Below are 573,806 nucleotides of genomic sequence, written 5' to 3'. Positions count from 1 at the left end.
ACAGGAATTAGTTCAAAGAGATATAAATTAAGAAGAAACAAATTGATAGATCCACATGTCCACAAACTTTGTTTCTTCTTTGAATATATATTTAAATCCAAACTACACCTTTCCTTCGTTAATTTCTTGTTTAATTTGCTTGATTAAGTGGATGACCATTATTAATTAATCAATGCCTCTAACGACAACACTGCCCACTTTGCCTTTCAAACATATAGTCCCTACCTTAAACATGCTCGAGGCAATCATATATATGGTAACTTAATTAAATTAAAAGAATTCCGCTAGGGAGTCAATAGAATATTTGTATAATATGTACAATGGGTTATGAGTTAAAAAATGAATATTACTTATACTCACTACAAGAAAAAAGAGTTATTTTAACACGATTTTTTTTAACAGTCATAGTCGTTAAGTATAAAAATTAATATATATATTTGACAAATATCACAAATGTCAAATTCTCTATGTTTTTTTTATGAATAATTTGATTGTAGAAAATTACTCCTCAATTTTAACACTCATTTATTTTCAACTTACTCCATTATTCTTTTTCTTCGTTGAGCTCCGTCAATTTTGGCATCATACTACTCTCAGTTTGAGATCATACTACTCATTCTTCATCTTCAAAATCTCAGTTTATTCTTCAGTTTCAAGATCTCATCCCATTCTTTGTTAAAAATTTTTGTTGAGAATTTTTTACGGTCAATAAGTGTCAAAATAAATAGTATTTTAGACGGTTAATAAGTATCACAAAAAATATATTCTCAAATTTTTCTAACAAATTATTTTTGACGGCCAATATTTATCAAAATAAGATTTAAACTTTTTTTACAATTACTTATATGTTAAAAATACTATTTTTGACAAAACTTTTATTAACATATTTTCATAGTTAAAATAGTGTCAAAATTTGTTTTTTTTTGACAAATTTTAATTTTTTTACACATAATAATCCTAAAAAAATAGTCTATATTGTTGTAGTGACTATCCAGAATAACCATCCGGATACCAGAGAAAATAAACATCTCATGTCATGAAACCACTCATCCCAAAAGCTTAAGCTGATTTTCGGATCTAGAACTCTGATACCATGTCATGAAACCACTCATCCCAAAAACTTAAGTTGATAGGAAAAAGTAACACTAATGGTTATATCTCTAATACTGAATCGAACATTCCTAAACCTCTATTGTACACATTGTACAAATATTCTATTGGCTCCCTATACTTTCTCAATTTAAAAATATAACATTAGTTTATGCTCCGTCGGTATGAAAACAGAAAATAATTTATTATTAATTATAATTTTAATACTCGATACGACCGTTATACATCGATTACAAATTATAACTCAGCTATAAACGTTATAGATTGGCTGTCAATAACTAACATTCAAACGAGTACTAAAACTTTAGATATGTCATTACTCGGAGACATAACAGTTACCTTTTTCAGATATAAAAGAAATGAAAAGAAAATTATTCGATTCATTAAATTTTTGTAAAGCTTATTACTCACTTACTGACTTAAACGTCGGAGTGCCTTTTGTAGGTACTTACTCCCTTATTTTAACTCTTATTACTGACATATACTTCATTCTAACAAAAAACTTATAAATATTTATCGACAGACGAGTTATCCACCGGTCAACCTTTACCAGAAGAATACTTAATCATGCGATCTGAATTCTATATTCTTGATAGTGAAGTGAACTACAAGCAATATTATGGCATTGGTATATACAAAAAGGATAAAATAAGAGGTGAATTTCAATTGGAGCATTAGGGTTTAAATCAAATCATTGAGAGAGAAGCTAAGCACCATGTCAAATTATATTTATAGCCGTAACTATTTATTTGCTATATGGAAAGAGATGATTCCTCGTTTTATATTTCTTCTAGAAGATATATATATAAATCATGTTCCACGCCAGAATCTCTAAACCAAGTGCAACTTCATATTTTGCTCCACTCGAATATGCATAAAGTTAACATCATTATTGTTTCAGCATTAATTATTGTTATCGACAAATCATTAGGTAACAGTATATTAAATAACTATATAAATTCTCATTGCACTAGCTATTTAATTTCTATCGTTTGAGTTGAAGTTGCGTATGAATTATTATGTCCATGCACATTATTAGTTCCATTTGTTTATTTATCAACTTTATTTTCTTTGACAATATTTTTTTAGAAGACACCGAGGTATTTATAATATCAATCATGTTACGTATACACTAAAAATTAGCTACTAAATTTGTTGTTGATATAAAATAAATATTAAAATATAAAATATATATTAAAAATAAGTTAATTAATAAATAGTACATATATTCAACACAAAGATATAATGATTAATTTAATAATTAATTTTAATATATACAAAATATTTTTGTATACTATGTAAAATGTTATAATTGTTTAAAGAAAAGTAGAGGAATCAATTTTATTTGTAAAATATTTTTTTATTTTTCAATTTTAAGAAAATTTAGGTTTAGGATCTAGAATTTAAAGTTTAAAGTTTAAAATTTATGCTAATTAAAAAGTAATTTTAAAAAATTATTTGATATTAATAAAAAAAATTAACTCTCTTATTACTTATTTTGTTATTTTCATTGTTTAATATCTATATATTACCATCTGTAAGTTGAAAGAATGACAACAATAAAAATAAACTCTTAATAAAGAAATTGATATTTGAACAAAGCTTTTTTTTTCTCTTTTAAATCACCAGAGAGTTTTTCAAGCATACATTTCTTTTATTTTTCTCACATTTTTCCCTCATCACTAGTAATATATGTTGTGAAATCACTTATCTAAAAAAATTAACTTGAAATTCTTTATTTTTTGAATTAACAAGAATGTAACTCTAGATCATCATTAAACTTTAATACTATATCATAAAAAATCACTTATATTAAAAATTTAAATAAATAAAATAAAATATATAAATAATTATATCTCTAATAATAACCACATGTAATAGTTGGGATGAATTCTGTTCATTTGATATAGAGAATATTTTGTTCAGATATCATTTTTCCTTTAATAAATATCTAAAACCATTTGAGTTATATACATATTTGTGTAATTGGAGCAACTGGAAATCACCAAATCTTGCAAGTGGCATTAATTTAGGCAAAAATGTGTCTTAAGCAAAAAGATAATGATGCGATGGTTGAATAATTTTGAAGAAAATTTGCAAATTGACCACATACCTGCGGATATCATGATATACTACTAATTACTAAATTGTTTTTATTCATGTTACTTTAATTTTAATTAGTGGGCAGTCCGAGTTTTGCACAAATTCAATAAATAAACAATAATGTGCAAGAACTATTTCTAAAATATCATATATTAAAAATAGTTTAAATTTTTGGAATATACAATTTTTTAATATGTTATCAAAATTTATTTAACCAAAAAGATTATAGTTCTATCTTTGCTGGTCCATTCTTCTGAAATAAAGAAAAAAATTAAACAAAATTTATGTTTCAAATCCAAAAAAAAAATTTACATAAAAAATATCAATCATGCTAGATATTAACTAAAATTAATTACTAAAATAAGTTAATATATATATATATATATATATATATATATATATATATATATATATATATCTTAGAATAATATATATTCATGTTATAATCGAATTATAGTCAAATTGAGAATCCATGTGAAAGAGATATTTCATGCATGATTTCTATAAAAAAACACAATCAGAATCAACAACTTGATTTTCTCACACAAAAGGTAGTCCAAATAGAATCTAATTTTATTTATTGTTTTGATAGCTTATATCGTAAAAAATTAGTAAAACTAATTTTAGAAAATAAATAAATAAATAATAATGAAATAAAATAAAAAGTAATAAATAATCTTAGTTTATAACCTTAGAATTTTAATGGTCGAAAAAGAGAAGAATTATATACCTCTAATTGACGGATGGTTCATATTGAAGAGACTCACCTATAAATTGAGTTTTTCTTTAATTCATTTCAATCAAGTCATCCAGATAGAATAACATAATATTTATTTGAGTAATTTTCTCCTATATATGATAGAGAGAAGGGTGTTTTTCTTTTATCAAGAGAGAGTGTTATTATAATCTTTTTGTGACAGAGAGAAGTTGTAATTCTCAAAAAAAATATATGATGACTAGAGACTAACGAATCATGCATATATTTTTTATTTTAATTTAAATTTTTTTAAAAAAATAATTTTATAATATAGTATCAAAATTTTCAAATCTGAAAGATTTAGGGTTTAATTATTTTTGTTACTTCTGATTTTTTTTAATATAAATCAAATAAAAAAATGAAAGCCTATATAATTATATAAATTATTTATGTCTCTTCTTATTATTAGCTTAAAATTAAAAAAAAAAAAAGAGTTATATATAAAAACCACGACGCAAACTATATATGTATATATTGTGAATGTTCATTAAAACGGTGTTTTAAACTTTAAGTGATGGTACATAAAAAACACTAATAAAACAAAATGAAAAGTTTGAGAGATGCAGGAGAAAATCCCAACAAAATCCCACTGAGTTGCGAGATTATGATTGAAATGGTGTTAATTATCCTATTTGTTGAGGCCTGAGGGGATTAGTGTTGTAAAATCAATAAAGTGATTATGCATTTTATAATTATACGCATGATGATGATGATGATGCTTAGGTCAAAGTGATTACGTGAATCATCCTCTCGATAACATAATCACTTTATCTCTTGGCCCATACTCACATTTTCACGGCTCACTATTTAATTTCCTATGGAAATATAAAAAAAACATATTATTAATTATTCCAAAATTAAAAAGAATGTCATACTTGTTTATGGTGCATGTGTATCTTACTGCAATTAATTAAGAGTGTATATAAATTGGGTTCTCGCCAACGAACTATAATTCAAACACTACAATAAATTTGTTAGATAGCGGCAAAAATTTTGCGGCGATTTTATAAAACCCTAAACCGCCGCCAAATGACATATTGCGGCACATATCGCGACGGTTAGCGGCGATGCTTCAATTAGGATTGTATTTGGCGGCGGTTTTTCAGCGAACCGCCGCTATCTGTAACGTCAAGTGACTCGTCATGTTACATTTTGCGGCAGTTTTTATTCCAACTGCCGCAAAATGCGTATAACAACATATTTCATTGGTTTCCTTTAAGGGAGACACTCCGATAAAGATGCTTAAAACGTCATTTTTTAAAGATATTTGTTATTAACTAACATTTAATACATATAATTGATTAAACTATATTATTTTTTGTCAAAGATCAGACAAATTAATTTGGTCAAAAAATTGATAAACCAAACCTTGAACCGATTTAAATTAATATTTTTTATAAAAAAAGACTACAATAATTTTATTATAGAAAATGAGTAAAATATTTTTATTATATATATTTTTTTAATTTTAAAAATCTTAAATTCTAACCCTATAACGATACAAAAAAAAGAAAAAAAATATTAAAATTTAGGAATATTAAAAAAAAAATATATATATATATATATATAAGAATATTTTAGTCAATTTTTATAATAGAAATATTGTAATTATTTTTAATAAAAAATAAATTTAGACCGGTTTAAGGTATAATTTATTGATTTTTTGGCCAAATCAATTTATCTGATCTAATTTTGATAAAAATAACATAGTTTAATCAATTATATGTATTGAATTTTAATTACTTAAAAACATCTTTAAAAAAAGACATTTTAAGCGTCTTTATCTAAGTGGCTCCCTTCCTTTAATAACAACCATCTGATATAATTTAGTTAATTTAAGACTACTATTTTAGCCTACATATGGTTTAATCATTGTTACTTAATTTCATAACACTTTTTTTAGATCTGTTTTACGTAAAAAAAATTCACAAATTAAATAAGTTATATATTTTAACTCATGTGAACAAATTTACCAATAAGATTTCCTCGTTTACTTTATTGTCATTTAAATTTGCATTCAAACATAAATATAAAATAAGAAAATATAGTCATAGGCTGGTTTTATAAAGTTAAAATAAAGTTGTAACGAGCATATATTAAAGTTACTCTTCTTTGAATTTATGCCTTACTAAACATAAATCAGGAAACTCTAAGAGTAGATAAACATGTAAACCTGCGACCCAAATCATTAAATTAAGGGAATCAACGTAACTCTTATAATAAAAAATCAAAATTTCTCTCCAACATTGTATTGACCTAGCGAAAAATTAATAATTAAAAATATTTTTCACAAGTCATTAAAAATTCAAAATTTTATAATTTTACCAAAATTATAATTTTAAATTTAAATTTTTTATTTTAATGATTTGTTGATCATTTATTAAAATAAAAAATTTAAATTTTTTTAATAACAATCTTAACTTGTATTCTTAGATATAAGAATTCATAATAACTAAATTCAAAATTAATTAATATTTTATCAAAATTAAATACTAAATAGAATAAAAATATTTTTATATAAAAACCAATCAATCATCTATATAATTATTAGCACTATATACATCGAAGAGTCATTTGGTTTGGTGATAACATGACATTGTTAAAGCTTTTCCTTCTTCCAGGTTCGAGGTTCGAGCCCTGCCTTCTTCATTTGTGGAAGGTTTACATAGAGTTGATATTCTACAGTGATCCACACGTTGTGGGTTTATTGGTGGGCGCAGATTTAATGATTGAGTCGGTTGGACCATTGGACCACCAGTCGGTTTGATTCTAATAACTATGGACTGGAATTTAATGGGAAATTTAAATTTGGTGGCGGTTTTGAAACCGCTGCAAAACTATAATATGTTTTCTTCCTGTTCGACATTTAGCATTGGGCAATTTCAATTTTCTTTGGCATACTGCGGCGGTTAATAACATAGTTTTTTTATACTCATTTTAATTATGGATTCGAATCTCTTTTAATTTTTAAAAAATAAAAGAAACTGTTCTCTAAATCGGGATTTAATTAGATTCGAATCTGATTTTAATATTGTATTGAGTTTATTTTTTGTTTGATCTTAAATTAATTCAAAATAAACCGAATTAATCCAAATATAAAATTAGTGTATCTAAATTTGTAAATTTTATATGATAAACTAATAAAACTTTAATTTTAAAATTCGGTGGTCACCTTAACTTTGTTCTCATTAGAGATGTGTTTTGACAAGTTTAGAAGTGCTTGTCAAATTTTAAAATTATTTAGAAACTATTTTATCAATAACAAAAGTCTAGTATTATTTTGTCAGTATCAGAATTTTTCAAGTACCAATTTAATATTTATCTTTTTTAATAATTTAATTTTTAAGGTAAATAATTTCATAACATATATAATATATAAACAAATTAGACATTTTTATTTGACATATTTATTAAAATCGATATCAACGGCCCTAAATCAATTCCAAAAATTAGCTTATGAGGTAAAAAATGACTCATAATTATAAATTTTTTAAATACATTATTCTTAAAAGATGTGAGACTTGTAATAATATTTTTCTAAAAAAATTTATCATAAAAATAGAAAAACAGAAGTGTATATACTTTATACTTTTGACCAACAAACTATCTGAGTTTAATTTTTGAGGGGAGATGATGGTTGAAAACTTTCATTTCTTACTCGCAAATCACGAACCAAAAGAGATAATTTCTGCAAGGGACTCTAATGATTAAGTCAATTAAAATTTAAAAGGTATAAAAATTAAAATAAAAAATATATATACTATATTTCAAGATATTTTACCTAGTATTTATAGTAGTATTTCTTATAAATTGAAAAATATATTGATATCATATTCTTATCGAATTTGATTGAAATTTGGCATGATCTAAATATATATCTTTTAATCCAGTTATATTGTAAAGAAATATTTGATGAGTTGATAAAATGTCCTGGATCCAATTAGAAATATCAAAAGTAACAACTTTAAATTTCTAAAAAACTAAATGTATTACATAATTTGATAACATCTTTATATAAAAATAATATTGTAAATAATTAAATAATTTAATATATTTAAATAAATATGTTTAACTGAATCATCTAATGATTTATAATGTTATTTTTTATATAAAAATGTCTTTAAAAATTATTTTAAAAAAAAAGGTATTACATATGCATAGTCCTTACATTAGTATGAAATTAAAAATTCCATATGTTATAGTTATACAATAAAAAAATTTTTAAGTATACCGTCATACTGGTATATTAGTAATTTTTAATCGTTGATCTTAATTACATATATTATATATATTTTTTATAATTAAAATCAACAGTTAAAAATCACTGGTATACTTAAAAGTTTTCCTATACAATATATACACAGTACAGATACCGTACTCTTACCTGCGCAGCATATATTAATATTCTACCTTAATTAGTTGGATCTTAGTCATAATACATCAAAGTGTGAACATATAATAAAATGATGAAATGTATTGTTTATTGAACTAGCTAAAATGTTTTGTCCCAATCTTATTATCTTGATATATTCTCTCATATTTCTCTTATCATCCACTACAAAAGTAGTACTAGCTTCAAGCCTCGCTTCAACGCTAAATATATTTCTGCCATATTTATTTTGTCTTATATATACTTGAATTAAAACTTTATTTTGCTTTTAAAATTTAAAGTGAGGGCTGCTCATGAGGGCAATGTGACCTGCATTAGCATTTGATATAGTTTTCAACAACCTTTACTCTTTTAGAATATATTTGAATCAATTAGTTTTTATTAGAATTATTTAATATTTTAAATATTTATTATAAATTATTATATTTTTATTATTTCAATTTTTTAATATATATAAATATCTTTTTATATTATATCATTTTATACAACTTAAATTTGCATACACTTTTCTTTTTATTTTTCTCTCTTACCTTTCTAACATAATATCAGAGTTATGATATCTTCTTTGAAGAGAATAAATTGATTTTCTTATGGTAAAATTATCTACTTTTCGTACTTTTTTCCTGTATCATTTTTTTTGGTTAATATTTTAATACTTTCTCACCTCACCGATTAGCTCATTCACTATTTACTTATTCTCATGAAAAAATCATATGTTTTTTCGTCATCTTCCGATAATTTGCCATTTCTTCGCATTTTGTTACTTTTCAGTAATTTTCCAGTAGTTCGCCATCTTTTCACAGTTTTTGGGCAATTCGCCATTTTTGTGATAGTTCCGTCCGCGCTTTTTTTGCGACAGTTTCATCTGCGTTTTTTTGTGGCAGTTTCATCTGGGCTCTTTGATCTTGTGGCAGTTCCGTCTGTGTTTCCTTGTGATTGTTCCGTCTGTATTTCTTTGTGCCAGTTGTCGGTGTTTCTTTTTGACAGTTTCGTCTGTGCTTCCTTGTGACAGTTTTGTTTGAGCTTCCTTGTAGCAGTTCCATCTACACTTTCTTTTGACAATTCCATCTGCACTTTCTTCTGACAGTTCCATCTGCACCCGTTATATTAGTTTATGTATTTTTTCTTTATTTTGTTGTTAGAATATATTAGAATCAATTAACTTTCATTAGAATTATTTAACATATCTGAATATTTATTATAAAATATTACGTTTTTATTATTTCGATTTTCTTAACACTTATAAATACTTTTCTATATTATATCATTTTATACAACTTAAATACACACAAACCTTTTCTCTTCTCTTCTCTCTTACCTTTCTAACACTCACAATTTCATTCCACGGGCTTCAAAACAATCAATAAAATAAATAAATAAATAATGATTGAACGTGATTTTGGTGCAAACATTCTATGATTTATACGCCTATGACTCTACATGTATAAATTCACTTTTTAGAAGAGAAATGGCTAAGAGTTGTTAGAGAGAACGATTTTCATTATTCTAACCAAATTCAATTACAATATACATTAACCAAAATTTGTGGACACAAAAGTAGTTCATTATATATATCTCCCTCGTGGAACTTATGGGACTATGGGAGCAAATGAAGCCTTTCCCTTTTTTTTGCTTTCTCTCCTTCATCGATCGGATAATCCATTATTGACTTTTTTGGCATATTATTGACTTCATCCCAAAAGGAGATCACTGATGGGACATATATAAGATTTGTCTTTTAATTTAGTTAATGCCACCAATGTTATAAAATTATTTATACAAAAATTCAAGTCAATAAAACAAAGATAAAAAATAGTTATATTTTGAAAATGTTTTTTATTTAATAGTCTTTTCTAAATTTTAAGTGTTATTTTTCTTTTGAAAAGAATAATAAGGTAGCGTTTGTTTTGAAGTACTGAGACAGAGATTGAGAGACTGAGATTCAGTATTATGTTTATTGGTTCAGAGACTGATACTAAAATTTTTGTCTCTGTATCCAAAATTTCAGTATTTCAGTACCTCCAAAAAGTATGGACACAGAGGACTAAAATTTTTAGAGATAGAGACTAAAACTTTAATAACATTTTATACCTAAAATACCCTCATTTTAATTAATTAATTCCAATTTTATCATTTGTGCAAATTAAATTAGAATTTCATTTTTGTTTCAATTTTTGTCTCCCATTTTACACCAAACAGAATACTGCAATTTATTTCAATCTCTGTCTCTTAATCTCTATCTCTCAGTCTCAATCTTTCCATCTCTGTCTCTCCACCAAACGCTACCTAAAAATCAAGTTATATAATTTTTTTGTTTTTAAATAAAAATAAAAAAATTATATCATTTGAATTATAGTCAAATTCTATACTTTATAATTATAAATGAATGAAAAAATAATTAATTAAATTTCAAACAAATGAATTATGTTATACACATATAAAATATTAACTATTAAATAATTATTTAAATAATATATATTTATATATAAATATATAATAACTAATTTAATAATTAATTTTTTATGTGTATATAAAATATTTGTTAAACCAAATATATATTTGGACGATAGGTGAGGAATATAATTTCAGCATGGTAGTAATTAATTCCACATACTATAGTACTGTACGTGTAATTGCTTCCTTATGCATTATGCATTAATAAATAATTGTGCACAAACAGAATCAGCACTGAGCTGACAGTTTTCTTGATACGGAAAGATTTGGTCAATGTTTAATTTTATTCATAGGATTTGGTCAACAATAATAACTCTTCAGATTTTTCTATTAGATAATCATTTCATCAATAACTTTTTCGTTTTCGGGATGAGAAAGCAGAAAAAATTTGGTGCCAAATTTCTTTTTATACGTATATAAAGTATACAATAAAAAATTGTGTGGTAATATTAGCGCTATATACATTGAAGAGATATTTGATTTGGTGGTAACACAACATTGTTAAAAGTTTTCTTTTTTTTCGGTTCCAGATTACATAGTTAATATTCTACAGTAATTCACACCGTTGTGGGTTATTGAACCACCGAAACGATCCGGTCCGATTCTAATATTTAACTAGCAACAAATAATTGCACGTGAATTTTCTTCGCATTCCGTAGCATTTTTTATGTATAATAAGCTATATATAGATATTGTATAATAATAATTGATTTGAAGAAACTAAATACCCTATTCATATCTCAGGAATATAAGTATATAACAGAGTTGTTGGGTCCTATAGAGTATGACTGTGCATGGTGTTTGAAATAAACATACAGCATTTCTTTACACGTTTGCAGCTTTTCGTAATGCGTTTGTTGAGAGAGTAGGGTACACTCAAATCACTTATTAAAAAATGCATATTGCAATAAACAATTTTTTTCAAAAAAAATGGTAATATAATTAAGAGGCCTCTGATTTTGCTTTATTTAAATACGAAAAATATGAATTTAATTTTAATATATTAATATTAAATTACAATAATTTTTTCTATTCACGTAGCGTATGTAAAAATAGTTGGAATCAAATAAAATACGAATAATTATACGAAATTGAACAATATTAGTTTTAGATATATATTTTCCACCATTTTTTTCATTTTTCATTTTTACATGTATATAATAAAGTATAAAAGCATATATATATATATATATATACCGATAAAAATTAACTTAGGTAAAGTCAACTTTACGTAAAGTTGATATTTAAGAATTGTTAGATGAAGATTTAATTAGTCAAATTATTTAACCACTTTTAACTATCAATTTCATGTGAAGTTGACTAAACCTGAGTTTTTACCATATATATATAAGGGGAAAACTCAGGTGCAATCGACTTCACCTGAAGTTGATAGTTGAGAGTCGTTAGATGAAAATTTAGTCAAATTAAATTAGTCAAATTATCTAACGGCTCTCAGTTATCAACTTCACGTGAAGTCGACTGCACCTGAGTTTCCATTATATATATATATATATATATATATCCAACAGAAAACCTCTGAAGGCATTATATTAAGGAATTGAAGCACGTATACGCAAGTTGTTGAGTCACATATACATACATAGTTGGAGCACTGAGATTGTAGAAGTGACGGCTCAGAAATAATAAGGTAAAATGCCTTATGAGTGTTTCATGAATTGACATTCATGCCACTTCATTCGTATCCCAAACACAACATGCTATCTAGCTAGTGACTCCCCCAATATCCTCACTTATCTTTAATTTTATGGATAAAATCCACAAAATAATAATAGTTAGGTGAAAACTCAGGTGAAGTCGATTTCACGTGAAGTTGATATCTGAGAGCCATTAGATGAAAATTTAGTCAAATTAAATTAGTCAAATTATCTAACGGCTCTCAGTTATCAACTTCACGTGAAGTCGACTGCACCTGAGTTTCCATTATATATATATATATATATATATATCCAACAGAAAACCTCTGAAGGCATTATATTAAGGAATTGAAGCACGTATACGCAAGTTGTTGAGTCACATATACATACATAGTTGGAGCACTGAGATTGTAGAAGTGACGGCTCAGAAATAATAAGGTAAAATGCCTTATGAGTGTTTCATGAATTGACATTCATGCCACTTCATTCGTATCCCAAACACAACATGCTATCTAGCTAGTGACTCCCCCAATATCCTCACTTATCTTTAATTTTATGGATAAAATCCACAAAATAATAATAGTTAGGTGAAAACTCAGGTGAAGTCGATTTCACGTGAAGTTGATATCTGAGAGCCATTAGATGAAAATTTAGTCAAATTAAATTAGTCAAATTATCTAACGGCTCTCAGTTATCAACTTCACGTGAAGTCGACTGCACCTGAGTTTCCATTATATATATATATATATATATATATCCAACAGAAAACCTCTGAAGGCATTATATTAAGGAATTGAAGCACGTATACGCAAGTTGTTGAGTCACATATACATACATAGTTGGAGCACTGAGATTGTAGAAGTGACGGCTCAGAAATAATAAGGTAAAATGCCTTATGAGTGTTTCATGAATTGACATTCATGCCACTTCATTCGTATCCCAAACACAACATGCTATCTAGCTAGTGACTCCCCCAATATCCTCACTTATCTTTAATTTTATGGATAAAATCCACAAAATAATAATAGTTAGGTGAAAACTCAGGTGAAGTCGATTTCACGTGAAGTTGATATCTGAGAGCCATTAGATGAAAATTTAGTCAAATCATCTAACGACTCTCAGATATCAACTTCACATGAAGTCGACTGCACCTGAGTTTTCACTTAATAGTTATTATTGTAAATCTTAAACTCTAAATATTACTACAAGAAAACAAATGAGTCTTTTCTATAGAGGACTTCCAAAATGCTAAAATTTTACTAAAAAAGTATTTGATCTAAAATTGATTTAGTGTTTAATGTAAAGATACTTAGATACCGACGGTGAGACAAAGAATAAACAAGAAATTATAATGATAGTTGTGAACAGGGATTGGCACCAAAATTTGCGTGTAATAAAGTGGGCTAGTGGATGAGCAATGCAAAACACTGTTAAGGTTGAACATTATTCAAGAATGTGAAGATCGAGTAATATAAGACTTAGTTAGGGAATGATATGATTATTGCTACAGCGACATGGTTTGATGGGATTGGTTTTTGTTTGGAAGTTGTAAGTTGTAACACTGTCACATTGTTATTGCCAATTGATCGTACTTGTCTGTGTACCAAATAATGGAACAAGAAACAAGTGTGTGTGTGTGTATGTGCCGTTATTCAAGTCACACCATGTATCTTCATCATGCTCCCTTATTCCTAGGGATAACAATCCCTTAGTCATTTCCCATTTTGCTTTTCTATCTTTTATTAGGTTTATTTTATGGATTTAGATACAATAATACAAATCCGGATAATTCAACCAAATTATCTACATTCCCATTCATTCATAGTTCTTCTAAGTCTAATTCTATTTTGTTTAAGGTGGCATTTGGTGGAGAGACAGAGACGGAAAGACTGAGACTAAGAGACAGAGATTGAAATAAATCTCAGTATTCTGTTTGGTGCAAAATGAGAGACAGAAATTGAAACAAGAATAAAACTCTAATTTAATTTGCACAAATGGTAAAATTGGAATGAATTAATTGAAATTAGAGTATTTTAGGTATAAAATATTATTAAAGTTTTAGTCTCCATCTCTAAAAATTTTAGTCCTCTGTGTCCCTACTTTTTGGAGGTACTGAAATACTGAAATTTTGGAGACATAGACAGAAATTTTAGTACCAATCTCTGAACCAACAAACATGATACTGAGTCACAGTCTCTCAGTCTCTGTCTCAGTACCTCAAAACAAACGGTACCTTAAGTGAAAATTCAACGGTTGATATGAAAATAAATATTTCATTCTTTTTTTTTTCTTAATTTTAACTACTAATTTAGTATTTAAAAAAATTTTTAGAGAATTTTTTTTGTCAACAACTTAGACTTTTGAATATTATTTTAATAGTTTACTCTTTTTTTTATCCCGTTCTCTTATATATATTATCTTTCTGATCTTTTTTTGTATAGATATTTTTTTTAGCATTTAAAAATCAGTAGTGATAGGAGACTATTACATTTTGTAATTTATAACTATTAATTAATCATTATTAATATTTTTAATAATGTGAAGTTATATTTAATAGTGTAAAATTATACATTTTTTTTACTAATTAAATACCGAATACATTTTAATTCCTTAATTTTTTTTTTCTTTAAAAATTGAGAATATGCAGACAACGATAATAATGGCTGAAACAAGTGGTGGGTTATACGCTCAAAATTCAAAATGGAGCGTGCCACCCTAGCTATATATATATATCTCAAGAAGCTAAGTGAATATAATTTTCCTAGTTGCCAAATTGATGAATAGACAACATCCACCAATTGGATCTACTTGGTTCTAGTTGGCCCAATGAACAACTCTAAAGAAAAAAGGAATGATGAAAGATTTTATATAAATTGAGCATTAATGCATTATCAATCATGGGACGAACAAATGTGCCTTCATTCATCATTACTATGAAATATGAATTGGTGTTCTGATATATAATAATGATAGACTAAATACTCTCAATTGAGAGGAGCAAGATGTCTGCTTAAGTAAGTGTTAGGAGTTTAAATTTTGTCTTATGCATGTAGCAATCCGTTAGTCAGTGATAAATCCTTAAAGTTCAAATCGGCGACGAATTAATCTTTAACCTGTCGAGCTGAAAAATACCGTAAGCACCAAAAAATAAAATTGAGAGAAACAAGTGTATAGACCATAATAGACATAAGCCAACTGCTCCCCAACTAAACCCTAATTTTATGCATTATTAAATATATCTTTCAAAAATAAAAAAGAAAACCTGTAGATATGTATGTGCACACCATTTAATAAGACTGCAAACTTAAATATAAAAATTAAAATAGCTACTTACACGAACATAGTTAAAATATTTTTATATAGAGATGATAAGATATAAAAATGTATGATGTCAAAACTCTTCAGTTAAATATATCAAACCATAAAAACCATTTTAACTATATTCATGCAAAATATAAAATGTTGATTACTGATTAGGGTTTGTATGTAAATGTTGCATTTTACAAAAACCTCTATTGGGTGAACCTGTCAAGCTGCATTTTATACATGGGTGTCTATACTTATTTAGTACAAAATATAAAATCAATCATAGTTGATTATTGATTAGGGTTTGTATGTAAATGTTGCATGGACGTGATTCAATCGACTAAATTGAGTCCGTTCACTCGCACACAATTTGATTGGATTTAGAGAAAACTATGATTATATATAATTAAATTTAAATATGAAAAATAAACAAACAATCATACTATGAAAAACATATATAATAAAAAAAATAAATTACATATATATTTATACATAAATATATAGTGACTGATTTTTATTACATAGCATTTTTGTAAACAAATTGGCAACTACAAAAATATATCTCAAAGATAGTTATTTTATTTTTACCAAAGATAGGAGACTCGAACCCGCAACCTCTTAATTGAGTATGGGGAGACTATGCCATTTGAGCTATTACTCATTAGCAAAAATTTGGAAAGATAGGAGACTCAAACCCGCAACCTCTTAATTGAATATGAGGAGTCTATGCCATTTGAGCTATTAGATGATTTGATATATTTAAGTAAAATATTATTAACAGTTTTAAATTATCAATTTAACATAAAGATGAATTTTTACATTTCTATTTTGTTTTTGGTATATATATGGACGTGTTTTGGGTCTATATTTTTGTCAACAGTATGATGTTTTTTGTTATGCATAATAGGTTCAATTATTTTTTGTGGTTTGGGTCTTGGTCTATTGGGTATAAATTTAAATCCTGGATAGATTACTGGGCTAAACACTGTTTACTTCAAACTTGTTTTGTTTCTTCTTTTTAAAACAACAAGGAGAGTCTAATAATCGTTACCGAACAATATACATAGCCTTATTTTTCTTGTGCTACTATTTATATTCTCAGTCCAAATATATTTGTGGACTGGGCTATATCTCTGTTTTTTTTTCAACAGCCCCTCTCGTTTCAGACCGAAAAAGTAGGTAAGAAAGGAAAATTCTCTCGTCTTGCAATACTGAAAAGATATATTCCTAACCCTTCCCCTCCCCCCCAAAAAAAAATTATAAATACAACACTTATTATTTTTTCTTTTTAAACAAAGAAAACTCAACACATTAGAATGGAACAACAAGAAAATAAATAAAATAAAAATAAATAAAACCTAAATGGATGAATTTTGGTAATCTCCGACAGAACCATCAACAACCAAAAGAATCAATACCAGATCACTCTTCGTAACTCAAAAACGTCCTTTCTTGTATGTCCTGAACACCTGCTTTCATGTTGTTGAATATTCAGTCATTTTTTTCTATTCAGATATTCCAGATCACCGCAAAAAACCAACCAACAACAGCCGCTTCTCCTTTCTGACATGCCAGTCTAACTCTCAAGTCCTTTCATGATTCCTGAGACCACCTACGGTTTATCTAAACGTTTGAGGCACATCATACCTGCCACGTAAACGCACATAAAAGAAACAAATGGTGCACATCTTCTGTTTTCTTTTTACACAGGACACAAAAATTATCATACTGATGAAACACGTCTAGTCTGCTCAACCTTTCTTTAATATTTACCCTACCAATCAAAACAAATTAAACCAGCCAAAAAACACAATTTTCGAAAGTACCAACACTTATTAATCCTTTTATTTGGCTAATCTCTTTTTTCAATTTGCAATGTAGTTTGGAGTTCAGACTCGTATAACGTGGCGGCGATAAGTTCCTAATTGTATCATAATTCATGGTCCTTCAAATTATTAACATTGATAAGAAGAGACACAAGAAAATTTCAAAGCCTCCATGCAACCGCTTATACTTATTTATATGTACCAAACATACGAGGTTGAAGCCATATATATCCCATATATATCTTAAGTAATCTTGGACAATAATAAAAGCTTGTGCTCCAATAGAAAAGTTTAGACATCTCACCTCATAAAAGTATATACTACATACAGTAATATGTCATCGTTATATGTTAACCAAATCTATCATTGAAGGACCTACGTATGGAAGAATCTTAAAAACAAGGAACAATAATTACATTAAAGGGTAGTACTACATGGAACCCACTTGTTTCTACAAAAAATTCAATGGTCAAAATATCCCATTATTGAATATTGACCACGACGTGCTTCATTACGGTGGCTCTTGGCTATATTAGCTTCTCATGAGTCATTTTTAATTTACTATTATTATTAGAGGAGTAACCGGGACAGTAATTTTTGTAATTTTTAGTCATTAAATAGTCATCAATGATAAGTTCAATAATATGAGATTAGTGTAAAATTTAATCTAATAACTCACTTTTCTTATACTTTTCTTTAATAAAGTTGATGCCTCTAAACTTTTCCTTATTATTATTTATCTGCCTGCCGAAACTAACATATATGGACAACTAAAGGTTGTCATTTTTGAAGATGTAAATTTTCCTCTACATACCATTAGCATCCATGTTTGTACTTTGTACATCATCACTCACATTCACAAGAAGAAAGGGTTAATAATAACCCCTTAAAAACAAAAACTAATTAAAAAAAGGTTAAAGGAAAAAACTAAAACAAAACAAAAGCCGATTGACTGAGTCAAAACTGATTGAGCTGACCCGGACCACCACCACTCAAGCCGGGCATTCAAGCCCAAGCCCCATCTCACCATAATCCTTCAAATCGAACCTCCTCTTCTTAACGGGAACCACCTGATCCGCACGTGCCGAAGAAGAAACCGGTTCGAACCCAAGCGTAAGGTCTAGACCAAGCCCGCTTCGGTCCTCATCGGTTCGCTCAACGCGCTTCCGGTTGGACTCCGGCTCGTCACGGAAAAGAACCGAAGCAGCCTCGGCGGTAGTCTCGACCGACACGATGCTCTCACTCTCTCTCTCTTTGCTCTCTCCTCCTCCTTCCGCGGCGGTGACCAACTCGGACTGGTGACTCAGCGACGACTCGTGATCCAGACTGGCGGAATGGTTGACGACCTCGTCAACGTTCAGCAACGCGGTGGTAGTTGTAGTGGCGGTGGTCGTTAATTTCTGGGCGTTGGGCTTGGTCTTGGGCTTGGGCTGGGAGTGTGATCGCTTGCGTGAGCGAGTCTTGAGTGGGTGGCTGGGGTTGTGAGTGGAGAGGGCGGAGTTAGAGTCGTCCTTGGTGACGTGGCGTATGTCGTATGCTTTGAGTGGTGGGCCCCGGCCGTTGGCGGCAGCTTCGGAGGTGATGGGAGTGATTGGCGCGCCTTTCAAGACGGCTTCAACTGCCGCCTGGCAGAGCTGCCAGCTGCCCGACCACAATAGGCCCACGGAACCGTAGATTGGGTTGACTATCCTCCCGCATGCCTCGTACAGCAAGGACCGAAAAATGGCTGCATCAATTCATGATTGTTAAAATCTTGGAAGCTGATGATTAATTCATTATGTATGTAAAAAAAGGGAGGAAGGGTACCGCCAATGAGTTATAGTTGAAATGGCATAATCTTTCCATACTCAATTAAGAGGTTGCGAGTTCGAATCTTTTATCTTAAAAAAAATAGAAAAAGGGGGGGGGGGAGGAAGGGTACCTGGACGAAGGTGTTCGGGGCCAGCGTTGACGAGGTTCATGAGGCCGGCGCGGCCGTAGAACTTGGCCAGGAAGACGGTGGCATTGGCTTGTGACTCTGGGCTCTTTATCCACTGAAGACATGGCCTTATGCTGCAATTCTCGCTACACCCTTTCCTCAGCACCCTGCATCCATTACAGCTCATCCGCATTTTCACCTGATCGATTTTCTTTCTGTGAGGTAATATAAGTGAAGAAGCTTTAGAGAAAAAGTTTATTATATATGCGTGTGTGGTGTGAGGTTGGAAGAGATAGAGTCCCTAGATTTTTGAGGCAGCTGTTTCTTATCATTTCTAATTCTTGTTTACCACCTTATTATATTCATTTTAATTCATATTATTATATACTTAATCAATAAACAACACACTTAAACCATGGTTTCCAGTATCCACATTCACCTCACTCTTCTACAAGCGCGTGCATCTCAGTTCCCAATTACCCCGATACTTATCCCACTGCAAATTTTCACCATGCATAAGCGTACAATCCTTACATTACCACCCCGTACATCGTACTTAACATAAATAGCAAATTATTCAACTCACTTTTTTAAATTTTCAACATATCAATTTTTAACTGTCCATATTTCAAAATATCCTTTACATTTTGTTTTAGAAAAATAATACGAAATCAATTCCAAATCAGTTAAAAATAAAATAACTTAATTAATTATAAATATAGTAATTAGTTTTATTTATTTATGATTTAAAATATTAGTTATTAAATATTTTACCATATTTAAATTAAAAAAAAATACGTTCAGTATCATTGCAACGTGAATTACGAAAACTGATTCAATTAGTTTTCCTCTTTTCATACTTCTTCTCTCTTCAAATGCCTAAAGAAAAAGTATGAAGAGCCAATGGAATACTGAACAATGTATACAATGAAAGTTTATGGAGTATTAGAGATATAACTATTAGTATAATTTTTTTCTATTAGCTGAAGCTTTTGGGATGAGTGGTATCATAATACGGTATTAGAGCGCTAGATTTGAAAGGTCAAGAGTTCCATCATTGGTGAACCCCAAAATCAATTTAATCTTTTAGGAAGATGTTTATTATCCCTAGTACTCGGATGGTTATTCTAGATAGTATGCGGATGTTCATTTTGTAACTCAATAACCCAGTACACATTGTACAAATAGTCCATTATCTTCCTAGCGGGATCCATGCCTAAAACATAATAAATCAAAAAATAAATTTTAGAATCATCCAATTTACAGAAAAAAGAAACATCCTAATGCCTAGTATAAACAACATCTATATAAAAATTTTAGATTCACCTAGCATTATTGTTTATTTTATTTTCCTTTTTGGAATGTAGTGCGGCAAATAGTTAAAAAATGGAAGGGTAAAATGGTAAGAGAATATATATGCATGCAGAAGGGTACGAGAATTGAGAAGAGGAGAAAGAGGCGCGTGGCGGGCACGATAAGGTGACAGAGTGCGGTCGAATCGCCACATATTGAGGACTCAGGGTCCACTGTGTCTCTACGCATAGCGGTTTTTCAAATCATGATAACTTTGATTTCTCCATATTATTTTAAGGGGAAAAGCTCCTGGTTTTCGGGAATTAAATGGGAAGTGGTTTTTGCTACTTAAAAAACAGGACACTGGTTTCTGGTTTTGCTCTTTCGGACTGTGGGCGCGCTTGAGGAATGCGAGCAAGTGTTGAAGCCAATGCCTTTTGCCGAATGTGATCACAAATCAATTGCCAAGTGTGTCTTGTGTTGTGCGTTACATTTTGGTTCTAATTAATCAAATGCATATCCTACGTGACAAATCAATATACCTAACTTCCTCAAATTTAATCAAGTGCTTAATATACTAATAATTAACTACTAAGCTTGCTTACGTACTTATTCATTCAACTAGCTAGCACCTATATATGTCACCATAAACGTGTATGTTCCCAATCTGTTGGTTTTTTGGTCTAGTCGAGTCCTAATTGGGGGTTGCTATATCATCAACGTTCGTAAAACACTCTCAAATACAAATGTTAAATAGACAAATTAATTCAAAAAAATAAAAATAAAATGCAGCAAACATTGAGTAGTATAAGATGTGTAAAATATAATAACTTTTACGATTATACTGCTAATAAATTAAAATTAAATATGAGTATAAAATATTTATTAAAATATAAATATATATTAAAAATAAATTAAATTATATATATATATTTATACATAAATATATTAATGATTAATTTTGGTGTATACATAGTAATTTTGTAATTTTTATGATTAAAATTTAGGTGTAGTTAACTTAATGTAAAGTTAATAAATAAAATTTGTTAAATAATTTGATAAATTTAACTAAAATATTATTTAATCATTCTCAGCTATCAATTTCATATGAAATTAACTGTACCAAAATTTTAACTAATCTTTATACATACCGATTTGTATGAAAACTAATAAAAAATTAAATAATAAAAAATATTTGATCTCGTAAAATTTTTGATAAATTAATGGCTATATCGGTAACATTATTGACCAACAAAAATTCACTTGCAGTCTACTTTACATAAAATTATTTTTGAATTATTAACATAGTGTTATTATTTGATTTGAAAAAATAATTTAATTAAGTTGGATCAAACCGTTACTTTTACTCTTTTCTTCTTTGTTACGTCTTTAAAATTCGTTCTCTTTAAATTTTTTATAACTAATATAAAATCTGATTAGTTGATTAACATGAAATTTAATTTAATTATAAATTTATAATTGAACATATTTTTATAACTTAATTTAAAATGTGTTAGAGAAGGAATTTAGCGACTGAAATTTGACTTATTGAAAACAAAACAAAGCTCCTCCGGAATATAGAAATAGAGACAGATGGTACCATTTATAATTTTTTGTTCGTATCACAAATTCAGTTTCTTCCTTCTATGTGAATTCTAATTTTTTTCCCTTTCTTTTTTCGTCATTTTTATACAAAAAAAAACGTAAATTTTGTTTTTTTTTTGTTCAGAATACCAAACTTTACTTTTTCAAATAATTTGTACATATATTTAACAAAAATTAAATAAATAAAAATAAAAGATAAATTTAAAAAAAGATTGAGAGATAACTCGCTGAAAAAATTGAAATTTTCTTTTAAATGTGGTTATTTGATCTATCCAAACTGATTTGTTTAAAAAATTTTTTATATAAAATAAATTAATTTTTTTTAAATCAAATAATAACACGTATCAGCTATTTAAAAATAACTTTATATAAAATTGACTGAAGGTAAATTTCCACCTTATTGACCGCTAAGGTAGGTTGGGTTGCGGAAGAACAAGAACGTGACATATAAGAATATTTGGTTAAAATATTTAGGAATAGTTGCACATGATATAATAATAAGGAATTATGGTTAAATTAAATGCAGGCGTAATGAAAATAATGCAAACTGAATGGTCGGCTGCTAATAGTTTGGACTTTTGAGGAAAGAAAAGTGACTTTGTTTAGAAGACAAGATGCACTGTTGCCATGTTGACATTATTGGGATGGGATACGAATTCCCCATATTTCAATTTGTTTATGTAATGTTTGATATTTACTTCTTAGAAAAGGCAGGCATTCACATTTTTCAAATGGGATATTATGACACATTTGAATCAAAAAGGGATCCTTATATCATATAGGACTTGTATAGAGTATAGTGTAGTAGTCTATATGCTTAATTATACATTTCATAATGATTGATGAACAATGCGAGCATTTTATATCTATATCAACATCTCGTCACTGCTCTAGCAAATTAATCTAAAAAACACAAGTAAATTATAGTAATTTTTACACTACATTTAGAAGGGTGCATGGGGTAGACGTGAGCACAGATCGGTTTGGTTTGGATTTATGGTAAAATTAGAATTGAACTGATCAAAATGTAATTAGTTTGGTTTGGTTTAGATTTATATTTTTTTTATATGTATCCAAACTAAACTAAACCGATTAAAAATGGATTGGTTCGGTTCGGGTAATTAGGTACCCGATAACTTTAAAATTCAACAAGTACAATAAATATGTAACATCAATAAAAATAATCCAAACATGTTAAATACCAAATACATTAAAAACTAAACTAATTAAAATCTAAACATATTAATAGTGAATAATTTTTGTCTAATAAAAAAGTCATATATATTTTTTATTTTTTATTTAATTAATATATTATCGAATTCGTAGGTTGATTCGGGTTCTACATCTCTAGAGTCGATACCTAAACTAATTACTAACAAAAATTATCGGTTTGATTCGAATTAGACTCGATTATCCATTAATTCTAAAACAAATTTAATTGATTCAGTTCGAATTCGGACGAATAATCGGTCCCCCTATCTGTGCTCACTCCTAACATAGAGCATGCAATGCAAAAGCACAATTTGCATACGGCGCTGCTGAGCGGTGACACAGTTATTGTTATGTGGCAGTGAGTGAGTTGAACATGTAGTGTCACAGCACATACTCTTATCTGTCTATCTTCTATCATAGCTTCGTTCATATATTGATCCTTTCAGCCGCCACGTCTCCCCTACACGACATTTATGCATGCATGCATGCATGAATGAATGATTGCCTCTTTCTCATCTGTTTATTTTTATTCCTTCTTTTTTCTTGTCAATGTTATTAAACGGCATATTCTTGGGTTGTACATCAAGTTGCATTTACATTTGCAGTGTAACACGAGTCAAATAAAGGTAGGGGTGGCGGGGCGGGTAGAGGCGGGTTTTTATTTTATCCGATCCCGTTTCGTCATACAATAATCCATATAAAATTCGTTTCGCTTTTACTTGTGGGTAATAAAACGTTGAATTCTAATTTGTTATTGTAGATATTCATCCCGCCTCTATCCGTCTCTATAATTATTAAAATTTAATAAATAAAATTAAATTTCAAAATTTATATAACTATCATCACATATATAACATAAATTAAAGTAAAAATTTAAATATGATATAATATTATTAATCATTTACTAATTATTTTACATATATTATATATATAGTGAGGTGGGTAAGGACGGATATTATCTAAATTTTACTCCGTTCCGCTTTTTTCAATAACTCGTCTCATTAAAAATCTGTCTCGGTGTGGGCGGATAATTATCCACTCCAAACAGATAGGGACGGAGTAAATACTCGCATATTCGGATAGTATTATCATTTATAGATGAAGGGGTGAACGAAGATAAGGATGAGGAGAAAAATGGGTAAAGCTAAGATAATTAGAATTTTAGTTCTGGAAAGTGGGGACAGCTGCTAGCTAGCCTGCTGTGGCTTCCATACATTTCGAAAAAAAAAATTAAAATATTTTGATAATTAAAAATATTATTTATATATTAAAATTAATTATTTTTAATATATATTTATATTTTAATATATTTTATATTAATAGTTGATTTTAATGTTTAAGTAGAATCTCGTAATATATATACAGTAATGAAGAAAAGACGGCGCGTGGGATGAGCAATGTGCACTTAGCAGTTAGGTTAGGATGTGAAAATTGCGGCATTAAAATAATCTGAAATCTGTTTGCCAATTTATTTGGACCTTTCCTTCCACCTTAGCTTAGCTCCCGGTTTTTGGGAACCATCCTTCCATTAATTAATTAATTACCGTCCTCATTAGTATTACTATTATATTGCTAATCCTAATCATGGTTTTGTTTAAAACCAATCACTGGTTTCTGGTTTATATTCACTCCTATGGGCGACGACTCTGCCTCAAACTAGGTTCCTCTGCCTGTGGATCCCACCACCACCCAATTCTACTTTTAGGTTCATTGAATCCAATGCTTAATTAATGGGAAAAGAAAAACTTTGTTAGTCATCATTACTCATTACTTAACTGAAATTGTTTTTATTTGGATTATTACTCGTTAGTGGAATGGACCAGTTGCTTGCTTATAGTACTATATTAAGCAAATAATACCAACCATATTCGGCTCCTAATTAAGTTCTTAAATCTCGACTTTATCGATAAGGTTAAAGACTTGAATCCTTAAGAAGAATCATAAAATAGTTGCATTATTCATACAAGGTCAACTGTGTGTCTGTGTTTTTGTTTTTTTTTTTTTGGGTCGGTTAGGTCAACTGTGTACATGAATGGGTTGATGAGTGGACTAACATGAATGAGGCCCTACTGTTCTCCCATAAATTTTATTTTTGGATCAGTTATAAATCCATTACTTTTCATAAACCATTTTTGGTCTTGTTGGACCTTCTTTTGAGAGGACCATGTTTTTGCTTCGTACATACGGTTGAAGTGTTCCACCGCAGACCAAAAAAATAAAAATAAAAATTACGTCCAAGCTCAGTACCGCGACGGATTAGTCCTTGACCTGCCGGGTTGGGGGATACCGTGGGAAACCAAAAAAAATTACGTCCAAGCTCCAAATATAGATATGTATAGGACTAAATCCCCATAATGGTCCCCGAGATTGACACCGTGCACCAAAATTGTCCCTGATATTCCAATTGCACCAATTACGTTCCTGAGATTGGAAAATTTGCACCATAGTGGTCCCTGACCCGTTTTCCGTTAACGGCGCGCTGACGTGGCTTGATGACGTGGATTTTTGGTGACACGTGTCACTTCATGGTTTGGCCACGTGTAACGATATGATGATGTGTCGGTCAACGACACGTGGCAAGCTGACATGGATGGGTATGCCACATGTCACAATGCTATTTTGCCACGTGTCAGATTATGTCACGTGTCGCAATGCTATTTGTCCACGTGTCATCCACGATGTCATCGTTACATGTGCACCAAATTGGTCCCTTACTTTGCATCTAATGACTCATTTTAGTCCTTGAAATTGAATATCGTGCACCAAATTAGTCCCTTCATCGGTTTTTTCTCGTTTTTTTATAAATTTAAAATTTTTAATATTTTTTTATACACTAATTTTAATTATATTTTTTATTATACATATTTTATAATAAATTTTTTAATTAATAATGTTAACTTGTATCATTGGTGTACATGTTAACTAAAACCAAAACTTTATTATTGCCTCTTGTGTTTATTTGTATCTGTTTTAATATTGTTCAAGTCATAGTTATAATAAGTACTTATATTAATTAATAGTGTAATATATGAAAAAGCCGCCTAACAAGTTATAGATAAAATGAATTATTATAATCGACAGTATAAATCTATCTTATTAATTTAGTGAGAAGTTAATTATATAGGAAATCGGACATTCTTAAAATGGATGGGAATAATAAATTTATATTAGTTAATAAGTGTCTTATCAAGTATTCCTAAAATATTTATTAAAGTGTTAAATATTAAAAAAATTGTATTAAGGAATATTATTAGGCAACTACTCCCATGAAAATGCCAAAAACATCTTCTCATGATGATCCTTGTTTAAAAAGTGTAACTTATTTATTTAGCAACACTTTAAATAAAGGTAACACTTTTACTTCAAATAAAATCAAGCCCTACAATCTATCATCCAATAGTCAAAATGGTGTATCTTCACATGAAGATAATCATTAAATCTTCGTTGGAGTAGATACCATATTATTAAACTCTTAACTTACACTCTTTATTAAATCAATATCAATATGTCACATAATTCTTTTAATAAAATATTGTAGAAAAAAATTGTATAATTAAAACTAATATTTTAAAAATATTTTATAAAAACATTTGTATTTAAATAACTTGTGAAAAGATAAAATTAAAATTAGTGTATTCAAATATATAATGAGAATTTTAAATTTATAAAAAAAATGAGAAAAAACTGATGAAGGGACTAATTTGGTGCACGACATTCAATTTTAGGGACTAAAATGAGTCATTAGATGCAAAGTAAGGGACCAATTTGGTGCACATGTAACGATGACATCGTGGATGACACGTGGACAAATAGCATTGCGACACGTGGCATAATAGCATTGTGACACGTGGCATACCCATCCACGTCGGCTTGCCACGTGTCGTTGACCGACACATTATCATACCGTTATACGTGGCCAAACCATGAGGTGACACGTGTCACAAAAAATCCACGTCATCAAGCCACGTCAGCGCGCCGTTAACAGAAAACGGGTCAGGGACCACTATGGTGCAACTTTTCCAATCTCAGGGACGTAATTGGTGCAGTTGGAATCTCAGGGACAATTTTGGTGCACGGCGTCAATCTCGGGGACCATTATGGGGATTTAGTCATATGTATAGACAAAATCTAGAGCAACACTTCTATTAAAATCTGGTCGGTATTTAACTAATAAAAGAAAAACACTCCAAAAATAAATATTTATAGAAAAAGTTTAGGGGCTAACACTTTTATTAAAATCTGGTTAACAAATAAAAGAAAATAAAATAATTTCACACAATTAAATATAATTTTATATTATTAAAATATTATTAATAACGAATTAATAATTACAAATCACAAAATTTACTGCTTTATCACTCTTCGTATGCATATTCTCAAGTTCTCATTGCTTAGTTGAAAGCATTAACAACAAATTGATAAAGGTAAAAACTCAGGTGCAGTCGACTTTACGTAAAGTTTATAGCTGAGAGTCGTTAGATGAAAATTTAGTCAAATCAATCAAATCATCTAACAATTCTTAACTATCAACTTCACATAAAGTCGACTGTACCTGAGTTTTCAATGACAAAACATTTTTCTTAAAAAACAAAAAAAAACCTATCATTAACTTCCTTAGTCTATCTACATTTCTAACATAATAATTGATTAATATTCACTGAAAATTATTGATAAATAATAGATAAGAGTATATATATATATATATATATATTAAGAGAAAAGGATAAATAGGTTCCTGATCTTTTGTTCCGCGGACATTTTTGTCCCTGACCATTGAAAAATACTTTTAAGTCCCTGACCTTCACAAAATTTGGACGGATCAGTCCCTCCGTCCAAATGCCTCCGTCAGGGACTAATCCGTCCAAATGCCTTCGTCAGGGATTGATTCGTCCAAGTTTTGTGAAAGTTGGGGACTTAAAAGTATTTTTCAATGGTTAGGGACAAAAATGTCTGCAGAGCAAAAGGTCAGGGACCTATTTGTCCTTTTCTCATATATTAAAAAGTTACTTGTTTATTATTTAATGAAAAAAAAAAAAGGCACGTGTGGATTAGGAAGAGTAGCAATAGGGTTTCACGCTCGAAGCTCGCACTCAGCTCAGCTTCTTTGGCCTACAAACAATGTCGTCGCTGAAGAGAGCGCTTCGCCAGTTCACCTTCGGAACCGGCAAGACCGCCGGACGCAACTCTTCCGGTCGCATAACCTCCTTCCACCGCGGTGGCGGCGCCAAGCGCCTCCAGCGAACCATTGATCTCAAGCGCAACGCCGCACCTTCCTCTGGGGGCATTGTTGAGCGGATCGAGTACGATCCCAATCGCTCCTCCAGCATCGCCCTCGTCCGATGGACCGAAGGAGTCCGCCGCCGTGCCATGCCGGAGAAAGCCCTTGCTCAGCCGTCGCGCAAATCGCTCCAGATCGATAACTCCATCGAAGGCAACAACAACATCCGTGGTGTGTTCGCATTCAATCTGATGCTGCCTCCGCAGCACGCTGGTTCAGCATCGAGGAACGCGTTCTTGTCGGCGTTCTCGCCAAAGGGAAAAGCAGCTTCTGCTTCTGCATCTGGATCTGGATCCGAATCGCTTCCCCTCGGGTTGCCGAGGATTGCGGTGGTTGCGTCGAGAGCATCGTTCTTCGCGCCGCGAGCGAGAGGGGAGGAGAAGCTGGAGGTTCGGAACTGGAAGAAGAACAACGACGTGTGGACGCATAGGAACAAGCGCAAAGCTGCAATTTCTTGGCACGGCATCGCGCGATAGGGTTCAGAGCGCAAAGGAATTAGGGTTCGTGCTAGAAATTGGCCCTTTCACGCTCTTGTAAACCTAAATTTGTCACTTAATTTCAAAATCATAGTCTTCTATTTTTCTTTCATCTGAAAATTTTAGTTGAGATTTTGTTTGTCTTGAATTCTGAGGCATAAGGAGACGACAATTTGGTTTTGCAAAGTGAAATATATATGAATTGCTTCTAGCTACATCATCTAACATGGTGTTGTTGTTAGATTCTGTGTATGAAAAGCTTTTTGAAATGTGTCAAATTTGAGGTTCCTGCTTTGAACCAGAGTTATATTTTCTGTTCATACGTGTTTTTTTTCTTTTTTTTTTGTGTGTATTAAAATTGTTAGATGATTACGTAGTGTATTAGCTGGAAAGAGAATTTTGTTACATTAAGCAGGAGTTAGATGCTGAATCCCAATAGTTGTTATCATTGCAACACTTTCTAGCTCAATGTTTTGAGTTTACTAGCAAATATATAATTGACTTTGGTCCACTCATGTCGGTTTTCAAAGATCTCAGTTCAGCATGCAAATTAGATAAGATGGTATTAATGAATTCTTGAAATAAAGAACTCTCTTTGATAGAAATCTGCATTGCTGGGTCTAAAGTGTAAGCAAGGAAGCACAGAGCATAAGGAAATAGTGACTACTCTTCGCAGTTTAGCATTCTTGAAGGAAATCAATGGGGCCAATTAATAGGCTTAGTACTATGCATTCATCTTTGAAAACCCTGTTCAGTGAATGTCAGCATGTTCAAAAGAATGTATGAGTCTTGTAGTTCAGGTGAAGAGATTAAAAGTATTTTATAAGAGGTTCTAAAGAAGGGAGAGTGGATGTATGGTTATATTAATTTGTTAGAAGGATTGGAAAGATGATGGTGTATTTGGGAAGGCAATTTGCAGAATATCTTATTTGGATATTTTTCATGCTGATGGTGTATCTTATGAATCCCACTAGTTCCTCTTTATATGTTGCTTTCTTCATGCTTTTATGTTAGGAAATGTAACCATCTTGCTGAGTTGGATACAAATTAGAATAATTCAGATATTTATTCATTTTAGAGAGGATGCCTAACTCAAACTTCTCTATCGATTATGAGGAACATTCGTACTAGCAGACACCATTACATACCTCAGCTGATAGGGTTATAAGAATTTGAGAATTCAATTACTGTTTTAAGAGTCGCAAGAGCAACTCTCACCTATAGTAAACAGCTTATTAGTGGTTAAATTTCACTGCCGAATTTGTCCCTTATCTTATTATCTCTTCTCTTGGCTGTAGTCTTCTAATACATTAAATAGTCAGATTCACCTTATCAAGCTTGAAAAGAACATAATTATGGTTATTATTATTATTAAATGTCAACATTATTATTATCCATGCAGTGTGCTTTAAAGATAAGGCAATAGAGGTGTTTTATGGCTTGCATTTTGGTCATGATTGTATGGTTTGTATGAATGGTATAGTAAAATGTGGGTCTTGATGTTTTAAAAATACATACTTGTCCATTAACCAATCATGCATGATAAGGTATAAGAAGCTGCATCATCGGTTGATCCTCCCTTTCACCCAGCTCACAATTTCACATTCTAACTACGTTGCTTCTGTGTGGTGGTAAAACAAATCCAATAAAAACTATACAAAATTAAGAACATTGAGAAATGCAGAAACGTTTCTCTGAAATTTGGAATGAAGACATGATCACATTCTCAACAAACCAACAAAACTGATAAGGGACTGTCAGCTGAGAGGTTCATCCCATTGTTTTTTTCCCCATTCGGAAATTTTCTAACGTTTGTATTTACATCAAATCAAGGAATGGGTCAAACAAGCCCATACCATGCATGATAGGTATTTACAAAATTGCATGAGGCCAATATACAAGACTCTAAGATTTAAAGTTAAAAAAACAGAGCGAAACTCTATGTGAATGTTTTTGTATTTATCTTATTTTCCAAGTAAACATGTTTCCTCTTTTTGCCACTATTACAATTGACAAAGCCATCTAAGAGTTACAATCCAACTAAAAAAGGGAGAATGAATTATGAATCAACTTATAACCACCATCACACATTTATGTTCTTCCCATGAAAGAGATAAGATTGTGGACCTTGGTCCACGTGGCAATGCCACATTGGTTCCCAACGATATGGCTAGCATTGAAGAAAAAAAACTTGCAATGTTGTGAGAAATATCCAAATTCAACCATCACATATAGCAAGGCTTTAGTGGAAGACTTGCATAGTAGTAAGTAACTTATAGAGTTAAGATAGTGAAAGCTAAGAAGGAACAAAGGAAAAAATGGCAACCTCCATGATTTCCTCCCCCGCCGTGACCACCGTTAGCCGTGCCTCTCCGGCACAGGCTAACATGGTGGCTCCATTCACCGGCCTCAAGTCCCTTGCTGGCTTCCCAGTTACCAGGAAGGCCAACAATGACATCACCTCCGTCGCCAACAACGGTGGAAGAGTGCAATGCATGCAGGTAATATTGCTTAATTATTTGTTGAATCATGTATAAAACATTCAATGAATTCTGTTGATGCATCACTAGTGAACTAATCATGAGACAATAATAGGGATCAAATCATGTGCTAGAGTTTAAGATACTTGATCATAAAGACATAAACATAGGATTGAGCTTATGCATGATTACTATGAATTACTAGGTGTGGCCACCAGTTGGCAAGAAGAAGTTCGAGACTCTCTCATACCTGCCAGATCTCACAGACGAACAATTGAGAAAGGAAGTAGATTACCTTCTCAGGAAGGGATGGGTTCCCTGCTTGGAATTCGAATTGGAGGTATCCTTGTTCTTTTGTCTCTTGATGCAGACCCTTTTGTTTTGAATATGATGTCTGATATGTTGTGTTTTATAGCATGGCTTTGTCTACCGTGAGAATCACAGATCACCCGGATACTATGACGGACGCTACTGGACCATGTGGAAGCTGCCTATGTTCGGCTGCACCGACTCCGGTCAGGTCATCAAGGAGCTTCAGGAGGCCAAGGCAGCCTACCCATCTGCCTTCATCCGTATCATCGGATTCGACAACGTTCGCCAAGTGCAGTGCATCAGTTTCATTGCCTACAAGCCCCCGGGCTATTAAATTTGATATTTACAACTTAAAAAGAGGGGCATTTGTAGCCACCTTCTTCTTCCTTTAATTTATTTGGGATCTGGGTTTGTTTCAATTTTACTTAGAACATTATAAGAACCTATATATTTCCCACTTAGTGTCCTGCATTTTCTTTCTGAGAAATGTCATGCTGTGTTTTTAATCTCTGTTCTTGGATCTTCAAATGATGGTGAATGGATATGATATGAGAACTAGTAATGAATAAGTGCTTACTTTATGAATGTATATGCTATAAGTTAAATTCAGTTTCACAACTTTGTCCTCCAGCAAAATGCATCAAGACAAGAACATAAATTGGCATAATTTAGAAGTCAACCTTGGCAAAATGAAATAACTTCAATGTGTATGCATGTTGTCCTAAAGCTGCTAAAGGTTCAAAATGAAATAGACATTGTTGTATTCTTCTTTCTAAAAGTAATCAAATCATGTTAAGAAGATATACATTATAACCAATCTCTAGTGCTGCCAAAATGCTAAAGTTTATGCTGAAGCAACGAAAATTCCAACAAATGGCTGATATAATCAATCTCAAAGTCCATTCTCTATTTGTCTTGTTATGGAACTTTTTCTTGGTGGTAGTCATGGCTTACCAACTGGTTAATCATGTAGCGGTTGTTAGTTGTGAAGTGTGAATAGTGATAGATAATAACTTATTTTGGTGCCCTTTCTGGTTTTCATTCAATGCTGGACCCTTCTGATGATAGCTACATTTGTGGAAAAGACTCTAATAAGATAGAGCAAAGGATAAGAAGTTTCATCTCATGTACTGCCAATAGTCCCACATATTTTTGCTGACGAATTTTTTTCACTTTTAATTTATATTTTGTATTCTAATATATATTTTATATGGATGACTAATTTATTTTTTGTATATTTAATACAGTTGATGAATATATTCATTGTTTAGTAATTTGTGTATATTACCAATAATATTATTGAATGAAAATGGCAAGCTAATCAACCAAAAACAAGAAAAGAAAAAGAACAAAATGATTTATTAATGAAAAGCTAAAAATGTGTCATTTTGTGTAACTTTTTTATGACAAAAGACTAATTTCTTTAGTTTGCTTTCTTTCTGGTCTCTGAATATATCAGCATATTTTGTTTTTGGTTTTCCAAAACTTTTATTGAGAGGATATAATTGACAGGAACATTTGCATCATGTTAGCCAAATCATAGGAAGAGGGTCCTTATCATCACCATACCTGAAGAAATTGACGAAAAGCATGAATAATGATAACCATAAACTTCATAACTTAAATGTTGCATATAAGACAGAAAATACTAGTTCATAAATAAACTTACTTCTAAAAAGTTGCCTAAAACTAATATTACAGGAAGATGGCCATTATCACCAATTCTATACAGGACACTCTTGTGGTGATCACTAGAAAAAATAAAACAAAATAAAATTAGGAGAAGCTTAGATACAACTGCCTTATATTACACAAAAAAGTGCTCTTTACATAGCAAATTAAACCTTCTCAAGAACACAAGGTTAGCATTTTTTTTTTCTTTTTTGCAGTTACTCACAAAGATAGTCAAGATGATATAACCACCGCATCCAAAAAACATGTTATATACATGGCTAACCGAATTTCTTATTCCTTCCAAAACACTCAAAATTCTCTCTGGTTAAGTAGTGGTCCTTCTATGTACAGTTCGACAAATTTTTAGGCGACGGCTGGGATGCTGGAATTCTGGCGATCCCTGCCGAGGCAATTGAATCCTTCTACCCTCACTGCGGCCGGTTTGAGTCCAAACTTCATCCTAACACACCCTCCTTTGTGAGAAGCTGAAGATGGAGACGCTAAACCTAATGGTGACAAAATTGTAGATATAGGAGCCTGCTTTTCATCTCCAAATTGAGCATCTTGGATCAAGGGATTCGCAGCCCGAACTGGTGGGGAGCCACAAAAATATGGAGGAGATGAGGCCACCTGGTTTGCAAATTCTTCCCCATTACCCTCCTATTGAAACATACAACAAAATAGAAAGAGAAAAGAGAAAAGAGTTAGTCAAGATATGACCAAATATGGCAAAAACCGAAACGACATCACAATCACTACAACTTTTCTGAAATGCTACATCTCTGAGCTTAAAATCGTTCGAATCCAGAAGCAGCTACTTGGCACACCAAAGAAAGAGGGAAAAAGAAGTGCAATCCAAATTAAGAACAAAGCATGTGTAACATAAAAAATGCACAAACCATCATGGTATCAACATGTTCAATGATAGATAAACTCTACCCGTATCGTAATTCTTTATCCTCCTAGGTCAATAGAGAGACATGACAACAAATTTACAACAGAGTAATCATTTACCTGCTTGAGAATAATGTCAAGTAGATCTGCCCCAGCCTTTGAATCAGAAATCTCAGCTTGTTGACTGAAACAAAACCATAACACAACAGATCATCAGACCATCACTGGGAACCAAACACAATAATGCCAAGAAAAGGCGAACCGTCGGCACTTGAGTTACCTTGAATGCCATCTAAAGGGCCTTAGCGGCATGTTCAACACCGCAACTCGGCGTGGCTTAGGGCAAAAAACCGGGCTATTCTGGTCGGTAATGGGGAGAGAACCTCTCAACTCTTCACCGGCTGCGAAGGCGTTCTGCTGAAGATTATAACAATTCATCTTCAAAACCGGCTAAATTCCACAGTAGAACGCCTGAACAAGACAAAATAAAATGCATTCAAGAAATGTATGTGCAGGTGTAACAAAAATTGCAACATGCCCTTACTCACAGATATCTCAATTAATTTACAAATGGGGCAAGAGCATATAGATAACATTATCACCAGCAATGTGATAATAGATCTATCTACCCTGATCTATACAATGCATCACATTTTGTGTTGAACCTAATTACCATTTTACCAATACCAAATAAATGGGTACAATAATTTGCTCAAATCAACAGCAGATCTATGTTCATGAAATGAAAAAGCTGTAACCTTTATGAGGATAACACACAAAAAAAAGTTTTCTTTACCAGCTAAAATCAATGCATCACAGCTAACCATCACAGAATTTTATTTAATTATTTATTTTAACAATTAGATCTCCAGATTCCAGAAATGATAATAATAAAAACACAACAAACACATAACACAATACATAATCTCAAACAAAATTGAGTCAAATAAAGAACACAGTAGCAAAAGTACAAGTAACATGCAAGTAGATCAATGGTAGAAAACATGTTCAAAGAAGAGAGAGAGAGACCTTTGCTTTGAGGGGGTGTCCTCCAAACCAAGAAATCAACCAACAGAAGCTGAGAGTGAGAGGAACCATTCACACATGGCTGGATCCTATTTATATCACACACAATTAATGTTAGGGTCATAGGGAAAATGTTTTACACGGCGTCGTTTTTGTCAATAAATATTTAAGAATTAGTTTATAGAGAAAAGGACAGATAGGTCCTGATCTTTTGTCCCGTGGATATTTTCGTCCCTGACCATTGAAAAATACTTTTAAATCCCTGACCTTCACAAAATTTGGACGGATCAGTCCCTGACGGAGGTATTTGGACGGATCAGTCCCTGACGGAGGCATTTGGACGGAGGGACTGATCCGTCCAAATTTTGTGAAGGTCAGAAACTTAAAAGTATTTTTCAATGATCAAAGACAAAAATATCCGCGGGACAAAAAATCAGAGACCTATTTGTCTTTTTCTCTAATTTATATTTCCTTTTAACTATAAATGTTTACCCTAGCTTTGTGCTAAATTTATATAAAAAAACTTTTCATTTTTAAAAGAAAAGAAAGAAAAAGAAGAAGCAAACAAACACATTGGAAAACATAGTGATCAACTAATCATATTTTGCCTCCCAATAAAAATATAAAAGAAATTCAAGTAATCATATCAAAGTTGAATATGGCAACAAAAGTGGAGTATAAAGAAGGTGGCATATTAGTCTTTCACTCTTTTGAGACACACAAAAATAATATGTAAAATAATAAATACACAAAAATTACAAATACTAATAATTAAATCATATTCTTATTATATCAATTAGAATGTTAAATTATATCACTATTATATTAAGAATTTAAAAGTTTTAATCTTTTCAAAGTTATTTTTTCCTTTTAACCACAATATATTTTTTGACATATTTTTATTTTAGATTATATATTTTATAATTTATGTATATTAGTATTTTAAATATATGTGTATCTTATGATAAAAATAAAAAAAAATTAAATAAATCTTAAAAAAATGAAATTTTCATAAGAAAAAAATTATTAGACCCAAATGACCAGAAATTATTTTTAATATAGAAATAGAGATGATGTCTTGATTAAATATTGATATTTGAAGTGTATTACAGAATTGTGGAATTCATTCAATACGCTCCTACGTGTTTCAACACGCCCCCCACGTGTTGGCCAGGATGCTGCCACGTGTCCATCACGCCCCTACGTGTTGCAACATGCTCCCCACGTGTTGACTTCTCACCTACAAAATTCACCCATCTGTAATTATATCAAATAATTTTATTTCAAAAAAAAAACACTAATATTTTTTTCATATAAAAAAAATCAACCCCAAATGACTAACCTCTCTCAAGAAATATTAAATTAAATAAATCTCACAAAAACAATCTTAATAAAAAGAGAAAAAAAATTATTGGCCCAAATGATTAAACCATATCCAAACAAGAATGAAACACTAACCCTTTTTCCCCCAAAAAAAAAATACACTAACCCTAATATTCATGATTTCAATAAAGTAAAATAATTTTTGTTAGATATATGTTTAATTAGCAGTGCCATATTATCAATCAAAAGTACTAAACATTACCAGAATTGGAATATTATAGGAGTAATTGCTAAAGTTATAAGCGGCTATTGTTGTTGTTATTATAGCATCTGAGATTGAAGAAACCAAGTTGCCAACCACTTTAGTTTTAAGAAAAGAGTTACAAGTGCCAAGTGACAAGTGTCATTGACTTTTTAAACCATCAATGAATGGATATCAGACACCATGAGTGTGTTCTTATTCTTGTTATGATGAATCCATTAGCATGCGTCCACACTCATGCATTCAGAATTTTAGATTCTAACACGCGGTATGATTTTTATGCTCTGCCAATGAAAAAAAGTGAGCATAGGTATGTATAATTTGTATCTAGAATAAAAGCTTCAACTTTTATAGAACACTCAATGAATAGTTACAACCTCATTTAACTCAATTGTCATTAAGTACTTTTATTATTACTATATGGACATCAATTAAGCTTGCCTTGTACACAATTCAATATAGAATAAAGTATTAAATTAGTCTCTTTGGACCTAATTTTGTTTTTGATTTTAAGATTTAAAGTGTCTTATTTAAATTTAAAAAAAAATTATTTAGCTTCAATTGTCGTGAAGTCAATGTTAAATAATTAACGAACTCAGTTTTCAAATATAAAAATCTTATAGAGTAATTACCCAAATCAGTCTTTAAGGATTTTAAAATTGGACATTTTAGTCCCTAACAAAAATTAATACACATATCAATCCCCAATGTTTTATTCCGGCAGACACAAATCAATCCCCAATTTATTTTCCAGCAAAGTGATTACAGTCCCCAAAAAATACAAAAAAATTATAGTACAATATTATTGTGCAATTAATAATAATAATAATAATTTTATTTTATTTTATTTTTGGACGGATGACTGTTATGTCTAACGGAGAGAAACGTTGGGAATTGATTTGTACATTAATTTTTCTTGGGGACTAAAATGTCCGTTTTTAAAATTCTTGAGGATTGATCTGGGTAATCACAAATAAACTGGGACTGATTGGTCTGCCAAAATAAAATTTTGGGAATTGATCACTGTGTATTAATTTTTCTTGGGGACTAAAATGTCCAATTTTAAAATCCTTGTGGAGTGATTTGGGTAATTACTCAAACTTATATAACAAAACTCTTCGATTGCAAAGGGGAGTTTTCCGTGGTAGAGATGAGGATGACCTTATCTTTATTGCCACCGACGAAGGCCAGTGTCTCGTGGTGATGCATCCGCAGCTGATCCTGTGCCTCTTAAGTTTGTACATTTTCTTTAGAGAAGGACATTAAGGTTTGGTAAAACGTAATGTTAATTATTTAATTATTTAACATTGACTTCACAGAATACATTAAAACTAAATGAAACTTTTTTTAGATTCAAATAGGACACTTTAAACATTAGAAATTAAAATAAAATTAAACCCAAATGTAGACCAATTTAATACTTTACCCATCAATATATCTGCCTGAGCTAATTTTTCACTAGATGAGTTTGTCATTAGTTTTACTTTTGTACAAATATATAGCATAGTGGAGTTAAAGTTCCATAACTTTTGATGAGATCCTCCACATTCTGGTCAAGAATTTTTTCTGGAAGTTTGTTTCTTTAATCATATACCATCTTCCTTAAACAAATAATGATCTAGTCTTTTCTTGTTTTGGATTCTTAGGTTAGGTGGTGAGTTACTGAATTTTCACATGCATGCATAAATTAAATACATATACAAAATATGCAAATTCCAACCACAAACAAGAATTAATTATTGTGACATGTATCAGTATATAGTTCTTGTTTAAATCTCTTATGCCCTACCCCCCTTCAACTTAGTACAATATAATTAACTATATGCTTCCCAGTTTCTTCACATGCAATGTTTTGTACTTAGTAGTTAGTACTTAGGACACGTTTTTGCATTATTAATCTTCTTTCTTTTGATGGTTAGTGGAATCACTTTTAGTATAGTACAATTTAAGTGGATTAGGTATTTTTAATCAATTAATACATCATCATCAATAGGTAGATGCAGATGCTTATTAATGCTTTGTGCACTGCACTCCTCAGCTTAAAGTAGTAATAATAATTCACCCAAGAAGTGGTGAAAGAAACACAAACTAGAAAAAAAAGGACAAACAAAACCAAAAATGATGGTGCAAGTGGGAGAGTGTTACTAGATTTTATTTTTGGGTTTCTAAGTGAGTGTCCCATTTTCCTTGTTTCCTTTCTTTGCCATACAAAGCCAAGTCTTGAGTTAGTGGGTAATTACTCACTATTCCTGTTTTTCCGGTCTCGAATTCAGTGCTGCTTCTTTTTTTCTCTCTTCACTGAGAAATTTCAGTTTCTCTTTTTTATGCTATATATATGAGGAGGTGGCCATTCTTGCTGAATCTCTTATTGGGTCTCTTGCTTTTGCTTCAACCATGTCCTTGTCTTGCTGCTTCTCCCATTCTCCATTGCCATTAAAGGTACAGTTTTTCTTTCTCAAGTTTAGTGCTTGATTTGTTCTTTGGTGCTTCTAGTCTTATATACAGTTTCCCCATAAATTTGTTTGCATTGCTTGCTTTTTTCTTTGTTGACTTCTGTGCATTCTTTCCTTAAATGGGTTTTCCTTTTGGACTTTAGAATCAGTAAGACATTATTACTAATGGGAATTTGTGTTTTCTTTGTTCTTTATTTATTCTAATGCATTCAATAGATTAAAGGGGTCCTTTGGATTGATCTATACTAGGTTTATGTTGATATGGTATTGTTAAAAGGGACTTTTGGTTTCAGAAAGTTGGTTCTGTGTCACAAAAAAACACTGAGCTCCCTTTGCTACCTTGGCTAATGGTATAGTAAAAGTATTTCTCTGTGATGAGACAAATGTTTCTGATTTGGGACAAAATTTGCCCAATTACATGTATGTCTACCTGAAAATTTTGGACACTAGAGACAGGAATAGGGACATACAACTTCTTTCTTATATGTGTCTCAGTGTTTCTGTATATGCATCTTTTGTCCTAAGACACTTACCAAACACTAGTTAATAACAAGATCTATTGTTCAAGGAATAATATGCAAAACCTGATTATTTCACAATGAGGAGAAGGTTAAATTATAATGGAAGATAAAAGCCTAGTTAATGTGGTTGGTTTATACTTTCATATTGAAAAATTGGTGTATTTTGATCTCAGGAAATTGCCTTACAATTGAATCTCTATTTCTTATAGATTAAGCACTTGGGGAAGCCTATTAAACCTTGTGGCACGGTTTGTAAGAGGCAACCTTTTACTGTCATAAGCAATGGTGTTGAGCTTTGTAACAAACGGATTGTGAAAACTAGAGTCAATTTAGTTGGAGATTGGAGTTTCATAAGAGGATCCAGAGTTGTTGCCAAACCAAATGCTACACGATCGGTTCATTATCCGAAAAGCAGCCGAATACAAGCTTCCTGTGATTCTTTCTTTCTGCTACATTTACTGCTTTTCTTAAACTCCCTTTTATTATTACACAATGCTTGTGTCTTGTACTCTTTCAAATTGATTCAAGCACTCTGCTCAATGCTTGTGTCGCGTATATTTTCAGGGTTCGACGGATCCCAACTAGTGAGCAGTGTATTTACACTGGGAACAGTTGCAGTGCTCCCATTTTACACACTAATGGTTCTTGCTCCAAAATCTGACCTAGTATGTTTCTTGGTTATCATTGTTGGTTCATGCCAATGTCTTTTCATTCATATAATGTTTTGATATCCTTGAATGCGAAAAATGCAGACTAAGCAGTGTATGGAAAGTAACATACCATATGTAGTGCTTGGCATTCTATATGCATATTTGTTGTATCTTTCATGGACTCCAGAGACAGTAAAATTGATTTTTGCAAGTAAATACTTGCTGCCAGAGGTATGTGTGTATATATTCATTCAACAAAATTGAATTTTGATTTTTGCCAAAGAGTTATATCAGTTGAAAATTGCATTATCTTGTTGTATACTTGGTGCAGCTCTCTAGTATAGGGAAGATGTTCTCTAGTGAATTGACTTTAGCCTCTGCATGGATTCACTTACTGGTTGTTGATCTCTTTGCTGCAAGGTTCCTACATTCTTGGTTCTTATTCCTTCTGAACCAAAATATCTGTCACTGTAATAGTTAAGATTACTCTTCTGATTGTGTGTTTGATTCTAAATACAGGCAAGTTTTTGAAGATGGACAACAGAATCAGGTCGAGACTCGGCATTCGGTTTCTTTTTGCTTGTTCTTTTGTCCCATTGGGATTCTTGCCCATGTAATCACAAAAGCAATGACCAAAACCAGCAGAAAAGAGGGGCATGGCTTGTAGATGATGGCACACAAATGCATGCAAACATAGATTTCATGTGAATTTCACAAGTCTTGTATGAGTTGAACTACAAAATTTTATTGCCATTTCTGCTTCAATCCAAATCAAAAGTGTGTAATTTACCAATTCAATAATCTCATATGGAAATCTGTCATTGACAAATAATACATGTTAAAGAATTCATGAAAGAAACTTCAAACAAAATTGATTCATGAGAATTAATACAAGGAATTATAGGAACCTCTAACAAGGTGAGGCTATGCTTCATTGTTTAGAAACAAATTAAACCAGCAATGACATATGTGCTACAGTTATTGAATTAGCCAAGCTTAAATGTAGATAACTATTTCATTTCTAGGCACATCCTTTTAGAAATGATGAGAAGTTAATGATCAAGATGGAAATTAGTAAGCAAAATTAGAAGATAAATTCAACAAATAAAATATTTCTTTTAGTTCATACGAAAAGAACAGGTTTAGTGATTAAAATGACCACTAAAATCATGTGTGCGCTGCAATTTGTCATGGAAAAATCCATTTAAGAAGTATTATCTCGTTATTGTTTAAGAATTATTTTGATTAACTATTAATCAAAAAGAAAACATGAAATGACAAACACTAGATTGATATTTGAATTTGCAGAAAATATTTTGGTTCAAAGTAAAAATGGGTAATAGCATTTGGTAAATATCCCCTATATGATAGGGCTAGAGCTGAGTTGAGTTGAGTCAAGCTAGACCAAGCTTAAACTCGGCTCACAAAAATTGAGTTTGGCTCACGACTCAATTCATTAACAATCGAATTGATTTCTTAAGCTTGAGCTTGGCTCATCGAAAGTTCATGAGCCGACTCGAGCTCACAAGCTGGCCTAAATAACAGGAACATAATCTATAATTCGGGCAAATGACTAAAATAAATCATTTGGGAGACAAATTTACACAAATACAACTTTTACATATTGCATACGCAAATGCAATTTTTACTATACTATATAAACTGCGAGAGGGGTCCCACGGATTCCAATTGAGCGTAAATCGCTACACCCCTCTAGCGATTTACGTTGACAACTGAAATGGCTAGAAACCGCGGCAGGGGTCTCGCGGTTTCTGTGTATATGCTCAAACGTGCATAAACTGCGATAGGGGTCCAGCAGTTTATGCTTGCACCAAAAACGCCTATATATACCAAGCAGGAGGGAGGGAGTGATGTGATGGTAGAAGGTCATTTTCACACCTTCACAAATGGATAGTGAGGAGAGTTTTTTTGTTCTAGTCCATTGCTCTAAAAAAAAAGACACCGTGTTAAGTTCACTGATAAAGAATCGGTGAGTGTTTTTATCCAGTCAACAAATACTTTGTTAGAGCTAAAGACGAGTATATTGCAAAAGGCAGAGTTGTGTGGGGACAAGTGGGTGAAGAAGGTGTTCTACAAGATTCTTATTGCGGTTGTGTCAACTGGTGTGCAGTATGAAACATTTGTGATAGGGTCGGACGAAGACATGCAGGTTTTGTTTCATTGTCGGCGCAGTTTTCCCGAAGTGAGAATACACGAGCTGTATGCCAAGTTAGAAGATGGTGTCGACAGTTCCGGGGCATCAGCGTCGAATCCTCAGTCGACGACGGTGGGGTGCTTCTACCTCGATGCCTGTCATTACATCTGGTTGTCTGTTGGCTAAACCTGCATCTGTTTCAACTGGGTTAGCTAGGTGACGGTGAACCGAATTGGGTTGAAAATGCGATGTCAGAGGATGATTCGGACGATGAGTCAGATCAGATATTGAGGGACAGTGACGAGGATACTCCTAGGAACCCACCAGCACGTCAGGGGACATCCAGTTCTAGGTCACACCAACACCCGCCACATTTCTCAACTTTGAACTTGGAAGCCGTCGGCCAGCAACCGGACATAGATCACACCTTCGGAGGTCAATGATTACACGAGAAAAATCCTTCTGGAGAATTTCAGATTGACTAGTCTTTCCAGACTAAGGAGAAAGCTGTGTTGAGTGTTAAGAATTATAGCATCACACTTCGGCAACGTAAGGGTAATTGGGAGGTTAGAAGGTTCAACGGACCTCACACTTACTTGGCCACTTCGATTTCGAGCGACCACCGACAGCTTGATCACCACGTCATTTGTGCGAGAATCTTTTCAGTGGTTAGAGTGGATGCAGTGGTTACGATAAAGGTGTTGCAAGAAGCTACTGAGGCAACCTATGGATTCAAGCCTAGTTATAGGAAAGTGTGGATGGCAAAACAGAAGGTAGTTGCACAGATCTACGGGAATTGGGAAGAGTCCTATGCCGAGTTACCCCGTTGGATCCTTGGTGTGCAAGCCACGATGGACGGAACCGTGGCATTGTTGAAGACTTCTCCGGTACGTGTAGGTGATCAGGTGTGCAACATCCTGCAGCGTGATGGTGCACTCCCCAAATGGCATATGAAATGTGTGCATCTCAAGACACCACCTATTAATGAATGTGCTGACTAGGGGCTCATCCAACCAGAACCACCTCGTGTTGAGCCTCGCCAGGTGGTACAAACCAGCCCTCTCCAGATAGGGTATGATCCTGTCATGCAGAGGTTATAAATACACCTACTTGGCTGTAACATGTGAGAAAAATAACCAAACCAAATGAAATTTCATCACTAACAAGTTTAACACAGATTATAAACAGAAACAAACATTACAAGTATCCTCTCTATCCAAACTTAACTAACATTTCAGATATACTTTAAAATTATATATTTTTCAAACTAATTTTACTATGTTGGAAAAATAAAATTGCTAAACTTCTACATATCAATTATCTAAATCTATCACACAACAAGTGATAAATGTTCAACTTTTAAATGCATAAGTCCTACGATAATAAATTTAAAATAATAAAACTTAAATATAAGACTCAAATCTTTAATTTAAAATAATTAAATACTAAACTTATAATTTTAAAATTTAAGAATGTAAAATACAACCATTAGATTCTATTTACAAAATTTAATCTTTAAATTCTAAACTTTAAGTAACTAAAATTATAATATTTGAATTTAAACTTACATATTTAAAAGCTAAAATTTTAAATCTTAGTTTTCAAATACGATAGTTAAACAATCCTACAAGCTTTACAATTTGAACCCTGTATCTCAAATATAAGAGGATCATCATTCTACTTAAATATTTGATCCTACCTTTAAATTTTACATCTTAACTTTGAAATCCTAAACTAGCCAACCCTAAATTATGTGTTTTAACTACTGCATCCGAATATTATATTTTATGTTATATGAAATTCAATAATTAAAAGAAAACAAACTTACCTCTTCCTTGATGTTGCCGACAACGTGCGCAACGCCGTTGAACCGGTAAAGACTGTGTTCGTCCGCCATGGTCTCGGCCCCAACAAAATCCAAATGGCCAAATCTTCTAAACATGAAGAACTTTGTCTTCCTCACCACCTCTCTCTCTCTCTCTCTCTCTCTCTAGTTTCTCTCTCTAGTTTCTCTCTCTAAAAAGATGAAAATGGCTCAAGTTGAATAATTCGCGACTCCCCTCTTGCGTATTTATACTAAAGCATAAACTGTTGGACTCCTGTCGCGGTTTATGCACATTTCACATATATACAGAAACTGCGAGACCCCTGCTGCGGTTTCTAGCCATTTCAGTTGTCAACGTAAACTGCTAGAGGGGTGTAGCAGTTTATGCTCGTTTGGAATCCGTAGGACCCCTCTCGCGGTTTATATAGTATAGTGAAAAATTGCATTTGTTTATGCAATATGCAAAAATTATATCAATTCGACTATGTTACCAACAAGGATTCTACCAACTTCTGCTAACTCTTGTTTATAGCTATAATAGTTTTTAGAATTGAACCGGTCAAGTTATTGGTTCAACCGGTGGGTCACTGGTCGAACCAGTTAACCCAGTATAATTAAATAATTATATAAAATTTAATTATTTTTCCTTATTATAAATACTTTTATTTTGTTTTTATAAAAATAATTATCATTTTTAAATTTTAAACTTTATTAATTAGTTTATATTTATTTTATTATTATATTATTATAGGTGAAAACTCGCATACAGTTGTTTTCATGTAAAGTTGTTATTTAAGACCTGTTAGATGATTTTACAAATTTTGACCCTGTGTGAAACATTTTGGATAAATTTTCCAAAACTCACCAGCTTTGACACTTGGCAGCGCTGGAGTACATGGAGCACGGTGGACTTGCAGAACGCTGGTGCATCGTAGATTCGCCTTCTTCAATTGTGACTCGAGCGGTCCGGTCCGGTTTGTACAAATTTGACCGATTTTGTCGTTTCACTCTGGATTTGACCGGTTCATATCGGTTTTTTATCTTAAGCAGTCCTAACCTTGGACCGGACTGGTATTGAGTTCGATTTACCGATTTTCTAGTCAAACTGACCGGTCCAGTCCGATTTTAATACCTATGATAGCTATGTTTAATGGAAGTATTTTTTGTGCATATGTCTAATAAAAGTGTCTTTTTTATGGCCGTGTTTAATGGAAGTGTCTTTATAGATGTATCTCCTAGATGTATCTCCTTATACATGTGTTTAAAATATAATAATTAATTATTATTGGTAATAAATTGGCAGATAGTATATTGGTACCTATACTTTTTTCAAATTATATTTGAATAAATTTGATGCCAAAATAATTTATTTTAGTCATTTGCTCCTATAATTTTATATTAAAAAATATCAATTTTATATATTGTATATCTATTAATTATAAATTTTTTATTTATGTCTTAAATCAAAATCATATAAAAATAATTATATATATTAATATTTTATATATATATATATATATAATATTAAAAATATAAATTAAATGTATATAGAATATACATATTAATATATAATAGAATTAGTTCACGGACTAATGAATTAAACTTATCTAAATTCAAACTCAAACTTGATTCATTTAATTTCTGAACTTAAATTCCAGACTTAAACTCGATGATAAGCTCACAAACTCACCTTATCAAATTATTGACTAGTTGAGTTCGAACTAACTCATAAATCGGCTTAATTCACTTCGAACCTTACATATCTATGACTATTTATTCTTCGTTAAAATGAGTAGTGTATGCTTCAGTTTTGTTGCTTCTCTCTCTGTTTATGGCTCCTCAATTGCTAACACCACCAACTCGCTCTCGACTCGCCCGAGTCACGCGGTGCCTTCTCACTCGCCACCGCCACCACCGCCGGTTCTCGACAAATGCAACAACAGAAAGAAGTCAAAAAACAAAAGGTGCTTCCTTTTCAGGAAATGAAATAAAGCTGCCAGCGGCACTGCGAGACAAGAATGTGGTGCAGCTCAAGTGCGAGTCCTCCTCTGGTTTTTGCAATGTCTTTATTGTTGGCACTGTTTATAATTCTCAGGTACATTTCAATCAATGTCTACAATTTCATCCTTGTTATTCTCTTTTGCCCCTTTCAATTTTGTTCCTTTGGTTGCAGAGATCACGCGAACAAGTAAAAAGAATAATCGGCCACTTGAAACCACAGGTTACGTTATGCACCTCAGTTCTTGAAATCATAATTCATTGTTTTTGAGATTTAATTTTCGTCTACTTACTGTGTAAAGGAGTTTTAGGATGTAAGGTTTAGATAAATATTCAATGGCGTATTAGAGTTAAACCCTTAGGTAATTCATGAGATTGGCCGCGAGCACTGAATAGTACGTGAGATCCCAATTGCCCTAATTACGTCCCTAAGGCGTGCACCACGTTCGTCCCTATTGGCGTGATCAGTCATCTCAGGACGTAATTGGTGCAATTGGGATCTTCAGGCTATGGTCAATTTCAAGGACCACTTTGAAATTTAACTCGGGTATTAGCGAAAGTCACTAATTTTGAAATTATTATTTTGTATTGGTGTTTTCCTGCAGGCTGTGCTTTTAGGATTATGCCAAAGTGGCTCAGCAGTGCTTTATCCTCCAATTGATACAAGGGTTTAGATTTTTCTGTCTATTAGGGTTAGAACTTTCAAGTTTCAATTATAGTTTGATATTATCCTTAATAGCTTCATCATATTTGCATTCAAAATTTTTGACAGCCTGGTAAACAACCTGAGGTTGGTCCTGTTAGCGAATTTCGAGTGGCATTTGAAGAAGCAAGAAAGTATGGTGGCAAAGTGTATCTCGGCGATCGCCATGAAAAGGTTAGATGAATTTTTATATTCAAGTATGTTTACTGCTGCTGCATGAAATCTTGTTGTGCATTCAACGAGATGTGAATGGATACAGTGGTTAAGGTTAATTAATTTCTATGCAACGGTTGTGACAGATTACCATGGGCAGAGTCATCAGAAAGATTACACTTTTGGACTTCATAAAACTATGTTCTCTTCCCTTCAAAGACGTTCCCCACTTAAGTAAGCTTCTTGAAACTTTCCCTATAGATCGCTCAAGCATCACGCAGGGTTTTCCCAAATTGGTAAGCTAAGCTTCAGAATCCCTGCATAATTGTGGAATGAATTGGTTGTTATATTATATATTACTTCTAAAGGAATTCCTTCTTGTTTGGTTCTAATTTCGGATTGCTTTCTTCAGAGACAGGTAATTGAACACATGGAAGGAGAAGGTATTAATCAGGAAATACGTGAGTTTAAGGTGCTTACGGTTTTGCAGGAGACTGTTCTACATGAACGAGATCAGTAAGATGTCTCTAACTTACCTTACTCTCTGAGAAAATAAATCTAAGCTTTTTCTTATTGTTTTTTCTCATCCAAAATATTCTAAATAGTAGCGGATTAAAAATGTGGCCTACGATGATCAAATTCTAGACCATTTGGTCAAAGAGTCTATGTTTGTTATGAATCCTCTCTCTCAACAGCATAAATAATTAGGCAGAATCACATGAATGATTTTATATCTTACTGCGTCCAATTTGTCTTTGTTATGCATTTACTATGATGTGTATGCAGTATCAACAATTTTTTATTCATTTTCCCTTTCAAAAATTCAGATACATGTCTCACTCACTACTAGAAGTGGCTAAGAGGAATAACTGTGTTGTTGCTGTTGTTGGAAAGGGGCATTTACCAGGAATAAAGAAGCATTGGCAGCAAGATATATCGGTTAGGAACATTTCTCACATTTCAATTATCTGCAGCATTCCATGCATGAGATTATGCAGCTTGTTAACTTCAAACCATTTATATTAAATCCATTTGTTCCATGATTTTTGTCACTTTAAAAATTTGGTACATTCATAACTCATTATATCTGCATTCTAAAGTATGATAGGAGGTTTTATTAATGCAATTTGGTTTTACTTTTTTGTTAGGTGGCGCCTCTCCTCCAAGTTCCATCTTCCAAACATACTATAATGAAGTTGTGTATCTCTGTTAGTGTTGTCATGGTTGGGGTATCCATGATTGGGAGATATCTTTGAATCAAAATATGACTTGCCAAGTGGAGATTTTTCTGATCATGATTGTGTTTACACTTTCTAACTTGAAATGAACTTGTAAATTGTAATAGACAAACATGGGATGATTATCCTAATATGTGAAGAAAAACTAGAGGTCATATTTCAAAATCTGGTGCTCTGCCTCATGGAAACATTTTTTGAGATTTAATTTAATCATACAAAATGAAAATATACAGTTTTTCACGGCTTTTCTCCATTTTCAAGGTAGTGTTTGTTTTGAAGTATTGAGACAGAGACTGAGACTCAATATCATATTTGTTGGTTCAGAAATTGGTACTAAAATTTCTGTTTCTGTCTTTAAAATTTCAGTATTTCAGTACCTCCAAAAAGTGGGGACACAAGGGACTAAAATTTTTAGAAATGAAGACTGAAATTTTAATAACATTTTATACCTAAAATACCTTCATTTCAATTAATTAATTTCAATTTTATTCTTTGTACAAATTAAATTAAAATTTCATTCTTATTTCAATTTCTGTTTTCCACTTTGTACCAAACAGAATACTGAGATTTTTTTAATCTCTGTCTGACTGTTTCTTAGTCTCAATCTCTCGGTCTCTGTCTTTTCTCCACCAAACACTACCAAACTGTTGCTGTCGATCTAAATGAGAAACGCTAGATTTCTCCATTCATCACCATTACGCAGCATGAAATGATGTTACAATAAACAACACTGGTGAGAAGCACGAGAATTACTTTTTTTATTGGTGCTTTATATGACAATGTAATATATTTTGAAATTTTAAATAAAGAACACTTAATTATCTTAAATAAGTCCCACCAAAAGTCTCAAATCCGATTAGGAGCCATGCTAAACCTGGTTATGACCCGCTAATAGTAGTTCTGGAAAACCCAAGTAATCTTCTTGGTGTAATTTACGCAGAGGATACCAGTAGTTTCAAACAAATAAATTAAGTACATATATTAAATTAAGAAGGACATAAAAAATTTAAACACGTAAATTAAAAACATGCCAGTCAATTTTTATTTTACTTGTTAATTTTGGAAGGCTCATCTTGCACCTTGTTATCAAGAATCTCAACCCGACCTCTTAGTTTGATTTTAATTAAACATGAAATGAGAAACACTAGATTGGTATTTGAATTTGTAATAGGCTAATAGCATTTGGTAAATATATTCTTCCTTAAAATTATGGTAGAAACTCAGATAACTTCACGTAAAGTTGATACTTAAATGATTTGACTAAATTTTCATCTAAAGGCTCTCACTTAAATGATTTGACTAATTTGATTAAATTTTCATCTAAAGGCTCTCAGATATTAACTTAAGGTGAAGTCGACTTTTAATGTATGCTTCAATCTCTGTTTATGGCTCCTCAATTGCTAACACCACCAACTTGCTCTCGACTCGCCCGAGTCACGCGGTGCCTTCTCACTCACCACCGCCACCACCGCCGATTCTCGGGAAATGCAACAACAGAAAGAACAAAAGGTGCTTCCTTTTCAGGAAATGAAATAAAGCTGCCAGCGGAACTGCGAGGCAAGAATGTGGTGCAGCTCAAGTGCGAGTCCTCCTCTGGTTTTTGCAATGTCTTTCTTGTTGGCACTGTTTATAATTCTCAGGTACATACATTCATTCATTCATTCAATCAATCAATCAATGTCCACAATTTTCATCCTTGTTATTCTCTTTTACCCCTTTCAATTTTGTTCCATTGGTTGCAGCGATCACGCGAACAAGTTAAAAGAATAATCGGCCACTTGAAACCACAGGTTACGTTATGTACCTCAGTTCTTGAAATCATTATTCATTGTTTTTGGGATTTAATTTTCATGTACTTATTGTGTAAAGGATTTTTAGGATTTAAGGTTTAGATAAATATTCAATGGCTTATTAGAGTTAAACCCTAAAGTAATTCATGAGATTGGCTGCGAGAATTGAATAGTACATGATCCCAATTGCCCTAATTATGTCCCTATTGGCGTGATGAGTCATCTTAGGACATAATCAGTGCAATTGGGATCTCTGGACTATGGTCAATTTCAAGGACCACTTTGAAGGTTAACTCGGGTATTAGTAAAAGTCACTAATTTTGAAATTATTATTTTGTATTGGTTTTTTCCTGCAGGCTGTGTTTTTAGGATTATGCCAAAGTCGCTCAGCAGTGCTTTATCCTCCAATTGATACAAGGGTTTAGATTTTCTGTCTATTAGCTTTAGAACTTTCAAGTTTCAATCATAGTTTGATATTATCCTTAATAGCTTCATCATATTTGCATTCAAATTTTTTGACAGCCTGGTAAACAACCTGAGGTTGGTCCTGTTAGCGAATTTCGAGTGGCATTTGAAGAAGCAAAAAAATATGGTGGCAAAGTGTATCTTGGCGATCGCCTTGAAAAGGTTAGATGAAATTTTGTATTCAAGTATATTTATTGCTGCTGCATGAAATCTTGTTGTGCATTCAACGAGACGTGAATGAATACAGTGGTTAAGGTTAATTAATTTCTATGCAACGGTTGTGACAGATTACCAACGCCAGATTTATCAGACAGATTGGATTTTTGGACGTGATAAAACTATTTTCTCTTCCCTTTAAAGACCTTCCCCACTTAACTAGCCTTCTTCTTCGTTTGGCAATAGATGGCAAAGGCAACATTCGGGGTTTTCCCAAAGTGGTAAGCTAAGCTTCAGAATCCTTACATAATTGTGGAATGAATTGGTTATTATATTATATATTACATCTAAAGGAATTCCTTCTTGTTTGATCCTAATCTGGGATTGCTTTCTTCAGGATGAGTTAATTGAACAATTGGAAGGAGAAGGTATTAATCAGGAAATACGTGAGTTTAAGGTGCTTATGGTTTTGCAGGAGACCATTCTACATGAACGAGCTCAGTAAGATGTCTCTAACTTACCTTACTCTATGAGAAAAGAAATCTAAGCTTTTCCTTAACAGTTTTTCTTATCCAAAATATTCTAAATAGTAGTGGATTGCTTCTGAGGTTATGTATAATAAATGGTCTTTAGGTCTGTTGAAATACATTCTTTTATTTAGAAAAATGTGGGCAAGGATGATTGTAGACCATTTGGTCAAAGAGTCTATGGTTGTTATGAATCCCCTCGCCCAAAATCATAAACAATTCAGCAGAACCACATGAAAGATTTTACGTCTAACTGCGTCCAATTTATCTTTGTTATGCATTTACTATGTTGTGTCTACAATATCAACAATTGTCGATTCATTTTCCCTTTCAAAAATTCAGATACATGTCTCACTCACTACTAGAAGTGGCTAAGAGGAATAACTGTGTTGTTGCTGTTGTTGGAAAGGGGCATTTACCAGGAATAATGAAGCATTGGCAGCAAGATATATCGGTTAGGAACATTTCTCACATTTCAATTATCTGCAGCATTCCATGCATGAGATTATGCAGCTTGTTAACTTCAAACCATTTATATTAATCCATCCGTTCCATGATTTTTGTCACTTTAAAAATTTGGTACATTCATAACTCATTATATCTGCATTTTAAAGTATGATAGGAGGTTTTATTAATGCAATTTGGTTTTACTTTTTTGTTAGGTGGCGCCTCTCCTCCAAGTTCCATCTCCCAAACATACTATAATGAACTTTTGTATCTCTGTTAGTGTTGCCATGGTTGGGGTATCCATGATTTGGAGATATCTTTGAATTAAAATATGACTTCCCAAGTGGAGATTTTTCTGATCATGATTGTGTTTACGCTTTCTAACTTGAAATGAACTTGTAAATTGTAATAGACAAACATGGGATGATTATCCTAATATGTGAAGAAAAACTAGAGGTTCATATTTCAAAATCTAGTGCTCTGTCTCATGGAAACATTTTTTGAGATTTAATTTAATCATACAAAATGAAAATATACAGTTTTCCATGGCTTTTCTCCATTCTCAAACTGTTGCTATCGTTCTGTGCATATTTGTGTAACATTGAAAATAAAATCTGATTTAATGTCTTAATTACACAGACTAACATAAGATTTAATGGCTTCTTTACGGTGGTTAGTTAACATATTTTATTCATAAAATATGAATTTAAGATTTTATTTAACAAAAATAAGATTATTATTTCACTATTTTGAATGAATTAAATAATCTATCTATTTTACCTACCTATCTATCTATTTTATCTATATAAAAGTTAATACTCATATTTTCTTACAACTAGAGAATAATATCTCTTCTATCTTATTCTATTGTCACATAAACTTTTTTGCCAAATTTTAATTTTTATAGAATTTTAAAATTTTTTATTATCCCTCCTGATCTAATGACCTTTATTAACATTATCTTTTTAATTAATAATGAATTTAATATTATTATCAGATTATTTTTTAAGAAAAAAAAGGTCATAGTATTTATTTGTTATTAATTCTATTTATTAAAATATTACTCTATTCTTATATATTTTATATTATAGATCAAATAATCTTATATATACAGTAAAATTACACCAAAATAATTATTATTAGTGCTATGGACAAAACTGGTCCCTGTTGAGTGTTGATCAACCCAAACATAATTGCATAAGAACATAACCTTCTAAAAGGAAAGGGTTTTTTACATTTGTAAAATAAAAATAATAATTAACATTTATGTCAGCTCCTCCTGAATAAATCAAAGAGATCTTGTTAAATGTTGGTGGCTGGTGGGGATGTGGTTCTAGAATCTAAAGTTATTTGCACTTAATCTTCTAAAAACAGCAGCAAATAACTGGGAAACAGAAACACACAATAAGCTCCTAAACCAAACACATCAAATGTTTAAAAGATACACAATCAAAATTCAAATGTCAAAGTACTCAATACAGATTCTAACATAATAATTTCAAAAGCTAAGTAAACTTAGTCTTCTTAGACTTCACTTGAGGTTTCTCAGGTGTATCATCATCATCTTCTGAAGAAGATTCTAATGGCTCATCAGGGACATCTTGAGGGATGTTATGTTTTGTTATGAACTCCTTCAATATGCTCATACTTTCCTCTTTCAGTGAAACCAGTTGCTCTGATAAACAACCTTTATTCGCCTGAACGGTGTACGATTCTGAGCCAAGGCGCAGCGTGGCCTTCACCTGCGTCGACCTAGGATCTGATTCTGTTGCCATACCTGTATTTTGGGTCACTGAAGAAATGCTTAACCACACCAGAGAGAAGGGATATAGATCCTTCATTATATTAAGAATCAAGAGAATTCATCTAAACTCATGAAACTTAGTAAACATACAAATAAATCTCAAGTAATAAACCAGCAAGTTAACTCAAGATTGTTAAACCTACAACCTGATCTTAGCAGAAGCATAAGAACATTTAAGAGTAAAATTAGGGCAATCATAGAGCTCAAGAACACTGTTCAAACCTTCAAGTCCTGTTAGTGAGAGCTGGTTGAAGCAGAATGACTTGGTCTTAGGTGGAATGAAGATATTTGCCATTGGTATTTACATAAAAGCATTTCATTTGAGGTATAAGTATATATTCTCTTCTTATAAAACTCAGAAACCAAGTTCAAGTTTTGGACCAGCAGAACAAGAGATAACCAATATACAAAGTTCAAAATCAACCAATCAAGCATTCAATTCAAGCATCAAATCAAACCCCAAACTACAAACAAATTCAGGAATTCAAAGACGAAATCACAACCCATATCCTCAAGCAAGGCAATCAAGGATTTAGCAACAACAAAAAAAAGGTCCAAATATCAAAATCATCAGATAAATTTTGGGCATTTCATCAAAATAATACATCCAGCGAAAAAAAAAAAAAAACCCACTTTTACTTAAGCTGTTGATGTTGCGCAAAACTAATTAAAGAGGTGAAAAGTTCTAAACTTGAATGATGGGGTAGAAAGCCAATGCAGTAAAGAGCATACCTTGGGGGGAAAATGGTGGCTGCTGAGAGAGTTATGAACTTGTGAGTTGTGATTCGTACTCCAAGTTTTGTGGTGCTAAATTGCTAAACAAGTCAAACCTTTTATCAATTTTTTTATTGCTCTTGGAAATGTTTTTTTGGTCTTGGGCTTTGATTTGGGCCAAGGCACCTAGTCTTAACTCTTAAACGAAAAATTGGGCTTTTTTGAGAAAAAAACATTAATGTGAGTGTAAAGGATTTTATCCATGAAATATATAAATTATTTTGATAATCTTAAAAACTGTATTAATTTGAATTCTTATAATTAATGAAATATTCTATCTTTATATGATTTTTGTAAATGTCTCAATTATATTGGTTATCCTTTTTATTAGGCATATATATTAGTTTCTTATAATTTTTTATTTTTTTAAACTAATAACCTATCCTTCAACACGAACTATTAAGCAAGAATTTAGGTAGCGTTTGTTTTGAGATATTGAGATAGAGATTAAGAGACTAAGACTCAATATCGTGTTTGTTGGTTCAGAGACTAGTACTAAAATTTCTGTCTCTGTCTTCAAAATTTCAGTATTTCAGTACCTCTAAAATTTCAGTATTTCAGTACTTTCAAAAAGTAGAGACAGGAAACTAAAATTTTTAGAGATGGATACTAAAATTTTAATAACATTTTATACCTAAAATACTCTCGTTTTAATTAATTAATTAATTTTACCCTTTGTGCAAATTAAATTAGAGTTTCATTCTTGTTTCAATTCCTGTCTTCCATTTTACACTAAACAGAATATTGAGATTTATTTCAGTTTCTGTCTCTTAGTCTCTGTCTCTCAGTTTTAATCTTTCCGTCTCTATCTCTCCACCAAATGCTACCATAGTTCAAGTAAGAAGACACTGCCTAGTGATTAGAAAGTAATAACATGCCTTTTATTTATAAAAATTTTCATGCATGAAAAATACATACAATCAAATTTTGGCACTAATAATCAGAAATATATGTAACCATAAAAAAAAAAAAGCTAAATAAACACATATAGTATCCATCTATCTCAACACTAATTTAATAGTCTTGTGCTACAAATTAAAACCTAAGTTATTTATATTTATATTAATTAGTGTAACTGTAGTATATTATGAACTTGCATTATTATTGCATTCATAATTCGTATAAGTAGCCACATTTTGGAGGGAGTAACGATCGTAGTAAATTGCAAGAAGCTCAGCATATTTATTTAAGGCCAAATCATCGTTCATTGCTAATAACAAGTCATTAACACTAAGAGTTTTCCTCCCCTCAGATTTGCACTTCTTGTTGGCCTCAACAGTCACACGTGTCACAAACTCACACACACAATCTTGCATTGCTTCTACTGCATCCTCAGAGATTTGTGCATGTGATGGTAGAACCTGTCGCATGATATCTACCACCTTGTTAGGTGGCAATAACCATTGATCTTCTTCACCACGTGCATTATTATTATTGTTCTTGTTTGAACCTGTATATATACAACAATATATTTAATAAGTTTGTATTTGCTATTTCAAAAATGCTATTTGTACACTAAAATCAGCACCAATATATTTGTGTATAAATATATGTATGGTTTTTAATTTATTTTTAATATATATTTGTGTTCCAATATATATTTTATACTGATAGTTAATTTTGATGATTGATTTTAGTATACACGTAATAACATAGTCGGTATATCTAGGGGTGTTATTGGTTCGGTTTGGTTCAGTTTTGGACCAAAAACTAACCGAACCGAAATGTTCGGTTCCTATAGACACACAACCGTTCGATTTGCTGCTTTTGCAACAACCGAACCGAACCAAACCAATAACGGTTTGGTTCGGTCGGTTTTTTCGGTTTTTAATTTCTAATGAGAAGAATATAAATCACAATAATTAGAGGTTTAAAATAGTCAATAAACTGAAATAATAAGAGTAAAACATTGAAATGGTTAGGGGTTGGGAATTTTTGTTGTTAAGTTAAAGGTTAAAATGGTTAAAACATTAAAATGTATGCATATCTTCGGTTCGGTTCGGTTTCTATCGAACCAACCGAAAACTGAACCGAACCGATCGGTTTTGTCAGAAAAAAAAAAGGCGATTTTTTCGGTTTCAAATCGGTTATTATAATTTTCGGTTCGATTTTGTAATAATTTTCGGTCCGGTTCAGTAACTTACACCCCTAGGTATATCTTTTAAAAATAAAAGAAAAGAAGTGTATTTATGTTTTCTTAGTGGTCTTACCAGAAGAGCTTCCTTCTCGTTGCTGGAAATTTTGAAAGAGGAAACGACCTTGACGTTCCATTGTATCTAACTGGATATAATTCAATGAATCGATATAATGCAAATTTAAGTGACTTATATTCATTAGCTTTACACACTGTTCTTAATATATATATACTGCATCCATGGGAAAGTAATAATAATTCTAGTAGCATGAGGGAAATATATTTAATTTATATTGATTTACTTGCAATTTATTCTTATTATATGTGGCAACATGATTTGGAATAAATGTAACTAATTGCTGTTATATATATATATATATATATATATATATTACAAGGCATGTCAATAAAAAATGCTTAAGATAGAATTCAGTCTAACAGATTTTGTATAAAGTGCGTGCTTAATGACATTAAAATTGTCCTGCATGCTCATAATAATATGCCTAGTTTTTCTATTTTAAATTTATTCTTGGGGAACAGTAGTGGGTGTCATCATAGGTATATATGCATTTAAAAATGCTATATAAGCAAAAAAATATAGTAATTATGTATTTATGTAATTACATACGTGTAGTTTAAATTATTTTTAATATGTATTTTATATTATATATTTTATATTGATAATTAATTTTAGTATATTTTTAACATGATTAATATGTATTAAAGCAATGTTATGTGAGTATGCCTTACATGACTAACAAATTTTTTAACAAATTTTAACAATTAATATTAAATTCTAAATCATAAATTTTAAATTGTAGTTAAAATGTAATTACTAGTTAATATACTTTATAAGTAACGTATTTTAAATAGGGGTGTGTATGGTCGAATATACTAACTTGGTGTAATTTTATTGGGTCTAGAGTTGGATAAGAGTCTAAAAAATAGATCCAGTTATTATTTCTAGTCAGGTCCGGGTCATAACTCGAGTCACTCGAATCCGGCCCAGTGGCCCAGTCATTATACACAATTAATATTTTGTGTTATTAGTGATGGATGATGGCTATTCTTATATAAAATTTAAGTATTGTAAACCTTAATATTTTGTGTTATAGTCATTATAAGACTATAAATTAATATTTTATGTTTAAAATGCATAAGACTTTAGACTAATGCATAATATTGTGTTATTTGTATCGATTTAAATATTTAGTATTATTAGACAATATTAGTATTGATTATGATTATGCTTTAATTTTAGAGAAGGGTTGGTTCTTATTATATTTTTCTAAATAAATTTTACCATGTCAAATAATGGTTGGAGTCTTGAAAAGTTAGATATTTTCACATGCTAGTTTACAAGAAGATATCAAGATAATGTAATGTTAACGGCTCGATTTTTACCCATTTTTTACGCGATATAATCGTAACCCGAAAATATTTAAATTTTATCGAGTCTAACAAATAAGCCCGATATATATTTTGAGTCAGGTCTTTATCGCATCAAACCCAGTTTCCTCCCTTCCATAAACACCCCTAATTCCAAATACAATACCAGAACAAAAATATAAATATTATAAATATGTAAGAAACATTTTTTAAGAAAACTAATTAATAAATATTTTTTATTGAGATATGATAGTACAAATCAATGTTTAATTACATGTCTTTTTGTTTTTTTGTTTTTTTGTTTTTTTTTTATTTTTTATTTTGTATTTTTTTTTTTTTTACCTTAAAACAAGTTAAGATAAAGCAAGGTTTAAGCTTTCATTATCCAAAAAATAAGAAAAAAGGTTTAAGCTTTCAGTGTGTCCGAGTCTGTGTTTGATACCCTTATCTTGTTTGGTGCGAAAAGACCAAAGCTTTTTGAAGAACCAAAGTCCAAAAACACAGAAGCATGGCAACAACGTCAATGGCGGGTGTTTCTGTTTCTGGGTTCCACAATCACCATTTTGCTTCTTCCAACTCAAACGCCGCCACAATTTCTTCTTGGAAGCCTGTGGTGGCTGTTCTCAGCAACAAGAACAAGATGAGGGTCCCTTTTGAGCTGAAGCAGGGGCAGTCTCGTATCTTCCACGAGCTTCCCTCTGGGCTAAGCATGGAGGTGATTGTGCAGAAGAAGAAGAAGAAGAATGTTGAAGGAGAAGAAGAGAAAAAGTCACCTTTGGTTTTTGTTCATGGAAGCTACCATGCTGCTTGGTGCTGGGCTGAACATTGGTTACCTTTCTTTTCAGCTTCTGGCTTTGATTGCTATGCTCTTAGCCTCTTAGCACAGGTCCATTCTCTCTCTCTCTCTCTGATAGTGTTATACTTATATGATCATTGGTTTTGTAGAGACTAGGGTTTTGCACAAAATGTGTGTTAGTAACAAGATATTTATCACAATGTGTGTCAAAATATACTCTCTTGGGTCACCTAAGCTAAATTTATTTGGTTTAGTTTATCTGTCATTACATTTCTAGAATGAATTAATTACCAAGGTCCCAAATATATTCTGTAGGAGTAATGTTACAATGAAACCAGTGGTTTGGAAAACATCTTATAATCAACCATCAAATTTTGTTCATTTGCTTGATGTGTATAAGTTGAAGATAAGTGGCAAAGAAATGCAATGGGTTATGACTTATGAGTGTTTGATGCTAGTTTTAGTGTTAACAAATAAGAAAGTCCAACCTCTAATGTGATGTCTGAAGTCTAAACTAGTAATCTTGGTAATAACCATTCCATCTTGTATGCTACATCTGCAGGGTGAAAGTGATGTACCCGATGGTTCGGTCGCTGGTACGCTCGAGGTATATGAATCTTCCCTGCAAAACTCTATTCATCAATGAACTTTCATCCACAGTCTTTAATTTCCTCCATGCACTTGATTCTGCAGTAGACACATGCAAGAGATATTGCAGATTTCGTTCATCATAAAGTTCAGTCACCACCTATCTTGGTTGGACATTCATTTGGAGGACTTATCATTCAATATTATATCTCCTCTTTGGGAAGCAACAACCTTGAAGGTACTTTCCTATTTCCTTCTGCTTCTGCTACATGTTTTTGCAGTCAATTAAGGTATTAGTATGTTACTAATCCCCCCCCATCATATGAATATCATATATATATCATTTTAGTCTCAGATACTTACTTTCCTTGAAGCTTTTAATCTGATTGAGTTTGATTCTGTTAATAGAAAATACATATCCAAAGCTTAGAGGAGCTATCCTTGTCTGCTCTGTGCCTCCTTCTGGTAACAGGTTAGTAACTAAGATCTCTAGTGCGTTATCATTACTTTTGAATAAAGAGATGTTAACAACTTCAATTGTGATTTCACTCGTTGAGAATTCTCTTTTATTTTTGTTAGTGGTCTTGTCTGGCGATATCTCTTTACCAAGCCAATTGCTGCCTTCAAGGTATTTTGAACAGACTTTCTCAAGAATGTGATTCTTCTGTATTTACCTTCTTATATGTATATATCCATTGTCCTGGCCGCAGGTGACACGCAGCTTGGCAGCGAAAGCTTTTCAAACCTCTCTTCCTCTGTGTAGAGAGACATTTTTCTCAGCCACAATGGAGGATCATATTGTTAAAAGGTTTGTTTGTCAGCATGTCAATTGAAATTTGATATCGGAAGAATATGGTTAACTTAAGATATGTTCATGGAGCCTTGGAATCACAAAATCCATGATTTTTTAAAGAAGTAAAGCATACTGGTTTACCATAGCTGTGGTATTATTTGGTTGAATTCAAATAGACAAGTCTAGAAACTAAACTCATAAACCCCCTTAACAAGAGTATGCATTTTTCTGTGAAATATCAAATGGTCTATTCATATTGAGTATCACTATCATGCCTTTAGCTTGGTTTGTGTTTGGATTTCAGATATCAAGAGCTAATGAAAGAAAGTTCGAGATTGCCATTGTTTGATTTAAGAAAGCTGAATGCATCACTTCCGGTTCCTTCGGCGCCAAACTGCCCTGTCGATGTCCTTGTTTTGGGTGCGAAAGATGACTTCATTGTGGTATGTTTTTCTACGCCAAACACTCGAAAAGAGTTTCTGGCCCCCTCAGATGATGTCAAACTCAAATTCACTGAACTATTGTTGTTTATAGGACGCCGAAGGACTCAATGAGACGGCGAAGTTTTACAGTGTGCCGCCGGTTTGTGTTGATGCCGTTGCGCATGACATGATGTTGGACGTTTCATGGGAAAAAGGAGCAAAAGTTATTCTGTCATGGATTAATGGTTTGGACAAGTGAGACTTTGAGACAGAGGACATGTTTTTGGTTCTTCTATTCTTTAGCTTTAAGTAGTTGTAAAATGAACAAAGTTGAAGGTGCTCCAAATCTTCAACTTTAAGGCAATATGAAAGGTTTCAACCAGGATTTTCATTGAGCTGGAATCATTCAAAATAATATATATTGGCAATTTTCTGGCATAGAAAATGCAACTTTTTCTTGATCATGCCATTTTATCTATGAAGCACGGACACTTTGCTGAGTTGTCGTGTCTGTGTGTCGGACACATTTCGGACACGACACTCGCCGACACTCGTTCGACACGCGTGTCTGCTGTGTTCAACCGTGTCTTAATAAAAAAATAAAAAATTCTTTTCTGGACACGCCTGGACACACCTAAATACCATTACGTGTCAGCGTGTCCAGTCTTAATTTTAACATATATTCTTAAAATAAATTTAGATATAGTATATATTGTTATTTATTAAAAAAAATATTTTAAATACTTGATATAATTAAAATAAGACATTAAAAATAATTAAAAAATTTAATTTATATTTTAATATCAATAAAATATCAAAATATCATCACGATTCATCTAAAAAATACTTTATATTTTGTATGTATGCGTGTTTCCGTGTTATGTAAGATTTTAAAATTCGCGTGTCGACGTGTCCCGTGTCGTGTCCCGTGTCCGTGCCAGTATCCGTGCATCATAGCATTTTATTATATGGTCATAAGTCATAACACTCATGACTGGTTTTCATTACGAATTATTTACTTACTAAATTATGTCGTTGTTATGAAAATTAATTCATAACTGATGAGTATATTTAGTAATAGCCTTTATAATATATTAATAGTAATACTCATCACATATAAACCTCAATCTCTTCCTTTTTTTTCCCTACTATTTATTCAATTCAAGATTATTAAACCAACCATCACCATAAAAAAATTTTTTTTTCCCTACTATTTATTCAATTCAAGATTATTAAACCAACCATCACCATAAAAAAAATTATAATACTTAGAGTATATTATATGAGTTTAATTTTGATACACTGATAGTATAAAACGTTTTATACAGTATGTAATTACAGTTAATATAAAAAGTAATTATTTTTGGCAGTATATAAGTGGATGTACGTGTAAAATTACTTTACGGTACATCAAAAATAAATGTAAAATAATATACCAAGTTAACATGTGGAGAAAAATGTAGGGCTGTCAAATGGGTCAGTCTGGCCCGTTTAAGTCCCGTAGATTAAATAGGTTGGCCTATTTAAGTTTGCTTCATTTACGGGTCATAATTTTAGTCCGCACTGTTTATGATTAGTCCGATGAATTCAATGGGCTGACCCGTTTACTATTTTATTTTATTTTTTAAAAAATATTTTGACAAAAATTATCACTTTTAAGTAAAAAAAAATTTAAATAAATTGTATTTTCTTAGTTGATGAGTTAAATTTTTAAGTCGGATCTAGAGAAATATCGATTAAAAATACTTTTTTTTTTAAAAATGTAAAAAAAATATAAATGAACTGCCCGTTTAACTTGCGAATTAATCTATTTAACCTATCATATTTTTTTTGTTAATTGGACTCGACCCATTTAACTCGAAATTTAAACGAACTCAATTTTAGAGGTAAATGAGTAAACGGGCTGGCCATGAATTTGGCCCGTTGAAAATTGGAATGTGCATAAGAAAATTAGGGCAACGTCAGCATGGAGTATATGTATAATAGCATCCCTGGGCGTAGCTGCGTCTTCCTCTTTCTGAAGCTCAAGGACTGCAACTGCACATCTCGGCAACGATTCGGTACGCTTTTCTTTTATCCAATCAATTCCCAAAGCTTCTATCTTTTTCGCCGTTCCAATTTAGTGACCTGATTGAATCTCTCTTGCGCTACTCAGAATTACTTGTCTTGTGCGTTTTTCGTTCAATAATTTCCGCATTGTTCCCTTCACATTGTTTTACACGTTGCTGCTTCTTCGTTGAAACCGTGAGAGTAGAAGAAAAATTTTCATACTTGGGGTTCTTAGAACAACATGCAGTCAATTTTTTTCATTTGCAGCTTTCAATTGAGTTCCTTTGTAAAAATTATGACTTCAAATTGTTGTGTTATGTTTGATGTAAAACATTCATTCTGAGTGTTTTTCCCCTTAGGTTCTAACTTCGAACTAATTCTAGCTTATTAGTTTTTGAGTGGATAATAGTTCATATGGCAACATTGTGATGTTTTTTTTTTTTTGAATCATGACAGAGATTGACCAAAATGTTCACCTCAAGGAAGAAAATCCACAAGGATAATGATGCTGAACCCACTGAGTTTGAGGAGACAGCTGCACAGGTTTATGTTGCCTCCTTTTAAGGATTTTTACTGATTTAATGAACTAAACACTATGCTCTTCACTGTAATCCTGAATTTTTTGTTTGTTTGTTTGTAGTACTTGTTTGATTTGGAGAACACTAATCAGGACCTGAAAAGTGATTTGAAAGATCTCTACATAAACCAGGCAATGTAAGTATATTGCCAATTATTAAGGCTGCATTTAGAGACCATCCGAATACAGAAATATATACAAATTTTCTGATAGATGTATGTTTGTTTCATTAAACATTGTTATTGCTCTTCATGATAAAGTTAATGCTATTTCTTGTGCAGTCAAATGGACGTGGCTGGGAATCGCAAGGCTGTGGTCATCTATGTTCCTTTCAGATTGAGGAAATCGTTCCGCAAGATTCATCTTCGTCTTGTCAGGGAGCTTGAGAAGAAGTTTAGTGGGAAGGTTGTAGTTTACTACATTTGACCTTAATGTGAAACCAATATATACATGCCTATGATTTTCCTTTCTGTTTCGTTCTGTGTTTTGATGGATGAAGATTGTACCAACTGACAGGAAGTTGTGTTGATCGCCACAAGAAGGATCGTGCGTCCTCCAAAGAAAGGATCTGCTGTTCAGCGGCCCCGTACCCGCACTTTGACTGCTGTGCATGATGCTATTCTTGAAGACGTAGTTTATCCTGCCGAGATTGTTGGCAAACGAGTCAGATACAGACTCGATGGATCAAAAATAATCAAAGTAACTTCTTCTGAAGATATTGCTCATTCAAATTTGCCAATTATCCTTTATTTTATAAGCTGACACTAGTTTGGTTTTCACCATTGTTGCCAATTTAAGGTTTTCTTGGATCCGAAGGAACGCAACAACACCGAATACAAGCTGGAGACTTTCTCTGGAGTTTACAGGAAGCTTACCGGAAAAGATGTATCTTTTGAGTTTCCAATCGCAGAAGCCTAGAATGTCTTGATGGAATTTTAGTATTTTTGTTCCAACTACTAAGAGTTTATTTGGTGTTGTTTAATATTCTAGATTGACATGAAAATTACTACATACTGTAGAGGGTATCCATAGTGTGCAATTGTGCATGATGCGGCATATTTGCATTCTTGATACTTCCTTGCATGCTATCTTTATCGATTTATTTATTTACCCTTAGAAGTCTTATTAGAAGTCTTATATGAAGTGTTTAAATAATCAAGAGTAAAGTGACAATTAGCTCCTTAAAAATTTTGATTTCGGACTAATTAGTACGTGAAAGAAAAAAATACCAATTTGGTGGACACGTTATATCCTTCTATTAATTCAGCACGTAAAATTTAAGCAATGGTGTTTATATGTACTGTTAACTACTAAGACGTGTTTATTTATGAAAGATTGTTATGTAGATAATTTTTGAAGCAAAAATTCACTTGTTTTAATATGATTCGTAATAAAGTAAGCAGTTAATAAAATGTTATATAAAAACTCAAGATAATTGAATGTTTTACTGTCTAAAACTACATTGTTTCTATACTCATGTAGAGCAATGGGACATACATCAAGTTAATTCTATTTCGTTTCGCACTATCCATTGATTGAAGGACATACATGTCCACTGTGTATTATCTTGAAGGACCTAATTAATACTTTTTTTTCTTCAAAAACTAATTAGTCCTAAATCAAAATCCTGGAGTATCTAATTGTCACTTTACTCAATAATCAAATATTGGATCTTTTTTATTCCCATGTTAATAACTAATTAACTACTAACATTGACTAGACAGTGTTGTTAAGTCACAGAAACAACCTTGTGAGAGAAAACGAACACAAAAATAGAAAAAATTGCTGAAACATAAACATCATGTGCCTTCAATCATTGGAAAATATTGGAGGTGTGAATTGAAGATCATAGTTGTTTAAAAGAAGAGTCAATGGTGTGAACAAGAATTCTTCCTCATCAAATGATTTGTAGATGTACTAGACAAGTTTGATTATTTGTTTTGCATGCAAAGTTGAGATTGCACTTCTTGGAGTTGATATTTCAAAATCTTGTTTAAAAAAAAAAACCTGTCTTCCAGAAGAGACTACTAATTATACATCCTACTTTCTTCATTTAGTAATCAAGAAGTTTAGGAGAATCAATGAAGAGAAGATAAATGATTTCTCTGTTGCTAAGTCACACTGACATAGTTTTTCAGAGTCAAGGAATAATTTCTGTTTTCTAATCTCCTAGCTTGATTCTCAAGTCATTGACTCTACTTTACAAGATGTAACACTTTCTTTCTCAGAGTTGTATATAACAATATTTCATTTTTCTTTTTCAACTAATAATTTCCAAGATATTAAAAAGATCGTTACAAATATATCATCGGCAATGATGTAGACATAGATCAGAATATTTTGGAGGAACTTCATTTATTGATTATTAGTCGATAAATAGAATACATTTAAGAGACTTAAAATGAATACTTACCCTTATATTAACAACAAACAAATTGAACATAAAAAAATACATTAAGACAATCCTCTTCTCTATAGTGAATGCACTTTCCCTCAAACCTGATAACAAACTCTATGATCTTATTATTACTCTAACATGTACACTAAAGTAAAACGTGCTACTATTACCTATGACACAACTCCAATATGGCGAAAAAAAGGTGCAATGTTGAAACTCAGGGAGCTCGAAAAAATTTGCTATTAACCCCTGCTCTGTACAGATGCAACTTGGATGCACTAATGATGCTAATCTCAATGTTAGCAGCTGCAAAAAGAACATCACCTTCAGTTACTTCATGTCCTTTTTGTGATCCTCCTTTTATGTTCATCATTCCTTTACCAGTTGTGACCAAAAAAATTGAAGGACCTTGGACTGCTGGGAACACAACTGTTTCCCCTTGGGGAAGAATACATCGATCAATCTCGAATTCCTCAAATGGCGGTGTATATCTATTTACATATGGATTAAGAGGAACTCCTTGCAGGATCTCGGGAGAACCCTGCATAAAATAAAGGCAAAACCCATAAAAAAAAACTGCGAGTCTCCAAAATATTCATGCCACCTTTTGAATTATCACTTTGGATCCCGTTTGGTAAATATATCAAGACAAAACTACAAAGCCATAGGAGACACAACTACTTGTTAGGAGGAGACAAACATAGAAACAAGTAAAATGTCTCTATCTTCTGACAAAATTTGTCCAAGCTGTCTACTTGAAAACTAGGACAGTGGGAACAAAGACAGCCACAAATTTTCTTTCTTATCTATATCTCCATTGTCTTGAGTTTTTCTATTTTCTGTCATCAAACACTTACCAGCAATAGCCTTGCAAAATTTAACTGCCTCATTTCTGTGATGTATCATTTACCTGCTTGTATGTGAGCATGGAACAAAGAGTCTGGACATCTCTGTGTTTGGGAGTTAGGCCGGCTCGCACTACATTGTCCGAAGTTGCCATGCATTCAATACAAGTACCGGCTAAATATGCATGTGGCTCATTTGCGCCAAGGAACAAGGCTTCACCAGCAGCAAGTTTTACATAGTTAAGAAAGAACGCTGCAATGACACCGACATCTGCCGGGTATTGCTTTTCCAACTGCAGCGCCAGCTTCTCCTTATCAGTCAACTGTCTCACCTGATGTAGAACACAAATGTTTTGATATCTCTTAGTCACACTCGCAAAAAACAAGTTAAATTTTATTACATTAAGCCATCTTAAATTATCAACAGTAGAGCTACAACAGAATCATAACTTCCCAGAGCAAATTAAATAAGCAATCAACTAACCTTGCTTTCATCATGGAGACGAAATTTCAAACTATTTACTGCTTCAGTGACTCTTTCTTTATTAGCTGACATTAGGTGTGTGAATGCTGCCTGCAAAACAGCTTTTACCTTCCCTTCACCATCCTGATCACTGGTTTGTAAGACCAGGTCTGCATTTTCAGCCCCAATCAATCGTGCAACTTCCGGAACAGTATGAATCAAAGCCTTAAGCTCCTGAAATAAAATACAACACACCGCTGAGTTAGCCCATACTGCATAATTTTTCAATGATGCATTAGAATAATCAGTTCTAATGTCTGTGCATTTACCAGATAGCAACCTCTAATCAGCAAAAACAGAACACAAGGATTCACTGATCTACACACGTGTTCTTTTCCCCACAAAAGCAGACATCTTTGAATAATTGGCATGATTCTAAGTAACAATATACATGAAAACTACAATAGGGTTCTAGATTAAATTCTTCCTTTAATCCCCTTTCTATTTAACCCAGTTTATTCAGGTGAACTCATACAAAGGTAACGATAAACATCAAAGTTCTCTCAAAACCAAGCCCATTCTCAAGGAAAAACTAACAGATCTACAATGGAAAAACACATAAAATTTCCACTTTATGCTTTGCAACCGACACTTTTTCATGTTTCTTTAACACACAAAAGAAATCATATGATTCTTTTAATAGTTTGGTCAGCTATCAAAGGTTGAGGGAGTATCACAAAGGACCAGGAAACATTATGGGCAATTAAAGAAAGTAAAATGAACAGGAAAAAGGCTTGGTCACATCAATATGAAATTGTACCGACAGGTGGGAAGTTCATTTCCAATCACTTCAAGTGCATGAATACCAAATTCTTTTTAATATTTAAATAAAAAAAGACTCTTGTAATAATATCAACATCCCAATGAACCCATTAAAAAAAAAGGATCGAATTTACCTAACACCTAATATGCCAGCTTTTGTCTTATAATAACAAGGCTCGAATTCACAATAGCTCAAAAACAGTTCTGTGAACATAAAAACAAGAAAGCGTTCTAGACACAATCGAAAGGGAAAAGGAAACAAAAACGCATTAACTTTATTAATATAAAAACTGAGAACTAAAATTAAGGAAAGAAACAAAAGACTCCTTCCATATAATTCAGTACCTTGAGAGTAATAAAACCACAGAGAGCCTCAAACTCTGTCATTGCCAGAGTCATCTCCGGCTTGTGATTCCCATCCTTATACACATCAGGCAGCAACTTATGCAGTGTCCTAGCTAGCTCCTTATCAGGATGTGCTTGTATAGACAAGGCTTTTGCCACCGATAGCACCTAATGCCAATAACAATAAACAAATAATTTACATGCAAACTACATGTTTAAATTAGCTTATGTTGGATTTAGACAAATTATAACAATAATAAGAAAAACTTCTTAAACAACTATTATTATTGTTCCCATGAAAAAGGAAAAGCAGATACCAGCTAATTATGCTCAAAATTCAAACTTGTGCAAGCATCTACACACCCATTTCCACTGAACCGGGAAAAAAAAGGACTTGCTTTTTATTAACAATGATGCTCAAAATTCCAATTTGTTCTAACATGAAGATACCATTTCCATTAACAGAACAAACAAGATCAGAGTGCTACTCACCTTGAACAAGAAGGGGAGATCACAACCCCAGTTTTGCAGAACCTTCTCACCCAGAAAATCAGGGTTCTGCGAGAGCCATTTCTTAAGGGTAACCATTTCACCACCATTGTTGGAGGCGAGAAACGAAGGCCCCGAATCGTGTGTACCCATCCAAAGCTCCGCGTAGGGCTTCTCCGGATCCAATTGAGACCCGGAATTCAACCTGGCTAACCTGGCAACCTCGGAGACCCGACCCGGAAGCCCCCAATCGTAGTTCTTCACAGAGCAATGAAGCTTCTGAAGAAGATGCTTCTCCTTTTGCGACGACTTGGTAGTAACGTCCTTCATCTCCTTGGCCATTGCAATTCAAATTGGAAGAGACACAGAGACAGAGATTGAAAAAAGAAAGACACACAGAGAGAGAGAGAGAGAGTTAAAAGAAAGGTGGAGAATGGTGATAGCGAATTGTCATTGGAGTGGTCGCTGGTATTTGAAGAGTGTTTGTGAGCTTTGGGGAATTTGGAATTTGGATATTGGAATATTGAGAGAGAGAGAGAAGCACGGAGCACGCAATTAAGAGAAGAGAATGAGAATGGGAAAGAGGGAAGAGGGAAAAAGGCGCGTCCTTTTCGGTGTTGTGAGTGGGATTCTATCTTCCAAAATCCAAAAGCAGTTACCTTTCTTTGTTCTTTCTTCTTCTTCCCTCCGTTTTCAGATGTGTTTCATTCGCAGTTACTGACGCAGCACGAAATTTCATGCTCAACAACGCACTTTTGTTTTTTTTTTATTTTCCGTATTAAGACAATTTATGAACTTTCTTTTTATAATTATGGAATTAAAATCTACCGCAAAATTAGGGCGCAAGTTAGTCAAGTTCCCATTGGGGATTACATTTTCATGATAAGCTCCCTCCTTCTTCTGTATTCGTTGAATTTCTAAATTCTTAGTTGACTTTTCTCAAGTTTTTTCTTTTCTTTTTTCTCTATAAACACTAAACAGTCGCATCAATCTCTCATGATAAATAAAAATACTACAATAAATAGGCCACCTAAACCCAAATTAGGGGTGTACATGGCCAGGTCACATCGGATTTGGCTTAATTCAGACTCGACCCGAAATATAGATCGGGTCTAATTTTTGAACCCTAACCCGATTCTAGATCTTATGAAATTTACACACTTTCGGGCCGGGTGAAAACTGGGTCTTTAGCATGTAAAAATCACCTAATCTCCAACCTTTATTTCACAATTCACATAGTAAAATTTACTTAAAAAAATATAACAAGAACCAACCATTCTCTAAAATTATAGCGTAACCATAATCAATACTAATATTATCTAACACCAAATATTTAAATCAATACAAATAACACAATATTATGCATTTTTCTAAAGTTTTATGTATTTTAAACATAAAATATTAACTTATAATCTTATAAATGACTAATAACACAAAATATTAAGGTTTACAATATTTAAATTTCACATAAAAATAGCCATCATCCATTACTAATAACACAAAATATTAATTATGTATGATGACCGGGCCGAGCTCGGGTAACCCGAGCTATGGCACAAACTCGACCCGAAATAATGATCGGGTCTATCTTTGAGACCCTTACCCGGCCCTAGACCCAATGAAATCACATTAAATTAACCTCTAAAGTGTTCGGAACCGGACTGGATCTTCGGGCCGGACCGGACTATATACACCCCTAACCCAAATGAATGAGAACTACCGAACTTGAATTAGTGATTAACTTAGAAGTTTGTTTAAGTAAATATTAAAAATTTAAAATTTTTTTATATTAATAATTTATTGAGTAATAATAAATTTTTAAATAAAATTTAGATTTATAATAAATTAATTTTTAATTTACCAAATCAAAAACTATTATAAGAAATTATAAACAATTAGTAAATTATACTGTTAAATTTATATCTTTTTTTTGTAACTGTAAAGTTTATAATTTAGTTATTTGTTATATTTTACTCAACTAAACACAAATTAATATATGTATATATATATATATATATATATATATATATATATATATATTTTATTCTTTATAATTATTCTTATAATATTTGCTAATGAAATCTTACTTTTAATAAAAAAAAACCTATGGTAGATCTTTCAGCGTGCAAGTTCCCATGGATCCCATACCTATGACTTTCAAGTTTGAAGTTGAAGCTTGTATTGATGCATACACACGAATAAACAATTCAGTATTATTCTATTTTATTTATTCTTGAAGCTACATCAAATTATTTATCATACCTTTTATTTTTGTCAGAGCAGACTTCGTAGATGAAAGAAAAAAAAAAGAAAGAAATAATATTACTTATTTTATGAGAAAGAAAAAGAAGCGATCTCCATTAATTAAATTATGAGAGCCATGAACGACAAAGACGAGAAAGCGGCACAGAGACAGCCACGTCTGATGAAGACGACACGTGATTCTGAGCATCAAATTTATGTTCCTTCCTCAATACATCAATCACATCACAAAAATGTTTTTCGGAATGGTAAAAATTCAGGTGAAGTTGACTTCACGTGAAGTTGAAATCTCAGAGTCGTTAGATGAAAATTTAGTTAAATCAGTCAAATTATCTAACGGCTCTCAAGTATCAACTTCACGTGAAGTCGACTGCACATGAGTTTTCACGTTCCGAAATATACAACAAAAATAATTTTATATATTATATATCATATACAAGTAAATAAATTAACCGTAAAAAACTACAAATTAGGTGTAACACAAAGAAGAGATTCGCATGCAATTATTTCTACCTAAAATTATTAGTTAAAAATAGTTAAATATTTTTAAAAAATTATTTAAATAAAGACGTTTAACGTAATTTTTTTTAAAGATAATTTTTAGTAATTAAAATTAAATATATAATTAATTAAATCTTATTATTTTTGTTAAAATTGGATCAAATAAATTGAAGTTGAAAAATCAGTATGAATCAAATTTTTAATTAGTCTAAATTAATATTTTTTATATAAAATTATTATAATATTTTTATTATAAAAATGACTAAAATACTCTTATTATATATATGAATTTTGAGATTCTAAATTCTAATTATTATTGTCAGATTTTTAAAATTAATATATATAATATAAATATTTTAGTTATATTTTAGAGTAAAATTATTGTATTTATTTTTTATAAAAAATAATTAATTTAAATTAATTTAAAATTTAATTTATTGATTTTTCAGTTAAATTAGTTTGTCTAATATAAATTTGACAAAAATAATACGATTTAATTAATTATATATATAAAATTTTAATTATTAAAAAAATATCTTTAAAAAAATATTTTAAATATTTTTATTTAAATAATTTTTTATTTTAAAATATTTAATTAAATTATTATTTAATAATTTTTAATTAATAATTTCGGATGAAAATAATTACAAATAAAATTTTATTATAAAACAGACATTTTACAAGAGAAAGAAAAGTGAGATGATGAAGTAGGTCCCATCAACGGATCTGAATGAAATGGAAGTCTATTATTTTCATATGCAATCTTCTGCCGACAATAACATGGCTTTTGCCAAGCTAAGGTAGCACTCACACACCCCCATGCCCAAATTAGTTGGGAGCTTAGCTTAGAGATTGTTATCATTTTTACTGATTAGTGTTTATAAATAATAACTAACTATATAATATAAGATTCTCAATAGGAGTAAATAAATCTCTAATGACAGTCAAGCTACGATGTGATATCATAACAAACTTTCTTATTATTTGACCCACCAATGTTTATGTAACAAATTAAATACAACTTAATACTATTTATTAGGCATGAACATAATATATAAAGTCACAGAGAATAACCCTGCGTCTCAAGTCCATTGTTTAATAGTAAAATAGAGAAAAAAAACAAAAACAAAAACAAAAACAGATGTCATGGATTTCAATTAGGAATGTGCATGGTTCGGCTCCGAACACTTTAAGGATTATTTTTGTGTGATTTTACTGGGTCTATAATCGGGTAAGGATCTCAAAAATAGATCCGGTCATTATTTCGGTCGGGTTTAGGCTATGGCTCAGATCACCCGAAGTCGTCCCGGTGGTCCGGTCATCATATACAATTAATATTTTGTGTTATTAGTGATGAATGATGACTATTCTTATGTGGAATTTAAGTATTGTAAACCTTAATATTTTGTGTTATTAGTTATTATAAGACTATAAGTTAATGTTTTATGTTTACAATGCATAAGATTTTAGATGTTTAAAATGAATAAGATTTTAGACTAATACATATATTTATATTGATTTAAATATTTGGTGTTATTAGACAATATTAGTATCGATTATGGTTATGCTTTAATTTTAGAGAAGAGTTGATTCTTGTTATATTTTTCTAAGTGAATTTTATCATGTCAAATAATGGTTGGAATCTTAGAAATTTGGATATTTTTATTATAAGAAGGTATTAAGGTAATGTAATGTTAACGACTCGGTTTTCACCCGGTATAATCGTGGCCCGAACGTGTATAGATTTCATCGAATCTAGAACTGAGTTCGGATCTAATAAATAGACCCAGTATATATTTCGTGCTGGGTCTAAGTCACATCAAATTCGGTTTCACCCGACCCATGCACACCCCTGAGCTCAACCATTTAAGTGGGATATAGTTGGTATTGACAAAGATATATGGGCTGAATTTGACTCAATCATATGGAAAACGTGACGTTGATTGATGATTTATGGAGCCATTGGAAGTGGTTAGTGGCTGTACCATTCCCAGCCATTTGTTCTTTAGTTTAGTAGCCATTATTGCCATTCCTATCTGCAACTTGCATTGCTATTCTTGAATGTGACATATATATTATTTTTCATTAATTATGAGCTAGGTTGTTATTTTTTTAAAAATAATATTTGACCTGTAAGGTGTAGTTTATGTATCAGCAAACTGTGTCTACGTTGCATATATAGTCACATCAATTTTATTTCCAGTCAAACAAAATGAAACTTTTCTGGGAATTTTCCCTTGGAGAAAGCAATGCAATAATAGGAGCTATAAACTTATCCATTTGGTAAATGTTGTTGTCTTAACTTTACAATCATCTCGTTTATTTATTTAACACAAGATAGTTATAGGATTATTTCTGATTACAGAGTACAATGCAAATTAATTATCATGCAAAAAGATAAAATATAACTATAATTATAAAAAGAGTTAAAATATTACTAACATTTGATAAATAAAATTTGCAAAACAAAATCCTACATGAACATAAAAAAATTAGTCATTTATATATCATAAATTTATATATAAATACATGTGTAATTTATTTTTTTATATATATTTTATATTTTAATATATATTTTATACGAATGACTGATATTTGATATTTACGTAATATAATTATTGAGATATTCATAATTTTTTTTTTCACAATATCTCTCAGCCCCAACAGCTCAAATACTAAAAATTTGAATTCTTTTTAAAGATTTGCCTCCAACAATTAAGTTCCTATATGCACAAGTCAAAAATTTTGTTAAATTCTTTTTTTAATTGTAATAGTCATGGTTCAGAAAATTGGATCAGATTGACGGTCGAACTAGTTCAACCGAAAACCCACCATAAAAATGGTCCAATTCACTGCTTATAACCGTTGGATGACAAACCGCTTAGAAATTGCTGAACCGGCTGAAAACAGAGTTGGTAACTGGCCTATTCTAAAAAAACGACATCGTTTTGTGTTAAAAAAAAAAACGTTTGCAACTCAGTAGTCAGCACCCCCTTTCCCCAACACCCCTCCCTCTGAAACAAAGCAGAGTACTAAACACAAAATCCTAACCCTAGGTTCCTTGTCGCCGCCGTCCACAGGTTCCCGGCGCCTCCGCTTCTTCCTCTTCCCCCTGTCCCGTCCGGAACCCAGGTAGCTCGGCACGTCGTCCCTATCCTCGCTAGCTTCTCTGTTCGTGACTTGGAGCAGCTCGCCGTCGAGTTGCCGCTTGCCGTCGTCTCGCCGGCTGCCGTCCGTGTCTCCGTCGAAAGTTAGTGGCTCTGCTTTCACTTCTTCGCCTCCGCTTCTTCCTTTTAATTTTGCTCTGGTTATTGATGGCTCTGTTTAGTGTTTACTGAATGCTAGGTTCTTCTTCTTTTTAATTTCTGAAATTTTTGTTCAAATGTTCTTGTAATGTTTGTTGCTGTGTTGTAATTGCTGAGTTGTTGAATGATTATCTGATCTTCATCATCATCATCAACAATGTCACTTCTTAATCAGCTCTTTAACAAAGGTGTTTTTCGCCACTCGCTGGTGATTTCCCCCACTTCTCTCACCTTTTACTTACTGATTCTGTTCTTCAAAGACTAAATTTTGACATATATCCATGCTTTATTACTCGATTTGAGTATTGAGATTCTCCCCCTCTTTCCTTTGTATATATGTAAATCGTGCATTACAGTTTATCAAATTCACACTTATTATTTTTCATGTGTGAGAGAGAGAGAGGTGTATAACAAAAGCTATGAGGAGAGGTGTGTTTCACACTGGTATGGGATATACAAATCGGAGGTATCGATTTGTTTGTATTATTTTCTTTTTTAAACAAACAATCACAAATTGGACGGTCCGATTTGTGATTTCAAAAAAAAAATTTAATGTTGAAATCGGACCGTCCGATTTTTATTTTAAAAAATAAAAAATACAAATCGGAGGGTTCGATTTGTAGTTTATTTTTTTCTTTAAACAAATCGGACCCTCCAATTTGTAGTTTATTTTTTTCTTCAAACAAATCGGACCGTTCGATTTGAATAAAACACCATATAAAAAAAATACCTAATTTTCTAATAACAATGTATTACACATATATTTAATCAATATAAAGAAAAAATAGCCTCAAATTCAGATGCTTGCACTTATAATAAATATTCAGGGTTGGTAGTTGGATTTGAGTGGATGCTTTTCTTTTTGGTGATTTGAGTGGATGCTTTATAGAGCTGATTGATCCACACAAAAAATATGTGAGCCCAAATAAAAGTAAGTTGAAGCATTAGAGGCCCATAATCGTATGATAATTCAAAGAGATCCACCCGACAGGAACCCAAAAAAAAAAAAAAAAAGAAAAAGAGCTGAAGAAAATGAAAAACAAAAATGGAGCTTTTTGTGCAGATGTTCTGATAGGGGATCAAATTAGGGTTTACCGAAAAACTCACTGAGTGATAAAACATCTGAGATTGACGGAATCGGATAAAGTTCCCGCCAATCTATTTCTTCCGGTGAGTCAAATCGAACCTTTGGTGTTTTCTTCTTCTCCGTGTTTGTCGTTGCTTTTTCCTGCCCCAATTTTATGTTTTTTTTTTAAAAGTCAATTTTTATCTATTCCTTGTTGTTTTGAATTATTGTTTGAATATGCAAGTGCTGATTTTGATGAGGCAGTGCAATTTTATTTTATTTTATTTTTTTTTTTTAGAATGATGTTTGGTGTTTGACACTTGCATTATTAATTTAAGGCCATGAATGCTATGCTTATGTGTATTATTTGATTGTTTTTTTCTGACAGAGGATACATCATCTAATTGAGTACTTTGACATTTGAATTTGGATTGTGTATCTTTTAATTATTTAATGTGTTTGGTTTAGGAGCTTCCTGTGTGTTTCTATTTCCCAGTTATTTGCTGTTGCTTTTAGAAGATTAAGTGCAAATACCTTTAGATTACAGAACCACATCCCCACCAACATTTAATAAGATCTCTTTGATTTATTGAGGAGGAGCTAACATAAATGTTAATTATTTTGAATTAATTGAGATTATTTTTCTTTTGCAAATGTAAAAAAACCCTTTCCTTTTAGAAGGTTATGTTCTTATGCAATTATGCTTGGGTTGATCAACACTCAACAGCAGGGACGGATGTACTCTTCAGCCCCCAGTGAAATTTTAAAAAGTAGTGAGTAGTGCTTAGTGATATACTTTATTTACCCCACTACCTAATTAATTTTGACCCCACCCCCCAAACCCTTCTCTTTCTTCACCTTTTCCAATTTTCTGCCTCTGCTCCAGCCTCCGCCCTCCAGAGTTACTGCCGCCAGTGCCGCTACTCCGCCGGTGGCACTGGCTCACTGTCGCCGCCGGCACTGCCCCCCATTCAGCGTTTCTCCCGCGTGGCTTCGTCGCTGTTAATTCTCCTTGCATTGCCGCGTCTGAATCTGCCTTCTTCTTCCGCATCACTGACTGTGTGGTTCTGCCGCTGCGTTCCTTCGGTGTCTGGTTCTACCTTCTTCTTCAGCGTTTGTCACTGCCTCACTGGTTATCTGGTACTCTGTTTCTGCCTTCTTCTTCTGCGTTCCTCTTCAGCTCTTCTGGTTCTGCCTTCTTTTTCTGCGATCCGTCCCTGCTCTTCAGTCTTCAGCAGTTCAGCCTTTGTCCTGCAGTCCTGCTGCTGCTGGGCCTAGGCGCCGCTGCCGTGTTCTGCCTCCTGGAGTTCAGCAGTTCAGCCCAGTGAAGCAATAAAGCAATACTGAAACTGAAAGTCTGCCTTCTTGGACTCTTGGTACATTCATGATTCACTGAAAGTCTGAAATACTGAATCACTGATCTGCTTGCTTCATTGCTTATTTGCTTCATTGTTTGATAATTGCATTCATTGGTTTGTTAATTGTGATTGAATTTGTTCTATCTATGTAATTGCTAGTTTGGTTCCATTAATCTGTTTGTTAATTATTTTTGTGTATTGACTTATTTTTAATTAGGAATTTAGGATATTATTAGTTGTTGTTGTTGGAAATTAATTTGAATGACATATGTTTGTCAATTTTGTATTTGTAATTTTATAATGTACTTTTAAATGATTATTTAGTGACATATATAGAAAGAGAAATATTTGATTGTATTGACAATGAAAAGATTATCTTTTCAAAATATGAAACCTAGAAGAATGGAATTTTAAATTATTTGTTATTATTTTATTGTTTTAATTTGTTCGTTAAATAATTTGAGGAATAATCATATTTTATAATACCATAGTACAATTATAAAAATTATTATTATTATATTATATATATTTTGCGCTCACTGGCAAAATTTTCTGGATCCGTCACTGGGCATGCTATGGTCTTTTAGTTGCCACTGGGTTTAAGACTTATGTTACTTTTGTTTTGTAACACAGGGATACCTATATGAAGGTGTTGGCATGAAACACTGTATAGGATTGGAGGAATAATTAATAATCAGAAAAATGACTAGGTTGTCTTTCAGGCCCCGGCCACTTGACATCCACAAGAAGCTCCCCATTGTTAAGTCTGTTAAGGACTTCGAAGATGACGAGGCACCTACTTCTACTCGTAATTCGCAGTTGCTGCGAATTGCTACTGAGGTTGAGCATGAGGTATGGGCGCTTTACCTTGAACAAAAAGAAAGAGAAGGAGGGGGGGGGGGAGGGGGGTTCTTTCTTGATTTATAGTGGTTTGTTACTGTATTACATTTACCTGTTTAATCCATTACTGCGTTTGAATATTTCAATAGCATCAATGAAATTAGTAACAACTATTGTGTAGATAGCTGGAATTTCAAATATTCAACAATTAATCATGGATTACTCTGCTCCCCTTTTAAAAGGAAAATCAATAAAGCAACAAGCTAATATGTGCTTGTTATGGAACAATAGAATAGTGTCATATTAGCAACCTTCTAATATGAATGTACTTAGTTAAAATTTGATGATAATGTTTGGTCAAATTGCAAAGATGGCGAGATCGGGTATATCAGTAACCTCTACTGATTTTCTCTTAGGTACATCCTGTTCCCAGCAGGAGAGTGGCCTCTGAAATCCCTACTCCTCAGTTTGTTGTTGTGGATACATATGAAAGGGACTATTCTTGCACTTTTGCTCAACCAAATTCTTACTTGCGGGCAAGAGGAGGTTTGGCCAGTACCACTAGATAGAATTTTCTGCCAAAGTATTTCAGAATTTGAAAACTCCACTGTTGTACTGAAATTCCTTGTCCTTTTGCAGCTCGGGCTGAGATTGGAGAGTTTGTTGAGTATGACTTGGACAATGAAGATGAGGACTGGCTTTTTGAGTTTAACAAGGAAAAGAAGATTCTGATGCCTGAAATGTAAACTTTTAGACTGTCTTCTGGATTGATTGGTGCCAATTAATTTGTCAATTTTTTTGGTTGGTAGAGGGTTAATCCTTTTAATAGGTTTTATCATTGTATTCTTTCTATTTATTTTGCCTTGTCAGCAGTTTGTCCTGGTTGCTTGAAATCAAGTTGACACTATTGATCATGGCTTGATCGAATCGCTTAACTATCACTCCTGTGACAATATACGTTTCTTGGAACACACATACTTGTGACTAATCTTTTCATAAATCTTGTAATATTAGTATTAGGTGTAAATAATATATGATGTTTCCACTTTTTCTTTAGTGCTCCTTTTTTTTTTTTTTTTTCCGGGTGCAAGTTCTGGTCTTCATTTAATGCCTGGTAAATAGGTTTGAGGTTCTTCTTTTCAAGCTGGAGGTATTGGATCATAAGGCTCGTGAAAGGGCTGGAGTTATAACACCTACTCTTGGTTCACCAATTCCAGTGCTACTACGGCTTGATGGTGCTATTGAGGTCAAATTATATCATGATTCCATTGTTTATTATTATTGTTATTATTACAATCTATGCTAACAACGGTTTTATGTTTCTGTCCCTTTTATTTTACTTTATTTTACATCTTATCTCTCTTCTTCTTAATAGATTTGCCTTTCCTGTAGAAATATCAAACAAACAGAAGTGATCGTACATTTTTATTGTTTAATAATTTAAACATTTTATTGATTTTTCTTGTTCAATTAATGTTTGTTGTTTATAAGGATTTCCTTATTTACGTTACCTTTGATTGGAATGGTTGACATTGCATCTTAATTTTTCTTAAATGTATTTCTTATAATTATAGTATGGAAAAGATATTTCGTTTTTACAATTTAGATTTGTGGCTCATTGAGAATTCTTTTCGTACATTTTAGGCCCTACAAGCTCAGTCAAAATATACAGTTATTGAATCAGTATATGATTACTGGAAAGAGAAGGTATGCTAATATCCATAGACCATCAATAATGAGTGAAATGTCTCCTCTTATATGTCAACTTTATTTTCTGGATGACTTCCAATTTCTCTTCATCGAGGATTCTGGATATTGTACCATCCATGGTGTGGTGTTTATTAACTTTCACATGACTGCATGTGGAGCATTGATGGAAGGAGGGGGTATATCAAGGCAACTTGACTAATATATGGGCTTATGCTTGTTATAGTTTCATTAAGGAGTTGGAGACTGTTATATAGGGTCTCTTTCATTCATTCTTGTTGGTGTTTACTCTAACTATACTATCAACCATACACTGGTTCCTTCCAATTGTTATTCAGAATTACGAAATATTGATGTCTTGTTATCTTTCTTTTCTTATTTGCTGTATTCTTTTGGATGCAGCGAGAAAGGTGGCAAAAGCCAATTTTGCGACGTTTGCAGGTTGGTTTTCAGCACGTTACAATCAATTTATTCTATTGCTGATCTGTTTTAATATAGATGCATTTCGAGCTAAACTTATGATAAATTTGTTGGATTTGTGATTTCTCAATTGTGCTGCTTTATTCAGCAGGCAATCTCTTGGCTAATTTGTTTTAGAATGCATTTTTTTTTCAGCCTTTCTCCCTCCCTATAACTAGCCATGTCATCAACATTTTTATGTGTGAATTTAATATGTGATCCCTTGTTTGAAACATGTAAGCGATTTCCCAATAACAAGATTTCAAGTTCTTTAAATACAATGTCTATTTTTTCTCCCTTGTAAATAGGGGCTTACGCTCCCTTCTCATAAGCTTTTTTCCTGGATGTATTGTCTTCAAAATATTTCTCTGTTCTTGCTCCATTTACTTGTTGGTGTAAAGTTACTAGACAAGCATGTTGTGGAAGTTTGACAAGATTGACTGCATTTCTGTGCAGCCCCCTCCACCTTCTAATGACACCAACCCATATAATGTCTTCCGTCCTAGGGAAAAAGCCCACAGGCTTCACACAAGAAGGGTATGTTGAAAATTTAGCTTTCATTTATACAATTTTGGTTAAATGCTTTTTCGTCAAAGGCATTTTGGAAATTGGCATATATTTTTGGTTGAATTTTGGTGCTTATTCTCTATTCAGATGCAACGAAGAGAAAACAATGTCCAGTCATTTGAGAAGCTTCGCCAGGTTAGCTCCTTTTGCTGGTTTTGGTTCTTAGGTATCTGGAAGTCAGTTAGATGAGCTTGAAGTGTTTTCTCTGTTGAAGGCACTATGTCGCATTTATGTGTTTTTTACCTAACAATTTTTCAACAGTCATACATGTTTATGTTTTATGATTTTGATTCTCATCATAACTTGTGGAAGCTATGGATTAAATTATATGGTTCATATGATCATTTAGCTTCTAAAAATGTTCAGAGTTGTTGCGGTTTACCAGAAGTTGTAGCTGTTCGAAAGTTGTTTTGTTTTTAGCTTTCAGTATATACATGTATTCCTTTGCAGTATATATTACCTGAAAAACTTACGTTAATTCTTTCTTACTAAACAGGTTAGACGGAACCTTGAACAAGCTAAGAGCTTGGTGCAGGCTGTGATCAAGGTATGATGTTCAAGTAGTCTCTGAGAGTTTGCCTATTCTACAATATGTATATCCTTTAGCCATCATACATGTTTTCTTGGTATGTGATCATCACCAGAGGGAGGAGAAAAAGAGAGAAGTAATGGATAATGAAGTTATGCTGCAGAGGATACAAATGAAGTATAAGGTACTTGCATTATTCTTCCCACGTGCTTTCTTACATCTGTCCTTACTAGAAGATGGTGTAGTATGGTGGTTGCCATTCATTGTAGCAAAACTATGCCATTTCCTTTCTCATTCTGTTTATGGGGCAACAATAAATGGAATATGGAGGCTGTATAAAGTTCTAGTTTTAAAACTCTTGCATTTAATCTCAATGTATTGTTGCACCAATTCCTGAAGTAGTTTCAGGCAACTTATGAACTAACGAGTGATTCCCTATCTCAGCATGAAACCGAATTTTTGGAAGACAGCTTAGCACTCTCGAGACTCGCTCCCTACTCTTCTAAGTTTGTTTCAAGTGAGGAGGAGTTCTTTGAGTCAGATATGATGACTAGCCATCCTCATTCAAGGCCTTCAGTAGTACAGATTCATCCTTCATATGATGCCAACCCAGCCATGCTTCCTGCAGCTTTTTCAAAGCAAGAGTTTAGGAGGCAACATGTTCCACAAGGCTGGCCTCAAAAGTTGGTAATATACTGGTTTCTTTGCCCTATTTTCTGCAGTGTCCTCTTCTCCTTCCTTGTTTTGGTATTTATCTTTTGTGTGAGATTATCCATGAAAATTTCACACTTTTTTATGAATTTAATTTGGTGTACATCATTGTATAAAAGTTTCTAAACAAATATTTAATTATGCGCTGCCACATTATAGAAGTAGTATGTGATTGATAATAATAGTGTAAAACTCTTATATTAACAAAGCATTGAAGTTAAGGTGCTTTTCTTTTTTGTGTGGTATATTGGTATCTAGAGTTAGACTGTTGTATTCTTAGGTTTCTGTTTTGTACTTCTCTCCTCTTGTTTTTAGCAATTAGCATAATCCTTTTACCCATTGGGAAAAAAGGGGTGATTTTCTTTAGATTTTGGAAAATTTGATTGAGACTTGAATGCTCTAGATAGCTGAAAAAGTTGAAGTAGTTACTCTGGAAGAATTATAATCCAATTATTTTTAAAAGTTCATTACAATAGAAGTAATTTTTTAAACCCTTTGGATCTGGCCCTCTCTTGGACCTTGCATAACACCAAATGCTTGAGCATTGTGCTATCCCCTGCAATGGAAGTACTTTTTTGCAGTCAAGGAAATTATTTTCTGTGAAAAATAGCTGTTGGTCTGTATTTTCATTACCTTTAAAGCTCAATGAACTGCATGGTTCAATCTTTGTGAGTTATTTCATGGGTATATGCAGGATCCTCTTGAGCCAGTTTTGTTGTTCACAAAACCTTTACTTCCAGACAAGTTGGCTATGGCAGGCATTGTGCCACCATCAGATACTTTAAGAGATAATAATGGTGTACCAACAAGAGCATATAAATTCCATGGAAGAATTGGCAGAGGAGGCCGTATAATATTTGACAGATGGAATCCACTTATGCAGACCCCAATTGACTGTGGAAATTCTTATTATATGCCACCAAAACCAAGACCTTCATTCAACATGTAATTAAAGCTGTGTTTGTCACACTATTGTAGCTAAATTTGATTTAATGTGCTGCCAGATAGGAATTCAGTTGATATTTGATAAAATCATTAGGAGGGTACAGGGTAGCAAGGATAATTGTAGGTGTGAAACATGGTTGGTTTGGTTCAACAAGAATTTTAATTGGGTAGGAAGTTATGCATTCTGTATAATATGTTACAAATGTATTTTTCTCTGTCCTTCCAGAGCTCATGAATATTTCCACTTTCTTGGAAAAAAATGTAATATATTGTCTGTTAATTGATGTGTTCTAGTTTCTAAATATCCCCATGTAATGCCATTGGATGATGCCAAAATGTTTCCCATAAACAATGATTTGGTCAGGATTTAATTATATAAATGAATGATAACCAAAACAAAGGTGCTTGTGCCAAGTCAAAGTTCATCTTATTTGAAAATGAGAATTAGTGTTCCAGCTAAGATATTTGTTTATTTATTTTGTCAATTGACATAAATGGATTTTGAACTCTGGCAAGAATGAAAATACAAAAGAGTAAAATGAAATTATGAACTAGGGTTAAGGATTCTTATAAAACTTGTGTTTTTTTTGTTTTAGTTGTCTAGAAAAATTGAAAATGCTTAATTTTGACCCTAGTTTTAAATGTTGATATCATATCTTGTTTGCCATACATATTAGCATTTAACAAAGACAAATTAATAGTTGGAATTAATAGTTGGAATTTAAAACAAAACACTTTAATTTGGGCTTTTCTGAATAAAAAAATAGGTGAAATACAAACATAGTTTTATTGTTAAAAAGCAGGAACATATCAGAAGCAACAGTACTTATGAACTCAGAACTCTAGCAAAGTTGGTAAGAATTGAAAGATAAACCATCATGGTGAAAGTTGTAAATATATAAAAGAGAATAGATATATATGGAATACTCCATTAAACTAGAATCATGATCATGGCAAAAGGGATATGATATCTTTTGCAAATTGGTGATAAGTCTAAAAGTCCTACACAAAATGGAACTGCTAAGTTAGTGGCATATTGTGATTATCTTTAATCAGTTTTGACTTTATTTTTGTGGGGTTACAATTTCTTATAATATTCTTCTTTTTCTTTTTCTCTTTAAAGTCACTTTTTATTTTTATTTATTCTTCATAAAATAGTGGATAATTAGCCTTCACTTCACCAAGTGCAAAATTAATAGTGATTATCACAGTCAAATATATATTCTCTCAGCCATTCGTTGTCAACTGCAGATTCATGCAAATTAAAAGATGCCATATTATTTCTAATGTTTTGTAAAGCATTCTCTTAGAAGTAACCAGAACATTATCTTCACATTGGTTATGATGTGATTCTGAATTATTAAAAGGTTCTTCAAGCATACAGATCCATTAATTTTGATAAAAAGAAAAAGGAAAAAGCAATCAAATCTTAATTTTGGAATCAAAACAATGCACAGAGAAACAAATTAAGGAAATTTAAGATGGAGACATATAAGGGAAATTTTATTTGAATTCATGCATGTTGTACTTATAGAGTATAGACAGGACACTAGGGTTGGGACACCGAGACACAAAATCGTGTTTGACAGAGAAGACATGGACAGAGATAATGTGTCCAAAGACACTGAATTAGTGTATTTTATGTCAATCCTAACAGAAAGGACACGGAGACACTAATAAAGGACACAACTTATTTCTCATTTTTTCTTTCATTATTTTTGTTAATTCTTCATAATTATATTTTTTATTATTATATTTTTTAACTCAAATTTTTTGAATAAAAAATGAGAATAAATTGGATTTTCATAATTTGTTCTAGTTTATCACCAAACAGTATACAAGAACACAAAATTTTGTATCTCTATCCATTAGTGTCTTATCCTATCCTGTTCTCAGTATCTTGTCCTGACCTGCTCTCAAAAACAAACGCAGCCTTAAGATTTATATGAGAGGCGCGCGCGCAGATGTACACGCACGCACGCACGCGCGCACACAAACAAACGCAGCCTTAAGATTTATATGAGAGGGGGGCGCGCGCGCACACACAAACAAACGCAGCCTTAAGATTTATATATATATATATATGAGGCGCGCGCGCATATATATATATATTATAATTTTATGGAATTATATATAATCAAGACAACAAATATAAAAGAACTTGAAAATTTTTTAAAGAGAAGAAGAATTTGGAGATCAGTAGCTTATAGCTACATTTGAAAAAATTATATCATTCTCCATATATTGAATAATTTTCACGTTAAAAGAAATTATTTTTACTTTATTGCATCCAAATTTAAAACTTTACCCGAAACAAATAAATAAATAAAGAACTTATATTACTATATCCAAAATTCCAAACATACATAACCACAAAAAAAAAAAAACTTTTTCTTAATATATATTTTTTTATATCCATTTGTTTTGGATGTTTGGGACTAAGGTAGAAGTATATATATGAATAATATGATGATGAAACAGTGAAACTTCATTATTTTTTTCTTAATAGTGGATAGTAGACACTTGACACCGAATTGGATACGTTTGTGTGCATTAATAATAGCCACTATCTTTCATGAAAAGCACTTATATTCTTTTATGACCTGCTCTATATATAGGGTTACTAAGCTCTTTAGATTTCATTAACACAACATATATATATAGCATGTGTTAATAATAAGCACCATATTATTGAATGGAGAAATTATCTTCTGCAATCCTCAAAGGCTTCCATTCTTTGTATGTTCAATTCCATTATTCAATTTGGACAGAAAAAATGAACATAAAAAAGGGGAGCCTTTTTGGGTCGTTGAAGGCTTTGCTCTTTGAATTTCAATAGTAAAAACAAGTGCATGCATGATGGTTTAATAATATATTTAATTAATTTAACTGTTCATATAGGTTATAACCAAGAATTAATAGTGATTGTATGTTAAATTATAAAATTATATATATTCATATGTCCCTATCTTAAATAGTTCAAAAATAAAAATTTTGAGAGAAATAATTAGTTGAGAGTTAAATTTTTATGATGACTAAAATAAATAGGTGAATTCTACACAACCTCTTTTTAAATAATATGTAAATTATCTTCTATGGACGTGACAAATTTTAATTGAATGTTTATTTTTAACTTGAGTTAATTTAATCTAATGAGAGTTAACATCTTAACTAAAATATGACCATTTTGTAATTAAATGATTTGTTAAAATGGAGATGTGACTCTGGCTTGAGAGGATTGGGTTCCGCAACGTCATTTGCAAGATATTCTCATTGCCCACCCCCTTAATAAACAAACCTTGCAGAAGAGACACTTACATGCCTTAACGCCATGCTACCTTCTTTGAAAGGAGGCATGAACAGCATCCCTCTACTTTAGAGCATCTTGGACAAGGACATCTCGTTCCAGTTCTTGCACCAACATTGTGCCGACGCAGTGCAGGAAATGGCAAAAATGGTGCAAAAAACTAATGAATTTATCATTTGGAATTAAGATAATTGAGAATTTCAATTCTAAAATTAAACTAACTAATGTACTTGTGGAAAGCAGTGGTTTTGGGCTTCCTTTTTGGTGGAGAATTGGGGTGAATGATGACGAATAAGGAATGGGGAGAAATGATAGCTATTAGAAAGAGTTAGGGAACGTTTTCTGGCGAATTGATTTTAAAAAAAAAATTAGAATTCAATTTTTAATATTTTATCAAATTATACATTTATCCCTTTTAAATAATTTGTTAATTACAAAATAGCCTAACTATAGTTAAGATAATATTTAATCATAAAGTGATACATCACAGAAAATAATTTACATGTTATTTCAGAAAATGTATGATAGAATTTTTCAAATAAATATATTTGTAGATGAGTGACTTAATAATATATTTTTGAATTATTAAAAATGAAATTTTAGATTTATATAAAAATTCTGATATCATGTTATAAATTACTTATTATACAAGTTTAAGATATAGAAGAAGATTAGGGATGTCAATGGGGCAGGGCGGGGGCGGGGGATGCCTCCCTGCTCCCCATCCCCACTCTCAGATTTGCTCCCCATCCCCGCCCCCATTCCCCGCCGTGAGGGAATATTGCTCCCCATTCCCATTTTTCACGGGGCCCCATTTTCTGCGGGGACCCCATTCCCATCTACATAATAGTTCTAACTAATTATTAATTTCCACATGAATAGAGCTACAAGTATCTATCTTATACAAAAACTGCAAGATTTTATACAAAAAGTCTAAATGACACGATGGTGACTTCTTTCGAAATAACGCAATGGGGGGACGTAACGACGAGCCAAAGGACAAAGCAGTGGACGAGGTGGGAGACGCGACAACAGAGAGGAGAATGGACACGACGGCAGAGTTACGAAAAGGAACGCCGCAAATAGAAATTACGACGCGGTAAGGGTGATGACACGGTGAGGTGTGACGATGCGGTGAGAAGGGTGACAAGGGGGTGACTGCAGAGAGGTTGGATGAAATATGGATAGCCTTAGGAATCTCTGAATTGAAGAAGCATTATGCAAATAAAGATTAGGAGTTTTGGGTTTCTCTATATATGTGTGTGAGAAATGACTAAAAAAACATATATGAGAAATACACTATTAAGAATAATTCAAGGAATTCATAAATTTTAGGGAATAGTGGGGACGGGGCGGGGATTCCCGTTCGGGTCCCTGCGCCTGCTTCGAGAGAATTTTGTCTCTCATTCCCATCTTCGCAGAAAAAATTTCCACAATCAAATTCCATTCGGAGCAGTTCCCGCAAGGATCCCCGCGTCTCGGGGAATTTTGCCATCCCTAAAGAAGATATATAAATAGTGACTACATTGTAACAATACAAGTCATTGCATGCTGAAAGTATATTTTTCACATGATTATTTTATAATTAAAAATCTTAATTTAAAAAAATAAAAAGAGAGTGTGACAAATGTAAAAGAGATAAGTGGATAACTATAGAGAAACACGTATATAATAGTTACTTATACACGTAACTAATATCTCTCTAGTAAGTGTTATTATTATGCTGCTTCAATTAATATATTTAGTGCCATCCTTATGATTGGGATTCGTACCAAAATCTGTTGTATATCTATCAAAATAAATTTCGCTTCAGTTTCGCACTAATATAGTCATATATAACACTTGAATTTAAATAATTTATTAGCTCGAATTAGTCAATGAGATAATCCATTATGTTATAAAACAAAATTCTTTACATATAATAATTATTGAAATTATTAGATTCTTTAATCTTGACACCATATTAAATTATTAAAAATTAATTAGTGAGAATAAAAACATATCTGATCGAATTCATTTATGAATATGATGAAAAATTTTAATTTTTTTTATTATCATCTTAATTTGTTATTCCTAATTTAATATTTGAGACTAAATATTAATTTTGTAATAAATAAAAATTGTAAGACGATTTTGATATATTGGTGCTATAATTTTAAAATTTTATTTATATCTGACTATTAATTTTTATTAAACACCAAAGACTTAAGTAAAATAAAATATTATTTAATTTTATTTTGATTAAAATTTAAATTAGTAGATATTTTTAATTTATTATTCTTTTTATTATTTAAATTAATAATAAAATTATCATATATAAATCAAAATATAAAAAGAGAATTTTAAAATGATTATGTTAGAGTAATTACGATGATTATACAAATGTGTTAAAATTAAAGCTATACTTTTTTTAGTAATTTTTTTAAGTAACACTTTTTGTAAAGTATTATTTAACAATAAAAAAATATTATTTTAATTTTAATAATATTTTTTAAAATACTATAGTTACAGTAGTCATGGTAACATAATCATTTTTTTATTGAAAAAAACTTTCATTTAAGAAAATAACCTGACGACACTTATAAATTACATAAAAAATATTAAATCTGAAACTAAAAAAGAAAATAGACAATCTCTATGTTGGACTATTGTTTGAAAAGAGATATAATATTTCATTGTAGAGAATTTTATAAAACAGAAATAAAAACAAATAACAATCTATCTCTTTTATTTTTTAAATTTACACAAAAAAATGTTGTGCAATATAGAAAAATACTCTCTCTTCTTTTTCAAATAGATCCGAAAGCTTTCTGAATTTAAAAATATATCTGCATGGACAAAAAAAAAATTTCTTATTGTATCTTTATTCTAAACCTGTAAAAATATATGCAAAACACCAATAAAGAGGAGTAAAACATCACAAAAAAAAAAACCACAAAAAGATTAATTTTTTTTTTAGATTTAGATTTTAGATTTAAATTTCTTAAAAAAAAAAAAAAGAACTGAAACTAGAGAAACTGAATAAATTAAGGAGGAGAAAAAAAGGACGACTGAAAGGAGCAATGGAGGTGTGATTGGTGGGAGAGTAGTGGTGGTGGTGGGTAGAGAGTGAAAAGGGTTGTGAAACAGAAACAAAAAAGGTGATAGATGGACACAACACATAAGGAAAATTTTATTTGAGCTCATCCGAGTTAAATTTTAATTTGGCCCCTAAAATTTAGTCTGATACTCAAAATGATTCTCAGAATTTTGTTGGCCCCAGTTAGAATCCTCAAATTTGTAATTGTGGCTCCAACTTACCTCTGTGATCATCTCCGTCATCGGAATGCTGATCTACGCAATTGTATGACATGGTGGACACTACTTAAACAACGGCGCATTGGTTTCGCGCCCAAATCCTTTGGAAACCACGTGTTTGCAACTTATGATCGTCCTAGTGGAAAGAAAGAGAGTTTTAACCTACAAAAAACTAAAACAACGTGGTTTCCAAAGGGTTTGGGCGCGAAACCAATGCGCCGTCGTTTAAGTAGTGTCCATCATGTCATGTAATTACTTCAGATCAGCATTCTGCGGACGACGATGATCGCAGGGGCAAGTTAGAGCCACAATTATAAATTTGGGGTTCTAATTGGGGCCAACGAAATTGTGGGAATTATTCTAAGTATTGAACTAAATTTCAAGAGACAAATTGAGATTTTTAACTCAACTCATGCATGTTGTACGTATAGAGTATAGACATTATTGTAAATTAAGGTTTATATGAGAGGCACATATATTATAATTTTATGGAATTATATATAATAAGACAACAAATATAAAAGAACTTGAAAAATTTTTGAAGAGAAGAAGAATTTGGAAATCAGTAGCTACATTTGAAAAAATTATATCATTCTCCATATATTGAATAATTTCATGTTAAAAGAAATTATCTTTACTTTATTACTTCCAAATTTAAAACTTTACCCCAAACAAACAAATAAATAAAGAACTTATACTACTATATCCAAACATACATAATCACAAAAAAAAAAAAAAAAAAAAACCTTTTGCTTTGGCTTGTGATTCTACTTTTGAAATGTATTTTTTCTAACTCTTTAACCAAATGCGCAAAAAAAAAAAAAAAGCCTCATTCAAAACAAACTAATAATAATAATGTAACATATAAATATAATTTTGACTGTACTTATTAGTACTGACTGCAATACAATTTTAATCTGTTATGTAATTCTTTCTCAAGTATTAATTAAGGAAGATATTTAATTCAATTTTTTTCATATGAAAAAAATATTACATCATCAACTTTGTATCCAAATGATACTATTAATCTATATTTTTTATATTCATGTGTTTTGGATGTTTGGGACTAAAGTAGAAGTATCTGATGATGGAACAGTAGAACTTCATTTTTTTGACGATATTTTTTAATTTGGCAGATCGTCAAAAGTTAATCTATTGTGAATAGGAGTTTTATTTAAGAGTTTATTGCTGGTTAATAAATTTGCTACATATACAAAGTGAAATTTAAATTTTTAACACTTACTTAAACATACTAGTGAATTAATCACTAGATTAACCTAATTTAATTGGGGATCTTCATTTTTCTTAACAATTGATAGTGGATAGTAGACACTTGACACCGAATTGGATCCGTTGTGTGCATTAATAATAGCCACTATCTTTCATGAAAAGCTAGCACTTATATTCTTTTATGATATCGTTGAAGCCTGCTCTATATATATAGGGTTACTAAGCTCTTTAGATTTCATTAACATAACATATATAGCGGGTGTTAATAATAAGCACCATATTATTGAATGGAGAAATTATCTTCTGCAACCCTCAAAGGCTTCCATTCTTTGTATGTTCAATTCCATTATTCAATTTGAAAAGAAAAAATGAACATAAAGAATGGGAGCCTTTTTGGGTCGTTGAAGGCTTTGCTCTTTGTCTTCCAATAGTTAAAATAAGTGCATGCATGATGGTGCAATAATATATTCAATTTAACTGTTCATAGAGGTTAATTTTATAATTAAGAATTAATAGTGACTTTATGTTAAAGTATAAAATTACATATATTCATCTCTCCCTATCCTAAATAGTTCAAAAATAAAAATTTTGAGAGAAATAATTAGTTGAGAGTTAAATTTTTATGATGACTAAAATAAATACATTTGTAAGTGAGTGACTTAATAATATGTTTTTGGATGATTTATATAAAAATTCTGATATTATATTATAAATTATTTATTATACAAGTTTAAGATATATAAATAGTGACTACATTGTAATAATATAAGTCATTGCTGAAATTATATTTTCAAATAATTATTTTATAATTAAAAATCTTAAAAAAAAAGTATATTCTTTATGATTCTACTCATTGTAAAAGAATTATTGGTAAATTTTTGTATTTATTTAATACTAAACCTGACATTAGCTAAAAAATTGGTAAGCTAAGTCAGTTTTTGGATTGTGCTATCAATGAACATCTAAAGACAGTCCATCGAGTACTGTGCTATATGAAGGGATCTCTAACTGTAAGTCTCTTTTTCTTAACAGAGTCAGATTTGCACCTTACTTATTTTTCACTTATGCATATTATTTTTATCTAGGACTCTCCTTGGTAACTTGGAAAAGCAAGAAACAATTCACCGTTGCAACATTCTCTTCTGAAGCAAAATATCAAATATTGGCATTGGTAATCTGAGAAATTAGTGGTTAAGCTATGTTCTTCATGATCTTGGTGTTCCAATCCAAAAACCAATCAACATATACTACGATAGCAATTCAACAATTTATATTACTACTAATTCTATATTTTACTGGCGGACCAAGTATATTGAAGCTGATTGTCACATAATTCATGATAAGTTACAAAAAAAACTGATTCACATAGTTCATGCTGTATATTCTAAGCTTGGATTGTTGAATTATTTTTTTTTTAATAATATAAACTTACGAGAGGGTGTTGCTTAATATTATTATTACCACTGTTGTTATTTAATATCAGATAGTTGTTGTTATTTAATATCAGATAGTTGTAGATCGTTAGTGAATTAAGGTGTATAAAGTTAGTTGACGTGACAGCAATTTTATATAGTTGTAATATAGCTATAAATAAATAATTATAAAACTTGTATTTTTTGAGACTTTTTATTAATACAAGTTTTATTGCCTAATTTTTTCTTTTCTTCTCTGATGATATATTTTTCTTCAATCTCACATGCATTTTTCACATAGAAAAACAAAATAAAAAGAGCGTGACAAATTTATATCAAAATACAGAAACACGTATATTATAGTTACTTATACACGTAACTAATATCTCTCTAGTAAGTGTTATTATGCTGCTTCAATTAATATTTAGTGCCATCCTTATGATTGGAATTGGTACCAAAATTTTTTGTATATCAAAATAAATTTCGCTTCAGTTTCTGTACTCGTGTATATATCAAAAATGTTATTTATATATTAAAGTTTAGTTTAGTGAAATTTTTTGAAAAAGTATTTATATTTTTTAAAAGTTTAAATTTTTTATTTTGTATTTGGTAAATAAAAAAAACCATATATTTGTACTTACAGTTTTTAAAAGATCAGAATACTTTTAAAAGTACTTAAAATAAATCTTTCAAAAATTAGTTTAACTTTTTAAAATTTAAAAATTTAATATAATCTCATATATTAACTAATTTTTAAATTTAATGTTTGTATTTATGTCTATTATCATATTTTTAAATTTTAAAAACTATTTTACCAAACATAATTATTGTTGCTTGTGTTTATTGAAAGCTATTTTTAATTTGATTCACCAAACATAAAAACTACAACTTTTAAAAAGTCATCTTTTAAAAATTAGTTTTTATAAGTTACTTTTAAAAAGTAAAAGTTTTACCAAATTAAACCTAAAATTAGTCACTAAAATTAGCCACCAATATATTTATGTATAAATACATGTGTAATTTAATTTATTTTTAATATATATTTATATTTTAATATATATTTTATACTGATAACTGACTTTAATAACTGATTTTATTGAACATATAGTATTATTCTGTATATATAACACTTGAATATAAATAATTTATTAGCTCGAATTAGTCAATGAGATAGTCTATTATGTTATAAAACAAAATTCTTTACATATATATGGAGTATTTGTTACATATAATTATTGAAATTATTAGAGTCCTTAATCTTAACACCATATTACATTATTAAAAAAATAATTAGTGAGAGTAAAATCATATCCGATCGAATTCATTTATGAGTATGATTGAAAAATTTTAATTTTTTTTATCATCTTAATTTATTATTTTTAATTTAATATTTGAGACCGAATAATCGAATATTAATTTTGTGATAGATAAAAGTTATAAGATAATTTTGATATATTAGTGTTATAATTTTAGAATTCTATTTATACTTGTTCATTAATTTCTATTAAATACCGAAGACTTAAGTAAAATAAAATTATATTTATTTTATTTTAGTTAAAATTTAAATTAGTAAATATTTTTAATTTATTCTTTTTATTATTTAAATTAATAATAAAATTATCTTATATAAATCAAAATATAAATGAAGAATTTTAAAATGACTATGTTATAGTAGTTACAGTAATTATATAAATATTGTTAAAATTAAAGTTATATTTTTTTATAACACTTTTTTAAGTAATACTTTTTAAAAATCGTTATTTAATAATAAAAAATATTATTTTAATTTTATCAATACTTTTTTAAAATATTATAGTTATTGTAGTCACGGTAACATAATCATTTTTTTTTATAGAAAAAAAATTTTCATTCAAGAAAATAAACTAATGACACTTACAAATTACAGAAAAAATATTAGATCAGAAACTAAGAAAGAAAATAGATAATTTTTTTGTTGAACTATTGTGATATTGTCTAAAAGAAGGCACAATATTCAATTACAGAGAATCTTATAAAACATAAACAGAGACAAATTACAATTTTTTTTATTTTTAAATTTATATAGAAAATGCTCTGCAACATAGAAAAATACTTTCTTTCTCTTTGAATGAATTTAAAAGTTTTTCGAATTTAAAATATCTGCATGGACAAAATTTTTTTTTTGTTATATCTTCATTTCAAATCTATAAAAATATATCCAAAACACTTATAAAGAGAACAATACAACACAAAAAAGATAATAGATGGTAAAGAAAAAAAAAAAAAGAAAAAGAGAAGGTTAAAGAGAAGAAGATTAAAAGGGAGAGGATAGAGGTGGGAGGAGGGGGAGGGGAGAGGGCCACACGGCCAAGCTAAGGCGGCAGTGGCAAGCCGACAACCCTCAAGAAAGTTGTGGTTTTGTTTCTCTATCCGTGGAGAAAAAATAATTTGTACCTTATTAAAATAACTAATTAATATATATATATATATATATTAATCACAAAATAGACTGAGAAAATAAAATTTCTTAACAATAATATAAATATAAGGTGAATAATTTTACTTTATCTTTTTTAAAATAAAAGATAAATTACTCATTATAACATATACAGTTATTATTGATAAATTATCTTTTTATCAGAATTCTAAAATTCACGTTATTTTTTTTTTTTTAATTGAAACTTAAAACTTGATAACAATGTCATTTTTATCGTCCCTACTAAAGATACTTCTTCTTCTCTAATTTTAAAACTGTAATTGCTCTCAAATTCAATCACCATTTTCAATCAATTAAGTTAGGATTTTGAATTTGTTCTTACACTTCCAATCTCCAATTTTAACGAGCACATCTATCAATTTTGTAGCTCTCTCCTTCCTAAAATTTTCTTTTTAATATTTTTCTTAAATTTCAGCCGGATCAACAATGGTATTCCTCTTTAAATAACCAATCTCATAGTCTTGTATAACTATATAATGAAAACAAAGTAAAATATTAGTTAGTCATAAAAATAATGAGTCAATAATTATCATCTTAGGATTTTTATTATCTGAATAATGATGGAAAGATAATTTAAGAGCAATTAACGTTAAAAAAATAAAATATCTTGGTGTGCTCTTTCACGCACGAATTACCATTATTTTTAACTAATATATCACAAATTCTTATAAGTTTTTCAGCTCTTTCTTTTTAAGAATTTTTTTCGATCATATTAGAGATATCGATCAAATTTGACGGTCTCATTCAAACCTTAAAATTTTGGTTAAAAGATAACTTATCAATAATTACTGTACATATTATAGAAAATAATTTACTCCTTATTTTAGATAGAGAGGACACGTAGAATTTACTTTAATTATAAAGTATTAGCTAGCTAGGGTGAAAGTTATAATGGATTCCTCGTTTATGTGAGAATTGAAACGTGGACTATGCAAGAAAGAAAGGAAGATGTGTTGGGATTGAAAACGCATGGGTTACATGCACAGTATCTTGGCCTTTGGCTTCATTGGAAGGTGTTGTGAATAATTGTGGGATTGATTGGAATTAAAGGAACGCACATACAACATCTCAAAGATTCTTACCTAAAATAAGTCAAATTCGATACCCCTTATTATGAACCTTTCTCAGCCACCTCTTGCTCATTCATTTGAGTTTGATTCGTATTTTTTCTTTTTGTTGGATTTATTTTTGGCACCCTTTTTTAGGTGTCAAATTAATTAATTATTATTCGAGTTAATGTATAAAAAAGTTATTTGTCGACAAGAACTCTATCTACTCCTGCTTTTGATGTTGCCCCTTTGCTTCGTCAGCACTTTGTCTTCATCATAGAATCGAATCAAACTTAAATTGAATTATTATAGCACTTAATAATGTCTAAATAATTTAAATAATAAGGGTTACTTTTCACTTAATTAATAATTATAATTTTTAACTTAATTGATCCAACATCTCTGCTAGCTACTTGACATTATTATAACATTTCCTAATTAATAATTAAGATAAGGTTTTTTTTTCCTCTTAATATTATTATTATATTTAAGCCATTTTGTAAATGGTGGAATTATTAATATCTGATTAGGGTTATAGTTTTTTTTTTTTAAATTAAAATTTTTGTATCAATGTGCGCATTAAATTTATGTTCATTCATCGGATTTTATTCTTCAATATCGGCACGTGGCCTGTAAATGCATTGATATACAAATGATTCATTAATCATGCATGGATACACCAAACTTAAATAAAAATGTCAAAAATATTTGTTTATAAAGATATTTTGTATAAAAATATAATTTATTTATTTGGTTATATTTTAAATAAAAATAATATTTTTATAATATATTAAAATTTAATCTTATAATTTATCATTTAAAAATTAAAAAAAATAATTTTTATATGAAAATAATTATAAAATTATCGTTAGAATATCTACCAATATATAATATAGTGGACAAAATTATAAAGTTGGTATCATATTGATAGTATCATATATCTTGTAGTAGTTACGTTCATCAAAATAATCCTTATTGAATTTCATCAGTTTAATTTATACTATTTCATATTCCTTTTATCTTATCTTTAAATGTCACGTTTAAATCTATTTGTCACTAATTTTATTCAGACACCTGGATAAGCAACATAGCTAGCTAGTCTTATTAGCAGACTCTATCTAGAGAACCTAATCGAATCAACAAATTAAAGCGCAAATTATTAATTTTTGATTGCATCCACTTCTATAAATATTCCCACCATCTATATATGCATCCATCCATCCATGCATCCATTAATTAATTAATTAATTAATTAATGTCAACTGCCAAATTTCCATTTTTGGTAACACACTGTCAAGTGAAAAACTAAGATGCATGCTATGTTAAAACAAGCAAGAATTTATTCAATTTAAAGATGATGATGATCTCAACTGCATACTGCAAACAAAATATAATAAAATTAACATGGTTTAAAGTATTAATTGTTAAGTAAAGAAGTATTTTTTTTTAAGAAAAAATGTACATAGAGTAGTTGAATGTATTTTTATTTATTTTGAAGAGCAAAAGAGTATATAATTTTTTTAAAAAAAAAAGCACCATCACCACCAATTGTCATTTTAACTAAGGAGAAAAAATTTACATGCAATTATTTTTATATAAAATTGATAGTTAAGAGTTTTTAGATAATAATTTTGTCAAATTTGTCAAATTTAGGGGTATTTGCGGTGCAGTTTGGATCGGTTTTGAGTCAAAAACTCATTTGATCCGAATACTAATTTTGCTTGCGGTGCGGTTTGGATTGGATGACTTTAAAAAAAAAATTTGATCCGATCCGATCCAATTTCAAGCGGTTTGGATTGAATTGGATTTGCGGTAAATTAAAAAAATTAAATACATATAACAAATCTTAACATCAAATTTTAAATAATCAACAATAACATAACAAGTCTCAACAATATTTTTAAAAGCCAACGATAACATAATAATAGAAATAAAATTATAGGTTAGTTAAAATAAATAAATAAATAACATTTTGAACATAAAATATTTATTAAATAATAATACTGAATAATATAAAAATGTATAACAAATTGAACATGTTATAAGTATAATTGTAAAAATAATAATATTATAGTACATTGTGCGGTTTGGATTGGATTGGATCGGTTATGAAAAATAGATCTGAAATCCGATCCGATCCAGCGGTTTGTAAAAAATATAATCCAATCAAATTCGAATTAGTGCGGTTTTAATCGATTTTCGGTTTAGATTGGATTGGATGAGCGGTTTAATTTGGATCGGTTTAAATTTGAACACCCCTAGTCAAATCTGTTAAATCACTGAACGACTCTACTCAACTATCAACTTTACGTGAAAATAACTAGTGCATTTAAATTTTTTCTTTTAACTAAAAAGAAAATAATAATTTGGCGAATAATCTAAGCAGGCAAAATAAGAGAATTTCGTAGGACAAGTTGTGGTGGACATCTTATGAGCATGTTCCTAATCACTCTTCTCTATATATAGACAACATACGATGTAGACTAGGAATAACAATTAAGGGGTGTGCATAGGTTGGAATTATGCATGCCATCTTGAATAATGTAATAATATATGGATCGGAGCATGTTTTTAGTGACCCTCAAAGGCTTCCACTACTCCATGTTGCAATTGATTATTGTCTAATATTAAAAGATATGATCATTATATGGGGGAGTGGAAGTACTTGAGGGTCCATTAAAGATAAATGTTCATGAATTTATTTAGAAAAAAAAAAATCACCCTTGTTGATTCACTACATCAAAAGCGTAAAATAGCGGCGATTTTAAAAAAATTGCTGCTAAATGAGATTTAAGTGACGGTTGATACAATGAATAAGACAATTGCTCAAAACAACTATATTTAGTGGCAGTTTGACTCAAGTCGTCGCAAAAATACTTATTAGCGACAGTTAACCTAGGGTTGCATATCAGCTACCAAATCAATAATATTTAGTTGCTGTAACCGCCGCTAATTTACAGGTTAGTCCAAGAAGAACATATAAAACATTTTGTTATCTAGTGGCGGTTTCACTAAAACCGTTGCGAAATCAAGAAGCCACTCATTTAATTTGTTCTCATTTTTTCAAACTATGTATCCACTAATAAAAATTTATTCTTCAAGTTTGTTTGAATCACTCCTATTTATCTCGTGACATTATTTTTGTATTTGTTTAATTTGAAACAAAGTCACTTTTTATGCATTTAAATATGTATATAGTGTTTTCAAAAAGGAATTATGTATTAAAAGTAATATATTTTTTAAATTACTTTTCAGCAATTATTTAACATAAAAAATTGAATAAAAATCCTTTTTTAAATTTATAGTACAATGTCACAAAATAAAAGATGCTACGAAAATTTCTTTTGTAAAACTCTAAAATAACATACTTTAAAATAATATTTCAGCTTATTTTTTTAATCATGTGCTCAAAATTGCCGTTTAAATTTCCTCTCATTCACTTGTAAAAATAAGAATACATCTTTCTATGCTAAAATAAATAAAAAATTATCTTCTAGTATAAGATCTTTTAATATTACATCTAGACATAAATTAAAAAAAAAAGTATGTAAACGTCTAAAATAAATTTATATGAATAAAACAATATTCAAGAAAACAAAAATTGAAAATTTATCTAAATTGCATCCTAGTTAACCTCACTACCTAAACATTTTTACCATAGCCAAATTTCCAATACTACTATTTTAACCATCAAAATATCACAAATAATAGATCAAAGTCTTAAAACTAAAGAGTAACAAGAAGTTCATTGCATCATCTAGGAATATTGTGTATGTGAAGATCAATTTTTTCTTGAAACATCGTATTAATCTTACAAAAAAAATACTCTATCAAATTTTATTGCCATTTGCTTGCTGGGACCAACAAATTAAATTTTTAAATGCTCCACCTACCATGCATCCTTATACAGTTGAAGGCACTCTTGGTATATAGTCTCTCCATATTTGAAAGTTGATATATGTGTTTTTAGTTTTTATTTTGGTAGACACTCAAACATTATTATTTTTATGTGAAATTAATAATTAAAAATTATCAAATAATTTAACATATTTAATTAAACTGTTATCTAACAATTTTAAATATTAATTTTGTAGGAAAACAACTGTATTTAGGAGGTTTGCTAATTATATATTTACTATCACTAATCATTCTATATATAATATGTTTATTATTCACATAGTTTAAGAAACGAGATAAATTGTCATGATTTTTACGTACAAAATTTATGTGTAGGACTGATGCCTAGCATGACGCGTTTTGACGAGTGAGTGTGGGGGGCCACCCGCTAGCACGATATTGTCCGCTTTGGCACACCAGGCCTCACGGTTTTGCTTTTGACGATAGGGATGATAGCCGAAATCCCCCACACTCACTCGTCAAAATGCGTCATGCTAGGAAGAGATATCCACATTCTTATAAAGCATGCTTTGTTCCCCTCCCCAACCGATGTGGGACCTTACAAATACTACGTTCTCCAGAACTTTAAACTCTTTTCCATTAAAAAATTAAGCTAAGGCAAAGGTCAAGGATGCTGATTATTCTTCTCAACTTACCATTTTTGTTGTTCACAAATGGCTCGTGACTCACACACTATCAATATAATCGGGTAGGTTTATACATACAATATTGTGCTCAATGATAATACTAGAAAAACAAAAAAAAAATTAAATCTACTTTATTTAGTATTTATTAATTATAGCAATAATTAATAAACGTTAAATAAGACAAATTTTAGTGGGTTTTAGCTCATTTTTTGTTTTGCTATCAAACATTTTTGTATAGTTAATAATATTCATTCTTGTTTCTTCATGTTTCCCCCTTAACTCTCTTGGATTAATGGAGAACCGTATCTTTGACATATGAAAAACTTTTGTGGTGCTTGATGTGGAATTGGATCCGTTTTAGAGTGCAGGGAACATACCCACTATTCTTTTGTCTGTATTATCCCCCTTCCTCTATATAAGGTCATTGAAGAACCATAGGTTTCACTAGGGCATAGCATGATAATTAAGAAAATTACTATATATAAATGGTTGCACTAGAGGCTTCGAAGATTCAACAAGAAATTGGCTTCTGCACCCCTCGAAGGCTTCCGCTACACCTTGTTTCAAATCAAATAATCGATATGAAGAAATATGGAGTAGCGGACTGGGCCAAGAGGGGTACACAAGACTTTATTCTTTGTTCTTGGATGTTATTCAATACTTTACCTATATTGTTGGTGACTATGCCAAGCATGCAGCGAAGCTTCATAAGGTTTATGTATGTGTTTTAATTTATTTTGTAAATATTTTATCTGCAAGTAAGCTTTATTTTCATTTTTCAGTGAGTATCGAATTCGAGAGAAATGATTTTTTTTATTTGTTTACAAGGGGGTTTAGAGCCCAAGAAAACAAAAACTAAAACTTTAAACTAGAGACTATACGGGGTAATAAAACCCCTCTACTATCATCATCAATAATGTGCCTTAACTCAGGTGGGGGAAAGTCAATGAAGTGAAATTTTGGAAAAGCTTCTAGGTTGTTCTTAGCAAGCCAATCTGCACTTCTATTGGCTTCTCTATAGACATGTTTTATATTCAACTGGCAATCTCTTTTCACGATCTGACCAATGCTTTTGACCAGAGCCTCCGGATGATTTTGGATTTTTTCCTTCTTCTGCAGAGTTTGCAGCACTGCTCTGGAATCCGGGAGAAATGGTTAGGGACATAGACCCTCATCCATCTATACCAACTTGCGTTGTTTTTTTTTTTTTTTTTTGTGTTGTTAATTGTACCATTTTTCTTCCATTTAATTGAATTAATTAAGGAAATGATTCGCTTAAACAACAAATTAATGCTGTAGTCACAAAATTATTAGGTGTCTTTATATTCTCTTTGTAATAAAATTCCAAACATACATGCAACTATATTGACATGTGATGTTCTACCAATTAATATTAACATACAACTCTATATTAGCATGTGATGATCTACTAATATTAACAATTTCTTTTATAAATTCTTCTACTCCTTGACAATTAGGGTTGCTCCATTTCCATTAATTGATCAACTAAATTGGATCCCAAAATCGTGTGAAATGTATGTGAAGCAAAACCTATTGATTGGTTGAACACTGAAGAGAGGAGACTTATATAGTTCTCAAACTCTGATGAACCGCACCCTTTAAGAAATTGTTATCAACTATTAGTAGAGCCAAATGCTCATTTTCTTTTTGATGTACTTGAAAGTCACACAAACATAAGGGATAAGATGCATCGGAATTAACTTTCTTGAATGTGTTACATATATATATATATACCGTTACTGGAAGATGTTTCTGAAAATTGTAAGGGTACAAGAATGTTAGGAGAATAGGAGGTAGGCTTTGGAGGAAACGGCACTGCAATAGTGGTCCTTCTAACATTTCTATTACTTTACTTATAATACATGGCCTATTTGTTGGGATTGTTTGAACGCACCAGACTCACCATGATTATCTTCTTTAATATCTCACCTTCTTCTTCCATGATTGAAGAATAACTTGAATGAATGTTATCTTGCACAAAATTTTCATAAATCATTTCAAGAAAGATTTTGCTAGTACGTGATTTTCTACTCTCATAATTTTTTTCTCCAATTATTTCGAGAATCAACATACTATAATTATAAATATCTTATTTGTGAGAAATTCCACCGTATTTTTTACTTAAAATTTTTAGAGCAATGTATCCAATAGTTCGTCTGACACCCAATAAAGATATTATACTCTCTTTTTTGACGTAATCTAGCTAGCCTAAAATCAGACATTTTTTAATAGAACTCTTCGTCCAAAGGAATATTTTGAGATTTGATATCGAGATGAAAAATTTTTATACTACATCCTCAATGCAAGAATTCTAATCCTTGAGCAATAGATATTCAAACAATAATTGGTATTTGGAAATCCATTTCTATTAATAAACTTATCTAGTGAACCAGCTGACATAAATTCAAACACAAGTGCCTTTTATTTTTTTTGGTAACAAAATTCCAAAAGTAAAAGTATATTGTTACATGTGATGTTCTACTGATGCTAATAACAACTTGATTCATGAATTCTTCTTCAGTACCCTTTGATTCAACAAGACGACCATCATATAAGGTTCCTTTGTACACGGTTCCAAATCCTCCTTGCCCTAATTTATGTTGGAATGACTTAGTCAATTTTTTTAATTTTTGAATAGCTGAAGTGCTTTAGTGCCAAAAAAACTAAATTTTTTCATGAAATCCTCCTGGCCATTGTGATTGAAAAAGGTTCTTACTTTCTTGGAGTAAACTTTTCTTATTAAATTAAGAAACCTTTTTCGATTATAAATAATCACAATAATTATTACAAATCTAATACATGTCGCCATTGCTAATGCACCTGCACATATGTAGAAAAATTATACATAAACATGGTGAAATTAGGGCTAGTGCAATGAAATTCTTATGAAAATACCTGCTATCCTCCAAGGAAATGGTGATATTCAGCTTCAGTTTTGGTGGAAATATAGAAACCTCTCCAGATAGGTTGTTATAAGACAAATCCAAAGACTCAAGACGAAGCAATGTTTTCAAGCTCTTAGGTATTGAATCCCTCAAATTATTTCCACTTAAATTCAAGTTCTTCAAATCTCTTAAATTAGAAAATGAAAGAGGGATCAACCCCGTTAAACTTTGCCTTGACAAATTCACAGCAACAACAACGTTCCCTTGTTGGCAATCAGTGTTGTTCCATCTCCATGAACTGGCCAACTGAATTGGACTCCCAAATGCTTGTGTAATGTCTAGCAACACCATCTCCACCATCAGATCGTGGACACAACCTGTTGGTTGGTTGGAAAGTGAAGTTCACATTCTTTCCAAACAGCAAGTTGTTCTCCAAAGAAAGTTGGTTCAATCTGGGTAGAGCCGCGAAAGAAGATGGAACCGTACCAGTTAAGAAATCGTTCTCAAGCCTCAATTCAGTCAAATACTGGAAATTAGTTAGGTGAGGATGAGGAAGGTGACCTGTGAAATTGTTATGGAGCCTGAGAAGCCTGATTTCTGGTTGCCAAGGGCTAAAATCTCCATTCCAGTTTGTGCTAAAGAGTTGGGGATTTCTCGCAATCTGGGGAAGGAAGTGAATATATCTGGTAAGGTGGAGTACATGTTAGTGAGAATGGTGGGGAAGGTCCATGGTGCAAGGTTGAAGTTGTTGCGGAGGCTGAGGAAGTAGAGGAGTTTGAGATTGGAGGGCAGTATTCCGGTGAGTGACTGTCCACCGAGTCAGATAGCGGTGACGTTGCCGTTGCCGGTGGGAAGTGTTTTTGGACCAACCATATGCTGGTGCAAGTGATGAACAACCTTAGAAGCCATTCATTAATGGCATCAAGGAATCTAATTATATAAGTTGGTTACTTTGTTCGGGGGAAGATTTTTTAATATATAGCTTTATGAACATAGAAATTCATATATCACTATGAAGCACGGACACTTCGCTGAGTTGCGGTGTCCGCATGTCGGGCACATTTTGGACACGACACTCGTCCGACACGCGTGTCTGCTGTGTCCAAACCGTGTCTTAATAAAAAATAAAAAAATTCTTCGCCGGACACGCTTGGACACACCTAAATACCATCACGTGTCAGCGTTTCCAATCTTATTCTTAACATATATTTTTGAAATAAATTTAGATATAGTATATATTATTATTTATTAAAATAAAAAATATTTTAAATATTTGATATAATTAAAATAAGAGATTAAAAATAATTAAAAAATTAATGAATATTTTAGTATCAATAAAATATCAAAATACCATTATGATTTATTTAAAAAAATACTTCATATTTTATATGTATGCGTGTCCCCGTGTCTTATAAAATTTTAAAATTCGCGTGTCAGCGTGTCCCGTGTCGGTGTCTGTCCGATAGGTTAAGGACTAATCTGTCGCGGATCTGGGCTCCATTTAATGGTCTACCACTGGCCAATGAGTTGCTGCATGCACAAAGCGAGGTTCGAACTCCCAACACTTGCTTAAGCGGACGAGTGAGCTGACCACTCGACCATCCCAAGTTGGTTCATATATCATGAGTTGTCAAAATGGCTGAGAATATCATGCTTTGTTATTTGAGCTTGTGTATGCCTATATTATTCTCTTGAGGCCGTTTAAACTGTTGGACAATATCTCCTTTTATAATATATATATATATACACGAATAATTGATTTAATAACCTAATTTTTGAATATATGTTGTAGCATAATAAGGTCACGTAGAATTTATTCTTCATGAACTTGAATGTTCCGGTGTTTCATGATAAATATATCATACGCTGCATGAAGTATATGTATATATGAGTAGGCTATTCATCATGTGCAAGAATGTCTCTTCCATTTTACCATGGATTATATTTCTTCAACAAATTAAAGAGAATGCCACAAAGTTGCATTGACATTCTAATATACAGTGTAATTGGTATCCAATAAACAGTATCATATATATAATTCAAACATCGCTTTGAAACTGCAACATTCTCTGTATACACGGAATAAGTTATCCATGGTTAGCACCTCTACCAATAAATCAGATTCTATGAACGTGTCATTTTCTTCTATCCCATGTATTCATTTCTATGGAATCTTTCTATCAAAAACATTCATCATGTGTTTTAGATAGTAAAAGAATAATTAGCAGTATCACTTCATACAAGTAGGGGTGTCCCGGATCGGATCGGATATAGCCGAAAATTCGATCCGATCCGCACAATTTCCATCGGATCGGATCGGATATGATATCCGCACTTTTTAGTGTCGAATCCGATCCGATCCGATCCGCACATTTGCGGATTGGATCGGATCGAATATCGGATATATCTGTATAATTAAACCTTCTCTTTTTAATCATATTTCTATGTAAAAGAATTCGATAAAAATATTTCTTTCATACTTTTAAACTTATTTATTCCTAAAATATTTTTAATCAAACTCTCTCTAAATAACAAAAATAAAATAATACAATATATGAATAATAATTACTAACTAAAATATACAAACAAGTAAATATAATACCAAACATATATATATTTATTTATTTTTTAATTATTATAGTGCAGATCTGCGGATCGGATACGGGGATGTAGGGCAGATATCTGCGATCCGATCAATTTGTGGATCGGATCGTATCCGCAATTTTCGGATCGGATGCGGATATTTACCGCAGATCTGCGGATACGATCCGATCGATGGACACCCCTACATACAAGTGTTATATTGTGGAGTATAGAGGTAACCTTAACTTGTCCTTTAGTTTTTCAGCAACCAAATTCCTCGTGATATGGACAATAAACTCATATGCAGTTAACTTCATGTGAAATTGATAGTTGAGAGTCGTTAAATGATTTGACATGTTTGACTAAATTGTCATCTAAGAGTTCTTGGCTATCAACTTTATACGAAGTTAACTGTACCCGAGTTTTCACCATAATTAAAAGCAAATTCATGGAAAAACGAATAATGAAGAAAATCAATAGCATAAGGCCAAGATTCGATTATTATCTCACTTTTTTTTCCCTTTTAAAGAGCAAGGCCTACCATACCATGCCTATAAATAAGAACCTATAGCTAATTATAATTCACAAGCTAAGCAATCTTCTCACATTATAGAGAGATTGACAATGTGAAAGAACTCTTCATGTTCCCTCAAAGGCTTCCAGTATTCGGTAGTATTCTTTTATAACTACTTGAATGCTGGAGGCCTTTGAAGGAGACTTGAAGATTAACTTCTTGTTATAATAAGATCAATTTCAAAGACATTCACTTTGTTAAAGTGATGATCTTTTTTGGATTAGTGTTGTGCTTTGAGTGAGGGTTGAGGAACCCTATTAAGTAATGATGCAAATCATTCATTCACACATTATTTCTCACCACAAATAAATCAAAACCCTAAATTCAAGAACTAATATGGTATCAGAGCTTGTGCTATGCTACCATGGCTTCCTTACATTATTCACAAGCTACATAAAGCATAAGACACACTCAAATTAATCAAGTTGCGTCAACAATTGAAGGTCATGATTTGCTGAATCATATCATAAGAAAAAGAATTCAAAGAAATTTATGTCACCAAGAAGAAGACTATCCTGAATTTCGAATTGCAATTGGTTGCTACAATGCCTTTTGCAACAAGAATGGTTCGTTGCGAGTTTGCACATCAGATCTGGAGAAAGGTTAGAAACTTTATCTTGCTTCGCAAATTACGGCAAAAGGCATGCAATCGAAGGCTAAGCTTTTTTAGAAAAATGGTTCATTAGTGGTTATATTATATATTTGTTTTACTTACTAAATATTTCCAATTTTCTACACCTTTTATGGGAATGATTATATCCTTTCAATTATAAAGTAGTGTTGGAAAATCCTCTATCTCTTTCAGTTATGTTTAGTTGAAGAGCCAAATTATACGATAAAAAAAAAGTAGAATAATAATACCAAGAGCTTCTAAAGTACCAATGAAGACAACAGACAGCTTGAAATACTTCAACTGTATTTCCAACAAGTAAGTACAAATGAGAGTCAATTAATAATAGATTAATGAAAAAGATATACAAAGCTATGGTTAAAGAAGCAACCTGAAATATTCAGGCTGCAAAGAATGAATCCACATGCATGGGGAAATATCCACAGATAAATTCAGTATACCAAGCTTGGTTACATATTTCTCAACCTGCAAAAACAAAATTTCCCCATCAGTAGGATTAACAGTTTTTTATGCTTTAATTTTTTTTTTCATGTACAAATGCAACATATTCAAATTACTAAATTATTAAATTGATTACTTGAAATATACGCAAAACATAATAGTTATAACATTAATTCCATAAATGCTCCTTATGCAATAGCATATGAATAAATAAATATTTACCTCATGATAATATGACAAGTCCAAGGTACAAAGATGCACATAGAAATGCAAATGATATCATCCCCCTGAAAGTGGAATGCATTACATAAAGGAATATTGATGAATAATCAAAATGAAAAGTTTTATGAATTCAAACTCATGATACTTGAATCCCATAAAATCAGATACTAAGTCCGGATTTTATTTATTATTTATATAACAAGACTCACCAAATAACTCCCCATCCAAATCCATTACAGGGGCATGGGCAAACTTCTGCAAACTTCTCAGCATCACTCGAATGAACTCTTCGAGATATTAAATCGTCATAAATATCTAGACAAGAATTGCGCACAGTCACATTATAGCAGCCATTTCAAGATATTTGTTATCATATGAAGCAAAAATACAAGAATAGACCATATAGAAGGTGCTAGAAAGTGTACCGTAAACTGAAAACAAACTGTTCATCACACCTGAAAACAAAATCATAATTAATTGATGATATATTTCACAGGAAATGGCACAACTAACTACCAGAAACAAATTCTTTTCTTTTTTTACAGGAAATGATCCAGTAAAGAGGACAAGAGCATACCGATAAAGAGAATGACATAACGAAGGATATGAACAGTAGTTTTCTCTTGCAGTACCCAAATTACAGCAATAAAGATAATGAATCCTGATGTTCATTGATCAAGAAGAACAATGTCAGAAATTGTGTCAAGATTTTTCGAATTCTTTTATTTGGAGAATATCATGAAGGCACTCACCAATGCAGAGTCCTCGTAGTGTCCACTTTTTTGACAAAGGGTGTAGGCAGGCAAAGAAAAAAGGATAAAAGTCAGGACCTAAATTATTCAAATCAATTATGTAAAAACATTTGCATTTTTGCTTTTTTGCATTTATAACACATCTTAACTCCGCCTATGTTACACTTGCGGTACATAGCCGGTCCCAAGCCCGGATAAAGGAGGAGGGTTGTGTTAGGTCTTCGGCAACCAACATAAAAATATAGCCGAACCCCCATGACATGGCATTTATAACACATCTTACATTTTTAGCAACAAAGAGCACAATAACAAGAGCAGCAATAAAGCAACCAGCAGCAATTCTCGCAGTGAGAAGATTTGTGGAAGCAAGTATCAGAGCCATCCCCCAAAATGATGAACCAAGATCTAAATACAAAACCAATCAGAAAAATAATTAATGCATCCCAAAATTGCCTAATTACACTAATAAATATTCAGCTTAGAGATTATCTACATATTTGTACATCACATAATCACATTATTTGCTCTCACTTTTCACGTATGCAATTTTGGATCAAAGTCATAGGGCATGTGGTGCTGCCACTTTCATCAGACACAATACACAAGACTATGGTCTAGTTAATTTCAAAAGATTTACCCTGTTGCATATATCATGTATTCATGTGGAACAAAGTTAAAGATTAATGTATTAACTGAAAAAGGAGGGAGAAAAGTGCATTACATCCAGCAGGCAAGATGATCCAGTATGCGCCACCTCTAGTCTGTGTTACTCCACCCTCATTTGCATGAACCTGGATTCCCTCAACCTGTTGGCATCAAACTAATGATAGGTTAGTGTGCAGAAGAGAAAGTAAAACAATCTTAGCAGCATTAACTTTTGCCACATAGTACAGTTATTTTCATTTTATTACCCTTTTCCCCTTCATAGTTCATACACATAAGGTTCATTATGATGTTTCTTTAAGAAAATTAGAAGCACGCCCTTCTGTGTTTCTGTCCCTAGAGAACTAAAATTTACTTAAACCAGATCATGCCCTACTAATATCTTTAAAAAAGGGTATTCTCTGTTTAAAATGCAACAAAATTAAATACATCATTACATGAACTTCTAAAGTTAAATATCTCCACTCAAATTAACTGGAACCATCATTGATTCAAGACATTCCTTGATTTCTTGCATTATAAAATAAAAGCCATAACATCATTGTGTGTGTGTGTGTGTGTGTGTGTTCCTTCCTATGTTGAGACAGAGACCAGAGTTGGCAACTTGTACAACAAAATGCAGTAAGCTTCGGTATTGTTAGTTATACCTTGCCACAAGTGAGAATGCAAGCAATTGCATGACTTGCTTCGTGCAAAAACACAGTGATGAGCTTGAAAGGTGTAAGTAGAAAGGTCCTCCATAGCTAAAACCACCACATCAAAGTATTAGCATAAGAAGATCAATTATACAGCTACAAACAAAAATATTGCAATAGATATGGCAATAACTATGGTTATTAGTTCCACATATATGGAAAAGAAAAAATAAACATAATATAACATTCAAGTGTATACTATATGAGACTAACCAAACTAAGGACCTCTTTTATAAATGTTCCATTTTCAAATGTCAAATCAACTCATAGTAGAGCTACCCAAATTTGACCCAGTCTAAACAGATTTGAGAAACAAGAAATTTGAAAATGATAAACGATTCCCAATACTCTTCCTCTTGGGATGCATGATTCTCTCAACTAAAAGCTTGAAAATTTTGACATGGCAAATAAAAAAGGAGTGATTTTTAATCATAAAGTACTGATAATTTAAACTAAAGTCTCTGACTTTGAGCTGAAAAGCAAGTGATCGCGCAAATTGCTAAAGTGGGGTGTGTTATCCCTTTCTGCAAAGAAGAAAGATAAGTGGTTCAAGAGAGAGAGAGAAGGTACGAACCACGAAGATAACAACGGTGAAGGCAGCAACACAAGCAATGAAGATCTTCTGATCTTTGTCACAACAGTTCTTGAGTTCCCAGTTGGGCATTGTGGATGCTCTTTCTCAGTTCAAATGAAGGAAAGGATCCAACTTTGTTGTGTCTGATTGAAGAAGAAGGAACAGCGTTTGGTGGGTGCGAAAGTTGAGGCAAAGTACAGAAAGGAAGGAAGAAAAAAAGTAGCAATCAAATCGGAATTGTTTTTGAAAAAGTAATGATAATTAAAAAGAAAACTAAAGGATTCATTGGCCTAAACGACTGCTACAACGGGAAGGTTTGCGTTGCCTGCCCCAACTCGTGAAAAGTCAACCACGTTAATGAAACAAACCCTTTTTTTCAATGACAATTCTGAGGTGGTCTCTTCCAACTATTATCGTTCGTTTGTCATTGTATGATTTTGGTATTTACAATGACTTGTTTGATCTTTTCAAGATTACTTACTAAGCAGTAATTTATTACTTTTGCAGTTGTTTTGGTTTTTATTTTCTTTTGATTTTGAAGGGTATTACTAGTATTATCTTACTTTTTAAATAAATTTGTATTTTGTTTACCAAACAGTACTTTTGATCCTTTGAACTTTTCGTTTAATTTTTCTCGAACAAATATCCTGTGTAATTATGTAAAGACCTAGTCACCTTTCGATATCTTTGTCTGTGTGACACTATCTTAATAAAGTGACTTGATCCAAACTTCCTTCAGCTTCAGCACTGATTCTACTCAAACTATTGACTTTATCATAATCACTTTTTGAGGCTGGTACCTTAAAAATGTTGTATGACTTGAATTAACATACATTGGTGAAAAATGAGTTGGCTCTATCAGTAAGGATTGGGACATGACCCTTCTTAATAAGAAATCAGTAACTACAGAGTGCTAACCACTGAGAGTTCCTATATCTTCCATGTTACCATGTACACAGTATATACATACAAATCCGAAAGGGCTTGATTGACATCGACGGATCGTCGTACGCCTTAGTCTTCATTCGGTGAACGCCGGCTATATTTTTCCCTCCTATGAGAGTGTTCAGCTCTTTCTTTCCGTTTACGAGAATGCTTCTCGGATTCAGAACTCCTGTACCGATGTTCTTTCTCAGACGACCTCCTATGATGGTAATGGCTACCCTTCTCTTCTTTTCTCTCTGAAGAGCCCCTTCTGCGTGAGTGATCTTCTTGGTGACTCGAACTCCTCCTATAATGTCCTTCCTCATCTTCTCGATAACTCGAACTCCTTCTAGAATGCCTTTCCTCATCTTCTCGGTGACTCGAACTCCTTCTATAATGCTCTTCCTCAGTGTCTGCCGAACTTTTGAGAGCATCTTCAGTCCTGTTCTTGTCCTTGGAACTCCTTCTATGAGAGCCTTCTTCCCTGTCCGAAAGGTCCCTTTCTCTTCTAGGAGGGGATGGGACCTGTATATACACATTAGCAAATGAAAGTAAGTACAGATATATTCTTACAAAATGAGAATATAAGAAACCATCTCAAGGGAATATATGCTGTAAAGTTAATAACAACACCTGAAAGCGTGACATGTATCTACCCTCAGGTGGTGGTGGGATGCCAAGCTTCTTCAATTCCTCGTATGGGATCGGCTTCCTGGTTAAAAGCAGATCATGGTTTGAGAACTAGTTTCTAAGATATTTCCAAAGAAAATAGCAGATATAATTGAGAGGACTGAATATATACAAGGGTGCACGAAATGGTTTCTCTCTTCCTCCAAAACGAAGTTGTCCTGATTCCTTCTTGCTGCTAAGGCCACCACCTGTGAGAGAAAACAGAGATATGAGATGGCTCTGGCTCAGTGAGCAGATACTACAAATACAATTTAAGGAATGAGACACTTTAACTGACCTAATCTTCTAGGAATCCATCCTGGCATCAATTGTTGCCTGTTATAATCAACTATGATTTCACAATCATCGATATAGGAATGATGAGCATCCTGCAAATGAGAAAAACATATATCAGCACAATTAACATTTCAAACAATTAAAAAACATGAGCAATTTTTTAACACGTTACAGCACCATATATGCACGTCGCATCTCTCTTTCAGTTTCGAATTCAACAAAAGCATAACCACGAGAAGCTCCTGTTACTGCAACCAAAATCAAAGTAAATCCAAATTATAAACTTGAACCCCACAGCTTGACAGATATATGGTTAAAAGAGTAATTATCAATATATGGCATTCAGTCATGAACCATAAAAACTTGGCTGTTAAAAGATGCATGATGAAATCACAATGGTAGAGGGATTGAATATTAGGATAGACTAAAGAACTATACCAATGTCCCTGACCAAGCGTAAGTTCTTCACCCGACCATACTTACTCATAACCTGAAAGACCAAAACCACATAATACATCAGACAAAAGTTCTACAAAATGAGGCAGCAAAAGAAGTGGCAATATGATCTAAATGTGCATTAGGATTATAGTCTTTTCCCTCTCTCTTTCATTTGTCCATCAATTCTGAGTTCTTAAATCGAACAAACTTTAGTCTTTAAAACTGAATTGCATCAATCTAATCTATGAAGAAATTTATATCTTCAAACAACAAGTAGTAAAAATGAGTTACTTTCATACTTTCACCAATGGATTCTTTGCTCAGAAGCACAATCAAAAATCAGAATTGAATACGTCCTTCTAATCCAATATCTTACTTCCTACTTCTCTATTCTCAAGGCAAAAACCAAATCAACATTACCTAAGTTAAAATTTAAAACATAGTTAAGACAATTCTAAAATATTCTTATGTGTAGTTTCCAGTTTCCACAAGATCAAAGTAACATCTACGCCTATTTCGTAGGCCTTGCTAACTACTAACAAAATCTAACATGGAAGATGAAAACATCATTTTGTACCCAATAAAAAAATAACAATTTAGAAAAGAGGTGAGAAAGGTGAACCTTGCGGAGAGTATCTTCAGAGGTGAGACGAGAGAGACGACCCACGAAAAGAGTGCAATAAGGGTCTCCAATAATCTTAGGATCACCGAAAGGGTCATCTGCAAAATCCAATTTTTCAACATAAAAATGAACAAAATCAAATTTTTATTCTAATTTCATCGCGGGGGAAAAAAAACAAAAAGGAGAAAAAGAAAAGAATGGAGATACAAACAGAGGCCGATAGAGGAACAGAGGTGAGCGCGATAAATGGCATTGTCGTGAGGAAGAACGTCGGTGCCGTCGATGCTGCCAGCTTGAATGGGATGATAGGAATCAGCGTAGAAAACTGAGTTCAAGTTTCTCGCTCTCATTTTCTCCATATTCTTCAAAATTGGAGATTAGAGATTGAAGAAGAAGAAGAAGAAGAAGTGGAACCTAATCTACCCTAAAACTGAAGTAGAACTCTGGAAGAGTTCAGAGAATCAGAAGTGAATGAGTGAACAACCGCCAAAATGGTGTAGCTGGATCTTTCTCTATTTCTCTCTCGTTTGCCACTTCTAACTTCTAATTTGTTTTATTATTGCCTTAAGCCCTTAATTTATATATTTTCCTTTTCTTAAAAGAATTGCTAAATGCGTGTAAAATACGAATTTTTTATTTTTAATATTGGAATGGTAGTAGTATTTTTCTTAAATGTGGATTGTTGGGGTGTTATACTTAAATGTGGGATCATTTAACTAGAGAAGCAGAAATCGGACTGACCGATTTGTGAGAAGTACACAAATCAATTCCAGGGATTTTTGAGAGGTACACAAATCGGTCCCAGGAATTTGTGTACTTCCACAGTTTTGAAAAACACCAAAAATTACCATGTTAAAGTATATCACCACTTTTACTTCCATAACAAAAAAAATTAGCCGTAAATTACATATATTTATTATGTATATTTTATATTTTTTAATTTAATTAACTAATTTAGTAATTAATATTTTGCATAAATATATTTGAACTTTTTTTATAAATAATTTATCACTCCTCCCACTAAAATTTTACTCAAATTCTTTTTCGAGAAAGACCTGTATCACAGGATGGTGTGAGAAGAGAAGTGTTTTACGTTGCTATGGGTTATACAAATCAATGTCTCCGATTTCTTTGTATTATTTTGTTTTTTTAAACAAACAATCACAATCCGATTTGTGGTTTAAAAAATAAAAAATTTTTTAATGTTGAAATCGGACCCTTCGATTTTTATTTTCAAAACTAAAAAAAAAAATTAAAAATACAAATCGGACCCTCTCATTTGATCATCACCTTTTCTATACAAAGAACTCGCATGGTCCGAACTCTTCACACTAAAAACTGAGCAAAAGCTGTCCCCACCAAAAACCCAATAATCATGCACAACACAAATGAAGTTTCTATAACAAAAAAAAAAATGAGCCAAAAAGGTAATAAAAATATTTTATTATTTTTCAAAGTTTTAATTTAGCCATGATAAAGAACCAAATACAACAAAATTTGGCATTTGAAGTTAATAGGTGGTGTAATGGCCAGAGAATGTAGCATTGGAGAAGTTAGACTTTGGAGAAGTTAGACTACTTAAAAAGTTTGTCAAAAATATTAAGAAAACAGTAATGCTATAGAGATAATAATATAAAATTATTTTATTTAACTTAATATATATAATTTTATGTATATAACATCTAAAATTACATACTTATTACATTTAATATTATGCATTTATTTCAGACGTAATTAAGGAAAGTAAGATAATACAACTTTGGGTTAATTTGAATTGGTTTTTATTGTCTACCAATCATTTTTGAAACATCAACTTCATATCTGAATCATCAAAACTGATCCAAGTTCCAACAACTAAGCATTTATTAGCAGTTCAGTGAACATCACAGGGTAAGTGAAATTTTGAAGAGAAATATAGGTTTCAAAAATTGTTCCAACAACAAAGGACTGTACATTTTGTTCAATCAAAAACTAATCAGGCTCTATTGTCTCCAGTAATTGCCGCACTACATTTAACTTTCCACACTTCTGAAACACATCCTTAAATGTATCTCTGGCAGATGGTGATAAACAAATACCCTGTTCAAGCATTGATTTTGCTTTCTCATAAGCTGCATCAAGTTGACCAATCTTACACAGCTTCTGCAGCTTTTTGTTCTCTAATTTTCTTTCCAATTTACAACACAGATCCAACTGATCATGTTCTCTCAAAAGACTGTCTACTAAATTGTAAGTGTGAAAATGTGGAATCCATCCAAATCCCAGCATTTCGGTTAACAAGTCATAAGCAACTTTCCAGTTCTTCCTCTCACCATTAGCATGGATTAAAGCTGCATAGGTCGAATTATCAGGAAGGCATCTTTTCTTGTTCATGATTTCATAGACCCTTGTAGCATCATTCAAATTACCCAACTTACACAGCATGGATATGATAGAATTGTAAACAACCAATTTCGGCTTTAAACCATGTTGCAGCATTCTCCCAAACAATTTACTAGCTTCCTCCACTCGGCGTTGTTCGCACAACGCCCTTATGACAATCGAGTATCCCTCTCCCACGCAAGTTAACTTCTTTTCCTCAGCAATCATCAAAATTTCAACAGCTTCTTCTGTCTTACCTAAGCGACAAAGCTCGGAGATAAACTTAACTACAACAAAAGAACTAGGCCACAAGCCAGATCTATGAACTGCCCTAAATACAGCAATTGCAGGCTGAATTGAACCACTATTAGTATTACTACTACATCCAACATTAGGAACCAATATAGTATAAGGTCTACGAGTATTTTTCACCCTAAGCTTCTCAACAGAACCTTCTTTAGCACTCATTGAGCACAATTCACCAATGAGTATGTTCACTGCAGATCGAGATGGAATCACACCAATCTCGTCCATTCGGCCGAAAATTTCAAGAGCAGCCTCTAATCTACCAACTTTACACAAACCAACAAGCATGTTACTACAGGAATAGGTGTCAGGAGATTCAATCCTGCGAAAAATCGAAAGCGCAAGGTCAACCATCTCCTCAGATGATTGCCTCTTGCACAGCACATAAAGCATGTTATTGTAGACAAGATTATCAGGCTTACACCTAAAAACAGTTCCCATTTCATCAAACAGTGACAATGCTTCCCTAATCCTTCCATTCCTACCTAAAAACCTGATGCAAATAGACAAAGCCTTGCAAGAAACACTACCTTGATTATGCAGTGAGACAGTCATCAACAAACACTTCATGTCATCAAAGAGCTTTCTCCTACACAAAAAATCAAGCATGTACTCGACAACAAAGTGATCAAGCTGAAACCCCATGTGGGTCCCAGCCCAAGAGAAGAAATTCAAGGTCTTGGCCCTACCCAGTTGCTTGTAACTCATCAACACCCTAAGGACAATCTTGGAATTCAAAACTCCCTTGTAGGGACCCAAAACATTATCAATGTTATCACTGTTGGAAGAGACACGGTGGCAGAGCAAAGAACAAATGGAAACAGCAAGAGAAGAAGAAGAAGAAGATGTGGTTGGTGGTGTTTTGCGTGTGGGAACAATGGAATTAGTAGATAGAATGGATTGTGGAGGAGAAGAATGAACTGAAACAGTTGCAGAGAGATTATTGAAAAGGTGACATGTAATGGAAAAACAAGCACCTCCATTTCTGTTCCTAAGAACACACAACATAATTTCTAGTATTCTACGAAGACATCACAGCTTCATTACCTCGTACTTCATTCTCTCTGTCTCTGAGGAATTGAATTTGAGGTATCATTGATTCTTTTCGCTTCTTGTGCTTGTTCTTCATTCCTCAATGCCGAACAATAGACCAAACCGATAATTGGGCTTTATTGTTGGGCCCATTTCTAAAAAGTATTAGTTTTTGCTTCTTGGGCTATAGGCCCATATATCCATATTAAAAAAAATTCTTTTCTTAAACATCCAAAAAACAAAAAGAGAAAAAGACGTAATGAATTTATGATTACTCTACAGACCCAAAAAAAAAAAAAATTATGATTACTTTTGTTTAAATTTCAAAGATTATTTTTGTTTTTAACTTTTAATCGTCTATGGTAACAAGTTTGATTTCTTTATTTGGTTGCTTAGCATCAAGAACAATGGTTAATTTCCTTTCAGGAATTTAAGATCATTAAAATAGCTATGCACTATATATATATGGCAAGAATCAAATTCTAAACCAACAGTTTTATTATATTGGAATACAATTGTATTAATATACACCAAATCAATTATCAATATGAAATGTATGTTAAAAATGAGTTAAACTATACACATATTTATACATAATATAATAATTAATTTAGTAGTTGATTTGGTGTATAAGTAATATTTTTTATTGGAATGTATGTATTATTTCATTTACTTGAATTTTTATAGTCTGTTTGGAATGCATTTGATTTGAAATCATAGATGAATTGAATTCTATTCCTTATTTTGGAATAGAAAAAAAACATGAAGTTGAATTCCGGTGAGAATTCCAATTCTCATTTTACTCCCATTTACAAATCAGACCTACTTTGGTCTGATTTCAAAATCAATTCTCACCTAAATCTCACTTAAACTGTGTAATATCAAAAATACTCCTGTCCAAATTATAATATTTCATAATCCCTTCACTTTCTTAATATTTATTGAGGGGTAAAAATGTCTTAGAAAAATAATGTAATTCATCAACAAGTTATTTTAAATAATGAAATTCAATTCTATCTCATTAAATGAGTTAGTTATTCCAAACTATCGAATTGAATTCCATTTCTTTAAAAATTTATTTTTTAATGGAATTGAATTCTAATTTCATCAGGTGTCCAAACAGGCTAACAAGTATGTAAAGCTTGTTATTTTCCTTAATTATGTGCATGTAAATGTCATAAAAATTAAAGACCTTTATATGAATTATAGCAAATAAAGCTTGTTTGTTTATTACTTGATTGGATTGCCTCTCATATCATAGGGAATTATATTAGGGCTTACGTAACTGAAACATTCTAGCAGACACCAATTGTTGTTATATGCCCCATTTGGTGCATGCTTGAAGGACATTAACTATTTTCCAAAAATTTTTAATTCAATAAGATTGGAGCTTATTGCCAATTTAGGGACCCCAAATTTATATGAATCCAATTGTGCTCTTCCTCCTATGAGCTATGCCAAGACAATCAAAGCTTTCAGATTGTGACAACTTGATTAGATGAAAGATGTAATGTTCTCAATTTTGTCTCACAATCACAAAAGATATTAATAAATAAATAATAAACATTTTGTTTTGCACTTTATTTGCATTCGGAATGATTAACATCTACCATTTAATGAGGTTTATTATCATGGAATTGGTGGTTGTTTTGCATATACTTTAGATTTCACTTTGGAGTAACACGTTTTTTTTTTTAACTAAATATAAGAGACTCGAATTCGCAACCTCTTAATTGAGTATGTGGAGACTATGTCATTTCAGTTATAATTCATTAGCAAATGGGTTATTATTATTAGTGAGAATATATAGTACAATAATATATAATTGATTGATATTCTGTAATGATTTTTTACTAATATTGGTCCATCTAAATTATTGGCACTACTATTATTGAATTTATATAATATATTGATGGTAATAAAATTTCAAATATTGTGTGAGTTTTTTTTTTTTTTTTTTTCTTTACTGAGCTTAGACTATTCCAAGGGACTTTTTTTTTTAATCACACATGCCAAGTGGCCAGAGATGAAAATGAAAATTATTTAAATTTCAAAAGGTGGGGCAAATTAAAGAAGGTGCCATTTATGTATGATGGTCCCTTCTTTTGAGTCATTGACATTGAAGTGTAAGAGAGGAAGCAACAATAATTAATTAATTAATTACTTGATTTTAACATAAGATGTGATTAGCAATGTCATGTCTTGTGTATAAATCATATGCCCGCTCAATTAAATATTTTAGAAATTTAGATTTTGTAAGATGAAAAAGCTAATAAAATGATTAAATAAAAGATTAATCACTATTAAAATTATAACTTTTAAAAATAATATATATGTCCTACTATTTTAATTATTTAAGAGTGATTAATTTTTTATTTTATTATTTTATTAATTATTTTAGAAGATATTGATCATATGAAATAATATAGAAATAATACACATGACATTTTTGTTATAATATCATTTTTCTAAAAAATTTAAGTTGATAGAAAAAGATACATAAAATGTTATATTCTCTAACACGTCTTTTTAAATAAGAGTTTTTTCTAAAAAAAATTTATAATTTTTTTTATTTGTTTTACACTATTTTTTTAGAATTTATCAATAATCAAACTCTAAATTTTTGAACATATATCATAATATTATTTTTTAAAAAAATTTAAACTAATAGAAGAAATATTCTTTAACAATTTCAACTATATATGTTCTTAGAGTAAAATTACATAATTAAACAAAGTTTGATAAAAAATAATAATAATAATAATAACTTACTGCAAAACGCGTCAAAATGGATTCAAGTGAATGATAGATTGTTAAGCAATTATTAACAAATAAATGATGATATTAACCCGAGAATCATTGTTTGAGTAACATACAGAACTATATAACATTATTACATTAATAATAATCATCATCACAACCAATAGGTACGCATTTGTATCCATTGATTTGGAAGATTCTAATAATGGCATCTTAGTTTCTATTTTGGCACATAACATCAATAATGTACATATTATGATTGATATATGTACTAATAATTATTAATTCTTTTATTATAGATTTATAGTAGGCTTGTAGTCTATATTTAATTATTTTATTTACTAATTGCAAATTTGCAATGCTGTGCTGTACAGTGTGCACACATGACACAACCAATTGAAAAGAAAACGCCAACAATAGATCCCTGTAATATAGAACTTGTCTCCAGTTTCAAACATGCATGCTCATAGACAATAATATAATTCAGGTTATTATGTTACAACATTTTTAGTTTAGTTACCCCCATGCACTTCTATTTTATATAATATATATGTAACAATAGCGGTGTTATCGGTTCGGTTTGGTTCAGTTTTGGATCAAAAATTAACCGAATCGATATGTTCGGTTTTTACAGACACACAATTGTTTGGTTTGTTGTTTTTATAACAATCGAACCGAATCGAACCGAACCAATAACGGTTTGGTTTGGTTAGTTTTTTCGATTTTTAATTCCTAATGAAAAGAATATGAATCACAATAATTAGAGGTTTAAAATAGTCAATAAATTGAAATAATAAGAGTAAAACATTGAAATGGTTAGGGGTTAAGGATTTTTGTTGTTAAGTTAAAGATTAAAATGGTTAAAACATTGAAATGTATGCATATATTCGGTTCGGTTTGGTTTTTATCAAACCAACCGAAAACCGAACCAAATCGATCGGTTTTGTCAGAAAAAATTAAAAAAAATCGATTTTTTCGGTTTTTAAGTCGGTCGTTGTAATTTTCAGTTTGATTTTGCGGTAATTTTTGGTTCGATTCGGTAACTTACACCCTATGTAACAACAAGCTATCATATACATTAATACATATATACTTTGGAAATAAATATAACAAAATATTATTATAAAAATTTGTATAAAGTTTATGGGGGTGCAATCATGAAACTATTTTATACAAATCGACTATTAAAATCAGTCACCATATATTTATATATAAATATATATATAATTTAATTTATTTTTAATGTATATTTTATATTTTATTGTGTATTCTATTCTAATAGCTAATTTTTATGTACTTAGTATGATTATATTTTAAAAGATGGTATATAAATAATTATCTCTTTGACCTATTTTTATAAGAGTTTTTTCGGATTTAAAATATAATTATGTATAGTTATTTTTTAGGATAATAAGAATAAATTTTAATTTTTGTATTATTATCAAATCTCTTATTCATGTATAGTTATTTTTTAGGATAATAAGAATAAAATTTTAAATTTTTTTTATTATCAAATCTCTTATTCAGTATTTTGTAATCACTTATCCAAAAACTACTAAAATTTTTTTAGTGAGAATGTGAAGAGAATAGCTTTTATTATATCTGAACATACAAACATACAAAGGACACCCTTAACATTTATCTATTTTTTTCAGTAAATATAAAACATTAAAATCCTGTCGATACGGAAATTTCTTTTAGATTCCTCTTTCAAAACTTGGATTAGTGGATATATATGACAATATATATAGAAAGAGACAATGGGAAAATGCCACAGTAAGAAAACTAGGAGGGAACTAATCTAAGTCATGAGTAGCAGTGCTATCTATAATGCACGAATATTGATACGAACATCAGATACAATAAGATATAAAATATGTAGATATAATAATTTTAAAATTTTATAAAATTTAGAGATACACACATATATATAATTTTAAAATATAAATTAATTTTTAATTATTTTTAATATTTTTTAATTATATAAAATATTTAAAATATTTATTATTTTAATAAATAATATATATTATTTAGACACCCAAAATAATATATATTATTTTTAAATTTATTTTAAAAATATATATTAAGAATAAAATTAAACACGCTGATATATAATGATATTTAATTAAGTATGTTTAATTGTGCCTGATAAAAATTTTTTATTAAGACACAATAAAAATAGATATCCGACAAATATCAATAAATATTATATTTAAAATCTGTCCAACACATAAATACGATAAATCCGCAAAATGCCCGTACTTTTATAGAGCATTGAATTTAAGATTTTAAAGAACTGCAGTGTTTGAAATAAGTATCAATGATTTACTTTAGATAAATCAAAATTTCATTAAATGTGATTTTTTTTAATCTATTTAAAATTAAGACTAGAATACATTTAAAAAACGACACCCTAATGTTGAACTACCTATATATAATGCCTATTGGGATCACAAGTAGTAATAGGTTTGATTTTGATGGATATGATTGTGAGTGTATGAGTGAGTGGTGGTGGAGAAGGTACCATTATGAGTGAAAAAAAAAAAACCACTTAGATTGGACACATACAACGTAGTAGACACCAAGAAACAGACACTGCAGGCTCTGGACACAATGGACCCATTCACCAACACAGTAAAGATAACAAGGATCTTTTATGTGGACACACCCTTATCATGCATCAACCAATTAGGTAAATTAATCACCCTTAGCTTCCATATATAGAATTATTCCAATCTTTCACGTTTAAACTTTAAACACACATAAAATGTTAGTGATACTTTTGTGTAGAGGAATATAACACAAATAAATTTTAATTTTAATTAAAATGTTAGTATTATTCTTCCTATACAAAAATCTCTTTACTTCCACCACTTAGGCACAAAATGAAGTATATCATGACATTTTTTTTTTTTGAGTAAAGTATATTTTTCATTTTTAAATTTTGTTAAAAAAATTTTAAATATTTTTAAATTTTATTTTATTTTAATTTTATCTTAAAAATTTTCGATTTGTATCAAATATACTCTTGACGACTAATTTTTTAAGAAACTTAGGACAAATTTAATAACTATTTTATAAGAATAACTATTAATACAAATAAATCAGAGATCAATTTCGCTACGTTACCAACAATATTTCTATCAACTTCTTCTAACTCTTGTTTATAACTATGTTTAATGGAAGTGTCTTTGTGGATGTGTCTAATAAAAATATTTTTTTTTATGACTGTGTCTAATAGAAGCTAAGTATCTTTATAGATATATTTTTTGGATGTGTCTTTTTATACATGTATTTAAAATATAATAATTAATTATTATTGGTAATAAGTTGACAGATAATATATTGGTACCTTATACTTTTCCATCAGAGATAATTGTCATACATTATTACTGGATTAGTCTTAAACTTTTTTAAAATTTAGCTGTCATGATATAAATAAAAAATTATTGAAACAAAAATAAAATTTAGAGATTTTTTAAAATTTTTAACAAATTTCATAAAAAAAATATTTTACCTTTTTTTTTTATTTGATTTGATCTATTGAAACTACTAAATATATTAAAAATAAAAAATTAAACACATTATATACATTGACGGACCCAGAAAATTTATGTTAAGGGGGCAAAATAATATATATTACTATCAAAAGATATATTAATCTAAATTTAAAAACATAAAATTAAAGTGCACATTAATTATTCGAATACAAAAAAATAAAATTACATATAATAAAATAAGACGAAAAATATTTTTTCATTGCTATTTCTAAAAATAAAAGAATATATATTCTAAATGAGTAAATTGATCAATTGACTTTAGAAATTTATATGCAACATAATTACATATAATAAAACAGAACGAAAGATAAACAAATAAATAATAAGGATCACTAAATTGAGAATAAAATAAAATATATAAATTTATAAAAAGAAAAAAAATTAGATTAATACCTAAACTATAATTGTTTGAATTAAAATTTATAATTGAAAATATCAAAAAGAAAAATAATAAAATTAAAAGATACATAGAGTCATAGAGAATTATATAAAAAATATTTAAAATTTATCTTTTGATAAAGAGAAGATGACCACTAAAAAAGAAATAAAAAAAGAAGGTTAAAAATATCAAATTAAGAAGACGGTTTAAGAGAATAAAAGAGTAGTGACGGCTGAAATTTGAGAATAAAAAAATACTAAATTTAATTAGATTAACTAATAGTCAAAATGATAAAAAGATAAAATGGATTTGAAATTTTAAATAATTAGGTTTAATTTATTTATAATGAAATCATTTAAAATTTAAAATAAAAATATTATATATATATATATATATATATATATATATATATATATATATATATATATATATATATTTTAAATTGAAATGGGAGTGGGGGCAAGTGCCCCCCTACTCTAACACTTAGGTCCGTGCCTGATTATATATATGGTCCTAGATGTTTACATGACACTGATATATAACAGTACGCACACGCCATTAGTAACACAAATGCTCTCTCTCTCTCTCTTTCTCTTTCTCTCTCTTTCTTCGTTAATAATAATAACAATAATAATAACTACTAAATTAAAAAATATCCTAAAATAACAATAATCTTTTTGTGTCTTTGAATACCAAATGATAGTACGGTTGCTACTGCCACGAATCTATTAAAGGTGCATAAATCTATTAATTAATTAATCTTAATAGTATCTAATGGTGCTTAATTTCGATTTGTTTAAAACTAGTTACCAACCCTACACCTAAGCCGGCATTTAGATACATTTAATTAGGTGCTTAATCCTTATCATTTATCAAACTCTCAACAAACAACAACACTCTCCACACGTCCCTTATTCCACAACTAATTAACCTCTTTTTTGTTATTATTCTTCCACATAATTTACAACGATGCAGATTCAAATTAACAAATAAAAAGTCTTTACCGTTTGGTTAGCTATCCCTTGAAACAAGACGGTAGAATGAAGGCATATAATTTCTCACACCTTCTCTCTGATCCAATTTTGTCCACTTTGGACCACTGAGAATAAATAAAGTTGCAGCTGCATACTTGATTTGTTACCTTTCATAATAATTCACATCTCCTTTATGGTATTCTCTCTTTTTTGAGACCTTTCATAATATGTAGTATCCTTCTTTCATATGCTTTCATTACTTGCTTAGGTTTATTTCTACAAACCAAAATTGACTAGTCCTCTAATATGTAACTTTTTTTTGGCCCCATTTAAATCCTTCTTCTTTTTTTTTTTTTTTACTGCTGAAAGTTCCTCATTTTCTTGTCTTAGATTTTGCCATTATAGGCTTCAATTCCCATACAAGAGTTTGTTTCCCACAAAAAAAAAATTGGATTAAACATACATGGCAATTGAACTTTGCTCAGAGAATTGTGGGGTTTCTTCAAACTCATCAATGAGTCCAAGAATCTCATTCTCACATGACTTCTCACAATCTGATGTGATACCTGTTGAGCAGCACCCCTTTGGATCAACAACTTCTGATTTGGAATCAAGCAATGATTTTGATTTCTGTGTCACTGAAAGTTTTGAGCTTGTTGAGTCTTTTCCAGCGGATGAGTTTTTCTCAGGTGGAAGGATCATTCCCACTGAAATCAAGGGACCAAAGAAGAACAACAACATCATTCATCAAAAGGGTCATCACCAATTAGCACCACAACACCCTCCTCCATTGCCTCCACAATCATGTGTTACTGTTAATCATAATCATAATCATAATCATGATCATAATCACCATTGTTCTAGCTCTACTAGTAGTAGGAACTTGAAGAAAGAAGGTTCATCAAAAGAAGGAAAATACATGAACAATAATAATAACAATGATTCAAAGTCCTTTTGGAACTTCAAGAGAAGTAGCAGTTGTGGGAATGGATACAGAAGAAGTTTGTGTGCTTTGCCACTTCTATCAAGAAGCAATTCAACTGGATCATCATCCAACACCACCAAGAGGAATCCATTGTCAAAGGAAGCAGGTACTAATAAGCAAAATTCACACAAACATTCTTCTTCTTCTTCTCAATCTATTGTTGCTCCAACAAACATTTATCATCAAAAGCCTCCACTGAATAATAAGACTCATCATCATCATCATCATGGATCTTATGGTAACAACAGTGTTAGAGTTGTTAGTCCTGCTCTTAATGTTCATTCTGCTAACCTATTTGGTTTGGCCTCAATCTTCTCCAACAATAGAGATAAGAGCAAGAAGAAGTGATTGTTAATTTGCATTAGAATAACTCTGTGTACTCCAACCTAATATAATTATCAGGTTAGGTAGCCTACATTACATTACACCCTGGTGTGACTCTTTCTGGATTCTACGTTAACGCGAAATGCTTATACACCAGATTGTCTGTTTTATATATATATTTTTTAGAGGAATGCTAGGGGCCAGCAACTTTTGGGATTTATAGTCATCAAATAGCCATCAATGAGGCTTTTAATGGTGTGAGAATAGTATGAGATTTCATCCAATGGCTCACTCTTCTTTGTTGGTTACATACTGGCCAGAATTTGATAAAGTTGCTGGTCCCCTAGACTTTTCTTATTTTTTATTTGCAATTTTATTAGCTAATGAAGTGTGAAGCAAAAATTAATTCCTCTCTTTTACTATGTACTTTCTTGTATTATCTAACATGTGTGTGATTTGGAAAAAAAAAAGGAATAAGTAGGTTAGATATTTTGAAAGGTGAATGGTTTGCATCAAGAAAACAAGATGATGAAGGTGATTTAGAAGGATGATAGTAATGTACGACTATGTTATGTGTACACTAAAATCAGCTACTAAAGTCAGTTATCAGTATAAAATACGTGTTAGAATATAAATACATATTAAAACTAAATTAAACTATACATGTATTTATACACAAATATATTGGTGGCAATTTTAGTGGCTGATTTTAGTATACGAATAACATTTTTTAAGTAATGTATGATGCTTTGTGGCAAAAAATGACAGATCATTGTAGTTTTCATGGCTTCTTGTCCTTTGTCTGTGTTTTGCTCCCCTGCTTTTGTTCTTCTAGAGATTCTGTAAATATATTGATTTTGATTACATTTTTTTTTCTAATGTTAATTCTGCTTGTTTTCTTGTTGGTGATGGATTACCAGATTATCACTACATGAGACATTTTCTTAACGGTTACTCTAAGATTATGTGATTAATTTCTTGATGGCTAAAAAAAAATGCCTAATTTAGATAAAATAGCTCTGTAACAAGTTATTCTCCGAAATAATAATGTGTTAGGTAAAGCGGTTAGAGAAAATTTATACAAGCTTTTACTTTAGACGTGGAAATTAATTTTTAACATGTACAACATTATTGAAAGTTGAACTTTCTAATTAACAACACTCGCATATATTAATTAAAAATTAATTTAGATATGGTGAAACATTAATGAGTGAATACTCCATCCGACCCATAACCCATGACAATTACTCCGAAAAGACAACGAGGCATCTAAGAAAAAAAAAAACACCAAATCCAGTTCTTGATCTTTTTTTTTGGACTGATTAGCTCCTATGCAAAAAAAAATATAACATTGACTTTTTTTGTCACAGGGGTCTTGTTGTCCTTTCAAGATAATTGTCAGGGGCCGAGTTGAATTATTTTTTTTTTTGTCAAGGATCTCGTTATCTTTCGAAGTAATTGTCAAGGATTGTTTTGGGTTTTTCTCAACATTAATTCTTCTTACCTAAATATTACCATGATCATTTTATAGAAGGGGAAGGCTAGTAGTCAATATTTTTTAGTATAAAAAAATTGAAAAATTGACTAATATTAATTTAAATAGAAGATAAAAATAAAAAAGGTGAAAACTCAGGTGTAGTCGACTTCACGTGAAGTTAATAGCTAAAAATCATTAGATGATTTGACTGATTTGACTAAATTTTCATCTAACGGCTCTCAGCTATCAACTTCACTGTACTTGAGTTTCCACCAATAAAAAAAAGAGTATTCGTCACGGTACAATTTTTTTTTTTTAACAAGAATATATCTTCTAAGAAGAATCCTAGTGGGTAGTAAGCATTATGCTGCAGGTCCTAATATACAAACATCCCCTTGGCCAAAAATAAATAAATAAATAAATAAAATGGCTATATATAGTGCATACATAGAAAGATTTCTGGGTGAAATTCAATGGAGACAACGTCGTAAATAGCTAACTTTTGTTCCTACGTTTGTAGTTGCATGCACGTTGTGTCAGCTTCAGCTTCAGTTAGAAGCTATAAACAACCATTGCCAACTGTCTCAGGAAACGGCAGATTCATTAGTTTTATATATGTAGTATAGGAAAGTTACCAGGTATATCGAAAATACCGTGTTCTAATTATTTTAACCGTTGATTTTAATTAATATATTATATATAATTTTTATGATTAAGATTAATGGTTAAAATAACTGAAACACCGGTATTTCCGGTATACCTGAAACTCTTCCGTTAGTATAAATCTATCACAATTAATTTTATATTAAGTGAAAAATAAAATGAAAATGATTCATTTTGAAATTATTATTGATATATCTCATGTCTCGTCAAGGAAATCTTGCATAAACGATATTATATATGTAATGTCACATTAATTATATTATTATTATTATCAAACAGTACAAATGGTTCATGACAATCATGCTAAGGGCATTAGGGTATAACCAATGAGTAATAGCTCAACTGACATAGTCTCTCCATACTCAATTAATAGGTTGCAGATTTGAGTCTCTTATCTTTAATAAAAAAAAAGACATTAGGGTATATAGTTATGAAAACACATTATGAAGACATAACAAGTTTCTTTAATTAACTTTGTGGTTGAGTCAAGCTAAGTTTCACCCATACTCATTAATTATTAGTCTCAAGGTGTTAGATAGTGTAATGTCACTCTCTAATTCACTTTGCTGATGAGCCATCCAACGAGTAAAGTGATAATTAGGTCTCTGAAGATTTCGATCTTAGATGAGGTAGTTTTTGAAAAAAAAATATTAATTTAATCTTTTAAGATAATAAGTAATAGACACGTTATGTTCTTCTATTAATTCGTTATATAAAATTTAAAGATGGTGTTTATATATATCGTTAACTTGTGATGTATTTATCTATTTATAAATAATTGTCATGTAAATAACAATTTTTTGAGTGAAATTTCATCTGTTTTGATAATATTTATAGTAAATAAATAGCAGTTGAAAACTCAAAAGATAATAATGTTTTATTGTCTAAAATTATATCGTTTCCATGCTCATGTAGCAGCAATATTAATGGGATACACACCACTGTAAATAACAAAATATACGAGTAATTTTATTTCGTTTCGCACTATCTATTGATAAAAGAACATACATTTTCACCATTTACTATCATAAAAGATTTAATTAATATTAAAAAAAAAATTAATTAATTCGAAGTCGAAATCTTTAAAAATATAATTTTCAGTTTACTCTTTAATAGATACTACCTTATAGGTTCTAATATACTCCATCAGAACACCTTGTTACTTTTCCTAAATATTACGATGGAGAGGATAATAATGTAATTCAAAGTTTTCCAAATGATTAAAGACTTCTCTTTTTATTAATCTCATGTTAATAATATATATATAGTATCATCATTTTCATAAATATTGATGACTTTATAAAGTAGTAGTGAAGGATGGTTAACCGTTTCAAAGAGAAGTAATAATAACCCTTTCCCTGTTTTTCAAACTTGGATTCTGATCAAACCCTTTGGATGCATGAGGAGGAAAGTTTCCAAGTCAAGAGATATTTTAATTACGCACGGAGACGGTAAAGAAGAACTGAACATGATTGCATGGAATGCACATTTTGTAGGATAAAAAGTTGTGTATGACCAAAAATGTCAAAATGCATGCATGGCACAAACTTTCTTGCCATGTTTCCAACCACTAAAGCTGATCATTAATGATATGATGCAATAGTTGTTGAAATTCAAACCCATACACACACTGAAGTAGTCAAGCATGGCAGTTACATTCAGCATAGTAGCCACCTCTTATTAGCATCCAATAGTGTTAAATTCAAGTGAATCCAATAAAGAACTAACTAAAAAGTTGTTAAGGTTTTTAATTCAAATATAGAAATTTCATCTTGCATCACAATTTATCCTTAGGTGAATATTCACGTATAATTATTTTTATGGAGAGTTTTTTTTAAAGACGTTTATATATGTTGTGTTATTATTGGACATTTTTATTAAATCAGTTAATAATTTATTTTTTAATAAATTAGAACAAAATCGGTTTATTATAGCAATAATAATAAACTCAATTGTTTACATTATAATTATTAGATCTGTTTTGATTCGATCGAATTACACAATCTAAACCGAATATTTTTAAATTCTTTGATAAAAAGACAAATATATCCCTGACTTTTTGTTTTACGGACATTTAAATCCCTAAAAATTTAAAAATATAATTAGATCCCTCAAAAAATTTGGATTTATTGTTATTGTTATAAAAAAAAAATCGGTTTTATTCTAATTTGTTAAGAAATTTAAAAATAACCGGTTCATTAATACGTCCAATAATAATGCGACACGTAAACGTCTTTACAAAAAGATGTTTTACGCGTCTTTATGGGAGCATCCCCCTATTTTTATATGAAGTTCATAGTTAAAAATCACTAAATAATAATTTAGTTAAACTTGTCAAATCATCTAATAAGTTTCAAATATCAACTTCATATAAAGATAACTATTGAGAATTTCTACCTTAATTTATCGCTGATCAATAAACTACTGCATATATATACAAAACAATATTCAAATTTTCGACATTTATTAAACAGACTATCGAACTAATTACTCGACTACCTTAAGCTATATTGGTTAATTTGAATATAATTTTGTACCGGAAAATTTCTACCTTAATTTATCGCTAATCAATGAACTACAGCATATATATACAAAATAATATTCAAATTTTTTACATTTATTAGACAGACTATCGAACTAATTAGTCGACTAACTTAAGCTGTATTAATTAATTTAAATGTGATTTTGTACTTAAATTATATTTGTAAAACTTTTGTTAGATAATTAATTAAGTTGAGAATTACAACCATATGATCTCAATTCTCAAGGGTACTAACTATACATCATATATTGGTCCTAATTAACACTCTAGTGGTGGAAGTGGAGAACCCTTTTTAGAACGCAAGTGAAGGGTACCACACTAATAATAATATTTGAATTATAAAAATTATTTAATTTTGTAGAAAGCAACATAAATAAAGGTGTAGGGCATGGATGACCATCAAAAATCCAATTCCTTGACGCAAACACTATATGGCCACAGGTTTTTGTTACCCATCTTCAAGACCAACACCATGTGCTCTTTATTCATCTTCCCAAGTACATTGTGTACAAATTATGCATATCCTTCTTTTTTTCTTCTTTTTAATGTATTCCAATATAATGTTAGTAGAAAAAAAAATTGAATGTTAAATTTTATCAAGATAGTCAATTTACACAATTTTAAAGTTAAAATAAAAAATATACATAACATAAAATTTCCAATTTGTTTTCCAAAGTTCAAGATGATACAAAATAAGCATCATATATATAAGCAAGGTTAATCTATGGAAGCATATCGTTCTCACAAAGAAAACATATATAGTGTTTTTATTTTGGTAGTACAATATGCCATGTGCGCACATATGACAAATGCAGGTGATGAGTTGTAAAAGTAGACATATATATATATATATCATCATAATATTCTCTCTCGTATCCAAATATATTCTTTGTTATTAATATATACGGTTTTGCTCGGAATATTTGTAGGCATTAGGCAATAATTTCTTTGAATTTGAAAAGTTAACTTTTTTTTTTTTTACAATAAGAATTTTATTTTAATTAAAATTTTAATATTATATCATACAACTATTTAAATTTAAAAGATGAATTTACTTTTTATTTTTTTAATAAAATTTTAAAAATAAAAAATAAAAATAAAATCGCGACCCAAAAGATTCTAATTTTTTTAACAATTGTTTTTTCCATTATTCGAGACCCTTGATGTTATGTTTGACAAGGTTTTATTGCCTGCTTTTAATACGGGAATAGTCTCATAATTAATTCTGAGAAAAAGACAAATTCATCCCTAATTTTTTGGTCTGTAGACATTTAAATTTTTAATATCTTTAAAATTTGGACACATCGAACTTTAGATCTAATTTGTTCTATTTTAAAAACTCTCTTACGCTGTGCATCTGTATTAACTAAGTCAGTACAACGGAAATCATGTTTAATTTTTTGTTGGGTCTGACAGACCCAAGTAAATATGAGGGATCGATATATTTCTAAATTTTGAAAATACCAGAGACTTAAATGTATTTTCAAATTATTGAAAACTTAAATGTCTGCATATCAAAATGTCAATGACCTATTTATTATTTTCTTAAGTTTTTTGGTAAAACTCTTAATTATTTTAAAAGAAATAATTTATAATATAAACTGAAAGGAAAAAAAATAAGAATAACTGTAATGCTATGAAGATAAACAAAATAGTCAAAATTTATTTTATTTAGTATTTATTAATTGTAGTTGCGAAAATTTCTTTTTAAGGCTAAGTAAATTAAATACTAACTACACTAAAGTTGTTGATTGATAATATTGGGCCAGGATTAAACTAAGTAAAACTTTCACCGGATAATGAAGGCTAATAAACTCTAATTCATGAAGCCCATTTCTCAAAAACACTGTTTCCATCAATGATCAATTTTGGGCCAAAAAGCTACACAAGTATTCTTTTAGTTTAAAAGAAAGATGGAAAGTTTCTAATCCAAAAAACTTGAAGAAGGAAGTTTTGCCACCACCCAATTTATATTACTTACTCTTGACAAAAAAAAAAAAAAAACACTTTATTAATAGTTTAATACTAATTAGTAATTACAACCTACTAAGTACTAAACATGAGAAGTTTTTAAAAGAGGACCAACGTAATAAGATGTAATGTAATCATATTTTTGGAGAAATAATCCAATACTTGCATACTCATTGCACTTACCTGATATAAAATTTCCCCCTTGCATTCTCATGATTCTCTATTTGTATGGTTTTGGTGTTTAATCGCCACGTATTTTTATAAAAAAAATATTATTTTTATATTAAAATCAATATTTTGTATTTTAATATATATTTTATATTAATATAATTAATTTTAGTGTATATTTAGCATGATTATTTCATAATAGATACTAATAAACACAATTTACATTTTTTTTCCACGATATCTTCAATTCGACAAGTCAATGACTAATCTATCACAAATTGAACTCTTTAGCGCTAATCAATGAGTTGCTACATACACAAAACATAATTCGAATACCCAATATTTGTTTAAACAGACAAATAAACTGATTACTCAACTAATTTAAGTTGGTTTAATTTACATATTTTATAATATATTAATATAATCTTATATAAATTCAAGCCCAACCGGCAGCTATCTTTTTTTCACTTTTGTCTTTAAGCCTGAATTTTGATAAAAGTTTCCACGTCATCCTGCGGTTCCTGTTGATGCTTGCCGATTCCCTATAACTTTTTTTTTTTTTTTTTTTGTGACAATGAAAGCTGATATATCATTTTCTAAAGACCAAAATAACAAAATCCAACGTCTATTTCCTGTAGATTTTTCTCATGGTTAAAGACACACAATCCAGTTTATCTAATATAATCTAGTCTCCTACTCTTAGGAATATCGAAAAAGTAGATAGTAATTAATTAAATCCTTTCACTTTATTTCGTAAATTAACTACTAGTACCATGCAAAAGGTAGTAATCGTTTGGTGTTATTGAAGTTAAAGAACTATAATTGGTGAAAGGTCACTTTATACGAACCACTCTCATCATGTGACAATAGTTCTCTTTCTCTTTACATTGATATTCACATTATCTTACCTTTGTTACTGTTTTTTGCCAATTCCCCTAGAGAGGGGTCCACCGAAATTCACGTGTATTTCATATTTATATTTTTTATATTGCTAATGATTTGAGCTGAAAGTACTGAAAAATTTAATGTTTTAATTTTACTGCTAAAAAATATTAGCATATGTTAAATTGACAGATTTTGTTTTTGATATTGGAATAGCATGGTGTTTTTTTAAAATATCGGTTGATGGGTATTATTTTCAAATATAAAATTGTTTAATTAGATAAACAAAAATCGGATTGTCGATTTGTGAGAAGTACAGAAATCGAACCGTTCGATTTGTGAGGATATAAAAATCGGACAGAGAGATTTGTGTAATCGAACTAATAGATTTGTGAGAGAACAGAAATCGGACCGAAAGATTTTTGTTAAAAAAAATTATAAAATTTGAAATATAGAAATCGGACCCTCTAATTTATGTATCTTCCACACTTTTAAAAAACATAAAAAATTACAATATTAAAGTATATCACCACTTTTACTTTTATATAAAAAAAGCTTTAAATTGATGTTTTGATAAACTTCTTGCTAACGTGTTACTATTAGTATGTGTGTACCAAAAAATTTTGCAACATTTGTTATGTTTTTAATAGTATTAGATATTGCTTAACAATGTGTAATGAGTAAGAGAAGTATTATGTTATGAATATTGAGGGACTAATACCTAAAAAAATTTCCATGAGTAATGAATGGAAAATTTGTTATATAAGAGATTATATATTTATGAAAAAAGATTTTCTAAAATGATAATGTGAATAAAATGGTAAAATACTATTTTAATTATTTTTAAATTTATAATATTTATTATCTATGAGTTTTACTATTTTAATTTAAGGATAATTTATGATATAAATTAACGCATTTTTTTTTAAATGACGGTATAATTTTAGAGGAGTCGAATTTGTGAAATTATCATATAATTTTGTTAATCACATATTATAATGCAATATTATTGTCTATCTCAGAGAAACTAAGGCGGATTATTTTAGATTTTAACCCTAGAAAAGGTTGAGAAAATGTGATGATGATTGTAAGATACATTGTTGAACACATTTTTGGTGATGGAAAGCAAAGAAGGAATGAGGAAAATGGTGGAAAGGAAGGAAAAGTGTAGTATGATTAATATCCTTTTGGGGGCTTTATGTCATACAAAGTTTAACATTGAATCCACCAGTGATTTTGCTCCTTCAACTTCAAAAACAAAACTCTACTAATAATAATATTGCTACTTCACACCCTCACCGACAGCGCGTGACTTCCAAAAAAGTTCAACATAAACACTACTTACTAGAACATGGGAAATTGAAAATCCATATAAATATTTTGATAATTTCGTTCAATTAACTCTAGAATTTAGTATTTGTTCATTTTAGTAAGGCTGCGTTTGTTTATATAGATAGGACACTAAGACAAGAATACAGAGATACAAAATCGTGTTTAGTAGAGAAGACATAGACAAAGATAATGTGTCTAAAGACACTGAATTAATCTATTTTGTGTCTATTTTTACGGGAAGGACACGAAGACTAATAAAGAACATAACTTATTTTTTATTTTTTTTATTATTTTTGTTAATTTTTTATAATTATATTTTTTATTATTATATTTTTCATCTCAATTTTTTTGAATGAAAAAAAATAAGAATAAATTAAATTTTTATAATTTATTCTAATTTATCACCAAATAAAATACAAGAACACAAAATTTTGTGTCTCTATTCATCAATATCTTGTCTTATCTTGTTGTCAGTATCTTGTCCTGTAAACAAACACAGCCTAATAGCACTATAAGTTTGAGTTATGTAAATTTTGATTGTTTTTAACTAATTATTTTTTTTATCAGATATTTTCGTATTAATAAAAAGTAAGAAAGAATTATTGATTTAATAAATTCATTGGTAAAAAAAAAAAAAGTAAAGTCTTAGCATGTATACTTGTATTGAAAGAGATTCATTTTCTTGTTTTAATCAAGTATTAAGAATTTAAATAGAGGAAAAAAAAAACTAGTAATCCAAACATGAACAAATAATGGTGAAAATTCAGATGAAGACGTATTCATGTGAAGTTGATAGTTGAGGGTCGTTGGATGATTTGACTGATTTAACTCAATTTTTATCTAACGACTTTTACCTATCAATTTCATGTGAAGTCGATGGTACCTGAATTTCCACCATAAATAATTTAGAGAAAAGAAAAGGATCCTTAATCTCGCGCGCAATAAGAGAGGAAGACGTAGACACAACGTTATCGAACCAAAACCAGTGTTTTCGTTTCTTGTCTCATACTCCTTAATACTACGAAATACGTAATACTATTCTTTATTACTCCCTATATTGTTTAGACTTAGCAGCTTCCATTGTTTTGAGTTGACCAATGCTTCGGCATGCGCGTGGTGTGTTTTGTTTCTTCTCTTGTCTCCTTTTCCTTCTTATCCTACGCACCTCTCTCTCTCTCTCTCTCTCTCTCTCTCTCTCTCTCTCTCCCCACCATCTCCATCATCAACTACACTCACTCACTTACTAGTGTTATGCAGTACCAGTTGTTCTTCTTCCCTGTCTCCTCTTGATCCTTGCATGATTCGGTGGTAACTTCAATCTTTATGTGTTTGTTTTTGTTGCTTACTACGGTGGTGGTGGTGGTGGGTCCAGCTCCGTCGTCGTTTTATCCCCATCAATGGTTGCTTTCTTGCTCAGTCTAGCACAGTGGTTTTTGCAGGGGTTTGTTCCCGTGTCTTTTCTGGTTCCTGACATTATTTCAACTCTTTTGTTGCTTTCTCAAATGGGGTTACTTTTGTGCTATCGTTATGGAGAAAAGATATGATTTTTTTTTCTCTGGGTTTGTGGGGTGAGAGAATGTGAAGTTCCTCTTGGTGGAGAGAGTGTTTATAAGAGCTGAAAGTTTGCTCTTTTCTTTTTGGTTCTAAATAAAAGTTGGGTTTTTTGGTTTGATTTGGTGGAATGAGTGATTCTACTTCTTCATGTTTGGCCATTGCGGAGAAGAAGGCACAGAAGCCAGGTGGCTGTTCTGGCATTTTCTTTCAGCTCTTTGAATGGAAGAGGAAGCTTGCAAAGAAGAAGCTCTTCTCTAAGAAGCTTCTGCCTCCTGGTTAGTTTCTTTGTGTCCTCAATCTATATTATTATATATATTTGTTTTGACTTCAGTTCTTCTGTCACCAACAAACTTGGTTTTGTGGAAACCGATGATTCTTTTTTTGACCTTTGTTATTGTTTTGTTGAGTGTATCAGCTCGTGCTAAAAGGTTTAAGGGAGATGAAAAAATGCCAAATTCCAAGATCCACTTGGTAAGGCTTTATATATAGTTCATGCTTGATGGCTTGTGTTAGTGTTTGTGATTTGTGTTGCTTTTACTTTCGGATCTTATTCTTTTGTTGGGTAATAATGTTGTGGCTATGTTTCAATTGTAGATTGCTAATGAGAATAGTGGAGGTTTCCCAAGTGCCAAGAAAGGTGGGAATTATGGCTTTGAGGTGATAGTGCCACAAAAGAGCGAAATGCGAGCTCCCGGTCTGGTAGCTAGATTGATGGGCCTAGAATCTATTCCGGCTTCAAAGCGTGATAAGTCCAAGAAAGGTTTGCATTTGGATGATTTTGGTGATAATGAGAAGGAGTGTAAGAGTAATTGTGAGTTAGATAGACAAGGCATGGATTCGGAAATAGTGGTTATGAAGCATGATTCAAGACCTGAGAAGCTTCAGAAGACCGGGACGGATGAGAGACGGGCAGTGACGAGGTTTGGAGCCGAGGCCTTGCAAATTAAGCATGTTTTGGCCAGAGCAAGAAAGTATCATCATCATCATCATCATCATCACCATCCAAAGCTTGCATCTCAGTTGATGAGCCCAAGAATTCCTTCAACGAAGAGTGCCTCTCGAAGCTCTAGGTTGATAGGAGCAGCTACTAGAATTTTGGAACCTGGATTACAGGCTAGAAGCAGAGCTAAAGGTTCTCTTCTCACATATCATGGTTCGGCATTTCCTCCTAAAACCAGCATTGTGACAAATTGTGAGGGACCTAGTTCGGCCGTTGTGCAAAATCAACTTGACTATGATGCAAGCACAGCCAAGCCTTTGATGGGGCAGACTTCTTGCAAAAATTGTGGTAATTTAGTTGATGTTGTTGACTGCAAGCTGGATGTTCCTTTACCTGTTGTGTCAGATGTGTTTGCAACAACCTCTGTGGTATCATCACAGAAGAATGGTAGGTTCTTCACTCCCTCTCCCTCTCCCTCTCATGAACAAGAAAGAGAAATTGTTCTTCTAAGAAGTCAGGAAAAGCTCATGTCTCTTGCTACTGAGAAAGAAGGAATGGATAATGTGCATCAATTTTGTAACAAACACATCACCAAGAGAATGACAGTGCCCCGTGACGGTCCAGATATCTGGAACCCATCGAGCCAATCAGTTAGTACTGGAGAGGGTGATGCATCTTCCTCTGCATTAAAGCACAAACCGCAAACACAAGAACGAATGTTGAGCAACGAAAGAAGTTCATCTGCTTCTACAATGAGTAATACAGGAGTAAAAAGAATGTCATCATCTACAAGCAGTGTGAATGAGACTAAAGACTTTGTTGCTCTGAATAGAAGCCTAAGTGGTCAAGTGAGGATCAGGTCACCCACCAAAGTAGATAGTTCCAAATTCGACCTTGAGAAAAAACCAAGTTTTAGTCAGAACAAATCCTTGTCTGATGTAAGGACATTAGAGAGAAAAAGAAGAACCTCAAATGTCATGCAAGGTAAAAGTACAGCTCCTTGTTCAGCTGGAGTGAGTCAGAGAAATCTTCGATCCGATGCACTTGTCGGGAAACAAAAGGGATTCGTCGCATCCTCCTGGAATTGTGCTAACATCAAAAGTAAACAATGCAGCAAGGAGAAAACAGTGAAGGTTAATGACAACAAAACCAATGAGGTGGTTTCTTTTACATTTAATTCTCATTTGAAGCAAAAGATAGGGATAGATTCTGAGAAGGAAGAGATAAGCAACAATATTGAGAGGAAGACATGCTTCCAAAGACCTTCGCCCTTGCGAGTTGATGGGTTAAGTGCCTTTCTAGAACAAAAGTTGAAAGAATTAACTTCTCAAGAAGATTATGATTTGGCTACAGGTACTCCATCAAAAAAATCAACTGCAATGATTCTTCAGGAGCTGATATCTGCTCTAAGTTCAGAGAGACTGATTTGCTGCAATGGTCATATGTTTGATGAAAACTTCCGGTTTCATGTAAGTCTTTGCTTTTTGTTTTTTTTTTTCTCACTGTACTCTAATTTAGCTTCTCATGACATCTGATCATTTGATTACCATAAGTTTCTTCTCTTATTATATGCATAGCTTGCTCTTTGCTTATGTTCATGCATCGGTCGCAATATCAGAATTTTGTGATTCGGCCATTCGGGGAAAGAAAATTTCATATTTTAAATTTCATGACCCTCTTAGCTTACTTTAATAGAGTTACTTTGGTTCCAAAGACTCATTCTAGATATTAACTTATTGCATTTGTAGGAAAATGCAGTCGGCTAAGTGCATACACATATGCTGACTTTCATGTCCCTTGTATGATTATTGTTGTTAGCATGAAATGCATATATAACATCATTAAATTTATGTTAACCAATGCACTTGGAATTATTTGAGCTTAGTTTATTGTCAATTTGAGCCTGGTGCTATTCTTTCTGAAAAGTGCATCTCTATTTGACTTTTATCATTCTTTTTTCTACTCTTATCAGAATGGGCCAAGACAAGAAGCGATATTCGGAGCTTCTTGCAATGGTAATCACCACAGTCCTGGATCAGTTCTTGAAGCTTCCTTTTCTTCTAGTAGTTTGGATGAAAGCTCAGGTAACAAGAATATTTTTTCAAAAAAGGTCTTGTCAATTTGTTTAACCACTGCATTTACAGGGTTGAGTACTCTTTTTTATGCCTATGATCCTTTGTTTAGTTTCAGGGCAGGGTTATCACCCTTACTCCATGAATAACTCTTATGATCAGCTGGAACAATTGGAACATGATGCTGAACTCACAGATTCTGCAACAACATCTGTAAACAAAGGGAGAGTAGTTTGTGAGCTACTGATTGATCTTGTCAACCAAATTCCCGGACCATTACAAAGCTTATATTCTTTTGGGCCAAGTTTGACAAGAAGCAAGCTCACTCATATGAAAGATGTTATCTTGAATGCTGAATTGGTTATCGGAATCGACACTGACGAAGACCCGGAACTAGTAGTTCATCGGTTCCTCCTCGACGAACTGGACACCATGGCAAGTGATATTATGTGGAGAAATTTTAATCTCTTCCTGGGCTGCACCGATTCTAGGCATCAAAACAAACTCAAGGGGTTCCTCTTTGATTGTGTTATAGAATATCTAGAATCAAATTGCTGCCGTTATCTTGAGTGTGGATTCAAGCTATGGTGGACTAAATTGCAGCAATGCTTGAAGTCCAAGGTGTTGGCTCAGGAGGTAAAGACAGAGATCGAAAAATGGGGGAGCATGTCTGGGATGGAACATGATGAAATAATAGAATGGGAAATGAGCTACTCTTTGGGGAAATGGATAGATTTTGATATTGAAACATTTGAGGCTGGTGTTATGATAGATAGGTGCATATTTCAAAGTTTGTTGGATGAAATTGTTCAAGACCTTGTAGTAGGTTGCAAACACCAGCATTGTTCATCATGCAATATCTATCTCCCTATCACTAATAGTCATTGCTAGGAATCAACATGTATTTTTGTACAAAAGCCATTTGGGGCTCCATGGATTATTAGTAGACAAATAAATATAAGATACAGATGCTTGTTTTGTGTGTGATTCATAACTAACCAATTGATAAGATCAATGACAACAAGGTCAATGTTTCTTTTGTTTTAAGTATTTTCATCTATTCCAATCTTTACAAATTTTTCTTTTTTTTAAAGAAGTCATTTTCAATGTTAGAGCATCATTTGTTGGCATGATTTGTTAGGTAACAAGGAGGGACAAATTCCAATTATGATCAATAAGTCAGAACAATGTAAAAGAAATAAATTACTATTATTTGAATGTTTAATAACAATTTTGATCTTACACATGTAATATTTTAGAGAACAAGATAGCAAAGATAATCAAAGATAAATTTAAATAAATGTATTAAATTACTTTAAGCAGTATCTCTTTGATCAAATAAAAGATCAAAGATAAAAGATCAAAGATTGTTTTTGTTTTACTGAGATGAATAAGACCTTTCTTTGTGAAGCAGTGGCAAACTGTAATTGCAATTTAAAACCACTTCCATCTATATATGTCCAAACCTATCATTATTATAGTGAAAAGCATAATATTGCATAAGATACTTAATACAAAATATTTTTCAAAGTTGTTATTACCAAATATATCATTCCTAAATTTGAAAATAAAAGATCTCATACAAAAACATTTAATATAAAGTAATTTCAGAGTCATTATTGTAATATGTCTTTCATATTTTTTCAGGGACTAGGCATCTTAGCTCCTAGGTCTCTTCCCTGGATTCATTTTTCGAATTCATCCTACATTTCAAGAATAAGAATTAGGCAACGAAATAAAAACCATAACAAGACACACAAATGAAAAAAAAAAAAATCAGAAAACAATAAAAGTATTTACTAAGTTTATCTAACATACATAATAAGAGTAAATAGCCAAATTGGTCCCCGAAAGATAGCCCATTCTTCAAACGAGTCCCCGTAAGAAAAAGATAATAAAATTTGTCCCCAAAAAATTTAAAATTGGTAAAGTTAGTCCTTCCGTCAGTTGGATGATGACGTGGAGGGCTAATGCCACGTGTCACAATATGATTGGTTGACATGTCAGATCGGTGACACGTGGTGGCACTTGACATGTAAAAAAGTTATTTATAATCAAAATAGTCCTTGAAAGTTCAGACGTAAGTCATTTTCATCTCTAAAATTTTAAAAATTAATCAAATTAATCCTTATATAATTTTTTTTATTTTTTCTTGATAATATTAAATTTAAAATATTTTTTTATACTACTAATTTTAATAGAAATGTAATTGACAATAAAAAAATTAGTAATTGTATATTTTCTTCTTAAAAATTTGTTCAATAAAATTATCTCTCTCCTCTAATTCTTGTCAAAATCTCTCTTATTCTTTTCTATTCTAAAACCTTTTTCTTACATTATTACATTTTGCTGGAATATATATAATCAAAATTGAAATGTATGTATTTGTTACCCTAAATAAAGTTATATGCTCAAAATAAAAATTTATGTATGTTAACCTAAACAAATTTAATAAAAATTTATACATCTTTTTTTTCATTACGTTATTACTTTCATTTAGATTAACATACATAAATTTTGATTTTGAGCATATAACTTTGTTTAGGTTATATATATATATATATTCCAACAAAATGTAATAATGTAAGAAAAAGGTTTTATAATAGAAAAGAATAGAGAGATTTTGACAAGAATTAAAGGAGAGATATAATTTTATTGAACAAATTTTTAAGAAGAAAAGATACAATTACTAATTTTTTGATTGTCAATTACATTTCTATTAAAATTAGTAGTATCAAAAAATATTTTAAATTTAATATTATCAAGAAAAAATAAAAAAATTATATAAGGACTAATTTAATTAATTTTTAAAATTTTAGGGATGAAAATGACTTACGTCTGAACTTTCAAGGACTATTTTGATTATAAATAACTTTTTTACATGTCAAGTGCCATGTGACATGCCACGTGTCATTGACCTGACACGTGGCATGCCACGTGTCACCGATCTGACATGTCAACCAATCATATTGTGACACGTGGCATTAGCCCTCCACGTCATCATATGCCACGTGGCACTTAACGTGACACGTCATCATCCAACTGACGGAATGACTAACTTTACTAATTTTAAATTTTTCGGGACAAATTTTATTATCTTTTTCTTACGGGGACTCGTTTGAAGAATAGACTATCTTTCGGGGACCAATTTGGCTATATACTCTACATAATAATTGGCCCCAAACAAGACTAGAAAGAGTTTCCTAGTAACATGTTAGTGTCATTGTTGGTAGGAGAATTTTTTTCTAAAATAGATATTTTATTTATTGATATAAATAGTTTGAACCCAATTTACATTTTCATATCCTATTAAATATGACAAAAAAAAAAATTTTAATCACGTAGGAGTACGTAGTAATCAACATGTATTTTTGTACAAAAGCCATTTGGGGCTCTATGGATTATTAGTAGACAAATAAATATAAAATACAAATGCTTGTTTTGTGTGTGATTCATAACTAACCAATTGATAAGATCAATGACAACAAGGTCAAAGTCTCTTTTGTTTTAAGCATTTTAAAAGAATGTAGTGGAAACTGTTGTTTTATTTCTAAAAATGTTGCTAAAATTTGTACATAATTTTCTCTACTTTCAAACAAAAGCAAAAGGATCAGCGGGTGGAGGTCCCAATTCGGGATCAGGGAGCATTACCCTGTTGGGCTCATACAAATTCACCTCTTCTCCAAACAGAGGTGCATATACATGTTCCACGTTATCAAACACTACCACTCCTATGCCATTTTTTCCGAAGGTACTGTTCCAGCTATTAAGGTATCGAAATATTTCTAATTCCATATTAAATCCAATAATCAAAACCGCATAGTAGCTCACAGTTTCATTTGATCTTCCTTTGCTGGAATAGATCAGACTTTCATGGTCAAAACTGTGGAAGTCACCATATATTCTAAGGAGCCAATATACTTATTTTATTTATTGATATAGATAATTTGAACCCAATTTACATTTTTATATCCTATTAAATATGATAAAAAAATTTAAACACGTAGGAGTACGTGGGAGTACGTGAATAGAAAAATAATAAGATTGAAAGTTGAATATTTTTTGTATCCATTACAAATTTAAAAATAAATTTTAAAAAAATTGTATGTACTCTTAATTATTAAAATTTTGGTGATTATTTTAATAGTAATTTTTTTGTTGCTTATATTTTGTTTGTCTCAATGAAAAAATAAGAACATGCTACTAAAATGGATTGGATGAAGAAAATATCTATGATTATAAATAATCTTTATTCTCTAACAAATAACAAGTGAAAGATTATTTAAATAAAAAAATTTTATATATATACATTCACATAAGAATTCCTGAATCATCAACAAAATTACTATATAAGTCATAAAAAGTACATAAAAAATTTTAGACTTAACTGTAGAAGGAGCATCTTTAGACACAGCCTCCCAAGAGACATGACTAAGAAAAATAAAAAAAACAAGCTTGTAAAAGCATATTATTCTGGTTTTTTTCATAATAACCAAATTTAAAATCTTATAATCAGCTTTCAAAAAAAAAATAAAGGTAAAGATCAATAAAAAATATTTTTTAAATAAAAATAATATACTTTGAGAAAATCAATAAATTAAGTACTTTATTATCTAGAATTTTTGTTGTAATAATTCATAATTAATACATGATAAAAATGCCTCTGTTTTAAACATAATAAATTCTTAAACATAATTGATTTTTTGTTTTGTGATATAAAACAATTACAAAAAAAAGTAGTTATAGAAAAACAAATTGATTCATTAATATTAATATACTTAAATAAAATAGCGTGTAAAGATGTACTCTCTCAGTTGGCACATAAGTACGTGAACAGATTATAAATTTACTAACAGAGAAAATAGTTATACAAAAACAAATTGACTAATTAATATTAATATTAATATATTTAAATAAAATAGCTTGTGAGAATGTACTCACCCAATTGGCACATGAGTAGGAGCCTTAGAAAACTTGTGCAAGACAGTAGTTACCATAAGTTCCTTCCAACTAAGGGGACCAGAAGTCCGCATCAAACAAAAAAAAAAGCATATTGTCATAGTAAATTTTAGAAGGTTAAATTTAACAGTATTTATATAATTTTTTGGAGTATTTGAGAATGCTCTAGATGGTTTCAGAATGTTCTAGAATGTTCTAGAAAGTCCCGGAATATTCTAGAAAGTTCTAGAAGACTCTAGAAGGTCATAGAGTATTCTAGAAGAGTGTAGATATATATAGAAGTATAAAGAGTGGTATGGAATAATCTAGAAACATTTAGAAAGTTGTGATAGGATAGATATTTGTAAAGAAGGTTCTGGATGATTAATCTGGACCGTTGATTAGATTTAATCCTAACTATCCATTGAGGAGGTGGATGACTATAAATAGGGGTGAGAGTTAGAATTTGTGTATGGGTGAATCATTTGTAACAAACACTTGTGCAATAAAGTGTTCTTTCCACCAAAGCTTCCTTTCTCTTGTGTTCTCTTGTGTTCTTAGATTTCTTATTAAGTATTGAGGGTGAGGCTGACTTGGTCTTAGCTCAAGAGGTTGAGTAAGTTTGAGTGCCAGCACGGTAGCGTTGGAGTGTGTCCAAGGCCGTAACAATTTGGTATCAGAGCCTGGTTCAAGAGGGAGCACAAGTCGCTTATGGGTATGGCTTCTAGTATCACCATGGAGCATGTTGAGTCTCAAAGGGGAAAGAATGCTATTCCTTCTCAATAGGGAGGCAAGAAGGTCCGTTTTTCAAGAGAGAGTTTCTGTGTTGGAGAATGTTCTATCCTCTATGGATGAGCGTTTCCAAAGGATAGAACATGATAAGGGGACCCTTGAGGCTCACGTGTTAGGAGAACTAGATGCTTTCAAAGAAAGCATGCTCCAAATCGAAGATAAGCTTGAGAATTCCTTAAAGCTATTTGAGGAAGTTCGAGTTTAGTTCGAGGAGGCAAAATCTCGACCAACCATTATAAGGGAGACGACAAAGATTGATCTCCCCAAGCCAAAGGTGTTCAAGGGCGTAAGGGACGCTCGCGAGGTGGAGAACTTCCTATGGCAAATGGAGAGGTACTTCAAAGGCCAAGGGGTGGTCGAAGAAGCAATAAAGGTACGCACTGCAACTCTCTACCTTTCTGATAATGCTACTTTGTGGTGGAGGAGAAAGTGCGTAGATATGGAAAATGGTACTTACAACATAGGCACATGGGAAGATTTCAAAAGGGAGTTGAAAAGACAATTCTTCCCTGAGAATGTGGTTTATGAAGCAAGGAAGAAGTTGAGGGAGTTGAAGCACAAGAGTACGATTAGCGACTACGTAAAGGAGTTCACTACTTTCACGCTTCAAATCCCCAACTTAGCATCAGAGGATGCATTGTTCTTCTTCATTGGTGGACTCCAACCTTGGACAAAGCAAGAACTACAAAGAAGGAATGTTAAGGATGTCGATGATGCCATCATGGTGGCCGAATCACTCACTGAGTATTATAGGGGAGACTCTAAACCCAAGTCTTCCTCCAAGCCTAGTTCTGCTAAGGTGGGGGAGACAAGGGGAAGAATTTCTCAACCAAGAAGGAAGAAAAATACTCTTCAAAGAAAGAGTACGAAGAAAAGAAGAAGGCTTTCGTGCCCAAAGGAGGATGCTTCGTGTGCAAGGGACCACACCAAATGAAGGATTGTCCCAAGTTAGGGACTTTGACATCTATCGCCGAGGAACGAGAAGCTCAAACTCAAGTAACTGAGTGTGTTGGATCTATCCAACACATAAATGCTGTGAAGGACAAAGAGGCAAGCACTGCAGAAAAGAAAGGATTGATGTATGTCAAAGCCTTTATCAATGAAAAACTTGTCATGGCTATGATCGACACTGGTGCTACACACAACTTCATCACGCCTGATGAAGCAAAGAGGCTTGGGTTGAAGATCACAGAAAAGAATGGCTAGTTCAAACCCGTGAATACCAATGGTGAACCCCTTAAGGGAGTAGCAAAAGGGGTTGAGATGACTCTTGGTTCTTAGAAGGGCCTTGTGGATTTCTCAATAGCACCCATGGACGATTTTAAAATAGTCATCGGGCTCGATTTGCAAAGAAATGCAAATATAATACCTATGCCATACTACGATGTAGTATGCGTCATGGAGAAAGGGTCTCCATGCATGGTCCCTACAGTCTTTAAAGTTAGCAGAACACCGATACTTTCTGCTATGCAACTCAAGAAAGGGTTCAAGAAGGGAGAGATTACATATTTGACTCTATTACAAGAGGAGTCAACATCCGAAAGAGAAGACTCCCTCCCAAAATTAAGGAATTCCTTGAAGAAAATAAGGATATGATGCCTCCCGAGTTGCCAAAACAACTACCACCTAGGAGGAAGGTGCACCACAATATTGAATTGGAGTCAGGAGCAAAACCGTCCGCCTCAACACCGTATAGGATGGCACCGCCAGAACTCGAGGAGTTGAAGAAGCAACTCAAGGATTTGTTAGATGCTGGGTTCATCCGTCCATCGAAGGCACCTTATGGCGCACCAGTCTTGTTCCAAAAAAAGCATGATGGTTCATTGAGACTATGCATCAACTATCGAGCACTTAACAAAGTAACCATCAAGAACAAATACCCTATTCCTTTGATAGCCGAGCTGTTTGATCAACTTGGTAGAGCCAAGTGGTTCTCAAAACTGGATTTGAGGTTAGGATATCACCAAGTGAGAATTGCTGATGGTGATGAGCCTAAGACCACGTGTGTCACGAGGTATGGATCGTATGAGCGGTTGGTGATGCCTTTTAGCTTGACCAATGCTCTTGCGACCTTCTGTACCTTGATGAACGAGATCTTTCGACCTTACCTTGATCGGTTTGTAGTGGTGTGCTTAGATGACATTGTTGTCTATAGCAATAACTTAGAGGAACATGTAGAACACTTACAAACCATGTTTAAGATCTTGCGAGAGAATATGCTATTGGAGGGGTGATGCAAGAAGGACATCCGAGTGTAATGCTTAGCTCAAGAAGTTGAGTAAGTCTGAGTGCCGATACTGTAACGTTGGAGTGTGTCCAAATCCATGACAATATGCCTTAAAATCCGAAAACAATTACTACTTTAGAATTCTGAAAATATACAACAAAGTAACAAACTTACAATAAAAGATACATTCACAATAACAAATTAAAACTTGAGAATTTATATCAATAAAAGCTTCAAACTTGCAATGAATCTAATGTAAACAAATAATTCAGGAGTACATGGTTAATAGGTCAAAAAAACTAAAACTATATTTCTTTAAATATTCATCGAAAGATTTGTAATTAAACAGTAGCAAAATGAGAGAAAGAAAGAAAGAAAATACAAGTAATGTGACGTTTTTCATAAAAATTAACGTCAAATCTTTAATTCCATGATAAACACAGATGCCAAGGATCAATATATTTTATTATTGTTTTCGATAAGCAAAATGACAAGCTCAACATAAAGGGAACAAATATCCTGAATCAAACCCTAAAAATGAAGTAAGTAACACAAGAAAATCACATAATAAAACATTAACGCAAGAAAAGCACTAAAATCATATTTCTCTATGAAAGGAAAAAACTATCTTTAGATGCATATTCAAACATGCATGGTTAGATCACTTACTCGTCTTCTCCTTAATGCAGAAGCTAAATCTTAACCTCTCTTTTATTTAATATTCTTATGCCTCCACTCATCACTTATTTTTTTTTATTAACCAACCACTAAAGTTGTTTTTATAGGCATACTCTAGGTTTTGGAGTGGTTACTAAAAACCCACCAAAATCTCTTATTTAAATTTCAAATAAGATTTAAAAAAAAAGGTTAAAGATAAGATTAAAACAGTTAAGTTAGTTATAAGTGAACGCCATTATAGGTGGACCTACAACACCCAACACTCTAAAATACTCGCTGAAAGATTTCAACAAGGATGCAAATTACAGACTGAAAGGAATCATGCAATATCCAGGAATCAACATGTATTTTTGTACAAAAGCCACTTTGGGCTCCATGAATAATTAGTAGACAAATAAATATCAGCTTGTATGTTCTGATATTAGGACAGAGAAAAAGGAAATCAGAAAACGAACCAAGGAGTGTCTCTTTGATCATGCAATATCGATGTAAACATAAACAAATAAGGAGCGATCAGACAATATCAAAGGTTGTTCTTGTTTTACTTAGAAGAATAAGACCCTTTCAAGTTATAATGGAAACAGCATTTTTACTCATTTATTATATTTGAAAAACAATACACTTTTATCCATATCCTCAATCTCAGATACAACTTACACAATACTGCAAGTTTCTTCCAAAAAAGAATAGAAACAGAAAGAATATATGTAGGAAAAAAACAAAAACCAGTGGAGGCATCACCAAAATCCAAAGCCTTCTCACAAACTCAAACAACCAACAAAGGGGGGATCAAAAGAATTCCATCACCATAGCCACCAAGTAGGCTTTTTTAAGTTGTGGAATGTTGCAGTTGTAAACTTTCAATCAAATTTATGTGACTACATCAGCTGCATTTTCTTTCTCCCGTGGCAAACTGTAATCACAATTTAAAACCACCTATAATTGTCTGTACCCCAAGACAGTTCTTCCCACCACCCTGCCACCATTGTTCCTTCCTACTCCTCTGCTACCTTCACCATTGATAGCATTAGCAGTGGCAGAAGTGAAATTCCTGAGTTCATCCATAGTTGCATAACTCTTTCTTGCCATCAAAATCCCACCACCCTTCTTCTTCTCCCCTGCATTTGCTGATTTACTCCCTCTCGAACTCGACGATAACACCCCACCTGAATTGTACAAATACAAATACCAGAATTGAATAAGAGTATAAGACACAATAACACAATACCCAGAAACTCAAACATAGCAATTTGATGAAAAGATTTGGTCTTTCAAAGAGAGCTATCAGTATATTATAGAACACACCTTTGGAGTAGTAACTCTTTGATGGCGGTGTAAGCTCCATTACTGAAGGTAATGCATTCACTGGTTTCCGATTCTCCTTCCTCAAGACAGCAGAGAAATCAGGAACAGATTGAGCAAGAGCGGAAGCAGAAACAGAGGAACCTTTTCTCAAACCACTCTGAAACTTGACCTGTTTTCTTGGTGGGGTTGGTAGTTGTTTGGGTTCAAGTTCCTCACTTTCCTCTTCCTCTCGCTCTTGTTGCCTCGGGTACTTCATTCTAAGCTTCCTTTCTCTGAGTTCAGCGTATGCTTCGTATCTGGGTCCTCTCTCCATGTCCTCCATGATGATGAAGCTCTGTGTTGTGAGACTCATGGGGAGAACAGAGTGGTTCAAGATCGAAACAGAGTTGTTATTGTTATTGGGATTGAGGATGAGAGAGATTGGGTCAAGGGCGTGGAAGAGAGAATCGAGAGAAGGATTTGGTTGATGATGGTGGGTTTGTAACGTTTGTTTAAGAGAGACGTTGCTCTTTGCTATTGTTGCCATTGCTGTTTTCTTTTGTTCTCTCAGATTGGTTTATTTGATTAGGAAATGAAGAAATAAAAAATAATGCTTTGCTTTTATTAATGAATATAATATTTGATTCTGTAACGGTCTAATAAATTTATAAATCTATCTAGGCCAAGAGAGAGAGAAAGGAGGGGTTTTTCACTTTTTCAGTTTTTCTTATTAACGTTGCAAATGGGATTGGGAAAGGGTCCCATTTGTTGTTGCATTGAAGAGTCAAACTTCTATGGTTTACATTGGATTCTATATTTACTACTTAATTAATTAATATCATTATTACCAATTATTGCTACTAGATGGGAGATAATAATGATTTATGAACACGTGGTAAAAATACTAGGTCTTAAAACTTTATAATGAAATTGGAGGCATGAAATTTTTATTCATTTATGGGTTTTATTTGTTTGTTTTTTAAGTCATGTGTGTCTATTAACTCTTTTTATTAGTAAATCATTGTTGTTAAATTAAGGAAAAAAAAACCTTCTAGTTCGTGCTTTTTGTGTTGATTGTTTTACTTTTACATACAGGCTACCAATTCTGTGAACTGGTCCTAGCAGCAACTAATTTTTCTCACCATGAAGCTCAACTATCTGCTTGAGCCAGAATATAAACAACAGTGTGCTTTACAAATTTACATCTCAGCATGTGTTATTTGTATAAAATTGCTACCAAGCATACACTTCATGAATTTCATCTCTCCCCAAATTTTGTGGTTCAGTTGAGAATAATACTACATAGCTATTATTTGTTCATTTCTATAATTTATGAAAAATTAAACCTTATGGTACTTGTATTTTTGCCCTAAGTTGAATCTATAGACATGGTTATTAAACCCATTTAACACTAGGGTCCTCACTGCTTCAACTCCTTGATCCAATGAACTATCAATCTGTCAAAAACATATAATATTTTCATCAAAATTCAATCAAGGAAGGGAAAAAAAGGAAAATAAGTTGCGACAAATAATAAAATAATCACACAACTTCGAGGATTTTACTCCTCGAACTGCATCTTGTAGGTTAGATCTGTCCAAATTTGTTAGGATCCATCTATAGTCTATTAGCCAAACAAGTTCTAAACTGTTCTCAAACTGATAGAATATATTAACTATCATAACATGAGTGTAATGTGCAAAGTATTTACAAATATAAGAAGAAAAGTGTAATGCAACAATAAAAGAACTAAACCAAATCATGCTAGGTTGAAAGCCAGGAAGTATAACCTGTTTTCGCTCCAGTGAACTGAACTTCTGCAGAAGAAAAGCTTTCACATCCATACTTCCAGGAGGATTTCCAATTCCTATAAACACAATTTTAAACATACTACTAATGGATAAACTAGATACCATAGCAAGTCATCAACTGAAAGCAGATATATGGGAAGGAACTAACCTATGGAAAGCCGAGGAAACCCGTGGGAACCATCCAAATGGCCCATTACATTTTTCAACCTGTAACAATCTAACACTTGTTATGCATGATTTCCAATCACAAGACATAAAACACAGAAATATTTTACAATTTCCCAAATATATCATGATTCATTTCAGTCCATTATTGTCAATTAGTTTAAAGATGCTTGTTAATAATTAAGTAATATTGAATCATATTTATCTGATGCACGAAAAATCATCATGATCACAAATTTATAAACCATGTAATGAAACAATTCAACAAGCATTACCCATTGTGGTAACCATGTCCTCCTTTAGGTTGAAGCCTTAAAACACCATTTGGAAGACTCATTTCATCATAAACCTACACAAAATTTCCAGTAACTTTTAAGGAACTTGTAAATTGTCATCATTGACTACAACTAGAAGTAAGGTTAGAAAACATACTACTAAAATATGACGAAGGGGTACTTGATAATATGCAGCAAGAGGCCCAACCTTTAGGAATATTAGAAGTAAGAAAAATTAGGAAAATAAATGAGAAAAAAGGGGTAACAATTCATAAGTCATTTGTATGAATGTGAGACACAAAAGATGTAATACCAACGTATACAAAAAAGTAGTAAATCAGATATATTGTTGACTTGAGTTATTACCAATTTCACTAAGTGTGCATGTATGTATCATAGAAAATCTAGCAATTATGTGATGAAATGAAACTAACCGATTCACCACTAAAGTTCATGTATGTTTGAGGCTTTGCAAGCAAAATTGGTACATCTCCTATAGAACCTATACAAGATAACAGAAGAAAAGGCAAATCAATGCTAAAGTTACCAAGATAAATGAAGCCGATAAATTTGGAGGAGGAAAAGAGGGGGAAAATATTAATAAGAATAAAATCATTGCTGGGCGATGATTTACCTATTCCAATCAATGCCTTAGACTGTATTGTGTTCATCCGAATCCCTTCTGCTTTAGAAATGTTATCGATTACTTCAAATCCCACCTAACAGATAGGGAAAAAAAACAAACAAAAGATTCACACATCAAACCATGAGAAGATTATTGTGCTTAAGAACTTTCAAGAACTGCGTGGTGAATAACTAATTACATTGTGCCTAGTTCCATGGTATTTACTTCCAGGGTTACCCAGGCCTACAACAAGCCAAGGAGTATACTCCACTTTAGTAGCTCCATTCTTTGACTCTGGTACCGAGCGAACCGAAAACCTCACTCTAACCAAAGCCTTTGTTGAATCACGAGGACAATGAAGGTTCCTGGGACAGCTCAAACAAAAGCCAGGGGCAGGCGATGCTGCATGCAACATCGATATACTGAAAAAATCAAAGAAATGATACACAATGAATAAGAAACATGAAGTCCTTATGTTACTCTCAAAAAACAGCACTTAATTATCTTGAAATCATTCTAAGCTTAAATCCAAATTATGAATAGTACATAAACAAAGAAGAAAGACACAATATACCACCCAAAAAAAATGCTTTTTTTTCTTTTTTTTTTTGCAATTATACTTCTGAAATAAAAGGAACAAGAACACAGCACTCCTTAATTAGTGCATCTTTGCAAGTCCTGTTGCAGGACCATAATACTATCTATTGAACTATGAAGAAGAAGAGCTAACCCATCCACACAGTAGTTGGCCTCACGGGAAATGTATTCTACCCTTACAACCCATTCTCGTATTAAGCATTTCATCAAACACGTATAAAGCACGGCACAAACTCAAACAAGCTTCAAAAGAAAAACACATTAACTACTCTTGGAATCGTATAATCTCTCATGTCTCATCACACAGCATCAACAAGACTCTCATAGCAAGCAAAACGGCGGCGAAACATCCAAGACTTACAGCGAGGGAAGCAGAGGCAAAGAGGCAGAGGTGAACGGATTGTGAAGGTTGGAAGAAGCAGAGCGGAAGAAGGCGGCAGAGGAGAACAGAAGTGCGCTGTTATCTCCGTCGCCGGCGGTGTTGCCGTCGCCGATACTAGTTGGAGAGTGGTGGTGGTGGGTGCTTGTCTGCTTGATAATGGATAGTGGAAAAGGATGATATTTTTATTTTTTAACGTAATGGGCTCAGTTTTTTGTACTAAGCCTTGAGGTTGAATTGGGCCTTAAATTTTTAAGTATTGGCCCATTCTTTTATTTACTGTAAATGTAAATTGGGCCTCGAATATCGAGGCCTAAAGATACAAAAGATGAGTTGACGTCTGTAACATAACATGATATCTCAGCATATGCACAACGTGAATTTCTTGTTCAATCTATTATCCCACATAAGAAGACAAAAGTTTAGGCTAATTTTTTTTGAAATAGACAAACATGACCTGTTATTTATTGGTGTAGAAAAGTCGAGTGCTTTTTACTTTTGTTAATGTGGATATAAAAAATTTGAAGATCATATTTCATAATAAATTTTTACAAATTCACAAATCTAACCTTTAGATTTGTAATTTTAAAATAATAAAAAATTTATTAACACAAATCTGATCTTTTAAATTTATGATTTTAAAAAATATAAAAAATTATAAACACAAATTTAACTTTTAAATTTTTTTTTAAATATAAAATTTGATAATTAGATTTTTTCTACTTCTCTTTTACAATTTTATAATGCATTCTTTATTTATGATACAATAAAACACATATTTTTTTCAAATATTAAAAAGAAAAAGTAAAAATTTTATCATAATAAATAATTCTTGTATAAAAAAATTAAACAATAAATCATTTCGTTTTATTTTAGTTGTAATTTAATGTTGTAGTTATGTACTTAATTATGTTATTTTAAAGAAAAATACTAGAAAGTTAGTAGAATTTATTATTTTTTGTCAATAGTTAGTCATTAAAATTTAAAGTGTAAATTAAAAATATTTTTTAAGATTATTAGACTAAAAAAATTATAATAATAATAAAAAATAATAACTTCAGCTAATTTTCTAGTATTTTTCATATTTAAATACATATACTCTTTTTTCTTTAATTATTCAATATGGAATATTTATTTATGTCGCCATAAAAAATTAGGCTTTTTTATTAAAATAAATAAAAGGAAAAAATTTTAATTCCCTAATTACGCATGTCTAAAAATAATTTCAAGAATACAAAGTCTCATGCCATGTAAATCACCCACGAAATGAGTTTGTATACCAATTCAAGGGAGCCGCCCACGAAATGGGCCACGGATCCAATACACGCACCACGAAATGGGCACCTCAAGTATAGCGTCCGCGGATTGTTGCAACTCTAGGGTGGTACTCTCTTATTTCACTTAATAAAACAAGTTGCAAAGCTACACAATCCTAGTGACAGCATCTGAAGGAATAAAAGCTTCTAGTTCTTCTAACTGTTAAGTATTAACATTTAAATCATCTCTTAAAGAGGGAAGAAAAAAAGCGTTGAAGCTGCTGCGAGGAGTGATGGCGAATTACATACTGGGCTGACCCAAAGCTTCTGTTAGTGTAGTGAACATTTGATCAGTAATGTTGTGCTTATTATGTGAACTATCTTTCTTTAAATAGAGAATATTAAGGTTTGATCTTATGTTAGATTTTGGAAAGTTGAACTTCCATCATGGAAATAACAAGGAATTGCTAGTTATATAACTTAGTTCTGATCTCACTGTAAAAGCAAATCAATTTCATTTGGTGGCTCCTTGATGATGATGATTCCAAGATTTATAATATTACATTATTACCTAATACCTTCTGTTTTGTTGAGGTATATATGATTGGACTGTTCTGATTGTGAATTATAAATATGCTAACTGTCAAGTTCTTAAGTATGAATTGTAATTTTGACTAATTAAAATGAGGTATTATATTTAGGTACATTTGTTTGTTTGTTTGGAATTTTAACTGGAATCCTCCCCAAGTTAGAATTCGTTTTTGCAAAGGTTCAGACTAGTGCTTCACGCTTGTTTGACACTCCTATCTGCCCTTGTCGCACTGCCACTGTTTATAAGAGAAGTGGCATAATATTAGTATTGAGTGAAATAAGAGAGTGCCCAAAGAGACTAGGTTCCATACTACGATTCGCGCAGTTGCATCAATTCGCGGACGCTGTACCTGAGCCCTGAGGTGTTTATTTCGTGGCTGCTGTCCGTGTATTGGATCCGTGGCCCATTTCGTGGGCGGCTCTCCTGAATTGGTATGCAAACCCATTTTGTGAGTGATTTATATGACATGAAACTAGGTATTCTTGAAATTATTTTCAGGCATGCTTAATTAGGGAATTAAAGTTTTTTTCTTATTTATTTTAATAAAAAAGCCTAAAAAACTAAGGGAGTACAAGTAATCAATTTTCACAAGGGAATGTTTCTTCTTTGTGTGATTATGTCTAACTTTTTCTTTTTCTGTCTCAAAATTATTAGCCTTAAAGAGTTTATTTAGTATGCAAATGCAACCAACGCAAATGACAAATCAACCATCAATTATGACTTTATTTTCTCCAGCTGAAACTTGAATATTAATAATGAAAATGTCTTCCCTCTTCAGCTGAAACTTGAATTAAAGATTACAGCAAAATGGACAAATATTGGGTTGAATTTAATACTATATTTAGCTAGAAATGGAAGAATAATTCATATAGAAGCTAGTAATTTATGTTTGATATTAAAAAATGCAGCAAAAAACTTTCATAATTTATTACTTAACGAAAATGTACATACATGAGAGAATGGTGAATTCTGTGGTGGTTTGGATAAGATGGGTAAGGATGACCAAAGTTTGACTGACTAATGATGTGCAGACACTTGGCAATACGGGAATCTGAGCATTGTGATTGTGTAAAGTGCGGTAACTTTGAATTGTTTACCGCAAGGACAGTTTGGGAATTTTGCCTATCAAAAATTTATTTCTGCAACCTGGGCTAAGGCTTGATGGACAAAAACTAGTATCTTTAAAAATTATTGTTTGTCCAAAAAAAGGGAGGAAAATGAATGTATCTCATTTTTTAATAGAAGAATAGAAATGGAATTTTTTTTGGGTCAACGGCTATGTCCATTAACCCTATTCGGATACCCCAAACCCACCCACCCACCCACCCATTCCCCAATCCTCATCCCTTCTTCAAATTCCCTGGTTCCCTTCCCCTACTACTAGTATAAATATGGATATGTATTTTTTTTTTGTTAAAAAATTGAATTGATTGAGTTGAGAGTAACATGTGCATCACGGTGGGTTTATTGTCATAGTGGAGTTTTTACCTTCAGGATTGGTGATCACATAGGTTCACTATAGTGGGGTTATTAACCTTCATGACGATTGGTGACTCAAATGGTTCTACGCCATCTTCGTTCTCTATTAAGCTCTCATTCATCGTCATCTTAAGCTCATCTTGGGGTAGGCATTTACTCGATAAGTTACATTGTTTTATATTATTTGGTTCTTGGTTATTTTTGCCTTTTTGGAGTTTTCTTTTGAAACCAGAGTCTAATTTAAGCATTCTTACGGTGTTATTAATCTGTAGAAAACTGAATCGATTGTGTTGAGAATGAGGGGTGCATCATAGTGGGTTCACCATAGTAGGGTTGTTACTGAAGAAAATTTCATTCTCTAAGCTGTTCAATGTTGATGGTTTGATGAACCAAAATGGATTAAGAGAGGGAGAAAAATAAGTTCTTCTATTGTTGAAGAGAATAAAAAATCTCCTTAGAAAAAATTTGTTGAGTTATTACACCTTCTATACTATGTATTCCTTATGTACTCTTACTAACAAATAATTATAATGGTAAACCTATTATTGAAAAAAAATAATCTAGGTAATACCCTCGGCAAGTTAGAATTGTGTAAATCTAAATGTGAGGGAGAGAGAAAGAAAAGGAAGGCTAAGAGTTATTATAGGAAAGTTTTATTTCTATCCGTTGAAATTATAGCATATAATCACTATATAAACGTTTGTAGAATTTCAATTCAATCATCATCAACAATAACAACTACATTCATATCTTCTTTTCATATTATTATTATTATTATTTTATTTTATTTCCTTTTCTCTTTAGTAATTATATAGCGAGTGCATTATTGTGAGTAGTGTTCAATTTCATATTACTTTGTAGCTATTAGAAGTCAAAATTCTGCTGCAAACTCAACAATTGGTATCAAGAGCCAACGTTATATTATTCATTATTTGAGTGGTAAAATTCAATTTTGAATATAATGGCTTCTACTAGTAGTAATGTTAAAGTAGGCAAATATGAAATCGAGAAGTTCAATGAAAAAATGATTTTTCCTATTGGAGGATACAGATGAAAAATCTGCTTATATCACAAAAATTACACAAGGCACTGGCAGGAAAAGAGAAAAAGCCGGAGGAAATGAAAGATGAGGATTGGGAAGAATTATATCTTGAGGCGCGGGCTGCAATAATCTTATGCCTTGAGAGGGATGTTGCTGTTTTGGTAAATGAAGAAGCAGCTGCAGCAGGCGTTTGGTTAAAGTTAGAGAGTAACTTCATGACGAAGACTCTAACTAATAGGATCTACTTAAAATCCAAATTGTATACATGCAAGATGGAGGAAGACACCTCAATCCAAGAATATATCAATAAGTTTGATAGGATTATATCAAACTTAAAGGATATAGATGTCAAGGTTGATGATGAAGATCAGGCACTCATATTGTTATTTTCATTACCAAAGTCCTATGAAAATCTAGTACAGACATTGATGCTGGTGGATGACACTCTGACCATGGATGAGACGAGGGCATCACTTTTAGCAGATGATCTACGTAAGGTTGCTACAAGTGTAATGTCATCCTCAAATGGAAGAGAGTATAATGATCAAGCACAAGGATTGTTCACAGCTAGAGGAAGGACTAATGAAAGAGGAAAAGGTAATAAGCGTGGAAAGTCAAGGCCAAAATCTAGACCTCACACGGAGAGAACATGCTTTAAATATGGTGAGCCTGGACATTTCAAAGCAAATTGTCCAAATAAAAGGATAACTTTCAAGAAACAGAACAATGACAACCCAAAAGAAAAGCAAGAAGCAAGCTACGTCTCAAATGATGAGAAAGATTGTTACTCTGTGACAGAACAATCTTATGAAATCTTCGATAAGTGGATTCTTGATTCAGGAGCATCTCACTATATGTGCCCAAATAGGAAGTGGTTTACTACCTATCAAAGCATAAATGGTGGCACAGTTTTAATGGGCAATGATCATGCTTGTAAAACTGTGGGGTTGGGTACTGTAAGAATCAAGATGCATGATGGTGTCGTAAGAACCTTAAAGGATGTGAGACATATTCCAGACTTGCGAAAAAATCTGATCTCCATAGGTTTGTTGGAGAAAAATGGTTGCAAAATAGTTGCAGAAAATGGGGTACTGAAAGTTGTTCGTGGTTCTTTGGTAGTGATGAAAGGAGTTCGTCACGGTAATCTTTATTCTCTTTTGGGGACAACGGTTATAGGTGAGTTAGCAGTTGGAATCAGTGAAAGTAGAGATCAAACAGATTGTACGAGAATATGGCACATGCGGCTTGGACATATGTCAGAGAAAGGTCTATCATTGCTTTGTGGACAAGGTTTGCTGAAGAATATGAAGAAACCACAAATGGAATTTTGTGAGCATTGCGTGTATGGAAAGGCACATAGGGTGAAGTTTTCTACAAGCAAGCACAAAAGCAGAGGGTTGTTAGACTACGTGCATACTAATATTTGGGGCATTGCTAAAGTTACTTCCAAGGGTGGTTCCAGGTATTTTGTTACTTTTGTTGATGATTATTCCAGGTATGTTTGGATTTACTTCCTCAAACATAAGAATGAGGTATTCGACACTTTTAAGCGGTGGAGAGCAATGGTTGAAAATTGAATGGGTAGGAAGTTGAAAACTCTACGATCAGATAATGGCACAGAGTACACGGATGGAGCTTTCAAGGAGTTCTGTGATCGAGAAGGCATTGCAAGACACTGGACAGTTAGAGAAACACCACAACAGAATGGAGTCGCCGAATGAATGAATCGTACGCTACTTGAGAAGGCAAGGTGTATGCGCTCTAATTCCGGGTTAGGCAGAGAATGGTAGGTAGAATCGGTTGCTACAGCTTGCTACATAATGAATCGATCCCCACATTCATCTCTAGATGGAAACACACCTTATAAGGTATGGTCAGGGGAACATGCAGATTACGAGAAACTCAGAATCTTTGGATGCACAACCTATTATCATGTCAAAGATAATAAGCTTGATGATAGAGCTAAGAAGGCAATCTTTTTGGGGTATCCAAGAGGGGTTCAAGGCTATCGCCTTTGGAGTGTAAATGATTCTAAGTTTGTAATTAGCAGAGATGTTACCTTTGATGAACGATCTATGGTAGCTTTGTCTAAAGATGTGGTGCCAGATGATGGTGATGTTGGAAAAACTTCAAATACTCAAGTAGTGGAGATAGAGTCTAAATACCAATAAATAGACTCTAATAATGTTCAGGTGGAGCATCCTAATGCTTCTCGAGATGACGCAAAGGATGAACTTGATCGTGAGGAAATTCAGCAAGAAAATGCACATGCATTACAACAGCAGCAGTAGGATTCTTTGGCATCTACTAGGCCAAAGAGGAATTATAAATTTGTTCAGAAGTTCGGGTCAAACAAGCCTTTGAGACATTATGGGCAGCAAAACTTGGTAGATTATGCACTCTCAGTGGGGGATGATGAGCCGGTCACCTTCAAACATGCTATCAAAGACAAAGATAGAGAGAGTTGGTTGGTCGCTATGGAGGAAGAGATGCAATCTCTTCATAAGAACAAGACATGGGATGTGGTTCCATTGCCCGTGGGAAAGATTGCAATTGGTTGTAAGTGGGTGTATAAAAGAAAAGAAGATCCTACTAAGTCAGATGGTACAAGATTCAAAGCTAGGTTAGTAGCAAAGGATTTGCACAGAAAGAAGGTGTTGATTATAATGAGATATTTTCTCCAGTGGTGAAACACACTTCCATACGGGTGCTTTTAAGTCTTGTCGCTCATGGTGATCTTGAATTGGAACAACTAGACGTGAAGACTGCATTCTTGCACGGTGACTTAGAGGAAGAAATCTATATGTATCAACTTGAGGGTTTCAAGGTTGAGGGTAAAGAAAGTCAGGTATGTCGCTTAAGGAAATCGCTATATGGATTGAAACAATCTCCTCGGCAATGGTATAAGCGATTTGACTCCTTTATGTTAAAATAAGGTTTTTCCAGAAGTAATTATGATTGTTGTGTATATATTCGTACGCTTCCTGGAGGTGATTATATTTATCTTCTATTGTATGTGGATGACATGCTTATTGCCTCTAAGAGCAAGGTGGAGATAGATATGTTAAAGGTTCAACTTGATAAAGAATATGAAACAAAAGATTTGGGTGCTGCACGGAAAATATTAGGCATGGAAATTAAAAGAGAGAGATCAAGCTGAAAATTGTTCTTGAGCCAGAGCGGGTACATTGAGCGTGTTATTGAAAGATTTGAAATGAAAAATGCTAAATCGGTGGTAACGCCGTTGGCTCCACATTTTAGGCTCTCTGGTAAACAATCTCCCACAACAGCAGAAGATAAGTCTTACATGGAAAATGTACCTTATACTAGTGCAGTCGGTAGCCTAATGTATGCTATGGTATGTACACGCCCAGATATTTCACAAGCAGTCAATGTTGTTAGCAGGTTCATGGCAAACCGGGTAAGGCACACTGGGAAGTAGTCAAGTGGATATTAAGATACTTGAAGGGTATCATTGACACATGTTTATGCTTTAGTGGAAAATCATGTCAAATCAGTGGCTTTGTTGATTCTGATTATGCTGGTGATCTAGATAGAAGACGTTCTACGACTGGTTATGTATATAAAATACATGGTGCTCCGGTTAGTTGGCGATCGATGTTACAAGCTACAGTGGCACTATCTACTACAGAAGCTGAGTACATAGCAGTAGCAGAAGGGGTGAAAGAAGCATTGTGGCTAAGAGGTCTTCTAGATGATTTGGGGTTGAAGCAAGATTGCGTGGATCTAAATTGTGATAGTCAAAGTGCAATTTATTTGGCTAAAAATCAGGTTCATCATGCTCGTACCAAGCATATTGATGTTAGATATCACTTCGTGCGTGATGTTATGGAGAAAGGTGACATTTCTCTTGTAAAAGTACACACGGATGAAAATCCCGCTGACATGTTGACTAAAGTGGTATCAGGAAGCAAGTTCCAACACTGTTTGAAATTGCTCAATATTGTTCCATGTTAGGCAGTCATTGTCAAATGATGCAACCGAATACGAATACCATTCTTTGATCGTCCAAAATTTGTGTAGATTTCAAATTATGAACGAGGTGGAGAATTGTGAGGGAGAGAGAAAGAAAAGGAAGGCTAAGAAAAGGAAGGCTAAGAGTTATTATAGGAAAATTTTATTTCTATCCGTTGAAATTATAGCATATAACCAATATATAAACGTTTGTAGAATTTCAATTCAATCATCATCAACAATAACAACTACATTCACATCTTCTTTTCATATTATTATTTTATTTCCTTTTCTCTTTAGTAATTATATAGTGAGTGCATTATTGTGAGTAGTGTTCAATTTCATATTACTTTGTAGCTATTAGAAGTCAAAATTCCGCTGCAAACTCAACACTAAACAATCCTAACTTGAAAACATTAGCAAGAAAAGGACCCGGTGGCAGAGTTTTGGTAAGAAAATCAGCAAGTTGATCATTGGAACGAACTGGCATAAGATGAATGAGACTAGACAAATGCTTTTCACGAACAATGTGGCAGTCCACTTCAATATGTTTAGTTCTTTTATGAAAGATGGGATTATTGGCAATGTGAATGGCTGACTGGTTTTCACATAATAGAGTAATAGATTTTTGAAGCGGCAAACCAATGAAATCCATTAAAAAAGATAACCAACTAGCTTCACAAGTAGCAACAGCAAGAGACCTATATTCAACTTCTGCAGAGGACTTGGCAATGGTGGTTTATTTCTTACTCTTCCAGCTAATGAGAGAGTTCCCAAGTATGAAGCAATAACCGGAAACGGAGCAACGAGTATCGGCACAGGTAGCCCAGTCAGTGTTGGCAAATCCAGTGAGATGCAGATTAGAAGTAGAAGAGAAGAAGAGACCAGTTGCAGGTCGGCCTTTTAAATATCGGAGTATGCGAAAAGCAGCCTGTAGGTGAGAAGTAGTTGCACAATCCAAAAATTGGCTCAAACGTCCCACAGCATAAGAGATATTGGGTCTAGTGTTTGTGAGGTAAAGGAGTCGGCCGATAAGTTGTCTGTAAACAGTGTTGTCTGTTAAAATGGTACCTTATTCCTTTGAGAGTTTTTGACTATAATCAAATGGGGGTAGAGAGAGGCTTGCAATCTAGATAACCAAAATCCCTGAGAAGGTCCATGGGGTACTTCCGCTGATAAATGTGAATTTCAGAGTTAAAGCGTGCTACTTCCATTCCCAAGAAGTATTTGAGATCACCAAGATCCTTTATTTTGAATTTGTCATCCAAATTTGGCTTGATGGAATTGATTTCACCAATGTCATTCCTGGTTAAAAATAAGTCATCAACATATACTAGAATGACAGTGAAGCTTTCAGATTGTTTCTTGATGAAGAGTGAATGATCATAAAAAAACTGCTTATAACCAGCATCCACAAGAGTCTGAGTGAGCTTAATGTTCCATTACCTGCTTGCTTGCTTAAGCCCATATAGAGACTTTTGCAATTTATAAACCAAATCTGGTTGTGATACAGCCAAACCAGGTGGTATCTTCATATAAATTTCCTTGTCCAAATCTTCATGAAGGAACGCAGTATTGACGTCCAGCTGTTTCAAATGCCATTTCTTTGCTGTTGCTAATGCTAACATTACTCGTAGGGTAGTCATTTTGACAACTGGACTAAAAGTATCACCATAATCTACTACTTGCACTTGAGTGAATCCTTTTGCAACTAGCCTCGCTTTGTGCCTCTCTATGGTGCCATCGAGATTGAATTTTACCCGAAAAACCCATTGGCAACCTACAGCCTTCTTGTCTTTTGGGAGTTCAGTGAGACACCAAGTTCTATTTTGATTTAGAGCTTTCAATTCATCTTGTATTGTATTTTTCCAACATTCATGTGCAGCAGCTTCCTCATAAGTGCTAGGTTCTTGATTTGAGGTGATGGCTAGAGAAAGTGACTTATATTTTGGGGTTAGTTTTTCATATGACAAGTGTTGTGAGATAGGATATAAAGAGTTAGAGTTGGCAAAGTTGCTAGAGTGAGCTGTGTGGGTTGTCATACAATGATAGTCATTCAAATAAGCAGGCGATTTCTTGACTCTTTCAGACTTTCTAGTAATGCAGTCATGTGTGATGTCAGAGTGTTGTGATGCAGGTGCATTGTTAGTGTGTGGTGTGGTAATGGGTGCAATAGTGTGTGAGGAAATTGGTGAGTGCATTGAGTTGAGAAATGTTCATTTGAATATGTGAGTGTGGTATGTGTGGGTGATTGCAAATGATGTGTGAATGGTGTATCATATTGAAAAAGGTTCAATGCATTGTGGAGTACTAGTGGGTACCACAGAAATATCAGTGCTAGTGGAATGTAAAAAATGGAAAATGAGTTTCATAAAAAGTTACATTTTTTGATATGAAAATTTTCTTTGATTTTAAATCAACAAGTCGAAAACCTTTTGTTCCTAATTTAAAACCAAGAAAAGCTGTTTTTCTGCCTCTTGGGTCTAATTTTGTTCTTGAATTTGTTAATGTGGAGGCATATGCAAGAGAACCAAATACTTTTAAATATGAAATGTCAGGTAAGTTACCATACAAAAGCTTGTAAGAACTAGCATTATACAGGTTAGTGTTGGGCAGCCTATTAATTAGGTGAATGGTGTGAGCAACTACGTATTGCCAAAAATAATGTGAAATTCCTTATTGAAATAATAGTGTTCTAACAACACCTAAAATATGCTGGTATTTTCTCTCTACAATCCCGTTTTGCTTTGGTGTTTCTACACAAGAAGTTTGATATAAAATTCCAGTTGATGCCAAAAAAATGATTTTAGAGTGCACTCTGTCCCGTTGTCAGTCCTTATACATTTAACTTGTTTTTCAAATTGTACTCTGACAAAATTCACAAAATTAATAACCAATTGTGATGCTTCAGATTTGGTTTTCATAAAAAAAATCCAAGTGAATATGCTCTTGCCATCCACCACAGTACAAAAGTACCTATGTCCTTCATTGGAAAGGACAGAAATAGGACCCCAGATATCCATCCATATGAACTAAGTCAAAACAATCTTTTATTTTAGTTGTACTAAGATTAAAAGATAATTTCTTTTGTTTTGCAAAATGACATGAATCACAAGAAAGTTTTGAAGTAATACAATCTATAAAAGGATAATACTTCTTCAAAAAAATCAATTTATGCATGGGTATGTGTCCTAATCTAAGATGCCAAATGTTGTTGTGCCCTAAGTTGTTCAAACAGTGATATTAATGGTTTGCCCACAAGGGATTAAGAGATGGAGAAAAATAAGTTCTTCTCATTGTTGAAGAGAATGAAAAATTCCCTTAAAAAATATTTGTTGAGTTATTACACCTTATATACTATGTACTCTTTATGTACTCTCACTAACAAATAATTATAATGGTAAATCTATTATTGATAAAAAAATAATCTAGGTAACAGTTATCCTCACCCGTGGAGAAATATTGTTAAAAGAAATTTTTCATTTCATATATACCCGTGGGCTTGTTTATGGCTCACTTAGAATTTATGCGGACTATTTTAGTTTTGACCACGAACATAGAGTATATTCTAGTACATCGCAACGTAATGAGATTCCAGGCTTTCACTCAGTTTTAATTACAGGTATAATGTAGAAGAGAAAAGTTTTAGTTACCTTGACAGTTATGGGCCATCTTTTGGTAGGAATGGATTTGGATTAGTTAACTTTGATTCAGTTATTCAGATATTTACCCCTTTATTTGGGGTCGAGGTAAATTCATATGACCCTACAAGAATATTGCTGCCAAATCCCAACTTGGGACCACCACTCGAAGAATGAACCGATGCAGTTTTCTTTTTTGTTAAATAGCTATGTTAAATGCTCTTTTTTTGTTGTTTGATTTTCATTGTATATATCTAATCCCCTAACTTGCTTTATGGAGAAGTTGTGAAATAGCTGTGCTAATGCTCTCTTTTTTGTCATTTGATTTTCATTGTATATATCCAATTAAACTATGCATCCAATTTCATTGTTACCTAATTTATTTCTTTATTAATAATATTAATAATAGGCTTATCATTGTAATTATTTGTTAGTGAGAGTACATAAAGAGTACATAGTATATAAGGTGTAATAACTCAACAAATATTTTCTAAGAAAATTTTTCATTCTCTTCAACAGAGAAGAACTTATTTTTCTCCTTAAACAAATATGTACTCTTTATGTACTATAACTAACAAATAATTATAATGGTAAGTCTATTATTGATAAAAAAAATAATTTAGGTAACAGTATAAAATCTAATAGCAAAAACTATACAAATAAACAAATTAAAATAAAATAATATATAAAATTATAAATAATACGACAAAAAAATATTCTAATATAAATCTGAAAAAATACGACATCAACAAGAAACTTAAAAAAGTTATAATAATCAACAAGAAGAAATTTAATAAATCCAATAAGAAACAATTATTATTTGAACAACCATTAACAATACATAAGAAAACTTGAGTCACCAATCTTGGTGAGGGTAACTGTTATTTTTATTAATAATAGGCTTACCATTGTAATTATTTATTAGTGAAAGTACATAAAGAGTACATAGTATATAAGATGTCTTCATTCTCTATTTCTGTATTAGGCTCTCATTGTGCCTTCGTTCTCTATTTCAGTATTAAAATGATGAAAGAGAGTTTAATACAAAAATAGAGAACGAATGCACAATAAGAGCCTAATAGAAAAATAGAGAACGAAGGCTCAGAATCATTTGTCACCAATCCTCGTAAAAGGTAATAACTCCACTATGGTGAGAACCCACGCACCTCTTACTCTCAACTTTTTAATCAAAAAGTAAAATAACCAAAAAGTTACATATGCATATTTATATTAGTAGGAGAAGGGAAACTTTCAGAAGTTGGGCGATGTGGGACTAACTCCACCACCTCTTTAAAATGCCCTTCGATGTAGGGCCAACTCCATCACTTCTTCATGCAATAATAGGCTTATCATTATAATTATTTGTTAGTGAGAGTACATAAAGAGTACATATTTATTTAGGGAGAAAAATAAGTTCTTCTCATTATTGAAGAGAATGAAAAATTTCCTTAAAAAATATTGGTTGAGTTAATAACCCGGTGAGAACCTACGCATCTCTTATTCTCAACTTTTTAATCAAAAAGTAAAATAGCCAAAAAGTCTACCTCTTACTCTCAATTTTTTAATCAAAAAGTAAAATAATCAAAAAATTACATATGAACAACCATTAATACATAAGAAAGATATTTAACTATTGCTCTAAAAATAACCAGAACTAAATAAAAAAATTTATTTATGATATAATTACATTAATTAACCTATTTTTTCTTTTTTACTCTTTAAGTATCCTGTATGCAACACGCTTTACTTGCTTCGGTGGAAGCAAGAATTAACATATGGAGGCTCCAACATCAGCCTCCACTTCTAAAATGTATGATGTCTGTGACGAATTTTATCTACAAGTACAGTAGAATGTGTTCTACATGGAATGTAGATTCAAATCGTGGATTGCCTGTTCACTATGGATTAAATGCTTTGGTTACATACAAACTTTTATGTATTAAAGAAGGTGAAACACCTGTTTTTCAGGTATTGAAATTTTAATTTTTATATTTATTTTTTTTGTCCATTTTATTTATAATAATATCTATATTTTTTTTTCAGCCTAACATTGAATCCGGGCTTGGTGGACTGTTGGTTTTATATGATAAAAAATTAGTGGATATGCGAGAAATATTGTTAAAAGAAATTTTTCATTTCATATATACCTGTGGGCTTGTTTATGGCTCACTTAGGATTTATGCGGACTATTTTAGTTTTGACTACGAACATAGAGTATATTCTAGTACATCGCAACGTAATGAGATTCCAGGCTTTCACTCAGTTTTAATTACAAGTATAATGTAGAAGAGAAAAGTTTTAGTTACCTTAACAGTTATGGGCCATCTTTTGGTAGGAATAGATTTGGATTAGTTAACTTTGATTCAGTTATTCAGATATTTACCCCTTTATTTGGGGTCGAGGTAAATTCATATGACCCTACAAGAGTATTGCTAACTTGGGACCACCACCCGAGGAATGAACTGATGCAGTTTTCTTTTTTGTTAAATAGCTATGTTAAATGCTCTTTTTTTGTTGTTTGATTTTCATTGTATATATCCAATCCCCTAACTTGCTTTATGGAGGAGTTGTGAAATAGCTATGCTAATGCTCTCTTTTTTGTCATTTGATTTTCATTGTATATATCCAATTAAACTATGCATCCAATTTCATTGTATATATCGAATCCCCTAACTGCTTTATGGAGGAGGAAAGTTCGCAAAAGAATAAACAAAGACAAAAATAATAATCAACAATAATAATGAGTCATGAGTTTGTTGGTGACTTGGCATTTATCCACATAACTTTTATAATATTTATAGAAATCTAAAATCTATAATCTATAATAATTGCTTATTTGTGAGTTTTTTTATTTTATTTATTTTAAAAAGAAAGCTGAAAATAACTTTCATTTAAATTCTGGGATGGAGCTTTAAAAGAAGTTAGCACACCTTTTTTTTCGTTTGAATAAGAATAGATGAGCTAAAGAAATAAAAAATTGATAGGACCTTGTCCCCACATTTTGTATTATCCTTCTCCTCATCTAATGAAATTCTTTTTTTTTTTTTAATAAAAAAAATTGTTTTAGAACTGAAGATGGGGAAGGGCTATAAATGTAACATGTTCTATATTCCAAAATAATGTTAATTGATCCATGGATATTTTCCTTTTACCAACTTGTTACTTTTCAGGGCATATCTTTGAGTCAATTTTCTTTATCTATCAAAGACTAATACTGTTTTTCCTCTTATTTTTATTCCATGTTGCACCATGTGCTGCTAAAAGTTTTGCCAAAATGAGAGGTGAGGTTACCCCTTTTGAAGTTCATACTATGGTACAGTTTTTCAGCTATCAATGATGATTTAATATATTTATCATGCAAATTATGCTTGCCGACTATGATTCCCCCCCCCCCCTGTTTTGCCTGTTAAGCTATAATGATCATCTATTTGATGAGTATTTGCATGATTTATCACAGGCATAATTGTGATGGCAGAAGTGGATGTGCCTGGTCATGCAGAATCATGGTATAAAAACATTTTCTGATACCTTAAGTGCAGCTTGATAGTATGATAGTAATTGGCTTTATTATTGTTACACAGTAAGAGCATTGAATTTCATATACTTTTTATAGCTCATTGTAATTACTTCAAGTTTTGAAAGACAATAGTTTACCATAGAGAAGTTGATGATTATAGTTTGAAAAATGCAATATATAATTACATTAAGTCCTTCATCGGAAAATTAGATGTTGATTGACGGTATTTAGCTCAATGTATCCTCGAAGCAGTGCTATGGTTTGACATTGAATTCACAATTTTGTTTGTCATAGTGAGGAGTTGCTAAGTTTTTTTCCCCTTCCATATTTGCTTGGTCAGATTGTTACCTTGAAATCAAGAAGACAAAAGCCACATGTTAAGCATATTTTTGGCTTCATGAACATTAAGTACCTCCATAGTAGTGCTTGATGACATTCTTAAACTAGCTGTTACCTTATAGTTGAAATAGTTCAATTAATTATAATTTGTTCTGGTTTTTTGTTACTTCTTAATTTGTTCTTGATGGTTACCTTGTTAAGTGCTCGATAGTCGATGCACAGTCTCAATGAACCATCATGTTTCTTTTGGAATAAGACTGGTGCGCCATAAGGTGCCTTCGATGGACGGATGAACCCAGCATCTAGCAAATCCTTGAGTTGCTTCTTCAACTCCTCGAGTTCTGGCGGTACCATCCTATAAGGTGTTGAAGCGGGCGGCTTTGCTCCTGACTCCAATTCAATCTTATGGTCCACCTTCCTCCTAGGTGGTAGTTGTTTTGGCAACTCGGGAGGCATCACATCCTTATTTTTTTCAAGGACTTCCTTGATTTTGGGAGGAACGTCTTCTCTTTCGGATATTGACTCCTCTTGTAATAGAGCCAAATATGTAATCTCTCCCTTCCTGAACCCTTTCTTGAGTTGCATAGCAGAAAGTATCGGTGGTCCGCCAACTTTAGAGACTGTAGGGACCATGCATGGAGACCCTTTCTCCATGACGCATACTACGTCGTAGTATGGCATATGTATTATATTTGCCTTCCTTTGCAAATCGAGCCCGATTACTATTTTAAAATCGTCCATGGGTGCTACTGAGAAATCCACAAGGCCCTTCCAAGAACCAAGAGTCATCTCTGCCCCTTTTGCTACTCCCTTAAGGGGTTCACCCTTGGTATTCACGGGTTTGAACCAACCATTCTTTTCGGTGATCTTCAACCCAAGCCTTTTTGCTTCATCAGGCGTGATAAAGTTGTGTGTAGCACCAGTGTCGATCATAGCCATGACGGGTTTTTCATTGATAAAGGCCTTAACATACATCAAGCCTTTCTTTTCTACGGTGCTTTCCTCTTTGCCCTTCACAGAATTCATGAGTTGGATAGATCAAACACACTCGTTTACTTGAGTTTGGGCCTCTCGTTCCTCGGTGATAGATGCCAGAGTCCCTAGCTTGGGGCAGTCCTTCATTTGGTGTGGTCCCTTGCACACGAAGCATCCTCCTTTGGGCACGAAAGCCTTCTTCTTTTCCTCGTACTTTTTCTTTGAAGAGTATTTTTCTTCCTTCTTGATTGAGAAACTCTTCCCCTTGTCTCCCCCACCTTTAGTAGAACTAGGCTTGGAGGAAGACTTGGGTTTTAGAGTCTCCCCTATGATACTCAATGAGTGATTCGGCCACCACGATGGCCTCGTCGACATCTTTAACATTCCTTCTTTTTAGTTCTTGCTTTGCCCAAGGTTGGAGTCCATTAATGAAGAAGAACAATGCATCCTCTGATGCTAAGTTGGGGATTTGAAGCGTGAGAGTAGTGAACTCCTTTACGTAGTCACTAATTGTACTCTTGTGCTTCAACTCCCTCAACTTCTTCATTGCTTCATAAACCACATTCTCAGTGAAGAATTGTCTTTTCAATTCCCTTTTGAAATCTTCCCATGTGGCTATGTTGCAAGTACCCTTCTCCATATATACGCATTTTCTCCTCCACCACAAAGTAGCATTATCAGAAAGGTATAGAGCTGTAGTGCGTACCTTTATTGCTTCTTCGACCACCCCTTGACCTTCGAAGTACCTCTCCATTTGCCATAGGAAGTTTTCAACCTCGCGAGCGTCCCTTACACCCTTGAACTCCTTTGGCTTGGGGAGATCAATCTTTGTCGTCTTCCTTAAAATGGTTGGTCGAGATTTTGCCTCCTCGAACCAAACTCGAACTTCCTCAAATAGCTTTAAGGAATTCTCAAGCTTCTCTTTGATTTGGAGCATGTTTTCTTTGAAAGCATCTAGTTCTCCTAACTCGTGAGCCTCGAGGGGCTCCTTATCATGTTCTATCATTTGGAAACGCTCATCCATAGAGGATAGAACATTCTCCAACACAGAAACTCTCTCTTCTAAGAAGTTAGAGTCCTTACCTCTAGGCTCACTTGAAGAACAGACCTTCTTGCCTCCCCATTGAGAAGGAATAGCATTCCTTCCCCTTTGAGACTCAACATGCTCTATGGTGATACTAGAAGCCATACCCACAACCCACTTGTGCTCCCTCTCGAATCTTGCTTTGATGACAAATTGTCACGGCCTTGGACACACTTCAACACTACCGTGCTAGTACTCGGACTTACTCAACCTCTTGAACTAAGACCAAATCAGCCTAACTCTCAATATTTAGCAAGAAAGCTAAGAATACAAGAGAACACAAGAGAAAGGAAGCTTTGGTGGAATAACACTTTATTGCTCGAGTGTTTGTTACAAATGATTTACACACATTCCCACTAACTCTCACCTCCTATTTATAGCCATCCACCTCCTCAATGGATGGTTAAAATTAAATCTAATCAACGGCCTAGATTAATCATCTAGAACCTTCTTTACAAATATTCATCATACCACAACTTTCTAAATACTTCTAGATTCTTTCATACTACTCTTTATACTCCTATATACATCCACACTCTTCTATAATACTCTATGGCCTTCCAGAGTATTCTAGAACCTTTTAGAGTATTCCGGGACCTTCTAAGACATTCTAGAACGTTTCGGAACCATCTAGAGCATTCTCAAAGACTCTAAAAAACTTTACAAACACTGTTAAATTTAGCTTTCTAAAATTTACCGTGACAAAATACACAACGTGAGTTTCAATCTATTATCCCACATAAGAAGACAAAAGTTTAGGCTAACTTTTTTTTTTTTTTGAAATAGACAAACATGACCTGTTTTTTATTGGTGTAGAGAAGTTGAGTGTTTTTTACTTTTGTTAATGTAGATATAAGAATTTTGAAGATCATATTTCATAATAAATTTTACAAAATAATAAAAAAATTTATTAATACAAATCTGATCTTTAGATTTATGATTTTAAAAAAATAAAAAATTATAAACATAAATTTGATTTTCATATTTTTTTTTAATTTAAAATTTGATAATCAAATTTTTTCTACTTTTCTTTTACAATTTTATGATACATTCTTTATTTTTATGATACAATAAAACACTCATTTTTATCAAATATTAAAAATAAAAAGTAAAAATATCGTCATAAATAATTCTTGTATAAAAAAATTAAACAATAAATCATTTTATTTTATTTTAGTTGTAATTTAACGTTGTAGTTATGTACTTAATTATGTTATATTTAAATAAAAATGTTAGAGAATTAGTAGAATTTATTATTTTTCATTTTTTGTCAATAGTTAGTCATCAAAATTTAAAGTATAGACTAAAAATATATTATAAGATTATTAAACTAAAAAAATTAGATTAATAACTAAAAATAATAATAAAAAATAATAACCTCAGCTAATTCTCTAGTATATTTCATATTTAAATGCATATACTCTTTTTTCTTTAATTATTCAATATAGAATATTTATTTATGTCGGCATAAAAAACTAAGGGAGTACAAGTAATCAATTTCACAAGAGAATGTTTCTTTGTGTGATTATGTCTAACTTTTCTATTTTTTCTGTCTCAAAATTATTAGCCTTAAAAGAGTTGACTTTTAGTTATGGAAATGAGTTCACTTTCAAAAAGCATCTATGGCTTCTTTTTTTCCTATAGTAGTTTGCAAATGCAAGCAAAGCAAATGACAAATCAACCATCAATTATGCCTTTAGTTCGAAATGGAAGAATAATTCATATAGAAACTAGTATTTCATGTTTGATATTAAAAAATGCAGCAAAAATTTATCATAATTTATTACTTAACGAAAATGTACATACATGAGAGAATCTATATACTACATCATGTTGGAGATTAACGTTAAAATTTTCAACTCACAGATTATAAACTAAGATGCAAATTCAATCTTAATCCTTGTTCAGTACTATTAAGTTGACCACCACCACGGTTACCATTACTGTCAAGACTATCAAATCTTGACAGATATTGGTAACGGTGGTGGTGTAACAAATTTGTTGTGATCATGTGAGATTCTTCAAAGTAGATTTCGTCGTCACCACCACCACCATAGACACGACTTACAGGGGGAGCCATGGCTCCTCCTGAATGGTATGCATTATCACCAAAGCTGGTGGGTGTGCCACCACCACTTGTATAATAGAACCATGAAGATGCCTGAGAAGAAGGTTGTGGCGGCGGCACACCGGCACCACCACCAACAGCTAGAAGATGTGGCACCTGTGATGATGACATGATTGTGCTTTGAAAGTGTGAAGCAACAAAGCCACGTGCAGCTTGCATTTGAGCACGTTTCAGGAGCTGCCTCTCTTTCTTGTGTGCATTTTGGTGCCCACCAAGTGCTTGTGAATTTGCAAACTCTCTACAACAATACTGGCACTCATATTTTCTTGCATCCCTTGATGATGATGGTGATGAGTTATTAAAAGGGTCATCAAAAGAACAATTATCTTGTTCAGATTTCTGTGGTGGTGATGGTGATTGATTCATCAAACATGGTTGTTCTTTTTTATGAGTAGTAGTAGTAGTAGTGTTTTGATCTTTATTTGAGATCTTGTGATGAATGTTGATGCCAAAGAGCTTCAAAGATGGTGGGGTGGTAGGGGTGTTTGTGTTGGAATTTGCATGGTATTCAACAACTTCAGCCATATATGATCAATGAAGAAAGAGAGAAATTAATTAAAGCTACCAAGCAAAAAGATAGATATGCACCAAAGTTTATGTGATTTAGTGAATATGTGTGTGTGTGTGATTGAGGTATATAGAAAGTAGCTGTTGGGTGTGGTGGTCTTTATAAAAGAACAGTTTGAAAAGCATGCTAGGAAACAGGAAAACATAATCATATGAAAGCTAAACTAGAGTTTGTTGGGAAAATTCAAAATAAAGGGGAGAAGAAATAAAAAAAGGTATCAGATTTTGTTTAATAATGGAGAGAAGCAAAGTGTACCTTAATATTATTGCATTTTGTTTTTCAATTTTTTTTATTGTTCACGATATCTCCCAACTCGACAGGTTAAAGATTAATTCGTTGCGGATCGGATCTCTATTTAAAGGTCTGCTGCTGGTTAATAGATTGTTGCATGCACAAGGAGGAATTCGAACATCCGACACTTGCTTAAGCGAACGAACAAGGTGATTATTCGATTAACTCAAGTTGATTTTTTAGAATTTTATTTAATAATGTGCAAGGAGGAATGGTTGGACGATGATCAAAAGAGCGGAAAAAAATCAACTTAAAAATTAATAATTTAATGTGTCATTCTAAAATAAAAATTTTGAAAACGATATTTTAGTAGTTCGTTTTGGTATTTTTCAATGATGATTTTGAGTTGTGGGAACACATACTGTAGCTATAATGTTTATTATTATGTTATTAATTAGGTTTATATAAAACACATAACTGATGAATAAGTTTAAGTGCATCATGATACCTTAGATTTAATTTCTTAAAAAGATACAAATTGTATGTCTTGCTTTTGATTTTAATTTCTTTTGGATTTTAGCAGAAAGAAGAGAAGCTCAATCTTACAATGAAGTCCTAAAATTGGTCATTGGTATAAAACCAAGGGAATACTAGAAAAATAAATATAAGTCTAATTATAACTGAGGGCGGTTTACAGATAAAACAAAAGGGTATCTGCTTCTTTGGTTTAAAATGCTAGATACGTTTGTAATCTAGCTGAAGAACATATGTGTATATATAATAATATATATTATCATCTCTGAATTATTGGGCCAAAATAATAGATCAGCTCAATTAGATAAAGTGGGGGGTTTTGTATAATATTAGCTTAAATACATGAAATCCTAGCTGGCGTGTGATATAATATATTGCAACATATATATAACTCTTGGTAACTTTTCTTAGAAAAAATAAAAAAAATATTTCTTTTTAAATAAAAGATTTTGGATCAGTAATTTTTAATATTTTTAGTTATTATTTATTTAGTATAAATATCAAATTATTTTTAATAAATAAATTTTAGAATTAAGTACGATTTTAGTTTTTAAGGTATAGGTTAAAAAAAATTTTTGTTCCTAACCTTTTTTTGCATATAAAATTATTTTTAAGATTTAAAATCAAGTTTTAAAATCATTCTTTTAACTTAAATATTAAAATTTTGAACCAAATTATCAATAATAAAAAAATTATAAAAAAAAAAAGAATATTTCTGCTCCTGTGAAAGAGAAGGAAAAGAGAAAAGGAAGCTGTCCACGATCTAATTCTAAAAAATATAAATGTAAATTATATTGATTTATATGTACAAATTTTGATAAATATAAATGTAAATTATATAATTTTTGTGTGTAAAATTTCGATAAATATAAATATAAATTATTACTAATTAATTATTGATAAAAAATAATAATATTTACTGATAATATAATATTATATTACTCTTAAATGATTAATTGTTTGTATTAGATAAAAACTTATTTGTGACGATTTGTGACAAGTAAAAGAATAGTTCACAAGATGAAAAACCATGTTAGAGATATTAAGTACTACCTAATCATGGTTAATAAGTGAGGAATTAAGTCAAACATTGAGAGAGAAGGGAGTTATATATAGATTATTGAAATGACCATGCTCTAATAAGTTTATGTGGATTGAAGGTCCACACAATGACGTGTGGTGAATTGGTAGCTATCTCAATTCTCAAGCATGTTTGCGTGATTGACGTTGAGTTCGCCATTAATTATTAAGACAAAATCTATACGAATCTTACTAACTTCCACCACTTGGGTTCAATGTATTAGGATCATCTCATCAGCATTCCACATGCTCAATAGAATTGTGTACTAGATCATGTATAACATGGAACTAATGTTGCACGTGATCACAATTATATATATATTGAGTGATTGAGATGAGAAACTTTTCTTTAATTTTTCCTCAATTGACAACAAATCATGCATATATATTAACATGGTATAAGAACACATAATTAGCATAACACATGCTATGCAACTATTGCTTCTTTTTTTTTTTTTTCTAAAGTTAAGGGTGAGACTCGAATTCGATATTTTTAAATAAAGAAGGAAGATTATGCTATTTGAGTTATAATTCGTTAGCACTATTGTTATTATTATTAATCTATAAATTTTGTTAACTTGTATTTTACAGACATAAATTAAAGGTGAATGCTATTCTACCATCTCTAAAGTAATATGTAAGTTACCTCTCTGATGTGTTATATTTTAATTGGATGTTTCTTTTATACATTCTCTACTCATTCGTCGTCGTTGCGCCTCCCAAGCATCACAATCTCATTGGGTGTCTTATTTTCTCTTCCCAAATCATTCTTTCAGAAAAGGTACTCCAACTCTCTTTAATTACATTTATTCCACCGCATTGTACTCTTTCATCGTCGTCGTTACGCCTCCCAAGCATCACCGTCTCATTGGTGTCTTGTTTTCTCTTCCCAATTACTCCTCCCCACTCTTTTGTCATCGTCGTTGTGCCTCTTAAGTATTACCGTTTTATTGGGTGTTCCATTTTCTTCGTCTGTCAGATCGTCACCGTCTTCCAAGATATTATTAACTCTCATGAGATTAAAGTAACTCAAGTTAAAATAAACACCCAATTAAAATATGATACATCAGAGAGGGAATAACTTATCATCAAAAAATAATTTATAAAAATAAATTTTTTCATATTTTTATTACATTAAATACGTAAAAATATTTAAAAATTTTATTATTATATTTTCAAAATATATCTGTAAAATACAAGTTAGTTAAATCCTTGATTAATTGTTATTTATTATAATAATAGCTGAGCGGCGCTTGTATGTTCTGTAGGAGTACAATGGAAAATTAATCTTTCACATTTGTCTTATATAGATTTTGGATTATCTACTAAGTGATGGAGCTTTCAAATTGAGGTGGAAAAAAAAAATTAAAGTGTTGCGAAGTCCAGATCAAGTGAATGTACGTAGAGAAAGTATATGAAGGTGTTCATCATGGAGAAGCAAATTGATGGAATATCAATTATTGAGGTAATATAACTATATAAAATGATCACATACACCTCTTACAATTAAAACGTTATGCAATTGTTTTGCTATATATGTTTAATTTTTGTCCCCTCCTCTTATTATTATCCCTTCTCACCGCATTATTTATATACCTCAGCTCATAGAGAAATTAAATTCAATGAATATGTCCAACTATAAAATAGTTTCATTGCGAATGTTTGCATAATTGCATATACATATAATGTGAAATAATGTGTGGATTCACATTTTTCATCCACCATTGGTTGATTCAGCGTAAACTTAGTTATAATCATTTTTCGGTGATTAAAAAAAGAAGATAATAGTTTTATGACATTTATCTTAATATAACTATTGTTATACAGAAATATTACTTGTACATTATTAAAATTAACCACTAAAATTAGTTATTATGTATTTGAATATAAATATATATATTATTTAATTTATTGTTAGTATATATTTTATATTGTAATATATCTTTTATATTAATTTTAGTGACCAATTTTAATGTAAATCTATTATTGTATATTGTATTAACATAATATAATTTTTTTTTTACATGGAGACTCCCATTATTCTATATATATCTACTATATAAATTGTCTGTTGGTTAGTGTTCGTTGTAAAAGATTAATTATAATAATAGTTAGAGATATAATATTTCATATATTTTTTCTTTTTAATATTTACTTACAAATGTTTATATACTTTATATCATTATTTTTAGATATACATGAACGAGGTGCATTATAACTTATAAGTCTTAATTATATTTTTTAAGGATAAAATCTGTGTATAGAGTTTATAAATATAATGTATCTCTTATTTTTTAGTTAATTTTTAGATTTGAGTTAGATCTATTTAATTTTAATTTTAATATGGTCTAAAAAAAAGAATTTATATTTTTTTTTGTATAATTTATATTTCAACATATAATCTACACTTATGACTAATTTAATCAATATGTTTACTTCTATTTATTTAAATTATTTTCAAAAGTAATTTTTCAAATGTTTTTCTACATGTGTAATGTTTATTATATTTATACAAACATGTTCAACTATTCATGAGAGTGTGGTGTCAGACTGTCAGATGATGTCTAACTTTCATTGCCCATAATGACAAAAGATTAGCTAGGAGTAGAGAAATATATATAATTAGGATATTTTGTTGTGAACAAGCTTGTCCCTCTTGCATTGCATATATATACTTGCCAACAAGATTATTGCTTTATTCAACCACCTAAAACATAACTACATTACATGAAGAATTTGCAATTTGGGAGACAATGATTGAAATTCACTCATCATACAGTTTAACCCTTCAGGTATGTGGTCCATTATGCTATTATTATATTTTATATTGACAATCAATTATTTTTGTGCAATATATACATACTGTGTGATTGTAATTATTTATCATTATTGTTGATTCTAAATTGAGTAAAGTATTATTTTTGTTTCCAACATTTAAAATAAATTTTAAAATTCTCTCTAACATTTAAAGATATTAATTGTGTTAATTAAGATTTTGTTAAAATTATTTCTTATTTCTTATTCATAATCTTGGAAGTAATGTAATTGGTTAAGGAAATTTCCAAGTGATAGACTGTAAAGTGGGAAATAGTATTCAAGCGCACATGGCAATAATTAATGACATATATATCATATGCATATGCATCATTTCACAAATGAAAAGTCAGTGAAAGGAATAGGAATAACATCCATGACACAAAGTCATTATTAACAGTAAGAAACATTTTGATAGGATTAGTATTGATCTAGTCGAATTAGAGAATTATGTTATAAATATGAGTATGATATAATAATGTAGGAGATGTATGATGTAATTAGAAATTCTACTTTTTTTTCTTTGACTCTAATTTTAGAAATTTATGTTCTATTCTCTCTGATTATCTCTAATTCTCTCTAGTTCTTAATACAATTTTGTATCAAATGATGCAGGTTGCCTGAACAAGCATCTTGGTCCGTTCTTGATAAATTAAATCCAAACATTGCAAACTAGTTTGAAATTGATCCCAAATTGAGTCCGGTGAACCACCATGAGAATTTGGCATGATGTTCATAATGAAAGCACCATTTGATATGAATTTGTATCAAGAATAGAGAGAAATATAGATAATCAGAGAGAATAAAAGAAAAATTTCTAAAATTAGGACCAAAGAAAAAAAATAGAATTTCTAATTACATCATGCATCTCCTACGTTATTATATCATACTCTTATTTATAGTATAATTCTCTAATTAGATTAGCGCAATACTAATCCTATCACATTTTAAGTGTTTCGTGATTCTAAGTTATGTTTTTAAATATTAATCTCAATTATAAAATTAGTTTTATCCATTGATTTCAATAATAAAATATATACATTATTAAAATCAATGATTAGAAATACTAAAACACGTGAAATCATAAAATATTTGAAACATTTCTTAAATTGTATATATTGCTGTTTTTATTAATTACCATCTCCAAGAGACACGATTGCGTTATATGATTATAATCTCTAGTTCCACCTTGCTAGTGAACTCTTATTCAATGATCAATGTTAGAGAAATAATAAAAAAAATTCTTTTATTTAACTTAATATTTATAATTTTATATATATAACATATATAATTATATATTTATTACATCTAAAATTATTTATTTATTTTAGTAATAATTAAAGAGTACAAAATAACAAACAGATATTTTGAGTTGATTTTTATAATTTTCTAAATACTTTTGTTATTCAATAATCAATATTTCATGGCTAGGATTATTATTATTATTATTATTATTATTATTATTATTATTATTATTATTATTATTTCACTTTTTTTTGTAGCTTAATAATTAGTAGCCATGAAGCGTTTAATAGCACCAAGTAAATTTTAGGGGATTTGGTGTAGCTGGCGCAAATGAATAATTATCCTAAATCTCCCCAATATTATTCCATTAATTGTAAGTTTTTATATTATTTTATCTTTTTTTGGGTAGAGTAAACTTCAAGTTTATTAAATGAAGTCACCCTAATAATATAAATCCTAGTCTTAGCTTGGACTAAGGAAAACATAAAACTAAAGAGTAAGTAAAGAATAATGCAATTAATTTAGGTGTATATGCCTTCGTATAAGACGAAAATTTGTGACGCAAAGCCTAGGTTATGCTCTAGAAGGTCAAGACTAGTAGCTAGTTAAATAAAAGCTTTTCATGTCATGAGAAAGGTTTATTTGTGCCGATTAGGCACTTAGTTTTTGGATAATTAATTAAGTCAGCAATTTAAATCCTTCAATAATATATAATAAACCAATTACATGCTTTTACACAGAGACAAATGGACGGCTTTGGGGATCTTGTATTAAAATGAACAAGTTATGTCTTAGACTAATCCTCTGTTTAATTTAATAGTATTGCTACTCTAGCTAGTTGATTCTCCAAATATCAGATTAATTTGATGAATGATCTTATAATAAAATTAGAGTGCCAATATTTCAAGTTAGTAAATGATAGCTTCTGCCAACATCTTTGGTTTGTAAGCCTTATTTGGAGAGAAGTAATCACAGTAGAAACCATTGCAAGTGTTAATCTGCAATAAAAGTCAACACAAATATTAATACATTATCAGCAAAAAATTGGATTTACATGAAAATACAAATGTTAATTATTTCTCTCAATAATGGAATATCATGTTTTGACTTATTTCACCATAGATAATCATGCTAATTTCACCAAGTCTGATGACACCTCAACATTATAATGAGAATAGTATTGAAATGACATAAAAGGTAAATCACAGCCATGCAAAAATGAAGCATAGTTCATTCTCATAATTCATAAACTCCAGTTTTGTGTCCGACCAAAATTTGAAAATGACAAATGTTTATAGAATATGAACATTTTTAAAGAAAGTAACAATAATTTTGTTAGATTAGATGGTACTCAAGGATGTCTTTTCAACTTTTTAAAAGAAAACATAAAAGATACTCATTTTATCAGGGTAGTAGTTTACTGTGCTGGCTGCAATTCTTTGGTTGTCCTTTGTTTCTCAATGCTTGTCTTCTAAAGAGTAAAGACTGTTTAATCTTGCAAGGACTGATAAAAGTCAATTAATCTTTCATTATCAACATGTCAAATTTGTTAACATGTCAGGTTTTGTGAAGCTGAATAGCTGAATAACTATTAACTAACTGAGAACATTTAATTGTTTAGAAACATGTGTATCGTGTGAAATAGTTGCTTATTATTGCAACAAGCAAGAATTGCATTTTTAAATATTTAATATAATCTAATTTAAATGATATTGGTGTTTAGTATTTGGGTAAAGTACTAAATTGGTGTCCTATGCTTGGGTGTAATCCTGTTTTGGTTCTTAAAGTTTAAAGTGTCCTATTTGAATCCAAAAAAGTTTCATTTAGTTTCAATGTAATCTTACCGTAAGATCAAAGTTAAATAATTAATGAAATGTCCAATGTCCTATATGGCAGTAGTACAAGAATAATGTCGATAATCTAGAGAATAAATGTATAAATTCCAGAGACACAAAATCAACTGTGGATGCATCAATATATTTATTTATTATTTTCTTACAATTTAAATGAAATATTTTTTATAGAATTAATGAGAATGAAATAATTTATTATTATTATTATTATTTGGAGTACATAAGAGTACACAAAAACATTAAATTTTATGTACTTTTAAATAGTTGAGACACTAATTTTTTATATTTTTATTTTTATTTAATTTTCAAAATTTAATTTTTATTTTTTTAAATCTTTTTTTATATTTGTTTATTTTTTGTGATAAGAGTAACCTATTTTTTTAGATTATATATTATTTATTTGGATTTTGATAAATTTTTTAGAGTAATTTTTTACTACTTCTAAGAACTGGTATGCTAATTCAATGAGTACATTATCACAAACTATTCTATTTAAATATGTTAATATTAATTATTCAATTTATTTTTTATATCTTATTTTGTCTCTAATTATTTTATACTATAGAATTAAGAATCAATTATATTTAAAATCATTCTTATCGTGTATTGACACTGGAATATTAATGAAAATATATTTGTCATGTTTTTGTGGTGTTAGAGTTAACAACTTCACAACGAATTAAGGGGGAGGAAAAGCCACAGATCGAATAGTCGCATATACCTTTAATACCAATGAAATTATGATATGCACAAAAAAATCGTGGTCTGATGCTTTTGGAGTTCAAACCTCACCGGAAAGGTGAAAATTAAGGTTAAAATATGAATGACATAGTAACAAATATTGAAAAGTCAAAATTAGGACCGTTTCACAGAAAACAATATGATCTTAGATATCATACTTTATCTAATTTGAACGAAAAAACAAAAGATTTTGTGTTACCCAACTCTGTTTAGACAGAGCCACATCAGATTGGACCCACAAGAACCACAAATATTGAGTACACAGCAATCTGCTCTCTCCGCCAACCGTAGAAATCGTTATCCCAAAATCTCATCCACTCCCTCTCATTCCCTCCACTCATTCCTCACTTGATAAACCATAGCAAATTGAGCATCTCATGAACACACAAGGAGAGGATAACACCAATCTCAACATAAACCAACCAAACCAATACACCACAACCCTCTTTCTCTAGCTCTCTTTCTGCTGTTGTAATCTACTTACACTGCAGAAGCCCCAAAAGGTACTCCATCTGCGACAATGTCTTGTTCCAATCTCACTATGTTGGTGTCCTCAAAACCTTCTCTTTCTGATGCCTCCAACCTCTCTTTCCGTTCTGTTCTCAACCCTTTTCAGCTCCCTTCACAAAACTCACCCTCATGCAGCCTCTCACGTTCTTCTGTCACCCCAGTACAGTGTGGTCTCAGAGAGCTCAGAACCCGCATTGAATCTGTCAAGAACACACAGAAGATCACAGAAGCAATGAAGCTTGTTGCAGCCGCTAAAGTCAGAAGGGCTCAAGAAGCTGTTGTTAATGGAAGACCCTTCTCAGAGACTCTTGTTGAGGTCCTCTACAACATCAACGAGCAGCTCCAAACTGAGGACATTGATGTCCCTCTCACAAAAGTTAGGCCAGTGAAGAAGGTAGCACTGGTTGTGTGCACTGGTGATAGAGGTCTCTGTGGTGGTTTCAACAATAACATCATCAAGAAAGCCGAGGCAAGAATTGCTCAATTGAAGGATCTTGGTCTTGACTACACTATCATTAGTGTTGGCAAGAAGGGTAACTCTTACTTCCTCCGTAGACCTTACATACCAGTTGATCGGTTTCTAGAAGGAGGATCGCTCCCAACTGCGAAAGAAGCTCAGGCAATTGCTGATGATGCCTTCTCGCTGTTTATCAGTGAAGAGGTTGACAAAGTAGAACTCTTGTACACAAAGTTTGTGTCATTGGTGAAATCAGATCCTGTGATTCATACCTTACTTCCACTGTCGCCAAAGGGAGAGATTTGTGACATCAATGGAAACTGTGTTGATGCTGCTGATGATGAGTTCTTCAGGCTAACAACAAAGGAAGGAAAGCTAACTGTAGAGAGGGATGCTGTGAGGACAAAGACAGAAGACTATTCACCAATTTTGGAGTTTGAGCAAGATCCTGTTCAGATCCTTGATGCTCTCTTGCCGCTTTATCTCAACAGCCAAGTCTTGAGAGCACTTCAAGAATCACTTGCAAGTGAGCTTGCTGCTAGAATGAGTGCAATGAGTAGTGCAACTGATAATGCTGTTGAGTTGAAGAAGAACTTATCCATTGTCTACAATAGGGAACGTCAGGCTAAGATCACAGGTGAAATTCTTGAGATTGTTGCTGGTGCCAATGCTCTTCAATAGGTTACTTTTGGCATCATCATCATCATTATCCATGGTTGGATTTATTTGTAGGTGTCCAATATCATAAAAGGGTGTTGTCGCTCCCCTTTATTACATTCTAATGTTCTTATTTATGACCGTTATGAAACTATGCGATTTTTACACTTCTGAAATATAAAAAACTAGGAGTCTCAAAGGGAAACCTTTTATTTTTTTTTTGTCAAGTTTTTTCCCTCCTTTTCATCTCACAAATGATGTATGTAATAATAGATCTATATATCATGTCACTGTTTTGGAAGTTGTATCTAAAAATTTATCATTTATATACTTTATTGTGGCTTTCACAATGACTAATTACTGATTTAGGTATTCTCATTGTTATATACAAGATATTCGAGCAACTTTTATTTAGATGTTTATGTTAGAGAATTACGAGATCTGTGACCTCGAGAATTCTGATGAATTCTAAAAGAAAGACAAATAATTAAAGGAAGAAAAAGCTCAAAAACAAAAACTATTGATAATGATAAATATTTTTTTATTTAATTTATTTTGCTAGCATGTACTAATTTTGTATGGAGACAATTAATTAAGACATTATTATTTCATATTTATGAGAGTATACGAGAGTACACATATATAACTATATTGATTTTTTACATTTTTATTTTTATTTAATTTTTAAAATTTACTTTTAATTTTTGCAAATCTTTAGTTATATCTGTTTATTTTTTTAATAAGAGTGTCCTATTTTTTAATTTATATATTATTTCTTTGGAGTACATTATCATAAAATAATTTTATTTAATTATGTTATATTAATTATTCAATTTATTTTATACTATAAAAAATCAATTATATTTAAAAAGCATGTGTTGAGAGAAAAAGATATTAATAAAAATTAACTGCATATATCAAAATCAGCTATAAAATATTTATATTCGTAGTTGATTTTAACATGTATGTACATAATATTTTTTTTTATTGCAAATCAATCCATACCTTAAAATGTATAAGTTATCCGAATCATTTCTGTAATAGATAGAAGCAACATAAGTTTTAGTAGAAGATTATTGTAATAAAGAAGTTTAAAAAACTGCTTGATGAATAACTAATTATATTGTGCTTAGTTCCATAGTATTTAATCACCTCTAGAGCTACACCAAGCCTAAAACAAGAGAAGGAGTATACTCCACTTTCTAACTCCAAAAACCCCACTTTAGTAGCTCCAACCAAAAACCTTGTTTTAACTGACGTCTTTGTCAAACCACGATGCTGCATGCAAAAACAAAAATACATAATGAATAAGAATCATGATGTCCTAGTGATGTTATTCACAAAAACGAGCACTTAATTATCTTATCTATAATCTAATTCATGATAAGCTTAAAATCAAATTACGAATAGTAAATAAACAAAGAAGAAAAGAAAGAATAGGTTCTCACAATTAAAACTTGAACAGAGTTACTGAATTATCTATCAACATAAAACAATAAACAATAAACAAAGGTACACTGTATAACTAGAATTAGTGTCACACATGACCATAGCAACCACATAACTAGAAAAATAACAAGTGAAATGTTGTTTTTGAATTGATAAACTTGATTTAAAATATTAGAATACCACTAGATTTTATTGTTTTTAGTTAATAGTTGACAGTTAATCAATAATATTTAAAAGTGTGAACTAAAAAAAATGTTATTATATTACTAAACTAAAAAAATTAGATTAATGACTAAAAATACTGATAAAAAACAAAAAAAATTTATTAGTTCTTGAGTTTTTCTTATTCTCTTATTGATCAAACTATAATATTTTATTGTGAGACATTATTATTCTACTTTGTTTCAGAATTCAAACAAAAGTAATTTCAACATAAAATCTATTCTTATCTAACTAACAAAAAGATTAAAATGCAAAAGAAAAAAGACCCTGAGCCCGCCTTCAGCCAAAACTTTGGTCCAATACATGTAGTGTGCTTCATTTAGACCATATTTATTTTAAAGTGGTTACTATCATAAAAATTTTATAATTGTCTTCATATGAAAATGTTTCTTTTTTACTATTAGATAATGAATTATAAAGTTTGATTTTGATATATTTACAAGTGTTATTTAGTTTAAAGTGTGGCTAAATAAACAAAATACACTTTTAACACAATAATTTTTATAAAAAGATGTTTTTAACATTTTCATTTGAGTAGGCACCTTATTTTAATGGATGGATTTTTATTTTCTATTTTCTATTCGGTAACTGAAAGAACGAAAATTTTTTTACCCTTTACCGCGGTAATTTCCGGTTCTATCTTACAATAGTGTTAGCAACTTAGCATTGTCCTAGATTCGTTTAACGGTTTTGTTGGTAAGTAACTGGATTTGTTGCTATTCTGTTTTTTATTTTTTATTTTTTTTTTATTTCCACCAAAAATTGATGCGTTTATGAGCTTTGACTTTCCGGGGATTGGAAATAAAGTCGTAGATATTATGCAAGCTTCAACCTTTGGCTTCAAAGTAAAAGCTTTTGAGGGTTTCACAAACAAAGGGTCTTGTTTGGTTTTGCCGAATGAGTAGTAACAGTAGAACCAGTTGCTGGGGTTTGAGGCCTGGTTCGAGCACAATGGAAACTGAGCTCAGCACTGCAAGAAGGGGTTTTGCAGCAGGAATTTTTGGCTCTTCTGCTAAGCCTAGATCAATAAGGGCTCAAGCTTCTTCTGGTTTTTCTTCTATTGCTGATTCATGCCTTTGATTTGTTTGGTTTATTAGATATATTCTGAGATTTCTATAAAGTTAATCAATGATATGTGAACTATGAAGTGGTTGATTTTGATTTGCATATACACATGTATCTTGGTTATACCTGATTTTCATTTTCATAGCTAGACTGCTTACTTCATATCTGATTTTGGTGTTGAATTGCAGCGAAGTTTTTCTATTTAGACCCTTTTTGTCTATGTGAATGTATACTCATGTAGGAATCTTTGAGAGATTTCCTTACTAGGACTCATTTCTTTGCTTCTTGATTAATTCTAGCAGAATGTTAGATCAATGATTATGGTCAACCGAAAAATATAGTTTGGCTATGTAATTTTCGAAGTACAATTAGGCATTTTGCAAAACCATGTTGTGTTAATCTGTAGTATTATCCATTATAGCTGCTTTTTGTTACATCCCTTGATTTGATGGGTCTTAATATCATAATATCCAGAATTTGCATATTGTGAAGGAGTTTATGCCTCTCAAAAAAGTTTCTTACTGAAGTTGCATTGCAGATGAAGATGTTGAAGATCTTCTCCCTGCTAATAATGTTCCTGGAAAATCTTCTGGGACCGTCTTGCCCTTTGTTGGTGTTGCTTGCCTTGGAGCCACTTTATTCGGTTATCATCTTGGGTATGGATTTTCATATTCATTTTACTCTGCTGATAACTGGATTTATACTGCAGCATATCTAGAATCTGTATTGCCATCAAAGTTATATGAGTGATTTGCACTATATCTTAATTGAGTGATTTTCATATTCATTATTCTTTTCCCATTTGGAAAACTTTGACAATGCCCTGTTTCTTGTAGGGTGGTAAATGGAGCTCTTGAGTACCTGGCCAAGGATCTTGGTATTACTGAGAACACTGTACTACAAGGTGCACCTTTTTTTTTCATAGTTGCAAATTAATCTAGTCTATTTGATCTTATGAGAAAAGAAAGCTGTAAATGTTTATGAAATACAATTTTCTTATTCTTTACCTCAGGCATTTTAAGTTTTATGTTCATGGAAAGTTTTCTGTTAATGTTACTTATAAACACATTGAACTGAGAAAAACCTTCCGTTTTTGTATGGTATGGAGTGTAATTTAATTATTTGTTGCTTTTGCATTTTTGTGCAAAACCATTATTTATGTCCCACTATCTATAAAATTTTTGTTTCTAAAAGTTCCAGTTTCACTTGAAAATGCTCCAACAAGATTTTCATGACTATAAAATCCATCAACAGGATGGATTGTCAGCTCTCTACTTGCTGGCGCCACTGTGGGTTCATTCACTGGTGGAGCATTGGCTGACAAATTCGGCCGAACTAGGACCTTTCAGTTAGATGCAATTCCACTAGCAGTTGGAGCATTTCTTTGGTCAATCAGTTGTCCTTGAGTTCAAGGTTTGATCTTTTATGTTTTTTTGAAATGATGCTGAACATCACAAATTACAGTGCTACAGCTCAAAGCATTCAGACGATGATTGTTGGCCGCTTACTAGCTGGTATAGGAATCGGTGTTACATCTGCAATTGTACCATTATACATATCTGAGGTGGTGGTGCTATAAATTATTTTAACATTTCTGATTTGTTTTATATATTTTATATTGACTGCTTAGGTGATTCCTTACAATGAACAGATTTCTCCAACTGAAATTCGCGGTGCGCTTGGATCTGTTAATCAACTTTTTATATGTATTGGGATTCTTGCAGCATTAGTAGCCGGTTTGCCTCTGGCAGGAAATCCTATATGGTATTGAGCTATTTATTTTTCTTCTGAATACAAATATCAAATAGAGATAGTAACATATATATGATTGTTAACCTTGAAATTTTGTTGTATAGTTGATGGAAGCCTTTAAATTTTTTGTTAAACTGTGAATCCAATGTTTGTTAACATGCATCCTCTTCTCCTTCTCTCTTCATTCAATTCCATAAGGTGGCGGACAATGTTTGGAATTTCGGTTGTTCCATCTGTTCTGTTAGCACTAGGAATGGCAGTTTCTCCGGAAAGTCCTAGATGGCTCTTTCAGGTTGTCCTGCAATTCCACAATCATTGACATGAATGGTTTCCTTAATGTTTCTAAGTAGGTTGATATTGTAGAATCATAGTATTTATGTTTGGCAATTGCAACAAGTTTCTTGTAGGTTTTGTGAGTGACTTGCATTTATTTTTTTACAGCAAGGGAAAATATCTGATGCGGAGAAAGCAATTAAAACACTTTATGGAAAAGAAAGAGTTGCTTCGGTTATGCATGACTTAACAGCAGCAAGTCAAGGTTCTTCTGAACCTGAAGCAAGGTGGTTTGATCTTTTTAGTAGCAGGTATCGGAAAGGTATTCAATAATTTAAGAATAATTCCATATTCCATTAACCAGGAGAAATAAAAAATCTAGTATAAGATTGGTTTCAAATTTTTAGTTTACTCTGAAATTGATTGATGCTTTGTGAATTGGTGCTGCAGTTGTCAGTGTTGGAGCAGCACTTTTCTTGTTCCAGCAGTTTGCTGGAATTAATGCCGTGGTGTATTATTCGACTTCTGTTTTCCGCAGTGCTGGAATTGCTTCTGACATTGCAGCAAGTGCCCTTGTTGGTGCTTCAAATGTCTTCGGTTAGTATCATTATTTTTGTCCTGAAAAAATGTATAATGTGAACAAAGGTGAAGTTATTTCCTGCTGGTGTTTGATTTTGTTGCAGGCACTGTAATCGCTTCATCCTTGATGGACAAACAAGGAAGGAAAAGTCTCCTTATCACAAGTTTTACCGGAATGGTAATAGTTTTTCTCATCTTATATCTGTCTAAGGCCTAATGCATAAGATTTTGAACCTCAGGTTGAATTCTTTTCACTTTTCAGTCACAAATGCCTTTCAACTTGCTACTTCTCAATGAATGATTGTAAAGGTCTAGTTGACTTTTCTGATAGTTTATTTTAGTTTTATGCATATAACCTATTCATGATCTTATGCTAAACAATGCATGAAACATCATTGGTGTTTTCTTTCCTAGGCTGTTTCTATGTTGCTTCTTTCTCTGTCTTTCACTTGGAGTGTCCTTGCACCATATTCTGGTACCCTTGCAGTGCTTGGAACTGTCGCGTAAGTATTATTAATTTCGTTCGACAAAAGACTACTTTATAGTTCATATTATTCCTTTTTCCCTGTTTCTTTTAACAATGATCAATGAACCTTAAACAGCTATGTGTTATCCTTTTCTCTTGGTGCTGGTCCTGTGCCTGCTCTTCTTCTACCTGAGATATTTGCCTCGAGAATTAGAGCTAAAGCGATCTCTTTGTCGTTAGGCACACATTGGGTAAGTAACTTTGCTATGGAAGATTATATCAACTTCAATCACTCTCTTTATGTTGCTGTCAAAATTTTGAATTTTCTTTTCACATTTTTGTTCAGAGGCTAAAAATGCATGTCTAAAAACCTTAGTGTAGTAAGTGAGAGTTTAAACCAATAATCACATGGCTAAGTTGACAAAATGATGAATGAAACAGAACAAGTTTTTTCTATGTACTCTAATTACTTCACCTTGCTGTGTTGAGCTTTTTAGTTGAAAAAAAAAAAAAAAAACAGAACAAGTTTTCTCTATGAATTTTTCAAATTATTCCTTACTATATTTAAAGCTAAAAACAAGATGAAACTGCATAAGAAGCCATGCCAAACTCAATCACATAGTTCTCTTGTGCTTGATTCCAGGGACGGTTCTACGTGTACACTGTTGTGGGGCAAACGCCCCCACTATTATTTGAAATTTTGTTGAGTAGTACATGATAATAATATTTATTTACCCCCATTAAATTATTAAATTTGACCCCACAATAATTTTTTATTCAACTTTTGGTACTTAATCGTCACTTTAAAAATTTTATATTAGAAATTCGTTAGAATAATCAATTCTCAAATTTAAACGAAATTAGTGTTCTTTTTTAAAAATCAACACAAAAGAATATTATTTATCTTATTTTCAAATTAGCTTTAATTTTTGCATAGCAACTGTATTAATTGAAAGAACTTTTTTAACTATAAATATCAATAAGAGTTGACTTCTAATTGTGTAGGGAAGTGCATTTCTAAATAATTATTTAGTAATATATATAAAAAGAGAGAAATTTTGATGGTAATGTTAAGAGAAACATTATTTAATTTTTTAAAATATAAAACCTAAAACAATAGAATTTTAAATTATATATTATTATTTAAATTACTATTTTAGTATTGTAATTTATATATTAGATATTTTGAAGGCTAATCATATTTTACAATAATGAAATATAATAATAACAATAATCATGTTATATGTACATAAAAAATAATTATTTGTATAAAATATATATTAAAATATAAAATACACATTAAAAATAAGTTAAACAATACATGTATTTATACACAGATATATAATGGTTAATAGATAATTTAATATTTAATTTTTTATATACACATGTTATTTTTATTATAAAATTTATTATGATGTTATATAAATTTTGCCCCCACTACTAAAATTTTCTGGATCCGTCACTGCTTGATTCTATTTATTATCTTAAAAATACAAGAACCATAAAAAAGGTTTTCCTTATTAATGCTAATGATGGATTTTTTTTTGTCTTCTTCCCTTATCAGATCTCCAACTTTGTGATTGGACTGTATTTCCTAAGTGTTGTAAACAAGTTTGGAATCAGCAGTGTGTACTTGGGGTTCTCAACTGTGTGTATTCTTGCTGTATTGTACGTATCTGGTAATGTTGTGGAAACAAAGGGTCGTTCATTAGAAGAAATAGAACGTGCTCTTAGCCCTGCATCTTAATAACATCCTTATCAAATGCATATGCATTATCCTAAGTAGACTTTGACTTTAGATGCGGTTATTGTATCTATCTTATGTTGAGTTAACTTTGAAATATAATCTATAGTTATATATGGCATAATTCTGTATTTATTAATTATTATATGGAGCACAAATGATAGGAAAAAAGGCTAGCAATGCAAGTGTTATTTAAAAGTAGGTTTAATTATTCTGTCGATCCCTATAGTTTCACCGAATTTTTAATTAGGTTCCTATACTATATCAGATTTTGCAACTAAAATTCCTACTGTGACAAAAACATTGAAATTTTAACGAAATATTTTGTTAAACTATATAGACTATTCAGTCAAGTATTAGGCATATTCGTTTTATTTAACAGAATATTCTGTTAATTTCAGCGTTTTTGTCATGTTAAGAACTTAATTACAAAATTTGAAATGGTATAGGAACTCAATTGAAAAGGAAAAAAGTATAGGGACCTAATTAAAAATTCAGTAAAATTATAGGAACCGACAAAATAATTACACCTTAAAAGTATAATGCTAAAGAAATTTTTTTTTTTTGCTAACATTAGCTAATTTTTATAAAATTATTTGTTTATCTTAAATTCTAGACCTTAAATTATAAATCTTTAATCTTAAATCATAAATTATAAACCTAAATAGTAAAATTGACTAAAAGTTGATTCTCTGTATTTTTTTATTTATATTTATATTAATATAAAAAATAGACAAATTAAGAAAAGACGTAAGATTTTATTTTGATTCACGTCAAACTTACCATAATGTTTAGATATTTCTAAGGCAAATCAAAATGGAATAAATAAATAAATAAATAAATAAATAAATAAATAAATAATATTATTGACTTGATATCTATAATTAATATTGCGACGAGTGGTTAGTTATTAATTTTTTTTTCTTCGTCTTAAAATCATGTATATATATGCCAACAATTCGAGTCCAATAATTTAATCCTCACACAACTGATTATGAAATTTTAATATTGAAGAAAATCTATTGATCTTTCTGGTTGATCTCTCTCGATAATTATCACATGGAGCGAAACCCACCATATCATTATTTTCTCTTCATTATCCTTGGCATATCACTAGCAACAATGGCACCATTATTATTCACAACATTTATGTCATCACCACCTTCATTAGAATTACCAACAAATTATTCACAACCGTTAGATGTAACTACATCACATAATTTCACCAAAGTGTGTGATTTGAATACACCAACAATCATGCACAACATGGACGATGAAGAGTTGTTCCTCAAAGCAAGTATGGTCCAAGGAATCCAAGATTATTTTCCTAAGAACAAAACTAATAATAATATTGTTCCAAAGGTAGCATTCATGTTCTTGGTGAGAGGTGCATTGCCCTTAGCACCATTGTGGGAGAGCTTCTTCAAAGGACACAAAGAGTTCTACTCCATTTACTTGCATCAACATCCTTCTTTCAATGAAACCTTGCCTCCAGATTCTGTTTTCTTTGGAAGAAAAATCCCTAGCAAGGTTAGTTTTTTTTTTTTTTTTAATATTTGCATGCATTAAATTATAGAGGAACAACGTTTTTTTTTTAACAATGTAAATAATAAATAAAAAAAATAATTTTCATTTTAAAATTTAAATTTTGAATTAATTAAATATAATCTTAGTTAATGGGCCTGAAATACAATTTATTGTTCACGTTGTTTGCATCTCTTATTGTTCACCTAGCTGTTTGATTGTTTCTAAGATCCTTGTACCTATTGTTTTTCTTACATCATTAAAGAATGAATTTAATTAATATGTATTCTAAAAATACATATTAAAATTATTATTATTAGTTGAAATCTTTAAATATTTTATTTAATAATATTAAAAACTTAAATTTATATATATGGATAACCTTAAATGGCATATATTATCATTATTGTTCATTGACCACATTATAACTATTGGTTTCGATTTTTATTCCCATTAAATTAAACGGATTCACATAATTAATGGATTGCATCAATATAAAACATTATTATTGGTGGTGTTGCTTTTGTTACGCTTGGAAATTAATTATCCAAAAAAAATTGAGGGTCAAAAATTTTAATTTATATTAATTTATCTTGACTAATATTTTTAGCCAATATTTTAAAATTTTTAATACAATAGTCGAATATTATATTTTTAGTCAATATTTTTAAATATTATTAATTAATTATTTGTTAAAAATAATAAATTGTACTAGTAATAATATAGTATTGTTCTAAAATTATATATTGCAATACTTGTTTATTTGTACAACTAAGTAATATTTAAATTTTATAAAACATTACTGTTATATAATAAATTAAATTAGTAAAAAACAAGAATATAAAATTAGAGAAAATTATTATTTATATATAGTCTTTCGTAGTTAGAATCTGATCAAACAATAGTGATTCTTTTTTGAGTGAATAGCTCATCCGATCCCTGACAATTACCTCAAAAGGAGAACGAGGTTCTCAAGAAAAAAATACACCAAATTCGGCCTCTGATCTTTTTTTTTTGGACTGATTAGTCCTTGTATCAAAAAAAATATTGACTTTTTTTGGCACAAAGGCCTCGTTGTCCTTTCGAAGTAATTATCAGGAACCAGGTTTATTTTTTTTTTTTTGTCAAGAGCCTCGTTGTCTTTCGAGGTAATTATCACTAGCTATTTTGAGTTTTTCTCTTCTGTTTTACTAACAGTTAGTCTCTACTTTAATCATAAATAAATTTTAATAAAGTATTTAAGATTATTTCAATTAATAAAATAACAAGAAATAAATAAAAATCATTATTAAAGATAGTTATATCTTTTATAAAAATTTATATATTCAAACAAAATTAATTAGACACTTTTTTTTTGTTTGAATGTGTGGCAGCCAACTTCATGGGGCTTGTCATCACTTGTAGATGCTGAGAGGCGTCTTCTTGCTAATGCACTTCTTGATTCATCCAACCAACGCTTTATTCTTCTCTCAGAATCATGCATTCCATTGTTTGGTTTCAAAGCAATCTACGACTATTAATTTATATTAATTTATATTGACTAATATTTTTAGTCAATATTTTAAAATTTTTAATAAGTAGTCTAATATTATATTTTTAGTCAATATTTTTAAATATTATTAATTAATTATTTGTTAAAAATAATAAATTGTGCTACTCATATAGTATTATTTTAAAATTATATATTGCAATACTTGTTTATTTGTACAAATAAATAATATTTAAATTTTATAAAACTTACTGTTATATAATAAATTAAAGTTAGTGAAAAACAAGAATATGAAATTAGAAAAAATTATTATTTATATATAGTCTTTTGTAATTAGAATGGTCAAATAAAAGTGATTCTTCTTGACTAATAGTCAGTCTCTACTTTAATCATAAATAAATTTTAATAAAGTATTTAAGATTATTTCTATTAATAAAATAACAAGAAATAAATAAAAATCATTATTAAAGATAGTTATATCTTGAGAAAATGACAAATCGATCCCTGACTTTTTGGTTTGCGGATATTTAAGTCCCTAAGAATTTAAAAATACATTTAACTCTCTGACCTCTTGAAAATCTGGACACATCGATCCCTTGGTCTAATTTATTCCATTTTAAAAACTATTTCACGTGTGCATCCATATCAACCAGGTCAGTACAACGAAAGTCATGTTTAATTTTTCTGTTGGGTCTGACAGACCCATCACCCAAGTGAACACGAAGGATCAATATGTCTAGGTTTTAAAAAGGTCAAGGACTTAAATGTATTTTCAAATCCTTGAGGACTTAAATGTCCACGGATCAAAAGGTCAATGACTTATTTGTCATTTTCTCTTATATCTTTTATAGAAATTTATATCGGTGAAAACTCAGGTGCAGTCAACTTCACATGAAATTGATAGTTGAGAGTCGTTAATCATTTAACAACTCTTAGTTATCAACCTCACGTGAATTTACACCATTTATATATTCAAACAAAATTAATTAAACACTTTTTTTTTTTGTTTGAATGTGTGGCAGCCAACTTCATGGGGCTTGTCATCACTTGTAGATGCTGAGAGGCGTCTTCTTGCTAATGCACTTCTTGATTCATCCAACCAACGCTTTGTTCTTCTCTCAGAATCATGCATTCCATTGTTTGGTTTCAAAGCAATCTATGACTATCTCATGAACACAAACCTTAGCTTCTTAGAATCATATGATATGTCTGGAAGACCGGGAACCGGAAGATACCATCCAAAAATGTGGCCAATCGTTAACATAACAAATTTCCGAAAGGGGTCTCAATGGTTTGAAGTGAAGCGTGACATTGCAATTGAAATAGTGAAAGACACTAAGTACATCCCTTTGTTTAAGAAGTATTGTGTTCCACTTCCACATGGGATATGCTTTTGTGATGAACATTATTTGCCCACACTTTTGCAAATGTTGCACTACAAGATGAACGCAAAACGTAGCATCACTTGGGTGGATTGGTCAATTGCTGAAGGCCCTCACCCAAGAGAAATTGGTTCAAGTAGTTATAACATTACTTATGAGTTTTTGAACAAAATTAGGTTTGGATCAAAGTGTGTTTACAATGGGAACATCACCAACATGTGTTTCCTCTTTGCTAGAAAGTTTCTTCCAAGTGCATTAGAGCCTTTGCTTAGGGTGTCTCCTTTGTTGTTTGGTATTGATCCTTAATTAGTTAACATATAATTCTATATATAGTAGTTTATTTATCATCTTATAATTTCGTTTTTTCTATTAAATAATGAATTGAGTAAAGTTGCGTATGTGATTTTTTTCAAAAATATCTCTAAAGTTTAATTATATTCAATTTTGTCACTAATGTTTTTTATTTGTATCAAAATTATTCCTAAATGTTAATTCCATATGAAATGTTGGGGACAAAATTGAAAACATTTAGGGATAGTTTTAAAACAAATCGAAAACGTTAAGGACAAAATTAAATAAATCGAAAACCGTAAGGATAAAATTAAAATTAAACTATTAGGGATATTTTTGAAAAAAAATTACAAACCTTAGAGATAGAAAATATATTTTACTCTAATGAAATTTAATTTTGATGTAGTAACAGTATAATATTCAGTTATATAATATTAGCAATAATAACTGTTACGAGGATTACCTGAAACATTGATTTGGGCCTGAACATGAGGTCCAGATCTCTTTATATGGCAGCGTCCGACTTGTACTTGTAAGAGACTCCGATGCTTAAGTTAGCAAGGACTTTAAGCAAGTTTTTAGTAAATATACCTAAGAGATGTCCATGTATTTATTGTAGAATAGATAACGACTTTTTGAATAGTTCCACCTTTGTTGGTAGATAACAATTTCTTTTATTTTAGAAATTTGTTAGAATACTTATTTGAATAAGTAAAACTGGTCCTTCTTATCGTGTCTGATTTCTTAAGAGGTCAGGTAGGTGGAAGATTAGACAATATCTATAAATTAAGTTTTATTTATTTTGAGTCTGACTAAATTATGAGTCAATGCATAAACAATAACTCTTGATAATTTTTTAAATAAATATATATTTATTACATCAAAATTCAACTCTAAACATATTTATATATGAAATATGTATGGTCCAAATAGTCTTAAAATATTACACCCAAACAAGTGATATAGCCTATGAAGCAGAACCTAGGATCTGTTTCATTATGTAGTCAACAAGTACATCCTAGTAACAATTTCTAAACCGCTAAATTAACCATGCAGAATTTCAAGATTCTGCTTCAATTTCAACTAACCACAACCAAACCAAATAGGAACTCTCTAAAGTCACTAGTTTAATTTATAACATAGTCAAATGCATGGAAATTAACAACACTCCCTATATTATAATAATACTACAGAGTAGTCATCATTGTTATTAACTTATTATTGATATCTATATATTTATATAGCATTTATTAGCCTGTGCCTAAATACCATTAAGTCCTCCATAGCATTAACATCATATCAAACTTGATCATTATCTTTCATTTCCATCTCTGAAGGGAAATTGGTTTTGTTGCCATCACAATCATGGTGTGCAGTGTGCACTGTGATTCCCCATTCTGGTTGTTGCTCTGGAATATTGTTCTCAATTTTGCTATTTGCATTCTTGTATATGAGGTATAAGGCCATTTGAGCGAAACCAAACAAAAATCCTAGCACATTAGGAAGCTGAAAAAAATAGATCAAATAACATAATTGTTACTCTTTATTTATAAAATATTGTATTTACAAAATACTGTCTCAATTCATCCTATTTCATCAGATCCGGGATGGGATATGGTTCCGAAGGATGAACTGGACAGTTCCAATAAAATTTCATTTTTGAACAAAAATCCGATAGACTAATTTAAAGGAGGGCCCCATTGGCGTGCATCCATCCAGTAGGAATTGAACCTACGAATTCGCCAATTATGAATGATATATTATTTAATTTCTTACCATGATGTAATAATCCTTGTCGAAGAGTCCATAGAAAAACCACATGGTAGCACAGAGGGTAAGAAACAAGGACAAAGAAAATGGCATGTACTCTACACTTTTGGTCTTCATCACCCTCCTCTGCAATTCATGCAAGAAGATGCTAATAAAAAATGTATAATGTTTATTGAAAGTGAAAGTGTTGAAGATTAATAATTGAATATGAAAATATGTATATAAAGTTACCATGATACTTAAGGGTGCAGCAAACACTGCAATGTTGAAAATGGCGCAAATCCAACCAACTGCATGAACACGTTTGTCCCCTCTCACAATGAAGGTGGTGATTATCATGGTTATGCCAAGACCAGCCACGTCAGCACCAAGCATCATCCACAAGGTAGAAATCTGTACAATAATTCATCAAATGTGTTTGAAATTAGAAACAAATGTATAAAATATCTAATAATGTGAAAACTCGCGTGCAGTTGTTGAGAATTGTTATATAATTTAACATGTTTGATTAATGGTGGAAACTTATTAGGTACAGTCGACTTCACATGAAGTTGATAGCTGAGAGCCGTTAGATGAAAATTTAGTTAAATCAGCCAAATCATCTAACAGCTCTCAACTATCAACTTCACGTGAAGTTGACTGCACCTGAGTTTTCACCTTAAATTATTATCTAACGACTCTTGATTATGAATTTTGCATGAAAATAACTCTACGTGAGTCTTTAACAAATATATAAATATTAAAGTCGTAATAATAAATGTTTCACCTTGTGCTTCCTGGGAGCATATATAATATACATGAGAAGGTATGCAACTTCTATAACACATCCAATACAGTTGATGGTGATGATCAAAATTGCATTGGTCTTAAGGTAACCATAATATAACAGTAACATTGCACTTAGAAGTGCAACTACATATGGAATTGATTGAAATCCTTCAGATGATTTGTTCTTGTATATTGTATAGAAGGTTGGCCTGCATTAGAAATTTAATTAAACACACACAAATATATATACAAGTTTCTAGTGATATTCACATTAATATAATTTGTAATATTGTATTGTTTTAGAATGGACTTACAAGGGTGCTAAGAACACCATGAATGAGACAATGTTACCTATGATAAGAACAAAACAGAGGGAATCAGTAAATAATAACGAAATAATATAATTACTATATGCATTACCCTTATAATTTTGTGATGTAAACCTTTTTGAGAATAACATATTGAAAAAGTACAAAACAAAGATTTCTAGCCTTTTTGCTAGAGACTACCCTATTGGAATAAAAAATAGAAAGAGTAATAATAACTAGAGAATATGATATTATTAATTGTTAGATGATTAGTCAGATATATTAAATTATCTAATAATTTACAATACTATTTTCATGTGAAGATGTCATTATGAAAATATCTGTCTAATAACTAAATATAACATATTCAAGACAATATCAAAGTTGAAAATAGTTAGAATAATAATCAAATAAAAAAAATGTATGTAATTCTATATGGAATAAAAGTAGTACTATAAATCTAATTAATGTACCTAGGAGACCAAAAATGAAGACCAACTCATGATCAGATAATGAAAACATTTTTAAATTAGTGAAGTTTTTTTTTTTTTTTTTGAAGCAAAGTTTGAGGGGAAGTTTGTGCCGTTAATATAGTTATGAGTAGGACAATATTTTTTTTTGCTTCAAACTAAGGTTTGCCACATCCCATATATATATAGTGGAGAGAAGATAGGTTCTAAAAATTATTGTTGCCTACCATGGACCACACCACTTTTTTTTAACACCTTTTCATTATCATATGATTCACATCCCATGAAGAATTCCATCTTTCAAGAGCACTAATTAATATAAGTTTATCAACCAAAAAGACAATACCATACATTGCATGATACACACATTTGATCAATATTATCATGTTGGCAACTTGTGACATTGTCCATCTTAGATTGGCCTAGTTTTTTCTTATGATCTAACTCAAAAAATTAAAACTTCTACTCCTTTATTTTAAGAGCAAATGGTAAATTGTTAGCCACATCTTTGGAGTTATAATAATAAGGGTGTGAATTAATAACCAGAAATTAAAGCATATGTTTTAACTAATGGCCAATTGGCCATGTAACGTGAAAAGATTACCCTTTATTGCTTTATATACTTCCTACGTAAACAACTACAACATAATTTGATGACTACGACATTAAAGATTATTATATATAACATGACGATAAAAAGTTACATTACTTATTATCTTTATCCATTTTATTGAACAATTTCATGCAAGAACCGAACATGGGTGAGCTACTTCTTTTACCGCTATACTGCGGCACTTGTATGCCACTTATATTCTTTTATCATTAAGTCAAGAATATTATAATTTACAAGAAGAATTTTTCTAATTAGTGTTTGTTAATGATTATGTACTAAAAATATAAACTTTTTTTTTTTACATAAATAATTTTAAGAATGACCTATAAACATGGTCAAACAAGAGTCAAGTTCTTCCTAAAGATATTGGGTAAAAGAATGGAACCCAAAATAGCACGTTGAGGAATTGAATTTCTCTTCGGTGAGAACTAAATTGGTAGAAGTTGATTAGTTGGATTTAGAGTATAAAGAGCGTCATTTAGTTGAAACAAAACAAAACTAGATGTCTCTTCACTGATGTCACATACTATGAGCTTTAGTTTAACTTGTGGAAATCAACTTTTTTCATCGAACAGTTGAAAAAATTGAAATGACGGGAATACCAAAAAATATTTAGGATAAAAGGAGTAGGTCTGATATCAGACTATAACCATTGGACAATAGATTTCTTTTTCACTATGATATTACACTATAAAAGGACCTCAAGCCACCTCTTTAAAGGACTTTCTACCTTTTTCTCATTTTCTGAAGCTGAGAAGCTAAAAATCCCATCTTTTTCTCTCCCCAAAATTCCTCTCATTGTTCTTCATTTCATTCATCACCTTCACGAGTAAAAACTGGCATTCAGGTGTTCCATAAAAACACTCGACAACCATTAACCAATCCCTATCCACTTTAAACAAAGCTCATTCATCATCTTGTGACATTAAAGGAGGTCTTGACACTTGTTCTCAACCTCTATTTCTCATCATTAGTTTTTGTATTGCTTATTTGTCATTAATAGAAGTATTTTTTCTCACAAATTTATTTATCCCGAATCTCTCATCTTAATTATTATTTTTCACTTAATCTATTTTTCACGAAAATCATCCGAATCAGTTAACAATTCAGTTAAATTTTGTATTAAAAATTTAATAAAAAATTCAATGCATTGATTGCAGTAAAATTAAATGTTAAGAAAATTTTATTTGTATACTTCTTAACCGGTTAATAAACCTTCATAAAGATACTATTCAAATTCTTTTTCTTTTCCAATAAAGAGAAAAAATAATAGTAGCATCTACGTAGCTTATATTTTTTTCATAACATGATTGCTTTATTACAGTAAAAAATCAACCAAAATCATTTCTCATGATTGTTTAGTGTTATTAGCTGAAAAAAAGTTGGCTCCCTAACAACATTACTCTATCTTAATTAGTTTAATTAGTATGTGGCCAAAATTATGTCTTTAATTGCAATCTAACTCCTTGAAGGAGTATTTATCTTAATCGTAATTCAGTTTCCAAATCACTCTTAAGGTTCAATAATTCCAAGGAGGTATGTACACCAACCAAGGGAAGGAATGTCATAACTTTTGTATAGGATTTTTTTTTTTAGGATTCACCAAAATTTAAACTGATATTATGTTATGAAATCATTTATTCTAAAAGTTTAAACAAATAAATTAAAAACCACATGTGACTCGATGTGCCTACCACCACTTTAATTTTTGTCATGTCAATCAAACATTAAAATTAATCCTAAAATACCAAAAACCAAGATAAGAAAAGAGAACAGCGTCATCATTATATTCTCCTTGTTAGAATAAAAGGATTGGGTTCCTTCTAAGGGCGTTCCAAATTGTTTGGCTATTTCTGGCCATAGTATTCAATTATTTGGTCACTTTAACTTCCACTTTATTTGCACACATGTTGTTCCTAGATCTTTTTCTTCTTCATGACACACATTCCAATAAGTTCTATATTATCAGAATTGAATCTATAGGTTATTACGAAACCTCAACATAGAGGAAATACGAGACAAAGAGGATATCATATCCTATGAATTCAAGAATATGATGACATCTAATACTATATTCATTATTAATTAATCTCATGAAATCTTATTCTTGATCAAAGATCGAATATTCTATCTTTATTTTATGTCTTTTAATTTAATTTATATTTTTTTAATAACTGTCCCACTATGTTACCAATAGCATATTTGTCAATTTCTGCCAACTCTTATTTATAACTGTGTTTCATGGAAGTGTCTTCGTGGATGTGTCTAATAAAAATATCTTTTTTATGGTTGTGTTTAATAGAAGTGTCTTTATAAATATATTTTCTGGATGTGTCTCTTTATGTATGTATTTAAAATATAATAATTAATTATTGTTGACAATAAATTGGCAGATAATATGTTGGTACCCTATATTTTTCCTTTTAATAAAATCGGTCCCGCTACGTTACCAATAGCATGTCTGCCAACTTCTGCCAACTCTTATTTATAAGAGTGTTTCATGGAAGTGTCTTCGTGGATGTGTCTAATAAAAATGTCTTTTTTTATGGTTGTGTTTAATAGAAGTATCTTTATAGATATATTTTCTGAATGTGTCTCTTTATATATGTATTTAAAATATGATAATTAATTATTGTTGGCAATAAATTGTCAGATAATATGTTGGTACCCTATATTTTTTCTAATAAAATATTAGTATTAACTGAGTGAAACTTTGTACGTATTATTAGTTATATATTCACTTAGAATAATTGAGCAATATGAATTTTGTGTTGCTCTCTTCCAAATATTTTCTCACATTCTAACTTGTCTATTAAGATTAGGTCTCAAATTTTTGTTTTACGTTTTAGTTTCGGTAGCAAATATAAAGTCTTAATTGTGATTTTTGTATATATTATTTAGGTATATCTATAATAAAATATGCAACAAATGGTAGACGAATATTAATATAAGTAGTTACACATACATGAATAATTTTTTGATGGTGAAATCTTACACGAAATTAAATACTTATAACTATTTTCACGTAAAATATAAGTTTAAATATTAATATGTGTTTTAAAAGAAAAATATATGATCATTATTAGGTTAGGCCAATATAAAAGAAAAAGAAATTGCTTAATTATGGTTCATAAAAGTGAATAAAATATTTTTCAATTAAACATATTATTATATATAACATATCAATAATTTTTTAAATTTACACTTTCATGTGAAAATCATTTTAAATAATTTTGTAAGTTTTTAAATTTTTATTTATTTTTAATTTTATACCAACATTCAACATGCCAATCCTTCAGTGATGGATTGGCTATGAATATGAAAGCAAGACGGAAATTCACATAAAATTATTTTTATGTAAAATTAATAATTTAAAATTAAGACAAATAATGCATATAAATTAACTAGAGGTTGGTTTTACACAATTTTACCAAAGATAAAAATGTAACAAAGTTCTACCAAGAGCATTTTTTTATATAATTCGAATTAGAGCTACTCGAATTACACAATTCATAGTAATTCGAATCACACTGATTCGAATTACACACACTAATACACACTGATTTGAATAACCCTGATTCAAATTACACACACTAACACATACTAGTTCGAATTAGCATCATTCGAACTAGTCCACAATTTCGTGTACATAGTAATTCGAAACAGGCTGTTTCGAATTACCTCCTATTTTGGCTGCCATTGGTAATTCGAATTCTACTCATTCGAATTACATAGCCCTTGCCTATATAAAGAGTTCGAAGTAACCTCATTCGAACCACTATTCTAAATCCATGCCCCACCAAATTCATGAGAAAAGGACTCCCGTACGACTCCAACAAAGGCTTGAGCAGAATATTTAGTCGATGGGGAATAATCCAAACCGACTTTATCGTTTGGATGGAGTAGCCCATATAGCTAGTGTTATTAATGAAGATGTTAGTGCGAACTTGTTCTTTTAAAATAGGAGTGAATCAGTTATTTTTTTTTATATATTTTTACCTTTGGTGTTTTAGAATGGTAGTCGTTATGTACCGTTGCTAAGTTAGATAGGATTGCTATACAAGTGGTTTTGTTAGTGAATGATGTTAGTGGTTTTTATATTCTGGTACATTCTGTATGCAGCCCCAACGATGTATTTCGAGCATGCGACAGCAGCAGGGTATGCGTTTGGATGAGAGGTATGTTCCGTACTTGCAGATGGTTGGCTTATACCATCTTACAAGGCTGAACGAGAGATGGTTCATACTAGACGAGCCCTTGGTCAGTGCGTTCATTGAGCGCTGGCATCCGGAGACGCACACGTTTCATATGTCATTCGAGAAGTGCACTATTACACTGCAGGACGCGGCGTATCAGTTAAGACTGCCGATCGATGGACATTATGTTAGTGGTTGCCTGACAGATTTTCAGACGTACGTCGAGGGTGGTCAGCCAGCTTGGGTGTGGTTCCAGGAGTTGCTGGGTGTGTTACCTCCTGCGAACCAAATCCAGAAGTTTGCAGTGAACTGCAGCTAGTTTCAGGAGACATTTGGAGAGCTTCCTGAGGGAGCCGATGAGCCCACTGTTAGAAGGTATGCCCGGGCCTATATCATAATGCTATTAGGGACTCAGCTATTTGCCGATAAGTTCGGCAACCACTGCACATTCACATTAGGTGGCTCCCATACTCAGAGGATCTTTATCAGTGAACTTCACACCAGAGCGTGTTTTTCTCTTAATGGACCCTTTATAATGCACCAACACTACAAAACTCTCATCACTAGCCATTTTGTCTCACTCTAATAAGAGGAATTCACGTTCACACCATACTTATACACGTCCGAGGCTTCATAATTCGAAACAGCCAATTTCGAATTATATATGTATAATTCAAATCAGCTAAATTCGAACTGCATAACGAATAGCTCACCGTATAATTCGAATTAGTTTGGTTTGAACTACCTAACATGCATAGTTTGAATTGATCAGCTTCGAGTTACCCTCCCTCATAATTCGAACAACCTTGATTCGAATTATTTCTGTTTATAATTCGATCGAGTTAGATTGATTCGAATTATATAGAGATATACTTTTGGTTGATCCATGTCTCATTTTTAGGTTTAGTTGAATCATGTAATTTCTCCTCCCATCTGATTTAATACTGCGATTTGGCCTTAAAATTATTATCTCATAATTTAATTAAATATATTAAATTTTTTTACCATCCCTTTCACATATTTAAAGAGAACTACATATGAATATTCTTTGAATGCAAATATCAGTCTTCTCCTCTCAATATTTTACACGTACACCCTCCAAAAATAGAAAGAAAAAGAAGAATGGCAAAAAAACAATAGAGAAAGACGGTAATGGAATACATCAATTATAGAATGGTGTTAATGATTGCATGAAAGAATTATCATCAAAAGCAATATTCACCACATGATCAAACATGACGTGACAATTGATATGACTAGTCATGCATGCTGCCAAATCAAACGTGCCAGTACTAACCACTGTTTGGATTACACGTGTAACAAATTGGCCACAATTCACTCACCGTTGGCACGTACCAATGAATCCAAAGCAAAAGCTACTTTTATTGTTTAATGGATCGAAATTGGGTGCAGCCTTATTAGGGTTTTCAAAAGAGAATTGAGTTGTTTTTAGCTCAATTTGCAGTTATGTGCCCATGTTAATGCATGATTGGATCCCCAACACGTGTGTTGCAAATAAATAAATAAAAATAAAATAAAAACTTTTTGACACAATTCCCAAAGATATCTGCCTATATTAGGATTTTATAATTTTACTATTAGGTTTGGCTAATTTATGCCTTAAAGGCATACCTTAAAATTGCTAGTAATAGAAAATTGTAAATAATGTATTTTAATAAATGCATAAAAAAAATTAAAAATTAAAAATTTTTATCATTTTTTATAAAAAAAACAATAAATAATTTTATTATATATTTTAAAACATAAGTTAGTTAAATCTTTTACTATTTGTTTTTCTACATTTTCTTAATGAATATAATAAGATAAAAAAAGCTTAGTTTAGAACTAGTTCGTTGGTAAAAGAAATGAAATAACGAAAAAAATTTGTTACGATCGGAGTGGAGTTAGAAATATTTTTAGAAGGGGTGAACATAAAAAATATAAGTTAAAAAGAGAGAAAAATTAATAATTAAAAGATAGTTAAACTAAAAAATTGAAAGTTTGAGAGGGACCATTATCCCCTTTTTCATGAATATGACTCCGCCACTTACATCTATGCTGATAGAAATATATCAAGGGAACAAAATTTCTAAAAATTAACAGAATTTATTGTTTTTAGTTATTAATATAATTTTTTAATTTAATAATTTAATAATATATTTTTAATTCATATTTTTAAATATTAATAACTAAAATTAGTACTAATAATAACTTAATTTTATACCGACTAATAGATTGGAATAATTTCCATGAAGAAAGAATATCGGCGATATTCTAATAGTGCCATAGTGGGATGAGTATAGATTCAATAGAAGAAAAAATAATCTAGTAATTAAATTTAAATTCTTAATGGCAATTTAAGTTGTTTTTTTCCTCTAAAAGAGAAAAAAAAAACAAATATTTTGAAATTAAAAACAAAATTTAATGATATATAAATTAAAACCGAAGCAAAATATAATAGCCACATTCTGAATAAGTACCATAAAATTAGGTGGGCTTGCAATTTGAGTAACACTTGTGTTAAACTACGATAGAGACTGTTAATTAATTAATTAATTAATGTGGTGCCAAAGCTGGGTTTAATAGTTATTATAACTACGCGTAGCATTATTAATAATTTAGATATTCTATGACTCAAGTTAAAGACATTCTTAAAAAGTCATTGTAAGGGGAAAAAATGGAAAGAAGAAAAAGAAAGAAAAAGAAAAAAAAAAGAAAGAAAAGAAAAAAAAGAAAAGAAAAGAAAAGAAAGCATGTGTACTCAACAGTAATAACCAATCCTTCATTTATTTTCATTAAAAATATTGGTTAGCATTTTCCATTTTATAAACGATTAAGATATTTGTGTCTTTATAAGAAAAACTATGATTTTATGTCTTTATTGTAGTAATCTGATTGATTATTTCTTATAGTTAGCACAACCAAAGAAACTTTATAAATTAAATTCTGACCTTAAGCCTATTAAAAATTTAAAAATCATAATTTTTCTGAATAAAAAAATTTCTCCAAACCAACATATATTTATTACAACAAAATTAAACTCTAAACATAGATATATGAAATATGTATGGTCAAAATAGTCTTAAAATATTACACCCAAACAAGTCATATAGCCTATGAAACAGAATCTAGGATCTGTTGCATTATGTAGACAACAACTACATCTTAATAACAATTTTTAAATAGATTATGTTATGTATACAGTAAAATTAATCATTAAAATCAGTTACTAATAATATAAAATATATATTAAAATATAAATATATATTAAAAATAAATTAAATTTCATATGTATTTATATACAAATATATTAGTAACTGATTTTAATATACGAACAAGATCTTCATTTTTAAATTGCTAAATTGACCATGGAGAACTTGAAGATTCTGCTTGAATTGCAACTAATAACCACAACCAAACCAAATAGGAACTCTCTAAAGTCACTAGTTTAATTTAATACATAGTCAAATGCATGGAAATTAACAACACTCCCTATATTATAATGTTATTATTGATATTTATATATTTATATAGCATTTATTAGCCTGTGCCTAAATACCATTAAGTCTTCCATAGCATTAACATCATATCAAACTTGATCATTATTATTAGTAACAACCCAGACCATCTTCTAGTACGATATGTCCGCTTTGGTACTTTTGTGTTTGATGATAGGAATAATAGCTGAAGTCCCCACATTTACTCGTCAAAACACGTTATGTTAGAGAGAGATATCCACACCTTTATAAAGCATGCTTCATTCTCCTCCCCAACTAATATAGGACCTTATACATTATTGTTCTCAATTTTGTTATTTGCATTCTTGTATATGAGGTATAAGGCCATTTGAGCGAAACCAAACAAAAATTCAAGCACATTAGGAGAAGCTGAAAAAATAGATCAAACAACAGAATTTATAGTCTTTATTTATAAAGTATTTCATATCTATTTATTGTTATATATATATTTTATCCAATAAGAATTAATATTATTAACTACGATAAATAATTAACCCATTCTATCCAATAATTATTAGACATGTCACAAAGAGTAACTTATTCTTTATTTTAGAGAATGTGAGATAAAATTCGATATAAATATAGGAAAAGTCTAGGGGACCAGCAATTTTATCAAATTCTAGCCAGCATGTAACCAGAAAAAAAAAATGAACTATTAGATGAAATCTCACACCAATCTCATACCATTAAAATCATCATTGATGACTATTTGATGGTTACAAATCACAAAAGTTACTGGCCTACTCCTCGTAAATATATATCACAACCTAAAGCTACAAATGAATTAAATCATTATTGTTAATTACTTGTTGTTCTCTTCTTCATAGAATCATATCTATATATCTCTCTTCTTTTGTATTGTGTTGTGGCTTCCATGGACGATGAAAGTGGCTACTTTCAACTTTTTGTGGAGGACGGTAACTTCTACAATCGCATTCTGCTCGGAACCCTATTGCCGGAGCAGTTGTGGGTCCCACTACCCCACTTCTTCCAAACATGGCTGCGCAACTACATCGGAGGACTCCTTATGTACTTCATCCCCGGCTTCTTTTGGAGCTTCTATATTTATCATTGGAAAAATAACGTTTATGTCCCTAGAGGTGAAGAATATATATATATATATTACCTAGAAATGCTTTATCCCCTAATTTTACTTCTTCTACTTTTATCTTTATCTATCTCTTCTTTTTGAATCTTTAATTAGAATCTACATTTTATATTACTAGATTTCCATTTTAATATATAATTCTCCTATGTTTTCTTTTATTTTCTATTTTTTTATATATAATTTGTATGCACTTTATGTATAAAATAACTTATATATATATTGGTGCAATGTGCATCGATCATTGGCAAATTTTTACATAATGTATAATGAATAATTAACATTTTTTCTGAATATTTTATAGTCTTTAATTTTAATTTAATTTTTAATTTACATAGATCATGAACATTTTTTTTTTCAAAAAATAGAGAGGCTCGAACCCACGTCCTTTAAATGAGTATGAAAAAAAATATGTCATTTAAGTTATAACTCATTGACTACTGGCTAGATCAAGAACATATTTGATAGTCAAAATTAATGTTAGGAAAGGTATGGGAAACAATGTAATATTTGTACAATGCGTACAATGGAGGTTTTGGGAGTATTAGAGATATAACCATTAGTGTTACTTTTTTCCATCAGCGTAATCTTTTGGGATAAGTGGTATCATGACATGGTATTAGAGCTCTAGATCCGAAAAGTCAAGAGTTTGATTCTTGGTGAACCCCAAAATCAGCTTAAGTTTTTGGGATGAGTGGTTTTATAACATGAGATGTTCTATAACATTCTATTTATTTTTCATTTCTTTTTTAATAACAATTTTTTTTCTTTTTTGTTTCACAACATTTGGATCTTAATTATCTGTTTCAGAAGCCATTCCATCTAGCGAAGCCATGCTAATGCAAATACAAGTTTCAATGAAAGCATTGCCATGGTATACTTTGCTTCCAACAATTGAAGAATACATAACAGAAGGTGGCTGGACAAGGTGTTTTCCAAGAGTGCATTATGTTGGTTGGCTTCATTATGTTGTTTATGTTGCACTCTATCTTATTCTTGTAGAGTTTGGAATTTATTGGATGCACAAATTGCTTCATGACATTAAACCACTTTACAAACATCTTCATGCTCCTCATCACATCTACAACAACAAACACAACATTCTCTCCCCATTTGCCGGTGAGTCATCATAAACTAATGGTGAACACTCAAGTGAAGTCGACTTCATGTGAAGTTGATACTGAGAGCCGTTAAATGATTTGACTGATTTGACTGAATTTTCATCTAACGGCTCTCAGGTATCAACTTCGCCTGAAGTCGACTGCACTTGAGTTTCCACCTAAACTAATATAGAACAAAAACATGCATAATATTAAATGGTGACTATACACTTTAAAATATTATTTTCATGGCAAAGATAATAATTAAAATATAAACATAAATTATATTAAATAATTTAGTCAAATGTATCGAATTTTCTAACCATTTTTAATAATGATCTTTCCATAATCATAATATTAAATGATTTAGTTTTAATTTGTATTTAGTTCTAAACATTTTTTTATTAACTACGTGTATATATATCAAAATTAATTACTAATATAAAATATATATTAAAATATAAATACTTATTAAAAATAAGTTACGTTAAATAACATATATATTTATATATTATATATTATATAATGACTAATTTTGGTATAAATAATATTTTTTATATACATATGTTACCAGAAGTTAATTTTTATATATTTTTTAAAAGAAAATTAGAGACCATAATTTTTCTATTTCTCTATTTTTATACTTGTATACCATGTCAAACTCTATCTTAATTGGTTTATGAAATGTGTATATAATATGAGTTTGGATGACTTTTTAAATAATAATTTTAAAATTAATTATTTTTGTGTATATAAATTAATTTATACTAACTGTAGGTGAAAATTAATTAAATTCATATGAACTCAAATTAATTAACAACTTTGTTTTGTGAATGTATATGTATGTGTTAGGGTTGGCGTTGCACCCACTTGATGGGATATTGCAGGCATTACCATATAGCATTGCTCTGTTCATTGTGCCTATGCATTTTTCAACACATTTAGTGATCTTGTTCATGGAAGGCATTTGGACAGCAAGCAGTCATGATTGCATTAATGCAAAATTTTGGCCTATAATGGGTTCTGGTTATCACACTGTTCATCACGTGACATATCGCCATAACTATGGCCACTTCACTATATGGATGGATTGGATGTTTGGGACTCTTGTTGAACCTGATGATCATAATATAAGGAAGATTAATCTATCTAATAATTAATAGAGAAAAGGATAAATAGGTCCCTGACCTTTTGTTCCACGGACATTTTCGTTCTTAACTATTGAAAATTACTTTTAAGTCCCTGACCTTCACAAAACTTGGACGGATCAGTCCCTCCGTCCAAATGCCTCCGTCAGGGACTGATCTGTCCAAATGTCTCCGTTAGAAACTGATCTGTCCAAATTTTGTGAAGGTCAGAGACTTAAAAGTATTTTTCAATGGTTAGAGACGAAAATGTCCGCGGAACAAAAGGTCAGGACCTATTTGTCCTTTTCTCTAATTAATAAGATGAAATTTGATGACATGCACACTTGATTGCTTATATATACGCGTGGTTCCTAATTACTTGTTTCTAATAAAGTCTAATATATATATATATGTTGGGTTCCTTTAAAATTATGTTATGCTACTCTTCATATGGTGATAATACAATAAGTTGTTAGATTGTGTATGGTAATAAGCTTTAATTTGTATATCTATATCTATATATGTTGTAATAATGATAACCGATACGAAATTTTTTATCCTAAAAATTTAAATTAAAATATATTTTTTATTATATTTATCTTTATTTTGGTCATAAATATTTTAATATTATATTATAAAATTATTATTTATATCAAAATATTAAAATAATAAAAAATAATATAAATGATCATATTTCTAATAATATCTATTTTGATTATAGTTAATTATTAAACTACTTTTCTACTTTAGCTTATGATAACAATAAAGAAGTTTAGCGACCCACAAATTCAACTCAACAAAATACATAAATTCAGTTACAATTTTAGTCTTTATTATTTTATTTTATCTTTATTTATTCTTATTTTATCTTTATTTATTTTTATCTTTCGTAAGCTAATATTCTATATATATTTAGTTTTACCTTCGTATTATACAATTCAATCAATCAACACTATTCTTCATATTTTTTTTCTTATTCTTTCATAGTTTTATTATTAATATAATAGATTATTTATTTTAAACAATCAATAAAATATATAGGAATATTGTTGCTATAAATATCATTTAATCCAAAATAATATAGTATATAGGATAAAAAATTATTTAACGCAAAATATTAAGAGACTATCAGAATTTATTATTTTTTATTATTATTTAATTATTAACTAAATATTTTTACTTTAGTAATCTAATAATATATTTTGTTTTATACTTTTAAATATTAATAATTAATTAATAACAAAAAAATAATAAATTCTCATGGCTCTTGACTTTAACAAATAAACCTAAACACTTATTTTTAAAAACAAAATAAAAATAAAAGGAGTTCCCGATATAAGACAAAGTAAATAAAGTACTCAAAAGCTCATTAATGTAAGCATGTGACTCTAGGCAAAGTTGCTAGTGAGATGTTGGATATTTGAGACATCAAATCTGCAAAGCTAAGATGCTCTCATAGACTATTATTGAATATGAGAGGACCTTTCACTCCCGTACCAGTAAATAATAGTGCATGCACGACTATATATACTTTACTTTGGAGCATTATTTAGGTAACTAATTTTTCTTGTATTCTAAGTGGAACCGATTAAGGTCTATTATTAACGTGCGATATATCATATATAATGCATGCAAGTTAGTAAAATATCTCATCAGGTTGCTAACTTGAGGAACATACATGATCGTGAACGCTGTGACACAGTGATTATCATCATTATCGGACGAAAATATCTTTTGACAAAATATTCTCCAAGTTTCCAATAATTTGCACGCTTATGAATGATTCACCTAGCTAAGTATTTTTGCATAATGCATATGGTATGAAATGAATTACTCTTCTTGTTGGAGATAGAAAGTTTAAAACAAGAAATGTATTAAGTTAAAGACTCACGTGGGTTTATTTTTACCTAAAATTGATAGTTAAAATTAATTAGATGATAATTTAATTAAATATATTAAAATTTTTAATAATTTTTAATAATTAATTTCATAGACAATGCATGTAAGTTTTTCCCATGTATTAAGTCTATCACATGAGACAAATTAAAGTACGAAAATACCTTAGCCTATATGTTTAGTTATGAATACGGAATAAAATAAAACATTGAAAATAAAATATAAAAGACAAAAATACAAAAATTAATATTTTTGTATTTTATTTAGTGATAAATTAATTATAAAAAATAAATTATAAAAATCTAATTTAATATATTTTGTTCACACAAAAACTTTAAAAACAAAAACATAATGTTAAAAAATATAATTATAAAAAATTAATAGAAATAATAAAAAAAATAAATTATATCCCTTATTAGTATTTTTGTATCTTTTTTTTATCAAAAACGATATAAAAATATACTAATTTAATATTTTTAAACACAATATCTATATTCATATTTTATCTATTAAATATAATTTTGTGTCTCATTAATGAAATCAATTTTGTGGGTGGTGGACTTGTGATTTGGTCTCTACTGTTCATATGGATTTCATTATCAGCATGATTTTGCATTTTTAACGTGGGCCGTATTCTATTTATTTGTCCAAAAATCAAAGAACATGGTCCGTTCTTTTTTATTCTTAATATCTAAGTTGGTCTATCAATACCAAAAAAGAAACAAATAAAAATACACGTATGGTCCATTTTTTTTTATTCTTAATATATACTTAAAAAATTAAAATAAAATATATGTCCCAAATTTGAGCCTATATCTGATATTTAGAATGCACACCCTAATTTATTATTGTAAGATATTTCTTTTATACGTGTTAATAATTATATTTGGATATTAGTTATAAGCATACAAAGTATATTAAATTTTATAGACACAAATAAAAACAATAATTTATTTTGTTTTATAATATCTATCATATTTATAATTTTAAATATTTATCTCATTTATAATATTTAAATAATATTAAATTTTAAATTATAATCTTAAATTGAACAATTTTAACAAAAAAGAGTATAATATTAATTTAATTTTACCTTTATAAATTTTAATACAAAAATAATTAAATATTTAATACTATTCACATAATTTTCATCATTATTAAGTTTTTTTCCTTTGATCGATTTGTTTTTGTTTCACAAATGTTAGGCCTAAACATAATAATAGGATATGATGAATTGAATTAAAAAAATAAAGATTTATATACAGTTGTTTTTATGTAAAGTTAATAGTTAAAAATTATTAGATAATAATTTAATCAAATTTATTAATTATCTAATAATTTTTAAATATAAATTTCACATAAAAATAAGTATATCCTAGTTTTAAAAAAAAATATCATAACGTCTTCTAAATGAATAGGTGAAAACTCATGTGCACTTAACTTTATGTGAAGATAATTGAAAACCGTTAAATAAAAATTTAGTCAAATCATTCAAATTATTTAATGATTTTAGCTATTAATTTCATGTGAAGTTGACTACACATGAGTTTTCACCAAACCAATAACGATAAAGTTTTGAAAATTGGTTCGAATCGATCGGTTGAAACGAGAACCGTTAGTGGTAGCATTCGACTAATGGGTAAAACCGTTTTATTCAAAAACCAGTCTCAAATTGTTAAACCGGCCGATCGAACGAACCGGAATCCGGTTGGTTTTGAAAAAAAAGAAGGAGAAACCAAAAAGTGCTGAGTCCTAACTTCCCTGACCCTCAGCTCGGTGGCCTCTCAACTCCAGAAGACCAGAACCTTGCTTCGAACGCAGCAGAGAGGAAGTTGCAACCTCCATCTCATCGCCGTTCTTCAACCTGTCCAGCCACCACCGCCATCGGCGCTGTTCCAGCGTCGTCGATTCCGTCGCGTGTTCGAGCCTCCGTTCAGCCGCCATTCCTCTGCGCTCCAGCCCTTGTCTTCCAGCCTCTGTTCACCCTCGGTTTCGTCGCGTGTTCGAGCCCTCTGTTCAGCCATCTCCGTCAAGGTTTACAGCTCCAGCTCCCTCTCCCTCCTCTGTTGATTTTCAGAACATGTGAAAGCCAAGGTAATTTCTTTTCCTTCTTCTTTCTTGTATTAATTGTTCAGTTACTGTTTTAATTTGTTGTTGTTTTAATTAGTAGGATGCTGTTCTAGTTCTTGTTTTCGTTGTTGGATTGCTGTATTAACTTGTTCTGTTAGCTTGTTTTGATTATTAACTTGTTCTTATTAACTTGTTAATTTGATAAATGGTTGTTGTGGTGCTGTTCTTGACCTTGTGAATTAGGATTGTTAGGTTGTTTTGCTGGTCTTGATATTTTGATAACTTATTAATTTCATAAAGAGAAAGTCTAATCTCACACCATTAAAAACACTATTAATGGCCAATTGATGGTTACAAAATATAAAAGTTGCTGGCCCCCTAGCACCCCTCTTTGATAAATTGATGTGGTTTGTTGTTCCTCATCTTGATCTTATTATTATTATTTTGATCTTAGTTTATGTTGTTGATCTCAATTCATTGTTTTTGTCATCGAGTTGTGTTTACTAAACTTTTTTTATTGACTAAATGATAGTATCAATCAATTTAATATATTTTTCTCGTCATTGGTTGCATTTTTTTTATCTTAGTTTATGTTTTTGTGAATTTTGATGATTGATCACAAATTTTGATGTTGTCATTTTATGTTTGGTTGTTTCTTTTGTTATTTGACTTTTAAGATTGTATTTGGATAAAATTATAATACTGTGGGTGGTTGATCAGTTGATGTAATACTTTTAATTTGAATGATATTTTAAAGTTTATATTAGATTATTATGTTTTAGTGTGTTTATTTATATTTTAATATTTTATTTATTATTTTATTATAAAACAGTTATTTGATATTTCAGTTAAAACGGTTGAACCAATAAATCAGTAAACCTGTAGCTACAGTGGTTTGATGAGCGGTTCGGTTTTCAGAACCTCGGGTTAACCAAAGAAATAAAAATCTTGAGCTCACTTCTATTACATGGCACTGTTGTGACTGAGAAAACTTGTCAACACTGAATCATGTTCTTCCTTTCACTTCATCCTCAGCTATCTCTCAACTCATCAACGCATTCATACTCTTACCCTTGCATTTCCTCTTCATTCAACAACAACAATCAGAATCAGCACCACCATCCCAATTCCATTCCAATCCCCAAAGACCCCAACAATTCTCATTCTGATGCTTCCTCCATCACCATCAAAGTGAAAGCTCCAACACCTCCATGGATGAAGGGTCCCCTTCTTCTCCAACCCCACGACATCCTTGACCTCTCTAAGCCCAAAAACAAGAGGCTCAGCAAGCGCCACATGGATAAAGAAGAAGAAGAATCTGAGCGTGTTGATAAGGCCCTCCATAGGAAAGAGGTCAGAGGGAAGAAAGTCATGAAGAGAATTGCCAGAAGCATTGAGATGCTTAGGAGAAATCGTAATTCAGCTGAGACCCAATTAAGTTCTTCTGCAAAAGAAGAAAGCTTTGGAGGGTATTTGGAGAAATTGGAGGAGAATGTTATGGTTAGGAGCAAGGAGAGAATGCCTTGGGAGAGGAATGTGTCTGTGATGGATTCTTCAGCAAAATATGAAAACTTTGATGGGTATTTTGGTAAATTGAAGGAGAATGGTGATGATGATGATGATGAGAAGGTTAGGAGGTGTAAGAGGAGAATGCCATGGGAGAAGGATGAGAAGAGTGTTTTATTTGTGAGGTTGAAGAAGGAAAAGCCTGTGACTGCTGCTGATTTAACTCTTGATAAAGTGCTTCTCAAGAGGCTTAGAAGCGAGGCTGCAAAGATGAGAATTTGGGTGAAGGTTAAGAAACTTGGTGTTACACAAGATGTTGTGGATGAAATCAAAAGGACTTGGAGGAACAATGAGCTTGCCATGCTTAAATTTGACATCCCCTTATGCAAGAATATGGATAGAGCCCGAGAAATTGTCGAGGTTGGGCTCTTGTCCTTAACTGTTGTCTTTACTTGTATATGCTTGTATAAAATGGAGTATAATTTTTGAATCTTCTGGTAGAATATTCAGTCTTCCATGTTAAATTGATTTCAATGATCATATTGCTGGATGTTAGAAACATTGTGTTAGCATGTTTTGCTTTGACATGACTGATAATGATAGCAAAGATGGGTTATCTGGGCCAAGCTCCCTGCTCTGAAGTTTTTCCTTTTCTTGGTTTGGCAGTTGTTTTAGTTTAGTAGAATTTCCAATTTTGAGAGTTGAAGATTTGAACCAGATTTTGATATGAGCAAGTTTCACTAACAAGAAATTACTGACTTCTTATATTTCAAGCGAATGTGCTATAGTATTGATATACAAAAGCAGGAAATTTCTATTATACTTGTAATAATTGTATGAATCTTCTAGTATTAATGATTCTTGTTTTGACTTTTGGATAATTAGTTCTGTTATATATTATGCATGGTTCATTTTGAGCATCGATGTTATCTGATGGCTACATTAGTGTTTGTCCTGTGTGGATAGTTGAAGACTGGTGGCTTGGTTGTCTGGAGTAGGAAGGATACTCTTGTTGTATACCGAGGATGCAATTATCAGTTGACTTCTACAAGTGCTCCAAAGGTTTATCCTCGCTATATTCGTGGACAAACTAAAAATCCTTATGAAACAAACATGGTGGAGTCAGTTAAATCCAACAATACTAATGACATGCCAAGCCGGAATGGTAACGATAATGATTCCGCATCAACTTGCATTCAAGAAGTGAATTGCAGTGGATCATTGTATGAGAGGGAGACTGATAGATTATTGGATGGCTTAGGACCTCGGTTCGTCGACTGGTGGTATCCCAAGCCACTTCCGGTAGATGCTGATCTACTTTCAGAAACGGTTCCTGGATTTAAGCCTTCATTTAGGCTATGTCCACCTTATTCAAGTGCAAAAATTACTGATTATGAGTTAACATACTTCAGGAAGCTTGCAAAACCTTTGCCAGTCCATTTTGTCCTTGGTACGCTCCTGCATGTTGCCGGTTTATGGTCAATGATTTATTTTAATGTCCATGAAAATTCTTCAACAGTGTGAGGAGCTATGTTCTGTTTTATACCTTGGATTCTTAATCAAGCCACCTCATCAATGTCAATTTAGATAGAACACCTAAATACATTAGTTCTTGATGCTATTTGAGTAATTACTCATACATGGAAAAGCAGTGTCTGTAATAAGAAGTAATTGCTTGAAGATTGATGAATCAAATCAATATATGTATATGAAAATCATAATAAGTTGTCTGTCAACTAATAATAGCTTTATTAGGCTATATTCAGAACTACTTTCAAGGTTATCCTTTTATGCATAAGGTCAATTAAATAATTGTCTGTTTAATATGAAGGAAGGAACAGAAGACTTCAAGGCTTAGCTGCTGCTATCCTGAAGTTGTGGGAGAAGAGTCTTATTGCAAAAATTGCTATCAAGTTTGGGGTTCCAAATACTGACAATGAATCGATGGCCAATGAATTGAAGGCAAGTTTGATAGACAATCTATTGTTCAATATATGCAAGTTTCAAGACAATCTATGTTGAGCTTAAGTCATTGATATTATGCATATAAGGCTTTAGTTGTTCTCTCTCCCAATATAATGGGAAGGGCTGTAATTCAATTTAGCTAAAATCATCCCTTACAGTCTTACACCATCTTTTTTTTTAAGAAAAATAATTTGATGATTAGCTTCTATATATACTTAGTATTTGATAGTGGTGGATGGGACACTGGACTATCCTTTAACATCTTGTATATTAATTGGTTTGTATTAGAAACAAATGTGTATAACTTTGATATCTGCAATGCAGCTTCTAACCGGGGGAGTTCTGTTGTTGCGTAACAAGTATTACATAATTCTCTACAGGGGAAATGATTTCCTTCCTAGCAATGTTGCATCTTTGGTAGAAAAGAGAGAATTGGAACTTAAAAGTTACCAATTTCACGAAGAAGTTGCACGAATGAGAGCAAATGAAGCCATTTCTTTTAGTGATTACGCACAACAAGAAACAAGTACAAGTGGAAGTTTAACAGAATTTGAGGAAATTCAAACGATGCTTAAGGATGTAAAGAAAGTCAAGGCAGATTTAAATATTCAACTGGAAGCAGAAATATATAGATTGGAGAGGCAATTGAAAGAGCAACAGCGCAAAGCTTTCATTGTGAGATTTCATTTTGTTGACTTTCTTTCCTTTTTCATTTATCTACTGGCACTTCTATAATTAATTTATGGATTCTGCAGCTTAACAAGAAAATAGAGAGATCGGCTGCAGAACTAGCAAAGTTAGATGCCGCATGGACTCCTGCAGAGAAGGACGCAGACATAGAAATCATGACTGATGAGGAGAGACAATGTTTCCGAAATATAGGATTGAAGATGAGTGGTTTGTTAGTGCTTGGTAAACAAAATTTCACCCCCACGGCCACACCGGTCTCATTTCACCGGAAAAGCTTCATTATTTTTTTCGTTAAGAATTTATGCTAAACAAAAAATACAGGTAGGCGTGGAATTTTTGATGGCGTATTGGAAGGCCTACACCAGCACTGGAAACACAGAGAAGTTGTGAAGGTCATCACCAAGCAGAGACTAATCAGTCGGGTCATCTACACTGCGAAAATGCTGGAAACTGAGAGTGGTGGAATCTTAGTTTCAGTTGACAAACTCAAAGAGGGCCATGCAATCATTATCTACCGTGGTAAAAACTATCGACGGCCTTCAGAAAAGGTAGCGAAAAATCTCCTAACCAAAAGAAAAGCATTGCAAAGATCTCTTGAAATGCAGAGACTTGGAGTAAGATTTCTTTCTTTAGCATCTCATTAATCTCCTAGTTTTCTTTGGGAAATTCACACCGAAATCCTTTATATATTTTTTTTCTTTCCCATTGTTTGTATTCCTTTTTTTCATTTAGAGTGGTGTGCTTTCTGTTGTTTCAGTCACTGAAATTTTTCGCTCATCAGAGACAGCAGACTATCTCCGATTTGAAGCTAAAACTGGTAAATAAGAGTAATTATTCTTGAAATTTGCATTAATGTATGGCAGTATTAACAGTTAATTTCGTCTAGGTGTCTTTTCCATTTAAGTGTCTGTACAATGACATTATTATTTATAGGGTGAACTGCAGCAGAGAAAGGAACCTGAGCAGCTTGAAACGGACAATTAATGCGTGCATATGTATGACATGCATGATCCTGCAACTACTCTAGTTGTCTGCTCAATTGATGGTATCAAAAAGTAATATAATAAGAAACCCAACATGCATCAGCCATCGGTATATTTCTCATCTATGGTTTTCTGCTCAATAGTATTGCTAAAATAGAGAGTAATATATGCCTCCTTCCTTAACACATCTTTCTTACACTCTTCCATTCTTTTTCTAAAACACACACTCCCCTCTCTTATGCAACGTCCCGTTTGTTCTGCTGTCTGGAACAGTTGAAACATCTGGGTGGTGTGCTTTGGAGGGAGAGGGAAAGGAAAAGGAAAAGGGAATGAAGCATCTGCAGAGATGAACATCGATTGCAGAGTTCAGTTTTTTCCTTTCTGCAGATTATGTTCTAAATGACTGATTAACCCTTTGTAACCGTATGTTTGAAATTTCAAGTTTCAAAAGAGCAGGATTTAAACTTTGAACTTTGAGGTGTAAATTTTATACTGCAAAGCCTTCTCTGATCCTTTCCCTTCCTTTCCCTTCCATTCCCTTCCAAAGTCATAGTTTTGATTTAAAGCATCATCAATAATACTTGACGTTGTTTTTAGTATAGTTTGCAAGGTTCTACCAAGTAACCACACCACACAATATCAAGATTTAGATCACTATGTGTATGAGAGCAAGACTTGAAAGTGTATAAAGTATATGAAAAATTTTCAAGTGTACTAAGTATATCGGTGTTTCAATAATTTTAACCGTTAATTTTAGTTATAAAAAATATATAATATATATTAATTAAAATCAACAGTTAAGATTACTGAAAGAAAAAGTATAGGTAGACAATGAAAATACTAAACAATGTGAACAATGGATATGTCAGATGTTCAATTCAATAGATATGTAGATGATTATGTTTATTATTTTTAATTGGATGGTTATTTCTTTTGAATCAATTTACTCATGCATAGTTAACAATGGCTGTTCAATTCACTAAGTGTGCAGATGGTTATCCTAATGTTAAGGTTTAAGAGATAATTTAGGGGTGGAGTGTTTTTTTATTTTATTGGGTCAATTCTAAAAACCATTGTTCACATTGTTTACAAAAGTCATTGTCTACCTAACAAAACCCTGAAAGGAAATATCGATATTTTGCGGTGTTGCTAGGTAGACAAGACCTTTGTGAACAATGAGTTTTAGAATTGGCCCAAGTGAAAAAACACTCCACCCTCCAAATTACCCCCTAAACCCTAATATATAACCATCCAATTAAAAATCAACATAATCATCTGCATATCTATTGAATTGAACATCCGACATATATTACTAGTAACTACTCAATCAAACTAGCCGCATAAGTATTAGGCTAATCATTCGCATACCTAGTGAACTGAACATCTGGCTTATTATTTATTGGTGACTACATGTGAATGAGAGGAATTGTCGTTGGTGAATGACAACGAGGCATCACAAAGCGGTTCATTCAAGTTGGACCCCATTTACGTACATGTGACGGTTATGCACGTATGAAAATGTAGCGACATAGACAACACTACCGGGCACGGTGAGGCTGCGATGGGGCCTGCACGGCCAGCAGCGGGTGGGCAGCAGGAAGGAGGATGCACGAGGCTGGTGCGGCACGATCTCACATTGCAACGGAGCGCAAACGGGACGAGGAGAGGCTAGGCGGCATTGGCGGGGTGGCGTCGGACCGGACTTGTCTCCCATTAATCACCGATGACTCAATCCTGTTATTCCTTCTTCTTGTCGAAGCAATATTGTGAAAATACCTTGTAGTCCTATCCATCTCCTCATCATGCCGAGATCTAGACATTTGTTTCCAGTGAATATCCTGCCTAACATACCACTTCTCACAGCACCTTACTAACGCGCTTCTCGTTGCCTCCGTTGTACCATCATAACGTCCATTCTTGACCATATCATCCACCTTCTTTGTCTCTTCCTTAAACTTATTTATCTTCTCAGTGATATCCTCGAAATGCTGCTTATGTCATCTACCCGGTGGTACTGACAACGCTTTCATCTTATCTAAGAACTGTCCATCTCCTAATTTCCTCCACTCTTCCTTCACCATTCTCAAAAACTCTTCATGTGTGAACCACGAGTCCAAGCTACGAAACGGTCTAGGGTCTTCAAATTATCTTCTGTCTTCCACTATCAATGGGCAGTGATCTGGTAACCCTCTTGGTCTTCCCTTCAGTCGCGTCTCCGGGTACATATCAAGCCAGCCCACACTAACCAATGTCTTGTCAATACGACTGCACGACTGTTCTCTAAACCATATATACTTGTGATCATTAAGCGTCAAATCAACTAACTCCAAATCATCCATCCATCTTCTGAAGTCATTGACAGACGTTGGCAAACTATTCGCTTATTTCCTTTCTTCCAAATGCAAAATTTCATTGAAATTTCTCAAAAAACAGAACAGTACCTGACACAACCCTACAAGATAACTCAACTCTTTCCATATAGAAATCTTCTCAACCCTCACATGTAGTCTGTATACCAAACAAATAGTACAATGAAAATTATCCTTAGCTATCACCCCTTCTACACACAACCACATATCCTCTTTATAACAATTAATCAATTTAAAAATTAATTCATCCTATATTAACAACAACTCCTATATTACATCGAACTTAGACACCACCTCCTTTTTTGTTTCTATCAAACTTAACATGTCCAACTTAAATTTATTTTTTAAATTTTTTATCATACAAAATTTTTCAACTTCTCCTAATTCCCTAACATTCCAAAAGTTTAAAATCATTTAACAAATTTATTACACACTTAAAATATTTTTTCCACCTCTTTTTCCTTAAAAACTAAAAATTCACAAACGTAATCTAGAATGTGTTACGCGTGACTTGCCTTAATTTTAACCATTAAACAACACTAATCTTTTTTCTCTAATTAAATTTGTTTTACAAATAATAATGGCAATTCAGTATGAGTCCCTTTCGTAGTCAACAAGGTTGTGTGTAAACACAATTAGATTATGACAAAAAAAAAAGGTAATTTCCTGGTCAAGATGAATCATATCATGTTTTGTGCGTTTCCTTTCTCTTTTTGACGAATAACTAATGGGACAAACAAGAACAGTGAAACGCCAAAAAATTTCCAACTTCTCTTTTATTATACCCCTTTTCCACTCTGTGCCAATTTTTTTGTATGAAAAAAAATTAGTTAAACAACATAAATATTTATATAAAAATATGTTGATATACATATTTTTATAAAAATTTGTGTGATAAACAAAGAGTAAAAATGTTCGCTTAAGTTATTATATTATTTTTTTAAATCAAATCAATTTTTTTATATCATTAATTCTAAACACTATAATTCATTTCCAATTCAATTAATTTCAAATCAAACAAAATCAATTACAAAAATAGTTTTTTTCCAAACACATCTTATACTTTTCCTCAAAAATAGTTTTTTCTATCCTTCAATTTTTTCATGATGATGACTACTTTTTTTGTTATGAAGAAATAATTTTTAATGATATTGATATTTGTTAAGAAAAAAAGTACCAAACTAGGTTGAATATTTAAATTCCTATATACACCTATTTATTATGTTTTATCTATACTCTATATATAAGTCAAAATAAACTCTACAACACGTTCAAGTCTTGATTATTATCCTTTTCTTTGAAATTTCATTGAGTCCATTAGGCCACGCATTTTTCGTGTCTTGTATTATCCCTTCAATCAGGGACGGAACTAAGTAGTATAATGAGGGGGCATTTGTCCCCACTCTTATTTTAATTTTTTTTTTAAAATATACATATATAATTTATAATATGCTTCTATTTAAATTTTAAATGACTCAATTACAAATAAACTTAGTCTAATTATTTAAAATTTTAAACTCACTTTATTTTTTTATTATTTTAACTATTAATTAACCTAATTAAATTTAATCTTTTTTTATTTTTAAATTCCAACCGTCATCATTCTTTTATTCTCTTAAATTATTTTCTTAGTTTCAACCTTCTTTTTTCATTCCTTTTTTAGTGGTTATCTTTTCTTCATTAAAAGATAAATTTTAAATTCTCTATTTTTTTTATATAACTCTCTGTGACTCTATGTATTTTTTTATTTCATTGTTTATTTTTTTGATATTTTCATTTACAAATTTTAATAAAAACAATTATAGTTTAAGTATTAATCAAATTTTTCATTCTCTTCATAAATTTATATATTTTATTTTATTCTCAATTTAGTGATTCTTATTATTTATTTGTTTATCTTTCGTTCTATTTTATTATATAATTATGTTGCATATAAATTTCTAAAGTTAATTGATCAATTTACTAATTTAGAATATATATTTTTTATTTATAGAAATAATAATAAAAAATATTTAAAAAAAATCTTTCGTTTTATTTTATTATATGTAATTTTTATTTTTATTTTGTATTCAAATAATTAATGTACACTTTTATTTTTAAAATTTGGATTAATATATTTTTTTATAGTAATGTATATTATTTTTGCCCTCTAACATAAATTTTGAGTCTGTCACTGCCTTCAATCTTGCTTAAATATCTTATTATTTTACAAAATTAAATAGTTAGTATTTAGTTTAAAAATATAAAATTAATAAATTTTAAATCGACAAAAAATTGTAGACGCTATAGAATTAGTCATATAATAAATTCATTTCAAATTTCAGCAATGCAGAGAGTTATATTGACTTATTACTCTATGAATTCACATCAATTTCTTATTTATCTTATTCATGCTCTTTATTGTTTGGACATTGATGTTATAAAAGTAAGCTAAGACAATGAAAAGAGCAACCAGCATCAGCGATCCGAACATTTTGCACCTAAGCTTTTTTTTTTTTATCTGTTCACCATCAATATAACTGGTTTCTCCTTAGCTTTACCATCAATGGAAGATACACAACACATGCAATTGACTATTTCCCTGCACAAACAAGTTTCCCTCCATCTTTTATACTTATAGCGATAACGTATGTATTTTTGTGCTGCACATTTATTTCTCTTATGTTCCACCACAAACGTAACTTTCATAGGAAAAAAACATTTTTCAATTAAAAAAAAACAAACATGATAAATACAATGTGGCCTCAAAATGATAATGCATATGGGTGTTCATGGATCCGATCATATCCGTATTCGATCCGCGTTAAATATCCGTATCCGATCCGCATATTGATTGGATCGGATAGGATCCGATCCGCACCCTTTAAGAATCGGATCGTGGATATCTGCTTTATATCTGTGTATCCGATCCGCAGATCCGCACAATAATAATTAAAAAATAAAATAAATATATATATGTTTGGTATTATATTTATTTGTTTGTATGTTTTAGTTAGTAATTATTATTTATATATTGTATTATTTTATTTTTATTATTTAGGAAAAGTTTGATTAAAAATATTTTAGAAATAAATAAGTTTAAAAGTGTGAAAGAAATATTTTTAGTAAATTTTTTATATAGAAATATGATTAAAAAGAAAATGTTCAATTATGTGGGATATATCCGATCCTAACATTTGCGAATCAGATTTGACACTAAAAAATGCATATATGATATCCGATTCGATAGAAATTATGCGGATCGAATTAAATTTTCGGTTATTTTCGATCCAATCTGCGTACACCCCTAATAATGCATACTTTTGAGGTGACTTTAGTAGGAGAAATAAAATAAAATACAGGTCAATTGTGGCGAACAATGTGGCCTCAAAGACTTAGAATTTTGGCATTCGAAAATGATTCAGGTGGACCCCAGAAACAAATTTGCTTTAAGAAAAATTCATTATTATTGTTACTTAAATACATTTACATAAAAAACATTTATAATTTTTTAGATAATATTTAAATAATATTATAAATAAAAAATTAGTTATGATTAAGTTTTATATAATGTTTAAATAAAGAATTACTTACTGACAGAGAAAAGTTCTTCTCTTGCAAGCTATTTAGCAAAAGAAAAATGGTATTATGACAAAATGAAGTAGTGTATAGATATTAAATATAAAGATGATAATGTGAATGAGTGCAAAATGAATGAGATTTAACAATGCTATTGATAATAATAGTATTAGTATCTATTTTTAATATATAAAAGTAGAAACATAAGTTTATTTATATTATTTTTTAAACTTATTTGATAAAATTTTAGAATTAACTACTCAATTTTTGTCAAATTATCTATTATTTTTAAATCAGCAAAAAAAAAGTACAAAAAATAATACAATAATTATCAATGACAATAATTAGAAATTAATAGTGTCTAACTAAATTTGTAACTTACAAAGATATTAAATTTATATTCCTATATTTATTATATCTTACCGTTATAAATACAAGAAATTTATAACTCCAATAATTATTTTATTAATTTTTATAAATAACTCATTCAATGTAATAAACATCCATATTACAAATGTCATAATAATATTATTAATCATAATAAATTTTACGTTACAAATATTTAAATTCCATACTATTTTAACTACTTATATAAATCTCTTATCACTATTCCTTCAAATTACATCAAATTTAGCACAAAAAATTTATTTCGAACTACACAACATCTCAAACTTACTCAATGGAGATAATTATGTTGAATATGAAAAGTGTACGAAAAAAGCATATGAAAAAGGAGATAACTACATTTGTAGCACATGTAATCAAACACCGCACAATATCCAACAATAAGGTAACTCTATATACTTTTCATAATCCCATCTATCATATTATTAGTTACTAACCCAATACTTATTTTAGGTTCAAAATTCAATTAAAGGTTTCAGATCAAAGTAGTACAACAACTTTTGTACTATTTGATGCGAAGCAAAAAAATTGTTGGGTACAACTGCTTCAAATCTATGGCACTCCAAAAAAGTAATGACATGGAAAAATTTGTGCAACCTCACTTATATTTGAAGTTAATGTAAATGATTTTAATCTTAAAGAAAGTTCTCAACAATACACTGTTACCAAGATATTTGTTCCAACCAAAAACACTAAATTTCAACACCCATTTGTTACCAAGACATTTGTTCCAACCAAAAACACTAAATTTCAACACCCATTACAACAAATAAAACAGGTAATACAAAAAAAAATCACTTATTTTAGACATTATTTTTATTTTTAATTTAAATTATTCATTGATTATAGGAACCAATTTCGCCAACACTAATATCGTCGGACGAAGATCACATACCCATCAAGAGATTAAGGAGAAAGAAAATTATACAAATTCAAGACACATCTTCAGAAAAAGAACATACTTGCAAAGATGGAACAAACAACACAATAAAAAATGCATATAATTCAATAATTCATAAAGAACATGTCTTCACAAGAACTTACACAGAAAGAAGAAAGTAACAACTCTAATAACAACCAATAAAAAAAAAGGAGGACGAGCGCTACATAAGAAGACTAAGTTCATCAACTAAAATAAATGCAAAAATCAAACCACCAAATAAAAATATCACTTTGTACATACAACTCTAATATTCAAATCTTTTATACTACAAATTATTTTAACTAAAATATCTTTTAAATTTAACTTTTGTTTACACATTTAATTTAATTCTACAAAACATAACAATTTTTAATATTTATTATATACTATCATTAATTTACCGTCTCGCGGGAGTCTCGTTCTAGTATAAGTTAAATCAAAATTTTTTTTTGTTGGCAAATAGAATTTGTATTAGTTGAAGTTTGGAGTTGTTTCATTCATTATTATATGTTTTGGTGGTGGATGTGTATGATTGAGCATCGAGGTAGTGAAAGTTAAAACAATTGTTTGTTCTTTGTTGATCATTTTATAGGCGTGTGTGTTGTGGATTATTATTGAAGCCATAGATGGCATACCTGAAATCAAGATCCAAAAATGACATTATTAGTTTGTGCATGCTTCTGCTTTGCTTGGGTTGTGTTGAGTCCAACGATGGTGAAGGTGCATACATGTTGAAGCTTATGAATGCACTCAAACCCCCTGGCTGGTCCAACAAGAAGCCAGTTTGCCAGTGGACTGGGGTGTATTGCGACTATCAAAGTGGAAGGATTGAAGAGATCGATCTCAGTTCAAAGTCGCTGACGGGAACAGTTCCTGCAGGCCTCAACGACTCCCTCTCCCAACTCACAGAACTCGATCTCTCCCAGAATAATCTGAGTGGTCCTGTTCCCTCTCTCGCCAACCTCTCCTTCCTCCAATACGTATACCTCGGCTACAACAACTTCACCTCCATTCCTCATGGTTGCTTCCATGGTCTTACTAGTTTGCAGATCTTGAGATTGAGAAACAATATCAACCTCCCACCATGGAACTTTCCTACCGATTTGACTGCTCACTCCTCCCAACTCCGTTCCCTCTACCTCTCTTCTACGAATCTCATGGCCTCCTTACCAAACATATCCCATTCCTTCCCAACTCTGCGATATCTTGATCTCTCTAACAACAACCTCTCCTCCATCCCTGAGGGTTGCTTCCACAATCTAACCAGTTTCCGTGGCCTCTCTTTGGCCAACAATACCAACCTCCTACCATGGACCTTCCCCCTCTACTTGACTCGTTCCTCATTGCAACTCTCCTACCTCTTACTCGAGGCTACGAATCTTATGGGATCCCTACCGAACTTGTCTCATTTCTTCCCCAACTTGATTACTGTTTCTCTATCCAACAACCACCTTACCTCCATCCCCCAAGGTTGCTTTCAGGGTCTACCCTATTTGAGGCAGCTGAAGTTGGGAAACAACACCAACCTCGCACCATGGACCTTCCCAAACTTGACTCAGTCCACAGGACTGGAAGAGCTCAATCTTGTTGCTACAAATGTCATGGGCCCTCTACCAGAAATATTTGACTCCTTGACAAGTTTGGAGACTGTTGTTCTCTCCAACAACAGCCTCACTGGTGTCTTGCCGGAGTCTTTTGGAAGGTCCAAGATTGCCACCTTGCATCTCAACAACCAGAAGGATGAGGGGTTGTCAGGTCCAATTGATGTCCTCTCAAACATGCTCGACTTATCTCAAGTGTGGCTTCAGGGGAACTCGTTTACAGGACCTATTCCTGACATGTCTCGTTGCACTGCTTTACAAGATTTACAACTTGCCCACAATCAATTAACAGGTGTGGTCCCAGATTCTCTCATCGTTCTTCCAAAGTTAGAAGATTTTTATTTGGACTATAACTTTTTGCAAGGTCCTCTACCAAATATTATTACCTTCAGTCTTTTTGAAACGTCGAATCTAGGTGTTAACACCACAAATGGTTTCTGTCACAAAGATCCAGGACCTTGTGATCACAAAGTGACCATTTTGCTTGAAATTGCTGCGAAATTCAAGTATCCAATTCTGTTGGCACGTTCATGGAGAGGAAATAATGCCTGTAAAAACTGGAGTTTCATTACATGTGATGACAAAAATAAGATTAGAATGGTCAATTTATCAAATCTAAAATTGACGGGCACAATCTCACCTGTATTTGCCAATTTAACTAATTTGCGGGAATTGTATTTGGATGGGAATAATTTGACGGGTGAAATACCTGAAGGATTGACAACATTGCATGAACTTGAGGTTGTGAATGTCTCTAACAATCACCTTGCTGGAAATATTCCCAAATTCTCACCAAAGGTCAACTTTATTGCCACAGGCAATGATTTTCTTGTGCTTCCTTCTAATGGTTCCGACCATACACCAAGGCCAATCCCAACTGCTTTGATTACAGGTACTTCCACCGACCTTCACATGTACCATATAAGAATCTTTTGAGAAAAGCTTTAGTTTCAAATTATTGTTTTTAGTTTTTTAATTTAATAAAAAATCAATACTACAAATTATCTTTTAGAAATTTGCAAATAAAATTATATTTAACGGTTACTAGTTGCGTTTTTCTATGGTTTTTAACTTTGGTATTATTGTCATGTGTCTAACTTGATGTGAGAACTCAATTACAGTCAACTAATTGAGATTCATTAAATGAAAATTTAGTCAAATCAATTAAATTATTTAACGATTTTTAATTATTAACTTTACATGAAATTGACTTGATGTGAGAACTCAAGTACAATCACTTAAGTTTCTATCCTAACTTGATATTGTGGTATTTTGTTCTCAAATTTCATGTTAGTATTCTGTCCATCTTCAAAATTTTATTTAGTAAACAATAAAGAAAGATGGTCTCGTTAGTTACCGAGATAATAAACATAAAAGTACTTGAATATTTCAAAAATTTAAAATAATAAATCCGAAATTTATATGGATTGATATTGGCTAATTGTTAGTATTTTTTAGATTTATCCAAAAAAGAAAGAGATAAAACAAGACTTAGCTTGTCGTTTATTTTTATGTCTATACTACTTCCTTCTACTTAATAATAATAATAATAATAATAATAATAATAATAATAATAATTCCTTCCTTCCTTCCTTCAAGTTATTCATACTTATTGTGGCTATTCTTCTAAAGATCCAAGTTAGTGTATGTAATTGTTCTCCATTTTTTGCATATGTATACAGTTATATCGATAGCTAGTGCTGGAGTTATTATGATCCTTGTTCTGGTTATTTACAACCGCAAGAGGTGTCTTAATTTAATCTATGGGATTATCTTCAAGACAACATACAATGATCACCACATTGAGGATTTTATAAAAGGTTATGAATTTTTGGCACCAAAGCGATTTAGTTATTCCGAAGTGAAAAGAATGACAAATTTATTTCGTGATAAACTAGGACAAGGTGGATATGGCACCGTATACAAAGCACGTTTAACTAATGGTCGTCAAGTTGCAGTGAAGATATTAACTGAGTCTAAGGGAAATGGAGAAGAATTCATAAATGAAGTTGCTAGTATTAGTAGGACATCTCATGTGAATATTGTCTCACTCTTAGGATTTTGTTATGATCAAGGCAAAAGAGCACTTATTTATGAATTCATGTCTAATGGTTCTCTAGATAGATACATCTACAAAGCAGAATCTTCTAAGGCTTTTTGTAGTTTGGATTGGAGTATTTTGCATAACATTGCAATTGGTATTGCTCAAGGGTTAGAATACTTGCATCAAGGATGCACAACAAAAATTTTGCATCTTGATATAAAACCTGAAAATATTCTTCTAGATGAACATTTCTGTCTAAAAATCTCAGATTTTGGACTAGCTCGAATCTGTCAAAAGAAAGAGAGTAATGTATCTATTTTAGGCACAAGAGGAACTCCAGGTTACATTGCACCAGAAATCTTTAGTCGAGCATATGGTAGAATTTCTGATAAATCTGATGTATATAGTTATGGTATGTTGATTCTTGAGATGTTCGGAAAAAGAAACAACTTCAACAATAAAGAATCACATCGCAGTGAAATGTATTTTCCTGACTGGATATATGAGGATCTTGACCAAGGTAATATTTTTGGTAGACATTCCGATATCTCAGATGAAGATAATGATATGATAAAGAAGATTATATTAGTAAGTTTGTGGTGTATTCAACCAAATCCATCACATAGGCCATCAATGAATAAAGTTGTAGAAATGTTACATGGAGAACTTGAGTCTGTGCCATTTCCTCCAAAGCCTGTGATGTATTCTCCTGAAAGGTCTCTGTTAAAAACTTTAGATATATCTTCCGGTAGTAAACTTGAGACAATTTCAATAACTACAGAGGAGAGTAGTTTCACACGAGATCAATAAGAATGTCTCATGTTAATATGATTGTAAAATATCTTATACTTTTTGTATTTGAATGCAGCTAAACATTTTTTAATGTTATTCTCATATAGACCTAAAATATATATGTTGATGATTTATATTATGGTGATTCTGAGTGATTAAAACTAGATCCATGCATCATGAGATAAAACATTATTAGTTGTTGCTTCTGAAGTGTCTAAATATCGCACATATGAAATCATATCCTATTGAACAAGCAATTAATTAAAAACAGCTACATGCCTCTGTCCTATTAAATCAAAGTTCTTTGTTGATTAAACTTTGCTATTATCAAGCAAACAAGAAAGATCAGAAGGATTGTATTAAGATAAGAAATGTTATATACAAAATTTAGATCAAGAAAACATATATACCTAGCTACCTCTTAAAAGATACTTAAAGTAAATGATACATTATTTATTGTAGTACATTTGATCGATTTGCCCCAGTAAAATAGTCAAGTATCCAAGTTGTTAAAATATAAAAATAATGTTATATATTTTTAAATTATTACAAATAAATTATACATACAACAGAAGTTTATTAATAATAATCCAATCGCAGAAATTTTTAGTTCACGCTAATATTTGAATTTGTTCAGAATCAAGTACTTAATAAATAATGTGTGTGCGTGTCTTTTTTAAAATAATATGTATCTTATTTTCTATAATATGTTAATTTCAATTGGTTGATATTTTAATCTAATTACTAATTATATTAATAATTTAAATTATTTAAATTTAACTAAAATTAATATTTTAACCATAATAAAAATAATTTATATTTAACTTATTATTTTTAGAAGAAATCATTGTATAATTTTTAAAATATTAATAAACAAATTCCCTTCCCAAATATTCTTTACTAAGGAAGTTGTCGGAATAATTACAATGGAAGAAGTTATTGAAGAATTATTCAGGTTTACTAACTTAAACAATATTAATTCTAATTAGCAATTAATTAGGCCCTATAGTTAGGACAAAGCATAGGAAACCTGAACCAGTATAAAGAGTAATTAGGTACAGTTTGAAGAGTTTCTGGAAGTTTGATTTGATCAGAAAAAATGGCCAAATAAAAAAAAAAGGAATGATCCTTCTTAAGCAAAAGAAATAATTCATCATTCATATATATAAAAAAATGTTATTATATTTATATTATTGGGTGCGATATCATATTTAAAAGTACATCTTCTTTTAGTTTGATGATCTCGTAATAACAAGGTGTAGACTCTAATTTTGGCTTTATTATTATCTAATTTTGGCGACGATGAAGGATTCAGATCTAACAATGATGTTAACATAAAGTGAAAGCCATGAAAGAAAAAAGGCGTTATGAACATAAATCAATAAAGGCAAGAACATATAAGAGTTGTTTTTCTTTGTTTCGTTCGACGAAGAAGAAGATTTGGGTAAGAAGGGTTTAGTTCTTAATATTCTAAAAAAATTATATAATGAGTCATTTAAACAATAAGTTAATTACAAATTATTTTTATTATGGTTAAAATATTAATTTTGGTAAAATTTAAACAACTCAATTTATTAGTATAGTTACTAATTAGATTAATTAAAATATCAATTAATCAGAAATTGACACATTATAGAAGATAAATCTGATGTATATAATTATGGTATGTTAATTCTTGAGATATTTGAGTAAAAAAAGAACTTCAACCATAAAAAATCGCATCGAAGTGAAATGTATTTTTTTTATTGGATATATAAAGATCTTAACTGAGGTAATATTTTGATAAACACTCAAATATTTCAGAAAATAAAATAAAATGATATGATAAAAAAAATTATATTAAAAGTTTATGGTATATTCAACCAAATTTATTGCACAAGTCATCAGTGAGTAAAATTGTGGAAAATTACACGGAGAATTTGGGTCAATGTCGTTTCCTCCAAAACTTGTGATGTATTTTTCGACGAGTAAACATGAGACAATTTTAATCACAGAAGAAAGTCTCGTATGAAATCATTTATAAATGTCTCGTCATTATGATTGTAAAATATTCCATACTCTTCTTGTACTTGAGTACAGCTTAGCATTAGCATATTTAATGTTATATCTCATATAACCATATATATATATATATATATATACAGAAAACTAAAAAAATAGTCTGAAGTTGTTTGATTTAATATTTATTAATTATTTTTTTATTAGCAAATATTTTTGATATATACATATATTAATTATTATTGATGATAGATATATATTATGATGATTCTATCTGAGTGATTAAAGCTAGATTCATGCATTATGACACTTGCAGTAATAGTTAAGATTTAATAATTTTTAATTATCAATTTCATTACTGGATCTCGAGTTTTCGCCATACTTTAAACACTTATGGATTGAGTTACAAAATAATGAACATCTCTCATACTATCTAGAATAACCATCCGAGTACTAGCAATAATAAACATCTTCCCAAAAGTTTAAACTAATTTTGGGATTCACCAAAACTCGAACTCTTGACCTTTTGAATCTAGCGCTCTAATACCATGCATTATACCACTCATCCCAAAAGATTCAGCTAATGAGAAAAGGTAACACTAATGATTATATCTCTAATACTCTCTAAACTTCCATTGTACACATTGTATAAATATTCCATTGGCTCCTCATACTTTCCCATTCCATATTTAGTAAGATTCTTTTTCCTCTAGGTTCTAGCTATCTGATGATAATTGACCAGGGACTAACAGCACACTAACCCACCAAGAAACAAAAGCACCGACATCATTGATAGTGATGTGATATTAATAAGTGAACTACTGAAGGAATCCAATGAACGTAATATCTCTTGTTGATGAATTTCCTAAAAGTATTTATTAAGAAAATAAAATAAATGAAATTTCTTGTTGAAAACAAATTTTTCTTAAAAGAGATGAGAATAGGTTAACTTTCAAATTTTTTTATATATTGAATACGTCAAAGAGTTTAAATTTGTTAGTGTATTTACCTTTTTTACAAATATACAGTATTCAATAGTAAATTGAATAAGTTTTTTATTTAAAAAATTCAGAATTTTTTAGGTAATTCTAAATCTCTAAACAAACATACCGTAAAACCAAAAAAAAAAAAAAGGAAGAGAGACTCGCTAACAAACACGTATGGTTGAATTTTTAGACGGGGCATGAACGGGTCAATAATGTATGGCTTAATAATAATTATATTTCCCGTCAACTAACCCGAAAAAAAAAAACAATAATTATATTTGGTGTACGTTAAAATCAATCGTGAAAATTAATTATAATAGTGCATGCATGACTCTATGGTTTACTTTGGAGAATTTAGGTAACTAATTTTTCTTGTATTCTAACTGGAGCCGATCAAGATCTATTATTATCGTGCGATATATCATATATAATAATGCATGCAAATTGTAAAATATCTCTCCAGGTTGCTAATTTGAGAAATATTATCGTGAACTCTGTGACAGACAGTGATTATCATCGGACAAAAAATATCTTGTGACAATATTTTTAACATTCTCAATAATTGATACGTTTATAAATGGTTAACCTAGCTAAGTAATTTTGCATAATGCATATGGCGTCAATTATTTTTTTGTGAGTTAAATTTTAAAATAGTTTATGAGATTCACATATTGTAGAAATTTATTCCTTAATTTATTAATTACATTGTTTATGTCTCCGACTTTGTTAAAAATACATCACAGTCGTCTCTCTCTATATTTCTGGCCAATTTGCCTACCGCCGACAGTGACATGGCGCTGAGATGCCACACTGAGTGCGACGTTGGCATGTCAATTTTAGTACTAAAAAGAAAACTTGATGGTACGACATCGTTTGAGAAATGTTGAGAGTAGTCAAAACCCAAATAACGCATTTGTAATCACTTCATCTTCCTCTTCTTCTTCTGAACACCAATACTCCGCGCTATAAAATCCTCAGTCCTAGCTACTGTCTAGGGCTTGAAGGGTGAAAATATTCGGCTTTGTAGAGTTCGCTGACACCGTGATAGTTGTGTGCGATCATTGTCGCTGACAGAAGGAGAAAGAGTTCATTGCGAACACATGAAGGTAGGTCTGAATTGGAAAAAAAAATAATGCTTTTCAAGTTAAAGTTATGCGTCATTATCTCTGTTTAGTGAAAATTTGATATAGGTTGATGAAAGTTTAAAGTTTTTCATTCTTTGCTAGGGTTTTTGTGGGCAATAAATGAATTTTTTACATTAGATGTGTTTTTTTATAAGAAACTATTACAAGAAGTTTGGGTATGACAACATAATTTAGTGCTGGTGGATGCCTCCGGGGAGGAGCTTAGATAGTGGATTGAGGGCTCTTACAAGTGATGATGAGTTAAGGAAGATGTGCTTTCATGCACAGAGGAATGATGGAGTTATTGATGTGTACTTTGAGCATAGGGTGTCCACACCAGAGTTGCTAATAGGAAAGGAAGTTGTGATATGACTTGATGATGATGAAAAAGAATATCCTTGTGAGGGGGACTTGGTGAGCAAGAAGAACACAAGTGAGGTCCCAAAGCTGATGCTAACACCTTCAATCCAACTACAAAATCGAATCCAGAACCTGTTTCATTCCCCAACCCAAGCCATACTGATACTAAAGCAAACCCAAGCCCTATCCCCAATTCTATTCCAAACCCTCCTGAAATCATCCCTGACCCTATTCGAAATCCTATTGATGCTAACACAACCCCTAATCCAAATCTTACTAAGACTTATGTCAAACCCATTCTTAAGCCCAAATCTAACCTGAAGTCCAAGTCCAAGTCAAAGCCAAACCCTGCATCCATCTACAAACCAAAACTTATCCAAAAGCCCATTCAAAAGCCCAAACCAAATCTGAAGTCCAAACTGAAAGAGACTACCAAGAGTAGCTCCATAGAAGGCAAAAGCAAATCAAATTTGAAGTCGAAACTTCAGTTCTTATCTAGGAGAATTACAAGATCTCAAGCTGTTAGAACATATGGAAAGTCTGCTAATAAGGGAAGGAAGTTCTTCATGTTGATTTAACTGTGAATAATGACTATGGTGATGATGATAGTTCAGAGGATAGTTCATTTAAGCTAATGCAAGAAGATGACTCTAGTAGTGAAGACAATGCAAATATTTCCAAACCAAGAAATAAGAAGCTTAGAAATAGCAAGAAAAGTGCATCTGCTGTGGCTAAGAGAAAAGAGAAAATAATGCAACCGGATGATGCTTTGGTTGAGGATATGTCAGATGGAAAGGTGGATTTGGGGTTTGTGGAAACTCTAGGAATTGATAATGTGTATGAAGAACTTGACCCAAGTGCAGAATCTGATGGTGCTAATTCTTGGCACTCAGAAGAAATAAAGACTCCTCCTAATTTTGAGGATGAGCTACAATTTGATGAGGACTCAGATGAATTCCCAATCTTTAGAAATGGTGCAAGATTCGGTGAGCTATAGCTCCAAGTAGTAATAAAGTTTAACACCAAGTATGACTTTAGAGAGGCTGTAAGAGAGTATACTATTCAAGAGGGCAGGAGGATTAAATTCAAGAAAAATGATAATATTAGATGCATGACTGTTTGCAAGGTGAAAGAGCGTGCTCGGGTTGTCTATGCCTAAAGGGACTATGACAACTCATGTTGGTAAATCAAAACTTTCAATGACAATTATACATGTGCGAGGGAGAACACCAATAGAGCAACAAATAAGGCTTGGCTGGCTAGTAAATTAGTCAAAAAGTTTAAGATATACCCTAATTTCAAGCAATGCGAAACTGCTATGTACTTCAGGATAAAGTGTGATCTTATGCTGAATAGAAATTCCATTGCAAAGGCCTTGGCAGATGCAAGGAATGTGGTATATGGGGATGAGAAGGCATAGTATGCAATGCTTAGGGACTATGCTGAAACTTTACTAAAGACCAATCTTGGATCTATAGTGTAGATTTGTGTCAATCCTCAACCAAATGGAGAGGTTACATTTGATAAGATATACATCTGTTTGACTAGTTGCAAGATGGGGTTCAAGGCAGGTGGTCGTCCCTTGATTGGCCTTGATGGGACATTTCTGAAGACCCAATTTGGAGGTTAGATATTGTCTGCTATGGCGCAAGATGCCAATTATCACATTTATGTGATTGCTTGGGCTATAGTTGAAATAAAAAATATAGACACTTGGAAATGGTTCTCAGAGATGCTTCATGATCTTGGAGACTACAAGACTCACGAATGGTGCTTTATTTCTGATATGAAAAAGGTTATTATCCTTTTCCTTTGCTTTTAATATTATATACATGTCTGATGTGTTTTTATTGTTTTGGAGAAATGGTAGTAATCTTGAAATAGCATAGTTATTCATTTCTTGTTGGATCTTTTGTATTGCACTTCTTTTGTTCCTTTAATGTTTGCTACTCAATCATGTTTATCAGTTTAAGTAATTATGCATTATGCATTCTGCTATTATGAAATTAGATGATTTTTAATAATTTTCCTTTACAGTAACTACTCCTCAAAACAGGGCACATTACTTAAAAAAAAGCAACTCTAACTTACTTTCATTCATCCATTAACATATTACATACAACATTGTCAGAACTTTAAAGTCATAACTAACATAACAACTACAGTGAAAAAAATCAGTATGCCTAAGAATTGGACTATACATTTTTGGGTCCTCACTTCCGTTTCCAATTTTTCAATCCTCCAAGCTAAATTGACCTTCACTTGTTCATTGTCATTTGTAGTAGCATCCAGTCTTTCTTTATGTTCCTCTTCTTCTTCTACATCACCAGTCCAGACCAAAAATTCACACTTTCCCCCTACTTTGTGTATAAAGTATGGTTAGGAGTGAAGAACATAAAACCACTTAGAAAATTTTCTTAAGAGAAACTCACATTGTAATTGGGACAACCAAAGAAGGGCTTATCTGGGTTGGTATTTGTTTCGGATCACCGAAGCACAGGGCGGCAGCCGCACCCACAATGCTCTGGCACTCGTGACGGTCTGCTCTGACTTTGAATTCTCGTCGTTGATCATGTAGAGCTTCCTTGACCCTGGCTCGCACATCCAATCATGATTTTAGTTTTAATTTCAAAGAGTAACAACAAAGAGGCAGGAGAAGAACGTTCCTGAGCAAAGAGAAGAAGATGAAGAGTGATGACGATGTCATGCTAGAAATTAAGGTTAAAAATAGATAGAGGGACCACAATGAGTCAAACAGTTTCAATTCTCACCATAACGATCTCACTGACAGCGGCAGATAAATTAGTCGGAGATGTGGAGAGGGATGACTGTGGTGCATTTTTAATAAAGTCCGGGACATAAACAGTGTAATTGGTAAGTTAGGGAACAAAATCGATGCAACCCATGAATCTCAGGGACCACTTTGGAATTTAATTCCACTTCTTGTTGGAGATAAAAAGTTTAAAACAAGAAATGTATTAATCCTATCACATAATATGGAAGTACCTCAATTCTCATTAATGTAGCCAATTTTGTGGGTTGTGGACTCATAGTTTGGTCTTTTCTCCTTCATGTGAGGTTCAATATCAGAATGATTTTGCATTTTTAACTTGGGCCTATTCTATTCATTTGTCCAAAAATTAAAGAAAATGGATAGTTTTTCTTATTCTTAGTATGTACGTATGGTCCATCGATTCCAAAAAAGAAGAAAAATAAAGAAAAACATACATATGATCGAGGATTTTTTTAAAACAAATTAAATAAATATTTTATTTACGAAAATAAACATTTTGCAATCTTTTTACAAAATTGTATCGTATGACTTATTTCTTTTACCGTGTAAACAAAAATAATTATCTACGTATTTTGTTTACACTATAAATGAAATAAAACTGATATGCTGAGATGTGTTTGTTTCATTTACAGTGTAAACAAAATACGTAGATAATTATTTCGTTTACACTATAAACGAAATACGTGAAATATTATGACGTTTACAGTGTAAACGAAATACGTTATGACAAATTTTCAACAGCTATAAAAGAATGTGCAACCCTTTGTATTCTTCACAACAAATTTACTACTTCTTCTAAACCTTTTTTCTTTCGCAAATTAGCCATAATGTCTAGTAGTATTGGATATTTGATTGTACGTGTGTATTCCAGTTGCCTTATGAGAAATGGTGATAATGAGGTCATTCTTGAGTGTGAGAATTCTGTTTTGTTGCATACATAGTGAGTTGCCTCGTTGTCGAAGCTAAAGAGTCTGATATTGAGTAACGTTGCTGGTAGTGGGAGAAAAGAGATCGGACGGGTAGGGTATAAGCTGCTAGCACTGATCTAAAATTGAGTTTTTCGATTTCGTCTGTTTTGCTTGCAAGGCGACGAACATATGCGGCTGATATTTGACATCCATGGAAGAATCATGGCCGAACAAGTGATGAAGCTTTCTGTAGAGGTTGGTGATATTGGTGGCGGTAGATCTGGGTAGTCGGACTTTGTGCAAGATGATCCATGTCTTGCACCACCACCGATCCATGTTGCTAGTCCGTTGGATGACATGGATGTTGACGGTGAATATGACGAGCAGTATGTTGCGGATAGCAACGAGAGCGATTTGTTAGAAGATGATGACGAGGAAGAGTTTGTGATGGAGACTTCGGTGGATCCATCATGTCGGTATCTTCTACCTGCCCCACACCCAATTCCAGCGTTGTCGTTGGTACCCAGTCACTATCATAGAAAAATATATTTTCCAATATGGGTGAAGACGATTACAACTTAGACGGTGGTCTGGAGTTCAGGGTGGGCCACAGATTCAAAAGCAGAGATACAATACTACAGTGGGTGAAGACTTACAGCATTCGCAGAAGTGTAAAGTACCAAGTTCTGGAGTCAAATCGATTAAAGTACCATGTGTGTTACCGACAACACGAAGTAGGATGTCTTTGGAGTCTCCGAGTTGCTCTCCGACAAAATCTCGGATATTGGTAAGTTTAACCGTGATCTATATTCTCAGTTATTACTTTTATGGTTGATGTACATGTGAAACATGGTTGTTTTACTTCTTTAGGAAGGTCCGAAGGGTGACAGGTGCGCACACGTGTTTAGCACCCACCATGTCTCAGGACCACCGGCAGTTGGACAGTAGTCTCATCTGCCGTGTCATCCTCCCATTGATATAATCCAACCCGTCCGTGAGGATATCTACCCTACAGGGTGCAGTTAGGCAAAGCTATTACTTCAAATCCTCATACAAGAAGGTGTGAATGGCAAAGCAAAAGGCAATTGTGCATATATACGGTGATTGGAAGGAGCCATACAACAAGGTGTCGAGGTTACTGTAAGCACTGCAGAGTTGTTGTCCTGGAATAGTATGTGAGATCAGTGTTGTACCGTACTATGATGGTCACCTTTTGGTGCATGAATGCAGTATGTTTGACAAGGTATTTTGGGCCTTCCTTACTTGTGTGGAAGCTTTCAAGAACTGTAATCCATTCGTATCCATCGATAGCACAGGACGAGAACAGAAACATCCTTCCCGTTGCCTTTGCATTTGTTAAGTCCGAGACGTCGGAGTCATGGTCTTTCTTCCTTACCAATATGAGGCGACATGCCATGCCACAGGAAGGCCTTTTGATTATTTCTGACAGATCTTAAGCGATAAAAGCTGCACTGTAAAAGACATTAATGGTTGGCATCCTCCTAGAGCATTTCATGCTTACTGTGTACGGCACATGACGGTAAAATTCATGTCTCATTTCAAATCTGCCGAAGGAAAGAGGTATTTGATTAATGTTGCCTACAGTCCAAGTAAGGCCGGGTACGATTGGTACATGGATGGACCGAGGACATTGTCTCGGGAGATGGCTGACTGGGCCGGTTGGTTTAACAAGGAGATCTGGCTACAACACTGCGACAGCAGCTGCCGATTTGGTTATATAACAGCAAACCTCTTCGAGTGCATAAATGCAGTACTTAAAAGTATACGGTATTTACCAATTTCAGCGATCGTGCGTTGCACGTACGAGAGACTGAAGCAATTGTTCATCAGGAAGGGACAGGAGGGACATGCACAATTATTGGCAGGTAATCAGTTTTCACAGTGGTTTATAACTGCTATTGAAAAGAACAGAGACGAAATTTTGAAGATGTGCATAACCTATTGTGACAGACGGGCTTCAGTGTTCCTGGTTGAGGAGTTAGAGTCTTTTGATGGTTGGTCACAAGGCTCGTTTTGAGTTCGATTAACTGCTAGCATGTTAACTGTGGGATTTTCCAGTCACTCCACTTCCTATGTTGTCATGCGCTTGCTGGCCGTGTTGCTGCCAGTGTGAAATGGGGTTCATACGTCCATCCGATGTACAGACAAGAGGGGGTATATAGGGTGTATGAGAAGGAGTTTCCGTCGATCCCAGATGAGAAATTCTGGCCAGAGTGGTATATATGGGGTGCAACTCCATCCTAACCTTGCCATGCACTGGAAGGCTTCTAGGAGACCTATTTCTACCAGGTTTCGTAATGAGATGGACGAGGTAGAGCACCAAGAGAAGAAGTGTGGCCTTTGTAGGCAGATTGGCCATACCAAAAGAAGTTGTCCTAATAATCCGATGGACGATGCTTAGATCATGCATTTAGATTGGTTCACGTTTGTAGTATCTTTATCAAATATGTAATTGTTTAGGTTTAAATTGGTTCACCTTTGTAGTTTCTTCATCAAATATATAAATATAATGACAATTGAAATATGAATATAAATATAAACAATCAGCTAAATATAAATATAAATATAAAGATAAATAAATCGCTGAATACAATAACATAACATAGATAGTGTCATCACGTACATCACATAAAAGTAAATACACATCGACAAAACAAAATAACAACGACAATAAGAACCATCATCTATGGTGGTCACCTGGCATATGCAGCCGATGTCTGGTGCCACAAGGAGGGGGTCGTGCCTGTCGTTGTGGTCTACTGGGTCGTGGCTTTGCTGGAGGGTGTGTGGTAGGATGGGGTCATGGGATGAACAGCAGACAGTGGCTAGTACTAAAGCACATATGGTGGAGGTACTGGTAGTGCAGGAGGACTCATGGATGCCGTCATCATAGACCGTAATCTCGAGAAAGGAGAGTTGCGCACTAATAACCGAGTGGAAAGTGTGTGCCATATAAAGTGTCAGAACCCGGCAATATGAGCAAGATCCATACAGTCGTGGTCGAGGGGGCTGATGGCTGTAATCCGGGCTGACCGAAGCTATGCTCCTTACCTGTTTGAAATTGCCCGACGATGATTATTTGGCTATGATTATTTGCTAATGGATTATATATAATAGAAGTTATTAATAATCTAATTAACCGAGCTAATTAAGCATTAGCTTGCATTTACAGTTTCCATGTTAATGTTCAGCGCATTTGCTATACTTGAAAGAGATTTCAAGTTCACGATATGAATTTATTCAATACTAATACTTAATAAATACTTGTGTATCTCATACGATGACTTGTGTTTCAGATATATATTTTTTAGCTTTATTCATGCCATCATGTCTTCTTTTGTCTCTATTATGACGTGAATACTTTTACATGTCCTTCCAACATCACTTGACTGGTGAGTTAAGTTTTAAAGTAGTTTTTGATGTTGCACTCGAGTCTCAAAATAATCTCTAAAATTAATAATTATTCAATTTTATCTTCAAAATTATACTCCGAAATTCATAGTAGTCCTTGAAGCATTTTTCGTTTATCAGAACCTTAAAATTTGAAATAATGTCGTTTTGAACAAAAAAAAAAAAAAGAAGAAAAAAGCATAAGGTAAATCCCTCGATTCGAAAAATAAAAAATAAAAAAGATAGAAGAAGCTTAGCATAGAACTCACTCCCCCTCCGCCCCCACATTCCCAATTTGTTCCCTTCCTCTTCCCCATCCCTATTCCCATCCCTATCTCCAACCCCTTTCCCTCCCCAAACCTTCCCCTTCTCCTTTTCCATCCCCAACCTATCCCCTTTCCCTCTCCCAATCCTTCTTCTTCCCCTTTTACTTCCCTAACCTGATGTCCTTCTCCTTCCCCTTCCTTCTCTGCTTCTCCAACCTGAAGTTCTTCCCCTTTTCCTTCTCTTTTCTAATCTGATGTCCTCCCCTTCCCCAACCATTAACTCACACTCACAAGAGCTCTCCTCAACCTTTGCTGCTGCCATCTCTCGCTGGCCTCCGTTTCAGTGCCGCATCGCTCATCTCCCATTCCAACTTGGTCTCTCACACTCAAATACAGTAGAGGCAGAGGCACAAAGCCTTAACCTTCTCTGTCATCGTTGCACCGCTCGCCAGCCTTCGCCTTGTTGCCATGCCGCTCGTCAGCCTCCATCTCTACTCGGTCTCCCTCTTCTCTCTTCTGACACGGTTCTCTCTCTTAGCCATGGTGATTTTTTTTAATTTTTTAGTTATTCAATCATTGTTCTTGAATATGCTGGGTGATTGATGTTGCTGGTCCTATTTTAATATAACAATGGTTAATTTTAGTTGTTTTTTATTATGTAATTATTACTTTTTTTTTATTGTTACTATTTTTTGTACTTGTTGCTGTTTAGGTTGATTGATGCTTGCTATTTAAGTTGATTGATCTTTTCTAATTAATGTTGATTTTTTTTTTGTGATATTTTGTATTAGTTTTTATTTTTGTGATTTGTTGAAGAAGAAGAAGAACAAAGTTGAAGAAGAAGAAGAAAGAGATTTTTTTTTTTAAATATAAAACGACGACGTTTTTTTACGTATCTTTTTTTTCTTTTTTTTTAAATGACGTTGTTTTAAAGTTTCGATAAATAAAAAAAGTTTCAGGGACTACTATGAATATTAGAGTATAACTTCGAAGATAAATTTAAATAATTATTAACTTCAAAAATTACTTTAATATTTGAATATAACTTCAAAAATTATTTTGAGACTTAATTCCGTGAGGCTCATGAAACTTTAATTTTATATACTTTAAACGCTTACCAAGCTGTTTATACCACTAATAGCACTTTGAGTTTTTTTTTTTTTTTTTAATAATTGTGGACTTGTGTATGTATTATTTCGCCCAGTTCAAATAATGCAAATGGTGGGGCTGACATAGTGATTATATTCTATATTATCAAGATTTTCTTTTCTCTTGGTTCTAGCTATCTGATGATAATTGATCAGGGGCAAATAGTACAGTTACCCACCAAGAAACAAGAACTATGATAATGATGTGTGATATTAATTACTGAACTGAAGGAATCTAATGAACATTCTAACTAATTTATTATCTCTTGTTGACCCGGGGTCAATTGAAGAAGACCGTAGCCAGATACAAAGTCATGATACAATATTTTTGTTAATGAATTTTCTAAAAATACTTATTAAGAGAATAAAATAAATGAAACTTCTTGTTGAAATTTTTTTTTAAGAGATGATGAGAATAACTTAACTTTCAATTCTTTTGTATATTGAATACGTTAAAGAATTTAATTTTTTTTAGTATATTTACCCTTTTAAAAAATATATATAGTATTCATTAGTAAACTAGAATAACTGAATAAGATTTTTTATTTAAAAAATTTCTAATTTTTCAGATAATTCAAAGTCTCTAACAAACATACCGTTAATCAAAAAAAAAAAAAAAAAAGAGAGTTGCTAACAAACACGTATTATTGAATGAATCTTAGACGGGACATGCACGGGTCAACATATGGCCTAATTAATAATTGAAAGCGTCTTTGTAAAGGCAGTAAGGCACAACAAAAATAATATTCTACATCATTTTTCGATGGAAACTTACACAGTTGTTTTTAAATAAATTAATAATTAAAAATTATTAAATAATAATTGAATCAAATATGTATTAAATTATGGAGAATATTAGATAAACAATGACCATCTTGAACAACATGAACAATCACCAATTAAATAAAAATACACTACACTTTTAAATTAACTATTTAAATCTTAATATTAAAATAATCATTCGTACACCTAGTAAAATAAATATCCGATATATCTATTGTTCACATCGTTTAATATTTTCATTATCTACTTATATTTTTTTTAAATTATTTATAAGTTTTTATCTATTAATTTTATACCAAGACAACTGTATATAAATTTTCTATTACTTTTTTCATCTCTAAATCATAGTATTATTGAGCTGGTTTTAGAGAATAATGAAACTATGTAATTAATGACACAAACAAAAAAAAAAGAAACTATGTAATTAATGAATATATAAATGAATAATGTTAGAAGATCGATAGTTTTAGTTTAAAAAAATGAGTATTACTTTAAATGTAATATTAAATAAAAAGAAGTATTAATCACGTAAAATTTCTTCTACATAAATTGCAGTGAATTGTAAAGTTTTACTCTGCATATAATTAGTTACCTAATTCGTCCAACACGTTGTGAGTCACTATTACATATTGAGCCACAAAAACATGTCATGTATTTCCTTTTCTATTTTTGTGTCTAAAAGAGGATGGATCCTCTCAATTTTTTTTAACAATTGAGGAAGTAAAATGTAATTTCTTATTATTAATTTTATAAGTGGAATAAAAAATAAATATAAGAGAGAGGATAATAAAATATTAAAAATTACACTTTATACTTTCAATTTTTTTTAACAATTGAGAGGTTCTATTTACTGTCTAAAGCACGGGATGTATGAGTTTTGGTATATTGTTGTGTTTTTCAAAAAGCAACTAATTATTTTTTACTCTTAAAAATTGTACAATTATAAAATTTAATTTTTATGCACTGAAATATAAAAGGAAATTTATACAAAAAAATCAATAGCATATTATTGTGACATTAGTAATTTAGTATAAAATGAACTTACAAAATACTAAGAGTCTATTTAGGAAACTCTAGAATTAACTTTTTTTAATTTTTGACTTATGAAAAGTAGTAGTATTAATGTTTGGTGCAATTTTCAAAATCAAATTACAACTTTCTAAAAAGTTATTTAAGAGCTTATAGAGAAGTTAAAAAAAATGACTTCTCTCATAATACTTCTACTTTTCATCACATTTCTATAAAATAAGCATTTTTAGAGTTAAAAATACAAATACAAAATAACTTATTTATAAATTACTTTTAACAGAGTCATTTATTGTTTAAATTATTTTATCAAAAAGAGCTTAATTAAGTTGGTTACCCAAACTGACCTAAATAACTTTTAAAATGATCCTCTCTCAATTCCCATGACTTTGTGGCACTTATAAGCTAGTCACACAGGCTAAGGGAAACAACAGAAAAGACATTGTTGATTTGTGAAAGCATGGCTTACTTCAAGTCCACCACCAAATTCAGAAGAACTACTCCTCCATTGAGTTTCACTACACTACTTTTGCTGTTCTTTCCTTTCATTTGCGCGTTCATGGCAAGGGAACGATCCATGTAAAGGTTGGAATTTCATTACATGCGATGATGGAAGTAAGATCAAAACCGTGAACTTCACTAAGCAGAATTTCAGGGGGACTATCTCCCCTGCATTCGGGAATTTGACTAATTTGCAGCGGTTATATCTCGATGGGAATGATTTGACGGGTTCAATACCTGAGAGTTTGACAACTTTGCATGAACTTGAGGTTGTGGATGTCTCTCACAACAACCTAACGGGAAATGTTCCAAATTTCTCACCTAAGGTCAAGTTTAATGCTATGGGCAATGATTTTCTTGTGCCTTTTCGAGGAAATGGAACAGCTCCATCTCCTTATTCAACTGGAATGACAGCTAAAACTTCACCTTCAACTCCGTGGATTGCAGGTATATTCATTACCGTTGCCATATCTAAGTTGAGCAATTACACCAATTAAATTTATGAAAAATGTTATACCTCCATGTTTCTTTTAAGGAGGCCACTTACATAAAGACACAAAAAATGTCTTTTTTTAAAGACATTCATACGTGGCATAATATGATTGGACATTTTTATTAAACCGGTTAATAAGCTATTTTTTAATAATTCAAAATAAAATCGGTTTATTAGAGAAAAATAATAAACCTAATTATCCGTATTATAATTATTAGATTCGGTTTATTCGATCAATTTACACAATATAAACTGAATTATATTTGAATTTTTTATAAAAAGACAAATATATCCTTAATTTTTTATTTTACAAATATTTAAATCTCTAATAATTTAAAAATACAATTAAATCCCTATTAAAAAAAATTCTAACACTAACCCCTTATCCTGCCCAAGTCCAAATTCAAGCCTAACGGTGAAATGGTGAAATAATTTGCAGCCTCTTGAGATTCTCCCAAACTCACTCGATCATGCTCAAACCTGGAAAGAAGGGATGTTCTCGGTAATACAATTCATCAATTCCCAGATTCAAAGTCGCAATCTTTGGAGAATTTACAGGAACTTACAGCAGGTAAAGTGGCTGCTAATCTTGAAAGCCCCAGGTCTGTGATGACTCACTGCAGTGCTGATAGATTTATGTTGAGAAGGCATTCCTCAAGCCAAGTTCTTCCTTCTGGAAGTAAGAGACTCTGGTGAAAGATGTTTCTCTGGAGCCATAGGAACATACATAGACCTATTTCAAGCAAATCAACACAGGTGAATCCTGGTGTGGCTGTAACGCACAATCCATACGGGTACTCTTCCGACACCCTTGAACCGAAGCACAAGCAGTCACCAGGAAATGTGGAATGGTAAGTAGTATTGTATTCCATTCATTACGATTAATCACACGAAACCTTACCAGTTACCAATTACGAACGTGAGTGTGATTCAGAAGATAGACGAGAGGATATTTCGGTTGAGTAAGAACAAGGCTTCTTCGAAATCTGCAGCTGATACAAGATTTGAGTTCTGATTCTCTCATTTTAAGGCTCTTCAGGTAATTTAATTTAATTTTTATTTTTCCCTTATTCTTCCATTTACGTATGCTAATGCAATAGTGTGTGAAGTAGAGTTCTGTTTTTTTTTTTTTTTTTTCACGTTAGGTTAATACGCTTTGTATTTTCGCAATTGTTGATTCGCGGTGATGAACTGATTATGCGTTTGGTGCGGAATTTGCAATGCAAGCCTCAGAATCTTAGATCCTACTATTGTAATTTAGAAACAGCGAAAACTAGTGCTTTATTTGTTGAATTTTATCAAAGAAGAGGAAATTTATTATGTGAAGAAGCTTAGTATTTTGGAAATGGATGATAATTAATTAAGGTGAACTAAAGTGAAGTTGTTCTGTTTAGCTATAATATAGAATCCTTGAGACTTGAATGTTTTATCAAATGCAAGGGTGTTCTAAGAGGCGGCGCAGAGGTGGCAGTGAAGCGAATATCACAAGAGAATGACGGCGTGAGAGAGTTCCTAGCAGAAATTTCAAGCCTTGGAAGATTGAAGCAGAGAAACTTGGTTGCTCTGAGAGGATGGTGCAAGAAAGACATGGAAAATTTCTTGTTAGTTTATGAATACATGGATAATGGGAGTTTGGATAAGAGAGTGTTTTGTGATGAGAGCATGATGCTGAACTGTGAAGAGAGAATAAGAAATATCAAAGGTGTGGCCTTTGCTGTGTTGTATTTGCATGAAGGTTGGGAAGAACAAGTTCTGCATAGGGACATCAAAGCCAGCAATGTGTTACTTGATAAGGATATGAATGGAAAGCTTGGAGATTTTGGATTAGCAAGAATGCATAGCCATGGCCAAGTTGCTAGCACAACAAAGTTGGTTGGAACAGTTGGTTACATGGCTCCAGAAGTGATCAAGACTGGACAAGCCTCGACTCGCACGGATGTGTACATGTTTGGAATCTTGATTTTAGAGGTCGTGTGGAAGGAGGCCTATGGAAGAAGGTAAGCCACCTCTTGTGGAGCTTGTGTGGGGACTAATGGTTAAAGGGGAACTAATGAATGCACTTGATGAGAGGTTAAGTGCTAAAGGAGACTTCAATCTGCAACAAGTTGAGAAGGTTCTTCAGTTGGGATTGTTGTGTGCATACCCTGAACCAAAATCAAGACCAAACATGAGACAAGTTGTGAGTATTTTAGAAGGGAACAATGAGGGAGGAGAAGAATCAGAGAATGAGAATGCGGATACTTGTTTGCTTCTAAAGTTGAAATCTGGGGATATTTTTTCTGAGTATTCTAATTATTTTAGCTATTCAACACACCCAACATTTGAAGATATTCGCCAGTCTAATACTTCTTCAATGTCTCTTACTTGGTCTAAATCTGTAGTTGAGGGTAGATGAATCTTTTCCCATCAATGCAATTATGGAGATGATGTGTTTAGGTGATGAATTTTTTGATCCATTTTATCACATTATATATTGATGTAAATAATGTATCAGAGCATAAATGAATTGATGAACATATGATTGTGATCTAGTAATTCTTTTTAAACTCCTTGATTATATTATTGAGGACATTTTCATAGAAGAAATCCGGCTGTCAATTTTTTTTCATATTACATGATGAGGAATGTTTAGCCTTTCTTTGGTTAACGTAAAGAAGCAAAATAAGCACAATGTTTTATTTATTTATTTATTTATTTATTTTTATGATGTCTTAAGATTGCTGTTAGGTGAAAATTTTTGCTTAGTCTGCACCTAATAAGCTAAAGAAAAGAAAGATACACATTACATAACCAAGAAAAAGAAAACGTGATCATTCATCATTCATTCAACTTGAGATTTGTCAACAAACTACTCATATATAAACCTTAGACAAGTATTATATCAATTTCTAGTTTTTCTATGGTCTTCATTGTATTTTGTTTTCTCTTGAATGACAATACGTAAATTAATTAGTTTTTTTTTTTTTAAAAAAGTCTTATTATCTAGTCCATGTCAAATGGTTTAAATATCAGAAGGCCACATTCCATAATATTGAATGACTACAAGTGACATGTTAAAAGTAAGCAAAGATGATTTATCTTTAAGTTCTAAAGTAGTTGTAATCAAGGGGGGAAATGTCTAAATCACCAAAATTATACTCTTTTTATCCAAATTTTGCTGCTAAAAAAGTTGTATGTTGATTTTAGAATTGTTTTCAATAGTAATTCAGTGTGCGGGGAAATAAAGGAAATAGATGGTTCTGTTAATAATAACAAATGCTGATTTTCTTGTTTGTAGGTACCCAAGGGATGGGAAGCTATTTGTTAATGTTGTTTCGGTAGAAAGTGGTAAAGCTATTGCAAAGTCAAGCAAGGTGCTGGTGCAAAATGGGAGTTGTCAGTGGTCAGATAAACACATTGAAATTATAAACACATAATAAAGTCATAAAAAAGTTAATTACAATTAAAGACTTTGTTGGCATTATCCATTGAAGCTGTACTCTCTGATTTTTTACAATGAAGCAAAGCTACAGATTTGTACTTGATTGATTCTCCTATACATATCTCTAAATGTATTTACACAGCATGACTCAAAACCACGACGAAACAAAGCCTCCTTCTAAGCAATGGGTTTGTCAAAAAGCTTAACATCCATGTTCACATTCTAATACTTCTTTCCTCCTATTTGCTATCATAAACCAGGTTCATGAGCCCAAAAAGCATCTGAATCCGGACAAAAGAGAGAAAAATCGTGGATTTCTCTATTTGCTATGTGCCAATTGACAAAGCGAGCTTGTATCGACTTGAACAGAAAAAGGATGACCGGAAAAAGACAGCATTTATCATCTTCCCTGCAAGATCATATCCAAACTTGAAAACAAGGACCAACATAAAATATACTAGAAGCAAAGCAGAAAGCCCATCTAAAAGCAGTTTCTCAAAGGAATAAATAAATGGAGTTATTAAAATTTTTCTTCTTTCATCACAAAGACAGTGCTTTATCTGTGATAACTCAAAACTCCAGGAACAAAAAATTATGAGGGGCATCCAGCAGTTATTGGCAAGTGGTGGGCTACTGGAAAGAAATAGATAGAAGCTACAAACCCAAATTACCTAAAGTGGATGGGACCTTGGAAATTTGGCATCTCAAGTATTGCTCTATGTTAAAATGTCTATAGTGGACAAATGAAGATGGCACCAATTTACTCAGACCATGCTTACATCAGTACTGTCATAAGCTTACATCTTAGGATTATGCTTGATCTATTAGAACATGTTGTTCATTGGAACCTATATAAATTTTGAAATACCATCCTTCTTTTCCAGAACAAAAAATAAAGCATACTCAAAGTTGTTAGCTATTTTCATTTTTTTTAGTAGATAACATTCTCTCGGTGAAGGTTCTTTACTTGTAGAAAACAACAAATTAAATGCACACAAATTGAGGATTCACCCAAAATTCAAGAATTATGAACATAGAAATCCTATAGGTGTTGACAAAACAACAAAATCAATGTGCTAATGAATTGTAAGTTGAACAAGCATCAAAATATAGCCAAAAGTGCCTCATCCAAGAACAGTGTGCCTAACATTTTCGCAATTTAATCTTTATAGTAGATACAACACATAAATAAAATGCAAAACATTACATAGGCATTCAATCAAGCATGTGGTGTGCAATGCAGAAATTCAGCATAATCAAGCAATTTTCAGCGGAATTCAATCCATAATAGCCATAATCCAACACTTGCAACTTAACAAAGATCTACTAAACTAATCCTAACCTATCTTAACCGCTTAAATCCACTAACAACATGCAAATTCTAACTAACTAACTAATTAAAGAAAATAGACTAGAAAGCAGAGCAAAGAGAGAACCTGAGGTGATGACTAGGGTTCTTGAAGCAGAGAAACGGGAAAAGAATGCAGTGATGATTAGGAGCGTGACCCTTTGACCGAGCCCCTGTCTCGACAGGGCAAGCGCCGGCGCCTCCTGGAAGAGAGTGTCCTCACTGCCACTGAGGAAGGCGTGTATCAGCCCAAGACCAAAGAGACTAGGGCTGCCTATGAGGCCATGCTTAGTGTCATTCAACAGCATCTTGGCCGGCAGCCTCTCAGCATTGTTCGCGGCGCGGCTGATGAGATTCTTGCAGTGCTCAAGAATGATGCTGTTAATAATCCGGATAAGAAGAAGGAAATTGAGAAGCTTTTGAATCCTATTCCTAATCAAGTGTTTGAGAGGCTGTATCCAAAATAGTGTTAAATAAAATATAACTATTTAGGGTCTGAAAAAAGATTGGGTTTTTGGCGTGGTAACCTAGCTAGCTAGATGTGATACGAGGGAGAAGCACTCCAAAACTGAAATATCCGAAAATTAAAAGGCGATTTTGAATAAAATTTTAATTTTTGGCGCAAAGTAAATGAGAAACACGCTTGTGAAACACGCTTGTTTTTCTCTGTCTTTTATTCTATCATTGATGAAAATTCTTGTTGTTTCTTATTTCAATCTTTCTCATAGATATGTTGATGACACCATGAGGATTGGAAGGGACAACAAGGGTAATATCCTTGTGCTGGAAAAAATTGAAGATAGAAGTCGTAATCCTCAAGGTTAAGTAGTATTTTATTTACGATAAATGTTGGGGTGACAATTCTTAAAAACTCATACTTTGACTCATCACTACATCATCATAAGATAGAGTGTGGAACTTGCTTTGATGGTGGGTTCACTCTTCATCCATCCTTTAGTGAATGAATAAGGAGTTAAAGATGAGTTTAAAAAGGTTATGTCGTCTTAACATAACTCGATATGTTTGAGTTAGACATGTATATTTTTATTAATCCATTTTTAAGTATTTTGTCCCCTTTTTTTTCTTGATAGAAACTAGGGGTGAAAATTTGTGATATGTTGATTATAACTATTGTTGCATTGCGAGTATTAGTACTCACTAATGGTAAAGTAATTTTACCAAATGCATTTTTTGTAGCTTATGCATATTAAAAGTTACTTTTATTTTGATTTACCAAACATAGCTAATACAAATCTTGAAAAGTTGAAGTTTTATCAAATGGGGCCATAACTGACTCATCTAGACATCTACTGGACAAGACTTGGTTGTTATAGTTTATTCATAGATTTTCTTTTTCCTGTGTTGTTTTTTTTCCCTATATTTGAAGGCTTTTGAGTGTGGTTTATTATGATCTTTGCTTCATGCTTTCTTTAGTTATTTACTTTTTTATGCTTCAACTGCGTTTTGAATAAGTGGTCCCTGAGTAAAATCTTTTGGACAGCCTTGTACTCCCTACAAAGTTAAAATTTGGAGTCCGCACTGCGGAACATTCCCTAACTTATACAGAGATTTCGTGCAGGAAGAGGCGAAACACCAAGAACCAAAGGACAAGGTGGCAGCGATGGCGATGGTGAGGAGGCAAAGGATGTTGGAATGCGAAAAGGAAAACATGGAGAAGAAGCCCTTCATGGACATACAAACTGAGATCAAGAGATTCAGGCAAACAACACTTGATTTGATTTTCATTTTTAGCATTCAGCAACAATCGTTACAAATCAGTAACAAGTAATCCCTAATCACACTAAACGTGAAATCAATAAAGCTAAACAAAAATTTCAGTAATGATTTGATTTCTATTTTTAGCAGCAGCAAGAAAATTTCAACAAAAGCTTCAGGAATTAAAAAAAGAGCAACAGCACAAAATCAATTATTTGATTTTTCATTAACCCAGTCACAGTTTCACATTAAAAAATCAACAACAAGGCATAAAAGGAAGAGAAGAACCGAAGTAAAGGCAGTGCCGCTAACCTTCGACGACGACATGGACAGTGCCCGGCGAGACGACAGCGAGTGGCGACATAGCGGCGAGCTGCTCCAAGTTCGAGAGAATCCAGGGAGGACGGGGACAGGGGGAAGGAGGACGCCGAACTACGAGAGAGGAAGCAGAGGCGCCGACAGCACGGACGGCGGCGGCACCGCGGCAGAACGGTTGCAGGGAGAACTTAGGGTTTTGGTAGGGTGAATTTGGAAGGTGCTATGGGTTCATACTTCAGGTGATAGTGATATATGATTCACGTATTGGGGAAATGGGTGGGTGCTAGGGGAAATGGGTGGGTGTTACTTGTTAGGGGGAAGGGGTGGGTTTGGAAAGTGGATCAGACCATTTTTTAAGTCGGTTTTTGATTGAACCGATTAGACCGGTCGGTCTGACCGGATTTTAGAATATTGAAATTGGTTTTATTTTGGTTAATTAAAAAATTTTAAAAAAATTGGTTCACTAAAAACGTCCAATAATATGACGACACGTAGGCGTCTTTATAAAAAGACATTTTCTACAACTTTATGGGAGCATCCCCCTTCTTTTAATGGTGACTAATTTAGTTGGACTTGGCTGACAATAAAATTTATGCGTGTAGTGATTTAGTTAGACTTGGCTGACAATAAAATTTATGCGAAAACAACTAGGGAACCAAAAGCATATCAGCCAAAAACCAGCCAAAATGTGTTTGGGCTCCATGAAAAATCGGGTTTTCGTTTGTGCTCCGTGATTCCAGGAGCAGTTTTCAAACATATTATTCAAAAAGTGATTCTAATTAAACGGTTTTGTTTACTTTTTGGCTAATTACTTTTTGGTTCCATATACTTTTCCAATTTAGCGTGTAGTATTATTTTAAATTTATTATTCATAAAAGTAAATTTATTTTTGTTTAGTCGCATACTGTTTTAGTTCAATCATACTCATTTATTCTATGTTTTTGTTAAAAATAATATGTAATTTTTTTGTTTAATTTATATTTAAATTTATTAGATTTACTAAGAGACTATTTTCCTAAACGCTAATTATGCTTATTTTGGGCGGTGACAAGATCCCTTTTTAGATATATACTTGGATATATACATAGAGATTTTCAGGATTTGGAAATTCTTATCAAATAGACAAATATTTTATATAAATAATAATGGATTAATATGCATAGTAAAGTGTATATAGAAACCAAATGCATGAAGCACTTTCCGAATTAGATTTTATCATGGTAACAGACTTAAAAGAATTTTGTTGTTCCTTTGCTTTAGTATTTAAAATATCAAACTTGTAGAATCGTTTTTAAATTTTTACCAGCTCAAAATAAAAATTATGAGTGATTGAATTTTTGGTCTATGTTTCTTATCAAATTTTCTCAAAGCATTCAATTTATTATTTGTAATCCATCTCCAGTTCTTGCATATATATGTACAGGCTTAGCAGCAGCCAGTGTTGGAATTTTTGTAGCATGTGTTGTGGTTATTTATAAAAGTAAGAGTTTACGGAAAATCATGTTTAAAAAGACAATGATTGACTGCAAAGTTGAGGGTTTGATACAAAGTTATGGGTTTATGGTGCAAAAACGATATACTTACTCACAGGTAAAAAAGATGACCAATTCATTTTGTGAGGAATTAGGAAAAGGAGCATTTGGTGTTGTATATAAAGGTAGTTTAAGCGATAATCGTCAAGTAGCAGTGAAGATATTGAAGGAGTCCAAAGATAATGGAAAAGAATTTAATGGAGAAGAATTGAAGGGAGAAGAATTCATAAATGAGGTTGCAAGTATTATTGGAACAGCTCATGTGAATATTGTCCCATTTTTAGGATTTTGTTACAAGCCAAATAAAAGAGCTTTGATTTATGAATTTATGCCAAATGGTTCTTTAGATAAATTTATTAATGAAGAGGTGTGTAAGTTGGATGGGAGCAGACTCTACCAAATTATAATTGGCATTGCTCGAGGACTAGAATATTTACATTGGAGATGTAATACCAAGATTTTACATCTTGATATTAAACCTCAAAATATTCTTTTGGATGAAGATTTTGTTCCTAAAATTGCTGATTTCGGACTGGCTAAAATATGCACAAAGAAAGAGAGTATTGTATGTCTACAACGCGTAGGAGGAACTGCAGGATATATTGCACCAGAAGTATATAGTCAAATATACACTGAAGTTTCTCGAGTTTCTCATAAATCTGATGTGTATAGTTATGGAAAGTTGATTCTTAAAGTAATGGGAGGAAAAAAGAATTATAATAATAATGATCTACATACCAGTGAAATGTATTTTACAGATTGGATTTATGAAGAGTTGGAGCAAGATAATTTTTCAACAAGATGCTTGACAGACATAGATGATGAGAATGATTTGACAAAGAAGATTATTTTGATAAGTATGTGGTGTATTCAAAAAAATCCATCAGACAGACCTTGCATGAAAAAGGTGATAGAAATGTTAGAAGGACCACTTGATTCTGTCGCGTTTCCTCCAAAGCCAGAAAATTAAAATCTTCAGATATAGCTTTATGTAATTGTTGTGTAACATATTTCTCATGACACCACTCTTGCATGGTATCTCTTTTTCTCAAATGGTGTTGTTTTGTGGAGCTATAAGAACTTGTTAGACGTGAGAAAAGTGAAGCTTCCCATTTGTAAAATCTGTCACAAACGGAACTCTTTAATATAATGTGATTTAGTGTGATTTTACAACGTCGATTCTCAAATTTCTTCATATAATACATAAAATGAATAAGATTACAATTTTACTCTGTATACAGGTCAAGTAAACCATCCCAAATACTACATTAGTTTGAGTATCTAATGTTGTCTCTGTCATTGAACACATTTATCATTATATTGTATCTTACATATGAATTTCAAAAGTCTAAAACTAATATTTGAGTTATTGTTGTCTTGTATTCACTCTAGTTTTTTATCTATCCTTTAATTTTTCTATGATGGCTACTCTGCATGTTATGTAGAAATAATGTTTAATGATATTTATATTTTTTAAGAAAAAAAATACCTAACTAGTTGAATATTTAAGTTCCTATATACACGTATTATGTATATACTCTATAAAGTCAAATTAAACTCGACAATATGTTTATAGGTCTTAATTACTATCCTTTTCTTTGAAATTTCTTGTATTATCCCTTTAATCTTGTTTGATTACTTCATTCATTTTGCAAAGTTAATTAAACACATACACTCCGATCCTCTGCTATTTTCTAAAATGGCTTCTCTGTTTGTGATGTTCCTCCCTCATAACTCTATTCTTCTATACTTAATGATGCTCTTGATAATGATTCAGATTCCTCTTTACTTGAACTATTTGAATATGGGCCTGGCAGTAAGAATCTTACTTAACGATCCTCTTGATAATGGTTTCTCCAACTCTATCCCCGGATTTTGGTGGAAATATTTTGACCGGACCGATGTCAGAGTTTGATCACTCTTCTTCATTGATAGTGACTACATTTCTTGTTGAACCTCCAAATCTTTATGTAATTTATTTATTAGAGTTATTTTCGTGGCTTAATGCAAAGAACATTTGCAAATATGAAACTTTAAAATAATATAAATACCTTAAACAAGGAAATATTCTTTAACTTCAAGTTAACTGATTATAGAAGGGAATGAGTATGACTTTAAACCTTCATATGGTACCTAGGATGATACTTCATTGGCAATATAAATTCATTTCGAATTTCTCCAGCGCAGAGATTTGGAGTAAGATTTCCTTTTTATGCAGCATATTACTCTCTGATTGGGAAATTCACATGAATTGCTTATTGCCGTAACTTATTCCTACTCTTCTTTATTGTTTGCTCATTGATAATATAAAAGTAATAAGATAGTGAAAAAAGCAACTAGGATTAGCGATCAACGCATTTTACAATTTCTTTGTCGAACTTCTAGTGACATGCAAAGCGGGAATGGTAACTATTAGAAAGGGTAAGAGAAAGCAGTAAAGAAAATGTTTAATAGCTGTTTTTAATAGGACAGAGGCATGTACCTGGTTTTAATTAATAGCTTGTTCAATAGGATAGAATTTCATAGTGTGATATTTAGTCACTTCGGAAGCAACAACTAATAATGCTTTATCTCATGATGCATGGATCTAGTTTTAGTCACTCGCTCAGAATCACCTTAATATAAATCATCAACATATATATTTTAGGTCTATATGAGAATAACATTAAACATAATGTTTAGCTTCTCTCAAATACAAAAAGTACAAGATATTTTACAATCATATTAACATGAGACATTTTTATTGATCTCATGTATGGAACTACTTTCCTCTGTGGTTGTTAAAATTGTCTCATGCTTGCTACTAGAAGATGTATCTAAAATTTCTAACTGACACCTTTCAGGAGAATACAACACAGGCTTTGGAGGAAATGGTATGGACTCAAGTTCTCCATGCAACATTTCCACAACTTTACTCATTGATGGTCTATGTGATGGATTTGGTTGAATACACCACAAACTTACTAATATAATCTTCTTTATCATATCATTATCTTCATCTGAAATATCAGCCTGTTGTCTACCGAGAATATTACTTTGATCAAGATCTTCATATATCCAGTCAGGAAAATACATTTCATTGCGATGCGATTCTTTATTGTTGAAGTTTTTTCTTTTTCCGAACATCTCAAGAATCAACATACCATAACTATATACATCAGATTTATCAGAAATTCTACCATATGCTCGACTAAAGATTTCTGGTGCAATGTAACCTGGAGTTCCTCTTGTGCCTAAAATAGATACATTACTCTCTTTCTTTTGACAGATTCGAGCTAATCCAAAATCTGAGATTTTTGGACAAAAATGTTCATCTAGAAGAATGTTTTCAGGTTTTATATCAAGATGCAAAATTTTTGTTGTACATCCTTGATGCAAGTACTCTAACCCTTGAGCAATACCAATTGCAATGTTGTACAAAATGCTCCAATCCAAACTGCAAAAAGATTCGGGAGATTTTGCTTTGTAGATGTATTTATCTAGAGAACCATTAGGCATGAATTCATAAATGAGTGCTCTTTTGCCTTGATCATAACAAAATCCTAAAAGTGAGACAATATTCACATGAGATATCCTACTAATACTAGCAACTTCATTTATGAATTCTTCCCCGCTTCCCTTAGATTCACTTAATATCTTTATCGCAACTTGACGACCATCAGTTAAACTTGCTTTGTATACAGTGCCATATCCACCTTGTCCTAGTTTATCACGAAATGAGTTTGTCATTCTTTTCACTTCAGAATAACTAGATCGCTTTGGTGCCAAAAAATCATAACCTTTTATAAAATCCTCGATGTTGTGGTCATTGTATGTTGTCTTGAAGATAACTCGATGGATTAAATGAAGGCACCTCTTGCGGTTATAAATAACCAAAACAAGTATTATAATAACTCCAGCACTAGTTATCGACATAACTGTACATATGCAAAAAATGGAGAACAATTACATACACTAACTTGGATCTTTAAAAGAATATAATAATCACAATAAGTATGAATAACATGACAGAAGGAAGTATTATTATTATTATTATTATTATTATTATTATTATTATTATTATTAATAAGTAGAAGGAAGTAGTATAGACATAAAAATACACGACAATTCTTATTTTTACTCTTTTTTTTTTGGATAAATCTGAAAAATACTACTAATTAGCCAATATCAATTCATATAAATCTTGGATTTATTTTGAAATATTCAAGTACTTTTTTTATTATTTTTTATTATCTCGGCATCTAATGACCATCTTTTTATTGTTTTCTAAATAAAATTTTGAAGATGGACAGAATACTAACATGAAATTTGAGAAACAAATATCGAAATATCAAGTTAGACACATGAGAACAGAAACAAAGTTAAAAACCATGGAAAATCAATAAAGCTAATGCTACTAAAATAGAAAAAAGGAACTAGCTTAGTAACCGTTAAATATGGTTTGATTTGCAAATATGTAAAAGATAATTTGTAGTATTGTTTTTTTTATTGAATTAAATAACTAAAAACGATAATTTAAAATTAAAACTTTTCACTAAAAGATTCTTATATGCTACATGCAAAGGTAGGTGGAAGTACCTGTAATCAAAGCAGTTGAGATTCTATTGTGGAAAGCATTAGGAAAATCATTGTCTGTGGCAATAAAGTTGACCTTTGGTGAGAATTTGGGAATATTTCCAGCAAGGTGGTTGTTAGAGACATTCATAACTTCAAGTTCAGGCAATGTTGTCAATCCTTCTGGTATTTCACCCGTCAAATTATTCCCATCCAAATACAATTCCCGCAAATCTGTTAAATTGGCGAATGCAGGTGAGATTGTGCCCGTCAATTTCAGATTTGATAAATTCACCATTCTGATCTTATTTTTGTCATCACATATAATGAAACTCCAGTTTTTACAGGCATTATTTCCTCTCCATGAACGTGCCAACATAATTGGATACTTGAATTTCGCAGCAATTTGAAGCAAAATGGTCACTTTGTGATCACAAGGTCCTGGATCTTTGTGACAGAAGCCATTTGTGATGTTAACACCAAGATTCTCCATACTATCAAAATCACTGAAGGTAAGATTTGGTAGAGGACCTTGCAAAAAGTTATAGCCCAAATAAAGATATTCCAAATTTTGAAGAGCGATGAGCGAATCTGGAACCACACCTGTTAATTGATTGTGACCAAGTTGTAAATCTTGTAAAGAAGTGCAACGAGACATGTCAGGAATAGGTCCTGTAAACGAGTTCCCTTGAAGCCAGACTTGAGATAAGTCGAGCATGTTTGAAAGGACATCAATCGGACCCGAAAACCCGTTACCCTTCTGGTTATTGAGATGCAAGGTGGCAATCTTGGTCCCTCCGAAAGACTCTGGCAAGACACCGCTGAGGTTGTTGTTGGAGAGAAGAACAGTCTCCAAACTTGTCAAGGAGTCAAATATTTCTGGTAGAGGGCCCACAACATTTGTAGCAGCAAGTTTGAGCTCTTTCAGTTCTGTGGACTGAATCAAGTCGGGGAAGGTCCATGGTGCGAGGTTGGTGTTGTTTTCCAACCACAGCCACATCAAAGAGGGTAGACCCTGGAAGCAACCTTGGGGGATGGAGGTAAGGTTGTTGTTGGAGAGAGAAACGGTAATCAAGTCGGGGAAGAAATGAGATAAGTTTGGTAGGGATCCCATGAGATTTGTAGCCTGGAGTAAGAGGTAGGAGAGTTTGAATGAGGAATGAGTCAAATCGAGGGGGAAGGTCCATGGTGGGAGGTTGGTGTTGTTGGCCAAAAAGAGGCCATCCAAACTGGTTAGGTTGTGGAAGCAACCCTCAGGGATGGAGGAGAGGTTGTTGTTAGAGAGATCAAGCCGGCTCATACTCGGGAAGGAATGGGATATGTTTGGTAAGGAGCCCATGAGATTCGTAGAAGAGAGGTGGAGGAAACGGAGTTGGGAGGAGTGAGCAGTCAAATCGGTAGAAAAGCTCCATGGTGGGAGGTTGGTGTTGTTATTCAAGATCAAGTACTGCAAACTAGTAAGACCATGGAAGCAACCATGAGGGATGGTGGTGAAATTGTTGTAGCCGAGGTCCACTCCTTGGAGGAAGGTGAGGTTGGCGAGGGAGGGAACAGGGCCACTGAGATTATTGTGGGAGAGATCGAGTACCGTGAGTTGGGAGAGGGAGTCGTTGAGGCCTGCAGGAACTGTTCCCGTCAGAGACATTGATCTGAGCTCGATCTCTTCAATCCTTCCACTTTGATGGTTGCAAGTCACGCCAATCCACTGGCACATGTGAGTGGTGTTGGACCAGCCAGGGGGTTTGAGTGCATTCAGAAGCTTCAACATGTATGCACCTTCATCATCGTTGGACTCCACACAACCCATGATGCACACCACAACCATACACAAATTACTAATAATGCCATTTTTCCATCTTGATTTCAGGTATGCCATCTATGATCAACAAACAACTTATTGCTTGCTACCTTTCACTAGTACGTCCATGCTCAATCCCACACATGTATAAAACAAGGTGGATACTACAATGAAGATGGCAAAAATATCTTCTCATGAAGATGCTTTGGTTAAAAGTGTGGTTTATTTATTTAGCCACACTTTAAACAAAAACAACACTTTTATAAATATCAAAATCTAACCATACAATCCATCATCCAAAGGTCAAAAAGAAATATACTCATATGAAGACAATTATGCCATCTTTATTGTAGTATCCACCATAAAACAAACCTATGATGAACAACTCAGTCCAAACTTTTAACTCATAAAAATGCTATTTGCAAAAGACAAAAAGTATTGACTTATAATTTATTAATAAGTATAGAAAGTTAATTTCTAATTGGAAAAATTTAGGGCCATCAACTTTTGTAAATTCTGGGTAGCATGTAACCAGCAAAAAAAAGTAAAAAAAAGTAAATTATTAGATGAAATCTCACACCATTAAAATCACTATTGATAGTTATTTGATAACTATAAATCACAAAAGTTACTAGCCTCTAGCACTCCTCTTTTTAATTAGTTAATATTGATTTTTTTTTATTATCAATAACATTGTAAATCTCATTCATTTTGCATTAATTTACCTTTGTCATCTTTATATTTAAAATATATCTAACTAAAAACTAATTTTATCATATATAGCATTTCCTTTGCTAATAAGCTGGGCAAGAAATTTTCTCATCAGTACGTAATTCTTTGTTCTTCTTTAAACAGGCTATAAAAACACTTTATGTGGTTTAAAATAATCTCAACTAATTTTTTTTGTTTATAGTATTATTCTTTTTTTAACAATATTATTCAAACATTATATCAAAAATAATAATATTTTTTACTTTAAATGTATTTAAGTAACAATAATAATGAATATATCTTATTAACACAATTTTGTTTTTGGGGTCGAACGGAAGCATTTTCGAATAGCAATAATTGTTTGTCTATGAGGCCACATTTTTTGCTGTTCACCTTTATTTGTTTTTCTTTTTTTTTTCGTGTACTAAAGTCATCTAAAAAGTATGCATTATCTTGTTTTCTTTTTCTTTACAGAAAAATTATTTCTTCCTTTTTGGTCGTGAAAGAATGCAGTATTGTTGTTGTGGACGTCTATGGCCGTGGAATAAAAGAAATAAATGTGCAGCACAAAAGTATACATTATCAGTATAAGTATAACAAAGCTGAAGGGTAATTTAGTTTCGATTGGTGCACAAAGATTTCCCTTATCTATTTATTTTACTTTTGATTTAGTTATTGGTTGTTGTAGTGTTTAATTGGTAGTATTTAATTTATCAAAAATAAATTAAAAATTAATATTTATTTTAAAAAATATAAAAATAAATTATTTTTAAATATGTAAAATTTATTAAAAAAGATAAATTAGATAAAATTAAAACACCATGTAATAGACAGGGACGGATCCAGAAAATTTAGTGTGGAGGGGCCGAATTTTAGATATTTTTTTTTCATTTCATAAAAATAATTAACATATAGTTATTAGAGTTGATTTTTCAAAAAAATTATCAATATATATATATATAATTTTAAATTTTTTTTACAATTTTATTTTTAATATGATAGTTACATAAAAAAAATATAACAATATCAATAGTACATTATAAAATTATAAAGTACCAATAATTTATAGCGTGTTTAGTTAAAAATAATCACATATCTTATTAATTAAAATTAATTCTTTCAAAAATTTTTTAAAATTTGAAAATAAATGATAAATTATTAATTATTTGAAAGACACAATACCTTTATAGAATACAAGAGATAAGATATTTTTATAAAAGTTTTTCTTTCAACAACATAAATTTAAAAGAAAATAAGTATTTTTTATAAGAAAAGAATATCTAAAGTACATAATGTGATTACCAAAATATAACTACGCAAATAAATATTAATATAATAATATAAATTTTAAATATGTTAATATAAAATAAACAAATGATTTTTTATATAAATATAGAAAATATTATATAAAAACTAATTTAAAAATTACAAAGACTTGAGGGTATGATATTAAATTAGTTAAATGAAAAATATTAGTGAATTAAATAATTAAGACATAAATCTATTACATAATAAAAAATAATACATATAAAAATACTAAATTATATAATATTTTTTATTTTTTTAAATACATATCTCATATATAAATATAGTTTCTAAAAATTTTGGGGGGCCGAGGCCACTACTCGTCCCCTCTAAGTCCGTCCCTAGTAATAGACATTATAAAATTTACCTTAGTTATTTGAAAAAAATTTAAGAATTCATAAAATTTATTATTTTTATTTAATACTTTTAGTTATTAAATCTAATTTTTTTATTTAATAATATATTTTTAATTTATATTTTTAAATATTACTGACCGATAATTAAAAATAATAAATTTTCACCCACTAACATTTATCTAATCATTTTACGGCGGGCAAGTGATTAATTGCGTGTATGAGATTGTAATAAGTGACACAATTACAATAATAATATTATATAGGGCGCGCTACATATCTATGTAACCATGTCATCAAATTGATCCAAGTAATGACAAGTGTAAACACGCGTTTGAAAACTCTTCGTTACTTCGCGTTCATTATAAAAAACGTTACTTCTTTCTCAACACGAAATCGCTATACGAAACTGTTCCTTTTTTTCGAATTTCTCTCAAAATTACTCAAACTTCAGTCACGTTCTCTGTAAAAACTACTACTGGAGAATAATCGCGAGAAGATTTGACAAGGAATAACAAAAAACGAACAAAAACAGCAACAGAAATTCACCTCCCTCCTTCTCCTCATCATCCTCCTTCTTTTTCACGTTCCTTCTTCTTCACGTGTTTTCTCCTTGTCTTCATTCTTCTGTTATTATTACTGCTGTATTTTTTTGTCTTTTCCTCTTTCTCTCCTTGGTGAAGAAGTAGTAGAAGGTGAGGAGGAAGAGTTTTAAATTATGCAGAACAAAAATAAACCGAAATGGCCAACTCCACTGAACCGAACATCATTCATGTGTTGAATAAAACGTCATAAATATTTAATCATCAAAAAAAATATTTCTACATGGACAAGGACTCAATTGAACACATTAACAATTAAGTAAATCAAAATGAATAACTCCACTGAAGCGAGCAACATTCATGTGCTGAATAAAATGTCGTAAACATTCAATCATCAAGAATAACATTTTTCCATGCAAAATAAGTTAACTGAACACATAACAATCAGGTGAACTGAAATGGTCAACACCACTGAACCGTACCGAACATCAATCATATGCTAAATAAAACGTGATAAGCATTCAATCAATAAGAAAAATATTTTTGCATGCACAAGAACTCAACTGAACACATTAATAATCAAGTGAATTAAAATGAACAACTCCACTTAACCGAGCAAAATGTTGGTGTTGTTGGCAGGGACGGACCTAGGTTAGGGAGAGAGGGGGCACTTGCCCCCATTAGATGATAAAAAATTAATAATAATTATATATAAATAGGTAATAAAAAATTAATAATAATTATATATAAATGAATATATTTGATTCTATTATTATATTATTTTTTTATATTAAATTATAAATTATTTTTTTTGAAAATTACGTTAAAAAAATATTTTATTAAATTTAATATGTAATTATATATATCGCATTAAATTTAATTTAGTATAAAAACTAAAAAATAACAATAATAAATAATGAAAATGTTCTTTTTAAAATAGTCAATTAATTAATTACTAAATCGATGCTTAGTTTTTTAAATATAAATAAATTTTTTTAAATTAGTTGAGATAAAAAAATTATTTATATATTAAATAATAATAAATTTATAAAAAGCTGACTTTTAGTTATTTAACATTAATTATTTTTTAATTATAAAAATTTTTAATTTTTTAGAGACTTGAGGATTTAAATCTTAAGATAAATAACATAATTTTAAAAAAAATTGACTGATATTGATTGAAATTAGTTGAAAAAAATTAACTTTTTAATTGAATTCTAATTCATATTCTTTATTTTAACTCTTATACATAATTATTATAAATATAAGTAAAATTATTAGTTTTTTTTATGTATATATATATATATATATATATATATATATAATTTTAGTTTCAAATTATAAATATATTGATATTTAAAAAAAATTATTTTAGTGTATTTTTGTCCTCATTATAAAAATTTTCTGGGTCCGTCACTGGTTGTTGGTGATGATTATAACGAAAGAAGAAGAAGAAGAGCGCGAATTTAAAAGAAGAAGGAGGAGGAGGAAAAGGAGGAGAAATACTATTCTTGTTGATTGAAAGTTGATCACCATTTATTCACTACATGAACATTTTTCGGTTCGGTAGCCTTTATGATTTTGATTCACCTGGTGAATGTTGTTCAGTTCGGTGGCCTCCTTTTACTTTGTTCAGTGTTTATAAGATTATTGTGATAGCATGCAGCAATCATTTCCTAGCTTTCTCAACGTAATAACCTCATTCAACTGATTTGAAGTTGAATCATTCATTTTTTCCATTCAGAAGTATAGATTGAAGAAGAAAACGAAGAAGAAGAAGAACGACGGAGCTTATTATATTGAATTCAATGCAGATCAATAATAAAGAATGCGAGCAGAGAAGAAAAGCGCGAATAGAGGAGAACGACGAATTTTATTTGGTTGAAGAAGAAGAAGGAAAACGCGAAAAGAGAACAAAGCTTACGTTAAAAATGGTTTATCATGCAGCAGAAGGTTTACGTTATATACGTTATATGAGGCGCATGTATAATAACAAACGCGTAAGGAGGTTGGAGAGGCGCGTCTCTGATTGAAGTTACTTAGATAGCTTGGATGGAAAAATTATATGGATGTAGAGCTTTTCCCTATTAGATATTAGATGAATCTACAAAAAATATATCAATTCTTTTATTTTACTTTTGTACACTTCAATCTCGTCTATGCTTTTCTTTCTTTTTTTCAATATTTTCTCTTTTACTTTTTATAAAATCTTGTCTAACTTTAATTTTTTATAAATTCCCTAATCCACAATTTATGTATAAAATATGCGAATAGTGTAAGCCTAATATTATGTTTTTAAGTTGTTAACCTAAAGTGCAGGTAAATGATCTTCTTTAAAATGAATCACTTCATTGGCGTGGTCATTATCACCAATGCTCCTCTATTACTCTTTTATAAAGAATGAGAACGGGAGGTTTGAATGTTTTTCAAGAAAAGTAAAAGTAAGTGTTCCGTTACACCCCAATAACTTTTTGAGTATATTCCGGAGATTGTTTTGATTCATGATTGTCTATGAAACATGCATGAAGCACGAAAATTTGAGTACTTGACTAGGAAATTACTTCTATTTCCCCCTTGTCATAAACTAATTGTGTTTATATACAAGCTTGTTAACTACAAATGGGACGTACTCTGGATTGTTTGTATTATTTGTAAAACAAGCTTAATAAGAGAAAGAATTATCATTAGTGTAGTTTAATGATTAAAGTTAACACAAATCAATCTATCGTAACGTACTGCTCGTTTATGTTAGTGAATTTTAGAAGAGATGGGAAGAGGGGAAGAGGGGAAGAGTTTTAAGTGTAAAATGGACTAAGCTTTATACAAAGGAAAAGTTTAGGGACCAACAATTTTATTAAATTCTGGCCAACCAACAAAGAAAAGTGAGTCATTGGATGAAATCTCACACTAATCTTATACCATTAAAATCATTATTAATGACTATTTGATAACTACAAATCACAAAAGATGCTGACCTCCTAGCACTACTCTTCTTATACATATCCTTTACTCTAATTTGTAACTTAATTTTATTAATAAATGGAGGCTTAAACCCATGAACCACTTTGAAGTAGATAAGCATCTACTGCAAGTGGCTTGGGATAACACCAATCGACGAACCGAGGTCCTAAGCCATCCAATAATCTATCAGTCTCCCTGTCATGCAATAATCCACTGCAATTCACTTCTTGAATACAAGTTAGAATCATTATGGTCGCTGTTAGAATATATTAGGATCAATTAGTTTTGATTAGAATTATTTAGCATATCTATATATTTATTATAAGATATTATGTTTTCATTATTTCGATTTTTTTAGTACATATAAATATATTTTTATATTGTATAATTTTATACAATTTGAATACACATAAACCTTTTTTTTAATGTTCTCTCTTATGTTCTATCTTATCCTTTCTAACCGTTACCATTCCAGCTTGGCATGTCACTAGAAGTTCGACAAAGAAATTGTAAAATGTGTTGATCGCTGAACCTAGTTTGCTTTTTTCATTATCTTATTACTTTTATATTATCAATGAGCAAACAATAAAGAAGAGCAGGAATAAGATACCACAATAAGAAATTCATGTGAATTTCCCAATCAGAGAATAATAATAAGCTGCTTAAAAAAGAAATCTTACTCCAAGTCTCTGCGTTGGAGAAATTCGAAATGAATTTATATTGCCAATAAAGTATCATACTAGGTGCCATATGAAGGTTTAAAGTCATACTCATTCCCTTCTATAATTAGTTAAGAATATTTCCTTGTTTAAGGTGTTTATATTATTTTAAAGTTTCATATTTGCAAATGTTCTTTGCATTAAGCCACGAAAATAACTCTAGTAAATAAATTACATAAAGATTTGGAGGTTCAACAAGAAATGTAGTCACTATCAATGAAGAAGAGTGATCAAACTCTGACATCGGTCCGGTCAAAATATTTCCACCAAATCAAGAGGATCATTAAGTAAGATTCTTATTGCCAGGCCCATATTCAAGTCTGATTCATTATCAAAAGGATCATTAAGTATAGAAGAATAGAGTTATGAGGGAGGAGCATCACAAACAGAGAAGCCATTTTAGAAAATAGCAGAGGATCGGAGTGTATGTGTTTAATTAACTTTGCAAAATGAATGAAGTAATCAAACAAGATTAAAGGGATAATACAAGAAATTTCAAAGAAAAGGATAGTAATTAAGACCAATAAACGTATTGTCTGTTATGAAAAAATTAAATAAAAATATAAGGAAGAGATAACAAATATAAAATAAAGAAATATAAGAGCGAGAGAAACTATTAGTAGTGTATAAAGAGAGAGAAGGGTATTTTATTACTTCTATGTGTGTTCCATATGCTTCATATTACGTTGCTATTTATAAGCACAAAGAAGTTTTACTTTTCAAACATAATTAAATGCAATCACTCTTGGTAAACTAAGTCTCATGAAAAATGGTCATCCACGTCATTCATCCTTATCACAACACTTCCCCTTGGATGACCATTTAGGATTATGTCTCGTTAAAATCTTACTAAAGAAAATCCAATGGGAAAAACTTTAGCGAAGGAAAAATAGTACAAAATCCTTTGTGATGCGGATTGTCTCATTAAAAAAACCTTGTCGAAAAAAACCAATGGAAAAAAACCTGACCAAGGAAAAGAGTACAGTCTCCCCCCTCTTGTCGACATCATTTAATATCTCGAAATCGGCGCATCCAAATCTGATATACCAATCTTTCAAAAGAGGATTTTGGGAGTGACTTTGTGAATAAATCTGCCAGATTATCACTTGAGCGAATCTGTTGGACATCAATTGTCCCTTGATTTTGAAGATCATGAGTGAAGAAGAATTTGGGAGAAATATGCTCTGTTCTATCGCCTTTCCCTTAAGTTGAGCAATGCATGCTGTATTATCTTTAAACAGGATAGTTGGAGCTATCTTATGATCAATCAGTCCACATAATAACAGAATATATTGGATTAGACTCCTGAGCTAAAAACACTCGCGACTAGCTTCATGTATCGCTAGTATTTCAGCATGAATAGAGGAGGTTGCTGCTATCGTCTGTTTTGTGGACCTCCATGATATAGTTATATCACCATATATGAACAGGTATCCTGTTTGAGATCTCCTTTTATGTAGATCAGACAAGTATCCAGCATCTGCATAGCCAACTAATTGTGACTTGGATCCATATGGGTAAAACAATCCCACATCAACCGTCCCATGAAGATATCGAAAGATTTGTTTGATTCCATTCCAATGTCTTCTGGTTGGAGAGGAACTATACCTTACTAGTAAATTCACAACAAATGATATATCGGGTCGTGTATTATTAGCAAGATACATTAACGCTCCAATGGCACTAAGATATGGTACTTCAGGACCAAGGATATCTTCATTCTCTTCTTTAGGACGGAATTGATCTTTTTCCACATCCAAAGATCTTACGATCACTAGGGTACTTAATGGATGTGACTTATCCATATAAAATCTCTTCAAGATCTTTTCTATGTATGTTGTTTGATGAATAAAGATCCCATTTTTCATATGTTCGATCTGCAAGTCGAGACAAAATTTAGTCTTTCCAAGATCTTTTATCTCAAACTCTTCTTTTAGAGTTTTAATAATTGTTGGAATCTCTTCAAGAGTTCCAATGATATTTAAATCATCAACATACACAGCAATTATAATGAATCCTGATGCAGATTTCTTTATGAAAACACATGGGCAAATATCATCATTCTTGAATCCGTTTCTGGCCAGATACTCAGTAAGACGATTATACCACATTCGTCCAACTTGCTTCAGACCATATAAAGATCTTTGCAATTTGACTGAGTATAATCCCTGCAAATATCCATTGGATGGTTTAGATATATTCAGTCCTTCAGGGACTTTCATATAGATATCACGATCTAATGAGCCGTATGAGTAGGCTGTTACCACATCCATTAAATGCATATGTAGTTTATGATATGCAGATAAACTGACCAAATAACGTAATGTTATCGCATCCACTACAGGGGAATACGTTTCTTCATAATCTATATCGGGCCTTTGTGAAAAACCTTGTGCCACAAGCCGAGCTTTGTAGCGTACAATTTCATTTTTCTCATTTCGTTTTCTCACAAATACTCATCGGTATTCAACAGGTTTTACATCTTCTGGTGTACGGACTACAAGTCCAAAGACTTCATGTTTTGCAAGTGAGTCTAACTCACACTACAACATTTTTGGCCTAAGGTAACCCTTATTAGAAGCAACATTTAACAAAAGTTGCTTTAGATAGGTAAAGACAACATTTTTAACGAATTGTCTTTGAGTAAGGCAAAGATAACAAAATTTTCGGCCACCCATAAAAAGAGTTGTCTTTGATATCTAAAACAACATTTACAAAATGTTACAAAATAAAAACTTTAAGACAACATTTTTAAATAAAATACAACATTTTATAAGAATTGTAAAAAAATTGAACAAATAACATTTATAAAGAGTTGCCTAAAATTATTTATGGTTAAAAATTTTAGAGAGAAACTTTTAATCATATTCCCACCAATAAAATTTTTTCAATGAAAAAATAACTTAAACATAAAAAAACAGATGTGCTTCAGTAGTTCCACACTTCCACTTCCACTTCACGCCCACAAGAGCCCTAACATAGCCATTCTCCCCTGCAACAAAGCACACACCATGCCCTTTCTCCCCTCCTAACGGCGACAGCAGATCAGCAGCGTTCAATCGCTGTGCACTCCTCCAAGTACGGCGACGACGCAGTGCTCTCCTCGACGGGTGATGGCGCGATGCTCTCTACAATCCCTAACATAGCCACTGTAACAACGCACCCTTTCTCCCCTTCCTAACGGCGACAGCAGCCTTCAATCGCGGTGCACTCCTCCACATACGGCGACAGTGCGGTGCTATCTTCGACGAGCGACGGTGTGGTGCTCTCCACAAGCCCTAACATAGCCACTGCAACAACGCACCCTTTCTCCCCTTCCTAACGACGACAGCAGCGCTCAATCGCGGTGCACTCCTCTACGTACGGCGACAGCACGGTGCTCTCCTCGACGGGAGCGGTGCTCAATCGCAAGAAACCCCTATCCCTTCTCTTCTCCTTCTTATTCTTCCTCTATTCCTCTGTTTCCAGGTATTTGAGAAAAATGATTTTCATGTTCTTTGAATTAATTCATTACAGTTTACTTAGATTTTAATTTTTAGCTAGTAAATTATTTTGCAATTGTCTGATTTGATGTTCTGTGATGTGCTGTTCTCTGAAAAAACATGAGTTGCTGTTCTCTGAAAAAACTAAAATTCAGTATTTTAGTGTATGGCTCCTTCCAAACAATTTTGGATACTCACATGTGTTTCTAATAAGAAAGTGTTGCTTAAAAGAAGTAATAGCATGACAAAACTTGTAGCAATACTCTTGAAATTATTTTGTTTTCCTTTCGAGCTGCTTTTTCTTTATGATTATGCCGGCAAAACTGAGATCTTGTTAGCAAAATATATATTCCCTCTCAAAACAGAGACTTATAATTCATCTCTTTGGAAAAATGAACTACTTATTCAGTAATTTTCTCAGTTTATTTGCCATGATTTTTGTGATAGATAAGGTGGACCCTCCGTTTGCAGTGCTGTCATAGGAGCCACGGGTGAGCTCACAAGAGGGAAGATTTTTGCGGCTATATTCGCTCTCTACTACAGTGGCTTCCTTTTTCATGTACACTTTTTCTTTCATTCCTGTCTTTAACAAGCTTTGTTCTTTTCCCTTGTAATGGATAGTCTAAAATTCAGTTATGTACTGGTTGCAGACCATCATAATCATTGCTTGCCATGACTTGGGATCCCCCTTTCAGTTATTTCTCCTTTTCAACAGCAATTTTAGACATCACCTTTTTACATGGAAAGCCAGATATACAATGGAATATTCTCAAAAAGTGAAACTCTTGATGAAGCTGATCTTTGCTCTTATATGGACTATTGTTCTTCCTGTTTGCTATGCTAATTCAAGAAGAAAATATACTTGTTATTCTACTAAGTATGGAACCTTGGTTGAGAAATGGTGCTTTACATCCTATATGGTTGCGGCAGCCATATACTTAACAAGTAATGCAGTTAATGTTGTGTTATATCTTGTCCCTGCCTTCTCCAAGTATATAGAGGTCTCTAATAACAAGATATGCAAAGTTTTATCTTGGTGGACTCAGGTACCAAGATTAGACTATTGCTTTAACTTGTTGATTACTTGGACGTGCTATTATTGTTCTATGCCAATTCCAAGGCATAATCTTAGTGATATAACTATGCTTTCTGTTTTATCCTGTAGGATTGGATCTGTTTGATGTTTTTCATTTTCCAAAAATGTTTGATACACTGATTTATATTTGTATGTAATATTCATTTCTGGTTTTAAATGTTTGAATCTGAGTGTCACATTTATTTATCATGTACACCCTCCAAATGAGAAATTTAGATTCTCAAACATATTATTGCTGATGTTTTGACTATATTTTTTTGTCAATTTAGATTTCACTGCAGTTTGCCTTTTATATCAATTAATTTTCAGTTTCTTTGTCTTGAGTTAGGTTCATGAGTATGCGATACTTCTAAATCTGGGCTCCCTTCAAGCAATATCAATGAAAGATTGTGTACTTATATTTGAATATAATCGGTAATGTCTTAATTCCAAATTAATACATTATGGTTACATCACTGTCATCATTTCATGGATAAAGTTATTTGAGTGGACTAAAGCCAAACTTCTGCCTCTGTTGATATTTATTAGTAAAGGAGGGCAAGCTTTTCTGGAGTCATTGTTGCCCAGGTTGAACCCCAAGAACAGTAACGGAGGGCTATCAATGCCATTTGAACTCGAGGTTTGTCTGAAATTTACTACTTTCATTTAACATACTTACATACATAGTACTGATTACTGAATAGGATAAGGAAATACACCAAAACTGAATAGTTGGAGAAATTTTAGAATTATAGCTCAGTAGATCTTTATGGCCATAGTTTTTGAAAAGGTAACAATAAGTTTCGTACTATTGTGGATGTTTGTGTACACAAAGTATACAGATAGGAGAACCTAACCATTTCTTGGCTCTTTAGCAGTGAGTGTCTCTCCTAAGAGTTTTCTTTTGATTTCTTTTATGTTACTGAGGCATCCATTTGTGGTGACACTGTAAACAAGCGGCTGTGAACTGCCATCCATTAAACTATTAGACAAATCACATACATGGAGCCTTTCCCACTAAACTCTAAACAATTTACACCCCACTACAAAATAGATGAAAATCCTCTATTTCATATCCTATAATCTTCGAGGATTTCTTAGTTTCTTTTTCAGAGGGATATTTAATAAATGTATTCATATTTTTCTCAAACATGTTAATATTTTAAGAATTTGGACCAATCTCCATCGACTCATATACCAAATCATGATTAGGTATAGCTAAATTGTTGTAACACTTGAGTATACTTGTTATTGTTAAACTGATGTTTTGACTATATTTTTTTTTTGTCGATTTAGATTTGGCTACAACTTGCTTATAGTTGGATGAGGTTTTCTGAAGAGATAAAGGAGATTCTTGGCACAATAGTAAAGCACAAAGTCCTTTTGGTTTCAAATGAAAAAATTAATTTTTTTTTGTTCAAGTTCATCATGAGAAAAACATGTATTTTATTTGCTTATGTTTAATTTTTATTTGACTTGGTAACTTAGCAAGTATATGTTAATTGATACTTGGAACACCTTTCTATATACATGCAATATATATTATTAGCCTATTCTCCCTATATTGAATAAATTGAATTTAAATTTTTAAATATTATTAGTGTGTGCTATATATCCTTCAATTGTCATTAACAAAGGTAAAAAATATATTGCTTTAGATATAAAAAAAAAAGAGAATCTAAGAAAAACTCAATAAAGTGTTGCTTTAGGTATTAGAAAAAGACAACTGCAAATAAACTTAGATAAGTGTTGCTTTAGGTCTATGAAAAAGGCAACTTAAAAAATTTGGATAAGTGTTGCTTTATGTATACGAAGAAGGCAATTTAAAAAAACCTGGACAAGTGTTGCTTTAAGTATATGAAAAGGCAACATAAAAAAACCTGGACAAGTGTTGCTTTATGTTTTAGAAAATACAACTTGTAAAATGTGTTGCCATAAAATTTTGTCTAAAGTGTTGTGTTTGGGTCCTCTAAGGCAACCCTCATGAGGAGTTGCTTTTTTTTGTAGAAAAGGCAACGCTTTTTGAAGGTTGCCATAAAAAGGGTTCCCTTTAATACACAAAAGCGTTGCCTTAGACCAAAGGTAACGGCCGTATAGCTAACCCCCCAAAAAGCATTGCGTTTTGTCGGAAAGTGTTGCTTTTGATCAAAGATAACACTTTTCCTTATTCTAGGCAACGTTTTTAAAGGGTTGCCTCAACCCGAATTTGTTGTAGTGGATCAGCCTTCATGTTTTCTTCCCATTTTGGCCAATCATTCCTTTGTCGACATTCTTCGACTGATCTTGACTCAAGATCCTTACTTTCATGCATGATATTTAATGCCACATTATATGCAAATATTTCATTGACAATTGTCCTATTTCGGTCTCATTTTTCTCCTGTAAAGACATAATTTATCGAGATCTCGTCATTTTCACAATTTTCAGGTACCTGAACGTCTTCTGACGTTAAAACTATATCAGAATTTTGGACAACTGCATGTGTCTCTACTATGTCTTTTTCAATAGGAATAGTATTTACCTCTTTTATTTTTCGAAAATTTTTGTCTTTGGAACCGACAGGCCTGCCTGGCGTGAATTTGCTTTAGTGGCTACTTGTCCTACTGGGACATCAATTCGAATTGGGGCATTTTTCACTGGTATATAAGATTTGGTTATCCTCTTTGTATCGAAAAATGCATCAGACAATTCATTTGCTATTCTTTGCAAATGTATAATCTTTTGAACTTCTAGTTCACATTGACTTGATCGAGGATCTAAATGCATCAAAGATTATGCTTTCCAATTAAGTTCCTTTTCAGTAAGCTTATTCTCTCCCCCTAATATTGGAAATTTTGATTCATCAAAATGACAATCCGCAAACCGGGCTTTAAATACATCTCAAGTTTGTATCACGAGATACCTCACTATAGAGGGAGAATCATATCCAATATATATCCCCAATTTTCTTTGGGGTCCCATTTTGGTGCGATTAGGTGGTGCAATGGGAACATATATCGCACACCCGAATATTCTTAAATGGAAAACATTTGGCTGCTGGCCAAAAGCTAATTGCATAGGAGAGAATTGATGATAACTCGTTGGCCTCAAACGAATAAGTGCTGCGGCATGTAAAATAGCATGTCCCCAAACCGATGTTGAGAGATTTGTTCTCATAAGTAAGGGTCTAGCAATTAATTGGAGGCGTTTAATAAGTGATTCTGCTAACCCATTTTGTGTGCGAACATAAACTACTGGATATTCAACGCTTATTCCATAATCATACAGTAAACATCAAAAGTTTGAGAAGTAAATTCACCAGCATTATCAAAACGAATTGCAGAGAATCGAAGTGTGTGCGAGAGTGGTTTTTCATTTGGTACTGTTTTCTAATCAAATCAAAATTTCTACAAGCCCCTCAAATTTTACCTAAATGCTCTCTATGTTAGGACAGGTTCCTTATGCTTTGTCCTGGTCATAGGGCCTAACTAATTGTTAGTTAGAACTAATATTGTTTAAGTTAATAAATTTGTAATAGTTCTTACCAATGAGCTATAACTTAAAAGGTGGAAATTTAAATGTAATTCACGTGAAGTTGATAGTTGAAAATCAGTAAATAAAAATTTAGTCAAATCATCTAACAACTCTCAATTATTTTACATAAAGTCGACTACACTTAAATGACATAATTTTTCTCTTTTTTCATACCCACTTAAAGATTACAGGTTTGAGTTTCATTTCTAACTTTAAAAAAAAAAACTGTAATAGTTCATCAATAACATCTTCCATATTAATTATTCTAACAACTTCTTTGGCCAATAAAATTTGGGGAGAGTTTATTTATTAATATTTTAAAAATTATATAATATTTTTCTTAGATAATAAGTTAATTATAAATTGTCTTTATTATTATTAAAATATTAATTTTAGTTAAATTTAAGTTATTAATATAGTTAGTAATTAAATTAAAATATCAATCAATTAAAAAGTAACACGTTATAAATGATAAATTACATGTTATTTTAGAAAAAAATTGAGTAAAATTTATCTTTATATATTATTTATTAAATACTTGTGATGAGTTTGGAAAACTCTATTTTTAATTAAGTGATGATCAAACATTATTAATAAAATCAGTTGCAAAAATTATTGATATTAAATTAAAATGATTAAAGTAATTTTTGCAATGCAGGTTTAGTTTGGGCAAAAAATGAAAATCTGGTGCAAGCCCAAATGTGCTTATAAGAATTTCAGCTTTGATGTTGAATTATTGTGGCTGAAATAATATGTTGTTACTTGGACCAGATTGGGTTATTATTGCTAAAAGCCCAAATACATGCTTTCCTATATGCTCAATGCATGATCCAAATTTCATCAGGAAAGCAAATGTTATTATTGGGCCAGAATTAATTGTTGTTGTTGCAACTAAGCCCAATTCTATATTTGATAAAAGTTCCTCATGCATGATCCGAAATAAATGAAGAAAGAAAGCAAAATTGCTTCCAACGGATCCAAGAATTCAAACATGTGATGGATTCCAAAACTCATTCAATTGCCATTTATTGCATGGGAACTATGAGAGAGAATTTGACAAGTTGACATGATGGGGTTTAGCATTGCTACCCGCTACTCCACCTAAGGGAAGTAAAAGCAATTCACTTTAATTAATTTACTCAGATACACTCAATTGCTTTTATTCATACTTTCTTCTCTCTCGTTTCTTTTTCTTCTTCGGTTATTACACAGGAAACAATGGATGCCATGGAAGCTACATTGAGCTACCGAAGTGAAGAAAGAGCAAGATACAAGACCATCACAATGATGGCAAGAAAACATACTAAAATAAAAAAGAGCTGTGGCTAAGCTTTTTTATCACATATGGTAAGATATGGTGATGTTATCTTAGCCTCTCCATACCAAAAATGGAGGATGAAGATTCGGCCAGCAAGGGAGATTCTTGAAGCATGGCTTGTCTTTGATTCTGCTCAACCACCACAGGAAGTAGCTAGAGTGGCGAAGTGATGGTTGAGGCAGAGATGGAAGCAGATGAAGTCATCATCATCATGAAGCATCAAGGGCCAGAAATCCATCTTAGAGAGCAAACCAAGGATGGAGAGCTCGGATTGATGAAGAGTGATGATCAAGAAAGGACTAGAGGTAATTGCATGTTGGGTCTTGCATGGTTATCTCTTCTTTCTCTATGTGGCCGAACCGGTTATGTTTGTTGAAGGAGGAAGAAGTTGGTTTGGGTGTTGGCTTCAAGTGTGGAGGCTTCCCTCTTCTTTAAAAAGAGAGAACAGCCACTGATTGAGGCAAGGAGAAAAATTTGAGAGTGCAAGGCACAGTGTTCTCAGAACTACCTGAGCTAACAGTTTGCTCTTCTCCTTCAATGTATTATGTTTAAGTATTTTTCTGTTTAATTTTGTCATGTCTTGAGTCTCATGGAAAAAGGCAAACAGTGAGGTTTGTATGAAAAAGCCATAGAGCGGAAAAAGGCAGAGAGTGCAAAATTAAAAGAAAAAGTCATAGATGTCTTAGAGTTCCTTTGTTCATCTATGTTGTGTTTCATGATTCTGTGAGAATCCCCTTGTAAGTTGGATTAGCACTTTACAGGTTGTAATCAGATTGATTATAGTGAAATTCCATCACTTTTGTGATGTAGGCTGCACTGCACTTAGCGGCGGAACCAGGATATATCTGGGTGTAATTTTTCTCTCTTCTCTACTCCATTTCTGTATCTACTGCACAGGAGCAAAAACCAGAAATATCTCGTGCCAAGTGACGAGACAAAACGAAAAGTCTCGTGACTAGGGACGAGACAAAAGAAAAAGTCTCGTGTCCAGTAACGAGATAAAAAGACAAAAAGTTTCTTGAATTGGTCTCACAAGTCAACAAGGGTTATCAAGCAAAAAAGGGCTAAGATTCAACCCCCTTCTCTTAGCCACTGAAACCATCAACTTGATAGTGGACAAATTCAAATATTGGAGTGAACTAGCTATAGAAATCTCTGTGATTGGATTATTAATAACTTCTATCTATTGTATGTATAATTTATTTGTAAATAATTTAAATATGAAAAAGTATGAGGAGCCAATAGAATTTTGTACAATGTTAAATAAAGGGTAAAAATATTATCTTAGATTATTATATTATTTTTTAAATCAAATTATTTCTTTTTTTACATAATTAATTTTAAACACTATAATTCATTTCAATTCAATTAATTTCAAATCAAACTAAATCAATTACAAAAATAGTTTTTTTTTTCCAAACACATCTTATACTTTTTCTCAAAATAATCTCTCGAATATACTCAAAAAGAGTAAGTATCGTTTTTGTCCCCAACGTTTGAGATAAGTTTTAAAGTTATCCCTAACGTTTGAATCGTTCTATTTAAGTCCCTAACGTTTCAAAATTGACTCAATATTGTCCTGTCGTTAGGAATCTGTTAACGGAATTGATAACGGGACAAAATTGAGACAATTTTGAAACGTTAATGACTTAAATAGGACGAAAACGTTGGAGACAAAAACGATACATAGAAATAAATTTTAATTTTATCCTTTACTAATATTAATCTTTTGCGGTTCATAGTTATTCAATTATTTTTTAATCACATTTAAGTAAATTACACTTAATCACATTATTTTGATTCTAAATAAATTTATTTTTTTTTATAATTTTACTGTTAAAGATTTTTACTCATTATAAAATATTTATAAAATGACTAGAATCACATTACTTTATTGTATATGTATCATTTTTTTCACAAGTTTATGTACTAATCATTTTATAAATATTTTATGATGAGTAAAAATTTTTAAAAGTAAAACTATAAAAAAAAATAAATTTATTCAGAATAAAATTAATGTGATTAAGTGTAATTTAGTTGAATATGATTATAAAATAATTCAATAACTATGTACGGTAAAAAATTGATTATTGAAAGATAAAATTTAAATTTATTTTTATGTATCGTTTTTATCTCCAACGTGTTCGTCCTATTTAAGTTCCTAACGTTTCAAAATCGTCTCATGGTGATAATGACTACACCAATAAATTGATTGATGCATATATATATATATATATATATATATATATATATATTCCGTTAACAACTGAAAAAATATTTAAAAAAGAAGAAAGAAAGAAAAGCATAGATGAGATAGAACTGTAAAATAAAAATAAAGGAAATGTTACGTAATATACATGTTAGGATTCCTAACTAACTGCTGTTAAATTTTTGTATTTAGAATATACAGTTACATATAGCAACTAATCATCTGAATAATTTAGTGCTAGTTGGACTAATTAGGAGAAGTTGGTTACAGACTTGTGATTATGAGTGACTAGTCACAAGCTACTATCTATTGTATATAAAGACCTGAAACCTCATGTGTAAGATGAGTTCTACCATTCAATGCATACTCTTTTATACTTTCTTCTGTCTCTAATTCATCTAACTCGCATAATAACTAAAAATATTAACAGAAAATAATAAATTTTTATTAATTCTTGAACTTTTCTCAAATAACTAAGGTAAATTTTATAATGTCTATTACATGGTGTTTTAATTTTATTTAATTTATCTTTTATAATAAATTTTACATATTTAAAAATAATTTATTTTTATATTTTTAAAATAAATATTAATTTTTAATTTTTTTTGATAAATTAAATACTACCTTTTAAACACCATAACAACCAATAACTAAATCAAAAGTAAAATAAATAGATAAGGGAAATCTTTGTGCACCAATCGAAACTAAATTACCCTTCAGCTTTTTTATACTTATACTGATAATGTATACTTTTGTGTTGCACATTTATTTCTCTTTTATTCCGCGGCCATAGACGCACGTCCACAACAACAATAATGCATTGTTTCACGACCAAAAAGGAAGAAATAATTTTTCGGTAAAGAAAAAGGAAACAAGATAATGCATACTTTTTAGATGACTTTAGTACACGAAAAAAAAAAAAAAAAGGTGAACAGCAAAATCTGTGGCCTCATAGACAAACAATTATTGCTATTCGAAAATGCTTCTGTTCGACCCCCAAAACAAAATTGTGTTAATAAGATATATTCATTATTATTGTTAATTAAATACATTTAAAGTAAAAAAATATTATTATTTTTGATATAATGTTTGAATAATATTGTTAAAAAAAGAATAATATTATAAACAAAAAACTTAGTTGTGATTATTTTAAACCACATAAAGTGTTTTTATAACCTGTTTAAAGAAGAATAAAGAATGACGTAGTGATGAGAAAATTTCTTGCCAAGCTTATTAGCAAAGGAAAAATGCTATTTATGATAAAACTAGTTTTTAGTTAGATATATTTTAAATATAAAGATGACAAAGGTAAATTAGTGCAAAATGAATGAGATTTACAATGTTATTGATAATAAAAAAATTAATATTAACTAATTAGAAATTAATTTTCTATACCTATTAATAAATTATAAGTCAATACTTTTTGTCTTTTGCAAATAGCATTTTTATGAGTTAAAAGTTTGGACTGAGTTGTTCATCATAGGTTTCTTTTATACATGTGTGTGATTGAGCATCGACGGATTAGTGAACAAGCAATAAGTTGTTTATTTGGTCATCATATATGGCATACCTGAAATCAAGATCCAAAAATGGGATTATTAGTAATTTGTGTATGGTTGTGGTGTGCATCATGTGTTGTGTGGAGTCCAACGATGATGAAGGTGCATACATGTTCAAGCTTATGAATGCACTCAAACCCCCTGCTTGGTCCAACACCACCCACATGTGCCTGTGGAGAGGCGTGACTTGCAACGATCAAAGTGGAAGGATTGAAGTGATCGATCTCAGATCAATGTCGCTGACGGGAACAGTTCCTGCAGGCCTCAACGACTCCCTCTCCCAACTCATATACCTCTATCTCTTCAACAATAATCTGAGTGGGCCTGTTCCCTCTCTCGCCAACCTCTCCTTCCTCCTATACGTGCACCTCGGCTACAACAACTTCACCTCCATCCCTCATGGCTGCTTCCAAGGTCTTACTAGTTTGCAGCGGTTGAGCTTGAATAACAATACCAACCTCCCACCATGGAACTTTCCTACCGATTTGACTGCTCGCTCCTCTCAACTCCGTCTCCTCGACCTGTCTTCTACAAATCTCATGGGCTCCTTACCACCAAACATATCCCATTCCTTCCCAGTTATGGAGAATCTTTATCTTTCTAACAACAACCTCTCCTCCATCCCTGAGGGTTGCTTCCACAACCTAACCACCCGTTTGTATGTCCTCTCTTTGGCCAACAACACCAACCTCCCACCATGGACCTTCCCCCTCGATTTGACTCATTCCTCATTGCAACTCTCCTTTCTCAACCTCCAGGCTACAAATCTCATGGGATCCCTACCAAACTTTTCTCATTTCTTCCCCAACTTAACAAGAGTTTCTCTCTCCAACAACAACCTTACCTCCATCCCCCAAGGTTGCTTCCAGGGTCTACCCAGTTTGGTGAGTCTCAACTTGGGAAACAACACCAACCTTGCACCATGGACCTTCCCCAACTTGACTCACTCCACACAACTGAAAGACCTCAATCTTACTGCTACAAATGTCATGGGCTCTCTACCAGAAATATTTGACTCCTTGCCAAGTTTGGAGACTCTTCTTCTTTCCAACAACAACCTCAGCGGTGTCTTGCCAGAGTCTTTCGGAGGGACCAAGATTGCCACCTTGCATCTCAATAACCAGAAGGGTAACGGGTTTTCGGGTCCGATTGATATCCTTTCAAACATGCTTGACTTATCTCAAGTGTGGCTTCAAGGGAACTCGTTTACAGGACCTATTCCTGACATGTCTCGTTGCACTGCTTTACAAGATTTACAACTTGGTCACAATCAATTAACAGGTGTGGTTCCAGATTCTCTCATCGCTCTTCAAAATTTGGAATATCTTTATTTGGGCTATAACTTTTTGCAAGGTCCCCTACCAAATCTTACCTTCAGTAATTTTGATAGTATGGAGAATCTTGGTGTTAACACCACAAATGGCTTTTGTCACAAAGATCCAGGACCTTGTGATCAAAAAGTGACCATTTTGCTTCAAATTGCTGCGAAATTCAAGTATCCAATTATGTTGGCACGTTCATGGAGAGAAAATAATGCCTGTAAAAACTGGAGTTTCATTACATGCGATGACAAAAATAAGATCAGAATGGTGAATTTATCAAATCTGAAATTGACGGGCACAATCTCACCTGCATTCGCCAATTTAATAGATTTGCGGGAATTGTATTTGGATGGGAATAATTTGACGGGTGAAATACCTGAAGGATTGACAACATTGCCTGAACTTGAAGTTGTGAATGTCTCTAACAACCATCTTACTGGAAATATTCCCAAATTCTCACCAAAGGTCAACTTTATTGCCATAGACAATGATTTTCCTAATGCTTCCTACCATAGAATCTCAACTCCTTTGATTACAGGTACTTCCACCTACCTTTGCATGTAGCATATAAGAATCTTTTAGTGAAATGTTTTAATTTCAAATTATCGTTTTTAGTTATTTAATTTAATAAAAAAACAATACTACAAATTATCTTTTACAAATTTGCAAATCAAACCATATTTAACGGTTACTAAGCTAGTTCCTTTTTTCTATTTTAGTAGCATTAGCTTTATTGATTTTCCATGGTTTTTAACTTTGTTTCTGTTGTCATGTGTCTAACTTGATATTTCGATATTTTGTTCTCAAATTTCATATTAGTATTCTGTCCATCTTCAAAATTTTATTTAGAAAACAATAAAAAAAGAGATGGTCTCGTTAGTTACCGAGATAATAAAAAATAATAAAAAGTACTTGAATATTTCAAAATAAATCCAAGATTTATATGAATTGATATTGGCTAATTAGTAGTATTTTTCAGATTTATCCAAAAAAAAGAGAGTTAAAATAAGAATTGTCGTTTATTTTTATGTCTATACTACTTCCTTCTACTTAATAATAATAATAATAATAATAATAATAATAATAATAATAATAATAATAATAATAATAATAATAATTCCTTCTGTCATGTTATTTATACTTATTGTGACTATTATATTCTTTTAAAGATCCAAGTTAGTGTATGTAATTGTTCTCCATTTTTTGCATATCTACAGTTATGTCGATAACTAGTGCTGGAGTTATTATAATACTTGTTTTGGTTATTTATAACCGCAAGAGGTGCCTTCATTTAATCCATCGAGTTATCTTCAAGACAACATACAATGACCACAACATCGAGGATTTTATAAAAAGTTATGATTTTTTGGCACCAAAGCGATCTAGTTATTCCGAAGTGAAAAGAATGACAAATTCATTTCGTGATAAACTAGGACAAGGTGGATATGGTACTGTATACAAAGCAAGTTTAACTGATGATCGTCAAGTTGCGGTAAAGATATTAAGTGAATCTAAGGGAAGTGGGGAAGAATTCATAAATGAAGTTGCTAGTATTAGTAGGACATCTCATGTGAATATTGTCTCACTTTTAGGATTTTGTTATGATCAAGGCAAAAGAGCACTCATTTATGAATTCATGCCTAATGGTTCTCTAGATAAATACATCTACAAAGCAAAATCTGCCGAAGCTTTTCGTAGTTTGGATTGGAGTGTTTTATACAACATTGCAATTGGTATTGCTCAAGGGTTAGAATACTTGCATCAAGGATGCACAACAAAAATTTTGCATCTTGATATAAAACCTGAAAACATTCTTCTAGATGAACACTTTTGTCCAAAAATCTCAGATTTTGGATTAGCTCGAATCTGTCAAAAGAAAGAGAGTAATGTATCTATTTTAGGCACAAGAGGAACTCCAGGTTACATTGCACCAGAAATATTTAGTCGAGCATACGGTAGAATTTCTGATAAATCTGATGTATATAGTTATGGTATGTTGATTCTTGAGATGTTTGGAAAAAGAAAAAATTTCAACAATAAAGAATCACATCGCAGTGAAATGTATTTTCCTGATTGGATATATGAAGATCTTGATCAAGATAATATTCTTGGTAGACACTCTGATATTTCAGATGAAGATAATGATATGATAAAGAAGATTATATTAGTAAGTTTGTGGTGTATTCAACCAAATCCATCACATAGGCCATCAATGAGTAAAGTTGTGGAGATGTTGCATGGAGAACTTGAGTCCGTGCCATTTCCTCCAAAGCCTGTGTTGTATTCTCCTGAAAGGTCTCAGTTAGAAATGTTAGATACATCTTCTAGTAGCAAGCATGAGACAATTTTAACAACCACAGAGGAAAGTAGTTCCATACATGAGATCAATAAAAATGTCTCATGTTAATATGATTGTAAAATATCTTGTACCTTTTTTGTATTTGAGTGCAGGTAAACATGTTTAATGTTGTTCTCATATAGACCTATAATATATATGTTGATGATTTATATTAAGGTGATTCTGAGTGACTAAAACTAAATTCATGCATGAGATAAAGCATTATTAGTTGTTGCTTCTGAAGTGTCTAAATATAACAAAAATGAAATCCTATCCTATTGAAGAAGCAATTAATTTAAAACAGCTACATGCCTCTGTCCTATTAAATCAAAGTTCATTGATTAAAGTTTGCTATTATCAAGCAAACAAGAAAGATCAAAAGGGTTGTTGTATTAAGATGAGAAATATTATTATACAAAATTTAGATCAAGAAAAAATATACCTGATCACTACCTCTTATATGAAGATATAGTAAATGATACATTGTTAGTTGTAGTACATTTGATCGATTTGCCCCAGTAAAATAGTCAAGTTGGTAAAATATAAAAATAATGTTATATATATTTAAATTATTTACAAATAAATTATACATACAATAGAAGTTATTAATAATCCAATAATAACAGAGATTTCTAGCTAGTTCACAAATCACACTAATATTTGAATTTGTCCACTATCAAGTACTTAATAAATACAAAAATATTATTTGTATACTAAAATCAGCCACCAATATATTTATGTATAAATACATATGTAATTTAATTTATTTTCAATGTGTATTTGTATTTTAATATATATTTTATACTGATGATTAACTTTAATGGCTAATTTTGGTGTACATGTAACATTATCCTGATAAATAATATATAAGAGTAAATTTTATTTATTTTTTTTAAAAGAACATGTAATTTATTTTTTATAACATGTTAATTTTTGCATTATCTTTTTAAATTTAAAGTCCTTTAACTGTGTTGAAAATATTTATTGTTTTTTTTTTAATTTGAAATCATTTATTCTATTTTCTGTAATTTCAAATTCAAGTAATTCAACCAATTTGCATAACAACTACTATCTAATTTTGGCAATGACGATGAATTCAGATCTAACAATGATGTTAAAATAAAATAAAAGCCATGAGAGGGAGCGAGCGTTAATAAACATAAACCATTAAAGGCAAGAAGATTTGGAGAAGGAGGGTTTAGTTATTAATATTCTAACAAATTATATAATGAGTTATTTTAAACCGTAAGTTAATTACAAATTATTTTTATTATAGTTAAAATATTAATTTTGGTTAAATTTAAACAACTCAAATTATTAGTATAGTTAGTAATTATATATATGGTGTTTGCTACGGTACGATCATAAATTCATACGTACCGATACGTTTAATATATGGACAAATAACAATAAGTCATGTGAAATTTATTTTCCACGTCGACATTTAATTTTTTTAAAAGAAAATATATATTATATCACTAATTTTACTAAAATATCCTTATAATTTAATAAAAATAAAAATAATATTTTTTATTTAATTTTTTAAAAGACTTAAATACCCTTTTTTAAATAATTATCTTTTTAAATTAATTAAATTGAATTAAATTGTTTAATTTTATAGTTTTAAAATTTAAAAAACAAAAACAAAAACACATTTAATTATTTATCTATACTAAAAAAAATTATTTCAATCTTATTAACAACTTTCATAAACTTTAATCATTCATTCATACCAAAAAAATAAATAAATTTAAAAAATACAAAAAAAATATCACTTTGTTCTTTCTTTTCCTAGGTTTCTCCCAGAACCTTCGTATCTCTTCTCTGTCTCCCTCTCTTCTCTTCGCACTCTCTCTTCTCTCCAGTAAAGAAGACGAAGAAGCTTCCTCCACGGCGCCCTGTCACCACAGCATTCGTTGCGCGCCTCATCCGGCTGAGGAGAACGTTGTCGTGTCAGAGGGCGTCGCCGTCTTCCTCGTTCATCATCACCGTCGTGAGCCTCTCCCTTCCGGTAACATCCTCTCTGTAAGAAAGACTTTGACTTCAGAATTTGTGGCATGCTTGTGTTGGCCCTCTTGTCTCTTTACAAATAATAGAATTTGTGGCATGCTTGTGTTGGCCCTCTTGTCTCTTTACAAATAATTTTGCATCGTTTGAGCTAAAAAAGACAAATACAATGCATAGTATGAACTAAAGTGTGTGATTGCATTATTATTATTCTTGTTTCTGAACAATCTAATTGACAAGGATGTATTTGGATATAAAGGTTGAATCTTAAGACACTGATGCCTAATTGGTGGTTAAAAACATGGAAGATGTTTTGTTTATTCTTTAAATTTGTTAACATCAATCAATTTCAAATAATCAAATATTGTTGACGATTTTATGATGTATGTGTAACAAGTTTCAGGTTCTAGTTCATGTGATTTTCCATGTTTATATAGTCTTTTAAACACTTTAATTTCTCTCGTTGTTGGATTAAGCAGAAAAGAAAAGAAAAAGCATTCCCAAATTTGATGTGTTCTTGTTGCCTTTGAAGAAGGGGGTGGTGTAACTAGAAATTGAAACCATTACATTATGGATTTGGATACCTATAGACAAACTTCCTATGATGGTCTTGGCTTTGGTTAGATCTCTGATTCATTCTTTTTATTTATTGAGTGTGTAGAGGCTGAAAAAGGAAAAACTTTAAACCCTATCAATGCCAAACTTAACTACTCAAGGATGGCAGATAAGAAGAGCTCAGTTACTAGTTTTGACTTTCAATTATTATAGGCTGCAACAAACAGCTTTAGCAAAATTAAATGGCTTTGTTGTCTAAATCCAACACGAAGTTTAGGTCTTGTGAGGGATTGTACATAAGTTGTGGTGGGTTTGGTTATTTGGATAGTGGTTTTGCCACTTTCTGTATCTATAATCTAATATTACTGCAGCCATATGCAAGACTTGCTAGCTCACCTTTGCAATTGTGTATTCACAGAGCCTCTTAAGTCCTTCTAATAGATATTGATCAGCTGTTTGGAGAAGGTCTTGAGCTATATCTAGAGTGATTTCAGTCGATCGTGTATATAAATCTGGTCATCGATCAAATAAAAAGAATATTAGTTGCTCAAAAACTACTAGAAAGTTTATATAAAAGATATGGCTGCAGAATTTATTAGACCTCATCATCAGCTCAAAAATTTCCCATCTAATATTTAGAATCTCAATATCCTTTGCATCCTTCTCCTGACATGAATAGAACATTTGTATATTAGTGCCAGAAATCTAATAATCTATCTCACTTACTGCTTGAAATTGCAATACAAGTTTTATCAATTATATAAATTCTAAAAAAACAAATATTGCAGTACAAGTTATTAGAAGGTTGAAAGAATATAACAGCCGATATTGGTGATTTTAGGAATATTATGGGGTGTGAGTGGTGCACTGGTGAAGGCTAAGTTCAAGAATGGTGGAAGTGGTGCCGAGTTATGGTTCGCTTGCATGGTTTGACCTGTAGGCATGTGGATTCGATGGTTCTTAGCTCGGCTCAACCGTCGTGGATTAGGAAGGGCAGGGTTGTTTAAATGGATGCCATTTGGAACTCTTATTGCCAATGTATCAGCTGCTTGTGTAATGGCTGCACTTTCCACCGTAAAGGAAGCAGTAAGTTTCTTTTGTGCTGCTCTGTCTCCCAGTGCTCCAATATTTGCTGCATTTGCTAATCTCTAACCTAATAATAGTAATAGGATTGCAATTAAATTAGATACAATTGAGAAATTGTTAAAATTGTGTCTAGATACATTAATTTATGAATGTACAAAAAAAGGTTAGTACAACCATCAAAAGTACTGTGTTAAACATACAAGAAATAGCAAATTAGAATCATTTGTACATCAATATATTCCTGACGTAAAGATTTTATTGTTACAAATCCAAATCTTCAACAACCTCTAAAGGTGGATTCATATGAGTCATTCACAAAAAAGTTGTAGTGTGATTGATGTGATATTCGATGGCTGGTACGAAGTCTATAAAGGGTTTGTGATATAAAGTTTAGCTTTAGATAAAGAGAAACCAATTTCACATTGCAAAAATAAAAGAAAAACTCATTTTTCTCATTACAAATTTTGTAGGTCAATACCAAAGATTGTGACACTATTGTAATCGGAACACAGTTAGGTCTCTTGGGGTGTTTGAGTACTGCCTCAACTTTTGCAGCTGAGTTCAATGCAATGAAAGAAAGCAATCATCCTTGGAGAGCCTATGTGTATGCCATTATCACAATGTGTGCCTCATTTGTCCTTGTAATCTTGATCTACTATGTACCTATTTGGGCAACGGGATATGACACTAGCACATAACAATTGGGGCATAACAGAAGGCAATATCTACTTTTGACCTTTGGACAGTGTGTTTATTGGTGGAAAAGTCCAAGTTTGACCACAAGATCCTTCTTAATTTTAGAAGCAATGAAATTTTTCTACAAGGAAGGACTCGAGTATGGAGAAGTTGAGTGATGCACTTTATCACTTTTCTTTTAGGCTCAATAATTTCTATAGAACTGTATGCTGATAGGACTTTGATTAATGTTTGATCAGCTCTCAAATTTTTAATTAATTTAGATGAGCCATATCATAAGGAGAAAAAAGATGACAATAATACATATATCATTTCTGCAAAGGAAACTATGGTCTATGGCTAAATGAGTCTCCAAGGTCTAATACAGTTGCTGCCAGAGATGATAAGTTTATCATTAGAAAGAAAATATGCTATTAGAAAAGAGGAAAAGGGTGACAAGAAATTGAAGCATATATTGACAAACTTGCCAATTAGTGATGCTCTTAGAGCTAGATTTACAAAACCTTGGCCTTGCTTATTATCTTCATAAGTGTACTTCTAATTAAAGTAATAGACAGTGATAAAAGCAACAGTCCTTTTCTATCGTTGATTGCTTTCTAAATCAAATGTATGGATTTGTATATGAAGACTTCTTTTTGTTTTCTTTCAACTCTCTCTCTCCTCTCTTTTACAAAATTATCTCATCTCTAAATTTATTTTATTTAATTAGAAAAGGAAAAATAAATGTTTAAAATTGACCGGGGGATAGGTGTATACTATACTTGAGCAGAGGGTCTTTGACATGTAAAGCTATCATTTGTATATTTTATTCACGACACCTAAAAGATATGAATTATTGAATGGTGATAAACGTTTATGAACAAATATTAAGATGTTAATATGAATGTATTTTACATAATTAATTAATTCAGATGAGAAAGCAATGATGAAAGCACACAGTCAATTATGTTAAAAAAATCACGGATAAATCAAATAAGAATTTTAAAATGTATCGATATCCTGATGTTTTAATGATTTTTAATCATTGATCTTAATTATAAAAAATATATATCATTATATAATTAAGATGCTGGCTTTTCATTGTATTTTCTCTGTTTTTCTTTATGCAGAGTGTAAAGTAAAAAAAGAACCTTGTTAATTATGTGGTTATAGTTCAATTCCTTTTTTATTTTATTAAATAGAAAAGAAAAATTTGTTCCTAGATCGCCCTTTTGAATTGGCTTCTTGCCAGCCCTCATCTGATGATGTCTCCTCCTGGTGAATAGATTCACTTGACACTGGTAGGTGGACTATACATAGGGACATTATTGCCATTTTCGTTCATAACTTCATAATCCACCATGCCAGATCTTTCTTTTGTTTTGTTTTCTGCCGTACCAGTAGCATATTCCAAGCCATTATAGACAACACCCACATTGCTTGGTGCATCTTCACGTTGAAGGTTTTGTTCACTTATTGGTAGAAGTATCTAAAAGATTAGAGATATAAACGACAACTTGCATAATGAGGCAATACAATAGAAAATTTTACAAAACAAAGGTAGCAGCAGTTTATAATAATAAAGCAATTAATGTCAAATATATAAGGTAACACCATGTAAAAATTTGGCAGAGAACCTTCCCACGCTGCTGTTTTCTCTGAGCTTGTTCATTTCCATTAGAATCAAGCTCGGGACTTATAAAATCCAGAAGATCTGACACACTGCATTAAAAGAGTCACAGTTTTTTGGTGCCCTGAATACAACAATCAACAGAAATTCTTCATGGCATAGGCATCTAAACCATTTTGAAGAGGAGAGTCATTGTAACCTACTTCAAAGCGAGCTCGTATTGTTGCATACGATAGTAAAAGACAGAAAGGTCCCCATAGCTTTTTATTGTGTCAGGATGATCAAGCCCAAGCTCCCTCTCATTTATATCGACCACCTTTTGCTGATATATTGTGGCCTAAATAAGCAAAACTCGAACAAGTTCATTGGCAACAATAATGATGGATAGACTCTACTTTCTACACTACATGAGAAGCAAATATAACAGAATCTTCACATGATTACCATAAGTTGCTTGGTAAAGAACCACATCTAAAAGATTATAGGCACTTGCAGTAATTCGATGATAGGTACATCAAACAGCCATCATCTTCACCAATGCCTGCAATTAAATAGACAAGTGTGTATAGAAAATAACAGATCATGCTTATGGCAGATAACAAACAAGATGATAATAGTCAAACCACAAGATGATAACCCAAAATAATGCTTTAAACTGCAAGTTCCAACATTAATTTGAGATGACCTAAAGCATAGCTGGTGCAAGAGAGGTAAATTTATTAAGCATAAGATGATGATAGTCAAATCACATTATTAGGTCATGATTAATAAAATTTATACAAGGCATAAATAGGTGGGAAGATAATTCATGGCAGCAACAATGCCAGGAATATTTTTCTGAACACAAATAAAAAAAAAAAGAAGCAAAAAACATATTTAGGAATGGCATTAAGCAAAAGAAGAACTCATGGCAAGATGGAGTGTTGGGAACAAACTGTGCCATTCCTCCAAACTCAAACTACACATACAAGTTTCAAACCAAGGATCAGATTGGCACCTTTTCCTACTTTCCATCAACTGCATTTCACAAAGCCGCTGGAGGATTTGGAGGACTCAATATCTATCACAGATCTGTCATCCCAATCCCTTATCCAAACCCTGCTAGTGATTTCACTTTGTTCATTGGTGATTGGTTCAAGACCAACCACAAGGTAATTAGCCAACCAGGATTATTACATTTTGCTCCATTCTTGATGAATCATAAAAAAAATTGAATGTTAGTCTTCTTGATTGCAGACATTAAGGCAGACTTTGGATTAAAGCAAGAATTGACAAAATTAACAACAACGAATATAAAATCACAGAAATTAAAGTAAATCCCATTAATTACAGAAATCACTACAGTGCTATAATAATTAAAAGAAATCACAGAGGGGGAGTTACCGAAAGGGAGAGGCTGACGACGGTGATGAAGAACGAGAAAGACGGCGATGCTCTCTGGAACGAGGAAGACGGCGACGCTCTCTGACGCGACGACGTTCTACTCGGCTGGGTGAGGCGCGCGACGAATACTGCGGTGACCTTGGCAGGGCGCCGTGGAGGAAAAGAAGGAAGAGGATGGAGAAGGGAGCTGTCGAAGAAAATCCGGAGCCGAGTGTGAAGGAGAAGAGACATCAACCAATCAAAATTACAAAATAAACTTATTTTAGAGAGAGTAATCAATCCTAATGATTATAAAGAATACATCTTTCCAAAAATATAATGATTATTTTAATTATTTTAGAGAGAGTAATCAATCCTAATTTCGTCGGTAACCAAAAATATGTCTGTAATAAAGAATACATCTTTCCAAAAGCTTAATCATGTCATGATACCACTCATCCCAAAAGCTTCAATTGATGGTAAAAAGTAACACTAATGATTATATCTCTAATACTCCCTAATCCTCCATTGTATACATTATACAAATATTCTATTGATTTTTCATACTTTTCCTAAAAAAAAAATATGATGGCATGAATGCTACTACCAAATGAAATAAAAGGCAACAGCAACTTATTAGCAGGTAGGGAATTAAATTAATTACTGATGTTAATTTATATATATATATATATATATATAATTTCTAATCAATTATCTCATAAATAAAGAATAAATTACTCTCTATGACTTGTTTAATAATTATTTGAGGAATTCAATTGTATTATCATAATAAACATTAACCATCTAGTAACTTAGTTTTAAAAATCAAATCATTCAATCCTAATAAAACCATTTTTATAAATTACAAGAGATTTTTAAAAAGTCTAATTTTTTCTTCTTCCCAAATCACTCAATTATTTATTAATCGATTCTAGACAAAAAAAAATAAAAAAATAAAAGCTAAAATATATATATATATAAAAAAAATCCAAACACAGGATGAAAGAATTAGAGATAATTTATCTAAAATCTAATTGCAACTTGTTTCCTGTTCCAATGAAGTAGAAACCAAGTAATTCGTCCACTAAAATCAAAGAACATGTGATCATTTAATTTTTTTTGTCAAGTATCACAACACTACACAATAATTTCTCAAATCCATTTTAAATGAATCCATGGTAGTCTCAATTGTTTTCCTTGTTCCTTTTCATGCATTCATCATGTTTAATTTATTTTTGTTTAGTGATTCTTAGGAACCAACGCCACTACAGTTGACAAATTTTAAATTCATATATATATCCATTTGCCATTGGATAAGCTAATAAACATCAAACAACTGGTTAATTAATTCTTAATGGCAATTCAAATTCAATAAGTTATAAAGGACAACTTATTAGGATTGATTACTCTCTCTAAAATAATATATAATTTATTTTTTATGATGTGTCAATTTTGATTGGTTGATGTGTCAATAAGTTGTTTAATTTTTTATAATTACAAAATAAACTTATTTTCATTCAAAATAAATATAAAATTAATACAAATTTTTATCTAATTTGTATTCAAATATTTATAATATTTCAAAAAATAAACAAATTCATCGTATTATCAAACTAAAAGAAAAGTACTATAAACAAGCAAGTCAATATAATTCAAAACATAAACAAAGTGTATTGATCATCGACTATAATTCCTAGTATATTGTTCAACCATGCTAAAACTATCAGCTATAGTCTTCAGTGTCATCTTCATCTTCATCATCATCATAGTCCTCATCCGAAGACACTGAGGGTGGCGACGGTGGGTGGTAGTGGAACTGCACTTGAACTACTTGACGCTCTAACATTCTCATAATAACTAACATAAGTCTCATTCCATCTCTTCTGTTTCAGCTTTTCTTTTGGCCTTTCCAATTATCCGTTCCAACTTTTTTAACTTCTTTTGAGTCTTTTCCAAAGGAACCAAGCGTGTATCTAACAACTTACTAATACGCTCATCTGTTTGTTGAGTAACACGCTGAAAAAGCTCTTCATTGAGATTATGAATCTATTCTCGCAAATCAGGAACAGAATTTTAATTTCTAAGTGCTCTTTCAGATACAGAATTAGTAGAAGTGGTTTCAGACTTGATAGAGCTAGAAAAGAATGACCATTTTCTGTAAACTCGACTCTTCTTTTGCCCACTACATACTTCCTCCCAAATCAAGTTTTCATCAATTAGTGATAGCTCCATTCCCTATGCTTGAGTCTCGGCATGTTGGACTTGAACTTCTGCCAATTTTTTTATAAACTTCTCCTGTTGCACAATGATTATATCAATTATATAAATCAAATTTTAAACAATATAGTTTCAATATATAGTATACTTTTAATAACTATATATTCAATAGGGGAATGAAGTTGATTAGCTCTAATGTCTTGCATCTCCACAATACTTTCTAATACTCTGCCTATTTTTTATTCGGTCATTTTATTTTTAAGTAACAAATCTGAATATTTAATTTGAAATTACCATCCATCATAAATGAATAATCTAAGGGATATACATGTTATTTTATTTGTGTACATTTAATTATTTATGTACATTTATAAGGCCATAATGGGATTAATGGCGTTGATATAATGATAAACCATATTACATGGAAGTACAATGCTTGTTCCTCCAGTTTTCATATTCTAGACAAATTATTATAACCACCTTCATAAGTACATTATTGTGCATTATGTCCAATATTGAGACTCCAAATATAATTCTTGATGACCAAAATCACAAAGATGAACACTGCAGTAGGAATGCAATAGATTCCAACTGTTAGTGTTGCAAGTGTGAGGAGTGTTGAAATTAGTCCCACATCAAAGAAAGCAAGGAAGAGTGAGGAGTTTATAAGATGAGAGACCCATTAACTTGACACCTTAAGATTTTGAGTTGGATGTGGTGTCATCCTATCTTATGTTCTCTCACTTGATTCCTCCCCGAAATTTCTCCGGTAGTTAAGATCTCTCTACGGTTGGCCTACCCAACAAGTGGTATCAGACCCGATAAAGGTGGTTCGGACGGCGTGTCCCGCGGTATTTTGCGGCGAAATCTCCCCGATGGTTGAGAGCTCCCCACGGTTGGTCCAACACCAACCAACCCCAAATGCAATATTTGGTAGTAGCATAGTAGCATTCATGCCATCATGTCTTCCTTTATCTTCTTTATGACTTGAATACTTTTACTTTTACATGTCCTTCCAACTTTAATTTTATATATACTTTAAACACTTTAGAAAGCTGTGTATTCCACTAACACTTTGAATATATTTTTTAAAATAACTTTGGACATGTGTATGTCTTATTTCGCTCACTTCACATAATGCAAATGGTGGGACTGACATAGTAATTAGTGAGATATATATTCCATATTAATCAAGATTTTCTTTTTAAAAGTAACACACCCACCAAGAAACAAGAACATTGATATATATAGTAGTGATGTGATATTAATAACTGAATTATTGAAGGAATCCAATGAACGTTCTAACTTGCTTATTATCTCTTGTTGGAACTATAATCAACAGGAGAAGACGGTAGACACAAAGTCATGACATACAACACTTTCATTAATGAATATCCTAAAAATAACTATTAAAAAAATAAAATAAATGAAATTTTTTGCTGAAAACAAATTATTTTCTGAATAGAGATTAGAATAACTTAGGTTTCCAAGTTTTTTGTAGTATTCATTAGTAAATATATATGGATCGGAATAACTTTTTTATTTAAAAAAAATAGTTCTAACATCTAAGGTAATTCAAAGTCTCTAACAAACATACCGTAAAAAAAGTGGCCAATTAATAAACACGTATGATTGAATCATCGTGTGGGGTATGCATGCATGCATAGGTCAATGTATGCCCTAATAATTGATGAAAGTGTCTTTATTAAAGCACAAGAAAATAAAGCAATAATCCACACTACTTTAATTTTGGTGTAACTTGAGGCTCCGTTTGGTTGATGTATAGGATGAGACATAAACATTAAAGACATAGACATAAAATATTTGTGTTTGGTAAAAATAATGAATAAGACACAAATATTTAAAAAAGACTGAATTACCCTTCATTTAACCACAATTTTATCAACACCACTACATATCCATCACCTCAAACGCTACATATGTCATTACAATTAAATTTTTATTTCTTTTCGTATTTTTTTTCTTTTAATATCATTTCAAATTATCATTCAAATATTAAATATACAGTTTTTTTTTTAAAAAAAATAGAAAACCAAAGCCTAAAATTTATCAAAGATTAATTAAAATTTAAATAAATAAAAAGTTAAATGTATAATTTTTTTTGAAAAAAATGGGGAACAAATTTAGTTGTAAAATCTAAAAGAGAAAATAAAAGAAGAAATATTTGAAGAGATAAGAGGATAAATTTTGAAAATTTAAAAATTGAATAAAGGTAAAAGAGTAAAAAATTAGTGTCTCACAAGTTGTGTCTCAGTGTCTCATCAAATTGGAGGTACACAAATTTAGTGTCTCCGTGTCCATCCGTATCCTCCTGTGTCCATCAAAAATTTGTGTCTCACCAAACCAAACAACAGACATGTGTCACCGTGACACTACCTCGATTGAATGATTAATGGCCACTTTTGAAGAGTAGTAATGTCTGGGAGTGGATCTGCCGTGAAAAAAAAGACTAGATGTTGTTCAATGTGTAATCTAACTCTTCATTACTTTTTCTCTTCTATTTAATTTTGGTTCCACTCAGAGAATTAAAGGTGAAACATCACACTTTATTCTCTCAAGTGTTTTTTTCACTGGAGATGATCCATTTCCGTAATTAAGTGTTAAGTAGAAAACTTTATTAGGCTGAAACTTAATTATCCCAGCTATGCTAGACGTGTTCTTTGTTTATTGGCTGGGCATAGTCACCGCTAGTCAACTTAATATTACCAGAGATTTGAAGTTGGGTTGTTTGTTAAAATATGTATGTTATGTTGCTGCATGCTACATTATTGGTGCCTCAAACCTCAAATTAAATCGAATGGCTCCCAGAATAATATTAAAATCTGAAGTTGGTTTTACCAATTTTGCTATAGTCATCTTCTTCTTGTTCATCTTGTGCGTCCACTCCGATTTGCAAGAAGCTCGAGATCCAGAAGCTGGCTACTTGTGGAAGCTTCTGAAAGCTCTGAAGCCAGCTCCCTCCAACTGGTCCGAAGACACATATGTCTGCAATTGGAATGGCGTAGAGTGCAGTAAGGAGGGCAAAGTCTACGCTCTTAAACTCTCTTCAATGTCCCTCACCGGCACAATCCCTTCAGATCTCAACAACACCCTCACCCAACTCAACCATCTTCTTCTAGACAACAACTCTCTCTCGGGGCCTCTTCCCTCTCTCGCCGGCCTCTCCACGCTCACAGAGGTTCAACTCGACAACAACAACTTCACCTCCATCCCTCATCATTGCTTTCAGGGTCTTTCCAGTTTGGAAACCCTCACTCTAAGTAACAACATCAACCTCCCACCCTGGAGTTTCCCTCTTGATTTGCTTCAGTCTTCCTCCAAACTCCAAGGCCTCCGACTGGACGCTACAAATCTTATTGGCACCTTACCGGAAGACATATGCACTTCCTTCCCAAGCTTGTACTCTCTTTTCCTCTCTAACAACAAGCTCACTGGTCCCCTGCCTCATTTTTCCAATTGCACCAACTTGGGTTATCTGGATCTTCAAGATAACTTGTTAACTGGTTTAGTTCCACCTTCCTTGATGAATCTCTCCATGATTTCAGTCCATTTGGAGAGAAACTATTTTCAGGGTCCATTGCCTGTGTTTCAATCCTCTTTTACTGATGTCAACACCAGCAATAATGGGTTCTGTTTAGACCATGCAGGGCCTTGTGATAAGCAAGTCACCACTTTGCTTCAAATTGCTGCGGATTTTGGGTATCCTCTCTTGTTGGCGAGATCTTGGCGAGGAAACAATCCATGTCAAAACTGGAGTTTTGTTGTGTGCGTAGAGAACAAGATCAGAACCCTGAATTTGACCAAACAGAATTTGACAGGGACCATTTCTCCGGCATTTACAAACTTAACTGATTTGAGGGAGTTGTATCTCAGTGGAAATAATTTGAGCGGTCCAATACCAGAGAGCTTAACAGATCTACCTCAACTTAAGATTCTTGATGTTTCCAATAACAATCTGTCAGGGAACATACCCCATTTCTCACCTGATGTCACTCTCAATACTAAGGGTAATGTTCTGCTCATCAATGCTTCTCAGCCAACCACAGTTGCTCCATCTAAAGCTCCATTCTCACTTTCCTTGATTGCAGGTAAGTACAATCATTATTGCTATATACGATTATATTATCAGTTCAGTTATAGAATTAATAATTTTTTTCAGTGGTTTAGTCATAAATGAGTGATTTATGATATAGAATGCTATATATGTCATTATTTGCTGGTCCATGCATGTACATATAGATTTATTTAATTAGTGGGACATGCTTGAGATTTTTTTTCCCCTTCTTTTATGTATATACAGAGATTTCAAGATTTTTAAATTGTTTAAAAAATTAGACAAATATTATATAAATAATAATAAATTAATATGCATAATAGAGTACTAGAATGTATAGAAATCAAATGCATGAAACACTTTTCAAATTGGATTTCATCATGGTAACTCATCAGTTAAAGAATTTTTGTTGATCCTTTACTTTATTATTTAAATATCTAACTTGTAGAATCATTTTTAAAGTTTGACCAGCTCATCAATATAAACAGTCATGAGTGATTGATTTTTTGGTCCATGTTTCTTAAGAATTTTTCTCAAAGGATTATATTCAAATTATTGTTTGTAATTGATCTCCACTTTGTTCCTTGCATATATACGTACAGGCTTATCAGCAGCCAGTGTTGGAATTTTGGTAACATGTGCTGCGGTTATTTATAAAAGCAAGAGGTTACAGAAAATCCTGTTCAAGAAAACAATTGTTGATCACAATGTTGAGGATTTGATACAAAGTCATGGGTTTATGGTGCAAAAACGATATAGTTATTCACAGGTAAAAAAGATGACTAATTCATTTCGTGAGGAACTAGGAAAAGGAGCCTTTGGTGTCGTATACAAAGGAAGTTTAAGTGATGGTCGTCAAGTAGCAGTGAAGATATTAAAAGAGTGTAAAACTAATGGAGAAGAATTTATAAATGAGGTTGCAAGTATTAATAGAACATCCCATGTGAATATTGTCCCATTTTTAGGATTTTGTTATGAGCCAAATAAAAGAGCATTGATTTATGAATTCATGCCAAATGGTTCTTTAGATAAATTTATTGATGAAAGGGCATCGTTTAATGCAGTATGCAAATTGGATTGGAATATACTCTATCAAGTTATAATTGGTATTGCTCGTGGGATAGAATATTTACATTGGGGATGTAGCACCAAAATTTTACATCTTGATATTAAACCTCAAAATATTCTTTTGGATGAGGAATTTGTTCCTAAAATTGCTGATTTTGGACTAGCTAAAATATGCACAAAGAAAGAGAGCATCGTATCTTTACAGTGTGCAAGAGGAACTCCAGGATATATTGCACCTGAAGTATATAATCAAATGTATGGTGGAGTTTCTCGAATTTCTCACAAATCCGATGTGTATAGTTATGGAAAGTTGATTCTTGTAGTAGTCGGAGGAAAAAAGAATTATAATAGTAAAGATTCTCGTGCCAGTGAAACATTCTTTACAGATTGGATTTATAAGGAGCTCGAACAAGATAATCTTCCAGCAAAATGCTTGATGGACATAGAGGATGAAAATAATGATTTGGTAAAAAAGATTATTTTGGTAAGCATGTGGTGTATACAAAGAAATCCTTCGGACAGACCGTCCATAAAAAGAGTGATAGAAATGTTAGAAGGATCACTTGATTCTATCCCATTTCCTCCAAAGCCAATGTGGTATTCTCCCCAAGAATCAAAGTTACAATCTCCAGATATAGCTTATGACAATACACATAAAACAGATTCTTCAACTTCAATGCAGAATGATTCCATCAATCCAAATGAATCTGCCTAAGGTAACAAAATTTATGTAATTGTTGTGTAAGATATTTCTCATTATACTCTTGACACCACTCTTACATGGTATCTTTTTTTTTTTAAGTGGTATGTTTTGTGGAGCTATAAGAACTTGTTGACCTGAGAAAAGTGAAGTTTCTCATTGTGTTAGAGGCACCTGTAGTTGTACATGAGCTGTGTGGTTTGCTTGCTATAACTAAACAACTGAAGATTCAATGCCTTGCTATATGAGTTAATATTTTCTTTCTTTTTTTTTCTTCTTCTAGTTCTTATTAATTACTTCAACTACAAAAATTAAACCCCTGCCTCACTTTAAAATCTGTCACAAACAAAACTCTTTAATATAGTATATTTTAGTTGGATTTTACACATTGATTCTCAAATTTCTTCCTATAATACATAAAAAGAATATTACAATAATTTTGTTCTGTATATAAGTCAAGTAAACTATCTCAAACCGACAAAAAAAAAAAAAAAAATCATCCCAAACACTACGTTAGTGTGAGTCTCTAATATTGTCTCTTTCATGGAATACGTTTAACAATTGTATTGTATCTTACATACATTATGTCTCAAAAAAGTCCAAAAATAATATTCTAAGTCATTGTTGTCTTTTTCTCTATCTCTCTTTTTGTCTATCCTTCAATTTTTCTATGATGGCTACTCTGTTTGTTATGTAGAAATAATGTTTAATAATATTGATATTTTTTTTTTAAAAGTACTATGTTGAATATTTAAATTTCTATATACACGTATTACGTATATTCTATATATATAAGTCAAGCTAAATTTACAATACGTTTATGAGTCTCAATTACGATTCTTTTCTTTGAAATTTCGTGTCTTGTATTGTCTCTTTAATTTTGTTTAACTATCTTATCATTTTGCAAAGTTAAAATTTAATTTAAAAATATAAAAATTAATAAATTTTAAATATAAAAAATAAATTCAATAAAAATTCGACACTAAATGATAGATACTATAAAATTGGTGATATAATAAATTCATTTTAAATTTCAGCAATATAGAGATTTGAAGTATGATTTTTTTTTTTTTTTTAAGCGGCTTATTATTACTCTCTGGTTGGAAAATTCACAGCATTTCTTGTCCTGCTCTTTATTGTTTGCACATTGATGATATAAAAAGTAAGCTAAGAAAACGAAAAGGAAACTAGCTTCAGCGATCTGCACATTTTGCACGTAAGCTTTTCTTTTTTCTGATCACCATCGATATAACTGGTTTTTCCTTAGCTTTACCATCAATGGAAGATACAACACATGCAATTGACCATTTCCCTGCACTAAAAATTAAAATTAAAAGAAAAAAGAATGGATAAGGGAAATCTTTGTGCACCAATTAGAAAATAAATTACCCTCCATCTTTTATACTTAATTATACCGATAATGCATATATTTTTGTGCTGCACGTTTATTTCTCTTTTGTTCCACATTTCCACCACAAACGTCCACAACAATAACGATGCATACTTTCATGATCAAAAAGGAAAAAAAAAAATTTCCCGTAAAATAAAACAAAGATGATAAATACAATGTGGTCCCAAAATGATAAATTGATAATGCATACTTTTGAGATGACTTTAGTAGGCGAAATACAATAAAATACAGGTCAGCCACGGCTAACAATGTGACCTTAAAGAATAATTAGAGCTAACAATGAATAAGATTATAAGACTGGCAAATGGACCAATTCAATATTTATTTAAGGGGACACTCTACTATACGATTAAAGTGGTATAAAGAGAGAAAATAAATTCTTTTTATAGTTATTTTTTATTATTTTAAGTGTAGATCCTACCTTTTTTAATTTCTCTTTCATCCCATAAAAGGAAAGATCTGTAAACTTACATCTTTACCGTATAATTCATCCTATTTAAGTTCTACCACCTAAGTATACACAATAAACGAGTTGACCTATTTAATTCTGATTTATTTAAGGGATTAAAATTTTTAATCGGATTATTTATGATCAATTCCATTAATTTATTGAATTGATTCGTTTATTATTTTTTTTAACGATACAAAAAGATAAATATGCCGTCCGGTTTAATTCATTATTTTTTCGAGTTAGCTAATTCGTTTAACCCAAAATTTAATTTTAGAGGCAAAATTGTTAGTCCAATGAATTTAGTAGCAATGAGTATTGGGTAATGGGTAGAGTAGGATGAAGTCGTTTAAACTCCACCCTAACCCTGCTCGCAAATTTAAATTTTCTATAAAACTCAACTCTATTCTATTTGTGAGTTGAGAATCTTTTAACTCTAACTCTATTTGCACTCTAAACTCAACTCTATTCTATTTGTGAGTTGAGAATCTCTTAACTCTAACTCTATTTGCACTCTAAAGTTCGCTATCCGATCTTACTGACTCTACCTGTAATAAATTATATTTTTTTCAATCAAACACAATATTTAATTATTTTATATTTTATAAAGATACTAATAAAAAATACAAACTAAAATTAAATTTATACTAAAATAAAAAGTAGCAAAATTATAATAAAATTCATGTTAAAAAATAAAATATACATTAAAAATAAGTTAAACAGTATATATATATTGATACACAAATATATAGTAATTAATTTTAATAATTAATTTTGATGTACACTTAATCAGCTAATAAAATTAGTCACTAACAAAAATTACATATTAAAATATAAAATATAAATTAAAAATAAGTTAAACAATACATGTATTTGGTTATAGATTTTTTTATCGTTTAAATATAGGAAGATGAGAATGTGAATTAGTGCAAAATAATGAATGAGAATTACAATGTTATCTGATAATAATAATATTAATATATAAAAATTAAATCAATATTTTTTTTCTTTTGCAAATAGAATATTGTTAATTGAAGTTTGGAGTTGTTTCATTCATTATTATTATATGTGTTGGTGCTTAATGTGTGTGATTGAGCATCGACGTAGTGAAAGGTAACAAGTTGTTTGTTCATCATCTATGGCATACCTGAAATCAAGATGCAAAAATGGAAGTATTATTATTAGTTTGTGTATGATTGTGGTGTGCATGGGTTGTGTGGAGTCTATCGATAGTGATGGTGAAGGTGCATACATGTTGAAGCTGATGAATGCACTCAAACCCCCTGCCTGGTCCAACACCACCTACATGTGCCAGTGGAGAGGCGTGAGTTGCAACCATCAAAGTGGAAGGATTAAAGAGATCGAGCTCAGATCAATGTCTCTGACGGGAACAGTTCCTGCAGGCCTCAACGACTCCCTCTCCCAACTCACGGTACTCGATCTCTCCCACAATAATCTCAGTGGCCCTGTTCCCTCTCTCGCCAACCTCTCCTTCCTCCAACTAGTGTACCTCCACAACAACAACTTCACCTCCATCCCTCATGGTTGCTTCCATGGTCTTACTACTTTGCTGTCCTTGTGGTTGACCAACAACACCAACCTCCCACCGTGGAACTTTCCTACCGATTTGACTGCTCACTCCTCCCAACTCCGTTTCCTCCACCTCTCTTCTACGAATCTCATGGGCTCCTTACCAAACATATCCCATTCCTTCCCGAGTATGAGCCGGCTTGATCTCTCTAACAACAACCTCTCCTCCATCCCTGAGGGTTGCTTCCACAACCTAACCAGTTTGTATGTCCTCTCTTTGGCCAACAACACCAACCTCCCACCATGGACCTTCCCCCTCGATTTGACTCATTCCTCATTGCAACTCTCCTACCTCTACCTCGAGGCTACAAATCTCATGGGATCCCTACCAAACTTGTCTCATTTCTTCCCAGATTTGAACGAAGTTTCACTCTCTAACAACCACCTTAGCTTCATCCCCCAAGGTTGCTTCCAAGGTCTACCCGGTTTGGTGAGTCTCAACTTGGGAAACAACACCAACCTTACACCATGGACCTTCCCCAACTTGACTCACTCCACACAACTGAAAGACCTCAATCTTACTGCTACAAATGTCATGGGCTCTCTACCAGAAATATTTCACTCCTTGCCAAGTATGGAGACTGTTCTTCTTTCCAACAACAACCTCAGCGGTGTCTTGCCAGAGTCTTTCGGAGGGACCAAGATTGCCACCTTGCATCTCAATAACCAGAAGGGTAACGGGTTTTCGGGTCCGATTGATGTCCTTTCAAACATGCTCGACTTATCTCAAGTCTGGCTTCAAGGGAACTCGTTTACAGGACCTATTCCTGACATGTCTCATTGCGCTGCTTTACAAGATTTACAACTTGGTTACAATCAATTAACAGGGGTAGTTCCAGATTCTCTAACAACACTCGATTTGCTGCAACGTATTTCTTTGAACAATAACTTTTTGCAAGGTCCTTTGCCCGAATTTGCCATTTATCCTGAGGAGAATGTGAATCTTGGTGTTAACACCACAAATGGCTTCTGTCACAAAGATCCAGGACCTTGTGATCACAAAGTGACCATTTTGCTTCAAATTGCTGCAAAATTCAACTATCCAATTCTCTTGGCCCGTACATGGAGAGGAAATAATGCCTGTAAAAACTGGAGTTTCATTACATGTGATGACAAAAACAAGATCAGAATGGTCAATTTATCAAATCTAAAATTGACGGGCACAATCTCACCTGCATTCGCCAATTTAACAGATTTGCGGAAATTGTATTTGGATGGGAATAATTTGACAGGTGAAATACCTGAAGGATTGACAACATTGCATGAACTTGAGGTTGTGAATGTCTCTAACAATCACCTTGCTGGAAATATTCCCAAATTCTCACCAAAGGTCAATTTTATTGCCACAGGCAATGATTTTCCTGTGCTTGCTTCTAATGGGCGAATCCCAACAGCTTTGATTACAGGTACTTCCACCTACCTTCACGTATAGCATAACAAGTTTTAATTTGAAATGATCGTTTTTAATTATTTAATTTACTTAAAAGATAAATACTATAATTTTTTTTTTATAAATTTGTAAAACATATTTAACAATTATTCATTTCGTTTATACGCACAAATTAGCTATCTATCTATAACATAGCTCTTTATTTATCTATTTATAACATATAAAGTTGTAACCAATTTTTTTATAATAAGTTAAAGTAATATTTTTTTTTGTGTTAATGATGCCATGTTAGCAATTCTAATAATTTACCAAAAGATAAAAATTAATCAATCATCTTTTAATAAAAAAATTTAAAAAAAATTAAAAAATTCTTATTTATTATTACAATTAATAAAGTACTAATTAAATACAATAAACATATATTAAAAATTGAATAAAGTACTATTTTAATCCTCAACGTTTGGGTCAAATTCTAATTTGGTCCTAAATGATTCAAACATTCTATTTTTATCTCAAAAAGTTTTAAATGTGGTCCTACCTTTAAATTTGACAATAATAGTTAACAGAATGAGTGACGTGAACGTTTATAAGTTACTAGTTAAGTCATATCTTTTTTTATGTGTTAAAAAAACATAACTAAAACCTTCGAATAACACTTCTTCTCCTCCATTTTCTTTTTGTACAAATTAAAATTCAAAATTCTAACAATTAATAGTCAACGCTTTAAAATCAAAGAAAACATTTTTATATTAGTGATCTTTGGTCGATCGATTTTACTTACATACTGAAATTGAATGTTATTGACTCTTTAATATGCAAGTTGTTTGTAAGTTTAATGGTGAGACAATATTGAACTCACTTAAAACTTTTTTAGAATTGAAATAGGACCTTTAAAAGTTGTTGGAATTGAAATAAAATATTTAAATGTTAGGAACCAAATTAGAATTCAGTACAAATGTTGTAGACCAAAATAATACTTTACTCTCAAAATTTTATATAAAATACTATATATCTTCAATGTTAATAATTTTTAATATGTATAAATTATGTAATAAAATATAATTAAATCATCTTCTCATTTCATGTTCACTTCTTGTTATATTTATTATATGAATCAACATTTACTTTACAGTATTTTTTTTTTACATAATTTCATATCTGTTTTTGTCCTTTATTCTTAATAATATTTTGGACAGGTATTTAAAGAATCTAATTAGATTTTATCATGCTAACATACTTAAAAAATTTTGTTGATCCTTTGCTTTAGTATTATCAAACTAATTGATTTTTTTCTCAAAAGATTTAAATTATTGTTTGTAATTGGTATCCACTTCCTTGCATTATATACGTGCAGGCTTATCAGCAGCCAGTGTTGGAATTTTGATAACATGTGTGGTGGTTATTTACAAAAGCAAGAGGTTACAGAAAATCATGTTCAAGAAAACAATTGTTGATCGCAATGTTGAGGATTTGATACAAAGTTATGGGTTTATGGTGCAAAAACGATATAGTTATTCGCAGGTGAAAAGGATGACCAATTTCTTTGGTGAGAAATTAGGACAAGGAGGATTTGGTGTTGTATATAAAGGAAGTTTAAGTGACGGTCGTCACGTAGCAGTGAAGATATTGAAAGAGTCTAAAGGGAATGGAGAAGAATTTAATGGAGAAGAATTCATAAACGAGGTGGCAAGTATTAATAGCACGTCTCATGTGAATATTGTCCCATTTTTAGGATTTTGTTATGAGACAAATAAGAGAGCTTTGATTTATGAATTCATGCCAAATGGTTCTTTAGATAAATTTATTGATGAAAAAGCATCAAAATTGGATTGGAGCAGACTCTATCAAATTATAATTGGCATTGCTCGAGGATTAGAATATTTACATTGGGGATGTAGTACCAAGATTTTACATCTTGATATTAAACCTCAAAATATTCTTTTGGATGTAGATTTTTGTCCTAAAATTGCTGACTTTGGATTAGCTAAAATATGCACAAAGAAGGAGAGTATTGTATCTCTACAGTATGCAAGAGGAACAGTGGGATATGTTGCACCAGAAGTATATAATCAGATATACAGTGGAGTTTCTCGAGTTTCTCACAAATCTGATGTGTATAGTTATGGGAAGTTAATTCTTGAAGTAATTGGAGGAAAAGAGAATTATAATGATAAAGATACACGTACTAGTGAAATATACTTTACAGAATGGATTTACAAGGAACTGGAGCAAGATAATCTTTCAACAAGATGCTTGACAAACACAGAGAATGAAAATGATTTGGTAAAGAAGATTATTTTAGTAGGCATGTGGTGTATACAAAGAAATCCATCGGATAGACCGTCCATGAAAAGAGTGATAGAAATGTTAGAAGGACTACTTGATTCTATCCCATTTCCTCCGAAGCCAATGTGGTATTCTCCTCAAGGATCAAAGTTGCAATCTCCAGATATAGCTTATGACAATACACATGAGCCAGATTCATCAACTTCAGTGCAGAATGATTCCATCAATCCAAATGAGTTTGCCTAAGGCAACAATATTTATGTAATTATATTCTTGACACCACTCTTACATGGTATCTCTTTTTCTCAAATGGTATGTTTTGTGGAGCTATAACAATTTGTTGACGTGAGAAAAGTGAAGCTTCTCATTGTTTTAGGGGCACTTGGTAGTTATAGTTGTATATGAGTAGTGTGTGTAATCTTTTCTTTTGTTTTCTTTTCTTCTTGTCTTTACTTCAACTGCAAGAATCAAACCTCTTGTCTCACTGTGCAATCTGTCACAAACAGAACTTTAATATAGTTTGTTTTAGTTGGATTTTAATTTTACACCATTGATACTCAAATTTCTTCATATAATACGTACAATGAATAATATTACAATTTTATTCTGTATTTAAATCAAGTAAACTATCCGAAACATTACATTAGTTAGAGTAAAGGCAATTACTATCCTTTTCTTTGAAATTTCATATCTTGCAGTATCCCTTTAATCTTGTTTAACTATCTTATTCATTTTGCGAAGTTGATTAAACACAAACACTACGATCCTCAGCTATTTTCTAAAATGGCTTCTCTGCTTGTTATGCTTCTCCCTCACTTAATGATCCTCTTGATAATGATTCAGATTCCTCCATACTTAAGCTCCAATGATGATAACTATACAAGTTGTGCTGATACTCGCTATGATTGTGGGAAGATTAACAACATTGGTTTTCCATTCTGGGGAGGAAATCGTCCAAAGCAGTGTGGCCACCCTCTTCTACAACTCAACTGTGATCCTGATCATGACTCCACTACTTACATAACCATCAAGAACATGACATACCGGGTTTTGGAGGCATACTCGGAAAACCAAACCATGAAAATAGCAAGAGTTGACTACTTTGAAGGTTTATGCCCTTCAAAACCAGTAAACACAAGCCTTGACTTTGAGCTCTTTGATTATGGGCCTGGCAATAAGAATCTTACCCTCTTCTATCATTGTTCTTTAAATAATGGTTTGCCCAATTCCATCCCCGGATTTCTTAATTGTTTCTCAAATAGGACTTCAAATGAATACTTTTATGCTAGGCCTGAAGCTCTAGGTGCTCCTCCTTCTAGTGTTGTTTGCACAACAAGTGTGTTTATTCCATTGTTGTTGCAACTTGATGTTGAAGTGGAGTTGACATGGAACAACATAGAAGGTGCTATCCAAAATGGATTCTTGGTGAAATGGATAGGAAGTGTAACAGAATGTTTCAAGTGTATGAACTCAGGTGGAGCCTGTGGCTATGATTGGAATTCAAAACAGGCAACATGTTATTGCAAAGATGAGTCTAATTATTCAAATCTGGGTGATGGGCTCATCAAAACTTGTGATTCTTCTGCTACCTCACCACCTCATCAAGATGATCATGTCCTTCCAAATTCAGGTATGTTATATACATGATATATGGCTATTTCAATTGCAGGTATTTCCTGTAAGTAGCCGCTTAAACAAGTTTTCCTACCTTCCCTTCAATTTCTAAATTTATTATTCATGTATGTACTTTCGAAACAAATAAGCTAATGATCTAATATGCAATTCAAATAATTTGTTAGCCTTGCTTTGAATTTTCATGCTGTCGAAATTTCAACTATATATTATCCATGTGAAGCTGACTAGTGAGCAGTGACAACGACTTCGTGCACTGAAAAAGTCAGCGAAACGCGTTACTCCATTTCTTTGCCTCATTCATGTACTAATAATCTCCATGGATGCAAATATCGTTTACCTTATTTTTATTATATCAAGTCTTCGTCTCCTTTCTCCTTTCTCCTCTGTCTGCTGCATTTTGAAGTTTGAACCCAACTCCTATATATTTTCTTCTTCTTTTCCATCATCACTTCTCCTTCTTGTTCTTGTTCTGCCTTTGCAACAATGAAACCTCTTTGTCGTCTTCGCCGTCTATCTTCCATATGGATGTTCATCTTGGCTCTTATTGCCATGGCAACCCACGTTCCAACATCTGTAGGTGCTGCTGATAACGTTAGTTACTTGGCGTGCAAGAACACTTTAAGCTGCGGATCCATCAGCCAACTCACTTACCCTTTCTGGGGTCAAATTGACAACACTAATAACAGGTCAAACTATTGCGGTGAGCCTAACTTGAAGATCACATGTGAAGATAACAACAATAATAATGGAGTCCCAAAGTTCATAGTGGATTCTGTCAAATACAGGATTCTTGATTGGGACATCGGTAAAGAGAATCTGACAGTTGCTAGGGACGATTACTTTAGTACTAGCATTGATTTCTGTTCAGGAGATTTCAGCAACAACACCTTGGATGAAACCATACTTCAATATGATGATAACAGTGTTGTTAATATCACACTCTTGTACAAGTGTTCTTCAGAAACAAAGCCTTCGGATCAGTTTAAGTTTGTTCAAAGTTGCAGCAGCGGTAGTGTCTACTATGCTGAACAACAAGATAATGAGGCGCTGCCTTATTATGGAAGTTGCAGCACTGTTATTTTTCCTGTTTCAAAGGCCCTAGCTTCGACTTTTGCTAACAGTGCCAATAACCCCATTACTACTACAATTCAGCAAGCGTTGGAAAGTGGTTTTGGCTTGAAATTATTGCCTCAGATTGATGATCAGTGCAGAGGATGCACTAACTCAGGTGGCAATTGTGGTAGCAATGATGGACATTTCGCCTGTTTCTGTAATGATGGAACTCGTTCTAATTCTTGTTCATCGGGTATATATGTTTCTTAATTTCATGAACATGCATGCGCCTGTTGACTTCTATATTCTGTTGCAATAAATTTTGTCTATAAATTAAACTATGTACTGCCATTTTCATGTTGAAATCAACTCTATCAAAACAGGCTTTTAGCAATAAGGAAGTATAATCTTAAACCAAGAGGTTTTATAGAACCACTAACACTGTTACTTCCGTGTTACTAATTAATAGTGTTTTAACTGCATAGTTATATGCATTTCACGAGATTATTATGTATTATCTAAGTATTAATCTTGTCTTTAATTTTACCACGTCTAAGTTATTGATCTTTTAAATTTTAGGATCATCTTCAAAGTGGAACTGGCGGCTTAAGACAGCTATAGGTAAAAATAAAAGTTAATTAAAGTTCCTTTTACAATAATTATTACCATCATCTCTTTTGCTAGGATACAGTGGCTAGTATCTTTTATAATTAGAACAACAATCATCTTATATATATATACAAAAAATCAGTTACCGAAAATGTATTTTTAAAGTTATAGGTGTTCTTTCAATATATATAGGTGCAACAGCAGCTGGTGTTGGAATTGTTGTAGTCTTTGCTGTGGTCATTTGCAACCGCAAGAGATACTTCAGTTTAGCACAAAAGAGGTTAATCTTTGGAAAAACAGGGGAATCTGATGACCAGAATGTGGAGGATTTCATCACAACTTATGGCTTTCTGGCCCCAAAGAGATATAGTTTTTCAGAAGTGAAGAAAATCACAAACTCATTTTGTGATCAATTAGGCAAAGGGGGATATGGTGTTGTGTACAAAGGGAAGTTATCTGATGGTCGTCTTGTTGCAGTGAAAGTGATAAATGAATCAAAAGGGAGTGGAGAAGAATTCATAAACGAGGTTGCTAGTATTAGTAGAACATCTCATGTGAACATTGTCTCGCTTTTGGGATTTTGCAATGAGAGAAACAAAAGAGCACTCATTTATGAGTTCATGTCTAATAGCTCATTGGATAAGTTCATTTATGGAAATGGATCTCCAACTCCCACTTGCAATTTGGATTGGAACACATTGTATCAAATTGCAATTGGCATCGCTCGTGGACTAGAATATTTGCATCGAGGATGCGGTACAAGAATTTTACATCTTGATATTAAACCTCAAAATATTCTCTTGGATGAAGATTTTTGTCCTAAAATTTCTGATTTTGGATTATCCAAGATATGTCAAAAGAAAGAGAGTATTGTGTCCATATTGGGAACAAGAGGAACTATTGGATATATTGCACCTGAAGTATTTAGTCGCATGTATGGTGGCATTTCGCACAAATCTGATGTATATAGTTATGGCATGTTAATTCTTGAAATGGTTGGAGGAAGAAAGAACTACGAAAGTGGAGGGTCAAATTCCAGCGAGATGTACTTTCCAGATTGGATTTACAAAGATCTTGAGCAAGGTAACATACCATCTCATATTCACTCACTTGTGACAGAAGAAGAAAATGATCTGATAAAAAAAACTACTTTAGTGAGCTTATGGTGCATTCAAACAAATCCATCAGATAGACCATCAATAAATAAAATAGTAGAAATGCTAGAAGGACAATTGCACTCAATACCATTTCCTCCTAAGCCTTTCTTGTATTCTACTTCAAGTCTACCCTTACAAATTTCACATATATCTTCTAGCAACATGGATGATCAGTCCAATTCAATAACCACGGTAAAAGATGGCTCCGTAGAATCAAAGGAAGCAAAAGAGAGAAAGGCTGTGATAATTGGTGATGATTTTGATCCTTGATGTTTGATTGAGATGAGAGATAATTGATGATATTAAATTTGTTAGCTATAATTATCCAAGTGTGAGGATCTATAAATAGAACAGTGATGTAGAATATTTAACTCCTATTTAAACATATTTATTTAAGACTCTTTAAGAGAATAATTTGTTTTTATTTTATGAACTACTAAATTATCTAGCATATCTAATATTTTAGAGACCAATATATCACTCTAAGTTTATGTTAGTGCATGCATTATGAGAACGATTATTTTATGTGTACACTAAAATCAGTCACCAATATAAAATATATATTGGAATACAAATACACATTGAAAATAAATTAAACTACACATATATTTATATACAAATATATTGATGGCTGATTTTAGTGACTGATTTTGGTGTATGAATAGCATTTTTGTTATGAAATCTGTAAAAATCCGTGATCTTCACGTGCAGGCTTGCATGCGTGGTATAAAATAACAATAACAAATGCAGAGACCCTGGTTGTTTTATGCTAGAGACCACGTTAGTGGGTACATTTAGTCCAAAAGAAGCAGCTAGGTTAGCGTTGAATGGCAACAAACTAAGGTGTACCTTCACCTAACATTAGTCATTTTTTAGTACTATACTCCCAGTTACTCTGGCTTGCAATTGGCATATTATCCCTCGTTTTCCTACTCAAATTCTGTCATGTATATATATTCTATTGTTGGTGATGCATTGAGCTTCAATACTCTATTAGATTCATGAGATCTAATCTTTTTACTGGGTTCATGTTTGAATAAATCTTTTACGAGAGAGGTGTCCACTAATGCAAGGCAGATAGAATTATAACGAGTTTTGTAATAACATCATCTAAGTTTATTGCTACTTGCTCGCTCCAATGACATACCTCAAATCAGAATCCAAAATTATTATTGGCTTTTATACTCTAGTGCTCTTCTTCATGACCTCTGTCCTTTCTGATGAAGGAGAAGCTGCATACATGTTGAAGCTTATGAATGCACTCAAACCCCCTGGCTGGTCCAACACCACCCACATGTGCCACTGGACTGGCGTGAGTTGCAACAATCAAAGTAGAAGGATTGAAGAGATCTTTCTCAAAGAAATGTCACTGACGGGAACAGTTCCTGCAGGCCTCAACGACTCCCTCTCCCAACTCACATACCTCTATCTCTCCTACAATAACCTGGGTGGGCCTGTTCCCTCTCTCGCCAACCTCTCTTTCCTCCAAGTAGCGTACCTCGACAACAACAACTTCACCATCATCCCTCATGGTTGCTTCCATGGTCTTACTAGTTTGCAGTCCTTGCTCCTGAATAACAACACCAACCTCCCACCATGGAACTTTCCTACGGATTTGACTGCTCACTCCTCTCAACTCGATGTCCTCGATCTCTCTTCTACAAATCTCATGGGATCCGTACCCAACATATCCCATTCCTTCCCAACTCTGCGATATCTTTCTCTCTCTAACAACAACCTCTCCTCCATCCCTGAGGATTGCTTCCACAACCTAACCAGTTTGGACGTCCTCTCTTTGGCCAACAACACCAACCTCCTACCATGGACCTTCCCCCTCGATTTGACTCATTCCTCATTCAAACTCTCCTACCTCGACCTCCAGGCTACAAATCTCATGGGATTCCTACCAAACTTATCACATTTCTTCCCCGACTTGATTACCGTTTCTCTCTCCAACAACCACCTTACCTTCATCCCCCAAGGTTGCTTCCAGGCTCTACCCTATTTGGGGCTGCTGAAGTTGGGAAACAACACCAACCTCACACCATGGACCTTCCCCGACTTGATTCAGTCCACAAAAATACAAGAGCTCAATCTTGTTGCTACAAATGTCATGGGCTCTCTACCAGAAATATTTGACTCCTTGACAAGTTTGGAGACTCTTCTTCTCTCCAACAACAGCCTCACTGGTGTCTTGCCTGAGTCTTTTGGAAGGTCCAAGATTACCACATTGCACCTCAACGACCAGAAGGGCAAAGGATTTTCAGGTACAATGGATGTTGTTTCAAATATGATCGATTTGTCTGAGGCGTGGCTTCAGGGGAACTCATTTGATGGATATATCCTTGACATGTCTCGTTGTACTGCCTTACAAGATTTACGACTTGCGCACAATCGATTTACAGGTGTGGTTCCAGATTCTCTGATAAATCTCAGTCGCAAGAACCTGCAAACTGTTATTTTGAACAACAACTTTTTTCAGGGTCCTATGCCTAACATTTTAGGAGATTCTGACAGTACGAATGTTGGAGATAACACCACCAATGCCTTTTGTCGAGACGACTATGATCCTTGTGACGAGAGAGTTACCATTTTGCTTGAAATTGCATCTGCATTTGGATATCCTTATTTGTTGGCCCGTTCATGGCGAGGAAATAATCCATGTCATAATTGGAGTTTTGTTGCATGTACTGCGACTATGATTACAACCGTGAATTTGACAAGGCAGAATTTGACAGGAACTATCTCAGATGCATTTGGTAAATTAACTCATTTGGAAAACTTGTATCTGAGTGGTAACAATTTAAACGGTTCAATACCTGAAAACTTCACATCTCTTCATCAACTCAAGAATCTCGATGTCTCCAACAACAACTTATCAGGAAAAATTCCCAATTTCTCACGTGGAGTATACCTGAATACTGAAGGTAACCCTTCGTTTGAGAGAAGAAAACCTTCGGGCAAGAGAAGAAATCCACCTGCTTGGATCAAAGGTACACTAATGATCTATTTACAATGCAGTATCAGTTTTATAGTTGTAGGGCTTTCTTTCATGGATATAAGTCGCTGTTTGAAATTATACTTTTCATTGCAAGCATGCAGGCGCAATAGCAGCAGCAGCAGGTATTGGAGGTCTTGTTTTCTTGGTTATAATAATTTGTAACCGAAAGAGGTGTCTTAGCTTGTTACAAAGGATTTTGTGGAAGAAAACAGGACCATTTATTGATAATGAATTTGAAGAATTTATGAAAACTTATGGATCTTTGATGTTAAGGAGATATAATTATTCTGAAGTGAAAAGTATGACAAACTCATTTCGTGATAAATTAGGAAAGGGAGGATATGGCATTGTATACAAAGCATATTTAAGTGATGGTTGTCTGGTAGCAGTGAAGGTATTGACCGAATCTAGCGGAAGTGGAGAGGAATTCCTGAATGAGGTAGCTAGTATTGGTAGAACTTCTCATATGAACATTGTCTCGCTTTTGGGATTTTGCTATGAAAAATATAAAAGGGCACTCATCTATGAATTCATGCCTAATGGTTCTTTGGATAAGTTTATCTACAAACAAGAATCTCCCAATGCTATTTGTAATTTGGATTGGAATACATTGTTTCAAATTACAATTGGTATTGCAGGAGGATTAGAATATTTGCACCGAGGATGTGCTACAAGAATTTTACATCTTGATATTAAACCTCAAAATATTCTGTTAGATGAAGATTTTTGTCCAAAAATTGCTGATTTTGGATTGGCAAAAATATGCAAAAAGAAAGAAAGTATTGTATCTTTACAAGGTACAAGAGGAACTCCGGGATACATTGCACCAGAAGTATTTAGCCGAACTTTTGGTAAAGTTTCTCACAAATCTGATGTGTATAGTTATGGAATGTTGATTCTTGAATTGGTGGGAGGTAGAAAGAACTACGACACCGGCGGATCACTTACCAGTGAAATGTACTTTCCAGATTGGATTTACAAGGATCTCGAGGAGCAAAATATCCTCGGACGGGGTTTGTCCACTACAGAAGAAGAAAGTGATATGATAAAGAAAATTACTTTGGTGAGTTTATGGTGCATTCAAACAAATCCATCGGATAGACCATCAATAAACAAAGCAGTAGAAATGTTAGAAGGACCACTTCAGTCAGTGCCATATCCTCCAAAACCTGTCTTATATTCTCCTCAAATGTCTATCTCACAGTTTTCACGAATCTCCTATAACAGTACATATGAGGAGGATTCTGAGATTGTTGAGGAGACTATTTCCATCAATAAAATGAGTTCAAAATTTGCAAAGTAAATGTAATGTAAGTAATACTCACTGTGATTGTAGTTTTGCATGCATTTTCCCCTTATGAGACATATATTGCTTTCCATAATTTTTTTTCTTTCTTCTTTTTGGCCCTTGCATTCCTTCTATTAAAAATAGTAAAAACAATTGCAGGAAATGAGTCACTTCTTACACCATTTGATTGCAAAACAATCCGGAGCTTGAATTGAAGCAATGAATAAGCTGATACTTCAAAGACGGTTGGTATTGAATTCCTCCGTGAAGCTATATTTGAATGAGGTTATTTTTTTTTTAATGCATTTTTATCAACACATGGACAGATAATAAATACATATATAGAATAAATTATATTTCATTTAAGTTTTAAGTTTCAATGAATTGAATATGTATATGGACGAGTAGATGGTGGTGCGGTGGGTTAAGCAAGAAATACTCAAAATGCCTATTAGTACTTATAGAAACAGAGGTTCTTATAAATCCAATTAAAATCAAATTAATCTATGAATCTGATATGCTTTAATTTTATAGTTTCTAGTTTTTCTTAGTGACAATTTACAGGTTTGTGAATTAAGAACTGGTGATACCGGATTGAAAGTGACAATTTCCTCATAAACTTTCCTCAGAGATTTCAAACTTCATTAGAGAATATTTCCACATTTTACCTGAATTCCAACATCACTTTTAATTAATAGACTTAGTCTTTTTATATGGTGTTTATCCTTTTTTATTTTTGGTTGTTATTGGATCGAAGTTGTTTCTTTCTTCTTCCTATCATATGTTTTTATGGAGATATATTTTTTTCTAAACTGTTGACTTGTATATATTTTTGATCTATTATCTTTTTTTTGTTCCATCTTTGTATATATATTTTTTATCTGAAGATGTGTCTTAAATTTGTTTACTTTTCTTTTTCCTTAATCTCTTGATTATTATCTCATCTAGGTCTGATGATATTAGTATTAGTAAAGTTAGTTCCTACCATCAATGAAAAATATAAATGAATAATATAAATGATGTTTTGAATAAATAAACTTTTTGTTATATTACCTGTTTTATTGTTGTAATAGGAGTTGAATTTCTGTATTTTTTGTTGGGACAAATGCCTTTGGTAATTGTGTATTGTTTAGAGCATAGTTAAAATCCTTTTTTTTTATTTCAAATATAAGTATGAAGTTAAATTTTTCGATTGGGATGATACTTAAGTGTCATTGCTATCTTGGAGTGTAATTAGATTTAAGATAGTTGTATTCAATTATTTTTTTTCTCTATCAAATAGTACAAAAGTTATTGTAGCACTTTGATCTAAAATCTTTAATTTAATTTTGAATCTATAATAATTATTGAATTAGTAATTTATAATTTGATAGAATTTTTTATGATAGGTATAATTTGATAGAATTTGATAAAAAAATTTATAATTTGAATCTATAATATTTTTTTTATGTTGTAGCGCAAAAAAAAATTTTTTTTGTGGATTTTTCTTTGATATATACTTATTCTTCTTCTCCTAGTATATACAATTTTTCAATGACATCTATAATAGTAAAAATAAAAATTTTTAGAATATATATTGTGTGTGTATAATAATATATTGAATAAACTATTTTTAATAAAAATAATTTAAATAGCATACAGTAAAAATACATGTTAATAATATTTTATGTTGTAATACAAAAATTGTATTTTTTGTAAGTTTTTTTCTGACATCTACTTATTCTTCTTCTTTTCCTAGTGCATATAATTTTTCAATGACATCTATAATAGTGAGATTAAAAATTTTTAGAATATGTATATTTTGTATGTGTATATATATATATTTTGAATAAGTTATTTTTAATAAAAATAATTTAAAAAGCATAAAATAAAAATATTTATTAATATTTTTTTATTCATTCTGTCAGACAATGTTTTAAGTGATACAAATTTAAAGTAGTACTAAAAAAAATAAAATTGATTCTTTGATTTAAATAACGAATTTAAATAAGTATAATTATAAAGATCTTAAAATATAATTATATATAAAATATTACAAAATAATAAAAAAAAGTATACATAATAAAAATAATAAAAGTGTTTTTTCTCATAAATTTATTTTTAAATATAATAAATATTTTTATTTTGTATTTAATCATCTAATAGAATCATTTTTATGAAAATGGATCTCCAACTCCTACTTGCAATTTGGATTAGAACACATTATATCAAATTGCAATCGACATAGCTTGTGGACTAGAATATTTGCATCGAAGATGCGGTATAAGAATTTTACATTTTGATATTAAACCTTAAAATATTCTCATGAAGATTTTTGTCCTAAAATTTTTTATTTTGGAATAGCCAAGATATGTTAAAAGAAAGAGTATTGTGTCCAGGCCATATTGAAACAAGAGAAACTATTGAATATATTGCACTGGAAGTATTTAGTTGCATGTATGGTGGACTGGTGGTGTTCCGCACAAATTTGATGTATATAGTTATGGTATGTTAATTCTTGAAATGATTGGAGGAAGAAAGAACTATGAAAGTAGAGGGTTAAATTCCAGCAAGATATACTTCTCAAAATGGATTTACAAAGATCTTGAACAAGGTAACATACCATCTCATATTCACTCACTTGTGTCACATGAAGAAAATGATCTGATAAAAAAAATTATTTTAGTGAGTTTATGGTGCATTCAAACAAATTCATCGGATAGACCATCAATAAATAAAATAATAAAAATGTTAAAAGGACCACTACACTTAATACCATTTCTTTTTAAGCCTTTCTTATATCCTACTTCAAGTCTACCATTACAAATTTCATATATATCTTCCAGCAACATGGATGATGAGTCAATTCAATGACCACGGTAAAAGATGACTCCCAAGAATCAAATGAAGCAAAAGAGAGAAATGCTGTGACAATTGGTGATGATTTTGATGTTTGATTGAGATGAGGAATAATTGATGATATTAAATTTATTAGCTATAATTATCCAAATGTGAGGATCTATAAATAGAAGAGTTATGTAAACCATATTTATCCTGTTTAAACATATTTATTTAAGACTCTTTAAAAGAATAATTTGTTCTTTTTATTTTATGAAGTACTAAATTATCTAGCATATCTAATATTTTAGAGGCTAATATATCACTCTATGTTTTTGTTAGTGCATGCATGATGAGAATAACTATGTTATGTGTATATTAAAATCAGTCATCAAAGTTAGTTATTACTTATTAGTGTAAAATATATATTAGAATACAAATATACATTAAAAATAAATTAAACCACGTATATATCTATATATAAATATATTGATGATTGATTTTAGTGTATAAATAGGATTTTTGTTATAAAATCTGTAGAAATCGATGATCTTCACATGTTGCATGCGTGGTATAAAATAACAATAACAAATCCAGAGACCATGGTTGATTGGTTGTTTTATGCTAGAGACCACTAACGTTAGTGGGTACATTTAGTCCAAAAGAAGCAGCTAGGTTAGCTTTGAATGGCAACGAATTAAAGTGTACCTTCACCTAACATTAGTCATTTTTTTAGTACTATATTCCCAGTTACTCTGGCTGGCAATTGGCATATTATCCCTCGTTCTCCTACTCAAATTCTATTGTATGTAGGTAACATTATTTGATTCATATAATATTTGGCATGGTGTTGGTGATGTATTATTGAGCTTCAACATTCTATTACATTCATGAGATGTAATCATTTTACTGGGTTCATGTTTGAATAAGTCTTTTACGAGAGAGGTGTGCAGTAAAGCAAGGCAGATAGATAGAATTATAACGAGTTTTGTAATAACATCATCTAAGTTTATTGCTACTTGCTTGCTCCGATGGCATACCTTAAATCAGAATCCAAAATTATTATTGGCTTTTATACTCTTGTGCTCTTCTTCATGACCTCTGTCCTTTCTGATGAACGAGAAGCTGCATACATGTTGAAGCTTATGAATGCACTCAAACCCCCTGCCTGGTCCAACACGAAGCCCGTGTGCGACTGGATAGGCGTGGCTTGCAACAATCAAAGTGGAAGGATTGAACAGATCTTTATCAATTCAATGTCACTGACGGGAACAGTTCCTGCAGGCCTCAACGACTCCCTCTCCCAACTCACATATCTCGATCTCTCCGACAATAATCTGAGTGGGCCTGTTCCCTCTCTCGCCAACCTCTCTTTCCTCCAAGTAGCGTACCTCGACAACAACAACTTCACCACCATCCCTCATGGTTGCTTCCATGGTCTTACTAGTTTGCGGCACTTGAGCTTGAATAACAACACCAACCTCCCACCATGGAACTTTCCTACCGATTTGACTGCTCACTCCTCCCATCTCCATACCCTCGACCTGTCTTCTACAAATCTCAAAGGCTCCTTACCACCAAACATATCCCATTCCTTCCCAGTTATGGAGTATCTTTATCTCTCTAACAACAACCTCTCCTCCATTCCTGAGGGTTGCTTCCACAACCTAACCAGTTTGACTAGTCTCCAGTTGGCCAACAACACCAACCTCTCACCATGGACCTTCCCCCTCGATTTGACTCATTCCTCATTGCAACTCTACCACCTCGACCTCGAGGCTACAAATCTCATGGGATCCCTACCATACTTGTCTCATTTCTTCCCACATTTGAACCTAGTCTCACTCTCTAACAACAACCTCTCCTCCATCCCTGAGGGTTGCTTCCACAACCTAACCAGTTTGAATGTCCTCTCTTTGGCCAACAACACCAACCTCAGACCATGGACCTTCCCCGACTTGATTCAGTCCACAAAAATACAAGAGCTCAATCTTGTTGCTACAAATCTCATGGGCTCTCTACCAGAAATATTTGACTCATTGCCAAGTTTGGAGACTCTTCTGCTCTCCAACAACAGCCTCACCGGTGTCTTGCCTGAGTCTTTTGGAAGACCCAATAAGATTACCACATTGCACCTCAACGACCAGAAGGGCAAAGGATTTTCAGGTACAATGGATGTCCTTTCAAATATGATCGATTTGTCTGAGGCGTGGCTTCAGGGGAACTCCTTTGATGGATATATCCCTGACATGTCTCGTTGTACCGCTTTACAAGATTTACGACTTGCGCACAATCGATTTACAGGTGTCATTCCACATTCTCTGATAAATCTCAGGAACCTGCAAACTGTTACTTTGAACAACAACTTTTTTCAGGGCCCTATGCCTATCTTTTCCGTAATTACCGAGAGTACGAATGTTGGAGATAACACCACCGATGCCTTTTGTCGAGACAACTTTGATCCTTGTGACGAGAGAGTTACCATTTTGCTTGAAATTGCATCTGCATTTGGATATCCTTATTTGTTGGCCAGTTCATGGCGAGGAAATAATCCATGTCATAATTGGAGTTTTGTTGCATGTACTGCGACTATGATTACAACCGTGAATTTGACAAGGCAGAATTTGACAGGAACTATCTCGGGTGCGTTTGGTAAATTAACTCATTTGGAAAACTTGTATCTGAGTGGTAACAATTTAAAAGGTTCAATACCTGAAAACTTGACCACTCTTCATCAGCTCAAGAATCTCGATGTCTCCCACAACAACTTATCAGGAAAAATTCCCCATTTCTCACGTGGAGTATACCTGAATACTGAAGGTAACCCTTTGTTCAAGAGAAATCCACCTGCTTGGATCAAAGGTACACTAATGATCTATTTGCATTGTGCATCAGTCTATGTATGCATGTTTAGCTTGTTTGCAAGTATATATGAGTCTGTGAGTGTGTGTGTATATATGAACTTACAATGCAGTATCAGTTTTATAGTTGTAGGGCTTTCTTTTATGGATAAAAGTCGCTGTTTGTAATTATACTTTTCATTTCAAGCATGCAGGCGCAATAGCAGCAGCAGCAGGTATTGGAGGTCTTGTTTCCTTGGTTATAGTTATTTGTAACCGAAAGAGGTGTCTTAGCTTCTTACAATGGATTTTGTGGAAGAAAACAGGACCATTTATTGATAATGAATTTGAAGAATTTATGAAAATTTATGGATCTTTGATGTTAAGGAGATATAGTTATTCTGAAGTGAAAAGCATGACAAACTCATTTCGTGATAAATTAGGAAGAGGAGGATATGGCATTGTATACAAAGCATGCTTAAGTGATGGTTGTCCAGTAGCAGTGAAGGTGTTGACCGAATCTAGCGGAAGTGGGGAGGAATTCCTGAATGAGGTAGCTAGTATTGGTAGAACTTCTCATATGAATATTGTCTCGCTGTTGGGATTTTGCTATGAAAAATATAAAAGGGCACTCATCTATGAATTCATGCCAAATGGTTCTTTGGATAAGTTTATCTATAAACAAGAATCTCCCAATGCTATTTGTATTTTGGATTGGAATACATTATTTCAAATTACAATTGGTATTGCACGAGGATTAGAATATTTGCACCGAGGATGTGCGACAAAAATTTTGCATCTTGATATTAAACCTCAAAATATTCTGTTAGATGAAGATTTTTGTCCAAAAATTGCTGATTTTGGATTGGCAAAAATATGCAAAAAGAAAGAGAGTATTGTATCTATACAAGGTACAAGAGGAACTCCTGGATACATTGCACCAGAAGTATTTAGCCGAACCTTTGGTAAAGTTTCTCACAAATCTGATGTGTATAGTTATGGAATGTTGATTCTTGAATTGGTGGGAGGTAGAAAGAACTACGACACCGGCGGATCACTTACCAATGAAATGTACTTTCCAGATTGGATTTACAAGGATCTCGAAGAGCAAAATATCCTTGGACGGGGTTTGTCCACTACTGAAGAAGAAAATGATATGATAAAGAAAATTACTTTGGTGAGTTTATGGTGCATTCAAACAAATCCATTGGATAGACCATCAATAAACAAAGTAGTAGAAATGTTAGAAGGACCACTTCAGTCAGTGCCATATCCTCCAAAACCTGTCTTATATTCTCCTCAAATGTCTATCTCACAGTTTTCACGAATCTCCTATAACAGTACAGATGAGGAGGATTCTGAGATTGTTGAGGAGACTATTTCCATCAATAATTCAAAATTTGCAAAATAAATGTAATGTAAGTAATACTCATTGTGATTGTAGTTTTGCATGCATTTTCCCCTTATGAGACATATATTGCTTTCCATAACTTTTTTCTTTCTCCTTTTTGGCCCTTGCATTCCTTCTATTAAAAATAGGAGTTAAACTCCAAAGTGGTTCCTGAGATTTACAGTTTGCACCAATTTAGTCCCTGACTTACCAATTGCACTATTTATGTCCCTGACTTTGTAAAAATTGCACCAAGGTTGTCCCTAGCCACATTTCCGGGCAAATTAATGAACGTCAGCAGTGACCTGGCACTGAGAAGCCACGCTGGCGTAGATAACGGCAAGCTGAGGTGGCAATTGAAACTGTTTGACCCAATGTGGTCCCTATACCTAGTTTTAATCCCAATTTCTAGCATGGCATCGTCGTGTGATTGTGTATATGATCATTTATGTTCAACAACTACAGGGATACGCAATATCATCAATTCACTTGCTAACTCTGTATGCACTTAACATATAACACTAAACAAGGAATGAATTCTACTATTTTAGTTCAATTTGGTGTTAAGCAAGAACATTCACCAAGTGCATAACCAAAATTCAATCTAAATCATCATAAAAACTTATAGAAAACTGCACAATATGAGTTACAATGCCTAATGAAAACAAAATTTGAAGCCTATGATGATCAGACATAAGATTTAACTTTCAGGCAATTTATCGAACAGGTTGTATGCAGGATTCATAAACAGCAATTTCAATTTAATGTAAGCATCAATCAACCCAAAAATTTCAACCAGCCAATACACATTCAGTCCAGAAACACAAATAATCAACTATCCTAAGTCTAACAAGATCAGTAAAAGCAGAATCAAAAGGCACTGAAATAAAAAAAAATAATTAGAAAAAAAAAGAAACAGACACAGAGGATGGAATGGAACCTGCGTTGAGGAGTGAAAAAAGAAGATAGCGTAAGGAGCGGAGGTAGTGTCGTAGTGGCACAGAGTTTCGCCGCCGCTGGTGGTTTTCACCGGAACTGGAAGGTGCAGACATAGGTGGCGCCACGAACAGGGGTGTTGCGTACAGGAGGAAAGAAATGGAGAAATAGGGAAGAAAGAAAAGGAAGAAGGGAGGAGGGAGGGTTAGCGACGGTGGTCGCCGGCGGTAGGGACGGACGGACGGACAGAAGGCTGGTGTGGAGGTCTGCGGGCTGGGCTGGGTTTCAGAGAAGAAGTGAAGAAAGAAAGAAGGTTGGGCGGGCGTGGCTTCTAGTGCCAGGTCACTGCCGGCGTTCATTAATTTGCCCAATGGTGCAATTGGTAAGTCAGGAACTAAATTGGTGCAAACCGTGAATCTCGGACCACTTTGAGATTTAACTCTTAAAAATAGTAAAAACAATTGCAGGGAATGAGTCACTTCTCACACTATTTGATTGCAAAACAATCCGTTGCTTGAATTGAAGCAATGTATAAGCTGATACCTCAAAGACAGGTTGGTATTGAATTCCTCTGTGAAGCTATGTTTGAATGAGGTTTTTTTTTTTAATGCATTTTTATCAACACATGGACAGATAATAAATATATATATAGAATAAATTATATTTCATTTAAGTTTCAATGAGTTGAATATGTATATGGACGAGTAGATGGTGGTGTGTAAGTTAAGCAAGAAATACTCAAAATGCCTATTTTTTTTTTTTTTTACCAAAGATAGAAGATTCGAACCCGCAACCTCTTAATTGAGTATAGGGAGACTATGTCATTTGAGCTATTACTCATTGCCTCAAAATGCCTATTAGTACTTATAGAAAGAGAGGTTCTTATAAATCCAATTAAAATTAAATTAATTTATGAATCTGATATGCTTTAATTTTATAGTTTCTAGTTACAGGTTTGTGAATTAAGAACCGGTGATACCGGGTTGAAAGTGACTTATCAAAGAGGGAGGAGATTTAACTAAGAAAGTGACTTATCAATCAATATTAAAAGCAGCAATTTCAGTTACACTTGGATGACTTAGATTAAACATAATTCTTGATAGTTTACGGGAAAACACTGTGCATTACTTCATTAACAGCTACTTTTTACTCACCCTGATCCATTGGAATTCGCAAGATTTATTATATTTGCCATAAGGTAATTAAATCTGACGCATGTTTTTCTATTTAATTCACGTAATATTCAATGAATCACATAATTATTCAGAAGTGAAGAGAATCACAAATTCATTTTGTGATCAATTAGGCAAGGAAGGATATGGTGTCGTGGAAGAATGGAAGTTAGCTGATGGTTCTCTTGTTGCAGTGAAAGTGAAAAGTGAATGAAGAGGGAGTGGAGAATAATTCGAAAATGAAGTTGTTAGTATCAGTAAACCATTTGCACGTGAATATTGTCTCACTTTTGGGTTTTGTATGAGAGAAATAAAAGGGCACTCATTTCTAAGTTCGTTTTTAATAGTTCCCATCTATGGAAATGGATCTCGAACTCTTACTTGTAATTTGGATTGCAACACATTGTATCAAATATTCAAATTGCAATTGACATAGCTTGTGGACTAGAATATTTGTATTTTGATATTAAATCTCAAAATATTCTTTTGAACGGAAATTTTTGTCCCAAAATATGTCAAAAGAGAGTATTGTGTCTGTGTTGGGAACAAGGAGAACTATTGCACTTGATGTATGATGAGTTTGGAAAACTCTAAATTAATATTTGTGATGATTAAATATTATTAAAATAATTAATTGCAAATTTATTAATTTGATTTTCATCTAACATATGTTAATTAATAATTTTGTGTTGCAGGTTTTATAATTGGGCCGAAAATAAAATATAATTGCTACAAGCCCAAGTGTGATTTTATTTCTAATTCAGATTTGATTCAAAAATGTTCAAAGAAGTATGGCTGAATTGTTGTGATATTATTTGGGCCAAATTGAAGCTATTATTGTTACAAGCCCAAATTAATATTGATGTGATATTATTTGGGCCAAATTGAAGCTATTATTGTTACAAGCCCAAATTAATATTGATGCTACAAGATCCAATGCATGATCTGAATCCACTAAGCATAGAAAGCAAAGTTCTATTGCTTCCAACAGAACTTCTTTACTCATCAAAAAGTAGAATTCAAAATTTTATTGAGTAAAGCTAATAAATGCATGGGAAATATGAGAGAGAAAGTTTCATTGATTTGATTGATGGCCTTTAATGAAAGGCACACTACCAAGAAACAAAAAGGAAGTGGACATTTAATTTATTTTGTCTAAATCCTTTAGTTAATGTTCATACCTTCCTTTCTTCTCTCTTTTGCTTCTAACCTTCGGTCATAACACAGAGAAACCATGGAAGCTAAGCATAGCCACCGAAGAGAAAAAGAAGCACGCTACAAGACCATCAAAATGATGGCACGAAAAAGAAAAAGAAAAGTATGCTGTGGCTAAGATCTTCAACCATGAATGGTAAGATATGGTGATGAGATCTTGGCTTTTTCATACCAAAAATGGTAGAAGAAGATCTCGGCCAACAAGAAAGAGATTCTTGGAGGCATGACTTGTCTTTGATTCTGCTCAACCACCACAGGAAGTAGCTAGAGTGGCGAAGTGATGGAAGAGGCAGAGACTGGAGCAGATGAAGCCATCATCATCATGAAGTATCAAGGGTCAGAAATCCATCTTGGAGAGCAAGCCAAGGATGGAGCGTTCGGATTGATGAATGGTGATGACCAAGAAAGGACTAGAGGTAATTGCATGTTGGGTTTTGCATGGTTATCTCTTCTCTCTCTATGTGGCCGAACCGGTTTTGTTTCTTGGAGAAGAAGAAGTTGGCTTGGTTTTTGGCTTCAAAAGTGGAGGCTTCCCTCTTCTATAAAAAGAGAGAACAGTCACTGTTTGAAGTAAGGAGAAAGTTTGAGAGTGCAAGGCACAGAGTTCTCAGAGCTACCTGAGCTAACAGATTTTTCTTCTCCTTCAATGTATTCTGTTTTGTAATTTTTCTGTTTAATTTTGTCATGTCTTGAGTCTCATGGAAAAAGGCAAACAGTGAGGTTTGTATGAAAAAGCCATAGAGCGGAAAAAGACAGAGAGTGCAAAATTAAAAGAAAAAGTCATAATTGTAATCAGGAAGATTATAGTGAAATTCCATCATGTTTGTGATGGAGACTGGATGTAGGCTGCACTGCACTTAGCAGCCGAACCAGGATATATCTGGGTGTAATTTTCTCTCTTCTCTACTCCATTTCTGTTTCTACTGCACAAGAGCAAAAACAAAAAATATCTCGTGTCAAGTGATGAGACAAAAAGAAAAATCTCGTGGCCAGGGACGAGACAAAAGAAAAAGTCTCGTGGCTAGTAACGAGATAAAAAGACAAGAAGTTTTCAAAGTTGGTTTCAAAGGTCAGCAAGTATTATCAAGCGAAAAAGGGGGCTAAGATTCAACTCCCCCTTCTCTTAGCCACTGATAACCATCAATGTATTTAGTCGCATGTATGATGGTATTTCTTACAAATATAATGTATAAAGTTATGCCATGTTAATTCTTTGAAATAATTGGACGAAAAAAGAATTAGGAGAGTTGATTGTCAAATTTCAACGAAATATACTTTTTAGATTGGATTTATAAAAATCTTGAGCAATGCAATATATCATCTCGTACTCACTTATGACGGATGAAAAAAAATAATCTGATAAAAAAAACTTACTTTGGAGAGTTTGTGGTGCATTCAAACAAATACATCAAATAAACTATCAATAAATAAAGTAGTAAAAATATTAAAAGGACGACTACACTAAATACCATTTTCTCCGAAGCCTTTCTTGTATTCTACTTCTTACAAATTTCACATATATCTTTCCAGCAACATGGATGATCAGTCCAATTCAATTACCATGGTGAAAGATGGCTCCCTGGAATCATGAAGCAAAAAACAGAAAGACTGTGATAATTGGTGATGATTTTGTCCATTGATATTTGATTGAGATGAGAGATAATTGATGATATTAAATTTGTTAGCTATAATGATCCAAGTGCGAGGATATATAATAATAGGAAAAGGGTGAGAAAAGAAAAGAAATATAACCTTGGCAGAGCACCATTCTACAACTTGTTTCAAGTTCTGCAGTCTGTTTATCTCTTGTTTTCTTGTTTTCCTTTCTTTTTCCCAAAGGGTCCCCTTCCTGATCTACAAATAATAACATATATCCAAAATTTACTCCACTTCTTGGCTACTTAGATTAAAAGTAAATATGAATCATAATTAGTTTGTGGTTTGCATCCTTTCCTATTCTCACTGTGCAGGTCACGCAAATGTTACAAAAATAATGGGCAGTGTTAAACCCTTTAGTATGTCTGGCAGTTAATGAATCTGGCAGCAAAGGAAGACAAAATTGACAGACACCTGAAACTCAATGTAATACATAAATAACTAAGAGAAATGCTAGGGGTTATCAAAATTTTTTATTTTTGGCCATTATTTAGTTATTAATTTAATTCTTTTAGTTTAGTTCTTTTAGTCTAATTATTCAACAACATTCTTTATCTCATATTTTTAAATATTAATAACTAATGGATGACCAAAAATAATGAATTCTTATAGTCTTCTAGCATTCTTCAATAACTAATTCAAGAGAACTAAGTGTCACCATAGAAATTAGAATGCAGTTGAAGATATAATATTGCAATTGTTCTAAGATATATTATGAAACTTTACATATCTCATTCCACGCTTGTTTTTCATAACCCAATTAATTATTTTTTATTTTTTTTTTAAGGTCAGAGTTTATAAAAATGATAAAAGGGTTTAGCGCCGGCTGAGGACTTAATTGAGATGCTTGTTAGTACCCTGGCTGCCAATTGGCATATTATTCCTCGTCTTCCCGTTCAAATTCTATCATGTATAGATAATTGTTGAGAGTGATTCATATAACAGTTGGCATCATGATGGTGATGCATTGAGCTTCAATATTGTATCACATTCATAAGCTGTAATTTTTTTTACTCGGTTCATGTTTGATATATCTTTACGTACACACTGTACTCAGCCAAGGCAGAAAGAATCATAACAAGTTTATATGAACAAGAGTATAAGATCATCCAAGTTTGTTACTTGCTCTCTCCAATGGCATACCTGAAATCAGAATTCAAAATTATTATTGGATTTTATACTCTTGTACTCTTGTTTTCTTCTTTCTTCAGGATTTCTGTCCTTTCTGATGAAGCTAGCAACGAAGGTGCATACATGCTGAAGCTTATGAATGCACTCAAACCCCCTGGCTGGTCCAACACCACCCATATGTGTCACTGGACTGGCGTGACTTGCAACAATCCAAGTGGAAGGATTGAAAAGATCGATCTCAGTTCAAAGTCTCTGACGGGAACAGTTCCTGCAGGCCTCAACGACTCACTCTCCCAACTCACAGTACTCGATCTCTCCTACAATAATCTGAGTGGGCCTGTTCCCTCTCTCGCCAACCTCTCCTTCCTCCAGGAAGTGTACCTCCACAACAACAACTTCACCACCATCCCTCATGGTTGCTTCCATGGTCTTACTAGTTTGCAGTACTTGATCTTGAATAACAACACCAACCTCAAACCATGGAACTTTCCTACGGATTTGACTGCTCACTCCCCTCAACTCAATATCCTCTACCTCTCTTCTACAAATCTCATGGGATCCCTACCAAACATATCCCATTTCTTCCCAACTATGCGAGATCTTGATCTCTCTAACAACAACCTCTCCTCCATCCCTGAGGGTTGCTTCCACAACCTAACCACTTTGTATGGCCTCTTTTTGGCCAACAACACCAACCTCGCACCATGGACCTTCCCCCTCGATTTGACTCATTCCTCATTCAAACTCTCCGACCTCTTTCTCGAGGCTACAAATCTAATGGGATCCCTACCAAACCTGTCTCATTTTTTCCCCTACTTGAGAACCCTTTCTCTCTCCAACAACAACCTTACCTCCATCCCCCAAGGTTGCTTCCAGGGTCTACCCTCTTTGACGTGGCTGTGGTTGCGAAACAACACCAACCTTGCACCATGGACCTTCCCCGACTTGACTCACTCCACACAACTGAAAGAGCTCAAGCTTGCTGCTACAAATGTCATGGGCCCTCTACCAGAAATATTTGACTCCTTGACAAGTTTGGAGACTCTTCTTCTCTCCAACAACAGCCTCACTGGTGTCTTGCCTGAGTCTTTTGGAAGGTCCAAGATTACCACATTGCACCTCAACGACCAGAAGGGCAAAGGATTTTCAGGTACAATGGATGTTGTTTCAAATATGATCGATTTGTCTGAAGCGTGGCTTCAGGGGAACTCCTTCGGTGGATATATCCCTGACATGTCTCGTTGTACCGCCTTACAAGATTTACGACTTGCGCACAATCGGTTTACAGGTGTGATTCCAGATTCTCTGATAAATCTCAGTAGCAGGAACCTGCAAACTGTTACTTTGAACAACAACTTTTTTCAGGGCCCTATGCCTACTTTTTTCGGAGCTTCTGACACTAATAACACCGCCAATGCCTTTTGTCGAGACAACTTTGATCCTTGTGATGAGAGAGTTACCATTTTGCTTGAAATTGCATCTGCATTTGGATATCCTTATTTGTTGGCCAGTTCATGGCGAGGAAATAATCCATGTCATAATTGGAGTTTTGTTGCATGTACTGCGACTATGATTACAACCGTGAATTTCACAAGGCAGAATTTGACAGGAACTATCTCGGGTGCGTTTGGTAAATTAACTCATTTGGAAAACTTGTATCTAAGTGGTAACAATTTAAGCGGTTCAATACCTGAAAACTTCACATCTCTTCATCAACTCAACAATCTCGATGTCTCCAACAACAACTTATCAGGAAAAGTTCCCGATTTCTCACGTCGGGTAAACCTGAATACTGAAGGTAATCCTTCGTTCGAGAGAAGCAATCCTTCGCCTGAGGGAAGAAATCCTTCGCACAAGAGAAGAAATCCACCTGCTTGGATCAAAGGTACACTAATGATCTATTTGCACGGCTTTCTTCTATGGATATAGGTCGCTGTTTGTAATTATATTTTTTCATTGCAGGCGCAATAGCAGCAGCAGCAGGTATTGGAGGTCTTGTTTTCTTGGTTATAATTATTTGTAACCGGAAGAGGTGTCTTAGCTTCTTACAATGGATTTTGTGGAAGAAAACAGGACCATTTATTGATAATGAATTTGAAGAATTTATGAAAACTTATGGATCTTTGATGTTAAAGAGATATAATTATTCTGAAGTGAAAAAGATGACAAATTCATTTCATGATAAATTAGGAAAGGGAGGATATGGCATTGTATACAAAGCATGCTTAAGTGATGGTCGTCTAGTGGCAGTGAAGGTATTAACCGAATCCAGCGGAAGTGGGGAGGAATTCCTAAATGAGGTAGCTAGTATTGGAAGAACATCTCATGTGAACATTGTTTCGCTTTTGGGATTTTGTTATGAGAAGTATAAAAGGGCACTCATTTACGAATTCATGCCAAATGGTTCTTTGGATAAGTTCATCTACAAACAAGAATCGTCAAATGCTATTTGTAATACGGATTGGAACACCCTGTTTCAAATTACAATTGGTATTGCACGAGGATTAGAATATTTGTATCGAGGTTGTAATACAAGAATTTTGCATCTCGATATTAAGCCTCAAAATATTCTGTTAGATGAAGATTTTTGTCCGAAGATCGCTGATTTTGGATTGGCAAAAATTTGCAAGAAGAAGGAGAGTATCGTATCTATAATAGGTACAAGAGGAACTCCTGGATACATTGCACCAGAAGTATTTAGTCGAACCTTTGGTAAAGTTTCTCATAAATCTGATGTGTACAGTTATGGTATGTTGATTCTTGAATTGGTGGGAGGCAAAAAGAACTACAACACCAGTGGATCACTTACTAGTGAGATGTATTTTCCAGATTGGATTTACAAGGATCTCGAGCAAAATACACTTGGACGAGGTTTGCCCACTACAGAAGAAGAAAATGATATGATAAAGAAAATTACTTTGGTGAGTTTATGGTGTATTCAAACAAATCCATCAGATAGACCATCAATAGATAAAGTAATAGAGATGTTAGAAGGGCCACTTGAATTAGTGTCATATCCTCCAAAACCTGTATTATATTCTCTAAAAGTATCTATCTCACAGCTTTCACGGATCTCCTATAGCAGTACAGATGAGGAGGATCCTGAAATTGTTGAGGAGATTGTTTCCATCAAATAAAATGAGTTAACATGTGTAGTGTAATTATACTGTAAGTTATATTCTCACTTAGATTGTAATTGTGTATGTCTTTCCCTCTTATGAGGCATACATGAAAATATGCTTTAATTTTCATACTGGGCGGAAAGTGTAATTAAATACTTTATTGCATGCTGTTTATCATTGAGATTTATAGGAAAACTATACTCCTTATTACCTAAAGTATGAGTTAAAAAATAAAGAAACAAGTGTATATGTGCAATAAATACATAGACCCAGGCAACTCACTCTATTGGATTTTGTCAAAGCATTAGGTGAAAAGTAATTGTAAGTTGTAACTAACCATACAATCAAAACTCAGAAAGCGATTTATTAATCAATTAAAAGCAACAATTTCGGTTACACTTGGATGACTTTGATTAAACATAATTCTAGCTTGTTTATGAGAACACCCTGTGCCATTAATTCATTAACAGCTACTTTTGCTTACCCTGATCCCATTGTAATTAAAAAGATATATTATTCAATGATAATTTCATATATTTTGTTACTTTGGACTAAAATGTACCTAGACCGAAATTTTCTTAATTGGAATTTGCTTTTGTCTTAATTAGCTAGTCAAGAAGCAAAAAAGATTCCTTCTAACTTCTAACTTGGCATAAGAATTTCACATCTGTTATAAATAGACTTAGAGTAAAAGGCAAACCTATATATATATATATATATATAAAGGCTGTTAGATAAAACAAATCCTCAATAATGCACATGGTAGGGACTGTGGAGATAGTTAACCTTATTTCACACAATTTGAGGTCAATTTTAATCAAAGAATACAAACAAAAGTGGCTCAGCATATTTTGCCATATGTATATGCAATTAGATACCATGCAACCCTAAACGGGTACACTTAACTCTTTCTCTTTGGCAAGCATAAAACATTGTCATTTTCTTAGGTTGCAAATTTGACTCTGTCCCTATGAAACAAAAGATAACGATAAACTTGTGATTAAGATATTAATCACAACGGATTTACTCACAATTAAATCTCAGATCTGAAATCTCTCTAGCTAGGTAGCATCATCACTTGCCAACATTATGCCCAACATCATTATTTAGGAACCCCATAGTTTAGAATATTAAAGGCTTCCAAATGTACAACAAATGCAGAATCCACATTATGCACTGAATGGAAATTCGTACACGGGCCTACCATATCAAGTGTTTAGGACTATACAAATACAAAAGAATATTTATAATGTGCATGTATTATTGCCCTTTAATAATTGAACTAGAACTAAACACTATACTAGAATTTAGCCACAATAAGACATCATTATTATTAATTTTCACTTTCTCATTATGCACACCAACAACCTAAATAAAGCATTATTACTTATGCTTAAGTGTGAGAACATCTAAAAATGCCTTTAATCTAGAACATTAGTACAAAACTAGAAGATAAAGACACTAGTAGTACTTAGAAAACAAGAAAACATCTCAGGGCAGAGACACATGGAAACTGCAAATAGAGAGAGACTTTTGTTTTTTTTGGAAAGCATCCTAGTTCTCTTAACTCATCCACGTCCCAATATTACTAAGTACTAACACGTACACTTATTAAATTTAGTTATCTATTAATCAATCACTTAATTAATTAACTAATGATTCTCCAAAGTCAAAAAACAAAAATCAAAATATCGCATTGCATTGCATGCCATTTTCTTCTGATCTTCTACACGCAAAACAAAAATTTACAAGAATACAAAAGAAGCCGTTGGGCATCGTTAGTCAAACGTACAACTTCCAACAAATACGGCGTCGTATAGATGCTACCGTAATGTTAAAAAATAAAAATGCGCCAAACGTTGTAGTTACGTTAAGTCGTTAAGCACACCCATAATGATATAACAAACGCACGCGGAGCACGTTAGCAGCAAGCAGAGAATATTATTCTTTTCTTTTTTTTTTTTTTCTTTTTTTTTTCTGTTTCTTTTTTTCTCAAAAATTTAAGTTAACTAGTTAAGTAATGAAATAAATAAATAAAAAAATAAAAATTCCGGAATTAAGCTTATCCGTACAGTCATGACACTACTCAGGAATTGTCACTAACATCGGTCGCCATGCTCGTCGGAGTAACCGGTACCGGAACGCCGATGTTATTGGCCGGAGAGCTGCGCCGCTGCTGCGTCGGAGTGGAGATCCGGAGCGGAACCTGACGCCGAAAGCGGAGCCGCCGGAGACAAATCCGTCCTGCTCATGGTGGTGGAGCTGTTGCTGCTGTTCTAATTCTCGGCAGCTCTTGGCGGCGGCGGTGTTTTCTGCTGGCGGCGGCGATGGAGAGGAGACGAAGAGGTCCTTGAGCTTGTGGCGGACTCTGGTGGTGGTGGTGGTGGTGTCGGGGGGATCTTGCGTTGGCGGAGGATGGAAGCGTCGGCGGTGGTGGTCGGAGGAAGGGCGAGTTAGGAGCATGCGGAGGGTCTTGCGGCGGCGGAGATGAATAACAGGGCTGGTGGTAGGGCTGCGTGTTGGACTGCCGGCGACGGAACATTGAGTGGCTAAGAGCTTGAATTTATGAAGGTTAGGCATTTGTGATGCATTTAGCAGAAAATTTTAATTTAGGAACGGTTTTTTAGAGAGAGAAACTGAGATCTGAAGGAAGAGAGAGAAAGAGAGAGAAGAGTTACTAAGGAAGTGGCTTTATTGGGAGAATATAAAAGGTGGCTTTATCTCTCTTCTACTCCTTTTATATAAACATCGAATCAACCATAGTATCTTCCATCATATACCTGTATGATTTGATTTGTCACACCTAAACAATAACAAAATATGAATATGATTTAATTGATGTTATTTAATATTTATAGTATGAGATTTAATTTATTTTTTAATATAAAGAATGGCTTTGTTTGGAGTGAGTTAATGTGTCTTAGTCTGTTTTTGTTTTGAGGGAGTTGTGGATAACAAGAAGAAGGAGGAGTGTAGAGCCCAAGTCCAATTTGGGGTAGCATGTGATTGCAAAGGAGATAGGACTTATTCTGCTAAGCATACTCAGAACACCTACAAAAGTAGTGGACCCAACTGCCATGAATCCACTTAGTGGTCCACTCCAAATATTTTCCAACACTTTATTTTTACTTCTTATATATTCATAGTTAGATATTAAACAGTGATTAGATGATATAATCAATTGCTCAACAAAGGGTACTTTAGATATCAAATTATGCATCAAAAAATCGGAAAAAAATCACTTGGCAGGTGTAGTGTGCTTGGCTGCTTGCCTTTGGACGGCGGTGGTGCTTTCCAGGTACACTAAAGCACCACTTTGAAAGCTGGACGAACTCATCACCAAGGAAGGTGGACAGGAAGAGGTGGTTTATTGGGTTTTTTGCTGTTATATGGACAGTCTGGCTGGAAAGGAATGGCAGGCTCTTCAGAAATCAGGCTTCAAGTGTGGTGGAAATTATCAACAGGTCGTTTACGTATCTGGAGGAATGAATTGGTGGTGAGCCCTTTGGTTGTTGATAGCCATGCCGAAGATGACTAGGGGTTGTGGTTTTTACTTTCGATGGTACTTTTAGCTACTTTTATTGCTCCACTCTATTGTGTTGAGCTCCTTTACTTCAAAAAAAAAAATTATGCATGAATTTGAAGTGAAGGCTTAGAAAAGTGAAAATTTACATAACTAACTAAAATGTTACAATTCTACAACCTCTGTTAGAAATAAAAGAATATATAGTAAGCATGTAGGTTGCATTTACAAATTAGCACACCTAATATACAAATCCTAGTGAGTTTGAATGAGTGGTAAGAAAAGGAAAATGTGGGGAAGAGAAAGAAAATGTCCCACATTCTATTAATATACTAAGGTTCATAATTCACATGTCCATACTGGGAATGTCTTCCAGGAGAATGAAGCATTCCAAGCCCATAATCACAACTGCATTATAAAAGATAAAAATGACACATTCTTCAGCAATATCTCCTGAGTTACTCAGTGACTACACAAGCAAGAGTAGCTGAAACATGAATAAAATGGCTTGTATATTAACCATGACAAGCATGTGGATATAGAGTACCAGAACAACCTACCTGTCAAATGTATCAATGTAGTTGTGTAATCCTGACTAAGGAAGTGCACATGTTGTGTTAAGAAGTTCTTCTTAGCATGTCCCACTGCTGTAATAAGATGAGGGAAATTCAGCACTTGTCATGTGCCAATCACCAACACACTTCTTAACTAATTTCACTATCACTAATTTAAGTCCTCTTTGTATAACAAAATGTTTGAAAAGTCACACTCTGTAAAATTTCATGAGCAATGACTAAAAAAAAATTTGGATAAAACAAAGAAAATGGTTAAAATATTAACTTTGTATTATATATTAGGGTCGATTAACAATTTTAGGTGATTTCTGCTTAAATTCAAAATCATTTCCAAAACCAAATTCAAACATAATTCACTAACATGTTCCTCTTTATGTGTATATATCAATCAAAGAAACTGATTAGAGTAAAAATATTTACACAAAAAGTATTTATTAAGTCTCTCTTCTCTAATCATATTACCTATTTTTCAATATTGAGTTCAACCTCTCACACATATTAACATGAAAACATACATAAAAGGCCTCAAAATGAATCTTAAGAGATGTGAATTGTGAAGGGTATGATGAACTTTGAAACTAGCTCAGTGAAACCATTACAAAAGAAATGGAAAAAATAATCTTAGAAGCTATGAAGTGCTAGATGTAGAAGAGCTGCTAACCCATTTATCAGCAACAGAATCTGGTGAAACTGGTGGTAGAACCTTCTTCAAAAGTATAACCTCCTCTGTCTTATTATGGTTAACACCCACCGCTGACTCTGATGAGTTTCTCTCTAATGCACCAAACTCATCACCCTTTACCCCTCTCAAGATCTCAAGAACCTCATCCATGGAGGGCCTCATATCTCTCTGCTGCTGCAAGCACCTAAATGCCAATTCAGCAACAGCAGTTACCATCCTCCTTACATCATTGTCCTTCTCAAATCCAAGACATGGATCAACCATGTCATGCAATTCTTGGTTCTGTATCCTATTCACTGCAAGACTAGCCAAGTTAACTTCATTCCGGTTCCGGGTTATGTCCACTGCTTGCAGTGAAGATATAAGCTCAACTAACACCACCCCAAAGCTATAAACATCACTCTTATCGGTCAATTGGTAGTTCTGGTAATACTCCGGATCAACATAGCCAGGTGTGCCTTGTGGCGCTGTTGAGACATGAGTAACAAATTTAGGAAACAACCTTGATAGTCCAAAATCACCAACCTTAACTTGAAAAGTCTCTGTCAGCAGAATGTTTGTGGACTTAACATCTCTGTGTATGACTTTCTTAGAATGAAGGTAGGAAAGCGCCTCGGCTGTTTCGAGTGCAACTTTGTATCTTACATTCCAAGTAAGTAAGGTGGAATTTGCAAGGCTTCCATGGAGGTGATCGGCTAGTGTTCCATTAGGTATGAACTCATAAACAAGGATGAGTTCTCTGCTGTGTCTTGAAGTGCAGCCAAAGAGTGTGACCAAATTCTTGTGCCTCAAGTGTGCTAGAAGCTCAACTTCATTCATATACTGCTCAACACGCTTTAAATGGCTTTCATAGTGGCGTTTCACTGCAACTACACGCCCATCTTGAAGCATACCTGCTCAACAATAATCATTATAAGATTAAATGTTAGTATTATGTGTGAAAAAATTAAAACTCTTTATGTATATTTGCAAGAATTCAAGTATAGACTGAAGACTTTGTTGTTATTATTACCTTTGTAAACAGTGCCAAAGCCTCCCTCGCCAAGTTCTCTAGAAGGGTCAAAATTGTTGGTAGCTTCTTCAAGTTCAGCATAGTCAAACACTTGAACACCATAGTAGTAACTCTTTGGCACAGAATCTGACTTGGAGGAAGGGTAAGAAGAAACACTCTGAGATGTGTTACTACTACTTGTAGTTGAAGATGTAAGAGGGACTCCACTCAAAGGCAAAATATCCTTGTTGCTTCTTGATCTTTCAGCATTTCTTCTCCTTCTTCTTATCACAAAAAGTGTACCTATAAGAAGGACAACAAAGACTACAGCTCCTGAGGTAGCACCTGAAAGACAATGCTAGAACATTTTACTATCAAAATTCATTATTATTATTAGGCATTATTAGAATTCACTTCAACTATTAACAAGAATGTATGTGAAGTACCTGCTGCAATAGCTGCTTTGTTAGTACTTTTCCCTGCAACATTCCACAAAATAAGAACAGTCAAAACAAGGAATCATATAATGATAACAAAGAGAATTAGTATATTATATAAAGTATCATCCCTAAAACAATCTTTTTTTTGGTACATACAATCAGAATTTTCATCACAAAAACAGAGGCTGCAATACCTGAAGATGAACACAACTGATCATCACAAATGCAAATAACTTTATTTGAATCAAAATCAAACCCACACTGGCCACCATCACCAATAACACACTTCAAACACTCGCTCTCATAATGATTATTGCTATAACTCACATTAAAACCCTTCATCAAAACCTCCCTAAGCAAAGACCTGTTCCCTATGAGCCTATTAGCCTGATCTTCAAGAATAGGAACCTCAACACCAAGCTCACAATGAACAATGCTAAGAATAGGATCCATAGGCAAAGGACCAATCAAAGAGTAGGAATCACTTTTATTCCCATAACCACTATCACAGTGAAACAAATTAACAGGAGTTATGTTTAACATAGATGGTCCACACCCATAGAACAAAGTAAGGTTCTTGTTCCCGGAACCATAGGTGAAGCTACTAGTTCCATCATCAATGGTTGAGTTTAAGTGCACGTTGGTGCATGTGTTGTTCCAAAGGTCTGCTCTGGCTATGGTGAGGCTTTGAGCTACTGAATCAAGTTGGAGGACTCGGTAGCGAACCAACAAGATGTTTAACTCAGGGACGCCGTCGTTGCATGTCAAATGGAACTCCGGCGGACCGCAGAAGAAGGGGCGGTCGGCGCCGGTGAAAGGGTAGGAAACGTTGGTGATGTTGCCACAGTTGAATGTAGTGTTGCTGCAGAGGGAGAATGATGCATTGGAAGGTAGCGGAGTTGTAGGGTGAAGAAGAGAGAATATGAAGATAAAGAAGAAGAAAATGGTGATGGAGAAAGAAGAGAAAGAAGAGAGGGACAACATAGTTTGTTGTTTCATTATTGGTTACGTTTACTCATTTGGGTTTAGTTAGTTTGTTGTTTTAAAAGTGTTAGTTGTTGGTTTTGGTGTTACTGATTACTATGAAACTATTAAAGAAAAGAACAGTAAGATGGATTTAGTTGACTTGGACTTTATGATGTACGTGAAGAGCATGCAAAAACATGTACTGAATTTGAGTGTTTTTATATGTTGTTAGTTTTAGCAGCCGGGTTAGTACTTCATTACATTTACTGGAAGGTGAAAATTCAGACGAAGTCGGTTTTATGTGAAGTTGATATCTGAGAATTGTTAAATGATTTGATTGATTTGACTAAATTTTAATTTAACAGCTCTTAAATATCAACTTTACGTGAAGTTGACTGCACCTGAATTTTTACCTAAGAAAATAACTTTAAAATAAGTTGTGAGTACATATTTTAATAGTATCATCTGATAATCCAATATTGGTTCAATAAAATAATTGGTCCTGGACCAACATGTGTAATATAAAAAGAAAATGAGGGGGGTGTATTACTTTGATGGTCAAACATATAGTCTCTTGTACGGTTGGTTCAATGGAGAGTGGAGACTGGTCAAAATCTAGAAATAGGACTGAAAGCTGCTAGCAACTAATCAATGGACAAAATAAAAATAGCTTTGTGTAGCTTTGGTTTTAAGATTGTTAGTTCGAACAGTGGAAATTCACGTGTAGTTATCTTTATATAAAGTAATTAATTAAAAATTATTAGATAATTTAATATATTTAATTAAATTATTATTTAATAATTTTTAATTATTAATTTTATATAAAGATAATTTTATATGAATTTTTATTTAATTTAAATATTAGATAATTTGATTTAAGTTAAAAATTGTGCTATTTTTTTTTATAAAAAATGTTATAAATAGAGACGTATAAAATAATCCATTTTAATGTTTGACTTTTTGTAAATAATGTTTTATTGTGTTGAAAAGAAGTTAAAAATTAAAACAGAGGAAGAATAACAAGATAAACATAAACAGAAATAACTGATGAACTGTGTAAGTTTTTCAAATCAAATTTAAGTGAGCTCTTAGAATAGTCCACAGTCAATATATTTTTCAATGTCAAATTGTAAAAGCATATATGTTCCAAGTTCCAACACACTATAATCACTTGTTTTGCAAGCACCATGATATTTCTATGTAAAAGAGGTTTAAATGAGCTTATTCAATTTCTATATTGACTAATGCACATAGACTTTTTGCTTATAAAGGGAGAAAATTGAAAAAACTTGTTGACCCGTTTTCCAATTTCACTCCTATTAAAACTCACTGTAAATGTAATTAAGTGCATTTAAGATGCTAATAATAGTAAGCAGAGAATTGATGAATTTCCTGTATTTGTTGACTTTATAAAATGTGAAAGAAGAAGTTTAATTGCAATCAAAGACAGCAACCTCTAATTTTTTAAATATTATATGTGCAGTGTTCACAAGGACTAATAGCTACTTACTTCTACCTAATACAAGAATTATACTACACAATGACGTAGTAAAGCTGCAAGATATTATTGACTTGGTAAAAACAAATGGAGAGAAAATAAATTAAATAAAATAATCACATTTTGCATCATAGACCAATTCTTAAGTAGAAGCATTCATATCATATAAATGTCCCTCAAATATTGACTCAATTAACATTTTTAACTCGTAGATATTTATCATTGAAAATCTAGATACAAAAATTTTTAGTCCATTAAAAATAGAAATAAAGTTTAAAAAATATTCAATATCATAAAAATTCTCATCCAAAGTATAATTTATATTGTTAGGTTACTAATTCGAGAAAAACCCAAAACAGTCCCTGACAATTACTTCGAAAGACAACGAAATCTTCGACAAAAAAAAAAAAACCAACCCGGCTCCTGAGTTTTACTTTTACGGGACTGATTAGCCTCTGTACCAAAAAAAGTGAATGTTGTTTTTTTTTTTGCACAGGAGCTAATCAGTCCCAAAAAAAAAAGATCAGGGGCCGGGTTAGATGTTTTTTTTTTTTTTGTCTCGTTGTCCTTTCGAGATAATTGTGAGGAGTCGAGTGAGGTATTCACTCTACTAATTAAGTTAGTAATCATACTCAAAGTGTATTATAAAGCTTACATGAGTAATGAGTATACTTACTTGATGGACATGAAGATTGAACAACAGATCCATCTTTACAATAGCAAGATAAAACCCCTGAAACAGGGTTTAGATCACAGTGGCCACCACTTTTTGGGCATTCATCACCACACAAACTATTGCTTTCATTCAACAAAGAGGCATAACCATTAAGAAGAGTAGTTGAATTTGTATCCATCCTCATACCAATGGCACAAAATGATGTTGGGGCTTGATTCAGAAATATGATGGATATGATGGTGACCAAAAATGAGGAAAAGATACTCATTGGATGAAGAATTTGCATCTTCAGAAACATAGCTTGGTAAAGAGACTTATGACATTACACTAAAATATAGAAGAGAGATGCGTAATGCCATTGACTTCTTATAAGCCACACCACAATTGTAAGGAATGCAAATTTAGGTGACCTATTAATATTGTAATATTTTATGTTGGAAATGGGGATTACCTAATTCTGCTAAATGTTTTTTAAAATTTAAGGGTTGGTGATCACTCATCACTGATCACTACTGCTCCAGAGTCAAACAGTTTAGGCTATTAGTGACCAAACATAATGTATAACCTCTCTAATAACGGTAATGTTATAGAGATAATAAAAAATTAGTCTAAATAACTTAAATTTATTCTATTTAATATTTATTAATTTTAATAATAATTAATGAATGTTAAATAAGATAAATTTATATTATTTTTTATTAATTTTTTTATCAAATATTTCCCTTCTAATATATCCATTGAGCTTATGTTTTATCAATGAATAAATATAGACACTAATTTTTAATTAATTAATATTAGTCTAATATAAAAAAAATTTTAAAAATTTTTTTTTTTAAATTAGAATTTATAATTTAAAGTTTACAAAAATTTATTGATATTAACTAAAAAATTAGGTCCTTTATTGAATTCTTGGTTTATATATAAAAGGCTGCGTTTGTTTATAGAGATAGGACACTGAGACAGAGACACAGAGACACAAAATCGTGTTTGGCAGAGAAGACATAGGCAGAGACAATGTGTCAAGTGACACTAAATTAGTATATTTTATGTCCATCTTGACAGGAAGGACACGGAGACACTAACAAGAAACACAACTTATTTTTTATTTTTTTCTTTCATTATTCTTGTTAATTTTTTATAATTATATTTTTTATTATTATATTTTTCATCTCAAATTTTTTAATGAAAAAAAATAAAAATAAATTAAATTTTCATAATTTATTCTAGTTTATCACCAAATAGAATATAAGAACACAAAATTTTATCTCTGTCCATCAGTATCTTGTCCTGTTATCGGAAACAAACGCAGCCTAACAGAACTCAAAAGTCAAAAGAGGTGCAACACAGTTTTAACTTTTACTTTTGGCATCATAAGTTAATATCTACTTGAACACCTTCCAAATATAAAAGCAGAAAAAAAAAATCAACTTTAATATAAATTGAAGTCCTAGTCCCCAATATTTTATGCAAGTGGAAATTCTTATCTTAAGCATATGGTACCCCGAAAAAATAAAAAAATCAGGACACAAAATCCAAATCAAAGAATTGAATGAAGTTTGAAGCCACATAACTAGAAACTCGGGGGGCTGCTAAGATGTGAAATAAAAACAATGCCTGGATGAGAGGCAGGCGTGAGTTAAGCATTAGAAGAATAAAACTATATAATAATATAATATATTTTACTATTAATTTAGTGAAAACTACGTATATAATAGTCTAATAATGAAATGGTCAACATGGGAATTTATCAAGGAGCTGAACTCTTCCGCGTACCGTACCCCAAAAGTCAAACATCAACTTGCAAGCAATTTCTGACCTTGTATGTGTTCTTTCAGATTCCGTATAGTGTTGATGAGGCAAAAAAAAAAAAAAAAAAAGAAAGAAAATAGAGCTACATACCCTTAATCAAGAGATAGAGGGTTTGACGCATGTTAATCCCATTAACAATAATCCTAAGTAATTAATCTCGATTAAGAATATCTATCTAATACTATTAACATAAATTTTGGTCCATGAAATTGTTGCATGGATGAACCACCACGAGCAAAATATAGAAGGGTATTGGATGGAGCAATTGCGGTAACAGAAAGACAGAAACCAGCACACGCATGCAGGCATGATCATGAATAATAATTAAGAAACAAACTTACCTGAACAAGAATTTGAATGAGTTCCATCATTACAGTAACAGACGAAATGTCCATCATTGCTGCCACAATTGCCACCTGAGTTAGTGCATCCTCTGCACTGATCATTGATTTGAGGCAATAATTTCAAGACAAAACCACCTTGCAACGCTTGCTGAATTCTAGTGGGGTTATTGGCACTGTTAGCAAAAGCCGAAGCTAGGGCCTTTGAAACAGGAAAAATAACAGTGCTGCAACCTTCATAATAAGGCAGCGCCTTATTATCATCTTGTTCAGCATAGTAGACACTACTGCTGCCGCAACTCTGAACAATCTTAAACTGATCTGAAGGCTTTGTTTCTGAAGAACACTTGTATAAGATTGTGATATTGACAACACTGTTATCATCATATTGAAGTATGGTTTCATTCAAGGTGTTGTTGCTGAAATCTCCTGAACAGAAATCAATGCTAGTACTAAAGTAATCGTCCCTAGCAACTGTCAGATTCTGTTTACCGACGTCCCAATCAAGAATCCTGTATTTGACAGAATCCACTGTGAACTTTGGGACTCCATTATTATGGTTGTTATCTTCACATGTGATCTCCAAGTTAGGCTCACCGCAATAGTTTGGCCTGTCATTAGTGTTGTCAATTTCACCCCAGAAAGGGTAAGTGAGTTGGCTGATGGATCCGCAGCTTAAAGTGTTCTTGCACGCCAAGTAATAAACGTTATCAGCGGCACCTACAGATGTTGGAACGTGGGTTGCCAGGACAATAAGAGCTAAGATGAACATCCATATGGAATATAGGTGGCGAAGACGACAAAGAGGTTTCATTGTTGCAAAGGGAGAAGAAGAACAAGAAGGAGAAGTGATGATGGAAAAGAAGAAGAAAATATATAGGAGTTGGGTTCAAAGTGCAGCAAACAGAGGAAGACTGAATAATGAATATATAATAAAATATAAAAGCCGTGTTTCTAGGAGGTTGTTATATTATTACATTAACCGAAGAAAACGGCAAGTGAGTCTCTACGTTCAAATATTACATTGTATTAAGAAAGAATAAGTACCGGGAGCTAATGGTCTAAGCGTACAATGTGTATAATGGAGGTTTAGGAAATATTAGAAATATGACCATTAGTGTTATATTGTCCTGTCAGGTTACGCTTTTGGGATGAGTGGTTTCATGATATGGTATTAGAGTTCTAGATCCGAAAGATCAATAGTTCAATCTTTGGATATGGTTATTCTAGATAGTATGGGTGATGTTCATTTTATTCATAGACAAAAAATTTAGCTCATTGTACACATTGTACGTTTAGGTCATTGGCTCTTTAGCAGTACTCAAAAAGAAAATAATAACCAAAATTCGTTAGATAATTTAATAAATTTAACTAAATTGTTACTTGAGGACTCTTAATTATCAATTTCACATTAAAACAATTATACGTGAATTTTTATCTTATTAGAGTGGTTTATTATAGAAAAGTTGAGGCAAAGGAACATGGAAAAAAGAAATTATATTGTTATATATGATGAACTTAATTACTTTATTAATCTCATAAATCTGCCACTTTCTCTGAATTAGAATTCCGAAAAGTGTGATTCTAGAAGGGGATCCTCGGAGGTCCCGTTTTTTGACCACCTTAGCTTCCTTAATAATTTACATCGCTCTCATGTATTTAATTAGTGCACTAATTTTCTTCCTATTTGTGCATGTCAACTAAAATTAAACTTTCAAACTACATAAAAATATATACGTCCATTCAAATAACTTGGAATTTGGAAACGCGTTATGTTGTATTTTACATATATTTTGTGCTACAAGAATTCAACTTATCTCATTCCCAGTTAATCTAATAATGGACACAGTGGAGAAGCAGAAGCTGGATGACGTCAACAACACATAGCTGATGTCATAATGAAAATGAAAATATAGGGAAAAGAATCAAAATGTCTAGGGAGGTTAATTAATTAGCTTCATACACGGAATTAGCTTCGCTTCATACACGTTGTGAGATCGAGTAACGTAGTTTACAAGTAGTGGAAAACTGTAATGAGAGGAGGATGGCCACTTAATTAATTGGGGAAAGTATGAACAAAATCTAGATGGAAAGATATGAACAAACAAAGAAAAAAAAAACATTGCAAACAAAAAGATTGACAAGGCAATACTTTTATTTGAGTTGTATGTATAAGGCAGGATTCCAATTTCGATACTTACTTAAATGGACTAGTGAGCTATATCTATTAGACCAACCTAACTTGGTTTTGACAAGCCAATACTACATCTTAATTAAAAAAAAAAAACTTATATGAGTTCCGACACTTGTTTAAACGGACTAGTGAACTATCTACTAGACCAACTAAACTTCGTTTTGACAAGCCAATACTACATCTTTTTTTTTTTTACCAAAGATAGGAGACTCGAACTCGCAACCTCTTAATTGAGTATGGAGAAACTATGTCATTTGAGCTATTACTCATTGGCAAGCCAATACTACATCTTAATTTTAAAAAAAAAAAGGAAAACTTATATGAGTTTTGCTAGCTAGTCAAATCTATTGACTAAAATAGCTTAAGAAATAAAGAAATAACTTAAGACTAGCATAGCTAAGGAAAATAGCTTAAGAAATAAAGAAAATTAGTATATAACTTAAGACTAGCTTAGCTAAGGAAAATAGAATTCAAAGGATGAACTATATTCATAATATGGAAGGGCAGAGGAATGAAAAATCAAACCTAGATAGATTTAACTTTCCAATATATGTGGACCAAAAAAATATAGGAAAAGGTATCTCGATGCACAAGCATCCTACATTATCGTAGAAATAAAAAAGGTCTATATCCGAAAAATATAATGTATACAGCCTAACTTGATAAATATTAGTGGCTATTTTCACGACTTGAATTCATTACGGAGACAACTCAATCATTGCTCTAAAACTCTTTTTAAACGAAAAAAAGGAAAAAGAACTAAAAATGAATAATATTATATGACTAACAAAATTTACTACTTTTTTGGTCAATAATTTAAACTCGAAGTATACAAATAAGATATTAACTCAAAGTATTCACTAATATTAATAAAAAAGTATTAATTTGTTAATAAAATTATTATCCGGTCACAAATTTTCAAAATTGATATGATAGACCAATTTATCTAAAAAATATGTAATATAATTCATCATACTGAATAAAAAATTAGACAATGCTGGAAAAGAAAATTTGAGCTTAAGTCACCGTAGAAATTTAGAAATTGACCACTATATAAGAAATTAAGAGTTGGAAAAACTATATACTTATAATATTCTTAATAAATATTCTTAAGATACTCATTAAATAATATTCTAATAGCAATAGGTGGCTCTACACTATAAATGATATCTATTTGGAGGCAAGGGTAAGATAATGACTTTAGTTTAAAATATTTAAGCTATATTTGACTTAGCCATATGAGTAAGAAGTAAGAACAGAAAACTATGTATGGGATTACAATCAAACTCAACTAAAGAAACAATTGGTTATATAGAGGAACTAATAAGGACTATAATAAGTTACTACTACTATAAGAAATGATATTATTTCTTGTATATAGTTATAAAACAAATTGCATGTTAGAAATATGACATATACCTGAACGTCCAAGATCATCTTGAGTTGGTGAGGTGGCAGAAGCATCACAGATTTTGATGTGCCCATCATCCAAATATGAATAGCCAGACTGATCTTTGCAATAACATGTTGGTTGATTTGAATTCAAATCATAGCCACAGGCTCCACCTGTGTTCATACACTTGAAACATTCTGCTACACTTCCTATCCATTTCACCAAGAATCCATTTTGGATAGCACCTTCTATGTTGTTCCATGTCAACTCCACTTTAACATCAAATTGCAACAACAATGGAATAAACACACTTGTTGTGCAAACAACACTAGAAGGAGGAGCACCTAGAGCTTCAGGCCTAGCATAAAAGTATTCATCTGAAGTTCTATTTGAGAAACAATTAAGAAATCCGGGGATGGAATTGGACAATCCATTATTTAAAGAACAATGATAGAAGAGGGTAAGATTCTTATTGCCAGGCCCATAATCAAAGAGCTCAAAGTCAAGGCTTGTGTTTACTGCTTTTGAAGGGCATAGACCTTCAAAGTAGTCAACTCTTGCTATCTTCATGGTTTGGTTTTCCGGGTATGCTTGCAAAACCCGGTATCTCATGTTCTTGATGGTTATGTAAGTAGTGGAGTCATGATCAGGATCACAGTTGAGTTGTAGAAGAGGGTGGCCACACTGCTTTGGACGATTTCCTCCCCAGAATGGAAAACCAATGTTGTTAATCTTCCCACAATCATAGCGAGTATCAGCACAACTTGTATAGTTATCATCATTGGAGCTTAAGTATGGAGGAATCTGAATCATTATCAAGAGGATCATTAAGTGAGGGAGAAGCATAACAAGCAGAGAAGCCATTTTAGAAAATAGCAGAGGATCTTAGTGTATGTGTTTAACTTTGCAAAATGAATCAGATAATTAAACAAGACTAAAGGGATAATACAAGACATGAAAATTCAAAGAAAAGGATAGTAATTGAGACTAATAAAGTATTGTAGAGTTTCGTTGACTTATATATAGAGTATACGTGTATATAGGAATTTAAATATTCAAATAAAAAAAATACTAAACATTATTTATACATATTCGATCCATATAATTTATTTAAGATTTAATCCTCATTCAATTTTTAGAGTACTAAGCAAACAACACCAAAATTATTTTTCTTTTATATATTTTATTATGGATCATCAAAGAAAATGTTGTTATATACTTAAAAAGCGGTGTTATTGTCTCAACTAACATACCGGATTTTAATTAGGCCAACATATTGCACAACTAATTATGAATTTATCTAGCAATTATCTTAAGAATACTTACCATTAAAAAAAATGCTGTAAACTTTTTCGCATATACAGTTTGGAATTTAGAAAGTTAAAATCCAAAGAAAAGTATGCCTTGAATAAACGGCATAATATTCTAAAGATGAATCACGATCATTTTTACAACTAGCATTAATAGAAGTGGTCAAAAGTAACTATTTCAGTAAATTTTCTTATTTTATTTTGGTAAGGTCTTTAAGTAGACTTGGTCGTATGGTAACAAGTAAGTATTAAGATGGCTAACACATTTTTCTTTTTCATTTATGAAGTTGACAGAAACTGATGCAATCACCAATAGTCTTACTACAACTAAATCTGCCAACTACTGATACTATGCAGAATAAAATCAACTACTTGTTTGATGGATTCTCACTTCTCAGCTTAGGCCAATTTTGAGAGTGACCCAACCAAGCCCAAGGGACAAAAGAATACCTTACATATTATTGTAAATACAGAATTTAATCTCAGATTATTGGCCTAGGATTAAAGAGGGAAAAAAATTATTCAGTAAACTAGTACAGGTCTGTGACATATCCTTGTTTCTATCTAATATTGTCTATAACTCTTTCAAGTGACCTTTCTTTTCTCCTTTCTTGTCAAATATATCTGTATAACCTTTCTCTATTTTCTATATTCAGAACACCAGTAGCATCTCATGTCATGGTTGATCCTGCAGCATTCAATAAACCTGCCACAAAAACTTCTTTAAAACTTAAAAGCATTTTGTGGGTGCTTACAGGGATCAATCTTGTTCACATGTCTCAACTCTCAAGGAATTGAACCAGACTTTACCAAAGCTGCACCTGTCCACATTATCCAACAGCATTCTCCAGGTGATTAGAATAAAAAACATGGTTCAAATTAATTCATCCTCAATTCTTTAGAATATAGAACTTACTGGTTTGGCAAACAGAATCTCCTTTGAATGAAGGGCCAAAGTCTTGTACAACATCTTCTTTACATGAAGGTAGCTTTACACAGTCCATTTTGCTTGTACTGCATAAATGTGAACTGCCCAATAATGGAGATCCCCTTAGCATTATGAAGACCACACATTTTCCTCACCAGAGATCTGAGACTGAAGACCTAAACTACTCATGTGCTCAACCAAATTACCCATGATCAAAAGAATGTCAGTCATTTTGTTGTTTGACTTATCTTGTGCTTCAAATCTATGAACTCTGCTTTTGATTTCAATCCAACTACAACCAGGATTTGGTTTCAGACCTTTGTCCTTCAATGACTTTCGCACTTGTGCTACCTGATTCCACCAACCTACACTAGCATACAGATTCGCCAGCTGTTGAAGTGTTGCAGTGCACCTTGGTTCAAGTAACAACCTACTCTCTGCCGCCTCGATGCCAATCCAAACATCTCCATGAAGCCTAGAAGATGAAAGCAGTGAACCCCATATCACAGCATTGGGACAAACAGGCATGTTTCGGATGAAATCACGAGCCTCCAGAAGCAAGCCAGCCCGACCAAGAAGATCCACAATGCAAGAGTAATGATCCAGTTCTGGCTGCACGCCCTGTTCAATCATGTTATTCAAGTAATCTTGACCCTCTTTAACAAGACCTCCGTGCCGACACGAGGACAATATGCCAAGGTAAGTAACCACATCTGGATTAACACCTTGATTCATCATCTCTTCAAAAAGAGAAATTGCCTCTTGCGCCAGCCCGTGTTGCGCATACGCTGCGATCATGGAGTTCCAAGTGACAACATCCCTTTGCTTCATATTTTCAAATATGAACAAGGCATCGTCAAGCGCCCCACACTTAGAATACATGGCAATGAGAGCATTTTCAATGTGGAGGTAATAATGAAAACCCATGTGAATTATTTGACAATGAGCACCCTTTCCATGTCCAAGTGCTCCACTTCCCATACAAGCACTAAGAAGACTAGTGAATGTAAAGCAATTCGGCTTCAACGCAGCCAAGCCCCTCATCTGACAAAAGAGCTCCAAACACATATCAACCCTCCATTCTTGTGCAAATGCAGAGATAATTGTTGACCATGAAACTACATTTCTCTCAGGCATTTCATCGAACACCCGGTATGCATCACCCAACAATGCACACCTACCATACAAACTAATCAAAGAGCTTCCAACATAGACATTGGCAATGAACCCAGTTGTAATTGCCAAGCAATGATATTGAACACCTCCAAAAAGGTCACGGTGGGAGCCACACGAGCTCACAGCACGTGACAAGAAGCACACGTCAATCTCCAAATCTTGTTCCATAATAACAGTGGAACGAACCTTCCTTTCAGATTTTGTGGCCCTCAAACTAGAATCATCAACAACAATGGTTTTTGTGGCATCGTTTTGCAGCATGCCCTCGATAAGCTGAAGATGACTGCGACGATTTTCAACATCAATGAGACTCTTTTTTGGGGTTACAAGGTTAAGGACTCTGAGTGCCCCAGCAAACTCTCTGTTAGCTCTTTTGGGTGCCAACTTTTGGGAAGTGAAACACCCAAAGAATCGAACTTTGAAGGAAAATAATGTTGGGTTCTTTGTGCATTGGTGCATCAAAGAGAGAAATTTTATGGTGAACATCGGTGCATCAAACAGCACCACTGTTGCCAGGAGCATGCTAAGGTAATGTAAAGGTTTAAGAAAGAGTTTTCTTTTTCGATTTTTTATTAAAATAATTATATATTTGGATAAAAGTATAAGAAATATTTATTTTTTATTTTTTAAAAAATATTATTAAATTAAAATAAAAAAAATTAATACTTTTGCACTAAAAAAAATTCCAAAAGTAGCTAATCTAAATGGACACCTAATTTATTAATTTGTTAGAATTTATGAGAAGACTTATTTATGACTTATAATATGTCACTTATCATAATATTTTATATTTTTGTTTTATTGTATCAACCTCTTATCTTCATCATAATCAAAACAAAAACACAAATCAAACATATCTAGTATGTCAATTTCAAATTATATTACATTTAAACCTTTTGACTCATGATGAATATTTGTCCTAATATAAATCTCATAATTAACTTATTTTTAGTACACCAAACTAGCTTACAACAATCACATGGTTACAAAACACAGGGAAATAAACAAAATCATGAACTAAAATCATTGGACAAGGCTATATATTTTTGAATCCAACACTTCCGAACAAATCTGCCCCATTGTGTGGTAGAAAGATAATAACTCAGATAACTGCTCCTCTGACATTTTAGACATCAAATTTCTTGCTTTGTTTTCTCTATCCTCACTCAGCTTTAGTCTCTCTATGCATGGCCTTCCATTCCTGAATGTTGCACCCATTTGCTTTAACCTATGCTCTTGTTGCACACTAATTGCTGTGTTTGACTTCAAATTCAAATATAGATTAAATAATAATTAGTGGAAAGGGCTAAAAAAGATTGAAGAATGTTCCTATTATCTGTTACAACATTTAATAATGCTAGTACCTCAAGAAATTCTGCCCCTACTTCAAGTTCAGACTCTTTGTCAGAGTTTAACTCAAGGCCAGTGGTATACAAGTCTTTGGCAAGTGAGAAACTACGTACTATGCTTTTTCTTTTGTTTTCCATTTCCTCATTAAGCTTTAAAGAATTTTCAACACCTGTTGAATTATTTAGCTTCTTCTGATAAGCAATTACTGCCTTCACAAATTCCTGCATATTTTTCATCATTAAAAGTGCAATGCAATTTCCAAAATGCTAATGAGTCCATATTCTAACATTAATAACAAAGAAATTCAAACCTTATAAGCAAAAGGGCATCCAGAATAATCAAATTCATCTGAATTAGGCCTCCTCATTCTTTCAGGGTGAAATTGCAATCCCATAATAAACTTACCCTGTTCTGGACAATAAGCATTAGGATCATAGAACCCTTCAATCAAACCATCAGAAGCAAATGCCATTGGAACAAAACGTTGCGCCAATCTCTTAACCCCTTGATGGTGATAACTATTTACCAAAATATTCATTCCCCTTTCTTCCAAAGAATCCTTAAACCAATGATGCAAAGGTGTGTCTTCAACAACCTTCACCACATGCCTATGTCCATCATAGTCATCATAGTTCATATGAATCATTCTTTGCTCCAAAGGAACATTCTTTGAAAGCTCACTACCTATGTCCTGATAAAGGGTACCCCCACAAGCAACATTTAGAACTTGTGAGCCTCTGCATATTCCCATGTAGGGTATGTTCCTCTCTAAGCAAAGCTTTGCAAGACTAAGCTCAATTGAATCTTTCTCTTTATCAATGGCTGTGTCACTTGAATGGATCCTCCTTATTTCTTCCAACTCTTGTTGTGACAGATCAGTGGTGTCTTGTTCATACCATGAAGGATCAATGTCTTCTCCTTCACAGAGAAGAACACCATGGATTGGCTCAAAGCTATCCAACAAGGTGTGGACCCCAGAAACACGTGGAACAATCACTGGTACTGCACCATAGCCTACTATAAGATCAAGGTGATACTCACCTGAAAATCACACACAAACATAACAACCATTTTGATCAAAAGTGTTTGGTAAATGTTGCAAAACAGAAAATAAAGACAGAGAAGTTGTATCATAGATAACAATAATTGTTGGGTAACATAACTACCATGATTCTTATTAGTAACATCAAAGACAAAGAGTCACCATAAATATCAACATATAATTCTAATGAATAAATTCCTACACCTTTTTTCATTGTTTTTTAATCTGGAAAAAGGAAATGAAACATACCAACGAAATCAACAAACTTGTTCTTGCGAACGGTGCGTCTAGAAACAACTAGGACCCGAGGGAGAATTGCATTGAGCTCAGAAGACATTATCACTTTATATCTCTAAGGTTTGATGATGCAAAATGAAGGGTAATTGACACTGCACTGCACTGGCTATGAAGAACTATGAAGAGCTTAAAAGCTTATTAGCTTGTATTTATAATTTTATATATTACGGACTCCAATGATTTATTTGGACCTATATAAATAACTGTTATGCATTTATATTTTATAGGATCGGATAAGGATTGATTAGTTGTGAAAGCTAGGTTTGTGTGAAAGTGTGACTCCTATCATATATATAAAAAAAAAATTATTATGTATATATAAAAAATATAAAAATATTACTAAAATTTATTATTTTAATCAGTAATTATTAATTCGTCAGTAATATTTAAAATATAAATTAAAAATATATTATTAAATTATTAGATTAAAAAAATTAAATTAATAATTAAAAAGTATTAATAAAAAATAATAAATTTTATTAATTTTTAAATTATATTTTATATTTTAATATATATTTAACATAATTAATAAAAAATGTGGTAAATATAATAAAATAAAAAATATTACCGTCATTTTTATTTTAATAATATTATTTCTTTCTTTGTAAATGTATACAAAAATATAATACAGAAAAGATTATGTAAAAACTAAAAAGTGATATTATCAAGAATGAGTGGCATTGTATTTTTTTATAAAGACACCATAAAAAGAGGATATGAATGCCTTTAGCTTTAATGTGGTGGATTTCTTTAAGAAAAGAAGAAAAAAAAATTATTTTTTCCCTTTTTAATAGCATTATCGAGATTTGCATGCATGGATTATATTTTTTATATTTGGTTCAATAAGCTTTTTTCGTTGCTTGATGACTTAGAACTGAAATGAATCCATGCACCAAATGGGGCCAATATGAATCAGTATTTTTTTTCTTTTATCGAAGATAGATAAGTATGGAAAAATTATGTCATTTGAATTATAATTTATTGATAAATATAAATCAGTATTGTTATTGTTATTAGTGTTATTATTATAACATATAGATCTACATTTATATAGTCTTGATTAAATTATAGTCATAAGCTGCACATGGCTTACTTCTCTCTAATACGATATTAACCTAATTTAATTATTCCTAACAACCCTCTTCTAGACATCTCCTAATAATGAGGAAGCCGCGCGTGTTAAAGAAATATGTATAGTTTTTTATTTTTGGTGTCACTTTGAGACTTAGTAAAATGTTTATTTTTTAAAAATAGTTTATAAAAATTTATTTTTAAAATATAATTCTTTGATAATTATAATATTTATATTTGGTAAATTAAATTAAAAATAATTTTTAATAAGTATAAATAATAACAAGTACATTCAATAAAATAATTTTTAAAATTTTAAAAATATTAAATAAACGTTAATATGAAAATTAAATTTAAATATCAATTAATGTATAAAATTATATTAAACTTTAAAAAAATAATATGACTATTGGTTTAATATATTATTTTGAGACAATACGATTCTTAATTAAAAAATTTGTCAACTAAATACTAATGAAAATGATTTTATTAGTAATATATGATGATTTTATTTTGTGTGAATTCTCTCAAACTAGATAATAATAAAAAAAAAAGATAATTGACTACTTGTTAAAATTCTTTGGAAGTTATATAACTAGTTGTTAAAATTTTAGTATAGAACATGTTTCCATCCAAAATTAGTTATATATGAGCATGCATATATTTATACTTAATTTAAATTAACAAGATTATCCGAATTATTAGATATTAATCCTTCAAAAAATAATAATCATCATACACTAAAATTATAATTTAAATATTGCTTTTATACATAAACCCAATCTATATTAAAGCTGGATTATTGGTCCAATAAATAAAATTAAAAATGTGAGAAGTCTCTTTCATTTAGCTGAAAAATGCAAATTATGCTCATTTTATTACATTACTTTCTTTTTCTTTTAAGAAGTTATAATTAAATTCTGTGGACACATAATATCAACGAATTCAGAAAATGTGACCATACTGGTATGGCCATGGCAGTGGTATATATAGACTTAATTCCAAGTTTATCCAAATATTGTACATTGGTTCTCATCATTTAATTTTCTCTACACATCAAAACCCCACCAAAAAAATAAAGATCACATCACCTAATTCAGATTTAAAAGCACACACCTAACTTAATACATTTACTTACACCAACCATGGTCAACAAAATCATGGGCTATAATACACACTCATTTTCATTGACAATTTCAAGGCCATGAATCTTAATTTCCAAAACTTCATTGCAAATTTGGCCCATTGAGTTGTAGAATGACAGTAAATCAGATAATTGTTCCACAGACATTTTTTCCATAACTTTTCTTGCCAATTTCTCTCTTTCTTGATTCAGCTTCAGTCTCTCTATGTATGACCCTGCATTCCTCACTGTTGCACCCATTTGCTTTAGCCTTTTCTCTTGTTGCACACTCAATGCTGTGTTTGACTGCAAATTCATTTTCCAACATAAATTAATACACACTACTGTATATGATTTCAATCATACAATACTAACAGTGATCCAACAGAATTTTTCACTTTAATTATGACAAAAATGTTACATGTACATAAAAAATTAGTCATGGATTTGCATATAATAAATACAACCCATTTCTTTTCTCTAGACTTAATGATTGATTGTGTAAATATAGACAAAGTTTGATTCATATAACTAACCTATTTAATAGGATAAGAGATTCTTGTTATTGTTGTAACAGTAATAATGCTGGTGTTAATTAAGACTTTAACTGCAAAAATCTTAAACAAAACCAGCTAGCTAGGATGAACATTTGAGAGAAAATTTGGTGTTACCTCAAGAAATTGTGCCCCAGCTTCAAGATCAGAATCTTTGGTGGAGCTTATATGATGGCCAGCATTGTATAGGTTTTTGGCAAGTGAGAAACTACGCACTATAACTTTTCTTTTGTTCTCCATCTCCTGATTAAGCTTCAAAGGCTTCTTAACACATGTTAAGCTATTCAACTTCTTCTGATAAGCAATCACTGCCTTCACAAATTCCTGCAAAATTTATGTACATGAATGCATGTTACTCACAGAGTAAAATTAAACTTGATCCAATTTTAAGAACATTATTGTCTTTACTAATACTTCAAAACCAAGTTCATACCTTATAAGCAAAAGGGCATCCAGGATAATCAAATTCTTCTGAATTAGGCTTCCTCATTCTCTCAGGATGAAACTGCAATCCCATGATAAACTTACCCTCTTCTGGATTATAAGCATCAGGATCATAAAACCCTTCAATCAAACCATCAGGGGCAAATGCCATGGGAACAAAACGTTGTGCCAATCTCTTAACACCTTGATGGTGATAACTATTTACCAAAATATTCATTCCCTCTTCTTCCAAAGAATCCTTAAACCAATGATGCAAAGGTGTTTTTTCAACAACCTTCACCACATGCCTATGTCCATCATAGTCATCATAGTTCATATGAATCACTCTTTGTTCCAAAGGAACATTCTTTGAAAGCTCTTTACCTATGTCCTGATAAAGGGTACCCCCACAAGCAACATTAAGAACTTGTGAGCCTCTGCATATTCCCAAGTAGGGTATGTTCCTCTCTAAGCAAAGCTTTGCAAGACTAAGCTCAATTGAATCTTTCTCCTTATCAATGGCTGTGTCACTTGCATGGATCCTCCTTATTTCTTCCAACTCTTGTTGTGACAGATCAGTGGTGTCTTGTTCATACCATGAAGGATCAATGTCTTCTCCTTCACAGAGAAGAACACCATGAATTGGCTCAAAGCTTTCCAACAAGGTGTGAACCCCAGAAACACGTGGAACAATCACTGGTACTGCACCATATCCTACTATAAGATCAAGGTGATACTCACCTGAGAATTAATAAAAACAACTCAACAAATCAGTCTATATCTACAGTAGTTCTTGAATACACGTACAACTAACTCAACAGATTTTCTTGAACATTGTTATCCCCTTTCTTTGAACAAATCTCTTTCTGATTTGATGCAATAATAATAATTAACAAAAAAGGCTTAAATAAACAATAATATAAATAACATGGCTGAAAAAGTAGTTGATGTGATTGAAGAATGAAGAGGCTTAGCTTACCAACAAAATCAACGAACTTGTTCTTCCGAACGGTGCGCCTTGAAACAATTAGAACACGAGGGAGAATATTCGAGAGATCAGAAGACATGACTATGATTATGAATATGAATATGAATATGATTATGAATTTATGAATTTACGACGATGATGAGAAATCGAAGGAGTTTGATGGGTATATATATATGGAAATGGAAATTGAAAAGAGTGAGTTGGATGGGAGTAATTGATGAGTAAGATAAGGATGAAAATTAAGGCATGATGACAATGCAATTAGCGTTTTTTTGTTATGAGAGTCAAAGCTTGAAAGAGTAAAAAAATGCCAACTTTTTGAGACACATACTAACCTAATTCAAGGGAGCGCCACCGTGCCTCCGCGTATCTTCCATACTTTCAATTTTCAACGCCTTTTAAAAAAAATACAGTTATTACCAATAAATACATGTATGATTTAATTTATTTTTAACGTATATTTTATACTAATTATTGATTTTAGTGATTAATTTTAATGTACATGTAACATAATTGATTTTTTATTATTTAAATAAATGAATAAATAATTGAATTATTTGCTGTTAGGTCGGCACTCCTATATCTAGGGACTTGGAGTCCTTTTTTTAACAAAATTATCTAAGGAATGAGAACGCATGATCTGTACCTAGCTATGGTGTATTTACTATATATACAAGACCATAAGTTGGACCAATATAATAATGCACTATATATTATTTTATATATTTTTAATATGTATTTGATATAGATAATTAATTTTATGGTTAATTTTTTCTGTCTAAATAACATATAATTAAAAAAATATTTTACTATTGGATATTTCAAATGGATGAAATGACCAAATTGATGTATTATTGTATGATTGTATCTTTGAGAAATCGATAAATTTGAGACGTCTAATATTGACAAATTGATTTAGAGTGAATACTCTATTTGATTTCTGACAATTATTTTAAAAGGATAATGAGACTCCAAAAAAAAAAACACCTAATTTTGTTTCTAATTTTTATTTTTGGGACAGATTAGTTCCTATGCCAAAAAAAAATAACATTGTCTTTTTTTCTGGCACAAAAACTTCGTTGTCCTTTAGAGGTAATTGTTAGAGATCGGATTAAGTTTTTTTTTTTTGTCAAAGATCTCGTTGTATTTTGAGATAATTATCAGAGACTATTTTAATTTTTTTTTCATTGATTTATGATCCTTTGATATATTTTTCACTAAATCACTATTATCCTCTCAATGTAATAGGTGCATAATTAATTTATATATAAGTGTGTGTGACGAATAATCATATTATTACTACTCAAATTTACAATAATTTATATATTTCAATGCCGAGATTATAATTATTCCTCTCGTTTAGCTAAAAGGTTGTATTGATTAATATGCATGAATCTTAGCTCTTTTATTTTAACTAATGAATTAATGATTAATGATATATACTACAACCCATTTGATAATTCTTAAATAAAAATCATATCATATTATTAAAGATAGTAAAATCTTAAAATAGGCCAAATTTGTCGAACCAATCCGTCGAACTCGCCAAAAAAATGGATTGAACTAGATTTTGAAATCTGCGGCAGAATAGGTTGGGCTACCCCGCTTTGCCACCCCTCCATATCGTCCTATATTAATGGCCATGCTTCATATATTTTAACATCCACATGGAAAACCACACATGGGTATAGGCCAATATGCCATGCATGGCAGTTGTTAGAGAAATAGAATAATAAAAGACGTAAAAAAGATTAGGATTAGGGTTGATCATCACATTATTGATAAAAATAAGGTTTTGTTTGGTGAAGCTCTTATCTAGTACTGCCGTTTTCTAAGTTTAATGCCGTTTATTAATTTTCAAGATCAAGCCATTTAAATAATGTTACCTATAACAGCTGACCATATATATTGACCATTATTCCACAATTATTAATAATTAATAATAGACAATGATACATAAAAACAAACATGGATAACATGTATCTATCTGTTTCCAAATTAAAAATTGAATTCGAAATTGTAGGATATATATACCTCCTCTTGTTTTGTCACTGCCTACGCAATACCTTTATCCAATCAGTAGTGATCAATTTCACCAAACAATTCATGACTTTAAACATTATTCATTAAAACTGAATGATAATAAACGTATATGATTTGCTGAAACTTTACTTATTGAATAAAATTTTTTAAATTGGTTCTTAACATTTTTTTTTTCAAAAACAATTAATAAATTGGTCCCTAACATTTTAGATTACTATTACTATTTAGGTATGATGGAACAATAATTAAGGTATTACTATCCAAAATATTAAGGGAAAAATTTGATTGCTATGTATTGCAACGGAAAGTAACTCATGATGGAATAGGGGAAACCTTTTGTAATATAAAAACCAATAATCAAGACCCGTGATTACAGTTACATAAAGTAATTGCTATATAAATTTTTGCCAACGATTCTAAATCTTAAATTCTAAAGTTAAAATTCTAAATTGTAATAATATAAAAAATAAATGTTAATCTAAAATATTTGTTAATATTAATTAAAAAATATTGACAAATATTGACTCCTAATTTTTTTTTATATTTAAATGGGACCAAATATTTTTCTTTTGGACATGGCATTGGACCAAATATTTAAAATTAATCTTTTTTGGTGATGGTGGAACATTTCTCCACTCACTGAGGCCCAGATAGTTGTTTGTGATTCACACAAAAATCTTACTTGAAGCCCATCCCACCTCGTCCGGCCCAAAAAAAAACATAGACGTTGAAGGAAAGGAAAAAAAAAAAATATGTCTGAGCCCGGGTTCGAATCGGGGACCTCTAGTGTGTGAGACTAGCGTGATAACCAACTACACCACCCAGACAATTATGCTTTCATGTAAATATCGGGAAAATCAAATGTTCTTTATTTAAAAAGTTGGAAGTTTTTCTTTTTCCACTTCAACATGGAATCTCCTTTATTTTCTATTATTAGCCTTTTAATATATAGAACTGTATTGTATTTTATGTTATGGTCGTATTGTATTCATGACAGCATATATATGATTTATATATATGAACGACAAGTGGAAAATTAAAGTAGAAGTGGAGCATTGAAAACTACATGCATGATACATTAATAATGTTCTTCAGACTTGTTTAGCACTTCAAACTAATTATTGGTTTTATTGTTCAAGTAGATAGCTAGCTAAGAAAACTTAATGCTTGTATTATTGGAAAACTTTCAAGTACCCAACGGTTAAAAATTACTGAAATAGTACACTTAAAAATCTTCCTATATTATTATAGGATAGAATAATATGGTACGTTCGTACTTTTATGTTATGTTTTGCTCATTTTCTTTTTGATGAAGACCATACACCAAACGCATAATAATTTCTTATATGCTACTTACAAACATGGTCTCCTATATATTGTTCTCTGATCTCACTTAGCTTAGCTTCTTTCGCTATATTAAATAGATCGATACCGAGCAATATTAATGTTGTATGACGAATAAATATTATTATTTTTTTATTAATATTTAATTAATAATAATTTACATTTATATTTATAAAAATTTTACACATAAAAAATATATATAATTTATATTTATATTTACTAGAAATTATACACATTAATTTAAGGAAAAGTATAAAGTACTAATAGATTATCTGTTAATTTATTGTCAATAATAATTAATTATTATATTTTAAACACATGTATAAAAAGATATATTTGATAAATACTTCTATAAAAATATTTTTATTAAACTCAATCATAAAAAAATATTTTTATTAAATACATCCACAAAAATATTTCTATTAAACATAGTTATAAATAAGAGTTGGTAAAAGTTGACAGAAATGTTGATAACCTAGCGAAATTGTTAATTTAATTAGAGACTTGATCATCATTCCTCCTATAGCTGCCGGTGTACTCTTTTCTATTGGTTGCTACTTATTGTTACTACCTAAACTGAAGGGTATGTATTTCATTTTCATAAGAAAATTCGGTGCTTACATTTCATAACTACCTTTCTATCATGTATAGTACATACACATTAATTGATTCATCAGTACAAGCACTTAAATGTGTGTATTGCCTTCTTTTTTTTTTTTTTTTTGCCTGCCAATGACCATACATATGAGATTGAAGTGACACGTAATGGGGCACAAGGCAAAGGAAATTTCCACCACAATTTGTAATAACTGCCATGCGTGCTCACCATGATGTGACCATACTCACTTCATTTAAAAATAAATACCGACAAATAATTAGGCTAAAAATTTTTATTATGGAAGATAAATGTGTGCTATTCAATTTTTTTTATCTTCGAATGCATATAAGGCTATAAGCCTCGTCATCAACCTTACGTTGATAATAGTGGAAAATTAAGTAAGGGTTTTTTTATAGTCAATTTATAGTATTAAATTGATTAGGATTTAGATTAAATAATTTATAGCATATAAACATGTTAGAATTTTCGTCATTGTTTCTTTTTACTAGTAGTAGCTAGTGACCACTTTATTGAAGTGATGAATATAGATATGATACTACTAATAAATGCCGAATTTTTTTTTTTCCTTCTTGGTATTGAGTTATCATGAACTCTCCTTCACGTATCTCATTCTCAATTAATTTAAAATCAATACATAAAAACACTAATTCTTTGAAGATCATTCGAAAAAAAATAATTAAACTTAGCAATTCAATTATCATACCTGTAATAGTTTTATATTGTTAAAAGATGTAGTTTATACTGATAAACCTTAATTCATGAGTTATTAAATTATTCAACATACATAGTTCATTTCATATATATATATATATACAACAAATACCACTCTAGACCCTAGAGATTAAGGAATTATTCCATTAATTTTTTTAAGTTTTGTTACACATAACAAAATAGACGCTAATTATACATCGTTGTTACACAAGCAACGATATACAATAAACACTTCAAAACTAAATAATACCCTTATTAGAATATCATCCAGCCCATTATTTAAAAGTTCAAAAAGAAAGAAAAAAAAAACCAAAGAGCACAACGAGAAACTTTGTTAGAATTTAATCGACAGAACATAATAAACAAGCATGCATGTATGATTATCGATTATTAGATGAATGATTAAATTAAATTGGTCAAATGAACCATTTTAATTTATTTCATCTAATAACGAACCATCATGCATGCTTATTTATAATTTCCGTCGAAATAATTCTAACAATATTTTTTATTTTTATGTGTAGAAAAAGGAACATAGTGAATTAACATGAAGGTAAAGGAACCCCACAAGAACTAGCAACCCTTCTAGCACCAGGAGAGTTAACATAAGTCCTCAAGGCTGGGTTTTTGATGTAATTACATAAGCATGGCTTCTGGGCCCTCAGCTTCTGGCAGCATACACTTGATGGTGGTGAGCCGCCGGTGATGGCCCCAAGACATGGGCTCAACTCTGTTGGGGTGCAAGTCACAGCCTCAGCCATTGGAGCCACCTCCACAAGAACCATTAGTGCCACCACCAACACTGCACACACCTTCTTCATCATCATGATGTTTTGAATAATTGATGATTAGTGCAAACACTAGTAGTAGTAGTATGGATTATTGGGATGCATTGAAAGTGTGGTTGTGAGGGTGTTTATATACAATTTTGGAGAGCAATTTAAAATTAAAGAAATATATTTAGGAGGAGTAGTTCTCAATCTCTTAAAATATATTTAATATATATTTTAATGGTGGAAAGGTGCAGTGGATTTTATGTGAAGTTGATAACCGATAGTCGTTAGATGATTTGACTGATTTGACTAAATTTTTATCTAACAGCTCTCAGATATTAACTTCACATGAAGTCGACTTCACCTGAGTTTTCACCATATTTTAAAGGGTTTAATTTTGATAGTCGTTCAATCATAACCGTTCTTTCGAATGATCGTAAAAAGTAATTATTTTTACTAATGTGACGTTATGTGATTAAATAAATAAACATGTATAACGGTTTTATACGTATAGAGTATCAAAATTAAATTATATTTTAAAAATGTTTAATTATGAATAAAATTTATTTTATATTCATGATAATATATAAAAAGAAATTATACATATATCCAATGGTATATTGTCATAAAAAATGTTAGGTGATCAATATTTTTTATTTTTTTGCTTTATATTTAAATAATATTAGTCAATTTTTTATAAATATATTTTAAATATTTTAAATATACTCCATAAACTATAATTTATTTTTTAGATGGATGTTATATTAGTATTTTGTATAAATGTGGATCAGAAAGATACATACTCATTATTCTTTCATATTTAAAATTTAGAGGTTACTTCAATAAAAACATCTTTATATATGAATAATATTATAAATTCTTAAATAATTTAATCAAACATATTAAAAAGATACACACAAAAAATTAAACATATTAAATTATCTAAAATTCACATTATAAAATGTATGTAGCCACCTTAAACTGTTTAGCCTCCATAAACATCATTTCTATGTTTTTCGTGTGTTTGGTTTGAATCATAAATAAATAAATAAACTGTTGCCTTATGTGGGAAGGAATTAAAGGGTGAAGGTCCCAGCGACAAAAGGGTCGTTGGGATGTAATTATTTTTGCATTAACATCGTCAATGCTCTCTGCCAATCGTGGCAAATAACAATTGCACCGTCAATCCCGTCAACTCCCAAATGCATTGATTCTTGATTAGAATTATATGATCATAAAATTGATATTGCTTATTACCATAATAATAAGAAAATAAAGTGTGTGCATCCTAATTATACTAAACAAATGAAAATATTAATATTTTTTTAGGATCTAGGATAATGATTAAGGAACAAATAGTTAAACAACTAATTATATTAATCATATCTTGTGCCCACATTTCACTAATTGTGATGATCTGATCTATTATATGCTTTTGAAAAATAAGATGTCACTATAAAAAGGCTCTCATCTGTTAAATCCAAATTCATTGATTTATTAGTATTATTTGTCGGTAAATCCATTTTAATTAATTTATTGACTTTAATTTGATTTATGTGAATAATTGAACATTCTTTTCATTTTTTTAAGTTAACATCGTTATTTAATAGGGTGTTGTGACTTGTGATGTGAACAAATAATTTTCATTAAAACCTTAATTACTTATTAAGTTACACGGAAATAATTCATTTTTTTTTCACTTTTTAAGTTTTTATAGAAAATATAGAGAGGTACTTTTTATGTGTACGTAGTAGAAATCCCCAAAAGAAGTTGTTGGATGTTAGGTATTGCATGTATAGTAATAATCCCAGCAACATCCTCACATGTTAGGTATTGCTATTGCTGTTGCATGTTTGGTTCGGTACTGTAATTGTTGAATTTCATCGCCTAAATTATCTTCACGTGAAATTGATAGTTAAGAGTTCGTTAGATAATTGATAGATTTGACTAAATTATCATTTAATAATTTTTAATTATCAACTTTATATAAAGACAAAAATACGTGAATTTTCATCTTATTCTATATTATTGTGTAGTCACGGTAATAAATAACGAGAAAAATGATAAATTGACCTTTCTTTCCGCACACCGTATCTAGAGACTTAAAGGGTTCAAGCAAAGTGTCTTGGAAACTTGTACCAATTTAGATAAATTTTATTGTTCATCAGCATTCTTCATAATGAATATTGAAAAAAAAAATGCGTCATTATTTTCGAGTTGCTGATGGAGCATGCAAGCAAGCAAACACGTACATAAACACACTTCAAATTCTATATATTTGGAATCAAATCGAAATTTATAAGGCATCAATGAAGACATAAAACAATATTATTAGGGGTGTCTATGGATCGGATCGTATCCGCAGATCCGCGGTAAATATCCGCATCCGATCCGAAAATTGTAGATACGATCCGATTCGCAAATTGATCGGATCGGATCCGATCTGCACCATTTGCGGATCGGATCGCGAATATCTGCTCTACATCCGATCCGCAGATCCGCACAATAATAATTAAAAAATAAATAAATATATATATGTTTGGTATTATATTTACTTGTTTGTATGTTTTAGTTAGTAATTATTATTCATATATTGTATTATTTTATTTTTGTTATTTAGAAAGAGTTTGATTAAAAATATTTTAGGAATAAATAAGTTGAAAAGTATAAAAGAAATATTTTTATTGAATTTTTTTACATTGAAATATGATTAAAAAGAGAAGGTTTAATTATGCGGATATATCTGATATCCGATATCCGATCCGGCACTAAAAGATGCGAATATCATATCCAATCCGATAAAAATTGTGCGGATCGGATCGAATTTTCGGCCATATCCGATCCGATTCACGGACACCCCTAAATATTACTCAGCAATGTACTGGGAGAGTAGTATTACTATTAACTACATACACTTCATTTGCATCTTCTATATTATATAGCGTATATTAGTTGCTTGCGGACCACGTGATATCAAGCATCAACGTATTGTATATGAGAGATAATACTCAATGAAATAATAATAATAGGAACATTATAATAATACCTACATACATACATACATTGTTTTCTGCCCATTCTCAATTTCCCATATCTATCTGCCCATCATTCTGTGTATCTTTTTCTTGTGATTCGAGTCTTGTGATGATAATAATAACAATAATAATAATAATAACCTTAAGAGAGTTGCTTGTATTATGAAATCCAGCTTGGTGAATTAGGTTAATTGAAATTTAATACTAAATTTTAGAAAAGATTAAGTCGAGTAGTAGATAGAGTGGTTAATTTGTAAGGTGAAATGAAAAAATTTAATTAACCTCTAACTTTCATATGTATGATCATGATGAAAAACAAATGTTCTTTAAATAAACTTAATCCATCTAGATTGTATTGTTACAACTTACAATACACCGTCTCTTCTAAGAAAAGATACGATATAAAAATCATTTAATGCCATATAAGTAATTATCCCAAAATCTTAAACTATTAGATAAAACTACATGAATTTTTTTGTTTGAACCTTATGTTGAGTTTTGTTTTTTTGGAATAATAAGAATCAAATTTTAGATCTTTTAATCATAAATTCTGATATTTTCTTTTTTCTAATTTATATATTAGATTCTAATCATATATTATTTTTCGTGTTACAGTAATTTGTTAGCTATAATTTACTAATCATTCTATTTTAATTACAAGTGTAACATAATATTTTCATTTTAAAAAAGTGATGGATCTTCCTAGAAATATAATATGATGAATGGGGGCGTTAATTTTATTATATGACAGTCCATGATAACAAATAACAATGATGCACAAGGTACAGAACAAACCACAATTCAATGAACAAATATACAAATTCAGCCGCGTCCTGGATTCAAATCTCTGCTCTCCACATGAAGCCTAGAGTCCAAAAACATATATATAAACACATCAAAACTGCGATAAAATAACTCTTAACTATATTTTCTTCTCCTAGCTCGTAAAAATCACTGTAAAGGGATTAAAGAACTGTCTAATTTGTATGAGAAACTTTAGAACCCAACAAGTGGGCTTGTCTTGGTGGTTGTATACTTAGTAAATTAAACAACAGCAACCTTCACCTGATGTATGAGAATCACGATGAAGAAGTACATGACTTATTGTTTTTGACCATCCTCTTGGGCTTTTCCCTTGCCACGAAGCATGTCACCGAAGTTTCCGAGCATGATGCGCCTGAATCTAGTATCCTCTGCTGGTGAAGGTGCACCAGTATTTGGCGACGAAGCAGCCTCTGATGACGGGTCAGTAGTGCTATCTTTCTTTCCAAGCAACCCACCCTCACCGAAGATGTTGCTGACTGATGTCGGAAGTGCAAGATGAGCGCCGGCCATCACCTTACTGATAGAATCAAAGGTTCCCCCTGATCTTTCCTTCATAATAATTTCAAGAGCTTCTTTGTGGGCTGGATCCAGTGCATCCACGTCTTTCAAGAGGTTCTGTATAGCAGGCAAAAGGTAGTCCCGGACGCTATTTGCAGGGAAATCTAAAGAAATAAATATTCAAAATCATCAAAATAAAGTCAGAGATCAGAACTTGTAAACTAGAAATTTTTCACAAGATTGTTGCAGTTCTAGATTGCAAAATACTGGCAGTGTGAAAAGATTCTCTTTTCTTTTTTTATTATTAAATTAGGACAATTTTGGTGAGGATATGTAAAGAATGAGAGACTAGATAAACATCATGATTCTATTTTTTTTTTTTTTGGGATATATTGTCTATTTTCTACAATTAACCAAACAAATGTCTTACTATCAACAGTTGAATAGCACACTTCATAATCTAGCCACTGTTCAACAAGAGTCAAGGATTCTTTTGCTAAAAAACCATGGTCATTCCAAGCACACCTCATTCTGCCTACCTAACTTATGCAAATGTAAAAATGGTAATGCAACAGATTAAACACTCCAAAGCCTATTACAGATTAGAGAACAAGAACAAGGTTGTATCTGTTAGCTTGTCGCTACGTGCAACTTGAATACTGGACTATTAAGAATTCATTAAAACAGCATAAATACATTGAGAAGTGTTTGGAGATGCAAGCTTGATATATAATTAACTTAATGAGCTAACCTGTAGCATCCAGAGCTCGGATTGCCTCACAAAATGCATTCACTCTCTCTCGTCTACGCATCAAATCACTTGTTGCATTTGGCATACTTGTAAGTTGGAAAATCTTGGACAAAAGATGTATGTTGAGTTAAAGGAAAACCACTGAACAGTCTAAGAGATCTTGAAAGCCAACAAAAAAAAAATCCATATGGCTACGGAAATGACACAAAAATGTCAGGGCATTAAGCTGAGTTTTTGAACATATTTGTTTTCCGAAAATCAAGGTTAAGGATATAATCTCTAAGTCTTTCTGTTGTATGTGGCACTGCCACCACCAATGCACGAATAACAGCAATAGTAGCTTCATGGGAGCCATCCTCAAGAAAAGCATCCATTTGAACCCGTATTTTGTCAACAATCTGAAAGATACCTCATGTGATCATGAATTCGGAATGTGGAAATGCATTGACATCACTATCTTAATAGAAACCAAGGAGAAACAAAAATAACATATACCGTATCATTTTTGAAGTGTTGAGCCACAGCACCAAATGCATCTATACTTGCATACTTCACATTCAGGTTTTGATCAGATCCAAGAGTAATTAGGGCAGGCAAAACATGAGTTGAAGCAACCTTTGCATCAATATACGGGACCTATTAATGAAAATATTGATGTTATTTTTCCACAATTATATGAAAGGTAAACTAGAAACCAAGGAAAAAAAAGCAGCTTACAATAGCTTTAAGCAGTTTGGCAGCATTTATTTTCAAGTTTAAATTAGTGCTAACAACCATTTCCCACAGTATAGTAAATATCAAACCATGGTTTTCTTCGTATATGCTGCATTATAAAGAAGCTCCATAAGTATCACACAAAAATAAATAATAATAATAATAAAGAAAGAAAGCTCCATAAGAACATTGGGTGAAAAAATGCAATTATATTTGAATAATGTATGTGGTGGTATTCAAACCAGATGAAACGGATAGCATTGATAATCTCAGGAGTGTGCTTTGTTGGTGGATTCTCCATGTGGTTTTCTTCTAGTAGCAGCTTCCTCAAATATTCTGCTAACAGTTCTTGTTTTCCACGAGCACCCATAACACCAGCCAACAAAAGTGGTAAGACACACATCGTAGAGAGCCTATCAACAATAGCGGATCTTGGTCTCAAACCTGCAAGTGAATAGTCAAATACAAAACAATTATGTGAACTTTTAGAGAGAGGGGATTCAAGAACCATTACCTTTAATTCTTGAACGGATGGAACTAGGAAAATATGTCAAATCAGCATTATCCCCAACGGCTGTTAAAAATACAGGTAGCATTATGCATGTCATGTACGAATCCCCAAATCTTTCAGAAACGGATAAAAGAAACTGCATTTACACAATACTGATTAGCAGAAACTCGAACATCAATTTGAGCAAGAGCCACTTAAAACAATTGTAAAAAAGAGAAGGAAAGTAACCTTTGAAATTCGGCTCCGAAGATTATCTTCTTTCTGTGGTAACATGCAAGCCAGCTCTATCAAATTAGGAAAGCATTCAACATGCATCCATTCAAATGCATCCCATTCAACTTGCCCCCTAGCAAAAGCAAACCTAGGTATGAGCAACTTTGACAAAGTGATTTGGACAAATTAGTCATTCTTGTCTATGGCTGTGAATAATGCATATAGATTACAATCTGAATTGAGCATACTATTTTAGTGATTGTGAAAACATGACGTGCCACCTTTTTCCTTTCCTCCATCCCTTTTCGAGGAGGATGGGACATCAACACCCAAATTCAACGGCATTGACTCTTTCAAATGTCCTAATCGTATTATGCCAAAGTAAACTCCTCTTGCTAAGCTTACCTAGCATACATTTCAAGCAATGAGGTAGATAACATAGCTTGTGTAGTTTCAGTGGTGTGCGAAAAGGGGCATGTTTCTATCACTTTCTGGTCTACCCAAGGAAGCAATTCCACCAGCATTCTTAAAAGAATATCTATATTCCAGCGCTCTCTTTCACCCAAGACACGGAGATGTGATTCCGCAGACCCTTCAACCCCGGAAAGAGGAGGACAACGCTGCAGAAGTGGGAAGAAACTTCACTCAGAAAAATAATTTGAAACAAGAAAGAATTTCTCAGTAACAAGGGAGAACTTACAACTCAAAGAGAAACAAATACCTGAGCTGAGCTTAAAATGTGAGAAAGCAAAACTTTTAAAACATGATCTAATTTGTTTCCCCACTTTATAACTACAGGAACCAATTCCTTGAGAGAAGTTTCCACCACCACTCCTGATGGGTCACATACCAATTGAAACATCAACTCCTCCACCTATCAACAAAGAAAACAACAGAGAACTGTATCAACTGTTCAGCCTTAACTATTATTTCTTCAATTTTTTTTTTCATATTATGGCAAGTGGAGAAGGCTCCATTTCCTAGACCATGCCTTGTCAACTTGTTCTAGAGCTTACATTGTAGCCAAGTCTCAAGTCAGTAATCTTCTCCATGATTGCCTCAAGCAAATTTAGTGAGGCTGACCTTGAAATATTTATCCATGTCTGGGAAAAGTGGAAGCAGCATAGCCAGATTACGAGCCGCAGCCTCTCGAACAACAACAGCAGAATCTTCTATTAATTGCTGTACAATAGATAAAATAAGAGAATCCCGAATCTCAGGCCGTACAAATTCTGCAAGCTCTCCACATGATTGAGCAACAAGCAGTCGACGCTCCTCGTACATGTGACTGATCTAAAACCATGACACCAAAAAACTGAAAACCTGGTTCCAAAATCAGAATGGAAAATAAATAGGTTGAAAATTGAAGCAAGAATATACTTGTTCCCAACACTGTGGAAGCAATTCTGTTTCTGTTCTCATCTCTCCCACATTTTTCGCAAGGCTAACACATGCCTGAAACGAAGATAAAGAAACTCAATGATGTGTTCGAAACCATCCATTAGAGAAAGTTAAGATGACAACCCAACATACATCCATTATTATTCGTCTCTGTTGTTCATCTGGACGCTTGATTAAATTAAATAATGTGTGTGTCAAAGAATCTCGAGTGCTGCTATCTGGGTGGCGCTCAATTGCACACATAATTAGAGGAAGGAGCTCCTGCAGCAAAACAAAATTAATGCAGCCTATGTAGTACAACATGTACAAGTACTGTTAAAAAAATAGAGAGCAAACCTCCCGATGATTGATCAGGACATAAGGAACAATTTTAGGCAAAGCATCTGCAAGTATCTGAATGGTTCCTAATCCCTGTCAATATATACATATGAACAAAAATATCACTACATTATGATGTGGCAAAGACAAATCTCTTCTTCAGAATATCATCAATTTAACTCTTATTTCTTCTCAAAGAGTAGGAGGGATTTTTATCTTAGTATTTTTCAAAGCACTATGCTACAGGAAATGAAAACCAGCATAAACAAAGTTAGTTCACATGTTCTTAACAGAAGACAATCCCTGACCAAAACTAGACTCAATATTCAGTTTCACCAAGTCACCAGATTCCAAAATGGCAAACAACTTAACAAAAAGTGGAATGGACTTACTGTCTTTTCAGATATTGCTTCATCATTGAGACTATCTGATTTTACAGGTAAGCTGCTACCCACTTCTTGTTGCCCATCATTTTGTTTGGAGAAATTATTGTTACTTTCAGAAGCACTATTTATATTTGCAGGATTAAGTAACCCAGGCGATGTATCTTCATGTTTATCAGCATACTCATTAATACTTTGAACAACTGGTAGTTGAGCAGCTTCATCTTGTACAGCACCCAAAGCCACATCAACAGTGTTAGAGATTGCACCTCGGTCTTCGTGAATCTCTATCGCTGTATCATCTGTTGGTGAAATTTCATTTCCAGAACCAACCAAATTGCTGGGTTCTGGGGCTCTTATATTTTTTTCCTTTAAATGTTCAACTTCCATCTTCAATTTCTTAATTTCTTCCTCATACCTCTCCAAATATTGAGATTGAATATTATTAACATCACCAACAACCATATTATTTCCAGAACCAGACCCTGCAATATGCATTTTCAGTGAACTAATCTCAGCTCTGCAATCACTGAGATCCTTTCTCTGGTTCTCTAAGGATTGTTTTAAAACTTGCACCTGAAGTATAAAATTAGTATATCATAATTTTGAAATGAATGGTTTCGGACAGAGTAAAGCACCTTTTAAAAGTAAGAAGAAACTACCATATTCTCTTTGTCTTTAAGATCTTTCTGCATTGCCTCCAAGGATTTAGTTAATGCTCCTATTTGAGCATTTGCCTGGTCCTTGTTCTTCAACAAACTCTCCTTTTCTTGATTCAGCCCCTTATTTTGTTTAAGCAAAATTTCATTTTCTCTAAGTAAAGTAAATTTTTCCTGCATTGAATTCATGTGTCATTAAGCAGATTGAATGAATATGACATGATTAATGTTGGTAACTTATTCGCTTTATTTCCAATAGTATTTATGTGAGGAAATCTCATTTCTTCTTTTCTATTAAAGTCTCTTTTTATCCCCCCCCCCCCCCCAAAAAAAAAAAAAACAAAAAAAAAAAGAAGAGAAAAGAAAAAGGAAAAAAAAGGCATTATGTATAATGTACAATAAAAGAGACACAAAACCCAAAAAGGGTAGGATGCAAAAGTCAATTCTAGCAAAGGTATAAAATGTTAAAATAAATAAACACAGTATGAAAACCACTCAGCAGTAGTTTAAGCACAATAAGCCACTTGTTTATAGTACAGTGAATAAAAGAACTCGCCTCAGCAGCCTCTGAAGTTGAGGAAAGATACTGATAATAATAATGACGCAAGGCATCTGGTACAGATGCAGGTGTGTTGTGCCAATTATCCAAGTTCTGGTCCGTAACCTACACAAACCGTTATGGCAGATTAGACATTAGACAACAATGCAATGCAATAAGAACCAAAAATAGCAAGAGGGACATAATGTGCAGAGTGAAGCCAATATAAAATGTAAAAGAATATAGTATCCCATATACAGTTCATACATACATATATAACCACAGCCACATACAGGGCAACTATTTAATTCCTGAATAGCTAACTACATCTAATAATCAACAAATGAAAATCCAAAACTTAAAAGTGTCATTCCTATTCTCAAACAACAAGGAAACATCATTTTCTTATAAGAACTACAAGATAGAGTACAATAAAAGAAGATGTATGGGAAGAAGGAGGATAAAAGGTAGCCACAGAAAAGAAGGGGAGTTTTTTTTTTTTTGTGGGGGGAGGAACCAATACATCATTACCAACCTCTTCATAAAATGTCATTGCAGTTAGACGGTATCCAGCCATAAGCAAGTATTCCTTTACAGCACAATTAAGATCTTGACGTTCGATATCCTTTAACGGACCCAAATCAATGAAGGAAGTATTTTTCTTTTGTTCTTGAATTTGTTGCCCATCATTTAGTGAAACATCTCTTGACTGCGCAGCTGCATCCAAAATTGAAGTATGCAAAACATAGAATACAATGGAATCATATGCAAAAAGGAATATGCAACTAGAGAGATCACAAGTCTTAACAAGTTGCATCATATAACACTCAAATGGATATCACGAAAAATATAAAGGATAAAAAGGTTAAGAAAAATACCATTCAGTCCATTATGACTTTCTGCCTTTTTCTGCAATTCAGTTTTGAGCTTTGAGATGTCTTCTTGAGCCAAACGCAATTCATAATCACTAATAGCTAACTTCTCCTCTGCTGCTTCTTTCTCTTCCAGCAAACTTTGAGGATCTGCCACTGCTTTGCAAAAATGAAAATGCAGATGAGAAAGTGTTATCCAAAAATTACAAATACATGGAAAAAATGCCTTGTCTTCTCATCTTATTGTAATGAAATATAAATTTATTAAAAGAACCAGTTAGTATAATTCAAGACGAAAGAAGAACAGGATTCACCCAGATGACTCTCCTTAGCAGTATGCAGTTACACACTAACATCACTTCATTATATATCCCATGTCATACACGTGTAATTCAGATGAAAGAATTGGCTTTGATCTAGAGAGGTGAAGAGGGGGGGGGGGGGATTCAGTTTTTTAACTATGCACTGTCCTTCCCAGTTTGCTATTTTATTTCTACCCAATAGAAGCCGGATTTTTCTTCTATTCTTTTACATATAAAAGCCAGAATCTATGAAAGTATACATTCCCTGCATCACTTATCAGGATTGCTTTGTAATTTCTGTGTTGCATAACTCATTCCTTTATCAAGCTGTATACAATGCTTCTCTAGTACTGCTCTGCTGTTCTTTCTCACAAATTAAATAGGGAAATAGTCAAAAGAGAACCCCGGGAATAGGACCCCTGGCACATGCTTTTTCGCCCCTTGTAAAATCTCACCGAGGACACAACAAAGTCACTGCTCCATAGCGCAAAGGAAACTGATACCGAACCTTATATGAAACAGTTAGCTTAAGAAAAATCTTCAGTCGGGTACTTTCAGAAACAGAGAACTCATCTTTGTACTATTAGTATTCGAAGCTTCAATACCAACAGTTTCCACATCACTCAACATTAGTTTAGCAGCAAAATCCAGCATGTTAATTTAACTTCTGTTCGACTTCGCACCTCAAATCAAATTCTTTTCCCACCAAAAAGTATATCCTAGAGTTCAGAATTACTACATTTATCTAAATGTACGGTTAGATAAGTCAACCTGTTAGTTAGTTAAAGAAGTTAGTTATTGTAACTGAATTTTCGGAGTTCCAGCTGCATTCACTAGTCACTACTAAGTCAAAAGTCAAGATCAACACACATTTCATTATCTCCTAACATTTCAGAAACAAAAACAATGGAGAAATTAGGGATTGAGGAGCTGAATTTGAGATCGAATCAGAATTTGAGAAGGTATACCTCGGAGAGAATTGAGGCGGGAGATTTGATCGGGAGGGAAGAGGGAGGGATCGGAGAAGAACTGCTTGAGGCGGATGGCGTGGTGGTCGCGGCCGTCTTCGAGAAGCTCGTGGAGGAGCTCGAACGCCGTGAGAAGGTAGTTCTCTTCCAAGAGGAAGTTGACAACGCAGTTGCACAGCGACGATCTCTCCACGTCCATTATAGTTTCCTCCTACTGTACTCGGAATTCTCAGATCAGAAAATTTAACGGTTTCTGATGAGAGAAGCCATTGATGAAGCGAAGAAGGTAACAGATCTATGCGTTGAGCTGAGTTGAGTTGAGTCACGGTGAATCTTCAAATGTCTGCGAAGTAGGTAACACATCTCACATGACTTTTGCTTCCTTCGCGGTCCTTTTTTTACTATTTTACTATCACAATTAAATTCCAATTTTGTTTTTTACTGATTATTATATTGTATGGAAAACAAAAGAAAATTGTTGTTTAGGTTTAAAAATAAAAGGAAAATTCCACTTATTTTTCTGCTGGACAAATATAATTCATCACAATTTTCTTCTAATTGTTTAACTCCTAGTATTGTTTTCATGTATTTATCATCGTACATAGGTATAAAATTTTATATTTTAATTGTGTTATATAATTTTTTTAAGAATTTAATTTTAATATTTTATGTAAATTAATTTTATGCCTATATTTAATTATATAATATTATATTAATAAAAATAATTACTTTTTATATAAGAACGTTTTTCATATTTTGAATTGTTTAAGTCTTTAGGATGAAGATAAAACCAGTGACTTTTTTTTTTTTTTTCAAAAGACAATTTTATTGGTGTAATAAAATAAAAGGTCTATTTTGGACTTACAGCAACAGAGAAATGGGAATTCTCCAACTAAGTAAAAATATTAGATGTTATCTCCTCATTAAGACATAGAACTTGAAAAGGGTAAAATGAAAAAGGAAGAGTTTTTGGAGAAGGAGTGTCGTTCTTGGAGCTTCATCAATAGAGGTGAGTCACTGCTTCTAAAGTTCCGGATCTTGCAATAGCTACTACTTCTTGAGGAGAAATGACTTTGGCTTCAAAAATTCTCAAGTTCCTCATCTTCCAAATCTGCCAGGTTAGTATTGCTGCCAAATGAGTTTCTTTTTGCATCTTAGTCGGTTCATCTTTTTTTTTTGTGTATATACTATATAGTTGGTCTATTTATTTATGGATTTTAGTAGGGGTGAGCACGGATAGCGGGTATTCAATTACCCGTCCGAACTCGAACCAAACTAATTAAATTGGTTCTGGAACAAACAGGTAATCGGGCCCAATCCGAACCAAATCGATGACCTTTATTAGTAATTGGTTCAGGTATCAGTTTTGGAGGTGCAGAACCCAAACCAACCCGCGAACCCAATCATATATTAATTAAATAAAAAAATTAATAATATATATATAACTTTTTTATTAGGCAATGATTATTTACTATTAATATGTTTGAGTTTTAATGAGTTTAGTTTTTAATGTATTTGGTATTTAACATGTTTGGATTATTTCTATTAATATTACATGTTTATTATACTTGTTGAATTTTTAAGATAAAAATTTGATTTTATTTTTTTGGAATTTCAAAGTAATCGAGTACCCAATTACCCGAACCGAACCAATCTATTCTTAATCGGTTTAGTTTAGTTCAGATACATATACAAAAAATCGTAAATTCAAATCAAACGAACCAATTACATTTTGATCGATTTAGTTCTAATTTTACCATAAACTCGAACCAAACCGATCTATGCTCACCCTTAGATTTTAGTGGCTTCGCATGTTTTTCCGTTATATATATGTATATGTATATGTATATAAAATAAAATATCAGTAGCCGGATAGCCCAATCCACCTTGTGTTATTGCAAACTGCAAAGGGCCCCTCCTTTTTTTTCTTAATATAAATGCATGGCCACATTGGTCCTTCTTTTTTTTTTTTCTTATTATAAATGCATGGCCACATTGGTTGTCACATGTAGAAGACTCAATTTAATAGATCCGTATTTGAAGATGTGGATTATCCTTAAGCCATAAGATTCCTTTGTGGTAAAGCCATGGTTTTTCCTTAACGACAAGACAACTTTAGAAAATGTCACAACTCACAAGTCTTCTGCCCAAATGGAAAGCCACATCAAAAAGACAAAAAACATAGTCATCTTAATTCTTAATCAGTTCTTGTTGCATGACTTGTCTGGTTTTCACAAGACAATTAACTCTCAAATTAAGTTCACAGTTTTGGTCCAAAAGTTCTTATAAGTTGATAAATTTACATAAATTTCAAGAGTTTAGATGAAGTCTTGAGTTTGATAAATAAGTTTGTTGTACAGGGCAAACATTTTGCATGCTCTATTTGATCCATGATTTGATTGTTCTCTTTCTTGTTGGAAGACAAATCAATAAGACAATAACATTCTTCAAGATATCTGAAATAGTAAACATCAGAAAGTTATATATTTTACATAACAAAAGCATTGGTTGGCACAAGTTTTCAGTTTCTAAGAGAAGGGACTCTTTACTATTATAAAACCAGACAAAACTAGTGAAAGTGAAATCTAGGTGGTCCCTAGAACAAAAATTAATGACTCTGTAAAACGTGTAATGGAATTTTGGAAAAATCTAAATAGAAATTAAATAATCATAAATGGATAGGTAGCGATATGTCCAATACCAGCCAGTCATTGAAACTCCCTCCATCTTATGCCATCTTGCATCCATTATTCTTTTTCTATTTGAGCTTAGAAATTCTTCACAAAAATTTGATTTTTGTTTCAGCAGATTCTAAGGAACAGAATCAGGTATGGCATATGATTCCCTTTGTGATGTTTTACTATTCTAGTAAATAAATGTCACATAGTAGAATGTTCAGATAGCAGAAATTAAAGACACCCAAAAAAGAAAACTTTTGCTTTATGTTGGGGGTTGGAATTTCTAATAAATGCTATTGCATTATAGTGATCTGAATTATATAAACCTTTCAGTTTTGGATTTGCATTTTTTTTTTCAGCTCTAGATGGATGGCACAAGGCTTGGTAATAGAAGAGGAGTTGGATCAGTTAAAGATGCAGTTAACTTGTTTGATGAAAGGCTTGCTGGTACTGATGATGCTCCTTCATTGGTATGTTTAGAATTTATATAACACAATAAACTAAATTAAAAGTTAAAACCTCTCTTCATGTTGTTTGATTAAAGTTTAATATGTTGTGACTTGTTTTTTTTGTTTCCATCATGTGTTTCTCAGAAGCCACCTTCAAGAACAAGAGAGCTACACAAAGTGAAAAACGATATTGGCCGGTACAAGGAGAGCAGATGGACAGCAGAATCTGCGAAAGCTCGGGCAGAATCCGAGCTTTCTAATGCGAAGAAGACAGTGAAAAGTCTGTCTTCTTTGATCGAGGAATCGAGTAACAAGGCGAAGATGCAAATGAGAGACATAGAAACACTAGAGAAGAGGAGAAAGAACCAAAATGGTGCATTGGTTGTAAAAAGGAATGAGCATCATGAGTATGCTAATGTGATGAGAGAGTTGGAATGTGTTAAGAGGGATTTATTCAAGCTTAAGCTTGATGTGGCTTCTGTGTTGGAACAGAAGTCCAGAGCCGAGAAAGAATTCGAGGAATCAAGCTCCAAGATTATCAATTGTTCAAGAACTGCAGAAGGGCTTAGGAAGGAGATTGAGGAAGCCAATGAAGAGCAAGTTCTTGCTGAACTTGCAAGGATTGAAGCCTTGAAAGAATTGGAAGAAATTGAAGCACAGAGAAGAAAGGAAGCGAATGAGCATGAGGCGAAATTGGAAAGCATGAGGAAGAAAATGAAGGAGGCCATTGCAGAGATAGAGGAATCCAAAGAGCTTGAAAAGAAATTAGCTGTGACTATGTCAGATGTTGAACTCTTGCAGAATGAGTTGAACTCAGTTAAAGAAAATGAGAAAAGGGCTAAAGGAGATGAAGGTATTAAGCAATTTGAAGCAGGTTTCGCGAAAGAAGAGGAATCAGAAGGCACTGCTATGATGTCAAAAAATATAAAAGAAGAATTGGAAGCAGCAAAGAAAGAACTGGCTTTGATTAAAGAAGAAGGTTTTCAGTTTATGGTGTCTATGGATGTCATAAGAAATGAGTTGAATCATGTAACAGCCGAGACGGTTCGCTTGAAGAAGGAAGAAGGAAAAGTTGATTCAACAGTTCTTAATCTGAATTCCAAGTTCTTAAGAGCAAAATCTAAACTAGAAGCTGTGTCTGCAGCTGAACAGAAGGCCAAATCCATACTCATGAGTCTAACACATACCCTTGATAATCTCAAGACCGAACGGGACGATGCAAAGAAGGAAAAGGATCTGATAAGTCAAGAGGTTACAGCCACCAGTGCAGAGATACAAAAGATTGAGTCTGAGATTGACATCACTGAGGAAAGATTGCGAGACGCCATGCAAGAGCTAGAAGTAGCAAAAACTTCAGAGGCTTTAGCCTTAGAGAAGCTGAAGACACTTGCTGAGAACACAATGAGAGAAAGAGCTTCATCATCACAGCATGGTTCTGTGATTACTATCTCAAAATTTGAGTATGAGTACTTAACCAATCATGCATCTGCGGCCGAGGAAATCGCTGATAAGAAAGTTGAGGCAGCTCAGGCATGGATTGAAGCTTTCAAGGCCAGTGAGAGAGAAATACTAATGAAAACAAAAATAGCTCAGAAAGAACTTAAGGAAACCAAATTGATGGAAAAGCAAGCAGAAGAGAAGTTTCTTGCAAGAAGGGTTAGTAGTGAAGAATTTGAGAATTGGCCAAGGAAACGTGAAAGAAGTAATTCCAAGAACTTCCAGAGAGCCATGTCTAGAAGGAGCTTCAAATCCAATGGCAGCATAACTCCTGCCAGGAGAATGAAGTTTCAAAAGTCTTCTTCGCCGGCGACTCGGCTTGTTAGTCCTTTCCCGGTTAAGGCTAGAAAGAAGGTAATCCCAAATTTTGCCAAGTTTTTCAGAGGCAAGAAGAACACTAAGACAACAAAATGAAGAGCAAAATAAGAAAAATAGGAATGTAGAATTTTATAACTGCTGAAATTTTGCAGCAGAGAAGAATTTGAGGCCAACATTTCTAAATTCTAATAGTGTTAACCATATAATTGATTCCTATCATGGAACTAAGTTTTCCTTTCTTTTCCTACCTCTTTAATCTTGTGATTTTATTTTCTTTATTTCCCTTAACCCTTTCAAGTTTTCTTAGCTTACTATTACACTTCAGGAATAAAATAAGTAATAGTCAAGATGAAAGTATGACATCATTTGGTCCTAGATTCTTTGAGCTAGGAAAAGTAGAAACCATTATCATTTTGTTTCGAAATCTATATGATTAAAACTATGGCGGATAAAATAATTTGAAGTAAATTTAGAGTTAAATATTCAAAGTTCTGTTGACACTATAATTGGCCACCACTTGACATCTGTAATCCCAAATTCAGTGAACTAATTTAGAACCAACTCAACAGAGGCTTCATGGATCGAAGCTTCTGCAATTTAGAGTAAAATAAAGCTCTCTATCAAGAAGCAACAAAGAGATAAATAAACCTTAAAATTCCTACAAACAAGTAATATACAAGAATATATCTCAGTTTGGTAATTAGGACAGAATAAAAATAATAAATAGGTAGGGAATTTATATAATTTTGGTCTCAACTTTAAAAAAAAAAGTCTGAAATAATTTTATGTTTTCTTGTCTCTAATTTGTGTCATTTCCTTATGGATTTTTTTATGTTATAGTTTAAAAATAATTAATGTGTGAAAGACTGAAATAGTATTCAATATGAACACTTTTGTTAACAAAAATAGACACAATAAACAATATAAATTTTTAGACAGTACCAAGACATTTTACTTTTATAATTATTTTATCACCACAAAATTAAATTTTATAAAATAAAAAATTGATAAATTAGAGAGAAAGAGAGATAGAGAGATATTTTGAGATTTTAAGATTTTCTAACGAATTTTAAAGTTACGTCACTATCAATTTTTTTTCTTATTATACAATAGAAATTAGAATCTTCTAAATTTAAGCAGTTGGTAGAATAAAAAAATATATTTTAGTAAAAAAATTCATAACTATTTTAAAAGGAGTGTTAAGGACTAGTAAGTTTTGTAATTTGTAGTTATCATTAGTATTTTTAATAGTATGAGATTATATCTAATAATGTGAAATTACTCACTCTTTTTTTTGCTGATTAAGTTCGGACTAAATTTTAATAAAAATACTGATCTCCTAGATTTTCTCCTATCTTAAATAGATTAATCAAACTCACACCTAATAAAAATTATAAATTAAAGAAGGGTAAAGTACTAAATTGATCCCCTACGTATGAGCGTAATTCTGTTTTGGTCCTTAAGGTTTAAAGTGTCCTATTTGAATCCAAAAAAGTTTCATTTAGCTTCAATTTAGTCCCACCGGAGGACAAAGATAAATAATTAATGAAATGTCCTACATGACAGTAGTATAAGAACAAAGTTGATAATTTGGAGAATAAGTACAAGCTCTAGAGGCACAAAATCAACCGTGGATGCATCAATACATGTATTTAACATTTTTTTTAGTTTTATAATAAATAAATTTATTGATGCATCCACGGTTGATTTTGTGCCTTTGGAGCTTGTACTTATTCTCTAGATTATTATACTACTATCATGTAGGACATTTCATTAATTATTTATCTTTGTTATCTGGTGGGACTAAATTGAAGTTAAATGAAACTTTTTTGGATACACTTTAAACCTTAAAGATCAAAACAGAATTACGTCCATACGTAAGAGATCAATTTAGTACTTTACCCATTAAAGAATATATAATTAGAAATTTAGATTAACCAAAATGAGAAAAGTTTATAAAGCAAAGAGATAAAAAGTTAATGACCCTTAGATTTTTTACTCTACAAATCTACAACACTTTTTAAGATTATCCTAAAATTGATTATGGTTTTCTATTGGAACTTAAGAAGCTTCCTTTTGTTGCAAAATGTTAGTTAAGATACAGCCCTATAATGTAGGGGACCAATCCAATCTGAATCTGAGTATGAGTTCCACAAATACAGAGAGAAGTCTAACCCATTCCTTCAATTCACAAAGGTAAGTAATTAAATTAAAGAAACCAAACGGTGCCTTTGAATCTCTGCTCTGCTGCATCATAATTATCCTCTTTCTAACTCTCTCCTATTTTTCCGTGTGTGTGCACAAAAAAATTTAAATTTTAAAACTTTAATTGAAATTCGATACCCCTTTATTCTCTGAAACTGCTACAACTCCTCTTTCTCTTTCTCTTTCTCTCCGTCTAAGAGTTCTTTGATTTTTCGTTACTTCACAATGGCCTTGTCGGATTTCATAGCCTTCTTTCGTTTTCAGTATCTTACAACCCGCCTTCAGGTCCGTACACGCTAAAGTTCTTCACTTTTTATCTTAATATCAATTGGGTATAGTAGAAATGTCAACTTTCTGTGAAAAAAATTCGCCCTTTATAGATATAATCATTTTGTTTTTAACTTTTTATGAGTTTTGAATGCATGGAATTAAATTAACTTTGATTTATATTCATTTCCATTTGAAATCTATGCGTTTTGAATCCAGGTTAACTCAATTTAGTTTGAAATCACTCATTGGCTTTACCTCATAACATCCTTTTGATTTTTTTTTTTTTCTGTATCTTTCATGAGAATTGTGATTCATTTACGGGTAGCAGGCTATGTTAATCTGTTTTTGATTGGATTGGCTTAACTTTGAAGCTTACAGTTGTGTATTGAATTTAATTGGATTATCTTGTTTTGTGGTGATTTTATGGAATTCCTGAACCAAATTGGTGTTTAAGACTTCTCTTTGAGTGTGTTTACTGTTTTTGACGGAGACATGCTATTGCATATGGCTCTGGAGACACTGCCATTCGTGCTGAATTAAACTGATTCAAACTTTCAGGAATATTTGAGATGCTCTGTGTGCTATACACATAGAGGATTTGCCAGGTTCTTAAACCACAGAAAATTTTTTAAGTGTAGCAAAGCAAATCACAGTAATTTTTTGCAACATTTTGCCCCCCGAAATTGCTTTCTTCGGGGTTTACCTAGGAGGCTAGGATTTATCAAGCAGGATGCCGCGGATCTCTGCTGCGGCTGGGGCTCACTTTTCATCCGTTAATTTACCATTGATAGACACAAATGGAGAGGTATACAATTTAGCTAAGATTTTGTTTCAGTCTTAGCTACTAAAACAAAGGCTTTGGAAAAGATATATAGAGTGCTTTTAGCATGTGTCTATTTTCTTATGCAAGTAGTTCTGTCAGATGGATTGATGTACAATCTAAGTTTTTACCTTCTAATAATCATTTAGGGTGTGTTTGGTAAAAATGAGACAAAAATTTCATGGATGACCTCCATTTGTTAGTTGTGTTGCCCTTGTATAAAGTGTATGAAGATATACAGTGTATTAATGCAAAATTTTAAGGGACAATTAAATTTGGTTGTCTGCTTTTGTTGTATGGACATGATGAACATCTATTGGTGTGTATTAAACAAACATTTGGTAGTTTAGCTTCGGCGTTCTTCTAATGAACAATCACGATTTTGTTTGCTCTAGGAACTCAGAGTGAGGGAAGTCCAGCTTGGTTCACATACTGTGAGTTCTCATGGATATGCAGTTGCGAGAACACACAAGCATGATTGGCTCATCCTATTGCTCCTTGTGTTGATTGTGGCCATCCTGGACATTATCCATCCTTTCTATCGCTATGTCGGGAAGGATATGATGACTGACCTCAAATATCCACTCAAGAGTAATACAGTCCCTGTTTGGGCCGTTCCTGTAAGTTTAAAGCTTAACATCATACATATTTTTCTTGAATACACATGCTAACAAGGCTACATTGTTATTCATTATCTTGGCATGGTTAGTTATATGCAGTTTTATTGCCTATGGTGATCTTTCTTGTTGTCTATATCCGAAGGAGAGATGTCTATGATCTTCACCATGCCATACTGGGTATTGATTTTTGAACTACACTGATTTATTAAATTCCTTAGAAACAGCTAGAGCCAATGATAGGAAATCGTTTGCTTCTGCAGGTCTGTTATTCTCCGTTTTGGTAACAGCAGTAATCACTGATGCAATAAAGGACGCAGTTGGTCGACCTCGACCAGACTTCTTTTGGCGATGTTTCCCAGACGGAAAGGATGTATGTCCTTCTTGAATTTTAGGTCTTAAGTGATTGTTTTGGTGAATGGTTTTCCACATCAACACGAGTAAATCTATAGCATCCACCAATTCTTTATGGCTGCTGTATCTCTGATAAACAGCTTCTTGTTAGGTTTATGATACTTTGGGAAATGTAGTATGCCATGGTGACAAGAACATCATAAAGGAAGGACATAAGAGCTTCCCAAGTGGCCATACTTCATGTATGTAGCATTGTGAATAGTGGAAAAAGTATAACTCCATTCAAATAATTTTCTGAAATTTTTAGTTCATTTGTTGTTTTTTTTTTCAGGGTCATTTGCTGGTCTAGGGTTCTTATCATTGTACTTATCTGGGAAAATTAAAGCATTTGACCGCGCAGGCCATGTAGCGAAACTTTGCCTTGTTTTTCTACCTCTACTTTTTGCGTCGCTCGTTGGTATTTCTCGAGTTGATGATTATTGGCACCACTGGGAGGATGTGTTTGCCGGAGGTCTTCTAGGTATATCAGTAGTTATAATGATCAGTAATTTAACTATGCATCTTAAGTTTCCCAAAAGAGAGATGAAAATACTACTTACAACTGTTGGTGCCTGCCTTGACTCTCCGAATGATTCTTATTTCAGGTCTTATAGTAGCTACATTTTGCTATTTGCAGTTTTTCCCCCCTCCTTATCATTCTGAAGGTATTGCATTCAGTGCATATTTTTATGATTTATAATTTAATAATTCGCTTGTGTCTGCTCGCATATGTCCATTTTTTTCCTTTCTTAATGATAGCATATAAGGTGACAACTCAATGCAGTTGTCTTCACGGGAACTTGATAGTTAAGAACCGTCATCTAACGATTCACAACTATCAACTTCAGATGAAGACAACTGTATGCGAGTTTTCACTAGCATATAATGATGTCAATTGATCTATGTAACCGATTCTTCCTTAGTGAAAAATGCATTATTGTTATAGTCAAAGTAACAACTAAAATTTATATCTTTTATGAACCATATAATCAACAACCTGATATGATGTTTTTATTATGCAGGATGGGGACCTTATGCTTATTTTAAAATGTTGGAAGAAGCAGGAGGTATGACACAAGCTCATAGTGCTCAAAATGTTGGTCAACAAGGCCAGTCAACAGAGTCTCAGGCTGAGAACAACCATGGGTGTATGGGTTTAACTTTAGCACGGAATCAAAGCTCAACATTCAATGACATTGAATCTGGAACAAGATAGATAAACCACTTTCTAAATCAGATCCTACTAGTACATACTATATCCTAGAATGTTACCACTTACCAGAATTAAGTTGACTAATTCAGTTCTGCTGAATCTTAATTAGTTTTCTACTCGATAGTCACTAGTAATTACCTTGTATTTCGTTAGAAACTTGAAGGGAAAATTTGTTTGAACCAAATTGATCATTAATACTATGCATTTTGAGTTTTGACTAATAAAATTCAATTTTTTTTTATGCCAAAGTCCAATTCAATTCAATTAAAAAGTGAACAAAGATTGATGGCATTTCAATGGGATAAACAAATATTCCAATTTAACAACTCAATAGCATAATTAAGCAGAATAAAAATTCATAAGAACAAGTCACTACTACTTAGTGAAGAAAATTCACAAGTTGAAAATTGCAATAACGTGGAAAAACAATAATCATATCATATCTGAATAACAATAGTTTTGTTGGAATCTTCAAATTTTTTCTTAGACTTTCTAGACTTGCGAGTTTGGAAATCAAAGTTGTAACCAATCCCTTGCCCGAACCCGAACCCGAATCCAACACCGCAACCCATTCCAAGACCGAAAACTAACCTAAGGTGGTTGAATGGCCAGCCACCGTAACCGAATCCACCGACCAGACCGAATCCTAAGCCAGCACCGCACCCGACACCAGCACCAAAGCCAGGACCCAACACCAACGTCTGAGACTTGCTGTTGTTGTTGTTACCGAGGAACTTGGAAACTGGGAATTGACCTTGTTGCCCTTTGTTGTCGTTGGTGTTCCAAGTCCAGAAGGAGTCATTATCAGCTCTGCTTTTCATTGTAACTAACTCACTCATTCCCGGTGGCTGCGTAGCTCAAAATGGATAACACTCCGTTCCAAGTTCTAACTACTTCCTATCTTTTCCAATTTCTAAGATTTTTTTTTGTTTTACACTATGAAGCCATGGGCTATAATTTGGGCCTAATATGGGCCTATTTGTGTTCTCAAGTTTGTAATCCTTCCTTACGCACAGGGAGAGTTCTTTTTTTTTTTTTAATTTGTTGTGGTTATTAATTCTATTATAATTTATATTAATTTATTTAAATTTTTAGAATAAGTATTACATGTTTTTTTCTTTTATTGGATTAATATTTAAACTAATACTAACTAATTTTTTATTATATCACTTTTTTATTTTTTTTTCTCTAAAAATATTAGTCACTATTATTTCCTAGTTTTCATATACAGAGAGAAAAAGGAGGCTGATAAAAGAGAAAGATTTAACAATAGTAACCTAAGGTATAAGCCTTTGAACAAAAACTACATTTTGACTGAAAAAAAAAAAGAGTGACATTTTTAATAGAAATTCTTCTTTGCATCCTTGCATGTTTCTATGGATAACTTATCAAAGACAAAAGCTTAAAAAAATAAGAATAATAATAATAATAAGAGAGATTAAATGGTAATATAGAAAACAAGGTAACTAAGAGGCTCTTCTTCTTCTTTTATTTTATTAAACTCTTCATATTTACATAGAATATTAAACTAAATCAAAACAAGCCAAATCATAACATTTACTATTATATAAAACAAACTACCACTAATAGTTGTTAATAATGGGTCTTATAACAATCAAAGGGTATGTATATATAAAGAATAACCATAAATTAAACCTAGCTAGATAATTAAGAAGAAGAAGATGATGAATAATTTAACTATGGGTGGAACCATGGCCACCACCACCACCACCACCCCTATATCGAGTAATGGGACTGCAGCCACGGTCATAACGGTTGGCAGGAGTACCCGGTCTACAATTCTTGGCGGTATTATCTTTTTTCGAGCATGGAATTCCATTCCTCCCTAATGCACCATTCCCTATGACCTTGTTTTTTGATTCAAATATTTTTATGTTGCTCTCTGACTCCATCTCAAATTCCTTCTTTACTTCCATGCACTCCCCTATCGTCCTATTGCATGATGACCAAGGTATAGTCTTCGTCATCATGCGCATTCCGGCCACCGCCGCCATCATGGTGGCGATGCAAGTCACGATAAGAGTTAAGTGAAGTGAGTAATTTTTGTTGGCCATTGTATTATTATTGACTTACTAGTAGAAATAAAGATTAAGAATATTATTGTCTAAGTGTGACAAAATTACCACGTCTAATACCGGTATTTATAGTGAAATATTGATGTGTGTAAATGGCATACCATATCTTATTATTAATTTGAGATACATTCTATTTTTGTTTTAATAATTATGAAAAAATCTGAATATAGTTACATGTAATTAACAATTTTATAGTCATAAAAAAAAAACAATTTTATGGATATGTGTGTATAATGTCACTATTTCGGTGCTAGTCCTAGTCATTAGAATGAGATAATAATTGAGATTATCTTAATTAGTTATTAGATATCATATATACTCATTAGTCTAGGAAATCAAATTTAACTTATTCCTTAATTCACGTCAGTAAATTAAAACTAATCTTGATATATTAGTAGTATAGAGAACATGTATGTATTTTATCCTAATAACTTAGACAACATGTAACAATTATTATTTGAGGAATAATGGATAAAACATTATCCACAATATATATTATAGGAAACTACATATAAAATTATTATTTGATTGAGATTTAGTATGATTCAAAATATATCTTATTAAGATTTGCATTGGTATGATTTTAAGATACGATAATATATTATTTCCTCATTCAATCTTCTTTTATATCTACAAATTTTGCTGCAAAATTTGGCCAACACACAACACATCTTTCTTTGCGCCACCATATTATGCCCTTCACAGTGGCCGCGGTGGAAGTGCAGGGGAACTTCGCAGGATTTTTTATTTTAATAAATAAATTAATTATAATAATTATTGAAATAAATAATTTAAAAAATATTTATCAAAATAAATATTTTTTTTATTTCGTTTATATTATATCTCGTGTACAGTGTAAATAAAATAAGTGTATTTTTTTAATTTTTATATATCTCGTGTAAATGAGATATATAAAAAATTATCACGTTTATACGGTAAACGAGATATATAACGAGATATATGTATTTATAAATTATTAAATATAATTTTTGAAAATAATAAAAAATATTAATAATTTAAATTAGACCAAACTTTTAAAAATGAAACGTTTCAAATAATAGAAAAGATAAACGGTCTATTTTAAATAGTAGGAGAGAGATGGATGATCTATTTAAAATAAGTACAATGGGTTACTACATGTACAAGACGGACGGTCGATAAGTGAGCTGACCACTCGACCAACACAAGTTGGTTAAATTATATATATCTCAAATTTCGTTTAGCACATAAAAATTTCAAATATAATTTAAATATACGTTATTTATTTGATGACCCATTTAATGGAGGTCACCAACTCTATTGGTATAGAATATAAAATCTTTTCTACTAAGTTGGTTGTACAAAATTTATTACAATGTGATTCGGGCATATAGGTGTGCTCCGCAAAATAGATAGAGCCCGCCCGACACGGATTGGTTCTTATTCATTAATGAAAATCATCCAACCAATGACTCCATCTCCACTAAATTCTTTTTGAGATAAGGTTATTTAAATTATATTTCAATTTTTGATATACTCTCATGCAACAAACGAAATAATGTGTAGTTAGAAAAAAGATAATCGTGTTAATAGTGAATAGTTTAACGGTCCACTCATTTGTGCTTTCATTTATTTTAATGGTTAGGAGAAATAAACGTGTTAACGTGTTTATTTTAAATTTATAGTCCATCTTCACTATTATTTAAAATGCTTTACTTTTTCTATTATTTAAAATCGTCCATCTTTTCTATTATTTGAAACTCTATTTTTAATAGTTTTATTCAATTTAGATTATTAATATTTTTTATTATTTTTAAAAATTATATTTAATAATTTATAAATACATATATCTCATAAACAAGATACGTACAAAATTATCTCATTTATAGTATAAATGAGATAAGAGAAAAATATTTATTTCGATAAATATTTTTTAAATTATTTATTTCAGTAATTATTATAATTAATTTATTTATTAAAGTAAAAAATTCAAACTTCATATGAAATTATATAATATTTGGAGAAAACTTATGTGCAGTTATTTTCATATAAAATTATTAGATAATTTGATATGTTTGACTAAATTATTATCTAACCGTTTTAGACTAAAAATTTTACATGAAAATAACGGCAAGTTTTCACCATAATATTTCGTATAAAGTATGTCAAAAACTATATAAACCTTATAACAAACTAAACTATGAATATAATTAAGGATGTTATGATTTTGTATCATGGCCCTTTCTATGTGTTCGTCTTTTAATGTGCCAAAATACAAGGAACACGGTCTGTGTCTATGACAACAAAATCTCTATATTGTGGCTGAGGACCCCATAATAACATTTTCAAGCCTTAAACTTTTTAAAAGCTAATTATTTAAATTACATTTGAATCAAAATAAAATCTTCATTCGTGCTTATGGACACAAAAAATTAAATTAATGTATAATATGTTGTCTAAACTCTAAATTAAAGTAAGAGATATGCCAAGGGCGATTCGTTGTCCGGTTTATCTTTACGTTGGTCACGTTTATTCACACATAATGTTGGTCACGTTTATTCACACATACACATAACTACTTTATAAAATTAATCTCTTAAATTAAATTCTCTATTATTATTACACAATTATGCCTAATATATAAACACTAACTACTCTATGTATATTCACTTCACTTCACTTCTTTCCCTTATTCACTTCTTTCTGGTGATGCTTTTGAAGCAAGGCTTATATATGAAATTTCCAAGATCTTGGTTGCTTCTCATGAATTAAATCCCATGTAATAATAATTGTCAATTTTGTGATTCTCTTCTTTTTTTCTTTTTTTTTTTCAGTTTAATTTATATACAGAAGAAATTCAGGTATAAATAATTTTACGTAAAATTAATAGTTAAAAATTATTAAATAATAATTTAGTTAAATTATTTAACGACTTTTAACTATCAATTTCACGTAAAATGGATAACACTTCGTTGCAAGTTCTAATTACTTATTATGTTTTGCAATTTCTAATTTTTTTTTCTATGTATTGTTTTACACTATAAAGCCATGGGCTATAATTTGGGCCTAATATGTTCATGGGCTATAATTTGGGCCTAATGTGGGAGAGGTTTTTTTTTTATTTTATATTTGTTGTGGTTATTAATTCTATTATAATTTAGAATACTTTATTTAAATTTTTAGAATACGCATGACGTATTTACATGTTTTTTTCTTATATTGGATTAATATTTAAACTAATACTAACTAATTTTTTATTATATCACTTTTTATTTTTTTTCACTAAATATATTAGTCAGGTTATTTTTTGACACTTACTTTAATAAAAATATTTTTATATAAAATTTTTTTTTTAAAAATAAGACTTATTTTTTTAGTTACATTTTAAATGAAAAAATTACTTTTATAATATACTAAAATTAAATTCTATAATTTATTATTCAATAATTAAAATAAAATATATTTTTATGAAAATAATTGTAAAGTCTTTGTTAGAGTATCACTAATTTTTTTATATAGAAGAAAGAAAAGAAGGCTGAGAAAAGATAAATATTTAACAACAGTAACCTAACGTCCAAGCGTTTAAACAAAAACTACATAATACATATTGACTGAAACAAAAACTAACTACAAGAGGGACATTATTAATAGAAATTCTTCTATGGATAACAGGATAAGTAATCAAAGACAAAAGCTAAAGAAAATAACAATAAGGGCTTGTTTGGGTGAGTTTCTAAGAAAAGATCTTTTTTTGAGTTATCTTTTTTTAAAAGATTTTATAGAAAAGTAAAAGTAATTTTATGTTTGGATATCTCATGTAAAAAGATCTTTTTATCAATCAATTATGTTTAGGTATAACAATATAAAAGTACTTTTTTGTTTATTTATTACATGAAAAACATCTTTTTTTTAACAAAAAAAATATTTTAAAAAAAGATGTAAATTACAGCTTCTCAAAAAAGATCTTTTTTTTATTTTACTAGTGTTTTTATTTTTACTATTAGAAATTTGTCAAACACGTTAAAAATTTAAAAAATATATTTTTTCATTGAAAAAAGATCTTTTTTTAATAAAATAATGGTGCCCAAACATGCACTAAGAGTAAGCTAAAAGAGGCTAAATGGCAACATAGAAAACAAGCTAAAAATTAAGATACTCTTCTTCTTCTTTTATTTTATTAAACTTTTTATATCTACATAGAATATTAAACTAAATCGAAACAAGCCAAATCATAACAGTACTACTATATGAAACAAATTATTACTAATAGCCGTTAATAATGGGTTCTATAATAATTAAAGTGGATATACAAAGAACAACCATAAACCTAGCTAGATAGCTAAACAAATAATTAAGAAGAAGAAGATGATGATGAATAATTTAACCATGTGGTGGAGGGGCTCTGCATTGAGTAATGGGATTGCAGCCACGTTTGTAACGGTTGGCAGGAGGACCCGGTTTACAATTCTTGGTGGTATTATTTTTCTTCGAGCATGGAATTCCATTCTTTCCTATTGCACCGTTTCCTATCTCTTTCTTTGGTTCAAATATCTCCATGTTGCTCTTTGAATCCATCTCAAATTCCTTCTTTGCTTCTATGCACTTTCCTAGTGTTGTTCCATTGCATGATGACCTAGGTATAGTATTTGTTATCATGCGCATTGCGGCCACCGTCGCCATCATGGTGACCATGCAAGCCACGATAAGAGCTAAGTGAAGTGAGTAGTTTTTGTTGGCCATTGTATTATTATTGATTTATTAGTAGAAATAAAGATTAAGAATATTGTTGACCAAGTGTGAACAAATTATCACACCTAATATCGCTATTTATAATAAAATATTGATGTGTGTAAATCGTATATATGGAAATCTTATTATTAATTTGAGATACATTTTTTTTTTTTGTTATGGATATGTATGTATAAAGATCACAACTCACCAAAAATGAGATAATCGAGATTATCTTAATTCTAGGGAGTTAAATTCAAGTTATTCCTTAATTCACATATTTTAAGGTAGATTAAAATTAATCTTGATATATATAATTGTAGTAGGTGACCACTCAGATAAAGATGCCTATTTCAATTTTTACTAAAGATGCTTTTATATTGTGTTTTAATTGGTTTCTGCATAATTTATTCAGTGTTCCTCATCACATATTATTAAATTTCTTAAAAGATTTTCTTTCCAAAAATAATAAAAAAATATTTGATTTGGTCATTTGGACTAAAACAAAAAAGGTAATAAATTAACTATTAAATTTTTTATTAAATTATTTATATAAAAAAATATCACATTCATCAAAATATATATATATATATATATGATGAGTTTGAAAAACTCTAATTTAAATTGATGATGATTAAACATTATTAAAATAATTAATTATAAAATTATTAATTTGATTTCAATTCATATATGTTAATTAAAATAATTTTGTTGTGCAGATTCTTTCTATTGGGCCGAAAAGGAAAAGAAAAGAAAAATTCCAAGCCCAATGAAATTACAAACATTTAGCATTGGTTAAAATGTTAAAATATTTATGTGACTTGGCTGAATCAACACCTTATTAATGGACCAGATTCTTGTAACATTGTTAGCCCAAATCAAATTTTGGTTGGAAACCAACTAGTTTGGTCCAAAATAAAGAAAGGAGAGAAAGCAAATGTTTTGCTTCATGCTTCCAACGAATCCCACTTTCAAGTTGTAACTTGAATTAACTTGCATTGGAAACATGAGAGAGAATATGCAATTGATTTGATGGCCTCGTTAATGTTACACGCCACTAAGAAAGAAAGGGGAGTAGGAATTAATTCATTTTGATTTAATTTGTTCAAAACCATTACATGCTTTTCTTTCTATTCTCTCTTCTCTCTCATCTCTCTTCTTCACTCGATCACTTCTCAGGAAACTATGGAAGTTATGGCAAGCTATCGTAGAGAAGAAGAAGCAAGTAATAAGACTATTATAATGATGGCAAGAAAAAGAAAACAAAAAGTATGTTGCGGTTGAGATCTTCACCAAAAAAGGGGTAAGATTTGGTGAAGTAAGTTCAAGTTCTCCATACCAAAAATGATGGAGATCCACTTCGGTCAGAGGAAGAAGATCCTTTGAGGCATGGCTCGTCTCTGTTTTTGCTCAACCACTACAGGAGGTAGCTACTGTAGCTACGTGGAAGATGAGGCAGAAGTTAGAACAGGAGGAGCTCTCATCATCAAGAACTCATCAAGGACTAGGAATCCTTCTTGGAGTGCAAGTCAAGATAGAAGGCCTGGATTGATGAAGTTTGGTGAAAAGGGAAGACACAGAAGTAATTTCATGTTGGGTTTTACATTTAGTTTCCTCTCCTCTCTCTCTGGCCGAACCGGTTTTGGTTTGAAGAAGAAGAAGTTTAGCTTGGTTCAACAGTTTCAACCGTGGAGGCTTCCCCTTCTATAAATAAGGGTGAACAACCAGGGCTTGAAGCAAGGAGTGAGAGTGCAAAGCACAAGGTTCTCATAGCTATCTAAGCTAACAGAAGTTCTTCTCCTTCAATATTCTTCATTTTGTAATTTTTCTGTTTAGTTTTGTCTGTCTTAAGTCTCATGGAAAAAGACAAACAGTGAGGTTTGTAAGAAAAAGCCATAGAGCGGAAAAAGGCAAAGTATACAAAATTAAAAGAAAAAAGCCATAGATGTCCTTAGAGGTCCTTTATACATCTGTGTTGTGTTTCATGATTCTGTGAGAATTTCCTTACAAGTTGGGTTAGCACTTAGCAGTTGAAAGCTTGGCTGTGACCAAGTCAAGTTCAGGATTGGGGTTTAGATTCTGGACTTGTCCCGGATAGAAATGGTAGTTCCTAGGAAATTTGGTGTATGTAATCATGAAGATTATAGTAAAATTCCATTATTGTTGTGATGGAGACTGGATATCATTTAACGACTCTCTATTATCAACTTTAACTTAAGATGAAATTAACTGTACCTGAATTTTCACCTTCGTATAAAGTATATAAAAATGTGAAAATTTACGTAAAATTTATAATTAAAAATTATTAGATAATTTAATAAATTTAACTAAATTATTATTAATAATTATCAACTTCATATAAAAAGAACTCATTTGGATATGAATTTTTAATATATCAAAAACCCTAAACCTTATAACAAATTAACGTATTATAATAAGCCATGGGCTATAATAATTTGGGCCTATTTGTATCCTCAAATTTGTAATCCTTCATTACTGATAGGGATATATATATTTGTTGTGGTTATTAATTCTATTATAATTTATTTAAATTTTTAGAATACATATTACATATTTACATGTTTTTTTCTTATATTTGATTAATATTTAAATTAATACTTACTAAATTTTCATTATATCACTTTTATTTTTCATTAAATATATTAGTCACTATTATTATTATTTGACACGCTTACTTTAATAAAGATATCAAAAATATTTTTATATAAAAATCTTTATTTAAAAATATAACTTATTTATTTAGTTATATTTTAAATAAAAATAATATTTTTATAACATATTAAAATTAAATTTTATAATTTATTATCCAATAATTAAAATAAAATATCTTCTCATAAAAATAATTGTAAAGTCTTTGTGAGTGTCACTAATTTTTTTACATAGAAAAAAAAAAGGAGGATGAGAAAAGATAAATATTTAACAATAGTAACCTAACATCCAAGCCTTTGAACTAAAACTACATATTGACCGAAAAAAAATCTACAAGAGCGAAAATATTAATAGAAAATTTTCTATGAATAAGTGTGTATTTGGATTAGAGTTTGTAAACGAGAGTTTTAATAAAATTAATGTTACAAACTTAATTTTGATAAAAAGTGAGTTGGTGTTAATGTGATTTATGTTTGAAAATTTTATATCAAAATGAATTATAATAAAATAAATGTTATTTAGATTACATCATTTAAAATTACGTTTAGATAAAAATTACTAAAAAAGACATTAATTTATATTATTCAAAACTATATTATTTTAACACTCTTTGACTATAATTTTTTTAAAGAATTTAAATTTATGTGTTGAAATTTAATACACTTTTAGTTATAATTTGTTAGTGCTCTTTTTTAATATTTTTTTGTATTTAATTATATCTTTTTAATAAAATTTATTTTATAAAAATCAACAATAATAAATAAAATATATACTAATTTAAGAACATATAATAAAAAATATACAAAATCAAATAAAAAAATAAATTTCTATAAAAAATGCATATTAATAAAAATGATTAAAAATTTTTATATGAATAATAAATACTAAAAATTTTATTAAAAAAATATAATAATATACATAAGTGAACATAAAAAAAACTCCAAAAAAAAATATTCATACTATTAACAAGAAAAATAAATAAAAAATTAATAAAAATTAAAACTTAACAAAGAGTACTAATAATAATATTAAAAAAATATTTGTTTGTAAAGTATAGCTATGAAAAAAATTTAAGAATTCTGATGATTGTTTTTTGTATCTTTTATTGTAAATGAGATTGAATGGTAAAATTAGTAGAACATCAATTAATTTTTTAATTTATCAAATAAACACAAAAACTACTATAGATGAATGGAAGTTCAAACTCATAATCATGTTCGTGTTTAGAGAAAAAAATTAACCAAACAAAAATTACAACATTTTAAAAAGATTGAACATACTTCTTGTGCTTCCAATGTGTTTACCAAACACACCCTACTTACTCAAAGACAAAAGCTAAAGAAAATAACAATAAGAGTAAGCTAAGAGAGACTAAATGGTAACATAGAAAACAAGCTAAATTAAGAGACTCTTCTTCTTTTATTTTATTAAACTTTTCATATTTACATAGAATTTTAAACTAAATCGAAACAAGCCAAATCATAACACTACTACTATATAAAACAAACTACTACTAGTAGCGGCTAATAATGAGTCCTATAATAATCAAAGTGTATATACAAAGAATTAAATCTCATGTAATAATTATCAATTTTGTGATTCTCTTCTTTTTTTCTGTTTTTTTTAGTTTAATTTATATACAGAAAAAATTCAAAGATAGATAAATTTAAGTAAAATTAATAGTTAAAATTTATTAAATAATAATTTAATAAAATATGTTAAATTATTTAATAATTTTTAACTATTAATTTCATATAAAATTAACTTTACATAAAATAGATCACACTTTGTTCCAAGTTATAATTACTTCTTATGTTTTTCAATTTCTAAGTTTTTATTTTCTCTGTTTTGTTTTACACTATAAAGTCATGGGCTATAATTTGGGCCTAATATGGGAGATTTCTTTTTGTTTTTTTAATTTTATATTTGTTGTGGTTATTAATTTTATTATAATTTAAATTAATTTATTTAAATTTTTAGAATACGTATTACATATTTGCATGTTCTTTTCTTATATTGGATTAATATTTAAACTAATACTAACTAATTTTTTATTATATCAATTTTTATTTTTTCACTAAATATATTAGTCACTATTATTTTTTGACACTTACCTTAATAAAGATATCATAAATATTTTTATATAAAAATTTGTTTAAAAATAAGACTGATTTTTTAGTTATATGTTAAATAAAAATAATATTTTTATAAAATACTAAAATTAAATTCTATCATTTACTATCCATTTATTAAAATAAAGTATCTTTTTATGAGAATAATTATAAAGTCTTTGTTGAAATATCACTAATTTTTTTATATAGAGAAAATAAAAAGAAGGCTAAAAAGAGATAAATATTTAACAATAGTAACCTAACGTTGAAGCGTTTAAACAAAAACTACATAATACATATTGACCGAAACAAATTAAAGAAAACAATAATATACTAATTTTTATTAATAGAAATTTTTCTATGGATAAGTAATCGAAGACAAAAGCTAAAGAAAATAACAATAACAGTAAGGTAAGAGAGATTAAATGGTAACATAGAAAACAAGCTAAATTAAGATACTCTTTTTCTTCTTTTATTTTATTAAATTTTTTATATTTACATAGAATATTAAACTAAATGGAAACAAGCCAAATCATAACACTACTACTATATGAAATAAACTACTACTAATAGTCGTTAATAATGGGTCTTATAATAATTAAAGTGGATATACAAAGAATAATCATAAACCTAGCTAGATAGCTAAAAAATAATTAAGAAGAAGAAGATGATGAATAATAATTTAAGAAGAAGAAGATGATGAATAATAATTTAACCATGGGTGGAGCCATGGCCACCACCACCACCACCACCCCTGCATCGAGTAATGGGACTGCAGCCACGGTTGTAACGGTTGGCAGGAGGACCCGGTCTACAATTCTTGGTGGTATTATCATTCTTCGAGCATGGAATTCCATTCCTCCTCATTGCATCGTTCCCTATCACCTTCTTCATTGATTCAAATATTTCTATGTTGCTCTCTGAATCCATCTCAAATTTTTTCTTTGCTTCCATGCACTCCCCTATCGTCCCATTGCATAATGACAAAGGTATAATCTTCGTCATCATGCGAATTCCGGCCACCGCCGTCATCATGGTGGCGATGCAAGCCACAATAAAAGCTATGTAAAGTGAATAGTTCTTGTTGGCCATCCTATTATTATTAATTTGTTAGTAGAAATAAAGATTAAGAATATTATTGATCGAGTGTGACAAAATTACCACCTCTAATATCGATATTTATAGTGAAATATTGATGTGTATAAATCGTATACCAAATCTTATTATTAATTTGAGATACATTCTATTTTTGTTTTAATAATTATGAAAACATCTGAATATAGTTACATGTAATTAACTATTTTATGGATATGTGTATTGTGTATATACTGTATAGTATCACCATTCCGGTGCTAGTCCTAGTCATTAGAATAATAAGATAATAATCGATATTATCTTAATTAGTTATTAGAGATATCATATATATTTATTATTTTAGGAAATCAAATTCAAGTTATTCCTTAATTCACGTATTTCACAATAGATTAAAACTAATCTTGATATATTATTAGTAGTATAGAGAATATGTATGTATTTTATCTTAATAACTTAGACAACAAGTAACAATTATCATTTCAGGAATAATGGATAAAACATTATCCACAATATATTATAGGAAGCTACATACAAAATTATTTGATTAAGATTTAGTATGATTCAAAATATATCTTATTAAGATTTGGTATGATTTTAGACACGATAATATATACATTGTTTCTTCATTCAATCTTTTTTTATCTACAAATTTATAGATCAGTCTAAACGTAATTACTTTTTATATCATTGATTGAAAAATAATAAATTTTATTTTTACGTAATAATATTTAATCACAGCTTTTTCAATTCTGTGCATTATTGGAATCAATACTATTAATATATAAGTCGTTAATTATTTGTCTTTTATTATTTCCTCTTACCTTTTAATGTATAACCCAAAATAATTTTATGGGTTTATTTCTAAGAGTAATACATGAGAATTCGTACCCTATTTTTTTAATATAAGCGATCATAGAGATAGTGGCGGAGTTAGTTCAGACAAGGGGGCATGACCCTCCAAATTTTTTATAAAAAACTTAGTAATACTTTTTCAAAAGATAAAAAATAGTTCAATTGACTTAAATACTTTACTATAATTTAAAGTATCTAATAAGTTCAATAAACAATACTCTCTCTATCTTTAAGTTCAAATATAAAAAAATTAGATATTTTTTATTTATTTAATTTAATATTATTTTATATTTTACTATTTATTTAATTTATTTTTTTATATAATAAAAAATAATAGAATATTCAATAAGTATTAATATTATTGTATTTGTATAAATTGATAAAAAAATTCAATAAATATTATAAATTTTAATATTTGTCATTCTAACTTCTTCTTTATATATTTTACAGGATATATATTCAAATTTCTATATAAAATAATAATAAAAAAATCAAAGAATTGATACATTTTTTAAGAGGAAGGCCAATATTTAAGAAAGAAAACATATAACTTTTACAATATCAACACCTGTAGATAGTTCTTCTACTTTAATGAATCACGAAGAAAGTGATATATAACCTTCAAAAGTTCAAAAAGTTACATCTGATGACTTTAACCTTAACTTTTTGGAACGAGATCTTGAAAATAGTTTTAAATTTGGCAATATCACCCAAACCCAAGAGATGAGATTAGACGAGTTTATCTTAAATGAGTCCATATCAAAAATATTTTAACAATTATTTTCTATCTAAACCCCCCAAAATTTTGTTTTAAGTTCCGCCATATAGAGCTAGATGATGATGGACAATTGGACATATACAAGATATGAAATATATAAAAATTATTTTAGGGTAAGCATATCAACATCCGATCCTTATTACTATTCAATGCATGAAATAATTAACAATATATAATGACGTGTGCGAGTTAAAAATAATTGACAAAATAATAATTTGTAGTACTAGTACTTTAAGAAATATATATAATGAGATATACTAGTAACATAATAAATTAAAAAGAAGAAAAGTATGAGTGAAAAAAAAATTATAGGTGTAAGTTAATTATATTAAAGAGAGCAGTTACTATAGCTAATTATACTTTTAGTATACTAATAAATTTCTTTATTTTTTGCCAATATTTGATTAATTTTAAATATTAAAGATTAAATTTTAAAGTTTAAATCCTATATTAAATAATCAATAAAAAATTAATTAATATTAATAAAAAATATTGATCTACTAACATTTTTCATTGTGCATAATTAGCATATAATATACTTTTAGAGACGGTACTAGCTAGATAGATACAATTTTAATTACACTTAATAAAATATAAGTTCTATTTTATTTAAATGAAAATAGATTGATATAAAATATTATAACTATTAGATTTAAACAATAATATATTATTGTGTAATTAAGATATATAATGATTCATCTGTTTTAGCTTATAACATTTATGTATTAGTGAATTCATCACGATATAGTATTGAAACTTTAACAATTTGAACATTTAGAACTATTAAATATTAGTCTTTATTTATTGGAAAAATTCATATAAAATTTTTAACTATTAATTTCATATAAAATTAACTTTACATCAAATGAATCACACTTCCTTCCAAGTTATAATTACTTCTTATGTTTTTCAATTTCTAAGTTTTTATTTTCTCTGTTTTGTTTTGCACTATGAAGTCATGGATATAATTTGGGCCTAATATGGGAGATTTCTTTTTGTTTTTTTATTTTATATTTGTTGTGGTTATTAATTTCATTATAATTTAGATTAATTTATTTAAATTTTTAGAATACGTATTACATATTTTCATATTTTTTTCTTATATTGGATTAATATTTAAACTAATACTAACTAATTTTTTAATCAATTTTTATTTTTTCACTAAATATATTAGTCACTATTATTTTCTAACACTTACTTTAATAAAGATATCATAAATATTTTTATATAAAAATTTGTTTAAAAATAAGACTGATTTTTTAGTTATATGTTAAATAAAAATAATATTTTTATAAAATACTAAAATTAAATTCTATCATTTACTATCCATTTATTAAAATAAAGTATTTTTTATGAGAATAATTATAAAGTCTTTGTTGAAATATCACTAATTTTTTTATATAGAGAAAATAAAAAGAAGGCTAAGAAAAGATAAATATTTAACAATAGTAACCTAACGTTCAAGCGTTTAAACAAAAACTACATAATACATATTGACTGAAACAAATTAAAGAAAACAATAATATACTAATTTTTATTAATAGAAATTTTTCTATGGATAAGTAATCGAAGACAAAAACTAAAGAAAATAACAATAACAGGAAGGTAAAAGAGACTAAATAGTAACATAGAAAACAAGCTAAATTAAGATACTCTTCTTCTTCTTTTATTTTATTAAACTTTTCATATTTACATAGAATATTAAACTAAATCGAAACAAGACAAATCATAACACTACTACTATATGAAAAAATTACTACTAATAGTCATTAATAATAGGTCCTATAATAATCAAAGTGGATATACAAAGAATAACCATAAATCTAATTAGATAGTTAAACAAATAATTAAGAAGAAGAAGATGATGATGAATAATTTAACTATGGGTGGAACCATGGCCACCACCACTACCACCCCTGCATCGAGTAATGGGACTGCAGCCACGGTTGTAACGGTTGGCAGGAGGACCCGGTCTACAATTCTTAGTAGCATTATCTTTCTTCGAGCATGGAATTCCATTCCTCCTCATTGCATCGTTCCCTATCACCTTCTTCATTGATTCAAATATCTCCATGCTGTTCTCGAAATCCATCTCCAATTCCTTTTTTGCTTCCATGCACTCTCCTATCGTCCCATTGCATGATGACGAAGGTATAATCTTCGTCATTATGCGAATTCCGGCCACCGCCGTCATCATAGTGGCGATGCAAGCCACAATAAGAATTAAGTGATGAAGTGAGTAGTTCTTGTTGGCCATTGTATTATTATTGACTTACTAATAGAAATAAAGATTAAAAATATTATTGATCAAGTATGACAAAATTACCACGCCTAATACTACTATTTATAATAAAATATTGACGTATATGTATAAATTGTATACCAAATCTTATTATTAATTTGAGATACATTCTATTTTTATGTTAATAATTATGAAATTTGAATATAGTTACATGTAATTAACTGTTTTATGGATATGTATGTTTAGTGCTAGTCCTGGTCATTAGAATGAGATAATAATAATCGAGATTATCTTAATTAGTTACTAGAGATATCATATATACTCATTATTTTAGGAAATCAAATTCAAATTATTTCTTAATTCACGTATTTTACAGTAGATTAAAACTAATCTTGATATATTAGGAGTATAGAAAATATGTATATATTTTATCTTAATAACTTAGACAACAAGTAACAAATATTATTTGAGGAATAATGGATAAAACATTATCCACAATATATTATAGGAAACTACATACAGAATCATTATTTGATTGAAATTTAGATAATTCAAAATATATCTTTTTAAGATTTGGTATGATTTTAGATACGATAATACATTGTTTCTTTGTTCAATCTTCTATTATCTACAAATTTTAATTTGCTGCAAAATTTGGCCAAAACAACACATCTTTTTTCCTTAATTACTCCTCCGATCCTTTGCGCCACCATGTTATGTCGTTCACAGTGGCGGCGTTGACATGAAAGTGCAAGGAAACTTCACATGAAAGTATATAATATTTCGTATAGAGTATATCAAAAACTATAAACCTTATAACAAACTAATTAAATTTTACGTATATAATATTTTCGTATATAATATTTCGTATAATATTCACACATACACATAACTACTTTATAAATTTAATCTCTTAAATTAAATTCTCTATTATTATTATACAGCCATGCCTATAATATCTAAACACTAACTAGTCTATATATATTCACTCCACTTCACTTCTTATTTCCCTTATTCACTTCACAAACACACATGGAAACTGTGTCACTATTGCCATCTAAGCTAGGGATGACAACACCATCGGAACTCGTGAGTATCCATTTTGTCCCTACTCATTCGGGACGGGTCTTTATCGAGGTAGATTCTTGTGTGGAGCGGGATGAAATCGGATTTAGATAATACCCGCTCCTACTCATCTTGGTATATATATAATACATATAATTTTAATATATAATATATGTAATATATGTAAAATAATTAGTAAAATAATTAATAATATTATATAATATTTAAATTTTTATTTTAATTTATGTTATGTATATGATCACGGTTATATAAATTTTAAAATTTTATTTTATTTATTGAATTTTAATAATTATAAGAACGGGTAGGGGCGGGGCAAGTACCTGCACGAGCGGGTTAGAGTTCAAATATTTACCACTCGTGAATAGGAGTAAAACAAATTTTATGCAAATTATTGTAGGACGGGACGAAATCGAGTAAAGCACAAACCCGCCCCTACCCGTCCGGTTGACACCCCTAATCTAAGTCAATTTTCTATGCGTTTTTCTGGTGATGCTTTTGAGGCAGGCTTATATATGAAATTTCCAAGACCTTGGTTGCTTCTCATGAATTAAATCCCATATAATAATGGTTAATTTTGTGATTCTCTTCTTTCCTTTCCTTTTTTTTTTCAGTTTAATTTATATACAGAAGAAATTTAGGTATAAAAATTTTTACATAAAATTAATAATTAAAAATTATTAAATAATAATTAAATCAAATATATTAAATTATTTAAAAAATTTTAACTATCAATTTAACATAAAATTAAGTTCACGTAAAATGAATAACACTTGATTCCAAGTTTTAATTACTTCCTATGTTTTTCAATTTCTAAGTTTTTTTTCTATGTTTTGTTTTACAATATGAAGCCATGGGCTATAATTAGCTATTGTATCCATGGGCTATAATTTGGGCCTAATATGGGAGAGTTCTTTTTATTTTTTTATTTTATATTTGTTGTGGTTATTAATTCTATTATAATTTAAATTAATTTATTTAAATTTTTAAAATACGTATTGCATATTTACATGTTTTTTTTATATTGGATTAATATTTAAACTAATACTAACTAATTTTTTATTATATCACTTTTTATTTTTTTCACTAAATATATTAGTCACTATTATTTTTTGACATTTACTTTAATTATATAAAAATTTTTGTTTAAAAATAAGACTTATTTTTTAGTTATATTTTAAATAAAAATAATATTTTTATAATATACTAAAATTAAGCTCTATAATTTACTATCCAATCATCAAAATAAAATATTTTTTATGAGAATAATTGTAAAATCTTTATTGGAGTATCACTAATTTTTTTATATAGAGAAAATAAAAAGGAGGCTGAGAAAGATAAATATTTAACAATAGTAACCTAACGTCCAAGCGTTTAAACAAAAACTACATAATACATATTGACTGAAACAAATTAACGAAAACAATAATATACTAATTTTTATTAATAGAAATTTTTCTATGGATAAGTAATCGAAGACAAAAGCTAAAAAAAATAACAATAACAGTAAGGTAAGAGAGACTAAATGGTAACATAGAAAACAAGCTAAATTAAGATGCTCTTCTTCTTCTTTTATTTTATTAAAATTTTTATATTTACATAGAATATTAAACTAAATCGAAACAAGCCAAATCATAACACTACTATTATATGAAATAAACTACTACTAATAGCCGTTAATAATGGGTCCTATAATAATCAAAGTGAATATACAAAGAACAACCATAAACCTAACTAGATAGCTAAACAAATAATTAAGAAGAAGAAGATAATGATGAATAATTTAACCATGAGGGGGGCTACCGCCGCCGCCACCACCACCACCCCTGCATCGAGTAATGGGACTGCAGCCACGGTTGTATCGGTTGGCAGGAGTACCCGGTCTACAATTCTTGGTGGTATTATCTTTCTTCGAGCATGGAATTCCATTCCTCCCTATTGCACCGTTTCCTATCACCTTGTTCTTTGATTCAAATATCTTCATGTTGCTCTCTGAATCCATCTCAAATTTCTTCTTTGCTTCTATGCACTCCCCTATCGTCCCATTGCATGATGACCAAGGTATAGTCTTCGTCATCATGCGCATTTCGGCTACCGTCGCTGTCATGGTGACCATGCAAGCCACGATAAGAGCTAAGTGAAGTGAGCAGTTTTTGTTGGCCATTGTATTATTATTGACTTATTATTAGTAGAAATAAAGATTAAGAATATTGTTGACCAAGTGTGACAAAATTACCACGCCTAATACTGCTATTTATAATGAAAATATTGATGTGTATAAATCGTATACCAAAATCTTATTATTAATTTGAGATACATTCTTTTTTTTTTGTTATGGATATGTATGTATAGAGATCACAACTCATCAAAAATGAGATAATAATCGAAATTATCTTAATTAAATTCTAGGAAGTTAAATTCAAGTTATTCCTTAATTCACGTATTTTACAGTAGATTAAAACTAATCTTCTTGACATATTATTAGTAGTATAGAGAATATGTATGTATTTTATCTTAATAACTTAGACAACAAGTAACAAATATTATTTGAGGAATAATGGATAAAACATTATATCCACAATATATTATAGGAAACTACATATAGAATTATTTGATTGAGATTTAGTATGATTCAAAATATATCTTATTAAGATTTGGTATGATTTTAGACGCGATAATACATTATTTCCTCATGCAATCTTCTTTTATCTACAATTTTTTTGCAGCAAAATTTGGCCAACACAACACATCGATCTTCTTTCCTTAATTACTCCTCCAATCCTTTGCGCCACCATGTTATGTCGATCACGGTGGCCGCCATGGAAGTGCAGGAAACTTTACATGAAAGTATATAATATTTGGAGAAAATTTACCTGAAGTTATTTTTATATAAAATTGTAAGATAATTTGATATCTTTGACTAAACTATTATTTAACGGTTTTCGACTAAAAATTTCATATGAAAATAACTGTACGTAAGTTTTTATCCTAATATTTTGTATAAAGTATATCAAAAACTATAAACCTTATAACAAACTAAACCATTACAATAATTAAGGATGTTATGATTTTGTATTATGGTCCTTTCTACTGTGTTGGTCTTTTAATGTGCCCAAATACGAGGAACAGGGTCTGTGTCTAGACAACAAAATCTCTATATTGTGGCTGAGGACCCCATAACAACATTTTCAAGCCTTAAACTTTTTAAAAGCTAATTATTTAAATTACATGTAAATCAAAAAAAAAAAATCTTCATTCGTGCTTAGCTTACGGACACAAAAAATTAAATTAATGTATAATAGGTTGTCTAAACTCTAAAGTAGGAGATATGCCAAGGACGATTCGTTGTCCGGTTCATCTTTACCCATCCATGTTAATTAGTTCTTCACCGAAAATTAAAATAAAATAAAATTCTTTTATTTTCTTTATTTTTCGACCAAAAAAATTCATTTTCTATTATTTGATTGGAATAAAAAAAATTGTCTTTCAACCCAAACTTAATCTTTATAAATTTTATGAGATGTATAATCATTCATATATCTTTAGTGGAAAACTAAAATTATATTAGATAAACCGATTTTCAAATAATAAAATTTAGAAGAGGTTAACAATTTGGTCAAGATCAAATAATACACTCATCACAATATTATTGGTAGACAAAGGGAGAGAATATTTCAGAAATACATATATGGACAACATAATGTTGGTAATGTTTATTCACACATACACATAATTAACTACTTTATAAAATTAATCTCTTAAATTAAATTCTCTATTATTATTTATACAACGATGCCTAATATCTAAACACTAACTAGCTACGAAGAACGGACACTTTGCTGAGTTGTCATGTCTGCGTGTCAGACACATTTCGGACACGATACTCACTGACACTCGTCCGACACGCGTGTTTGCTATATTAAAACCGTGTCTCAATAAAAATAAAAAATTTTTCTCTAAACACACTTGAAAACACCTAAAAACCATCACGTGTCAGCGTGTCATGTTTTATTATTAATATATATTCTTAAAATAAATTTAGATATAATATATATTATTATTTATTAAAACAAAAAATATTTTAAATACTTGATATAATTAAAATAAGACATTAAAAATAATTTAAAAAATTAATTTATATTTTAATATCAATAAAATATTAAAATATTATTACGGTTTATTTAAAAACTACTTTATATTTTATATGTATGCGTGTCCCCGTATCATATAAGATTTTAAAATTCGCGTGTCGGCATGTCCCGTATCGTGTCGTGTCCCGTGTCAGTGAATCATAGCTAACTAGTCTATATATATTCACTTCACTTCACTTCACTTCTTTCCCTTATTCACTTCACAAACACACATGGAAACTGAGTCACTATTGCCATCTAACCCAACTTATTACTGCGGCATCAAGAGCTACTTGAGGAGGCGCCGCTACCAACGCGGCAGCGCTGGCAGCGGGGGAAGGAAAACAAAGGTCATAAGGTGGTTGAAAAGAAGGCCTAGAAAGTATTGGAGGATAAGAAGACTTCCGAAGGTTAGATGGGTAATTAGATCACCTTTGAAGATGTTGATTAAGCTTAAGAATGCTTATATGAACTTCATGTTAAGGTTAGCCGGCAACATAGGATCATTGAACACTCACAATAATATTGTTGTGTTTGGTGGGAAAAGGATCCCAAAGCCTCGTCAATTTTCTATGCGTTTTTCTGGTGATGCTTTTGAGGCAAGGCTTATATATGAAATTTCCAAGACCCTGGTTGCTTCTCATGAATTAAATCCCATGTAATAATAATTGTCAATTTTGTGATTCTCTTCTTTCTTTTCTTTTCCTGTTCTTCTGGTTTTTTTTTTTTTTTCAGTTAATTTATATGTGGTGGAAATTTAAGTATATATAGTTAATTTTATATGAAGTTCATAACTAAGAGCCGTTAAATAATAATTTAGTCAAAATTATTAAACTATTTAAAAACTTTTACTTATCAATTTTATATAAAAGTAATTGTCTAAATTTTCACTTTTATATACTGTATCAGTTTATAGATCAATCTAAACATAATTACTTTTTATACCATTGTTTGAAAAATAATAAATTTTATTTTTATGTAATAATATTTAATCACAATTTTTTTTATTTTATTCAAATTATGTAATTGAATAAATTTTTTTACATTTGTTGCGAATGAAGGACTCTTTTTCCTTTTTTAAATTCCAAGTCATATTTTTTATAAAAAAATCTCTTATCAACAATAAAATAAAATCTTTTTTAAATCGTATTTAAAGAAATTTTTTGGTTCGAACCAAAAAAATAATGTCACTCGATTATTATCAAATCAATTGTAATGTTTTTTTGTCCGTAAAAGTTTTATCAAAACACATTCTACTCCTAATAAATCATGAACTAGATGAAAATCATTTTCAACGAGTATAAGAAGTGATCCTATTCTTTTTTCAGGTCCGCTTAGATTCATGTGCATTATTGGAATCTATATTATTAATAAGTCGTTAATTATTTGTCTTTTATTATTTCCTCTTACCTTTTCATGTATAATCTGAAGTAATTTTATTTCTAAGAGCAATACAAGAGAATTCGTACACTTTTTTTTTTATATAAGCGATCATATAGAGCTAGATGATGATGGACAATCATATACATACAAGATATGAAATATATACTATTATTTTAGGGTAATAAGCACATCAACATCCGATCCTTATTACTATTCAATGCATAAAATAATTAACAATATATAATGACGTGTTGCGAGTTAGAAATAATAATTTAATTTGTAGTACTATTATTACTTTAAGAAATATGTATAATGAGATATACTAGTAACATAATAAATAAAAAAGAAGAAGAAAAGTATGAGAGAAAAGGAAATTGTAGGTGTAAGTTAAATTATCAAAAAGAGAGCAGTTACTAATTATATACGACTAATAAATTTTTTTAATTTTTTGTCAATATTTGATCAATTTTAAATATTAAAAATTAAATTGAAAGCTTAATTCCTATATTCTAATCAAATAAAAAATTAGCATAATTAATAAAAAATTAATTAATATTAATAAAAAATATTGAGCTATTAACATTTTTTATTGTGCATAATTAGCATACAATATACTTTTAGAGATGTTACTAGCTAGATAGATACATTTTTAATTACACTTAATAAAATATAAGTTCTATTTTATTTAAATGAAAATAAATTGATATTAAATATTATAAAGATTAGATTTAAACAATAATATATTATTGTGTAATTAAGATATATAATCATTCATCTGTTTTAGCTTAATTAACATTTTTGTATTAGTGAATTCATCACGATATAGTATTAAAACTTTAACAATTTGAAAATTTAGAACTATTAAATGATAGTCTTTATTTGTTAGTTTAAATTTTTTAAATGAGTGAATTTCATTATACAATGTGCAAACAGGCATGGAGCATGATATTGAGAGGACATTCTTTAATTTCATTCAACCGGATCTCCATGCCTTTATTCAAAGAGTATTTGTAAATTTAATTTATTTATTAATTGCTGTCGGTTTGATTTTTGGTTGTTTAATGATAAAAGTTTAGAGAGTAGTTCCTATTTGGTTTGGTTGTGGTTGGTTGCAATTGAAGCAGAATCTTCAAGTTCTGCATGCATGGTTAATTTAGGCTATATGACTTGTTTAGGTGTAATATTTTAAGATTATTTGGACCATACATATTTCATATAGATATGTTTAGAGTTCAATTTTAATGTATGTAATACATATATGTTCGTTTGAAAAACTATAAATAGTTATTATTGTTAATGTTATATAATTGATTCAGATTGTTGCTCTTAGTAATAACAGTTGTTTTTGTTTTTCACTTTTTTATTTATGATACTTTTAAGAATTTTTTTTACTAGTATTTATTTGTTGTGTGTCATTTTCATAACATCTAAATTATTGATAATAATTAAAAATCTTTTAAACATCTTATCGATGGTTAATCCTTCTTTCATAAAAAGATATTTCATATTCCTTTTTAAGCATATTAATCTTTATTTTTTTAACATGTTAGGGTATATTTTTTGAGTAATTTGGAGTTCATCCCAAATTTCTTTTGTTATTTTGTATTTTGACACTTTCTAAAATTCTTCAAAACTAATTGTTTTTGAGTGATTTTTAATTTTAGGATTAAGTAAATCTAAATTAAGGTAAAGTGAGATAATTGGAAATATTGTTTTCTTTTTTTTTTTTTTTTTTGGGTAGATTTTGGGGTCCAACTCAATTAGGAATTAGTTAAACTCTGTTAGATCAGAGTGTGGTTAATTTCCATGCATTTGACCATGTAATAAATTAAACTAACTTGCTTATAAAATTGGGATTTATAATTTATTATGTTAGTTGGATTTGGAAACCAACGTTGTTCATGCCCCTTCATATTATCATGCCCTCGTTCTTCTATTAATATTGAAGAAAACTATCAATTACGTGTTACTAGCTAGAAGAGTAAATAGAAAATTAAATCAGAATGAAAGTAAAGTTATGAGCTAGTCCATCTTTTAATGAGAGTTCACAATTGGATTTGCTACATTAAAAAATAAAAACTACTGCTAATTAATTTGTGCTTCATTCACGTGGAAACATATATAATATAATAATTAATTTGATTCAACAAATTCTTACTTGACCTGTGAATAATGTATGTGATTATTATACCTTTTCAAGTCTTTCATATATGTTTGAAGATATTCCATTATTATATTATGTTCAAAAAAAGTCTAAAATGAAATATCTCTGTACATGACATAACAGGCTAATTAAAGTTATATGCAATATCAATAATGCTTAGTTAGTTAATACGTCGTTGTGTAAGTCGTTATTAATATTGCTACTATTTATTAAATAAAATTGTCCGAGAAAATTAAATATTTTATTTTTCTCTTTTTTTTTTTATTTTAAATATCTATCTAAAATTATATAATATCAATAAACAAACATACTTTTTATGTAATTATTATTCATTCCACACAATTAATTAAATTCCACACAATTAATTAAGAAAAAACAAATAATATAATTTAAAATATCAAACTTTTTTTTTGAAAACAAAGAAACTATTATATTCATTACACTGTAGCTAGTAATAAAAAAAAGGGGACCACTGAAGACACCCATTTTGAAGTCAAATTTCTTGCTATCGTTTTGAAAAGATGCCAAGTCATTAATTCATTTATAACCTATGAAGCTGAGGAAATGAGTATATTATAAGCACCGTTTTTTTATAGATAATATAAAAAGGGGGCGGCTATGGGCTCTCAACTTTCAAGTTTTCAGCATAAATAAACAGAGAATAATTGAAGGCCAAAAGTAACACTAGAATCAAATAATAATAAAAAATAATGCTACGTATACACTAAAATTAATCATCAAATTCAGTCACTAATATAAAATATATATTAAAATATAAATATATATTAAAATTTAATTAAATTATATATATATATTTATATACAAATATATTAGTAACTGATTTTAATATACAAATAATATTTTTAAATAATCAAATACATCAAATAACTAGTTAGCCGTCAAACTTTCTAGATGCAATGATGCGTGCATGTGTTATTTAATTACATATATGTCAAAAATTCGATTCCAGTTATTAATTTCCATGTGCTTAATTAATTATTGCTAACCAAGTCCTTGGATCTCGCATATATATATATAGATAATTTTTTAAAATTCTTAGTACAAGTTGTTGTTATCTCGCATTATTCATCCATATTTATTCCAAAAAAAAACTTATAATTCTTCATTAATATATTTAATAATTCAATATTAAATTAATATATATATTGAAAATATTTACAAAATTCCAAAATCCATGTAGTATATAAATAAGAAAATATTTTCCCAATATCAAAACCTTAGCTTGTAACCCATTACCTACCAAACTCTCTACATCACCCTTGAATTTTTGTTTGACCTTACCCCAATTTCTAAACTTCTCTAATAGTCCAATATTTAATGTAGAATGAATACCTATCCGACCCTGACAATTATCTCGAAAAGACAATGAGACCTCAAGAAAAAAAAAAAACATCCAATCTGACCCTTAATCTTTTTTTTTGGATTGATTAGTCCCTGTGCCAAAAAAATACTATTGACTTTTTTTTTATATAGGAGTCTCATTGTCCTTTTAAGGTAATTGTGAGGGGTTAGATCGGATTTTTTTTTTGTCAAGGACCTCGTTGTCTTTCGAGATAATTGTCGGGGACTGTTTTGGGTTTTAAATTTTTTTTTTTTTTTAGTTTTCCACAGTATCCCCCAACCCGGCAGGTCAAGGACTAATCCGTCGCGATACTGAACTCCATTTAAGGGTTTGCCGCTAGCCAGCAACCCATTGGCCAGCAACAAACCCTTAAATGGAGCTCAGTACCGCGACGGATTAGTCCTTGACCTGCCGGGTTGGGAGATACTGTGGGAAACAAAAAAAAGATACTACCTTACACTAGTTAAAAATGCTATCAATAAATTTTAAAATAAATTGTATTTAGAGACGTTAGCTAGTTTTATTAATAATAATATCATTAGTATTCAAATAAACCAGTTTATTAATGAAGGAAAACTGTAGGAAAAAGCATAATCACGTGCACTGGTCAAACCAACCATAACAGGTCAAACCGTTGATTATTGACTATAATGTATATATTTATGGAGAGAAAGCCAAATCCCTTTAAATCTTATAACGTGTGCATTGCAAAATAATCAAAGCCAAAACAATTTTCACTTCCTTACACATAATAGCTACATTCACTTCTCATTTTTCTCATACAAACTAAACTCCATAACAAAAAAAAATGGAAAATGAGTCTCTATTGTCTAAGCCAACTTATGGTGGCATCAAGAGGTACATGAGGCGGCGGCGCTACCACCGCCTCGACGAAAACGGCGGAACTAAGACGGCGAAGACAGTTTGGTTGACTGGGCCGCCACGGCCGCGGCGGCGTTGGAGGATCAAGGCAATAAGAAGGCTAACATGGGTGGCTATTAGGTCACCATTGAAGATGTGGACAAAGATCAAGAATGCTTACATGAATTTCATGTTGAGTTCCATGAACATTGATAACCCTTTTGGTGAGAAAAGGATTCCAAAGACTCATGCATTGCCAAAGGGTTATTCACGTGAAGAATTTGAAGCTAGGCTCATTTTTGAGATCTCCAAAGCCTTGGTTGCTTCTAATGAACTATACACCAAGTAATTCTTGTCTTATATCTTTTTTTTTTTTAAGAAAATAACATGTCTCTATCTTAATAACGGTTATTTCAAGAAAATTGGTATATCCAAAATTGTGATTCATGTTGTGTGATATACTAATTTTGTCAAATTGATTCCTCGGAAAATGTAGAGGATATAATTAGACTTATTCATATGTTGAGAATTTTATTGATATAGATGTTCATAAGTTGTACAAGAACTCATTTACTTCATTTATTTATGAGTCTCTTTGCTATTCATCTCTCTTCGGGGGTTAAAGAGAAATTATGTATTGTTATAGAGAAGAGAAATATATATATATATGGATACATTTGCAGAATTCAGGTAACCATTTGATCGAATTTCAGCAGAAATCCCACATAAAATTAAATTATAATTGTTAATATAATGTTAAAAAGAAAATAAAAATGCTACTTAAGGTATGAGAAATTCAGAGTTGGGCAGACACTCAAGTCTCAACGCCCTATAACATTATAATTAGAAAAAGTGATATGTTAACAATATTAATCTTAATATATGTTAGCAATGTTAAATAAAAAGTCAAAATTTTGAAGTCAATGCTTCGAAACATGATTGTATATATATATGTTTGGTAGATATCTTAATCTTAAGAGAAAAGGACAAACAGATTCTTGATATTTTAATTCGCAGACATTTTAAGTTTTCGAAGATTTGAAAATACATTTATGTTCAGATTTTGAAAAGATCAATAACTTAAATGTATTTTTAAATTCTCAGAAACTTAAATGTCCACGGACCAAAAAGTCACGGTTCGATTTGCCCTTTTCTCTAATCTTAATATATAAGAGATGCCATCCAAGTCAATAAAACTTTAGGCTGATAGAGGCTTCTTGTCAACAATCCACATATTATGGATTTTCAAGAAACAGCTTTGATTTTCAACTAAAACAGCTATATTTTTCTCATAATAAACACTGTTACAAGAAAGTGTAAATGTGCTTGGTCAATGTATATGTATTGAACAAGATTATAAGCAATTAAGCATCGAGCAAAACACTTTAAGACCCCAACCTGAATTTACTCCAAAACGCTCAAAAGGTAATCTATCTGCACAGGTCTATGACTTCCTCTTTTTCTTTCACTTGAAAGACTATGTTCTTTTCTACTAACTTCACTAAGTACTAAGTAGTGTTAATGTGTTATGATACCTTCCATAAATCATTGCAAATGAACCTCTCTAGTCCTTGTCTTGCCAAGAAAAACTTTCTCTTAGCTTCAATATATATTGAAATAGATTTTGCATATACACAATATGGGCAGAAAAAGTCCCCTTCTGCATCAAAATGAGGAGATGTTGACAGACAGCTTGCATGAATCATGGTTGAACAAGTGGTTGTTCTACAAACCAGCAATTTACCATCTTTTTTGCACCTCATACAACCATTGGTTTCTTTCAGACTAGAACTTTCTGAGATATCATTATCAGATCCCATTGTTTCATCACTTGATACCTCTATCACACAACCATTAACAGTATGTTCCACAGCTTTGTCATCAGTAGCATTTGGTTCTCTCACTTGAGGAACTTCCGTTCTTTTAGACTTTGACTCGCTAATTACATTTGGAACTTCATGAGCAGTATCATTTTCATTTCCATGAAGGATTCCAGTTGCAGGCAAAGCTTTCGTTGGAATAGGTTCATCTTCCTGTTCCAGATTGCATTCATCTCCAGATTTATGCTGAAGAGTCATTGTAGCACTAAAGGGAATTTGTGGCTCATGATGAAGGACCTCATTGTGGCTTCTGGAGTCTAATTGCTTGGAAGCAAACCACCTATCATACCTACCCACTCCATGAGAGATTGGCTTCTCTTTGTTGGACTCAACATTTAAAGATTCATTATGTCTAATCTTCTTTGCACTTCCTTGGCAAACATGCCATTCACTGATATCAACTTGCTTTCCTTGTTGGCATTCTGTCATATGCTCATTACCATTAACTGACTCAACCTGGTTCCTCTTGCAACGTTTAATCTTTTCAAGTAACTCTTTCCATTGTTTAGTCACTTTTTCTAACATTGTAGATATTGAGTTCTCTTTTACTTCCTTGTCTGCATGATAAGTGCTGTTCCCATTATCTTTTTTCGAAAGATCACGATGTGCATTGTCATTGAGATGCACTTGACAACCCCCATTCTGAGGTTGCAATCGCCCAGTTTCTCTTAAACAATCAGCATTTGGATGAGTACCATCAAGGATTGATTCTTTCAGCTATTTAACACGGCAAAGGAGACAACAACCAAGAAGAATCGTTAAAATGCATTAAATTCATCAAGAATACATTCTTGTGTTCCTAAGAGAATAAGTAACTTGAATCACCTGCACTAAGTCACATTTGAGAACAGCTCTTTTATGCAAAATAAACTGGGAAACATCCCATTTCAAAAGCTTAACTCGATCTTTTATTAGATTTGATACTGGTACCTGATATATTTTCCCAACAAAAAAAAGGCCAAACAAATTATGTATCTAAAGTAGCAGAATAATAAACCTATCATCAGAAAACATATCCAAGAAAAAAAAAATGAAACTGAGTAACCAAATATTTTAACCTCGCCCACTATCTGTCGAAGGACATCTTCACAAGTTGTCGAAAAAGCAAACCGAACTCTCGAATCCAGGCTAGTTGCAGCAGCATCATCACAATCAACTCTATGAGCCGAATCAGGATCAAACATTGCCTCCAAACATCTCAGGGAAATCAATTCCCTTGTCTTTTCACAGAAACCATCTTCCGCAACAAGGGCTACATCAACCAAACCTGGCAAGAAGTAAAAGGAAAGAAACCGAATCACGGAAATTAAATCTGGTTGCTTCATTCGTTATAATCAAAATAAAAACATCTTTTCATTTTGTTTCCAACTTCCATTTTCATTATTGTATTGGCAAAACTTTAAAAGCAGTGTACACAACAACAATAAAAACAGTGTCATTTCAATTACATCACCGTCATGCCGAAGAAACATATCAAGTGAAAACCTAGAAAAAAAAATTAAGCTTAAAATATCTACACATACTCTGTAAAGTAGTCACGTCCATTTCCTTGCAGCTTGCAACATGTTGAATGGACCAAAGCCATGGAAGTGAAGCGACAGATTCAGAATCGCAACGATTATCCAAGCGTAACCAAGCCATTTCAAACTGCAGAAGAAAAAAAAAAGAAACCCTAACGCAACAGAAACATAATTTTTAAGGAAGCACAATTTCGAATGAAGTTCAGAGTTCCGAGCCCTAGAAGAAGCTATGAAAGCAAGAGTTTGGTGAGAGAGAAAATGGTACCTGGAAATGAAGAAATGTGGAAAGCGTGCGGTGGAACTGTTGGTTGCAATGTTAAGAAGAAGCAGAAGAAGAATTTTGGCGCCAGTTTCTCCCACTCACTCCATCGATGATTGCTTTGCTTCCTTCTTCAGCAATGCTTTCCAATTTGAATTTCGAAGATAACATTCGAGTGTTTCTTCTTCTTCTTTTTTTTTTTTTAACTCTTGATGGGCTTCTTAAAGAGAAAGGGCCCATGAGTCGTGAAACAGAAGGCCCAATTTATTATTCGATCCGTGCAGGCCTTATGGCCCAATAAAAAAGGAATCATTTTTGAAGATAAGACCGACAAAACAAGAAGGGCACAGCTTTCTAGCAATAAAGAAATGGTAAAGATATCACACAAGTGGCAGGCAGCTATTATTTGGTCCCTACTCCCTAGGCCACTATTATGAATGGTTCATAATTCTTTAATACAATTTCCACCAACTTTAGTCCTTTGTGGTGTGATATTTTTTCCTAAATACATAATAAAATTATAAAGAATCTATATATTTTTTATTTTTTACTTAAGTATTATTGAGGGGACCAAGGTGGAGTGGCTAACTATGGTCTTTAGGGTTTATAAAATAGGAGCAAGTGAAGAGAGGTTAGTTGTGAAGTGAAACCAAGCAAGAATTGAGGGAGGTGGGAATGGGAGATTGGAGCTAGCAGAAGTTGTAGGAGTGGGTTGGTTGGGAAGAAATCAAAACCTTATAATATGTATATGTTATGGTTTTTATTTTTTCCCAATTCCACCCATTCCTATTATTTCTATTGGTTCCTCCCTTTCCTTTCTTCTCTACATCACATCTCTGACTACAGCTAACTTCACCACTTTAATAGAGTACTTTGATTTGATTTGATTTGATTCCCCCTTTGTGTTCATCAACATTATTATTACAAAAATATGTCTAGATTTTCATTTTCTAACTTCAAGCCCTTAAGATTCTGTGTCTGTTTTGTATTTTGCTATTTTTATTATTTTCTCAAAGGAAGCTTTGTTATTAGACCTTCTATTAAAATGTTATGGTGCTAGATATACTATTTATTTGTTGCAAGTTCAAGATCTAAGGCTTGTTTGTTTGGAAGTCTTGGATCTAATTACTGTCTTAAGTGTTTGTTGGTTTCAAGTGGTGTGCAATTTTTTTTATCATGTTTTTTTTTTTTTTATCAAAGATAAGAGACTCGAACCCGTAATTTTTTAATTGAATATGAAAAAACTATGTCATTTGAGCTATAATTCATTCACAATTCTTTTTATCATGTTAGATCTGGGTTTAATTGTTTATTTTATTACAAATTGGTTGATGAATATATAGTGAATTTTTAGCTTAATGATTTATGATTATATGAAATTGTTTTGTTTTTGGTGCAGAGAATTTTGGTACATATATAGCTGGCTTCCTCATCAAGTTTGATGTGCACTACTGCCTTAAAATTATGAACTAAAATCTTCACTATACGGACCTAGATAGCTGAAACAGATCTTGACCTACACGGAATAATATATTTAGAATTTTAGATTTAAAAAAAAATTACATGCACAAAAAAAATAATTATCATATTAATTATTATATATTTATGTATATTTACTTGTATTGTTTTCCATATTTTATAAAAGTTGTTAATTTGATTTTTTTTTTGTATTTTTAAATCAGAATTATTGAATATATTGTGCCTTATAATTTGACTTACAAAATAAAAATATAATTTCTGTTTTTTTTGGACAGGACAGGAAATATAATTTCTGTTTAACAATTAATACTTTAACTAATTAGGATATTGGGCCTAAAAGTTATTCCACATATAAGGTTTCTGTCCGAAGTCCAGGAGACCAAAGATTTTTTTTCTTTGAGAACTTCAGACTTCAGTCCAAACATTTTAACACACCTTTCAAAAGCAATTCATTAAGTGAAAGCTTCAAGTTAAAAACACAAACTAATTCTATACCAAAAACATATTTCACAACCAAAAAAATATAATTAAATCAATTTAAGTTGGTTTAAGTTTAAGTGTTTAATTTACTCATAACAAATGTGGAGTTTTTGAATCTTAGTTTAAATTTATGACAAATTAGTCATTAATCTACTAGAGATAAAAAAAATAATTAAAAATTTTTACTTTTAAGTTTTAATTAATAAAATTGATAATGTTAATTTCAGTTAAAAAAAAAGCATTATAATAGTTAAAAAAAGACACTTTATTATAAAAAAAATTTAGTTAATCAATATTTTTTATTTTTATATTATATTTAAATCAACACTAATGGATACATACTCTTTTTTTTATATTATATTTTTGGTACGTAATCATATATGGGCAAACAAATACGATCATAAGAAAAAAAATCAAAAGAGAGAAAGTGGATTCCAATTGCCAAAGAATTAATACTAGTGGATTAATTTTTTATTTATTAAATATATGTAATTATAATAAATATGAAATTAGTAAAAATGATTGTAATGCATGTTAAGTATTTTGTTTGTCTAATGAATAGTTTTCTATTCAAATTTTAAAAACAGGAACAAAATTTTCGATAGTTAAATGGATTTTTACTAACAAAACTAAAAGGATCCTAAAAAATTATTTGAAATTTTTAAAATATCCTTTAATATGACCTAACTCTAATTTCTTTTTTTTTTATGCCATTACTCTCCCAATTTTAAACTCTACTACTATTTTCATCCCTAACTACCACTATCACCATCACTATCATTGTCATCACTATTTCTACTACCCTCAGGTCGGTTCCAACCTTCATCTATTAGTTTGAAACTTCACTCCATCAAGAAACACTCAGTTTAGCCAACTTAAGCACATGCCAGAGTTTGAATTCATAAAATCTAGAGACCAGAGTTAGAGTTCACAACCTCAATTGGTGTAACAATGGTGGAGATATCCCATTTTTCATTAAACACAGTGTCCGCAGAAGAAGAAGCTCCGCAGTCTCAGATGCAGGAATCTATTCCCGACCATAAAATCATACGAACAACCAAACCCAACTTCAAGCGCCTCGTCCTCAACCTCACAGTTCTCTTCTCATTCATGCTAGGTTTTTTGTTCTTATGAAAAATCCATCAAAATCTACCGCACTCCACTCCCCTTCGACCGAATCGAAATCTTCTCATTGCAATTGGAGTCCAATCCCTTACTTCCCCTGCTGATTTCGAGTCATATTCGTCGGCGTCAAGACTTGTCGGATCCTGGCAACGAATATGGGAGTCAACAGCGAAGCGGCAGAGAGAACCCCGGCGCGGTAGAGAGGGCAGTTTGTGTGGTAACGAAGCCAATCATCGATGCAATCAACATGGAAGGTTTGTGAGTAAAGAGGCAAAGTTCGAACGTAATCATCGTCTTCGAATTCGAAGCAGCAAATGGCACAGTCGCGACGTGAAGATGAACAGCAAGAAGTGTCGTTGAGTTCGCTGGTGTATAGGGCAGCTTAAAGGGAGAAAGGAATAGTTTTGATGGTGATGACGTTAGTAGTGGTGGTGGTTGGAGACGAGAGTAGTGGTGAGGAAGAATTTGAGTGAAAATGATAGTATGGAGTAAAAAGAGATATTAGAGTTAGGTTATATTGGAGAGTATTTTAGGAATTTCAAATATTTTTTTAGGGTTCCGATAATTTTGTTAGCAAAAGTCCATCTTTCATGAATAAAAAAGATAATTTTACTTATTCGTAAATAGATTTATCAATATTCTAAACTTTCATGGATAAAAATAATAGTTTACTCATAATAATATCTTTTACGTTAACAAGGTTGGGTGGCTAATAATATAGTATTAGCTAGAACTTTAAAAGTTAGTATGACCAATATTATTAATGGCACAATAAAGGTAGAGAGCAAGCTCGACAAAATAAAAAGTTAAAAACTCTCTTCTTTTCTTTTGTTTCCTTTTTTTTTTTTTTAACTATTTAACAGCAAAATTATTATATTAATATGTAAATACGAAAAACAAAAGGTTAAATAAGTGTATTAGCGTGATAGTGAGTATTTGATTCTTGTCATATAACCATCATTAATAAAAGAGAAAAAAAATAGATCCTAATTTTTTAATTTATACATAAATCTCTAATTAAGTAAAAATATAAATTAAAAATATTTATAACTTTCTAAAATACAAAATATTTAGATTTTTGTGTTCAAAATATATAATGACAAATCAATTTTTTAAAAAGCCTTAGATATCTCGTAATTTAAAAAGTGATGGACGTTTTTATATTTTTAATTAATAAAAAATTTATTTGTCTTTAAAATAAAAAATCAAGAACTTATTATTTGTTTCATCTAATTAAAAAGAAAAAACTATTCAATAACAATATAATTCTATGATATCGGCTCCTCTATCTCCATGTCATTTTAAATCATGTCATTCTAGATCCGTCTAGGATCAACCCTAATCTATCCTAAGTAATTTAATAATTAATACTAGACAAATGAAAAAGTTAGTCTTGAATTATGATCACGTGATTAAGATTTAAGACCTTAAAAAAATAATAAATAAATTTTTTGTTATGACGATATTCTTTTATCTTATAAATTAAAGATTAATTTGTCACATATTAAAATTTTATTAAAAAATTTATTATTAATCAATAAATAACTACATATATAAGACAAAATTTAAACTTTTAATATTTATTTAAAAAGTTAACAACTGCACCAATTCAAATGGGTAAGTATCTAATAAAGCTAATTATATATTCTTGTGAGTGATCCGATACCCACAAAATTGAAGTCAAATGCAATGTTCTAACAAGCATGCACTAATAATGTCTCTTCGATCATAGAATTGAAAAGAACAACAAATTGGGACCAGCTGAAGCATATCACGCGGTCTAAGACTATGAGCCATCAAGATTATTATTTTATTCTATTCTTATTAAAATTAAATAATGATAATAAAAGATGAAGACTATATTGTCCTCTTATCCTTCCCTAATGGGAAATGAACAAATGAACATCGTTTTCTCTGAACAAAAGCTATTCTCCAAAATGGGATGAGTCTAGGTATTGCCTCCCATACTTAATTATTTTCTGACAGATACCAATTTAGCCAGCTGTATGAATCTAATATTTTTCTTTAATCTGTACCCTAAGATCTATTTGTTTTACCATATTTTTGTTAATGTAATGTACATCTTTCGTTTTTATAAAAAGTTTTACATCAAGTATTTAAGTAAGTTAAGGACTCAATAAAACATTATTGAAGGCGATATTATTTATGTGAACATTAGCGTTTGGAAAAGTATAAGGTACCAACATATTATTTGCTAACTTATTGTTAATAATAATTAATTATTATATTTTAAACATATATATAAAGAAACACGTCCAGAAAATATATCTATAAAGACACTTTTACTAAAAATAGCCATAAAAAAGACATTTTTATTAGACATATCTATAAAAACACTTCCATTAAACACAATTATAAATAAGAATTGGCAGAAATTGATAGAAATAATGCTGATAACGTAGCAAAATTATTAGGGTTTTTATCATATATACATGCAAAAGTCTGCTATGGCATATTAGTGTTTGTATCCTTTGACCGTTTGAAACTATATGAATTGCCACAAAATAAATGTATAATATCAAATTAAAAACGAGGTTAGAAAACTTTGATTTGGTTTCTCTTAAATAAATTATAAATACTTCTCCATCTATCTAATTAGTAATTACATTACATACATATACTTGAGCTATAATACTAAAAAAAATGTCAAAATTTGACTTATTTGAATTCTGATTATTTTTAACTAATTATTTTTGTTATTAAATATTTATGATATTCGAGTAGTCTAGCTAGCTCTAACTAATGCAACATAAGTCAAAGAATTGAATAAATACTTTGTTCTGGAATAATGTAAAGTGTAACACTTTATATCAAGTGGATATTGAAAGAGGGGGCAAAAGAAAATAATCAGCAAAGAAAGACAAGCACATTGTGTTTGTATTATTTATTTATATACTTTAAAATGCACAGGCTTTTTTCTCTAAAATTTGTGTATATTTATTGGATTTTGTCATTTTCTTATTAAATTTACTTTTATATAAAAAAAAATAAGAATCAAAAGAGTGATGCAAATAATAGAACTTACAAATGTATGATGAAAATTGGGAATAAAAAAGAAAAGAAAAAAAAAATAGGGAATGGAATGGTGACAGGTGGAAGGAAGATCATCATTTTTATTTTTAGTCACTGCCGACCACCCCATGTGTGGCTAAAAATTTTTATTATAGAAAATAAATGTATGTCATTCAATTATGTTGGTGGTGTATGTAATTTTATTTTGATATGGGAATAAGTAATAGCAGGTCAGATTACTTTGTAAGTTAGATTTTCAAAATTTTGTTAATATCAAATCGGAGGTCCAATTTGTTTGTTGTGGATTTTTTTTAAAAAATTCATAAATCAAAGGGTCAGTTTTTTGCTTTTAATAAATTGCATGGTCCGATTTTTATCACAAAAAAAATCGAAAGGTCCGATTTCATATTTTAAATAAAAAAGTTACACATTTGAGAATAACACCTTTATTACCTATAATCCTAAAAAATATCATTTCTACTCTAATATCAAAAATAATTTGCGTCCATGTATAGCATTTTTCCTTTATGCAAGGGTTATTTATAGGCAATATAATATTCGAATTCTGAAATTTATTTAAACGAACGAATGAATTGAGTACTCGACTAATATATATTATCTACACATATATAAGTAGCCAATAAAATTTACATAATAACCCATAATAATGCATGTGTCGATGTTTCTTTGGCCGCTTTCTAGCTCTTCTATGTATATTATTGCAGAGTGAATAATTGTTACAAAGAAGTCACTGGCTAGGTCTAGGTGGTCATTAAGAAACGGAGCATATAAAAGAAAAATAATCAATTCATAATTTTTATGTCTTCATCTTTTATCAGTTAAATAATTAAGCAATGGGTGAAAATAGCTAGAAAAACTTAATTCCTTGGTAAGAAATTAAATTATGAGTGCAATGAACTGGTTAGATGATTGCATCCGAAAAAATTCTTATTATTATATAATTAATTTAATTGGGTAGAGATGATCATAAGTTTTTCCAATATTAAATTAATTAAGCAGGGAAAGTGGGATATGTATGTATTCTTCATTGATATGATGCTTGTACCACTGTGCACATAGATTCCACTTAGCTTAGCTTACTTCATCATCCATAACCCTGGCTAGCTATTAATAGCTTTAATGTCACTTGCATTGGCTCTTTGTGAATTGGACAATACTGTGCAACAGAATTTCTTTACATTAAAGGACTACCATACATATATGTTAATAGAATAATATTACATATTTAAGTATTTTTATTAATTAAATTTAATTAAGTTGATTTAATATCAATAAAAATTAATTATAATTAGTAATTTTTAAAATTTTATTATTTAATTTTATTAAATTTAATTTATAAAAAAAATTTAAATATATGATATTATTTGAGATATACTTTTGCAGAATCTCACATAGATTGACCAGAGTTTTTTTTATCAATATTTTTTTTTTAATTTTATCTAGATTGACATGATTTTAATATGTGGTTGTGGTTGTTGACACTTTTGTTATAATCCCATCCAACCACCACTAGTTCACAAAATTTGTTTTACTCATATTCATGTAAATTGATTATAATTTAATTATATCATAATAATAAATTCGACTAGTTTTTGGATTTTTTTTATATATTAATATCAAAACACACTCAAATTAACTAATTTAAAAGAATTATTTTAAAACAATACAAATAAAATGGCCTAAAAGAAGTCTTAAGGAGCTTTTGTAGCTTAAAGGTTCTAAATATCAAAGTAATTTGATTAAGTTGTGTGAGCATATTATTTATTATCATCATTTGTCCTGATAAATTTACAGTTTCCTTACTTGAGAAAGAAAAATAGTGTTCATGTACTAAAAGTTATCACTAAAATGTATCAGTACCTCTTTTGATATTTGTGAGAAATAGAATATATCTTTTTTAACTTGATCAATGATCATATATTTAATAAAAACAATAAAGGTCTCATTAACTTTATCTCGTCTTACTTTGAGTACATTCTGTAAAATTAGCTTTGTTTAATTCAAACATGTTAGTTAATTGCATTGACATGTAATTGTAGTTAAATGATTATTAAAGTATAAGTGTATAACTAAGGATATCACTAGTAAACAAAAGAGTGTGAATACAACAAATTGAAAGCTGCATTGGTTTTTCATATAAATATTTTTATAATAAAATATTCTTTTTGTAATTAATTAAGAACGTGCATGTCTGTCTTTATTTATATACAAATAATTCTCATTTAATTTATGTATTAAAATATTTAAAAGGAGAACGAACAAAAAAAATTGAAAGAAAATAAAAAATAATTGATCATATAATTAATTAATTTTTTGTCCTATAAATAGAATGGTATAGGGACATCTTCCCTTATCAATATTCAATAGCTCTTTAAGTCTATCCTATTTATAAGGAAAGAACTATATATCTCTTAACTACTACTTTCTCTTATATTTATTTGTTAGGAAGTTCAAAAGCAAATTGATTCAAATTCAATTGCTTCAATTGTCTTAAATTTGGTTTTAATTTATCTGTTATACATTATATTCATTATTCATCATACTGTATTTACTGTTATGCATTATAGTCATCATTAACTGTCATGTATGAGGAGAGGAGGTATTTAGGCGTGTTGTTGACAGAAGATAGAGAGCACAGATGATGACATGCATAAAATTAGAATGAATATGGCATTTTACTCATTTGTGCTCTCTATTCTTCTGTCATCACCCTTAACTTTGGTCTCTGTACTCATATTATATATTAGTTATTATGAACATGTCATAAAAGTAAGAATTTAATAAATATAACTGGTTTCTGGTTTCAACACGGTGTATATAGATCTATTTATGCAATTTATGCTTTTAACCTTTGCCACTTCATTAATACCAATAATTGTTAGTATATTTAAAAATTCTACTTAAATTATTATAGATCTGAGAACTATATTGTATTATCTTAATTATCTTGTATTATTATTATTATGTCATCATCACTGCTACTTTAGTTTGTGTAAGTATTTAATTGATTATATTTTTTAGATTAACAACGGTTCTCATTAGATAATTAATCTCGATTATTATACATCATTCTTATTTTTTTTGCAGAAATAAATAGAGTTATTATTCCCTTCATCAATATAATGGTCTGGTTACTGCTGTCGTTTTTTATGGTGATGACATGATGCAGTTACAGTCTTATTTCTGGAAGCAGCTTTATTCAAGAAGACATTTATATCTATGAAATTAAAGAGTGCAGTTTGATATGTTTACTAGTCAAATGAATATGGCTGTCTTTAATTTGTATCTAGATGCACATGTATTTAGATGAATTTATTCAGACCAGATTATACCTTTATGACTTATAAGTATATATTCTTAACGATAACTATAATTATTTTTTTTATTTATTTATTATGTTTTCATTCCACCACTATTCAGTATATAATATAAATTAATTCTGTAGAATTAGTTCTGATACAATTAGTTTTGTTTGAATTAAGTTTGATATAATATAAATAATATTTTATTATACATAAAATTAGTTCTGATATAATTGAATTAGTTTGAATTGAGTTTGATATAATATAATAATTCTTTGACAATTATTCTCAAAAAACACATGTAATGATGATGTTGTATTAATTTAGATCTATATCTATCTTTAAGTACTCATCATATACTCACTGTTTTTCATACATGTTAAAATTTTTCTGCGTCTCTGAATTATAAACTATACAAAAGATTTGCACTACCTGCTCTGATCTCTTGACAAAATAGTGTAGCAGGATGTTTGTAGCGTAATGCACAGTGAAGATTAAAAAGATTTTCATTGTCAGCTCTATTTTCCACGAAAATGGTGTATGCAAATTCTGGTCCCCCTCATAGCTCGTCAATAATGCATGCTAGCTAGGGTCGCAAACGACAAAACAATGAATTGCTTACCATCATTTTCTCTGTAAATATACCAAATACGCCAAATACATAACGATAACAGTAAGTCAAAAATGATGAGTCTAATGTATTGAATTTGTCACGGTTGATTTGCAAGAATCATGTAGCAATTAATTTATTTTTGCCAAAGGTTAAAACAAATCCAAACTACAAATGTTATTGTTTTAAAAGCAGTATTGAGCTACATCTTTCTGAATTTTAACTCTAACTACATTTCTAAGGTTCAAAATATAAATTCTGTAAAATTTGAACAATATTTTGTGTGTAATTAAGCTATGTTATGTTAGGTGATAATGAGCATAAACTTAGTAAAAAAATAAGGATGTTTAGATGGATAAGATGTCAAATATATATATATAGTGAACATAGTAGGAAAAGAGAATACAAGAGAGAAAATTTGAAATTTTGAGTAACTCCTAATGTTAAAAAATCGTCAAATATATATGGCTTTAGATAGTTTAGACCTGCAAAAAAAAAAAAGATTAGTAGAATATTGGTTTAAAAAGATAGCTCAGATGAAAAATAGACAAGTGACAAAAAGTGGCAGAAGACCTAGTGACATAATGCTTGTTGTTTTCAAGAAAAGTATATTTTTGGTGATCAACTATAAAATTAAATCACTTGGTTGAGTTGTGTGTCCTAATAAAAAAAATAAAAAAAATATTTATCTAGCAATTCATATCACGCATTGGCGTATTCAATTTTATTTGTAGAGTTCTTAAAATGAGATAATAAATACTATATATTATTAATTATCTAAAATATTTTATATATTTAAAAAATAAAAAAAAAGTAAATTCATATTTTTAATATGAATATAATTTTAAAATATTATAATTTACTTAAAAAAGACATATGTTATGTATATGTTATATTTCTGTGTTTAACAAAAATTTAAAATTAATATATATTTTACTTAAAAAGTAAAATATTTGTTATTGGGTCTAGAACGAAAAAATGGTAGAAAATTAGGTTAAAAAAAAAAACACAAAACAAAAAATAAGATATTTGTGTTGTTTGAACTTGGGCAAGCCCATAATGGTCCAACTTTAGTTCAAGTTTGTATTGGATCCAACTAGAGATGTCTTTTTTAGCTTATCATATGCACATGAGGCTTAGTTCAAGTGGTAATTATAGTGCTTCTTAATACAATGCATTTAGGTTTGAAATTTAGCAAGGTTAAATAGTGAATGGAAATACTGCTAGTAAATGTGTAGTGTGAATGAATTTGTGAAGGTGTAATGTTTAAAATGAAGAGTTATCCAATTCTTTTGATAAAACAAAAATAACTTATCAAATTAATTATACATTTATACATTTTAAAATATGATAAATTGTAGCTAGACTTTAACTTAACTTTTTTTTTAATCAAAAATAGAGAAATTCGAACTTGCGACTTCTTAGATGAGTACTTTAACTTAATTTAGTAGCACATTTTGATGCCTCTAAATATTAAAAATATTACGTGTGTGAGTGTGTAGTGTGTAAATTTAAAATATTATAATATTTAAGAATATGATTAAGAACGGTCCAGTTCATTTGACAAAAAAACATAAATTATTTGACTGAAAATTTTAAAAAGATTATAATAAAATGTTTATATCTTTAATATTTTAATAAACTTTAAAAATGAAAAAGACAAATAATTTGAAAACAATAAAATAATCTTCTTGTATTGGCTTCTCCTTAATATACCTATGTGGGAACCTAATAAGGTCAATAAAAACAACAAATCTTGCTACACATTTATTTATTTATTTATTTATTTATTTATTTATTTACAACTAAGTCTAACAAAAATTAGTTTCATTAGTAATAGTATATTTATATGCTCCATTTTTTTATTAACATGAACATTCGTATCTATATGCTCCAACTTTTCACTAACATGAACATTCGTATTCTGGGTTCCTCCTCCTCCTCTAGTGTTGTATGCATTTTTTTTTCTTTTTTCCCTCTTCTTCTTAGTATTTTTATAGCATTATTTATTTTATCTTTTTTGTTTGATTTTTTTTGTTTTTATTTTTGTTAAAAGGGTAAAACAAACAAAAATTCTAAGAATGTGAAATAAGAAGAAGATGAATAAGAAAAGAAGAAGATGATGATGACAACGAAAAAAAAAAACGAAAGGAAATTTTGAGTTATGTAAAATTTATGAGAAAATAACACTGAAAATTTTTAATCGTGACATACAGGTTGTAGTTAATAAGAGGATAAAATAAGAAGAAGAAGAAGAAAAGGAAGAAGAGGAATGAAAATTTTGAATTGTGTAGGATTTATTAAAAAAATAGCATCGAAATTTTTTAACCGTGACACAAAAATTTTTTATTTTGACACCAAAATTTTTTAATTGACATAGAAATTTTTTAACTGTGTCATTTCTAACTAAATGATGTACTTTTTCTTATCATTGAATTAATTGTGTGGTATTAAATTCATATATAAGAGGTTTAGCCATTTCTATATTATTTACAATAAATTGATGTATTTTTTTGGTTCTAAAACATATTTGAATATTTTATTGGTAGAGTGAGTTAAGGTTTTAGACTTGTGAATCTTTAAAGATTTTTTGTGGCATTTACCAATAATTTCTATGTCAATTCTAACTAAATGATGTGTTTTGTTATCATTTTATTGATTGTGTGGTATTAAACTGAAGATGAAGAAGAAGAAAAAAATAAGATGATGAGTTTTGTGTTGTGTACAATTTATCAAAAAATAGCATTGAAATTTTTTAATCATGACACAATAAATTTTTTAATTTTAACACCAAAATTTTGCAACTGTGATACAGGTTCTTGTTAAAAAAGTGAAACAAAACTTATGAGGATGTGATGCAAGGAGGACTAGGGAGAGGAGAAAGAAGAGTTTTGAACTATGTAAAATTTATCAGAAAAATAACAATACAATTTTTTAATTGTGACACAATTTTTTATTTTGATACCAAAATTTTTTTACAGTAACATAAAAATATAATATATTTTTTTCATCGTTAAACTAATTACGGTGTGATATTTAACTAAAAAAAGAAAAAAAAACTAATAATAATGGTTGTGGTGGTAATAATAATTATGAAAGAAAAAAAAAAATTAAAGCCACTCCCACTAAATTAGTTAAAGAGGAGTGCTAGAGGGTTAACAAATTTTGTGATTTATAGCCACTAATTAGTTATTATTAGTGTTTTTAATGGTGTAAAATTATATTTAATGATATAAAACTATTCATTTTTCTTTTACTGATTAAGTGTCGAACTAAATTTTAATAAAAATACTAACCTCTAAACTTTTTCTTAATTAAATAATACACTTAAGACACTATATCTATATGACATTATAAACCCTTAACCCATATAGGCTAGCATCAATCAAACTAATGCATTATTATGAGCCTGTTCTTCCCAATTTGTGAAAGCTGTTATGAAAGAAAGTATAATTGCTCGAAGTGCAGACCCTGTTAGTATTCCAATCCAGAGGCCTTTACCATCAAATGTTAGAACAAAACCTAACAAGATAGCAACTGGGATTCCAACAACATAGTAGGCTCCAAGATTTATACATGCCCCTATCTTTTGCCATCCATTCCCGAAGAATGATAGGGGCCAGCAATTTTTGTGATTTGTAGCCATCAAATAGCCATCAATGATAATTTTAATGGTGTGAGATTGGTGTGAGATTTCATCCGATAACTCACTTTTCTTTGCTGGTTACGTATTGGCCAGAATTTAACAAAGTTGCTGGCCCCTAGACTTTTCTTATAAAAAATATGATCATTATAGATCAAATAAAGTGTATAACATACATATACATATTCTTTAAAAAGTTTTCTTATATGCTCTATGGACAAGAGGTTTCTCTAATTATGTGATGGCCTTTATTTTTCATAGTACGTGGACATAGCAAAAGAAATTTCTTAGTCTGCAAGTATATAACAATTTCTACAAATGGTGAATCAGAATTGGCGAAAAAATCACTCTTATCTGAAATTATAATATATACACAAAGAGAATATATTATATTCTCTGTTATTTTAAATACTAAACTAATATATATTTATTTATTACTGACTGAGGTGTAAAATTCATATTGTATGAATTATGTAAGAGAACAACTAGGGAACCAAAAGCATATTAGCCAAAAATCAGCCAAATAAATTTGGGTGAATCCAAAATCTCTATGAGTTAATATATATGAATGTTTCTTCTACTAAATATCAGAATGTTTCTTTTTCATACTAAATGAATGTTATTTTATATATTTTTTAAATTTTTTTGTATGTCTTTATTTTTTTAAAATTTTATAATTTTTTTTAAATTTTATAGATATTTAATTATTTTTGTTAAAATATAACTGTTTCTTTTGTTAAGTATTAGGATTTTTTTTTTCATATTAAATGAATATTTTTTTTTTATATTGTTGTGTATTAGGGGATTGCATTATTGCCTCTTGTACGAGATGTCTCTGGTACGGTTTGAAGGGTGGATCGGGAACCCGCGGACAGAGCTGGAGCCGGGTCGCTTGACTGGAGCAATGGGGGTGGTACCTGCAAAGACACTCCGACGCTCAAGTCAGAATGGATCTAAGAGGTAGAAAGTGTGAGGAATGAATGAATACCTGGGGGGACCTGGGTCCTCTTATTTATAGGTGAATATCTTATCTTATCTTATTTGGTTAAGATAAGAGAGAGATATTTGGGTTAGAGGTTTTGAAGGGCCGGTGTTTGGGCCTTTGTGTGGAAGCGGGTTGTCCCCGGGTAACCGGGTATGCGGGATCCGTGGGTCGGATCCGTAACAGTTGCCCCCGCAGCGGGAGAGCGAGCGAGGTCGGTCTGTCGCTGAGACGTTTGTCATGGGCTCGATTTTTCTCGGGTGCCCGTCTGGTTTCTTTGAGATGAGGTCGGTGCCTCGGTCTCCGTGTTTGTGGAAGATTCGTCTGACCGTTTAGGTCTGACGTGACTCTTCCGTATCGGTCGCGTCTGTTGCGTTCTTCGAGGCGTTACCTTTTTTCGAGGGGTATTTATTGCAGGTTGTACTTTTTCTTTTTTGCCCTTGCGTTTGTTTTGCTTTCCTAAGGGTATTTTCGTCTTTGTACTTCTTTCAAAAATCGTTTTGGTTTTCCTCCTTTAGTTCCCTCGTTTTGCTTTTACTTCTCTATTGCTTCTCTTTCTGGTTACAGCATTTCCCTTTCTCCATTTTCGCTTTCTGTGGTTTCGGTTGGATTTCTTTTGCGGCGTCTTTCCTTGGGGTTGTCTTCCTTCGATTTATCAGGTTAGCATCTCTTTTGTTACTTTTTGCTTTCTTCTGCTTTATTTTCTGCAGCATTTTGTTTTTGTTTTTGCTAAGTGTAGGCTGTTTTAGAGTAGTTTTGTGGTGTTTGTATGGTGGTTTAGATAGTTCTGTTGGTTTTCTAGGAGAGGGTTAGGGCGAGTGCCACCGTATAATTGGTGGTGTGCGGTGGCGGTATTTTTTGGTTTTTTACCCGCCGTCGTTTTCTGCCGTGAGGTTTGGCTGACGGTGGTGCTCGTCGATATTTTAGGTATGGCTCGCCGACGGATGGAGGGTGTGAGGGCTCCGGTGGCCCCGGCGGGGGGTGTCCCTGACCTTTTTTCTTGGGTCACCAGTGATGTTTGGGGGACACCGTCGCGGATGACGGAGGCGGACCTCCAACGGCTACGTGATGAAGGGGCTGTTTGTGGGGGTGGCGATGCCGAACGCCACTACGAGCTTGCCCTCTCTGGGGTTGACGAGAGGGTTTGCTATACTAATCTCGACTCCCCGACCGTGCCGGATTGGATGTGGGTGTATGAGGCGATGTTCACCCGACTTGGTGTTCGGCTTCCCTTTTCTCCTTTTGTTCAGCAGTTGTTGAATCGGTGCTCCGTGGCGCCGTCCCAGCTACATTCGAACAGCTGGGCGGCAATACGGTCTTTTGAGCTCGTTTGTGATTATTTAGAGTTACCTGCCTCAGTAAAAGTTTTTCTTTTCCTTTTCTTGTGCACTCTTCCGACTAAGGAGGGGAAGCATAAAAAGGGGTATGTGTCTTTCCGAGCTCAGCCCCATCGTCGGATTTTCGGTTTGTATGAAGACTCCTTCCACGGTTTTAAGAGTGGTTATTTTAAGGTTCGTCCCTCGGAGGGACATCATCCCTTTTGGTTGACGTTGGAGGGTGATCGTCGGTTCCCCACTTACTGGAACTTTAAGGCGGGACCGTCGGTTTTTACTCGGGTTTCGAAAGAGTTCCTGTCCTCGGAGGAGCGGGATATTGCTCTCGTTCTGTGGCAGTTGTTTGGAGAGCGTCCTCTTAATCCCCGGGATGTGATGGGTGATCCGATTGCTTGTCGGTCATATGTTGGTGTGTGTCTGTTTTTTCTTTGGTTTTTTATGTTTTGTTTCCCGTTTTTGTAACTTGGGAATTTTTTGTATTGTTTGCAGTTGAGATGGCTGGTGGCTTGACATCCTTGGCGCGTCTGAAGGCGGCGATGGCCCAGGAGGAGGGGTCGTCGTCCCCGGCTACTCCCGTTTCTAATCCTGCCGTGGAGTCGCAGCCAGTTTCTCAGGAGGTGATTTCCTCGGGTGCGCGGGCCGATACTCAGGTTTCCCCTGGCCCTGCGAACTCTCCTGAAGTCGTCGTGGTGACGGCTGCTGAGGCTTCTCGGAAGAGAAAGAGGCCTGAGGACCCGAGCAGTGAGACTTTTGAGGATGAAGGTCTTGTGCCCAGCGTGATGGATCGACGCTTCGATGCTCCGGGGTTTATTGACCAGCACTTGATGCCTGGAACGGAGCCGTTTTTTGACGGCTGCGATGTTTCGTTCCAGGCCAAGTCGGTGTATCGTGCTCTCCTCCGGTCTGCCGTTGTTGTTCGGAAGGCTGAGCCTGTGATGGCTCAGGTCGGTTTGCTGGACAAGAAGCTTCGTCATTCTCATGCTGAGGTAGCCAAGTTGAAGGGGGAACTTGAGGCTGCCGAAGCTGCGAGGGAGAAGGCTGTGAAGTCTTCTGAGGAGGCCGGGTCAGAGATTCTTCGACTTGCCGAGGTTGAAACTTCGCTTCTCTCTCAGCTGGCAGAGGAACGGCAGCGGGCTTCTGATGTAGGGTCTCAGGCTGCCATGCTTCTCGCCGAATCGGAGGCTCTAAAGGCCGAGGTTGCTGCCTTGAGGAGGGAGAAGACGGAGTTACTAGCTGATGCGAAGGACGCATTAGCGGCTACCGAGGAAACGATGAGGGCTCAAGCTTCAGTGCTGGCTCCTGGTGTGGATATGTCCGTGATGGAGGCCTTCAAGACTGTTCGCGATGGCCAGATTGTTGACCTCGAGTAGCTTTTACTTTTATCTCTTTGGATTTTTTTTCTTTGAACTGTGCTTTGGATATTTTCGGATGGCCGGGGGCCGTGTATTTTGATTTTGGAACACTTTATTTTTGTTTTAATGGTACTTTATCGGCCGTTCGGGCCTTTTGTATGTTCCGTTGTTATATTGTTTTTGGGCCGTCCGGGCCTTCTTTATATTCCGTTTTTAGGCTATTTTGCTCCCTCGGACCGTCGTTTGGTCGGGGTTTTTTCATGGATATCCGCGTATTTTGGGCCTGAGGGGTGATCAGTCCCCCAACTGTGGCCGTGTTTTCGTTCCGTTTTTGGGACGTTTAGGAAAATCAAAATAGCTGTTTTAATGGAATTTTTATTGATGGTTGGGCCTCGTTAAAACCCTCCGTTGGTGGTGGGAAAGAGTACCCGAGTTTGAAACTTAGATGAAATAAAAATTTAGAATTTGTAAACTGGTAGGAGAAGTACAAAAACAGAGATGAGGGTAATGGTGCGACCTTGTGGGTTGGTCTAGGCGTAGTATCGTCGCAAGTTGGCGGCGTTCCATGTTCTCGGGACTTCGTCGCCGTTGAGCCTTTCGAGTTTGTACGCTCCTTTTCCGATTACGGCCTTGATTCTGTATGGTCCTTCCCAGTTGGGGGTGAGCTTCCCTTCTCCTGGGGTTGGGGGACCGATGTCGTTTCGTCGTAAGATGAGGTCGTTGGCCGCGAATTCTCGCCGGATGACTCCGTGATTGTATCTCAGGCTGATTCTTTGCTTTAGGGCTAGCTCTCTGAGATGGGTTATACTTCTTGTTTCGTCAATGAGGTCTCGTTCTGCTTCCTCGTCGTTACCTCCTACCGTTTTCCTGGGGCTTGGGTCTCCGATCTCTACCGGGATGACCGCCTCGACACCGTATGTTAGTCGGAAAGGTGTTTCTCCTGTTGTCGTTTGAGGTGTGGTTCGGTATGACCATAGGACCGACCCGAGTTCGTCGGCCCATAGCCCTTTAGCTTCGTCGAGCCGCTTTTTAAGTCCTTTGACGATTATTTTGTTTGCGGATTCCACCTGTCCGTTTGTCTGGGGGTGTTCTACCGAGCTGAAACGGTGGGATACACGCAGCCCCTCTAAAAATTCTCTGAATTTTTTGTCAGTGAATTGGGTTCCGTTGTCCGAGATGACGATCTCGGGGATCCCGAATCGGGTGATGATCTGACGCCAGAGGAATTTTCGGCATTGGGTTGCCGTTATGGTGGACAGGGGTTCGGCTTCGATCCATTTAGTATAGTAGTCTATGGCGACGATGAGGTATCTGAGTTGGCCAGGTGCCGTAGGGAAAGGTCCGACGAGGTCGATGCCCCAAGTGCCGAATGGCCGTTCTGCCGATATGGTGCTGAGCTGGTGCGGTGCGGCTTGGTGGATATTGGCGTGTCTTTGGCATTTGTCGCAGTTTTTAACTATTTGCATGGAATCTCGGATGACCGTGGGCCAGAAGTAGCCTGCTCTGATGATTTTTTGGGCTAAAGTCTTGCCTCCGACGTGGTGACCGCAGCAACCTTCGTGGATTTCACGGAGTATGTACTCCGTGTTCTCGGGTTCGATGCATTTGAGCAGTGGTTGCGAGAATCCGCGTTTGTATAGCTGTCCTGCGACAATGGTATAGTTGGCGGCTTCCCTCTTTATTCGCTTTTCCTCCTTGGGATATGGTGGTAGTGTTCCATCGAGGAGGTATTGCAGGATCGGGTAGGTCCAAGATTCCTGGTTCGAGATTGTCAGGTGAGCGTTGTTTGTTGTTGTCACGGAAGGTGTCTTAACGACTTCCTGGATTAACGATTTGTTACCGTGTCCGGGTTTGGTACTGGCCAGCTTGGAGAGTAGATCTGCTCTGGCATTTCGTTCCCTAGGGACGTGCCGTATGGTGACGTGTTCGAACCCTTCTCTTAGTTCGTTTACCTTGGCGAGGTATTGTTGGAGTAGGGGGTCTCGTGTCTGGTAGTCTCCGTTAATTTGGGAACTGACTACTTGTGAATCGGTATTCACTTCTAGGACCTTTGCTCCGACTTCCTGGGCTAATGAAAGACCTGCCAAGAGGGCCTCGTATTCTGCTTGGTTGTTTGATACCGGGAATTCGTATCGTACCGATTGTTCGATCGTGATTCCGTTTTGATTTTCGAGTATGACTCCGGCGCCTCCGTAGGTGGAGTTTGATGAGCCGTCGACATGTAGTTTCCATGAATCGGGGGTGAGCTTTCCCGGGGTCATCTCGGCGATGAAGTCGGCCATAGCTTGTGCTTTGATTGCATTCCGGGGTTCGAATTTGATCTGGAATTGAGATAGTTTGATGGACCACGCTAGCATTCTTCCGGCTAGGTCGAGTTTCTGCAACACCTGTTTGACCGCTTGGTCGGTTCGAACCGTTACGGGGTGAGCTTGGAAGTATTGTCGTAGGCGTCGGGAGGCTGTAAGGAGTGTGAAAGCTAGCTTTTCTAAGCGTGAGTAGCGGGCTTCCGCGTCCTGTAGGACTTTGCTTATGAAGTATATGGGTTTTTGTTCCTTTTTCTCGTTTTCACGGACGAGTGCTGCTGCGAGTGCCTCTTCCGTTATGGAGAGGTATAAGTAAAGTGTTTCCCCCGTCTGGGGTTTGGCGAGGATTGGTGGTTCCGCTAGGACCTTCTTGAAGTGTTGGAATGCTTCTTCACATTCCGTCTCCCACTTGAAGGGGGCTTCTTTTTTCATTAGTTTGAAGAAGGGGGTCGCTTTTTGGGCTGAAGCCCCGAGAAAGCGTGACAACGCCGTTAGTCAGCCGGTAAGCCTTTGGATGTCTTTGAGGTTTTTGGGGCTCGTCATCTCGAGGATGGCGCGACATTTTTCTGGGTTTGCTTCAACTCCGCGTTGCGTAATCATGAAGCCGAGGAACTTCCCTGCCTCCATTCCGAAGGCACATTTTGCCGGGTTGAGTCGCATTTGGTGTTTTCGTAGGGTGTTCATTATGACTTTGATGTCGCCGGTTAGTTGTTCGCCGGATTCGGTCTTGGCGAGCATGTCGTCTATGTAAACTTCTAATTTGTTACCGGATAAGTCTCGAAATATCTTGTTAACCAGTCTTTGGTAGGTTGCTCCAGCGTTTTTTAGGCCGAAGGGCATTACTGTGTAGCAGTACGTCCCGTCTGGGGTGACGAACGCTGTTTTCTCTTCGTCTGGTCGGTGCATCGGAATCTGATTGTATCCGGAGTATGCGTCCATGAAGCTGAGGTATCGGTGACCGGATGCGGCGTCTACCAATCCGTCGATGTTTGGTAGGGGAAAGGCGTCTTTCGGGCAAGCTTTGTTGAGGTCCGTGTAGTCGACGCACATTCGCCACTTCCCATTAGATTTTTTCACCAGTACGACGTTGGCTAGCCAAGTCGTGTAGGGGAGTTCTCGGATAAAGTTGGCCTCGAGTAGGGCTTTAACTTGTTTTTTGACCTCGGTGGCTCGGTCCGGTGACATTTTTCTTCTCCTTTGTGCTATTGGTTTAGCTTTGGGATCCACGGCTAGACGGTGAGACATTAGGTCGGGGCTTATTCCCGGCATGTCGGCCGGTGTGAATGCAAACAGGTCCCTATTTTGTTTCAGGAGTTGGGAGAGCTCCTCTTTGAGGTCGTATGGGAGGTTCCTGTTAATGAAGGTGTACTCATCCTTGGTTGGCCCTATTTGTAATTTTTCCATATCCCCTTCTGGTTCCGGCCTGGGTTGGCCGTCTTGTCGGGCATCCAGATCGGCTAGGAATACACCGGCCGCATCTCGTGATTTCTTCCTTAGGGCTAAGCTGGTGTTGTCGCATTCGGCTGCGACTTCTCGGTCTCCGTGGATGGTGCCGACGGAGCCGTCGTCGGTTCTGAATTTCATAAGGAGGTATTTGGTAAAGATAACTGCGGAGAAGTCGTTGATTGTTTTCCTTCCGAGAATCACGTTATAGGCTGTGGAGTCTTTTAGGACTACGAATTCAGATAGAATTGTCTTCTTTTGGATGCTCGTTCCTATGGTGATGGGAAGTGTGATTGAGCCTTCTGGTTTGAGGAAGTTGTCTCCGAGTCCCGTGACGCCGTGGCGGTGTGTTTGGAGGTTGTCGTTGCGGAGTCCGAGTTTATCGAAGGCTCCCCGAAAAAGGATGTTTGAGTCTGCCCCGGTGTCTACCAGTATTCTTCGTACGAGTCCTGTTCCGATTCTAGCTGAGATGACGAAAGGGGCGTCCTCGGCTGAGGTGCCGTGTTGGCAGTCCTCTGGTAAGAACGTTATCGTATTGTCGGCCGCGGAGATTGGGACTTGGTTCCTTACCGCCGTTATCTTGAGGTCTTTCTTCATTGTTAGTTTTGACTTGCTTGATACGTCTTTGCCTGTGATGACGTTTACTATGATGGTTGGATCTTCCTCTGGGTTTTCCCTCGGGGGTTGCTTTTGGGTTCTCGGGTTACGTCCTTCCCTCTCCGACGATCTGTCTCTCTCCGCGTGTCTTGGTTATCTGATGATTTTGGCGAATTCTGGGAGTTTGCCGTCTCGTATGGCTTGTTCAATGGCGTCTTTAAGGTCGAAACAATCTTGTGTTCTGTGACCGTAACCTCGGTGGTATTCGCAGTAAAGGGTCTTGTTGCCTCCTGTCCTTTCTTTGAGTTGCCGTGCTTTCGGAATGATGCCTCGATCTGCTATTTGGTGGTATACCTCGGTAATTGGTGCCGTCAGGGGCGTGTAGTTTGAGAATTTGCCTATTCTCGGTGGTCGGCTGGTCGGCCTGGGGTGGTCCCGTTGATTCTCTTTGAGTGTTGAGTTTTGGTGAGAAGCCGAGTTGCCGCGCTGGGCGTTGCCGTGCTGCCGTTTGTTGGCGGCAACGACCTGGCTGACTTCTTCGTCGTTGATGTAATCTTTAGCGACGTTCTGGATCTCATGCATGGTCCATACCGGTCTGGTGGTGAGGTGTTTGCGAAAATCTTCGTTCATTAGCCCATTGGTCAGGCAAAGGCTTGCGACGGAATCCGTGAGTCCGTCGACCGTTAGGCATTCGTCGTTGAAGCGGTCGAGGTATTTTCTTGTGGATTCTTCTTGTTTTTGCGTGACCCCTAGTAAGCTGATGGGGTGTTTGACTTTGGTGATCCTAGTAGTGAACTGGGCCATGAACTTTCGTGTAATATCGTGGAAGCTGGCTATGGATCCGTTCGGGAGGGCGTTGAACCATTTGATTGCTGGCCCGGCGAGGGTTACCGGGAAGGCTCTGCATCGGACCGCGTCGGCCGCTCCTTCTAGGTTCATTCTGGCCTCGAAAGCCGTTAGGTGTTCTTGGGGATCCTTAGTTCCATCGTATTTCATATCGGTAGGTTTGTCGAAGCCTTTGGGGAGTTTTGCCCTCAAGATTCTTTCTGTGAAGGGTGTAGCTCCCATTATTATATGGTCGTTTCTCGTGCGTTTGGTGTTTCGGTCCCTCCGATCTTCGTCTGAGTAGTGTTGATAACTCAGATCTTGAGAAGCGCTGCGGTTATGTTTCTTGTTGTATCGCCGTTCTGGCGATTTCTCGTGTCTGTGATCGCGTGTTGAGCTGCGACCGTCTCTTCTGTCGTGTCGTCGGGTTGGCAACCTTCCGCGGCAAGATCTTGATCTGGAGGTTGCATGGCTTCCGTGCTCGTTGTTGTGTTTTCCTTTATCGGTTATCTTGCCTTCGAGTTCTTGGACTCGGAGGCAGAGATCCTGGATGATCTGCGCTGCTTTGTCGCTGGCTTTTTCAGGATGTCGTCGGTCCGTGATGTCGTGATCGTTCGCGTTTTGAATAGTGCTTGCTATTCTCGCTTGGTTCGTTACTTCACGGTGCTCGGGGGTTGGGTTAATTGGTTGAGAGTCATCTTGGCTTGAGGGGTTTTCCTCCAGGACGTCCCCCATTGGGTCCAGCTGGCGCAGGTTCCCCACAGACGGCGCCAATGTACGAAATGTCTCTGGTACGGTTTGAAGGGTGGATCGGGAACCCGCGGACAGAGCTGGAGCCGGGTCGCTTGACTGGAGCAATGGGGGTGGTACCTGCAAAGACACTCCGACGCTCAAGTCAGAATGGATCTAAGAGGTAGAAAGTGTGAGGAATGAATGAATACCTGGGGGGACCTAGGTCCTCTTATTTATAGGTGAATATCTTATCTTATCTTATTTGGTTAAGATAAGAGAGAGATATTTGGGTTAGAGGTTTTGAAGGGCCGGTGTTTGGGCCTTTGTGTGGAAGCGGGTTGTCCCCGGGTAACCGGGTATGCGGGATCCGTGGGTCGGATCCGTAACACCTCTGATATCTGGTTGTTGCTGTATGTCTCAGCTTCTGTATATAAATCATAGTATTCTTCAATGGTGTCCTTTATACATCTGAATTGGGAGTGAAAAAAGCCAAGCATCAGAAATCACAAAAAAATGAAATAAGCAACATGTTAAAGAAGTGTTATACCATGTGGCAGGGTGTAGGGGAAGTTGAAGTATGTGACGAGGGTTGATTACTGTGGGAGAATGTAAGAAGGAACGAGGTGGAGATTCCGGAGTTTGTGTTCGATCACGATGAGGATTTGGAGTACCGTTCGATGATGGATTATGGTTTGGAGAGTGATCACGCAAGAGTCTACGGTGTGCCACCCACCATGGACTCACCAGTGAGCACCTACTCAATGAGGTGCATCTCATAGAATCTCCTTCCACGTCCGTCACCGCTTCCATGGCTTCTCAGGCTGTCCTCCCGTCCTCGAAATCGCCGCCGCCTTAGGGATCGAGTCCAAGTTCAACTCCAACTGCAACGGCGGCTCCGGTAACACATTTGGTTCACAAAAGGGAAACGGTTCTTGTCGACCGTGACAAATTCGACGAGCCAGATGTCGATGATAGAAGAGAAATGGATCGCGATGGGGAGACGGAGAGGGCCTGACGGTAAGAGAGAAGGGTCTGTGTGTGATTGTTGGAGGTGGGTAGGTTAATGTGAGAGATAATAGGAAGGTTTTTATAAGTTTTAACTAGGTTTACCTAATCAATTTTAAATTTTTTAAATTTTAAATTTTAAAATTTTAAAATTAATTAATTATTAATATAAATTAATGTGGTTTTGTTTAGTTTTTGGCTGGTAACCTTTTGGTTCCATATACTTTTCCATTATGTAATAGTAGGTAAGTGTATATCGGTATGATATATAAAAAAATAGTACACAAAAGGTGAATATTCACATACAGTTGTTTTCATGTGAAGTTTATAATTGAGAATCGTTAGATAATAATTTAGTCAAATTTATCAAATTATCTAACGATCTTCAAATATCAACTTCGTATAGAGACAACTGCATGCGAATTTCCTCCTTATATTTATCTCAAAGATTAAAAAACTGGTCAAACTTATCAAACCATGAGAGTAGAAGGGATGGCTAATTGGAAAAACTCCTTGAGGCTCCTTAGAGCATTCCTCCCCAATACAATCTTAGTCTTCTTAATTATATGTTAGTATAATTTGTATTATTTAATTTATTAATTTACTTCTGAATGTTCTAAATAATTGATGTACCACATTAACATTATTTAAGAAATAAAAACAATATATAATACGACTAGAATGTGCTAACTGCTAAACGTGTGTGGTCCTATCTAGACACTTCTTGGCACAAGTATACATATACTTTGCAAATATGGAAAATTAAATTCAATAGTATAAGCTATAAAGCAATAAAGCACATATGCGATGTGGTTGTTTCAAATAAATAAATAATTGTTCATTGAACATAGTCATACCGCCGCGGTTAGAAGAATGTACTAAACTTAACTATAAAAATAAATAATATGCCAAAGTTCTTAATATTTATGAATCAACTAGCTACCACCATGCATTCCACGCTACCAATAAATTTCTGTGTCAGGGAAGGTAAGGATCATTATGATCTGAATGACAATATTTGCCTTACTTGTTGAAATATTTTACAATTTCTTATTTTAATAAATTTATTATGATGACTTAAACCAAGAATGTTTTTGGTTAAGTCAAGTATCTATTAAACAAGAGTAGCTAGCAAGGATTTCTTTTTCTAAAAAATATTTTCTTAGATTATTCTTTGTATAATATTAAGTGTGTATATTTTATCAATTATGTTACGTATATTCTTAAACAGTATACACAATAATACTATATAAAGAAAGGTGTGTAACATTATTGTGACAACAACAATGCAGAACAAGTACAGTAGCGTTTGGTAGAGAGACAAAGACGTAAAGACTAAGACTGAAAGACAGAGATTAAGAGACAGGGATTGAAATAAATCTCAGTATTCTTTTTGGTACAAAATGAGAGACAGGAATTGAAACAAGAATGAAATTTTAATTTAATTTGCACAAAAAGTAAAATTGAAATTAATTAATTAAAATGAAAGTATTTTAAGTATAAAATGTTATTAAAGTTTCAGTCTTCATCTCTAAAAATTTCAGTTCCCTGTGTCCCTATTTTTTGGAGATACTGAAATGCTAAAATTTTAGAGACAGAGACAGAAATTTTAGTACCAGTCTCTGAACTACAAACACGATACTGAGTCTCAGTCTCTCAGTCTCTGTCTCAGTACCTCAAAACAAACACTAAAGTCAAGTGTATGATTGTAAATATAAATTTTCGTGTGTATGCATTAGGAAAATTTTCAAGTATGCCGTCATACCGATGTTTCAATGATTTTTAACCGTTGATCTTAATTATAAAAAATATATATAATATATATATAATTAAGATCAACGGTTAAAAATCATTGATATACCGGTACGACGGTATACTTGAAAATCTTCCCATACATTAATGCTCATGAAAAAGTCTTATCAGTCACATTACAATTCAATTCTGGGATCTGTTACATGCTTACATTAATCTGGCACAGGCTCAATTCCAGTCCAAAATTCATATATACAGATAAAGCTTAGCATTTTTCTGTTAACATAATTAGAGTACACTTCTCCAATCTCCAGTCACATAAAAAAAATTACCAAAAAAATAAAAATAAATAGCAAAAACCAAAAATTGACATCAAAATTTCAGTATTTCATTTCTGATCTCATACTGATGATACAGATACATCACCATCTTTAATTGAGTTCTCTGCTATTCTCTCTCTTGCTTTTGTTGCCTGCAATAATAACAGCCATATATAACACAATCAAAAACAGAAAATGTAAGGTAAAGTTGGACAATAATTAAGAAATAAATAAAAAAAAAAACAAACCTCTTTTTCCCAATCTGTTAATGCTGTTACAATAGCAAGTATAATTACTACTAGACAAGAGCCAGATAAAGTTCCCATCCAGAGTCCCTTAGCATTGAGTTTTAGGCCAAATCCCAAGAACAATGCAATTGGAGCTCCAACAAGATAATAGCCTCCAAGGTTCACATAAGCTCCTATTTGTTGAAATCCTCCACCTCTTGCAACCCCTTCAAATTAATTGCTAATAAGATGTTCTCTCCAATTGAATAAATAACAAAAAAATTAGTCGCCAAATCAGTCATCTGTATAGAATATATGGTGACTGATTTTTAGTGTATACGTAACATTTTTGAAAGACACTATTAACAATTTAAGGAAAGTGGAACTTACCAGAAAGAACTCCTATTAGACTATCAGCAATAACAGAAACACAAAGAAGAGGAGCCATTTTTGCAACATTTTCTATAACTTGCATGTCATTGCTGTAAGCATTTCCTAACACATTCCTGAAACATATGAAGAAGCTGCTTACAATAACTGCCTCTGTAACTGCAACTGTAACAATCACACGAATGATTCCTTTAGCCGCCTTCGGATTCCCTGCTCCTAATTCATTCGACACGCGAGTGCTGCAAATTCATCATAGGATCATATCATTTGCAACAGTTTTGGTTATGAAATTTGAATAAACAAACAGTTTTAGTTTTGTCACCAAACCTTGCAGAAGCTCCAACAGCATAAGGAATGAAGAAGTGCAATGTAGTAGTGTTAAGGCTGCAAATTAAAAGTTTAAAATTAAACAAGTTTAGAAAAACCTCTTCTTAAGTATTTCTCTAAAGATGTTTTCATGTTAAGCAGTTTAGTTAAACATATCAAACCATCTAATGATTCTTACCAGACCGAAAGAATCGAGGTTTCTAGTTGAGGATTAGGTAGGAGACCAGAAAATAATGTAAGAAGCTCAAATGACCACCATTCAAAACTGTATGCACATTGAAATGAGAATCATATAGGTTAGGAGAATAAGAACAAAAATCAAATACCAAAATGTAACAAAACAAATCAAGTGTGTTATGAAAGATGCTAAGTTTATACATGATGTTATAATTATATTTACCAAAACATGAGTCCAGAAGGGATAGCATATTGCAAGAACTCAGAAATGCATTTTAAAGCATTACTAGAAAACACAATCTTGGATTTCTCACATGATGATGAACACTTCATGTAAACAACAAGGCCAATGGCATTCAACCAATATGAAATTGCAATAGCAAATGCTGCTCCAATGTGTCCTAGTCCAAATTTAAACACCAGACCCCAACAAATAGGTACATGAAAACACAGAGCCGCGACAGAGCTGAAAACCATGGGATAGATCATACTCTGAGTCTGGAAGTATCGAGTCATGGCTTGAAGGACGGCGTAGCCATACAGAGCCGGGATCAGGCATATACAGTACTCGCGAGCCACGAGGGAAATCGCGGGGTCTTGGCCAAAAAGCAATAGTATCTTGTCCATGAATATCCATATCAGAGATATGGGGAGACAAACCAGAGTTAGAGTACCAATTGCACAACAAGTGTAGTTTCCAAGACTTCTGAATTCTTCAGCACCATAGGTTTGGCCACATAAGGTTTCTAATGCACCAGCCATCCCTATCTACAATGCATTTCAAACTCAAATCAATGATCAAGAGCACATGGAAGAGATAAATCTAGAACTCTCTATATGCAAGTGGATTGCAAGATAATTCTGAGTCTTCATGTGAAGTTTATACTTAAGGGTGAAAACTCAGGTGAAGTCGACTTCACGTGAAGTTGATACATGAAAGCCGTTACATAAAAATTTAGTCAAATCAGTCAAATCATCTAACGGTTCTCAGATATCAACTTCACGTGAAGTCGACTGCACCTGAGTTTCCATCATACTTAAGAACCGTTAGATAATTTAACAAATTCAACTAAATTATCATCTTACAGTTCTCAACTATCAACTATCAACTTCACATGAAGACAACTGTATGTGAATCTGAAGCTAAAAAGAAAGGACAAGTTAAGAAAACATTCATATATGACTCAAGACACTTTTAACTAGCATAATTAAGATAATCTCCAACATCATCTGTAGTAATTACATGATCACCTTCACATACTTAGTAACAAAGCCCTTTTAAGAATCCATGCACAAAGGGAACGAAATCCCAAGATAAAAGGATGTTTTACCTTTCTTAGATCTATGTTACAAAACAAAGTGGATCAAATAAACTAGTAATTAAGGATCAAAATACATGCTCTTAGAATCCCTAATATGAAAAGAAGAGATTGAGAACTTACAAGGATACTGAAGCCAGTAACTTCAGCAAAAGAAGTAGCAATGGCAACACCAGAGAAGGTTACAAGTACACCAAGATGGCCAACCATCATCATAGACACAACTTGTAGAAGGTACTGAGACACAGTCACAGCCACCATTGGAGCAGCCATGGAACCTACCCTCTTTAACTCTTGCCAAAACAATGCACTCTCCACTACCCCATTAATATTATTATTATTACTATTCTTGTTCACCTCTTTTTCTTCTTCTTCTCTCCTTGTTAGAAGCAGTGGTATTGCTGCTTCCTCTTTGTTCATCTTCTCTCTAGAGGTTTCTATATGAAAAACTAAGTTAAGGTTGTTAAATGTTAATCAAACAAGTGCAATAAGAGAAGAAGCGAGTATCAATAACAAGCGTTATAAAGAGGATAAGGACAAAAAAGTGGTTTTCATATTATAATTTGGAAAAGTATATAACCAACAACATTGGTAAACATCGTCAATAATAATTATATCGAATGTTTATTTTATTAAGTGTGCAGATAATTATTCTAATATTAAAATTTAAATAAATAATTTAAAAATATAATATATTTTTATTTTATTGATAATTATTTATATTATTTAAAAAATTATTAATTATTTAACATAATCCTTATAATTATCCTAAGGTGTTCATGAGCTGGACCATATTGAATTTAATTACTCTCAAATTTGATCCTAATAAACCATACGTTTTATTTTAATCTAACCTGAAAATGACTTGAAAAAAAATTAGTATATATAAATTTATTTATACATTTTATATAATAGATTAATAAAATTTTATTTTTAAAATTAAAATTAATAAATATTATATTACATTTATATAAAAATAAATTATCTTAAAGTAAAACCGCTTCTATATAATATAAATAAATATTAATTAAAATATAAAAATATAATATTATATTATTAATTTTATTTAAAAAATATTTTTATTATAAAAAATAACATTGAGTTGGCCCGAGTAATTTGAAACAAATTCGAATTTATCTTAAAGATAACACTAAATAAAAGAGACAAATTCAAATGCGATAAAATATATCTGAAATTTTGAATTAATCGGATTTTGACGACTTTAGTCGTATTAACACGACCACTAAATATGTTTTGTTTATACAATAAGTAAATATAACAAAAAACATAAGTCAAAATTAAAATTTAATTTTACTTTAATTTTTATATTTAGTATTTCTGTATTTTTATGCTAAAATATTTACTAAACATAGTAAATTATTGTTATTTAGTATTTACTTTTTCATGGTATGGTATGTCTCAATCATATATGCTTGAACGGTCCACCGCGAGCATGAACAAAAAGTTATCATTAAAAAAAAAAGAAAGTGACACGACAATATAATACGTGATCAATTTTAGATCTTTGTCTACTTTTTCTATATATCATGCTCTTTTTCGTCGGAAATTATTTTTAATATGGAAGTGGTAATAGTGTTTTATTTGAATATTAATATTTAAAGAGTAGTATATGTTAGGAAATTATTTGATTTCCTAACTTATTTGTAATAATTTCCTAACTTATTTGTGGGCAATATATATATTAATTATAATCACAAATTATGCTATTTCAAATTAAATGACTTATATAATGATGATCTCATTTATTGTTTTAAATGCTAATTGAATAAGTCATTATTACTTTTGATTTGGAATTAAATGAGAATAAAACCGGATATTATCTTTTGTTCCTTAGATAATTATCTTTTTGGATTTTAGATATATTATCTTTTGGGCTTTAGATACTATTTTATTTGGGCTTAAGGGTTTAATGGGTGCCATGCTCAAATATAAATAGACCTTCAGGGTTTCGGTCCCCAATATACCAAAGCCGCCTTTGTTACTCTTTCCCCATCAAAAGAGTTACAGTTCAGCCTCTTAGGAATACAGAAGGCTTTGGTTGAGGAAGATCGAAAGAACCACAAGATCCAAACTCTTCCGATCGTATGATTCACGTTTATGAATTCAGGTACGTTTCCGCATTATGATATATATATTTTTGGTGATTCAATATGGATGATCTGGAATATTGAAATTAATTTATTCTAACAAGTGGTATCAGAGCCGTCCATAATTTAATCATCAAAATATTCAGTTTACTATTTCTTTTGGATTAATATATGTATATGCGTACGTCGTATACATTTGCGTTTTTTGTGCTGTAAAATTACATATATATATTTTTTAAACATCCTTAACTGGTTCGGTTTGTTGCTACCGCATATATATATAATTTACTATGTGCCTGCATTATAAATATATATATGTATATATGCCGTCATAGGTTAGTTCTATATATATATACACTGGTGCTATTATATATGTAAATTCGGAGACATCATCATCATTTTTTTTTCGGCTATACACATTGCTGTGTATCTGTGATGGATACGTCCTGTATTCGGTTATCTTTTTTTTTTTTGAGATGATACTCATAAAATTATTTTGATAAATAAATATTAATAGAATAATAATAAAAAAAATGTTATTTAATTGTCACATAAGGAAATTAGTAACAATTTGGATTATTATACCCATTTATTTTATAAAGATTTAGTTTTAGAATAAATTGATTGAACATTATGCTGCCAAAGTAGCATCTTTTGTGAAAATTAATTTATTTAAAATATTAGGAATATGGTGATATGTAATTCATGTGAATATTGGTCAGCCCAAAGGAAGGCCTATATTTGGCCGAATTACATATACATATTAATGGTAAATAAATATTTGGGTATAACTAATTAAGAATAAAGTAATACTTATTATTTATGCGAACAATAATCGGCCCAAAGGAAGTTTATTATTTGGCCAAATAATAAGCATTGCACACTTCTGTTTATTTTCTATTAATTATGCGGTCAATAATCGGGCCAAAGGAAGGTTATTGTTTGGCCAATTAATAGAAAATATATGCGGTAATAAATAGGTTGCGAAATTTAAGTTTCCATGTGCGCATTAAGTCGGTCCAAAGAAAGGCTTAATGTGTGACAGGAATTTTGACAATATTTGATTACTGCAATGAGAGTATCACTTACAGTTAATTTTTCTATCCAAAGATTGAAAATTAATGTTGTGCTAGATATCTCAATATGGATTTTTTTCCCATTAATTAACTAATGTCTACTGCATGTTCTTTTTGTTCTAATCCAGAAACTATGGCTTTAGCTACCAATGTTTCTGCACAAATTAGCAGTATTCCTATGCTGAATGGTTCAAACTTTAAAGTTTGGAAGGATACCGTGGAGATTGTCCTCGGTTGTATGGACCTAGATATAGCTCTTCGAGAGGAGAAACCCACTTCCACTCCGGAAAACCTCAATGAGGTTAAAATAGAGAAGTGGGAGAGATCCAATCGAATGAGCATTATGATCATGAAACGCTCAATTCCTGAGGCGTTTCGGGGCTCAATTACTGAGGATAAAGATGCCAAACAGTTCCTAAAGGATGTTGAAAAATTCTTTACTAAGAATGAAAAGGCGGAGACAAGTAGTCTTTTGAGCAAACTTGTCTCCATGAGGTATAAAGGTAACGGGAACATAAGGGAGTACATTATGGAAATGTCTCATCTTGCTTCAAAATTAAAAACACTAAAATTAGAGTTGTCTGAATATTTACTCGTGCATTTCATTTTGATTTCCCTTCCTGCACACTTTGGGCAATTCAAAGTGAGTTATAACACTTTGAAGGACACTTGGTCCTTAAATGAGCTTATATCTCACTGTGTGCAAGAAGAAGAGAGGCTACAGCAAGATAAGACTGAAAGTGCTCACATGGCTTCATCTTCTCAGTATAAAAGAAAGCGTGATACTACTGCGGATGTGCCTTCTCAGCAGAAAAAGGATAAGAAACAAGATCAAGTTTCAACTTGTTTCTTCTGTAAGAAGGTGGGACACGTGAAGAAGGATTGTACCAAATATGCCACCTGGCGTGTAAAGAAGGGTATAATTCTTACTTTCGTTTGTTCTGAGGCTAGTTTAAGTTATGCACCTGTTGATACTTGGTGGGTAGATTCTGTTACTTCTACTCATGTAAGTGTTATTATGCAGGGTTGCCTGTGGAGCCGACCACCAAGTGATGCTGAAAGATACATCTATGTGGCAAACGGCAATATAGTTGCAGTCGAAGCTATAGGAACCTTTAGATTATGTTCCACGAGTGGATTTTACTTGGATTTATTAGAGACAGTTTATGTACCGTCATTTAGACAAATTTTGGTTTCTGTTTCTCGTTTGGACAAATCAGGTTTTTTTTTTGTTCGTTCGGAGACAATAAAGTCAGTCTCTTTTATAATTCGAATAATATTTGCTCTGGTCATTTGGTGGATAATCTATATAGGCTTAACTTAAATTCCTATAATAATGAAATACTGCAAACGGGTACAAAACAAAATTGAATGAGAATTCGGCATCATTATGGCACAAACGCTTAGGCCACATCTCTAAACAGAGAATTCAAAGGCTCGTGTCGGATGAAATTCTCGGACCCCTAAATTTGGCGGACTTTGAAGTCTGCATTGAGTGCATAAAGGGAAAAAGGACAAACGAAAGGAAATTAGGTGCCGAGAGAGCTAAAGATGTCTTAGAACTAATACATACCGATATATGTGGCACATTCCCTACTGTCTCTTGGAATGGACAACGGTACTTTATTACGTTCATAGATGATTACTCTCGTTACGGGTATCTATATTTAATTCATGAAAAGTCCCAAGCCTTGGATGTTTTCAAGTCTTTCAAAGCTGAAGTTGAACTTCAACTTGGAAAGAAAATTAAAGCTGTCAAATCTGATCGTGGTGGTGAATACTACGGAAGATATGACGGTTCAGGTGAGCAACGTCCTGGGCCTTTTGCTCTTTTCCTAGAGGAGTGTGGTATTGTTCCGCAATACACTATGCCAGGCAAACCTAGCATGAATGGTGTTGCAGAGTGAAGGAACCGAACTCTTAAGGACATGGTGAGAAGTATGATTAGTCATTCTTCCTTGCCTGAATCACTCTGGGGAGAAGCCTTAAAGACCGCAGTGTACATCCTTAATAGGGTGCCAAGCAAAGCAGTTAACAAAACCCCATATGAAATTTGGACTGGGAAAAGGCCTAGTATAAAGCATTTGCATATTTGGGGATATCCAGCTGAGGCGCGACCTTATAGGCCGCATGAAAGAAAATTGGACTCAAGGACAATTAGTTGCTACTTTGTTGGTTACGCTGAGCGTTCACGGGGTACAAGTTTTACAATCCTGCATCAAGGTCTATTTATTGAAACGGAAAATGCGAGATTTCTTGAGGATGTTGAGTTTGGGGGGAAAGGAAATATTAGGAATGTTGCTTTTGATGAGGATTCTATAACTGACAATGATCAGGACCTTGTGCCTATTATTGTTCAAGATACAGTTATAGTACAAAAGCACAATGAGAATCCTGTTGTAAATCCAGCTACAGTACAAGAGAACAATGAGAATATTGTTGTTGCTCAAGATACTGCTACAGTACAGGAAAATAATGAGAATCCTCCTCAATCCCAACCCATACAGCAAGCTCAACAACCTCAAGAAGTGTCATTAAGGAGATCTAATAGAAAAGGAGAAAATCCATCTATGGTCTCGAACAAGCTTCCCATCAATGGTATCACAAGTTTCATCAAGTCATTACCTCATACGGTTTTGAGGTAAATATTATAGATGAGTGTGTATACCGCAAGTTCAGTGGGAGTAAATACATTCTTTTGGTCTTACATGTTGATGACATTCTACTTGCCAGTAGCGATATAGGCTTGTTGCATGAAACTAAGAAATTTCTATCGAACAAATTCGAAATGAAAGATCTTGGTGATGCCTCTTTTGTATTAGGAATCGAGATACTAAGAGATTGCTCTCAAGGTATTCTTGGATTGTCACAAAATAACTATATCGAAAAGATTTTAAGTAGATATGTCATAGAAAGTTGTAGACCAATGGACACACCCGTAGTTAAAGGAGACAAGTTCAGTCTCAAGCAATGCCCTAAAAATGATCTTGAGAGGACAGCAATGCATGATAAGCCTTATGCATCAGCACTAGGGAATTTAATGTATGCTCAAGTCTACATACATCCCGATATATCATTTATAGTGGGAGTATTGGGTAGATACTTGAGCAATCCGGATATGGATCATTGGATAGCTGTTAAACACGTAATGCGTTGTTTAAAGAGAACAAATGATTACATGCTTATTTATCGGAGATCAGAAAATTTAGAGATCATAAGGTACTCTGATTCCGACTTCATGGCATATGGTTGCGAAACTTTGTCACTAAGCTTCATATAGTAGATGACATTGAAATGCCATTAAAGATATTTTGTGACAACAAGTCAGCAGTACCATACTCCAATAACAATAAGAGCTTGACAAAATCGAAGCATACAGACATCAAGTTCTTAGTTGTCAAGGAGAAAGGTTAAGAAAAAACAGACTTCCATAGAATATATAGGAACAGAGTATATGCTAGCAGACTCATTAACCAAGGAATTGATCCCTAAAGTCTTTCATGAGCACACTGCTCGAATGGGTGTCAATAGTTGTGATGTCTTGGTTTAGTGGGAGTTTATGCTATATGTCCTATGACAGATATTGAGTTATTTTTCTGCAGAATTAAGTTGATGGTTTATTTCATGTTATATGAAATGTTCATTTTGCAATATTTGTATTGTGTTTGATCTCAATAAAGTTGGACCAGCTGGAAATAGACATGCATGAGATCATTTGGCATGTAATTTCCATATTACTCATCCAAATTTGATCTATGTCGTTAAGTATATTAGGATGGTGATTGGCGTGGTTTAGTCACGGCATTTAATGTGATAAAAGTTGCGGTAGTTCCATATCTAATGTATGAGACGGACCAGATTGTTAAAGTAATGAGAGAAATAGCATTCAGATGCGCGCATAAAGTTTATAAAGATGTGATTATGTCAAGAAATAATATATGTATAGCCCAAGTGGGAGATTGTTAGGAAATTATTTGATTTCCTAACTTATTTGTGGGCAATACATATATTAATTATAATCACAAATTATGCTATTTCAAATTAAATGACTTATATAATGATGATCTCATTTATTGTTTTAAATGCTAATTGAATAAGTCATTATTACTTTTGATTTGGAATTAAATGAGAATAAAACCGGATATTATCTTTTGTTCCTTAGATAATTATCTTTTTGGATTTTAGATATATTATCTTTTGGGCTTTAGATACTATTTTATTTGGGCTTAAGGGTTTAATGGGTGCCATGCCCAAATATAAATAGACCTTCAGGGTTTCGGTCCCCAATATACCAAAGCCGCCTTTGTTACTCTTTCCCTATCAAAAGAGTTACAGTTCAGCCTCCTAGGAATACAGAAGGCTTTGGTTGAGGAAGATAGAAAGAACCACAAGATCCAAACTCTTCCGATCGTATGATTCATGTTTATGAATTCAGGTACGTTTCCGCATTATGATATATATATTTTTGGTGATTCAATATGAATGATCTGGAATATTGAAATTAATTTATTCTAACATTATAATATTATGAAAATATTTAATACGTCCTCACATATTGATTGGGATGTTGTCACATGTCTTATATACGTTTCATGAGTTGATTTTTTACTTCTAAAATCTACCCATATGTAATTATATCAAATAATCTCATTTCTAACAAGAACACCAATATTTTTTTTATATAAAAAAATTAGTCCTTTTTCGTCTCGGTGATTATTCTATTTTATATATAAATAAAAATTCAGGTGTAGTCAAATTCACGTGAAATTGATAACTAAGAATTATTAGATAAAAATTTAGTCAAATTATTTAAATTATTTAAAAACTCTCATCTAATACTTTACGTGAAGTTGACTATACCTGAATTTTCACTTATATATATATATACACACGTTTTGTATCATTATAGGCATCTATATGACTGTTTTTGTTTCTGAGAATAGAACAAGATAAAACACTGAGAATAAGACATAAAGGACAGACACAATTTTGTATTTTTATATTCTGTTTGGTGATAAACTAAAACAAATTATTAAAATCTAATTTATTCTTATTTTTTTATTCAAAAAATTTGAGACAAAATATATAATAATAAAAGTATAATTATAAAAAATTAATAAGAATAATAAAAAAAAAATAAAAAATAAAATATATTTTTTATTAGTATTTTTATATTTTTTTTATTAAAATAAATACAAAATATACTAATTTAATATTTTTAGATACATTGCTTCTATTTATATATTTTTTATCAAACATAATTTTATATTTAAGTATTATTATTTCAGTGTCATATTTCTGTAAACAAAATTGAAGGACAACCGAAATGAAAGCTAAGAAGATCAGTGAACTTGACCCACACACGAAATTAATTACTAAGATTCCAACTTAATTAGCGTTTCCAACCCTAATGTTATTTTGACTCATCACAGGTATTTGCGATGTAGACAGTCAAAAAGTCAAAAGTCAAATTAACATGTTGGGCAAGTTCAATGGACGACAAACTTCAAAGCAATCGGTAGTAGAAAATTTCTCATCTTCACTAATTAATTTGATGATAAAATAAATAAGATAGTATTTTATTTTTATAATAAAATTTCTTAAGAAATCTCTTTCCCCCCACCCCCCTTTTAGTGATTTACTCATATAATATTTGATATTTCTGCTGCATATATATATATGCATCCAAACTCAAAGTTTGATTCATTTTCCAATCATGCATGGTGACTACAAATTGGTGTAACCCTCGCTCCAATAATATTAGTTCTCCATAAAATATATGTAGCAGGTTTCAATAATGCATGTGATGATGATAGCTAAACCTGTTCGTCGTGTTACATTATTTATGTACTTGATTATGATTTTATCTTATACAAATAGACCAATTTATATATTCAATAAAATTTAGACACCAAAAAAATATATTCAATAAATTTGTTGATTTTTAGTCTATTAAAAATATTTGTATACTAAAATTTAAATTTTAACTTAAATTTTAATAATATAAAAATAAAATATTAGTCTAAAATATTAATTAATATTGATAAAAAATTATTCTATAACATTTTTATATAAATATTATTTTATTTTCATTCTCATAAAAAATTTAATTGGTTGAAAATTAAATAAGAAATAAGTACCACTTTATATATACTTGACTATATTCCCATAGTGATTTATAAGATTTTCGATTTTTTACCATGAAAAATCTAATGTTAGTTGAGAGAAGAAACTCATTATCTTCTCATCAAGTGTTATGGATTTAAATTTTTATCTTTACCAAAAAAAAAAAATTATATTTTGAATCAATTATCTCATTCATCAAAATATTTACAAATTAACAAAATAATTTATACCAAGGAATATTGTATAGGTTAAATTACACAGTTAGTCCTTACATTTTTAGTGAAATTGTAAATTAGTCCCTACTTTAAAAGTTTGTAATTGGGTCTTTAAAGATAATTAAAATTTACAATTTAGTCCATGTTGTTCAAAAAGTGTTTGATTTAACAGAATATTCTCAGCATATTCTCGATTTTAATAGAATATTTTTAGCATATCCTGATAATATTCTATTAAATCAACACTTTTTGACTGACGGGAGTAAATTACAAATTTTAATTCTCTTTAGGAGCTCAATTACAAACTTTTAAAGTGTAAGGACCAATTTGTAATTTAATTGAAAGTGTACGTACCAACTGTGTAATTTAACCTATTGTATAATAATAATAGGTTTAATTACTCTGTTGGTCCCTATGGTTTTGTAAAATTTTCAATTAGGTCTCTATACCTTTTTTTTAATTGAGTTATTGCACCAAATTTTTTTTAATTGGATCCTTACATTTTTTTCTTTTTATTTTGGTCCATGTACTAATTTTTTTTTAGTTGAGTCCCTATAAAATTAAGTCAATTACTACTAAGAGAGATTTAATTGAAAAAAAAAATTGATACAGAAATCCAATTAAAAAATATATAAAAACTTAATTAAAAATTTTACAAAACTATAGAAACCAACAGAATAATTAAACGATAATAATATGAGTTAGGTAAGGCAACCTGACGGAACATTAGTGGAAGGACCGTACCAATAATGAATGAATTAGGCACGTAGTATGGTTGTAATCTTATTAGTGATTATCCTATAAATAAAAGCTAATAAGTGAACCATGCAGAAATAATTTTCTATAAAGCAGGCTCAAACGAATGTGATGAAGTTACAGAACACATGGAATAGAATAGAGACATTATTGCTAGGCAAATAGAACCGTCTCCAGTTGGTAACTATAGTCATATAGGTGAAACTCGAAAGTACGTAACCAACTCCATAACTTTATTATAACTAACCGTCCCCAGTTGATAACTACTTAACCACATGTTTCCATTTTCTTCATAATTTCTAGCATAATCAATTAATCATCATTATTTTGTCTGCAAAGTGGAGTAAAAAGCTGTCTATAAGGCTAAGCTAACATTTAAATGGCTACTAAAATTTGGATCCATTGTGCAATAATAATAATAACAATGCAAGCATACGTGTGCCTATTTCATTCATAAAAAAATTATGTCATGCTTTTCTATATTAATTCCGATAGAGAGACAATAAAAAATTTAAATAATTTGAACAATAGATTGTAAATTTAACTCAATACATATAAAAAATAAAAAATATTTTATAAATTATCTAAATAAAAAAATTTACTTAGTTATTTTAAAAAAACAACTATTTCAAACTCTAATTTATCAAAGCATTTCATTTCAATATCCTCTTCTTTTTCAACTGGCTGTCACTCCCACCTTAATCAATAATCATCTCATTTTACTGTCGTTCCTTAGCTTGCAACACGTCGCCACCGGCATCACTCACTCCTAGTAAAAATAACCATCTATTTAAGGATAAAAATAATAATCTGCATACCAAATGAATTGAATATCTAACATATTTGAATTATATATAACCAAACTCAATCCAATAAAAATAATCATTTACATAAGAATTAAAATAATAATCCGCATACATACTAAAATGATCATCCTAAATTGGCCATTGAAGTAGAATAAGAAGGAGATGAATGAACAGAAGAAGCAACCATGATCAAGCTCACTTAGCCGCGTACGTCCCTCTATGTTGGTCGGATCTGTCGCGGATGGCGACGCTGGGACGGTGAACGCTGTGGGCTGCACGAGAGTCTGCATGGTCGGCGGTAGGTGGGTAGCGAGAAGGAGGCTGTTTGAGGCTAGTGCAGTGCGATCGGACGTTCGCAGAGAGACTGGATGGCGTTGGCTGAAGGCTGGGCGACGGCGGGTGGGTAGCGTGAAGGAAGCTATCCGAGGCTGATGCGGCGCGATCGGACGTCCGCGAAAAGGCTGGGCACACTACAAAAAATTCTGGTAAAAACGGCGGTTTTTTTGGGTATTTACGGCGGTTTGAACCGCCATTATTACCAATAATGGCGGTTTCGTAAAGCGACGTAATTCTGGGCGCCATTCTGGTTATTACGGCGGTTTTTGAATAGGTTAAAACGGCGGTTTGAACCGCCATTATTACCCTGACAGAGTGGCATTTTGGTTGGTTAAAATGACAGTTCAAACCGCCGTTATTTCCAGGGTTAAATGGCGGTTTTTGGATAGGTTAAAACGGCGGTTTGAACCGTCATTATTACCTGACAGAATAGCATTTTGGTTGGTTAAAACGGCATTTTTGAACCGTCATTTTTACCCTGACAGTAGCGTTTTGGTTGGTTAAAATGGCATTTTTGAACCGCCGTTTTACCCTGACAGTGACATTTTTTATCGTTTAAAAAAAAAAATTTTACTGTTATTTTTATCGCGTTAAATAAATAATTTTGTGATTAAAATTTCACAATAGCAAATATATAACTCTTAAACAAAATATTAATACAATATATAATTTTTTATTATTGAAAATCAAAAGTAATAAGTCCTATACAAAACCTTGTCTTACTAAACTTACCAAAATACAAGCATTGCAAATTTGCAATAAACACTAATTAGTCAAATCTACCATCCAGTTCCCTAAACTATGTTAATATCTAATAATGTATTTAAATCATCTAATAAGTGCTGTTTTTACTACTTAGAATATGAATATACAAGACAAGTAGCTTAGCTTAGCTAAGTCATGATGAATAAATTTTGGAGGCCAAAAGTTTCCTTCTTTTGTAATTAACTTTAAAATAAGCCTGCCTTAGTTTCTTGGTCTCTTGTGTGAGTTTCATCCCAGGAACTTGTTCCAACATCTTTGTTTCTTGCTCCATCTTGTAAGGAGAATCTGAGATAGAAAATGACTCAAGTTCAGAAAACGATATATACTAAGTGTATACGTATACAAAAAAGATGAAATACGCTCTAATTATATATGGATATGAAGGACATGTGGAAAGCAGAAAAAAATAATTAAGATATATAGCTTATAAAAATTTTTCCTACTTATAGCGGTTCCTCATTTGTCCTTCATACAGGATTTTTCCTTATAAAAATTTTAATAGATTATAATATATAACTTATGCTATAGTAATAAGACTTATACTATCAAACTTTAGACCATAAACTATGAAGTCTTATGCTTTACAAAATACCAGGACCAGACAGTCTACTTGTGCTTCTGTGCTACGTTCCACACATGACAAATGACACAGTTTTGTCAGAATTTTTTCAAGAAAAAAACAAACTAATAGCTAATGAAATCATATACCTGTTTGAACTCTCCAAGATCAATATACATGTAGTAAGAGTCAGAGAACTCGTCAATTTCTTCTTGTAACTTCTTCCTTGTTACTTCAGATAGGAAGAGGAAGTACCTTTTATAGAAAATATTTAAGGCAACGTATCATCAGAAGAGTTTAACAGGATGTAAAGAAGTTCATATTCAGTCATGAAACTCACTTTGGCTGTAAGGGGACAAGCTTCTTTTGTGAGCAGCAATCTAATATCCAACTGTAGTGAATGATATCACCATGACGTTTTGTAGCTTCAAATTTTAGTAAAGTTTTTTAATTGCTTTCTTATCAAGTTTAGTGACTTTTTTTTGGGTTGAAAAAGTGTAGTGACTTCAAAACACTACTCGTTAAAATCCAACCATTATTAGTAAAGAATCATGGGAAGCTTGAACCGTGCTCCATGTAACCAGTAACTGGACTAGTGGACTAGTGGTAGGTGTAATGTATGATGATATAATTAATTAAACTACTTAACCAAGAGAATTATACTTAGAGAGCTATTGAGACGAAAGCTTTACAAAACTCAGATTCAACTAATCAGGACCACCATTGAAGGGGAAAAAGAAAATAAAGGCTCTGTAAAAGCTTATCCAAATTAGAATTAAGAAAATTTAAGATCAACTAAGATGCACAAAACCAGATAGCAGAAGCTCCACCGAGGACAACAACGATGGCGTTGCTTGTGGTGACGAGGAGATGAGCGGCGGCACAACGAACCCTCAAATCGAAGCCAGAAAACCTAATCAAAGAAGAGCGCTCCTTCGAAGGCAGCAACAACGGCATTGCCGCCAGAGGAGAGCATCGTGGATGAGATCGCAGATCTCATGTTGCGGTGGAGTTTCTTCTTGGTTCTCACATTGTGATGGAGGTTCCATTGAATAGCATAGCCTTTATTAGTGAAATAGAATAGTTTTTTTTTATCAGGGAAGGAGGAGCGAAGTAATGGCGTTTAAAACTGCCAAAATCACCAAAAAGCTACCACTTTCTACAAACGAATTATGGCAGCCGTATAAACCGCCTCACTTTAGGAAAATAACGGCAGTTTTATATAACCGCCATTCTATTAATGCCATTTTATATCTATTTTTTTGTAGTGGCAACGTCGGCTAAAGGTTGGCGGGCGACGGTTGAAGTCTGGGTTCGGACTAGAAAGCGGAAAAATGAAGCGACGGCTGGATTACTCTACAGACCGGAATTCGCGAATGGAAAAGATACCAGATGTAATTGTACCATTTGTGATTTGGTTTAATTTAAAATTTTTATTTTTTCTTTTTTATTCTATTATTTACATTGTTTACTATTCTTATTATCTTTTTATACTTTTTTTTTCTATATTTTAAATGAAAATAATATTGTTGACCCAATTGGTGAACAATGAAAATGTGTATATTAGTGAAAATTTTAAGTTAAGATTAATAATTTGTAAATATTCCTATAAACACTAAAAAATTTCCAGAACTATATCCCTCTAATAGAATATATATATATATATATATATATATATATATATATATATATATATATATATATTTTTTTTTTTTCTGGTTCTCCACAGTATCTCCTAACCCCACAGGACAAGGACTAATCCGTCGCGGTACTGAGCTCCATTTAAGGGTTTGCTGCTGGCCAATGGGTTACTACTGCATGCACAAGGTGGTATTCGAACTTACAACACTTGTTTAAATGGACTAGTGAACTAACCACTAAATCAATCCAACTTGATTTTTTTTTAATATATTTTTGTTGTGTTCAGAGAATAATACAATGAATTGAAGCCACATAAACATAACTTTAGTTTTTGGACAAGAAGCTAGATACGGTTTTTGTTAAAACTTAACAGATCAGTGGTGATGGAAAGGAAAATTGTTTGGACGAGTTTGGGCCAAAGTTTGGACTCAAAATAAATGATCTTAACCGGCTCAATATATAAGCAAAAAAATTCCCCAGGAAACAAAAAATATTATCCACGTAGGAACCAGAAACTCAGTTCCTTTTCTTGATTTCTTCTTCTTCTTGAGACTTCTTCTACTTCTTCTTCTTCTTCTTCTTCCCCTTCCACCATTGTTCCAATTCGAAGCTCAAAACAATGTAACAGAATCAACGTTACATACTCATTTCTTCTCTCTTAGCATTAGTTCATCTTCGCATGCACGATGGATCCACAACTCACACCCCAAACCCTAAACTCCACCAGTTTATTCCTTGCCGCCACAACAGCCACCACTCATTCCGAACAACCACCACATTCACTCTCCCTCACCACCGTTCCTTCCACCGTACCACGCTCCAAGCTCATCCCGAACACTCGCTTCCTCGTCGACGCCTTCCGCCACGCCGACACAGCATTCTCCGTCTCCTACTTCCTCTCTCACTTCCACTCCGATCACTACACCGGTCTCTCCCATTCTTGGTCCCGCGGCATTGTCTTCTGCTCCGCCACCACCGCCTCCCTCCTCCAACGAATCCTCGGAGTCCCCAAACGCTTCCTTGTACCCCTTCCCCTTTGCCAGCCCGTTGAAATCGACGGCGCGGAGGTCACGCTGGTCGACGCGAACCACTGCCCTGGCGCGGTCCAGTTCCTATTCAAGGTCCCAACAAAAGAAGAAGGGAAGAAATTCGAGAGGTATGTTCACACTGGCGATTTCAGGTTTTGTAATTCAATGATTTTGGAGCCTGCAATTCTTGATTTCGTTGGCTGTGATGCTGTGTTCTTGGATACTACTTATTGCAACCCAAAGTTTGTGTTTCCTTCGCAAGAGGAGAGTGTTGATTATGTGGTTAGTGTAGTCGAGAGGGTTATTAGTGATTGTGGTGGTGATGGTAGTGGTGTTTTGTTTCTTGTTGCTACTTATGTTATTGGGAAGGAAAAGATTTTGGTTGAACTTGCACGGAGAGTGAAGAGGAAGGTGCATGTGGATGCTAGGAAAATGGAGGTTTTGAGGGTGCTTGGGTATGGAGAGAGTGGTGTGTTTACCGAGGACAGTTCAGAGAGTAATATTCATGTTGTTGGCTGGAATGTATTGGGGGAGACATGGCCGTATTTTAAGCCAAATTTCGTTAGGATGAAGGAGATTATGATTGAGAGAGGGTACTCCAAGGTTGTGGGATTTGTGCCAACCGGATGGACTTATGAAGTAAAGGGCAATACGTTCGCAGTGAGGTCCAAGGATTCATTTGAGATTCATCTCGTGCCGTATAGCGAGCATTCCAACTACGAGGAGCTCAGGGAGTATGTGAAGTTTTTGAAGCCAAGGGGTGTTGTTCCGACAGTGGGTTTGGATGTTGAGAAAAGCGACAGTAAGCATGCTGAAAAAATGAGGAAGTATTTTGCTGGATTGGTTGATGAGACGGCCAACAAGCATGAATTTCTAAAGGGATTTCACCGTGCCACAGGCGACACAGATTTCTTGGTTGAGAAGGATGTTAATGATGGTCAGAAGCCAGGAAAAAACATGGAGGAAGGAATCAAGCCATCTGAGTTGGATGGTGAGGAAAGTACAACTCCGTATGTTGCTGCTAGTGTGCCCTCTTCTACTGGGGAACCGTGTACAGAAAGTGTTACTTTACTAACTGATGAAGAAAAAGAGAAAATGATTGAAGAACTTGGTAATTGTTTGCCGGCATGGGTCACTCGAAGCCAAATGTTAGAGCTGATCAGCATCTCAGGGAGCAATGTTGTTGAAGCTGCTTCTAATTTTTATGAACGTGAAACTGAATTTCACAAGCAAGCATTTTCTTGTCAAACTTCTTCGGTGTCCAAGTGCAGCTCACTAAATGACATAGATTCTCCTTCAAAAGCTTGCCTGAATTCGAGCAGCACTACCAAAAATAACGATGTTTTTCCAAGCCAGGACTCTACTAAACTAACTATCTTGAAGCATACAGTTTTAAGTCAAGCTTCCTCTGCCAAAAGGAATAAAATTAGTGGAAGTAAGCCAAACAAGAAAGTAAAAGTCAAAGCAAAGTCACAGTCACAATCAAGTGATCCAAAGCAGTCCACCATAACAAAATTCTTCAGCAAAGTATTGCCTGTGAAGCCTAGTGTTGCTCAGTCTGATCGTTCTGAATTGATGATTGGCGTAAGCCCTAAAGTTGAAAATATGTTGCCAGATGATGTTGGAAATCGGTACAAGGATGAGATTGATCAGTTTATGCAAATAATAAATGGGAAAGAGTCATTAAAAGATCATGCCATAACTATAATTGAGAAGGCAAAAGGAGATGTAAATAAGGCATTGGATATATATTACTGTAATTCTGGAAATCTTGGTGAAAAGGAAATTTCAGTTCAAGCAGAGTGTAAAATTGATAGCTCTTTAGAGAAGAATTGTGTGTTACATGAATTGAAAGGCATTCCTGATACCACCGTGAAGAGAATTCATGTAACTCTACCACTTGAGAAATACAATCCTAAAGAGCATGGTTTGTGTTAATTTCTTATCTCTTAATATCTTTGTAAATTGATTATATGTATTCTTTATACTCAAGATCTGTTTCATAAAGTATGTACAAAACTTGAATTAATGAACAGCTTGTTGGAAAGATGGGCAGCCTGCACCATATTTACATCTTGCACGAACCTTCAGCCTTCTGGAGGATGAGAAAGGAAAGATTAAGGCTACTTCAATGTTATGCAATACATTCCGAAGGTTGATACTGATCACACTCATTGTTGCTATGCATCTTTTCTATCCTTTTTGCTTTTTATGGAATAATGAAACAATTTTACCTGTTATGTGCTAATTGAGGAATGTTTTCTACTTGCAATGTTTCTATCACGACAGTTTGCTGGCCCTGTCTCCAGCAGATGTGCTGCCTGCTGTGTACCTATGTACAAACAAAATTGCAGCAGACCATGAAAAGATGGTAGGGTTATTTCCTGTCTTGATGATTTGGCAATTCGTTTAACATCTTCAATTCTTCATTATTAATGAAATTGAAACTTCATCTTGACTCTTGAATAATTTGGAAAACTCAAAAGGATAAAATCCAGTTGTCAGTTTGAAGTCCACTTTACACTTACAACAATAATGACATAACCTTTTCCTATTACTGAATCGTTTATTATCAAGTTGAAGGCCGCTTTACCTTTAAAAGTAGCTCTGGAAAAGTAGACTATTATTTCAGGTTCTGCATCATTTATTTACTTTTTGGTCTTCTATAATGACAATGGGTTTGATAATGAGAATAGGAGTCTACTATGTGGTATGGAGGGATTTGATGCACTAAGAAAGTTCTGTTTGTCATACCATCAATACAGGAACTAAACATTGGTGGAAGTATAGTTACTGCAGCACTTGAAGAGGCATGCGGAACAAATCGATCCAAAATAAGGGAGATGTATAACAAATTTGGCGATCTTGGTTGGATGATTGTTTCTCAATAGTTTTTGGCTGTTTTACTACACCTATTCAGTCTGTGAGGATTTTGAATAATGATGAATATCCTGGGATTATTAAAGGTGATGTTGCTCAAGAGTGTCGTCAAACACAGAGATTGCTTGCACCACCAACACCACTTCTGATTAAGGATGTTTTCTCTGCACTGCAAAAGATAAGGTATTATCAAGTATGTTCTTATTGATGCAGTACTACCTAACCTTTTTATATTTTTGTTCCACATGTTCTTATATAGTGCTAGCCGACCCCACCTAGTGGGATAAGGCTTTGTTGTTGTTGTTGTTATTGATGATGATGATGATAATGTTCTTATATAGTGCTCATCAGTTTACAAACAGGCCATGGAAGCACATCTCGGAAGAAAGACATTATCATTCGTCTCATGTGTTCCTGTCGTGAGAAGGAGATTAAATTTCTTGTTCGGACCTTGGTAAACCTCAGATTATATCTTTTTCTTCTTTCCGTTTCTCCTCCCGCTTTTTTGTGTTTATATGTGTGTTTTGATGCATAGAAATTTAGGAGGTAAGAATTAACCTTGTTTTCTCAGGGCTTGCATGCAGTCCCTGTTCAATCATCTTTAATTTAGCTTCGTGTGTAGGTCAGGAACTTAAGGATTGGGGCAATGCTTAGAACTGTTTTACCTCCATAAGCTCAAGCTGTTGTTATGAATTCTTTCCCTACAATGTGTGTGTGCGCGCGCTTAGAACTGTTTTACGTCCTGTGGCTCAAGCTGTTATGAATTCTTTCCCTACAATGTGTGCGTGTGTGTGTGCTTGCTTTGAACTGAGCTGTTGTTATGAATTCTTTCCCTACAGTGTTTTGATGCATAGAAATTTAGGAGGTAGGAATTAATCTTTTAAGTTTCCTGAGGGCTTGCATGCAGTCCCTGTTCAACCATCTTTAATTTAGCCTCTTGTGTAGGTCAGGAACTTAAGGATTGGGGCAATGCTTAAAACTGTTTTACCTGCCTTGGCTCAAGCTGTTGTTATGAATTCTTTCCCTACAGTACAACAAGAAGGAACTGCAGAGAATTTGAAGGAGAAGTTTCAGGTCCATTCTGCAACCTTTTGCTTTCACCTATGACCTAGTTTTCGACCTGTATTGGAAGTTGATTTATTGGGACTCCGAACGCCATTAATATTTCTTTGGGGTTTGTATTACTGAAATTTTCTCTTAATCGCTACAGGTCCTTTCTGTGGAAATTGTTGAAGCATATAACATAATTCCGAATTTGGTACGCATTTAATTTAATATTGGATGGCCAATCTTGCAATATATACAGATTTTATGATTTAAAGAATATTACTATCATGATCATTAGGTTGTTGTCAACTTAACCTCTTGTGGACTGATACATTGGGAATGGGTCCATTCATGTTCTTAGATGATAAATATGACTATTTGAGCTGTAGTAGAAAACTTAATTTTCATGCAAATGTGTGAATATACTTGGAGCAACATATCCCAAACTTACTTTATCTTGTCAATATTACAAGTGATAAGTAATGCATTCTGTGATATGCAGATTTTTTTGTCATGTTTGAATATCCAATAACTTTAGTGAAATTTCCCTGAATTTCTGCTGCTTCCAATGTTACACATTCATATCGTCATTGTAGGATCTCATAGTTCCATCTCTCATGAACAAAGGAATTGATTTTTCGGTTTCAAGTTTGTCAATGGTTCCTGGAATTCCTATTAAGCCTATGCTTGCAACGTATGTATTATTCCACACATCCAACCTTCTTTGAGTATGATTATATTTTAAGGCTCTTGAATATCAGTAACATCAATAGTACCCACTTACACCCTCCCTGGTTTCCTTTCTCTTTCTTCATAGGATCACCAATGGCATTCCCAAGGCATTGAACCTATTTCAAAATAAGGCATTTACTTGTGAATATAAGTATGCCCTATTCTCTGATCACTTATTTCCTGTAACATTTATTCTGTTCATGTCTCCCTTGACATGTCATTTTAGACAACAATGGACATATGTAAGAGAGTAATCCTTTGAAACACATGGATAATTCACAGTTTTACATCGCTTGTTCAATTGAATTGAATGAAATTCCAGGTATGATGGTCAGCGAGCTCAAATTCACAGATTAATTGATGGATCAATTCGTGTTTTTTCAAGAAATGGAGATGAATCAACATCAAGATTTCCTGATCTTATTGACATAATTAAGGAATCCTGCAAGCCTGTTGCTTCGACTTTCATAATTGATGCTGAAGTAAAAAAGGATATTTTCTACAACAAGTTACTACATTTTTGTACTTGTTAAAAAAGCTAATCTCTCCTAATTTTATGTTTCTGTTTGGTCGTTCCTTTCAGGTTGTTGGTATTGATAGAAAAAATGGATTTAGGATTATGTCTTTCCAGGAGCTATCTTCACGTGGTAAAGGAAGCAAAGATACTCTAGTTACTACAGAGAGCATAAAGGTTGGTAATTTACTTGCTTAAAAGAAACTGAAAAGTGTATATGCCTAAAGCAAAACAGCCTAAACTTCAAAATTTAACTTACCAAGCATAACTATTCTATTCTGTATTACTACATTTTCCCTTATAGCTGTCTTATGAAGGTTTCCCACATACCTCTCTATTATTCTAGTGCTCTGTCAACTCGGTTTCTAGTTGAATTCTCTGGATTTGTTACTGATATCTTCTGTTCACACAGGTGGATATTTGCATATTTGTCTTTGATATCATGTTTGCAAATGGAGAGCAGTAATTAACTCTAACTTACTTTTGTTCAAGTTTATGATAATTGTTGGTAGAAATTTTCTGTCTGTAGTGACACCTGAATACTTTCTGCAGGCTATTGGGTTTTCCTCTTCGCACAAGACGGAAATGTATGCATATGGTTATTTTGCAATCTTGTTAGATTATGTATTATCTGCATTTTCAGATGAGACAAAATGTACTAATACTCATAACTTCATTCTCATCATGACTCTCAAAATCATGTGTGATAGCAATACCAAACCAAATACGACAAGTAGTGGGGTGCTGACCTAAGCCTGGCTAAACCTTGGAAATCTTAATGCCATAATGCCTTCGAATTCCTGCTAGCCATTATCCTACTGCAATAATTTCTTATTTTGGAATTTTACAGATCTAAAGGATTTGTTATGTGATGAAAAACCAGGGTATTTTGAATATGCAAAGGAAATAACAGTGAGTGCTCAGTTTAAGATTACCAGTTTCTAGTTAAATTCATTTAATGTGCTTTATGTATGTATATGAACCCTTCAATTGTAGATTGAAGCAGACAAGGCTTGCGAAACTTGTAAAGACACATTAACCAAGATAAACGCTTTCTTGGAAGATGCTCTTCGTTCTTCCTGTGAAGGAATTATGGTGAAAACATTGGATGTAGATGCTGGTTATTCTCCGTCAAAGCGTTCTGATAAATGGTTAAAGGTCATTATTTTTCCTACAAATTTTTTGAGATAGACAGTGAAAAACAGATATTAGAATTTGTATAATGATTTGAGGCTCCATTTTGTAGGTCAAACGAGATTATGTCGATGGTTTAAATGATACTCTTGATTTGGTGCCAATTGGAGCTTGGCATGGAAATGGAAGGAAGGCCGGATGGTAATTCATCAACTTTCATATTTCTGCTATCTATTTAATAATTTAAGATTCTGTTAAGAAAATTAAAAGTACTTCATCTTACATTAAATTTGTCCGGTCAAGCATAAAAGAGCAGTTAGATGGATCCCCAGGTGTGTTCGTGCATGAATGAAACAAATTCATGGCAACTATGGTAATGATTGAAAGTGATGTGCTATACTGTGTCTGATTTGGAATTTTGGTCCTAATTTCGCAGGTATAGTCCATTTCTCATGGCATGTTATAATCCTGAAACTGAGGAATATCAAAGCGTGTGCCGAGTGATGTCTGGGTTCTCAGATTCGTTTTACATAGAGGTATATATAGCATCATATTTATTATTAACTGCATACCAATAAAACTATAAAGTACCATTTTCAGCTATCCTTTGTTGATGGAAAATTTTCATTGACTTGCAGATGAAAGAATTCTTCTCTGGGGACAAAGTCTTATCCAAAAAGCCGCTGTATTATCGAACAGCAGAGAAGCCCGACATGTGGTTTTGTCCGCAACTTGTTTGGGAGATACGAGGTGCAGAGTTCACGGTGTCCCCTGTTCATCATGCAGCCATCGGTTTAATTCATCTGTCTCGGGGCATCTCAATACGGTTTCCGAGATTTATTAGGCGTGTGTCGGATAGGAACCCAGAAGAGTGTAGTACAGCAGCAGATATTGTTAATTTGTTTCATTCTCAGCCAAGGAAGAAGGATGTCACAGCTGAAGATTGAATGTTGGTTTTGTTTTCTGTGTATAGATGATGGTTCTTGATGTATAGATGATTTCTAGGTTCAGCTTTATAAAATGTGTCAACGTTTAGTTTGTAGAAAGATTCTTAACCAGTAATCTCTTTGCTTTTTGGTATTTTACATAATACTACTATAGTTCATAGGGGTATAACAAATCTCAAATCTCAATTTCCATTTTCATTTTTCAAACTCTTGCATCTCTTTATTTGCATCTCTAATTCAGCAATGGCAACAGTCCAAGTCAACAGCATTTTCTTTCTTTGTAGTGTGTATTTCTCATGCATGTCAATAGAGTTTACAAATAACAAAAAAAGATCTCAAAAATCAATTTGCATAGTTTTTATAAATCATATTTTATGGTCATGCATTAGCAGTCTGAACGTGTGCATGGTAGGACGCCAAGTAGATTCATGCAAAGACAAATGCATAAGGTATAAAGACAATAACAAAGTTTTTATATTTCCATGTTGCTTGAGACATGACTCCAAATTAAACGGAAAACGCGGTTTCACCCATGCACCATAATTTAAGGTTAATTTGTCTATTTAAGCAGAATTTTCTTTTGGATTAACATAAACAAATGGAAGACAATATGGGACTTTTGTGTTTGGATTATACGCAGATCGGTATACAAAGGCAGATTGCAACCACAACGGAAAGGATACAATAAACAAGTCAATTAGACAATGTTTTGGGTAAGTAATAAAATCATATATATAGTCTTCATTTTTTTTCCCCTATATTTTATATACAACAAAAATTGTATTTGTCAAATTCAAACCACTCTCAGCAGGACATCATTTTTGTCATATTTTTCTGATAGTTAAATCAATGTAACTAAAATTACATGCCCTAAAGTAATTAATTCATAATAACATAAATAAACTATAACATTGGATAAGGGTAATGTCTGCATTGTATTTATTCATGGAAACTTAGGGATGGTGCTGGATTATGCAACTTGCTCCCTGTTTGGTTGAGAGCTCTATTCACATATACAGAATCATTTAGTTTAGCATTAAAAATCATTTTAAAAAATTAAAATCTTTAAATTGTTATAGTAAAGAATTCTTTGAATATTTAATATTATATAGTATATATGACACCTTAGCTAAGACTTTAGTCAAAGAAAGCGTGCCTTGTAATTAAAATTCCCAAAATATATTTGTTTATTTGAAGTTTGATGTGGTTTATGTGCCCCCAAGTTCCTTGTATTCTATCTAATTTAAAATTTATGTTATTTTATTATTCATATATTAATTAAGAAATAAAAAAGAACAAAGATAATTACAAAATATTTAGTAAAATACTCTTGTTTAAAATATATTGAACTATATATATAATATCTCTTAAACGATTTTACATGTCAAAGATTCGAATATCACTTTATATATATATAGTAATTCATTAGTCAGCAACAAACTTATAAATAAAATTTTGATTCACAGTAAATTAATTTTTAGCCGGTTAAATTTAGAAAGCCAATTTATATTTTACATGCATAACAATAATAAAAAACCAAACCCATTTTCGAAAGAGTCAACTTGTTTTTAATGATAATTGAGACATAGTTAATAAATTCTATCGATGGATTCATCTTAAACTTAGCTTGAAAATGTTGCTTCCGTACCCTTAATTATTAATCCTAGATTCCCTCTAATGCATGTGTTGAGTACACCAATGCTGTTATACGTATTATTATGTGTTGAATTAATCAAATTAAAACATTTATAATTTTTTTAGCTAAATGGTCTTGGATTCCAAAGACAGGAAAACAACAACACATATATTAATTATCATCACCAAGAAGCATCTATCAAATATTTATTGTCATTAAAACCAACAAGATTACAACAACAGTGTGAATTTGGTTAGTAGTACTATGAAACAGCTGCAAAAATATAATGTACTAGGATAGGTTCAGCTATATATAAATGTGATGCCATTAAAACTATAGAATATACTCCACTACTATATGTTACTACATGTGTTATATACTCATCAATTTGCTGTCACCAGTGGTGTATCATTACCATTATTAGCTGTTATACCCTAAGATCAATAATGTGTTATATAATATATAGAGACTTATAGTATAGTAATTTCCCTAAAGTCCTTAAAAATCTAAGAGGAATGCTTTATTTCCCAAGTAAGAAATAAGTTCCACTTGCAATATAATTGTCTATCAAATTCCTGCATCCCGTGATTTTTGTCTTTTATTCTCTCTCACTTTATTCTCTTTTTCCTGTATGGATAGTCCAAAATAGAAAGTTTTCTATTATTTGCTCGAAAACAAATTAAATTTCATGTAAAACATTCTTACAGCAACTATGTTAGATATATATAAAAAAATTAATTTGGGTTGGTCAAATAACTAGTTCACTCGTCTGCTTAAACAAATATAAAAAATTTGAATTTCGCCATATACATATAAATAAAACTCAGATCTATTGATTAGCTCTTAACCTATTGGACTAAGAGATACCACGTAAATAATATATATATATATATATATATATATATATATATATATATATATATATAAGTTATTAATGTTAACTATCAGAATAAAATAAATATTAAAATATATAATATACATTAAAAATAAATTAAATTATAGATATATTTTTATATAAATATATTGTGTTAATTTTAATGATTTATTTTAATGTGTAAATAAAATAATTCATTTGAGTTAACTTACACCGAAAATCCTAATACCCTATATTTAGTAAAAAATAGTAAAACAACAAGATTTTCGTACATATCTATATATATATATATATATATATATATATGAATGGTAAAAACTAAGGTGCAGTCGACTTTATGTAAAGTTGATAACTGAAAATCGTTAGATGATTTAACTGATTTAATTAAATTTTTATCTAACGGCTTTCGACTATCAACTTCACGTGAAGTCGATTGCACTTGAGTTTTCACTTATATAAATTGTTTATGGTGACTTGAAATCTACATAACCGGCAAATTATTCTATATATAAAAGCTTAAAGGTAACTCTTAACCACATACTAAAACGAATCTTTTCACCAACCTATATTTTATATAAACACAAAAATAATTTAACTAGAACAATGAAGAAAATAGGATGAGAACTTTTACTAATTAAAGAAGATAATATAATTTAGTTGAAATGTTGTCGGTAAATATATATGGCTATATATAATTTTTCAGAAAACAGGCGTGTGTGTATACTATATAGTATATACAATATATATATTCCCTAATGCTCATTAATCTTTTATGACATTTGATGTTTTTGTTTATTTTATACCTAAACTTAAAAAATTGTATTATATATATCCTATTTAATTGAACAGGAAGAGCAAAAAAAGGAGAGTATCATGATAACAAACACATTTTATTTAATTTTCTGAACTTTTTGTATAACATATATAGTTAGTTACCCGTGATCTCATCTCATGTTCCATGCATGCATGTGGTGCGATATTTTAATTTAACTTAATAAATGTATGCTAATATAAATTATATTATCTAAACCTCTATATTAGCTTGTCTTTTACCATATGTGTTTAGAGAAAAGGTGAAGATCACGCCAAGAAGAACCCTGAGGCCATCGAAGACTTTTTTTCTTTTTCTCAATATATTTGCTCATTATTATTATTATTATCACTCATATAATAAAATCCAATAATCATAGAAAATATTGGATATCCAAAAAAGGGTTTAGCTGACACAAATTATTAGAAAATTGTGTTTAGGTAATATTTGTTGAATTCAACATGAATTTAATTTTACTCATGTATATATTTGGTAGAAGTAATTTTTTTTCTTTTTCATCCTTGTAATCACATTGAAAGCGTATAAATATAATATTAATATATATGTTAATACTTATTCTAACTTTTATATTAAGATTATAATTTAATTTTTATATATTATTAATATAAAATAATTTTATACTTGCATCTAATTACGTAATGTTATATCAACAAAAATAATTATTTTTTATATTGATTACATAAATAATTATCTAAAAATATAAATATAATAAATATTTATCTAAAACATTTTATTCAAAAATTTTGTTTGTTACCTATACTTTTCCTTTATTCAATATCAATACATCAAGATTAAACTGTTAATACAATTTGACTTTATTAGCGAATGAAGTTATTTTCATTAATTACATGTTCAATCATAATTTTAGATAATCACATAGGCAACATTAATTTTTTTTTCAGAATCACATTTGATAAAAAAAATGTCTAAATACAAATTACATTGATAAAAATTATTTTTAGTTAGATATATAAATGTATATATTCATTTACAAACATTAATCCAAACACTTTGTATATAATACATTCTAAAACTAACAATTGAAATTCCCTCTCAATTTCCATGGAACAAAATACCTGACATGGATAAGGAAAACAAATAAATAAATAAAAAAAATCCTGAGCTCTATACAACAAATGCAAATTATTAAATAGGAAAAAAAATTAATGAGCATATAAATCTAATTAATAAGATCATAGTTGAAGATGATGAAGAAGGAGAGAAACAAAGCAAAGCAATAGTGTTCCACCAAAACATGTGGAACCAATAGTCCCACAAACTAAACATGTCAATTCAATCAAGTTGTGTAACTCTTTATTATTGTTTCCTTTGATTTTTTGACAATGATAATAATTATCATCAGAAACTGGATAATAGTTCCACCCTTGTTGACATTTGGAACACCTTTCTAGTTTCTCCTTCACCTTCACCATCTCTATCCTCTCCTTAAGAACTTTCAAATTAGCATCCACTATATTTGTAGAACTCCCTGCTCATCATATCATAAAAAAAATAACTAATTAAATCACGTATTAAAAAAAAACTCATTTATTTCTGTTAGAGTATAATCATTAGTGTTATTTTTTCGCATCAGCTTAAACTCTATGTCCGAAAGGTCAAGAGTTCGATCCTTGGAGAACTCCAAAAATAAAAAAATAAAAATAAAAAATCAAGCAAATCCAAAAAGAGAACTTATTCTGTCAAATAATATTCTAAAAATTTGTGATTACCTTCTTCGTGATATTTCTGAACTTTTATTACTCGAAGATTCCGATTCCGATTCCGGTGTGTATTGCATCCCTTGGGATGTGATCTTGATTTTGACAAGAAATTTAATTGAAGTAGAGAAGAAGAAGCCATGCTATACACTTTGGTGAAAAAAAAATTGGTGAGAATGAAGGATAGGGTTTATGCTATTAATGTTGAAAATATAGATAGATACCTTCAATAATATTTGGTTATATATATATATGGTTTTGTTGGTCTTCCTTTAAGTTGATTCTCATATAAGACATGGAACACATGAAGAGGGGTTTTTTTTTTTTTTTTTAATGGTCAACAATTCCAAGCTTTGAGAGAAGAGAATTTGATTTTATTTATAAGAAAATAATAATAATATATTCAAAGGAAGGGATTAATTAATCAATATGGGAAGACTGTGAAGAAAGTTGAAATCGTATTTGTTGAACAGAAAATTTTATTTAGTGCTGCCTTTGGAATCATCCATGCGTGGATTAGTTCAAATAACCGGCGCCTTCTTTGGTTTATTATAAATTATTATAATTAAGAGTTCAACGACTGAACTAAAATTTGGATATCACTTTAATACGGATATTAAAAATGTCTTTTTTTTAAAACGTTTATACATCTCATGTTATTATTGGATATTCTTATTAAATCAGTTAATAATTTATTTTTTATTATAAACCAGAACAAAATCGGTTTATTATAAGAACTATAATAAATTCAATTGTGTGCATTATAATTATTAGACCCGATTTTAATTTTTATCCGATCGAATTATACCATCTAAATCGAATATCTTTAAATTTTTTGATAAAAAGATAATTATATCCATGACTTTTTATTTTTCGGACATTTATATCCCTAAAAATTTAAAAATACAATTAAATCCCTAAAAAAATTGGATTTATTGTTATTGTTATAAAAAATCGATTTTATTCTAATTTATTAAAAAAATTCAAAAATAACCAGTTCATTACTACGTCCAATAATAATGCGACACGTAAATGTCTTTGCACAAAGACGTTTTATGCATCTTTATGAGAGCATCTCCCTTAAAATTTTTCTATTAATATCAGTTAATTTTTTTAATTATTTGTTTAATCTTATATTTTAAATTCTTAATAAATTCTAAATTTTTCAAAAACTGAAGGCTTTTAATTTACAACTAAAAAACGTTGACTAATATTAACTAATATTACAAATTAATTTCCAATACTTAATTATTATAAAAATTATAACTAAGATATTTGTTTATTTTTATTTTTATTGAAAGGTTTTCACTACTAGATAATTAGCTAGTTTTCTCCTTTCTTTTATTGGATGAATAACTGGAATCAACTTAATGATATATATTGGCTCTACTTTTAACAAAAGCTAGCAACAACCAATAATAGAAAAAAAAAGGAAAAAAAAAAAAAAGAGAAGAGGTGCTGTGTCAGATGAATGCATAATATAATGGCTAAAGTAAGAAATAAGAATTAATTAAGAAACATCAAATAATCAATCAAGATGAGTAAGAGCTAAGAATGAACAATCTTTTATGTTAATCAAGGTGATTAACAACTGCACCTATAGCTAGTGCTTGATTATTTATTATTAGAGAGTTTCTTTGACATTTTTTAAGTTAAGGCTTGAGATAAAGATTGAATAAGATGCATTTAGATATCTAACTAGATTTTATGATTATGATTATGATTATTTTATTAGTTTTTTGGTTTGCTACCATCCAATGGATAACTTTGAAAATAAATAAAAATAAACAAACATAATTAAACAAAATGGGTACTTGACTTTTAGCATTGAAGATCTGTGAAGGCCAGCTAGCATGCATAATTCATGTATTATATGAGGCTGCTAATAATAATTAATAACATAAAATTATTGTATTATAGAAGTATCCTACTTCCTTAGGGCCTTATTAGGGGACAATCATCTTTTGAGTTATGAAAGAAGGCATTAACGAGGATAAAAAATAGTGAAAAAATAAATGATATAAGAACTCAATAGATTTAAGATATGTTAAAATTAATAATTTTATTATTAAGACTTAAAAACCTATCAATCATATTATATTTTCTATACTATATGTACTATGTAGCACATTTATCAAAATAAGCAAAACAATAAAAAGAGAACTAACAAATCCAAATTCTAAACTTTTAAATAACCCAAAAAAATTAAGGTGATTACTATGATACATAAAAATGTTTGTCTAATTTATTAAAAAAATTAAAATTAATATTTAATTTTAAAAATATAAAAATAAATAATTATTAAATTTTTAAAATTTATTATAAAAAATAAATTAAATAAAAACTAAACACCAAATTATAAGTACGGTTAAATTCACTAAAAATCAAAGTGCAATGAGTAGGGATGTCAATGGGTTCGGGCCAAGAGATGCCTCTTTGTTTCCCGTTCTCGTCCTGTTTTTCGCCATGGAGAATAATTGTCCCCATCTCCATTCTCTGCGTCTCCGTATTTTCTGCGGGCCCATTTCCCATCTTCCTGTTTTAACATTCATATGGAAATTATAATAAAAAATATAAAAAAAATCAAAAAATAAACTACAAAATATTATTACAAACACACAAACATATCTTATCCAAGATTATAAGTCTAGAAATATAACATAGCAAATTATAGTCCATAAAATTAAATCTTGAACAATAGGGTTAGGGTTTTTCAATGAGTGAAATTATTAAAAGAACCTTTATATTAGAAATAAAGTAAGAGTTATTAAGTAAGTTCAAAAATTCGGGGAATTAGCGGGGATGGGACGGGGATCCTTGCTCGAGTCCCCGCGCCTGTCTCGGAGGAATTTTTTCGCTTCCCATCCCCATCTCCACAAAAAAAATTCTCCACCATTAGAGCCCCATTCGAGGCGATCCCTGCAGAGATCCCCACCTCCGGGAATTTTTGACACCCTTAGCAATGAGGCATTAGAGAAAATATGGAAACGAGAATCTTAAACTTTTTTTTTTCAGAGATTCTTAAACACCAAGGTTTTTTTTTCTTGGGCTGGAACCACAAATTCTTAAAGTTCTAGGACCCTTTGAATAATTTTTCGGAATGTGAAAGCCCTTCCAATTTTTTCTTGGGCCTAGTGGGTTTCATCGAGCCCAAAGTATAGGAAAGTGTGAAGATTAACTATCCCAAAAATATATCTTCTCCAAAAACAATCTATCCCCAAAAATGAAAGAAGAACTAAGTCAAAAATACAAAAACAATTGATCCCCATTTGTTTATGGGCCAAAAATAAAATCCCATTCATATACTTGGGTGATTTTCACTTAAATAATTAAAAATGGCATTACCACATGTGCGTGATTAACAATAATAATATCGAAGTCCAGAAAAATAAAAAAAATAATATAATACTAATGCCCTATACCTTTCTACTATATATGTTTTACAAATTTTTCGTATATTATAGAATTATAGAAATCAAATGAGAAAGAATATAAATAAATCAAATGAGAAAGAAAATAAATATTATTCTACGGTTTTTCGACCTAACAAAAAAGAAATTTAATATGTTAGGATGACGATAAGATAATAAAAGAAATAGATTAACACTAACAAACAATTAATTGTCGATGACAAGATAATCTTTTAACAATCTAATCTAGCAATTAATTTGTGAGTCATACTAATGAGTAATAGCTCAAATGGCATAGTCTTTCCATACTCAATTAAGAGGTTGCGGATTTAAGTTTTTTATCTTTGGTAAAAAAAATAATAATAATAATTTGTGAGTCATTTATTTACCAACTCAAATATCAAATTCCCATTGACGAGTAATTGCAAATGCTTTCCGTCCAAGAAAAGAGCTGGCACACATGATGTTATGATAAGAGCCGAGAATTTTCATACATTTTAATTATTTTTTATTTTCCATAGTCATGGACCTTCGTCCTTTTTTTATGATTGTCTAATTTTAAATTCAAAATGTAATTTTTTATCTTTTTTTTTCTACTTTCTCAATCTAAATAATCACAACAATTTACGAAATAGACAATAAAAAACCCTAGTGATAATCCGTAAAAAAAAAAAAGTTTAAATAGGGTATTATTTATTTTCGCAAATATGATATTGAAATGACAACGTGGAAGCTATCAAATTAAGATGAACGGCCACAAATTGAGCGATGAAAAGTATTAACAGAAAGTCAGCATAAAAACGGAAGAGATTGAATAAGAAAAAGCTCTGATTAATGTGATAGATTTGAATTTGAAACCACAAAAAAAGTAAGATTCTTGAGAATTCCATGGACCCTCAAACACCGTATAAATAAGAGTATAAATATGTGTGAGCCTTTGCACTCCGCCGCCTCATTCATCTTATTCAGTTCTCAATACTCTATCCTCCGATTCTCTCTTTTCTTCGCGAACCCTATTACGAGCTTCTCATCAATTCCAGGTACCAATTTTGATCTATTCTCTCTTGATATTTTGTTGATCTAGTTCGTGTTATCTTTTTTTTTTTTTAATGTTTCTGATAATAGATAATGGATGATGAAATTGGTAACTGCGCTTGATCGTTTTCTAACGAAAAATAATCTGATATAGTATTTTGAGCTGGAATAATACTGGAGATTTTTTATTTAAGGTGGATTAATTGTTATTGTTGTTGTTTTTTTATTGGAAAAGTTGTTTTTGTGGTGTTTGAAGTAGCAAAGGTTCTAATCTTTGACCAAAAGGAAATCCTTTTTCTTTTTTATTTAGGTTATGTGTAATTTACGACGTTCAAAAATTCTGCTTCATGATTGAAGCTAAGGGATTCGGTGGTATATATGCTTTTAGGGTATGTGATGTGAATTTATTCTTGTCTTGTATGTGTATCTGAAGTAGATTCCACATGCTTTTGGGGTTTTTGTGAACCCTTTTTATTTTGTCATGGCTTGGGACCGAATATGGAATTGATTAATAATTTATTATAGGCAAGTTGATCACATAAATAGATCTAAGAACTTATGGGAAAGTATTATCATGGTTGTATGAATAACCTAGTTCTTGATAGATATAAGATGAGTCTTCGTTGTTAATGTTGTAATTTTTTTTTATAGGTCTTTATTTGTTTTGTGATTAGATTTATATTTTGTTGTAATTTTAACTGATTTTCTGATTTTGGAATTGTACAGTTGTTCATCAAATCTTCCGGTTGTTGGTTTGGCGTCCCTGCAAGTTCTGCTGTGGCAGATTATAAAGTGAAAGTGTCACGCCCAAGTTTCTTTCATGTTTGAACAGGCTACTACCCATTTTGGAGCAATTGAGCTGCTAGCAGAGTATTTTTCTTCTACTAGAAAAAACTACATACCTTTGTCGTGCCAAGTTAGCTGTATGCATCGTGAGACATACCATAAAATCCCTCGGTTTTCTGATTGCGGTTGGCCACCTACCATAATCTCTGAAGGAGAGTCTTTGAGGGTGCAAGCAGCCTTAGAGGCCACTATCCCAGCTTTGTATTGCCTTCTCTGAACATCTATTTGTTAGTCATTGTCATCGTCATGGCGCTGCAGAACATTGGTGCCGCAAATAGCGATGATGCCTTCTACAGGTATAAGATGCCTAAAATGATAACCAAGATTGAGGGCAGAGGTAATGGCATCAAAACCAATATTGTCAATATGGTTGACATTGCAAAAGCGTTGGCTAGGCCGGCATCTTACACCACCAAATATTTCGGTTGTGAGCTTGGAGCACAATCGAAATTCGATGAGAAAACCGGCACTTCTCATGTTAATGGAGCACATGATACTGCAAAACTTGCGGGCCTTCTTGAGAACTTCATTAAGAAATATGTTCAATGCTACGGTTGTGGAAATCCTGAAACTGATATTTTGATTACAAAGAGTCAAATGATCCAGCTGAAATGTGCTGCTTGTGGTTTTGTGTCTGATGTGGACATGAGGGACAAGCTGACTACCTTTATCATCAAGAACCCTCCTGAAGCAAAGAAAGGATCGAAAGACAAAAAGGCCATGAGGAGAGCTGAGAAGGAGAGGATGAAGGAAGGTGAAATGGCTGATGAGGAACAGAAGAAACTGAAGAAAGAGGTTAAGAAGAAAGGCTCTTCATCATCAAAGGATGGCACTGTAAAATCTAGTAAGAAGAAAGCAGGTAGCTCTGATGAGGAACGTGTATCTCCTACACACAGTCAAATTGATGAGAAAGAGGAGGCTCGTGATGAAGATGATGGTGATGATGATGTTCAGTGGCAAACGGATACATCTATTGATGCTGCTCGTCAACGTATTCAAGAACAGTTAAGTGCTGTGACTGCTGATATGGTCATGCTCTCGACAAATGAACCAGAGAAGAAGAAGACAGAAAGCAAGGGTTCTGAGAATGGTGACACTGTGAACTATGCAACTGTGGTCAGGGAAGTGAAAGCATATTTGAAGAAAGGTGTCGCAGCGAAGGAATTGCAGTCACATATTGCTGCATTTCCTGTATCTGCTCAGGAGAAGATGAATGCACTTCTTGAAGGATTATTTGATGGTGTTGAGAAAGGGTTTGGAAAAGAAGCTACCAAGAGGAAGAATCACCTTGCTGCTGCAGTTGCTGGAGATGACGAGGGATTGCAGCTGTTATTGCTCAATGCTGTTGAGGAGTTCTGTAACAAGAAAGGTAGCAATGCATTGAAGGAGGTTGCACTTATTCTGAAAGCCCTCTATGATGTTGATTTGGTGGAGGAAGAGCACGTCGTGCATTGGTATTCAAAGGGACTGAAGGGTGATAAGAAGGACTCTCAGATATGGAAGAATGCTCAACCATTCATTGATTGGCTTCAGAATGCTGAATCAGAATCGGAGGAAGAATGAGAAAAGTTTGTGCTCAGTTCAGAATATTGAAGATTATGATATCACATTTACTTACTGTTATTGTCCTCAGTTTGTTGATTTTCTTTACTGTTGTGTCCTTTTATTTTGAATAAAGGGTCTTGTTTTGGCCCCTTGTGTGGTTGAAGTGTTGCTAGAGTTCATGTATGTGTCTGGATTATGCTTGATGTTGTGTTCTAAGTACTATGGTTTTAGTTATATATTCACTATAAGAAATGTTTCTGATTACATGTGCCCCTTAGATTATATGAATTTTGTTGGTAATTTCAATCATCAATAATGCTTATGATCTTTTCCATGTGTACAAGTTAAGCATACAACGTTAATTTGGTTTTTTTTTTGCATACAAGTTAAGCATACAACGTTAATTTTCTCTATAATTTAGGCATTCATGATTTGCCCTTTATACAACATGGTCATAGTGTCCTGATCTCCACTATGATTTTCATCAATTTTTTTCAACATCAAAGCAATTTCTTCATCCGAAATTGACCACATATAGCATGGAATCACCAATATGGTTTATACTTTATACTCTTCACGTGATGAAATAGGGGAATGATGAATCTGTACATAGAAACAATCATTAATTGGATTCTAGCTAATCTTCGCAATTTTATTAGTAACTAACTCTCATTACACCATCTAATTCACAAGTGGTTAAGAACAAATGTTGTAACCTGGTGTTGAAGTCCTTGGGCCATAGTAGTTAGCTTTGATCATCGTATGTATTGAAATCAATATCCCAAGGATTCCCAACAGTAATAGCTGCAATCAAATTGAATCAATTTTCTTAAACTCCTCTAGATTATTGTGTAGGCTTTCAAAAAAGATGGAAACTGTTTTTTTAACAATTATCTATAAATGTATCCTCTTACCATAAACACTGTTAATGAATACTCTTCTGTTTCACTGAGTATCAGTATAACTTGAAGTGTATGCCTTAAAACAATAAGACCAAGAAACTGCAATATACAATAAAGTGTGTTTTTCTTTAGCTAATTATTAAGAAAATTGTTGCCCCCAATGAATTTTGTTTACATAAAACGTATATAAATTTAAAAGAAGCAAAAATGGAAATTACAATAGTGGCAATTATGCGGCACCATATCATGGACCTTGTAGAGGGTGTTGAATATTCAATGTCAGGTTCTAGATCATGATGATCAGCACCAAACATTGATACAAATTGATTGTTGTTATTGTGAACTCTTCTTGAAGTCTCCCAATAGTTCCATCTAAGACAACAAACTTCTATCACTTCATGGTAGAAAAAGAAATAACAATGACAATAAAAAAAAAAAATTGAAGTATGAACATGAAACATGAATCCAGTAAATGTTGGTTGATACACAGACTTACCCGAAATTTATTGGAGATCCACCATAATGGATAAGTGGTGGGGGTACAGTGTACCCGGGTGTAAATTGCTGCATTAGTTAACATGTACCATTACTATCATCATCATCATCATTACTTGAGTAAAGTACTGAATTGTAAGGTTTAAAGTGTCTTATTTAAGTTCAAAAAAGTTTTATGTAACTTCAATTAGTCTCACCGTAAGGTTGAAGTTAAATAATTAACGGAATATCGTACGTGACAGTAGTACAAAAACAAGATCGATAATCTAGAAAATAAGTACAAGTTTCAAAGGCATAAAATCAACCGTTGATGTATTAACATATTTGTTTATCATTTTTCTTATAATTTAAATGAAATATTTTCTATAAAATTAATGAGAACGATAACTAAATGTATTGAAGCAACAAATTAACGTGACTTGTGAAGTACAGCAATTATTAGAAAATAATCGAGTTAGAGCCGTAGCTATGAGCGCTACAGATGGTCTAATAAGAGGAATGGAAGTGATTGATACGGGGAGCCCCTAAGTGTTCCAGTGGGCAGAGCAACTCTAGGACGAATTTTTAACGTACTTGGCGAACCTATTTTTATACCTTTGGAACTTGTACTTGTTCTCTAGATTAGCTATCTTATTCTTGCACAGCTGTTATGTAGGATATTTCGTTAATTATTTAATTTTGACCTTACGGTAGGACTACATTAAAACTAAATGAAAATTTTTTGAATTCAAATAGGACACTTTAAATATTAAGAATCAAAAAAGAATGTGTAGAAATCAATTTAGTACTTTACCCTTATCATTACTGGTTAAGTGAACATAATCATGTACCTGTAGGCAAATCTCACAGGTAGTATCGCCTTTCTCATTGCACCATCTTTGAACACAATTTCTATGTACATACTACAACATTAAAATTAATTAATTAATTAATTAAAGCAGAGGAGTTAAATATCTCTACTCTTATTATCGTTATTTATATATATATTGCCTATTGTAATTCTACAATTAATAAATTAGAGACTAAATGTCTTAATTTTTCTTGCTAGGTTGTTAGACATATGGTTTGATTACTTCTGAAAAATTTATATAATACGTGTGCAAGGACTTCAAAAAGAGGGGATACTAACACAAATAATTAACAAAAAAAATCATTATGACTCCCTATATACAAGAAATGGTAAAACCTAGTTATTTATTTATTTTCCTTTGTTAAAATTATAATTACCTTGAGGGTGCCAGAACATGAACATGGTGTTTCCATGTGTGACTCTTCATCTTCATTGTGACATATTCGGCATTGTACCAATATATTATTAGGAGATATCGATTCCATTTCATGCACAAAACAGAACTCGAATCCAACAAATTAAGACTGTGCGTGACATGAAGACATCAAAACATGGCAATTTGTTGAGTAGATTCAGGAATGAATACAACATGTATTAAGCCTTTAATTTATGATGATTGCTTTGATTTGATTTGCTTCTCTATTTGGCTGGTCCTCAAAACGAAGCAAGAGATTGAGTGTCCTTGTTATCACAAACAAAGCACAAATATAACATAAGGTATGCCATAATAATAAAACAACGTTAGAAATCTTCAAAACCAAGAAACACATTCCCTCCTTTTTTTTTATATACATATATTTATTTAATTTTCTCTATGTTATGTTGTGTGATGCCTGAGAAAAGCACTATACTACAAAGGAAAGCAGAGAATCTCCATCCACGTGCTTTTCACAATAAATATGAATTAACTTATTCATCCATTTTTAAGAAAATTAAAACTTTACAAGTTACAACACATTGACAAATAAGAAACTATAATGTGTGGAGTTATTATAATTCGAGTAAAGTATCGTTTTTGTCCTTAACGTTTGGGGTAAGTCCCAAAATTGTCCCTAACGTTTCAATCGTCCTATTTAAGTCCCTAACGTTTCAAAACTGACTCAATATTGTCCTGCCGTTAGGGATCCGTTAACAAAATTGACGGCGGGACAAAATTGAGACGATTTTGAAACGTTAGGGACTTAAATAGTACGAAAACGTTGGGGACAAAAATGATACATAGAAATAAATTTTAATTTTATCCTTCAATAATATCAATTTTTTACTATACATAGTATTCAATTATTTTTTAATCACATCTAAGTAAATTACACTTAATCATATTACTTTTATTTTAAATAAATTAATTTTTTTTATAATTTTACTCTTAAAGATTTTTAGTTATCATGAAATATTTGTAGAATGACTAGTACATAAACTTGCAGAAAAGAAAAAAATAATATATATATATATATATATATATATATATACAATAAAATATAAATTATACCTTTTGTCTCTAATGTATCAAACTTTTTTAAAATTATAAAAAAATAAATTTATTTAAAATGAAAATAATGTGATTAAGTGTAATTTATTTAGATGTAATTAAAAAATAATTGAATACTATGTACAGTAAAAAATTAATATTATTGAAAGATAAAATTAAATTAAAATTTATTTTTATGTATTGTTTTTGTCCCTAACGTTTTCGTCCTATTTAAGTTCCTAACGTTTCAAAATCGTCTCAATTTCGTCCCGCCGTCAATTCTGTTAACGGATCCCTAACGGCAGAACAACATTGAGTCAATTTTGAAACATTAGGAACTTAAATAAGACGATTGAAACGTTAGGGACAACTTTAGGACTTACCCCAAACGTTAGGGACAAAAATGATAATTTACTCTTATAATTCTAATAGTAATATTGGTATATAACACAAAAAGGAAGCAATTGAATCTACATATGGTAGTTTTGTTTTTTCATTTCAAACTAGATATGTCTTTTTCTTCATTTCAACTAATAATCATTAGTTTCTTCTACCTAGCTAAATATTCTATTATTTTCTCTCATCTTAGTTAAGCCAAAGCAAGATATATATGAATCTCCATGGCATGAAACAATCTTACACCAAAAGATATCAGCACACTCAAAGCAACAAATATGAGCATCCCTAATGCAACACTTGGTCTTAGGCTCAACATATAACATTCCAATAACCCAAATGCTTCAAATACATCTTTGTCGTTGTGAATACAGTACAATCATGCTCTCATCCACTAACCTCCCTAGATAGTAGTCCTGATAATCGCCACCAGAGTAGCTCATCCCAACAACCTTGCGTCGTGGCATGCACCGCCAACGTATTAGGCTCTTGGAGAAGATCGGATTCCATGAAAGCTTGGCTGCCTCCATTGATAAGAAGTCGAGTTAGGATCTCTAAATCAACTCTTTTCTACAAGGAAATTGTGATGATGGTTGTTATAGCTATTTATAAGTGGTTTCCGGTGCGAACTGAAATCGAGTGTTACATAACATTGAAAACGTATTGATTAGCATCAGATAGCATTAACATATGAATCAGTTTAACATTCCAATAACAGATTACTAACTACATCAATATCTTGACTAATAACAGATTCATTGTGCACACAAAAATAATCGCATTTTTTTAGATTATGTTACACAAGGAATCAATAACTTTTGTACACAAGATGAGTAGACTAAATCCCCGTAGTGGTATCTGAGATTTATGACTTTCACCATTTTAGTCTTTCAGATTCAAAATTTACTATACTAGTCCCCAAGATCCAGCTCCAGACACCATATTGGTCCCTGGATCCTTTCTAGCATTGAGTCATGATAAGTGTATATTAGCTAAAAGAATTTTAATTGAAGAGTTGAAGAAGAGACATTGATGAACATCAGTCATCATAGGAGGAGTGAGGTGCAGAAGTGCAGCCAGGATGGAAGGGATCTTCGGATCCGCAGCAATGCCAATACTGAAAAACTTTGCCGGAATCAGGAGTGTTCATGGTGCCCCCTTCATAAACACTCTCAAACTTCCTCTTAGTTTCTCCTGTGGAACAGAAAGACAAGACAGATATCCCAAATAGTTAGATAAGATTCATAGGAAAGAAAGAAAATAAGCACAATGCTTAAATATGCCAAGGTCTTAATTAGCTTTAAGGTCTTAATACTTTTCATGACAGATCCTCCAATACTTCATTAACCTTCAAATTGTAAATGTTCCCCTAAATTTGATATTTTGTGTAGATTAATTTCGAAACATATTTGTATAAGTTATGCTAAAATAGAAACCAGCTAACAAGAGACCATTCTGTCAATAAGAAAAGCCTAGAAAGTTTGCATGCTCCAAATGAAATGCTGATAAATTCAATGATGCTTTCCAAGTTTCAATTGACATAAAATTATAATATGAAGTATCATTTAGTTCTCTTCAGTACACATATATAATTCACAAAGTTCCACATAAATTTTGGAACTTTTCTATACATACTTTATATATATTCAAGATTGTAACCGATCAAAATTCACAATTCACTACCCTCATTTCATATACTATTCAATATCAGCATTCAAGCAAGCAAATTTGATCTCCAATTGGGGGAATAAAAGATAACGGAAAAGCCAGAAACTTTTAATAGGAGATGAAACAGAGAAATTGAAAAGAGAGTTACCACCAAAATGGGCAGTGTGAAAGCGACAAGCAAGAGGGTGATTGAGTGAAGGGTCGAATTGAGATTTGCAGTTCTTGCAAGTTCTGAGCTTGATGCTGTGGTTGGAAGAACTCGAGCAACACTGAATAATACTAATAGCCTTGGATGGTGAATGAAACCTTTGTTGGGATTGCAGAGACAAAGAGATTTTGTTGTTACCATGAAGCAGTGGATGCAGATGCAGCTGAGAGAACAAGGAAACAGCCATGGAAGAAGAAATGGACAGATAATGAATTACACTGCTACTCATTTTTTTCCTCATTACATTTCTTCTAAGTGGTCCAGGCCCAAAGTTGGGCCCAAAATGACAAAACAACCAGGCCCAAATCAGTAAAAAAAACTAGCCTCGTCTAGCGTGCAAGTTTTAGGGTTTAACCTGCGCGCTAAAAAATTGAAAACCTCGTTAACCGTTTTTCATTCTTGTTCGTGTAAATTGGAGATGGATAAGAACATTTTCAGTGGCATGTCTGATCTTCCTGAAGAGGATAAGCAACGAATGTCCACCATGGTAGACCAGCTACAAATTCGAGACAGGTATAATTTTTATTTATTTATTTGTTATTAATGTTGCTTTGTTTGTTTATCCATGGAAATCATGGATTCGGAGCTTTAGTTCGTTTTTGTTTTATTATTCACTTTTTAGTTGTATTTGTTTGTGAGATTTCTACATTGGAATTTGGAAGAGTAATTAGTAATTGCCCCAAGGATTGAATGCTAGATTGGGATCTGAACTTGGAAGCTATATCTTAAAAAAGAAAAAAAATTATTAATTTTTTTAGGTGGATTTATTGTCAATGAACTTATGGAGCCTTGATTGAACTTCCCATGTTTCTCATATATGAAATTGTTAAATTATTATTTAGGATAAGGTAGCATGGCAACTTAATATTGGGGTTTTTTTTTTTTTTTTTTTTTTAATATGAGAGCTGAATTGAGTAAATTGTTTCTTTAGATGTTTAAGCATGTAATATAAGATGTAATTGTTGTTTTCATGGGGAGATATACTAATTCAATGACTCTTCTCTGTATGTGCCACTAAACTAAGGGATTAGATCCTTATTGTATGGTTTTAAATAAGTAGTTTCTATTGCAGTTGATGCGGCTAAAAATGTGGCCTTCTCATGTTAGAGGATGATTGTTAAACAATGCCACTAAACTAAGGGATTAGATCCTTAATTCTTTTTCGTCTCGCTCGCTTAGGCCTTCTTCCCTTTCTTTCTCGACTAGTTGTCGGATGCCATGGGAAAATGGAGTTCATGTCCTGTCCCTTTGGGTGCAAGAAAGCTTGTATTTCCGACTGGTCCAATAGATGTAACTAGCATCTTTCAGGTCAAGTCTGAAGCTATCACCATTTGATGTACTCCCATGTATAAAAATGCTTATAGTGCTGGAATGAAAAAAATTTGCTTTGTTCTAGTTCCCCATTATGTGCAGAATTTCTCATTATTTTTATTCTTTTTGAAATATCCTTTTCTTGGTCTTATTCATTTGGATACTTTAGAACTGTGTGTGTTAACTGTTAAGACTGAAGCAAAAATGAAATAGCTTTGTAATCTTACTTCTTAAGTGCAAGTTTCTGGCGAAATTACATATTAAACTAACACTATTTTGTGCATATATTAAAGCAATGCAGCTATTTATAATTTTATATAGAGTTTAAAGTTGAAGGGATGTGAATGTAGAAGTTCTGGTTAGGTGCATTTGGTGTAGAAATTGTTTACTTGTAGCATAAGGTGGAATTTGTTAATTTGTTTTCTGTTCATTAAAATTGCAGTCTAAGGATGTATAATTCATTAGTGGAGCGATGTTTCAAGGATTGTGTCGATACATTCTATCGAAAATCCCTAACCAAAAACGAGGAAACGTGTGTTCTCAGGTGTGCCGAAAAATTCATGAGGCTTTCCATGCAAGTTGGTTCCAGATTTTCAGATCTTGACCAAGGTGCAAATACTGGTGTCTCTCAATAGCCTCTGTCTTCTGGACAATTAATTTTTTCATTTTTGTAACATGGAACAATTTTTGTATAGTGTATGTCCACTTTAGTGGTTCTTAACCAGAAATTATTCATGACAAGTGAAATTTCTTTAGATTGAGTAAAAGAAAATGTGATACTATTGGTTTTGTCATGATGTTCATATTCAATGTGCCCATCATCTTTACCTGTTCTTTTTTATTTTATTTTCTTTTTCTTGAAATCAGTTTTGGTTTAAATGTTTCTTTGTCGAGGATTGTCTAAATATAGCAGATTCCAAGAACAAAGTGGCATGCCGTTGTTGAAGAAGGCCCTCAATAGATGCTTTTCTAGCTTCTAAAGTTGTTCAAGTCCATGTTCTTTTTCTTTTTTTATTTTGTTTTTCAATTTGAAAGATAATCATTTTCTGAAGCATTTATTTTTGTATTTACATTTTAGTAGGGAAAAGTAAGAAGTTTGGTATTATGAAATTATTTAAGCTTGAAAGAGTATAATATGATATCAATAAGTCTGTTTTTGAAATCTAAATTATTTCTGATTTCAACAAGCAGTAAAAAAGATTCAATTATCAACAAAAATACATCTAATTTATTTTTGGATCAAAATGAACTTCAATTAAATTAAGAAATGAAGCAAAATTATTTATCAGAACCAATAAACTAACAACACAGTTTTATTAGATGCCCTAATTATAGAGAAAAACAAGAAAAAATTGAATTTCGATATGCAAAAGAAAAAACTGAACATTAAGAATAAGTAGTTTTGTTAGTACCTTGCGGAGTCTTTATTGTTCTTTTTTTGTGTTTTTTGTTGATGATTTCAAATACATCACCAGATTCTGCAATAGTTTTTGCAGAAAATTTGAGAGATTTTGAGAGAGATTTCAAATTCTTTTGTTGCAGTTTTGAGTAGGAGATATGAACGGAACGATTTTTCATATTAAAGCGCAAAGAGACCGGTAATGTTTTTTAAGATTTTGGGCACGTGTATACGCTCTTTTAATGAGAGTAGTTTCTAAAATTTAATGAGACCGGTAATGTTTTTTAAACTTGGATGGCAATAAAATTTGGATGTGTAACAAATCTAATAAAAGATTTACGTAATTTTAACAATAAAATATATAAACTAATTTAATATCCATAAAAAATTAAATTAGTCGGATAAAATTAGCTAAATGAATAATCTCAACGAATATTTTATTTAATTTTGTTAAAATAATCAAATCTTTAATAAATATTAAATTAATTAAAATTAATAGTGCCTAATAATTTTAATTATTAAAATATTAGTTTTTTCTAAATACATATATACATGTACTTATGCAAGTGTTGGAAAGAATGAATATAGATATATCTATATCCCTTCCGATATATGGCATATAGAGCTTGACGGCCACAAGAAGTTGCATTGAAGCCAAGCAAATTAGTCAACAAAACAAAGATTGATCCTTTGGGCGGTGGTTCTGTATCTGTAAAGTAACATGGAGTTGCATAAATCATAATGTTCTTTTAATTCCTTTTTCTTTGTCTTTTTAAGCCTACAAAAGATATAATGCCACTTTACACTTTTGGAGAACATAAGTTGGGTCAATTATTCTCCTCTCCCATTGGCTCTAGTATAATCGTATATATATGTATCACTTCAACCTTGCTCTAGTATAATAATGATTCACTAAACCAGCTCAGCAACTAGCTAATTAATTCCAAATTCTAAAATTTTAAAGTTTTCTTTCAATTAAGAAAAAGGAAAATCCAAGGGATATATTTGGCCACTCATTCTAATATATATAATAACGCAACTAGACCTAGTAGACGGAATCATGTGTATTGTATTGTATTAATTAATAGTTGGAAATTAAAGCAAAAGCATATACAGGCGTTACAAAAAGATTGAGATACACATACATGCATCATATGATCAATTTTTTTATAATTTTATATTTATGTATCTCAAATATTTAATTCCCTTGTTAATATATAGCATGCACACATACATACATACATAACATTAATCTAGTTTTAAACCAAAACCTGAGTAAATATTAAAAAACGACATATTTTTAAATATCGTTCGAATTTGCTGAGAATTAGTTCTTAATCTACTAAATTAAAAAATACCGTAAAAAATAATTCTAATTTTAAAACAGTGTTATATCTTATAATTTTTTCTTTGATTATTTTCTTTTGTAATAATATATAATGTTAATTTTAATTTTTAGGCCAACGAATTATAACTCAAATGGCATAATCTTTCTATACTCACCTAGAAATCGCGAATTCGTGTCTCACTCCTAAATTTGAAAAAAAAAATTTGAGAAAATGACAAATAAGTCCCTAACCTTTTGCTCCACGGACATTTTCATCCCTGACTATTGAAAAATACTTTTAAGTTCCTGACCTTCACAAAACTTGGACGGATCAGTTCCTGTCGGAGGCATTTGGACAGATCAGTCCCTGACGGAGGCATTTGGACGGAGAGACTGATCTGTCCAAGTTTTGTGAAGGTTAGGAATTTAAAAGTATTTTTTAATGGTCAAAAACAAAAATATCTGCAAGACAAAAGATCAGTGACCTATTTGTTCTTTTCTCAACAAATTATGTCTAGACACTGCTTTTATACATTTATCTTTATCTCTTTCTCTGTGTATGTGAATCTTTTGAGTTCCCTAGCTATATAAACACCTTGCCCTCATGTTTGTGTGAGTGTCTTCTCTAGAAAAATAATTATTACAAATGGGAGCACTCGATTACATCTTCTACTTTTGCACCGTTCCAACCACAAAAAGAAAACTCAAATCAATGCAGGTATAGTTATAGCTTCTTATAATATATTCATGCTCTCGTTGTTTAATTTTCTTTTTGGTTCTTTCATTCTAATTAATTCCTATAATCTAATGTATGTATTTGCATTGTTTTATTATTAGACAGTTGAGATTAAAGTCAAAATGGATTGTGATGGATGTGAACGAAAGGTTAGAAATGCAGTCGCTACAATGAGAGGTTTAATTTCCATCACCAACTAATAACACCTACCATTAATATTTCAATTCTCTTAGCTTTCTTAATCAATGTGCTGCAAATTAATAAGCTTCTTATTATTATTTTGGCACATTATTGTAGAAAATAAATAAATAAATACATAACATAGTAAGTATCTAATTATGATCATAGGAGCTATATATAGAGCTGCTAAAATTATGTTCCCGTTTTAAAAAATTCAAACAACATTATTTATGATCTTCCTTTCCAAAGCTTTATATTATAGAAAAATTTTCAATTATACTGAAACATTGATGTTTCAATATTTTTAACCGTTAATCTTAATTATAAAAAATATATATAATATATATAATTAAGATCAACAGTTAAAATTTATTAAAACACTGATATACCGATATACTTAAAAGTTTTTTTATATTATATACTTTGTCCTCTTAGAATCTACCTAGCTACTTCTAGTCTTCTTGATAGTAGTCATCATATCATTTATTTATAAATTTAAATATTTGTGTTTTGGTTGTAAAAGAAAAAAATTTATTTCCATGAGGGAAAAGAATATAATAGATATATCTACCTATCTCTAAACTCTAATTAGAGAAAAGAGAAAAAAAAAGGAAAAAAAAAAAAACTCCTACCTATTTGGAGAGATGCCTAATAAATAATAGTCAATTGTTACCATTACGTTAAGAACTCCCTAGCTTCAAGTTCACAACATCATTGTACATTGTTTCCTTTTCCTTTTACTTTAGGTTAACCTTTAAGTAATGTAACAAGGAAGTATAGGAAGCCAATAGAATAGTTGTACAATATGTACAATAGAGGTTTAGGGATGTTCGATTCAATATTAGAAATATAATCATTAGTATTACCTTTTTTCATCAGCTTAAACTTTTGGGATGAGTGGTTTCATGACATGGTATATTATCCTAGTATCCAGATAGTTATTTTGAATAGTATGGGTGATGTTCATTTTTTAACTCATATTGAGCCTAACAGGACTCGTAAGTAATTTCCGCTTGCATTTTCGTATACAACAAAAAATTTATTTTACACGTATTTTTAATCATACAATGACATATTAGTAAAAATACATTTTTTCATAATAGTTACGTAAATAATCATTAAAAAAAAACAGATAAGATTGTATGATTATGTAAAATATTTTATATTATTAATGTATTAAAATTAAATTCATACACAAAATCTTCTCTCTCTTAAACGAGATTGACTAAATAAATTAAGGAAAAGTATATGGAACCAACTAATAATCAGCCAATAATGGAACAACATAATTAATTGTAATTAGTTTTAATTTGTTTTTTAAATTATTGTTGACCACGTTCAAAACATGAGAGAAGATACGTTAGTGATAGGAGAATCACGGAACAGATGCTTTGATCATTAATTAGTTAGTTCCATATAATTAATTATGTTTTATCAATGCGTAACACATGAAACATAGAAATCATATCAAAAACCATCCAATTTACAAGAAAAAAGAAACATCCGTGTGCCTATCAGTAGCAATATCCGGTTAAAGTTACCGGTGCCTCTGGTTTATCAGTTGGCTGATTCTTGGCTTATATAGAGTTGGTTCCCTAGCATTATTGATAAATTAAACGATACAATTGTTCTGTCCTATCATGTATTACAATAAGACTATTTATACTTACATTTTCTTTGACCAACCCAACTTATGCATGAGCATGATTTAATTTGTATACTTACTTGTTGATTATATTTGGTAGGAGTGAAATCAGTGAATATAAACAGAAAAGAAAGCAAAGTAAGCGTGAATGGTTATGTGGATGCAAACAAGGTGTTGAAGAGGGTAAAAGAAACGGGTAAAAAAAGAGCAGAATTTTGGCCATATGTTCCACAACATGTAGTCACATATCCGCATGCTTCGGGTGTGTATGATAAAAGGGCACCTCCCAATTGTGTCCGAACCTCTCAAACTTTTCCTACTTCTTCACAAGACACTCCAGATCAACTCTTGAACTTCTTCAATGAAGACAACGTTAATTCATGCTCCATCATGTAACAATAACACAACAACTTTATTTGGTGGAAAAAAGAGTCAATTATATGGTGGAAACTCAGGTGAAGTTGATAGTTGAGAGCCGTTAAATGATTTGACCAATTTGACTAAATTTTCATCTAACGGTTCTCACCTATCAACTTCACGTGAAGTCGACTGCACCTGAATTTTCACCCAATTATATATACAGAGGATGTACCTTTTTTTTTTTTATCACGTATGGGATTTTGGTAGTTTCGGCTTATAATAATTTTAGTGAGTTTCAAATAAATAAGTCTTTTTTTTTTCTCTTTTTGATAAGGCTTTCTATTATTAGAGAAAGAATCTATTTCTTTTTTATTTTTTCTTTTTTGGGAGCAAATTAAAGTAAAACTTGCTCTTCAAACTAATGTATATATCATCACCACTAGAATTTAAGTGATTTCCCTAAAATTTCAAATAACATTGTAATAAATAAAAAACAAAAATAATTATCAAAAATTTTAATATCGGATACTTTAGTCTTTTAAATTTTGAAATACATAAAAAAAATGTTAATATTTATTTCTGTTAGACAATGCAATTTTTTTATAATTTGATTTTTTTTATCATTAATGATAACTGTTGATATAGAATATTAACTCACACACATGGTCATTAAAATTGATTTACACTTTATTTTTAAGATTGATTTGTCTATATCACATACATGGACAAAATTGTGTTTGTTTACTAAGACAGTGACACAGAGACACAAAATCGTATTTGACAGATGAGACATGGATAGAGACACTAAATTAATATATTTTGTGTCCATCCTGATAGGAAGAACACGGAGACACTAACAAGTAACACAACTTATTTTTTATTTTTTCTTTCATTATTCTTGTTAACTTTTCATAATTATATTTTTATTATTATATTTTTCGTCGCAAAATTTTTTAATGAAAAAAATTAGAATAAATTAGATTTTTATAATTTATTTTTGTTTATTACCAAACAAAATATAATAACACAATTTTTTGTCTCTCTCTTTTATGTCTTGTTTTTAGTATATTGTTTTGTCTCTTTCCTTTATGTCTTGTTAAGAACAGTTATGCATAAAGTTAACATTATATATTAATAGTCATCGTGAATAACTAATTGGTTAACTGTATTATCTAACAGAATTAAATATTGAGACTATTTTATATATTTTAAAATTTGAAAAACTAATATATATATATATATATATATATATATATATATATATAATCTTTCTTGAAGATTCGTGATACGGTCATGAATTATGTATTGAACCTTCCAGGAAAATGAAAAACGCTGGAGGAGAATGTGGCAATGAAACTTTATTTAAAAAGTAGTAAAGCATAATAGTAAATTAGAAGACATCATTTGTGAAAGTTTGTTCTTGGGGGAATTTGATTCTTGCTGCCTACCACACAAGACAACTCGAATAACACAATGCAAAACCACCACTTACCCTTCTATCTATTCATGTGTCCAACACACACTTATATTAATTAATCTAATTAAGTATCCTTATTATTTTAATCTTTTTTCATTCGTTGTTAATTCATTATGTACCCAAAGGCATTAATATAATTATTAGTGTTTTTACCTCAAGATTAATTAGTTATAAGCTATGCAAAAATACACCTTTTCTTTTTTCTTCTTAACAAAAATTCAGCTATATGCCTATATAATATAAATAAGTCCTTAATTTTTTATTTTGAAGACAAATAAATTTTTGACTAATTAAAAATATAAAAATATTTTTTATTTTTTAAAAGGCGAGACATCTAATTTTCTCTCAGAGACGTATTTATCTTTTTTTCATATAATTCCGTATCTTTTCTGATCGATTTAAACTATATATCTTTATTTAAAATATATATTGATTAGAGAGGCTTGCAGAACACCTCAGCTTAATGACTAAAATAGGTTGCATGTGAAATGTTTATGATATGATCTAAAGGTTGCAAAAGTGTGTAAAAGTTTTGCTTGTGTAATAAGCTATTTAAAATAGATACCTCTCAATGATTGAACTTATTTTGTTTTAGAAAAAAAAAATTAAAACTTAACATGTCAACGATAATGTACTACTTATGATGAAAAAGGGTATGTAGGTGCAAATTATTATAAAGTTATTTTCTCCAACACTCCATGTTTATATAAAGATTGTAATTCATGTCATTCAAAATTAATTAAGTGATTTTGAATTAATTAGAGTAATGCAGCATCCATGTGGCTCCAATATAATAAAAAAAATTATTAATAATAAATTAAATAATACTGTATTTGAATCAAATGTGATAATTGTAATCTTATCTGATCAGACAATTTAGTTGATGAGGACCAGCCAATATTACAAAAGACAAAGCAAAAGAACCCTTTTTTTTATTGCTTTATTTGTTTTGGTAGTAAGCAAAATATATTCCAAAACTTTATATTACATCCCTTATATATAATATAAATTAAAGCACAATCAACCAAGACCGCTGAGCATGACCATAAACATAAACATTTATTCCCAGTTAATCACTGTCCCTTTTGACCATATATAATTTTTTTAATATTAAATTGCAGTCCACAACCATAATTATGATCCCCAATATTATTATTATTATTATTTCCGCTTAATTAGTATTATAGAGAGAATTAGATATAAAAAATACTATGTGTACAAATATATCAACTCTTATATATATTTTTGTGTATAAATATATGTATAATTTAATTCATTTTTTATATGTATTAATATTTTAATATATATTTTATACAAATATTTGATTTTATAGTTAGTTTTTTGTATACATTTAGCATAATTTTTTTGTATACATTTAGTATGTTCAATATATAGTTCATTGTAAGGAAAAGAATGAAGGGTAGGCATGAATACTTTGTTTATTGATACGTAATGCCAAAAGATATGAGAAATTGATGATAAAGAGGTGCACCCTTTTAGCTTTATTTAGATGAAAGTATTTTTGTTAAAGAAGTTTCTGCTAATAAAGGAGCGATTATGCTGAACTTTTAAGAGAGCTGTATATTAGTATATATATATATATATATATATATATATATATATATATATATATACTACAAAAATTCTGACATTTTACGACGGTTTTTGGAGCCGTTTTGTAGCAATTTTGAATCGTCGCAAAACATTTCATGGCTGTTAATTAACCATAAAAAAATGGGGCGCGGACAAACGGTTAACGGCGATTTTTTTCAAGAGTCGTGTACTCTAAATAAAAATCTAGATATTATTCTATTTCATTCTTGTACAACTTTTATAGAAACTTAAATTTTATTTTATACTAATTTACCAAAAATATTTAATCAAAATAAATTAATAAAAAATAGTTAAAATTTATTTTATTTGATATTTATTAATTATTATAATAAATATCAAATAAAACAAATTGTGATTTTTATTTATTTCTCTAATATTATCGATTAATTCACATTGTATCAAGAGATAAATTTTTGAAATTTTAAACTTAAGCCCGAATAAACTTTATTTATGTGCATCAACCCCTAATAAGCATCACATATATCACAACTAGGCACTAAATTTTACTCCAATGGATAATCTTACAGAAATTTAAAATTAAAAAATCAATCTTATGTTTTTTTTACAGTATCTCTTAATTCTGTAAATAAAAAAATAATCTATTGTGATTTGAATTCTATTTAAGAATTTGTCATCAGTTAATAGATTATTGCAAACACAAAACGTAATTCAAACCTCTAACAACATTTACTTAAATAAATTAATGAATTAATTACTAAATATTTCATCAATCTTAAAATTATACTACAACAAATGCGGAAAATAGCGTCTGAAAATTGGCGGCCATTTGCCGAAACTGCTGCAAATTGACGAAATAGCGACAATTCTAATCGCGGTTTTGCTTCTGCTATGTAAATTGATCAAGATAACAACGATTTAAATGTTCCAACCGCTGCAAATTAATTTATTATATTTATTAAAGACGCGCACTTTTTTAAGAAGTGACAGTTCCTTCTCTTCTTTGATTCTGATATATTTTACCCTTCTATTACAAATAAATAAAAAGTTATATTTGCTATGTGTTGTTTTATCATAGGACAGCCATGACAACATAATAATAATCCAACTCTAAGCAATCTCCTTTAGAAACGCTCTTTGTTATTCAAATAAGAACAAGATCCTCGGCTCTTTTAAAACTTATTATTATATTTTTTAATTTATTATTCAAACTAAGTACCTCGCTATTATTATGAAATAACACAGCCAAAGCTTTGTTCTTTATTAAAAGATTTAACTATTCTATTGGTTCATATAATTTTACTAAATTTATAATTAAGTTTTTATATTATTTTTTTAATTAATTTATATATTAATTTTAATTTTATAATTAAGTTTTTTTGTATAAAAAATATTAGAATTAAGTAAATATTTTTTTATAAATTAAAAGTATTTATAATTAAAATTTTAATTAAATTTTTTACTACATATATTTTAAAAGAAATATTCTATTTATTTTAACGTCTTTGATATGAAAATAATATAATTACAAAATAAAAATAATATAAAGATTCAATAAAAATATAAAAATTTAATTAAAAATTTGATAAAACTATAAAAACTAACTAAATAATTAAACCTTATTAAAACAATGTCAAATTGAAGGGGCAAATTAAATGCCTCACCACATTATTACGAAAGAGTGCCGCCAAGAGTTATCAGTGGTTTTTATTTTTATAATTGGCTCTTGTCTTATCATTAGTTATATTGGTCTAATATTTAAGATTATATTATAACAAAAATATTTAATAAAAAAAAATTAATAAAAATAGTCAAAATTTATTTTTTTTTAAATAAATTTTTATTTTTATTTTTATTTTTCTAATATTACCAATATTATAATTACTTTCATTTGTTGTTATCTCCACAATTCTCTAATACTTCAAAGATACGAAATTATTAAACATCTGTCTTAAAAATAAGTTTTAATAATATTATAAAAAAATATTTCCCTTAAATTTATTAAAAAGATAAATCTTTTATATTTATAATAAACTAAATAAATTAAAAATTTTTATTTATTATACTCCTAACATATTATAAAAAGACATTTTATCTAAATATATATTTTAAGTACATCTATCTAGCTAGTTGCAACTATGTTATATATATATATATATATATATATATATATATATATATATATCCATATTCAATACTTACCTTCAATTTTTGCAATCATCAAAAATTACAAAAATGAAAATTTGGATAGTGGTAATAAAGTTTATAAGTGTAGTTCCATTGCTTTTAATGGCACAAAACTATCCAGAAGACTATCTTAAAGTTCACAACGATGCACGTGCAAGTGTTGGAGTCCATCCATTGGAGTGGAACAACAAAATGGAAGATCTTGCTCGTGCATTCGTGAATGATCGCGCTGAAAGCTGTAAACTAAACCCAACTGGTTGGAGTAAGGTATATGGCCGAATTTCTATACAAAATTCGCGACCTATTACTGGAGCAGATGCTGTGGCTCGTTGGTTGAAAACGAAAAATAAATATAATTACAAATCCAACTCTTGTACTGATAAGAAGAATTATACTTGCGTTCCTTATGTTCAAATTGTTTGGGGTGGAACTATTGCGCTAGGTTGCGCCAGAGTCAGATGTTATGATATTAAAAAAGGTATTCTTATTAGTTGTTATTATTATCCTCGACACAATTTTCCAGCTCAACGTCCTTATATATTACCAAACATTTCTGTTACTAAATAATGCTAAGAAGACAAAAAAAAAAAAGAGTAATGCTAGGGAATAAAAAAAGTATTAGCCAAAAATCAGCTAAATACTTCTGGTTGAATCCAAAATTTTTACGAGTTAATATATATGGATGTTTCTTCTGCTAAATATCAGAATGTTTCTTTTCATAATAAATGGATGTTCTTTTATATATTTTTCGAATTTTTTTGTATTGCAAATGTGAATGTCTCTATTTCTTTAAGAATTTCATATATTTTTTTTAAGTTTTATAGATATTTAATTATTTTTGCTAAAATATAACTGGATGTTTCTTTTGTTAAGTATTAGGATTTTTTTTTATATTAAATGAATGTTTTTTTATATTTCTGTAATTGTTCAAGGACTCCTTTTGGCTAAGATCAAGTGTGTAACATACATCTCTATGCCCAATTAATGTACTTCTTCCTTGGGCCTCTATCATACACCCTCGCCCACCGAATACTTCGCTCCAGTCTATAGTAGTAGTAGCTGAAGCTGAAGAAGAAGCAATGGCGTATTCAACGAATAAGGTTTTGCTGCTGTACAACGTATATATAACCTTAACCTACGCTCTCTCGCCGCTGATTCGGCTCCACTTGAGGTGGCGCGTTTCCGAGGCCTCGACCACCGTTGCCGGTGGCTAGAGCGACTCGGTCGCCCTTCCCTACCACGGCGACCGGGACCTCTGGGGTGGTTTCACGCTGTGTCATTAGGAGAAGGAATGGCGGCGATTCCTGTGATCAGAGAGTGCGTTCGAAAGATGCCGAACGTGAACGTGTTGATGACAATCACTACTATGTCTGCGTTGTAAGATAAACTCTAATTCGAATTGCGTTATTTGCATGCTTTGTTAGTTGTTTATGCGTGCAAAATTTCGAGAGGCGGAGAGGGCCGGTGAGAGAGAGGCGGTGAAAGAGAGAGATTTGTGTGTGTGATTGTTGGAGGTGGGTAGGTTAATGTGAGAGAGAAGAGGAATGTTTTTATAGATTTTAATTAGGTTTACTTAATCAATTTTAAATTTTTTAAATTTTGAATTTAAAAAATTTTAAATTAATTATTAATATAAATTAATGTGGTTTTGTTTAGTTTTTTGCTAGTAACCTCTTGGTTCTATATACTTTTCCAAAAAAAAAAAACAGTTAAAATTTATTTATTATTGTAACAATTAATGAATAATAAATAAAATAAATTCTTACTGTTTTTTATTAATTTGTTTTGATTACCATATATTTTCGTTACTTAAATTACCAAATTAATTAAACTCAGTACCTCCCTTGGTCTTGCATAATAGATTTGCTAAAAGCTGATTTGCCTTAAGTGTACGTGTTATATATGTCATCATCTTTAAATTTCATGTAATAATTTTTTCAGAAATTCTTCGCATACAAGCGATTAAGGCTTGTAAGCCTTACAAGTCCAATTAAAACTAACGCTCAAAACGCGCTTTGAATCGTTCTTCTTCCTCTTCCTCTTCCTCTTCCTCTTCTTCTTCTTCTTTTCTTTCGTTTCTTGCCTTCTCTTTCTCATTTTTCTTCTTCTTGCTGCACGTTCTTCTTCCTTGTGTTCCTCTTCTTCTTCTTCTTTTTCTTTATTTACGTGCTTTTCTCTCTGTTTTCTTTCTTCATTATTCTTGATTTCCATTGTTTTTTGACATTAAGCTCTGAAATCGTTTTTGAAGAAGAAGAAGCAGCAGAAGATGAGGAGGAGAAAGTGAAAGAGTTCTGAATTATGCACATAAGGTGTACTTCAACGAATTTTGGGTGTATTTCTTAAATCATTGGGTGTAATTTTGTAATCCTTTTGGTGTATTTCTGTAATCCTTTGGGTGTATTTCTATAATCGTTTGGGTGAATTCCTATAACCGTTTGGGTGTATTTTTGTAATCCTTTGGGTGTATTTCTGTAATCGTTTGGGTGTATTGCTGTAATCGTTTTGGTGTATTTCTGAAGTTCCATTATCTTTAAATTTGGCAAAAAAATCGTTTTCATGGAGGAAGAAGAAGAAGAGTTGTTCATAATGCATGGTGAGTAGTGCGCTTTGGAAACAGGAAGTAGTTGAATAACGTGCATTTATTTACTCTTCAATGTGAAAGTGTAATGCGTGTGTTTTATTGGACTTGTGTTAACTTGTAAGACTTGTAAACCAAAAAGACTTGTATGTATAGCGGGTCTCTAATTTTTTTTTCTTCTATTTAAAAAGTATGCTATTAGTATTAATTATCAATTAAAGTACTCATATTCATGGTGATGTACGTCCTCGATTAATTTGATAATAATCGATTTAAAATTGAAATATATTATTGTTTCTGCAAAAAAGTTTTCACTGCATAAAGTTAAAACATGAGTTTCACAAAAACTAAAGTAATTGGAATCAAACTTGATCCTCACGTGTGTGTAAGCCTGTGTATACTCTATTGAGACAAAAATCTCATAAAAACATTTCTAACTTTCAAACCTAACACATTGACTTGTTTATGAATATAGTGTTTTGCTTGATAAAAACTTCATATGAGATTGCAGGATTAAGAACATGATAGACCCTACTTTATAATAATAATTAGATTATATTTGCAAAAATTTTCATCAATAAAAAAAATATATATTGAATTCCTATATTCATTTTATTTAGGATAAAGTGGTCTTTATCTAAAAAAAGAGACCTTTTAATTTCTAATAAAATTATTTTGGAATAATATGATTTTTTTTTAAATCGTTAAATAATAATAAAAATTAGTATTGTGAGACTTTTATTACATAAAATAAGTCGCCAACTCTATCGCTTTCTACAAATGCCAACTTTATGTAACTTAAACACCATGCATCTCGACTTCTTTACATGCGTGGGTCGTTAAAATAGGTCAAATCTATCGGGCCAGCTCGTTTAATTATTTAAATGGGCGGATTTTATCTCTAAAATTAAGTCTGTTTAAATTTCGGTCTAAACAGGTTGAACCTGATTAACAAAAAAAAAAATGAGAGGTTAATCGGACTAGCCCGCGGGTTAAACAGGCAGCACGTTTATTTTTATTTTTACATTTTTAAAAAAAAATAGCACTTTTAGCCGTCTTTCAACCAGCCCCAAAGATTCAATCCATCAACTAAAAAAATACAGTTTAAAATATATATTGATTAGAGAGGCTTGCAGAACACCTCAGCTTAATGACTAAAATGGGTTGTTGTTGCATGTGAAATGTTTATGATATGATTTAAAGGTTGCAAAAGTGTGTGAAAGTTTTGCTTGTGTAATAAGCTATTTAAAATAGATACCTCTCAATGATTGAACTTATTTAGTTTTAGAAAAAAAAAAATTTAACTTGACATGTCAACGATAATGTACTACTTATGATGATCTCTATCATCAAACTTGCAAATTATAAAGTTATTTTCTCCAGCACTCCATGTTTATATAAAGATTGTAATTCATGTCATTCAAAATTAATTAAGTGATTTAGAATTAATTAGAGTAATGCAGCATCCATATGGCTCCAATATAATTAAAAAAATTATTAATAATAAATTAAATAATACTGTATTTGAATCTAATGTGATAATTGTAATCTTATCTGATCAGACAATTTAGTTGATGAGGACCAGCCAATATTACAAAAGACAAAGCAAAAGAACCCATTTGTTTATTGCTTTATTTGTTTTGGTAGTAAGCAAAATATATTCCAAAACTTTATATTACATCCTTTATAATATAAATTAAAGCACAATCAACCAAGACCACTGAGCATGACCATAAACATAAACATTTATTCCCAGTTAATCATTGTCCCTTTTGACCATATATAATTTTTTAATATTAAATTGCAGTCCACAACCGTAATTATGATCCCATTATTATTATTATTATTATTATTATTATTATTATTATTATTATTATTATTATTTCCGCTTAATTAATTAGTATTATAGAAATAATTAGATATAAAAAATACCACGTGTACAACAAATATATCAATTCATATATTTTTATGTATAAATATATATATAATTTAATTATTTATTTTTAATGTATATTAATATTTTAATATATATTTTATACAAGTGTTTGACTTTATAACTAATTTTTTTTTGTACACTTAGTATAATTGTTATATGTATCATCACATATATTTTTTCCCCTACAATTTTTTAATACAAATTTAAATTCATGTATGTTCAATTGTTCATTGTAAGGAGTCAATGATTTATAGCTCAAATGACATAGTTTTTCCATATTCAATTAAGAGGTTGCGAGTTCGAGTCTTCTATTTTTGGTAGAAAAAAAAAGGTGGATACTACAATGAAGATTTTATAATTGTCTTCATATGAAAATATTTCTTTTTGACCCTTGGATGATGGATTGTATGGTTAGATTTTGATATTTAAAAAAGTGTTGTCTTTGTTTAAAATATGGCTAAATAAATAAGTCACACTTTTAAACAAAGCATTTTCATAAAAAGATGTTTTTGTCATCTTCATTTAAGTAGGTGCCAAAAAAAATAGTTCATTGTAAGGAAAAGAAGGAATGTATGAATACTTTGTTTATTGATACGTAATGCCAAAAGGTATGAGAAATTGATGATAAAGAGGTGCACCCTTTTAGCTTTATTCAGATGGAGACATGTTTGTTAAAGAAGCTTCTGCTAATAAAGGAGTGATTATGCTGAACTTTTAACTAAGAGTAGAGCTGTATATTAGTATATATGATTACATTAATCTTTTTTTTATTGATGGATTAATATCCACTAATCAACCATCTTGCCAGCTTAAATATGTTACCCGAATAAACTATCATTTTGGTTTTTAAAAAAATTAATTTTTACAAAATATTTTTTTTAAGAGACGTGTACTCTAAATTTAAATCTAGATATTACCATGTCACATTCTTGTGCTACAACCTTTATAGAAACTTAAATTTTATTTCTTATTATTAATTCACCGAAAATATTTAATAATCAAAATAAATTATTTAAAAATAGTCAAAATTTATCTTATTTAATATTTATTAATTATTGCGATAATTAATAAATATTAAATAAGATAAATTTTAACTCTTTTTTTTTATCTTCCTAATATTATCAATTAATTCACATTGTATCAAGACGTTTAGATAAATAAACCTTATTTATGTACATCAACCCCTAAACATCACATGTATTACAACTAGACACTACATTTTAGTAAGTAATAGATAACCCTACAGAAATTCAAAATTAAGAATTCAATCCTATGTGTTTTTTTACGATATCTCTTAATCTGTAAATCAAAAATTAATATACTGTAATCTAACTTTTTTAAAAAAATTTGTTATTAGCTAATAAATTATTGCATGCATAAAACGTAATTCAAACTTTCAATATTTACTTAAGTAAACTAATGAATTAACTACTAAACATTTTATTAGCCCTAAAATTACACTACAACAAATGCAGAAGATAACGTCTGAAAATTAGCAGCGATTTGTCAAAACCGTTGCAAATTGACGAGATAGCGACAATTCTGGTCGCAGCTTTGCCTTTACTATACAAATTGATCAAGATAACAACAATTTAAATGTTCCAACCGCTACAAATTAATTTATTGTATTTATTCCTCCTCTTCTTTGATTCTGACAAATTTTACCCTTCTAAATTACAAATAAATAAAAAGTTATATTTGGTATATATGTGTTGTTTTATCAAAGGACAACCATGACAACATAATAATAATCCCCCTCTAAGCAATCTCCTTTAAAAAAGCTCTTTGTTGTTCAAATAAAACCAAGATCCTCGACTCTTTTAAAAAATATTATTATATTTTTCAATTTATTATTCAAACTAAGTGCCTCATTATTATTATGAAATAGTACAACCGAAGCTTTATTTTTTATTAAAAATTTAATTATTCTATTAGTCTATAAATTTTATTAAATTTATAATTAAAATTTTATAATTTTTTTAATTTGTCTGTATATTACTTTTAATTTTATAATTAAATCTTTTTTAATATAAAAAATATTAAAATTAATTAAATATTTTTTTATAAATTAAAAATATTTATAATTAAAATTTTAATTAAATAGATCTTTAACCACATGTATTTTTAAAAAAATATTTTATTTATTTTAATATTTTTATAAACATGAATTAATTTTAAAATTAAAAATAATATAAAAATCTAATAAAAAATATAAAAATTTAATTAAAAAGTTGATAAAACGGTAAAAATCAACTGAATAATTAAACCTTGTTAAAACGATGACAAATTGAAGAGACAAATTAAATGCCTCACCACATTATTACGAAAGAGTGCCGCCAAGGGTCATCAGTGGTTTTTAGTTTTATAATTGGCTCTTGTCTCGATCATTAGTTCGTTGGTCTAATATTTAAGATTATATTATAACATAAATATTTGGTAATAAAAAAAAAGAAAAAATATAGGGATATAATAATTTTAGTGTACAATATATACAATAGAAATAAAAAAGATATTTAGATAATAATTTAATTAATTTTTAATAATTATCTTTTTTGGATTCAAACAGAAATTAGGATTTGTCTCAGAGTCAGTTACAATGAGACTGCAACCCCCACCCCACTCTTTGCATGTGATTTTATATCTTCGACGGTCATTATCTTTCATTCTCACCGGTTTATCGCCGCAAGCAACAAACGTCACTGCCGCCCAGACCACAACCCGACGCCGCCTTGGTCGTCGCGGTCATCCGAGTATCCTCGTCGCGCACAAAAAGTGGTTCAGGTCGACCAAACAACATAGAATTCCTCTGCAAGCCTTCCTTTCTTTCCCGTCGTGCCCAAAGAGAGGTTCAGACTTACCAAAGAAGATCGGATCCCTCTGCAGGCCTTCCTTTCTTCCTCGTCGCCGCGGCCACGTCCGGTTACCATGCAATCGGCAATTGTTCATCAACATTGCACCTCCTGGATCCCGCCGCAGCCACAACTGGGGCACGACTGAAGTCCCTGTTGGCACACCGTAGTAGGAAATTCGAGAATAGGAAGTCCCGTCACGCAGCCCGGTGTTGAATATATCAAGAAGGCGAGTGTTTTGTTTCATGAATTTAGATGCTGGATGTTCAATTTACTAGGTATGTAGATGGTTATTTTAATTCTTAATTTGATGGTTATTTTGTTTGATTCAGATTAATTATATACAATTAACAAATGCTGGATAGTCTTCATTTCACTAGGTAATCGGATGATTATTTTAATAACTACTCGATGGTTGTTTGATGACCGGTGAGGGATCAGAGCTTCTAACGCCGAAGAGGTGGGATGATTGATGAGGGTGGGATAGCAGACGGTTTGGGGGAGGGAGGAGAGGGTGTTTGGGTAAATTTCATTGATAAATTAGAGTTAGAATGGTTAATTTTTTGAAATAACTGTTTGAGTTTCTTTTTTTTTCCTTTGTATTGGGCCAAATTCAAAACTCATTGTATACATTGTCAAGATTTCTTATTGTCTTCCTAGCGAAATTAAAAAAAGAAACAGTAAAAAACAGTTAGAATTTATTTTATTTAGCATTCATTAATTGTTGTAATAATTAATAAATACTAAATAAAATAAATTTTGACTTTTTTTTCATCTCTCTAACGTTATCGATATTATAATTACTTTCACTTGTTGTTACCTCCACAATTCTCTAATACTTCAAGGATATAGTATTATTAAATATCTGTTGTCTTAAAAATATATTTTAATGGTATTACAAAAAAATATTTCCCTTAAATTTATTAAAAAGATAAATCCGTTATATTTTTAATAAACTAAATAAATTAAATTTTTTTATTTATTATATTCCTAACATGTTATAAAAAGACATTTTATCTAAATATATATTTTAAGTACAGCTAGCTAGTTGCAACTATGTTATATATATATATATACACACACATGAATCCATATTCAATACTTGCCTTCAATTTTTGCAATCATCAAAGATTTAAAAAAAAAATGAAGATTTGGGTAGCGGTATTAAGTTTCATCATAAGTGTAGTTCCATTATTTTTAATGGCTCAAAACTATCCAAAAGACTACCTTAAAGTTCACAACGATGCACGTGCAAGTGTTGGAGTTCAACCATTGAAGTGGGACATAAAGTTGGAAGATCATGCTAGGACATTCGTGAATAAACACGTTGAAAGTTGTAAATTAGGAAAGGGTGGTACTGGTGGTAGATTTAGCCGACTTGTTGAACAAAATTCACGACTTATTACTGGAGCAGATGCTGTGGCTCTTTGGGTAGAAACGAAAAAAAATTATGATTACAAATCCAACTCTTGTACTGATAAGAAGAATTATAGCTGTGTTCCCTATGTTAAAGTTGTTTGGGGTGGAACTACTTTACTAGGCTGCGCCAGAATCAGATGTCACGACATTAAAAAAGGCATTCTTATTAGTTGTTATTATTTTCCTTCACACAAATTTCCAACTCAACGTCCTTATATATTACCAAACATTTCTATTACCAAGTAATGTTAAAGAAAGAAAATAGTCAGAATTTATTTTATTTAATATTTATTAATTATTATAATAATTAATAAATATTAAATACGATAATTTTTAACTGTTTTTAATTAATTTATTTTAATTACTAAATATTTTCGTTACTTAAATAACCAAATTAATTAAACTCTTCATCTCCCTTGCATACAGGTTATATAATATATGTATAGGGCTGGCAATATATATCCTATCCGCAGGTACTCAACTCGGACCAATCCATTTGGGTAGGGTTGTGTACCCGCCCGCTGCGGGTAGGGTAGAATAGGGTGTAAATTTGTCTGTGGGTAGGGTAGGGTACGAGTTTAGTGTATATTCTATTCTACCCTACCTGCATCCTTAATATATTATATAATATATATGTAAAAGTTATGTATGTAGTGAAAAAAAGTGAGTCTTTTATTCACAATCTTCTTCTTATAAAAACTTGAAATAATCACTAAGTTAGTTGATGATCATATTATTTGTAATTTTATGTTGAATTTCTTTAAGATTTTATTGTTTTTAATTTTAATTTGAACTTAGTTTTTTATTTTCTATTTTATTAATATGTATTAAATTTGGAATGGTTGAATTTTATATTTATTTGAATTTTTTTTTGTTTCTGCGAGTAAAATCGGGTAGGGTAGGATTTATAATTTTAGAGTGCGGTAAACTTAGAGTTGAGAGATTCTAAACCCGTGGGTAGGGTAGGGTATAGTTTTATAAAAGTTTTCAACTCGCGAATAGGATTAAAGTAGAGTCTAAACTCTACCCTACCATTACCAGTCCAATATATGTATAAGAATTTAATTTGGCTAGTTCTACTAGTACAATATGATTAAGTTGTTGGTCTTGCAGGATAGGTTTGCCAAAAGCTGATTTGCCTTATGTGTACGTGTTATATATGTCACCATCTTTAATTTTTATGTAATAATTTTTTTCTTCTATTTAAAAAGTATGCGATTAGTATTAATTATCAATTAAAGTACTCATCTTCATGGTAATGTATGTCCTTGATTAGTTTGACAATAATCAATTTAAAATTAAAAAATATTATTATTTCTAAAGCTTTCACTACATATATAAAATTAAAACATCAATTTCACAAAAACTAAAGTAATTGGAATCAAACTTGATCCTCAGGTGTGTGTAAGCCTGTGTATACTTTATTGAGACAAAAATCTCATAAAAACACATCTAACTTTTAAACCTAACACATTAACTTGTTTATGAATATAGTGTTTTGCTTAATAAAAAATTCACATGAATTTTACCCATAAATATAATTTACGAGGGTTATACTTCTATCCTAATAAAAGAAAGACAAAAATTTTGACTGCAAATTCTTCAGACATACCACTTGTTAAATGGACTGTTTTTGTGGATCATTATAAAGACTCTAAGACAAAAATAAATACTTATTCTATATTTTTGTGTTTTTTTTTATTAAGACTATGAGTATCTGGTAATATTTATTTACTAATTTTTTGTTTTTGAAAATCATAAAAACAATATTTGCAAAACGCTAGAAATCGTGAGAAACTTATAGTTTCACATGTCGGTGGAAGTAAAAGCAATGTTAGAAGAGCAACTCAGATGATAATTTTTTTTATTGTACTTAGTACTATTATACTATTTCCATAAAATTATCGTTTATAATTAAATTTGTGATTACCTTTACTATTCTATTTATTGTATTAGGAGAAAAAATTGGGAAGCTCTATATATCGAAACGAGGTTATTGTATCAACTTTGCTAAAGAAAGATGGGAGTTATGTAAGCAGGGAAGGACAATAATTAGCCATGAGTGTGTCTGAAAATTTTTTTTATATGGCTGTATATTTTTTTTAATGCATTAATTATGTGAATACTCTAGTCTAATGCGATGTGCATTTGTTTGTAGGAAGAAATAGCAGAATATTTGTCTCAAGATCAAGAACGTGTTGCTACTGAAGGTATTCATTCAAAAGTCTTAGCTCATCCAAATGATAATGGTAAGCGAGTCCGTGGTTTTAATAATGCTATATGTCCCCGTGGTTTTGGTAAGTCAAAGCACATCTTTGGAGTTGTAAATTGCGGAAGTTCTAGCAGTGCATCACAACAGTATGTCGCAGATTTAGAGAGGCAACTTCAAGAAGTTAAAGATCAAGTAACAACTCTTCACAGATTTCTACGATAAAAATATGGTGATGAAATACATGCCTTCTCTTATCATGTGTCACACACTTAGTCGGTTTGATGCACCTCATGTCTTGTTATTTTAATCTTAATTTACATCTAGTTTACACTGTTATTAGAGATAATTTTATTTTTTGTCGTATAGAATTATAGAACTTGATTTATTTTATTTTTTAACTATATTATATGAACAATGCATATTCTTTACAATTATTACTTAGTTTGCTAATTTTATTTTGTTTTAATATTTATTGTCGTTGTTTTTATCGTATTTATTATTATAAAATATTTTTAACATGTTAGTATATATATAGAGAAAGAAATATATGGAATAACAATTTAAAAAAACTAATCAATTGGCAATTATGGCTGAGAGCTTTTTTAATAAAAATAAAATTAGCCACGAATTCATGTGTTGTTAAATAGTCTATCAATATTTGCCAAGAAAAAAAGCGTAAAAAAACTCGGCCTACCAAATATTTTTCGTACATGCTTTTATTTTATCACAGAAAAAATCATGGCTACATAATCCACCAAAGTTTAGCCACAGAAAAAATGTGACAAAGAAACCCAGCCTGTCAATATTAGTCACAGAAAAAAGTGTGACAATTATATTTTTTAGTTACGTTATTGTCATTTAATCACGGTTTGGAGTGTGGCCAATGATGTAAAAATTATGGCTATTCAAATGTCTTTTCGGGTCACAAAAATGTGGCTAACAGGTCAAAAACCGTGGCTAAATAGAAATACATCACCCTTGTTATTAGTCACGGATATCCATTCCTTGTCAATTTGTCATTGCCATGATTTTTCTTGTCTTTAGTCACGGTTTTTGTCGTGACTAAAGTTCGTGTTTTTGATAGTGTACTTGACTCTTTTGAAAAATATAATAATATTTTTCAATTTATTATTCAAACTAAGTGCCTGCTATTATTATGAAATAGCACCACTAAAGTTTTATTTTTTGTTAAAATATTTAATTAATTTTTTGGTCATATAATCTTATTAAATTATAATTAGATTTTTATAAATTTTTTAATTGGTCTCTATATTATTTTTAATTTTATAATTAAGTCATTTTTAATATAAAAAATATTAGAGTTAACTGAATATTTATTCACAAATTAAATATATTCATAATTAAAAATCTAATTATGTCTTTGATCACATGTATTTTTAAAAAAATATTCTATTCATTTTAACGTATTTAAAATAAAAAAATTATTCCAAAATTAAATGTAACGTAAAAATCTAATTAAAAAATATAAAAATTTAATTAAAATTTGATAAAATTATAAATACTAACCGATAATTAAACCTTATTAAAACAATAGCAAATTGAAGAGGCAAATTAAATGCCTCACCACACTATTTCAAAAGAGTGCCGCCAAGGGTCATAAGTGGTTACTTTTATAATTGGCTTTTGTCTCGATTATTAGTTCCGTTGGTCTAATATTTAACATTATATTATATAAAAATATTATTTGTATATCAAAATCAGTTATTAATATATTTTTATATAAATATATAATTTAATTTATTTTTAATATATATTTATATTATAATATATATTTTATATTAATAATTAATTTTAGTAACTAATTTTAATATACACATATAATATAATTAGGAGGCAGCAATTTTTTCAAATTCTGATCAGCATATAACCAGTAAAAAAAAGTGAGTTATTGAATAAAATTTCACACCAATCTTACACCATTAAAATTATCATTGATGACTATTTAATGGTTACAAAACATAAAAGTTGTTACCCCTAGCACTCCTCTATTATAATTACTTTCACTTGTTGCTACCTTCAAAATCTTCTAATACTTCAAGGATACGGTATTATTAAACATATGTTATCTTAAAAATATATTTTAATAGTGTTATAAAAAAATATTTTTCTTAAATTTATTCAAAAAATAAATCTTTTATATTTTTAAGGAATAAGGGACAAAAGTACACCTAAAAATTCACACGCTAGACACGATTACACTTCAATCATTTAATGAGTCACACGTGCACATTATTTATATACTTTGGCGGACACATTTACCCTTCCAGCCATCGGCGTGTAGCGTCGTTAAATGATTGAAGTGTAATTGTGTCCAGCGTGTGAATTTTTTTTGTGTATTTTTGTCTCTTCTTCCTTAAAAAAATAAACACAAAAAATACTGTGTCTGCCAAAGTGTATAAATGATGTGCACATATGACTCATTAAATGATTGAAGTGTAATCGTATCTAGCGTGTGAACTTTTAAATTTACTTTTGTCCCTTCTTCCTATTTTTAATAAACTAAATACATTAATTTTTTTTCATTATACTCTTAACATGTTATAGAAAGACATTTTATCTAAATATATATTTTAAGTACATCTAGCTATATATATATACATGAATCCATATTCAATACTTGCCTTCCATTTTTGTAATCATCAAAGAATTAAAAAAAAAATGAAGATTTTGGTATTGGTAATAAGTTTTATAATTGTAATTCCATTGCTTTTAATGGCTCAAAATTATCCAGAAGACTATCTTAAAGTTCACAATGATGCACGTGCAAGTGTTGGAGTCCAACCATTGAAGTGGAGCAGAATGTTAGAAGGTTACGCTCGCACATTCGTGAATGATCGTGCTGAACGCTGCAAAATAGGACAGGCCGGTATTAGTAGGAGATATAGCCGACTTTCTATACAAAATTCGCGACTTATTAGTGGAGCAGATGCTGTGGCTCTTTGGGTAAAAACGAAAAAAAAATATAATTACAAATCCAACTCTTGTACTGATAAGGAGAAAGAAAATTATATGGTACAGATCTAAATCTGTACAGATTTAAAGATTTGCTTACTTAAACCACACTTTTTAAAGCCACACTTTTTACTTAAAATCGTAGCTCTTCACAAAGAAAAGCGTCACCTAATGGAAAAAAGTAAATTAGAAGATTTAAGAGAAGAAATAATTAAGTTATCAAAATTAATAGATCAAAAATTAATGATTTTAACTAATGTTAACTGTAATGACACCGAATTCTTAAAATCAATACAAAATGATTTTTCTCAAAATCTTTATTTTACTATAAGCTTTATTGAAGGACTTCAAAAACCTGAAAAAACTTATTTTTCACACGGAATTTCTAAGAAATGTTATCATGGAAATGATTCCCCACATCTTTATCATACTTTTAACCCACAATTAAATTCTATAGTAGATATGCTTGAAGAAATACTAGTATCCATAAAATTTCAAAGAAATAAGGAAAAAGAAAATCCAAAAGAAGAAAAATTTCAAAATATAATCAACATAACAGATTTAAAAGTAAAACCACCACTAAAATTATGAATATTGAAGAAAAATTAGAAGAAGTTACAATGCTTTTTAAACAATTAAAAATGGCTCAAGAAAATAATATTATGGAACAGGGATTTCAAATAGAAGAAGAAATAGTAAATTCTGAAAATATAGAAAATGAAGAACACATCCTAGATTATTCAAGTGACGAAGAACCAGCAATTCCAATACAAGTAAAAAATGAAGCTGGAACATCTAGGGATAATCAATCTCAATTTAAATGGGAAACAGGTTTTGATAATTATGCTTTTAAAAAGGGGTTTATAAATAAAGATTCAAAATATACAAAAATACCATCAAAATACGTTCCTAAAATCCAGGAAATGGAAGGAGAAAGAATGCTCGATTTAGACTGTAAAACGAATGAAAAAGAAATTTTCGAAAACTGGTTGAATTCCTTTTTATTAGAAGCCTTTACTAATCCAAAACTTAATGAATTATCTGGAATTTTTTCAAGTCTATAATAAAGAATATCAAGAAGCAAAAAAACCATTTAGCTAACATTCACATATATGATCTATGTAATGTGGAGTCTTATATATGTGAATATAGAATACATTATTACAAATTAAAAGAAGAAGATAAAAATCATTATCTTAATATGTATATAACAAAACTTCCATATCATGCTAACGAATTTATTATGGGAAGATTTATAAGAGAAATAAATAGAGGAACAATTGAAAATAATTTTGGTGGAGCAACCTCTGCAATAAGAGAGGAAATAAAAGAACGTTGTATGCAAGAAGCAACTCAAAAAAGATTTGCAAATATAATTAGAATTTGCTGTCAGGATAATGAAGAGATACCTCAAAAATATGGTCTTAATAAAAATTTTCAAAGAAAAAGAAAATATCAATTTAGAAAAAGAAAATACTATCCAAACTGGAGAAAAAAGAGGTATTTTAGAAAAAGAAATAACAATAAAAATAAGAGACAAAAAAGTGATTATTGCCCAAATAAAAAAGAAAATTGTAAGTGTTGGTATTGCCAAGAAGAAGGACACTATGCAAATGAATGTCCGAAAAAGAAGGATAAAAAGGATCTTACTAAACAAATAGAAATCGCTAAGTCTTGTTTCATGGAACCGTTAGAAGAATCTGATGATAACTTAGACTATATTTTTGAATATGTCTCGGAAACAGACTCAGAGACTGAGTAATAATGCTACATTTATTACTATAAAAATAACAGAAAAATTTTTAAATGCTTTCATAGATTCTGGAGCAACACAATGCTTTGCTAGTTCAAATACAAAACTTGATTGGAAAAATTAAAGAAACCATTAAGAGTTAGAATAGCTGACAAATCAATACATAAAATTGACCAAAAAGCAGAGATGGTTGAAATTTTTATTCAAAATTATAGGTTCATTGTTCCATCTATATACATGTTAGATTCTGGAATGGATTTTATCATAGGAAATAACTTTTTAAAGCTATATCATCCATTCATTCAAGAACTAACATATATAGTTTTAAAAGCTCCACACGATTCTTCAATAAATCAAAAATCAAAACGTATAAAAATACCGACTACTACTATAGATAAGATCTTAAAATTTAAAATATTTTCTATATTGGAGACATGTTATTTAAATTTATACTTTCAAATAAATATCCCAAAAAATAATCTTGAAATAAAGATAGAAGAACTTTTGAATGAAATTTGTGCTGAAAATCCTTTAGATATTAAAAATACAAATAACGAATTAGTAAGCATTAAATTAAAAGATCCGACAAAAGAGATAAATGTTCCAAATAAAATCCCTTATTCCGCAAGAGATAGAGAAGAGTTTTCATTAGAATGTAGAGATCTTTTGGAAAAAAGAATTATAAGATTAAGTAAAAGTCCTCATGCGGCTCCAGCCTTTTATGTCGAAAACAATAATGAAATTAAAAGGGGAAAACGAAGAATGGTTATTAACTATAAGAAGATGAATGAAGCAACTATTGGTGATGCTCATAAACTTCCAAGAAAAGATTCAATTTTAGAAAAAATCAAAGGAGCAACTTGGTTTTCATCTCTTGATGCAAAATCAGGATATTGGCAACTTCGTTTAGACGAAGAAACAAAGAAATTAACTGCTTTTACTTGTCCAACAAAAGAATCAACAAGTGTGTTGCTCTATGAATGGAATGTATTGCCATTCGGATTAAAACAAGCTCCAGGTATTTATCAAAGATTTATGGAAGAAAATCTAAAAGAGTTAAATGAATTTGTTTTAGTATACATTGATGATATACTAATTTTTACAAAACAGGATAAAGAAGATCATCTTCAAAAATTATTAATAGTTTTAGAAAGATGTAAAGAAAAAGGATTAGTTCTTAGCAAAAAGAAAGCAAGAATAGCAAAACAAGAAATAGAGTTTCTTGGATTAATTCTATCCACTCAAGGAAAACTAAAACTTCAGCCAAATGTCCTAGAAAAGGTAAATTTATTTCCTAATAAAATAGAAGATAGAAAACAATTACAAAGATTTTTAGGGTGTATAAATTATATTTCTGATCAAGGATTCTTAAAGAATATAACAGAATATACTAAAAGCTTATTTCCAAAAATAAGTACTAAAAAAGAATGGAAATGGGATGAAAAAGATAGTATGCAAATTCAAAAGATTAAAGAATTATGTGAAAAACTTCCAGAACTTTATATTCCAGAAGAAAATGACTACTTAATAGTAGAAACAGATGCTTCAGACATAACCTGGTTAGGATGTCTAAAAGCTAAGAAAGCTATAAAAAGTTTGGAGCAAGGAAAAGAATCACTAGATTCTAAAAATTCCCCAAAGGAATTACTTTGCAGGTATATTTCAGGGACTTTTACTCCAACAGAACAGAGATATACCACTCATGAAAAGGAAACTCTAGCAGCAATTAAATCTCTTAAGAAATGGAAAATTGATTTACTACCCAGAGAATTTACATTAAGGACAGATTCAAGCTACCTAACAGGTTTCATACGATATAATTTAAAAGTTGATTATAATCATGGACGATTGGTAAGATGGCAATTATTTTTGTTACAATATCCAATAAAAATTGAATATATTAAGGGTGACAAAAATGTTATTGCAGATACATTAACAAGAGAATGGAGTTCGTCTACAACGCATTAGATCAAGAAATTCAGAAATACGAACAAGAACTCGAAAAATGCAAGCATTGTCAGCAAATAAGGACACAGATCCAATCCCTCAAGAAGGCCGTCGAAGCAATGAAATCAACACAACAACCAAAACCATCAGAGCTCAGCCAGCTAAGCGTGGTGGACAAATCAGGTGAAGAAAAAATTCCAGAAAATAAAACAATTGCTGAAATTATCAAAAAATCTACCCAAGATAAAAAATATTATGTAATTTATAATGGCCCCATGAAAGGAGTATATGATGCCTGGGAAAAAGCAGCACCATTTACACATCAATCAAGGATAATTCATAAAGGAGGGTTTTTAACATTGGAAGAAGCAAAGGAATCTTTCAGGGAATATGAAGCTCTTCATCCAGAGCAAACCCTAAAAAGAGCAGATAAAGCTCCAATTCAAACCCAGAGAACAGGGATAATAAGAAACATTCCTACAAGGGTTGAAATCAAAGAAAAGAAAAGGGTCTGTAGATCAAATCTCAGAGAAACCCTTAATATAGTCCTGAACTGGACTGAAGAAAAAAGAGCAATTTTAGGATATTATCCTATTGCCAAAGAACAGCTAACAAAGCTGGTTATATTTCCAGATGCATCCCCATCGGACACCTATCAGTTTTTCCAGTATGGATTAATTGATACAATTTTAATTTTTAATGATCTAAAAATTATTAGTGAGTTTCCTGCAGGATTCGTTGATGCAGTGAAGAGATTTAAAAATATGATTGACAACGTAAATCCAAGGGATATATCCCTAAAATTTACAAACAGTCAACCTATTTTTAATGAAGAAGAAGAATGCTTGGTTCCAGCACACCAAGTAATATTCATGTCCGTCTTCCCAGGAAATTTTCAACCAATTGATCAAGTTCAAGATTTAACAATCTACAGTCATGAAGGAAGGCTAGCCAGCACACTAGCAAGGGTCTTCGAAAGAACTCAAAAGATAACAAGGGAATCTCACACAAGAATTAATTATAAAAGCAGAAATACTTTGCTTGTGTCTAGTAAAAGGAATGAAATTGAAGAAAGAGAGATGAGACTCTTAGTGGAATTTGAATCAGCATTCTACAACTTGTCTGGACTCTTAGAAAAGCTCCCTGAAGGGATAAAGAGGAATCTCTGCTATCTGATAAAAGAGAGAGAAGACCACAAGTGCCAGCTATGCGTCTCAGAGTTATCTGAAGAAAGCAATAATAAAACGGAATCAACCCACATGATAAAGGAAGAAGACAACGCATCTGAAGGACACATAATGAAAGAGGAAGACAGCACATCTGAAGCATCTCTCAACATTATTGCATAGTGACGTAAGCGCTTAGGTCATAGAGCACCAACAATGTAGCTGGTGCAAGATAATAAACAATGACGTAAGCAATGACGTCATAAGAAGGGTAAGGATGGGAATTGTCCATCAGACCCAACCATTATAAATAGGTTGCTTAGGCAATTGTACAAGGAGGGGAAAATAGAAAGCAGGAGGCAAAGAGTACTCAAATGCTAGGAGAGCAAGGAGGAAGCTGCCGAGGCGATTCTATGATCTCCCATTAGGGAAAAAATAGTTCTAAACTCCCCTCTGGAGTTAGTATTTACAATCTCCCCTCTGGAGATTAAAAACACCTTATGTAAAATATATTAAATAAAGGAAGTTTTTCTCCAGAAAGGTATGTATTCATTCTAGTCTTTCAATTATGAATTATTTAGAAAGTTTAGAATTAACAGAAGAATCTGATTATTATAGATTAACTGCTTTATTAGATAATGAAAAACAGGCTGTTTTAAAAACAGAATTAAATCTCAAATCAAACGAAAATTTTAATAAACAAAACCTTTTAAAAGAAGTTTTTAATAGAAAAAATATAATATACTATGGAAAAATTCAACTTGAAGCCCCTATAAAGATAAAATCCGCCAATGGAGAACTCGAAATAGCTTTGATAAATGATGAAGAATTAAGTAAACAGATTGAGAAAATTAAGGATCAACAAAAAAGATCTAAAATTGGATGGATTCATATTAGTACTATACAAGTCTTAATCAAATCTACATATATGAAAGGAATTAATTCACCAATAAGCTTAGCAATCTGTGACAAAAGAATTACTGATGACCCAATAGATCAAATAATTGGAATTGTTCATGGAAACTTGGCAAATGTAAATGTTAAATTTAATGCCCATCTGGGATATGCTATACCTTTATCAACTGAAAATCTTGGAAGATCTATAAGTCTGGCTTATAAATTTCACAGAAAGAATCTAATGGAACAAGACGATGAACCATTTTCAATTACATATGCAATAAATTATGCTTTAACAAATAGCCATCATAGTATAATATTTAAAAACAGAGAAAGAATTTATGTCGATGAATTATTTCAGAAAATTGTAAAAACAGAAATACCAAAATATAAAGCTATTGAAAACCCAGTTCTATTAATAAAAGAACCATCAGGAAAATTAGTTTCATCGAATTTTCAAATTAGAGAATCTAAAATTAATAGCCCTTTAAGTCTATCTAAGTTGAAGATTAAAGAAGAAAATTCTGAAATAAAAGAATTAACAAAAAAGGTCAAAAAATTAAATGAAACCCTAAACACTAAATTATGACAATAAATAAAGAAGAAATATATGTAACCTATCAAGACAAGAAACAAGAGCTTTTTGAAAGAGAAAATCGTTTGAATTATTTACAGTTTTCTGAAATAAATCAAAGAGCATTTGAAGCTCTAAAAATAATCTATGACAAGTTAAAAAGAGAAGTTGAAGAGCTAGAAAAATTAATAGAATCTCTAGAAAATAGTGATGAATCAATGATAGAGTTTGCAGAAATTTTAAAATAAATAATGAAGCATAAAAAGATTGAAAAACCAGAAAATAAAATAAAAAGAAAAAGGGCAGAAAAATTAAAAAGTAAAATAAAAGAGTATAAAAGGGAATTAAATAACCTTCAGATCGAAATTGATGACCTTATAATAAAAAGGATAGAAATAAGAATAAATATAAACAAGTTGGAATTAAACTTAAAAAATTTATAAATGCCTGGAAAACCATATTATGACTTAAAAGAATTAAAGCTGTTGAAAGAAAAAATGGAAAATGAAGTTGAAAAATTAAGAAGGTATTTAGAAACAACAGAAAGTGTAGAAATAAAAGAAGTTTTTGAAGATTTAAGTAATTATATTAAAGAAAAAGACAAACAGATAAAAGATTTTATATACAATAATCCATGCAAAAAAGAATATTATAAACTAAAACAAGATTGAAAACTATAAAAATGAAATTACAATATACAAGGACTAGTAAAAGATTGCAAAATTGGTATCAGAGCCAAGTTAACGATTAAGGATAACACTTTCTCCTTAAGCAACACTTTTAGTGATACACTTTTAAACCAAATAAAAACAAAAATCTGTAAATCTGTACCAAAGTGCATCTGTACACTAGATGGACCCTAAGGAGAATTATAATTGCGTTCCCTATGTTAAAATTGTTTGGAATGAAACTACTTCGTTAGGATGCGCCAGAATCAGATGTTACGATATCAAAAAAGGCATTCTTATTAGTTGTTATTATCATCCTCGATACAATTTTCCAGCTCAACGTCCCTATATATTACCAAATATTTCTGTTATCGAATAAGGTTAAGGAAACAAAAAAAAATAGTTAGAATTTATTTTATTTAATATTTATTTATTATTGTAATAATTAATAAATATTAAATAAAGTAAATTTTAGTTATTTTTTATTAATTTATTTTGGTTATCATATATATTTCTATTATCGAAATGACTAAATTAATTAAGAGAAATTCTCCACATACAAGATTTTTTTTATACAAGTTTTTATAAGTCATTTATATTAATGCATTTTGACTTGTTACTGTACGTTTTTACTGCACTTTCTTCTTCTTCTTGCTACACGTTCTTCTTCCTCTTCCTCTTCCTCTTTTTCTTTTCTTTTGTTTCTTGTCTTTTCTTTCTCTTTCTTTATTTACGTACTTTTCTCTCTATTTTCTTTCTTCGTTATTCTCGATTTCCATTGTTTGTTGACATCAAGCTCTGAAATCGTTTTTGAAGAAGAAGAAGCAGCAGAAGATGAGGAGGAGAAAGAAAGAATTCTGAATTATGCATAAGGTGTACTTCAACGAATTTTGGGTATATTTCTTAAATTCTTTGGGTGTAGTTTTGTAATCCTTTGGGTGTATTTCTGTAATTCTTTGGGTGTATTTCTATAATCATTTGGGTGAATTCCTGTAACCGTTTAGGTGTATTTCTGTAATCATTTGGGTGTATTTCTGAAGTTCCATTATCTTCAAATTTGGCAAGAAACTCGTTTTCATGGAGGAAGAAGAAGAAGAGTCGTTCATAATGCATGGTGGGTAGCGCGCTTTGAAAACAAGAAGTGGTTGAATAACGTGCGTTTATTTACTCTTAAATGTGGAAGTGTAATGCTTGTGTTTTGTTGGACTTGTGCCAACTTATAAGACTTGTAAGCCAAAAAGATTTGTATGTGTAGCAGACCTCATTAATTAAACTCGTCACCTCGCTTGCATATACACATTATGTGTAAGAATTTAATTTGGCAAATCTACTAGTACAATATGATTAAGTTGTTGGTCTTGCATAATAAGTTTGCTAAAAGCTTATTTGCCTTATGTGTACGTGTTATATATGTCATTATCTTTAATTTTCATGTAATAATCTTTTTTTTCTATTTAAAAAGTATGCGATTAGTATTAATTATCAATTAAAGTACTCATCAACTTCATGGTGATGTACGTCATCGATTGGTTTGACAATAATCAATTTAAAATTGAAAAATATTATTATTTCTGCATAAAATTTTCACTACATAAAGTTAAATCATTAATTTTACAAAAACTAAAGTAATTGGAATCAAACTTGATCCTCACGTATGTGTAAGTCTGTGTATATTCTATTGAGACAAAATTCTCATAAAAACATTTCCGACTTTCAAACCTAACACATTGACTTGTTTATGAATATAGTGTTTTGCTTAAAAAAAACTTCATATGAGATTACAGGATTAAGAACATGATGGACCCTACTTTATAATAGTAATTAGTATTTTTATTCATAATAACTATGAAAATATAAATCTTTTAAAATTATATCAGTTTTGACATTATATATTATAGCACAAAAAAATTATAGTATTAAACTACTTTTATAAAAAAAATCGTAAGAAATAATTTTTGTCGACTAAGAAGATCAGGGTCTCTATAGATAAAAAAGATTAAATAATAAGTTTTTTGTTATTATTTTCATATGAAAGAGTTTAATTTTTTATTAATAATTAATTTTAACTAACATTCGTTATCTAAAATTTGAAATAATTTAACATGTATACTTTTATATTTGATTAGGTGTTAAGTCTTTATACAAATAGAAATAATTAATTTTTATACTTGCTATTTAAAAATAATATTTTTTCTCTCTGTATATAAAAATATAATTAGATATTAGCATTAAAAATATATATTGATAATTATAAAATTAATCTAGATTTATTTTTTTAAACAATTGAATCTCAATTCTAACTTTTAATCACAATATTAGTATTTTCTTTAAATTATACGTAATAAGTATTTTTAAAAAAAGTAAAAATATAGATTAGAAAGATAAAAAAAATTTTAAAACTAAATAAAAAATATGCATATAATAATATTTTTGTTTAAACTATATTATGTGGTTAATTTTATTTTGGGTAGAATAGAAAGGTACAGAAAAATAGAGAATGAGAAAAAAGAGAGAGAACGATAAATAAGAAAAATGAGAAAAAGAGTTCGTTAATTTTGGAAGCTAAAAAAAATTTTATTTTAATTATAATAAAAAAATATCTGGTGGCATATTTTTATTTGTTAAATTATTAATATAAAATATAAATTATAAATATATAGAGTGGGAAGGATAGAGAGAAATAGAAAAAAAAAAGAGAGAGGTAGATAAGAGAATGTAAGAAGGAGGTTAAGAGGTTTACTAATTTTGGAGAAAAATATTTTTTTAAAATTTAATAAGAGAGTGTCATGTGACATATTTTAGTTATTAAATTAGTTAGTAATATATAAATATAATATATAATATAGTTATATTTTAATTTTGATATTTTAATTTTAATTTTTATTTAATTTGAATGCAATTAGAGAATACCATGTTGTATATTTTGATTGTCAAATTTATAATTAATCATTGATAATGATATATAAGAGAGATAGAGTGTATGAAGGAATGAGAGCAATATAGAAAGGGAGAAAGAGGATGGAAGAACGCTTTAATTTTGGAGGAAAAAATTTAATTTTAATTACAATGAGAAAGTAACATGTGACACATTTTAATTGTAAAATTAGTAATATATAATAGATTAGATTATATTTATAAAAATTTTCATCAATGAAAAAAAAAATACAAAATTCCATATGTTTTTTTTGGAAGGACAAAGTAATCTTTATCCAAAAAATTTAATTTTTTGAAAGAATTTAATATGTATACTTTTATATTTCATAAGGTGTTAAATTTTTTGCACAAAATAAAAATAATTTTTCATATTTATTATTTAAAAATAATATATTTTCTCTTTCTTTCTCTCTCTATATATATATATATATATATTAGTATAAAAAATTTATGTTGATAGTTATAAAGTTAACTCAAATATTTTTTTTAAAACAATTGAATCTTGACTCTAATTATTATTAATCACAATATATATATATATATATATATATATATATATATATATATATATATATATATTATATTATTCTTTCTAAACTATATATAATAAATATTTGAAGGAAGATAAATAAAAATATTGATTAAAAAGATAGATAGTTAAAATTTGAAACTAAATAAAAAATAAAAAATATACATATAATAATAATAATATATTTTTATGTGAATAATATTATGAGATTATCTTTTAATTATATTTTATTATAAATTTAATTATTTTTTATAATTTTTTAATTAGGCTCTACACTACTTTTAATTTTATAATTAGGTCCTTTCTAAAATAAAAAATATTAGAATTAATTGAATATTTTTTCACAAATTATAAGTATTCATAATTTAAAATCTAATTGAATTTTTAACCATATGTATTAAGAAAAATATTCTATTCATTTTAATATTTTTAACATAAAAAAAATTAATTACAAAATTAAATATAATATAAAAATTCAATTAAAAAAATTAAAAATTTGATAAAATTAAAAAGACCTATAAAATAATTAAATCTTATTAAAACAATCACAAATTGAAGAGGCAAATTAAATGCCTCACCACACTATTACGAAAGAGTGCCGCCAAGGGTCATAAGTGGTTTTTACTTTTATAATTGGCTTTTGTCTCCATCATTAGTTCCATTGGTCTAGTATTTAACATTATATTATATAAAAATATTATTTATATATTAAAATTAATTATTAAAATCAATCACTAATATATTTGTATATAAATACATGTATAATTTAATTTATTTTTAATATATATTTATATTTTAATATATATTTTATATTAAACTTGGATCTTTTAAATTTTAAATTTTTACTTTAGAAGATAAAGTATAATCTCTCACCTTGAATAATTTCTCTTTTATGTTTTTTCTTGGTTCTACCTATAAAATAAACAATGAGAGATTATACTTTACTCTCTAAAGTAAAATTCAAAATTTAGTAGCTGACTTTAATAACTGATTTTGACGTACACATGACATAATCATATATTATAATTACTTTCACTTATTGCTACCTCCACAATCCCTACTCTAATTCTTCAAGCTAAGGACGGATATGGTATTATTAAACATCTGTTGTCTTAAAAATATATTTTAGAGTAATTCTCCACATACAAGTGATTTTCAATACAAGTCATACAAGTCATTTATATTCACGCCGTTTCACGTTTTTTTTGGTGCCTCTTTTTCTTCTTCTTCTTTCTCCGTGCTTCCTCTTCCTCTTCCTCTTCCTCGTGTCTCTTTTTCTCCTTTTTCGTAATTTTTCTCTCTCGTTATCATCGTCAACACCACCTCTTTCTCCCTCTTTTTTTATTGAAATTTCTTCTCCTCTTTTCGTTTCTCTTTCTCCTTCATCAAAATCACCAGAAAAAACGAAGAAACATTATTCAAGGTATTGTTTTACTATTCTTCTAGATTTTTTTTCTAGATTGTCTCTGACATGTGCCTAATCTTTAACCAGCAAAACATTAAAAGATTTCAAGAAGAAATATACTGTCTTTCCCTATATTGGGTGTATTTCTTAAATCCTTTGGGTGTATTTCTGTAATCCTTTGGTTTATTTCTATAACTGTTTGGGTGTATTTCTGTAATCGTTTGGGTATATTTTTGTAATCGTTCAGGTGTATTTCTGAAGTTCCATCATCTTCAAAACAATTTCAAAGTTTGATTTCAGAAACCATGAAAATTGAAAAAAAAACAGAAGGAGATCGAAGGCAAAGAGAGAACGATTTTTCATACAAATCATACAAGTCATTTATATTCACGCCGTTTTCACGTTTTTTTTGTGTGCCTCTTTTTCTTCTTCTTCTTTCTCCGTGCTTTCTCTTCCTCTTCTTCTTCTTCTTCTTTCTCTGTGTCTCTTCTTCTTCTTTTTCGTAAAAAAAGAAACGAAGATGAAATACGCGAAGATAGTTCAGTAACGCACATGTTAGGCACAACTTGTAAGACTTGTAAACAAAAATGACTTGTATGTGTAGCACTCCTCTATATTTTAATAGTATTATAAAAAAATATTTTCCTTAAATTTATTCAAAAGGATAAATCTTTTATATTTTTAATAAACTAAATACATTAAAAATTTTTATTTATTATCCCCTTAACATGTTATAAAAAGACATTTTATCTATATATTTTAAGTACATCTAGCTAGTTGCAACAATGTTATATATATACACACACATGAATCCATATTCAATACTTGCCTTCAATTTTTGCAATCATCAAAGAATTAAAAAAAAATGAAGATTTGGGTAGTGGTAATAAGTTTTATCACAAGTGCAGTTCCATTATTTTTAATGGCTCAAAATTATCCAGAAGACTATCTTAAAGTTCACAATGATGCACGTGCAAGCGTTGGAGTCCAACCATTGAAGTGGGTCAAATATTTAGAAGATCATGCTCATGAATTTGTGAATAAACGCGCTGTAAGTTGTCAAATAGGATCTGGTGGTGGTGGTCTTCGTAATAGATTTAGCATTCTTTCTATGCAAAATTCACAACCTATTACTGGAGCAGATGCTGTGACTCTTTGGGTGAAAACGAAAAAAAATTATGATTACAAATCCAACTCTTGTACTGATAAGTGGAATCATACTTGCATTCCCTATGTTAAAATTGTTTGGGGTGGAACTACTTCGTTAGGTTGCGCCAGAATCAGATGTCACAATATTAAAAAAGGCATTCTTATTAGTTGTTATTATTTTCCTCGATACAACTTTCCAGCTCAACGTCCTTATATATTACCAAACATTTCTGTTACCAAGTAATGCCTGAGAGAAAAAAAGAAAATGTCAGAATTTAAAGAGTGTAATGAATTAGCCTTACATTAAAAAAAATAAAGAATGATAAAGAATTTATAAGATAAAAGACCCGTTAATTTAGTACCTTAAAATTTTAAATTAGACGTGATATCTTCTCATTTTATATCTTTTTCGAAATTTCTAGCTGTTTTTTGTTAATTTATTTTTAGTACAATATGATTAAGTTGTTGGTCTTGCATAATATATAGTACACGTTATATATGTCACCATCTTTAATTTTCATATAATAATCTTTTTCTTCTATTTAAAAAGTATGTGATTAATAGCTAATGAGTTATAATTCAAAGGATATAGTCTCTCTATATTCACCTAAGAGGTCGCAGGTTCGAGCCTCCCTATCTTCAGTAAAAAAAAAAGTATGCGATTAGTATTAATTATCAATTAAAGTACTCATCTTCATGGTGATGTACGTCCTCGATTTGTTTGACAATAATCAATTTAAAATTGAAAAATATTATTCTTTCTGCAAAAAAGTTTTCACTACATAAAGTTAAAACATCAGTTTCATAAAAACTAAAATAATTGGAATCAAACTTGATCCTCACGTGTGTCTAAGCCTGTATATACTCTACTGAGACAAAAATCTCATAACATTTCTAACTTTGAAACCTAACACATTGACTTGTTTATGAATATAGTGTTTTGCTTAATGAAGAAGAAGAGAAAAAACGTAGAAATTTTCATATAATTAAAGTGTGTATTCAGATTTTCACTAATAAATCTGATTTTTATTGAATTTGGACTAATTTAATTAGAATTAGTTATAAAAAAGATTTAGATACATAACATAATTCTATATTATAATAGTAATTAGATTATATTTGATACTAAAAAAATAATATAAATTTATTTTGCACGTCTCAAAGCGCCAAATATATTGGAAAACAAACGGTAAGTAATTTTATTATTTCAATCTAAAAAAAACATTAAAAGACATCATAACACAAAAGCAAAATGCTGATAATTCCATGACAATGATGTGCTATGTGAAGGTAGCTGTCTTCCTTTTTTTTTTTTCGGTTGTTAGCTGTCTTCCTTTTTTTACTTGCCTAAACCATAGTGTGAGGTAACATTGAAGATGAGCGTCCCTACCAATTAATTAAACAATTCTTCTCCTAGCTTGTATTTATCATTTTTTTTTTTGTCTTGTGTGCTTAGCTTCCTATGTGTTATGTGTTTATCTTTTTATTTTTGACCAATAATATTATTTATACATTAAAATTAATTATTTTATATTTATGTATAAATATATGTTATTTAATTTATTTTTAATATTTATTTTATATTTAATATATATTTTATACTAATGACTGATTTTAATAATTAATTTTAGATTTTAATATAAACATAACATAATTATTTCATCTTTTAATTAAAATTTTGCAATAAGTATTATTAAATTAATAATCAATTTAATGAGTATGAAATTTGATCCTAATTTGTGTATATGCCCATATATATATATAGAGTCAAGAAAATACTAGGTTATTGGTCCGGTATTAAATTATTTTGATAGTCATTATGTTTGGCGAAACAAATATAAGAAGGCCACGTTTCTGGTGGTTGTGTCTTTGGTGACTACTGGTAACTATATATTGATCTGACAATAGAAATATTGATAAGTGGAATGTGTGTATAGAGTGCTAAACTGGATTTAGAGATTAAACATGATAAATTCTTTTTTACTTATTCCATAAATATTATTGGAAATAGATGGTGTGAGGGGTATGAATGTTTTTGGCATCTTCTCTGATAATAACGGCTGGAGAACAACAACCTACAAAGAATGAGGGAAGAGAATTGATGGAGGAGTGGGGAGGAGGGCATCACAGAGGAAGTAGATCTATGGGACAGCAATGATAACGTTTGGCCAAATTGAAGGGGGTTCTAGCAGGATGGCAGCGGAGCTCTATGAACAACCTCATCCAGACTACACTAGGCAAGGAGCATACTTGAAATCTATGGCAGCAGAAAAACATGGCGGTTAGAGAGCGGAGATGGACGGGGAACTTGGGGATCATGCTCCAAGTAGTGGCGGATGAGATCGACAGAGAAGTGTAAAGGCGATCGCCGCAGAGGTGACCAGGAGATTTCCGTCGCAACAGCAGCGCCCTTCAAAAGGCTTGACAAAGGTTATAGAACCAGAATACGCCGGAGCTCCATGCGCAACCTCAGGATATCCTCACCAAGTATGGAGCAGCGCCTAGGAATCGTTCAAAGAAGAAGAAGAACCGGGCCGGCATTTTGGGCTGGAGATGTTGTTTCGGGTTGCTGAGTTGGGTTCTATCAAAAAAACTTATTTACGTGTGTTATTTAATTGACCGTGATTAACAATTTTAAAACAATAGTCAATAGCATGGCCCAAAAAAAAATAGTCAATAGAGCTCCATATGTCCACGTGTCAGTCACTGATTGGTTCAATGAAGTTAGTCATTGTAGTCACCAAATATTTATTGCCATCATAGACCGCACCATATAAAAAAAATCGATACTAAAAATATTTTTATAATATCACTTTTGATATTTTAAAAAAGTGAATTAATTTAGAGTTAAAATTTACACGTGTTTTTCCTTCAACAGGCATAATCTCTTTTTCCGATCATCATAATAATCAGTCATTAACTCGTTATGCTAGAAATAGTGAAAGCTAAATAAAACTTCTAGTATAGTATCCATATTCTTTTGTTTGTTGGGCCAGTCCATAACATGCTCCCTGTATTACCACAACGTCAACCACAAAAGTCATCCTGGACCAAAAAAAAAAAAACACAAAACTCGTCCGATATCTTTTAGAACATAAACATAAATAAAACAAATATTGTATACTCAAATTCCTTTTTTTAGCAAAGAAAACATTTTTCACTTTTTAAAAATATTATTTGAATAATAAAACTCTTTGTTACTCAAATAAAACTGTTCATATCCTGTTTTAAAATAAAGTTAGATCCAATAAAAATAAAGGTTTACTTAAAAAATGATAACTTCTATTTATTTGACTTCTTAAGAGATCGGGTACGATAAAGAGATCCAATTCAACTTATCTAAATAAGTAACTACCTCTTTAAATATTTTTTATTATCTCAACTTCATTTAAAAGATAGATCTCAATAAATTCTCAAAATAAAAGGAACGGTTACCCACAACAAAAGTAGAACTATCCCAAAAAGTGTTGTGATAAGAATGAACAACGTGGATGCCCATTCCCATGCAAGACTCATATTTTCAAAGAGAGAATGAATATTAAATGTGTTGAAAATCAAGACCCCATGCATGTATAAATAGGGGGGTATGGTACGAGGTTTTACACACAACAAGAAATAAAAATACTCTCTCTTTTCTTTCTTACACAGAAGCAAGTAATAAGAAATCTATTCCCTCTTTATGCTACAATCAAATACTATTCTCCTTATATTTCTACTACAATTCTTTCTCCTATTTTATTTTATAAGTATTTTAAATTCTATTTTCTATTACTCTTTACATATAATATTAATAGCAATATTAACCATCTTTATTATATTGAGATAGTATCAAATGCAAATCTCTCTCTCTTTATTTTTAATACTTTTTCTTATCTTTGTATATATATACACAATACAACATATAATATTATTATATATATATAATAATTATTGAGCTAATTATATTAATAATAAAGTCTTCTATTTATACATCTCTATTTTATATCTTTTATTTATTTTACAACACGTTATCAGCACGAGACTCTGATCAAATCTTTAGGAAGACTCAGGTAATATTTTCATTATGTCGAAACTCTCTCATCTTGAATTCAATGCTCTTGATATATCTGGAAACAATTATTTATCATGGATATTGGATGCTGAAATCCATCTTGATTCAATGGATCTTGGAGATACCATTAAGGCTGAAAATAATGCATCCCAGAAGGATAAAGCTAAAGCCATGATTTTTCTCCGTCGTCATCTTGACGAAGGATTGAAAAATGAATATCTTACATTAAAAGATCCTGCAGATCTTTGGAAAGACCTTGAAGAAAGGTACAATCATCAGAAAACGGTGATACTTCCTCAAGCCCGGTATGAATGGACGCATTTGTGTTTACAAGATTTTAAATCTATAAATGAATATAATTCTGCAATGTTTCGAATCGCCTCACGAATGAAATTGTGTGGGGAAAAAATAACTGATCATGATATGTTGGAGAAAACTTTCTCAACCTTCCATGCCTCGAATGTGCTCCTGCAGCAGCAGTATCGAGAAAAAGGGTTTAAAAAATATTCTGAGTTAATTTCTTGCCTTCTTGTTGCTGAACGCAACAATGAGTTGTTATTAAAAAATCATGAAGCGCGCCCAGCTGGCGCCGCCCCATTTCCTGAAGTAAATGCGGCAAATCATTACCCCAGAAGAGGTAAATGGCAAGCTTTTAATAACAAGAAAAATTATGGAAGGAAAAAGAATTATGTTCAAAAGAGAGGATCTCACCAGAAGTGGGACAAAGAAAAGAATATCGGGCAGAATAAATCAACCGAGGAGAAGTGTTTCCGCTGTGGTGGAAAGGGCCATTGGTCACGTACCTGTCGTACCCCAAGGCACCTAGTCGATCTTTACCAGGCATCTTTGAAAAAGAACGACAAAGGAAAGGAAACAAATTTTGTTTCAAATGATGCTGAGAACTCCACCACTCATTATGATGTATCTGATTTCTTTGAGGACCCTGAAGGAAATATTGGCCATTTGATCAATGATGGAATAGTTTAATCTATGGGATTGTGAAGTATCTATGTAAATAAATAATGTAAAAAATTTATTGTTAAAGTTGTATTTTCTATGTATTTAAGTTTCAAATGTGATGTACATAAATAATGAAATATTAATATTTATGAATTTTGAAATTATTAATTGTGTCAAATCTTAAAATAAAATTTTGGTATATACATTATTTTATGTACAGTGTTTCTTAAAAAAAAAAAATAAAAATAATTCTGATCAAGTATTCAATTTAACTGTGCATACTACTCATTTTATTATTATTTGTTTTTGAAGAGAATGGCAAGGATATGTAATGAAGATGTATGCCTTGTGGATAGTGCAAGTTCGCACACTATTCTCAAAAGTGATATATATTTTACCCATCTTGTGCCAAAAGAGGAATATGTTAACACTATTATTGGCTCGGGCAATGTGATAGAAGGCTCCGGAAGAGCTATAATTTTGTTTCCTGGAGGAACAAAATTTATAATAAATAATGCACTATTATCTACCAAGTCTCTGAGAAACTTGTTGAGTTTCAAAGATATTCGCCGAAATGGATATCATGTTGAGACGATGAATGAGGGAAATCATGAGTATTTATGTATCACAACTCATGATTCAAATAAGAAAGTTATATTAGAAAAATTACCCTCACTTTCATCTGGGTTGTATTATACCAAGATTAGTGCAATTGAATCACATGCCACTGTAAACCAGAAGTTTACTAACTCAAATGAGTTCATAACTTGGCACGACCGATTGGGTCATCCGGGAACAACCATGATGAGAAGAATTATTGAAAACTCTCATGGACATTCACTAAAGAACCAGAAGATTCTTAAATCTAGTGAATTTTGTTGTGCTGCATGTTCTCAAGGGAAATTAATTTTAAGGCCATCACCAGTAAAGATTGGATTTGAGTCCCCTGAATTCCTAGAAAGGATTCAAGGTGATATATGTGGACCTATTCATCCACCATGTGGATCTTTTAGATATTTTATGGTCCTGATAGACGCATCTTCGAGATGGTCACATGTGTGCTTATTATCTTCTCGCAACCTGGCGTTTGCGAGATTACTGGCTCAAATTATTCGATTAAAAGCACAATTTCCAGAAAATCCAATTAAAGCAATTCGTCTTGATAATGCTGGTGAATTTACTTCCCAAGCTTTTGATGCTTATTGTATGGCTAATGGAATAAGTGTTGAACATCCAGTAGCTTATGTTCACACACAAAATGGGTTAGCAGAATCACTTATTAAGCGCCTCCAATTAATTGCTAGACCCTTGCTTATGAGAACAAATCTCCCAACCTCGGTTTGGGGGCATGCAGTTTTACATGCTGCAGCACTTATTCGTTTGAGGCCAACGAGTTACCATCAGTTCTCTCCTATGCAATTAGCTTTTGGCCAGCAGCCAAATGTTTCCCATTTAAGAATATTTGGGTGTGCGATATATGTTCCCATTGCACCACCTAATCGCACCAAAATGGGACCCCAAAGAAAATTGGGGATATATGTTGGATATGATTCTCCCTCTATAGTGAGGTATCTTGAGATACAAACTGGTGATGTGTTTAAAGCCCGGTTTGCGGATTGTCATTTTGATGAATCAAAATTTCCAACATTAGGGGGAGAGAATAAGCTTCCTGAAAAGGAACTTAATTGGAATGCATCATCGTTGATGCATTTAGATCCTCGATCAGCGCAATGTGAACTAGAAGTTCAAAAGATTATACATTTGCAAAGAATAGCAAATGAATTGCCTGATGCATTTTCCGATACAAAGAGGATAACCAAATCTTATATACCAGCGGAAAATGCCCCAATTCGAATTGATGTCCCAGTAGGACAAGTAGCTACTGAAGCGAATTCACGCCAGAAGCGTGGCAGGACGGAAAATGTCCCAATTCGAATTGATGTCCCAGTAGGACAAATAGCCACTGAAGCAAATACATGCCAGAAGCGTGGCAGGCCTGTCGGTTCCAAAGACAAAAATCCTCGAAAGAGAAAAGAGGTAAATATGATTCCTGTTGAAAAAGACATAGTAAAGACACCTGCAGTTGTCCAAAATTCTGATATAACGCCAGAAGACGTTCAGGTACCTGAAAATTGTGAAAATGACGAGATCTCGATAAATTATGTCTTTACAGGAGAGAAATGGGACCGAAATAAGACAATTGTCAATGAAATATTTGCATATAATGTGGCATTAGATATCATGCATGAAAGTAAGGATCTTGAGCCAAGATCAGTCGAAGAATGTCGACAAAGAAATGATTGGCCAAAATGGGAAGCAGCCATGAAGGCTGAATTAGACTCACTTGCAAAACGTGAAGTCTTCGGACCTGTAGTCCGTACACCTGAAGATGTAAAACCTGTTGGATATAAGTGGGTATTTGTGAGAAAACGAAATGAGAAAAATGAAGTTGTGCGCTATAAAGCCCGACTTGTGGCACAAGGTTTTTCACAAAGGCCCGGTATAGATTATGAAGAAACGTATTCCCCTGTAGTGGATGCGATAACTTTGCGTTATTTGGTCAGCTTATCTGCATATCATAAACTGCATATGCATTTAATGGATGTGGTAACAGCCTATTTATACGGCTCATTAGATCGGGATATCTATATGAAAGTCCCTGAAGGATTAAAGATATCTAAACCATCCAATGAATATTCGCAAGGGTTATACTCAGTCAAATTGCAAAGATCTTTATATGGTCTAAAGCAATCTTGACGAATGTGGTATAATCGTCTTACTGAGTATCTGGCCAAAAACGGTTTCAAGAATGATGATATATGCCCGTGTGTTTTCATAAAGAAAACTGCTTCTGGATTCATTATAATTGCTGTGTATGTTGATGATTTAAATATCATTGGGACTCCTGAAGAGATTCCAACAATTATAAAAATTCTAAAGGAAGAGTTTGAGATGAAAGATCTTGGAAGAACTAAATTTTGTCTCGGCCTGCAGATCGAGCATATAAAAAGTGGGATCTTTATTCATCAAACAACATACACAGAAAAGATCTTGAAAAGATTTTATATGGATAAGTCACATCCATTAAGTACCCCAATGATTGTAAGATCTTTAGATGTAAAAAAGGATCAATTCCGTCCTAAAGAAGAAAATGAAGATATCCTTGGTCCTGAAGTACCATATCTTAGTGCCATTGGAGCGCTAATGTATCTTGCTAATAATACGCGACCTGACATATCATTCGCGGTGAATTTACTAGCAAGGTATAGTTCCTCTCCAACCAGAAGACATTGGAGTGGAATCAAACAAATTTTTCGATATCTTCATGGAACGGTTAATATGGGATTGTTTTATCCCTATGGATCCAAGTCACAACTAGTTGGCTATGCAGATGCCGGATACCTGTCTGATCCACATAAAGGGAGGTCTCAAACAGGATACCTATTCACGTATGGTGGTACAGCTATATCATGGAGGTCCACGAAACAGACGATAGCAGCAACCTCCTCTAATCATGCTGAAATACTGGCGATTCATGAAGCTAGTCGCGAGTGTTTTTGGCTGAGGAGTCTGATTCAATATATTATGTCATCATGTGGACTGATTGATCATAAGATAGCTCCAACTGTCCTGTTTGAAGATAATACAGCATGCATTGCTCAACTTAAGGGTGGATACATCAAAGGTGATAGAACAAAGCATATTTCTCCCAAATTCTTCTTCACTCATAACCTTCAAAATCAAGGGACAATTGATGTCCAACAGATCCGTTCAAGTGACAATCTGGCAGATTTATTTACAAAGTCACTCCCAAAATCCTCCTTTGAAAGATTGGTACATGAGATTGGGATGCGCCGATTTCGAGACATTAAATGATGTCGGCAAGAGGGGGAGACTGTACTCTTTTTCCCTTGGTCAGGTTTTTTTCCCATTGGGTTTTTCTTGACAAGGTTTTTAATGAGGCAGTCCCCATCACAAAGGATATTGTACTCTTTTCCCTTCACTAAGGTTTTTTTTTCCCACAGGGTTTTCCTTTGGTAAGGTTTTAATGAGACAATAATCCTAAATGGGCATCCAAGGGGGAGTGTTGTGATAAGAATGAACAACGTGGATGCCCATTCCCATGCAAGACTCATATTTTCAAAGAGAGAATGAATATTAAATATGTGTTGAAAATCAAGACCCCATGCATGTATAAATAGGGGGTATGGTACGAGGTTTTACACACAACAAGAAATAAAAATACTCTCTCTTTTCTTTCTTACACAGAAGCAAGTAATAAGAAATCTATTCCCTCTTTATGCTACAATCAAATACTATTCTCCTTATATTTCTACTACAATTCTTTCTCCTATTTTATTTTATAAGTATTTTAAATTCTATTTTCTATTACTCTTTACATATAATATTAATAGCAATATTAACCATCTTTATTATATTGAGATAGTATCAAATGCAAATCTCTCTCTCTTTATTTTTAATACTTTTTCTTATCTTTGTATATATATACACAATACAACATATAATATTATTATATATATATAATAATTATTGAGCTAATTATATTAATAATAAAGTCTTCTATTTATACATCTCTATTTTATATCTTTTATTTATTTTACAACAAAAAGTAGTTATTCTTTCTATTATACACTAATATCTTTCAGGTATATTCAAGTCAAAATCTACTAAAAACCTGCCTAAAATTCTTGCTAACTTAAGTATCGAAATCTCTTGCACGTACTATCCTATCTCCTCACGAAAAACTTGGATGGCAATACTTCAGCACACTAGCAAGTCGGACGCTATCTCAAAGAGTCTGAACCTCACGTCTGAACCCAAATAGAACCAATTTTAGCTAATCCTCAAAACAAAAACCAAGATCCTAGACTCTTTTAAAAAATACTATTATATTTTTCAATTTATTATTCAAACTAAGTGCCTCACTATTATTATGAAATAGCAAAACCAAAGCTTTATTCTTTATTAAAATGTTTAATTATTCTGTTAATTTATATAATTTTATTAAATTTATAATTAGGTTTTTATTTTTTTTAATTAATTCCTATATTACTTTTAATTTTATATTTAATTTTTTTTAAATAAAAAATATTAAAATTAACTGAATATTTCTTTGCAAATTAAAGATATTCATAATTAAAAATCTAATTAAATCTTTAAACACATGTATTGAAAGAAATATTCTATTCATTTTAATATTTTTAATATAAAAAAAAATTAATTACAAAATTAAATATAAAATTTAATTAAAATATTAAAATGAATAAAATATTTAAAAGATAAATCTCAATAAACACTAAATCCTATTAAAGATAAAATTTAATTTAAAATTTAATAAAATTATTAAGACCAATAAAATAATTAAATCTTATTAAAATAATGACAAATTGAAGAGGCAAATTAAATGCCTCACCACACTATTAAAGAGTGCCGCCAAGGGTCATAAGTGGCTTTTACTTTTATAATTGGCTTTTGCGTCCATCATTAGATGTGTTGGTCTAGTATTTAACATTATATTATATAAAAATATTATTTATATACTAAAATTAACTACTAAAATTAATCATTAATATATTTGTATATAAATATATGTATAATTTAATTTATTTTTAATATATATTTATATTTTAACATATATTTTATATTAAATTTAGATCCTCTAAATTTTAAATTTTTTATTTTAAAAAATAAAGTATAATGTACGCATAATATATAATCGTATATTATAATATTACTTTCACTTATTGCTACCTCCACAATCCTCTAATACTTTAAGATATGATATTATTACACATCTCTTGTCTTAAAAATATATTTTAATAGTATTATAAAAAAATATTTCCCTTAAATTTATTCCAAAAGATAAATCTTTTATATTTTTAATAAACAAAGCACATTAAATTTTGGGGTAAGTACGATTTTGGTCCCTTAAGTCTAGTGCCAGAATCGAATTCGTCCCTCTTGTTATTTTGCCATTAAAGTCGTCCTTAATATTTTTTTTCGTATTAAAATCGTCCTTTTTATTTTTTTTTGGACAAAAATACCCTCACCACTACCAACATAATTACCTCCACCACCACCACCACCACCAACACTAACACCACCGCTACAACCTCCACCAACAGCACCACCAACACCACCACCAGCACCACGACCACCACCAACAGCACCACCACAACCTCCCCCTCCGCCTCCCACCCCCGCCTCCCACCCCCACCTTGCACACTCACCGCTATCCCCACAACCCACGGCATCCCCACCCCACCACTCCCACCACCACCCCCACCCTGCACCCTCACCGCCACCCCTCACAACTCACTGCACCGCCACACCCACCACTCCCACCTCCATGCCCACCCCCACACCGCACCCTCACCGCCACCCCACACAACCCCGACATCCCCACCCTCACTCCCATCTCCACCCTCCCACCCCCGCCCCTACCGTGCACCCTTACCACCCCCACCCCGCACCCTCACCCTCACCGCCACCCCTACAACCCACGGCACCACCACAACCCATCCCACTCCTCCACCCCCACCCTCACCGCCACCCCCCATCGCCAGTCCCGCCTCCCCTTCCCCCCACCCCCACCCCGCGCGTCTTTCCCCCACCCCCACCCCCACCCCGCATCCCCTCTCCCTCCCCGTCTCCCCTTCCCCCCACCCCCAAACAGAAACAGAGAAACACAAAGCCAGAGAAACAGAAACAGACAAACACAGAGAAACATAAATTCAAAGCACAAAGAACAGATCTGGTTCGAAGAAAGGCAGCGGCTGCAGCGGCGGGACGGCGAGACTGCGGCGGTGGGACGGCGGCTTCTCTTCTCCCTTCATCGTCATCATCATCAAAGTTCTGGAAGAGGCGGCGGCGACGATGAGGTCATGGCGGCGACGACGGAGGCTCCCTGGCGCCGTCCCCCTCCCCCCTTCCCCCTTCCCCCTTCCCCTCCCCTCCCCTCCCCTCCCCTCCCCCCTTCGTATACCCTTTTCTTCCCCCACCCCCAACGCGTTTTTACGCGTTTTCTTTTTTTTTTTAATTTTATAATTTTTATTATTAAAATAGGATAGGGGTAGTTTAGGAATAAAATAAAAAATTTTATTGAAAAGGACAATTTTAATACGAAAAAAAACATTAAGAACGATTTTAATGGCAAAATAACAAGAGGGACGAATTCGATTCTGGCACTAAACTTAAGGGACCAAAATCGTACTTACCCCTTAAATTTTTTTATTTATTATACCCTTAACAGGTTATAAAAAGACATTCTATCTAAATATATATTTTAAGTACACCTAGCTAGTTGTAACTATGTTATATATATATATATACACACATATGAATTCATATTCAATACTTGCCTTCAATTTTTGCAATCATCAAAGAATTAAAAAAAAAATGAAGATTTGGGTAGTGATAATAAGTTTTATTATAAGTGCAGTTCCATTATTTTTAATGGCTCAAAATTATCCAGAAGACTATCTTAAAGTTCACAATGATGCACGTGCAAGCGTTGGAGTCCAACCGTTGAAGTGGGACAAAAATTTAGAAGATTATGCTCGTATATTTCTGATTAAACGTGTTGCAAGCTGTAAATTAGAAAGTGGTGATCTTCCTGTTAAAGTTAGCAGACTTTCTATACAAAGTTCACGACTTATCACTGGAGCAGATGCTGTAACTCTTTGGGTGAAAACGAAAAAAAAATATGATTACAAATCCAACTCTTGTACTGATAAGAGGAATTATACTTGCACTCCCTATGTTAAAGTTGTTTGGGGTAGAACTACTTCATTAGGTTGTGCGAGAATCAGATGTCACGATATCAAAAAAGGCATTCTTATTAGTTGTTATTATTTTCCTCGACACCACTTTCCGTCTCAACGTCCTTATATATTACCAAACATTTCTGTTACCAAGTAATGTCTGAGAGAAAAAAAGAAAATGTCAGAATTTAAAGAGTGTAATGAATTAGCCTTACATTTAAAAAAAATAACGAATGATAAAGAGTTTATAAGATGAAAGACCTATTAATTTAGCATTTTAAAATTTTAAATTAGAGATAATGTCTTCTCATTTTATATCTTTTTCAAAATTTTTAACTATTTTTTGTTAATTTATTTTTAGTACAATATGATTAAGTTGTTGGTCTTGCATAATATATAGGTTTGCCAAAGCTGATGATTTGCCTTATCTATACGTATTATATATGTCATCATCTTTAATTTTCATGTAATAATCTTTTTTTTTTTATTTAAAAAGTATGTGATTAGTAGCTAATGAGTTATAATTCAAAGGTTATAGTCTCTCTATACTCACCTAAGAGATTGCAGTTTTAAACCTCCCTATTTTTCAGTAAATAAAATAGTTTGTGATTAGTATTAATTATCAATTAAAGTAGTCATCTTCATGGTAATGTACGTCCTCGATTTTTTTGACAATAATCAATTTAAAATTGAAAAATATTATTGTTTCTGCAAAAAAGTTTTCACTACATAAAGTTAAAACATGAGTTTCACAAAAACTAAAGTAATTGGAATCAAACTTGATCCTCACGTGTGTCTAAGCCTGTGTATACTCTATTGAGACAAAAATCTCATAAAAACATCTCTAACTTTCAAACCTAATACATTGACTTGTTTATGAATATAGTGTTTTGCTTAATGATAAAGAAGAAGAGAAAAAACGTAGAAACTTTTATGTAATTAAAGTGTATATTCAGACTCTCACTAATAAAATTGATTTTTATTGAGTTTGAACTAATTTAATTAAAATTAGTTATCAAAAAGATTTGAATACATAACATGATTCTACGATTATAATAATAATTAGATTATATTTAATACTAAAAAAATAATATGAATTTATTTTGCACGTCTCAAAGCGCCAAATATACTGAAAAACAAACGGTAAGTAATTTTATTATTTTAATCTAAAAAAAAACATTAAAAGACATCATAACACAAAAGCAAAATGCTGATAATTCCATGACTATGATGTGCTATGTGAAGATAGCTGTCTTCCTTTTTTTTTTTTTTTTTCGGTAGTTAGCTGACTTCCTTTTTTACTTGCCTAAACCCTTTTTCAGCATATAATTTTTTCTGGGCCTTGGCCCTTTTTCTCTGATTGTAAAAGGTTGTTTAAAAAAAGGCCCAAATTTAAACAAAAAAGGCTTAATTTCTCCAGTCCCAAAAAGATATTAACTTCTAGAGCTAACACAACTCTCCATGACCAAAAACAACCTAAACTGTCTAAAACTTTATACAAAACTGGATTTTATCCATAACAAAAAATAAAACTTAGATTTTAATCCCGCCTTGTGCATGCAGCAACCCATTGATCAGCGGCAGACCCTTAAATAGAGTTCAAATTCGCGACGAATTATTCTTTGAATTGTCGGATTAGGAAATACCATGGACAACAAAAAAAAATCTTGAGAACACAATCTTGAGGAAAAACATTGGATTCAATGCAACGAATTTTGAGGTGAAAAAAAAGTTTATGATCCGACAAAAAAAAAACTAGATCCTCCCAAAAAAAAGAAGAAGAGGAAGAAGGGAACAATTGATACCATTTTCACAAAAAATTTTCGATCACAAACAATGTTAAAAGTGAATTTCTCTTATTTAGTATTTATTAATTGTTATTTAACTTTTTTTTTTTTACCAAATATTTTCGTTTGGATATATAGTTACATTAATTATGCCTCGTTACTTTTTGCTTAATTTTAGAGCAATGTGAAGATGGTTAGTTTTTATACATTGTGTAAACACCTATTTTACCATCATCATTACTCTTACCATAATAATATTCTAACTTAGCTTTTACTCTTAAATTGAATTAAGAAGTGTTCCTAATAAACAACTTAATTTTAGTTATCTATATACAACACAACTTCTAGCTAGTTTCACTCAAAAGTATTATTAACTTCCTACTCAAAGAAACTCTCTTCTTTCTCATTCATCATCCTTTATGAACAATGGGAATAAAAACAAAACAACAACCATGCTCATAAGTGAACTTTTTTCTAGAAGTTTTCTCTTAAAGAACGGTTACTTTCTCTCTTTGTCAAATGCATAAATATTATAGTTGTTTAAAAGATAAAGAGAAAAACCTAAAACAACCTCTGACAATTATCTTGAAAGACAACAAGGCTCTTGACAAAAAAAAAAAAAAAAACTCAACCCGCCCCTGACAATTACTTCGAAAGAACAACGAGGTCTCTGTGCCAAAAAAAAAAAGTCAATATTAATTTTTTTGGCATAGGGGCTAATCAATCCCAAAAAAAAAGATAAGGGACTGAATTAGGTGTTTTTTTTTTTGGTCTCGTCCTTTCGAGATAATTGTCAGAAGTCGGATAGAATATTCATTCGAAGATAAAAGGTGCACAATAATATTTGATAATAAAAAATAATTAATAAAAATTAATAAGAATTTATTTTATTTAATAATTAATAATTATTAAATAAGATAAGTTCTGGCTGTTATTTTTATCTCTTTAATATTATCAAAAGTATATAAAATAGGTTTGGTACACTAGTCTTAGGACTTATCCAATGTTTCTTTCGATAAGAAATTATGAAGGCCAACTGTGATATGCTCTATCATAATAACAATAAATTATTGTTATAGGTTTGCTTGGTTTTATTTGAAAAATTTTGAACTGCCATAGAGGGAAGAAGTGGTCCTAATAACATAATTGTATATATATACATTATTATTTTATATATACATTATTACTATCTTTATGATACTGTGCCAAATGTCCATCTTGCATTCCATAAATATAAAAAACAAGATCTGTCATCTTTTGCAGTTTCATGAATTTCTTAGAAGAACCAATAGGGATTCAAAACAAGTTGGTGTGTGTCCCATCTAAAAGAGTGGTTTAATTTCATTTTCCTATATATGAATTTAATTTGTATGTTGTGGCCATTTACTTGATCTTATATTCAAGTTCCATGTGTAGTAATCATTTCTGTTCATGAAATTTTGGTGTATGTATATATTTATATTGGTTAAATAACTCCCTTTTTTTAATTATTTTTAATGAATTTAAAAAATAAATAAGACACTTATTTAGAAAATGAAAAAAAGGAAAAAATTTAGTACATGATTTTGTTATACTTAATTAAACCGCCACTACTACTTCATAATTAATGTGAATGCATGCATGCATGTGTATGTAATAATTTTTTGCAAGAATAATTGAAAATATGGTGTGATCTCCAAAATAAATAAATATCAAAGCATTTTAATTTCTCTTAATTTTGTCGTGATGACTATTGATTATTGAGTCACTTTATTATTATTCTTATTTAAAACATTTAAGCAATTGATAATGTATGTAGGGGTTTTTTCCCTCTCATTAATATGTAGAAAGGCTCTAATTAACTCTCTTGTTTTCAATATAATCGAATTATTTCCAAAGTATTCTAAATGATATAAATGGAATTAAGCCTTTTTTTCATATATATATTGATAGTTAATTAGAATTAATTAATATCTTTCAGAAAGTTTACAATAATAATATTAATTTAAAAAACAAAATTCTTTTGGCAGTAAATAGCAATTATATTTCTTGGCATACAATAAATTTTCATTCTATATATATTATGAAAATAATGCACCTTTAACCTAACTAATTTAATCACCTAATAATTATGATGCATTGTTCTAAATTTTATTATTATTCTTGCATTTTTACAACAGATATGCCCCAAGCTTATTATAAAACTAAAAATATAGAGAAAAATTTAAAATAGTCTCTGACAACTATCTCGAAAGACGACGATGTTTTTGACAAAAAAAAAATTCAACCGGGTCCTATCAATTACTTTGAAAGGACAATTAGGCTCCTGTGCCAAAAAAAGTCAATGTTATTTTTTTGGCACAGGAACTAATCAGTTCTAAAAAAAAATCAGGAACCAAATTGGGCATTTTTTTTTTTGGACCTCGTTATTCTTTCGAGGTAATTGTCAGAGGCCGAATCGGATATTTACTCAAAAATATATATAAGTTTAATTTTGATGTATTGATAATGTAAAATATTTTATATCACTATATAATTATCATAACTTTTTTTTGGATTATTATTTATACGCAATTAACATAAAAAAATAGTTATTTTTGCTAATATGACGTTAATTATATGATTATTGGATGTACGTTTAGTTTTACACTGATGACTATATATATATATATATGGATTAGTATCATGATAATAATATAAATATATAGATTCCATGTACCATGTTTATTTATTATTACTCTCGTTAGGTGCTACTTGAGAATATTAGCTATCACTATCTTCTTCTCTCTCTTATTTGTTCTATTATGAGCTGTAGACAAAGACTATTCTTTCATTGTTTTTTGTTTTCCTCTGCTGAATGGATAGAATTTGTAACAAACTATTGATTGATCAATAATTGATCATTACTATTACACCCATCCAACAACAACTCACTGTTCAACTCCTCAACAAATAAATTAAACTTTGGTGAAATGAGTCATCTTGGTTAATTATAGAATATAAAATATAAAATACAATTAGTTCGATAATACTTAAGTAAAATTTATTAATGATATAATTTATTCGAATATGCTAATTTAACTCATGTATGTTGTCAAAAGAATTCTATCATGCATCGTCAACACTATTATATTCAACCAGCTGCCATTTTATTTTATTTTATTATCGTTAGAGTATAACTAACAATTAATAATTAATTTAATACATATCTTAATTACAACTGGCCTATAGAATTTAAAAAATATTATTTTTATTTTATTAAATTTTGAAGAGTTCAATAGTTTGATCCAAATAAACTTGGCCACTGAAATGACATTTGCCACCGCGTGGACCAACGAACCTATTTTAGTAATTTTCTTTTGTATTTTGTACTTTCTACTAAATCAACTTACGAATCTACGACATGTTCTCATTTTTTGTTTTTTCCATTATTTTTTTTTTCGTTATAAATAGTCGGTCATAGTCAAATAAATGAAATAATTACTATTAAGAAGCCATTTTTCTAAACAAAAGATTATGGAAATGGGTTTGTTCTTAGGTGAAAATTCAGGTTAGTCGATTTCATGTGAAGTTGATAATTGAGAGTCGTTAGATGGAATTTTAGTCAAATCAGTTAAATCATCTAATAACACTCAATTATCAACTTTACGTTAAGTCAACTACACATGAGTTTTCACTTTATTTTTATTTAAGAGACGTGCATCTTAGAATAATATTGTTTGGTATAAGATACATTATGCGTGAAAAAAAGAAAAAAAAAAAAGACACAATACAAGCATGCCCTTTGTATTTTGTTGAATATTGAATATTGAATTTCATATAAATTCACGTTAATGGTGTACCATATATTTTAAACTTCATTTTAAATAATAAACCGTTACGTAAAACTTTAAGATTGTTCCTTCGATGAAAATAACAACAATTCAATTACCAATAATAATAAAATAATAATCTTTCATAGCCTATTTTTCATTTACTACTAAAAAATAGTTTATTATAAATAAATTTTAGGAATGAAAGCGAATCCTCCATCGAAATTATCGACAGAAAATTAAAAAAAATTCAAATTTTTTTAACAACACAATTATTCGTACATAATTGTATTGGTTATAAGATAATTTATGCAAAATTATTATAAACAGAAAATTTATCAAAAATAAAAAAAAAGTTTACCAAATATATAAGTTAATTATTAAAAAAAATTGTCGGTAAAATAACAGATTTATCAATATTGTTATTAAAATTTGACAAAAATTCAGGTACAATCAATTTTATGTGAAGTTGATAATTGAGAGACGTTATTAAATAATTTAATTAATTTGACTAAATTTTTATCTAAAAATTCATATATCAACTTTATATAAAATTAACTGTATATGAGATTTTATCTTTTACTGTAAAATAAAATTCATCGATAAATTTATGGTAATCTACTATTTCTGATAATTATGAGAATATTATGAGGCAATGAGTTGAAAAATGGAATGGATTCAAAGTTCAAATCGAGATCAAGGGTCAATTATTGGATAATAATAATAAATGTGACGTAAGAGTGGGTTCTTCTTGTCATTGAGGCAATGAAATATTCGCTTTCATTCACATACATAACGCATTCAATTTGCTTTCTTTCACTTTCATTATGTCTCCATTTTCCACTATTTCCAAATAAACCTTTCAATTTTATTAAAGTGACTTGGTCCCCACGAAAGCAATAATCCCTAGTATAAGCCTACTTTCATGTACAATTACCACAATACCCCAAGTAGATGTGGCATAACAATTTAACTTTAATTTGGCATAGTGTTTTGGATTTTCTTTTGTAATGTTATTAAATATGTTCAAGACTAGAATGAATATAAGGTCACGTTGCTATGGGGAATTCCATTTGTCGTGGAAAATTTTGTGGAAAAAAGATTGAAAAGTAAATAAATAAAATCACCATTCATGCATCCAAATTTTCATTTTTTTAAAAGAAAAATTCTATTATTTAAAAGAAAAAAAATTATTACGTATGCATAAAAAATTAGTTACCAAATTAACTATCATATATTTTTATATATTTAAATGTATTATTTTATATATTTTATACAAATAATTTATATGCAATTTTATTAGTTCATATATTAGGCTGCATTTGTTTTTAAGAATAGGATATGACAAAACACCGAGAACAGGATAGAACAAGATATTGATGGACATAGACACAAAATTATGTGTTCTTATATTCTGTTTGGTGATAAACTAAAATAAATTATGAAAATTCAATTTATTCTCTCTTTTTTTCATTCAAAAAATTTGAAATAAAAAATTAACAAGAATAATAAAAGAAAAAATAAAAAATAAGTTGTGTGTTAGTGTCTCTGTGTCCTTCCTGTCAGGATGGACACAAAATACATTAATTCAGTGTCTTTGAACACATTATCTCTGTCCATGTCTCCTCTGTCAAACACGATTTTGTGTCTCAGTGTCCTGTCTCTTTAAACAAACGTAGCCTTAATTATCATGCCAATGAATTATAGTTCAAATGACATAATCTCCTCATACTCAATTAAGAAGTTGTGTCCTATCTTTAGTAAAAAAAAAAATATCATTATTATATATAAATAAAAAAAATATATTTTGTAGAGAATTTTTCCGAGGGTGATGGGAATTTTAGCAATGGAACATAGAATATACCATTTTTCTGTTTTTCAGTTTTTCAGTTTTTCATAAGTGTCTGTAGTATGTTAGGACAAGTCACTTGTTAACCATACCCTCACCATTTTCGTTAGCTTCAGCATAATTATCCAAGGGCAAAACCGTCATTCAAACACCACATGCAACCTTTTATATTGTCTTTCTTCTACGGTGTACTCGCCTTCCAATCTCTTGGGTTCCAAATTCATTTTCTTCGTTCCCATTTGCCGATTCAACCTCTCTTCTCCCCCCCTTTAGATCGAAAGGCCAAATTCATAATTCAAATTCTGGAAATTTCCATTCTTTCCAACCATTTAACGAAAACCCCCAAAAAAATTCGCTGAAAAAAACACACTTTTAATGTAAATTTTGTAACAAAAAGTTGTGGAAAAATAAAACCCCCCAAATTATTATTAAAAAAAAAAACGGATTTTGCTTATTTGTTTCATCAAATTGGATTGTTTGCGCAAGTGGGTCGTTGAATTTGAGGAAGAAGAATTGTGGGCGGAGGAGAATTTTCGAAATTCGTGGAGTGCGATAGAGGCTTTTTGTTGCGTGCTGCAGAGGTTTTGAATTGCTGCGTTTTGGGTTTCTGAATTGTTAACGAAACGGTGACGTTTTGAATTTTGTGGAGAGAAGAAGCAAAAGCTGGGGACTTTTGATAGCCAAAACGACGCCGTTGGCGTTGGAGGAATGGATTGCAGGGTGTGTGTCGCCGCCCCTCTCGATTTGTGGGTCAACGGTCGCGGTGGTGGTGGTGGTGGTGGAGGTTTCAGCCATGAGAGCGAACACGATTTGGCTATGATGGTTAGTGATTTCTTAGAGAATGGTAGCAGTGGACCTGACTCTTGGTGCAGCAGTGATAGTGATTCTGGTCTCTCTGATTTTGCTCATCTCTCAGACAAGATTCAGGTTTTTTAATTATGAACTACTTAACCCTCTTTCATCACTTGATTAAATTTTATTATTATTATTATTGTTCTGCAAATTAAAATTGTTTCTATAGCACCTTTATAGTTGATTAGTTGGATGTTGGGCCTTTAATTTTTCAAGTTGCTAGTTCTATCATAGGCTTTAGGTTAGCACAGGGTAGAGATGAATATGATCATGGTCTAGTTTGTACATTGAAATGACAACCTTTTACTCCTATCATGATCTGAATTGAGAATCTAGCTTCATTAGGGAACTATAATCTTCTCTAAATTCTAAATCATTCACATATTTACTCTCATGTTTACTTGTAGTACGAGTTGAATTTGTTCTCATTTCTAAGATATAGTGTTAATTCCCTATTTAAACCGACTGATTCATTTGCTTGTATGTAATAATTGATGCATTTGCATAGTTGGACTGGCTATTGCAATTTACTTGTGAGTTGTAGAACAAGAGTATCCTTTGTCATCTTTTGCATTGGCCATGACACTCCCTCCATGTTAAATAATTATTTCATCTTTGTTTCTGGCTGAATGTTCTACGGCGGGGAGCACCTTTCCTTTTATCACTAGGTCAAATCCCTTGGGTTATGTTTCTGTTAGTAGGTTGTTTTATCTTCACCTTCAGCTTGTTGTGTATACACGAGCATGAACTGATTGCATGTTCTTTTGGTATATTTTGACTTGGTCTATGTTCAGTTAGGATGTTTATAAATTTTAAAAGTAGTATTAAGATGAAAATTCAGATGCAGTTAACTGTTAACATCATGTGAAGTTGATAGCTGAGAGCCGGTAAATGACAATTTAGTCAAACCTGTCAAATCATTTAACGACTCTCAGTTATCAACTTCACATGAAGTTAACTGCACTTGAGTTTCTACCTAGTATTAATTACGCACAGTATGTTTGTTTTTTCGTTGGAAACTTTGAACCATGATTATTTGGGCAGGAGTTTCTCTTTTAGCTTTTATCCAATCCTTGGTATGGGGTTTTCTAAACAGAAAACAAAGAAATGAAAGAATGCTATGGTATTTAGAGTAGTGAGAGATAAAGGAAACAAAAAGGAAATACAGAAATTTTGACAGCTGATAATGGGAATTGCCTTTCTATAATATTGCTGTGTCGGTGAATACTTTTCTTCTAATCATCTACTTTTGGACATTGAAAACCATAATGGGATTAAACTTGGTTGTTCAATTTATTTATATAAACTATAATTTTAACAGTTCCCTTGATTGTCGATTATGTCTCTTGATGCAGAAGTGTAAACTTTCGGTGACGCAGCATGAGAGTGACCTGTTTTCGGCTGTTCATAGTCTCATACGATCAATGAATGAGAGCAACCTTCAAGGTATGAATTCCGGTCCATGCTATGCTAGCTGTATCAGGTTTTATCTTGTGAAGCTCATGAAGCTTAGCGGATATGATGCTGGTGTTTGTGCATCCAAATGGCAGGCTAGTGGCAAGGTCCCAGGAGGTATGTCATTTTATATTTTTCTGATTTTTATGATTCTACTTGCCCCAAATACATTGCTGTATGTTTTCTCAGACATGTTCTTGGCTGTTAATTTTTGCGCATTTTAACTTGTCGCGCAGGTGATCATGAATATATTGATGTGGTGGTCAAGAATAACTCTGGAAGCTCAGAGCGATTGATTATTGACATTGATTTCCGAAGCCACTTTGAAATAGCTAGAGCTGTCGATTCCTACGATAGGTTACTGAAATCGCTTCCTGTTGTTTATGTGGGTTCCTTTGCCAGGCTAAAGCAACTTCTCGGAATAATGGAAGAAGCTACTAGATCCTCTTTGAAGCAGAATTCTATGCCTCTTCCGCCATGGAGATCTTTAGCATATTTGCAAGCGAAATGGCTGTCGCCTTATGAAAGATACACACATTCGGAAGGAAACAACAATGACAGTAATAACATCAATGATGGAACTTGCTTCAACCACAACCAATGCTGCGGATATCTGAGGAGACTACAGTCTTGTCTTCAGTCAGGATTGGAAGGCGAGCGGATGCTGAAGGCTCGAAACAGCGAAAGTAACCGGAGAATGAAACACGAGAGGTGGAGGCACTCCCTGCTAAGGCCTGTTTGACACATGTACAGCTTTTGACTCCAAAGTTTGGAGGAGACTGAGTGAACAGAAACCAATTTTTGCGGCTTTTTTCCCTTTTCCCTTCACAAAATATTCAACTAGTTTCCTAATAAGTGTGATCCACCACAATTGCCAGGTTCATATAGCTCTACACATTACCTGCAATAAGCCATCTTATAATCCATAATTCTCTTTTTTTTTTTTCTTTTCCTTTTGGTGTTTGATGTATAACACGAAGTTTATGTTTCGATTTGGTGCCCAGTTATAGTCCATGGAATTGAGTCTTTTTAAACTGTACCTGAAGCACTGTACTGGGTTTCCTCCCATATCTCATAATTGATTCCTCACCTCGTATTTGTTTGGTGTAGGAAGATTTTGTCTCTTATTATACTTTAATTTATATATTGTTATGATTATATTGAGTTGTGAACAAGTTTGTTTGCCATTTTGTTATGACTGTATTCTAGGATGCACCTTTCTAAGATGTATCATGAATTCATGATAATGACTCTATTTTCTTACATTTTTAAGACGAGTTTTTTGAGTAGTTTGATAGAAGAGTAATCCATCACCTTTTCTAATTTATTGGGCACAATTATTTGACATAGTTTGGAGCTTTTCGGCCATGTTAATTGCTAATTGGCCTTGGCCAATGGAAAAAAAAATGGAGCATCTAACAAGGTATCTTCACATACCAAGAACTATGAGATCACTCCTTTTATTCTGGGGTGACGGCGGGATCGCACCATTCGAGCCTTAATTTTCATGCTTTTTTTTAATCTTTCCTTCCCGAAAGGAAGAACTTTAATTTTTTTTTTTATTTTCCGCAAGGACTAGAAGACTGGATCTAGTCGTAAGAAGAATAAAATGCTTGGCTGATTAATAATTCACTTCTTGGTCTTGGACTTCTGAGTTATTACGAATCCCTCGATCAGTGCAATGGGATGTGTCTATTTATCAATCTTGACTCAGAAATGGAAACATGTTTGAAAAAGGATCTTAGAGTGTCTAGAGTGGAGTTAAGAAAGTCTCTTAACGTCTTCTTTTTTCTTCTCATAGGAATTTTTTCACAAAGATTTGCCATGATAAGGAAGAAGAGAGAACAAGCACACTTGGAGAGTGCAATACAGCGGATAGTTGTATGATGCGTTTGGAAAGGATGAATCGCTCCCGAAAAGGAATCTGTTGATTCTCTCCCAGTTAATTAGTTGGATGGACCGTAATTACAATGATTTACTTCACAGACGAGATCTCTAATTCAAGTTCAGAATGACCCAGCTGTGCCTAAGAAAAAGAATAAAAAACTGACTTCTTCATGCATGCTTGGCCACTCACATTATATACCTTCAATCTCTGCTACTCCTAAATTCTCGTTACTTTTATACTATTTTCTTTTTCTTTTTTTTTTTTTTTGTCAATAGATTGGACAACCCCCAATCTTAGGTTACACAACACACGCACTCACACACACTACTACTAATATGGGTTCTCCTCACTGAGGATTAGACCATTTTTTTTTTTTTGGTTTCCCACGGTATCCCCTAATCCGGTAGGTCAAGGACTAATTCGTCGCAGTACTGAACCCCCGACACTTGCTTAAGCGGACTAGTGAGCTAACCAGATCAACCCAACTTATTTTATGCACACTATTTATTCACAACATTTAAGAGTTCTATCCATTATTTGATTATTGTTATGGTTAAACTCGAGTGTAATATATTAAAAGGGATTATATTTTGTCACTCAACCAAATCTCTGAAAAAAAAAATAAAATAAACTTTGGTATGTACACCTCCGTAAAATACTTCCAAGAGGCCTATTATTAACTTGGCCCAAAAATGGGTTTCAAGCCTTATAAAATCTAAAACCCAATAGAAAAATTTCTCCATAGGGTTATACTATTCTTGAAATCCATAAACCTAAAAATTGGAGCCCAAAATTAGAGGACTAAGACCCAATAAGATTGTGGAAACCGCGTAGCACCCACTGAGGAAAACAATAACAGCACGTGAAAACGCGTTCAATGAAACTCAGACCATGATGCTTCAAGAGTAGTAATAGTTTAGTACACACTACACACACAAGAAAACAACAACAGCTTTCTTCGCTGGCATTAATCTGTCTCTATCCCTATCCATGTCTCTCACTTTTCTTCATGTCATAATTCGTACATAGAATACTACACGCGTCACCCTCATAACACTTTCCGTTTCCAACATTGGATACTTTTCATTAAAATATTATTATCATGGGAAAAATCCTACGCAGTCTGGTCTTTTTCACAACAGGAAACTCAACTCGTGAACTAGGAATATTAAGATTAAGATTTTAAGATTGGATCTGTAATAAACTAATAATCCCACTGTGACAACTTTCTGGTACTGTAAAGAACTAGAGATTAGAGATTTAAAAAAAAAAGTGTTTATTCTAAGGTAAAAACTCAAGTGCAGTTGACTTCACGTGAAGTTGATAATTGAGAGTCATTAGATAAAAATTTAGTCAAACCAATTAAATCATTTAACAATTTTCAGCTATCAACTTCACGTGAAATCAACTGCACCTGATTTTTCGTCTTATTCTAATTAGACTCAAATTTGCACGGTAAAAGTAAAACTACTTCTGTACTGCATTTATGCATAAATTAAATTAGCACGATTAGCATTTCATCGTCATTATTTTGATAAATTTAACATGTTTTGATCTAGAACTACTTACAGCATTTAAAAAAAAAATAGTTAAAAAAATTGAGAGATTAAGAATTCTAATGATTAAATTAATTTAAAGTCGAAGAGATACAAAAATTAGAATTAAAAAAATATCTTAAAAATTTAAGAAGAATATTTATCTAATTCTCTCTTAATTTATTATGAGATGTATTTCAGATTTAATCACTACAACAAAACAGCATTTTGGCGACGGTTTTTTTTAATGCTTGGTGACGGTTTTAACTGTCACTAAATGGTTTTGCGACGGTTAAAAAAAGCGTCACAGATTTGAGCGTCGCCAGCTGACATAGTGACGGTTTTGGACCACCGTTGGTAAGGAGTGTCGCTAAATTGTTTGTAACGGTTTTTAAAATATAAAATCGTCACTAATTTGTAACACTTGTAAAGGTATTTTTTGTACTATATTTCGCGACGTTTTAAAATTGTCGTTAAATTACTAAATTTTGTGACAGTTTTTTCTTATAGTTCATGACTATTTTAAACCGTCAGAATATTTAACGACGATTTAAAACCGTCATTAAATTACTAATTTTTATGACAGTTTTTAGACATATTTAGTGACTATTTAAACTGTCACAATATTTTTAGTGATAGTTTTTCGATTTAAAACGTTACTAAATTACTCATTCTTGTGACATTTTTTTCCTGTATTTAGTGACTGTTTTAAACTGTCATAATCTCTCCAACATCAAAGACTTCTATTATCAAAAGTTGAATTCTCCAAAAATGACATTGTATTTCAACAAATTCAAATTCAATCACACAAGTTTTACAAAAATAACAACAATGTGAGGCTAATTTTTCCCCAGCCATTTTATGGACTGGAGGGGCTCAAAAAAAAGAGAAGAAAAAAACTCATATATACTACTAAAAATTATATGCATATAGCATAGTGAAGGGGTATGAAGGAATGACAATAACATTTAGGAAGCATATTGTTAAATGCTGTTAATTTCTTTCTTAACCAAGGTGTCATCTGGAAATTCTCCATGTAGCAGCTGGTTTAGTGGTTCTTCTTCGATGTTATCTTGTAACACTTGTTGTCCAAAAAGATGGGTTGATTCGTCGAAGATAATAGCCTAGCCCACATTCTATTTTAATAGGAAAAGAAGATAAACAGATCAAATTCGTCGAAGATAAAAGAAAAAGAAGACTAATTAGATCAAATTTGAATAAGATGATGCAAAAATTCTTTCATACCAAGTTCAAGTGATGGACGTGTGTTAGAACCTTGAGTTCAGCAAGGAATTTTTTTGATGCTTGCATATCCATTCTCTTAGTTGCCGCTTTCTGCAAAATAAATGAGTATAGAATTGCATCTCAATCTAGGAAACATTCTTATGATTTAATAGAGATTTTAAACAGCATGTGACATAAATAAATAGAAGTAGCGCCGGATAATAGAAGCCGAACTCTTCCACCTAAGCCTTGTTTTATCTGTCATAAAAGAAAACATCAATCCAATTTTCAGGTCAAATTTCACCAACAGAAATCACAGTAAAGTGCAGTTACCTTATCAAATACAAGCCTATCAAAAAATGGTGCTGCTTTGTCTTGTGGAAGACCCTTCTCTAAGTATCCTAACTTGCTGTCATAAGAATCTAGACTAATTACTTTGCATGATATTGGAAATTAAGGGTCTAAAATAGAATTGTTTAGTGGTGAAACGTACTAATTATATGCATACTGAAACAATGCACTTCCGAATGCTCCTCCGGATGAAATTTTGCTGTTGATAACTTCAGGAACAAGTCATTAGTTATAACTAAGACATTTATGAGCTAAGGTAGTAGTAGGACAAAAGTAATGTCTCTCTACCAGCATAAACACGGTCGAAAACTCTAGGAACGCCACAAAATATAGTTAGCTTCAACACCTGAACATCCTCTATTAAGTACCTTACATCCTGAAACAATTAACATGGAACGAAGCATCAAAATGAGACATATACAAGACATATACAGGAAGTAGAACTCACAGAAGGAATCTTGTTTTCCTGTACAAATGCTATTGAAACTTGAGCATGGTTTATGATAAACTCCACTGCATTTGGACCTGTTCTTAGGTACCTCAAGAATCATTAGGGAAATGCTTGGAATAATAAAAAGCATCTAAAAATCAATGAGAAAAGGAGTTAAAAATATACCAAGTGTGTCATATAATGGGACATATGTTACTGAATGGCTATTACAAGCCTGCAGCCGCCAAATTTAAATCAAGTTTAGTACTAAACAGTTTCTTGCTGATCAAGTATCATTTTAATCTGAACAAAATTTTAAACCTTGTCGAAATTAAATAAATACTTTTCTAGAGCAGTAAAAGCATGGAGTTACTGTGCAATCCTTTTAATCTTGTGTAAGACTTAAAACCAGTATTCTTCAAGCATTACTTGCACAAGTAACAAGGACAACTAACATATAAAGTGTTTTCAATACAAATCATGTTACTATCATTAAGCTGGTGATTATGAAATATATTTAGTTTAAGAAGAAAGCATCACCTATATGAGTAGTTCAGTTTTTAGTCGTCTACTTGCTTCATGTTCACTGCGTGCTTCACCGCATTGACTAATGATTGCATCAATTTCATCAAGAAATATGGTTGAGGGGGGCATGGTGTCTTGTAAGATCAAATAACACCTTTATCAACTTCTCGGAATCACCTGCAATCTAGAATAAATTCTGAAAAAGTACAGGCCCAGTTGCCCACTATATTATAAACTAAACAAAGAAGAATAAGGAGCACTTTGAAAGCTCTTTCTCTTCCTTACAAGATAAAGACAATTTAATCTAAACAAAGGAGGAATCTAGGCATTCAAATGAAGCAATGTTATCTAAAATACAAGAATAATTCTAGATCCTCATAATTGCCAAACAAGGAAAAATATTTGAATGCTCTAAAAATGTATTTAGTAACTTCTGAAAAACTTCAATGTCTTTTACACAAGCATATCCTCATTCTCATAATAGTTTTCATTGATTATTGGAAGATCATCATCTACAACTATTCTCGCCAATTTTATATTTGTATTTTCATCTGGAAAAAGAGACTCTAAGTCTTGTGGTGGATAATTATCATTGGATACTGCAATTTCGTCATCTTCACCCATATTATCTCCACCCATGTTATACAAATCTCTTGGCTTCAAGTGAATTGGTATGCACCATCCTTTTTTCTTCTCATCATCCACATAATATACCATCTGGGCTTCAGAAGCTTTAATATATGGCTCGTCATCTTCATGTTCACCAGTATGTATGAGCCTTGTAAAGTTCACAGATAAAAAAATTCAAATTGTCCTTTTTGATTCCTCTAGGACTAGTTGTGTTTGCCCATTGACATTTAAACAAGAGAACTGTAAAGTCATTGTAGAAAAGCTCAATGATGTCTACCAACTTTCCATAATAAGGTACCGCACCAAAGTTCATTCGGGTATCTTTACTACTTGAGTAACTTCTTGTTCCAAATGTACCAAAGACTCCGCTATTCTGAGTTTTTAATCCATTATCCCTTGCCAAAGTTCGAAATCTATATCCGTTAACATCATATGAAGAGAACTTTCTTGCTTGTTCATATGGTCCTTGAGAAAGACTGATAAGAATGTCTTTATCCACATCAGGAAGTTTGTTGATATTAGTACAAATCTAAAAGCACATTAACATGTTTGTGTTAGTCATAGACATATTGCAAAAATAGAAAATGAAATAAGTGAAATTTCTCTTACATGATTAGAGAACCAATCAACAAATTCTCTATAAACCTTTTTGTCTATCTCAGTAGTATCCCTTGTTCGGCTTCTTAATCTTTTCTTCACAATATCTCTATAATCCCTAAGATAGTTATCAATTGCACGACAATTTGTCAAAACATGCCTATGAGCCTGCCTATTCTCAATTGGTGATAAAGTAAAATATGTGAAACCAGTATTTGACTCTCCAACTTGAGGAAACAACTTAGATATTCGTGAATTGGGATATATCTGGGTAGGCTCATTACCAACACGCTTATGTCGATTCCATATTGTCTCAATATTGTCCAGGTATCTTGAACAAAATGTAAGGATCTCTTGCATAAGATAACCTTCAGCAATAGAGCCCTCTGGTTGTGCTTTATTACGCACATAAGATTTTAGTTGTCCCAAGTACCTATTAATTAAGCCAAAACTATTAATATTAATAGGAAACTTATACACTATTTTAAAATTAAGGTAAAGAAATTTATTGAGTTTCGTGGCTTTGTGATCCATGACTTATCCATTGAACCAATATAAGAATATTCCTTCAAATTTCAAACAAGAGTATATCCTTAATTCTATCTACAATGCAATAAATACTAAACTATGAAAAGTACCATGCAATAAAAATATAGTTTGTGCAGTAGTAAAAATAAATATAAACTAAGAAAGGCACTCCTAAACATAGTTCATAACAACACTTACAGATGAGAGGCTAAAATTTCTTAAGAGCAGATGCAGGTTCAAGGCTTGAGGGTAAACTTGCTAGGCTCGGTGTATTTTGCTTCTAGCTGATCAACTTTGTTAAATTTAAAACCCCTGATTCTCAATACCTCAGGCTCCTTGGAATCCTTATGGTCGACAGTTTCAAGGGTCCAACCTTTGTTCTGAACTGGACCAATTGCATTAACCTATTAAAAAAGAAGAGAAAAAAAAAACTCGCATTAATCTAAACGTTAAATAAAAAACAAGGTCTTCCATGCATGTGTATTAATACTGAACAAGACAAATTTCAAGATTTGATTAATTTGGGGGTATGTAAAAATAAAAATGAAATAGAAACAATGCAATTATAAGGCAAATGACAATATAAAGTATTTAGGATATTCATAGAAAAATTCAAAACTTTTATTTTTTAAAACTGGGATATCTTCACTAGTTATTTGGATAAGTTGGAGTCCAGTAGATTGTATGATTGACTTGATTTTATTTTAGTCTATATCTGTTATGGTGTTAAAAATTTAAATTATTATCTTCTCTCACCAAGCTCTAATTGTTTTATCTGCGCTACATCTAGTAACTATTCCTTCTAAGCTGTCATTGGTGGAAAATCTGCTAGACTCTTGTGGAATAATAATAAGGTTTGAAAAGTAATTTTAATAGTTAGAAAAGTTTTGATTCTTAAAAATAAATCCTTATCATAAAAAAGTCAAAGTATATATATATATATGGGAAATGCTTTAATTAAATTTGACGGTCCAGGATCCCAATAGCAGATGTCTTAGTTCTATCTTTCCTGATCCTGGTCCAACATTGAAAAACACTAATTCTGGTCCAAAACTGGTATTAAAGAGAAAGAAAGCACTAGTAAAAATAGCAGCAGCAGTAGTCTCGCAATGTGAAATATATTAGCAATGGAGAATTGGAAATCTCATATATATATATATATATATATATATATATATATATATATATATATATATATATTAGCAATTTCATTTCTGTTTCATGACACATATGCTACATTAATTTATTTCCTATAATATAGAAGTTAGACACCTAAGTCAATATGAACACAAGAAAGTTAATAAGAAATGGAATTTTTATACTAGTAGTGATGGTAGTCTTTTGCTTTTAGCTTTTGCTATAAATTAGTCATCAAGCTTACATCGAGTTTATAGGTGCACAAAAACAAAACTACCAGGTTTTACAAGGATGGACATAAGATAGAGAGATGAAATCTAAGACTAAAGTTAAGCTAATTAGCTTTTTCATTTCTAGTATAGCAATTTGCATAATTCAGGAAGATGACTAACCGATTCATGATGTCATCAAGGCACAAAAACATCAAAGAAATCAAGAGAAGAAATAATAAAGGGAGAATTCAAAGAAATCTAGTTGAAGCATTTCATCGAACATGTTAAGTGCAGAAAGAAGAAATCAGAGAATTCAAGATCATATATCCTAATACCGTAAGAGAAAAATATGCCACATTATTTATATGCAATTGAATAAATACATTATTATTACCTTCAAAGGAAGTTTTCTTTCTCTTCCTGCTGGATTAATCACACCCTTCTCCTTTAGATTCTTCAAGGCCTTGGTCCATGCAAATATCTATCCATCCCTCTTCAGAATTCAGATGCCTAACGTAGTGCAAAGCAAAAGTAGTGCAATCACAAATCATATGAAATGACCAAAGATATATTAGACACATGGAAAAAGCTGTGTCTTTGTTCTTGAAACAAGAAACACACACAAAAGCTAACTCAAAGAAGAACATCATATATTATGATAAATTTTGCATTGCACAAAATCAGAGCTGCAACTCTGAAGTTGGTTACAAGATTAGATTGAAACCACAAATTCTACCTATGACTAATCCACAATATAAACTCAGAGCCAACTAAAAGCATTGTTAAATACTCAATTGAAGAGCTAATTCACAATATAATATGAACAAAAGTAAAACATCAAAGCAGAGATTATAATAAAACCTAATGATAAGAGACATTTTTAATGTCAAACTTGTACTGCAATAGCAATAGAAATAAGAGAAGGCAAAGAAAAAAATTAAACAACTTTGGTTGAAGCATTTCATCGAACATGTTGAATATTATGGTTGAAAGAGAAGAAATGGTTACCGAAAAGAGCCCATAGATTAAAGAGCTCCTGCTGAATTTAATCACACATTGAATTTACATCTCATAAAGAGGCAATATCAAAGCTAATCTAGTAAAATAGATCGATGAACAAAGAAATTTAAAAAGTTGAATCCATATATGTTAACACATCAAGTCATCAATAATCGATTAATCAGAAAACAAGATCTTGAGAGAGGCACAAAAACTAGACGAGAGCATATCAGTGGAGAGAACTGACCGAAGGCGGGAGAGTTCAGAGGCAGTGACGGAGACTGAGGGATCAGAGCAGAGAGCAGAGCAGTGGCGGCGAGAGCAGATTTGAAGCAAAAACAGAGCAATGACGGAGAGAGGTACAAAAGAGAAAAAGAGAGCAGATCGGAGACTAGCTCAGAGGTGGCGAACGACAAATGCTAACTTCCTAGAGATTCAGATTCAAATCTGCGAACGCCATCTTTCATCTCATCTCTGCAGTAGTAGGACTGAACGACGAAGAAAGCTGAACCACGAAGAACGCGAACCGCGAAGAGCACGAACACCATTGTTACGTTCTCATCTCTTCTCGTCTAATCTCAACTCCAATTGCTACATGACCAATTGAATCAGTTAGGGTTTTGGAAAATAGAAAATAAGAAGAAAAAGAAGCAAAAGAATAAATTGCTATGTTTCTTATTACTAGGACACTTAAATTTTTAGTAACGCTAAAAAAATTATATAAATAAGTGTCACCATTTTATTTAATAACGACTGTTTAAGTAAGGGTCATAAAATAAGTGTAGTTATTCATCTAATTTGGTGTAGTGAATCGTGTATATTCTTAAATGGATCATTTGTGTGCGACTTATTCAATTTAAAAGTTAGAATGTAATAGAAGATATTATTATTAAATAATTTAATTATAAATTTTTAAAAAATAAAGACAAAATACGAAAATAAAAATCATAGAAAGTTATAAATAGATAATTATAAATTGGATGAAGATGGTTTTTGACGCTTTTTAATTTAACAATACATGATGTCGTTGTCTTAGGAAGACTTTTGTTTGTTGAATATCCAGAATTGAAGTTGAATCTGATTCCAAATTAATGGTGTTTCCCCACCGTATACATATAAGCATGGCGTGCCCCTATCTTGTGGTATTGCATTTTAACTTTGTTCTTTTCTTTTTCCCATACATTATTATTATTAATCTATTCATGAATGGTTTTCTAGCCGTTCAAGCAAGGCTGCTATATGCCACATAAAATTCAATCTCCAAAGTTTTTAACTCTCTGTCTTTTACTTTTCTACTTCGCCGTTATTACGTTTTACAATTACCATAGGATTTGACTAGAGTCAAATCCAGCTCGAACTTACCTTATTGAATCAAACTTTATTTCTAATTTTCTGTGTACTTTCACTTTCTTTTTGTTACCCCATAATCCAAGATTAATTAACCATCATGAAGAGATGATTATTATCAACTATTTAATTGTGCCGTGAAATCCTTGTAATCAATCAATTCTATATTTATTGTTGCATCACGCTTTCACTCTTTTATTCTTACAATCTTCAAAATGACAAAATAAAACCTAACTTTACCAAAAGAATAAAAAGAGAAGGAAAATAAAATATCAGATATTTAAATCTTATTTTATAAAGTAAAGTATCGATTTTGTCCTTAACGTTTGGGGTAAATATTATTTGTGTCCCTAATGTTTAAATCGTCTTATTTGTATCTTCTAATGTTTGTAAAAGTGATTTAATATTATCCTGCCGTCAATTATACATCATGAGCGCTTTAGTTTGAGTTTTAAAAATCTCTTCTTGAAGTTAGAATACAAATGTATGGAATAGAATCGATAATTTATTCCGAAAAATAGCTCATCAAATGTTGAAACTAATTCCTACAACATTTACATAATTTACTTTTCTAGGGACATAATTGAATCTAAACATAAATAGTGGGTATAATATTAAAATCGAACATATCCAAGTGAGATCTAATTGATAATGAATACATTCAAGTTAGAATAATCTGATTTGTTAGTATAATTGATAGTAGATAACATTGAATTATTTCTATAAACGTTAAAGATATAAATAGGACGATTTAAACGATAGAAATATAAATAGGACTTACAAAAAAAATATTTTATTCTATTTTATATATGTAGCAATTAATTCACCAGTAACAAATTTTTAAAATAGGATTTAAATTAACAGTAACTTAATATTTAGTCTATCAAATTAAAAGATATAAAAAATACAGATTATATATTATTTATATTTCTATAAATAATTGCCCCATACACGATTAGCCACATATTGTTGAAAGATACGCATATGAATATGATATATCCGCAAAATAATAAGCACACCACATTTATTCATCTACAAATTAATTACACGATGTGTCTTATTTTGACCAGTGATGTCCAAATATTATTTGTTATAAAAAATAAAAAAAAGGAAGAAAAGAAAACACGTCAACTTGGTAGAGAGTAGAGACCCCAATTAATCTTCTAAGCTTAGCTTCATCTATAAATAACCGTAAATAACACAATACCGTTGGTTCTCATTCTCAAACTCCAATATAAAACAAACACAAAAACAAAACAAATAACATCACAAAACAAAAGCTTAGAAAAAAAAAAAAAAAAAAAGCCAACCATGGCTTCCACCAAGCCATCTTTCATCCCTCTCCTCCTCCTCTTCCTCCGCCTCTTCACCGCCGCATACTCCATCGGAGTCAACTACGGCACCCTCGGAGACAACCTGCCTCCGCCGACCGCGGTGGCCAACTTCCTGAAAACAAGAACCAACGTGGACAGCGTTAAGATCTTCAGCGTGGACCCTCAGATCCTTCGCGCCTTCGCTAACACAGGGATCTCCGTCACCGTAACGGCACCTAACGGAGACATACTAGGTTTAGGAAACATCAATACGGCGAGACAGTGGGTTGTTAACAACATTAAACCGTTTGTTCCTCAGACGAAGATCAAATACATCCTCGTTGGAAGCGAAGTTTTGCATTGGGGCGATGCTACCATGATTATGGGCCTTGTTCCTGCCATGAGAACCCTTCACGCTGCTCTTCTCGCTGAGGGTATCAGAGACATTAAGGTAACATATTATTAACATTTATTATTTTCATTTTTTTGGGTTTTGAAATAGTAGCTAACAAGACCCAGAATTTTTTTTTTGTAACCAAATATAGGAGACTCGAATCTGCAACCTCTTAATTGAATATGGAGAGATTATGTCATTTGAGCTCTAACTTTTCATATGAATATTAATTAATATAAGTTAAATTTTTGGTTTTTCAACCTATTTTGAACTCTCTAGCTAGGTGATGATATCATTAACAAAGATTATAGTCCTTGTGGGGTTCAAAATTCAAATAGGTGGCCCAATAGAAAACAATTTTATAAAAATTATTCACTGCTAATTAAACAAGTAATTTTTTTCATGATATTTTCAGCTCAGCTCAACAACCCAATGTGAATCTAAATTTTATCTAAGAGTTTATAGCTGGCATATTTAACTAAATGAATTGATGAGGATTCTTTCACAAATTGAAGATTTGAGTTTTTAGATGCATGAAATTTCCAGCTCAGATTCTGAATCTAAGCAAAGTTGATTTTTTTTTTTTTGTGATGAATAATTATTCAGGTGACGACAGCGCATTCTCTGGCGATAATGCGGCAATCAATCCCACCAAGTGCAGGAGAGTTCAGGCCCGGTTACGCAAAGCGGATATTGGGCCCAATGCTGAAGTTCCTAAAAGAAACCCAAACCCCTTTCATGGTAAACCCATACCCATACTTCGGGTACAACCCACAGAATCTAAACTTCGGAATCTTCAAGCCCAACAAAGGCCTGTACGACAACAACACCAAGCTGACCTACACGAACCAGTTCGACGCGCTCTTGGACGCCGTGCACTCCGCCATGAAGGCGTTGGGGTATGCTGACGTGGACATTGCGGTTGGCGAGACGGGATGGCCGTCGGTTTGCGATGGTTGGGACGCGTGCAGCATCGCGAACGCGCAGTCGTATAACAGTGAGCTGATTAGACACGTGGAGGCTGGTAAGGGAACCCCGTTGATGCCGAATAGAAGGTTCGAGACTTATATATTTGCTCTCTTTAATGAGAACCAGAAGCCTGGACCCATTGCTGAGAGGAACTGGGGACTCTTCCAACCCGATTTTACTCCCGTCTATGAATCTGGAATCTTACGCAATGGCCAGGTATGTCGAATTATCTAATCACTCTTAATTATCAACTTCACATAAATTTAAATTTGCGTGTCACGTCTAAACTAATAGTAAGACTAAAATAGATAATTTTAAACTTTTATTTTAATGGACCAGAATAAAAATAGAAATTGCAAGGATTACAAGAAAAAATGAATTTTTATTTTAAAGAATTATTTAAGCATTTGTACTAGATGTAGAGGATGTATCGCCAAATTTTATATAATTAACTATTTGTCTTGTTTAATAAAAAAGTTTAAAAATGATTCCTCGTGCTTAAAATTATATGCTCGGTACATGTGACTTTGTTGTTGTGTACTATATAATACTACTGAATACTAATTTTGTAGCAGCAAATTCGGGACAGGGGTATCAAATCTCAATGCACTTTTTCAATTTTAAGAAAGTAGATTGATTCCTTCATAATTTCCCGTTATATTAGCTTTTTCTTTATATAATAAATGATACTTATTATTAGTAGTACCTTTTTCTTTATACCAACTAGAATCCACAAAGTTTAAATTAGTGTCCCATGTGCATTGCATACTTTGGCAACCGTTATTATAATTACTTACTTATTTAACAAATTATTTTCTCTCATTAACTACTTAAATCAAGAATAATCTACAAAAAAAAAAAAAATTGTGTGAAGAGAACGAAAAAATGTATATAAATTTATTTAAAAAATTAATAAAAATAAAGTGTCACGTTTTCTTAAATAAATATCTAACTATATACGATAATAAATCTTTTTTTTTTACAATTTTTTCTCTTTTCACGGTAGCATACACTTTTAACTTAAAAAAAACAGACAAATTAATAAAATATTAAATAAGACAAGTTTTAACTATTTTTTATTAATTTTTTTTTTTGTTACCAAACATATGCAGAGACCAGCACCAGCTGCAAGTAACAATGGCCCGGCAACACCAACAGCCGGAGGAGGAAGCCAGAAATGGTGTGTGCCGAAGGCCGATGCAACCGCCGCAGCCATGCAAGCTAACATAAACTATGCATGCAGCCAAGGCATCGATTGCAAGCCAATCCAACCCGGTGGTGCTTGCTATGCACCCGACGACGTTAGGGCGCTCGCCGCCTACGCAATGAATGCCTACTATCAAGCCAAGGGCCGCCACGACTTCAACTGTGACTTCTCTAACTCCGCCACCATCACCTCTGACAATCCAAGTAAGATTTTTACTCGAGCAGAAATACTTGCATGTTCTTAAAACATATTTTTTGTTGCGTATTTTATTACGAATTCATAATTGTTACTTTGTGGTTGTTTCTTGTAGGCCACGGTACTTGTCAACTCCAAGCTTGAAGATCATAATGATATAATCAAGGGACGAAAGCAGAGTGATTAAGCCTAATTATTAATTAATCTACGAGAGAAGATATATATAGAGAGAGGAATATCATTGCGGCATGATCTTAATTACAAAGAAATATGGGATATGGGATGGGGGAAAATGGTGGTATGGATATGACCTTGTGTTAATTTGTGATCTATGTGTTATTGTTATTATTTTTCATATCAAATGTATGCTCCATTATTGTTTAGTTTGTAAGTATATGATTGTTCAGAAAGACAAGAGATGGATGCTAGTTAATTAAAACAACAATTGACATGAAATTATTCCATGGTTGGCTAAGTCTATGGTGTTTAATTTGTGTATTTTTCTCAACTATATATGTCCTTCCTTATTTATTTATTTATTTATTTTATTTATTTTTTTGCGACTCAAGGCAACACTGGCTACTACTAATTAAGTTCCACTTGATTTTCGTTGATGGAGAATGAGAAAAATGAATGGATTTTCCTTGTGATATATAAATTTCATCTTCCCTTGCAATAAAAAATTTCTTTTGTTTCTTTAAACACAAATTAAGTCTAATATAACACATATTATATGAGGAGGAGTGCTAGGGGCCAGCAGATTTTGTGAGTTGTAACCATCAATTAGTCATCAATAGTGTATTTAATGGTGTGAGATTTCATCTAATGATTTAGAATCACTCATTTTTCTTTTGCTGGCTAAGTGCTGGCCAGATTTTAATAAATCTGCTGACCCCCTAGACTTTTCCTTATATGAGAGTTATGCAGTGATGAACTCAGAAAAATTTATGTTAAGGGGACAAAAATAATATACATTACTATCAAAAGATATATTAATCTAAAATATATAAAAAAAAATAAAAGTACACATTAGTTATTCAAACACAAAAAAATAAAATAATTTACATTAGCCACTAACTTTGTTCTCTTCAAATCTTAAAAGATACTTCTCTTATTGTTTTCATATTTTAAAAATGTTGAATAATTATTTCATTCTCAACTTGATTATGAGCACTATCATGGTTTTTAACATGTGTTTGTAACCGCTCTTTTTTTTTTTTTAATTTGAAAAGCCCTCTTTTACAAAAGCATCATCACTCGTATTATCAGATTTCATAAAATTGTAACAAAGACAAAAGACATCATCTTTTAAAATACTATATTCCAACAAGTTGTCAAATTCATCAAACCAATTAGCATTAAATCTACTGAGAGAAGTCCCAAAATATGTTTATGGAAAATCATGTTCTCTTGGTTGACAATGACATTTTTGTAAATAAGCTCGTCTAACTTCATTTTTGCCATTTAGATCATAATTTAAAATTTTAGGTCGTTGTCCAAGATAAGCTACTAGGCTTTCGACATTGAATTCTAAAAATTTCTTTTTATTAGAAGAAGCTAATGGAGTGACTTCAGATTTTAGTGGCAGCTTTCTTTTAAAATATTTCTACATTACTATTTATAAAAATAAAAAAAATATTCTAAATTAGTAAATTGATCAATTCACTTTAAAAATTTATATGCAATATACATACAATAGAACAAAAGATAAAAACAAATAATAAAGATCAATAAATTGAGAATAAAATAAAATGTACAAAGTCATGAAAAAAATAAAAAATTACATTAATACTTAAACGATAATTGTTTGATTAAAATTTGCAATTGAAAATATTAGAAAGAGAAACAATAAAATTAGAAGATATACAGAGTCATGAGAGTTATATAAAAAAAATAGAAAATTTAAAATTTACTTTTTTATGAAGAGAATATGATCACTAAACAAATAATAGAAAAATAAGATTGAGAATATAAAACTAAGAAGAGTGTTTAAGAGAATAAAAAAGTGACGGCTAAAATTTGAGAATAGGAGAAAACTAAATTTAATTAGGTTAAAAAAATGAGTTTGGAGTTTTGAGTAATTGGGCTTAATTTATTTATAGTAGAGTCATTTAAAAAATTAAAGTAGAAATATATATATATATATATATATATATATATTAAAAAAAAATCAAAATCACGGTGGGGGCAAGTGCCTCCTACTCATGTGTGTAGGTCCGTGTCTACAGTTATGCTACGTGTATACTAAAATCAGCCACTAATATAAAATATATGCTAGAATATAAATACATATTAAAAAATTTTATACACTAATATATTAGTAACTAATTTTGGTGTACAAGTAACATTTTTTATTACATGGAGCTATTCCTTGATGTAAGAGAAGTTCTTTACTAATTGTAAAATTAAGAAGAGTCCTCTTTTAGTTGTGATTTGGTCCCCTTTTTGGGGTCATGGACTATATAACGACTACTAATAAGGACGAAATTAACGGAGGAAGGTTAGGACAATGACAAAGATTAGCCACACTAACCTACTTAATCGGCCCATAATACTAAAATAATGGACTTTCATGTGCCCAACCTAAACTTTAGTGTACTAGCCCATGAAAACCTAAAAGATAATAGTATTGGATGAATTTTGAAGTTTTTCTCGAACACCGACATTACAAGAAAAAAAAGATAAATAGATCTTTGACTTTTGTTCTGCGGATATTTTTGTCTTTGACCATTAAAAAATATTTTTAAGTTCCTGATCTTCACAAAACTTGAACGGACCAGTCCCTGACGGAGGCATTTGGACGGATCAGTCTCTGATGGAGGCATTTGGACGGATCAGTCCCTGACGGAGGCATTTGGACAGAGAGACTGATCCGTCCAAGTTTTGTGAAAGTCAATGACTTAAAAATATTTTTCAATAGTTAAGGACGAAAATGTCTGTGGGACAAAAGGTTAGGGACCTATTTGTCTTTTTTTTTATTATATATAACGATTGCAATCAACTAATCATTTCTTTTACCATTAATTTTGTTACGTGTAGCATTATTTGCTTCTAATATTTTAATGAAATAATAATAACATGAAACATCTTTATTAACAACTAACCCCCTTCTATTTACCATGCTGGATTCTTCGTGATTTGGAATTGTTGTTGTCTGTTCGGTGAAGCACTTTATATATATATAATGTCATTTCCTTAACCACAGACAATCTTGAAGAACAAGTCCACATCTATTTTGAATTTAGACGAAAAGAGGTGACATGTATAGTATCCAAAAGGAATGGAGAAGTAATAACACTTCAGTTTGAAGTCAAACACTTTTGAAATCTTATATATATTGGTCACGCATCTTTTCAATCTCTATTACAAAATGAAATTCGTTAAAGTAATTAATAAAGTAGTATACTATTTACTCTACATTATTGTATCATATATGCTGGAAACTCAGGTGCAGTCAACTTCACATGAAGTTAATATCTGAGAGTCGTTAAATAATTTGACTAATTTGACTAAATTTTCATCTAACAACTCTCAGGTATCAACTTTACGTAAAGTCGACTTCACCTGAGTTTTTACCATCATATATATCCTTTCGAAATTACAATAATGTGCGCGACAAATAATTTATGTACACTACTTATCTGTCATTGACACTAATTTTTTCTTATCAAAGAGAATAGAATAGCTATGCACATGCATAATCTTAATTATATATAGGCCTGAAAATGAATTAAGTTAGTTCTTGAGTTAGTTAAAATTTGATTCATTAATAATTTGATAAGCTAAGTTTGTAAGCTGATAAGTCGTGAGTTTGAGTCGGCTCATGAACTTTCGATAAGCCAAGTTTGAGTTTAAGAAATAAGTTCGATTATTAACGAGTTGAGCTGTGAGCCAAGCTCAATTTTCGTAAGTTAAGCTTGAAATTTGTCTAACTCAACTCAACTCGACTCATTTTCAGCCTTAGTTATATATAAGCTAAGTGACTGGTGGTATTGGTGCATATGTTTGAGATGATGTCACAAAATTGGCTAATTAATTAACAAAAATTTTAATAATAAATATTAAAAATCAATCATCAAATTAATTATTATATATTAATATATATTTTTTAATTAATTAAATAATTAAATCCGTCATAATAAAAATCAAATTGACAATAAAGGAGTATAACTAAATTTATTTGCAATAGTATTAAATTTTTTTATGAAATACTAAATATGTATTTTTGTGTGAGTGTTTGGTAATTGATTTTTACTATACAATTAATTCATTAATAAAAAATATATAGCACATGCAAATTAGGGATCGACTTTTTATTAATAGCATCTATTAAATTTATTTCATTATTTTATCAAAATATCTATAACACATCATCGTGCTTCGTTTTAATTAAAGTGAATTATCTATTACCTTAGACAATTTAAGTACCAATTAAAAAAGTATTAGAGAATTCATAGTAGTTATCCTATTATCATGGAATATGAAAATGTCTCATTCGAATCCTATTACAAGATTATCTCAACTAAATAAATGAGACTTCACGGAATCTATCTATAATCTTAAAATAATAGCATCTAATAACTTTGCATCCACACTTAGTAATCTATTTTTACTTTATTCTCATACCAAATCTTTCAACTTTCCTTGCAAACTAAAAAAGAAAGAAAATTGAAAAACGTCAAACAACACAGCAAGCATCTATTATTATTGAGATTTTTATTACTATGCATCTTAAAATAAAGAGCCAACATCAGCTATATGATTATATGCTATATATCTATATACTATGATGCACTGACACTGATATCGATATGGGACACGACACGACACGGGACACGTCGATAAGCGAATTTGAAAATCTTATAAGACACGGGGACACGCATACATATAACATATAAAGTATTTTTTAGATAAATTATAATGATATTTTGATATTTTATTGACACTAAAATATAAATTAATTTTTTAATTATTTTTAATATCTTATTTTAATTATATTAAGTATTTAAAATATTTTTTGTTTTAATAAATAATAATATATACTATATCTAAATTTATTTAAAAAATATATGTTAAGAATAATATTGGACACACTGACACGTGATGGTATTTAGATGTGTCCAAGCGTGTCCAGTGAATAATTTTTTATTTTTTATTAAGACACGGTTTGGACACAGCAAACATGCGTGTCGGACGAGTATCAATAAGTGTCGTGTCCAAAATGTATCCGATACGCGGATACGGTAACTCAGCGAAGTATCCGTGCTTCATAGTCTATATATGTACATGAAATCCTGCACGTTAGATTATTGATCATAATTATGGTTGGTAGTTTTCGTGCCAACTAATTAAGAGGTTGAAGGCATAATCTCAATCCAACACACTTTATGAATTAGCCTATCGATTAATAAAAAGAACTAACCTTTTGTTGAAACCTTGTGTCAATGTGTCCATCAGTTCTGGTGTTTGACATTGATCCACCAATAATAATAATAATAATAATAATAATAATAATAATAATAATAATAATAATAATAATAATCCTGTACTTTATTAGATATATAATTATTTATATAACTTTACCTATTAATTCTTTTACATTTTGTAAATGTAAATATAATACATAAGATGACATAATAACATTGTTTAATTTATATAAATAATTTATTATAGATGCTTATAATAAATAAGATGAATATACTACATTTATATATTTATATTGTACTAAGTTGCATCTACACTACATTTATAGTTGCACAATGTTTTTTGTTTTCGAGTGTTCATGATTATGTCTCAATTTTAGGTAAACCTATGTTATTTTTAAAAAATTATATATATATATATATATATATATATATATATATATATATATATATATATATATATATATGCAAAAAATTTTTACGTTTTGATAAATTTTGTATAATCTTTTTTTATTTGTCGATACTATTTTTTGTGACAAAAAATCGAATCTAATATTTTTAATGAAATTCTTAATATTATATCATAAATTATTCATCTAAAATTAAAATTTAAACAGGTAAATAAAAGTACTTGGATAATTATTATATATCTTACAATTTCGATTATCTTATTACTCAACTTTAAAAATTAATAACCTTATTGAGTTCCTTACTGTTTGGTAGAAGTGATAAATAATATACCCCCAAGAAAAAGCGATATATAGCTGATGAGCTGAGAGACCAATAATTGAAAAGGTTTTTCTTTTATTTTTCAATCCAATTTTGTTATTACGATATGTGTTGAATAACTTCTACACCAACTAATCAAAGTTGTCATAGACAATGAAAGATACTAGGTTCAAGTAAGAGAGGGAGTAGAAAAAGAAAGAATTCAAGAAAGAAGAGGAAGTACAAACAGAGTATATATAGAGAAGAGAAAAAAGGTTCTGCTTGAATAGTGTGTTGGTAAAGTGAGTTTTAATGTTACACAATAATAACTTAGCTCCAATTATTTATAGTAGAGGAATTACAGCTGTTACAAGCTAAACTGATTATTAATAAATTAATTGATATGTGCTTAATTACAACCAGTTAACTAACAAATTGATCACAAACTAATTAACTAATTCTGTTTACACTAATTCAGCATCAGTTAATGTATTTATCATGATCTTTGCTGTTTGACTGTTCTTCAACATCAAAGTTATTGTATCTATCATGACCCTCTTTATGACCCTCTCTGCTGAGCCTGCTTTCATCAGTGGATGTCTCCAAACTTTTAACTATTAGTTCTTTTCTGAACTCAAGAAAGGCACCACTGGGCAGTGATTTTGTCAATACATCAGCTAGTTGCACAGTCCCAAAAACATGACTTACTTGAATAACTCTTTTTGTAACATAATCTCTTACAAAATGGAGATCAATTTCAAAATGTTTTGACTTAGAATGCAAGATTGAATTAGCAGCAAGTAACACAGCACTCAAGTTATCACAGTGGAGCTGTTGAGAGTTTTGTTCTTAATTCAACCATAAGGTTCTTAATCCAAATTAGTTCGGCAACTAAATCAACCATCGCCCTATACTCTGCTTCAGTATTAGACCTGTCAACAACACCCTGCTTCTTTGAACTCCACGAAACCAGATTATTCCCAAGAAAAGAGATGATATCACACAATGGACCTCCGGTTATGATTCTGCATTGGATAATTCAAAATTAAAGACGAAATCAGTAAAGAGGAACGAAAAGAAGAAGAAAAAGCGACTTCAGACTGCCTTGAAAAGGAAAAGAATTTAGAATTAAATGTAACCGAAGATAGTACGAAGCTAGAAGCAGTCAAGAATGATCTTGGATCAGCTAATGTATGATAATAATGCGTTTTCGTTAAAATAAATTTATAATAATAGAAGAAGAAGAATGCAATTAATTAATGAATAACCATAGATAAATTTATAGAAAGTAGAGAATCACGAATTCGGATCCTCTAAATTTTAAATTTTTATTTTAGATGATAAAGTGTGATCTATTAGATTTAAATAGTTTTTTTTCATATTATTTTTGTCTCACCTATAAAATAAATAATGAGAGATCACACTTTACCTTCTAAAATAAAATTTAAAATTAAAAAAAATGTATATATACACCAATCTCTCAATAGTATTATTATTATTTTTATATGAATATAAACAGAGAAATGAAACAGACAATTTTAAAGAAAGTAAAAACTCAACACATAAAGTGGAACACATATAAACAATAAACAATAAAATAAAGTATATGAAACTAAAATAACTCTTATGTCATTTTCAGCAAAACTATTAACAATATCAATTGACTATTACACCACTTTCTTGAGCAATCAAAGGTGCTATCAACACAATCCTTCACATTCATTGTCTTTATGACATCATTTCTACATAAGCAGACATTCCATATAACTGAAAGAAACTAACTAACCATTTTTTGTGCAATTTATTTTTTAAAGGCAAAGTCTTATAACTTTCAAAGTGTTCTTTAATAGTATCCGGAATAGTCCAATCACGACCAAAATGAGTAATCCAAGTATACCACACCTGTCATGAAAATTCACACGTAATAACAAATAAATATTGTGCAATTTCAACTTCTTTGTTACACTGTACACAAACAATATTCCTCTATTCAATGATACCCAATCTACTAAGTCGATTCTTAGTATTAACTCGACCTACTAGCACAAACTAAGTAAACAATTCAATACGAGACGGAACAAGTCTTTTCCAAATTTCATTTGCGACTCTGTAACCAACAATGTCATCTTTCAGAATCTCTTCCTACAAGACCTGCACAAATAAGTTAGTAGAATAAATGTCTTTCTTGTCAAAATTTTTACACCACTCTATCTTGTACTTATGTTATCAATTTTACAGGTTGCAAGATATCAAGCAGTTGATTCAAGCTTTCTGCCTCTTATTGGCGGAGATTCCTCTTTCATTGAAAGTTCCAAATCCACTCTAGTCTAATCCATCACAAAAATTACAAATTCTTTTGGTTTTAAATTAAGAAGAGTTTCGAAAAGGAGTCTCTTAACTTTTCTGTTTGTAGCCATGTATCCTCCCAAAATCTAATTAATCTACTATCTCCTACCTCTATTAACCAAATATTCTATTAATTCTAATATTTTTATCACGGTAGAGATTTAGTTACAAAATTTGATATAATATAAAAATCTAATTAAAAAACTATAAAAATTTAATTAAAATTTAATAAAATTATAAAAAATAACGGAATAATTAAATATTATTATTATTATTATTATTATTATTATTATTATTATTATTATTACATGAGAGAGCATCATTGTTCATTATGTGGTCCCAATATATCTGTATTGGTGAACTCATTTGCAAGGTAATTATGATTAATGAGCAAGTCCCATGGCTTCACATGCCGTTCTCTAAATAAAAATAAAAATAATATAGATA

General features: G+C 31.6%; 56 protein-coding genes, 12 long non-coding RNA genes and 1 other non-coding gene across 102 annotated transcripts; 39 read left to right on the top strand and 30 right to left on the bottom strand.

Annotated features, from left to right (window-relative positions):
• Positions 1-18,310: 18,310 nt before the first annotated feature.
• On the bottom strand, positions 18,311-20,056 carry LOC112744972 (LOB domain-containing protein 41-like). The gene is made up of 2 exons (XM_072234246.1): positions 19,523-20,056; positions 18,311-19,327 (listed from the first exon to the last, which is right to left on the bottom strand). Exons 1-2 carry the CDS (start codon positions 19,710-19,712, stop codon positions 18,594-18,596), a joined length of 924 nt encoding a protein of 307 aa, XP_072090347.1. The 5' UTR covers positions 19,713-20,056; the 3' UTR covers positions 18,311-18,593.
• An 8,691-nt stretch (positions 20,057-28,747) lies between these two features.
• Positions 28,748-29,635, top strand: LOC112744970 (large ribosomal subunit protein uL2mz, N-terminal part-like). The gene has a single exon (XM_072234243.1). It carries the CDS (start codon positions 28,748-28,750, stop codon positions 29,381-29,383), a length of 636 nt encoding a protein of 211 aa, XP_072090344.1. The 3' UTR covers positions 29,384-29,635.
• Positions 29,636-30,779: 1,144 nt separating this feature from the next.
• Positions 30,780-32,681, top strand: LOC112744971 (ribulose bisphosphate carboxylase small subunit, chloroplastic 1). Of its 2 annotated transcripts, none has more exons than XM_072234245.1 (3): positions 30,780-31,884; positions 32,069-32,211; positions 32,279-32,681. In XM_072234245.1, exons 1-3 carry the CDS (start codon positions 31,702-31,704, stop codon positions 32,565-32,567), a joined length of 615 nt encoding a protein of 204 aa, XP_072090346.1. In that variant the 5' UTR covers positions 30,780-31,701; the 3' UTR covers positions 32,568-32,681. The 2 variants fall into 2 exon arrangements, with proteins under 2 accessions (XP_072090346.1, XP_072090345.1); XM_072234244.1 differs by having other exon boundaries at positions 31,567-31,884; positions 32,069-32,203.
• Positions 32,682-33,770: 1,089 nt separating this feature from the next.
• LOC112744969 (uncharacterized) lies at positions 33,771-36,364 on the bottom strand. The gene is made up of 4 exons (XM_072234242.1): positions 35,773-36,364; positions 35,024-35,214; positions 34,864-34,927; positions 33,771-34,509 (listed from the first exon to the last, which is right to left on the bottom strand). The coding sequence occupies exons 2-4, from the start codon at positions 35,179-35,181 to the stop codon at positions 34,213-34,215; spliced, it is 519 nt and encodes a 172-aa protein (XP_072090343.1). The 5' UTR covers positions 35,182-35,214; positions 35,773-36,364; the 3' UTR covers positions 33,771-34,212.
• A 2,910-nt stretch (positions 36,365-39,274) lies between these two features.
• On the top strand, positions 39,275-41,807 carry LOC112744968 (protein ABA DEFICIENT 4, chloroplastic-like). 2 transcript variants are annotated; one of them, XM_072234241.1, is made up of 7 exons: positions 39,396-39,586; positions 39,667-39,793; positions 40,538-40,760; positions 40,893-40,993; positions 41,081-41,209; positions 41,310-41,398; positions 41,498-41,807. In XM_072234241.1, exons 2-7 carry the CDS (start codon positions 39,749-39,751, stop codon positions 41,643-41,645), a joined length of 735 nt encoding a protein of 244 aa, XP_072090342.1. In that variant the 5' UTR covers positions 39,396-39,586; positions 39,667-39,748; the 3' UTR covers positions 41,646-41,807. The 2 variants fall into 2 exon arrangements, with proteins under 2 accessions (XP_072090341.1, XP_072090342.1); XM_072234240.1 differs by having other exon boundaries at positions 39,275-39,793.
• Positions 41,808-46,634: 4,827 nt separating this feature from the next.
• LOC112744967 (uncharacterized) lies at positions 46,635-49,215 on the top strand. The gene is made up of 8 exons (XM_072234239.1): positions 46,635-47,053; positions 47,132-47,179; positions 47,562-47,624; positions 47,729-47,833; positions 47,959-48,108; positions 48,225-48,328; positions 48,640-48,751; positions 48,961-49,215. The coding sequence occupies exons 1-8, from the start codon at positions 46,790-46,792 to the stop codon at positions 49,066-49,068; spliced, it is 954 nt and encodes a 317-aa protein (XP_072090340.1). The 5' UTR covers positions 46,635-46,789; the 3' UTR covers positions 49,069-49,215.
• A 1,138-nt stretch (positions 49,216-50,353) lies between these two features.
• LOC112744966 (uncharacterized) lies at positions 50,354-52,906 on the top strand. The gene is made up of 8 exons (XM_072234238.1): positions 50,354-50,690; positions 50,793-50,840; positions 51,197-51,259; positions 51,363-51,467; positions 51,593-51,742; positions 51,859-51,962; positions 52,331-52,442; positions 52,651-52,906. The coding sequence occupies exons 1-8, from the start codon at positions 50,418-50,420 to the stop codon at positions 52,756-52,758; spliced, it is 963 nt and encodes a 320-aa protein (XP_072090339.1). The 5' UTR covers positions 50,354-50,417; the 3' UTR covers positions 52,759-52,906.
• A 648-nt stretch (positions 52,907-53,554) lies between these two features.
• On the bottom strand, positions 53,555-55,056 carry LOC112798251 (uncharacterized). The gene is made up of 2 exons (XR_003199956.3): positions 54,972-55,056; positions 53,555-54,212 (listed from the first exon to the last, which is right to left on the bottom strand). It is a non-coding gene; the product is annotated as an uncharacterized lncRNA (long non-coding RNA).
• A 3,857-nt stretch (positions 55,057-58,913) lies between these two features.
• On the top strand, positions 58,914-61,580 carry LOC112744964 (uncharacterized). Its single transcript, XM_072234237.1, has 8 exons — positions 58,914-59,422; positions 59,895-59,939; positions 60,029-60,158; positions 60,329-60,392; positions 60,500-60,548; positions 60,631-60,728; positions 61,018-61,156; positions 61,248-61,580. Exons 1-8 carry the CDS (start codon positions 59,045-59,047, stop codon positions 61,392-61,394), a joined length of 1,050 nt encoding a protein of 349 aa, XP_072090338.1. The 5' UTR covers positions 58,914-59,044; the 3' UTR covers positions 61,395-61,580.
• Positions 61,581-62,974: 1,394 nt separating this feature from the next.
• LOC112744963 (small ribosomal subunit protein eS7-like) lies at positions 62,975-64,886 on the top strand. Its single transcript, XM_072234236.1, has 6 exons — positions 62,975-63,195; positions 63,641-63,727; positions 63,825-63,898; positions 64,043-64,166; positions 64,278-64,460; positions 64,560-64,886. The coding sequence occupies exons 2-6, from the start codon at positions 63,653-63,655 to the stop codon at positions 64,677-64,679; spliced, it is 576 nt and encodes a 191-aa protein (XP_072090337.1). The 5' UTR covers positions 62,975-63,195; positions 63,641-63,652; the 3' UTR covers positions 64,680-64,886.
• A 1,213-nt stretch (positions 64,887-66,099) lies between these two features.
• LOC112744962 (mannose-6-phosphate isomerase 1-like) lies at positions 66,100-70,117 on the bottom strand. The gene is made up of 5 exons (XM_072234235.1): positions 69,127-70,117; positions 68,635-68,802; positions 67,489-67,701; positions 67,070-67,336; positions 66,100-66,700 (listed from the first exon to the last, which is right to left on the bottom strand). Exons 1-5 carry the CDS (start codon positions 69,463-69,465, stop codon positions 66,377-66,379), a joined length of 1,311 nt encoding a protein of 436 aa, XP_072090336.1. The 5' UTR covers positions 69,466-70,117; the 3' UTR covers positions 66,100-66,376.
• A 5,617-nt stretch (positions 70,118-75,734) lies between these two features.
• Positions 75,735-83,675, top strand: LOC112744961 (uncharacterized). 7 transcript variants are annotated; one of them, XM_072234234.1, is made up of 16 exons: positions 76,254-76,361; positions 76,936-77,030; positions 77,144-77,397; positions 77,515-77,633; positions 78,249-78,467; positions 78,872-79,001; positions 79,095-79,197; positions 79,578-79,701; positions 80,100-80,162; positions 80,565-80,603; positions 81,078-81,158; positions 81,276-81,323; positions 81,685-81,735; positions 81,833-81,901; positions 82,162-82,404; positions 83,123-83,675. In XM_072234234.1, the coding sequence occupies exons 5-16, from the start codon at positions 78,318-78,320 to the stop codon at positions 83,375-83,377; spliced, it is 1,356 nt and encodes a 451-aa protein (XP_072090335.1). In that variant the 5' UTR covers positions 76,254-76,361; positions 76,936-77,030; positions 77,144-77,397; positions 77,515-77,633; positions 78,249-78,317; the 3' UTR covers positions 83,378-83,675. The 7 variants fall into 7 exon arrangements, with proteins under 7 accessions (XP_072090329.1, XP_072090334.1, XP_072090331.1 ...); XM_072234230.1 differs by having other exon boundaries at positions 76,244-76,361; positions 76,985-77,030; positions 77,144-77,633; XM_072234229.1 differs by having other exon boundaries at positions 76,255-76,361; positions 77,144-77,633.
• A 17,309-nt stretch (positions 83,676-100,984) lies between these two features.
• Positions 100,985-102,105, top strand: LOC112740728 (uncharacterized). The gene is made up of 2 exons (XR_011881538.1): positions 100,985-101,406; positions 101,808-102,105. It is a non-coding gene; the product is annotated as an uncharacterized lncRNA (long non-coding RNA).
• A 948-nt stretch (positions 102,106-103,053) lies between these two features.
• Positions 103,054-104,501, bottom strand: LOC112744959 (uncharacterized). The gene is made up of 2 exons (XM_072234227.1): positions 103,605-104,501; positions 103,054-103,529 (listed from the first exon to the last, which is right to left on the bottom strand). Exons 1-2 carry the CDS (start codon positions 103,952-103,954, stop codon positions 103,502-103,504), a joined length of 378 nt encoding a protein of 125 aa, XP_072090328.1. The 5' UTR covers positions 103,955-104,501; the 3' UTR covers positions 103,054-103,501.
• Positions 104,502-107,627: 3,126 nt separating this feature from the next.
• Positions 107,628-111,148, bottom strand: LOC112798244 (uncharacterized). 2 transcript variants are annotated; one of them, XR_003199955.3, is made up of 11 exons: positions 110,730-111,148; positions 110,108-110,203; positions 109,519-109,603; positions 109,081-109,202; positions 108,798-108,822; positions 108,623-108,706; positions 108,471-108,500; positions 108,255-108,360; positions 108,046-108,110; positions 107,753-107,847; positions 107,628-107,664 (listed from the first exon to the last, which is right to left on the bottom strand). XR_003199955.3 is itself a non-coding variant. In XM_025841478.3 (10 exons), the coding sequence occupies exons 1-9, from the start codon at positions 110,817-110,819 to the stop codon at positions 108,047-108,049; spliced, it is 702 nt and encodes a 233-aa protein (XP_025697263.1). In that variant the 5' UTR covers positions 110,820-111,148; the 3' UTR covers positions 107,649-107,847; position 108,046. The 2 variants fall into 2 exon arrangements, 1 of the variants encoding a protein (XP_025697263.1); XM_025841478.3 differs by having other exon boundaries at positions 107,649-107,847.
• Positions 111,149-111,480: 332 nt separating this feature from the next.
• On the bottom strand, positions 111,481-114,251 carry LOC112744956 (U11/U12 small nuclear ribonucleoprotein 35 kDa protein-like). Of its 2 annotated transcripts, none has more exons than XM_072234225.1 (8): positions 113,891-114,251; positions 113,680-113,777; positions 113,058-113,109; positions 112,797-112,867; positions 112,621-112,711; positions 112,456-112,531; positions 112,287-112,365; positions 111,481-112,178 (listed from the first exon to the last, which is right to left on the bottom strand). In XM_072234225.1, the coding sequence occupies exons 1-8, from the start codon at positions 114,036-114,038 to the stop codon at positions 111,744-111,746; spliced, it is 1,050 nt and encodes a 349-aa protein (XP_072090326.1). In that variant the 5' UTR covers positions 114,039-114,251; the 3' UTR covers positions 111,481-111,743. The 2 variants fall into 2 exon arrangements, with proteins under 2 accessions (XP_072090326.1, XP_072090327.1); XM_072234226.1 differs by having other exon boundaries at positions 113,887-114,229.
• A 1,273-nt stretch (positions 114,252-115,524) lies between these two features.
• LOC112744955 (small ribosomal subunit protein mL104 (rPPR9)-like) lies at positions 115,525-117,469 on the bottom strand. The gene has a single exon (XM_072236262.1). The coding sequence runs from the start codon at positions 117,352-117,354 to the stop codon at positions 115,651-115,653; it is 1,704 nt and encodes a 567-aa protein (XP_072092363.1). The 5' UTR covers positions 117,355-117,469; the 3' UTR covers positions 115,525-115,650.
• Positions 117,470-124,998: 7,529 nt separating this feature from the next.
• Positions 124,999-127,224, top strand: LOC112744954 (uncharacterized). The gene has a single exon (XM_072234224.1). The coding sequence runs from the start codon at positions 125,515-125,517 to the stop codon at positions 126,382-126,384; it is 870 nt and encodes a 289-aa protein (XP_072090325.1). The 5' UTR covers positions 124,999-125,514; the 3' UTR covers positions 126,385-127,224.
• Positions 127,225-136,323: 9,099 nt separating this feature from the next.
• LOC112744953 (uncharacterized) lies at positions 136,324-141,008 on the top strand. The gene is made up of 5 exons (XM_072234223.1): positions 136,324-137,224; positions 137,365-137,420; positions 137,544-139,358; positions 139,862-139,973; positions 140,074-141,008. The coding sequence occupies exons 1-5, from the start codon at positions 137,077-137,079 to the stop codon at positions 140,850-140,852; spliced, it is 2,910 nt and encodes a 969-aa protein (XP_072090324.1). The 5' UTR covers positions 136,324-137,076; the 3' UTR covers positions 140,853-141,008.
• An 8,157-nt stretch (positions 141,009-149,165) lies between these two features.
• On the bottom strand, positions 149,166-150,643 carry LOC112744950 (uncharacterized). The gene is made up of 2 exons (XM_072234221.1): positions 149,902-150,643; positions 149,166-149,762 (listed from the first exon to the last, which is right to left on the bottom strand). The coding sequence occupies exons 1-2, from the start codon at positions 150,425-150,427 to the stop codon at positions 149,533-149,535; spliced, it is 756 nt and encodes a 251-aa protein (XP_072090322.1). The 5' UTR covers positions 150,428-150,643; the 3' UTR covers positions 149,166-149,532.
• A 369-nt stretch (positions 150,644-151,012) lies between these two features.
• LOC112744951 (chloroplastic group IIB intron splicing facilitator CRS2-B, chloroplastic-like) lies at positions 151,013-154,023 on the bottom strand. The gene is made up of 9 exons (XM_072234222.1): positions 153,715-154,023; positions 152,956-153,178; positions 152,766-152,850; positions 152,566-152,633; positions 152,289-152,339; positions 152,132-152,205; positions 151,840-151,898; positions 151,671-151,747; positions 151,013-151,337 (listed from the first exon to the last, which is right to left on the bottom strand). The coding sequence occupies exons 2-9, from the start codon at positions 153,169-153,171 to the stop codon at positions 151,221-151,223; spliced, it is 747 nt and encodes a 248-aa protein (XP_072090323.1). The 5' UTR covers positions 153,172-153,178; positions 153,715-154,023; the 3' UTR covers positions 151,013-151,220.
• A 14,546-nt stretch (positions 154,024-168,569) lies between these two features.
• LOC140184012 (uncharacterized) lies at positions 168,570-174,985 on the top strand. The gene is made up of 3 exons (XR_011880672.1): positions 168,570-168,998; positions 169,175-169,223; positions 174,649-174,985. It is a non-coding gene; the product is annotated as an uncharacterized lncRNA (long non-coding RNA).
• Positions 173,391-174,534, bottom strand: LOC112744949 (uncharacterized). The gene has a single exon (XM_072234220.1). It carries the CDS (start codon positions 174,283-174,285, stop codon positions 173,500-173,502), a length of 786 nt encoding a protein of 261 aa, XP_072090321.1. The 5' UTR covers positions 174,286-174,534; the 3' UTR covers positions 173,391-173,499.
• A 2,501-nt stretch (positions 174,986-177,486) lies between the features above and the next one.
• Positions 177,487-179,862, top strand: LOC140184371 (uncharacterized). The gene is made up of 3 exons (XR_011880830.1): positions 177,487-177,638; positions 178,907-178,965; positions 179,603-179,862. It is a non-coding gene; the product is annotated as an uncharacterized lncRNA (long non-coding RNA).
• Positions 179,863-182,962: 3,100 nt separating this feature from the next.
• Positions 182,963-184,807, top strand: LOC112744948 (ATP synthase gamma chain, chloroplastic). The gene has a single exon (XM_072234219.1). The coding sequence runs from the start codon at positions 183,347-183,349 to the stop codon at positions 184,472-184,474; it is 1,128 nt and encodes a 375-aa protein (XP_072090320.1). The 5' UTR covers positions 182,963-183,346; the 3' UTR covers positions 184,475-184,807.
• Positions 184,808-186,786: 1,979 nt separating this feature from the next.
• Positions 186,787-192,142, top strand: LOC112744947 (plastidic glucose transporter 4-like). Its single transcript, XM_072234218.1, has 13 exons — positions 186,787-187,169; positions 187,725-187,842; positions 188,023-188,090; positions 188,441-188,573; positions 188,651-188,750; positions 188,838-188,950; positions 189,137-189,230; positions 189,380-189,533; positions 189,662-189,808; positions 189,895-189,968; positions 190,205-190,293; positions 190,393-190,507; positions 191,821-192,142. The coding sequence occupies exons 1-13, from the start codon at positions 187,019-187,021 to the stop codon at positions 192,001-192,003; spliced, it is 1,539 nt and encodes a 512-aa protein (XP_072090319.1). The 5' UTR covers positions 186,787-187,018; the 3' UTR covers positions 192,004-192,142.
• An 841-nt stretch (positions 192,143-192,983) lies between these two features.
• On the top strand, positions 192,984-196,701 carry LOC112740727 (glycosyltransferase BC10-like). Its single transcript, XM_072234716.1, has 2 exons — positions 192,984-193,530; positions 196,036-196,701. Exons 1-2 carry the CDS (start codon positions 193,060-193,062, stop codon positions 196,699-196,701), a joined length of 1,137 nt encoding a protein of 378 aa, XP_072090817.1. The 5' UTR covers positions 192,984-193,059.
• An 871-nt stretch (positions 196,702-197,572) lies between these two features.
• LOC112744946 (bidirectional sugar transporter NEC1-like) lies at positions 197,573-200,143 on the bottom strand. The gene is made up of 6 exons (XM_072234217.1): positions 200,006-200,143; positions 199,539-199,575; positions 199,223-199,433; positions 198,688-198,849; positions 198,463-198,582; positions 197,573-198,192 (listed from the first exon to the last, which is right to left on the bottom strand). The coding sequence occupies exons 1-6, from the start codon at positions 200,052-200,054 to the stop codon at positions 197,986-197,988; spliced, it is 786 nt and encodes a 261-aa protein (XP_072090318.1). The 5' UTR covers positions 200,055-200,143; the 3' UTR covers positions 197,573-197,985.
• An 8,989-nt stretch (positions 200,144-209,132) lies between these two features.
• Positions 209,133-211,908, top strand: LOC112740726 (delta(7)-sterol-C5(6)-desaturase-like). The gene is made up of 3 exons (XM_072234715.1): positions 209,133-209,429; positions 210,245-210,553; positions 211,387-211,908. Exons 1-3 carry the CDS (start codon positions 209,204-209,206, stop codon positions 211,692-211,694), a joined length of 843 nt encoding a protein of 280 aa, XP_072090816.1. The 5' UTR covers positions 209,133-209,203; the 3' UTR covers positions 211,695-211,908.
• Positions 211,909-215,300: 3,392 nt separating this feature from the next.
• Positions 215,301-221,492, top strand: LOC112744945 (chloroplastic group IIA intron splicing facilitator CRS1, chloroplastic-like). Of its 2 annotated transcripts, XR_011880671.1 has the most exons (10): positions 215,301-215,651; positions 216,476-217,553; positions 218,100-218,583; positions 218,965-219,095; positions 219,423-219,773; positions 219,854-220,010; positions 220,110-220,402; positions 220,546-220,605; positions 220,722-220,880; positions 221,045-221,492. XR_011880671.1 is itself a non-coding variant. In XM_072234216.1 (9 exons), exons 2-9 carry the CDS (start codon positions 216,636-216,638, stop codon positions 220,770-220,772), a joined length of 2,445 nt encoding a protein of 814 aa, XP_072090317.1. In that variant the 5' UTR covers positions 215,301-215,651; positions 216,476-216,635; the 3' UTR covers positions 220,773-221,492. The 2 variants fall into 2 exon arrangements, 1 of the variants encoding a protein (XP_072090317.1); XM_072234216.1 differs by having other exon boundaries at positions 220,722-221,492.
• Positions 221,493-224,920: 3,428 nt separating this feature from the next.
• On the top strand, positions 224,921-232,601 carry LOC112744944 (uncharacterized). Of its 3 annotated transcripts, none has more exons than XM_072234215.1 (3): positions 224,921-229,918; positions 230,444-230,518; positions 231,309-232,601. In XM_072234215.1, the coding sequence occupies exons 1-3, from the start codon at positions 228,652-228,654 to the stop codon at positions 232,478-232,480; spliced, it is 2,514 nt and encodes an 837-aa protein (XP_072090316.1). In that variant the 5' UTR covers positions 224,921-228,651; the 3' UTR covers positions 232,481-232,601. The 3 variants fall into 3 exon arrangements, with proteins under 3 accessions (XP_072090316.1, XP_072090315.1, XP_072090314.1); XM_072234214.1 differs by having other exon boundaries at positions 228,652-229,918; positions 230,075-230,518; XM_072234213.1 differs by having other exon boundaries at positions 228,652-230,518.
• A 16,374-nt stretch (positions 232,602-248,975) lies between these two features.
• On the top strand, positions 248,976-251,707 carry LOC112744943 (uncharacterized). Its single transcript, XR_011880670.1, has 3 exons — positions 248,976-249,111; positions 249,195-249,299; positions 251,538-251,707. It is a non-coding gene; the product is annotated as an uncharacterized lncRNA (long non-coding RNA).
• Positions 251,708-255,070: 3,363 nt separating this feature from the next.
• Positions 255,071-258,428, top strand: LOC112744938 (LEAF RUST 10 DISEASE-RESISTANCE LOCUS RECEPTOR-LIKE PROTEIN KINASE-like 2.4). Its single transcript, XM_072234639.1, has 3 exons — positions 255,071-255,262; positions 256,654-257,452; positions 258,373-258,428. The coding sequence occupies exons 1-3, from the start codon at positions 255,071-255,073 to the stop codon at positions 258,426-258,428; spliced, it is 1,047 nt and encodes a 348-aa protein (XP_072090740.1).
• A 783-nt stretch (positions 258,429-259,211) lies between these two features.
• Positions 259,212-263,281, bottom strand: LOC112744931 (receptor-like kinase TMK2). The gene is made up of 2 exons (XM_072234194.1): positions 261,174-263,281; positions 259,212-260,512 (listed from the first exon to the last, which is right to left on the bottom strand). The coding sequence occupies exons 1-2, from the start codon at positions 263,023-263,025 to the stop codon at positions 259,320-259,322; spliced, it is 3,045 nt and encodes a 1,014-aa protein (XP_072090295.1). The 5' UTR covers positions 263,026-263,281; the 3' UTR covers positions 259,212-259,319.
• Positions 263,282-272,659: 9,378 nt separating this feature from the next.
• Positions 272,660-275,657, top strand: LOC112743464 (uncharacterized). Its single transcript, XM_072234638.1, has 6 exons — positions 272,660-272,689; positions 272,826-273,006; positions 273,473-273,579; positions 274,445-274,530; positions 274,645-274,735; positions 275,392-275,657. The coding sequence occupies exons 1-6, from the start codon at positions 272,660-272,662 to the stop codon at positions 275,557-275,559; spliced, it is 663 nt and encodes a 220-aa protein (XP_072090739.1). The 3' UTR covers positions 275,560-275,657.
• Positions 275,658-282,271: 6,614 nt separating this feature from the next.
• LOC112744928 (uncharacterized) lies at positions 282,272-286,533 on the top strand. The gene is made up of 2 exons (XM_072234193.1): positions 282,272-284,554; positions 285,234-286,533. The coding sequence occupies exons 1-2, from the start codon at positions 282,697-282,699 to the stop codon at positions 286,421-286,423; spliced, it is 3,048 nt and encodes a 1,015-aa protein (XP_072090294.1). The 5' UTR covers positions 282,272-282,696; the 3' UTR covers positions 286,424-286,533.
• A 1,633-nt stretch (positions 286,534-288,166) lies between these two features.
• Positions 288,167-293,954, bottom strand: LOC112744942 (uncharacterized). Its single transcript, XR_011880668.1, has 7 exons — positions 293,691-293,954; positions 293,305-293,496; positions 292,752-292,848; positions 292,511-292,644; positions 289,518-292,399; positions 289,313-289,428; positions 288,167-288,512 (listed from the first exon to the last, which is right to left on the bottom strand). It is a non-coding gene; the product is annotated as an uncharacterized lncRNA (long non-coding RNA).
• Positions 293,955-298,536: 4,582 nt separating this feature from the next.
• On the top strand, positions 298,537-301,982 carry LOC112744930 (receptor-like kinase TMK4). 2 transcript variants are annotated; one of them, XM_072234199.1, is made up of 3 exons: positions 298,566-299,995; positions 300,564-301,745; positions 301,832-301,982. In XM_072234199.1, exons 1-2 carry the CDS (start codon positions 298,705-298,707, stop codon positions 301,742-301,744), a joined length of 2,472 nt encoding a protein of 823 aa, XP_072090300.1. In that variant the 5' UTR covers positions 298,566-298,704; the 3' UTR covers position 301,745; positions 301,832-301,982. The 2 variants fall into 2 exon arrangements, with proteins under 2 accessions (XP_072090299.1, XP_072090300.1); XM_072234198.1 differs by having other exon boundaries at positions 298,537-299,995; positions 300,564-301,982.
• Positions 301,983-304,646: 2,664 nt separating this feature from the next.
• On the top strand, positions 304,647-309,394 carry LOC112744932 (receptor-like kinase TMK4). Its single transcript, XM_072234197.1, has 2 exons — positions 304,647-306,584; positions 307,923-309,394. The coding sequence occupies exons 1-2, from the start codon at positions 304,727-304,729 to the stop codon at positions 309,098-309,100; spliced, it is 3,036 nt and encodes a 1,011-aa protein (XP_072090298.1). The 5' UTR covers positions 304,647-304,726; the 3' UTR covers positions 309,101-309,394.
• A 93-nt stretch (positions 309,395-309,487) lies between these two features.
• On the top strand, positions 309,488-320,688 carry LOC112744926 (uncharacterized). Of its 2 annotated transcripts, none has more exons than XM_072234190.1 (6): positions 309,488-310,484; positions 312,122-312,163; positions 312,344-313,234; positions 314,535-316,301; positions 316,411-317,619; positions 317,757-320,688. In XM_072234190.1, exons 1-5 carry the CDS (start codon positions 309,638-309,640, stop codon positions 317,610-317,612), a joined length of 4,749 nt encoding a protein of 1,582 aa, XP_072090291.1. In that variant the 5' UTR covers positions 309,488-309,637; the 3' UTR covers positions 317,613-317,619; positions 317,757-320,688. The 2 variants fall into 2 exon arrangements, with proteins under 2 accessions (XP_072090291.1, XP_072090292.1); XM_072234191.1 differs by lacking the exon at positions 309,488-310,484 and adding an exon at positions 310,818-311,795.
• Positions 320,689-321,016: 328 nt separating this feature from the next.
• LOC112744929 (receptor-like kinase TMK4) lies at positions 321,017-324,744 on the top strand. Of its 2 annotated transcripts, XM_072234196.1 has the most exons (3): positions 321,093-322,580; positions 322,719-323,276; positions 323,470-324,744. In XM_072234196.1, exons 1-3 carry the CDS (start codon positions 321,446-321,448, stop codon positions 324,663-324,665), a joined length of 2,889 nt encoding a protein of 962 aa, XP_072090297.1. In that variant the 5' UTR covers positions 321,093-321,445; the 3' UTR covers positions 324,666-324,744. The 2 variants fall into 2 exon arrangements, with proteins under 2 accessions (XP_072090296.1, XP_072090297.1); XM_072234195.1 differs by having other exon boundaries at positions 321,017-323,276.
• Positions 324,437-326,082, bottom strand: LOC140184011 (uncharacterized). The gene is made up of 2 exons (XR_011880669.1): positions 325,585-326,082; positions 324,437-325,103 (listed from the first exon to the last, which is right to left on the bottom strand). It is a non-coding gene; the product is annotated as an uncharacterized lncRNA (long non-coding RNA).
• Positions 326,083-330,463: 4,381 nt separating this feature from the next.
• Positions 330,464-333,915, top strand: LOC112744927 (receptor-like kinase TMK3). The gene is made up of 2 exons (XM_072234192.1): positions 330,464-332,639; positions 332,717-333,915. Exons 1-2 carry the CDS (start codon positions 330,758-330,760, stop codon positions 333,889-333,891), a joined length of 3,057 nt encoding a protein of 1,018 aa, XP_072090293.1. The 5' UTR covers positions 330,464-330,757; the 3' UTR covers positions 333,892-333,915.
• Positions 333,916-335,958: 2,043 nt separating this feature from the next.
• LOC112795489 (uncharacterized) lies at positions 335,959-336,456 on the bottom strand. Its single transcript, XM_025837419.1, has one exon. It carries the CDS (start codon positions 336,454-336,456, stop codon positions 335,959-335,961), a length of 498 nt encoding a protein of 165 aa, XP_025693204.1.
• A 393-nt stretch (positions 336,457-336,849) lies between these two features.
• On the bottom strand, positions 336,850-349,948 carry LOC112744934 (LEAF RUST 10 DISEASE-RESISTANCE LOCUS RECEPTOR-LIKE PROTEIN KINASE-like 1.4). 11 transcript variants are annotated; one of them, XM_072234206.1, is made up of 6 exons: positions 345,378-346,290; positions 340,094-340,126; positions 339,669-339,992; positions 338,636-339,549; positions 337,960-338,046; positions 336,850-337,483 (listed from the first exon to the last, which is right to left on the bottom strand). In XM_072234206.1, the coding sequence occupies exons 1-5, from the start codon at positions 346,189-346,191 to the stop codon at positions 338,017-338,019; spliced, it is 2,115 nt and encodes a 704-aa protein (XP_072090307.1). In that variant the 5' UTR covers positions 346,192-346,290; the 3' UTR covers positions 336,850-337,483; positions 337,960-338,016. The 11 variants fall into 11 exon arrangements, with proteins under 11 accessions (XP_072090307.1, XP_072090303.1, XP_072090304.1 ...); XM_072234202.1 differs by lacking the exon at positions 345,378-346,290 and adding an exon at positions 348,991-349,923 and having other exon boundaries at positions 337,358-337,488; XM_072234203.1 differs by lacking the exon at positions 345,378-346,290 and adding an exon at positions 348,991-349,923 and having other exon boundaries at positions 337,443-337,483.
• Positions 349,949-350,522: 574 nt separating this feature from the next.
• LOC112744936 (pentatricopeptide repeat-containing protein At2g37320-like) lies at positions 350,523-352,900 on the bottom strand. The gene is made up of 2 exons (XM_072234211.1): positions 351,191-352,900; positions 350,523-351,095 (listed from the first exon to the last, which is right to left on the bottom strand). Exon 1 carries the CDS (start codon positions 352,898-352,900, stop codon positions 351,332-351,334), a length of 1,569 nt encoding a protein of 522 aa, XP_072090312.1. The 3' UTR covers positions 350,523-351,095; positions 351,191-351,331.
• Positions 352,901-353,223: 323 nt separating this feature from the next.
• Positions 353,224-355,260, bottom strand: LOC112744937 (putative glutamine amidotransferase GAT1_2.1). The gene is made up of 4 exons (XM_072234212.1): positions 355,020-355,260; positions 354,039-354,769; positions 353,743-353,949; positions 353,224-353,641 (listed from the first exon to the last, which is right to left on the bottom strand). Exons 1-4 carry the CDS (start codon positions 355,105-355,107, stop codon positions 353,402-353,404), a joined length of 1,266 nt encoding a protein of 421 aa, XP_072090313.1. The 5' UTR covers positions 355,108-355,260; the 3' UTR covers positions 353,224-353,401.
• A 1,822-nt stretch (positions 355,261-357,082) lies between these two features.
• Positions 357,083-359,622, bottom strand: LOC112744925 (putative glutamine amidotransferase GAT1_2.1). The gene is made up of 4 exons (XM_072234189.1): positions 359,218-359,622; positions 358,249-358,979; positions 357,933-358,139; positions 357,083-357,567 (listed from the first exon to the last, which is right to left on the bottom strand). Exons 1-4 carry the CDS (start codon positions 359,303-359,305, stop codon positions 357,304-357,306), a joined length of 1,290 nt encoding a protein of 429 aa, XP_072090290.1. The 5' UTR covers positions 359,306-359,622; the 3' UTR covers positions 357,083-357,303.
• A 2,400-nt stretch (positions 359,623-362,022) lies between these two features.
• On the bottom strand, positions 362,023-362,096 carry TRNAV-CAC (transfer RNA valine (anticodon CAC)). The gene has a single exon. It is a non-coding gene; the product is annotated as a tRNA-Val (tRNA).
• A 6,371-nt stretch (positions 362,097-368,467) lies between these two features.
• Positions 368,468-377,200, bottom strand: LOC112744922 (uncharacterized). 2 transcript variants are annotated; one of them, XM_072234187.1, is made up of 21 exons: positions 376,705-377,200; positions 375,441-375,590; positions 375,098-375,279; positions 374,581-374,688; positions 374,028-374,198; positions 373,375-373,941; positions 373,001-373,075; positions 372,797-372,925; positions 372,644-372,718; positions 372,347-372,556; positions 371,985-372,137; positions 371,669-371,883; positions 371,279-371,396; positions 371,054-371,186; positions 370,782-370,983; positions 370,543-370,648; positions 370,321-370,461; positions 370,100-370,223; positions 369,826-369,942; positions 368,817-369,238; positions 368,468-368,616 (listed from the first exon to the last, which is right to left on the bottom strand). In XM_072234187.1, the coding sequence occupies exons 1-20, from the start codon at positions 376,901-376,903 to the stop codon at positions 368,853-368,855; spliced, it is 3,561 nt and encodes a 1,186-aa protein (XP_072090288.1). In that variant the 5' UTR covers positions 376,904-377,200; the 3' UTR covers positions 368,468-368,616; positions 368,817-368,852. The 2 variants fall into 2 exon arrangements, with proteins under 2 accessions (XP_072090288.1, XP_072090287.1); XM_072234186.1 differs by having other exon boundaries at positions 368,468-369,238.
• A 1,458-nt stretch (positions 377,201-378,658) lies between these two features.
• On the top strand, positions 378,659-381,893 carry LOC112744923 (protein PLASTID MOVEMENT IMPAIRED 2-like). The gene is made up of 3 exons (XM_072234188.1): positions 378,659-379,532; positions 379,742-379,852; positions 379,976-381,893. Exons 2-3 carry the CDS (start codon positions 379,748-379,750, stop codon positions 381,740-381,742), a joined length of 1,872 nt encoding a protein of 623 aa, XP_072090289.1. The 5' UTR covers positions 378,659-379,532; positions 379,742-379,747; the 3' UTR covers positions 381,743-381,893.
• A 1,796-nt stretch (positions 381,894-383,689) lies between these two features.
• LOC112744924 (putative lipid phosphate phosphatase 3, chloroplastic) lies at positions 383,690-387,390 on the top strand. Of its 4 annotated transcripts, none has more exons than XM_072234183.1 (9): positions 383,701-383,842; positions 384,680-384,926; positions 385,337-385,561; positions 385,651-385,738; positions 385,822-385,931; positions 386,064-386,154; positions 386,244-386,432; positions 386,557-386,616; positions 386,974-387,390. In XM_072234183.1, exons 2-9 carry the CDS (start codon positions 384,852-384,854, stop codon positions 387,165-387,167), a joined length of 1,032 nt encoding a protein of 343 aa, XP_072090284.1. In that variant the 5' UTR covers positions 383,701-383,842; positions 384,680-384,851; the 3' UTR covers positions 387,168-387,390. The 4 variants fall into 4 exon arrangements, with proteins under 4 accessions (XP_072090283.1, XP_072090284.1, XP_072090285.1 ...); XM_072234184.1 differs by having other exon boundaries at positions 383,770-384,136; XM_072234182.1 differs by having other exon boundaries at positions 383,690-384,926.
• A 15,959-nt stretch (positions 387,391-403,349) lies between these two features.
• LOC112743460 (rapid alkalinization factor-like) lies at positions 403,350-403,730 on the bottom strand. The gene has a single exon (XM_072234637.1). It carries the CDS (start codon positions 403,728-403,730, stop codon positions 403,350-403,352), a length of 381 nt encoding a protein of 126 aa, XP_072090738.1.
• Positions 403,731-414,646: 10,916 nt separating this feature from the next.
• On the top strand, positions 414,647-415,048 carry LOC112744920 (uncharacterized). The gene has a single exon (XM_072234636.1). The coding sequence runs from the start codon at positions 414,647-414,649 to the stop codon at positions 415,046-415,048; it is 402 nt and encodes a 133-aa protein (XP_072090737.1).
• Positions 415,049-415,956: 908 nt separating this feature from the next.
• On the bottom strand, positions 415,957-418,706 carry LOC112744919 (uncharacterized). Of its 2 annotated transcripts, XM_072234180.1 has the most exons (5): positions 418,365-418,706; positions 418,103-418,226; positions 417,638-417,846; positions 417,405-417,509; positions 415,957-417,296 (listed from the first exon to the last, which is right to left on the bottom strand). In XM_072234180.1, exons 2-5 carry the CDS (start codon positions 418,218-418,220, stop codon positions 416,226-416,228), a joined length of 1,503 nt encoding a protein of 500 aa, XP_072090281.1. In that variant the 5' UTR covers positions 418,221-418,226; positions 418,365-418,706; the 3' UTR covers positions 415,957-416,225. The 2 variants fall into 2 exon arrangements, with proteins under 2 accessions (XP_072090281.1, XP_072090282.1); XM_072234181.1 differs by lacking the exon at positions 418,365-418,706 and having other exon boundaries at positions 418,103-418,353.
• A 228-nt stretch (positions 418,707-418,934) lies between these two features.
• Positions 418,935-422,066, top strand: LOC112744921 (uncharacterized). The gene is made up of 2 exons (XR_011880664.1): positions 418,935-419,226; positions 419,758-422,066. It is a non-coding gene; the product is annotated as an uncharacterized lncRNA (long non-coding RNA).
• A 22,542-nt stretch (positions 422,067-444,608) lies between these two features.
• LOC112744918 (protein DETOXIFICATION 9-like) lies at positions 444,609-447,668 on the bottom strand. 2 transcript variants are annotated; one of them, XR_011880663.1, is made up of 7 exons: positions 447,260-447,640; positions 446,041-446,585; positions 445,819-445,905; positions 445,641-445,697; positions 445,314-445,552; positions 444,945-445,179; positions 444,609-444,848 (listed from the first exon to the last, which is right to left on the bottom strand). XR_011880663.1 is itself a non-coding variant. In XM_072234179.1 (7 exons), exons 1-7 carry the CDS (start codon positions 447,554-447,556, stop codon positions 444,777-444,779), a joined length of 1,503 nt encoding a protein of 500 aa, XP_072090280.1. In that variant the 5' UTR covers positions 447,557-447,668; the 3' UTR covers positions 444,609-444,776. The 2 variants fall into 2 exon arrangements, 1 of the variants encoding a protein (XP_072090280.1); XM_072234179.1 differs by having other exon boundaries at positions 444,945-445,150; positions 447,260-447,668.
• An 11,544-nt stretch (positions 447,669-459,212) lies between these two features.
• Positions 459,213-461,146, bottom strand: LOC112744917 (uncharacterized). The gene is made up of 3 exons (XR_011880662.1): positions 460,224-461,146; positions 460,033-460,138; positions 459,213-459,609 (listed from the first exon to the last, which is right to left on the bottom strand). It is a non-coding gene; the product is annotated as an uncharacterized lncRNA (long non-coding RNA).
• Positions 461,147-461,760: 614 nt separating this feature from the next.
• Positions 461,761-470,013, top strand: LOC112744916 (DNA ligase 6-like). Its single transcript, XM_072234178.1, has 19 exons — positions 461,761-464,479; positions 464,589-464,706; positions 464,842-464,923; positions 465,318-465,420; positions 465,519-465,615; positions 465,784-465,886; positions 466,378-466,506; positions 466,643-466,690; positions 467,076-467,173; positions 467,297-467,362; positions 467,534-467,693; positions 467,795-467,902; positions 468,138-468,187; positions 468,278-468,312; positions 468,576-468,637; positions 468,722-468,883; positions 468,972-469,060; positions 469,296-469,395; positions 469,498-470,013. The coding sequence occupies exons 1-19, from the start codon at positions 462,211-462,213 to the stop codon at positions 469,804-469,806; spliced, it is 4,188 nt and encodes a 1,395-aa protein (XP_072090279.1). The 5' UTR covers positions 461,761-462,210; the 3' UTR covers positions 469,807-470,013.
• A 4,062-nt stretch (positions 470,014-474,075) lies between these two features.
• Positions 474,076-475,177, bottom strand: LOC112794513 (uncharacterized). The gene is made up of 2 exons (XR_011880829.1): positions 474,879-475,177; positions 474,076-474,637 (listed from the first exon to the last, which is right to left on the bottom strand). It is a non-coding gene; the product is annotated as an uncharacterized lncRNA (long non-coding RNA).
• A 3,598-nt stretch (positions 475,178-478,775) lies between these two features.
• LOC112744913 (eukaryotic translation initiation factor 5-like) lies at positions 478,776-481,966 on the top strand. The gene is made up of 2 exons (XM_072234176.1): positions 478,776-479,316; positions 480,038-481,966. The coding sequence occupies exon 2, from the start codon at positions 480,404-480,406 to the stop codon at positions 481,718-481,720; it is 1,317 nt and encodes a 438-aa protein (XP_072090277.1). The 5' UTR covers positions 478,776-479,316; positions 480,038-480,403; the 3' UTR covers positions 481,721-481,966.
• Positions 481,967-482,007: 41 nt separating this feature from the next.
• On the bottom strand, positions 482,008-484,644 carry LOC112744915 (uncharacterized). Its single transcript, XM_072234177.1, has 7 exons — positions 484,327-484,644; positions 483,930-484,001; positions 483,101-483,168; positions 482,823-482,976; positions 482,617-482,703; positions 482,419-482,506; positions 482,008-482,305 (listed from the first exon to the last, which is right to left on the bottom strand). Exons 1-7 carry the CDS (start codon positions 484,432-484,434, stop codon positions 482,277-482,279), a joined length of 606 nt encoding a protein of 201 aa, XP_072090278.1. The 5' UTR covers positions 484,435-484,644; the 3' UTR covers positions 482,008-482,276.
• A 3,396-nt stretch (positions 484,645-488,040) lies between these two features.
• Positions 488,041-489,803, top strand: LOC112744912 (mitochondrial import inner membrane translocase subunit Tim9-like). The gene is made up of 2 exons (XM_072234175.1): positions 488,041-488,202; positions 489,443-489,803. The coding sequence occupies exons 1-2, from the start codon at positions 488,108-488,110 to the stop codon at positions 489,633-489,635; spliced, it is 288 nt and encodes a 95-aa protein (XP_072090276.1). The 5' UTR covers positions 488,041-488,107; the 3' UTR covers positions 489,636-489,803.
• Positions 489,804-492,298: 2,495 nt separating this feature from the next.
• LOC112744910 (heavy metal-associated isoprenylated plant protein 21-like) lies at positions 492,299-494,974 on the top strand. 2 transcript variants are annotated; one of them, XM_072234173.1, is made up of 3 exons: positions 492,299-492,444; positions 492,564-492,639; positions 494,388-494,974. In XM_072234173.1, the coding sequence occupies exons 1-3, from the start codon at positions 492,373-492,375 to the stop codon at positions 494,681-494,683; spliced, it is 444 nt and encodes a 147-aa protein (XP_072090274.1). In that variant the 5' UTR covers positions 492,299-492,372; the 3' UTR covers positions 494,684-494,974. The 2 variants fall into 2 exon arrangements, with proteins under 2 accessions (XP_072090274.1, XP_072090275.1); XM_072234174.1 differs by having other exon boundaries at positions 492,325-492,444; positions 492,568-492,639.
• Positions 494,975-499,899: 4,925 nt separating this feature from the next.
• Positions 499,900-501,480, top strand: LOC112740723 (uncharacterized). Its single transcript, XR_011880660.1, has 2 exons — positions 499,900-500,361; positions 500,816-501,480. It is a non-coding gene; the product is annotated as an uncharacterized lncRNA (long non-coding RNA).
• A 45,563-nt stretch (positions 501,481-547,043) lies between these two features.
• On the top strand, positions 547,044-550,576 carry LOC112744907 (uncharacterized). The gene is made up of 3 exons (XM_072234172.1): positions 547,044-548,021; positions 549,302-549,518; positions 549,638-550,576. Exons 1-3 carry the CDS (start codon positions 547,803-547,805, stop codon positions 550,141-550,143), a joined length of 942 nt encoding a protein of 313 aa, XP_072090273.1. The 5' UTR covers positions 547,044-547,802; the 3' UTR covers positions 550,144-550,576.
• Positions 550,577-554,170: 3,594 nt separating this feature from the next.
• On the bottom strand, positions 554,171-554,655 carry LOC140184008 (uncharacterized). The gene is made up of 3 exons (XR_011880659.1): positions 554,542-554,655; positions 554,382-554,453; positions 554,171-554,306 (listed from the first exon to the last, which is right to left on the bottom strand). It is a non-coding gene; the product is annotated as an uncharacterized lncRNA (long non-coding RNA).
• A 1,098-nt stretch (positions 554,656-555,753) lies between these two features.
• Positions 555,754-560,281, bottom strand: LOC112744906 (uncharacterized). The gene is made up of 5 exons (XM_072234171.1): positions 559,705-560,281; positions 558,853-558,968; positions 557,308-557,513; positions 556,594-557,014; positions 555,754-556,513 (listed from the first exon to the last, which is right to left on the bottom strand). The coding sequence occupies exons 4-5, from the start codon at positions 556,939-556,941 to the stop codon at positions 556,115-556,117; spliced, it is 747 nt and encodes a 248-aa protein (XP_072090272.1). The 5' UTR covers positions 556,942-557,014; positions 557,308-557,513; positions 558,853-558,968; positions 559,705-560,281; the 3' UTR covers positions 555,754-556,114.
• Positions 560,282-561,830: 1,549 nt separating this feature from the next.
• On the top strand, positions 561,831-565,357 carry LOC112744905 (glucan endo-1,3-beta-glucosidase-like). Its single transcript, XM_072234170.1, has 4 exons — positions 561,831-562,568; positions 563,118-563,696; positions 564,593-564,890; positions 564,998-565,357. The coding sequence occupies exons 1-4, from the start codon at positions 562,116-562,118 to the stop codon at positions 565,024-565,026; spliced, it is 1,359 nt and encodes a 452-aa protein (XP_072090271.1). The 5' UTR covers positions 561,831-562,115; the 3' UTR covers positions 565,027-565,357.
• Positions 565,358-573,806: the final 8,449 nt, after the last annotated feature.

Source organism: Arachis hypogaea, chromosome 4, assembly GCF_003086295.3.
Source record: "Arachis hypogaea cultivar Tifrunner chromosome 4, arahy.Tifrunner.gnm2.J5K5, whole genome shotgun sequence".
NCBI classification, from domain to species: Eukaryota; Viridiplantae; Streptophyta; class Magnoliopsida; order Fabales; family Fabaceae; genus Arachis; species Arachis hypogaea.
Note: the sequence above shows the minus strand (reverse complement) of the source record. Positions and strands in the feature narration are given on the sequence as shown.

What these genes read in the sequence shown, in the direction of transcription:
- LOC112744972 (XM_072234246.1), bottom strand. Translation starts at nt 19,712, where the DNA reads ATGCGGATGAGCTGTAATGGATGCAGGGTGCTGAGGAAAGGGTGTAGC. An exon ending in CCCCGAACACCTTCGTCCAG is followed by an intron (nt 19,328 to 19,522) that starts GTACCCTTCCTC and finishes GAATTGATGCAG; the next exon opens with CCATTTTTCGGTCCTTGCTG.
- LOC112744970 (XM_072234243.1), top strand. Translation starts at nt 28,748, where the DNA reads ATGTCGTCGCTGAAGAGAGCGCTTCGCCAGTTCACCTTCGGAACCGGC.
- LOC112744971 (XM_072234245.1), top strand. Translation starts at nt 31,702, where the DNA reads ATGGCAACCTCCATGATTTCCTCCCCCGCCGTGACCACCGTTAGCCGT. An exon ending in GAAGAGTGCAATGCATGCAG is followed by an intron (nt 31,885 to 32,068) that starts GTAATATTGCTT and finishes ATGAATTACTAG; the next exon opens with GTGTGGCCACCAGTTGGCAA. An exon ending in TTCGAATTGGAGGTATCCTT is followed by an intron (nt 32,212 to 32,278) that starts GTTCTTTTGTCT and finishes TGTGTTTTATAG; the next exon opens with CATGGCTTTGTCTACCGTGA.
- LOC112744969 (XM_072234242.1), bottom strand. Translation starts at nt 35,181, where the DNA reads ATGAATTGTTATAATCTTCAGCAGAACGCCTTCGCAGCCGGTGAAGAG. An exon ending in CCCTTTAGATGGCATTCAAG is followed by an intron (nt 34,928 to 35,023) that starts GTAACTCAAGTG and finishes GTTTTGTTTCAG; the next exon opens with TCAACAAGCTGAGATTTCTG. An exon ending in TTGACATTATTCTCAAGCAG is followed by an intron (nt 34,510 to 34,863) that starts GTAAATGATTAC and finishes ATGTTTCAATAG; the next exon opens with GAGGGTAATGGGGAAGAATT.
- LOC112744968 (XM_072234240.1), top strand. Translation starts at nt 39,749, where the DNA reads ATGTCCTTGTCTTGCTGCTTCTCCCATTCTCCATTGCCATTAAAG. An exon ending in ATTCTCCATTGCCATTAAAG is followed by an intron (nt 39,794 to 40,537) that starts GTACAGTTTTTC and finishes TATTTCTTATAG; the next exon opens with ATTAAGCACTTGGGGAAGCC. An exon ending in GTAAATACTTGCTGCCAGAG is followed by an intron (nt 41,210 to 41,309) that starts GTATGTGTGTAT and finishes TACTTGGTGCAG; the next exon opens with CTCTCTAGTATAGGGAAGAT.
- LOC112744967 (XM_072234239.1), top strand. Translation starts at nt 46,790, where the DNA reads ATGGCTCCTCAATTGCTAACACCACCAACTCGCTCTCGACTCGCCCGA. An exon ending in CGCAGGGTTTTCCCAAATTG is followed by an intron (nt 48,109 to 48,224) that starts GTAAGCTAAGCT and finishes TGCTTTCTTCAG; the next exon opens with AGACAGGTAATTGAACACAT. An exon ending in GTTCTACATGAACGAGATCA is followed by an intron (nt 48,329 to 48,639) that starts GTAAGATGTCTC and finishes TCAAAAATTCAG; the next exon opens with ATACATGTCTCACTCACTAC.
- LOC112744966 (XM_072234238.1), top strand. Translation starts at nt 50,418, where the DNA reads ATGCTTCAATCTCTGTTTATGGCTCCTCAATTGCTAACACCACCAACT. An exon ending in TTCGGGGTTTTCCCAAAGTG is followed by an intron (nt 51,743 to 51,858) that starts GTAAGCTAAGCT and finishes TGCTTTCTTCAG; the next exon opens with GATGAGTTAATTGAACAATT. An exon ending in ATTGGCAGCAAGATATATCG is followed by an intron (nt 52,443 to 52,650) that starts GTTAGGAACATT and finishes CTTTTTTGTTAG; the next exon opens with GTGGCGCCTCTCCTCCAAGT.
- LOC112744964 (XM_072234237.1), top strand. Translation starts at nt 59,045, where the DNA reads ATGGCAACAACGTCAATGGCGGGTGTTTCTGTTTCTGGGTTCCACAAT. An exon ending in GAGGATCATATTGTTAAAAG is followed by an intron (nt 60,729 to 61,017) that starts GTTTGTTTGTCA and finishes TTTGGATTTCAG; the next exon opens with ATATCAAGAGCTAATGAAAG. An exon ending in CGAAAGATGACTTCATTGTG is followed by an intron (nt 61,157 to 61,247) that starts GTATGTTTTTCT and finishes TGTTGTTTATAG; the next exon opens with GACGCCGAAGGACTCAATGA.
- LOC112744963 (XM_072234236.1), top strand. Translation starts at nt 63,653, where the DNA reads ATGTTCACCTCAAGGAAGAAAATCCACAAGGATAATGATGCTGAACCC. An exon ending in TTGAGGAGACAGCTGCACAG is followed by an intron (nt 63,728 to 63,824) that starts GTTTATGTTGCC and finishes GTTTGTTTGTAG; the next exon opens with TACTTGTTTGATTTGGAGAA. An exon ending in AGAAGAAGTTTAGTGGGAAG is followed by an intron (nt 64,167 to 64,277) that starts GTTGTAGTTTAC and finishes ACCAACTGACAG; the next exon opens with GAAGTTGTGTTGATCGCCAC.
- LOC112744962 (XM_072234235.1), bottom strand. Translation starts at nt 69,465, where the DNA reads ATGGCCAAGGAGATGAAGGACGTTACTACCAAGTCGTCGCAAAAGGAG. An exon ending in GTGGTTTTATTACTCTCAAG is followed by an intron (nt 67,702 to 68,634) that starts GTACTGAATTAT and finishes ATTTTATTTCAG; the next exon opens with GAGCTTAAGGCTTTGATTCA. An exon ending in CCATGCTCACATACAAGCAG is followed by an intron (nt 66,701 to 67,069) that starts GTAAATGATACA and finishes TATTTTATGCAG; the next exon opens with GGTTCTCCCGAGATCCTGCA.
- LOC112744961 (XM_072234228.1), top strand. Translation starts at nt 78,318, where the DNA reads ATGACTAGGTTGTCTTTCAGGCCCCGGCCACTTGACATCCACAAGAAG. An exon ending in CTACTGAGGTTGAGCATGAG is followed by an intron (nt 78,468 to 78,871) that starts GTATGGGCGCTT and finishes ATTTTCTCTTAG; the next exon opens with GTACATCCTGTTCCCAGCAG. An exon ending in GGATACAAATGAAGTATAAG is followed by an intron (nt 81,902 to 82,161) that starts GTACTTGCATTA and finishes TCCCTATCTCAG; the next exon opens with CATGAAACCGAATTTTTGGA.
- LOC112744959 (XM_072234227.1), bottom strand. Translation starts at nt 103,954, where the DNA reads ATGGTGGAGATGGTGTTGCTAGACATTACACAAGCATTTGGGAGTCCA. An exon ending in ATTTCCTTGGAGGATAGCAG is followed by an intron (nt 103,530 to 103,604) that starts GTATTTTCATAA and finishes ACATATGTGCAG; the next exon opens with GTGCATTAGCAATGGCGACA.
- LOC112798244 (XM_025841478.3), bottom strand. Translation starts at nt 110,819, where the DNA reads ATGCCCAACTGGGAACTCAAGAACTGTTGTGACAAAGATCAGAAGATC. An exon ending in ACTACGAGGACTCTGCATTG is followed by an intron (nt 108,707 to 108,797) that starts GTGAGTGCCTTC and finishes AATGAACATCAG; the next exon opens with GATTCATTATCTTTATTGCT. An exon ending in TTTGGATGGGGAGTTATTTG is followed by an intron (nt 108,111 to 108,254) that starts GTGAGTCTTGTT and finishes TTCCACTTTCAG; the next exon opens with GGGGATGATATCATTTGCAT.
- LOC112744956 (XM_072234225.1), bottom strand. Translation starts at nt 114,038, where the DNA reads ATGGAGAAAATGAGAGCGAGAAACTTGAACTCAGTTTTCTACGCTGAT. An exon ending in CTGAAGATACTCTCCGCAAG is followed by an intron (nt 113,110 to 113,679) that starts GTTCACCTTTCT and finishes TTGGTCTTTCAG; the next exon opens with GTTATGAGTAAGTATGGTCG. An exon ending in AGATGCGACGTGCATATATG is followed by an intron (nt 112,712 to 112,796) that starts GTGCTGTAACGT and finishes TCTCATTTGCAG; the next exon opens with GATGCTCATCATTCCTATAT.
- LOC112744955 (XM_072236262.1), bottom strand. Translation starts at nt 117,354, where the DNA reads ATGTTGTGTGTTCTTAGGAACAGAAATGGAGGTGCTTGTTTTTCCATT.
- LOC112744954 (XM_072234224.1), top strand. Translation starts at nt 125,515, where the DNA reads ATGGCAATTGAACTTTGCTCAGAGAATTGTGGGGTTTCTTCAAACTCA.
- LOC112744953 (XM_072234223.1), top strand. Translation starts at nt 137,077, where the DNA reads ATGAGTGATTCTACTTCTTCATGTTTGGCCATTGCGGAGAAGAAGGCA. An exon ending in TAAGAAGCTTCTGCCTCCTG is followed by an intron (nt 137,225 to 137,364) that starts GTTAGTTTCTTT and finishes TGAGTGTATCAG; the next exon opens with CTCGTGCTAAAAGGTTTAAG. An exon ending in CAAATTCCAAGATCCACTTG is followed by an intron (nt 137,421 to 137,543) that starts GTAAGGCTTTAT and finishes TTTCAATTGTAG; the next exon opens with ATTGCTAATGAGAATAGTGG.
- LOC112744950 (XM_072234221.1), bottom strand. Translation starts at nt 150,427, where the DNA reads ATGGCAACAATAGCAAAGAGCAACGTCTCTCTTAAACAAACGTTACAA. An exon ending in AAAGAGTTACTACTCCAAAG is followed by an intron (nt 149,763 to 149,901) that starts GTGTGTTCTATA and finishes TGTACAATTCAG; the next exon opens with GTGGGGTGTTATCGTCGAGT.
- LOC112744951 (XM_072234222.1), bottom strand. Translation starts at nt 153,171, where the DNA reads ATGTTGCATGCAGCATCGCCTGCCCCTGGCTTTTGTTTGAGCTGTCCC. An exon ending in TAAGGCATTGATTGGAATAG is followed by an intron (nt 152,634 to 152,765) that starts GTAAATCATCGC and finishes TATCTTGTATAG; the next exon opens with GTTCTATAGGAGATGTACCA. An exon ending in GTTCACTGGAGCGAAAACAG is followed by an intron (nt 151,338 to 151,670) that starts GTTATACTTCCT and finishes TGTTTTTGACAG; the next exon opens with ATTGATAGTTCATTGGATCA.
- LOC112744949 (XM_072234220.1), bottom strand. Translation starts at nt 174,285, where the DNA reads ATGGCTGAAGTTGTTGAATACCATGCAAATTCCAACACAAACACCCCT.
- LOC112744948 (XM_072234219.1), top strand. Translation starts at nt 183,347, where the DNA reads ATGTCTTGTTCCAATCTCACTATGTTGGTGTCCTCAAAACCTTCTCTT.
- LOC112744947 (XM_072234218.1), top strand. Translation starts at nt 187,019, where the DNA reads ATGAGTAGTAACAGTAGAACCAGTTGCTGGGGTTTGAGGCCTGGTTCG. An exon ending in TTATTCGGTTATCATCTTGG is followed by an intron (nt 187,843 to 188,022) that starts GTATGGATTTTC and finishes TGTTTCTTGTAG; the next exon opens with GGTGGTAAATGGAGCTCTTG. An exon ending in TACCATTATACATATCTGAG is followed by an intron (nt 188,751 to 188,837) that starts GTGGTGGTGCTA and finishes TACAATGAACAG; the next exon opens with ATTTCTCCAACTGAAATTCG.
- LOC112740727 (XM_072234716.1), top strand. Translation starts at nt 193,060, where the DNA reads ATGGAGCGAAACCCACCATATCATTATTTTCTCTTCATTATCCTTGGC. An exon ending in GAAGAAAAATCCCTAGCAAG is followed by an intron (nt 193,531 to 196,035) that starts GTTAGTTTTTTT and finishes AATGTGTGGCAG; the next exon opens with CCAACTTCATGGGGCTTGTC.
- LOC112744946 (XM_072234217.1), bottom strand. Translation starts at nt 200,054, where the DNA reads ATGTTTTCATTATCTGATCATGAGTTGGTCTTCATTTTTGGTCTCCTA. An exon ending in ATGCTCCCAGGAAGCACAAG is followed by an intron (nt 198,850 to 199,222) that starts GTGAAACATTTA and finishes ATTATTGTACAG; the next exon opens with ATTTCTACCTTGTGGATGAT. An exon ending in CTGCACCCTTAAGTATCATG is followed by an intron (nt 198,583 to 198,687) that starts GTAACTTTATAT and finishes CATGAATTGCAG; the next exon opens with AGGAGGGTGATGAAGACCAA.
- LOC112740726 (XM_072234715.1), top strand. Translation starts at nt 209,204, where the DNA reads ATGGACGATGAAAGTGGCTACTTTCAACTTTTTGTGGAGGACGGTAAC. An exon ending in TAACGTTTATGTCCCTAGAG is followed by an intron (nt 209,430 to 210,244) that starts GTGAAGAATATA and finishes TATCTGTTTCAG; the next exon opens with AAGCCATTCCATCTAGCGAA. An exon ending in CATTCTCTCCCCATTTGCCG is followed by an intron (nt 210,554 to 211,386) that starts GTGAGTCATCAT and finishes TGTATGTGTTAG; the next exon opens with GGTTGGCGTTGCACCCACTT.
- LOC112744945 (XM_072234216.1), top strand. Translation starts at nt 216,636, where the DNA reads ATGTTCTTCCTTTCACTTCATCCTCAGCTATCTCTCAACTCATCAACG. An exon ending in GAGCCCGAGAAATTGTCGAG is followed by an intron (nt 217,554 to 218,099) that starts GTTGGGCTCTTG and finishes CTGTGTGGATAG; the next exon opens with TTGAAGACTGGTGGCTTGGT. An exon ending in TTGAAATGCAGAGACTTGGA is followed by an intron (nt 220,403 to 220,545) that starts GTAAGATTTCTT and finishes CTGTTGTTTCAG; the next exon opens with TCACTGAAATTTTTCGCTCA.
- LOC112744944 (XM_072234213.1), top strand. Translation starts at nt 228,652, where the DNA reads ATGGCATACCTGAAATCAAGATCCAAAAATGACATTATTAGTTTGTGC. An exon ending in CCCAACTGCTTTGATTACAG is followed by an intron (nt 230,519 to 231,308) that starts GTACTTCCACCG and finishes ATATGTATACAG; the next exon opens with TTATATCGATAGCTAGTGCT.
- LOC112744938 (XM_072234639.1), top strand. Translation starts at nt 255,071, where the DNA reads ATGGACAGTGCCCGGCGAGACGACAGCGAGTGGCGACATAGCGGCGAG. An exon ending in AGGGAGAACTTAGGGTTTTG is followed by an intron (nt 255,263 to 256,653) that starts GTAGGGTGAATT and finishes ACTTACTCACAG; the next exon opens with GTAAAAAAGATGACCAATTC. An exon ending in AAAGAAGATTATTTTGATAA is followed by an intron (nt 257,453 to 258,372) that starts GTATGTGGTGTA and finishes ATAATGATTCAG; the next exon opens with ATTCCTCTTTACTTGAACTA.
- LOC112744931 (XM_072234194.1), bottom strand. Translation starts at nt 263,025, where the DNA reads ATGGCATACCTGAAATCAAGATGGAAAAATGGCATTATTAGTAATTTG. An exon ending in CTCAACTGCTTTGATTACAG is followed by an intron (nt 260,513 to 261,173) that starts GTACTTCCACCT and finishes GCATATGTACAG; the next exon opens with TTATGTCGATAACTAGTGCT.
- LOC112743464 (XM_072234638.1), top strand. Translation starts at nt 272,660, where the DNA reads ATGCTCTCTACAATCCCTAACATAGCCACT. An exon ending in CTCTATTCCTCTGTTTCCAG is followed by an intron (nt 273,007 to 273,472) that starts GTATTTGAGAAA and finishes GTGATAGATAAG; the next exon opens with GTGGACCCTCCGTTTGCAGT. An exon ending in CTTATATTTGAATATAATCG is followed by an intron (nt 274,531 to 274,644) that starts GTAATGTCTTAA and finishes GATATTTATTAG; the next exon opens with TAAAGGAGGGCAAGCTTTTC.
- LOC112744928 (XM_072234193.1), top strand. Translation starts at nt 282,697, where the DNA reads ATGGCATACCTGAAATCAAGATCCAAAAATGGGATTATTAGTAATTTG. An exon ending in CTCAACTCCTTTGATTACAG is followed by an intron (nt 284,555 to 285,233) that starts GTACTTCCACCT and finishes GCATATCTACAG; the next exon opens with TTATGTCGATAACTAGTGCT.
- LOC112744930 (XM_072234198.1), top strand. Translation starts at nt 298,552, where the DNA reads ATGCTAGACGTGTTCTTTGTTTATTGGCTGGGCATAGTCACCGCTAGT. An exon ending in CTCACTTTCCTTGATTGCAG is followed by an intron (nt 299,996 to 300,563) that starts GTAAGTACAATC and finishes ATATACGTACAG; the next exon opens with GCTTATCAGCAGCCAGTGTT.
- LOC112744932 (XM_072234197.1), top strand. Translation starts at nt 304,727, where the DNA reads ATGGCATACCTGAAATCAAGATGCAAAAATGGAAGTATTATTATTAGT. An exon ending in CCCAACAGCTTTGATTACAG is followed by an intron (nt 306,585 to 307,922) that starts GTACTTCCACCT and finishes ATATACGTGCAG; the next exon opens with GCTTATCAGCAGCCAGTGTT.
- LOC112744926 (XM_072234190.1), top strand. Translation starts at nt 309,638, where the DNA reads ATGGCTTCTCTGCTTGTTATGCTTCTCCCTCACTTAATGATCCTCTTG. An exon ending in TTACAAAGATCTTGAGCAAG is followed by an intron (nt 313,235 to 314,534) that starts GTAACATACCAT and finishes TTTCTGATGAAG; the next exon opens with GAGAAGCTGCATACATGTTG. An exon ending in TCCACCTGCTTGGATCAAAG is followed by an intron (nt 316,302 to 316,410) that starts GTACACTAATGA and finishes GCAAGCATGCAG; the next exon opens with GCGCAATAGCAGCAGCAGCA.
- LOC112744929 (XM_072234195.1), top strand. Translation starts at nt 321,446, where the DNA reads ATGGCATACCTTAAATCAGAATCCAAAATTATTATTGGCTTTTATACT. An exon ending in TCCACCTGCTTGGATCAAAG is followed by an intron (nt 323,277 to 323,469) that starts GTACACTAATGA and finishes TCAAGCATGCAG; the next exon opens with GCGCAATAGCAGCAGCAGCA.
- LOC112744927 (XM_072234192.1), top strand. Translation starts at nt 330,758, where the DNA reads ATGGCATACCTGAAATCAGAATTCAAAATTATTATTGGATTTTATACT. An exon ending in TCCACCTGCTTGGATCAAAG is followed by an intron (nt 332,640 to 332,716) that starts GTACACTAATGA and finishes TTTTCATTGCAG; the next exon opens with GCGCAATAGCAGCAGCAGCA.
- LOC112795489 (XM_025837419.1), bottom strand. Translation starts at nt 336,456, where the DNA reads ATGCCTAACCTTCATAAATTCAAGCTCTTAGCCACTCAATGTTCCGTC.
- LOC112744934 (XM_072234200.1), bottom strand. Translation starts at nt 349,828, where the DNA reads ATGGCTTCTCTGCTTGTTATGCTTCTCCCTCACTTAATGATCCTCTTG. An exon ending in AGATGATCTTGGACGTTCAG is followed by an intron (nt 340,127 to 348,990) that starts GTATATGTCATA and finishes GGAATGTTGCAG; the next exon opens with GGAAAAGTACTAACAAAGCA. An exon ending in CAAAGCAGCTATTGCAGCAG is followed by an intron (nt 339,993 to 340,093) that starts GTACTTCACATA and finishes ATTGTCTTTCAG; the next exon opens with GTGCTACCTCAGGAGCTGTA.
- LOC112744936 (XM_072234211.1), bottom strand. Translation starts at nt 352,900, where the DNA reads ATGCTCCTGGCAACAGTGGTGCTGTTTGATGCACCGATGTTCACCATA.
- LOC112744937 (XM_072234212.1), bottom strand. Translation starts at nt 355,107, where the DNA reads ATGTCTTCTGAGCTCAATGCAATTCTCCCTCGGGTCCTAGTTGTTTCT. An exon ending in CAAGTTTGTTGATTTCGTTG is followed by an intron (nt 354,770 to 355,019) that starts GTATGTTTCATT and finishes TGTGATTTTCAG; the next exon opens with GTGAGTATCACCTTGATCTT. An exon ending in GATGCCCTTTTGCTTATAAG is followed by an intron (nt 353,950 to 354,038) that starts GTTTGAATTTCT and finishes AAAAATATGCAG; the next exon opens with GAATTTGTGAAGGCAGTAAT.
- LOC112744925 (XM_072234189.1), bottom strand. Translation starts at nt 359,305, where the DNA reads ATGTCTTCTGATCTCTCGAATATTCTCCCTCGTGTTCTAATTGTTTCA. An exon ending in CAAGTTCGTTGATTTTGTTG is followed by an intron (nt 358,980 to 359,217) that starts GTAAGCTAAGCC and finishes ATTAATTCTCAG; the next exon opens with GTGAGTATCACCTTGATCTT. An exon ending in GATGCCCTTTTGCTTATAAG is followed by an intron (nt 358,140 to 358,248) that starts GTATGAACTTGG and finishes TAAATTTTGCAG; the next exon opens with GAATTTGTGAAGGCAGTGAT.
- LOC112744922 (XM_072234186.1), bottom strand. Translation starts at nt 376,903, where the DNA reads ATGGACGTGGAGAGATCGTCGCTGTGCAACTGCGTTGTCAACTTCCTC. An exon ending in TTAAAGACAAAGAGAATATG is followed by an intron (nt 373,942 to 374,027) that starts GTAGTTTCTTCT and finishes TTTATACTTCAG; the next exon opens with GTGCAAGTTTTAAAACAATC. An exon ending in TTCCACAGTGTTGGGAACAA is followed by an intron (nt 372,557 to 372,643) that starts GTATATTCTTGC and finishes TCATGGTTTTAG; the next exon opens with ATCAGTCACATGTACGAGGA.
- LOC112744923 (XM_072234188.1), top strand. Translation starts at nt 379,748, where the DNA reads ATGGATGGCACAAGGCTTGGTAATAGAAGAGGAGTTGGATCAGTTAAA. An exon ending in CTGATGATGCTCCTTCATTG is followed by an intron (nt 379,853 to 379,975) that starts GTATGTTTAGAA and finishes TGTGTTTCTCAG; the next exon opens with AAGCCACCTTCAAGAACAAG.
- LOC112744924 (XM_072234182.1), top strand. Translation starts at nt 384,852, where the DNA reads ATGCCGCGGATCTCTGCTGCGGCTGGGGCTCACTTTTCATCCGTTAAT. An exon ending in TCTTCACCATGCCATACTGG is followed by an intron (nt 385,739 to 385,821) that starts GTATTGATTTTT and finishes TTGCTTCTGCAG; the next exon opens with GTCTGTTATTCTCCGTTTTG. An exon ending in GTTTCCCAGACGGAAAGGAT is followed by an intron (nt 385,932 to 386,063) that starts GTATGTCCTTCT and finishes GCTTCTTGTTAG; the next exon opens with GTTTATGATACTTTGGGAAA.
- LOC112743460 (XM_072234637.1), bottom strand. Translation starts at nt 403,730, where the DNA reads ATGGCCAACAAGAACTACTCACTTCATCACTTAATTCTTATTGTGGCT.
- LOC112744920 (XM_072234636.1), top strand. Translation starts at nt 414,647, where the DNA reads ATGGAAAATGAGTCTCTATTGTCTAAGCCAACTTATGGTGGCATCAAG.
- LOC112744919 (XM_072234180.1), bottom strand. Translation starts at nt 418,220, where the DNA reads ATGGCTTGGTTACGCTTGGATAATCGTTGCGATTCTGAATCTGTCGCT. An exon ending in TTCGACAGATAGTGGGCGAG is followed by an intron (nt 417,510 to 417,637) that starts GTTAAAATATTT and finishes AAAATATATCAG; the next exon opens with GTACCAGTATCAAATCTAAT. An exon ending in TCAAATGTGACTTAGTGCAG is followed by an intron (nt 417,297 to 417,404) that starts GTGATTCAAGTT and finishes CGTGTTAAATAG; the next exon opens with CTGAAAGAATCAATCCTTGA.
- LOC112744918 (XM_072234179.1), bottom strand. Translation starts at nt 447,556, where the DNA reads ATGAACAAAGAGGAAGCAGCAATACCACTGCTTCTAACAAGGAGAGAA. An exon ending in ACCTCGATTCTTTCGGTCTG is followed by an intron (nt 445,698 to 445,818) that starts GTAAGAATCATT and finishes TTTAATTTGCAG; the next exon opens with CCTTAACACTACTACATTGC. An exon ending in TAACAGATTGGGAAAAAGAG is followed by an intron (nt 444,849 to 444,944) that starts GTTTGTTTTTTT and finishes TTATTATTGCAG; the next exon opens with GCAACAAAAGCAAGAGAGAG.
- LOC112744916 (XM_072234178.1), top strand. Translation starts at nt 462,211, where the DNA reads ATGGATCCACAACTCACACCCCAAACCCTAAACTCCACCAGTTTATTC. An exon ending in TCTGCACTGCAAAAGATAAG is followed by an intron (nt 465,616 to 465,783) that starts GTATTATCAAGT and finishes AGTGCTCATCAG; the next exon opens with TTTACAAACAGGCCATGGAA. An exon ending in ATTAAGCCTATGCTTGCAAC is followed by an intron (nt 467,174 to 467,296) that starts GTATGTATTATT and finishes CTTTCTTCATAG; the next exon opens with GATCACCAATGGCATTCCCA.
- LOC112744913 (XM_072234176.1), top strand. Translation starts at nt 480,404, where the DNA reads ATGGCGCTGCAGAACATTGGTGCCGCAAATAGCGATGATGCCTTCTAC.
- LOC112744915 (XM_072234177.1), bottom strand. Translation starts at nt 484,434, where the DNA reads ATGGAATCGATATCTCCTAATAATATATTGGTACAATGCCGAATATGT. An exon ending in GGATCTCCAATAAATTTCGG is followed by an intron (nt 482,977 to 483,100) that starts GTAAGTCTGTGT and finishes TTGTTGTCTTAG; the next exon opens with ATGGAACTATTGGGAGACTT. An exon ending in GCCGCATAATTGCCACTATT is followed by an intron (nt 482,704 to 482,822) that starts GTAATTTCCATT and finishes TGTATATTGCAG; the next exon opens with TTTCTTGGTCTTATTGTTTT.
- LOC112744912 (XM_072234175.1), top strand. Translation starts at nt 488,108, where the DNA reads ATGGATAAGAACATTTTCAGTGGCATGTCTGATCTTCCTGAAGAGGAT. An exon ending in CAGCTACAAATTCGAGACAG is followed by an intron (nt 488,203 to 489,442) that starts GTATAATTTTTA and finishes TTAAAATTGCAG; the next exon opens with TCTAAGGATGTATAATTCAT.
- LOC112744910 (XM_072234173.1), top strand. Translation starts at nt 492,373, where the DNA reads ATGGGAGCACTCGATTACATCTTCTACTTTTGCACCGTTCCAACCACA. An exon ending in GAAAACTCAAATCAATGCAG is followed by an intron (nt 492,445 to 492,563) that starts GTATAGTTATAG and finishes TTTTATTATTAG; the next exon opens with ACAGTTGAGATTAAAGTCAA. An exon ending in TGCAGTCGCTACAATGAGAG is followed by an intron (nt 492,640 to 494,387) that starts GTTTAATTTCCA and finishes TATATTTGGTAG; the next exon opens with GAGTGAAATCAGTGAATATA.
- LOC112744907 (XM_072234172.1), top strand. Translation starts at nt 547,803, where the DNA reads ATGGATTGCAGGGTGTGTGTCGCCGCCCCTCTCGATTTGTGGGTCAAC. An exon ending in ATCTCTCAGACAAGATTCAG is followed by an intron (nt 548,022 to 549,301) that starts GTTTTTTAATTA and finishes CTCTTGATGCAG; the next exon opens with AAGTGTAAACTTTCGGTGAC. An exon ending in TAGTGGCAAGGTCCCAGGAG is followed by an intron (nt 549,519 to 549,637) that starts GTATGTCATTTT and finishes CTTGTCGCGCAG; the next exon opens with GTGATCATGAATATATTGAT.
- LOC112744906 (XM_072234171.1), bottom strand. Translation starts at nt 556,941, where the DNA reads ATGCAAGAGATCCTTACATTTTGTTCAAGATACCTGGACAATATTGAG. An exon ending in TTGATTGGTTCTCTAATCAT is followed by an intron (nt 556,514 to 556,593) that starts GTAAGAGAAATT and finishes ATGTGCTTTTAG; the next exon opens with ATTTGTACTAATATCAACAA.
- LOC112744905 (XM_072234170.1), top strand. Translation starts at nt 562,116, where the DNA reads ATGGCTTCCACCAAGCCATCTTTCATCCCTCTCCTCCTCCTCTTCCTC. An exon ending in GAATCTTACGCAATGGCCAG is followed by an intron (nt 563,697 to 564,592) that starts GTATGTCGAATT and finishes AAACATATGCAG; the next exon opens with AGACCAGCACCAGCTGCAAG. An exon ending in CATCACCTCTGACAATCCAA is followed by an intron (nt 564,891 to 564,997) that starts GTAAGATTTTTA and finishes TGTTTCTTGTAG; the next exon opens with GCCACGGTACTTGTCAACTC.